Raw genomic sequence first — 576,716 nt, 5'->3', positions numbered from 1 at the left:
CCCTCATTGCATATTTGAACCACAAAACTGTTAGGTTCTAGTTAGGGTCTAATGCACAAGCTCTGGCACCTCTAGTCACAGGAAGTTAATATCTTATTATCTGCTGTGAACATTGTTCTGTGAGAGGAATCCACCAAGGGTAAAAGGGAATGTAGGCCCACATCTGGCCTGGCTGAATTCCATATCCTCTCTGTTGCAGTCAGGTAGAAAAATTATTTTAAAAAAAGGCCTCATAAAATCAGGCCTGCTCTGGTAGATTGAGCTGGCCTGTCATTTCTTATAAGCAAAGCTAGAACTGTGGAAGTTCCCATGTGAAAACAGTCCTAGTATGAATAGTTTGTTAACATAACAATCTATTCCTAGGTGAAAAACAACTAGCACCTGCATAAACATTAAATCTATCCCATGAAAATCAGTGAAGAAAATATGCAAACAATTTAAGAATAGAGGGATTTGATGGACCTGTCAAATACCTTTTACTAACCAATAGAGTAATTGGCAAGCAAGCTACTAACGAATTGGAGTCATACACAAGGTCTGTAAAACTGTATAAAAATGAGTTATGTGAATAAAGAAGGGTTTTTCCTGCATGAAGAAAATGGAGTCTCGCATGTTTTGTTCTGATTTCTTGTGACCCCAACATGATCATGGGAAGTGATGGCTGAACCTGTCGCAAAAAACAATACGAACCAAGCCGAAACGGGACTCAAGAACATAATACACAAAGTCGCAAGCAAACAGCCTGCAGTGATCTGATCGCAGACAAACACCCTGCTGCGAGCCACAGCCTGCAGTGAGACGAAACTTAGAAACTGAATATACAAAGCAGAAAAAAGCTACAGCTACGACCAGCCGCGAGATGGCATGAAATAAGCAAGGCAAGAACTGGCCGGCAGAGTGACACCTGAGCTATGAGTCCACAAGGTCGCAGATGGCAAGGGATGCATCGAAACAAACACAGCTCCTGGGAAGGCGCTTCCTGGGAAAGCAGGCAGTGATTCAACCGCAGAATACAGCATGGTCTGAAGAACCAGGGTATAGGGGACATACAACCAGTGAGCTGCAGAGGCATGGCTAGGAGTTATGGGAGAATACAGCTAAATGAGAGCCGGGGAACCAGAGTCCAAAAAGAGTCATGGGAAAATACGCTGTGGAACACCCGTGGCACAGAGTGTACAGACATCAATGGATGCATGTGCGAGGAAGCGTGGTCACGGAGAGCAGTCTGGACTTTGAGTTGAGAGAGGTAAAAATATTGGGGAGAAATACAACGCAAATCCCTGCTGAGAATAAAGTTATAGTACATACATAAGTCAGTATACTGGGAAAAGGAGAGGCAAAAAACATGTTAAGTATATACTGATACCTCTTTTATTGTGCTCTGTAGTCCAGGGGCTGGCCCCGGTTCAATGGGTGTGTTTAGTGGAGTTAAAGCTCGTGCTCCGATTTTCGTTCCCTTTACACACTCCAGCAGCCTGGCTCGACCGACCTTTGCAGCACGGCCGCCGGCCGACTGGGAGGTGTCTCAGGCTCAACTGGCAGCTGTGTTCCAGCAGCAGCAATCCATTCCACACTGAGCCCAGGAAAAACAAAGGACAAAGCGCCTGGATACGGAAATGGGAGCTGTTTGCACTGGGGGGTTGCCGCAAGTGGCCCAGCCCCGCTCTTCCCTCTCCGTTTCAGCAGTACAAGGTTTTTCCCAGGTGGACACGGAAACTTTCCCCTTCCTCACGAACAAGTCATTCACACAAAAAATACTTAGTAACACCAGCAGCGGGGGCCCTGGGGAAACCCACTCATTCTTACGTAGCATCTTTCCCTGTAAAATATTTTGTTAAGTAACGGAATTAAGTCACAAAAAATCCACCTCATTTGGAAGAACAAAATATTAGATTTTTCCGCCCCCTGGGCAGCCGAATTCCCGCAGCGGGTGTTCGGGGGTGCGGAAACGGAGTACAGACTGCCCAGGCATCATAGCAGCAGGGGCGGTGCGGGGCAGTTCGGCCCCCCCGCTCCCCTTACAGCTTGGAGTGATCTCAGTACCCTCCTCCCCCTACTCTAGCGCGCAGCTAGTTTTCCTGTAGTACAGTGGCTTTCGCCCTCTCTCCCCCCCACTTCCCTGCAGGTGGTTTGGCCCCCCGCTCCCCCCCCCTTTCTTCCTGGGGTGGTTCCAGTGCCCCTGCGGTGGCTCAGAGTCCCCCACAGTGGAAAAAAAAAAAAAAAAAAAAAAGAAAAAAAAAAAAAAGAAAGTGATTTTTACAGTTTTTACTGGAGAAATTCAAAGCTGTTTGTGTGCAGTGTGACATGGTTATAATGCTGTTGGCTTTTACTATAATAAATAGAAATCTATATTTCCAAGATTATTTGCAGCAATTAAAAATTTAAGCTCTTATCTATACTCATATCTACATCACATAAAATTACAATGGCTTTGTAATTCCTTCAGCAAAATCATTCTGCTTTCATTTTAAGCATATATTGTTCAAATTCTCGGCATCTTTTGTATTAATAGTATCAAAATAACTTAAAACATTTATAGATATTAAACTTCAATAAGTTCAGTGTTGCTAAGATCAGGTAAAGTTAAGTTTCACTATGCATAGGTCTAAGTACTCTTAAATTAGATTTTATCACTTTGGTATTCTGTTGAAATTAAATTTATTATTTCTTTCTGTCAAAGTTCATTCATTTCAAAATTTAGTGTTGTTTAATATAAATTATCCTAAGTTTTGTTAAAAGTCATTTGTCTAAACTACAGGATATGTAGTTATTTTCCTAGAGTGATAAGACAGCTTCAATTAAAACAGCTGAGATGACACACTGATAAACACCTGTTTGTGAGTGGAAGAAGATGCAGTTTGTTACATGATCAACTTCATCAAAAGTTCTGTTCTTCATTACAGTCTCTGCTGGTTTTGTCTTCTATAGGTAATGCTGATAAATAGTGATTGTTTTAATATTAAACTGTTCAAAGTTTTTGTTCTGTTTCATTGATTCACAGACGTTTAAAAAATCTTGTCTTAACTCCCTCAGACACTTACTGTTGATATATTGATTGTATAATGTGAATTTACTGATTTCTCTGATAAGCATTATTTATAAGGTCTTATTATTATATTTTTAGCCAGCTCTCATCCACTGTAACATCTCCTTATGTGATCATCTACAAGATACGTGTCATTTTCAGGATCCTTCTTTTTGTTCTGTGCTGACATCTCATAACTGCTATTATTAAAAGATGTGTTTTTAAAATGTTTTACGTAAGCCCCACCAAGTAGAGCTTAAGCTGTGGCCAGGCCCTGGCTCTACCTGGATGGGATGTTTGCCAACTGACCCAGGTGTTTTCTGCATCAAAATAATATTTAAGTCACTTTAGGTTGGCAATTTGACCCTCTATATGACAGCTGGACCTACTTTTAAAGTGAGGTTGGAGAATCATTATCTGGACATGATTATCCAATTCTCCACTGATTTGAACTTTATCTGCTGTTGCAGTCTCTGGGATAATGGTACAGTGTTTTACTGCTTGATAATTTTCTAATTTCACATGTGTTATTGATTGCATGTATTATCTAATTAATTCCTAATTGCCATCAGTTTCTTTTTCACCACATGCATTGTTTTGAGGTTTCTTCACGCTCATAACCAAAGATATGCATGTCATTTTGAAAAAAAAAAACAAAAAGAAGGGGAATTTCATGCCTTAAGAATGTTCAAATAATGCAATATGTGCATTAGAAATTTAGACAACAAATAATTTTGACTAATGCAATATTTACATTAGAAATTTGGGAAAAAAATCATCAAATCTAAATCCCAATTGAGTGTACCACAGCAAAGCCTAATCGATTCATTAACTTAAGGAGAAGGTATTGCTTGTGTTTTTATCATCAACAGGTTGAAAGCAGTCACCTGCTTCATTTGATCAGACACCGATTGCCTCTGAAAAAATGAGGCCCAGTGAAAAGAGAATAACCTAATCACCTTTGTGGCCAGAAGAGGAACAGAAGCAGGACTACCAAGATATAGCTGTGTCTGGAAACTTAGAGAGGCAATATGCCAACAAAAGCCTCATGTCATCATAATGGTATAGTGTTTCTACTAACCTTCTTCAGCTATTCCCTGTTCCAGGATCAAGGAAGACTTTCAGTGATGTCAAAAATGAACATTTCCAGCTGATAGACTTTCTCCTGAGTCTCAGCTAATTGGACTTTAAAACAATGGTCATTTATTTCCATTTCTCTAAGAGATATTGGACATTATTATTTTGTTTTCTCATACTGCGAAACCCTGTATCAATGACATGATAGGTTTTGTTGATTGTAATCTAGTTTTTTTTGTGTTTTAGCCCATATCTAATAGATAACCAGTGATAACCTTAATGAAATAATACCCTCACAAGAACCAACTGCTTCAACATCAGAATGCATAGCCCTTTTTTATATTAACAAAAACTGGGAGATGTTGCAGTCAGGTAGAAAAATTATAAAAAAAAGCCTCATAAAATCAGGCCTGCTCTGGTAGATTGAGCTGGCCTGTCATTTCTTATAAGCAAAGCTAGAACTGTGGAAGTTCCCATGTGAAAACAGTCCTAGTATGAATAATTTGTTAACGTAACAATCTATTCCTAGGTGAAAAACAACTAGCACCTGCATAAACATTAAATCTATCCCATGAAAATCAGTGAAGAAAATATGCAAACAATTTAAGAATAGAGGGATTTGATGGACCTGTCAAATACCTTTTACTAACCAATAGAGTAATTGGCAAGCAAGCTACTAACGAATTGGAGTCATACACAAGGTCTGTAAAACTGTATAAAAATGAGTTATGTGAATAAAGAAGGGCTTTTCCTGCATGAAGAAAATGGAATTTCACATGTCAATATTGTCTATTGACTTACATCACCAGTGATGGTCAGAAGCAGATGAGTCAATGGATGCATTTAATTCTGCAGCCTCTGTAACACCAAGGACTATCTCTGATTGTGGGGTAGGTCTTACAGACGACATGCAGTTTTGTTTTAAAATGCCACAAGCTGGTAGCTTCAGCACATAAATCCGAGTCCATAGCTGAGTAGAGCTAAACAGTACTTCAATCATATCAGGAACCATCATTGTCACAAAGGGCTCCTCAATGTCTCCTAAATATGTCTCTTTTTCATGAATTTTCTTTCATAAGCCTCTTCTTCTCTACCCTCTCAGTTCCCACACTATTTATGGCCAAAACTTCTCCTTTTGCTAAAATGTTTCTCCTTACCGTGTAAATTTGGCCTCTCAATGTCCATCTGCTTCTTCTGAGCTTCCAAAAAGGCTTGGACGTCAAATCCTTTTGCCACAGAAACACCACTGAGGAAGCGAGGAGGGATTTTTGTGCGGACATCAGGTTCTTCTGCACCAAACCCCAAATTAAGCAGAATCTCCACTGGATCTTTTTCCCAGAACACCAGCCATTCAGTGATGCTGTGGTGAAAACATCAAGATTATTTACATCACTGTCTCCGTACCACTTTTATCTTGCAGTAGCTATTATATGGTCTTGTTTTTAATAATTATTTTCCCGTCTTTTCCTCTCTTGTGGGGACTATTGCTGAAGTGGAAGTAGTTACATTGCATTTTGGGTCAGGTTGCTAAAAGATTAATATAAGTTCCTTTCCCCAGAAAAATCTGGTGGCATTACATCTAGATAGCTTAGCTAGCTTAGCAAGTAGAACATTAATAAAAGGTGTAGGTTCACAGCTCTGCAGGCTCCCTTTGCTCTAGACACAACACAGACAAGGCATGCTGCAGCTGCCATAAGGTCTCACAGCCTTTTACCTTCTAGAGGATCCAAAGCCCACTGTAACTTCAGGTAGGTTTTGAGTTTTTACAAATTTACTTGAGTTCAGTTTGATCTTGTTCAAATAATAGCTTTTACAAATTAAGACCTTGACTGCTTATTAAAAATTGTACTCACATTTGTTGATCTCTGGACAGGCTAATAATTTGTATTCCTCTCTGGTAATATATGGATATAACTAACCTTTGGGGTGGACCAGTGAGCGTGAGCACGTGGAAAAAGCTGAAATTCTTGCAGCATGACATAACTGGACTTTCTGAAAACTCTAGCAGGGACCTAGTTGGTAAAAAAGCAACCATGAAATGTGTTTACTTGCATATTCCTCTGGGGTGTCACAATTATTTCTTCCTAGAGTAAACATTTGCATTTCGTCTTGGTTTATTATGATACATAATAGCAATGTCTTAGAAGAAGAGTTGATATGAGTGAGCCAATACGCTTCTCAAGAACAGTATGTTACAGTAGGTGTGAGAATGTAGGTGTAAGGTACCAGTTAATCATAAAGGTGGCACAGTGGCTCACTTTTGACAGGTGGTGAATCTTTGGGGAACCTTTAGGGAGTATGGTTTCTCTAGCTACCTACTTCAAAAGATATAATTGCTCATAACAAAGCTTTGGAGGCACAAGGCATAATGAGTAGCAGCAGCCAGAGTGGCAGCTGAGAATTATTCTGTTCTGCACTTTATTGTGTCTGTATTTGCTAATCTATAGAGAAATAACTGCTTTTCAGAGCCTTCACACTGTAAAAGGAATATCCCACACCATGGTAGTCTTTGCCAACAGGTTTAATCATGCCCAAAACGAACTTCACCTTAGGCACACCTATTAAGATCAGTGCAAATGTTTATATAGAGTGAAAGCATTGCATTGATAATTTTCTTTTACCATTGCAGGTTATCCATTAGCTCACATATTAAACAGGCCTAGAGGGATATGCAGATTTTTGAATTTACACTGTTGATGTAAGTTTGAGAGAAGGAAATTGCAAAGAAGAACAAAAAATAATTTATTTTTCTTACATTTTTCCCTCAAAACAGAAATCTGTCAAACTAGAGAAAAGATCAAAAGACCAATGTAATGAAATAAGGAAAAATTTTAGCCAGAGTGACAAAGTTCAAACAAACAATATCACTATGGGAAGCTCAAAGTGTAGTTTAGTCATAGAATAATGTAATACATGTCAGTAAGAAAATGAAAATAACTACCTTTATATTTCATGAATCCACAGCAGTACACTCTTAAGCCCCTGCATTTAAAAGTAAGCACTATGAATTGGGTTCCACCATGTGCTGCAGAACCATTGAAGATATATATAGAGCAAATTTGATTAAAATAAATTTTAATCCCCGTTTTTTTTTTTTAATAAAAACCCCACAATTGTAATATATTGCTTTATCTTCTCATTCCAACATATACAGGTATGACTTTTTGGTACATAATCGTTTTTCAAGTATATTCAAAATTTTTTTAATATTTGTGAATATTGATTTATCTGGGCTTAGCATCATACACTAAATATGTTTGAGAGTAGTGACAGATGCTGAATACTTGCAAGAGATCCTGGAGGAGGAAATATATGTCCAAGAACTTAAGACACTGTTTAGTGGACTCCAAGCGTGCTATACCTGTGAGCTGTAAGATATATATTTAATAATTTCATGAGGATGAGATAGGAATAAATTACATGAAAATATACAATGCCTGTAGTTGTAACTTCCTCTTCTAACACTGAAATATCACGCTTTGCTGATTAGAAAGCTAGGGTAACATTTGCCTACAAACAGCAGAAGATACCTGAATTACATAAGATAAATGCTATGGGGTTTTTATCTATAAAAATAAATAGAGAAGAAAAACTTTAAAAGTTTTCTCTTCTACTTAAAAATTGTCTCAGTAAAGAAGGAGAAAACATCCTTTCAGAGGATTATTCTTCTGCTTGTAAATTTTTACATTAGTTTCTTCTGGCTTATTCAGTAAAAGGATATCTATCCAAACTGAGAACATAAAGGTTACTGACATCCTGTAATTTGTGCAGTAACATAAAACAGGTTTTCTAGCAGCAAACTGAGCATGTTTTGAATTACAATCAACTGCTAAATGTATACTATTTCCTACTCATGTACCAACAGAAGCTGTAAATTCACTACAAAATCCTAGAAAATGTAAAAAATAAGATTAGAAAGAGAGAATTAATACAATTTTTCCCCTAGCAGCACATACATACTCCTCTCTGTAAGAGAACATTATACCACAAACTGCTGATGTGGTTTCCTCACTATCTCACATTGCCAGGACTCAGCGAACACAAATGCTGCAAAATAAAAACCTAGCACTGTGTAACACTGGCGAGGATGTTAAGTAAAGTACATAATGATGATTTTAATGATGCTGTGTTTACAGGCAATATAGGCAGTAGCAAGAAAAAAATCAAATGGGCAGAACATGATAAGTTATCTCAAGTTGGATAAGAGGCAGTAGCTGGTGTGGCTGTACTCTAAAATGAGGCAAACACAGGCTGTGACACCTTAACTAGCTTTTGTTGTAGGACAAAGTTGTCCTGTATTTCTGTGGGGCAAGAGCATACTAATATACTATTATCAAGACTAAGACATCCAATCTGTTAAGTGGTAATAAACTGCTCAGGACCCCATGTCCACCTCATGACTTGGACAAAGTTTACATCTCTGTGTAAGGCAACACAGGTCATTTCACTTATGGTTAGTCTCAAGCTTTTTTCCTCATGAGAAGACACTCATGACAAGTTTCTCATTAGAGAGGTTGACATTTTTTAGAGTTTGTTTTCTCTATATTCAAGACATCACAGAAATTGGAATGGGGAGGGCACAGTATTTATATTTCCTGATCTATGTAAGTATTTTTTTCCCCAACACTAGAAACACTGAATCTGATTACCAAACTGGAACATACTTCAGGGGAAATAATGCCCTTTAGAAATCTGTCAGAAAACCTAATGGACATAAACAAATAAAAAATGCTTTTTAGATCAACTGTGGTGCTAACTGTGACTTTTCACTGAACATCTAAGTATACCTTTGCCAACCAAAATGTGGCCTCATATACTTGGGGAAAGATAGGACATTTTAGCCTCAGTAATCTCTTACTAACAGGAGAAAAGATTAAATCACAAACTGTTGAACTGCATCTTCTGTTCAATAAACAGAAAGTGTAGATATGGAAAGACTGCTAAATAATATTTTGGGCCTAAAAGATATTCTTCTGTGAACATGAAGAGCTGTGAGGTGACTTGAACTTCTGATTCCTTTCCTATTAAAAAAAATTCTCTGAATTCCCTGTATTCAACAGGTGAGGAAAGTCGGTGAGAACAAGTGAGAAATTTTGCATTTAGGTCAAGCAGAACTACAGTCACCTAATAATATCATACCATAACTTCCAGAGTACATTGCAAACACATCCTAGAAATCTCTACTCCTTCAGCAGAAGAAAATTAAATCATGCCAGTGAAGAAGTGAACCTGGGGCTTTTTGGCTGAAGGCCTTATGAGAGAAAAAAATATACACCTTATCCATGGTATCACATTCTTCCAATAACTCCCCCCCCCCCCAGCCCAGCCCAGGATCTGTGGTGCTTGATATTTTATCGTTAAGTAGTCCTTATTAGAAATTATGAATAGTATTCTGATGTTCTGTCGCACCTTTCTGCTCTTGGCCTCACAACTTATTTCCCCTTGTTGGTAGACTGAAAAAAAAAAAAAAAATGCCCAAAAGAACATCTGCTCTGTCCCAAGGAGAGACAAGGTCAGGAAGGCAGTCCAATGGGCAGGCACAATACAGGTCATTCAGGACATCGATGGGGATGGTTTGTGGAAAAACAGAGCCATAGGCTCATGTTTCCTGTATGTATCACCTACTTTCCCCTCAATATATATTGACTTCTCTTAAGTATTTAGATTCAAATCTTGAGTTTATGCTTAAAGCAAAACATGAAACTTTTTTCTGCATGAGTAAAGTCTGCCATTTCTGAACTTAAATGTTATTAAGAACCTAATTAAATCAGCTTATCTGTGCCAGGAATGAGTAGAATGGAAGTAAAAGCCTTTTCAGTGTATTGCTTAAGAGGAAGCTGTATGATAGCTCTCAGCTGTTCCATGTTTGCATAGTGACATGGTAATTAGTAATGACCTGCAATAATAGCTAGCTCTCCTTTCTATGAATGTGGATGACTTGGTCTTACCCTAACACTGAAAAATATTGCTATGACTGTCATATAAGGCAACTGCTATTTTTTTTGCTTCTTATCTCACTTCCAAATATCATTCCTAAGTCTGCATATGTTCTTTTTTTTTTTACACTTTAAAAGCAGGGAATACATGAAGTCATACTGAAGAATTCATGGGAAATACAGTCTTTCATGATTTGTTTTTATGCCAAAGTTGGACAAAAATTTAAAAATATCTCCATTTTGGTGATCAAAACACAATTAATTTTAAGTAAGTTTAAGGTTAAACTATAATTCTCTATAGGGGTACTTTGCCTATGGGATTAGATACAGTATGTGTAACCACAGTTTGTGCTATAGTTCTTGTACAGTGTGCTACATCTACCCTGGGGCACACAGCCTTGTGAAATTACCATGACAAAGCAGGCTATTTTATCAGAAAGGGATTGAGACACATGATGGGAAATTCTATCTTTCAAAGAATAGCCTGGAAATTAATGGAGCATTGAGATACATTTCTCATGAGGGACTGTGTCATAAGCAAGACAGGTCATTTCAGAACAAATAGTTGTGTAAAAAGAATTTTGATGTAGTTCAACAAAATAAAAAGCTCAATCTTTGGTTCAAATCGGCCAAAGTATAACATTTTGTTATGAATTTTCAGGGGGTCACGATTTTCCTACCAGAATCTTCAATACTGAAGATACTATATTTCTTACAGGAGAAAAAAGATATATAATTACTTACAGAACACAAGAATGCAACCAGTGATGGATATTTTCTTCTATATAGTCCTCTAAAAATAAAAGTAGAGCTCTCAGGAAGACTACCGCCAAATTATCTTATAACAACGACCCCATTGTATGACTTCATTTTTGGTCAATCTTGGAATGCATAGGAAATACTGGGAGAAGAGTCAAGTAATTTCCATTAGTGGTCTGAGGGCTTTTAATAACTAAATTTGGAAAGCAAAATAAAATTGCAAAGCATTACTTTATTATATGCAGCCGTAAATATTCTGGACGTATCTAGCAGTCCTAATGAAAGTTGAAAACAGTATTTTCTTATTCTGCATGAATGCATCCCAATACACAGGTCCTGCATAGCTTGAATTGTGGAGACTGTCCACTCTTGTGTAGAGGGAGGATTATCCTCCAGCAGAGCCAGAAATGGATCTCAGCTCTCCCACCTTTCTTTTCAGTTTTTTTAACCCAAAGATAAACAAACATGGCCCACAGATATTTAAGTCATTGCTGAAAAAATGTTGTTCCCTGCAGGTTCAACCAAAGCCACTGAGACTATCAGTTTAAGGATACATTACAGAGGAGGGGGGGAAGGGCTGATCTGCAACATGGCTAAGTTAGACATAAGATAAAGTGGGAGGTGGCTTCATTACATTATTACCTCCTGGATTCAATGCTGCAACTCTCATTAGCACAATGAAAAGACATGGAAAGATTGCAACAGCCACAAGTCTTCAGAGACCTAATTTTAACATGTGGAATATGAATTTACGAAGTTGCTCTTTTTTTTTTTTTTTGTTAAAGTACAGAGCAACAGAGTTGTTTGAAGACTGTCCATGTCGGCCTAGCTGTAACTCTGAAAGCTCATTACTGGTTCACTGAAGATTAGACTATACCAGTAAGCTAGCATGTTTTCTCCTAACCAATCTTTTCAGTTCCTTTTATGGTCAGTAAAAGAGTTCACCCACATTAGGAAGAAGACACAAAGAGGTTTTTTTTCTCTGTTGATGGAAGAAGCAGCCTAGCCTTGGACTAAACAAGAGCTCTGAGATTATATTTCCTGACAAGTGGCACATTCACCTAGACAGAAATGAAAACAGTAGAACACTTGTGAAGGTTTGGTGAAAGAAAGCTTAGATGTTGCTACACTGGCAATGTTTTCCCTAGCCAATGAGGAAAAAGGAAGCAAACCACAATCATTACTATGACACTGAGTATCAATATAAGTATCTGGTACTCAAAAACTCCCCTGGGAAAAAAAGAAAGTTGTGCTTTTCTAACATTTCAATAGTGTAGTGGGTTGAGACCTGGCCAAATGCCAGTGCATCAACTAAAATTATTTATTCATTTTCTGCTGTGAGGATTAGAAGAAGGGTAAAAGCAGTCTCAAAACTTTAAAGGGTATAAAGAGAGCTTTCTTAACAGAACTAAAAGAAGAATTATAAGAATCAGAATAAACCTTCAGAACACTTCTCCTCCCCCCACCTCCTCTTTTCTTTCCCACTGACAACATAAAGAGACAAAACCTGGGACTTTCAGTCAGTTTACCACCTCTAAAATAGTCTTTCTTCAGTTCACTTAGGGAGAAGAGCCTCTCTTGCCATGCCATGGAAACTTCTCCACAAGAAACCATTTTCTCATGGCTTCAATGTCACAGCGAATCAGGTGCCCTGGAGATGGAAATCTGTTCACCATGTGAAAGTCCCTCCCCTCAACTTAACAGCTTTCCCCACAATTGTTTTTGAGGGATCAATCTTTGGCTAATATGGTACACTTCTAACGATGACTTGTTCAAAAGCAAAGGTTCTCTTCATCTATCTCTAAGATCATCTTCATCTCTGGGAACAGAGATGCAAAGACCTTGAAGGAAGGAAGGTCTCATCTCATCTGAGGAAGACCTCATCTTCCCTGGGGCAAAGGTCTTCATCACTTATCTCTGTTCAAGTTTCTTACTGGATCACAGCTACTTCAATATCTGCTCGCTTTAGCACAGATGCCTTTGCTCATGTCTACAGTTTGAATGCTCCATCCCCCTATGCTTTTAATGAATTACATATATATTCTAATGTATCATAGTCCATCACAACGGCCTTACAAAAGAATTTCAGCTCTTAAGTTTGAAGCATCTCCTCTTTCTCCTCCCTCTAGACTTCAGCTCTTCCTTCTTCACTGACTTTGGTGTCTCTGTGTTGTTCTCTTCATGTGCCTTCACTTTTTTCCTGTCCTCTGACTCAGGAGAGGATTGATGTCTATTAGTTTCATCTGTGCACTGAAAAACTTAATATCTCGCTTAGACCTCTTTGGATGGTGATGTGATCTCTGCAGGGCGGTGGCTGCTCTGGCTGCATGGCTGTTTTCCAGTCCCTGCCGCGTTCAATTCCAGCCGCGGCGCTGCTTTCTGCGTGGGGCTGCAAGACCGCCTCTGTTCTTAGCTGCAAGATCTCCCGCCGTGCCAGCAGGATGGCTCGGCAGCTCATGGCCGGAGCGGAGCCCGGCTCTGCTCCACCCAAAGCCAAGTGGAGCCAGCCTGGCCCACCGGCTGTGGTTTGAACTTGATGGCAGCAGAATCTCAGCAAAGCCAAGCTGCGCCACACCACGCCGCAGGCCAACCTGGCCAGGCCACACAGCGAGCGAGGGCAGCAGGGCAGGGCCCAGTCTGGCCTTGCTGGGCCTCGCAGACTCCCAGTTACCTGTCCAAAAGCCGGAAGCAAGAGAGTTTTTCCCAGGGTTTGTTAGTTTTTAAATGTGATTTCACAGCGGCGTGTTCAGCTTTCTTAAGTGGTTTAAGAGGGTGTAAATATTCAAAACTAGCCAGCTGATTGGTCTGTTGGGTCCGGAGGAAGCTGTTAGCAGTCCTCACAGAGAATCACTTCAGTAGCTGATGGATTTCTCCTTAACTAAAACCCAAGTTTTGTTAAACCAGGACAAACAGGAAATACAAATGGGTATTTGTATTCCATCAAAACCTCTGTGTAGTCCATCAAAACCTCTGTGAGCAAGAAAGCAACATTGAGAATAAAAACGAAGATAGAATTAGTGACTAAGAGCAAAGCACAAATGCTTGTCACCAGTATAATACATTGGCTTGGGTCTGATGTCATCTCAAAAAGCAAGTATGGAAACTGAAGAAAAAAATTCCCTGTACTTATTGATTTGAAACATCAGTGGTTTTAGAGCCCATCAGCCAATAGAGAGCTCTATTGCTGATGATATTCTGGGAAGATATTTTATGAGGATGAATCTTTGGGCTGCAACTCTGGAAACACAAGTTCCAAATGGACAAATCTCCTCTTTCTGTTGCACATCAGTTTCCTGTATGCAACACAAATATAATAATACTTTGTCTTGCTAATAGTATCCTTTTAAATTGTAAGATTTCTGTCATTGTACTCTAATCAGTGGAATAATGTGCTCTTTTTTTTCTTTTTAATATTACTGTAACAGAATTTTTTAAGTCCTCTGAAACAGCAAGAGCTGGGGCATCATGGTTTTTATCACTTCTCATGTCTTTCAGAAATTAAACCTTTCCTAAATGTTCAGATATCTTTGCAACCAAATGTGAGTGTAGTGTGACGGCACTGACATAGCTGTCCAGCTGCTAGCCCTCAGACCAAACTGCTCCATCAAGCTACAAAAGCAAACTGCGCCATCAAACTACAAAAGCAATGCTCCTTCAATGCAATTTTTAATCACATCAAGGTTCCTGAGATGGTGAGAGGAGTAAGGAGAAGAGATAGAAACCACGCTGTGTTAAAGACATTCAGAGAGAAAAATGGATTAAGCTCTGCAAAAACAGCTTTTAAATGGCTTAGTATCAGGGGACATAGTATTGAAAGGGAAGACTTATAAAATGCTGTATTATTCAGTGAATTTGGAAAGCTTCTTGTCTGACTTTGGGAGTGTTGGTTCTAGGCAGAGTTCAGCTGCCACAGAAGACATGCCTTCACTTTGCTGAGACATTTGATGTGCATCACCTGGGACAATGCCACCACCTCCTGAGGAAATCCCACCCGTGAGGTGAACTGCATCTAAGAGAGGTGATTTTATGACTTTCCTGGCATGAAACACAAAAAAGCCGTGTCTAGGTCTGCAACAGTCACGCACAACAGCTCACATGTAACACCAGAGGCAAAATATGTTGCAAAAACAGTACAACACTACAACGTTTGGAGTGGAAAAAAAAAATTGCTTTCCTGTTACAGAATCACAAAATAATAAGGTTGTAAGGAACCTTCAACACCACCTAGTGCAACCATCAGTATAGAACTACCATAATGACCCTAAACAATAACCCCAAGAATGTTTCCAGAGATGGTGACTATGTCACCTCCATGGGCAGCTTATTTCAATGCCTAATCACTCTTTCAGTGATTTTTTTTCCCCTAATATCTAATAAGAACCTCCCCTAGTGGATCTTAAGGCCATTTCCTCTCATTCTTTCACTTGAGCCATGGCAGAAGATACTGACCCCTACCTTACTACAACTTTCTTTCAGATAATTGTCAGGAAAAATGAGGTCCCCCCCCCCCAAACTTCCTCTTCTCCAGGGTAAACAACCCCAGTTCCCTCAGCAGCTTCTCACAGGACAGATTTTCTAGACCCTTCACCAGCTTTGTTGCTTGTCTTAAAGTGATTTATGATGATAGTCTATTCCATGATCGTCTGCTTTATGCCCAAAAATGGTTGCTTATCTTTAACACCCAGGATTGGATGTGTGCTGGACCAGGCAAGGGGAAGCTTTGGGCTCTTTGGTGGCCATTTTTGAAGCCTCCCTGCCCAGGCATTCTGTGGCGCTGTGTGGTTACATTTTGCTTTGCTATCTTGATTTTCTTGGCCCCAGCAAAAAGTTTTTCCCTTCCATGTCTTGGAGGAGTTGCAGTAGTATTTCAGTTGCCTTGAGGTCAGCTGAACATCTGCTGGTCTAACAATAGAGAAGTAGGACAGGCCAGAGTAGGCCACCCTGTTCCAACCCCAAGCATCGGAGAGAAAAGCCAGGGAGACAAAGAACACCAAGAGGCTCCAGCCGAGCTGCTTCACCCACTGTGATTGCTGTGGAGAGGAGGTTGATGCCAGAGAACAACCAGGTTTTCACCTATCTCCCCTATGGAAGCTCCACTTTACTCAGACTGAAAGCTGGAGCCATTTTGCACACATGTTGGGAAGGGGTATTTCTCCTACATTTGTCCCATTCTCCAGGCATTTTTGGGTCTTTGTTCCTCTGTGTGTGTGGAGGGGTGTGAGTTCTGATAATTTGGTGTTTATTAGTTATTTACTTTTCTTCCTTGCCTTGTGGGCATTCTGTTGTTAATAAACTCTTGGTTTGGGTTTTTTTCCACTTTCTGCTATTAGTATTCATTTTCTGTTGGTGGAAGGGGATTGCTGAAACCCTTTAGAGGAGACTACTCATTTAAAAATGTCTTCTCTTAAATATGTCTCAAAATTGAGACATTGCCCTTCTTTTAACATGCTCCAGCACCTCAATGTCCTCTCTATTTGGGTATATTTTTGGTGACTGGGTTGTTTTGACATGACAACAGAATGCTGTTTTTGCAACATAGAATGAATAGGGAAAAAATATGCTTTTTTCAGATCCCATAGCTAGGATGAAAATTCTGTTATCAACTCTATGAACTCTAGAGTTCATACTCTGTATTATTTATAAATTAATTGTTGCTTTTAGGTAACACTTTAAAAAGAAAATGGGAGGAAAACAGCAGATATCCTTCATACTACAACTGCAGAGTCACTTACGTGACACAGTTGTGTTCTCCATTCTGATTTAGCTATACTTACGGCAGTTCCATCAGGGAAAAAGAGCACAGTATCTGTCTACCAATGGCTGCTCCAGTAAACAAGAAGAAATATGCATCTAGTCAGATGCCCTGAGGAACAAAATAGTCATGTTTTCTGGTCTGTATTATTCTTTCTTTTCAGTTGTCATGTATTAGGACAAATCACTGCTTGAAAACTTACTGTTTTCTCTCTGTCTTAATCAGTAGCAAAAGGAAATGACAAAAACCTTTTCAGTCTTTAGCTTTAGGATCTGACTTTGGGCAGCTAAATGAAGCTGGGGTCCCCTTTCCATACCCATGAACATCCAAATTGTTAAGCACACTGAACTCAGAGCTGCTGTAGGATGATCTTAATTTATTTTGTCTCTCCCACATGCCTGCCATTTGCTTTGGCAGAAATAAAGGACACTCAGTTTGATATTCAAAGCACCGCTGGAACATGTGAAAACTCACAAGGATGAGTGACTCCAGGAAATGAAGCTTTTCTGAAAACATAACAGGTAATGAATGCTGTAATAACACTTCAAGCTTTCTCATATGCTGGTAAATATAAATTTTCAGAGGGTTCTACCCATGGGAAGCCTTTGGTAAAATTTCTGTCTAGAGGCCATAATATCAATTTCTTCTGCTCTTTTCAAAGTAGAAGTCATAAAGCTGGTTGAGACAAGCAGTGTTGTTCACCCTAAATAACAAGATTGTAAGCTGATGGTATCTTCATCTTCATTTTAATTACGTGAGCTCACTCTAATTGAGAACACTACAGATAAAGGTAAATAACAGTAGCTAAAGATGTTTCATAGAATCATAGAATGAGTGGGCTTGGAATGTACCACAGTGGGTCATCTGGTCTAACCTCCCTGTTCAAGCAGCCTCATCCTAGAGCACCTGGCACAGGTTTGTGCTGAGATAGTTCTTTAGTATTTCCAGTGAGGGAGAGTCTATACCCTCTCTAGGCAATCTGTTTCAGTGCTTGATCACCTACATAGTAAAGAAGTTCTTCCTTGTATTCAAACAGCATGAGACTGTATTGAAGAGGGAAAGAGTTGCATTTTAAGCCTTCCAGATACATAAGGGAAAGTGTATAAATTCAGTGCAGAGCAGAAAACTAAAACAACATTGGAAACAATATCAACAGCAACAATTTTGCAGTACATTCAGTTTGAGTCTGTTCCTTTAGCTCAAAAATGTATCTGTCCTATCAAAAGAGAGTCAATGAAGCTATGAAGCTATGAAAAAATAAAAGCTCCTTAAATTTGGAATTAAGCTCTTTTAAGTAGAATTAAAACCAGAAATGAAGAGAAAAAATATTTTTGCATCATATTTTACAGATAAAAACAAGTATTTCTAAAATATTTTGCCATTACAAAGAAAATGCTAACTCTAACCTGTATGGCTTGGTCCAATTATTAATACAGTGGAATAAAATAAGGCTGGTGCATCTCTGCCTCTGCTCTACCAGACGTCTGAAAACCTGGAATACAAAAGCACTGGAATTCTTCACTTGGCTTTCCACATCCATTGTTTATGTTTCTTTGAAGATATCAAGAAGGTAAAGAAAGGCTTTTCCCAAGAAGTAGTGTTTAAGTTGGCAGTTTGACTAGAGAATTGTTTCCTTAGCCTTTAGGCAAAGGGAAAGCAGAAATCAGAACTAGTCTAGCTTTTAAAAATGGGAATTATTGAAAAAGACAAGATAGGAAAGAGAGAGTAAAGGAGTGCATGCAGCGATAACTGATACATGGGGAAAAGAATTGGGAAAAAAAAAAAAAAAAGCAAAGAAGCTTTGGTAGCTTCCCTTTCCATTAAATATATTACTGTCCCTTTAACTTTGTATGCCTTCTTGGCGCATATACCAGGGAGAGGATTTCACTTCACTAAGGAAGTAATGTAAACTTACCTTCATTTGGTTACCATGGATATGGCACTACAGGAGTCAAAGCCTACAATTTGCATTGCAAACAAGCATGAGGAGTGAAGGACACACAATATGGTATTCTGCAAAAGACTGTCCCAGGATCTTCTTTGTGACTGACCACAAGTAAAACCAGCTTTGGATCTACGTTTGCTATGAAGAGAAAAAAGATAAGGGATGTTGCATTTCAGATGAAGAAGGAAGAGACAGAATCACTCACATCTGCAGAACAATTGGTATTTCTTGTACTACCTAGTGTGAAATAGCTAACAGATAGGTATGACAACAATTCAGTTTTCTGTCCTTTTCCCTGTGGGATACTGAAGCTAAATGAATATGCTAATAACCTGGACTAAGTAATTTCCACAAGCACTGGAATGGTTTAAGAAGCAGCCAGATCTTAGGACTGCTGGGCTTTTTTGCATCAGTATTTATCTAGCTGAGTGTCCTTTTCATTCTGCAGAAGTACTGTATAATACCTTAACTTTGTTACAAAAGGACCAGTTAAATGAACAGTTCTCTAAGGAGACCTAGTTGGAACCTGTGCAGTACAATTAATAGGGAGGAGGAAAATTGTCTTGTTTCCCAAAAAGAAATCAAGGATGATGATGATGTTTGGCTGTTAGATCACTAGATTGTTAGTATTTTTTATTATTACTGCTTTAAGCTCTGCCAGATATAAAGTCATATATCATATTTATTTCAACTGACATGGGATACAAATGGTGCAGCCCTGCTTCGATGGAGAGACTTGGCCAAAGTGCCATTGGTTTGACAAAAAGAAAACTGCATACCAAATGATTCATCCATATATGTGAATCAAGGGTTTTCTTTCCAAAAGGTCTTAGGCAGAATAGTAGATCAGATGTTCAGCAAAAATATTTTCCTCCCTTAGCACTGGACTAGGCACATCTCTGATGGGGCTGGGGCAGCTACATCATTCCAAGATATTCTTCTTATCTCCCCACTTCAAGACAGTGGCCCACAATTAGTGACAGGGCATCAGCACCATCTCAGTAGGTTTCCTTTGACAAGAAGAGTGCAATAGTGCAATCAGACCTCTCTGTTCTCACACCATCATTCTCTGTGGGTACAGGGGTTAGGGCAACTCTTCAGTTGTTCTCATAAGGATCCATGAAATAATAGATTTGCATCAATATAATCCCACTTACATCAGTGGATTTGTTTCCTCTTGCTGTCCGCAAGTGAGAGAAGTATCAGCCCCAAACGTCTTTGCCTTTTCCCTTTCTTACAAACCAAGCAGCTGGCACCATGCCTATCCTTGAATGCATTTTCTATCACTGTTGTCATGGGGAGCTCGAGCCCCCATGACAACCGCCATTGTGTCCCTGAGCAAATACTGGAAGCAAAGAAGAGGGAGCTTGACAAATGGATTAAGTTACCTCTTTGCTCCTCTGTCCCACCTTAGTGTACTCCTTGAACTCAGACTCCTTAGCAGTCATATATACACTTGAGGCCAGTTTTAGAAGCGGATAGCAACATCACCGGACCAAGATCTTCAGACACCCTGATGATTATTTCAGGCATTTCCAGTAGCCCTAATACTAAAACTACTCATGGGACAGATTTTGTCAGGCCTTTCAGCCATTGTGCTGCTGGTGAAGGAGAAAGAGAAGGGAGCATGTATAAAACACAGAAATACTGCCCTAGCCTCATGTTGCCTATATAAGCACAATTGGACACATGCTTCAGTGTTTCTCTACCCTTTCAGAGCACCTGGCAATTAAAGCCTGGGTCTACTCTTTCCTCTTCCCTTTCTGCGCTAACCCATGAAGCAAGTCAAGAAGAGGGGTGAAGGTGGGACTTGACATGGGAGCAAACAGCTGAACCAGCAGCAATCCCTTGCAAGCCTACAACAGCTCTCCAGGGTTTCAAGTCCTCAGCCTATCCTTGTAGCAGTGCAGAGTGCAGTAGTGTTGCCCATGGGCTACTCATAATGCTCATCCATATGCACTCCACAGCAGCAACAGGAAAGCATAGAAAATTCCAGTGCCAGCCTTTCCTGTTAAGCCAAAGCAATTACAAATCCTTACTATGTGTAAGTTTCCTTGAAAACTGAACTTAGCATTTTGTTTACTGTTAGTCTCATCCTCCTGCCCAGTGGGATCTTTCCCTTCCTCTGCTACAAAATTTGTTGGGAAACAGTTTTCTTGGAATTTCTTTAAACAATAGTGTACCAGCCAGTAGAGATGAGTGAGGTAGTCAGGATGGTAAGTCTCTTGAATGACAAATGACTTACAAGGAATAACCTATGAAAAGTACTTCTTGTTTAATGTCTGAAAACATGTCTGGGCTCTGTCCTCCAATCAATAGGTTTATTCCCTCTGTGTGTTCAATCTTCTGTTTATTTTATTAAAAACCATATTGTTACTTTAATTTTAATAATCCTGTACAACCTCAAGGGGAATGGTAAAAGCAGCATTCCATCTCCTCATATCAGCATGACAGTGAAATCTATATAGAAATGCTGAATCTATAAAAGGCGGATATCCTGCTATTTCCATTTTCACTGGTTTCAAGAGAGTTACATACAGATATTCCAGAAGAGGCAAATGGCCTCTTCTGGAATATCTGTAGTTTTTTTGTTTTTTTTTTTTTTTTTTTTAGTGTTGTCAGAGCCAGGAATAACTGCCCTCATTCTTATAGACAAAGCTAAATTTCCAGAACTGAAATTTAGAACATTTTGTTTTCTTCTTGATAGAATTAATCTATGTAAGTCATAAAGGTTACAGCAATAGTTAAGTGTACTGGCACTTGCAATGTAAAATGAGTCCTGTAAGGAGTCATTTCAGGGTACAGCATCAGTGCAAACTATTTTTACATGTTGCTATTTATAGGAATACAGTTAAGATAGAATCTGTTTCTCACCAAACTTTTTATCCCTACCCGATCCTTACATATGAGTTCCAACTTCTTATTAGAAGATAATAATGGTTCAAAAAGCCATTATAGGATGAGTATGCATTTCACTAATATCTCAGTAACAGTTTAACACAGAGAAGCAAACACTGATTCAGCTTGCTTGCAGCTAGTACTACACAATTTTGTCATGTATTTGGAGCAGATTCAGATAGCTTTTGGTTGGTTCACAGGCAGCCTGGCTGACTTCAGTCAGAAGTCAGCATGCTTGGTGTGTGTCAGTTTATAAAGAAAGAAGCCACATGAGGTTGATCTGGTATTTCAGATTCGAAATACTACAGGTTCACCAGAACTGGCCTGAGAAGTGTTTAATGGTAATTGCTCCTTTTTTTTCTCTCTGCAGTACAAAGTTTCAACTGATTTTTTTAGTAGATAGGTTTTGTCCAAAATTACTCCTGATTTAACTGACAGTCGCTTCAGATCTAATTCCGAGGCTACAAAAGTAAATTGAAAGTTACCCACTGAAAATTTGGTTAAGGTTTCATTCACGTCAGACTCTGCTAGCCTTCATGAACATTAACTTTGCCCATCTGTGAACTGTCACAGGAAACCCTGAGGGCAAATATTTTGCTTTTGTGTGTTGATAAGAGCATATTTGGCATACTGGAGTTGGCAGGAGGGACACTGTAAGCACATATAATCTTTTGTGTTGTAGGCCAGATTTTTTGTCCCTTAGTCAACCAGATATTTCATTTAAGCAATTACTAATTCTATCTCTATATCTGAGAAAACAAGGAGTATAGTTAATAAGTCAATAAGTTAATCTGACTTTATACAAGCCAATAAAACTACACAGCTTACTTTATCTAACATAAAGTGTATGTTTAATTACTCAGTGACTTAAGTTTCAAGCTTTAGCCACTGGTAATGACATTGTCCCATGCACCTGGAATAATATGGTATGAGAGACAGTCCTGCTGTGTAAGACGCACCTTCCCTCTGTATTAAATGTATTTGAACACAGTGGGACAGCAGAAAAGGAGTTTTTTCCTCCAAAGATACTTCCCTTGGCATCACTGTTCTGCCAAACAGTGCTTCTGTGGAGCAGGCTTATAAAACACATGCAGCTTCAATAAAGAATAAGGGAAAGTAAACAAATCTTACCAGTGCCAGCACAGGTACTGCAGAGAAGTCCTAATGCTTCCTCAGAAGCCAGAGGAGGGACAAGTGAGAGTCTGCTGTAAAGCAGTTCTCCTATCTCAGCTTTACAGCTCTGAGAAACTCTCACAGCTTTCCTGTTTCTAAAGGGGAGAGGATAAACATTTGCCTAATATGGACTGATATTTTCATAATCCTCACTTATTGATGCCCAGCCTCTCCGATTTTCAAATATGCTTTATCTACTCCATGTCATGTGTTTTCAAGAACAGACAAGTTCAGGAAGTTTTGTATTGTTGATTTTTTTTCTTAAAGTGATGTGAGAAGTTGATGTGGCACAGATTTTAGGGCCTTAGACAATTATTTTGAGTGTTGCCATCCTGCTGATGGCAGCCATCTTCACTGTACACAGACATACATGAATACAAAACACTCTAGGCAATCCTGTGGGGTAAGGCAGAGACAGACTGGGAAGAGGTCCTAATGACATCCAAAACTGGATTGCCTATGTCAGTTTATGGCATCTTCTACAGGTATGAAGGACCAGATGTCTGTGAGAAGCCAGTTGTCAGTCAGGTGCCGAGGGATGGTGGTGATCACAGAGTTTATCAGAACAAATCCTGATGCCTTCATGACTCATGGAAACAGCACAAAGTTCTCTCAAACATCACTCCCAATAATAAACAAGACTTAAAAAAAAATTAGGTGGGCTAACAAACTCAGCACTGGAAAATTAAGGAAAATTACACAGCCAAAGTCTACAAAACTGCTCTGGTCAGACTTGGAAAAAAACTAACAGCCAGACAAACAAATAATCCAAGCTCATAAAGCTTGGTCTCCAAGCTGGTCTCAGCGAACTAGACTCAGCCCTTCAGCAATAGATTTTTTTTTGGTCAACTTTTTTTGGATAATATTTTAAATTTTCCTTCCCAATCTCCTGTTAAAAAAACCTAAAACAACAACATGACAGCAACAAAAACTCAGCTTCTTCCTCAGAGATTTAAAGCCACAAATGTCTTCTGTACAAATAAAAAGTTTGGTTGATGGCCTGTGAAGGGAAACTATTCCTGTCAGAGCGACTTCTAAAATACTAGGCAAAGAAAAGAGAACATTTTTCAACAGAACAGCCATTAATAAGGAGCTATTGTCACATATGCATGTCTGCTCTTCTGTGGGTGCATATGGGGGGTGTACTAAAGTGTTCAAAGTATATTTTTCCAGCATTCTCTGTGAACTTAGCCAGAAACATGCTAAAGAACAAATCAGGATGACAAAAAACTAATACAAGTTCTCTTGCAAACCAAGGCAAAAATACATCAATCTGTGTTCTTGCCATGCCTCTTCTGCTATCTTTTTTTGTCACACAGGACACTCCAAGTTGGAGTGCTAAAACCAATTTGTGAAAACAGCATATAAATAACAGGAATTTCCCTGTCCTGTGACAGCATTCTCCCTAGAGATATCTGGCTGGTTGGAAAGTTTCTGAAGAATTTTCTTTCCCCAGCAAAAAACAGGGTTATGTTGAAATTGAGAGTCTTCTGAGACTGAAGCTTTCACAAACTGGGATTTTTTTAAATGTGCTTTTCCTTTTTTAAATTGTCCTTAAACAAGCATCTAGTATTTTCATATTGTATTTTACCACTCTGCTACTATGTTACAACTGGCAAACACTGCTCAGCAACTACAGGAAGTGGGTACCTCCTCCCCCCCATTTTTTCTTTTTCACTTTCAGGTATATATGAACAACAAAAGTGGACACATATTTTCATAGAAAATAGTGAGCTATAAAATGGTATTGTAATTTTAGGAATTTAGGTGATTCCAAAATTTAGATGAAGTTTTCAAAACAGACATAATCTAGGAAATCTAGGAGGCCATAATTTTCTATTTGTCCATGCCTGCCTAAAAATTAATACCACGGTCCTTGCTAAGTTTGTTGGCTGTTATCATTCCCTAAGTCCTGTTCATAGAAGGAGATGGAAAATTACAAATTTTATAAACACAATTCAGATCACAAACCTTTTGGATCCTATAGAAAGATTAAAAACAATCTATTAATAAATGCAGAATGACCATTCTCTTCCAAATCAAATCTGTCTTCTGTACAGATGATTCTTTTATCACTTACATAATTTAATTTTATCCTTAGAGGAATCTGCTTATTATAAGGAGAGGATGAAGCCAGAACAGATGCCACAGGCAAAATGCTTTATATAAAAACAAGTATTTTGGGGTGACTCTGTCTTTTCTTTAGTTTTTCAGCATTTGTGACACCCTCAGTAGTATTTCTTGCGTATATATATTTCTGGTACTGACGATAGGTGATAATCTTCTAACATACAGCAACTCTGAAATATTCCAGTTCCTCTTAAAAGATTACTGTTAAAAAATACTGAGGAAGTAGTGCAACACCGTTTGGACACAAATGAAAATACCTGAATAATGATTATTTGAATAAATGTGCAAATTTCCACCAGCAGAGGTCTTTTTCACTCTAGAATGAGTTAAGGAGTTCATAAAAGGCTGTCTTTTTTCCTAAGGGAATATCTTAAAACAGTCCCAGTCTCTGAAGTATTCATCATCAAAGCAATCTTGGGTGGGATATCAACAAAACTTCTGTTATCACATTTCTTGTGTACATGAGATTGGTAAATTTAAGTGACCCTGCTTGCTTAAATATTTTTTCCTGAACATTTATATTTGTTGGGAAAAAGCTTGGCTATGCAACACTAAAACTTCATATAAGTGTCCGTAAAAATACAGTGGGCAAATGGGAGCAACCTGTTTTCTCCTTTTTTTCTCATGTCTAGCATCAGCTGTGACTCCCTTCCCAGAAAGACAAGTCCCATCCTCATATAACTTCCCTGGTGGCATGGCTGTCATTGAGAGGCACCTCTGACAAACAGGCTGTGTTCATGAGGATATACCTGCATATAATTTGTCTGAAGATCAAATTATGAACTAATACATATTGACGTTTAAGGAAAGTAGTTCCTTTTAGGTTTTTAGCTTTAACAACAGTAAGAGTTATTTAGAAAATGATCTGGAATTAAACAAAAAAAAAGTTAAAATTTAAGAAATATTTCTTAGGCACAACTATGGCATGAATATGAGAAAGCACTGAACTGTTGTACTGTAAAAAGTTATAAATACAAATGGAGGGAAATGGGTTACAATGATTCAGGTAAGTGGACATGTATGGGAGGAGGGTTGATAGTAGCTATTCCTCATATAATCATACTGGGAAACACACATATGCTGGTTATCAAGGAGCACTGATTTTTGGATTATCTTCTTAACGTATGGGTGAAAAGATGCTTAGAGAAACATTCCCTCTACATTGTCAAACTGCCATTAATACACAAGCACTCACTGGCCAAACTCTACTATTTAGTTTCTCCCTTTAGTGAAAATACAATTTTCCAATCTGGATATATTGTGCTATCTGCTGATGAAATACAGTATAAAACCAGTACTATTTAACTTTGTTACAGTGCTTATCATCTGAAACATCACATGATTTTTTCCCACACCCCAGCAGAGGTGAGGATTCGACTGCACTAGACACTGTGTCTATAAGCACACCCTGTCTTCTAAGTGTGTAGAAATAGTTTCTACATAAATTTAAGTAATTCCTAGCAATACAAGGAGCATCATTTTATACTTAATTTGTGTAGTTCTAACACATTTTTCTTGCAAGATACATCCTAAACAGAGAGATCAATTGTCCCTGTCTTTTGCACTTAATATTTTTGTAGACTTCCTGCCCCAAAACCTACCATGAGACTAGATGACGTATATGAAACTACAGATACACAATCCTAGAATCATTTAGATTGAAAAACACCTTTACAATCATTGAGTCTAACTTTATTTATGTAGCTATATAACATTTGACTTCATAGTAGTATAATGCAGTTAAAAGCAACTTAGATAAAAAACACTATGGTATTTTTATTGTAGATCCGGTGTACGTGTGGCTCTCTCACACTTGATAGAGACTAGATGAATATGCTACTTTGTCTGATGTTTTGAGGAGGCCAATATTTGTTGGCCAGAAAATAAATTCAGTTGCAAACTGGACTGTGGACAGGTGGTGTCCTGCACAATAACACACTCAGCAAAGATAGGCTTGAGTTTGATTCAAAGCACCTGAAAAACAATGGTAAAACTTTGACTGGACCCAGCAACAAGGATGGCAAGGGACATATTTTGTTTATAAGTGCCATAAAGACAGTTACTGGAGACAACATGAAAGAAGGAGGAAAGGTCTGCCAGATCGGTCCGTGTCTCACAAACAGGATGTGACCCTGACTTAGGATTATTATCTGTCTGTATCATACAAGCAAAAAGCAAGAGACACAGAGAAACAACAACATCCATGCAAATCCAGATCAGAGACAAGATGGCAGCTTATGCAAAGCCTTTTTCTACATATTCTTTGAAACAATAGCATAAAAGAAAAGGTGTAAAGTCATTATACTCTAACCAATAAGAAAAGGATCCATGTGGGTTTAACATTAACAAAAGGACTTCTATGAACCTCAAACAATACACAATAATTCATTATTTAAGATTGAAACCTTTTCTATCTTTGCAAAGCATATATCTAGGACTTTTCACATCTTGAACTATCAATAAGTTCTTGTTCTTTCTTGTTCCTTATGATAAATATAAATATATTCACTTGGTTCTTAACTTCCTAGCTTCCCATGAGAAGGTTTAGAAATTTCCCAGCCTTTCTCAGCTTTATGTCTACTTCCTGGGGCCTTTTTGCACTTTCTAAAGTCTTTTACCTTTTTATATTCCTACAGAAAGGATGTGAAATTTCCCTTCTAAGTCTGAAAACAATATCTCTATTTCCCCTTGACTTACACCAAGGACTGAAAGGGGAGTTGAAGGAGATTGATTACTTTGCCTGCTAATCAATGCAAAGATATATTTTTATGTTCCTCCATTTCATAATTTTTATTTCATCTAGTTGGGATTTTTTTAAGATTGCCAGATGTTACAGTTTTACTGGGACTATCCCGGTTTTTAAGGTACATTCCATCTGCTCTTGAAAATGCTTCTGTTCATTGCTGTCTTGTTGATTGTATACTTTTAGAGCAGCCAGCCAGAACAGGACTGCAGGACAGAGGCTGATAAATTATTAAAAAATTATAAAAAGCTGCAAATATTCCCCCAGTACTGAAAATTCATTATTTAGGGACCCTTTTTCACAAAATGTAAATGGTCACCATGACACACAAGAAATTATGATTTCCCACCATTAGTGCCACTGCTGCTCAGAGGTTGCCCCTTAATGTGCATACATTTGAAACTGGAAGCCATAATTCTACCCTTTCTAGGGTACATGAGTTCCAGTCACAGAGGGATCTCTGGACTATTGGATGGTGCAGCCAAGAAAGGACATCCTCTAAACATTGTGGAAGGAGGTCATTGCAGGAAAACCTCAAACCAAGAGCCAGACGGCATGCAGGAGCAGTGGAGATGAGCAGCAGTGAGACTGCTGCATCCCCCACCCAGGAAATCCCATAAGGGAAGGAGGTTACAAGTTGATTAACCCAAATCCAGAAAAAGTGGAAGCTCACTCCTAGAGTTTGAGCTCTAGCTCTACTATGCATTATTATGCATCTAGATCCCATTAATGTATTACATTATAAAGTATGTATCACAATAGCTCCAGCTACTGAAATCAGGGGAAATCTTTAAGAATCAAAGCTGTTCATTTAATGAGTTTGCAAAAGACTTCACGGGTTGTGCTGAAACCAAATGCATAAAAGTTCTTTCAGTTAAGCAGCATCTTTGCTTGATTTTTCATCTCCAGCATGGGGGGAGTTAGAAGGAGAAAAAAATCTATTGTTTTCATTCATCCATCAATACAAACAAATATTTTAAAAAATATTTTAACTTTAAGAATTAGAAGTATGTGGTGCGGAGGATCAGAAACGGGACATTACGCCATAATCAATGTGATCAAGTGAAGCCAACTTTATTATACAGAAACCTATATTTATAATATATTCTAATGTCCACGTCCCTCTAGCTAATACATGATTGACCAATCCTAACTATCCACGCGTCTAAGACTAAATGCTAATATTGGATCACCTAATTCTACACATGTATTGCTGTGATCATCTGGCCTACCCTTAGTCCTCTTTTTTTCACTTTCCCGAACTTTGCTGACAACTTGCTGATTCTCGCTGACTCTTCTTCTGCCTTCAAGGATTCACTGTCCTCGGTCCTTGAACTGATTACTTTGTTATCAGAAGGCTGGATTGTGGATCTGCTGAATGTGTCCATTGTCCTGCAAAAATTCCTCAACAGAAGTATGATAAATATATTTCAGCTAGTACATATAAAGTACAGCTTGTACATTTATAAACAAAATTCAAACTTTCTTTTGGGAATAACAGCATGGAAGAGTACAAAGTTTCTCATGGGAGAGAGGATTTACCTAGTGATAAGAGTTCAAAACAAGGAAGAATAGAATACCAAAAAAGTAAAAGTTGCTTACATAAAATCTTATGGAGACCCTGAGAGGCATTCCCTGGGTTAGGGAGACACAAGAAGCTTCCCTCAAAAGCTGTTATACCCCATTGGCTTCTTCCCTTGTTCCTAGGTCCTTCAGCCACTCCTTCCCTATTCCCCCATTGGCCCTCATCTTTGTACTGCCCCAATACCACTATTCAGCTCCTACCTCTTGATACACAAAAACCTGGACTTTCCCCAGTAGTCAGCCCCTTGGACCCTGAACATCTTACTGCACAGCTGAATTAAACATCTGTGGATACTATGCAAAGGCCCTTTTTGCTTCCTTAGCCTGGACTTTACTAGCAGCTAGTTCGGCTGCTACAAAATCTAAATGGAAGATTATGTCCATGAAACTCAGATGCCTAGAATAGGACTCATTTGTCCAAATGACTGATATCAATGGGAGCCATGTGCACCAAACTCACCAGATAGCAGGAGTGAGATGAGATGCATTCCATTCCTTTTTTAAGAGTTTAAAAAGCTGCCATATCTGCCCAATATTTACTGTAGCAAAACAGAAGTACTAACAACATATTTACGTTAGAGCACAGCAGAATCATAAGAGACTAATACTGCCTGGAAACAGTAATGTCCCAGATTGAAAAGCAAGATGTATTCTATTTGCCATCTGTATGGCAGTTGTCTTGTGTTAAGTGGGCAGTTTTTCCTTATCTCTTCCACAATCAATCCTCCCTCCAGGGAGACATCTGCTGATAATGGGCCATTGAGTGTCACTGCATGACTGATAAGAACTATAGCATCCCATTGTGAGATGCTCCACCCAGAGTAGCCAAGCATTCCTACCTGCATATAGTCTTGAGATTCTGGCCCACCAGCACAGCATTTTTTCTGTGCTGGATTTTCCCAGAGGAACAGCTGCCTCTTCCACTGCCTCTTCAGAGGAAGACTACAGCCTTTTCTACAGGATCACTACTCCAACAGAACCACACCTGACACTCCAGGAAGACTGCAGCCACAATTCCAATTGGACTGCTACCCACACCCTGTCCAACAGGGTGTCAGGTTGTATTCTGTCAGTGTTGTTTTGGTTCACTGCATTGTTTATTTTATTTTTTTATTTTCTTCCCTAATAAAGAACTGTTATTCCTGCTTGTAGCAGCCAAAGGCCCTGCAAGGATTCCCTGGCAGTCACTTGCCTAAGATAAGAAATGCCTAGTCATGATGACTGAATCAAAGAAGCCCCTCTTCCACATTTGAATCCTCATCTCTCTGGAAGACTATAGGCCATATTTGCCTCGACCCTTACTATTGGACAATTTCCAACACCTCTGTAAACTATATAAAACCCCATTTCTGTCCAGTTCGGCAGAAGAGCTGTCACTGAAACCCTTTTCAGGAGCTGCCAATAAAGACACGGCTGTGGAACCTCATACAGCCTTCTCCTTTCTCTCCCTTCGCATCTGCCAAGGCACTTAACAAGCAAAGAGCTGAATTCACCAAAGAGCTGATCTCACTTAAGAGCTGAGCTGCGTGCTAAGATTCCCCGTGGCTGGGAGCTTGCCTGAGGGACCTGGACAGGTTGTGCTTATCAGCCCAGTGCTATCCGAGACACCTACAGCAGCTGGGGTCGGATGGACCCCGGGAACCCCAGGCTGTAAGACCTGCTCCCATATTTTTGCCTGAGAGCCCTCCTTAATTTCAAATTTATAACAATTCGGAGGGAAGGGGCCTACATTTTTCCATTTCAGGAGAGGCTCCTGCCTTCCTTAGCAGACACCTGTCTTTCCAAATCTATACAAGTAGTTTACTTAAAATAGTAATAGTAAAACAGTAATTTACTTAAAATACTTTTTTGGTACAGAAAACATTATGAAGGGCTGGAGTACTGAAATGAGAGTATGACTCTCTGGCTTTCTTCTGGGATAAAAAAAATCTAGAACAATAAAATATTATTTTTTCCCCTCTGTGTTTCTAACCTATAAGAAGAAACTCTAAAAATGTTCATCCTGTCTTTCCAGCTCTGTCTACAACAGCCAGTTGTCTCACCAGTCAATACAGTCCTTCTGCTTCCTCTTCCTCATGATAAATGTCTTGTTTCCAAACACAAGCTCACTGGAGCAGAAAAAATGGGGGTTTTTTTGCACTGCAAGGTCCAACTCACATGCAGGTACTTTAAGAGCTATTCCCCATTCTGCTGCAAGGCTCCTCTAAGCACAGGCCATGACACCTCCACATCTCTTTCAACATTGTAGTAGCCTGGCCTCGCCTGGCCTGAGCTTGTTCACAGTTGGAGCAAGTATTTCAATAAGTCATATAGCAATTCCAGAAGCAGCATTGTTGTCTCTAAAAGCAGGATTCATCACCCAGTGTGCAGTATGTCAATCTCATACACAGAGCTGAAGTATTTATTTTTTGCTCAATGATTGGTGCTAAGTGGTAAATCCAACAAAGACAGCACATTGATTTCTCACAACTTGATGTATACAGTTTATCAAATAAAGGAATCATGGTATACCAGTGGCAAATTACCTAGTTCTCTTCTTAATTAGTATTATTCCTTCTATTGATTAAATTATTCTCTTGCTTCTCATTCTTATTACCCTGCTTGATCAGTCATTCTCTTGAGATCATGGGTTTCTTGAGTCAGTGGTCACAATCTTACCCTGCTGGAATTACCTTTTAACTAGCTGCGGCTGATTTTAGTACAGTTACTGAGTTGGCTTTTTACTTTTTCTTATCTCTGCCAAATGTTTTTGAGGTCTGTCCACTATCAGTAGCATCTTTTTTTTCCCCTAATTCTCCTGTAAAGCCCTAGACCTGAACAAACTAAGCAATACGATCTTCCCCTCCGCTTTGAGGCTATAAGGCCAAGTTGTTGATTCACTGGTAAGTCAAGACCCTGTTTCACAACTCCATTTACTTTCTTTGTAACTGTCTGGGTACATTATTAACTGTTGCGGTTCATGTTTATTTTGTTAAGTTTTATTAAGTTGATTGTTAAATGGTTTGTTCTGTTATCCTCCATGTTTTGCTTAAGTTGTGCCCTCCCTTCCATCTCTCCCTCAAGGTGTCCTCTCCCTTTATTCCAGACTCTTCCCTGCCTATCAAGACAATCCTGCCCCTTCTTTCCAGCCTGTCAAGGCAACCCTGCCCTTTCTTCCAGAACATTCCCCACCACTCAGTAACTGGACCAAACCCCAACCAAGACTTTTCTCTTCCCCCTATGCTAGTTGGTTTCTGCCCTTAAACTCCACCCCTAATGCTACACTATTGGTTTGTCATTTGGTGTCCACCGCCTTGTTTTGCTGTGCCTTAAAACCCTGTGCACAGAGGTGGTCGGGGCTCTCCTTGTCCTGACCCCACTGACATCATTAAAGTTTGTTGGAAATTCACAACCGGAGAGTCTCTTCTTCCTCCTTTGCTTGGTCCCTGCTGCTTAGAAACACCATCCCTCTGCCTAGCGCATTGCTGGCTCTAAGGTTCTGCCTTTGGCTTCACCCCAGCCAAGGCAGTTCCCCACACTTGCTGCTCCACTGGAGTAAAGCAGAGCTAGCCTGGGTTCCGGTGTGCAGTGGCAACTAATCATGTCTGATTCTTGAGATATCAACAGTGCCACCATTTCCAGAAACTTTCTGTCTTCTGCATCCTATGTTTATGTAAGGATGCCAGCAGTTTTTCATTTGGCATTTGTTCTATCTGTGTTTAAAAGACACTAAAGTTAGAAAGATGCCCAGGTACAATTTTAGGTACATGGAGTGGAGCAGCACAAACAAAATTTATTTTAATTTTTCAAGTCTCCACATGGTTATTTTGTTGTTTTCATCAAAGATAGCAAAGGCACTTACACTCAGTAAACAATCTTAGGTATCACTCATAAGTGGTTAAACTATATGCAAATAAAAAACCTACACCTGGTGTTTATATAAATCTGTTCTGGTTTTGGCATCCTGTCTTTTCCTGCTGGGTGAAATACACATTTTTGTCCTAATATGTACCTGCTGAAGAATAGTAGATAAGTATGGATAAATAATATAGTTCAGGTATACTGAATCTGCTGCTTCCAGGATGTGTACCACATACACTCTTGTGATTTTTACCACAAAGACTGTCTGCATACATGCAACATATCTGAAGTCCTGCCACTTACTTCACAGCACATGTGCAAGAATTTCTGTCAAGAAAACATGCTAGACTCACCCTTCTTATTCAATGAAGTTCCCACAGTTTGATGCCTGTGAACTATCCCTCATGTCAGTTCAGCACTGCACTCCATGGTTAGACATGTAATTTAAATACCAAAGGAAATGCATTTTTTGTATCAGAACTTTTGTCATTGCATAGTCCAATCTGGATACAGAGAGATCAAGCAAAGTGTGAGCATTTATTAATTCCAGAGACCAAAGAGCGTAAACTGTAGATCTCTAGACTACAGACAACTGTTCAAAAAAATAGTGCATCATTAGTGTATTTATGTTCTACAAGTGGGTTAAAAAGCAATCAAGATAGAGCCAAAGACAAATCTGCCTGCAGGATGAATTTATTCTGAAAAAGAATAACAATACTGTTAAATAAGAAATGACACAAATTTTTATTTAAATATGAAACAAATCAGATCACATACCTTTGGAAAAGTAGAAAACAATCAAAAATAATCTTTAACTTTTCTTACCCTAATTTTCTCTAATTGTGATCAAGACAGGAAGTACCAGCATAGAAACACAAAATAAAAAAGCATTATTAAAAGTGTTCTTGTGGTGACAGACATTGTGAAGCTCCTTATTACTCAAAACTATTCTAAAGATGTGGTTTATGTGTTTGATATACAGTCTTTTATTTCTCTGACAAGATTAAACAGACTAAATAAAGAGAGAATGAAGTGTTGTCTCAAGTCCTATATAGCACATCTGGTACTACAGAAGCCTTACAGGCAGGGGTTTTGACAGACCCTGGTGCCAGGCCTGGATCCTAGTGCAGCACAGCAGAGAAAAGGGAGATAACATGACCATTACCCCAGCCTGGAGCTCCTGCTTGCAACACCCAAATTATTCAGTGGGTGAAAACACAAAGCAGACTCACTCTCCCTTGCTTCCTAAGAAATGCTAATAATGAAGAGGTTCCTGGCCTCACAAACTTTTCACTCCCAAGGAGGAACAGGAGCCCACTAAAAGGGTTCTTTCAGGCTGCCTGCTTCAGGTCAATCTTTCAGTTTGGCTCCTGTGCTCTGGCATGATCTTACATGGCTTTGAGACTCTTCCACTTCTTGATCCGTGCTCTTTGCTCCTGCTATAGGGAAAAAAAAAAAAAAAAGACTGGAAAGACTGGTCGATTACTCATTACTTTTTCTTCTTTTGCAAAACACCCTCAGTATGAGCACAGGAAATACCTGAAAACTGCCCCCAAACATTTGCTGTGAAGATGCTAATCTAAATCCACTTAGTCAGTTTCCTGCTTGGTTTTCCAGTATGCCCGTGCTCAGCAAGGGTAATGTCTTCATGCAAGGAAATTTTATATCTCAGCAGAATGGTAGCCTATTGTCTTAGTTTGAAAGACAGTTACCTGCCAAGGAAGGTAGGAACCTCCCCTGGAATGGAGAATATGACCCCTTTCCCTCTGGACTCTTCCTACTCTTTAATTTCTTCTTTGTTGTAGTTACGCTGGTGGCAGGGGCGCTCATGGCTCCCAGTGGGTAGAGCAGGTGCGATGATACCCCTGCGGCTGCAGGGGGCGCTCTGGTGCGAGCTCAGAGACCGTGCTAATGGTTAATGGTGGCTTGGCTGAGACGGGAAGTCATGGGCGGCAGCTGGTCACTATTGCTGAGCTACTGTGCAGAAGTGGCCCATATGGGACACCCCCCTCCTTGCTCCCCCCAAACATCTGAGAAACAAAAAAAAGTAATTAAGCAGACTTGCAGTGCAGGAAAATCACAGCAGATTGGGATCTCAGAGTCCAACACACAGGAGTGGCCGTAGCAACATGTTGTGGGCAGAGGGTCTGGCAGGAGCCGATCCTGATGTTTCGGCACCACATGCACTAGTTCTGAGCTCCAAGTGGTCAGGTGGCAGGGAAAACAGCAAACAGCTCCTTCCTCCCCCAAACCCAGAAACTGGACTGACCAAAAACCCAGCCCCAAACCTCCAGAGTAACCCCATCACCTTATGACTTGCAACCCACTCCCACCCAGGCCCATTTCAATTGAATGTTGTGACACCCAGCTACATCTTTTGTTTTCTTAAGTATCCATAGTTATTGTTTCCCAGCAACTTATGGGACAAAATTCCATGAGGGAAAGAAACAAATGGAAAAAAATCCTAAACCCCAACACCTATTTTATCTCACAGATAAGATTATATGTTGTATTTTTCAAAATCATTATTTAAAGTTGTGAGAAATGACACCACACTTTTTAAAATTTTAAAAAGGTTTATTGAACCACAACAAGAGACTGAATAAAGAAAAAGGGACAATTCTGGGTGCTTAGCTGCAGCCAGAGGCACACTGCCCACACCTGTAACAATCCTTATATGTGCCAACCCTCCCCACTCATGCGTATGTCCCTCTTCCGACCCATCTTCTCCTTCGTCCTGCCTCTTGGAGTCTGTGCAGTCCTCCGTGCTTCTGCTTTCCCAATGGCTGGAGATCAACTTTCAACATGACAAAATTCAGATAAAAACCACCAGATCTTAACAGAACTTCTTTCAACCTTATAACACACATTTAACATTCACGAGACCCAACATCACACTATCCATTTATCACAATCCCCCCTTTTCCATTTTTATAAGTTATTTGGCTCGAACAATAATTTTGATTCCTTTGGGGATTCACTCATGCTTTTTATAGATCAATTTGGCTTATTTGAAGGGGTCGTCTAGTTTGTTCTGCCTCTTCAGCACCATTACTCTTTGTGCCATTCTGGGTATAGCCTATTTTGGGTCCTTAGATGTTACCACTATTGGCATACCCTGAATTACTCTTGTGATTAATCGAATGAAACAGGGCATCACACAAAGAAGAAATAATAATCCTGCCACTGTACACTAGGAGGAAGCCTAACTTTTTCCACCACTTCATATCAAATAAGTTGTCCCACCAGCTGGCTTTTAATATTGATTCCCATTTTTGGACCGGGACATGGGCTATTTTCCTGATATTTTTGGTGATATCCAGGATGGCATCCCTGTTTGTCATCTATTTTCAAGCAACAATCAGAGGTATTGAACTTCCCACAGACACCCCTTTCCTCTGCTAATAGGTAGTCCAAGGCCAACGTGTTCTGATATACAGTGGTCCTTGTTTGTCTTGGTTGATTAGATATTAATTCCAATGCTAAAGCATATTTGTTAGTTAATACTTCTGCAAATGCTTGGAGTCTTATGATTCAATTTAGCATATAGATTGGAGTTAGATATTCCCAACTTCCATCTTGTGCCCGTGTCACTGGCCCATACATTTCCAATATTCATTCAGGAGGTCATTCCTCTGTTTTTGAGATTTTCGAAATAGTTCCCTTTTATCTCTTTTTAAGGCCTCATAAACTGGTACCCTTAAATCATCCCCATCCTTCCCAGGTAAGAGAAAAACATCCAGGCTGTATAATTCCCAGAGTACACCTCCCTTTCCACCGGTGGAGAAGGGGGTGTAGTTCTGGGAAAGCTCTCTTCCCACATAGCCAGAATAGGCCATCTTGTGCTCTCCAATAGTTGTTACTTTGTTGATTGATATTTTCCCAAAATTTGGATATCTCTGGGATTTCAGCATAAGGATTCTTACCCAGATCATTACACAGGAAGAGTCCAGTTTCATTGTTATATTTGCAATCCTTTATCATCAATTTTTCTCTGGGCCCAATACTCCATTGGTTCTTTGGGGATCCACCCTGTAAAAGTCCCATTACCAACTTTATTTCTCTTGCAAGGGATACTTCCTACCTTGTTAAGAAAATGCTTCCCAATGCGCCAGAGACACTCTTCCCCTATTACAACTGAACTTAAGATCCACCCTTCTGGTCGACTCTTCCCTTTTATGTTTGTTCAATTCCATTTCTACAGGGCCCAAGCTACTGCCCCTCCATGGCCATTCCTCCATCATTATGGCTCCCCCACAAACCTAGCAGTTGATTAGGTTTAGTTCTCTGCTTATCATTTTCCCTAAATCCACAGATTTTCCCCTAATCTAGGGATTCTTATGTCATGTTGGATTTGCCTAAGATTAGATCACTGTACGTGCTTTGTTGTCTTACTTACTACCTGCTCTTTCACCAAATCCTGGGCCCCACCCTGGAGGGCAATTGTAAAACAAACCCCTCTTTCCCCTTCTGGACATTTGCTTCTCAACCGTTAACCACCTTGTCCTAGATTTTCTGCAACCAAATATTTCTGTCCGTTAAGTGTACAAGTTTCTAGTTTGGATGGGTCATAACAGTATCTGTTGATGTAGGTATGTACTGTGAAAGAAGAACCTAGATTTTTTTATTAGGTAAAGTGATTGGTAACAAGAATTTTGTTTGCATTCCAGGAGGGAAAAGACAACTAAGGAGTAATAGGCAAAAAGGAAATTATAGATATCTGGTACGGATTTTAGCCCCACCTACCATGCCTGTGGGGTTGCTACCCATAGCAGGTTTGTATAATCTTCTTGGTGGCAAGTGCAGGCGCCAACCTGGTCTTGCCCTCTATTTTCCATTGCGCTCCTTTTGTTAATTCCCAAGCTAATTATTTTTAGCTTTTCTCACTGTTTCTCAAGTATTTCCCCTTCAACAGATACTTGTAATCCCCATCCATTAAACAGGATGATTACATTAATGACCAATACAATCCAAATCTTTTGCTCGAAGTGTTATCTAAACAGTCGTTGAGATGGCTGGTGGAAGCTTGACCTTATTTCTCAGATGTCCTTGGGCCTTTCTGGTTACCTCTCAGTCTTTGTTTAAAAGTCAGTCTCACCCAGTCTGGATGTTATGGTCCATTCCTTTGGTTCACCCACAGGGCCCTTAATTCTCTGGGCATGAATCCATCCCTGCTCAATAGTTCATACAGTTGATTCAGCAGTGAGCAACAACTGAAAGGGACCTTCCCATTGCAGGATTAGAAGCTGGTCTTTCCATGACTTGATTATTATTTAATCCCCAGGGTTAACATTATGAATTTTGAAATCCAGGGTAGCAGTTTGAAGGATCATCCCTTTCTGCCTTAATTCTTCTAAGGTCTGTGCTATAGACATTACATACTTTCTGGCACAGGCTTCCCCCTCCTCATAGGGGACAATTCTCTGTCTATGAGGCAAAGTCCAAAAAGGTAGTCCAAACATCGTTTCATAGGGTGAGACTCCTAGATCCAACCAAGGCTGGGTTATAATTCTTAACAGGGCTAAAAGGAGGCATTTTATCCACAACATTTGTGTTCAATCATTAGCTTAATAGATTTGTTTTAAAAGTTTGATTCATCCTTTCAACATGACCAAAGTTTTGCAGATGCCATGGAGTGTGTAACTCCCATTTTATACTCAGAGCTTGAACAACCTGAATCAATCCTATTCATCACCCTATATCAGGAAATTATTAATTCCAAAAGGGTTTTACTTACAATACTGGCAGTGGCTTTAACAGTGGGCACTACCTCTACCCAATGGGTTAAATGATCTACTATTACTAGCAAAAATTTCCATCGTTGTACTTGAGGAAGTTCAGTAAAGTCTACTTCTGAAAAGGTCATAAAGCTAGCTACCACCCTCCTTGGTGTGTTTTCCTCATGACTATCCTATTTACCTCTTGACATATCACACACCATTCAGTTACGTGTTTAGCTATTCCAAAAAATCCTATGCAACCCTAGTCCCTTAGAAACTGATCACTCAGTGCTTGTGTGCCCTGTTACATTTCTTCTAACATTTTCCTGATGAGTGGTTTATTTAACAACTGTCTCCCATCCGGTGACTTCCACTTCTCTTTAGTATCTTGCTCTCATTTGGAGGAGTTCTCTCTCTTCCACTTCACTAAACACTGGAACTGCCTGCATTTTTCCTGTGGGGGTAACACTATCATTAATTTTTCTGTCCCCAATTCAGCTGCATCCCTAGCTTCCAAATCTGCTAAATTGTTTCCCTGTACTTCTGGGGTCACCTCTTGATGCCCCTTAACATGTACCACTGCCACCTCTTCTGGCAATTGTAAGGCCTCCAATACCTCCAAAATAAGCCTTTCATGGACCAATCCCTTCCCCTTTGAATTTAATAGCCTCCCAATTCTCCCCAAATTCTTTCAAAGATATGCTCTACCTCAAAGGCATATTTTAAATCCGTATACACAGTTTCCCTTTCTTGTGTTAATATTTCTAGATCTTATTTTAGGACATATAACTCACATGCTTGGGCTGACCAGATGGAAGGTAACTTTCCCTTTTCTGTGGCTACCAGCCTTTTGTCGATTATAGCATACACTGACATCCAGTGACCCTGGATTACCCTTGAAGATCTGTCAGTGTACAATCGCTTCCTCCTCAGAGTGGTTGATCCATTAGATCTTCTCTTACCTTAGTTTGATAGTTAATAACCTCTAAGCAATCATGCACTAATTCTTCCACTGCTTCTCCATACAAAAACAGGGCAGGATTGAGATGATCATCTGTGATTAGCTCCAAATCTTCCTTATCTATTAAAATGGCTTCATACTTTAATATTCAGGAAAGTAAGCCACTTCTCAGCCTTTTGACTTAAGATACTCCTGAGTGTGGGGTGTGTCCTTTCAATTTTCTCCCAAAGGTTAGTTTCCTGCTTTCCGCTACTAGTAAGGCGGTCACAGCTACTGCCTAGATGCAAGTTGGCCACCCTCAGCTGACAGAGTCTAGCAGTTTTGATAGATACACCACTGGTTTCCTGGACCCTCCCCAGTCCTGGGCCAATACTCCATGTGCTACCCCTTTTTCTACATGCACAAACAGATAGAAGGGTTTGTCTAAGGCAGGAAGACTCAAAGCTGGTGCACTGACTAATTTCTGTTTAAAATTTTTAAACTTCTGCTCATTCTCCTTTCCCCACCCAGTCTCATCTTCTACTAGCTTTTCATACAAGAACTTGACAGCCTGAGTGTACCCTTCAATCCATAGCCTGCAATATCCTAACAAGCCTAGAAGCCTTCTAACCTCCCTCTTAGTTTTCGGCCACGGAAGTGAGACTATTACTGTAATTCTTTCAGGATTCAATTGCCGGCTCCCTTGACAAATTATTTGTCCTAGGTATTTTACTTCAAGTTTTACAAATTGAAGTTTTCCTTTTGATGCTCTAAGTCCTTGGTTTCCCAGAAAATTTAATAACACTATGGTGGACTTGTAGACTTTCTTTTCATCCTCTCCTGAGAGAAGTAAATCATCCACATACTGGATAAGTTTTATTTCAGGTGTGGTGGGGAAAAGTTGTAGTACTTCTTCTAGAGCTTGTCCAAATAAATTTGGGGATTCAGAAAATCCTTGAGGTAACCTTATCCACCTAAATTGTTGCTTTCTCCCTGAACTGGGGTCTTCCCATTCAGAAGAAAATACATCCTGACTTTTCCCTGCTAATGGACAAGCCCAAAAAGCATCTTTGAGGTCTATCACACTAAACCACTGTTGCAATGGGGGATTATTAATAATGTGTAGGGGTTGGGCACTACTGGGTGTCAATACACAGTTCTTTTATTCATCACCCTTAGGTCTTGGACAAGCTGGAAAGTTCCAGCTGACTTTACTGGTAATATGGGTGTATTATGGAGGGACATACATGGTTCTAAGGTCCCTTCATTAAGTAATTCTGGGACCACCAGCTGCAGTCCTTGTCTGCCTTCCAAGGAGAGCGGGTATTGCCATACCCAAACTGGGTGTCTTCATCAGCTATTTTTATTACTATAGGAGCCATGCTTAACTTGCTTAGATTTCCAGGTTTTGTTCACAATATTTCATTAATCCTTTCCTTATCTTCCTCTCTTAGTCTGAAAAGCTTAACTACTGTTTTCCCTTCCTCTGGGAGCACTCTGATGCCTAACTGTAATGGCAAATCCTGCCTCTGGAACTAATAGAATATCCCAAATACCTAGTTTATTTGTCCCTTCAAACCTAAATTGCTTTATGACTAGTGCATTAAACCCTTCCCCTTTTGCACCCCCTACTTGCACTATATTTTGGTTCTTCTCACATCCCTTTGGAATTTTACAAACACAAGTTCTTTCAGCTCCCATGTCTACCAAGAATTCAAACTCTTCCTTCTGGGGTCCTATTTTTAAGGTTATCAGAGGCTCATGTTGGTACTTTGTCCCCAGGAAGTAGAGCCTTTGACACCCCTAATCTTTCACCTCCCACTCGCGATCATTTTTAAAAACCTTCTGGTCCCTTTCCCTTTGGGGGCAGTTTCTCTTGAAATGCCAATTTTTCTTGCAATAAAAGCTAATCGGTCCTAGGTTTCCTGATTACCTGATTTCCTTCTTAGGGATCCTGTCCTGTGGGAACCATATCCCACTTGATGCCCCCTATATTCCACCTATCCTTTCCTGATCAGGGTCCCTTTCCCTTACAAGGGTTGATCCTTGCATGCTGGCTTCCTTCTCTAATGATGGTTACCGTTACTCTGGCCTTTGCCTTCACTTTCTCCTCATCCCTCCTGATGTACACTTCTGTACTTCCTTTAAGAGATCCTGTAATCCACCCTTTTTCTTTTTTCCTTTCTGTACAGACAATCAATTATGAAGCCCATCTCCCTCCAGGCAGCCAAACAAGCTGCCTCCCTCCAGGCAACCAATCACAAGTCACTTCTATGCCCTGCAGAAAAACCCCGCCTCCATCCACGCAGCCAATCACCAGTCCCCACAACAAAAACCCTCCATCACAAGTGCTTTCTACTCCTTGCAACAAAAAACCTGCCTCCCTCCAGGCAGCCACAATCAAACAGCAACACAGCAATAGAGTACTTTTTATTTCAGAGTGCTCACTTCCACTCACCATATGACACAATCCAATCTGGGCCACTTGTCCAAGCCCTGTTAGTCAAGTTGACCACAATTCAGACCCCATTCCTCCATTTCCTCTCACAACCCTCAATCCAGTTTCATAACTCTCGATCCAGCTTCCTCCCTGAAGCTCCTATTCAGACTTAATCTCTGCTTTCACTCTAAAATTTTGTCTGATGCTTTTGGGTTTTTGAGGATCCCCACCCCCAAGCCTCAGTCTGGCAGTTCCAGATGTCTGTAATCTGGCTAGTCCAGATTCTATTGGATAGAGGGTATGGTTCCCCCCCAACCCTAAATACTGCAAGCCTAATTAGTCTTACTTTTTGTCCCTATTTGGGCATGTTGTGTTACTCACTCCAATTATCCTACCACCCCTTTGCATTCCGCCTCTTGCAGCCTGTTGCTCTAACTGTTCTTTTTTGGGAGTTTCCTAACCTGAGGAAATATCATCTACTTCTGGCCAAAGTGCCTCTCTGGGAGTTGGTATGTCATGTCTCACCCGCAGTCTAACACACCCCATACCCACCCAAACATTCCATGTCCTTAAACTCTGACAGACTCAGATCTGGATCCTATGAAGTACTGACTGGAGCTGAGGTTCCTGCACTCAGATATGGGCAATCTGACCAGCGCAATTCCATTTCCCTAACCCCCTTCCTAGCTTCTTCCCAAGCTAGCCTAGCCCCAGCTATTCTGGGGCTCAATCAGTCTCCACCTTTCACTTCGTCTCTTCACCAGCCAGTCTCCTTGCAGAAATATGGAACCATGGCTTAGAAAGATTTCACACTCACTTCACTGTCCAGTCTGTGTCTCACACACACACCAATTGCGCTCCTGGATTCCGCCTCCACCTTCCCCATGCACCATACTCATAATATTTCAAATCTTTTCATGCATGAAAAGGTGGTAGGTTTATTTACACAGTTTTCAGGGTGCCTTTATCCTGTTTCCCCCTCTTCTCTTTCCTTATTTGATCCCTTGTTCTCCCTGGGGTGTCAACCTGCAAATCACTGATGACAACAGAAGAAGCCAATCAAAAAATCGGCGGGGCAGGGCCTCTCACCTGAAATCTGCTAGAACCACGGAGATGAGGTTTTCATCCCAGATGAGTCCCCAGTTGTGAGAAATGATGCCTTTTTAAACTTTTAAAAAGGTTTATTGAAGCACAACAAGGGACTGAATAAGGAAAAAGGGACAGCACTGGGTGCTTAGCTGCAGCCAGAGGCACACCACCCACACCCGTAACAATCCTTATATATGCTGTTAACAAGCTAAACCCCTGGTTAGCCAACCCCCTTGTAAGCCAACCCTCCCTGCACTTATGTGTATGTCACTCTTCCGACCCATCTCCTCCTTTGTCCCACCTCTTGGAGTCTGTGCAGTTCTTCGTGCTGATGCTTTCCCAATGGTTGGAGATCAACTTTCAGCATGACAAAATTCAGATAAAAACTACCAGATCTTAACAGAACTTCTTTCAGCTTTATAACATACATTTAACATTCATGAGACACAACATCACACTATCCATTTATTACAAAGTGATTGCAGAGCAGCTCCATACCTGCCATGTGCCTGTCCCAGTTTAGGGCAAATCTGGGAGAAAACCTCCAAAGAGGTTCCTCTAGAAAGCAGATTCAAGCAGCCCCTCCCCCAACTGTTTCTGGAAAAGATTTCCCTGGAGAAATGTGGAAAAAAATCTGTTTATTTAACAGGCAAAGAATTCACCAGCACAAAAAAATGAACAACATTAAACAATAAAGCCTCTCACCACTCCAGAGAGATGACAAATTCAGAAAGTCTCCTTTGTGAGTTGCACCTCAGCTCACTCAGTCTGTTATCAGTCCTTCTGGCACTGGGAAATGCTGCAGCCCAGGCTAGGCCATGGTGGCCACAAGTGTGAGCTCCTAGCTCTTCGGGGTTTTTGAACAGTTCCAAGGAAAAGAAAAACCACAGTCCAGGGAACTTCACTGCCTCAGCTAACTAAAAACTAACTAAAAAGCAAAAGAGAGCTCTCTCCTGCCATCTCTGTTCTGCAGACAACACAAGTGCAAGAGCAAGTGCAGTTTCTGATAAAGAACTCTATGCTTCTTCTCTCCCCTGCTTTGCTCTAGGAACCATGCAAAACTTATTTCTGGGCTAAACAGATGATTGGCGATACAAACATCATAAAGTCACCCCAGGACACAGCCTCACTAGCAGACAGGATACTTCCTAAATGTAAAACAACTCTCCTGTGTTTTAATTTGAAAATTTTAGAGATAGGGAAGTCTTAGAACCTGCATGCATAGATAGACTTGCTGACACCTATTTGCTAGAAAAATTGGATGAAAAATCTTTATCCAAAGTCAGCCTATCTACTTGAAGGGTATGGAGATTATGTATAAACCTTGGCCAGTTGTACTTTTTTCTGCAATTGTTTTAATACACATCACCTCCATTATGACATTTCTAAATCTCTACAACCTCTAAAAGATTTATCTTTATGCAGTATATTTTTCTTAGACAGGTGGTCAACAAAGTTTCAGAGGAGATAAATTACATACTTCAGATCACCTGAGAAGTCTGAAGCAAGGCAAGACTTTGCACATCATCCTTCTCAGGCCCCTCATCTGCCTGTTTTCAGAGAATCAGAAATAAAACATATACAAAGAGCAAATTTCCTGGAGAAATACCACCCCAATTACAAATATTTACATGAATGATTTTCAATAACATATTCCTATTCTGGCAGGATATTTCACCCTTTCAGCTCCTCTCTGCTTCAATTTAAGAACACTTGACATTGCCAAAATTTTGGGGCCTTTCTGTCTACAAAGTAGATTGTGTATGTGAATATCACCAGGTGCTGCTGACAGTACAGAAGCTCCCTCATCATTTCTGTGGCAGATAGGGCTGTGCACTCTTTGGTTTTAGATAAGTAAACCACTTGCTTAGTACAAAGTGGATATATTTTCTCCAATGCAAATAAAACCATTTTAACTCCTGCCTGTGACCTCACATATTTGAAAAATCAAATTGACCCATTAAGGAAATGAAATTATCTTTAAAAAGCTAATCTATTCAGCTCTATTTTCCTGGAATTTAAGGAAGGGAGGTAAACAACAGAATTCTCTTTTCTAGCCCATGACATGAAAATATATAAAATGAGAGAAACTAAAATAGTTGCCAACTCTCACAAGAAGAAACGTAACAAGAGTGTCAGATAACTAATGTGTTGCTTCAGGGACAGAAGGATTATGTTTCTGTGCTTGACAAAATTTTCTCTATCTGGACAAATTGTGTCATCCACATTAAGGGGAGCATTGCTAGATTAATTACTGAGGTCTACGAAGTAGTCAGTGATATTACTCTCTAAACATATTCAGTGTGGAGTATGACATTTAAATTAGGGAGGAAAAAACCTGTAAGACTTCGAGGGCTGCAAATCTTTCCAGCTATTTTGGAAATACCAGTTTTCCCCCTATGTCATACCATCACATTCTTCCTTAAAGAAAGTTTGGTTGCAGTCCAGTTACCTCTGTAGCAGGAGTAGCAAGGGACTAACTCAATGCAACTGTTTTTATCTAGTGCAAGCAATGGACCAAAAAACTTTAGCAAGATTCCTGAATGTGTGGTATCAAGCCATTTCAGAATAAAGATGCTTCAGTTGAATTTTAAAATTGAACCTACGAAATGTAATAGCTCTCCTGCTTTCCTAAATTTTCCTAAGTATTATTTGATTTCTAGAATGCAAAAAAAAAGAGGTGTCAGTAAAATAATACAGTTTGGCAAAATCAAGGCAATTTTACTTTGACTTCCTTTATTTTTCTGTCTTGCTTTTAGAGTTCAAAAAATTCCAGCCAAACCTACCATTTTTGCTCCAATAAAAAAAAAAAAACAACTTCTTATAAAAAGGCATTTTCAAGAAGAGGCCTCTGTCAGCCTTGGCACAGATATTAGATCACTGCATTGTACACAGCTCTGCCCCTTAGATTTTCAGCTTGTAAATATCTGCTGAAAACAGAGGTCAGAACCACTGATGAAGGGAGCAGCTTGTGTAACAATAACAGGGTGTGGGGCTAGCAAAGTGCTTATCATTTTTTGAGAGTGACAGTATACTTTTTTTAGTGGCCATTAATCCAACCTTTGCAGGTAAAGCAGACTATACTGTCAACAATTACAATTCCGTTAGCATGAAATACCATCATCTTAGGTGCCACACATCACTCCTTGCCATGCCTATGCATGGTGACTATGCCTCTCCTAATAAAATAACTGCCACTGACCAAGTAATTAATATTCACTGACATTGTCTGCCAGTTTTCTCTGCTGAGAGATAACTAGTTGGAGACAGCAGCACTTGGGAAGGAACAGACAATGAGGATTATGCATTAGCTATCCAACTGCAAGCAGCATTCCCTCAAATAAGTGAGGATGTAAACACATACGGTTGCCATCCTGTAAAGAAGGTGCTGCTGCCAATTCAAGCTGCTACACAGTTTTGAAGATAAAGGAAGACATGGATAAAAGAAGACAAGACCAATTGCTAGCTGAAGTAATCTAGCTGCAAACACCACACACCTGTTTGCTACCTTGATTCCTCTGAACAAAAACAAATCAGGCTGCAGCCTGAGCTCAGTGACCTTGTTAGCTAAGCCCTGCATATGAACATGAGTGCAACATCAGTGGTCCAGGAAGTCCTTCAGGCTCAATTTAAATTTTATCACAGCCATGATTTAAAAACATAATTTGCTTTAATCAGTATAATTGTCAGAGTGTAAGTGCACAGACAGGGGTGAGTAATGCTGATATGAAAAACACAGTGTAGAAGATGGAAAATCTTCTAAGTGTTCTGAAACACTTTGCTGACAGTCACCAACGCCTAGGTGCTGCATTTTTCTTTTTGCAACAAATTTTCTTCCTAGTCTTTTCAACTGTTTTTTATGGTTTTTCAAGATAAAAAGAGGACCCAAGTCAATGCTTTGAATCATGAAGCCCAGTTTCAGGACTTATATAAATGGGTACCACTGTTACTAACAGAATTGTTTCTGGTTTTCCTAGTTATGTATCTGCATGAACAGAAAAAAAATTATATTCTGGAGCAGTTTTCCTTTCCTTGTTGCACAGCCATTAATGCATTTTTTTCTTTTATTCTTTTGTTGTTGTTGTTTTGTTGTATTTTGTTTTTTGGGAGATTTTTCGTTTTGTTTTTTGTTTCATAGCTGCCAAGTCTTGCACAGTTCTATGTGTGAATTTATGTAAATTTCATGATGTGCTAATTCACATATTTGCAAATTGGCAAGTGATTGGCAAACATGTAAATGAGCTCGTTTAGCCATTTTCCTCTTTTGTCAAAATGTAGTTTAGGATCAGTACACCCTTCCCCAAGTTATGGCAATGAGGATAATGTAATGCAATCGTGTGGGTCTTGTAGTGGTTTGGCTCAGTGTGACCATGTGCCCTGGGTATGGGAAGAATGCTAAAGAACAGCATAGGCTGCTAATGCACTAAAAAGATCTCCAGATGTGGCAGGGAGACAGCAGAGGAGTACTCAGAACAGCTGCAGATGTATCAGCAGTAAATGGATGTGGATGTGATCATGTTTAGAGTGGTCAACAGCTGAAATGTCTGAGGGTGCAAGGCAATTCTGGCTGTGAGGGGAGCTAAAGACCTGCTTTCATTGCAAGGGGGCAGCAGTTTGGAATATAGTTGATGACCCCAGATGAGGGAAAGATGGTCTGACAGGGGAAGGGTATGGATCAGAAGGTATGGTAATAAAAGTCACCTCTTGATTATTCTGGTAGAGCCTAAGATTTTGCTCTAAGATAGGCAAGGAGGAAATGGAGTAGGAGTGGATATGTCTTAACACCCAGGCTCCCACTTGGCTGGTGTTGCTCAAAACTAAGTAGCTCCTTTGGTACCCATCTCTCAAGAGCTCCTGGCAGTAGCTTCTACAAGCTGAAAATTGCAGGTCACAGTGAGGGTATGACATAGCTGCTACATGGGGGCGAGCCATGCCAAATGTTTGGTGGTAGGCAACCCTCTTAATTTTCCTTCTCACCAAGAGTAACTTACTGCTTATACATGAAGGGTAGTGTCATATGGAGAAAAGGCTACTTTCCAGTTTTTCTACTAGTCACAGCAGAGAAAAGCTGTGTGCAAAATGAGTGCTGTTGAACTAAGTTACATCACAATTTCCAAGGTTTAGGGCAATCTCTGATCTTCTCCCTCTATTTACCTGAGCCAAAAGACACTTGAAGCCCTTGAACATTATCTTCTAAATCATGCTTTATATGTTAAGAAGTTCCTAATGACTGCTAATTCCAGCCAGCACCAGTTGTGTCACTTTATCTCAAAAGTAGCATGTTTATAGAAAGTTATACCACCTCTAAAAGTGAGATGCCTGGTAATTTTGGGTGACAAATTCAGCAGAAAGTAGAAGTAAAAGGTTAAACAAACCAGGATCAAGAAACAAAACAGGAAAAAAAAAAGTCAGAGAAAGTGTACAGTTTGTCTTCAAATAATCTAGGGCAGCTTGCCCTAGAATTACCTAAATTAGCTTCATTACCTTATTTCATATGGAAATATTGTATGAACAATAATCTTTCTGTGGCACTTAGGTAGTTAAATCCACACTATTTGCTTTTTGATGCTTGGATTTCGCTGACTTTATTTCAAGCAATCAAAAGTATCTAATTTGCATTCACATTCACAGTAGTGGCCCATATGTTAGCCCTGTTTAAAAGCTATATGCTGCATTCATTATGAAATACTTGGCTTCCTAGCTTTATCCTTTCACTTTGAAATTATTATGATAATATTGCAACTCTTCTTTTTAGGCTATTTTCACATACAAGGAGTTTTGTGTGATTTGGTTCTTTTTTAAAGTATTCCAAGGGAAGAGCTTTTAAAATTTTGTTTACAGTGTTATATTGGAACTTGCAAATTGGCAAAATATCTCTCTGCCATCATTTAACACAACCATGTATTATTCCTCCTACCTAAAATTTCATTAAAATATCAGGAATTTGGTTGATCTCTGCATAAGATTTCAGACCATATGCAACATCATTAATGCCCTTCACAGTTCATCAGGCTATTCACTGGACTAAATCAGTATTTCATAATGATAAAATTTAGCTTCATTACATTATTGCTCTTAAGTTTCTTTTTTATTATAGAGCACAGAGTAAGGCATTTGCTTTTTAAGGAGTTCATAATCCAAATGCAATAAAAGTAAATTCACAGAACTAAAAACCTGAGTCATTATCAGATTAAATACCCTGCCTGTGGTCACATAAAGACTGACAGACACAAGAATTAAATCAAGGTCTTCCAGGATGTCCTGCTCTGCCTAGGATAGAAAACCATCTACTCTATACTCTTAACGGTCTCATCAGATCATTACTTTTCAGTACTTGCTATCATGCATGCATTAATACCATCACCAAAGTTTTACTTCCAGAATAATGTTTTTATTCTCTGGCTTAACTATTGAACATCTAATGCTCATGGTTTGAGACACAAACCCTATTTCTTCCCATAGAATACTGATAGGTGGTTTCCCCTTGGAGACTGACCCTCATACCCCTGAAAACTTGAAAGATAAACTCCTTTCTCACCTGCATGTTCACTGTGACTTCCAACATTTGGAAAATCCTTCCACCCTTTCTCCAGAGAGCCTTTGGAAGCTCTCTTGACATCCCAGAAGGTGAAAAATAATGAGTTTTCTGCTACGAAATGAACATGACAAAAGGGTATCTGTTGAGTATGAGACAAATAACCTGAAGTAAACACCTCAAAAGAAAAACAAAAAAACAAAAAACAAAACAAAAAAAAAAAAAAAAACAAAAACAAAACAAAAAAAAAACCAAAAAAAACACAAAAAAAAAAAAAAAAAAAAAAACCCAACAAAACTCCATTAAAAATCTAGTAATAATTTAAAAAATTGCATCCTTCATTGGTCTTAAATCTTTACATGAAATCTGTTTAAGAAAGAGTTTATTGGATGGGTGAAAGAGAAGCAGAAGATTGATTAAACTAATTGTTTCTGAAGTGGATAGTTTAAAATTATTAGGTTTCTCAAACTCTTGCTTGAGTCACTTTCAACCTGACACCATTAACAAATTTACATAGTACTCCTGAGAATGAATTGCTGTTAATGGTCAAACTCATTTACAATTACTTCCCAAGTACAAGGACTGCATCTTTCATAACAACAGTTGCATATGGGAGGAGCATGAATAGAAGCCATTGGGTTATGATGGCACCCATCATAAAATCAGAAATTCAAGGAATAATCTTCAAATCCCATCTGGTTATGGAGAAATTTGAGATGAGACATTGAGTATCCCATTATGAGGAAGGGAAGGGAAGGGAAGGGAAGGGAAGGGAAGGGAAGGGAAGGGAAGGGAAGGGAAGGGAAGGGAAGGGAAGGGAAGGGAAGGGAAGGGAAGGGAAGGGAAGGGAAGGGAAGGGAAGGGAAGGGAAGGGAAGGGAAGGGAAGGGAAGGGAAGGGAAGGGAAGGGAAGGGAAGGGAAGGGAAGGGAAGGGAAGGGAAGGGAAGGGAAGGGAAGGGAAGGGAAGGGAAGGGCATTCATGAAATATAAAATATCCCATTATGAAACCTGTGGTACAAAAAGGATTAGAAAATCACCACAGTGCATTTCTGTTAATTTTGGGCACATCTCTGGCATTTCTGTTAATTTTGGGCACATACTCTGGCATGTAACTATTTGAAATAAAGAGGAAATGCTGCTTTTTCTCATTAGACTCCTTCTCTGTCTTTTTTTTTTTTTTTTTTTTTTTTTTAGGAAAAAAATTCCTTTAAATTTAGAGAAAAAATTCTTTACAATGCCTGAATAATACAATATTACTGGATAAATCATAGCTCACTTTCTAGAGGTCTCTGAGCCAGGTAATCACAAATAATGATCAACTCACAACTTGTGAGTTTTTCAACAGTTCTTTTTATGGTATTAGTTTTAAGCACATCATGCCAAGTTTTAAATGAAGTAAAAAAAAAAAATTTGTATTAACTCAATGTGCATAGTAAATTGACTGACCTTTTCATAACTGCAAGAAAATTTAGGTGAGTACATAGTACTGACAATACATCGAATCCTTCCCTCTTCCAAAAGCACAACAGTTTAGAGAGTATAGGCAGAAAGCCAAAACAACACTGATTCAGTACAGTCCAGTTGCTGTTGTGGGTCTATTGGTCCAATTTTCTGGAAAGGTATAAGTGAAACCTGGTAAAAAAATCAGTTGGGCTGAATATTTGCTATGGGTGAAGTCATGCTTTTCTCCTGCATGTGTTTGAAACTCTCATATGAAATAAAAATGAAATAAAAACTGAAACGTTAGTCTTTGGGTGTGGGGGGAGTAGAACAGAAAGCCAAAACCTTCTTCCTTTCACTCACTCTATGTCATTTATTGGCTCTATGCAATTTATCTTAGGCAGAGGCAATGTCAATGTACACATAGAAAAACAATGAGTATTTAAGTTAGGGGAACCACTCAAGGTAAAAAAAAGTAATTCAGACATAGGTGTGTTGGAGGAAGGGGGAGAAATATAAGCATATGGAAATGAGCATGTAAATTAATCTTCCCTAACATTGAAGTCATGTCCATATCCAAACTTTCAGTGTTCCGTTTGTTTGGCAAATGAGTTATCTCAGCTACAGACATTAAACCAGCTCTGGCCATAAAAACCTGAAAATAACTTCCAAAAAAATCCATATTTAGCCTTCCATAAACCTTAAAAAAATTAATACAACTCTTTTAATTCTCTATGCCCCTGTGTGCACATACTTATTTACTCCCTTGAAGTGTAAATACTAATGCTTTTTTTTCCCCTCTGGGGTATTTCTAGTTATGAAGAAATCAAAAAGAACAGATTACGGGCTAAAATGGTGTTAGCATGAAGGTAAGGTGAATGCCCCAAGATTGGAGTGTCTCAAAGTAATTCCCACATCGCTGTTTTCTTGCCATTTTAAGCCACTAAATTGTGATCACAGTTATTAGGACCCGACTGTATGTTGGCAAAGTGCATTGGATAGTCCAGAATTTTCTGTGATTGACTGAGTATCCTCTTGACCTTGAAAAGTCTGATTCTTTATTGTTCATTTTCTATATCACATATGCTATCCTCTACTGCCTTATATGTTTCATCAAAACAACACAAACATCGACATCTGCCTCAGGAATAATGTAAAGGGCATACATAAAGTAGAACCTTCTCCATTCACAGCTCTTAGCTAGGATTTTGCTGCTCTCCTCCAGACTTACTTCATCAAATTTCAGAAGATAACAGCACTATCAGCACCTATCCCCCATTCTGTTCTCCTATCTTACGAATCCAGCTACATGATTCTCCACTGCTCAATGAACACATCAGATGAATCACTTTGTTGACAGATAATAAATATGGCATTTAGGAGTGTTAATGATTAAAAAGGTCCAGTCCTGCTATTTTTGATAGCAATCTCTTTGCAATGAGGCAGAGCTAAAACTGACTGTGAAAAGAAAGATTGTGTGGCAGATCCTGCATTTTCTACTATGAATTCCACTTAGTTTCATACTTTCAGTTTTAGGTCTCGAATGTTCTCCCCGTTTCTTTTCTACTCAGTGTGGAGAGTGTGAAGTGTGCTGTGATCTCATTGAATGTACTATTACATAACCATAAATACATAGACAAATCATGCCCATAGGTTTTAAATGCTATATTTATAGTATGGGAGAGCTAATTCAACATTTACATGGTTCCTTTCTCCATAAAGCAATGGGACAAAACGTAATGGCACTTATGTATATGTATTACTACATGACGTCAGAATTTACCTGAAGTAGTGCTTTAATGCAGAACTAAACTACACTCCAGCATGGTACTCAGCAGCATCAGAGTGCATGGAGCTCATGTAGAAAACAAACTGAGTCACATAAGCTCTAGCATAAGATCTAGCATAACTCTTTCATATAAGCACAGAACACACCAAATACCAGTCTGTTAGTTAAATTCTTTTTCCAGGAGTAGCTAAGTGCTATGGCATGTATACACATTTTTCACTGGAACTGTGTACCTTGCATAGGCTTCTTCATTACCTGGAATGATTCTTCTGTTGCTGTTGACAACTTTTGAACCAGTTTAAGCCACCAAATCAAACAGTCATTGTTACAAAGCTGTACTATGGAACCTTATCACAGCATACAGATGGTCTATATGCCTAATAAGAGGAGGAGGGGCTTGGCTACAGAGAGCCAGTCCCTGATATGAACGCAAGCAGGTAGCTATTGGTCAATAGTTTGGTGGTAACCAGAGTCGAATGTGGAGTCTTTTTAGTAGCGTATAAAAAGAGCTGCGTACATGAATAAAGTCCTTCTGCTGATGAAAACCCTGATGTGTGTCATCACTCCATCTCCAATGCACTGTAACAGTTGGTGACCCCCATGTGAACAAAAGAACTAAGCCACAAGAAAATGAATGAGACAACACAGCAGAGAGCCATAACTCACAGCTGTGAGAAAAAGACAGTCAGAACTAGAGACGTAGCCAGAGCTGTGAGAAAAGGACAGCCAAAGAGCTTTGTGAAACAGAAGCCAGAAAAGCCATTAGAGCTAGAAATCCAGACAGCATAAGAGCCAAAGAAACAAAAAAGCTGAAGAATAGAAGGAAGAGCCCACCAAAGAAATAGGCAGATTTATCTGTGTAAAAGAACAACCAGTCATTAAGGTATGAACTTTTCTTTTACTCCAGTGAGGAGTAAAGTATAAGTAATGAGCTCTGAAAGCCACTATGGACATTATAAAACTCTTGTTGTTTATCTCAAACTGGGTTGGGCAGTTAGAAGCCAAACAGGATGCAGAAACAGCAGGAGAGATGCCACCCATACCACAGCTGAAAAAGCCATCTTTGGGCTCCATGCCCTGTACTGCCAGTAATGCACCATGGGCATAGCCCACAGAAAAACCCCAACATAGAAGACACCATGTGCTTTGGACACAGATCACCCAAGATGGTGGTCAGTACATGGCACGTGAGTCACTCTCCCAAGATGGCAGTCGCCCCATGGCACCGGAGACACTCATTCAAGATGATGGAGTGCCGCAGGCAGCCCGTGGGAGGAGAGATGCTGTGTCAAATACGTGGAGGCAGCAGCCAAAATCACCCCCGCATTGGCGCCCGGGACTTCATCCAGTACACCCACCAGATTCTGGAATCATAGCAGCGCCAAAAACAAGAAAAGAAGCTGGCAGTACTGCCGCAAACGCCCAGGGCTGTAGACTGCCACATGCTGTCGTGTTCACAGTGGGGACTCGAGAAATCTGGGATACACCGAGGCAGACAGTGCCGCAGCCAGTGACCAAAGAGCTGGGGAGCCCTACTGGACACAGACAGCTGTGGGGACCTGCAGAGTGGAGTGGAGGTGCTATGCAGCCTCAGCTGAAGCCAGACTGCAGGAGGTGGCTGGGCCCTGCAGGGAGGGAGGTGCCACGATGAGCACATGGCAGGGGGAGCACGGCTAGAAAGGGAGACAGTCATTGTTATGAATATGAAATTGCTTATTTCTTAAAGGTTATAGAGTGTTACCTAATGGCCTATTGTTAATCAATTGCCTGTTGTTCATCCCCCGTTAACTATCTCTTGTTCCTCCCCTGTTAATTACTTGTTGTTCATCCCCTGTTAGAAATCCCTCCCTGTCGGGTTGGGTCTCACCCCTGCTGCTTCCTAGAAAATGGCACCCAGGACTGTGAGGAGGAAGTGACATCAGAGGCAATATGCAAATGCAGAAACACACCAAATCCAGCACCAAAAACCCCCTAAAACAGCGAGCGACAATGAAATTGAAAGACCTAAATGTAGTAAAAGTTCAGCTCTGGGGGCTCCCTGGGTTCCCAGCCAGTCCGGGGAATGATCCTCGGCTGACCGGTCCGCAGGGAGGGGTAGGTGAAACCCGAATAGCTCCACCAGATAAAGACGAGATGTCTCCCGAGCAGTAGGATCCGAGAGGTTTATTGTAGGAGAAAGAAGGAGTGGGAGGAGTAGGCGAGGAACAGCAACACTCTTGGAGGGTAACTAGCTCCGAGAGCCCAGAACAAAGGCGGGACCGAGAACATAAGGGCAGGGGAGTAGGAGTGGCTAGGGTACATAGCAACCAATGGTTAAGGGGCAAAAGGGAGGAGACAGGATGGGGTGACATACAATGAACCAATTGGGATACAGGAGAGGAGTGGCATTCTAACAAGGTCCAATGGGGTTAACAGAACAGGGGAACTTTCTAGAACCGGGGAGTGTGTTAACCTTTGACGGGCAGCTTCAACTGGGGAGGGGAGCAACATGTGATTGACAACTTTTATCTATATTGAAGCTGCCTCACAAGGGAGGGCGGGGACCCCTCCCACACCTAAACAACTGCAAAGGGTGAGCAACTAGTTCTAGTGTCCGCAGGAACCTTTTTAATTTCTCACTCTAACCACCAGAAATGTCAGCTGGAATGAGGACCCAAGCTACAACTCAGACTTTGGAATCCTGCTGCTCCCGTGAGGACAGAATCCTCGGCTCTGCCTGTGTGCAAAGTGGACAGAGCTGCACTCCTCCTCCTCTGTGCCACTCCGGGAAGCAGTGGCGGCATGTGTACAACCCGTTGGGCCCCCACCTGAGCTGGTCACTTTTTAATAAAGACATTTTAAAGGAGCATGATCTCCTGCCTGTTCTTGCCAGTCATTGTTTGGGCTCCCCAGCCCTACATTGCCAGTGTGCCACCATGTTGGGGCTGGAGCTCCCCACCTCGACAAGCACCAGAAGCCCCTTCAGCACCCAGCTGTGCAGCATCCAGGGTCACCCCTACCATGCCTGTGGGACCCAACAAACACACCTGCAGTGATGCTGCCCTTCCTGGGAAACCCAGAAGAGTGCTGAGTCACAGAGACCAAGCGACTCCCAAACCTAGGGGCTTCAGCAGAAACCCACCAAACCCTAGAGCTGTCCCAGTGCTGTGCCCCATGCACAGCCCACGGTTCCCTGGTGCTGGCAACCCTGGCAACAATGCAAAAACTCCAGAGCCCAAAAAAACACTCTGAACCAACCCTGATTGCACTGAGAGTCACCACCCATCCTGGGGGGAGGGGGGTTTCCTGAGCACCTTTCCCCTGCCCCAGGGCCAGGCATGGGAGAAGCCCATACAGTGGTGAGGGTAGGGGGGAGGAGGTGTGCAGGGGCGTGGTACCCTAGGGGCCTCTTCTACAGCAGCCAAAAGGCTCTCGTGTCCTGCAGACCTTCATGAACTAACACTAAAACCTAGCTAGACAAGTAACCACTTCCCTAATCTAGAAAAAGTTAGCACTGACATAAAAACCCTAACCCTCTCTCATCTTAAAGCAAAATACTAAAAGTGCATAAACTCTTCTGTTAAACACGCTTTCCTTAAAATATAATAATTGGGAGAAACAATAGTTTACTTTTTAAAATTTTAAAGGTTTATTAAATCTTAACAAAAAAATACAACAAAAGGACTAAATAAGGAAACATAACAGCACTGGGAGCCTTCCCCTGTGGCTGCCTGCCACATGGCTAACCCACAAAATGGCTGTTTGCCTTTTATACCCCTGTGGGGGGGGTTGCATCAGGCAACCCTGGCCCCTCCCAAATTCTGTCAATCAACTCTTCTTTGCTGTTTATTGGTGGAGACTACTTTCTTGCAACTTGATTGGAGGGTCAGATGTTGTCATGCCGTGCACCTCTAGCAACAAACTTTTCCATTCCCAACTGCTCCATACAAGAGGTATATGTACATGCCTTCTTTCTACCTGTCTTAGACAACCCAGGCTGTCCGGTGGCAACAATATGGGGGGGAAGGGGATGATGGGAAGAACAGAGGACATCTAAACAACAAGCCACAATAACATAACTGTACATCAATAAAGCTTTTCTTAATATACACACAATATTCATCCCTTAATTGCGAGAGCCAATCATCTCATTATTTATCTATAACAATAACCTAAAAGTTTGCATGAACTCTACAGCTTTAAATTAACAAGTTTCAGATGCAGAGTTTTTCTAGCTAAGTACTTATCTCTTAACATTTTGTTTACAATGTCTATAAAATCATTTTCAGGCTAAAAATCACTAACTGCTACCTTTTGTATTTGTGCATAGCTGATAAATTCATACCAACTCACCACAACCAAGCATACTAACACAGGTAAAGTGTGCCTTTGACAACCAGAGAAGGGGAATGCATATATTTCCACAGATGTCAATATTCAATGAGTAACAACCCTTTGCACCAGCTATAAACTTTTGGAATAACAATTCACCCGTGATTGCACCTAGACCTCAAAAATCAAGACACTTTAAAAACATTAAATACTACCCCTAACAGCTTTTAATGTTACCTCTGATTGTTTTTAAATTAATTTGTTTGTAATGTTCATTATAAGTTGTAAGTTTCAAGTAATTTACATTACTGCATCTGGTAACATTTTACTTTAATACCTCCTAGACATGACAGTAAAAAACTGATAGAACACACCAGTAACTAGAAAGATTGAGTTTAGTGAAACATTTTACATTTTAAAACAGAAGAGGTGGAATTCTCATACAGCATACAGATGATCTGTGTGCCTCATAAGAAGAGGAGAGGCTTGGCTACAGAGAGCCAGTCCCTGATATGAATGCAAGCAGGTAGCTATTGGTCAATAGTTTGGTGGTAACCAATCAGAGTCGAACACAGAGTCTTTTGAATAGCCTATAAAAAGAGCTGGGTACATGAATAAACTCTCTCAGCTGCATGAAAACCCTGTGTGTCATCACTCTGTTTCCAGCACACAGCAACAGAACCTGTGATCCTATCAACCGCTATAACAAGAATCAGAAGAGGAATTGTATCTACTGGTGATTAACTAAGTCAAATGAAACCAAGCAACTCAAAATAGCTTTCAATGTGCACCAATTCTAGGACTAAGGAGGTTCAAATTTAGCTTTAAATCAGCTTCACATCCTCATCTTTCTTGGGCTTGAACTCTTTTAGACAAAATGCAGAGTCTGGATTCTGGATGCCAACAGAGGACTAATGTCAAAGTTGAGAGTAAATTCATCACAGTACTGAGTGTTTTGGATGAGACAGTTGATTTCCTGACTGACCTGCAGTTGTGGTAAACCGTGTCAGAAGAAAAATGTCCCTTAGGACTTCCCCACTAGTTGCAATGTGTCCCAGGCCCTCCCTTGCCAAGTACCCTTCATCTATATCACCTTTCTTAGAGAAGGGCCTAGGAGACCTCTGAGGGATTTCTGTGACCAGAGTCACAGTTCAAGCAGCTGGGACTAGATGTTTCATATGGGACAGGAAAGATGTAAAGTGGGGTAGAGAATGTAAAGTCCTGACTCTTAATTTTGCAGATCCTTACCTGGTATTTTAACAACATACATAGATTTAGATCCTTTAGGTATTTGTAGCATAAAACAATTCTGTCATCACATCAACTTGTATAATACATGTGTATTATAATAGACAATCCTCAGCTCACATTCAAATAAATAAACATTGACTTAATATAAATTTTTCTCATACCATAGTTAAATCATCTCACTGGTAGTGTGTACAGATGGCTTAATTTTCTGTAAAACACACTAAAGCTCAATTGATTTAGAGGGGACTACTAATCTATTTAAAGTTAAACCCACAATGGATAAATTTTTATCTCAAAAAAGATTTATCTCTTTAATAGACTACCATTTCTTAACTTTCTTAAAAGGGACATAAAAGAATTTGTCATTTAGAATTGCTACTCACTTTAAAAAAAAAACCCAAACAGCTTAATAAAAAATAGCCTCAACCCTGTGGCCATTAAGAAATAAGGCTAACACATGATCTCTCTACCTCTTGATAATCTTTCACTGTGAAATATTTCTGTCAGACAGAACCCAGCACTGAGAAAAAAAGCAAAGCTTAATCTTCTTTCCAAAACTGCTGTATATTTCTATGCTTCCATATTACAGTAGAAGAAAAAAAAAGGAAAAATAATATATAACCAACTGAAGAGAATTACCAGACAACATGTTGCATGAAAGTTTAAAGCTTCCTCATGAAATGAAATTTAACATCTTCAGAACCTGTGCACTGAGTTAATTTTTTATTTTTATTGTTTTTCACCTTTAAAAATGCCAGTTAAGTCAAATTAAGATGTTGTGCAGTTGGCTTCTATAATTACAAGCAATACTTTATGGTAAGCTCAAGCAAAGACAAGGTGTTTGGGAGTTTGGCTTTTGTTTTGTCTTTTTTTCTTTTTTTTTTTTTTTTTTTTGCCCTTTTTTTTCCCCCAGAATAGTAGTTTCTCCAGAGTAGTAGAAACAATTATCATGGTGGTGGATCCCAGCAAATAGAAACATAGCCTGCAGCCATCCTATATTTCATTTTCAGTCCAGCAGTTTTAAAGAGGCTTTTTCTTTTCTAGCAAATGTACAGTAAGTTGAAAACACTCCAGGGTGGGGTATCATAAAGCAGACAGAGGCAAATAAGGCAAAATGAAGGGGAACCTGGTCTGGGTGACTCATTCCTCTCATGCTCAAAGACTTGCAGAGGCAGTAATTTGTTCTATCACTCAGAGTCATGACAATAATATAACCCCAGCCACCGTAACAACTTTATTGCCACACCTGAAATAATTGCAATGGAAGTCCATGAATGACAGACTTGTCATAAAGAACAACCCAGGGATACATGGACAGCATTTTATATATCCAGAATGTGCTGGTTGTTTGCAACTCTATTACCCCCATCTTTTGAAAGAGCACAGTGAAACTGAAAGGGTAAAGGGAATTGTGGCAAGGATGGTCAAGAACAGGATTCAGCTTTTGTATGACACTTTTTTTTGGTAAGAGAAATGACTAAATGACTGGGACTGTTTGACCCTGTCATGGGATGATCATATGGGTATCTAAATAAATCTATGAAACCATGAGTGTCACTGAGATAAAGTGAACTATCTTCTATCTTCTACCTTCTGGAGCAAGAAGCAAGGCATATGAAGCAAAACTAGCAACAGCCAGTTCAAATTTAACTGAAAGAAACACTTCTTCAGAGAAGATGTGGTTATATTGCAGATTTCTGTGTCAAAGAGATGCTAAAAATCTGCATGAGTCAGAATGAGACTGAAAAAATTCAAAGAACAGAAAAATTCAAACAAACAAACAACCAAAAATACCAACTAATAACCAACCATCCGACCAACCAACTCTTGGGGGTTGGGGTTTTTTTTCTTTCCTTTTCTTTCCTTGTTACTTGTGGATTTTTTTTCCATTGAGTTGCTAAGAAGCACTGATGACTAGGTGCTTGAGACAGTGGGGAGCAGAAACTCCTCTGTTTTTTTAGGAATTTCTCCTGGTGAGACAGAGATACTATGGGAATGGGGGGGGGCAGGTAAAAGATGGGGTTGGGGGCAGCTGCTCTCTCTCTCGCTCTTGGGGTGTTGGAAGAAGGCCAAGTGGTTGCTTACTACAGGGAGAATTCACCGGCACCACTGGAGCTCAGCCCTGAGGGACCAATCACTATCTGCTTGTACGGCCCAAGAATCCTGAACTTCGCCTCTCCCGGCCCTGCTCGGAGCCGGGCTGCCACTGTCATGCCTCCCACTGGTTTCTTTGGTACTCCTCTGGATTTTTTCATGCCGTAACCTGCACCCTACTGCCTTGCCGGCATGTGCCCATAGTTCCAGCTACTGCCATGAAACTTCTGATACATCTCACCCACCAGCCCGGGATTTTTGGTCATTCCTGTCGGCTCTGATGGTAACTGCACAAAAGGGGAAAGTGCCTGCAGTCAAGGAGACTGTTACTGGGTCCCTGGTTCTGTTTGTTGTTAATGCCATAGTTATTGTTGTTTCGTTTGCCTTGTTATACATACTAGTAAAGAACTGTTACTCGCATTCCCATATCTTTGCCTGAGAGCCCCTTAATTTCAAATTTACAGTAATTCGGAGGGAGGGGGTTTACATTCTCCATTCCAAGGGAGGCTTCTGCCTTCCTTAGCAGACACCTGTCTTTCAAACCAAGACACCAAAATACTCCCATCCCAAACAAACAGCCCAAACACAACCATATCAGGATCAGGATCATATCAGGATCTCTACAATATTAATGGAACTGAGACAAGGGAATGACTGTCCTAGCATTCTCTTTAAAGCCCTGGCATCTCCAATCTCATACCAGCTGATAAAGAAACTTTTCTGTCTGACCATACAGGAGCCATTCTGGCAGTCACATTTCCACCACCTCAGATCGTCACTTATGGAACCAAATCCCCTTCGAAGCTAGCATCTCCAGTGAGCCAGTGGGTGCACCACTTAACTCCCTACTTACACCATATGCACACTAGACAAGATTTTCTTACTGGCCCTGCCCCAGATGTGTTTTCAGATGTCTGGATCCTTGTCTTAGTTTGAAAGACAAGTGTCTGCAAAAGTTGTGAGCCTCCCTTGGAATGGAAAATATTAACCTCTTCCCTCCAAATTACTATAACTTTGAAATTATGGAGCTTTCAGGCAAAGATATGGGAAAAGGAATAACAGTTCTTTACTAATATATATATGTATAACAAGGAAACCAAACAACCACAATGGCAGCAACAACAGACAAAGCCAGAAACCCAGTCACAGCCTTCTCACAGCTACTGGGAACTTTCCCTTTTCATGTAGTTATGATCACAGCCAGCAGGGGTGCTGTTGGCTCCTGGCCTGTCAAGGCCGGTGCGGTGATTCGCCCACAGCTGCAGGGGGTGCTGTGGTGCGAGCCCAGCTGCCTCCCTCTATGCAGTAATGGCAGGCAGGTGGGCAGGAGAGATAGAAAGGGGCTTCCCTTACAAACTCACCTGGGGCAGCTGGTCCTGGTGCCCCTCTGGATGGTGAAAGGGTCTGTAGTAGGAACCTTGGTGCAGCGGTTGTAATGGCAGAGGTGGACACACCTGGGGTGGCAAACAAAATGTAGCAGAAATTCTGCAGCTGTAGCAGCAGCGGGGGCCTCAGGGGGAAAAAGGTGAGGGTCCTGTTGGGTGTTCAAAGGTCCCTCTCTTACAAGCAAAGGCTCACCCACTGTAAGGAAGAAGCAGTAAGGGGGCTAGACTCTCTGGTTGCAGCAAATTCTCCCTGTGGTAGGAGCAAATTGACTGTTCCCCTCCGACTGGAGAGTGAGAGAGAGCGAGGAGCTGACCCCAGCCCCTCCCCCCTCAGCCAAAATCTCACAGTATCTCTGCTCTTCCCAAGAGAAAATCCCCCTGGTGTTATAGATATATATTATAATATTGACTTTTTACAAATATTAAAATTGATTTTATATGTGTGGTGTTAAAGTAACTTTGTTATAAATATATAGTTTTTATTTCTGTGGATAATAAGCTTAGACATAGTAGTGAAATAGCTGATATAAGTATGCTTGTGTTCAAATGCCTGCTTGGATGGGATAATATCCAGTGGACATATGATGAGGACACCTGCTACAGGTATGCCAACTATCAGCACTCACCATATGAAGACAGTGTGGGCCAGGGCCCATATCGGAAGGTGATGGTAAAAAAGGACTAAAACCACAACCAAGGAATACGCATGTTCTAACAAGGCAGACGTGAAGAGGAGCTATGCTAACCAGTTCTTGGAATATGTAAACTAGTTTGGGAAAAAATTTACTATGCATAATTTTTTATGAATATGTAACAGGCTTATGCAATAGAAATGGTATATAAAGGGTGTTTCCAAAATAGCAGGCATGCTCTAGGCTGAGTGCCAAGATGCACCTGCCTTGCTCTATGGTCTTTGTCTCCTATTGTCCTTTATTAAACTTTTAAATTTTCACAGAAGAGTGGACAAGCTGGCTAAGAGAGCAACCAACGACATGCTTCCCCTCACCTTGACCACTTCTTTTGTCTCTTAAGTACTAGTCATTACCATCTCTTAGGGAAACAAATGGGACAAAATTCCCTGAGAGAAAGAAAAAAAAGGAAAAATCCTAACCTCCAACAGTCCTTAAAGCATTTTTAATCATGGCACAGTCACACAGAAACAGCCTGAGATCAAGCTGGGTGCTTCTGAGCAGGGACCCTGAACCAAGCAATGTCTAGGCTTTTGTATCTTCACAGTCTGTGCACACAATAGTGTGGGGCTTTCCTGTTGAGCCATCAGCTCCCTCCCACCATACCTCTGCGTGGCTGGTCACCTGGCTGGTGGCAAAGCCTGCCCCGCCCCCCAACCCGAAGCCCTTTGTTATGCAAGCACTTGACAGCTCGTTTCTGGGGATCCCACCATTTCCTCCCACGAAAAGCACAATCTGCAGGTTCCACTGCACTACAGCAGCTCACCAAGCTACCCACACTAGGTGTATTTTTGAACATGTCCCGTGTGGGATGGGACACCCTTGCCTAGTCTACCATGTCAAGGTGAAATAATATCTGTGTTAGGGAGAAAATTACAAGACTCAATATTGTTCAGCAGAGCAGAGAGTAATAGTATAAAACTATTTTAGGTAAGGTGCAAGTCAAATGTAAACATTCTGATAGCAAGGCACTGGTAACATATAAGAGCCCAACATAAATTATTAGTGCTTTATAAACCTTCACTGTCTTGCAACACACTCCCTACTGGCACTAAGATATTACAAGGCCAGTGCCAGAGAAAATTCCAACATTCACAGGAAGAGAGATTAGCCCTCTTTTAGAGAACAAAAAACCAGAATACACAGATACCTACCCAAAGTCATCTATCAGCATAGCCAAGACAGCAACCATCCCAGCTACCTCCCTGTCTTATGCTTAAATCTCTTGACTGATCTGGACTTCTGCTGACTGTATTGATTTTGCATGGCCTGCTTTTTTGGCAGCAGTGGGGATACAGAGATGTCTCCATGTGAGAAGCTACTGGAAGCTTGTTCCATGTCTGGCAGAGCCAGTCCCTGGTGGCTCCAAAGACAGATGTGCCCCTGGCCAAGGCTGAGCCAATTAGAAATGGTGGTAACATCTCTGTGATTAACAGATTTAAGGAGAAATCGCAACAAAAAGTTTTAATTCTGACCAGAGAAGATCAGAGTGAGAATGTGTGAGAAGAATTCTGCAGACACGAAGGTCAGTGAAGAAGTAGGGGGAGGAGGTGGTCCAGGCACCAAGGCCCAGATTCCTCTGCAGTCTTGGTGAAGACCATGGTGAAGCAGCTGTGCCCCTGCAGCCCAAGGAGGTCCACTGGGATAGATCCACCTGCAGCCCATGGAGGAGCGCCACACTGAAGCAGGTGGATGCCTAGAGAAGGCTGTGAGCCCACAAGAGACCCAGGGAGTGAGGGGCCCTGCTCCCATGCTGGAGAAGCCTGTCCTTGAAAGACTTCACTTCATAGAAAAATGACCCATGCTGCAGCAACTTGAGGGGTACTGTTGCCCATGGGATTGCAGCTGTTGCTCGTGAGATGGACTGACGTTGGAGAAGTTCATGCAGAGCTGTCTCCTGTGGGAGGGACCCTATGGTGCAGCAGGGGAAGGACTCCTCTCCCAAAGCAGCAGGAGAAGCCTTGGGTGATGAAATGACCATAACCCCCATTCCCTGTTTTCTTGCACAACTGGGGTAGGAGGTAGAGCTGGGAGGAGGGAGGGGTGAGAGGAAGGTGTTACTGAGGGTCTTATTTTTACTTCTCATCATCCTGCTCTGATTTTGTTAGTTATGAATTCACTTAATATCTCTAAGTTGAGACTGTTTTGCCCATGATGGTATTTGATGAGTAATCTCTCCTAGTCCTTATCTCAACCTATGAACCTGTGAAATAAATTTTCTCTCCTCTGTCTAGCTGCAGAGAGGAGTGAGTGACTGGCTTTTGTGGGTGCTTGGCATCCAGACAGTGTCAACTCACGACAGAGACAGACTCTGTGTGGATCTCTGCATGACACTTCAAGCAGTGCCTGCTAAGTTGCATATCTATCACCATGAAAGAGGCATGGAAAGGGAATGCATCATCAGAGTCAGGAAATGCCTCAGTTCTAGCTCTGAGGAGTCCATTTATTGTGCACCTTACAAATTTTCTCCACTATAAAGAATGAATTCAAGTACTGAATGCAAAAGCTGGTGCCAAATCAGTCAGTGCCAGCTCAGGGGCTTTAGGTAGCCTGAGTCCTCCCCAAAGCATGCAGCACTGTGAGGACCTGTAGACTGATCATTCTCTGTTTCCCTAGGAAGTGAGCTAAAGGAGGTGAGCTTCTACCCCACAGTCCTACCACTGACTGGGAGTATGCTTTGTCTTGGACCTGTATGCAGTGTTTGCTACAGTTTGACCTCTATGCATGGAGAGATTTACTAAAGGATTATGACAGTTATTTCCTTATTTCCAGGATTTTTTTCTTAAATTCTCCTAAGAAATGTTTAACCGCAGATTAATTGCAAGGGGGAAGGGAGAGGAACAACAAGAAGTCCATTTTTATTCTCCTTGAATTAGAAACATGAATTTTCTTCCCCTCCTACTGATTCACCACTCAGCATTCAGCTAAGATGATCACCAAAAAAGGAAAAGCAAATGAACAGTGATGTTTCTTAGGGTATGAAATACTTTACGATTAAATAAGGTGCTGAAGACTATTGTACCAATCACCAGTGATTGGTAGCTTTTCTGCTAAGTTGCAAATGAATTCAGCACAGGACAGCGTTCCAAATTGCTCTTACAAGGTTTCCTTTATTATTTTTATTTGGTTATGCTCTGACTCTCATCCAGAATTGTACTTAATGCCCTCATCTGAAGTTGTTGAAATGGCACCCCATGGCATAGCGTGACAGTGAAAGGATATTGCCTTTGGAAGCTGCTAATGGTCCATGAAAAGAAAACAGCAGAAAACAGGAGAGCAGTTGTTCCAAAATCATAAGAACAAAAAATCTTTACATTTTTAGCTCATCACCTTCCCATTGTCAGAGGATCAAGAATGGGGAGAACATAGTTTAGAGCTAATGAGAACTTGCAGATCCAGATGGATTACAAGACAAAGATCCAATAATAAAAAAATGATGCATTATATGAAACAAAACTGTTTAATATTTTCTATCTTTTACTTGCCTCTCAAACTTAATGTTTGCCATATAACATTATCCACGAGGTATCATTATTCTCTAGGATGGGAGAGATGGATGAGTAAAGTGTACGAAATTAGTAGAAAGGGTTGTAAAGGTCAGGCCAATAAAAAAAAAGCCTCAGTCCTGGTTACTCTGACTTAAACAGATACATCAGTAACCCCCAAGGACAACATGACACAATTCAAAAGAAGCTCTCTACCTCAATTTTTATAAGCTTAGGAGTACAAAAAGCTGGGAAGGTCTAATTCCTCAGTGACTTTACATTAGACTTACCTGCAAAATATTCCAGCAAGAGTACTGCAAAGGCAAAGCAATATTCACTTGTCCAGTGCCAACAGACAAACTATGAGCATGTCTGCATTTAAAGAAACCTGTTTGTCCTAATTCCCCCAAAGTGGTAGGCTTCCCTCACTGTGGAACACACTTGTACAGGTAAAAACAAAGAAAAATCAGAAGTGACAATAACAGTGGGTCATTCATTTAATTACTCTCTCCCTACTTACAAGAGATTTTCCTTCATTTTTAGATTATTCCTGTTGTTGGAAATGCTATAACTCTTTAAATTTTGAGTAACTTTAGTCATGGGTTTGTATGTCTTTGCCAGGGGTAGGGACTGGATGGGGGAGGAAATGGAGGTTTACCTTCAAAAGACTGTTTACCTGGGTTTGAGTTTTGCTGGGTGAGGCCTGATAAGGCTCAATCTTAGGAAGAAGATTCCTAGACTCTGAGAGTTTAACATTTACATGTTGGGAATAGCCAGAAGACACAGGGCAGATAACAGAAATTAAGCCCTGGTGTGGTTGGAGACACCTGATCTGGGAAAAGATTGATAAGAGAATCAAAGAATGAAGACCAATTAAGCATTGAACCCTAAGGAATCAATAACCAATAAGAGATCAAATACTAAATTGTATAATGTAGAACCAATGAGCGAGGATTTCTTCATGTTTTTTAATGTATAAATATGTGGAAAGTCTGGTAAAAAAGCATGGGTGGATGGGACTATTTCCATGGCATATCCTGACCAGCATAAAATAATGCCTGATTCTCTAACACTTAGAGGAATAGTGTTGGAGGGGTTTTTCTTCTTCCCTAATTTCAGTGATATTATGGCCATCATGAGTTTTGGCACATGCTTCTGCATCCCACAGACCACAATAATAATAAGGCACTAGCTAAACCCCTTCATGTTCCCTACCAGTCTACTGATTTACTCTCTATATGAAAAACAAGTAGATACTGACTTCTTGGTCACAGAATAGTGATATCAAATTTGTGCGGAAAATCATGCTGTGAAAAGTCATTGTCCCCAAAGAAGACAGAAGAGTCCTGCAACTTTATTTTGGAGTCTATTAAGCCTGCGTATTTTTTTTCTAAATTTCAAAAGTCCAGACTGTGCTCAGCTGTGCAACAAACTAATGTGGTTTGATGTTCATAAAGACCCCCACACCCATTCTTCCAGAACCTGATTGGTTCTTTCAGATCAAGTAATTTTTGAAGACATTAGCACACATTTGTCCTAAGATAGTGGAGTCTTTCTGTCCGAAATTATTTTAACATCTGTCCACCTTGCAATGTATTTCACTACAAAGAAAAGTAAAACATCCTTTCAATATAACGCTTACTTAAATTACTTAGTACCATAAAATTTGCCATTTTTTCTTCCCCTCTCCAAATAGCAAAATGATAAAATAATAATAGCAATAATTAGAAGGAAAAAACATTGCCACAGGAGACAGTTACATTTACTGATTTCCCAGCAGAAATTCATTCAAAACAAATTTACATTCTACACTTAAAGAAGATATAAATAATTCATGTTCTCATATCATGAGTACTCTGCATGTCATACACTGGGGTACCTGCAATTTTTCAGTTTATTGGTTTAAAATTTTAATTCAGGAAGTGATTATCATGTTATTTTGTGCTTCTGTTCCTCTCTGGTAATGTGATAGTCTTCAACTGATTATGTTCAATTAAAATGTATACAGTTTTACATTCCTAATTTTCTAGCTTTTAATTTAATTTCTGTAGGCTTCAATTTTACTTATGTAATATTAACTCACCTTACTCACTGATTCTGCTCTCAGAAATAAGAAAGACTACTCCATAAAGACTGCAAAACAGAGTTTGACTCCTCTTAAACCACTTCCACATAAACATCACTCCATCTGTTTTGGACCAGTGGTTTCATTAACTCCTGTGAGCAGAGCCAGGCCCCATTGTTTCATTTTCTAGCAGCCATTCTTCTTTTATGTAAACACTGAACACCCTTGCCCACTAGTGCACTCAATTTTTCTTTGACAGGCCCTTCCCACAATAGACTGGGGTCCCACAAGTATCTGCGTGCTCAGTTCCTACTGAGCACTGCTACCATGCAAAACCCCCCCAAGTCACTGATGTGTTCAGAGCTGGGCTTTGCTGCAGAAAACAAGAGAATGCTTCACTTCTTTTAGGATCAGTGACATGACACGGAAAGGGACCTTATTCCAGTCACTGGAGGTTTGATGTCTCGAGACAGCACAGAAGAATAAGTTTGATGCCTCAAGAAAGATGACACAAGGGACTAAGTGACCCATGGAAAGGTAAAAGATGTTAATTCCGGCTTTCTTCTGGACTTTTACAACTTTGTATAACCATAAGCTTGGGGATGGTTTACCAGGAGGATCCACAACTATTTCTGAATCTCTACTGCCAAAAGTAGATTCCCTAAACTGTAAAACATATATGCACTGGTCTCTTAAAAATGTAATGCAAGTGTTGACTGAAAAACCCAAACAAACCAACAAAAGAGAAGAAAGGAGAAACCACATATGCCCATCTGACCCTATGTTGCAGGGGACAACATACCACTGACGCATACAGTGACAGTGTCAGGCTTGCATTGTTCTGTAACTGGTTGACATAGTTTATAGTTCAACCTTTACAGGTACTACCATTTTGCCTTTATTTTTAAGCTCTTACAGAGTGACAAGTTTTGACTGTGGTATTTTTCCTAAGTAGGAAAAATTCACCTTGTAACCTCCATTTCAAATTCCGCCTTCATTATTCCAAGTTAAATGACTTGCATTTATCAACCCAAAGTATCCTATGCCATTGTGCTAGGTCTTGTTGTCTCTTTCTGGATTTCCATATGACTGGCATAAAAAACTATAAATTCTTCCACCTGAGAGTTCGTTTTCCTGCTTTCAAGTGTCAGTCAGTGCTTCCCCAACTTTTTCTCCTATAATGAAAAAACCTAAAATTTTTCCTTATTTCTACTAAGAGGACCCTTTTTATAGGTGTCTTACAGAGAGAAAAATTTCCATCACTATCTTTAAATTTTTTATGTGGAAAGATATTTCAAAGAGTGAATATAAATGAAATTAGGAGAAAAAAATCTTAGAAAACAATTTCCAGTCATCTGAAATGACTACTTTTATGGTAAATATCTTGGGAAAGCATGGTGCAAAAATTGCTTTATATCAACCAGGCACACGACTCAGTAAAAAAAAAAAAAAAAAAAAAAAAAAAGGATAGGTACATATGTATGCCCAAATTTGTAATCCTGCTGCACAAGTTCCCCTTGGTCCCAGGTATTCAAGTTGTGCTAGACTTAGTCTTTATGTATCCTCAGATTGCAATGAACTTGACTTTCCCTTTCCCCCTGTGTATATGCATATGATGTTATTAAAAGATCAAAAGTCTATCCAAATCTAACTGGCCAATCAGATTATTATGACCAACTTTCTGTAATCAGTGATATGAGGGCAGGCAACTGGCTCAGTAACTCACTTGACTTGCTTCAGAAACCATTTATACATAAATAACCATAGATGAGGGATTTGTTAAGAAGAATTTAGACTCATTTTTCACTGGGCTTCATAGAAGCAACAACAGCTTCTATGAATTACAGCAACAGCTTCAACAATGCTAGAATCAGATCAAATATCTCCAACAAGGGTCAGTGACATGAAAGCCTGTGTCATGGCCCCTCCACGAATGGTAAGGTCTTCCATCTAGGATGACCAACACAAGCAAAACTGCCAGCAAAAGAATAACTTTTTTCTTTCTGTGCAGTGATACATCCATGCCCTTCTTGAACCCAGACAGAAGGCTTGATACAGAGGGGTTTTTTCTGTAGTCAGCAGTAATGATATTTCCATTTAAAATTAATGACAGTAACAATTTTTAATCTTGGAATGATGTTGAAGTCTTTAATCACGCAAAAAAAAAAAAAAAACATTATAAGGAACTTCAAGGTGTAGTGTCCCAAAGCAACTTGAACACAGGAAAGCAAAATTTTTTTGTTGTAAGTTTCAAGCCGAACTGAAGTTGAGCTGAGATTTTGTGTGCCAAGTTTCAGCCTAAAGAGAGGGTGGTTTTGGCTACAGTATAAGCCCTGGTGAATGTGAAGCAGTCTAGAGGAAGCATCAAACAGCATTTTACTACTGTATGGTGGAGCAAGTGGCTATGTTACAACAAAATCACTCAATAGGACCATCTCTTGCATTAGCATTTTAATTAAAATAAAGAATACTTGCCTGCATCTTACATTTCACAGACATACATAATGTACAAAGCAAAGAGAAAATAGGGTCACAAATCCTAGCAGACTTGAAATATGACTCAGAAGCTTTGCAAGAAATATGGCAAATAAAAGCAGAATTAGTGATTCCATAAGCATTTATTTGGAGGCAATATTAACAGGTCCATAAAGTATTTCTGGGCAATAAAGAATAAATAACACCTATTATTAATGTAATAGTAAAAAAAATGTTGCTTACCACACCTTTGCAAATACCCTAGTTTAATACATTATTAAACAGTATCCTAGAATGGATAAACACTGAACAGAAACTCCAGATGTAGAGATATTTCCCTGTGGTTTTATCAGCAACAACATGGTTAATGCTAGCCCAATCCTGATCCCAGCATGGACAGGGCCTTTGGTTTGCTCTGTTTGGTTTTTGGATGAATAATAGCACTTATGCAAGTGGGCTTGGTGCTTTGATCAAATCACTTTCCAGTGGGCACAAAATCTGCCTCTAATGTTTGCACCTTAGCTCTCATTTTAAAGTAAATCACTGAGATGAGACCCTGCCAATTTAGCCTTGCATGCCACTTTCTCCAGCCAAACAGTTGTACAGATTGTCCCCTGCAGGGTCTTCCACCAAGATAAAAACAGGTCTTCTCCCGCCCATGCCAACAAATCGTCCAGGAGCCTGCTCTGCACATCCTCACTGGTTTCCCCCAAGCAGCATCTCTGTTCAGCCCAAATGCAACTGTGGAGGGAATCAGTGGTTACTGGTGCCATATGTTAGGAGCTTTTAAGGTGTGCTAGCCCACTTCGGACAGTAGAAGAACTCCCAAGGAGATGCAGGGCTTTCTTCATTGCCCTTCCTCTTCTCCACCCAGTCAAGTTACTCTGGTGAGAAATTTAGCCATACCCAGCAGGTTTCTCAAGAAAACATACATAGCACAGACCAGCACTGGCTGAAAAAATAGGTAAAAGCCTTTTCTACTCACTTAAGTTGAAAGTGATCTTCTCACTGGAGCCCAGGTCAGATTGGTTTATGAAAAGGAATTGCTGATGCAATTCTGGAGGATCAGGCAGATCCATGAAGGGTTCTTGCCCTGTCTCCTATCCCCATGGCCCCCAGATGCTTACCAAATCAGCATCCTTTCACTTGGGCAGTAGCACTCCAGCCTGATTGATATCTGCCTCCCCACTGTGAAATTTCTGTTATATATGATTGTGTCTCCCTCTAGTGACTAAATGTATTTTTGAAAGCCATGCCCCAACATACTTTTTAGTCTGTAAAATATGTATCTACCTATGATGTGTAGATTTAAGTCTCTTATCATTCATTCCTAATTATGCACCAAGGTATGAATTGGATTTTGCTTAAAACTGTCCAAATTTTAAGAGAGTTTTAGTACTAAGCAAGCATGATTAACTCTCTATTTAAACAAAGAAGATAATATCTGACCAGTAGGAATGATAGATATTGATTAAACATTCATGCCATTTATTTTGTACTGGCAGCTAATCTTTGTCCCAATATTTAAATTCAGACAATGATATTTAACAGCACCTCTACTAAATTTATCACTTGTGCTTACCACAGATATGAGGATCACTCTTTCTTATTTGTTAAGCTAGAAGACATCTACTCATCCTCACCAACAAAAGAGTAGCCCGAATTTGGTTTAAAAGTTATAGAAAGAAAATCATGTCCAAAGTTTCATCAGCTGAAGATAAGAGTGGAGATGAGATGAACATACAAGAGACTGAAAGCTTGAAGCTTCACAAAATGACTGCCATTCTGGTTTTTTCTCATCTTATCCCACAAGCAATAATACACTTTACACTGATAATAATCCTCTGGGTCTTTTACAGAAAAGAGGAAAAGACAATGTGATTTAAAATCTACAGAAACTGATCGAGTTTGTAAGTAGGACTAGTGGCTGGGGCTAGAAGTCAAATCTGTGAGGATTCTTGCATTATTCTTACCTAATTTCAAAAAAAAGTGTCATACCAGTATCTTATTTTGCCTGAAATATTTTTAGTTTTTAATACCAATAAAAATCATAATATGATTGCAAAAGGTAGAGAGAGAAAAACCCTTAAAATTTTCATTGAAACTCACTGTGCCCCTACTCTGGTTTCAAGTTTTGTTTTTCGTTCTTGGTCAGATGCAGTTCAGCTTCTTAGCTCTATTTTGGTCCTGTTACAAAGTAATATCTAAACTTAAGTACACGACCCTCATCTCAGGATGTTTGTAGCTTCCTTTATCATAGCATCATAGAACCTTAGAATATGCTGAGTTGGAAGGGACCCATCAGATCATCGAGTCTACCTCTTGGCTGTAGTGTAAATATGTGAAGCAGTAGATGTTTGGGGGTTTAGCTCTGAAGAAAACAATTTTTAATAATATTTCCTTTTCAATCATCTACATTCACTGATTTAATTTTGCAGCTTCAAGTCACTGGCTAGAGCAATAGTATGTCCATACTAGAAAAAAAACAGGAAAGGATAAAGAAATACCAACTGTTTATAAACCATGCAAGAACAACAGCTAATCAAAACTACTGCCAAAATCCATCAAGTGTTCCGTTGCTCCGTCAGTAAAATACACCCCAGCTCTGCCTGTTACTGTTCTTCTACCTGCCCATAGGTGGCACCAGTCATGTTCGTAACACCTCAGTCTATGTCTGCCAACATCCCTGCAGACCTCGACTGTATCTTCCACCCTGGTTTCTTCCTTGCTGTCTGTGGATATGTTATTCACCAATGTTAAATACATGCAGAAGCAACTTCAGACAAGCTAAGCATGAAATACTATTCTATCTGCCATGTCACACATCATTACGTGATGATACAGCCTTGTCCTCAAATGATAAAGCCAAAATAGTAGCAAATAACAGTCTGAAGCATACTTCTCAGGAAGCGTGGCTTTAAAAATGTTAAGGTGTACTTAACATTGTTCTTCTGGCCCTGCCTCTGCCAAAGAAAAGAGGCAAACTCAAGGTCCCAAAGAAACCCATTTCAACAAAGCACACCTAAAATCTGACAAAGTGCAGCACTGACTATAATTTGTGCCAAAGACCTCTTTAGATGTTAAGCACTACATTAAGTCACAGATGTTTTTTTTTTGTCCCACAAGCTTCAGAATTTTGGTAAAAATCAAAAAAAAAAACTGGAAAATAATGCTGTTCAAGAAAAAAAATTAGTAGAAATCCCTAAGATTAAATTGTTAAAATATTTCATGTAAATAATATATCTTTTTTTGCTGTTGTTGTTAAATGTTCACACTTTAAACTATAAATTAACTAAATAATGTGATAAAATAATTGTCTTGAATTATAAAATAGTAAAATATTTGTCTCAAAACTATCAAAAGGGAACATTTCAAGAAAACATTTTTCCCCCAGATCTGTTTCAAGTTAGATCAGAATAATACCTGACCTTTCTTACAAACAGGTTATATTGTTTTATTCAACGTACCTACATTTTCCAGAAAAGAAAGCAAATAATTAAAATTATAATATAGAATTTGTGTCCTACTACCCTTTCTCATGATCTGCCTATTTTCCCCTTATTTTTCTGTTTATTTCTTTCAAATTTTACTTTACTTCTGAGAACCAAGATGTTGGAGAACAGATGTATAATTAGATACCTCCTTCCATCCTTCTCCTCTCCAAACACTGGTGTTTGCTTAGGCCTTACTACCTCCAGAGAGAACTACAAGAAAGACTTTACTTCAGACACATGCAAAACTGCTCTAGACAGCCCAGGAACTGCGTCAGCTTGCTCTGTCCACCTCTAAGGCCAGCACTTGAGAAAAAGCAGAGAAGAGCTGCATCAGCTTTATTATATCTATCAAGGGAAGGAGTCATTTACCTAACTTTAGACACCTAAAATTAAGATTAGCGGTTGAAAGCATCCATATAGAGTGGCTCAATGTTCAGTGGAGAGTAACGATCCATCTCAGACTGAAGTAGTTTCTGTGGGTCAAATTGTCCTTCAAAAATGTAAGTACCTACTGAAGCAGCCCATAGAACTAGCTTATACTCAGCATGTCACATTTATCTGAGTGTAAAGACCGTGTACATGTACCCCGAATGAAGAATCTGCTTTTGGGATACAGGGCACACAAAGGTAGCTGTGTTTCTCTTTCACCTCTATCCTGACCAGCCAGTTGTGGTCGGCATGGTTTTAAACCTTGTTCCATCTTCATGTCATTGTTTGTGTAGTTTGTTGCATCCTGTGATTCCCTGCCCTTTATCCTTCTCCTTAGCCACCAGAGCAAAGACAAATGTGTACTGCTATTGCCAGACTTTTCTTTATAGGTCCAGAAATATTCTAAATGTAAAACACTGTATATATTATACCCTAAAACATTCACAAATTAGAAAGAATTTTCATTCAAAAGGCTAAAGAATTATAAATTATTCCTTTTGCAACATTGCTTTAATTCACTTTTCAGTTGGTTTATTTAAATTATTATTGTGCAACTTACTTTTCTCATTTAAAAAGAGGTGTTTTAACACATTTCAGTTCTGTTAAACTACCTTTTACACATGAATTAATGTGAATTTTATTGCTGTATTTTCCCAGATTATTAATGGAATGGTACTTCACAAATAAAACTGCAGGATAGATTTATTATTTGCAGTCCTAGTCCAAGCCTTCACATCTACTTAATATGGGTAAAGTCTTTAGGTTTTCAATGTAGTCCAGCCACATGACCCAAATCAAACTTGTAATTGCCTCTTTAGGATTTAAACTCTTAGAATTGTGCTTTTATGTTCTCTTTCGTTTTGCTTGAATCACTTTCTCAGGTCAATGAAGTACAGCTGGCACAATAGAAGTTTGATCAATGCATAACCAATGGAATGTATATTTCTTCCATATATGCAATACCAAGGTGAAAAATATTAATCTACGAAAATGGTCTTTTTCAGCTACCTATTCTTGGAATTAAAATCAGTTTCAGCCTTGAGGTATATGGTTTGGCCTGGGACTTTCCAGTCTCGGTTTTTCAACAGTTTCTTGTAATTTAATGCATTAAAATGAATGATATTCTGATGTAAAGTTTCAATTGCCAGGGCAGATTTTTTTTTTTTTCATATGGTGATACTTGAATAAAATTATCCTGGTAATACAAGAATTAGCATTAGAAAAACCCTGTACAAGCAGTCTTTATTACCAATTTAGTCTCCTTTCATTTTTCATTGACATTGATGCTATTGGATCATATTTTCAAATCCTTTAGGCCTCAGAGTCATGCTTTGGGCATACATGAAATCACCAAATGCCTGCAAAGAAATTGAAAAATGAAAACATTCAGTTTTGGCAACATGAACTGGTATTCAAGTTCTGGAGTACATTAACTTGATCAATAATTAATTAATTATTTTTTCCCCTCAGATTGATTTAGTATTCTTCTCCAGCTAAAGCCTGACTCTTCTGGAATTGGTGGTGGTTCTACAGGTGTTCGTCAACACGAACCAAGAATTCAGGCTCTGGCCTTCAGATAACATTTATGACACACTACCTTTTAAAATCAAAAGTAAAAGAAAGTAAAAAACAGGGAACATGTCAGTACATACTTTTTGGTGCAAGATTCTCTAAATAATGATGTATAAAGATATTGTAGGTATACCAATATAAAACTGTGGAGCCAGCTTAAACGTGGTGATGCCAGAGGTCATGTTTTTCAAGAATTTTCAAAATATTTGGTGTTTGTCTCTGAAAGTTCCATTTCAGGTTTTAAATTATTACATTAGCCTCAGAAGCAAGACCCCAGATTGTGGCATCGCACTCTTTCTCCCAGGTCCAGGGCGGCTCCGGCGTCCTTCTCTTCCGCATGCCGCTGCCGCTGGCACACTGGTTGGGGTCTGCCAGGTTCTGTTGCCCGTGCAAGGGTCCGAGGCAAAGAGGGAAGGAACGTCCAAATCACCCACGAAGGAGGCAGGAAGGCTTTATTGTCACAGAGAGCTGCAGTGGGGGGGTAGCGACCCACGCTTCCCACTCCATGTGGGGGAAATGGCGCCAGGACCCGGGAGGGAGTGGGATGATATAGGGGATGTGATAGGGAGGGCAGATGTCCCCCCCCCAATCCGTGCGGGTGCCGCGGTGATGACGTAAGACAGCGACCAACCAGGGAACCGCAGGGACAGACACTCAGCCTTGGGCTGAGTGGGATCGTGGGGATGCGGTGGTGGACACGGGGGTTCCTGAGGCCAGACGGGGGAGTGGTTACAGGAGCGATGGGGGGGGAAGCCCAACGGCATTCAGCATGGGGCCAGTGGCTGCGGAGTGGGGGAAGACACAGGTGAAGCATGGGGGTACACAGGACTCAGCTAGCTAACACAAATAAGAACCCCTAAAACCCAATCCCAGGATGCAACACCAGGTAAAATGGGTAATAGTTGTGAATACGTTTTGAAGCCAACATTAGCAATTCAGATCCTGAATTCCTACATTCTGTTCATGCTATATGCAGTACATCACATAGCCCTGTGTTGTTCCAGAACAAGATTGACTTTGTCAGGCATGTAAACTGTCCATAAACCATAGCAGAAAACCTCTCATAGCTGCACTAATATATTAAGGAATGAGCCCACCTTCATAGGAGTGAGTGGACTTCTTACACTGCCTACCCAGTAGGCTCCAACGTCATGTACAAGACAAAGTTTGTTTGTGGAAGTATGCATAAAGATGGAATCTCTAGTAGCTATAAGATGTCTCTCCTACACTCTTTATATATGTATTATAAATAAGTTTATTGGAACAGAACTTGCATCAGAACAGATGTGGTTTCACTGAAAGCTACTGCTATAGTAGATTTGCCTTGTCTCAGTGGAGTGGAGGCTGTCATACTATCCAGAACCAGACAACACTCAAATTTCTTCTTTCTGTCTTTATTAACTTAATTATGACATTCTGAATTCTGGAGCTTATATGCATATTTATAAATCCAAGACTCACATCCTGTTAATGCCTTTAAATAAATAGTTAATGTCCACAGAAATGTCAAGCTTTACTCACTGTACCTTTTACAACATGCCTTAGTTTGAAAGATAGGTATCTTCTATGGTAGGCAGGAGCCTCCCTTGGAATCGAAAATGTAAACCCCTTCCCTCAAAATTTTTAGAATTTTGAAATTAAGGGACTCTCAGGGAAAGATATGAGAATAGGAATGACAGTTCTTTACTAGTATGTATGATAACTAACAACAATTGCGGCATTAACACCAAACAGAACCACGAACCCAGAGACAGCCTTCTTGGCTGCGGCACTTTCCCCTTTGGTGTAATTACAGTCACAGCCGGCAGGGATGCTGGTGGCTCTCGGTGAGCAGGGCAGGTGCGATGATTCCCCCGCGGCTGGAGAGGGCGCTGTGACATGAGCATGAGGAGTGCATGGTAATGGCAGCTTGCTCGAGACGGGAAAGGATGGAAGAGAGGCTTTGCTTTACAAAACCCTGGGGCAGTCCATCTTGGTGCCGCAGCAGGACTTGTAGGAGCAGCAAGCTGGAGTGGCAGGAATGAGCAAAAATCCCCAGGTGGTGGACGAGATGTATCAGAAGCTCTGTGGCGGTAGCTGGAACTGCAGAATGTCCCAGCAGGGCAGGGAAAGGTGAGCTCAGGATCCCAGGCACCCGAGCAGATGGTGATAGGTCCCTCTTTTAGTGAGGTAGGTGTTAATAAGGTCCCAGTTTGGTGGCTGCTCTAGCTAGCAGGGTCTCACCCCACAGCAGAAGGAGCAGCTTCGGGCTCAGTTATGGCGATGGCAGCAAATTCCTTTCCCCAAGCATCAGCTCTGACTGTTCTCCTTCTCCAAAGCCCAGAGAGAGAGGTAGCAGCTGCCCCAGCCCTGTCCTTTATTTGCCCAATTTTACGGTTTCTCTCCCCTCCGAGAGAAACTGCCAGAGGAGTGTGACCAGATACCCTCCTCTCCTGAGCTTGATCACTTCTTTTGCTTCTTAAATGCCCAGTCATTAGTGCTTCTTGAGCACTAACTTATGGGAAGAAATTCTGTAAGTAAAAAGGAACAAAAGGAAAGAAACCTAACCCAGCAACATAACACAATGAAGATATTTTGCATATTCAAACATGGTCATATAGGTAGTTAATACTCACTAGAATGATTTTCCATCTGTCTTGTACATTGTCATCAAAAACAGGTGTAGCAAGAACATATTTACAAAGTGCAATATGTCCCATCTCTTTCCTAGAACAAAGGATATATATCAGATTAGAACAATGATCATTCAAGAGAAGATGCCATTAACCAAAGCCACTAAACTAAGAGAAAGTCCTTGGAATGTTCTGTGATATTCACTTTCAACGTATATATTAAACAGACAGCTTTATATTTACTAGTCCAACAGATATTTCTGACAATTCTTCCACACTATGGAACTCTTCTTGCTTGTTTCTTTAATTAAGGCTCTCAATGTGTTCATATAACTCTGGAAGACCTGACTCTACTGTAACTGGTAGTGATCTTCCTGAAATACCACAGTGATTGAAAAAATGGCATTATTGGGCAGATCTCAAGGAGTTTTCCAAAAACACCTATTTTTTAAACTTTTACTGTTAATTGCAAAACATCATGCTCAGATGGCTTTAAGCATAGTTTTTTCTGTTCTCAACTGATTGCTCAGTTCAGGCAACTTCAAACAGTAAATACCCTGGACTGCTTATCCCTTTCTAGTACTTAGGCCATAACAGTATTCAGCCATTTTTGAAAATATATGAGGAGTCTTCTTGCAACATTTGCGACTTTGAGAGAGAAAAAATCCACCTGACTTATTAGTAAAGCCTCACCCTTCTTGAAAAATCAATGGACATTTGGCTCCTATATTCCTGCTGGTCCTGAGAGTGTTAAGAAAACATCCAGGTATGACAATTGGCAGACACTTTAGCAGTCACATTCCCAATGTCAGACACTTTCACTGCTGGGACTGAAACACCTTCACAGTAGGTGGCTGCAGTGAGCCAATGGGTGCCTTGCTTTACACATCCCAATCATGCAGTCAGACCAGGTTTCCTTGCCAGTTCGAACACAGGTTTCCCATAGCAGAGTCTCAGATGTCCATAAAGCAATATATTCCTATCACAGTAACAGAAAAAATAGCTTGATCTGATGCCTCCAAGGAGAACTCCCAACAAAGGAACCCCCTCACAATCTACATGTGGGAAATTCTTGTTCTTCTTGAGTCTTTGGCTTCTGCTGTGTCTCTCAGTGTCCATTCACCTACCTGGCCAGCAGTTTTGCACCCTTTGTTATGTAAAGGATTGGCAGTTCATGGCCTCTTGTCTCTCTGGGCTCTCATCCAGAGCTCAATATGCATCTTGAACTGCAGTATACAAACCAAACTACCTGCACCAGGTGTATTGCTCAACACAAAGTTGGACTTTGGATGTTGGAAGTACTATGAATCCAAAGTGCCATCCATGCCATGAATTCTTCTCTATCAGACCTGCCTCAAGAAGAGGTTTTTTGCACTCTCCCAATAGCTGTCCATTCCCACTGCTTCCCTGTCAAAGGCTAAAATCTCTCCATTGTGACAATACTTGCGTGTTTATAGTCAAGACTACTTTTTAAAATTTTCTTTTAAAAAAATTATTTCACATAAATTAAAGGATGGTTCTACTACAGTGAAGAGCTGGAGCCAGGATAGAAAGGAAATTTCCTAAAATAATTTTTCCATCAAATGTTTTATAAAGCCTTGTAGTGTTCAATAACCAGAAATGTGTTCTTCTGTCACCCTCAGCCCTCTCTTACCACCATCACATCCCAGCATGGGAGGATGAAAGCTATAGAATGAAATGTGTTTGCCACTCTGACATATCTCATCCTCTCTATGAAAATATGTTTATCCCATCTAGCTCTTGCTATCAGTCTGAGACTTGGTTTGTCAAAGTTTAGGTCAGTTCAAACATTTCCAAAATGGTTCCCTAGTTCTGAGTGTGAAAAACTTCAGCAATAGAACTTCAGGCACAGCTGCAAGTTGGACAGTGGGTCTGTGAAGCTTCTAACACAGCATTCATGCATTCATGGGATAGCTGCACTACATTTCAAATTGAGCTGTTTCAAAGTAAATTACTTTCCTTTCACAGCACAATAATTAGGGTTATTATATATACAACACTGTCAATATTTGCAGGTACTACAGGGGTACACACAGAAGATAGACTTATGGAAGGATTGTTAATTTATTTTACCAGTGGCATATAATGATTCTTTAAATCTTCTCTCTTTGGAGAAAGAGACATGAGGGAAATATGTACTATATGTCTTTCTATCATTATTTAAATTAGATATTTGCGTAAAGACCTACAGCATCATTTGTAATGTTCCACTCTCTGAAACTGCTGCTTTAATCAAGTGTAATACAGGAAACAAGATGTACAAAGCTGGAAGGAAGATTCAACCATGCTTGGCCTTGACTCTCACAAGAAGGCCAGAGTAGCAGGTTCTGGAGTCTGAAAGTCAAATACTTAGCTATCATAAATGCTGTATGGTGGTTCATGCTGTATATACCTTCCCACCTAAACCACTGTAAAGCTTTTCTCTTTCACAGCCATCATAAAAAAAATAGAGGACAGTTGAATCTCTATTCTAGTACTTATCTAAACATCTGTGCTGAAGCAACCACCAGAGAAGATCTTTAAAGTCCATGGTAAACATAATTATCTTGTTTTTTGGCCAGATCGTCCACTAACTAGAAACTCAGCTCCCACAGGATGCCAAAAGACCACCAGAAAACCTCTTGTCAACTCAAATGGTTGTATGATTTGGATGAATTTGCAAAACTTGTGTTAGTGAGCCTCCTTCTGCCACTACCAGTATTTCTGGACCCCCTCAAGCGCGTGGTACACATAAGAGATATGACTCTGGCATGCTCAGCCATGGCAGTCATGTTCATGACCAAGAGGGAAAGCACACTTTAGCCTGAACTCCTTGAAATGACAACTCCTTCCCTCCATCTTGTCATGGTCTTTCCTTCCCTCAGAGACTCTATACAATGTCTCATCAGTTGATAATGGATGAGAAGGGAAACCAAAATGTTCTACTGCATATGCATGAGAACAAGACAGAGAATTAACAGAGAATGAGAGGTGGAAATTGGTTGTGCAAGACCTGCATGAAAGACAAGAGCCTTGATTTCTCTGTTCTTCTCTGTGAGCTGTCTTCACATTCAAATACCTTCTAGTGCTGTGGTTGAAAGAAAATTTCTTGAGGTTGGAAGAAAATTTTACCTTTGCTGGAAGTCTTCTGACTAAACTCTGTGGTCTTCTTCTTTAATTAGCTTTCCCTTGACCCCTCCTGTATAAGGCTTGCCATTGGAAGTCTTCACAGGTTGAGGAAGACATTTGCTTGTGTAAGACCTTTCAATAAATCTCTTTAGAAATGCTAAGACTAAGAGAGCTGCCAGGACCTACAGAGCAGTCTGTCTTGGCTTCACAATAACAAGATTTTCTGCAGAATACTCCAGAGTCGCTTCTAATTAATGTAATTTCAATTTTTCCTCTTTTGTCTCTCTGACATTGCCTAGGTTCAGGCCATTCCCAGTCATGAAGATTTTACACATGACAGAAGAAAAGTAAGTCTTTTCACAAAGAGACCTCTTGCTCTCTGCAACTCAGCTAGGCACCCACATGCAAGCACCCTGTCCCTCAGCTAAATGGGCATCATATATTGGGCACAGACATAATGTATTACCTGTCAAAAAGTAAAGGAAATTTTGTGGCACTGTTAATTCAAATCAGTTTCAGCTGGAAACAGTTGTGTTTTTGCAAAAATGTATCACAATACCTGCCTCAAGGCATCTTCCTACAGAGTACCCACCACAAAGCTGAACTCCCAGATCTCTCCATGGTCAAGAATGAGAAACAGGCACTGTCAGACAAAGGCATAATCCAGGACCCTGCTGCTAGTGCCCAGAACTGCCCACTAAAAAAGTTTCTCTCTCTCTTCATTGATGATAGGTGGTACCTTGGGAGGTGAAACTGTATTTTGGCAGTTGCAGAAAGCTGGGTGGAAGCTTCATTGCAGCTTCATTTTGATAACTGCTTTTCCTGAGAATGTTTTGCATTTCTCCTAACTGACCACAATATTAGCCAAACACTGTGCAGTAGGGTTTTCATCTGTTAGAAAGGAGGCTTTCTTCCACTTTCCTGCTTTTAGTCATAGGAGGATTTCTTCCTGCTTCCTTCAGCCAGGAAGTTGCATAATTTCCTGAGCTTTCCAGCATTGGGCCACAAAATGGACAACATCTTCATAGCTGGATTCAAAGGGAAAACCTCATCAGGCGTGTAGAAGTCACTCAACTATGTGAGGAAATGATGTATCTCATCTTCAGTCACTTGGGGTTAGCTGTCCCCAAGACGCCATGGCCTGCAAACCATTCATTGTTGGTGCATCAGACGCTCATTCCCTGAAATTGTCAAGGGTCCTAAGGCAAAATTTCTCTGCTTTCTGTTATTGTTTTTGTGGTAATTATTTGGTTGATTGTTTTGGTATTTAACAGCCTTCCTTTTTTTTTGAAGTGGCCTCAAAAACTTTCTGTTGTCATCACTCAACATCAGAGACTTTTTCCTCCATGTCAGAGAAGGCAAGACCTTACTTTTCTAGGTCCAACTCACATGTTCAAAGGTTTCCCACAACAACAGCCCTGCCATGTGGAGCAAATTTAGGAATTTGTGTGTTGTGGTGTGGCTCTCAGTGGAGAAATATTTAATTGGGAGGATATGCCTCCAAATCATATAGTACAATATGAAGGTGTTTGCTAGGACTACTTTTTCTGGCTCTGGCCACAGATTCTTTTGACTTAACCTGCTACATTTTACACAATTCACTTCATTTTCTCTGCAAAGCAAAAGAAACTCACTCTTGTACAGACCTTCTTGACATTATTCCTTCTTTCAAATGACTGATTACATCATCACTTTAATTTTATTTCCTGGTAAGTGCTGCTACAACACTTTTAAAATTCTTCCTTCCCCTTTGGAACATGCTGCCCAACACAAATGCAGTCAAGAAAAATCTTCTAAAGGAATTGTTCTTTCAGGCTTGTATTGTGCTTTCCAAGAAGCACCCTCACAGTTTAAAAGTGAAGTATAGAAGTCTGAGCGATGTGGATACTAGGGGTTTGTCATGAATGTACCCTAGGGGCCTGTGGTCTGCTTCAGTGGTAATAGGACAGCTACATGTGGCTAGTAAACTCCTGACACTCTGGGAAAACAAGAATAATATTTTTTTTTCCATCTGAATATGATTTTGCTGTGTTGACATATATGCTTTGAGTCCTTTCACTGTGAGCTTCTTCTTGCACAAGAGCTCCTTTCAAGTGAGGATTAACTCTTCCTTGTGGTGGGACTTGCCTTGTTTTCATGAATTATTTTGTTTCTTCCCCAACAGCATCCTTCATGTTTCAGATTGCTGTCTCATCCCAGCTGTTTGTGGACGTCCCGTGACTTCTGCTGTTCTCGGTACCCATTACTAATTGGTAGGTAGTCACCCAGCCCATGGCTTTCCATTTCTTAGGGGAAATTGTTTCACAGCATTCACTTCATCAGTGGTTCCTGATGTCCTCTATTTGCTATGCAGTGATTTACATTCTGCTGTAATCCAATTTTAGTTTATTCTTCCTGAATTTTGACTGAGGGAATACCACTCTTGTCTTGGTCATATACATCTACACTGTCATGTATGTTTTCACCTCCCGTCAACAGTCTTGCATCATGCACCCTTTTCCCAGGAAATCTTGTGTGCTGATAAAAGGCCAGCAGGTGTTTCCTACCAAATGTTGTGGCTGCTCATCTCTTCTTCCAGTCCCACCTAACTTGCCCAGGATGGGCAGTTTATATTCAGAATATGCTGCAAGGTCCTGATAAATCATAGCCTATTGCAAAGGGAGCCTATTTTTTTGTAGTGATCAGTAAGTATCCAGACTGACTTTTTTTCCTTTTTGTACCCACCTTAGAGGTTTGACTACTTTAAATCACACCCTTTTCTTAGACACTGAGATTCCTTTGCATTTCACTCATGGAAGTAGCTGCTGAAATACCTTGTTGTCGGTATCAGAAACTTGGGAGGTGACTTATTTTTGCAGTTTCCAGTTTTGCCCATGTTTCTGGACACAAAAGTTCCTAGCTGTTAGAAAAATATAATTTTACTTGCCTCTGTTATGGAATAGGTTCCACATGTATAAAGATTTTTATGAAATGACACCATTTTTCTGTGTTAGGACTTACTTGACAGCATGTCAAACACATAGAGGGATTCTGACCTTTCTCTTTGCGTCTATAGTCAATCTGTAGTTCTCCAACAACTGGGGCTGAAGAATTCCGTATTTCATTAGTGGAATCCACATGGAAGCTGTCTTCTTGTGTCTCATGAATATAAAATACTTTTTCCTCAGCTGTTTATTCAAAACTGAATATCACAGGTTCTCCTTCAGCCCTATGCAGCTAATTAGACCTAGGAAGCTACACTGTTATCATTCTCTTTGCCATGTACTGTAGCCAAGAAGAATGCTGTGTCACTGCTGCTGCTAGAGTCTCTTTGGGGGTGCTCTCCAACTGCAGGCACCAACTGCACTGTACACCCTGTGCTTTTCTGTTTGCTTATGTGTCATGCTTCTGCAAAATTATTTGCTTTGTGTTTGGACTCAAACAGCCTTGCCAAAATGCAACTCTTTTGGTAGAGTTGCTTTTTGCTTTACTCTTTCAGTAAAGGTAATGAAACATTTGGACCTCATGAAAACAGAATGTTTTGCTGTTTTGCTATTTTGCACAGGGAAGTTTAGGAAGAGGGTGAACAATTTCTCAGTTGTTGAGTCAGCATTTAGACGGTGAGGGAAGTAAGGGTAAAAAGAATCTCCCTAAATGGCCAGAGCATTATTTTCTTTTAGTACAATTTTGAAATAAAGGCAAATGATGTTTCAATCTAGATTCAAAAGCAAATTCACAGCTGCCTGTGAATTAAAACTAAGACCAGCTCAGTAGAGCCCGCATCTGCCTGCACTTCCAGCTGATGGGGTACCAAGCAATTCTTACCTGCCAGGAGGATAGCTGTATGCACATGGTGCTGAGTCCCTGTAATATGCCATCCCAACAGGCCTGTCCTACATGATGATGAGCACCTACATAACATAGTGCTATAGACCCAGACCAGGGCTGCCTCATATGCATCCATGTCCAAAATGACTCTCACCCGGGCTAGATTTTTAAAGATTGCCAAAGGGTGCAGATAGAGAACTTTGTGGGAATGGGGCATGAAAAATGATTTGCCTCTATTGGTCCTGAATGTGTTTGAAAATCTGGTTATGCTTCGAATATAATAATGAATTTGGTGGAAGTAAGTTTGATTATTTGATCCTACAAATGGTTTGATTTTTACCTGAGATGACATCCCTTTCAGACAAATTTTATTTATGGTCATATTTTCTGCTAATTGTTTATGATGCAATTGACTATGATAGAATTTAAAAATATATATTCTTATTAAAGAATGACTGTAAAACTTATATCTGTAGTGATAAGACGATCCTTTTAAGTAGCATTCTTTACCCATATTAGTTCTTTCTTCATCAAATATTTCTTCACAAATTCCTTCTTACTAGTATTGGATTTCATAATTGAAAATAATAATATTTTAGAAATGGTATATTAGAAAATAATATTTTCTCACTTTGTAATTGTTTTCAAATACTGATGGTATATATTGGAATTTTTGTAGTAAACAGGGAAATAAAATTAACTGATTGTTAGGGGGAAAATAATAATTTTGCTTTCAATCCCACGCAGACATCATAATAACAAATTATCATACATTAGTGTAGGTATACAAAGGAAAAAAAGTGGTTTTTTTCTTCACATTTCATCATTTCATAGGGATGATTACATTTTGAATTATGTTATACACATCTAATAGTACAGGGGCATCTTGAGAGGTAATCAACATCTGCAAATCTCAAAAAAATATTAGATTCAAGTTTATAATATATTCCTGTTGATTTGAGCCCAGTTTGCATTCGGATTTTACCAACTAATGATGGCATACCAGAGGGTACAGAATTTGTATTTGTAAAGTGTACATTAGCTTAAGCTTGTTCCTGGAACAATATAGAATTACACTTTATTGAAATTATAACTGCAGTTTTACCATAGTTCTAATAGCTGTAGTTAAATTTTTAAGCTTAGTATAAAATGAAAAAAAAAATTAAAAATAAGAAGGAAAGTGACGTGTTATAGTATTGCAGAGGGGCTAGAGAGAAATTGGACTTCACTGTGCTGTAAGTGCATGCTGATGGCAAGTGATCAATGACAATATGCATTTCAATCTTCGCAACGTTTGTACAAGTGTCGAAGTGGCACCAGATGGCTGAAATCTGATCAATGCTTTTGAACAAGGACCCAATGAACTTATAGAGGACTGTTTTAAGGCCAGTAAATTCCACTCTCAGCAATTTTGAAGGGGAAACAGTCAGTCTCAGAGGGGGAGGACTGAAGATTTCCTCCAGCCGAAGTGGAGAGAGCAAAGTAAAGTGTCCCAAAGAGGTACTAGGACTCCTCCACTGACCCCCATGAAAACTAGCTCTGCTCTGACACCCTGAGAAGAGCATTGGTAATTAGCCTACAGATATTTTGGCATCTGGGTATCTTACCTGAGAGACATACACATTGTCTTCAATGTCCTCTCAAATGTCACTAAAATCTCTGTCCAGTCATACCGAATTCAGGTATCCAGAGTGGAAGGACTGTTTAGATGAATACAAAGAGGCTTATCTACATGTGTGTTCAAAGAGACAAACAGCACAGCAACCTAGAAAGCTAATCACTTATCCTGGGCTTTTCTGGGTACCACTGAGTTTGACTTTTCAACATTAGGAATTGATTATACAATGTAACTAGTAATATGGGAAATAGCCCTGTCCCATCAATCACAAAGAAAGAAGGCTTCTTACAGGTTCCCTCCAGCACCAAAATCAGGAGATCTGCTTCAACTGTCCTGCCTTAAGATGTGACAGAACCATCAATGAGTTTCATGGTTGCAGTGACTCACTGCAGGAAGTAAATGAATGGGAAAACCAGGCAGAAAAAGTGATTAAGAATGAAAAGCAAGAAAAGAGTATTAAACCGCGCCCCCCCCCAGCACTCTTAGTATCATATTTGCACTCCGTTCTTCTAACAAAAGACAATTATGAGCTTGCGCATGTGCACACACACACTCTTGCTTATTCTATGCTTTTTCGCCTCATCTGGCAGCCACTTTCTGGTCCAGCAGACACTAACATCTAATGAGACAAACTTCCCATTTTCAGACTAATCAGTCAGCTGCACTAATTGCAAATGCAAATATGCAAATTTATATTAATTAATTACTCTGCTAATTAGTTCTGCCGTCTTTTTGGGGTAATAAATCATTGTGCAGTGGAAGGGAAACACGTCCTGTCCCATTTCACTCCACATAAAAATTTAATGTACTAATTGAAGAAAATATATTTTAAAAACCCTGATTCTGACTCTATTGATAGGTTCCCTTCAGAAAGGTATGATTGTAAGAAGTCTTGCACATCCCCCAGCAAATGCCATCACTAAGGTGCCTGTTAGCAATTTAATTATCACATTATGAGCTCCAGGAAAAGCCAGTTTGCTGTGCTGCAGGCTGTGACTCTGAGCTCCATAATTGACACATTTTGCAGAAAATGCTGTTTATACATCCATGAAAGATAATCTGGAGGAAAACACTCACTTTGCTCTACCTGAATGTTCTGTTAAGGCTTGCACTTAAATCCCAGGAATCTGGGTCTGCTATATATACTCTTGAGTTCTGCAGCTTCATTAGATCACATTTAAATGGGTTGTTCAAGGAAAATGAAGAGTAGCTGAAGAAGAAACTGCTTGCAAAGCCCTTCCCTGGTCTTGAATTTTGCTTTGTCTCTGCTCTATTTCAACAGGGGAACTTTCAATTCCCCATTTGGCACCACCTCTCCCTTGCAACCCTTACCTTGCCATGACACCCTGGGAATAGGGAGGGTCATTCCATTGCCCCTCCACAGATGTTTTGCCCAGCCTCAGGAGATCTGTAGTCTTCCTTCCCCACACCAGTATCTGCAAGGTGCAGAGAGTTCCCCATACTGATTTAATGCCCCAGCAATGGCATACAGGACATCATTATTCATAGAATCTTAGGTATCAAGGTGTGAAGATCAATGTGCAAGGTGGGGCTTACTCTACATTTTACTTTTTTTTAGGACAGGGAAAAAAAATCCATCCTCATAGCATAACAAACCCAACAGCACCTAGCTGTAAAAAAAGAATCCCCTCATCAAATGAAGCTACACCAACTACTAGAAATGCTGTAGTATACAGTTCATTACAGGCATTCTTGGAGCCTCTCCTAAGAGGTTTAGAAAGGCATTAAGCAAAGTGAACCCTCTTCTGTCACACAAGTTCAGGCTAACTGGAAATCTTCTACAGCTCCCAGGTTTTTTCATCTTCCACTTGCTTACTTTTTTTTCCCCACAGCTGTGTACCATTATTTCCATTAATGTGAAACATCTACAGAGCATTTTCTTGAGCATTTGAATGTATCTCAAGTTAACCTGCCTTATAGATGTAGGTTGGAAACCAGTCAAGGATGTTATAAAAGTGAACAGAGGACTTCTATTACCAGAAATTCAGACAACTGACGTATCATAATCTTCCATTATTAAAAAAAATCTAAAGCATTAGCAAATGTTTTGCTTTATGTTTTAAATTGAAACAATAAATAAGATTTACAGGTAATTAAATTTGAAGGGCCTGTATCATTCTAGATGCAACCAGAAGTTGAGCTGTATACTTTTCTCATAGTCTGAAACTCTAGGATAGCTTCTTTTTTATTTATTTTCCTTTCTTATCCAAACAATGGAATAAAATACTGTTAAACTGATAACCTGAAGTCCCATGATTTAGGCTCTAGGAAACAAAGGAAAATTAAAAACCCATTAAAATAGCTCAAATTGAAAGAGCAGTTTATTGAACAGCCAAAGACAAAGTTTATTTTTCAAACACTTGTCATTTTTGTTTGAAATACTAATATACACTAATGGCTATGCCATACAACCTCATGCAAATTAAAAAAATTAAAATCAAACCACCTTTGCTATTTCTAGATTTGCAGGATCCAGGAGTTACATGGAATCCAAATTATTTGTTATAGAGTGCAGGCCTCCCCACCTGCTGGGAGTTTTGTAGCTGCTTTTTTTTTAAGGTCTACAAAGTTTCAGAGATTAATATGTAAAGATTTTAACAGAACTCAACAGGTGTCTCTTAAATAATTAATAGATACGAAATGGTAATGTTCTGATTGTCTGTAGTGTGTTTTAAAGATTTACATTTAATTTTAATTGTACTAGGACATGAGATGTAATTTAAGAAGTTTGATAAAACCCATCCTTTGATGGGTTTGCTTTTATTAGAAAGCTTCAACAGGACATGCGTATTTTGCAAATTGCATTAGGTATTCTTTTTCTTTTTCTTTTTCTTTTTCTTTTTCTTTTTCTTTTTCTTTTTCTTTTTCTTTTTCTGATTATGTTCAGAATACTTATATATAGTAAAAAAAAAGTGATGCTAGTAAAGTTCCACCATAATATGTTTATGCCCTTTCACTTACTTCTGGCTGATATTCATTGTCTTGTCAGGACTGTGAAATCAAGACTTTTCTTAACATATAGAACAGCAAGACCCATTTGGTATCCAAGATGAAACCCAGATTAGTGTTTAGATTGACAGTGTTTTCACCCTTGTAATTAGCGATTCACACAAATGTGGGTTTAGTTTGCACTTATGCTTGGAACATGGCACCTCTTCATACAGAGAGCATCATTCACATGTTAACATTTTCACTTTTGCTTTTTGTTGGCAAGTAAAGCAGCATACTTACTACAGAGTTCTGTTAGCTGTATATTTTGCTATATACTTTTCACTATTTATTAGAATTCTATTCAAAAATAATTTAATGTGAGCAAAGCATGAACAAGAGCTATGTGATGCTCCTCTTCTTTGCTCTGCTCTGAAGGAGGATCTTACCTGCCTAAAGTCACTCTGCTTCCAAGTGAATGATTTCTATGAGGACAGTGCTGGGGCACTGTTTTCAAATATATTTTTATTTAAGTGTAAAGATCTCCCTCCCTCCCTCCCTTGCTGAGGGAAGGATGGGTGGCCTCAGTACAACAGAATATGTACCACGCCACTGAGTTTATTTGCAGTCTTTTTCTTGGTTGTGTATTGACTCAGTAATGTCTGGAGGAAGGGCACAGGACTAGGAAGCCTTATGGCAATACAGCAGCTGTTGCCAGAAATTCGTCAAGGATTTTGATGGGTTTTGAACAAGTCAGTTCATTCTAAATTGAGGATTAAAAGACTCAGTGATAGAAGAGAAGGGAAAAGGATGGCTAAAACATCTCTGTTTTTGCTAAAGCTGAGATGTGACTGATTTTCTCAAACACAGTAGGGGTTTAAACAGAAAAAAAAAAAACAAAATTAAACATCCTAAATGGACTGTGCTCAATAGTCTACTTAGGCTAGACAACACACTACCACAAGAAGTGGATTTCTAAAATGTATGTTTGGAAAAAGGAATTGATATGCATATCAGAGTACCAGTATCAGTTACCATAATTAATTATAGTAATGCTTTTTGGGTCATGCTTCAGGGCTCTCAGAATTCAGCAACTGTTAGAGAACAGGTTGAGATTTAATAAGAGTAATCTCTTTTTAACCTTCATGTACAGACTTTAGGGGTCTCTCTTCATCAAAGGCTAGGACTAGAAAATATATATGAGATCAGAATTATAGTAGATCTAAACAAACACCAAAAATTGCTATGTCCTGGGTTGTAGACATATGTCTATGTAGTCCTTTGTCTTATGGGAGTAAATGGCTCTTGGAAGTTCATTTAGTCTCTTTTCTAATTCCTTATGAGGCTAGAATGCAAAAGGAATGAAAAAACGTTCAAGGAGAACTTGATCACTCCAGTGATCAAGCAATAGAGGTAGCATAAAACACATGGTCTTTTGTATCCAACAAATTAATTAATATTGTTCATCTCTTTAGAAACAACTGCATCCACAATGGACAAGAGGACAACTATCAGGCTAAATTAACATAAAGATCACATATAAAATCAATGGGGGTAAAAAAAGGAGAACAAACTAATGGTGGAGAAAAAGCACAGAGAAGCCCTAAAGGCAAACAATAGAATTAATAAGTATGGTAAATGCAAACCACCTAAGCAAAAAATAAAACTAATGTTTGGGGAAATAACAGTAAAATAGGAAAATAATTTTTCTATACTGAAGTTCCATGTCCTCAGCTCTTTGCCTCCAGGACTCCAAACACAAGGATGCCTTTTCAGGCAAGTAGTAAGATATCCAGGGAAGCAAATTGAGACTGCTGTTCATCTCTCTAACAGGAATAGAGTGCTGCTTTCCTCTCTGCTCCCACATTGATGCAATACCATCACCACAGCTCAGAGAGGGCATCTGTATGAGGAACCACATTTGGGACATATTAAGATATATAGCAATGGGGTAGCCCAGGGCTGGGACACTGGTTTACGGCTGCCCAGGGCAGCAACAAGAAGCATCTCTAATACAAATCAAGGGTGAAGCAATTCAGTGCTTCACAGACATGTGTGCAGGTCACTAGCGCTGGTCAGAAAAGTAAAACGAAACCACTACATCCCTACTGGAGAGAAAAAGGTCTGGCTTCCTCTTTTTTATTGTATTTCAAAGTTCTTTGCTCAACTTGTTGAGGGATATCTCACAGTACCAAATTGAGGCAGAAATAATAAGCCTGTGATGTAGCAGGTTAAAATGAAGTTGTGGCTGCAAAGTACCTTGAAATAGTTAGGGTTAGGGAAAATGAAATTAGAGAATTCTTCCAGTGAGCTATGACAAAAATTCCGTGTTTGTTTTCAATTCCAGACATGATGAAATGTTGAAATATTTTGTTGATATACTCCCTCACAGTCTTTTCAACAGAAAAACTGCATTTAAATTTCAGAAGCTGATATTTCCTGCTTTGATGTACAAAGTAGAGAGGAACAGATCATTGCCAGACACTTATAAGAGAGAAATACCTATGTAGAGAAAAGCTGAAAGAAAACACTGTCTTTCAGTTAAAGATTTTTTCATCAGTTAATTTCTTCTGAAGTATCTTAATTATTCCTCTTTTTCAGCATTTTACTTATCCAGAATTGAATTCATCTTTGTGCAATAACACAATAGGAACTATGAACGTTAAGTTTGTAGCTGATTCTTAAATCACTTTTCCTATATGTCATGCAAATTCTCACCTTTTCTTCTGTAAGAGCAAAGACACATTTGTCATATTTAACTTTAGCTTTACATAAACAAAGGTTAAATAAAGTGTTAGCACACAAGATTTGATCAAGGTACAGGTTTTTTGACCACACACCTACAATTTAAACATCTGACTTAGATTAAAATGGATTATTCGGTTTCTCTGGAATAGATGAGGAAGTGCAGTTAGGACTAGATTGATTTTATCAGACTGTGAACAGGCTGTGGCATAAACTGAGAAATACTTGAACTACATTGGGCTGAAGAGGAACAGAAAGATGTTTATGCTCTGCTGTATTATCTCCACATGCTCCATAGGCAGCAGTGTTACTGACATTTTATTTTTCTGCCCTGCCCTGTGTCTATCCTCTTCTAGCTCACATCACCATTGCCCCAGATAAATAATCAATACCATCACTCTTGCCTCAATCTATCACTGGTAAGATATTTGAGAAGGCAATCAGCCCAGCTGGAGAAAACATAAAAATGGAAAATATATTTGTGCTTAGAAAATGGAAATATTATGTTTATACTTGGGTCTTGGACACACCAGGCTCTCAAGTGGTTCTCTAGCTGCCTGAGCACACTTTTTTTCCTAATTACTTGTAGATATAATCATTTGCAGATATAAATTGTATTTATTTTGTGCATGTGGTAGCAGTGAGCATGGAATTCACAGCAATATTCACAGCATTCACCTCTGGAAAGCAGTCCCTTATGGTTCCAGTCAGGAACATATGTTTTAAGTACATAGTCTGAATAGAGATTTTTTTTATTTTCCTTTGAGGCTGAAGAAGAAAATTGTTTCCTTCCATGATCATCTCAGAATTTAGAATTAGGTCAATGGGAAGGGCACATGTGCAGAGAGTGAAAGTTGCTGATCTCTTAGTGTATTTCTCATTGTACATCTGACTCGCCGTGGGAACTTGAGTGATAGCTCCTCTGTCTGTGAAACACTCCCTGAACAAGCAGGCACTGAAGCTAAATTTCAGTTTATACAATGCTGTAAGATCTCCATTTGCCACGTGCTGTAAGAAGCTCAAGGTAACTTGCACAAGTACGGAAAGTAAAATAAAGTAAATTTCTCTTGCACAACTCAAATGAAAATCCATGTTGCTTTGAGTACTTTTTCCATCCACAGATGGAATGTAGCCATTTAAATAGTTTTTATTCCATAATGTTACTTTTGTGCATAAACAGTCATTAACTTTTCATCGATGTCTTCATGGATTAAACAGTCCCTAAGTACATTTTGACAGCACAGATTATTATAGACCCTTGTCATTTAAAATGGAAGAGAATGGAGGTTGTGTGTGTGTGTATACGTCTCCTCACTCTCTCTTTTTCACAAGCTATAAGGTTTAATAGCAGTTAACACTAGACCACAGCACTTCTAAATAATGATAGCCCTGCCAGTTCTAACTGGCATTCCAATTAGTCTGACAATTCTACTAATTAAGAACATTAAACTTTTAAACAAAAGCTATCTTTTTTGTGTTGGTTTTGGCAAAATGGAATTGAGGGTATAAGGAAGCCTGAACCTCTGCTTCCAAGAATTGCTGATGATTAAAGGAAATAAAAATATTTGGGGAGCATGTAGAAACATTTTGATATGGTAGTTAAATAAGAATTTAGATATGGTAGTTAAATAAGAAGCATAAGCTATCTAATAGCCTCTAATATTCTATTGTAGAATATTAAAAATGATAGAGAAATGGATTTAAAAAGTGAAAATTGCAAATCCACAATACATGGCTGAAAGAGGTTTGCTTTTTGGAAATTATTATTTAAGCCAGGTGCTATAGGGATTTTAGTACATAAGGCAAACTGAGACATTCCTTTCTTTGAACAAATATCCCTTTTTAAAATTTTCTTTCCTTCATATATGAAACAAAAGCAAAGAAAAAAAGTATGTTCTGAAATGAAAAATTTCCAGTGAATATTTGTTTCAAATCAATCATTTTTTTAAAAATTGCTCTGGTTTTGAATTTATGTATTATATGCAATTTTTAAAAGAAGCATCCTTTCAAATCCCTTTGAAGTGATTTAAAGATCTTACTTTTCCTAAGTACCTTATTCTCAGAATGAAATTTCATTACAGTGTACTTAAAACACAAAGTTTTTTGCCAAAAAATAAACACATTTTTCTGAAAGATTTTTTTTTTGCCATTGTATGCAACCAGGTCAAACTGCAAATATCTTCTTCATAATCAAGATTTCTGTTTCTGTGGGAGTAAGAGCATTTTCACAGTGTCTCTGCAAAAAATCTTACTTTTAATTTGTGCCACAAGAAGCAAATGAATAACAGATTGAATGGAAAGCAATATTTACTCCAAACCCCACCAACCTGAGCATCATAGATTTCATTCTTCCAGCACCCAGCCTTCAAGACATAGTGCAGGAACTATGAATCTCTCAGGATTTGGCCTCATGCCATAATGCCAAGTATATTTCCTATGTTGCCTCACCAAATCATTACTGCACTGCCTGTATTCACACTGTTTAAGGATTTAGATATAGTGGGAGAGATGGCTATTCTAGTCACCATCTGCTAACATCAGCTGTCTTCAAAATTCATAGCAAAGTACCCTTTTGAGAGAAATCTTATCTATATGGCTTTACATAGCAAGATGTCTTACAGGTCCAAATGAAGAATGCAGACTCCAGCATGCTTCTCTAGGCAGAAAGCGCACTTCAACCCAAAAAATTCAAGTCACATATAAAAATTCCTGAAGACACAAATGAAAGCCTGAACAGACCATAGCACACTCTTCAGAATGTATGCCTTTGAACAATTTGTTAAGTGCAATTTTTTTTCTCTCCTGGACACAATGCAGTAATAAGACTTGAACTGCTATACATATTTCTCAAAAAATAGCAACTGAAATAAACATGATCAGAAAGAAATCAAAATAAAGCTAGATACATCAGATACATATTGTCTAACACTGGGAACAATGTCATGGGAAGAAAAAAAGGATTTATAACTTGCAGAAATACGTACATGTTCAGTACTGTTTCTGCTGACCATTGACTGCTTCAGCATTTTTCAAACTATGCCATGTATAAATTTTTCCCAGCACTTCAAGAGCTTAAAGAGGCAGGCTGCACGAGCTAGATAGAAAGCTAATACAGCAACCAGCACAATAGAGGGTAAACACAAACAGGATTCAGGATCAGCAAGCCACACTCCCTTGTTAGGAAAGGGATTTTGCCAAACTTCTAGGTGCCTTCTGGCCGTGGCTATTTAAACTATTTGGAGATTCAAACTAGTCCTCAGCCAGCCAAAGGACTGAAATGGAAACTTAATGCTGCCAAAAGATATGCCAAAATATATGTCCTTTGCACATCCTATTAGGTGAGATCACTTGTCAGAGTGGTTACCTTCAAAATCAGCACTGTGTACTCAAACTGTGGCATGGAGCATTGATTTTCATGATGACTGGTGGACAAGGAAGCTGGCAGGCTGTAGGATTTACACAACTCCTTCAAGATTGCTCAGACATAGGGGATGTTAATTACAAAAAGTACTGTTTACTTCATCTTGCACTTAAGTGCATGATAACCTCACTTCTATATACAGATCACAATGTCATGTTGATTTTGGAAAACTTGATTGACTGTTTAGACAATGCTATTTCTGAGAGGTCCATGTATTTTATAAAAATATCTATGCAGCTGTAAGTAAAATCCCCTCTTGATTCTACTTCTTTAATTGTATACTTCTATATATGGGAATTGAATTTGTTAGGTTAAGAATCTAAGAAATTTACATCTTACAACACCATTGTGTCTGCTGGATCAGCATATTTGGTGAAAAACACAATTACAATGGATTTTTATAGATAAGAAACATCAGTTACTCTGAAAGTAGATCTGCAGCTAGAAGTAATAGAATTGTTCATTCATCACTGAAAAAATTGTTCTCTAAACATCAGGTTTTCCAAAATGATATTGGGAAAATATCATTACAGCCCTATCTGAATTCAGCACCATTTTACAGCTAAGATGAAATTAGCTGTGCCTTTCACTTTCGCAGAAGCTTGAGGATAGAATCCAGAAAACAGTTTTACAAATTCCTATTCTATTTGCAGTGGAATTCCACCTTTGAATCTCCAGGACTCTCACAGGAAAATTGATCCTGCGGGTATAAGACCTCAAATGTTCCAGCTTGTCTCAAGGTAAAATGAGATGTGCAAGATCCTTCAAAATATATATATCTATTGACCTTCCACTGTTTTCAAATCAGTGAAAGATGCATATAGTTTTGTGTAACAAGAAAAAGCAGGAAGGCTAGATGATTCAGTAACTGCACACATCACCTAATCTCTCTGAAAAATAATTTCTGGCATGTCCATCAAATAGACACTGGACTCTTCATGACTCCTAACACTTGCATCGAGCATTTTAAATCAGTGGGAAAAGTTCAGGATCGATGCTGTAAGATCCTTGTGTTTCCCTTTTCCTCCTAGAAAGTAGCATTTCTCTGATACATTCCTATAAACATTTAATTCTGGCACCTTCTTAGGTTTGTTTATTTTGCTTTTTGGTTTTTTAATCCAAAATTACCTTTCTTTTCAGTAAGGAAAGATCTCTAGTAAGGTTTTAAAGTACATGCATTATCACAGGTTGCAATGACATTTAGCAATCATGGATGCTAGGACCAATCAAAAGTGTAATACAGATTTGAGAAATGTAAGGGAGGCCATAGTTCATTAACAGCTTGGGATGCCTGATTGCACAGCTTTTCTGCTTTTTGAATGAAAATTTACTTATCTCAATCAGACCGGTATCTCAGGAAAAGTCCTCTCCTAAAAGATTTATAAATTCAGATAATAAGAGGCAAACCAAAAGGAGCATATATCTCCATTACAGTAAGCATGAGTCATCCTGCTAAACACTTAAGATTATTTCTGATAAACAAGCACCACTGCTGAGCTGTTATGAAAACTACCTGCATACTTTTTTGTAGAGAGAATGGAGGTTTCATTGGCAATTGTAGCTCTGGCATTTACTTCTGTCAGCTACTTGCCTTCTTACCTTTAATAGTGTACATTCAAAATAGGCTTAAAGTTTTTACTTTTGTTTATTTATTTTCCTAAAGTGTTCATGCTTATAAGAAGCAGGAAATGATGATTCCTACATATGAGCTTAGAGCCCACCTGGGCTTAGTGAAGTTTCATGGGGCTAAAGAAGTCACTTCTCTAGTCTGAGGGCTTTCTCCCTGCTGAGTTTCAAAAGTCTGCTGCAAATAATAAAAGTGTCAGACTTTCTTATAAAGTTTGCAAGGAACATTGACAAAGTTGCCCTTACAAAGCATGCTATAATTTCCTGGGAGGTAACTGTCCAACAGAATCTAATGTAACACTTAAGTTTTATTTTACACTTCTGTAAAGTCATTGTTAATTCAGCTTCTTGGTTTCCTTGCATTTTAAGATCCAATCACTAGAGACATGCTTCTACCCGAATTAAGGTGCAAATGAGACCATATGTCAATGTCAATAGTATGGATTTTATTCAAAAGTAAATGTGAGAGAGAGAAAAAAATAGGAAAGGGAGAGAGGGGTTGAGGGGAGAAAGAGTGAGAAAGATAGTCACCATCTTGTGGATCTAGACCATGTCCCGTGGCCCTTCTTCTGGTCTTCTCGGTGAAGGGACTCCCACGAAAGAAAGTTCAATGGATTAATATACATTCAGATACATGTGGGAACGGCCAAGCACCTCCCCTGTTTTGAAGGGGAGAGTTTTGCACTGTCTTTTGCAGCACTGAAGATCTGTTGCAACACTGTGTATCATGTGCAGCCCCCTGGTGGAAGGCCTCAGAAATGTGTCTGCGGGCTGTGGCTTCCCCTTAAGAGACGCAGGCAGAGCTGATTTTCAGGACAGCTGGTGGGTTTGGCTTTCCTTGTGGATACTTTCTTCTCCGGAAGCCTTGCTTACTTCTCCGTACATCTGAGATAATTGGATAATAGTAACAACTTTAACTTATCGTCAATTCCCATCAGGTGACTTAAATCACAGTCCAAATTCCAAGAATCCAGGAGGCATATTGGGGGTAGGTGGGAAAGGTAGAGGGGACGGGTAGGGGAATAGGTTGGGAGGACAGGTAGGGGGCTGGGCTTGGGTTGTCGCAGGTGAGCAGTTGCTTCTTTATATTGTTTTCTACAGTGGGCAAAGTCCTTCAGTGATCTTAACAGTGTTTAAGGCAATTGTGATCTTTAAGTCTCTTACATTGCATATTGCATTTAATTTATAGAATCCATACATAAATATATATATATATATATACACACATATACATATATATGACCATAGGTCCTAATCAAACTGCTCATCTTGTGGCATGTGCTCTCTGTAAGGCCCCTCTGCTCTTCTGTGTCAGTGCTGTAGCCATGTGCGCAGAGCTCCCACCCCTTCCTGGACAGGCTTTGCCTCAGTATGACCACACCATGTAAAGTGCAGCATGTCATCACTCCATGTGGGATGAATAACCCTGTCACAGGGAGAAGACTGCAGAAAAGAAGGAAAAAGTTTTGGGAACATCTACACAGGTGATCTAGGGAGACTATCTCATCAGGCACTTCTTGCTGAGGGTGATTTGCAGTGGGGAGAAGAAAGCAGCAGCTTTAGAGAGATTGCAAGCAAGTCCATGGAAGAAAAAGCATACATCATAGTTATGAGGTCTCCTTGGGGAAGGGGAAGCAGTGCAAGTCTCTTCTGAGGCCACACACACCCACACTATTGATGCCTAAAAATTTTAGCTTTTTGTACATTTTTCATATATTTGCAACTTTGCAGACTGTTAATAAACAGTTAATACACAGCTCCTGGTATTTTTCATACCCTGTCTCTTAGATATTAGAATAATAAGGTAACCCTTCTAATCCCTAATTCGAATCCTGTTTAGTTTTATTCTTAATTAGAAGAAGCCTCACAAGGACATTTTGTTTTCTGCTAGAACTTAAAAGACATAACAAGAAATGGGGCAAAGAAGCCCCTGGAACAACTCTAATGAGGCAGAACCCAGAGGAGATTACCTAACCAACTGCTCTTCTAATAGAATAATATTTTTAAAATATGCTAATTTGTTAAACTTACAAAAATTATAGAAATCTCATGCTGTATGTGCCCAAGACAATGGGGAAGCTTTCAATAAAGACCTGCTTTTTAGCTCACTATTTTAACAGTGTTGCAAGTTTTGTTTTATTTGAAGTTAGGCAACACTATGTCTACTAAAAGGCACTAGCTGCAAGGTCCTTGAAAAAACATGTATTGATGGGAGCAGAGAGTCTCAAAACAGAAACACGCCTGTGAATCACTGTAAGCATCAGCATCACCTCAAAAGGAGGAAAGTCATCATCACTGACTAGCTGTTTGACAGAGATTGCCATTAAAGAATGAATGGTGATGAGCAGTGTCAGGGTGTGTCCCTTAGCCAAATGTCCCTGCAGCAGCTTCTAAATATTTACAAATTTACTGATCTCACACCACCCTCAAGGTAGGGACCCTCAAGGTAGAGAGTGTGACAACTTCAGTCACCAAGTATGAAGAAAAACATTTCTTAGATGTACCATAGGGCTGCTTCACACCACAAAGCAATAGCAATCATCTTAACACCCCGCAGTTTTAGGAAGCGACACAGCTACATGACTGGTCTGACTAGAATATTTTACCCCAGGGAGAGAAGTACATTAAATTCCATATTCCTGTGAAGTACATATCACCTCTTGATCTGGTGTTAAAACTTTCAGGACATATTGTTCCTCTACTTTTCTAGGTGATTTAAAAAAACAAAAGTATTTTCCATTTTAAAATTTGGTTCCACCATCTCTCAATTCCTTTATATTTGTGTAAACCAGGAGTAACTCAGAATTAATAACATTATCCCAAATGTATTTTGTATCTACATAAGACCTATTCTAGTCCTGTGTTTCAGAAATCTTAGAGTAATTTCTGGTCACAAAGTTATTTTTGGTTAACCATAAGCAATTACAGTTAGCAACCATTTTCAGATTCTACATTAGTATTTTACTCAAATAACTCCCATTAAAATAGAGTAACCAACCCCTTTACAGCTCTTTCCTATTTGTGTCTAACAGCCTATTCAAAACATGAAACTAAGGTTGTCTGATTAGAGCAAGAAGTACATCCTTATTAAAGGGGGCCTAATGCAAAGCACACTTATATTTTGCCATATTGGCAGATAGGTTAAAAATTGTATTTTCAGACTGAACCAAATCCTCTTGAGTTAATGTAGTTTATTTCTCTGAAGCCAGGGATCCTTATTGGTGTTTTCTAATCTGTCCCGGGAGAAGGACATATATTGTCTTAGCACTGACTCTTCTGTCTTCTGTCAGAAGAGTTTTTAGTCAACTTGATGGGAACGGCAAGTTCCCCTCAAAAAAAAAGTCCAGAGTCTACAGTAGCATACTGGAGACGTAGAGAGGCAGAAGAGGGACACTTCTTCACAGACAGAGAGACACATCACTTTGGTCTCATGGTGTGCTAGCTATACACAGGATAGGCAGCTGGCATGGAACATGCACGTGGCACATTGTTCTGGTTCTTTCCCCAGCAGCTCATTTTGTAGAGACACATACCAGCCTTCACCAAGAAAGCCCCAAATCTGACCAGTCTGAAAATCACTTTCTGACCAGTCTTAAACTCACCGAGGCTAGCAGACCAGGGTCCCTGCCCAAGATGCTATCATCTTTTGAATATTTTTGTAAAACAATATAATTTAAATAAAAAAATAAGTAAATAAACCACAAATCCCAAAACAAACAAACCCCAAACCAACCAACCAACCCACCAAAACCTCAAAAGCACACACAGAACTCCTGCTAAAAAGGTGTTCCCACCTCCTCAGCATTAAACCCAGCAGGAGACCAGAGACACTGTTTTCTACACTCTTACCCATTTATTTGTCCCTTATGGTCTGACTTTGCAATTTAAGATGCACTAGACATACATTTTCCCCCAGTCTCAATCCCAAGGCAGCAATTGTTCTGGTGTTTGGGCTGTGCATGTGGGTTCTATGGCAGGAAGGCAAATTCATGTCAGGTCATGAGTATGGAAGAGGAAGTTTGGCATCACATGATTGTCACTGTGTCTGTGTTGCAGTGGTGTCTAGTGCATACATTAGAAAGATAAGGAAACAAATAAAAGAAAAAGATTTAGCTATCTTCCCCTTCTGAACAGTTTCCTTCTGTCCACAAGGTCCCATTCTTCCCAGTGAATGACCAAGGCTACCACACTTCAAAATGTTCCTGAGTTCCTTAATTTGATGTGGTTTTCCTGTTCCAGCAAAATGGGGAGGTATTGGCCAGTTAGGAGAGGGTTGGAGAGGATGATCTAAAAATTTAAAAAAAAGAAAAAAGGAGAGAGAGAAAAAAGAAAAAGAGTAAGACATTCCCCAGGGCTCCAATGATAGCATATTGAACTTACTTGAAGCGCTCACACTGAATGCAATGCAGTTTGGGTCAGTCCCCCTCATGCACCATGGAGGTTCTGCAGACCTTGGAACTCAGTATTATTTCAGTGAATCTGTTAATGACTCAGTATTATTTAAATGAACCTATAAATATTTAGTTGTGTTATTATTTATACATATTAATATTAATGTATTATTATAATATTGCATTTGAAATAATCTCACTTTTAATTCAAGACTAGACAGTCCAGGTACAGGAAAAAAAATTATGATATGTGTTCTGTAGCATATTTGGTGCTGTTCAACCTTTCTATAGAGTGCATTTAACTGTATTTTGTGTATTATTCTTAACATGCATTCACAGTAGACAGCAAAGCAGCAGTTTTTGGGTATGCTATGAATGCATATTAAGAGCAGTACCTATTTGCATATCATGGATCCATAATACAAAATAGGCATAGTAAAAGCCTTATGAAAAGTTATTATGCATGCACAGTAGAGGCTTTTTAAACCTTGATATCTCAGCTATTTTGTTTCTCTACAATTTATTTGAAAATATTAAAAAGGTCAAATGATGGATTAGGAATGTGTGAAACTGTAATATTACTCCTATGGAGGTAATAATTCAACACAAACTAATTCATTTCTGGTTTTATTAGCATTATAAAAGATGTTCAAAAATGCATTTGAGTTGTTAAAAAAAATAGCCACCTACTTCAATAATAAAAAAGGATGGAGAAAATAGTTTTGTGTATTTTGGGTGCCATGTGATATAACTGAGAATTTTGTTGGTCCTTCCCTAAACATAGAACTATTACAATGTCATCCTTTCCTTCAGTATGTCATGGTATTTTTAGTATATATTGAAACATTGTTGGTTACTCTGGGACTTTTCATTTTTAGATTATCTTGCATTTTTTTAATACTTTGAAAATGAAAAATCCTTGAAAAGGTAGACAATCCTTAGAGCCTTTAACAGTATAAATCTTAATACATAAATTCCTATTGAGGATAATGGGATTCTACCCTCTCCTTTGTTACAGATTATAATATTTGTGGTAAAAATGAAGCATATAATATTTATGGTAAAAATGAAGCAAATGCTATGAATGGTACAGCACTTGCTCTTTTTGAACAGTTTCCCCTTAAGTTTTAACGTATTTGTCATTTCAGATAAATTTGCCTTAATAAACAAAAACTAAAAAAAAGCCTGTGTTTTATAAAGAATGAATGAAGAATTAATGTCTTACTTCTTTAAAATAAAACAAAACCAAAAAATCCTCAAGGTTTGGAGTGAGGGTTTTTTTTTAATGAAAGGCTGTAAAATCATTGAGTACATCCATATAGATGTATAAAACATGATCTTCCCACACACATGTTGTTCCGTACTGCAGTCTTATTTTTTTGGGCTCGTCTCTAATAAAAAAAATGCCCCAACATATTTAAATGAAACTTTGTGAAAGAAAAAATAATTGGATGAGGGCTTGAGGGCTGAGAACATTAATGCCAAGGTTTGGACCAATGTAAATTAAAGCAGATGAATTATAAACCCTTCAAAAACAGGATTTATAATGGAACTGCTGACACAGACCCGTAACAATAGCAGCTCTGCCAGGGATTATTTTAATACTAAAAGCATACTCAGTCACTCATTATTTTTTTATAGAGATTATTTAGTTACAGAAAAAGCAGTGATATACAAAATAATGAAACCAAAATTTAAAAAATAATGTTTCTAAAGTGACTCCTGTAACTCCCTTGATATCACTTATATGTGGTATGCCACTCCTTAAATTTAAAAAAAAAACCACAAAACCCTAACACATGAAGGTGGAGTTTGTCATAAGCTCCATGGCAAGGCTGAGCTAAGAGTCTTTGTCAGCTTCCTTTAACAGTGTTTTGCCAGCAGAAAGAGACAAAAGGGTTAAAAAGGAAGAGCAGGGAGCACAGGAGAGGCAGCCGACAGGGAAAAAGGGGCATGAAGAAAGGAGAAGCTAGGTATCAAAACAGAAGAGCAGGGGGAGATTTTAGGAGGTTTTCAAAGGGAGTAACTCAGTTTTTAAAGAGATATTGGGGAAACATTCATGAAAAGGCTAGGCAGACAGAAAATATGGCAGGGGCCAAACCCTTTGAGAATTCTAAGCTACACTTCTGAGCAGGTGCCCCCCAGTCACATTGCAACATGCCAGAGCAGGTCAGCGAGCCTTGCATGCTTCAGAAAAAAAGGCATGATTTGTTAAACTTTCATGCTGTATGTCCAGTTTCCTATAAATGCCTCTTTTATTTTGCTATGTCAAAAACCACCAAGGAATGCGAAGGATGGATTTCTTACAGATGGCATTAGGTTTGCTCCTATTATTCTGTGCTCTGGGGCAACAACCTGTACTCAAAAACACCCCACACCCCAAAAATCTCACCCAGCAGCATCACACAAAAACTACTTTTTTTGACTGTGCTATGTGTTATAGCACCAGCATTACTTCCCCATTACTGCCTTTATTTCCTTGCCTTTTCTTTTTTGTCCCTGGGTATCAGGTGCGCTGGAGGGACTCAGATCAATACAAGACAGCATTTCTCATATAAACAATGCCATATTAACAACCAAAGGGCAGCTGTACCTGTAGGCAGGGATAGCACCAAATGCTGGCATGTCTATCCATGCAGCTAGACTGCTAAAAAGAAGCAACCACTGTGGAAATGCACCTACTGTATGTGAAATGCTGGTGCATAATTTTTTTCTTTTCTTTTTTTTTCTATCAGTCTAACCTTCTGTGTTAATACTTGAATGCTGGTACCCACTTAGAGGGATGCCAGATGATCAGTGCAGAATGAAGGTCCCAGGAGAAAGACTCACGTGGTTTTCTCTGCCCCGTGACGTCACTAGCAGATGGCATGGGTACCAGCTCTGGCAGTTGGCATCAATGTCACTTTTTAGAGATCAATGAGATATTGCAGATATACACAGATCTAGGCTCCAGCAGACGATGCGACATTCAGACTGAAAAGATTTGGAAGGCAAAAAATGAAAACTGATTGTTGAATGAAATAAAAAGCTAAGGTAATACAAATAAAGATATATTTCAATTGGTGTTGGGTGTGCATGCAAGTGTTTAAAGATACAGTATCATTGTCTTGTATTTTGTGTATGCTATTTGCTGTCTAATAACTCCTACCATTTTATTCTTCTGATGCAATTACAAACTTTCATTGCTTTTATGTAAATTGCAAATGCATAGACAATACTGATAGAGTTAGTCTTTGACTGGGGTTTTTGTTTAATTTTGTTCTGTTAAAAGTCCCTGAATTTACTTTGCTTGTCTCTTTGAAGTCCATGGGATACAAGCTTTTGCTGTTCCCAAACTGCAAACAAAAGCAAAGTAATTGGGAAAAGGAAATTATTTTTCCTTTCCAGGCTGGATTCTGAGCACACGTGCAGGATTACAGTCAGAATCTACAGACCGCTCCTGTCAGCTAAGAGCTGGAGGAAGACATCTGAACCTCGCAGAACATAAACACTGCTATAGAGTGCGGGGCATTTTTCACCTTCCCCCCCGCCCCAATTGATGGGAAAGAAAAGAAAAAGGAGAAAAGAACAAGAAAAAAAGCAAATAAGTTGATTCTAACTTAACAGATATTATCAAATAGAATTTCTACTTGAAAAAGGGGGGGAAAAAAGATAGGGGGATTTTATTTCCTAACTCTAATCTGAATACGTTTAGGGTTAAATAATTTTGACTTTTGTCTTAATATGAAATAAGTATTAATACAAATAACTAGGAAAAATGCTTTATTTTGAATTATATTACTAGCTGAGTGATTTGGGGGATATATTCATTTTTTTTTCCTTCTCAGCTACTGTAACTTACTAAAGTTTAATATCTTTATACATAAAGGAAGAAATGTGGAGAGCAAAAACCCACAATTTTGAAGTATAAGTCAAAAAGTGATTTTAAAATATTTAACATCAGGTAATAGAGATATGGCACTTTCTCAATTTTAAAACTACACTCCCTCTCCTCATTTTTCCACCCAGGGGAATTTGGATTAATGAAATTTCTGTAGTGCTTTGTCACATTTTGCATTTCTCTGAATTCCATGATGGTGAGAGTTTGAAGGATTTATTTAAAAATAAAATAAATAAGCAGGGAGCTAACTGTACATTTAAAATATGGGTTTACTCCATATTTATCTGTGAGAAATGTGGCTTTTTAGTTGCAAGGTCAAATGTTTCAAGTGATTTTAGAATTCTCAACAGCTATTATTTTTTAATGTGGGCATTTGCAACTGACATTTTATTGAAAAAATATAGATTGGGCATTTATACACACACACATACACACATACACACACTCTCTTATAAGGAGAGCTTACACACAGACACAAATAAGGTGCATGAGGCTGTCTGTGTGAGTCGAAAAACTTTAAAAATGGAAATATTTAAACATTGTGCTGGCATTCTTTCAGGTAACTTAAGATTATAGAACCATGTTAACACTACCATTTGATGAGTCTGTTGTAATGCCAGGATCCCAGATGTGTAGAAAGTTTCCCAGAGAAAGTGATGACCAAAAGCAAATGAAGAACACAGAAAGCTTTTCAAAGCAGATCATCCTCCGAGGAAAGAATATCAAAAGATCTCCTGGAGAAGACACAGAAAAAGAAGAGGAGGAGGAAGAGAGAGAAGAGGAGGATGAGAATGGCTTGCCAAGGAGAAGGGGCCTTAGGAAAAAAAAGACAAGCAAGATAAGGATGGAAAGAATTAAATTCAGGCGTCAAGAAGCCAATGCTAGAGAGAGGAACCGTATGCACGGCCTTAACGATGCTCTGGACAATTTAAGGAAAGTTGTCCCTTGTTATTCTAAAACACAAAAACTGTCAAAAATAGAAACTTTAAGACTAGCCAAGAACTATATTTGGGCTCTTTCTGAAATACTGCGAATTGGGAAGAGACCTGACCTGCTCACCTTTGTCCAAAACTTGTGCAAGGGTCTGTCCCAGCCAACTACAAACTTGGTGGCAGGATGCCTGCAACTGAATGCCAGAAGTTTCCTAATGGGCCAGGCAGGTGACGGTGCCCATCATACCCGCACACCTTACTCCACCTTCTATCCTCCCTACCACAGCCCGGAGCTTGGCACCCCCCCAGGGCATGGGACTCTTGACAACTCTAAGTCCATGAAACCATACAATTACTGCAGCGCTTACGAGTCCTTCTATGAAAGCACTTCCCCTGAGTGCGCCAGCCCACAGTTTGAAGGTCCCTTAAGTCCTCCCCCAATTAACTATAATGGGATATTTTCCCTGAAGCAAGAGGAAAGCTTGGACTATGGCAAAAATTACAATTATGGCATGCATTACTGTGCAGTGCCACCCAGGGGTCCCCTTGGGCAGAGCTCAATGTTCAGGTTGCCTACAGAGAGCCACTTCCCTTATGACTTACATCTGCGCAGCCAGTCTCTCACCATGCAAGATGAATTGAATGCAGTTTTTCATAATTAATGAGGAAAATGAAAATAAACAGTGATCATTCACCTCCCCATCTAATTAAGAGCAAGCAGATGCTTGGGCACTGCATAATCGGCACAATTCTATTTAAAATGTTTACTAGTTCCTAAAGTGTGTTTGAACTATTGTGAGGATTTTCTATGTATTAATAAACCCTTTTTATTGTAAGTATTTTTTTTCTGTAATCACTGTGAGAATATGTTTCCTCCCAGAGGTTTTCTCGCTTCTTTTTTACTTTTTGTTTCCCTATTTGTTTGATTTGTTGACCAGTGTGTCTGAACAATATTACTGAAATAAAAATGTACACACTGTGTGAAGTCAATGTCTATTTCGATTGTATAGTAATTATACAAATGCATGTTATTGAAATCAGATTAATAAAAATTATGTATTTATAATTGGTAGAAAATATATATTATGTATTCAAGGAGAGCTGGATTAAAAATATTAAGAACTTTAAAGTAAATATCCAGAGCTGAGATGGGCTTGCAATATGCAGAGGTGAGAGGGTAGCAATACTGAAAGCTATGCAAAAAAAAAAAAAAAAAGGCAAACAAGAAAACAAAATAGTTTTTGGGTTGTCGGTTTTCGGTAAACTAAGGAAAAAATGGATTGTCATTGATAGTATTCAGCCTGACTTTAGAGTGTTGCTGACAGGGGCCACATGATGATATTTAGAAGATGTTGTCAAAAATTTGCCTCAGTTATCTCGACCATATATAATCAGCACTTTGTGTTTTTATGACTTCAGATGTAAAGGTTTGTTATAAAAATGTATAACTGTGGTTTCTCACTACATACTTAAAATGCAATTAAAGATAGATGTTTCCACTTTTAAAATACATCTATTAGCTGTGATACTATAGCTGCGTGTATTTTGTCTGATACTTATCATTTCACAGTATACAGTTGCCTTTGATCTTGCCTACACACCTTTCTTCCCAGGACACTCATAATGCTTAAGTCTGGGGAAGGAAGTCAAGAATTATCAGGGTGAACCTTATGTTATTTTCAGAAGGATGTATTAGTGATGCAGTAGATTCAAAATACCACAAAAATAGCTGTGTACTAAACGAAATACAGGTTATGGGAAGAAAGTAATTTTATATCTCAATGAAATGCCAAATTTCATATGCGGAAGAGCCCTGAGCTAACACACAGGACACTAGCTGCTCCTCCAGCTCTGGCTCACTGGGGGAATGGCAGAAGCATGAGAATTATAAGAACTTCAGAGAAAAATAGTTCCTGGACATTGCTAAACTTAGTGTTGACTAAAAAACAGCACCAGTAAACTACAGATGTGTATGCAACCCACACTAGTTCAACAGCTACAGAGGTCTGCACAGTCCCACACACCTTAAAAGGCTTAGCTTTGCTGAGCCTCAGTTGTTTTCTAACCAGCTAGAGCTATTTATCTATAAACTCATGAGTGATAAAATGAATGAACCGTTAATCTAAAAGCCAACAGTCTTTAAACCTCTGAATGAGCAAGGCCTCTTTATTATGATGGATAAACAGCAGCTGTCTGACAAGCAAAAGTACTCTGCTTTAAATGAGGAGGCAGTACTTTTTTAAAAGCTGTATAAGAAGTGCAAATTTCACATGCAAGTTGGAAGCTTCTGGCTGAATCACAGTCTGGGTCACAGTTTGTTAATAATACATCAATCTCAGAGCCTCACTCGAGTACACAGCTGGACAAAGAGGGGATGGGCCAATTTCTCCTGATAATTTGCCTAATGTCACAAGCAATATTTGTAGTAAACAGTCTGCCCTGCCAAGCATTGCAGCTCCCTCAGGACAACCACAACCTGATGTTCATCTCTTCTAAGTAAGACCAGGCTGCCCTCAAAGGAAAGTGATAACTTGTCCCAAAGTTTGTATCCAGGTTTGCAGAGGTAGAGGGACAAGCATGGGATTTTGTTCAACTTATATCCTCTCTAGGCACAAATATGACACCAAAATTGAGTCTTTTGGAGCAGTCTTGGGCAAAATTTCAGGGGTTTGGCTCAGGATCATCCCCTGTTCCCTCAGGGTCAGGCATGGAAGGTACAGGGAGCCATTTTCCACCTTGGATGAGAGGTGATGGTGATGACTGTCAACTCAAAAGCATCCCCAGGTGCTCTGCACTGAATATAGGAGGGATTTGGGAGAAAAGAAGACTCTAAAATAGATTGCATTTGCTGTTACTCAGAATTAGCTGATATTTGGCAAGCCATGGAAAGGTGATGAGAGAGAGGGGGAAGAAGCCATGCAATGAGGTGAAAGCACGCAAGCTTGGGCACAGATTCATGCACACTGAGAAATAATAATATATAACAAGGTGCTGTAGGCAAGAGAGCCCAGAAACAGGGGATCATTTGTTGGGGGGCAAATACCCCCCACTGAGCATTGGCAGCTAACTTATCTAACCAATTTTACTAAGAGAAGCCTCTTTTAGGAGGCTGAAAGTTCACCAAGTACTTCAGAGCTGTCTTGCTGCACAAGGGGAGGGTCTTTGCATAAGTTGAGACTGGTGTGAGGGGGCAGCTGTATCCTGCACCAAGGGAAAGAAATGCCTACCACAATATATCCAGCAGGAACCCAAGGGGTGTTCAATCTTCAGGCTCTGCAATCTGGGGATCTCCAACTCTGTGGCCCTATATTAACTCATGGGCCAATTCCTAGTTCCCCTTCTGGCAGCAGAGACAAAGAGAAAGGGGGAAAAAATTCCCTGCCAGTTCAGATCTTTCTCTCTCAGTCCATGACAGATGGGGAGGCAGTTTGCAGCCAGATTCCCCCTCTGGTAGCTCAAGGCAAGAACCACGCTTGCTCAGGGCATTGCAAGTTGGAAAGTCATTCCACAATAAATAATGGAACAAGTAATAGGAAAATATTGAGATGACATAAAACCCCTCCAATATTCTCTTTCTAGGAGGGTATGGATTATTTAGAGATACGGAGGTAGGAAACTCCCTTGACAGTAGGCTCTCTTGCATACCTTCTTTCATGCACACAACAAACATTTCTGTGATCCTTCACTGGCTAGTCACAGAATAAAAAGGTGCTCCAACCTCTGACATGAGTTTTAAAAGCCTTTGAAGATGCCCTGTTTTAGGGAAAAAAATCTGAGTACTAAAGATCTGGTCCTTTAAAATCACAGGAATAAAAGCCAATGGGTTTCTTACTCATTATCTCCACTTTTTGAGGTTTTTCTCCTTTCAATCCCTTTCATACAGCAAAACAAAACTGGTCAGTTCTTTATGTCTTGTTCATCTCTTCACTGCATTCAATTTTTTGAGGATAGAATTATGTAAAAGAACAACTGCTTCAGAAAAATTAGGTGAGAAATTTCTATTGTTCTGTGTCCTTTAGCACAAAAATATCAAAACCTGTCAGTTTTAGAGATGGGAACCCCAAAGCTGTCAGAAGAAGAGTTATTTCACATGTGGCTTTTTTACACAGTGGAACTCTTTACCATTTATTATTTCCCAGAGTAAAATTTTAGCGTGTTTTTTAAAAAAGCAATGTGGGGTTTTTTTTATGGTATTGGAAACACACTAATTATTTAAGAATGGCTGTACTGGTTCAAATTAATCACACATCTGACCTAATACCTATTTTTAATATGATAACATAAAAAAAGTTGTCCAAATGTGTCAGGAGAGGGCAAAGAAAATAATTTTTTTTAAACTAATAAAAGTACTGGAAAATAAATTAATGTTCCAGTCTCGTTGAAGACAGACATGTGCCTGAATTGCAAAAATGGCCAGGAGGCATAACAGTGTACTGTAATGTTAGCACTCGGCCACACTGGACTCATCAGTAATCACTGAGTGGGATACACTGGGTAGCACTAGGTGGTATGTCTGAACCCCATGCCAAGAAAAACCTCATCGATTACAATTTAAAACCAGTGGCCCAAGCCCCAGTCCTACAAATCCCCATGAGACCACAAAGAGAGAGGGAGGGGCAGCCACTGCTTTGTCAGACCTTAGTGGAGATCTCAAACCTTTTCTGAATTACAAGGGATACCCTTGTTTTAGGACACATCCTGACTATGGTCTCTTTGGGACTATCTTAATTTTTTTCATTTTATATCTATTTCTACAAAGATTTTTAAAATGTATGGAGTTTCCCAAGCACAAACATGATGGGAATTTTTTTCTATATTAGGAATTTCCTCTCCCATTTTTATCCCTACTTTATTCTTCTTTCTCTGCCTTGCCTATAGGGCTCTCAAATGGCAGCAATTAAGTGAAATGCCATCAACAAAGATGAATGAAATCCCAGTTCAATACATGGCAGAATCTTTCCTTGCAAAAAAAAAATCTTTGCATGGTTTTGCTTAGCAGATTGTGAATCTAGCTTAACTATGGTTATATTTTATGGTCATAAGGTCAAAGCAGGTTTAATACTAGTACCAAAATCCTTCAGCCTTTGATGTATAAATAGCAGATACAGTTAGTCTGAATTATCAGGAAAGTAGCTGCCCTTACAAAATTTCTACAATTTTCGAATTAAGAAGAAACAAACAAAAAAAACCAACGCTCAGTAATTGGCTGTGGGTCTGACCCAGAGCTGAACCATGGCAGCAGATTTTGATTTTTCTCTAGAGAGACACAGATCAGCATGGTGAACAGCTGGCATTGTGCCACTGCAGAATCTCAAGGGCAGACCTGTCGTATCTCACTGATACAAATCTAACTACAGTACACAGGGCTGCCATGCAGAATCACACTCCCAAGCCTTCTCCACCATACAATTAGACTAGAGCAAATCTCACAAAAATGTATGCTATGCCAAAACAATGGCATGTTTTCCTGTAGAGCTTTTTCCCTCATCTCAGAGGATGTGCAAGAATGAGCTAGGAAAAGGGAAAGACAAATTTGTAAGGAAACGAGCTCTGGGGGAAAAAAGATTAATTTATTTTCTTTTTTCTTTTTTTTCTCTCTCTCTTTTTTTTTTTTTTTGTAACGCCTACAGTGTGGAGTCCCTATGACTCACAATTGGCTTTGAATTGGCAACAGCAGCAAAGGTTGTTACAGAATGGTAAAGAGATTTCCTCCCCCTACTTCCCCAAAACGCCATTTTCTTTTGACTTTCCTTGTCACTTGCTCCTTACACTTACACATTTATCCCTGTAACTGCATTACTTGAATTATTTAATTCTATTCTTGCATGATTTAATTCTACACCATGTATGTAAAACATATCTGGTTGTAGCTGAAAATCTGTACTACTTCAGGAGGTTAAAAAATATTTGCTGGAAAAAAGTGACGCTTACGATTGTTCGTTTTTATAGGATATTCAGTATATTCTCATTCTCACCCCAATCTTGTGAACATTGTACTTTCTGATACTCTGAGGGTTTTTTGAATTTCTGTAGAACATTGCTAAGCAGGTCTGAGGGTTTTCCCCCTCTTAGTATTTTTTTAATTGTAACTGATTAGTATGTGAAATAGTATTTTTGAAACTGATGACATTTCCTGATCTATAAGTATGCCCACATGGTAAATGTCATTAATTCTGAAGTGCTTGAACCACAGATTATATCATAAATTTTGTACTCTTGAAAGCAGGAACATGAGGACTTGGGTCCACTCTTGTCCTGTTGGAATTCAGTAGATACCAGATGGGAGTCCAAATCACATAGAAAGATAAGCATAGCCTTATCCATGATGTTATTTATTGACACATGAGCAAATGCATAGATGCTTAGATGCAACTGAAATGACATTTTTGTTGGGCAGATAGCTTGCAAACAAAGAGACTGATAGGATCCTCCTCAGAACCCAGGGAGAAGCCCACATGGATGTTAGTCCATATTTGCCCCACATGGGGAGAAGTGCCTGTAGGAAGAAAAGCATTGTCTAGATATGGAGAAGACCAGAAGCAGGACTCCTGCTAATTTCAATAATTAAGCAATTGAGATTGCGTTCCCAGATTCTAAAGGAGAGTTCATGTCAGCCATGATGAAAAGCCTTCTCCATCTGGATTTGCAAGGAGAGCTGTTCTTGGGCTTAGTATCTTTGTCTTGGTAACAGGCATTACTTTGGAAAAGTAAATATTTTCCCCACAATAGATATAATAACCATTTTAGTTCACACCCATCCATTTACATACAAAGGCACACCTACACCCATTGGAACAGACTTTGTGGGTTTCCACCAAAAAGTGGATAAAATCATTTGAATGTATGTAGTTATAATTATTTTGATGCCAAAATGCCAGAAAATTTATTAATGTGGAAAGACAGTGAGTGAATAGCCATTCAATATATACAACCACAAGTTGTCAGGTGTTTGGATTCACAAATTTCCATCTCATGGATTCAAATTAGCCATAACCATCATGTTCCCATTACTCTTAAATTTCATATATTCTTATTCTTACTACACTCTCAGTTTTTTCCCTTATTCAATTAAATAATAGAAACTTAGCTAAAAGAATAAACCTGTCCCTGTGCCTCATCTCACACTCTCACTGTAGGAGAATCTTAAGATAACTAAGCCCAGAAATCAGAATGACAAATATTGCAGCAACAGAAACACAGCCCTAACATAACGAGTGATGCAGAATATGAATGGACACCACCAGAAGTATGGCAACATCTTTCCTAGTGAATAGAATAATAATTCAATGCAAGATGCACTGCAGCACCCAGCAGAAACACAGGTGAGGGAACCTCTGAAAGGAAAAAGCAACTTTGTGGTCACAACAAAGTCAGCTAATTACCTCCTCAGAGACAGGCACATTATACGTGAACTGGGGTGCCAATCTGCTTTGCTTGGACAATATGTCCCCAATACAACTCTGCCAATTCCCATTTTGAATGAGCTGGTTGCTTCACACTGCAGGTCATCTACCTCGTAACAGTTACTTCAGCCTTCATGCTGGATTCGCAGCAGCTTCAAACACCTGAACCTGCAAAAGATGCCCTAGAGGAGATTATGCTTCTGTACCATACATCCACATCTTATTCAGTTACGGGTTCCCTGTACCCTCAGGTACTCACACAGATGCTCTGTAAAATGGTGACTGCCATGAATAATGGTCTCTATCACAGGCACAACCTTATGGAAAAGCTCTTAATTTAAGATATGCCTAGTGGCCTCCATGAGTGATTAATGGTACATACTGCTTGAGTACAGTATCTCACTGATACTGTGGTCATATTCCCTTAACTCTTTTGCTATCCATGTGTTGGGATGTGTCCTCCCTTTAAATTTAACATTCTTCTGGGCAAAAATAACACTACAGAATTAATTTTAATATATTAATTATGTTATTAATGAACCAAGGTATAAGTGAAGATATTTTATAAGGAGCCATACACATTTCTGGCAGTCCTAGACTACAAGTATACACTCACTAACATTCTCTGCCTTCTTAAAGTCACCAACAAGTTGTCTGGGAAGAAACTCCTCCCCCAAAAGGGATAAGTTATTGGCAAGGAAGGACTGCGCACAGGGAGGGATATCTCTGCTCAGATATCCTAAATCAGTGTTATACCTACCCCTTCTCTTCTGCCAGCCAGTACGTGTGAAATAACAGTAGTAGAAAGAACAGTAGTAGAAATAACAGAGTCTTTGCTTGGTTTGTCCATTTCATCTGTGATTTACCCCAGTTCCTGCATTATGTAATCTGGTCTCCAGTTCACTCCATTGCTCTGTGACAATTTAATTTTAAATACCTAGAGAATTACAAAATAAACCCAGTCTCAAATTAGAATCTAGCTTTTTTTTTTCTTTTTTTTTTTAAGAAAACATCTTCAGACTTTTTCCTAAATTTATTTAAATCTTACCAGTGAACATGGTTCTGGTTATTAAAAAGTAATTCTGGATAAATTAGCTTGCAGCTACAAAATTAATGTAATTCATTTATTACTTGCAGCCACAAATCAAAACGTTGTTAACACTGCTGCATACAATTTAATATGCATAGTAACTTTCCATATGGCTTCAATTTTAGGTTCCCTGGTCACTACAGAGGCTCATTTGCAGACTGGTCTGTAGGCATACGAAATCAGCTTGTGCTTACTGGGAAAAAAGCTGTTCAAGGTGGTTGCTACACAGGCACAACAGTCCAAAAAGGTCCCAAACCACTAACACCACTTGGGATTATCATATCCTGCCTAAGACTGAGGAATATCTACACTCATTCACAGAATTACAGATTTAACCAGTGCTTATTTAAAAAAGCATCCATAGGCAGAACTGCTATTTACCAGTTCATCCTCCTAACCATGAAGGCACATTTTTAGAAGCATTAAGTATCTGGTATCTCTTCTAGAGACAACAGGACCAAAATATAATGTTACAACATCAGCTTCACAAAGCTTAAAAAAAAGTCTACAAAACTTAAAAACAACTGAAGAGCCTAAATTTTGACAAGGATATATAGATCACCTGTGAGTGAGGTACTGCTAAGTTTTTGCATAATGTACCCAGAGTTGTGCATGCACTGTGATTAGCTTGAACACATCAACCAGATAAAGGAAATATGCTGCACATGCATTTCATTATCAGTAATCTTGTTGCAGAACATTGTCATGATTGAATGAGCAACAGCGCCTGTTTTCAAAGTCATCTCTCTTACCTTCTTCAACCACACCAAATTCCAGCAACACCTAGCTCATTTTTACTTAAGAAAGCCTGCTGGAAAGTGATTACAGTGGATTTATACCCCTGGATTCAAGTCTGATTGGTGGATTACCTGACTAAGCACAAGAGCAATAAACCAAGTTCTTTCCAAATAAGAGCAGGCCATGAACACCAGCATCCCACACCACAGCTCTATTTACTAGATTGCAAACTTGCACAGGTCACAATATTACTTTCTCCTTCTTGAAAAAACCCTTTCAGTGAAGTACATCTTATAACCAAAGCAAGATATTTCAAAGCATTTTTGCTTTGTTGGAAGTTTTCTGATCAGCTTTCTGATCTGTTTTCTGATCTCTGGTGTTAATAAAATTGTCAGAAATTCCCAGCATGCTTTCTCTTTTTCTTCAAACTGGCACCAGCTGTGGCATGGTGATCAACATCCACAGCAAATAAGGTCAAAATCATAGGCACAGAATTATTTTTTTCATTAACAGTACTTGCAACTGACACTTGTTTGATAAGTCAGCATCAGTTTTGGTTTGGCATTGTTCATCTGTGCCTGGATTTCACTTATACCTGGGAAAGCACATCCAGCACAATGCCAGTTATATCAAAACTCAGAATGAAAAGGCATGGAGCTGGGGCAGAAAAAGAGGCTTTCACATCGTGAGACTGTAGTACATCAAGTAACAGACTATAAGTATCTATCAAAGGCATGAGCACAATCAGAATTAGGAGGTCAGGTTTATCAAATGTCCATGGAGCTACTCAAGAAGAATGAGAAAGAGATTCTTGATGACTATTTATCAGAGACGCACCTGAGGCATCAGTAGGTGTTAGTGGTTCAGAGTAGTTGTTGTAAGCACAGCATACATAGACATAGATTTCCTCTCCTGGAAAATATCTTTGCCAGACCTCTCCTGGGCAGAAAAGGCATCAGCATACCATTGCAGCCAGGCTAGACACAGACAAGGAAAAAGCATTGGAGATCAAAGCACTAACAATGCTGAAGCCCTGATTGTGAAGGTATTCAATGAAACAAGTCTCTGATCTAGGCTATTCTAGGATTTCAGGTTATTTTGACTAATTTCTAACCTACACTTTTGGGACAATCCCAGACTAAATTACTGTGAAAGAAGTGAGACATATGGAGGGAAGAAAATACAAGCAGACAGCCATGCTTCTATTAAGTTATAAGAATTGTAACTTAATTCTTAGTCTTTCCAGCACTCCTGACATCAATAAGCTCTGTCCACCAGAAGGGCATCACAGTGAAGAGAGGACTCACAGATATATTTCACTGCATTTACACAATGGTTTCCTGAAATGTGAGGGAGCGGGGGAGGTGCCTTCTTTATTTTAGTACTGTCAACTGTTAGTACAGAGAGTCTCTCTCTGGTGTTATGTTCTTGTGAGCTGGCAGATCTGTTGGAAATATAATGAGGTCTGTTCATGCACCTCCATTTCTAACAACTTACTCCTCACATGCTCTCCTGATTTTCTTGAGGCGTAAGGACCAGTTGACTATGCAAATGAAATAAAAGAATATAGAAAATTAGTTTGACACAAAAGGGAGTTGCTGGCAAATGCCACTGCTTCCTCCAGGCATAATGGTAAGAGACAGCTGCTTCTGCCAGCGCAGAAGCAGTAGCTGAGGGGGCTAGCATAGCTCTTTTGATAATCTTTAGTCTGATTAATAACTAGGCAAGGGCTGTATATATTTACAAGGGAGGACCCCCAAATCCAGGGCTTCAAATCTTGCTCTGCTGTTCCATGTTATCATCCACTGTAAATGCTCACAGGAGTGATGTCAGATGTCTTTTGTTGAAAATTGTGAGTTTATTGTCTTCAAGTCCTTTGTAACAGGAGGAGCAAGACGAGAAATGGATTGTGAGAATGTGAAAAGCATTGTCCTTTGCAATTTTTAAAAGTGCTATTGTAAGAATACAGTTATCAGTTTTATCAGGTGTTACTTTTTGGATCAAACATTTTTGATATATGAGCAACCCCAATAAATTTAGAATAAATAACCACAAAAATATTTAATCACTGTACACAATACTATGGTTTTATTTCACATTTTCTTTACAGAGTTATTCGCTCAAGTAATTATCATAGCAATTGTAATTCTGATGATACATGTGTTTTGTCAATCTATCTAATAAAGAATAGCAGAGTACTGTAACTGACATGCATACATAAATATTTTAAGATTTAGTGATTCTTAAATTGTTTTCAAATAGTTATTGTAACCAGTAAATACTGACACTTTTCTTTTACCTCAATGAGCATCTGTCACTTGGAGAACTGGCACAATGCTTAGAGTACCACTTTGTGGAAAAAAAAATAACGAAAATATTTATTGGTAGTATTACAGGAGTGGCTTGATGCTTTTCAGCTCTGAGCAGAATAGCTGTCTGGAGTGCCACATGTTATGATCAGCACATAAATACAAAATAAAATTCTTCCAGAGGAGAGACCCTCATTTCAAACAAGGGAGAAAAAAAAATCACAATATTAAATTATTAAGAGCATACCATACTGGGAAAAAATAAAAATGGACATTCGTGCTCTCATCTTTCCTGAGAGAATAGGGACACATGATACTTTTCAAAGTCCCAAAGTTAGTAAGTGGTAAATAAAATTCACATTTCCTGCAAGTGGTAAATAAAATTCACATTTCCTGATTTTGCATCCTTTCCTCAGCACTTCCCAGGAAACATGACAAATCTCAACTGAGGTTATGTGTGCTCACCAACAGAGGGCGAAGTTCTGCCCTCATTCCTACCAGCAAAGCTCCTTTAAATACACTGGATTTACGCAAATATTAATGGGGATAAGAATAAAAATTTACATTTACTTCCACCAAAGTTTGACATCCTCCACACTTCTTCCCAATAACAAACCCAAACATCTTATTCTTATAACATTCCCTTCTTTTTTTATTTCCCTCAGAACACTTTGTATTTGTAAGCTGGCTCTATTACTACCATTTAAACGCATGAGAAAACTCAAGATGAACCAGCTGTCCCAAGAAGTTACAAACTGAACAGAAACCTAGTGATCCACTTCCTGAACCAAGCTGAACCCAGATTCCTTAAATCAGATTTCAGACATGTGACTTGGCTTAATGATAATGCATCAGCTGAGCCCCAGAGAAAATTGTTTAAATTAGCATGTGCTACCCTACATTTGCAACACTCAGCTGCTACATAGGACCTCATTAAGCTATGGTAACTTGCTCAAGAGTCTGAAACCTCAATCTGATGCTCTACCCAGTGGCCCACATAACTGCCCAAATCATGCTCTCTGCCTCCATGCCAATAAACCTCCTGAGTCCATCTTTCACAAAGTAAGGATGTGCCCAAGAAAATAAGCTCAGTACACTTTTACAGGGAGATGCTTGAGAAAAAGATTAATTTAGATAAGCAGCTAGATCTGGATCTCTCTTCAATTCAAATAAACTTTATGGATGGTACTAGGATTTCTTTGTGTCCTGTCTTTGTCTTCTGTTTTATATACTAGGTTTTCTTCTTCAGCTCACCAACGAGTATTACACTATAGATTCCTCTTTCCTTAGCTATTGTAATTTCTCCTTGTGATCACCTCAAGACCTACTTTTCCAGAGCAATTCAATCAACTGCTTTTTCCTAGAGAAGAAAAGAAAACTAAAAAAAAATTATACTGACTTCTCCTTAATTTAGAAATCCAGTTTCAAGCTGTCTTTATCATTCTCTCTTCCTCTCTAAACCACCTATTAATATATTGTCTATTAGAAATGTAGTGCAACAAACTTAACTTCAGCTGGCGCCATGTGAAATGCACATCCTGATCCTTGAGCCCTCTTATAGGAAAGAGGGCCCATATTCATTCTTGTTTTTTCCTTAATCTCTCTTTTGGAGTATTTGAAGTATATAATTTATTAAATATAGGATACAGAACACATTAAAGTATTATGCACAATTAATTTGTATTTTATTTCTTGTTATTTTGCAACCTGTAATATCTATCAAGAGTAATATCTCTGAAGATAATTGAATTCTATTAAATGCAGAGTAAAAGTTAATATTCCAATATACCTGACCCAGTATAGCTCAGCATCTCACCTTTTGTGTAAGGCACTAGTTTAAACCCTGGGGGAAGTGTTACCTCAACAATTATGTTTACAGGTTAAAAAAATGGGATTGAGCTGAGAAATTTTGCACATATATAAAATTACCAGGATAAGATTTGCAATTTTTCAAGTCAACTAATACAACAACAAAATAGTATTTTCGAGTGGGTAAATGCAGGAAGACCAGTCACTGTCTGATGCCTCAAATTTATGCAGCTCAAGGAAAAGCAGGCTGCTCTTGTTCCATCTGGCAGTATTATCATAGCAATTTCAACAGGTAAATATAATTTCAGCTTTGTGCTGTGGCACAAAAGCATTGATATCTGTGAGTTACCCCTTAATATACTATGATAATTTTCCTAGACTTGTGCCTCATGAGCATTAAAGAAACTAAAGACCCACTTAGCATTCTGGAGTACCTCCCAGGGCTGATGGATGGGCCGTGCTAGCACAAGTTCTGCTAAGAATTGCAGTTTCCTGACTGAGGGAAGAAATATGAAGGCAAGGATTGCTGTAGTTTTTTCATCTGATTGAACTGAGGCCTTGCTTCTTCCTTAGCCCAGTCCCACCAGCTGTGAAATAATGTGACTCTAAAGAAGCCATGGCCATTACCATTCTTCACTTGTTCTCTCAGCTCTCTGAGGGAGATGCCTCTTACTGCTTCTATCTATGAAGCAATGTCATGGATTTAGGCGTCAGCCTATCTGTCAGGGCATCCTGCAATCTCTCCATTGTCCTACAGAGGAGCCAGGAGGCAGCTGTCAAAATCAGGCAACAGTGGCCAAGGAAGGGGCTCGCCCCAGGTTTGCTTGAGATAGACACCAAATAGTCTTCCTTGGTGGCAATTTGTTCACATCATTGGCAAGTTTTGAAACTGTATTCATAGCAAAACCTCTGGGAAAAGACATAAAAATTTTGTCCTTGGGCATCTCCATGAGGGAATCCATACTTTAGTTCAATCAGTAGCTACTAGAGTTATGGAGAAAATAGAATCCTTTTCAACAAAGGGGAAAGGGTATCTGTCTCTGAGTGCTTCTGTCTAGATTCTATGCTGGGAGCAGAAAAGTGTACAAATGAAAATGAACATGTTTTATAATAAAAAAAAAGCAAATAGGGAATATTCCCCCCCAAAAAAAATTATTAGAATAGAATAGAATAGAATAGAATAGAATAGAATAGAATAGAACTGTTTCCCCCACTAAAAATATTGCTGGAGACAAAATCAAATGCATCTTATTGCATTTTGCCAGAGCTAGGAAGAGAGTACCTAGCTCATAAATTCCATCAGGAGCTTGGGGATTTTTGATATAATGAGTTCTACAGTTTCAGAGGAGACTGCTTTGCTAATAATTATGTAACAGTAATTAAATCTGAAAAAGGTTGTACTCTAACTATGTTGATTTATTGCACCTCCAACAAAATACTTCTAGAGTGTGCTTTGGAGCGTGCACCTCCTCCCTCCAGTTTTCTTTAAATTCTCACAGAGCACTGGGTCACAGATGGTCTGAGATGCGATATTTTCCCTATTAAATTCCTAATAATCTTTTTCTGAGGCTGAGTCATGGAAGCCTGGGGATTCCTCATTTTAATTAGAAGGTTTAAGGAGCTAACTCTGTTTGAAATTTCCTCTTAGGAGATATGGGTGCAGGTGATCCCATTCAGAAGAATGACACAATATCAAGGCCAACATCTCATTTCCATATTAGATTGCATCTAGTTTGGCATAACTCCTGATCTGGATGCTGATGATGTGCAGCCTGAGTTGAGAGCATAACATTTCACCATTATAAAACAGAATTATTTTAGGATTATGTCTGAAGACATTTTAGGCTCTAGGTGCATGTTGCATACTCTACTACCATGCTCCATCACTCTTTGTAGAAATTATTTATAAATATGAATTATTTATTAGTCTGATTGAAACAATTAGTCTATATCATATGGAAACAGCACTGTTAAAGATGCTCATACAAAGAGACATACTATATTGTCCAAAGGGTTGATCCTCTCAGTATTTAAGGTATTAATGTTTCAAATTAATTTTATCTGCAAATATTATAAGCTATAAAAATAGAACACACATAGCAAAATGTTTTATGTACAACTTTAACATTCACAGTATGTGAAGAGCAATGTCCCACCTCTGCCATCCAAAGGAAGTTATTCTTAGGCCCTCGTAGCTGAGTTTGATAATTTCACAGAATGCCTGTTGTTTAAGAGTTAGTCTAGTGTACTATTCACATGTCCCTTGATAGTCTACTGTGAAAAAAAACCCTACTTCTTATAAGACAGCTGTTGAAGTTTTATCAGCTTACACTCTACAGCCAGTTCCTGTGCTTTAGGAAAATGAAGAGCATCTCTTATTCTTCCAGCATGGTATGCAGTTGTCAAGAAGTCAAATAAGACATTATTTGCCTTTTATAACACTACGTATCTTTTCAGTTTTCGGCAGACAGAAGTGACTGTGATTTGGGAAAGTAAAAAATTTCATCCACTCTCAACTGCACCACTTAGACATGCTAAAAAAAAAAAATTTATTGTAAGTAGTACTGCAGCATATAGTCTTGGCTGTAAATAAAAGAAATAACCTTTTCTATGTTAAATCCTGCCAGTTGTGCCATCTCCATAAATGAGTTTTTATAAGCCTGAAGTTTTAATTTTGTTATACATTTTAAAAATACGCTGCTGAAAAAAGCTGAAGTTGACATAAATTGCTTAAAAGGTTTAATTTCTATATATAATCAATTCATTAGTATATGCAATTTTTATGCCCTAGTTTCTGAAATGTTCTAAAGATTTGGGATTTAATATAATGGCTAGTATTTCTCTTATAGGTCGCAGAATCTATAAACAAACACACAGAACAGTGTTTTATACTGTTTTTCAAAGACCAAATCCATCTTTACTGTCTGCAAATGCCTCACAAATAAAGTTACTCTCAGTAAAGTGCTACACTCTTTGTGAAGAAGGAAGAAGCCATACTAGTTTATGAGCAAGAAAAGTCAACCCTTGCCTGGAATATGGTGAGAATGTAGAATTTGGCCCTACCCTAGATTGCACATAATATTTTGTGTATGAAACATCAATGTGTAAACTGCAAAACTAGTCATTCTTCTGAATGCTCACAAACCCAGCTGTTGATGTAAGAATTGGCTGGATTTATCCACTTGCTTCATAACGTCTTTTGTTAAACCCAGGAAGGAGGGGGCTGGTGGTAGCTGCCTTCCCAAGGCACTCCCATAGAAGCAGCTTGGCCTCTGTGGTCTATTGTTACAATACCATCTCATGTCATTGGAAGGAATGTACATCCCATGCTGTAATCGCGTGGAAAATCCAATTGTGTTAATTTCTCCCAAAACCAATGTAGAGAACAAGAAGTCCTGCTTTTTAGGCCCCATTCACATAGCAGTTGAGATGCAAAATTAATTTCTCAGCAGAGGGCCAGCAGAAAACACAAGCAACAACAGGTTTTATCCAAAGCAATTAGACTTCCAATAATTTTCTTCCTCTTGAAGGTTCAAACTGTAAAAACAACAAAGAAAAGTAGATTTAAAATACTTAGTAAAGGAAAGAGTTAAAGTGGCATATGAAATCAAGTTCTGTAATGAGTAATAGGGAAAATGTCTCTGAGTTCTGATTAATGACTGGGGACACCTAGAGCTGCTTTGGCTGTCTTAGCAGTACATGACTGGTGCATCAGGGTAATGTCTAATAACTAAGCTTTGACACCAGAATTAAGTAATTTTGCAAGAAAGCAGGTCATTAGAAGCTAAATTGAAATATAAGTAATACAATCTCTGTGGAGGATTGTAAATTAATTGTTTTTTAACAATAACATTTCTGTATTTTATTAAAGCAGTGTAAGAATTCAGAGAAGAATGTAGCAGATAAACAGGGCAGGTGTTGATGATGCAAATGAAATAGATGACAGATGGTTGGTAGCACGATCACTCACTGTGTGTGTATAATGGATAGAGATAATCAAATTCCTTTGTGAATTGGTGACTTTCTTTACATCAAGAACCGTAACGGTTCCATGCTTATACAGCTTCTCCTTAAAAATTACCTCCACTCCCTGTCATTTTCCTGGGGTGCAGGACACTCATATTTGCATACTGTCATAGTCATACACACACACCCCCACACCTACCCCTACTAAAAAAAAAAAAAAAAAAAAAAATCCCAAACTAAAAAACCAAACCAAACGAAAGACAGACATGCAAATCCCCCCAGAGCAGCCCCGATGACCAGTGGTATATGGTTTTCCTCCAGCCCTGTAGATGAACTGCTGGGCTGAAAATGACCCCATGATATGGTTGCTGCCCCTCAAATGCCAGGTCATGGTACTGCCTTGGAGGGAAGGGAAAATTACTGCTTTAACAGAATGACATGACTTCTTGCTTGCTACCAAGTGCTATACTCAGCCCATTACACAAGAAATATACTGATTTTTGAGGGAGGTTTATTTCATGGCCCCCCAGAGCTGTGTTTGGTGATTTGACGTAAACTATAAGAGAAAACCACCAGGCTCTAGATGCAGAGGTAGCACATCATTTTATATCTATCACACACATATATATACAAACACACCCAGAGAAAAAGCAGAGAATGTTTGAGCCAGCACTTATTTTACAGAAAGCTGCCTCTGTTCTGAGCCAAACAAATTTGCAAAAATAATTGATCAAGGGCTTCAGACATCATATCAAGAGCCAATCTATCAGAAGAGCAGCTTCCAGGATGGGTACAGAATGGACTGGTGATGCAATAGATGGGAAATGGTATCTAAACACATCACTTTCTTAGCACTCTGCATTTCATCAAAACAAAGACGTGCCTTTTCTATGGAAGTACTCTGCCAACACCAATGTTGGAAGAACACCTGCAGATATTTCTAGCATTGCTGATGAAGCCAGGTTGACATTACTTCCGTCCTTGCTCTTTACAATTACAAGCATAACTTCGCTGCAGCACAGGAGTGGTGTTGCAAAGGTGTCTTTAGGGCAGCATAAAAGTGTGATGGCTTTCATGGTCTAGCACAATATTTCTGTAAGAATATGTTCTGCTGAAGCACCTTCTTTGCACACCCCTTCCTCACCCTCAAGAAACAGAAGTCATGCCTGCAGGGGGAAGAGTGGCAGTATTCTCTGCAGCATCCCTCTTAAAGCTAATTCTACTAAAAAACCTAAAATCCCTAAAAACTGCCAAAACCTCTCCTCAACTCTGTAACTGTTCAGCAGAAGGCTTTGTTTGCTCTAAGGCTAGAGAAATTTCAGGGTCACAGTGTCAGCTGCTTGTACCCTTCTCTATCACCAGAAGCTGGAGCCTGGATAAATGCAGATCACTCACCATGCTTATGGAGATAAGCATGGTGCAGAGTAAATATTGTGCTTGAAGCTAAATGTCAAGAATTCTAGCAAGCTTCTGTGGGGAGACAACAGATATACACAGATGCTAAAGAAAGATTACTACTTTTTATATTATGGAATCAAAAAATTCTCTCTATTAGATGACAGAGCATGTTATTTAATACTTTTTGCAATATATCAAGAACAGAGTTCTTGACACTGTTTTGGAGAAGAATGCTTTTTCCCCTAAAAGTTACAGCTACTCCCTATTGCAAAGAAATTATAGCAGGTTGCTGCATTATTAGAACAGGGGAGATAATGCATAACCCAGAGATTACCATATAAAATAAAAGACAGGAACTATATTCAAAACCCTTTGATGTTTCAGTTTATTCATGCTGTATTTCTGTGTTATGGCTCTTTTTTATTGCACAATCTTTATTTTGGCTCATTCATATCTATACTTATGACTGACATCTCCAAACAATTTAACAAAGTTATTACAGAATTTTATTATTTTTCCCATGGTAAAACTGCATATTATTTAGTCTGGGGACAAAAATAGACAAAACACAGAATCTTTATGTTGTTACACAAACTATCCATAAATGTTAAAATATCATCAATATTTGGAACAAAGAGAATTAATCTCACTAAATAATAATTAAAAAGCCATTTAAAAATATTTTGTCACTGCCTTTAAATAATATCTGCTTAGGCATCAGATCTTTGTTGTTGCTATTGTTGCTTCTGTTCTTTGTCTGCCCTGCAGAGACAAAACAGCAAAGAATGAGCTTGGTTATTTTCTTTTAGAAGCAGTGTTGACAATGAACTGCAAAATACATGGGCCAGTGTGTTAACCCTATGTGTTACATCTAACCTTGAATGAAAAGTTGTGGCAGGGGAAACTATGGACTGTTGCATTTTCACCACTAGTGGTGATTAACAACTAAAGAGGAAGGTATTTGGATTTCTGAATGATAGGCTGAGTTTATAAGAGAATTTCTTATAAGTAAGATTTTTAGCATAATGTAGACAATACAGAAACTAATAAGGAACAAAACTGAATGTGGAAAACATGCATGCAGTGTTTTTACAATCACGTTTCTGAGCCAAAATATATTTTCAAATGAATGAGACTCCATATAGAGGTATTTAACTGTCAATTGTTCACATGCAAATATGAAGAAAGGTGCCAGAACAGGTAGAAACTATGTGTGACCATGGCTTTCTAAATGGCTTTTAAAAAACAGTTTTAAAATCAGAGCCCTATGACAAGACTGGTTCCTCTGTACACTCCAAGCTAGGACCCCAGCTCAAGCCTATCAAGCATTTGACTACTGCCTATGTTAAAATTGCATTTTGTCAACACTGTTTTGACAAACTGCTGTGCGGTCATTTTATACAGATAAGAGATCTTAGAATGAGTTCCCACTAGGGTAAGAGTCCTCTCCTGTGGGGACTGGAACTATTATGTCTCAGTATGGTCAGAAGCTTCTTTAGGAGGCCACACAGTTCGCTCTGTGTCATCTGGGGTTCACATTTCTGCCCTGGTACCTAAACTCACTGAAATTTGTGAATATTACCCACTTAAAATGAATGAGCATTTGAATATTCATTGATTGTAGCTGTTCCCTGCCACCTTGGGTCATTTTGACAAAGAGATACAAATTTCCCAAAATGGGCAATGTACTGCTGGAGACCTCAATCCTGCATTCCATATGCACACCAGCAACTATACTATAATCTCTCAACTATATTCCCATACTTCTTTCAGATTGTTACAGAAAACTTGCATTGACTAATATGATATATCTCACTCAGCACAAGGCAGGTGTGTTACAGAAGGGAGGAACCAAATTAGGTGAGTAACTGCTTTCTAGCCCTGCATGTGTTGTGGTAAGCAGGTCTTCAGAAAAATAGCAGAAATGCCAGATTAAATTTTGCTTTTTGAAATGCAAGGTTCTTCTGGAATTACTGGTGTTGGAAAGCTGAAATAGAGAAGAAGGTTAACAAGGAAAAGATGCACTCTTACAACAATTTTTTTTCTTACCTTTTCAAAATTCCTACTGCCAAAGAGGATCTAGAGTAATAGTCTGATCATCACTTCTTTGTTCATCGAAAACATTATTGTTTACGGAACTTGGAAAAGGAGTAAACTCAGAAGATATAATAAGAGAGATACCTTAATTTTGCTGATTTGGGGAATCCAGATATCAAAAAACTCCCCATAAATTACATGGGTCTTTTCTTCAAGCTATTTTTGAAGGCACAGGAGCTCACTGAGGTAAAAATAATGGTCTGCATTCAAAGACTTGAATGTGTCCCTATTCCAGTAAAAAAAAACTTCTACTTAGACTATGCAGCAGTTGCAAGCATGAGTGGCTCTGCATCACTCTTCTGGTCTGTGCTCTCTTTAAATGACAAGTAAGCATCAATTTTTCACCTTGACCTCTGCCATGCCTGCATGACTGGTTCTTGCACTGAAGTGTTACCATCAAGTTGGTCTCACAGGTGGTAGGCAGAAGCTAGGTTTTGGTGAGATTTCTTGTGGGTTTTTTTGTTTGTTTGTTTGTTTTTTTGTGGTTTTTTTGTTTTGTTTTGGGTTTTGTTGTTGTTGTTGTTTTGGTTTGTTTTGTGGGTTTTTTGGGATTTTTTTTTTTGTTTTGTTTTTTTCTTTTCTTGGTTTTGCTTGTTTGTTTGTTAGTTTTTTGTGATGGAACAGCAAAAAAACCCCACATTTGCCTCAAAGGCTTCACAGGATTTTTGGCTGCTGTGGGCTAGGAGAGTGATAAGAGCAAGGGCTGAACATCAGGAGATAACATCAGACACAACTCTGTAACATGATACAGGCCAATAGAGGAAACTGGACAGAAAGAGCTTTTAAAGCAGGCTTTGGGATCTCCTAAAACTGTTCTATCATACTTTTAGAAAGAATTTTAAAGTTTCTAAGTAGGATTTACTATTAAGCTGTTAATGAGAAGTAAATGGCTTTTCTTTTTATATGTCCTTTTAACTCAGAAAGCATATAATTTCTGCTATGTTAACCTAATTTTGTGGCTGATATATTACATGTGTTTGACAATGAACTTTCCAGGTTTGTCTTGAACAGGTATTTTGGAATAGGCATCTAATATTGAAAAGCTATTTGGTAAGGATTAAGCATTGCCCTCTTCTGCTAGAATCTAAAGAATTAACAGGCCCTTAAAATTGCCAAGGGACTTCAGATAGAAAGTGGCATTTGCTGCAGGTCAAACAGGATTTCACTGCATGAGGACAGAAAGGAATGGCTTCCACAGCTTTAGGGGAAAGCAAATAACCAGGAAAGGGAAGTGTTACAGTAAAGACTCTCTCCTTCCTGTGGAAAGGCAAAAAAAAAAAACAACCCTATCCTTGGACATGTGAGAGGCATTAACGATAAAAGTTAAAGATATGGAAAAATGGCCAGAAAATATTTGTCATTAGCTGGATGTAAACCCTTTCCAGGAAAAAACCCTGCCAAAGTAGCCAGCTGAAAGACTGTATCTGCTTCCCAGCAACCATGTCACACCATAGGCCAAGTTAGAGCTACACAAGTCATAGAAGAAGTTAATTTGTTTCTGAGAAAATCTACAACCTGTACCTAGCAGTAGACAACAAAATCCAGTGATATGACATCCATAAAGCAGTCACTCAAATATGTCATGGAAGGATTTTGAGTTGCTTTCACAAGAGTTTGACTGCTGCAGAGAGGGCAGCTTTCATTTTTGGCATAGTTATAGCAATAGGGAGCTGCATACGAGATGAGATGGAGAAGATACTGTGGGAAAGACCCAGAGAGCAGCTGGACAAGAGATATATGAAAAGCTCAAGCAGAAAAGAAAACATCTGCACTGAAGCACAATGATAAGCCTTTCAGCCTCTGTGCTTATTGATAATGAATAAGGGGAAGTTGCACTACACTTGTACCGTTCAGAAATTTCTTAAAGCTAAGAAGCTCCTTACAGGCTGTATCAGAATGGCAGCCAGCACAAGGAAATGGGACCCTCTGTGTTAATGCCAAGATGATTTTTTGCCTTTTCTTTCATATACCTTTTATATAACTTTTATGTATCCTCTGTATTCTTAACATGTATACTTGTAATTCCTTAAGTCTGATAGCTTATCATAGTCCTAGTATTTTGTTAGACCAGGAGACCAAATATCCTAAAGGCCTCATAACAAGAGGTCAGAAAACCCTACACTATCTTGAGAAACCAAGAACCCCTCTAGAACATATCCTGTAAACTAGAGATTTGGCCCATCGAGGGGGGAATTTCTCAGATGGAGAAATATCAATCAGGTCTCCCACTGGAGCATCTTCTTTAGATATGCTAATTTGTATGGTCTATAAATTGTATACGCAATTTATCATGTGTGCACATTGCAGCACATCTTTGGCGAAATGGCACACCATAAGGATCCTAATTAAATACCAAGGTAAAACCCCCTTATCCCTGAACTGCATCTGGCTCTCAATTTTTTTAAGACCGGGAAAAGGCATCAGTGTAACATAGGCACTACGCCCAACACTGTTGTGGCAGAGACTCACAAGTCACAGTTCCCCACAACCATCTTCTTGTCAAAAATAACCCTCACTTAACAATATGAACATAATGCACATCAGCAGTTGCTTATAAACAACCAGTTGACTCAAACAGAAATGATCAGTTGCAGCAGCACTGGTTCCGCACATCCACATGTGACTTTCAGGTGGCAGCAACAAGAGGTACTTAATCTACCTCCCTGCCCAGAAGATCAGCTCTCACAGGCAACTCTGCTTAAGTTTTGTTTCAGGATCTCATTATAAACAACTGGTGTAGTGCCCTCATTGCTCTGGTATTTTGATGAACTTCAATGTCAGAGGGGACACACAGTTGCTGAGATTGGAAGTTTCATGCAATTGAAGAGCTGCCTCATATGTTATGTCTGTAATATGCAGCTACAGCCTCCTGGTATAGACACACAAAATTTCATTCATTGCAGAACTGACAATACCTAAGTGGTCAAATCATACCAACGACCCTGTTTTTTGATCTTTATCCTTTCTGACACAAACATCAATGTCTAACTGTGCAGATACTGTGCTATGCAGCCATCAGTTGCAGAAAATGTCAGCAGGTGATGATTCATGCCTCATTGGTGCTGCTTTATAATTTAACAGTGGCATATATGAATTAGATCTACCTCCACTGCCTCTTTCTTGAAAGAGCTGATATTGTTTTAATGCTGTTTTCCAGCAACCTCCTTACTCATTGTTAAGGGACAGTAGAAGTTACTAGCAAAAATCTTCTCTGGAAATTAAAAGATAGGTTACGCTTGTGATAGTTCATTTGTGGAAGCTACCACACCAGCTATAAAATGTATAAGGAATAGATTCAATAGGAACCAATATATGACTGTGAAATCTATTAAAAAGAAAAGCAAAAGAAGAACATCAGATTAGGAGTAACACACTGTTTTCCCCTTCTAATTTAGAGAAAGGTGTGACTGTTTTGTTGCATGCAGAGGTACACCTACTTTTTTTTTCATTCATCCCTAGGTTCAGTAAATTTTCTTGAAAGAAACTCTTTTTATGGCCTCATCAACAACTTCTAATTTTTTTTTTTTTTGGTCAGGTCAGTAGAAAAGAACTCTGTTATGTCATTTACATTTTTCAACTTTTAAGTGACCTCCATTATACCATTTCAAGAAGGTAAGAGTCCCCTTCACAGTACCTTTAAAGCTCCTTTTTTTACTAGAAAATTTTTGAAAATAGGAATAGGAATAGGGAACATGCTATTACGCCCTTATGCTGCTATAATACTATTATTATGCTGTAATAGTGTTATTCAGGTTTGTTGGGGCTCCTCCCAATACTGGTTAACTGCAACCCACGTGGCAACCAGGACCAGATTTTTACAGAAAACTTCTTAAATCATTTCTCTTGGGACTCTGCATCATCACATTTTTTTCAGCTGCTGAATATGGTAGATCCACAGCCACTATATATCTCCCAGATTTGAATCTTATTCACAGTTATAGCTGAGGGGGGGGGGGAAAAAGTCTTCTACCATTATGGGAAGATAGGGAGAAAAGAGGAGGAAGACAAAATGCCAAGCCAGGAATGTGAGATTTTTTGAGTCAGTTTCAGTAAAAGCTGATCCCTCATAAATAACAAGATGAAATTTTTTGCACCTTGTTATCTCCTGAAAATCAACATTTATTGACACCAACTCCAGTTTTCACATTCACCTAGCAAGACCTAAACCTCTTCGGCTTCAGCAGTCTGTTAGCCCATCTTTCCAGCCCTGACAACAAGCTAAAAATCTCCCATTCATTGTTGAAAGGAAACAATAACTATATCCTGAGAAGTGACAGTGAGCAATCCAGCCTCTGGAAATACTTTAATAATAAGAAAAACTTCTTTTGTTAACTGCTTCAGCAACTGATGCCCTTGACTTACAATTACTTGCCATACCTGATTTAAATACCTTATTCAAGGTTGTTGGATCAGGTGGCTAAGCAAGACTGTTAATTCCTCTATCACACAGTGTGTAAGTCCCCATATTTGTTATTATTTACATAACAGTTCATGTAAATCTAGAAAAAATAAATAAACCTAGCCTTTTAGGACTACTCTCCAGACAGAAGACAGCATTTTTTAAATTAAAAAAAAAAACTAATTCAAAACAAAACAAATAAACTACAAAGAAAAACAAAACAAAACCAAATAAAAAAACAAGCCAAGAACAAGCCCCAAAGATAAAATAACTTATTCCTAAGGAGTAAGAAAACCAGTGTCTTTGGAAATGCTGCTCAGTCTCTCTTTCAGCTTATTACCAAAGCAGAGCGGATTTTGAATGATTATCCCCAAAGAGTGAATTGCCTGCTGGGGCATATAACACTAAAACATATTTCATTTATAAATTAAATGGGTTTTTTTCAGCTTGCTGTCTTAAAGCAGTCCCCATGGTCTGCCGTCTTATGAAATACCAAGTTTTACCATGTTGGTGATGCTTTATATATTCTGTATACTGATACTCCTGTTTTTTAAATACCGGTATTGTCAATTGTGTTATCCCTGACCACATTTTACATAAATTTAATTGGTACTGCTTCTCGGCAATATCAGTACTAATAAAAACAACTAAAGCACTGAGAATACAGCAAATGTTTTCTCAGCTGAAGATCACAATCTCCACTGACCTGCCTCCCCCCTTTCTGTCTCTGAAAATAGGGCAGCATGAATGAAAAGGTACAAGACAAGACTCAATTTACAGCTAATTTGGTACTAGGCCACTTCTCAAAGTCCTGCCTTACTTTAATTCCAGGAAGCATCATGCACAAAGGATTTATGTGTAACTCTGTTGCAATCAAGGGTCTACTCTGGTTTAACCCAAATCCCATTGCAGTCAGACCAGGTCCACCCTGGAAATATGTACCAAGCCCTACCTCTATAGCACATGCATAATTATTAACCAACCACAGTATCAGCTAAAGCTGTTTAAGTGAAAGACCTCTAGGATTTCATAGGTAATAAAAGCTCTTTTTAAAGAAAAAACTTAGAGAAATAAGTTTCCTCACTATACTTCGTGAGATATTTAAAGGAAACTACAGAAATGATACAATTCCTTATTAAATATTAAGAGGTTCTGAAAGAACAGTTTCTAGGAGGCCCATTTAATTTCTAAACAGTCTCACTGAATTCCATGGGGAAAAAGAGATGAATTTACATTTAACAATAATAAAAATCTGATAACAGGAGGGGACAACATCTTGCAAGCACTGCAATCATCCCAGAAAAAAAATTTAAAAGTATTATTTAAACAAAAATTAAGGACAACTCATATTTGAATATTATATCTTAAGGCACAGAGCCAAATGCAGATGACTCTAGTCATGTTTTGGACCAAAGCCAAATTCTCTCCATCCCAGTTGTTCAATTTTATAGTGAGAGAACAAAAGGGGGGGTTGATATAATATCATTTGGTAACCAATGCTTGGGGGCTTGTTAAGGTGCAAGTGAGGGCATTTATGTGAAAGTAGAGCATAAAATTAAAAGTGTTCTTCAAACTAAAGGATGACATGTGCCATGTAGCATTATATTTTGTCATTATTTCTGATAGCAGCAGGGCAGCTCAGCACAATGATTTACAATCAAAGACATTGTGTCAATCCTCTGGGTTTCGTTTCACAAGCATCTTGAGAAAAATCAAATCTAGAAGTGATATGCAGTGACAATCCCAAATTGACTATGGCAATTGCATTTCTATCTGCAGGCAAACAAAAATGTACAAGAAGGTTTTTATCCTTCTCTCACAACATCTATCAAATAAATTTAGCAAATCTGAGTGTCTGGGAATACTAACATGTTAATGCTAGGATTTTGCTCCAAATTGCAATGCATTCACTGGGTCCTTTATACTAGACATAGAGGAAGGGAAGCTGACAGCATTGGATTGAAACAGAGCAGAACAGGTGATAATCAGCAATGCCAGAGACCCATGCCCTCCCTCTCCCCTCCAGTCATGCTAAATGTATTTCATGGTGTGGAGGATCACTGAGCAGGGAAATAACAGCTGCAGAGGCAGTACCAGCCTCCACAGACCTATGGAATATTAGCAGGTACATTGAGGCTGATCATCTTGCTATTAATTTCCTTGCTGTCCTCTTCACAATGTGAAACTCTCCCTGGAAGAGTTTTTGGGTAGCAGAGTAGAAGCTCTAATGGCCCCTAAAGTGACTGGGGCCAACTGAGGTGACAAAAAGTCTCTGTGCCCCCAGCCTGGACATACATCACAGTGACAGTTAGGGGTGGCTGTTTTTCCAAGGGTAGAAAAGACACCTTTCTTCTCAATGTCTACTGTAATACTAGCAAAAAGCTCAGTTAAGTAAATAATGATAATCCTAGAGATTTGTAGCTGCAGGAAGTTAGACTGGCTGGTTGGAGGGAAAATAAAGAGCCTTTTTCATATATGGGATATTTACAGTGGCCAAAGAAACCATCTGTAAGGGGAAATACAGAATCCCAACTTTCAAGCTCCACCCGGGGAAGAAATATGATAGCCAGAGGCTAAGGACTGGCACTGGAACATGTGTGGAACCACTACCTAGGGCTGGCTCTGACTCCAAATTTACACTCCTAAAGAGAAAGTGAAAGGTGAGGCCAGACCATCCATCACTGCCATGGCTGTCCATGATGGCCCAGAAACATCTGTGACACATCCTCCCACACAGGCAGAGACAGCAATAGGTCTTAGAGGACTGTTTTGAGTACTCTCTGGCACACCTCTCTAAGCCTAAATGCAGCTTGAGTACAGGCGACTGCCGCAGAGTTGAAGTCAATGAAGTTGCACCCACCTACACCAGTTCTGAATTGACTCTATGAATAGCTATGTACAGGGTAGGATATTCAAATTCTGTAGTTGCCAAAACCAGACATCTGTGTCAAAGCATTTGACAAGTGCACTGATATATGTCAGCAAATTGCCTGAGGTACTTGCTAAAAAAACACAGTAAACTTTTCCTTCCTGAAATACTTAATCTGCACAATGATTAGAAAATGGCTACAAAGGCAAAATGCTAATAAATGTCTGCCTGAGAATTTAACTGTATTATTGTATTCAAGAAGTGAGACTGAAATTTAAATTTTGTTATATTCAAAAGAAAAAAGCCGAACAAACTCCACAACATTCAAATACTGTGCCTCCAAAAACATTGCTACCTGACAAGATGCTAATGGGATGGGACAAAATACTTCTGCAATTACCAACTCAGCCTGTAGCTGTTGCAGGAAATTCAAGATGATTATGATCATCAGTTCCAGAGAGCAATCTCTGTGTGATGTAACATTGATGGGTCAAGTGCCCTGTTCTGTTTCTTAGCTTAATAATAGAGTTGCACACCAGATTGCTTGAGGAATCCATATGCCGACATTCTGACTCTGTTGCCTCAGCCTGGGCTTCACTGCTCGTTACTGGTGCATCTGAATACGACATTCAAGTGAGAAAAGAAGCCAGACTCAAAAATAAAAAAGTTCTGTTCTGTCTCCTTTTATTGTCAAAGAAACTCAGAGCTTCTAAGGTATGGAAAGAACCATGAGAAAATTCTGTGGAAAGGAATACCCAAGACTGAAAGATATCACCTCTGTTTTTCAGGGAAGAAGGAATATAGTTTGGATTCCCAAGAGACACAATATATATGTTCTGTTTTGAAATGAAGGTGGCCTCACAAGTAACATCAATAAAGAATACCAAAGCAGCTTATCCACGTCTTTGATCATTAGGATTTGTTATAAATCCTAATGATTTAATCCTAATGATTTGTTATAAATCCTAATGGATTTGTTTTGATATTATAAAGTTATATATTTGGTTTTCCTCTGGCATAAAAAAACCCCAAACTCAGAATTGCTGCAAAACCACAGTTCTGGGTTGTTGTGAATTCACTGATTCAACATTCAGGGGAAAAAAAAAAAAAAAAAAAAAACAAAAAAAAAAACACCAAAGCAATGACAACAACATAAAAAAAAAAGGAAATAATTTATTTTTAAAAAATCAGATATTTTGAACCCAGCCTGGATAATTAAATTATATAAAAATAAAAGATAGTCACAGGGAATAAATAAGTACAGGAACATATTTTATAAAACAACTGAGATAAGGTAGTTGTCCAAAACCAAGCACAAAAGGCAGTTTTCCTAATACGAACCCATCTGAAAACAATTAGTTAGTAAATCTTTATCAACGTTTAGAAGCAGAGCAAATTACTCCAGTGCACTGCAGTTGTGACATGGCTGTATCCATTCTACATAACAGGCAACAGTATCTCTTCTAGCACAACAGTATTTGACATAAGTTTATGTGAAGCTGCATTGCACAGATTAGCTGTATTTTAGAATTTACTGTAGCTTAAGCTATGTTACTCTGATGACTGCAAGATTTAGTTCAGTAATTTTATGCAATTGGCAAACAGGCAGAAACAGTATAATTTAACATTTATGAATTGCCAATTTTCTCATATAAATACTGTAAAGAATTCTGAAATTATGCAATTATCTAAAGATAGTAAATTGCCGTTTGGAATGCTGCTTATTTATTAAAGTGATTTACAAATGAACATAAGCACATCCACTTAAAGAGTCTAATCCAGTGACTCAACAAAATGTTACTCTGCCTAGCCCAGGTGGTTTTGTAATTGTGATACATTATGGAATTTTGCTATATTTAATGGACCTATAACTCACCTTTCCTCTAGAAAATGAACTATTGAATTTTTTTGATGGAGAAGTGCTCAGGAGACCTTTCTGGAGTCAGAGATAAAATGTAAAAAAAGTTTACTACAACTGAATTCAGAACCCTAATATTCAAAACTATTCTCATCAAATATATTATGGTCACCACAAGGTATTTAATTACTCTCCTTTCTCTTGCCTACAGGCAAGAGCAACTCCTGTTTCCCCATCTCACTGCCAGGGCTGCTCAGAAAGCACTTGCTCAAGTAGCAAATCTAGAACACAAGAGCAGAGGAACAGGCAAATTTAGCCTTAATACACTTGCAGGAAGGAAAGTTTCCATGTATGAAGGTAACTGTGCAAAGAGAAACCACTTGTTCTCTGAAATTTGACATCCATTGCTTAAGTATGAGATCAAGCTCACAACTTGGAATGATTCAACAAGCAGAAAAGTTCCAATATTCTTTGAGCCCCAGACACACAGAAATATATGTACTAAAGAAATGCATAAAGAATGCATACAATAAGGTGGAATGGGTTTACTGTAAAAAAGAACGCATATAAAATACATAAATAATTGCTTTTCATATGTCAGCAGTAATATTTTATCTACAAAGACAAGCTAAGAATTTCAGTGATATGCAATTGCACATTGTCATCTATTGCTTATTTACATATAGGCTTTTCTTGGATGATATTCAGTGGTCCATATACCTCTTTTTGACATGATCCCAGAAAAGGAGCAGTAAAAACTTGACAATTTAGCAAAAGTATTTCTGTTCAATCTCTCATATTGTGTTCATGATTACAACATCTGAGGACCTTCCATTGGAGAAGGAATTGATGTGTGTCACATGTTTGTTCTTTCTTCTTCTCCTCAAGAGGACAATTGTGTGTGGTGTTTTGCTTCATTTCTTGCACACATAGACTGCTGGGGAAAATTTGTGCTGGGGAAGCTAGGGTAAAAGACTTGTATTAGTGTCAAACATATTCAATTCTATGGTGCTACTTCCCCTTTGTGCCAAAGAATTACAAGGCCATTCAGAGAAAAATGTCCTTTGAGTAAAACCATATTTTAACCTTATATATACAAAGTTCTTCTCTCATTGACCTAAATATTTACTGCACAGAGCATGTTTTGAAGGCTGAGTCATCGGTATTGTAAAAAATTCAGAGGACTGGTGAAAAGTTGGTCACAACCATCCACTAGAAGTCTTAAAGATTTAAGCTGAACTGTCTTCCATTAGCAGACATGCAAATTTATGTATTGAAATGTTCAAACCACTAAATCACCAAGAAGAGCCTGTTAACATTTTCTCAACAAAACTCTTCCAACAGAAAACTGGTGTCCTTACTAAAAAATTTTTTACAAAAAGTATCTGCTTTCCATGGATTTTTTTCCTGCTTGTTGAAAAAATAAAAACTTGAAAAGTTTTTGAAACCCATTCTCTGAAAAGTTCTAGTCACAGACATAGACTTAGCTTCTTTCACACATCTTGACAATGTTTAGATCTGTTGACAGTGTTGTTATCAAGAAATGCCGAGGGGACGTGGACAGAAATCTGTTTCATGTAGCTCATTTAAGATAATACCTTCTCCTATTGTTTGCTATCCCAGCACAGCCAGTAGGTCCAGAAATAGATGGAAACAACTGTGTGCAAAGGGTGGTTGGTGGTAAATCCATCAAAATTAAAATTCAAGGTTTGAAAACCTTGACAACAGAAGGGATCCACATTTGAATTTGACAGCAAAATGAAAAGAGCAACATCCTCATTATACGCTCTTCCATGGTGTTCTGGGGGATTTAATCCTAGAAAGTTGCATCACAGCCAGGTGCAGGTTCCCATTGCTCTCCTAGAGGACTGACAGGCTCACTGTCACTTTCAGGGAACCATTTTAGTTAGGCTTATGACACTGCTACTGCCATTTGAGACTGAGACTATTAGGATAATATCTGAAGGAAGAGATAAAGAATAGAATAGAGAGCAGAGCACTGGACCTAGCACCAGTACTAAAGACCGAAAATTGATTTTAGCCTTATCTGTTTAGGATCTAAACAATCTTAATTTCTTTGTTAAGTTCTCAAATTCAAATAAGTACACCTTGAATGTAATCAGCAACTGCCTGCCAAATTTATTCTAATATAATAGTGTCCCAAATAGTTATTTTTAAATTTCCCTATTAACTAGTATCAGAATAGTCTATTTTCAATTAAGGAGATGGCAGGGGTAAGGGGAGAGGGGAGGGGAGGGAATGGAAGGAAAAGGAAAAGGAAAAGGAAAAGGAAAAGGAAAAGGAAAAGGAAAAGGAAAAGGAAAAGGAAAAGGAAAAGGAAAAGGAAAAGGAAAAGGAAAAGGAAAAGGAAAAGGAAAAGGAAAAGGCCCATTAAAAAAACTCATAATTGACCAAAAAACTTCTTTCCTTCTTTCTATGTCTTCCATGCTAAATGACTTTTCTGAAACTCACTTTTCCTGAAATTTTAGGCAAATGCACCCTAAAATGCACTCAAAGCCCAGGAGCCTGGAGTGGAGGCTGAACTTCTTATACCAAGGAGATGAGCACAATGCAGGATTGAGGGTACTCACCACAAAACAAAAAGACGTAAGGGGAGGCCCTGGAGTCTGAGCCCCTTCTTTTCAGCCTCCTATCAGCTCTCATCCCAGCCCTTGTTCTATCAAGTTAGTCAACAATTGTGTCAGGTTGCATAGCTTTGGTGTTTATTGAGTTCTCAGGCTCTCAAAGGTTTTCACCACCACCACCATGTTGCTGGCTCTGCACAGATGAAGTCTGTACTTAAGTGAGCTCCAAAAGGGTCCAAACACAACACTATTACTACAATCTCCCTTCTGAAGTGAATGGTTTTGTTAGAAATAAAAGGACAACAACTGAGCACCTTCAATAGAAGGGGTCAAGAACTAAGAATAGATTTGCTCCTCACCAAGTCACCTGGTGTGGAGAGTGTCTAGAAACCAACACAATGTCTCTGTTGTCCATGTATGTTGTGTCCATCCAATGTTGTGTTTTGCTGGTGTTTCCTGTATACAGGACCATGTTGTATATTTACCCTGTGTCCAGTCAAAAAGGGAAGAAGTATAGTTAATGACCAGCCAACACATACAGATGTCAAGCAGAAATATTAAAAGTCAATACTGAAAAATGACGTAATGTAAAATTGTAAAAAAATCTACAAACATTGATAAGACATGCAGCTTCTCTAGCATGACTTCAGTCAACACTGTCCTAAAGGCAGTGGGTACCACAGGAGAAAATGCAAGGCCTTGTGTAGCGTGGCCTTGTATGTCTGTTGGTGGAGGGTTTTTGCCTTACATTTTGTTAATATGTACATAGGGAGATTCTGCAGGGAGAAAAATAATGTCCTTGTGGGACAAAGGTACACCCTCCACTGTTTTTGCAAGGCACCTTGTGGGGAAAACCTGGAGCTGGGGTTGCCATGCTGAAAATTAATTTCTTCAATGTGGATAGCATTATCCCACACTTCAAAGGAGAATGGAACACACCATTTCCTGATAAAGACATAATATGTTTTGGGTGTGGGCAGCACCAGTTCTTTAAAATCTTCTTTCTCATCAGCCAGGGAAGAGCATATTCATATAACAGATGTTTCAGTACAGCCTCTTTAAGCAATCCCTGAAACTTCATGTACGAATATCTTAAGTGCCAGGAATGCAAATAGTAAAGACAGTTCTGTGATTTATTTTTTTTTTTTTAATCCATACTCCTGTCACCATGAATGCTGAAATCTCTGATGGTAAAAGTCTGGAGTATTTCACTATCATTGCCAACAAGGTATTAGTAAATAGGTATACTAATTATTACCTATTAGTAAATAGGTATACTAATACCAACAAGGTATTAGTAAATACTATTATGACCCCTCTGGGGGCATGGTAAATGAACAAAATCATATGTTGGCCTCGGCTTTACTTTCTGTTGTTAGATGAATGAATTAAATCTGTCTGAACTGAGTGACCACTTTGGCTATAAGTTTGAAGTGATGATAAATGAAGGATAGCCTTTCCTTCTCTCTTCTTGTAGTTTGTGATTAGCCCAGTGGCCTGGTGAGAAATAGGCAAAGCAAAAGACAAGGAACAGAGAAACCCTGCGGTTACAGAGTCTTGTGCTTGGGTATCACTGATAAAACTGTATCATACACATAATCTCTAAGAAGCCTGCATATTATTTGGTGGCAGGTAATCTTGCAATTATAATAATGTTTTTTGTGGGAACAAGTAATAAAATGTTCTTCAATCAACTATTGAAATAATCTCCAAGCCTTAATGTCCATTTATAAACATGTATACCTGTAAGACTGGCCTGACTAAGGCATCTTAGCTATATTCTGAATATTTCAATGAAAGAACCCCTCTCTCTGCTCAGTCACAGATGGAGTCTATGTTCCTGCATGACTCAGCAGGTTAAGGTCCCTTACTGCAATTTCTCATGCATTTTCTTCTATTGCCTACTTTTCTCAAATGCAGTTGGTTTTATCTGTGATGTGTTTGGAAAGACAAACTCCTGCAGCAACTTCTGAAGAGGAGTCTGCCCCATATGCCAATATGTGAGGACAGCTGCTAGTCTCTTCATCTCTCCAGGGAGATGAGTAACAGTGGTAGCTGAAGACAGAAAGATCTAATATGTCTGAAACTGATCTAGAATGCAGGAAGCCTGGATTTTATTCCAAATCCATCACTGTATGACACTGTGTGATTCACCTTAGGTAAATCTTCTTTATCACTCATTAGCTTTTTTTCTCTACCAATAATATTCTTCATTATCTCTTCATGGTATAAACTCTTTGAGATAAGAGCTGCTAGTCTTTACATATAGAAAAACAGAAGACCTAAGCTGGCCATTATGCAATTAAATCATAAATTCAGCACTTCAGTTCTTTTATACCCGCATGTAATTTTTAAACATTTTAGAAACAATCAGTTAAATCTGCTTTTCCAGTGTAGTAAATTGACAACAGGATACTCAAGTGAAAAGCTTTTAGCTTCTGAAAATCAGTAGCAAACTATGGACTACAGATTCGAAACCCTGGCTGATACCACCTGCTCCAGTCCTTGGGAATCAGCAAAGTTTGAGGTACGTTATCCCTTTTAGTGATACGCATACAAAGAGCCTGATAAAAAAGGCTTCTAAACTTACATAACAAATGCACAAGTGTATTTTAGCTCAGAAGCATTATGGATCCGGAGCTGTCTTAACATGTCACAATTACATTTTCTTACCCATGCTTTTACCATGTGTTATAAGCATATGGCATGTTGGCAATGCATGACAAAAAATGCACAAAGTATGGTGTTAAAAAAATATGCTACCAAGAAGTTTGAGAATCTGCCTATTACTCTGTTCTGTTGTTGTGGTTTGACATGGAAGTGAATTTTTTCCAGGAAGTTGGGTCAAACCAATCAGTGGTCAGGTTTGGATATTGGCACCTGGAGTGACCACTGAAAGTATGGACACGCCTCTGAGAACACAGGGGGTTAAAAGCAAGAACTCCCAGGAAAACTCTCTCTTTTGGTTCCGGTCGTCAGAGAGTGCAGACTTCCCCCCTGCCCAGCCTTAGGCTGGGTGGGGGAGGGGAAGCCACGCGGCCTTGTCCAGGTAGGCCGAGGGGGCTGAGGGTCTGGAACCCAGCCAGCTCCTGTGGACGGAAGGGTGGAGAGAAGTGGAGATGCCTTTGCCCCCCCCCACAAGAGGGAAAGAGACAGAGAGCCTGGCGGCACCTGGAAATTTGCCGGCAGAGGAGAAGGAGAAGGCGGGGGAATGCCCAGCGTGGGAGGCGGAACGCCGGACCGAGATATCAGCCGTCCAGGGAGTCTGAACGTTTAACCCTTTCCAGGAAATGAGGGCTTTTTTAAAAGTATTACTCCTCCTTGATTTGTAGTGGAAGAGAGATAGTCCGGGACCTGAGATGTTAGAAGAAGAAATATTTAAGTAGGAGGAGATGATGAAGTAGTTTTTGGCTGGACTTTTCTTGTTAGCCATGGACTGAACTAAAATCTCCTGCAATAGAGACTGCATTTTAGGGGGATGCAGTGGTGACCCAAGGAGACCTGTTTCAGCTTCGAACAGCACAAGAATGGCGAGAAACGAAGAAAGTTGAAGAGGGAATGGTGATGCCCTCTGTCTTCGGGAAGAAGATGAGTCCTGTTTTTGGACCCCTCGGCCCCAGGGGAAAATGGGGGGGACTGTAGTCCCAGGATGAGAAACTGAACTGTTATATCTTTGGGTCTGTGGCAAAGCATCCTTAAAGGAGCCCTATGAGCAGTCTGTCCATGCACGGTGGTGAGAGCACTGTGACATGGAAAGGAGAGTGTCACACTGGCAGATTTTTTCTTCCGGGTGGTGGCCATGTGTGACAGGGAAACACAGGGTGGCAGCTGTGTTTCCTGGGGGGCCTGTGGTGCAAGAGAGACTTCTCTCTCCCTTGATAGTTTGAGTATGGATTACCTGAAGGGTGGTAATTTGATCAGGAATCCTGGGTGATGTTTCATGGCTGGGTGTCTTTGGAATTGGGAGGAGGAGGGGTGCTCTAAAAGGTCTTCATCCTGGATTTAGTTTATGTGTTTTCTGTATTAGTAGTAGTTTAATAAAGTTTTTTTTCCTTTGCTATTAAGCTTGGGCCTGCTCTGCTCTGTTCCTGGTAGCATCTCACAGCATTTATTTAGGGAAGGTGCATTGCGCCAGTGTCCAACCATGACATTGTTAAGTAAGTTAGGCATCTTCTAAAGTACCAATTTTCTTGTAAACTGAAGATTCCCTCTGCACTCGCCAGAGGCTTTTCTTTTCATGCTAAATAGAAACATGCAGCTCTGGAAGGGACTTGAAATTCTGGTCTCTTGCTAACAATAGATACAGGTTAAATAGCCAGCTGGTTTATCCCAGTAGAGTATAGACCATCTGGGTTGACAAGGAGAAAGCAATGGATGTTGTCTACCTTGATTTCTGCAAGGGTTTTTACACTGTCTCCCATCCTTATAGGTAAGCTTGCAAAATGCAGGTCAAAGGAATGGACCATGAGGTGGATCAAGAACTGGATGAATGGCACAGATCAGAGTGTCACAATCACTGGAGTAGAATCCAGTTGGAGGCTTGTAGTCAGTGCGTTCCCCAAGGACCAATATTGGGTTTAGTCTTATTCAACTTGTTTATCAATGACCTGGATGAAGGGATAGAATGCATCCTTAACAAGTTTGCCAATCATATGAAACTAAGAGGGGTGGCTGATACACCTGAAGGCTGTGCTGCCATTCAGTGGGGCCTTGATAGGATTGGGTGGGGAGAAACCTAATGAAGTTCAACACAGGCATATAGGGTCCTGTACCTGGGGAGGAATAACCCCAAGTACCAGCAGAGATTGGAATCTGACCTGCTTCAGAGCAGTTCTGGGAAGAAAGACCTTGGGGTAGTGGTGAATGACAAGCTGACCATGAGCCAGCAGTGCCCTTGAAGCCAAGAGTGCCAATGGTATCCTGGCATATATCAGGAAGAGTGTGGTCAAGGGAGGTGATCCTGCCCCTCTACTGGGCTCTAGTGAAGAGTATTGTATTTGATTCTGGTCTCCACAATTCAAGAAAGACACCCATAATCTTTGCCTTTTCTCTCTCTCTCTCTCACTGGAGGGGGTGGGAAAAGGGAGGAGCTGTGGGGAGTTTAAATTCCGTATTGGCTTAAATTATGACAGTTTTTAATTGGCACTCAAGGTGCGGTATGAATTGTTGAGATAACAACAGGTCTGATCAGAATGGGTTGGAAACAATTTTGATCTAAGTACTTGTGTATTAGCTGTGGATCCCTCTGGTTAAATGTTGCTCAGTCTTTTAATGTGGTTGGAGTATCTAACCCTGTATATGTTTCACTATATGCGATATGTCCCCACCATGGTGCTCTTTTCCCTCAGGAGAGAGGGATCAGGATTACTTTGTTGATATGCTTTATGATATCAATTTATGGCATAATAACATCAAGGGCAAAAAGGGTCATTTGGGATGTGTATTGAGAGTCACTCTCCTGTCCTGGACTTGGCTTCTACCACTGAGAATTCATTAACTACCACACCTAGCCCGTGAGAGGAATATAATTTTCCCCAGCTTTTTGCCCCCTTTTCCTTCTTCAGGCCTGTTACAACAGCTTTGGAGAATTTTGAATTCCCTTTGGATGTTAAGGAAAGCATGTTGTTGCTAAGTCTACCAGGTCTCCTCAGTGCAGTCTGCACCATGGTTAGAGTCAGGACAGAGATTTATAGGAAGGTCATTCAGAGATCTGCCCTGATGGTGGATAGTCATGAGTGGCATGGAATGTGAGAGAAAAAGGCTGAGTTGCTCAGGAAATTACCTGCTCCAGTTACTTGGGAGTTCATCCCTGAACAACTATAGGATACTGATAAAGTGACAGAATATTTGCAAGGAGAATGCTGTGGCAATTCCACAGAGAAGCAATTTATTGCTGGGCCCTGGCTACTATTTATTGGACAGTGCTCTGTACTAGACAGCACCCTCAGGGGGAAGAGAAGGAAAAAAGACCCACAGGCACTGTGGCCACTCAAACTGCAGCTGACCCAGATGAGCAACTTGTGCCGGTAGCAGGTGTCCCTATAAAGAAATTCAAGACAAATTTAATTCACTTAGTGAGGGATGAAGAGGAATAGGGCACTCAAATTAGGAGGAAGAAGCAGGGCCAGAGAGAATCACCTGATCCCTCAGGTGAGCTGCAAGATATGCAAAAACATTTCAGCCACCAGTCAGGAGAGCCCTTGTGACCTGCCTGTTCTGATGCTGGGATATTAAAACATGCAATATGAAACTAGATGGTAGTGAAGCCAAGCAATTGGGATCCCTGTTCCAGGATGTAGGCATTGGCAAGGGGATTGGAAAGAGGACGTTGGCAAGGGGATTAGAAAGAGGACAGAAGCTCTCAGCCTCTGGAGGCAACATCTGTCAAGCATGAGGGAACAGTATTCTCTCCTGGGTGACTTAATAGTGCACTGAGACAAGTGGAATGCCATGGAGAAATGTATCCAGGACCTGAAAGAATTAGCCGTGCTGGAGGTAATCTATAGGGACTCAAATAACAAACAGTCCCCTGTAGATCCAGATCAGATCCAGTGTACACAATCCATGTGGCAGAAGTGTCTATGGAGTGTGCCATCATTGTACACCAACCCTTTGGCATTGATGTCAATGAAAGAAGAAGAAACACTGCTTCGGGTGATCACCCAACTTTGACAATATGAAGCTCTTTTTTCCTCCCTACCAACCTGTGCCTCAACTGTGAAAAGACTGAACAAGACTGTGGACAGACCTGAAAGACTCAAGCAACGTAGAGAGAAAATGTCCCATGCCCCTGCCAGTATGGACCAAAATCTCTGCTATTGGGAGCATGTACCCCTCTGCTGGAGAGAGGGGTACACACCACGAGGTAACCTGCAGTTACCTGACCACAGAGAGGACATGAGAAAGTGAGATGGAAAACCCACCTCTGCCCTCACAGCAGGGGTACATGAATTGAGAGGAAGAACAATCACCAACAGAAATTCTTCAAGGATAATCCAGTTTCCAGTGGGCAAGTCTTCAGACAGAATGGAAGGGCTGAATGTTATTTCTGATCCTCTTGAAGTGATCTCCAGTTCATGTTTACAAGAACTGAGCAATGACTGCCATGACCAGAACTACAGGGGCCCTGCCTCCAGCCATGTGGAAGAAAGGGAGAATCAGATCTATTGGACTGTGTGGATCCCATGGCCTGGCACATCAGACCTACAAGAGTAATAAGGCTTTAGTTGACACTGACACACAATGTACCCTGGTACCATCAAGATCTGTAGGGGCATGATCTAGCTCTCTTTCTGGGGTGACAGAGGGGTCCCAACAGCTGACAGTACTGGAACCTGAGGTGAGCCTGATTGGGAATGAATGGCAAAATCACCCCATTCTGATTCGCCCAGAGACCCCGTGCACCCTTGGCAAAGATTAACTCAGGAGAGGCTATTTCAAGGACTCAAAAGGGCATCGTTGGGCTTTTGGGATAGGTGCTGTGGAGACAGAGGAAATTACGCAACTGAATACCTTGCCTGGTCTCTCAAAGGACCCTTGTGGGACTGCTGAGGGTGGAAGAACAACATACCGATCACTGCCACAACAGTGCATCATCAACAACACCGCACCAATCTGACTCTGTGACCCTCATCCACCACTGAGTGCTGCTGTGAAGGACATGCCGGACCTTCAGGATGAACTGGAGTCCAGGTTCCCACAATTCACCATACATTCATCCAGACTGAATTGGAAAAGGGTGAGGCTCCAGAATAGTTGCAATACTTTGATGCCATCATTGTGTGTGGCAACACAGCAGAGGAAATTTTTGAGAAAAGGGAGAATTCTCCTGTTGGCAGTTTCTGTCACAAAGCAAAGTAAGGTCAAGGAACTTGGCCAGGAGATTCAGTTTTTAGGAGCAAAATGGCAAGATGGATGTCATCAAGATTCCCATGGATGTGGCCAATAAAGGAGAAGTTATATCCCCACCAACCAACAAGAAGGAAACATATGCTTTCCTTGGCACTGTGGATTTTTGAAGGATGCATATTCTAAATTACAGTCAGATTGTAAACCCTTTCCATCAAATGACCCAGTAGAAGAATCATTTCAAGTGGGGTCCTTAACAACATGAAGTTTTTGAGCAAATTAAACAGGAGATTGTTCATGCAGCAGCCCTTGGGCCGGTCAGGAGAGGACAAAATGTGAAAAATGTCCTCTACACTGCAAATGGGGAGAATGGTCCTTCCTGCAGTCTCTGGCAGAAAGGTATCCTGGGAGACTTGAGGATGAACCCTGGGGTTCTAGGGTCAGAAATACAAAGTATATAAGGCCTGTAAAAATCCAACTGAAAAAGAGATAGTGGCAGCTTACAAAAGGGTTCAAGCTGCTTCAGAAGCAATTGTCACTGCAGCACAGCTCCTCCTGGCACCCTGACAGCCACTGCTGTGCTGTGTGTTCAAAGGGAAAGTCCCTTCCACACATCATGCTACATAGATTAACTGGATCACACAGCAAGCTTGAATAGGTAATCCCAATTGCCCAGGGATCTTGGAAGTCATCATAAACTGTACAAAAGGTAAAAGTGTCAGGCTATCATCAGAAGAGGAGGAGAAGAATGTCATGTGCTGAGGAGGCCCTACCACATAACCAACTACCAGAAAATGAAAAGCAATACCTTCTCTTTAATGATGGTTCCTGCTGTATTGTAGGAATACACTGAAAATGGAAAGCTGCTTTATGGAGTCCTATGAGGTGAGCTGCAGAAGCTACTGAGGGATAAGGTAGGTCAAGTAAGGTTGCAGAGCTGAAAACCGTACAGCTGGCTTTAGATATCACTAAATGAGAGAAATGGCCAACACTCTACATTGACTCATGGATTGTAGGAGTGGAAGAGTCTTGGGTTTGTAGTGAGATGGATGGAATAACAAGCGGAAAAATCCTGAGTTCCAATCCAGTCCTTAAGCTTCCTCCCTCTCTCATGTTGTACAGGTCTATCAGTCTCAGTTTCAAAGGAAATTTCATTTCTCTGAATAGAAAATGAAGCTACATAAAAAATGCAGCTTGGGAACCAGCATAAAAGCCCACAGAACCTATCCACAGTCATGTTGAAGCCTGCCAACAATCTCAGCTTACAAAGGTTTGGGCTTTTTTCTGAGAAGTTAAATGCTTGCTTTAAAACTTCAGTGTAAAATGTTTTCATTGTTCTTTTCATTGGGATTTTAATTTTAAAGTAACAGTGTTTAAATACATATGTATATTTTAAGCAGCATTACAGACTCACAAAACAAATATGGTATATTTTGTATAAAAATAAACATTTGGCCATTCTTTTTATTTCTCTTCAGTCATTGAAACTTCAAATTAATATAAGTATATAAAATTGCTAAAAAACAAAATATTTTAATGGGTTTCACTTATCTTAAACTACACAGTATCTCAAGTACAAGTACAAATGATTAATTTAGTAAAATAAGTATTCAAGTTAGAGCACTCAAGCCAAGAAAATCCCCACCATGCTCCAATATGATGCTCTCAGAATATTCTTGCTATAATTCAAATGAGGTTATTCCTTCAATTAAAAAAAATTTCATTTTTCTGTTTGTAACCACAGGACTGATTCCTTTCTCAGTTCTCCATGGTGCTACTGACTCAATCTGCAGGAATGTGAAAGCAGACGTGTTGTGAGAGCCTTGAAACTGCCCATCTCCATGTAGCAGTGTAATTGTCAAGTGCAGTGAAAAATGGAGCAAGCAACTCTCTCTTGACACGTGTGATTTCCTCAGAGCGACTGAAATCAGTGGAACTGTTGAAAACGTATTAACATTGGGTGGAAATACGATTCTTGCCAGAATTACCTGTATTATATAGGCTCTATTTAAGAGTTATAAAATCTGTTGATCATGGCGCATCTATTCTAGCCTGTAATAGTAACTACAACTGGAAAAAATAAATTTTAATAACTGCTTAATTACAGCCTATGTTCTTCAAACACAGCCACAACCCGAAGCATGAATTAGCTTTATATGAAAGGTCTTAAATTACAGTTATTATACTGCTAGAACCATTTGGTACTTTTGAACTGACACAGGTGCTAAAGTCTGTAAATGACCCAGTTTTAAACTACTTTAACTGGCAAACTAATTAGTGTCTGTTGTGGTTTAGGAATGGTATTCTCCAATTTATTACACGAAAAGGACTCCTTCTCCCTGAAAGAGACTGCCTTCCTACCTGCCCCCCTCTTCTTCCCCACTCCCAGCCCTCACCCTCACCCTTACCCTCACCCCCTCAGCTCCCTGGCCAGTATAGAATAACCTCCAAGTCCTATCCATGCTCCCTCCTAGCCACTGCAGAAATTAACCCTATTGTGGCTGAAATCAGGAAAATCACATTATGTGAATGTCTTTGAAATTCATCCAGTACTTGTAAAGGAAGAACTCACCATTTGGTGAAGACATGCTGCACTGTTCAAAGGTTATATATATATATATTAGTATCTTTTCTATAAGCTAAAGAGTACCAAGTTGTAACTTTTGGATAGTGTCTCTGTGGTGTGAAGCAATATCTGTTTTACAGATTTGAATGGGCCATAAATATCTAGCAAATTGAGAAATTTTAATTTTAAATATTTTCTAACTTATTCTTTATATACTTTGATGAAAAAATTCACCTACATCAAGCAATTCAATGCAGCTTACATTCTTGAAAGAGGTCTTACCATAACAACTTCATTGCATTTACATGGATATACTTTTGGTATTTAACTACAGAACCATTCCAATGAAGAGACGCAGAAATGCTCTCCTCTCCTGCCAAAACACACTACAACTAGTTGTTTAGAGTACCTGCTTGGTTAATGATAGGTTTGACTTCCATCAGACTGAGAAGAGAATTATATTCGGTTGCTTAAGGTTGGGCTGCAGTTTGCTGTATAAATCCCAGCAGCATAAATATTTCAGAAGGAAATGGCCATAACATTTCCTGAAAGGTCCAGTTCTGTTGATATTAATGGGGAACACCATAACATACTTTCTGGCTGAAGCTACTGAAGGGACAGAAATAATGGAATATGGAGGTTTCTGGATCCTCATTTTATTTAAACAAGCTGGAAATTAGTATTGCCTTGCTCAATGTGGTACAGGGTGTGAGCATAGTTCTAGACACACGGGCATCTTGGGAGTGATGGAGATGGAAATAGAAGCTAATAGGCTTAGTAATTCTATATCACAACCCTGGATCACTGTTTTTACCTTCCATATCCATCCTGATTTAGGTCCTGCATTTCTTTTACCATTGAACCTTTTAACCAGAAATCAGGGAACATAATTTTACTATGATTTTATGTTCTGAGGAAAACAGCTTGTACAGTGTTGTTATGCAGCCTGAAAAGTAACACAGTGAGTTACATTTGGTACAAATGTACATTTGGTACAAAACATTCAGGCTGGTGTCTTACAAGTCAATTCACTTATAGCACAGTGTGCATACCTAATATTATTTGTAAACACTGTTGGGACTCAATCCTGCATGGTTGAAGAGTTTAATTTAAAACAAGGTAACAAAAATGCCGGTAAATGGCCTAATTGCATTTAAAAATATTCATTCTCATTTAAAAAGAAAATCATGCTAAAATCAAGTGATTGGGGTAAAAATGTAAATGGATCTGAAATGCAACACTATGAACCAACTATGTTCTAGACACATCTTTTAATTCACTTTATTATGATCTAAGGAGAAAAAAAAATAAGGTACTTTTGTTGGTATATTATTTCTGCTTAACAGACAATATCAGTAATTAAATATATTTCTGCTGGTTTTGTGACCATATGCCTACAAAATGTAAAATAAATTTTTTCTTTTAAATTTCTTTTGTTCCCAGTACTGACTGTCTGTCAGAGTGAACCCTCCAGATTCCTGTGTGTTGGTATCCATGGGCTCTTTCTTGCCAAGCTGCCAGTCTGGAGCGTCACACCTTACTGCCTTTAAAGATTGCCCTGCAGAGAAAGAGGAAAATGGCAATTTTTACATGATGCAGTCTGGCAGCCCAGGAGATTTGAAGTCAAAACTAGTGCCAAGATTTACCCAGGAGAGCAAGCAGAGGCGAAAAAGAGAATGTGGGCCAAAGGGAAAATAATAAAGCAAAGGAAGAGGGAAGTAAAAGGCAGGAAAGCACGGCAGAGTGGGAGCAGGTTTTTTATGGAAGTCAAGGCTAAGTACTGGACACTACATGTTGTTTGTATGCGTTTGTTGAGAGGGTCAGGGTCCTAAAGAAAGTCAAAAGGAAGAGGTCGGCATTTTTTGCATGGCCCAAATTGTAGTAGATTGCAGAATGTAAATGAGACAATTATTACACCAATACTCATCAAGCTGTGCTGGAAAGACTTCAATAGCCTGATGAATATGCATGCAAATTTGTTAATTAAGTTAATTATTCTGCTGAAAATTCATTTGTCTTCCAAGGACATTTTCCCAATGATTTTAACATGTTTGTGCCATTAGTCATGCTCCATGCTATTTAACATTACTTTTTGTCCACTTTTTCTTTTCCTCTCTTTCTTCTTGCTTTTCTGTTCTATTCAGTTTCTGTTGTTGTAGCTTTTTCTGTTTTCATTTGCTTTTCTTATTAAAGCTTTAAAACCAGATAATTGTTTCTCTTAATTGACCACTACAGTGCTGCAAAATGCTAGCAGCCAGCTCCATAGGAATCTCCTAAAACTAGATTTCATTCAAATACTTGCTTCATATAGAAAAAATTCCTAAAATGTCACCTAGGAAAGAGGGGGTGCCAGGGGGATGGGAGCAGGGGGAGCAAACCTATCTGGCACCATTAAAGCTGGAGTCTGAATGAGTCCACACAGGAATCAGGAGGGATAAATCTGTCCTTGCTTCAGGCTATTTCCTCAGAACAGCCTTGGTTTGGCACAAGGTGTTACCTTGCTCAAAAGGTGTGATCTTGTCACACCTCCCTTTCCTCTGCCTGTTCAGCTATACATAGAAACATATGTGTTCAAAGAGGAACAAGAACTGAGATACTTTTCTGTCACCGTGAGGGCCAAAACCTGTTACCATGGCAACAAAAGGAATCGTGAGTTTAAAAATCATGTCTAAATGGCAAAATGAGATAATTTAAAGAAACAGAAGGAATTTTTTTCCTCCTATGCAAGGGAACCACAGCATTCTTTGAGTGATTACATACTCAAAAAACTGGATCTTTTTCTATCCATTCTCAAGTCCCCATAATTTTAAAATTTATCAGAGTACACAATGACTATTTTACATTTCTAATATGGGTTATTTCTCTTAAGTTCACTCATTTTTATTCTATTATTCTCTTGTTCTATTCCATTGCAGATGAAAAAAAAATTGTTTGGGTTTTTTTAGCAGACAGAAAAAGGCCCAGTATGGCAATGGTATGCTTTCTCTCTTCCCACAGTAACAAGGACACTAGGAAAAAGCTTAACAGAAAGGAATTAAAAGGAAGCAAAAATTGCAGATAATGGAGTTTAAGAAAATTAATTGGTGAAGATTCTCTTTTGTGCAGTCCTTATACGTTACAGAGTCTGAATGGCACCGTAGTGTCACATAGATCGTAAACCAATTAGGACTGTATTCTAAACCCTGTAATTTCTGTAATTCCATCTGCTTTAGATGGTTTAATTAGTGAAAGTCACAAAAGCCAAATATATTACAATATTTTGAAATCCAGCCCAAAGGCAAGAAATAAAAGTTACAAAAGCCACTTTATGTGCAAGTGGGCATATTGCATGAGTATATAAAAAGAGGAGGGTAACACTTTTTCTTTTAATTTTTTTTTTAATGGAAGCCGGGTCAAAACATATTAGTAGTGTAATCCTGATCATAAAAAAGGCAGTGTCAAAATTGACATGGACTCTAAAAAAAGGACAAGAATTCAACCCAAAAGATGACAACCTTTAGTCCTGAGCTATTTTTCTAGCAGGGATCCAACTGCTTTCTTTATTTCTTAGACCTCTATTCCATTCCTTCTGACATCAAATGCAAATCCCTCACCAGGGACTCTGTCCAAGGTTTTCATTTGCAGAGTGTGGTTGATGAACTCTATAATTTTTCTGACTTTAGGGTGGTGAAAGGAAAGACTGGTCAATGGATATAACCCTTTTATTCCAGGTACTCTGTCCTGAAGCAGTTGCCCCAACTGTTTTATATTCCTAAACTTTGCCTAATAAACCGATGAATACTTAATGAAAAATTATATCTCAACTGGGTGATTATATACAACATATCCCTGTTCTTATCTTTCTAAAATTTACCATATCCAATGTGTTTCCAAATGCTAACAGTAAATAGCATAACTTGGAAAGCCACTGTGCTGGTATCTTCTCTCCTGCCAACAGGCCCAGAAAAGTTGTTAAGAAGGATGCTTTGCATGAAAGAGAGTTATCAAACAACCCATAAAATAACTTTAACAAACTGCAAAGAATAATGTCTTACTTTTAAAAAAATAGTTTTTCAGAACTTTAAAAACATCTACAACCAATTAAATAGCTCACAATGCATTGTATTTGTCTAGTGATGGTATTTCTCCTGCAATACAACTGTGCATTATTATGGACCACAAATAGCTTCAGTCACTGGTGACTGACAGCAGCATACTGAAGACAGGGTGTATGCTATGGCACTGTCTGTCACCCTCTGATTGAGACACCGTAGGTGTCCAGGGCTATCTTTGCTTGCTGTGAAAACTTACAAGGTAAAACTGTTACTCATAAAAAAGATGAGTTGTCTTCCCCCTTAATGAGAGCACAATATAGAATTCAGCTATTAATTCATGGTACCTCCTACAGTCCAAACAAATCACTTTTTTTCTAGCTGTTGTGAGAAATGTCAAGTCAATGAAGATATCTTATATAAAAACAATTATCAAACAGTGATGATGGAAAGGAAAAATTAAGGAGAGACAACAATTATATAGCACAGTTAAAAAGAAAGGGGGGAGGCCTAATAAAATGCCTCTGTCTTTATAGGGCAACAGCTGTTCTCTGTAACTGTTAGGAAAGGTTTTACTTATAAAATCCGGCACATACTCTTGTATATTTGATTCTATAGCCCTTCACAATGTGATAGCTCTAGTTAAGAGGAGAAATGAAAAAGCTTTTCCTTATCCAAAATCTACACTGTTGACTTCAAATGGAATCATATCAGAAGCAGCTGCAGAGATGAAGGACACCTCCTACTCCTGAGATTACCTAGATGTTTGACTCTTTCTCTGTATAACGCAGGCAGCCAACTTGCTTTCTTTTCCATAGCCAAAAGGTTGCATCCAAATGTTTAACCACTGAGACAGAGGCCCAGACAGGCAGGGAATCTGAATCATTTATTCAAAGAAATGAGCCGGGTTTATACACTTTTTCAAGGCACAGTATTTCCTTACATGGTAATACTCACTACATGACCTATCCCATGTTGCTACATCAGCAACATGCTTTCTAAATGTCCTAAGGGGTGATCATGTGCTGTTCACCCGTCTGTCAGCTTCCAGCAGGCTCCTCTCCTGCAGAGTTCTGTCATGTGGTGTAAGATTGATCCCTGGGGCCTTTGGGGTCCGATCTCCCTAAATCTGGACCCCTGGCCCCTCTCAATCTCACAAGGACAAAAGTAAAAGATGGGAGGCACTCTTTCCTCTCGAGTCCCAGTTTATTCTGGGTGGGAGCCACCTGGGAAAAAAGGTGGTATCCCAGAGGGGCAAGAGCCCAAATGCCTGATGGCGGGAGACTTTAAACCCAGGGGGAAGGGGGAGGAGGCGAGGGATCACAGCCAATGGGAAACAACTGATGGGAGGGGTGAGGGGAGGAAATAACCCAGGCTAAGACCACCACCACAAGGCTCCGGGGGGAGATGGAGAGATATGGAACAAACCACTTGGTGCAACACAACACCAAGAAAAGGGAGAGCCCTTTTCTGTTAAAGCAAAGTTATAAGAAAAACAAAAAAACAACAAAAAACAAAAGAATTGTTTTAACCAGTTAAGTCCACCCCCCTGTCCCCGAGAGTCCCCAGTCCTTGAACAGTCTGCTAAGCCGGTCCTCGGATTCCTGCTTTACTTGTCCAATCAAGCTTTTCCCTTCTTGGAGAGCTGTGTGGACATTGGGTGCTTTCGATGTTAAGTTGAAGCAATAAAGACCTTCAAATTCCTGGCACTTGTATCCATATAGCAGCAGAAGGAAGTAGGGTCTCTTGCTGCTGCAGTGGACAGGCTTATTGAAGCGTCTGTGCCAGGGTCACCTAGATGTTTTGGCATGGCTGAGGGATGATCCACATGGCTGTCAGACTGCTCAGCATGAACAGGATGACAACTTGGACAGGACTCACCGCGAGGTTGAGTGGGAAGTAGATTTTCTTTTCTAAAAGGAAAACCAAACATTTTAAAGCACATTAAAGGTCAGGAGTCTGCCACAACGTAACCAAATCTCTTAGGAAGATTCTTCCTCTTCTTTCCAGCGTTGCCTTCTCTTTGAGGCGATGGCTGCTTGCTTCTCATCCCCTTCTGCTGGTGCTGGATTTTTGGGGATGAAAGGTTTTACGCACTTTTGGGTGTCCATCGAGGACCTGTAGGGGTGGACATGCACATGTAGCCACGCCCCCAGGTGACAGTCTCATAAGGACCCTTGGTTTCCCAAGTTTCTGGGTCCTTAATGAGAACTGGTGGACGCTGCGACACTTTAAACTGATTATTGCTATTAAAATGATGTACTACCAGAGGACTCATATTCTCAAATGAACAATTCAGAAAATTAATTGTAAACAGGGCTTTGCAGAGCTTTTGTTGTGGTGTCATCCATGCTGCTGAAGTGCTCTGCCTTACCAGGACTTGTTTGAGTGTATGGTGGGCATGCTCAACTACAGCTTGACCTGTGGGGGAGTGGGGAATGCCTGTCTTGAGCTCCACCCCCCACTGCTGGACAAACTCTAGGAACTCCTTGGAGGCGTACACTGTCGGTCATTGGAGGCCATTGTCAGTCTTAATTTCCCTAGGGATACCCAACACAGAAAAGGCTTGCACCAGGTGTTGTTTGGCATGCACAGCCCTTTCCCCTGCATGGGTAAAGGCATAAACCGCACTTGAATATGTGTCTATGGTGACATGTACATATTTCAGGCGACCAAAACTGGGAATGTGTGTGATGTCTATTTGCCACACTTTGCAGCTTCCAAGGTCTCGGGGGTTAACCCCAACATCCAGCAATGGCATAGCCTGGAGCTGGCAACTGGGACAGGTGGCCACAATGGCTCAAGCCTGACTCCGTGTTAGTTGGAACTTACGGATCAGACCTGGAACATTTTGATGGTATTGCTGATGACTTAGCTTTGCCTGTTGGAAGATGGCTGGAAGGTGTGCCATTTCTGCTGAGGGAACAAGGGAATCTGCTTTATGATTGCCTTCTGCGATTTTGCCTGGCAAATTGGTATGTGACCTCACATGCATTACATAGAACATTTGCTCCTGCTATGAAACTAAAGAAATTAGTTTTGAGAGCAACTTGAAGAGATGCTCGTTCTCTATGTCTTTGACAACTGCCTGCTCCGCCCTGGACACTACTCCGGCCATGTAGGCTGAATTGGTCACCAAATTAATTGGCTCCAAGAACTTCTCAAAGGCTCTCACGACTGTGGCCAGTTCGGCGACCTGGGGCGACCCCTCCACAAACTCAACATCAGCTTCCCAATGCTGAATCTGGGGATTTCTCCAGGTCATCACTGACTTGTGGGATGCTCCGGATGCATCAGTGAACACTGTAAGTACCTTGAGTAGCCTACGACTCCTTTTCTCAGGAGCAATGAGGTGGAATTCCTCATTAAACAAATTGTGTGATGGGGTGTGGACTGCTATTTGTCCACTGTAGCTGTCCAGAGATAGGTGGAGACTGGCATTGCTCTGGAGCAGGTGCTTGAGCATCTCTTTGGTCAGCCTCTTGAGAGAGTATATTCCCTCCTTAGAAAGTTTGACCGGAAGGTGAATACACTGAAAGTCACAACCAGCCAGCTCACGCAGTCTCACCCTGGCCTTCCAGATCAGCTGAGCTATCAGCTCCCATGGCTGTGTGATGGTTTTGGATCACTGGTGGGAGAGGAAAACCCACTCTGTGATTAAGAGTGAATCCTTCTGCCCTTCAATCCATTGGAATATCAGACCATGTAAGCGTGGCAATTTTCCCAAGACAATTAATTTGAAAGGCAGCTTGGGCTGATAACTATGAGCCTGTGTCTCGGCCAAAACCTTCTGCACTGTTTGGATTGCAGTTTTTGCCTCTGGGGTCAGTTCTCAGGGAGAAACTTGCTCTCTCTCCCCTTTCAATAAATTGAGGAGGGGATCTAGGTCCTCGTTGGTGAGGCCTAGCCAAAGCCTGACCCAGTTCAAAGACCCACACAGGGAATTGAAATCTGCTAGGGTTTTGGGATCACTATTGATTTCCATTTTCTGTGGAACAATGGTCTGCACAGTGATCTCCAAGCCCAGGAAATCCAAGGTGGCATCCTCTGAACCTTGTCTTCCTGCAGCTGGAATCTATCAGAGGTCATAACTTTAACCACTAGGTCAAGTGTGTTTTGGAGTGTTATGTCATCGGGGGCACACACAAGCACATCATCCATATAGTGGAGGATGATTGCTTCCCTCTTCTGGGCATGCACCAGGGACAGCAATGAAGCCACCTACCACTGGCAGATTAAGGGACTGCACTTCATGCCTTGAGGCAATACTCTCCAGTGGTACTGCTTCACTGGGGCTTCTCGACTGATGGTAGGAACTGAGAAGGCAAACTGTGGGGCATCTTCTAGGTGTAGGGGAATATGGAAAAAACAGTCCTTGATATCCAGGACAGCCAATTGCCAATTTTGGGAAGCATCTTTGGGGAGGGCATCCCTGGTTGGAGTGACACCATGTCCTCAATTATCTTGTTTATTTCTCATAAATCATGGAGGAGCCACCACTTATCCTTCCCTGGCTTTTTTATTACAAAGACCGGGGAATTCCAAGGGCTGGTTGTCTCTTCAATGTGACCTTTAGCCAATTGCTCTTCTACGAGCTCCTCGAGCACCTTCAGCTTTTCTTTGCTGAGTGGCCACTGATTTACCCAGACTGGATTATCATCCATCCATGTTAACTTGTGGGCAGGGTGCTCCACAGTGGCTGCCTCTAAAAATCCTGGGGTGTCTTAGGGATGACCAATTTGACCCCCCACTGAGACATGGTGTCTCTACCCAATAAGGGAGCTTTGTAATCAGTGACAAATGGACAAACACTGGCCAATTTTCCATCCGGCCCCTCAATTTGCACGACACTTTTTGATATCTTTGTCAATGTGACTCCTCCTACACCTTGGATTTTGCCAGCCACGGGTTGCAAATCCCAATGTGACGGCCGCAACCTTTCAGGTATGATTGTCACATCTACTCCCGTGTCAAGCAACCCTTCCACGTGGAAATGGTCTGCTTCACGTGTTAGGTTGCACCCCATAATGGGTTTGTCCTCACCAACCACTTCTGCCCAGTAGACGCCAGGTGATTTGTCATCTACTGGGATTTCTGCTGGAACTGGAATGGCCTGGGCAATGATTTGGCTCTTAGCCAAATAGAAGGGTGGCTGAGGGCAGCGCATCAGGAGAATGAGGTTGGGTATGTCTCCCTTGATGGTCATGGGAGCCACCTCAATCTCCACGGGTGTGTGTGCGGTGTCCCCAATAACAAAGTACTCGCTGTCCAGTCCTGTGCAATCTAACATCAAGTCCTGTGAGTCCTCTGGCAGGTCCACTCCAATGACTGTCCACTGGGTAGACCTGAAAACAGAAGCTTTGGTGGTCACAAGCTTGAAACACTTGTGAGGCTGCCAGATTTTGTCATGTAAACATTTCTTTTGTTGTCCCACACCCCACGTCCCCTCCTCCTCCTTTTCTGTTTTGGGAGAGGTTTTCCCCTTAGGGAAGCCCACTACATTTATGTCGTGGCGTGGGGCAGGCTCATGTTCGTGTCCTAGCTTTTTGGTTTGAAGGTCTTCTTTTTCTGCTGTTGACTTTGGGGGCAGTCTCAGGCAAAGTGTCCTGGGTTCTTGCAGTGGAAGCAGATGACATGTTGAAGCCATTCCGATGACATCTGTTGCCTCATCACTCCTGGAGATACAGCTGCCACAGTCCTTGAGTTTTTTGACCTTGGTGTCACCTCTTGTGCATCAAACAGCTCTGCCTTCCTAGCACATGCTTTGATCATCTGTGCTAGCATAGGTAGAGGGTTGAGAGGCAGTCCCGGCACCCTGTGGTAGACCTCATTGGCATTTCTCTGAGCCATCTCCTTAATCAACTCTGCCTGTGTTGCAGGGTCTGGCACTTGTCTCTCTATCTGTGCACGGGAAGGATTGTTATAACATTTGCAAATTAAGACATTGCTAGAATTACTTAGAGGCTATAGTTAACCACATGGGGATTACTGTAAACTGGATTTAAACATTCCTGTACACATGTTGATCTAAATCTTCTTGCCCAGAATAGACTAGGGTTAACTTTCAGAGGACTTTATGACTTTGCTTTTAATGGGAAAACAATTAAAAAGACAGATGCTGAAGATGTATACAGTTAATGTGAACAGATAGTGTAATACAAATTAGAAACCAATTGAATGGCAGGGATTTTTTAATCTTTGTATTCTTTATTGTGTCATGTGAATTATCCCTTCTGAGCTTTTTGAAAGGACTCAAGGACTTCCTTGCAGAAGTAAATAGGGCACCTTTTTCAGATTTTCCTTTCCCACTTCCTCTCTTCTTTCCCTCCTGCTCTGTCCTGCCACCCCCCGTTCCTCTGTACAATTTCAACTATATGTACTGATAATGATCAAAAGTTTAAATGATGTAGTGAGGGTGGTTAACACTCTGTTAAACCAGGATCTTCAACCTTGAACTTGCAAATGTTGCAGGGAGCATTGGTGGCTAAAGAGAGAGATTTTCAACTAAAGCTGAGCAAGCACCTAATGTCTACATCTATTCTGCAGAAAGGCTAAATATCTTTAAAATTGTAACACAAGTACACTGACATTGCAAAAGGAAAATCAAGTGTCATTGAGAAGTGAGTGGTTAAAAATGTAACTGAGGATTCTATTTGCATTTTTGATGGCGAATTAGGTCACAAGGGTTAATATGTTAAAGAATGGTCTGTCTATTATAATGTTGGCTGTCAGAGCCAATCTCAGTTGAGCAAAACTACAGACTAATGGGCTGTCTTTGATCGAAATCTGAGTCCTTGTTTAGTCTCATTCAAAATGAAAAGCATAATAGTTAATATTTTAACATATTTTTAAAAATGGCACAGCCTATGTGCCATTATAGTAGAAATCATGCTGTGGGAAAAAAGTGATGCCAACATTACTGTACCTTATTATGGTACAAAGCATCAAACAGATAGTTTAAATTTGTGAGAATTTCCCTGTTTCTTTCATAAGAAAGGCTTTGTTTTCCTCAGCACCAGTCCAGTACCATCTTGTTTCAAGAATTTTCTCAATCTGAGCAACATTGGTGAAGACTTGTGTCCCTGCAACACTGAATTGGAACAAAACCACTATTCCTATGAGCATATTCCCCTATTAAAATGAATAATTTCTCAGCAGTCTAGGTTACTTTAATGGATACCACTTTACACTAAGTTTCTGCATCAGGTCTGCCCTCTAACTATGAATGAAAAATTAATAATTCACAATTGCATCATAAGAAAGGAAACTGTGATTTAAACACATGTGTATGTTCTTTAATAAATGCAACATGCAATCTGCTATGTTTTTCCCATGTGTTGGAAACAAAACAGATGGAAAACATGATGTACTGACCAGAGGTCTCACTTCATCTCTCCCTGTATTCTCCCAGTAGAAGAAAGATTTTACTCTCTGAATGACTCTGTCAAAGAAGTAAACTGATAGAAGAATGAGGTATTCTCCTGCTTCTTACACAGTAGAAGATTGAATAATGCTGAGTAAGTACTTCACAGGTCTTAATTTATTTAGAAAGTTTAGATGTCTTCTGACAGACATCTTGATTTCTGTAGTTAGTTCTTCTTAATATTACGAAAAAGTGACACACAGGGGGTTACCCTTGCCCTTTTTTTTGCATTAATCCTATGTTTTTAAAAAATCATTTTATACTTCTTTTATTATTTTTTTCTGTTGTTAGTTACTGCAGAACCAGAGGAATTTTGCTATGAGTTTTATTCCCAATCCAACATGGGGATTACTGGGCAACATGGGCAATTTTGAACTGCCATCAGATATGTCAGTTTGGGCAGATTCAACTAGAACACAAGTTACTTGCTTCATGTCACCCAAGCACAGTGGTTCTCAGAAGTAGTATGACAGTAAATTATTGCATTTAAAGGTTTCATTTTTCCTCTTAATATTCACTTCATGTTCATAGTTTCAAAAAATATGCCTATTGATAAACTCTTTTGTGAAATCCAAGTATGAGTATGTAAATACTCAGTAAAATAATTTTGATGTCTACTCATTTCTCCCTATGACATTATATATGTACCAACAAAGGTACAGTTGAAAAGTCATTTTCTCTGGCCTATCAGTCTTGCTGCTTGTTTTTCTACGTACTAGCTCCAGGCTAGGAGGATGATACGCTTGCTGCAATTTCCTCACACGCTTCTACAGACCTTCGCTTCCTTTGCACTTCCTATGTTTGCTTCTGAAGAGTAGACTGTAGGACTCCCATCCACAAATTCAATGCTCTTTTATACCAATATGTTTTACAGAACAGCTACAGTATTTTTGTTATGTATTTTCACCCTATATAGACTATAAAGACTGTCAATCACAGCACAGCAGAAGATATTAGGAAAAATGCTGATATACCTGAAATTTTTTACTGTATTTACTCCAGGTATGCCTGATATAAGCCATTCTCTCACGTAAAAAATTCCTTTCCTCTCATTTAGTTTGCCTGTAATTTTATGGAAGGGATGGTATAACTGAAAGTTGAGCTGTTAGCTGAATCCTTAGATCTCTGATGTGATGAGATCTCCAAAGGCATTTGAAAGGAAACTATCACCTAGCAAGCTTCCATAATTATAGGGTATTATCTGCATACTTAAGAGCTTCAGCTGGTCACCTAACAGACTGGAATAAACTCCATTTTCATAATTATATCCCGATCTTTGGAAATGTACTATCATCTGTGTGACTTTTGTTTCACTTTCCTCCATTGAAACAACAGGAACTCTTCTTAGGCCTTGGAGAATGCTACACAGTAATAATACCTGTTAAAAGGACCAATCACCCAAATATTTAATTTCCCCTTATTTTCATGGTTGTTAGCATTCTACAACTCATTTTAAGTTTGTAACAGTATCTCAGGAGTGTTTGGTGGTGTGGATAATGCATAATCCTGTCTATTGAGCCTCCACCCTTTAAATAGGTGCCTAACTATTGTGGCTAAACAGCCAAAGAACAGCAGTGCCCAAACACTTCTGTCATTGCTCTGCATTAGAAACAGATCTAATGAGCAAATGCTGAGCAAGACTTGAAGTCTAATGATTTAAAGGTTTGGGGAAAAGCCTAGATCTGTAGATTTCACTGAGGTCTGTTTAAAGTTGCATGGCAGTTTGGCAAACCCTGGCTGAAAAGTGTGTTCTGCCATACACTCTACCCTGGACTTGACATCATTCTCCAGAAGAGATGTATTCCTGTACCACACAATCTGTGGCACTAACATACCAAAATGAAATATATGGAATTGCTTTGATAGATCTGAGGCCTCCACTTTGAGAGACAGAAACTGAGGATTGATCATACCCAAAGCCCATTGTGGAGGCATGGGCAGGCAGCCCACAGCCCTACCAGCCGCTCTCACAGGCCCTCTCAGAGTGTCACTGAGCTGTGATCTAGACAGAGCTGTGGGCTAGAAGATTTCTGACAAGCCCAAATCAACTCACTCCAAGCACCAAAAGTCCACAGCAGTGTAAAATTTGGATGGAAAATCAGATTTCATGCAACATCATTCATTGTTTTCCTTTCCTTATTTCTCTCCCCAGCTCCTGACTGCTAAAAGGCAGCAGGGGCAGCACACCAAGACACACTGGGGCTAGAGCCTGGGCAGTAATGATTCAACAGCCCAGCCCAAGTGTACTCTCCTGCCCCTTTCCTCTGCCATCCCTGGCTGCAGCAGGTACAGCAAATGGGCTCTTTCTCACTGCAGCAGTTGGCTTCTATTGTTTCTCCTGGGCATCAATAGGCCTCTGCCACTCTGTGTTATTCCTGGAACAGCAAGCACTCCAGCAAGCTGCTGCACTGTTTGTCTCTGTGGTCTCCAGAGACAACAGGGAATGATTTTTTTTCTCAAGAAATGACAGGTGTCTACTCTTTGGCATGGAAAGTTTAAGTCTAGCACAGCAGACATAGGAGAAGGAAACAGAGAAGAAAAGAAGAAGGAAACAGAGAATAAAAGAAGAAGAAAACAGAGAAGAAGACACAGAGAAGAAAACAACCCTCACCTGGATTGTCCCTCCAGCATAAAAGGTAGTTTCACTTGGTAGGTTCTGTCTGTTCTGGCAGTTTGGTGCCCTCATATTGAATGGGGAGGGGAGTACAATATTAGAGGGAAGCAATGTCAAGCCTGTAAAGCACTATGGGCAGGACCAGTCCCTTCAGCTGCTCCTTCCCCTCATCTTTGGGCTCTTAACTGCTGTTTGCCCTCTGTGAGGAGTCAAGCCAGGCCAGACAGCATGCGTCTCTTTCCCTTTGCCTGTTTCTTTTTTCCCATAAGCTCTCTACCCTTCCTGATGATTTCTTCTCCTCCTCCCTGCCCCTCAACATTAGTATGCCTTTTTAAAACAGATCCACCTCTTTTCTCTCTGCTACTCTCTGTACTAGCTGCCAAAAACACCTATATTCTCAGTCTCTGAGATTATTCCTTGCTCCTGGTTCTTGCAGATCACAACAGATGCTCATCTTCCCCTACAGTTCCTGAGGACTGCCCTAGTGCTCTCATCAGGAGCACCTTTTTTGCATCCATAATTGCAGCAGAAACCCCTAAGGGCCCAAATAAGACAAAAGGAAGCACAGTTTGGGGCACAGGAGTCAGTGCTGCTGGTCTTTCTGATGGGAGTTGAGGATTGATGAAACTATCCTATTTCACGTGTTTTTGTCCCCTTCATCGTCCTACTTCTGGAGTGCTGCAAGCCTGCCAAGAAGTAGGCTGACCTAGAGAGAGAAACAAACACATTTTTGGTGATGAGAAGGGAGCAAGAAATGGGAAGGTTTCTCACTAGTAAGAAATATCATTTACAGAACAGCATCAAATTTGGCAGCTCTGAGAAATCTCTCTGGATCTCCTAACCCCATCATATGTCACAGCTAAATGATAAAGCATGCTGTTATCACATTAAACAACAGTGACAAAATCCAGAAAGTAGGCATTGCTTTCTCCTGAATGGTGTCACCTCTCAGCTGGAGGCCAGGTGGGCTGCAGGAGGACTTTTGCCACTGATACTAAAAAATTATATGGTCTCATCCTCAATCTTAACTATTATGAATAAAAACAATTGCAAAGTAAAGCAGATGATCAATCAACACTACAGGGAAGAGCACAGGTCGGTTACGTGAGTGAAAACCCATCTCACAAACAGCAAAATTTTCCACACTGAAGGAAAGACTGAATGGTTGAGGCCGAGTATATTTTCAGATAATTTCCCGAAATTTCATATTTCAACAGGATTGTGATGATCTTCTGTAGGGCCACAACTGCCAAGCATTTAAGCAGCCACCACTAAGGAAGGTATTTTTAAACTGAAATTAAAAAAGAAAATGCAAAAAAAATAAGGATTAAATTAATATTCTGCTTAGAACTTTGATTCTTTGATATTTCATGTTAGCAAACTACATGCACATATACTTTGTATTAATTGACACATTTTAAGCTTTTCCGATGCCCTTCTGCTGTGGCCTCATGCAACAGAAGAGTATCGTGGCTCTACTTTGGAGGGACACTGAAGTGCTTTCAGACCACAAGTACTTCCACTGCAGCCAACTGAGATCATTCAATTCCCTTTGCTAGAGTTGCCTGTAAAGCCTTTACCAGAGGAGGGATTGTTCTATTTTTCTCAACTAACCTCTAAAATTCAATTTTTTCCTCATCATTCCCCTTCTTGCAAGAAATAGAATGTAACCAGAACGAACATTACCACTTTTCCCCTCTCCAGTCCAACTAACTTCTTCCACCCCATTAACGTTATGCATTTATCCTCCCTAGCCCAATATATGCAGCTCATTTTAGGAACCTACATAAGGTCAATTTCTGTATTTATCTTTTTATTTATTGAGTTATGACAGTGGTATTTCTTCCATTTTTCCATACAACTATGTAATATTTCAGAAAATGTCTTCTTTACACCATTGTGGTATTTTTTATTTCAGTAACAGAAAGTCTGCAATTTTCTGTAATTTCTGTACTATCCAAATAGGATTATACAACCTGTGTTAATAATTAATCATTCCTACACAATGTTTAGTAATGTAGCTATGTTGAATCTCTTGTAAATGAGGAAAACAAAAGGTAGAGAATTTAAATGGCTTGCCACAGGGCTTACCAAGAGTCAGTAGTGAAGCTACTGTTCAGGCATAACTTTTCTATGTAGAAAGTTTTGGCCAATAATTCTTTCATTTTTTCTGGCTACATATACTTGATTTACTGCAGAACTTACTCTGGCAAATTTCTGTAGGCAAATATGATAACAATATTGCAAAGAATCAGAAAAAAAAATTTAGACTTTTTTCACACATTTTAGTATGTATCTATTTTTCTAGGTTTGAGACGAAGAAGCTTATGCTTCAAAGCTGTTTCAAATTTTTGGCAGACCCCAAAAAACACTGAATAGACTTATATAAAGTGATACTCTTTGGTATCTCTCCCCATACCCAACTAAAACTCTACCTACCAACAGGATAGTTCCAACCAATCTTTGGTTATTCTAAAAGGCAAAGTAAATGTGAAAGTAAAGTGTGAAGTAATTTTACAATCCTTGCAAATGCAGCATGTTGCTTTTGAACCAGTCTGCATAACAATGAGCCTCAGAGCTACTGATGATCTACACTGAAACTGGAGAGTCAACTCAGAAATACCTCAAATCATATGCTAGAAAAATAGGAGGTACTGGTAAATCATGCCAGAAAGCAAAATCAGATGCAGCCTAAATTACACAGCACAGTAAAATCCACTTCTATAATTACCACCAAAGAATCCAGATGTCAACCTCTTCACCTGCAGAAAGGGAATTTTCTCCTGAATCTAAAATAATTACCATAATTTGCCATAGTTGTCCTTCTGGTTTTATTTCTGAGTGCAAAGGAAGATGCAAAAATCCGAAAAACAAAAAACCCAAAACCAAACCAAACCAAACCCAAAAAAACTGAAGAAAAAATCTCCACCGAAGACAGTGTCATCTGAAAAAAAAAGCTGACTACTGACTGTTTCTGGTGGTAAGACTTAAATGTCATAAAGATAAAGGAATGGGTGATATGCTAAAGGAAAGGAAGGTAAGAACAGCCCTCATGAGCATTCGGCTCCGGCTGGTGATCCACCGCTAGCCCTGCCTGCAGGACCCCACCGCTGCAACTTCTGGGCACCTGCCACGCCGAAATCCCTGGTTCGCAGTGACCTCTAGGGGTGAGTTGTACATCTGCAGTATTCCCTCGGTTCTGAAGGAAATGCGTTTTTCTTCCACACAAAAAGAGTCTTAAGAGGATTTTTATTGAAGATTATCCAAAAATTCCTCCATGAGTACCTCGGCAGTGTATCCAGCGTTATTATTAGATTAATCATTCCTACACAATGTTTAGTAATGTAGCTATGTTGAATCTCTTGTAAATGAGGAAAACTAAAGGTAGAGAGTTTAAATGGCTTGCCACAGGGCTTACCAAGAGTCAGTAGTGAAACTACTTTTCAAGCTTAACTTTTCTATGTATTTGGCCAATAATATTTTCAATTCTTATGGCTACATATACTTGATTTACTGCAGAACTTACTCTGGCAAATTTCTGTAGGCAAAATATGATAACAATATTGCAAAGAATCAGAAAAAAAAATTTTAGACTTTTTTCACATAGGTTTTTCTAGGTTTGAGACGAAGAAACTTCTGTTTCAAAGCTGTTTCAAATCTTTGGCAGACCCTAAAAAACACTGAATAGACTTATATAAAGTGATACTCTTTGGTATCTCTCCCCATACCCAACTAAAACAGTGTATCCAGATATTCAAATATCAATGATAAGTATTTCCAAATATGAACATGACACAAAGGGGTTGCTTTACAGAAAACAAGTTAATGTAATGATCTGAGAACATGACCTCAGAGTGGAAGAAAATAAAAAGTAAAGTCAGTACTTCTGTCTGTTGAATACAGTGGCAAAATTCACAGCCAACTTAGTGTCGTGGTTTGACATGGAAGTGAATTTTTTCCAGGAAGTTGAGTCAAACCAATCAGTGGTCAAGTTTAGATATTAGCACCTGGAGTGACCACTGAAAGTATGGACACGCCTCTGAGAACACAGGGGGTTAAAAGCAAGAACTCCCAGGAAAACTCTCTCTTTTAGTTCCAGTCGTCAGAGAGTGCAGACTTCCCCCCTGCCCAGCCTTAGGCTGGGTGGGGGAGGGGAAGCCACGCAGCCTTGTCCAGGTAGGCCGAGGGGGCTGAGGGTCTGGAACCCAGCCAGCTCCTGTGGACGGAAGGGTGGAGAGAAGTGGAGATGCCTTTGCCCCCCCCCACAAGAGGGAAAGAGACAGAGAGCCTGGCGGCACCTGGAAATTTGCCGGCAGAGGAGAAGGAGAAGGGGGGGGAATGCCCAGCGTGGGAGGCAGAACACCAGACTGAGATATCAGCCGTCCAAGGAGTCTGAACGTTTAACCCTTTCCAAGAAATGAGGGTTTTTTAAAAGTATTACTCCTCCTTGATTTGTAGTAGAAGAGAGATAGTCCGGGACTTGAGATGTTAGAAGAAGAAATATTTAAGTAGGAGGAGATGATGAAGTAGCTTTTGGCTAGACTTTTCTTGTTAGCCATGGACTGAACCAAAATCTCCTGCAATAGAGACTGCATTTTAGGGGGATGCAGTGGTGACCCAAGGAGACCTGTTTCAGCTTCGAACAGCACAAGAGTAGCGAAAAACGAAGAGAGCTGAAGAGGGAATGGTGATACCCTCTGTCTTCGGGAAGAAGATGAGTCCTGTTTTTAGACCCCTTGGCCCCAGGGGAAAATGGGGGGGACAGTAGTCCCAAGATGAGAAACTGAACTGTTATATCTTTGAGTCCGTAGCAAAGCATCCTTAAAGGAGCCCTATGAGCAGTCTGTCCATGCATGGTGGTGAGAGCACTGTGACATGGAATAGAGAGTGTCACACTGGCAAATTTTTTCTTCCGGGCGGTGGCCATGTGTGACAGAGAAACACAGGGTGGCAGCTGTGTTTCCTGGGGGGCCTGTGGTGCAAGAGAGACTTCTCTCTCCCTTGATAGTTTAAGTATAGATTACCTGAAGGGTGGTAATTTGATCAGGAATCCTAGGTGATGTTTCATGGCTGGGTGTCTTTAGAATTAGGAGGAGGAGGGGTGCTCTAAAAAGTCTTCATCCTAGATTTAGTTTATGTGTTTTCTGTATTAGTAGTAGTTTAATAAAGTTTTTTTTCCTTTGCTATTAAGCTTAAGCCTGCTCTGCTCTGTTCCTAGTAGCATCTCACAGCATTTATTTAGGGAAGGTGCATTTTCATGGGTATGCTGGCATTGCGCCAGTGTCCAACCATGACACTTAGTAAATGAAGGATGCAATGGATTTTCATTCATTTTTTACTACCCAAACAGAATGCAGACATAGTCCTGTGAAAAGAATAATGCTCTAAAAACACCCTAGCAATCCTTCACACCTAAAAGCAGGTAATTTGTGAGTGTCATTCTGTGATAACCCACTCCCAACTAAAAACATTGAGAATCCAATTACCATTTATTCAGGGACTCCTTTTTCTTGCCAGATCAGCTTTAAAAGTCTGTAAGGCAGAGAAACTTATGCTGCCAGGTTATGTTTGAGTACCTTGTATGAGGAATTAAAAGCTCAGTTCCTGTTATTTGTAAAAGTTGTGTAATCAATTTGTAGTATGCATTAAAAACTCCAGGGAACTGAAATAGCTTAAATTAGTAATTTACTACTGTTCAATTAAGCTATAGTTGAATTCTAAGGGAAAAGACACTGCTATAACCTGGAAGCTGCAATTTACAAATCCCACTTCCAGTCCTAGGACAGTTGTTAAGGAAACCTTCCTGTCTCACTATCCAGGACCCACTCTGGCAGTCACACTTCTACTACCCCAGAATTTCACTATTGGCAAACCCCCTTTGCAGTGCATGGCTTCAGTAAGTCAATGGATGCCTTGCTAGACTCCCTAGCACACCACTCTCACAAAGTCAGATAAGTTTTCCTTACAGGCTCAGCCACAGGTTTCCCATAACAGAGTCTCAGATATCTGATTTCTCTAAGTAGTTTAATCATGGAAGAGTCACACAAAACTAGCTCGAGATCAAGCTGGGTGCTGCCAACAAGGGACCCCGAACCAAGAAATACGTGGGCTTTTGTATGCACAGTCCATGCACACGGGGGTGTGGAGTCTTCCTGCTGAGCCATTGGCTCCCCTTGTATCGCTGAGTGGCTGCTTACCTGGCTGGTGCCAAAGGTTCTCATGCATCTTGTTGTGCAAAGGGTCAGTGCCCGATCACTGCTCTTGCTGGAAGCTCCAGTCATTTCCCCACACACAAAGCAAAACCTGCAACTTGCACTGCCTTGCAGCAGCACACCTGCACTAGGTATATTCCTCAACACCAACTCCAAGCTTGGACTTTCTGGCTATTCACAGGCTTTTTCCCAGAGATGGCCTTGCCTGTACTGGTATTTCAGAGGTAAGCATTCATATGCAAAGGAGTTACACAGAGAAAGTTTTATGTTCTTTTTACTGAACATGGAGGATTTCCTCACATGTGCAGATGGGGAACATAGCTACATGTCTGCACACCCTGGACGAACCTGAGGTGTCTCACCACAGGGTTGCCCATGGTGTCTGAAGACACAGCTTGCAAAGATTTATGAAGTGTGGATGTTAGATGTTTGGATCCAATGTTTGAGATGAGAGAAGGAAGTGACACATAGCCATCCTAAGGAGAAGACAAAAAATGTGATGATCTGTTCAGATGGCTGCTGAGGAATGGTCTTCCACCTTCTTCCACCATGGCTGATCCTGGTACATTCAAAGGTATTTAGAAAACTGATCTGGTTATTTCTCCAATGTAAACTTTTTGCCATTAAAATTTAAAAAAAACATGAACTTCTCTTCAGGAGAAAAAATAATCACAAACAGTAGAGCAGCTAGTTAGGATTTAGTGGACAATCAGAGCAAAACAGCCTTGCAAATGAATCATCCATTACAAACCACAACATATTGGCATCTCAGTCTGCAGTCACTTAGGATGGGGGCAAATTCTCCTGATGCCAGTATAGTTTGAGGCTTTCTGAGACATCTGGTCATTTCACTATAAGGTGAAGACTGCAGAGAGAAGAGAACATATATGAAAATTAATTTAAAAGAAGGGGAAAATTGTCTTGTGAGTGTTGTTGGGATGATTGGTGCATTGACTAAGAAATAAGCAGGAGGTGGAGGGGAGTGTAACTGAGCTTGCTGCGTACAACACCAGCATCCAAAGCAATTGATGATATTTTCATAACCTTACTGGAAACAGTAAAATAAACAGATTCAAACAGAAGTTGAGTGACATAACATGAGAGGTCGCTCTAGAATAGAATTACAAGGCCCTGGAAGCTCCTGTTAACTCTGCAGAGTGACCAAAAATAAGAAAACACAGCTAGAAGAGCAAGAAAGTTACACCAGATTTCACACTGGGTTGATTTCTTTCCCCTTGCATGTAGACTTTCAAAAATATATAATATTTATACATCCATGTCCTAAGCAATCTATTATATTTTTTTCTCTTCTCTCACTGATACTCAAAAAGGTGGAACCAGATTTGACCTAATAGCAATGTGCCAAGGTAGAACTAACTCTCACAGGAGAAAAGGATGGCATCTTCATCAGTTATGTTCAATTATTGGGAAAAATATTATTGCCCGTGATAAATAGTGCAGCTTCACTTAACCTACAGGAGTTATCAAATGGCTCTGGAAGGGAGGGATGGGGGGGAGTGAGTGGGTTTTTTCACCAAATTACTAAAAAAAAAAATTAAGATCAATGGAAAATAACCAAATCTATTTATGGTATATAACAACAAGGTCCCCTGATGTTCTCTTGAGTGTCTTTACTCTGTCTTCAGTAGCTTTTAATCTGCCTTTGCAAATGGAGCATCTTCTGCCATGGTTACTTTTCTTCTACTTAATTTCCATTTATACAAGGAAGTGAGTTATTGTCTATCTTCTCAACTGTACGATGCTGTCTTCACTAAATATTGTCTCTCAGCTATTTTTTCAAATTTGTGTCTCTTCCTGTAGCATATGACTTGCTTTCATTGAAAGAAAGTTTGCCATTTTGTTAATAAAATTCTTATTTTTAAAGAAAGAAACCAAACCATCTCTTCTAATTACCAGCACTCATACAAACAAAGATATTCCTTTGGAAATGAATACGTCAAACTCCAATGGTAATTTGCACTTTACACTGGCTCTGTGTAGGTTTGCAATAACATTTGCAGGAGGTGAAATCTTGGCCTCATTTGAATAAATGATTTTTTTTCTCTTTCAGCCTCCTCAGGACTGTGTCACATTAGTGCCTACCGAATTCAGAGGTATTACCTGTTTGCTATGAACATGGCCATACAGACACATCCTTTGCCACATGGCATCACAAATGAATATCTGACTTTTTCCTCCAACAAGTATAAGATGTGTATATTATATGATGATGCCATAAAACCAAAGTCAACAGTAAAGAATTGTGGTGATCTCCAAGGGACAGGATTTCACCCTAAAACATACAGAAGGGCAGTTCTGTAATTGGGGAGCACAAAGAGGTCAAACTTTAGTCCTGGAAGCAGCTTTGCTGTAGAGTTTTCTTTCATACAGATGTGCAAATATCTGCTTTTTCATTGCACTTTTTCATTGCTTTTTCCACTGCACTTTCCCATGTTTTGACTGCTTTTTTGCTACACAAAGTCACACAAATTACACAAGTTATACAAGTGACACTTGTTACAAAAGTGTCAGATTTGCTTTCCCTCCACTGTCTTCCCCCTAAAGTAAGGGGCATCCATCGACTCAATCGTAACTGGGTAAAGCTGAGCAGTTTACAATAGGTATGGGGTCAGGGAAGACTGAGTCTATATCAATCATTTATGGCTTCCAGCAACCATCTCAAGGAAAGGGTTGAACACTCCTTTTATTCTCTCAGTTTCCTGTTATTTTTTTCTGGATTTTGTTGTTAAGGGAACTACAATAATATTTGAGAAAATGAGAATTCAAGTAACAAGTAAGGAGAAAATAGAAGTATGGGAAGGAGGAGGAAATGTCTCTGTGGGAAAACATAACATGCAGCTACGGACTGTCTCAGATATGTTCTGCTTCAGTGAGCATTGGCATGTGAGAAATAATCACACTGCCCCAACTCATTTCCAAAATATTTCAAAGGTTTATTAAAACCTTATCAAAAATACAACAGAAGACTGAATATAGAAAATAATACGGTGCTGGGTGCAGAGGATTTTTCCCACCATGTGCTCATCCACACAATGGAGGTTTTGCTTTTTAACCCTTTAGTCCCCCCAAAGTTCTGTCCATCAACTCCTTTGCTGTCCAGTGGTGGAGTTTACTTCCTTAAATCTTCACTGAGGAGCAGGCGCTGCCATAGTAACAAGCTGACACTCCCAAATGTCCTGAACCCAGGTCACCCCCGATAACAACACAAAGGGGGTATAACATATCTATAGGTCTATAAAACTTCTCTTAACATATATACATTGCATTTGTCTGTTAATTGTGAGAGTCAATCATTGCATTACTCATCTATCATCCTTTTTCTCAAGTTATTTGGCTCAAACAATTTAACTCAATGGATCATACTAGCATCTGTTGATGTGGGCAAAGACAGAAGGAACCAAAGGAAAAAAATCCCCAGTTTTCCCTAGACACCCTTTTCCAGAATGAACAAAACGGCATTACAGAGGTCCAGTATGGCTTTTACCCCCATCTACTGTGCCTATGGGGTTGCTACCCATAGTAGGTGTATCTTAATGCTGAGTACAGAGGCCAACTCGGTCTTGCCCTCCAGTCCCTTTTGTATTGAAAGACAGCTGAGGAATTATAGAGGTCTGGCATGGCCTTTTTGCTCCTACTTTACCATGCCTACGGGGTTGCTACCTGCAGCAGGGCTATGGAATCTTCTTGGTAGTGAATAAAGGGTCAACCCTGTCTTGCCCTCCTTCCTTTGTCTTATTTTACTTGTGGTTCTTAAGGATGTTGTCCCATTATCTCTTATGGTCCCTTGTGTACTTCCCCTCAACAGATGCTTGTAATTCTCGCCCATTAAAACAGGAAAACTCTTCTTGATCTGGCTGGTGGAAATTTGACTCTACATTTTGGGTGTCTTGTTATTTTTCTGGTTGTCTCTTGGTCTCTGCTTGAGAGTCAATCTTGTTTCACGCAGTCTGGATGTTATAGCTCATTCTTTGGGTTCTTCTACTGGGCCTTTAACTCTGTTGGCATGAGTCCATCCCCACTCTGCAGCTCACACGGCTGATTCAGTGGAGAGCAGTACCTGAAAGGGACCTTCCCACTGAGGAGTTAGAGGCTGATCTCTCCATTACTTGATCATCACCCAATCCCCAGGGTTAATCTTGTAGATTCTGAAATCCAGGGTGGTAGTTTGAAGAATTGCCCCTTTATGTCTTAGCCCTTCTAAGGTTCGTGCTATAGCCATAACATATTTCTTGGCATTGGCTTCCTGTTCCTCATAGTTGGCAACCTTCTGGGGTGAGGTCAAGAAGGGTAACCCAAACATCATTTCATAGGGTGACACCCCCAGATCTGACCAGAGTTGGGTTCTAATTCTTAATAAGGCTAAAGGGAGACATTTTATCCATGACGTTTGGGTTTAAATCATTAGCATAACTAGAGTTCTTATAAGAGTTTGATTCATCCTCTCAGCATGACCACAGCTCTGTGGATGCCATGGAGTGTATAATTCCCATTTTACTCCCAGGGCTTGAACAACTTTCTGCAATATCTTCAATGTGAAATGAGTTCCCCAGTCCGAATCAACCCTGTTTACCATCCCATATCAGGAAATGATTGATTCTAGGAGTGTTTTACTCACAACATTGGCATTGGCTTTCACAGTGGGTACCACCTCTACCCAATGAGTCAAGTGATCTACTATCACTAGCAAAAACTTCCACCATTGTACCTGGGGAAACTCATTAAAATCTACTTGGATGTTTTGAAAGGGCCGTAGGGCTAGTTCTTGCCCTCCCCTGGGTGTTTTCCTAATGACATTCTTATTTATTTGTTGACATATCACACACTGTTCAGTCACCTGCTTAGCTTTCCCAAAAATTCCTATGCAGTCCCAGTCCCTTAGAAATTGATCACTTAGCACTTGTGTACCCCAATGCGTTATTCCATCTATGCCTTCTAGCATTTTCTTGGCAAGGGACTTATTAAACATTTGCCTCCCATCTGCTAATCTCCATTTCCCTTCATTATCTTTATTGGCTCCTATTTTAAGGAGTTCTTCCTCTTCTGTCCTACTGAATACCAGGACTTCTTGCATTTCTCTCATGGGGTTAATACCATCATTAGTTTTTCTGTCCCTGATTCCACTGCATTTTTAGCTTCTACATGGGCAAAATTGTTCCCTCACGCCTCTTGAGTCATCCCTTTTTAGTGTCCTTTAACATATACTACTGCCACTTCCTCTGGTACTTGTAAGGTTTCAACAGTTCTAAAATAAATTTTTCATGAAATTTTCCCTTTGAATTTAATAGCCCCCTCTCTTCCCAAATTTTTCCAGAGGTATGCACTATGCCAAAAGCATTTTTTCAGTCTGTATATATGGTTCCCCTTTTCTGTGATAATATTTACAGAGCTCGTTTTAGGGCATACAACTCACATGCTTGGGCTGACCAGTTGGAAGGTAACTTTCCCACTTCTATGGCGATTAACTCTTCATCCACTCTAGCGTACCCTGGTGCCCCTGTGAAGATCCATCGATGTACAATCATTTTCCACCTTGGAGTGGTTGATCTGTTATGTCCTCTCTTACTTTAGTTTGGTAGTTTATAACTTTTAGACAATTATGTATTAATTCTTCACCTGGTTGTCCACATAAAAACTGGGCAGGGTTGAGTTAGTTACTCATGATCAGCTCTAAATCACTATTTATTAAGATGGCTTCATACTTTAGCACTCCGGAATCAGTGAGCCATTTCTCAGCCTTTTGGCTTAGGATACTTCTGAGTGCGAGCTATATATTTTCAATTTTCCCCCAAAGGTTAAATTTTGGTTTCCTCTACGATTAGGGCAGTTGCTGCCATCTCCTGAATGCAGGTTGGCCACCCCCAGCTGACAGAGTCTAGCAGTTTTGATAAATAGGCCACTGGTTTCCTGGATCCTCCCTAATCCTGGACTAATACTCCATGCGCTTCTCCTTTTTCTATATCTACAAACAGAAGGGTTTGTCTAAGGCAGGAAGAGTCGGTGCTGGTGCACAGACTAATTTTTGCTTTAAAGCTTCAAACTTTTATTCATTGTCTTCTTCCCACCTAATCTCTTCTTCTACTTACTTTTCATACAAGAACCTAGCGGTCTGCGTATATCCTTCAATCCATAGTCTACAATGTCCCAACAAACCTAGAAACCTTCTAACTTCTCTCTTAGTTTTTGGCCATGGGAGTGAAACTATCCCTGTAATTCTCTCAGGATTCAGTTGCCGACTGCCTTAAGAAATCACATGTCCTAGCTATTTTACTTCACGCTCTACAAATTGGAGTTTCCCTTTTGACACCCGAAGTCTTTTGTCCCCCAGAAACTGTAACAATGCTATGCTGGATTCCCAAACTTCTTTTTCTTTCCATCCTGAGAGAAGAAAATCATCTACATATTGGATGAGTTTTATCTCAAGTTTGATGGAGAAGAGTTGTAGTACTTCTTCTAATGCTTGACTGAATAGATTTGGGGATTCGGAAAACCCTTGGGGTCACCTAGTCCACTGAAGCTGTTGCTTCCTCCCAGAATCAAGGTCCTCCCATTCAAAGGCATATCCCTACTTTTCTCTACCAGTGGACAAGTCCAAAAAGCATCTTTTAGGTCTATCACACTAAACCACTGGTGTGCTGGGGGAATATTACTCATATAGGGGTTAGGCACTACTGGATATCAATTCACCGTTCTTTTGTTCATTTCTCTCAAATCTTGGACAAGCCTGTAAGTCCCATCTGACTTCTTTACTGGTAATATGGGTGTATTATAGGGGGGACGTACATGGTTCTAAAATCCCTTCTTCAAGTAGGTCCTGGATCACCGGCTGCAATCCTCATCTCCCTTCCAGGGAGAGTGGGTATTGTTGTACCTGAACTGGATGGTTCTCATTAACTATTTTTATTACTATAGGTTTCATGTTCAATTTACCTCGATTTTTCGGTTTTGCCCACACCATCTCATAAATTTTCTCCTCATCCTCTTCCCTTAATTGGAGAAGCTTAAGTACCATTTTCCCTTCCTCTGGGAGTACTCCAATGTCTAACTGCACCTGCAAATCCCATCCTAATAAATTGCACCCTGCTTCTGAAACTAATAGAACATCCCCAAATTCTCTTTTATTTGCCCCTTCAAACTTTACTTCCTTTCTAACTGAGACTTTGAACCCTTCCCTTTTTACACCTGCTACTTGCATGGTATCTTGACTCTTTCTGCACTTCTCTGGGATTCTACAAACACAAGTTCTTTCAGCCCCCATGTCTACTAAGAATTCAAATTCTTCCTCCTGGGAACCTATTTTTAAAGTTATCAAGGGCTCCTGATGGTATTCTGTCCCCAGGAGGTAGAGCCCCTGACACCCCTAGTCTTTTGCTTCCCCTTTTTGCTCAGTCTCATAGACCCTCAGCTCCTTTTCCCTCTGGGGGCACTTCTTTCACTTCTCTTTACAGTGAAAGCAAACTGGTCCTAGGTTCCCCCGTTTCCCAAACTCTCCTTTTTGTTTCCAGTCCCAGGGGGCTGCATCCCCCCTTTGTCTGTCTTCCTGTATTTGGGGTCCCCCTCCCTTACCTGGGTAGCTCTTCATGTGCTGATTTCCTTCCCTAATGGCAGTTACCATTACTTGGCTTTCGCCTTGGCCTCCTCTTTGTCTCTCTTTACATACACCTTCTGTGCCTCCCTTAAAAAAACCTCCTTTCTTGCCAGCCATCTAATTTTTCTAACTTTCTCCATGTATCTGGCCAGGCGTGAGTGACGAAATTTATCTTTAGTAAGATCTGTCTGGCCACTGTATCAGGGTCAATCCCTGAATATTGCCTCGTATTTTCCTCACTCCTTCTAGCCAGTCTGTTGGAGTTTCTTCCCTCTTTTGCTGCTCATCGAAAGCCTGACAGGCATCCCCTGATCTGCTTTTCTCTCTTTGTGCCTCCCTGGGTTTCTGGTGTTTTGGCTAGGCCCATCAGGGGGCAGGGGAGGTGCAGCTGGAGCTACTGGAGGTGGGGGCGGGAAGTGATCTAACGGGTCCTATTCTTTATGTTCTGTTACCTTAAACATGCCCACCTTTGAGGGTGAGGTCTCCCCTTCGCAGCAAGCTCTCTTCCTGATTGAATGGTTTCTTAGCTCTTACATACATGTTCAATGCCCAGCATATCCATCCTTCATCTGACCCATATCTTGGCCAGTGTACATGATTGCTCCTAATTTCCCTTCTGGTCCATTTTACCATGCAGTACTGAATCATTTTAAGCTCATCCTTATCTCTGGTTTTGGGGTCATATTTCCACAAGGCTAGTTTCCTCCCCAGTAGGCTATCTGGGGGTATGCCCATTGGTACCTCCTCAATTTCTGCTTCTTCCCTTGGGGATTGGCTACTCACCCATAATCTTATCCTGAACAGCCAATCACATGCCCTCCCCCAACAGAGCTCGCCTTTCCAACTACAGGCCACCCCAACAGAGCCTGACTCCCCAATCAGCCAATTACACACTCTCTTAGCAAGGCCCACCTCCCTAAGAAGGGAGAGGGAAAGGAGGAGAAGAAAGAAACCAGGAAAGGAGGAAGGAGAAGGAAAGGGAAGAGAGAAAGAAAAGGAAAAAAGAAGAAAGAAAAAAACACTTGACCTCTCTTCCGAAAAACACCTGCAGTCCAGGGGGCTTCCATCCCATGGTCGCATTCCGGTCCCCGCCCTGCCTGGCTCAGCTCGGCTAAGGCCCTCCCCTGGCCCATTGCGACTCAGCTCAGCTGAGGCCCACCCCTGGCCCATCGTGGCTCGGCTCTGCAGCTCTACCCCCACTGCAAGCAGTGCACAAGCTCACCAACTTCACTGCGTGAACCCCCTGCACCACGTGGTGTGTTAACACCTACTCCTGGCCGACCCTTCAGCCACAAACCGTGGTGGTCACCCTATTTCCAGCCCGATCTCAGCTGGCTCATGAAATTATAGCGCTGGCTGCACCCGGGAGCTGTCCCCACTGTGAGCCACGCGCAAGCTCACCAACTCCCTTTGTAATCCTGGGGAGTCCCCACACAGTGCCCCCCACAATGCTCTCAAGTCCCACAAATCCTTCAATCTCATGCGACCCGCTATCCCTATCAAGGGCCCCCCACCTTTCTCACCCACGCGTCCCGCCCTGCTTACAACCGTCCATTATCCCAAAACTTCAATGGACCAGGACAGGTCTGTATATATTACTGATATGAAGCTCATGTTCATATATCAGGATTACGGAAATATGATCTGGCCAAAAAATAGTTATGAGGATGGTACTCACCCCCTTTCCCCTCTTTTCTTTATCCAGCCTCTTTGAGTCTTTGGGCTTTCAACCTGCGACCACCAGTAGCCCTGGGAGAGTCTGATAGATTCCGCCAAATATGTGGTAGGGCGCACCTTTTTCGAAAACGCCTAGTACCACAGGGGCGAGATGTAAACCCTGGGGAGAGCCTTCATTTGTGAGAAATGATATTCAATTCCAAAAAATTTCAAAGTTTTATTAAAACCTTATAAAAAATACAACAGAAGACTGAATAGAGAAAATAGTACGGCACCGGGAGCAGAGGATTTTTCCCACCATTTGCTCATCCACACAATGGACGTTTTGCCTTTTAACCCTGTAGCTCCTCCCAATGTCCTGAACCCAGGCCAGCCCCTGATAACAATGTAAGGGGGGGTAAAACATAAGTCTATTAAATTTCTCTTAACATATATACATGATTTTTGTCTTTAATTTTGAGAGTCAACCATCGCATTACTCATCTATCACAGGCAGTATTCATTCAGTCTTAAGAAGGATGTCTCAGTTGTCTCCAAGATGCAGACCATGTAATTATCTCAGAAAAGTTTTATACCTAGCACTTCTTTTAAAGATAAAACAATTTAGGTTGCGGCTAAACAGGCTTCAACTAATGCTGAGCTTTACCATCTTCTTTCTATCTCACCCTACCCTTAGGTACATCTCACTCACTGCCCTCCTTCAGCTACCTCTGTAGCCTTTAGCTCCCCAATGAATTAAAGTGTCTCTCTTCAGGTTAGGTATTCTACAGATACCATCATCCCCTGGGTCTCTTTGTGAGCTTCATAGTCTCAAAATTTATTTTCCAGATCTATCTTTAGAAAGACATACTGTGAAGCAATGAAACCAATTCAGATTTCAAAGAATGACAGAATGACCTTTAAGATCATCTACTTCCAACCTCCCCACTATGTCCAGGGACACTTTTCATTAGACCAGGTTGCTCAAAGCCCCATCCAACCTGCCCTTGAACACTTCCAGTGATGGGCCATCCAAAACTTCTCTGGATATCCTGTTCCAGTGGTTCACCACACTCTTATTCTTCCTAATAGCTAACTATCCTGGGGGGATTTTATGGTTCTGTATCCCCTATCGGCTGCTCTATGCCCAGACATGAGTCTTGTAGCTTTAAGGTCAAGGGGGGGTGGGGGGAAAGGCGGTGGAATTCTTTCAGTGCTTGTGTTCAAAACACAGATAACTCGCTGTCATGGTTTTGCACGGGAGACATTTAGGGAAGTGATGAAGGACAACCCAGGACACTCAGGGTTTTTTTTTGCCCTGCAGCTCTCAGCTCTCTTGTTCTCTGAAGACAGAGAGTTTTTCTTTGCTTTATAGCTAGGTTTTTTTGTTTTGTTTTATTTTGTTTTTTTAGTTAACTGAGGCGAGAAGCTTTTCCTGGGACTGTGGCTTCTTCTTCTTCTCTTGGAACTGCTTAGCTTTTCTCTGGTCTGAAACACCAGAACACTGCTGGGGGCTCAGCCACACCACAGCCCAGAGGCCAGCTCTGGATCCTGGAGGGAAACTTACAGAAAGGACTACACTCACAGAAAGGACTCTGAATCTACCAGCTCATCTCTGCAGTAAGAAGTTTTATTATTTAACTTTTTTTTTTCTTTTCTTTTTCATGCTTGTGAGCACTCTGCTTGTTAAATTAACGGTTTCCTCCAGAGATTCTTTTTTGAACCTGAGGACATGTTCATTTCAGGACGCTTCCTCACAATTTGGCTCAAACCAAGACACTAATCTAAATCTACCCCCTTTTGGTTTTAAAGTTATTTCAATCTATTAACCTGGTCTTTATATGCCAGCATGGCCAGTGCTTGCTGGACTAATGATCACATGGCAACATCCCTGGGCAAGCTACAGACAAGGGGGCAGTGGGTTCCTCTTCTCTAAATGGAGCACTTGCACAGAACTGCTATGGGAAAGATGCAAAATATTGTGTGGTAGCACAGAATCACACAGACATCTGGCACAAATAACAGAAACTTCTGTTTAAAGCTTCAGAAAATTCTGTAAAAGGAAAGCTTTTCAATAATCCTGTGTTTCTCTTAATGTGCTTTTTGAAGTCCACACAAAGGCAAGAAATGCCTAAAATGCGTAACTAACATAAAATCTTGGTGGCTGCCAGACAAGAAATCCTGCCTAGACATTTGCATGTAACTTCCAGTGCTGTGGCTGTGCTACTTTATATTATGGACCCTGTTAAACTTTGACATAATAAAGTGGTTTGTAAAAGAACTAAAAAAGGCTGAACCAATCCTGGGAGCAGCTGTGGGCAGCTAATAACATAAAAGGAGTTTAGATAGAATAATGAAAGCATCAAAGCTGAAAAAAGTTTGTATTTTAATGTCATTTCTGCAATACCAACAAAAATTAAACAGAGTAAGTTTCTTGATGTGACGTTAACTCTTAATAGGGAAATTGGACCACTGCTTAGACATCAAGGTATCTTTCAAACTACTTATGTTTTTGTAGCTCTTGCTTGCTCCCAAAGACTGTAAAAATCATGATTTCTGTTAAGGTGTTATCTCAGCTCTTTAACAATAAAACACTCAAGACAACAGAAATGGTGTTTTTCCTACTTATTGTTCAAGATGTCACTAATACAAAAGTGTACACAAAAACTTGGTGCTTTCTTGAGTTTACATGGTGTCAGTTTTACCTCCAATGTTACATTTGGCATGCTCGTCAGTGCTAGACTGCAAAGTAAACAAATGAAGTTTTGTGGGGGGAAAATATTCGCTCAGAGTTTTCTTTTCATTGTTGAATATTGCAGAAACCTATGAAAGGAATATTTAAGATGAGCCAGTGGGCAACCTTCATTCATTTCCACTTCAGTATCTTTCCCAAATCCTTTCTTTCTTCAGCTACTTTATCTCCTAATTAAAAAAAAATCAATACATTAAATTAAAAAAATAAAATCTTCAATCCCTAATGTACTTTATTCAGAAGTGTCACCAGGGTCTCATTCAGTGCAATTGGCTGAAGGCTAATGGTCACATCCATTAGTGAATATTAGAGTTGGTCTGATCTCTAATTTTAGAGTCATCTTGTCTTCAATAGCCTGTAGGTTTTCTTAAGTAGGTTGTTTGTAATGATAATGAATTGATCACTGTTGGACTGCTCAAGAACTACATCAGCTTTGTAGACAGTGTGCTTAAACTTCCTCAGATTTGCATTCACTCAGCTGTTCCAATTACCTCAGCCCTGTGCTGCAAGTGCTTGCCATAAGGAAATGAAACTGCCTAAACAAAAAAGAATGGGTTTTTATCAACCAAATGTATTTACAGTTTTAATGTTTTGGGGTTTTTTTTGGTTGTTTTTTTTTTTTTTCTGTCTAGGTTTCAAGGTCTATCCAGATTTCAAGTAGTGAGGTTTGTAGCATCCACAATCTAGTCTTTGAAGTAATAGACTGAACTAAGAGAATGCCAAATAAAGGAAAAAAAGCATCCCTGCTCTATCACTTCTGCAGTTTCTATAGTCCAAGGCACCAGGTCAATAAAACAAATGGTACAGAAAAGAAGAATGGCATGAAATAGTAAGGCACTTGGCATTGCAATAGGTGAACAGCAGGATGCTGCCGTGCTATTTTTGTACGCATCATGAGACACAATCAATTTAAGGAGATTTTCCTAATTATTCAAGGTGTCTTTGAATACATTAGTGATTCAAATTCAGGACAAATGAGGAGAGTACACATATTAGAGGATATGATCCATATTTTCTTAACCCAGACTAAAGTATTAAGACTATTATATCATATCACGGCTTGATCAGGGCAGGAATACTTTGTTTGTCAAAGTTAGCGGTTGAGTTTTTAGTAATTTGGGTCCAACTAGTAAATATAAATTACAATGAAAACTTGTCTAATAACAACATGCATGCTGCTCTAAAAGTCTAGTTATCATTCAGAGTGTGCTTAGAACAGAATGACAAAGAGAATGCTGCTTCATACTAGACCAATTTGCTTTCACATTTTAGGTCCAATATCACTTTTACTAAAACCAAAATTTTGTGTTTCATTCTCTTTCACACACTTTGGGTTGCCCACAGAGTTTTCAAGTACTGACAGATTTTATTTTATCATTGAGATCAATCAGTATCTTTCAGTATAAATATTAAAATCCTGTAGGATCTTCTAACCCTACATAAGCATTGAAACATTTCTCTTATTTCACACAACTTAGAACATCTGGGCACCAGGCTAACATGAAAAATACAAAACAACAGCTCAGGAGGAAGGGAGTTGTTATTCAGCTTTAAAAAAACATATTTCAAATTATGCAGGAGTTAATTTAATCTTAAAAATGTCGATGGTCTCCATTAAATGAATTTCTGTGCCTGTCTAGTCCCTGGTAAAAAACTTTCAGCACTAAATGGATTCTGACTTCAGTCATAACTTCTCTTCTTAAATATATCCATCAGTCATAACTTCTCTTCTTAAATATATCCAGCAGGCCCAAGGACCATGACTGATTCTGCAAACACACCATTACCACCAAAACTCCCACTGAAATTTTGCTCACAGGTAAAATTAGGATCCTGAGTATGGCTCGCAGTAGCCACAGGATGGAGGTTTGCCAACTTGCTGTCCCACTTGTGACCGGAGGGCAAACACGGGAGTGGCCACCCCTGAGTCTCTGCTGAGACTGGTACGGATGGCGGTGATTGCTATGGCATGGGTAGCACAGCAGAGGCACAGGGCACGAGGAAACTGAGGCAGAGGAATAAGGGAAGGACACTTGTCTGAATCTTCAAGGATTTAATTCCCAAAGGGGGAAATTACCAAAGGGGGGCAGAGCAAGTGACAAATCTGAACATGAAAGGACTACTTTTAAAGGATAGAGGGAACATGGGGAGGACACAACCTTTGACCAATAGGAAGGCATTAGGGGAGGGGTGCAGGGTAAGAGCTCCCCAGTAGAAGCCAACACAGGGAGGGAGCAAACCTTCCAATCCAATTCTGCTTTGAAGAAGGGATGAAAGACAGGGAACACTCCAGAACCAAAGGAGTGTACTATCTTTGACAGACAGGGGTAAGACAAGGGAACAAGGGAAGTATACAGGTGAATTGACATGTGGATTGACATACATTTTGTCAGGGAAAACTGTGGTAAACAACTCAGGACTGAACCATTAGGGAAGCCAAATGGAGTACATAGAACGAACCATTACAAACTTATAACAAGGAATATTAAAACATACTACACAAGAACAAACTGTAAAATAACAGACTACCATATGATCCAGCTTCACATTCCCAAACCACTTCTTTTAGTATGCAAATACTTGCCATGACAACACTGGTGTTGCTTTGAGTGCCTACCTACCCCCCAGGAAGGAGAACTGGTCCTCCAGAGCTTTTATTCTGCCACAATTGAAAGCTTTTTATCTCAGCAGGAGAAGATTAAAAAAAAATGAGTATGGCATAAACATTTATTTGCACATCAGTTTATATAATTGCTGCATCACAAAGACATAGAAGATGGAGCTGTCACCTGCTATTTTGGATTATGGCTCTTCAATATTCTTTAGGAGGACACCTTTAAATTTCAGTCATGTTTCTTGTTATGAACAAGTTCAATACGGTTAGAGCTGTTAATGCACTTACAGTTGTAATAAGCTAATTATGCTAATAAATGTTAAACCCTTGTTGTATCCCCAGTGTTAACTCCCTTATGTACCCCCCTCGTACCCCCCTCTTACCTGTACTGTTGCATCCCAGGTTTGGGTTCAGATTAGGTGTTCTGATATATGTTAGTTAGCCGGTTCTGTGTACCCCTGTGCACCCCCCATGTTTCCCCCCCTCTGCGGTGGTCTGCTCCAGGTTACTTACCATTGGAGCTCACCATGCCAGTCCTGTAACCACCCCCCTGTCCACTCTGGAGAGTTCGGTGTCTGTTACCTGGCTCCCACAATCCCATTCGCCCCGGAGCCTGGTGTCCGCCCCTGTAGCGTTCCCATTGGTCACCCTGGTCCACGTCACTCCCCCGTAGCCTGCCCCCATTGTGCGAGGGGGGCTTCCATCTCTCTCGGCCCTCCCCCTATAAAACCCCGTGCATTCCTTTGTTCGGGGCCATTTTGTCCACGCGGTGCTGGGAGCGAGTTGCGCTTCTCTGTCACAGGTCTACGCAACAATAAAAGCTCTCCAGCCGACCACGCAGACCGAGTGGACAATTCCTTCGCCTCTTTGTCTTGCCCCTTGTGCACTGTGGCAGAAGCAGCCAGCCCCATCCCAGCACGTGGAATGCAGTAGCACCGGGGAGGAAGTGGCAGCCCCGGGTCCCGCCAAGAAGTAGCGCCATTCCAGGCTCTCCAGAGCTGTGCGGACCAGGGAAAACAACGCAACGCCACACTGTACCCTTATTGAATCCCTCGGGTATTGCCTCTGCTGCTCCCCAAAATGGCGGCCGGAAACATTCCCGGGAATATGCAAATTAAGAAAAGCTCAAGAAAATCCAACAAAAGACCCTAGAAACGATGAACCAACCTAAAATTTGAAGAATTAAGTGACTGGACGTACTGGGGGGAAGTCTCTCTACTCCACCAACAGGGTTTTAGAGGTCACCATCACCTAAGTGGAACTGGACTAGAATGAGGACCCTAGCCGAGAAGCCAGAAGATGTCTTCCTAGGCAAGCCCGTGAGGATGGTAGCCCCAGTTCTGCTGTGAAGCAAAACTGATTACCTCCTCCTCTGTATTGCCAAAGGGAGCAGCAGCGGTGTGCGCCCCCACCCAGAGCTGATCACTTAATAAAGGCATTAAAAGGGAGCTGGTCTCCTGGCCCATTTATTACACTTCTGACCAGTCTTTAGCCTTTTAGGATGAGCCAAGCAACAAAGTAGAATTTATTTTGTTATTGTTATTAATACTGTTGATTGGCATCTGAAAGACAGTTTTCCTCTGGGAAAAACCTGCAATGTTTTGCTGCAGTAGCATATGTTTGGGGAGGCAGAGGTAAGGTATTTGTTATCAACTATATGATGGAAAAATGCTAGACAGTAAATCAGTCTGTAAAGATCTATGCCAGAGGAAGGGAAATGTTTGAACGATGGAAACAATCAGAATGTTTAGGTGTCACTTTGGTGAGGTTTGAGATGGCACAAAAGCATTATTGGGAAACTGGATGTTTGGAGTGGTTGATAATGGAAGCTTGGGATATTTGATACTGAGGATACTATATGTTTAGTCTAAAATATTGACTTTCCTCAGAAGTAGTCTTTGATGAGGGGAAAGAGCTATTTAAATAATTCACACTCCAAATGCAAAAGATATTTAAAAAAAACACCCAAACAAAAAAAGCCCACAAGACTGAAAAAAACTAAACTGATCTTGGTCTTCCTTATTCTGTTATTATGTTCTATTATTCAGTCTAGAACAGATGACCACTGACAGTCATGTTTTAACTCCAACCAGCAACTAAGACCCATGCAGTTACTTGCTCACTCACTTCCTGGTGGAATAGGGGAAAGAATCAGAAGAATAAAAGAGAAAATAACTGCTGGGTCAAGGTAAAGACACTTTAATAGGTAAAGCAAGAGTTACATGTGAAAAAGAGCAAATAAAAGAAATTTATTCACCACTTCTCATGGGTGGACAGGTGTTCAGCCATGTCCAGGAAAGCTGGGTTCCATCATACATGATGATGCCTTGGGAAGATAAATGCCATAACTCCAGATATCTTTCCCTTCCTTCCCTCAATTATATACTGAGCATGAAGCCATATTGTCTGGGATATCCCTTTGTTCAGTCCAGGACAGCTGTCTGAGCTGTGTCCCCTCTGAGTTTCTTGTGCACACCTGCACACCCAGCCTACTTGGTGGTGGGGCAGTATGAGAATGTATTGGTTTTGCACAGCCTGTTTTTGGTAGCAAGGGGGCCACAGAGTTGGCTCTTGTGAGAAGCTGCTGGAAGCTTCCACCATGTCCAGCAGAACCAATCCCTAATGGCTCTGAAGATGGACATGTGACTGGCCAAAACTGGGCCAATGAGAGAGGCTCTGTGATGACATATTTAAGAAGAAAATCAAAACAAAGTGGGGACAGTGTTAGTTCCAGCCAGAGAAGAGGAAGAGGTGAGAACATGTGAGGGAAACAACACAGTGACACCAAGGTCAGTGAAGAAGGAGGGGAAGAAGGTGCTGCAGGTGCCAGAGTTGAGATTCCTCTGCAGGCCATGGTAAAGACCATGGTGAAGCAGCTGTCAATGGGAAGGAGGGAGGGGCTGGGGGAAAAGGTGTTTTAAGGGCTTATTTTACTTCTTATTATCCTCCTCTGATTTTGTTAGTAATAAATTCACTTTGCAACCTTAAGCTGATCCTGTTTTGCCCTTGAAGTGGTTTTCTCCTGGTCCTTATCTCAGCTCATGAACCCTTCATTAATTTTTTTTTTCCTTTTCCTCTCCCCTGCCCAGCTGTGGCAGGGGAGGGTGAGCAAGTGACTCTTGTGGGTGCCTGGCATTGGGCCAGTGTCAAACCATGACAATGTCCATCCTCTGCTGTGCAGAGGAGACCAGCTGCAGGGGCCCCTTCACCATGGGAAGAGCCACATTCATAGGAGGGACAGCAGAGGAGGTGTCATGGCCCATCAAAGGCCCCCCTCAAAGAGGTTCCCCGACCATGCACCAGAGCACCACAGCATGATGCAACAGATGCACAGTGTTGCAAGGAAGACTGTCAAACCTGCCTCCCTCAGGAGAGACATCTGGGCATTCCCACCTAGCCCAAATGTATATTAATCCATTGGATTCTATACTTTTTGGCAGGGCAGTGGGGGACCCTCACCACCAAGACCAGATGGAGGGAAGCCATGAGATGTCATTGAGACCCTTGGGACAGTGATATGTTTCTACCTAATCCCTGTCACGCTTCCTGTTTCCCCCTGCTGCCCCACCTTTCTCTCTCTCTCTTTACCTCTTTTACTATTGAAAAAAACATACCCATTTTTTGGCACCAACATCTAACTTCATTTGCTTTTAATCAAGTTCTGGGGTATATTTCAAACCTTTCTGGGTTAAATCAATTTTATTCACTGAGACCTAGTTTTTTTTTGCTCTTCTATGGTTAAATTGGTATCTTACCTAGGAAGTAGTGTTTGGTCACCTGTATTCAAGAAAGATCAACTCAGATCAGGAAGGAAGGAAAGGAACTCCTTAAATTAAAAGACCTTGAGGGCAAGAGAACAAATTGAGAAGAAAATTACCATTAAAAGCACCATCAAGACAAAATGCTAGAATAGTCTTTAGCAAGAATAATAAGGAAAAGAAAATGGTTCTACTGGAATTTGTTCAGTTCATAAAAGGAAAGATATGGAAGAGTTGCCAATGAAAATAGGAGACTGTAACTGAAGACCTTCCAGAGCCATGTCCCTAACTGTTTCAGAATTAAAAAAAAAAAAAAAAAAAAAAAAAGTACATAGTTTTGAATGATTCCAACTTTGGCAGGCTTGTCCTTTTTTATATGACTTGTCCATTCCAAAATAAGTTTCAGTCTTATACATGTCTGTCTGTCTCTCTACCTCCCTCAGATTTCACATTTATTAGTTATTTGACAAGGTACACTTCAGCCTGGCTATTAAGTGTGATGAAAAGAAACCTGAGGAGAAGACCACAGTTCCTGACCTAACCTCCCATAGGCCTCAGAACTGCTGATATAATTGGGAAAACTGCCAGGTTTTCAGGACAAATCTTTTTTGGGTCTGAAACAACAGTGACATATTTCAAACTAAATTCAGGTTGGGAAAAATCCCTTAAGTTAGCCTTCTTATTCAGACAGATTGAGAGAGAAAGGTAATAGCAGTTATGAAGCAGAAGAAAAACTTCAGAAAAAGGCCAGGGGGAAAAGCTGGTAGTGTTTGTAGAATGGGAGTTAGAGTGGGACAAGCACAGCTCAGCAGGCAGTAGAATATGAGACAAGGTGTAACCTGTGCCACCTGGCCAAGGTGAAACATGGGTCTCCCCTTTGATGAAGCCATGTCAGGGATACAATCTTGAGCTAAGAAACAGGGCAACATGCTACCTTGATTCTGGCATTTGGCAATCTCACAAAAAAAAAAAAAAAAAAAAAAAAAATCTGTTTTCATAGACTGTTAGATTTGATTTCTCATCCCTCACCCTGAAAATTAAAATGGAGAAAAGTATTCTACCACATTTTTATAATCTTCTATCCAATTCTATATATAGGTTTCATTAATTTAATATTGAGCAAGTATTCTGACCTCTTAATAATAGGTAATCACTTTATTGTCAGTTTCCTACTCTGTGTCATTCACCTAAAATCAACACAGTAAAATAATAATTTTAGCAATTAGTCTGATCATTTAAGTTAGATAAAGGTAAGGGGCAGATCATGCCCAGTTCTCAAGTGCCCTATCTCCACTGAGAGACTGATTTAGAACAGAATTCATTCTCTCTATGAAGTGGTCTCTGCTGGATAAAACAATCACTTCCTTTACTATTCCTTTTATCTTTTTGACTATAGCACAGAGCAGCATCATTAAGACTGAATAACACAGATCTCAGATTGCAAGTCCAGAGGAAAACTGCTTGTAATTATTATTATATTATATTATATTATATTATATTATATTATATTATATTATATTATATTATATTATATTATATATTATTGTACATTACCACTTACACAGGTTAGTACAAAGCTGGTATCATGATGTGTGTCCTTCAGCTTCAGGGGAGCCTATCTGAGTCCCTTCTCACTTGTGTTGGTATAAATCTAGAATGATTTCAAGCAAGTCAATACATCATATCTGAATGCATGTCTGCAGCAGGAGCATCTCTGCTCAAGGTTACTACTTCATTAATTTCTGATTCATTATGGGTTAATTCTTTATGGAACTGCAGGTTAATTTACTAAAGCATTGCATATCTAGAAGTTCAAGCATTAAAATGGCACTAGCTACCTAAAAGGCAATAGAAATGAACTAGAAATATGTGAATTATTTCTTTCCAACACTCACAGGAGATTATAGTATGACCAAGACACGATAAACTAATTTTCACTGCTCTTTTACTAATAAGATTAATTTCTCCATTAATTCTTTATTTCTGTCAAAACCAATTGCAAATAAAATCTCCATTTGCAGCCATTCAAAGTATTGAAATTTTGGATTTGCTGCAGTAAATAATCTTATGACTAAATTAATTTGTACTTATGAATCTATACAAAATAGCAGTCTTCATTGTATTTTAATTCTGATAGTAAGCAAAGTGGGCCAGAGGACACTAAAATCTACTTTGCACTATTAATGACTCCCATGACACTTAGGCCTTAGGCCTTTGGGATCTCAATTATCCAGTGCATTATGCACTCAGAATTTTAATAAAATCAAGACATCTTACCCAGGACTACTCAGGTCAATATGCACCCCACTAGACCTAAAAGGAGGAAAGTGTCCTATCTCTTTCAAGGGGTATTTCACTACTAAATGGAAAAGATTTAGCAGAGAAACTTTCATTACGTCCAATCCAAAGAGCAGGCCAATGGCAGGCATAGAGAGCCAAAATGTCAGACCAGCTCTAGTCCAGACACATGAGCCAGGCTGAGCAGAATGCTAACAAATGTGCTGGTTTCTTCCATTGTTAAAAAACATATTATTTTTCTTGAATTTTGATCTAGTTCTTCCTTTGGCGAAACTGGAAGAAACAAATGTGCTAAAGGTTGTGGATTTGATTTCTAAAACAAAGCCACTTTGTCACAGAAGTCCTACAGGGTTCTTAAAAGCTGTCTGGAGTAACACAATACACAAAATCCTGCTATGTATAAACTGCTGTTCTCTGCTTATCAAGAAGATAAGAAGTGAGCCCTACAGAGGGAATCATTAGCTCATCAATTCTCTCGCCCCAGAAGGGGATGTACACAGCTTGCTTACACACACACACACACACACATACACACACACACACAGAGGCTCACATGGTAACAAAGAGATTTTAGTACATCCAAAAGTCTCTGGTTATTATTTTAGCTGCTGCAGCACTAGTGCTTCCACTAATCTCCAAAAGCAAACTGGGCATTGCATTCCTTTTGGCAGCAGCTTGCTCCTACAATTTTGCCCAGCAATGACTGAGAACTTTTATTTTTACTTTGAAGGGTGCTGCCTTCATGTCAGAAACCACATTTACTTGGAACTCTCCAATGTCTTTGGCATTGTGGTACATAAAGCTATCGTCTTCCACCAGTACGAATGTGCTCTGAGTCACAGGTCAGGTCCTAACTCTGCCCAGCCTGTTCTTAGATATATAGCCAATAGTATTAATACTGAGGAAACAAACTGCTTTAGTATGGCTAGAGACCACTGAAACACTTAGAGTTGTAGAAGTAAAAGCTTACATCTAGCTTCTGCTCCCTATACAGGTGAGCAGTAAACATGGGGATGTATAGAGTTGAAAACGTAATTTCAAACAAATTATTCAGCTACTGTATTCCAGCCACTATGGACTATAAATCCTTGCAGAAAAAGCACATGAAGCTGAAAAATACATCTTTTACCAAATTCATAGATTGAAACAGAACTCAAGTTACAGAGGTTGATACTCTTAACATAGGTCAGTATCACAATCACATGGGGTTTGATTTGATGTTGATAAAGCAAGATGGATGAAATAGAAATAAATCTCACTACCTTTATTTTATTTCCATGGGTTTAAAATACTGTAGTCAAGTCAGCTGTATTCTTTTGTCTCCAAACAGTTTGATGTTATAAATCATAGAATTACAATAAAAGATGTCTATTAGCCACACACAAATAAACACACACATATAATATTTAATTCAAATATACAGGAGAAAATGTCTCACCCACTTAATGGAAAAGTACTTGAGCTAGACAAGGTAAATAACTGACAAAATATCATTAGGATACTTTTGCATTCATTTTTTATTCCAAAAGTTTTATTTTTTGTAAACCTGACATTTCCAAAACAGTGCAAGTGAATCAGAATACAGGTGAACACAAGCTTCTAAATACAGGTGACATAAGTAAGAGTGAACACATTCTTCCAACCATTCTTCCAAGTTCACAAAAAGAAATATACAATTTCACAATATGTAAGCAATAACATTCTGAGAAAAAAAAGGGACAATGGTGCAGGTACTCTACTGTGCATGCAAACCAAACTCCAAAAGCAATTAGTCTTCATGCCAGTTTAATTAATGTACATTCAATGAACAAAATTCTATTTTCATTTATATCCAAGAAACCCTATGAAGTGGGTAAACTTGGGATTAATTCCATTACTCCCTTAATTCTTTAGTGAAAGCAGTATTATATGTTTCCATGGCAAATGGATACTATGCTTTAAACTTTTGCAAAACTCCAAAATGTGCCCATAAACAGAAGACATTCAAGAAAATTGGTACTAAATATTGTCAAAGAAATATTTTTCATATCTATTGTTTTCAGCAAACTGGGCTACCTGCACATCACTGACTTGGTATGTGGGATCATTATCATTGATGTATTTAGGCGTAGAAAGGGATGTTTTCACTGTTATGCTTGCAGAAGTCTTTGCCACTTTGAAAAGATTGCTTAAGTGGTCTACAGGCTTGGTATTTAGATCAGGCATAATTTCTCTCTCAGATAACCCAAGCAACTTGTGAATTTTTCTTGTCAGATGTTGAAACAGTACACTTGATTCACTTTAAAACTATTTTCTCCCTAAATCATGCAGATAGCTAATAGTTAATAAATATCAGTCAATACTGTAGTAATAACAGACACTTGATGGTGGTGGTAAAAAGCAAACAGGAATAGGAATGTGGCCCATTTTTATAATTTGAAGCTACCATGAATATGGCAAGGAAGAGCAAGACCTGTTCTCAAGCAGATTTCTTGCATGTTCTCTGCATTCAAGTTTCCAAACTTCCAGCTGTTCTTTTACCACACTCTTAAGGAAGAAGACATCCTGCAGCCTTTCAATCCTGGTTTCACTTTCTACCACAGACCTTGGCCCTTCTTTCCTTTACATGGATTTTATATCAGCATGTCATTTACTTCTTATTTACACAAAGTGTAAAATACAAGTCGAATCTAAATCCAAGTCTTACAAAGTTCCAGTATTTCTATTCAGAAATCCAAGAGCTTTTTGAAGAAACGTGTTTGAATTAATTACAACTGGATTTCTTCTAATTCAACAAATTATTTGTTAAAAAATTACCAACAATAAAAGTGGCAAGCTAAGATCCAGTAACACCTGCGCCTTTACTAAACCTGCTTCTAAATTCTTGAGGAAATACATTCAGTACTTAGAACACCCTTGAGATAGGCAATCTCAAGACTCAAATATCCAAACATTTTAATCCTTGCATCTACTTATGTCTCTTAAAATTATCATATTAACAAAGACATGAAAGACATAATGATCGCAGCAATTTATCACTTGCTTTGATAGCAACAGATCACAATCTTTAACAGGAGCTTTAAAACTATCCATCTTAATAATAATACGACTTAATTACCTTTTCTAAAAAAAATTATTTAAAGGAATTTGTCAATGTCATAGTGGTTTACCTAATTATGTCCTTCTGGTCTCTCAACTGTACAGTCCTAGAGACTTCAAAACAAAACTTCCCAAAGAGAACACTCTGCGCTGCCTTCTTCGGTGACCCAAAGCAAGCTACATCTTGGTACATGTCACCGAAGAAGTGTTTATATCCTCTCCCATCCAGGCTAGTAAAGGACAGACTCAAGATACAGAGTATCACATCTGTGAAATACTTTAGGTTCTGTAGCTTAGAAATCAAATACCAAATTTAACTTAAAGAAAGAGACAGTAAAAAGATTTTGGCTTATTTCTATTAAATTATCTATATATGATATTACCAAGCATTGTGAATTAAGCATATGAGGATTTCAGCTACTTTTATCTGCAAATCTCTCTTTTCTGTCTTACATTGATGTTTAAAAGTACAGTAGAATTCATATATATATATATATATATATATATATATGTATGTATGTATGTATGTATGTATGTATTTCCAAAGATTTAGAGAGATATCAGTGCTTGAGTGAACGATATAGCTATTCAATAGAAATTATAAAACATTGATACAAATATAAAGACATACTCAATATAAAAAGCTTGTATTTATAAAAAATATTCTTAGGTAAAAGTCTTCCCCTGAGGGCATACTACATAGTTGGATTCATAAATTGTGCTCTGCATTGCAGCTTGGTTACCAAAATTCGAAGTTCAACTCTTAAATGAAGTGTGAATTGCTCCAGTCACCTGACATGGCTGCAGTGGTTGCCTCAGGATATGTTCCCTAGCTTTTTGGAGTAATAAGGACACAGCATCAATGGGGTCTCCAAAAAATCTGGAGAAGATTCCTTCTTCCACATATGGAAGATACGAGAGCAGGACCTATACACTAGCGAGTGCATGTCACATGACTGGGCAGTTTTGTTTTCATGGGCAGTTTACTGATTTTTCTGGACCCAGTTCCAACTATCTTCATTCTCCTTTCTGCTCTTTTCAGCCTCAATAATTTCTTTGTACCTCCGGCGGAAGAAGCCCATCTGCAAATCAGAAGAGATGACAGTGGTAAGTTATCGAATCATTAAATTCAAATTTTCTTTGTCAGTATGATGACAGATGCATTATGCAGAAAGAACTAGCCCAGGAATTAGCATTTAATTCCTCCAAGTGCCAGTCCAAAATCTTAGCTCCTTATTTATATCAATATAAATGCGATCAGACTAGGTCCTATATCTTCACAAGAACTCTGCTCCTTATAGATGAACTACTCTGAGGTAAGAATTCTCTTATATGAAGTATGAGTAAAAAAAAAAAAAAAAACAAAAAACAAAACAAAACAAAACAAAACAAAACAAAACAAAAAAAACAAAAAACAAAAACCAAAAACAAACCATTAAGTATTTCTAATAAATACAGACCAGCAGAGGCAGATACAGGTTTATTGGTTTAAAATAGAGACTAATGCTAAATTTGCAGCTGAACCTAAAACCAGGCTAACTCTTGGGTCTTAAGTAAATGCTGACAGAATTTTATGAAAAGTACTCTCAGTGTCTACAACCACACAAAACAAGAAGGACCAGAGGAATACAATGCAGTCACCCATGTCCCACTTCTCAGTTCCAGCTATAATCACTGATAGTTACTTTTGCATATTTTCTTGTTTCCTAAACCCTTATACTTAAAGAAATGCAACTGGTTTTCATCTCAGTTTGGATAAAAATTCTCATATCTCTGTTTCTTTAAGTCTCTCAAATAAACAAACATTATTTTAATAACAGACTTTGGTAAGCATTCAAGAATAACTCCTCAAACGTAGCAATGCACTGTTGATATCACTGAATAAATATTCTGTTCAACATAATTAAACATAATTTATGTAATTCCCACCACTCTAAACCCGTTTTCTTAGTCCGGCTGTGTAAAACATGTTTTAGTCTTCCTTTATCAAACAGTTATTGCCACCCTTTATCCCCAAACTGACTGCGTGTAGGAATATTTTGTGTTGTTTTGTCATTACTAAAATTCAGTTAAATTTGACTTAGTTTCAGTTTTCAACTTTAATTTTCTTCAAGTGTATTTTAATTCACAGGGGTCTAAAAGGCAGCATATTCAATCTGTCAAGGGGGCTTCCCCAATACATCTTCCTAAAGTCTAAGTCCTTGCCTGTGCCTCAAATTACATCCTGAATTCACAGTGACATGAGACTATGCACACACCATCCTATCATCAATCCTTATCTCTGCCTCTTGCCTTCTGTGCAAAGGACACAGAAGCTGTCGCACAGTCTAACAAGCCCATCTCTTTTGGTAAATGGGACATGCTATTAATCTAGAGATAAGTGTACTCTGCTAGGAGCATAGGTATACATTACATACATACTTACTCTGCTAGTTCCAGCCAGACAGGGGTAATTTCTGCAGTAGCCAGAGGGGGCATGGCTAGAACCTGGAGATTATTCTACACAACCTCACATCATTGCCAGGAGTGGGGGGAGTCTCTTCCAGGGGAGGGGGTTCCTTCTGGTCAAGAAAGCAAAGTGGAGGGAACAGTGGGGTAATGCTGGCTCCAAGCCAGAGGGAGTAGTCCAGGTAATGTGGCTGCAGTCAAGTCAGGCTCAGTAGCATTTTGCATGTGAATCACTCTTTTTCTACTCTTTCGTTATTAATATTGTTGCTATTACGAATTGTTTTCTTACCTCATTGTTGTTCTTACCACAACCCATGATCTTCACATTTAGTACCTCCAATTCTCCTCTCCATCCTGCCTAAGGGGACTTTGGCGTGTTTCAGTGGGAATGCTAAATTCAAGAATACAATTCCTAAAGCATGACAGCCTAATTTGGTGCCAAGTGGGTCCCAAAGGTTATGATAACAACAGATCTGCCCAGACCAGGCTGGAAACAAACTGCATCTAAGCGTTTGTTGCAATAGGTACAGAGCCACTGCCTACGATGTTGCTTGATCTGTTCATGTGGTTGTGATACTTAACCCTATATATACTCCTGTATGTCCTCCTTGCAGTGCTCTTTTTTAGAGAAGGGAGAAGGATCAGAATTTGTTGATGCACTGTGTGATAACAGTTTATCACATCATAATATGTAACGATGGTCATTTGGGGTTTGTATTCAGTGTTGTTCTCCTACACTTGCCTCAGGCGTACTATTTGGTAGTCTGTTGCATCCCGGAGTTTGGGTTTAGATTAGTGTTTTTAATTTATGTTAAAATAAGTCAAGTTCTGTAATCCCGCGTTTCCCCCATGTTGTTCCCCCCCCGCCGCGGTTTCTAGCCCCACGCTGCCTGCAGCCGGACCTTACCCCTCTGCCGCTACTGTAACCACCCTGCCGTCTGGCCCCAGGAAACCCCGTGCTGGCCACCCCAAGCCACACGATCCCTCTCAGCCCATGGCTCGGTGCCCGCCCCTGCGGGGTTCTCTGGTTGGTCGCTGTTGCTGGCGTCACCGCCACGGCAGCCGCCCCTATTGGGCGGCAGGCTGTGGATCCTCTCGCCCCGCCCCTCCATAAAGCCCTATCCCGCCGGCAGTCAGGCGCCATTTTCTCCCATGCGAGTGCCGGGAGCGGTCGCGTCTTTCCATCGAACCGTGCCATGCGTGACCAATAAACCGTTCCTGCCAAGCACGGAGTAAATGGACAGATTCCTTACCTCTTTGCCGGGTCCCTAGCGCACGGTAACAGAGGCTGGCCAGCCCACGCGCCCGAGACACGGACCCGTGTCCGGGAACCCACGGCAGAAAACCCTGGCAGCACGTGGAAGCTACGCCACAGTCGGGCTCCCAAGAGACGTGTGCAGCCGATGAGAGAGAACACCCACGCCGCAATTGGCGCCCAACGTGGGGCCGAGGCCAGCGCTGAGCTGATCGCGTGGATGGAGGTTCACCGCAGAGCTCCAGGAACAGCGCTAGGAGCCACCGCCGCTGGCCAGGGGCCGCGCCGCCGCCAAGGGGGGAGCGCCGCCGCCAAGCCAGAGCGGGCAGCGGTCCGTGCCGGATCACAGCTCCGTGCCGGACGGAAACCGAGAGCAGGGGCTCTCCAAAGTACGTCAGTGAAGTCTCCGTCGCCCACGGGGGACCAGACAGTGTGTCCTGCGTGGGACAGGAAGTGCAAACTTTCGCAGCCAGGAGGGCAGAAGAAAGGACACTTCCCGGGACTCCCGGACCCTGGTGGCAGCTTTCCTTTGCAGAGACTTCAGTCTGGTAAGTATTAGTCATGGAAACGTGTCCAGCTAATACGGGGAGGGCTGGCCGTGTTCCCGAGGTTGGGATGTGTGGTGCGCAGCACGAACGGCAGCCGCTGGAGTCACCTGCGTTTTTTTGCTTTTTTTTTCTTTTAACTGCCCCAGGGGTGAGGTGGTTTGGGTGGAAGAAGCATGGGGACCGTGCTATCTGCCCAACAAAAGGAATTTTATTCCCAAGTTAAGGAAATCCTTTTGGTGAAGGGCCCCTACCCAAAAAAATTAGTGAAGAAATTTGTCCGGTGGTTGTTCTTTGCTTTCCCCTGTTTGTCTGCCGAGGACGCGCGCAAAACAGAATTTTGGGAGCAAGTGGGAAAAAGGCTAGCAGAGGGGATCGGTAGGGATCCCTCCATAGACGACTGCTTCCCTAAATTCAATTTGTTAATCTCAGATGTGGTAAAATCAGACCCCGCGCGAAACTCGGTTGGGGAAAGGAAAGAACCATCCAGAAAATCTGTTACTCCCTCTGAATCTGTTTCCCCATCCCCTTCTCCTACCCCTTCTTCCCCTAACCCGGGTGAGCGAGGGGGGGCACCCCGTCAGTCTGAGACGCAGGGCAGCTCCACAAACGTGGACCGTGCTCCTGGCTCCCCCAGGCCACCCCGGCGTCCCTGCCTTAGCGAGATCGGTCGATTTGCTGAGGCCACGACCGTAAACCCCCCTTCCAATCCCTTTTTCCCAGTTGAAAATCCCAGTTTCGGCGCTACCCCGCGCAGTTCTGTTTCTTTAAACCCCTTTCTTTGTTCCTCTGAGGAGGCCGAGGCCACGTGGTTGATCCCTTTGTCTTCCCAAGATGGAGGGCGGCCACATGGCAGGGTCTCTTCTTCCCACAACCCCTTTCTGTTCTTTGTTCCTGGTGTCCCCGCCTCTGACCCAACCCCCACCTGCCTCCCTGTGGGTGTGGGCGCCGCCCCCTCAGGAGGTCAGGTTACTCCCTCACCCATTGCTCTCCCTCGAATGGGCGTTCCCTCGAGTCCTTTGCATGTCGTCCCTGCTGAGTCATCGACCCTGCCCTCCCCCACCGGGGAGAGCTCTGCCATCTCCACCCCGCTGCCTGAGGGAGGCAGCCCCCGTCCTGTTGCCCGCACCCTGTCCCCATCTTCCCATGGGTCCTGGAGATCCGGGCGGGAGGGAAGAGGGGAGGGAGGAGCAGGAACCCCTATCCCCATCTTCCCATGGGCCCCGGAGAGCCGGGCGGGAGAGAAGAGGAGGCGGGGGGGGACGGGAACCCCTACCTCCAAGTTCCCATGGGCCCCAGAAGTCTGGACGAGAGGGAAAAGGAGAGGGGGGGGAATCGGAGCCCCTGCCTCCACATTCCCATGGATCCCGGAGACCCGGGAGGGAGGGAAGAGGAGGGAGGGGGGAACAAGAGCCCCCGACTCTGCAGTCCCATGGTTCCCGGAGACCTGGGAGAGAGGGAAGCAGGGGGACGTGGGTCTCTGAGCATTTTCCAGATTCCGTGGAACGGGTCGAGCCGACAGATGAGAGGCATGTAGAGGGATCGGAGGTTCAGGACAAGTTAGTCCTGGAAGCGGCATCCATGAACACTGCTGCCTTGGATGCCGTGCCTCCAAAAAACGCTGGTCCGAAGCAGCCTCCAGCAAGACGCCAGTGCTTCCACTGTAACCAGAGAGGACATTTTGTTGTTCAGTGTCCATTTCTGGGCAGGGCACCCACAGGGACAGTGGGAGGGGGGAGAGGGGGGGAGGGAGACCCCATTCCCCCAAAAAACTGAAGAAACAACGCGCACCTGCCTCGCGTGAAGATAAAAGTAAGGCAGGCCACAGCACCTTAAGGGGAGCTGTGATTGATCAAGTAACTGTGCAGGTGGTAGTTCAGAACATCAGGGTTCCTTTGAGTGCGGCAGATGACCCCACCAATCGGGGGGTTGCATCAAACCGCAGGCGACGCAAAAGGAAAAGGACCTTACGATCTCCTCAAAAAATGTTTTTCCCCAAAGCCCCAGGAAAACTTTCCAGCCACCCCAGTCTGTGTGTGTCCCAAATCCCCATGTTTGCAATAAAGTTGTCCCAGTTTCCCTATCCCTAAACACCCTAAGAAGAACCAGCACCAGTACCATCTCCAGGCCCTCTCCACCTGCATAGCAGCCACTGCAGTTGCAGCAGCAGAAGAAGCTGGGAGAAGAGGCCACCGCTTGAGAGACTGAATCAACACCACTGCTTTATTTTTATATTTTATTAAGCGGGGAGATGTTGCATCCCGGAGTTTGGGTTTAGATTAGGGTTTTTAATTTATGTTAAAATAAGTCAAGTTCTGTAATCCCATGTTTCCCCCGTGTTGTTCCCCCCCCACCCCCCGCGGTTTCTAGCCCCACGCTGCCTGCAGCTGGACCTTACCCCTCTGCCGCTCCTGTAAGCACCCTGCCGTCCGGCCCCGGGAAACCCCATGCTGGCCACCCCAAGCCACACGATCCCGCTCAGCCCATGGCTCGGTGCCCGCCCCTGCGGGGTTCTCTGGTTGGTCACTGTTGCTGGCGTCACCGCCACGGCAGCTGCCCCTATTGGGCGGCAGGCCATGGATCCTCTCGCCCCGCCCCTCCATAAAGCCCTATCCCGCCGGCAGTCAGGCGCCATTTTCTCCCATGCGAGTGCCGGGAGCGGTTGTGTCTTTCCATCGAACCGCGCCATGTGTGACCAATAAACCGTTCCTGCCAAGCACGGAGTAAATGGACAGATTCCTTACCTCTTTGCCGGGTCCCTAGCGCACGGTAACAGGGGTAGGCCAGCCCACGCGCCCGAGACACGGAGCCGTGTCCGGGAACCCGCGGCAGCAAACCCCGGCAGCACGTGGAAGCTACGCCACAGCCGGGCTCCCATGAGCCACGTGCAGCCGGGGAGAGCGAAAACCCACACCGCAGTAGTCCAGTAAAAATTGTATCCAGTCTGTTGGGGGAGAAGGGAAGGATGACTTTCCCCAGCTTTTTACTCCCTTTCCTCCATCAAGCCTGTACAACAGCTTTGGAGAATTCTGAATTCCCTTTGGATGTTAAGGAAAGCATGTTGTTGTTGCTAAGTCTAACAGGTCTCCTCAGTGCAGTCTGCACCACGTAAGAATTAAATAACAGACTTTTAACATGATTTTTCAGAGATCTGCTCTGATGGTGGATAATGATGAGTGGCATGGAATGTGAGAGAAAAATGCCCAGTTGTTGGAGGAATCTACTCGAGTGACTTGGGAGTTCATTGCTGAAACACTACAGGACCCCAATAAAGTGACAGAATATTTGCAAGGAGAATGCTGTGGCAATTCCACAGAGAAGCAATTGATTGCAATGTGCTGGGCCCAGGCTATGATTTGCTGGACACTACCCTGAACTAGATAACATCCTCAGGTGGAGGGAAATGAAAACACACCATCAGGCGCTGTAGCCACTGCAGCTGACCCAGATGAGCAACTTGTGCCGGTAGCAGGTGTCCCTATAAAGAAATTCAAGACAAATTTAATTCACTTAGTGAGGGATGAAGAGGAATAGGGCACTCACAATAGGAGGAAGAAGCAGGGCCAGAGAGAATCACCTGATCCCTCAGGTGAGCTGCAAGATATGCAAAAACATTTCAGCCACCAGTCAGGAGAGCCCTTGTGACCTGCCTGTTCTGATGCTGGGATATTAAAACATGCAATATGAAACTAGATGGTAGTGAAGCCAAGCAATTGGGATCCCTGTTCCAGGATGTAGGCATTGGCAAGGGGATTGGAAAGAGGACGTTGGCAAGGGGATTAGAAAGAGGACAGAAGCTCTCAGCCTCTGGAGGCAACATCTGTCAAGCATGAGGGAACAGTATTCTCTCCTGGGTGACTTAATAGTGCACTGAGACAAGTGGAATGCCATGGAGAAATGTATCCAGGACCTGAAAGAATTAGCCGTGCTGGAGGTAATCTATAGGGACTCAAATAACAAACAGTCCCCTGTAGATCCAGATCAGATCCAGTGTACACAATCCATGTGGCAGAAGTGTCTATGGAGTGTGCCATCATTGTACACCAACCCTTTGGCATTGATGTCAATGAAAGAAGAAGAAACACTGCTTCGGGTGATCACCCAACTTTGACAATATGAAGCTCTTTTTTCCTCCCTACCAACCTGTGCCTCAACTGTGAAAAGACTGAACAAGACTGTGGACAGACCTGAAAGACTCAAGCAACGTAGAGAGAAAATGTCCCATGCCCCTGCCAGTATGGACCAAAATCTCTGCTATTGGGAGCATGTACCCCTCTGCTGGAGAGAGGGGTACACACCACGAGGTAACCTGCAGTTACCTGACCACAGAGAGGACATGAGAAAGTGAGATGGAAAACCCACCTCTGCCCTCACAGCAGGGGTACATGAATTGAGAGGAAGAACAATCACCAACAGAAATTCTTCAAGGATAATCCAGTTTCCAGTGGGCAAGTCTTCAGACAGAATGGAAGGGCTGAATGTTATTTCTGATCCTCTTGAAGTGATCTCCAGTTCATGTTTACAAGAACTGAGCAATGACTGCCATGACCAGAACTACAGGGGCCCTGCCTCCAGCCATGTGGAAGAAAGGGAGAATCAGATCTATTGGACTGTGTGGATCCCATGGCCTGGCACATCAGACCTACAAGAGTAATAAGGCTTTAGTTGACACTGACACACAATGTACCCTGGTACCATCAAGATCTGTAGGGGCATGATCTAGCTCTCTTTCTGGGGTGACAGAGGGGTCCCAACAGCTGACAGTACTGGAACCTGAGGTGAGCCTGATTGGGAATGAATGGCAAAATCACCCCATTCTGATTCGCCCAGAGACCCCGTGCACCCTTGGCAAAGATTAACTCAGGAGAGGCTATTTCAAGGACTCAAAAGGGCATCGTTGGGCTTTTGGGATAGGTGCTGTGGAGACAGAGGAAATTACGCAACTGAATACCTTGCCTGGTCTCTCAAAGGACCCTTGTGGGACTGCTGAGGGTGGAAGAACAACATACCGATCACTGCCACAACAGTGCATCATCAACAACACCGCACCAATCTGACTCTGTGACCCTCATCCACCACTGAGTGCTGCTGTGAAGGACATGCCGGACCTTCAGGATGAACTGGAGTCCAGGTTCCCACAATTCACCATACATTCATCCAGACTGAATTGGAAAAGGGTGAGGCTCCAGAATAGTTGCAATACTTTGATGCCATCATTGTGTGTGGCAACACAGCAGAGGAAGTTTTTGTGAAAGGGGAGAAGATAGTCCAAATCCTCCTAATGGCCAGTTCTGTCACAAAGCAAAGTAAGGTCAAGGAACTTGCCCAGGAAATTCAGTTTTTAGGAGTAAAATGGAAAAATTATTATAATCAGATTCCAATGGGTATGTGGATGGAATCCTACATGGCAAGTCACAGGAGTTATTAGGGGACAAACTGGATCAAGTCAGATTGCAGTGCTGAAGGCTGTCCAGCTGGGTTTAGATATCACTGAATGAAAGAAATGGCCAGTGCTCTACTTGTACACTGACTCATGAATGGGAGCATAAGTGGGAATGGCTAGGCTGATGGAAGAAAATCATTTGCCAGCAGAGAGATGGGCACTCTACCTGGGCTGCTGAATTCTAGCAAGACATCACTACCCAAATAGAGAAGTTGACTGGATGTCATGTAGACATACATGTATGTCTCGTCATATGCAAGAGTCAGGCTACTGAAGAACACCACAACAACATACAGGTAGATTAAGCTGCCAAGATTAAAGTGTTTTAGGTGGATCTGGACTGGCAACATAAGGGTGATTTTCTTCTGGCTCAGTGGGCCCATTATGACTCCGGTCATCAGTGAAGAGATTCAATATACAGATGGGCTTGTAATAAAGGGATAGACCTAACCACGAACACAGTCTCCCACGTTATCCACTGTGGTAGTCTCTTATTTTACAGCTTGCTCTTCTGTAGTATATTTTGATATTCCTTGTTATAAGTTTGCAATGTTTCATTCCATATACCCCATTTGGCTTCCCTAATGGTTCAGTCCTGAGTTGTTTACCACAGTTTTCCCTGCCACATGTCAATCCACCTGTATACCTTCCTTGTTCCCTTGTCTTACCCCTGTCAAAGATAGCACACTCCTTTAGTTCTGGATCATTCCCTGTCTTTCATCCCTTCCTTGAAGCAGAATTGGATTGTAAGGTTTGCTCCCTCCCCGTGTTGGCTTCTATTGGGGAGCTCTTACCCTGCACCCCTCCCCTAATGCCTTCCTATTGGTCAAAGGTTGTGTCCTCCCCATGTTCCCTCTATCCTTTAAAAGTAGTCCTTTCATATTCAGATTTGTCACTTGCTCTGCCCCCCTTCGAGATTAAATCCTTGGAGATTCAGACAAGTGTCCTTCCCTTATTCCTCTGCCTCAGTTTCCTCGTGCCCTGTGCCTCTGCTGTGCTACCCATGCCATAGCAATCACCGCCATCCGTACCAGTCTTGGCAGAGACTCGGGGGCGGCCACTCCCGTGTTTGCCCTCCGGCCACAAGCGGGACAGCAAGTCGGCGAACCTCCATCCTGTGGCCACTGTGAGCCAGACACAATGAACAACTGTGAAATGTACTGCAGGCCAAGCAAGAACAGCCCCTGTGGGGGACAATGGTCAAAATAGAAATAGAGGGAGGTCTGGAAAATTGATTACATCACACTCCTGCAAACCAAGGCAAGCGCTACATTCTTACAATAGGAGAAGCAACTACCCTGTGCCTCACACCACTGACAAGCCCACCATCATGGGCCTTGAAAAGCAAATCTTGTGGTGACATGACATCTCAGAAAGAATTGAGTCAGACAATGGGACTCATTTAAAAAATCACCTCATAGACACCTGGGCCAGAGAGCGTGGTAAGGAGTGGACGTATCATATTCTCTCTCATGCACCAGCCTCTGGGAAAATTAAAAGATACAATGGACTGTTCAAAAACCACATTCAAAGCAATGGGTAGTAGAACCTTCAAACATTGGGATCTATATCTAGCAGAGGCTACCTAGTTAGTTAATACCAGAGGCTCTACTAATTGAGTTTGCCCTGCTCTATGAAAGCCTTTACATATCAGAGAAGGGGATAAAGTCCCCATGGTGCATATGAGGAGTAAGTGTTAGGGAAGACAGTTTGGTTTAGTCCTGCCCTCTAAGGCAAAGGCAAAGCCATCTGTGGGATTGTTTTTGCTCAAGGACCTGGGTGCACATGGTGGGTAATGCAGAGGGACAGGGAAACACAACACGTACTTCAAGGGGATTTGATTTTGGGTAAGAGCAGTCTGTAATGTTGAATTGTATAATATCAATTGCTGAATGACACTGCTACTGTATGCCATAAGCACCATGAACCATGGATATGGACTGCTCCAGATACACCAGTTGTGAGCTCCTGATGCAGCTTGCAACCACCCAACAGCACACCAGCCCTCCTGCCCTAAAAGATACCTAGGAAAGAGAGAACCCACAGTCATGGACTAAATGAACTCAACAGACATCTTGGAGGGATGGCCATTGACTATAGAAATTATACCAGTGCTGTATAGACATACATAACCCGCCCCCCCTCCCACTATATATAAACACACACACATTTATGTATAGAGTCGGAAGGTGTAGGATCTGGGCATGATATTCATGATACAGAATAAGGGATGGATAATGTCCTAGTTCCAGCCAGGACAGGATTAATTTTTGTAGTAGCCAGAGCAGGCATGGCTAGAATATGGACATTATTCTATAGCACCTCATATCATTGGTGGGGATGGAGGGAAGACAGTTTCTTCAGGAGAGAAGGGTTTCCTTCCAGTTGAAGTGGTGGGGGAGAGGGATTGATGGGGTTTGTTGGTTCCGAGCTGGAGGGAATGGTTGGTGTAGCATGGCTGTGGTTGAGCCAGGTTAGGCTCAGTGAGCCTTTTGCATGTGAATTGGTCTCTTTCTTTTGTACACTTTTGTTATTAGTATTATTGCTGTTGCTGGTTTTTTTTTCTTATCTCATTTCTGTTTCCAGTAAATTATCTCAGCCTGTGATCTTTACCTTTTGTGCTTTCACTCCTCTCCAGCCCACCACAAGGGAGCAGGTAGTGGCAGGGAGAAGCAAAAGGCTCAAGGATTTAGTGGGAGCACTAAATTAGAGAATACCATTCCTAAACCACAACGTCTGCAACTACTTCATAAATGCACAGTACATAGACATACATATGGCTCATGATCTCAATGTTACAAAGGTCCCATGACCTGGATGCCTCCCTGAATAATTGGAATTAGACCTTAAAAGTAATTTATTCAGTCATTCTTGTGCACAGACTGTGAACATAGTATCTTTCCCATGTACCATAAGCAAAGCTTTATCTGTTGCAATGTACGTGCAAATGCATGGATAATGGTGGTTCTGTTCTGAAAAATCAACTCACAGAAGTGACTCTGTTGAATTTTCTTGCTTCCTAGTCTCTTTCAGAACACTGTATGAAAGGATTCAGGAATAGAGAACTGGAGAGGAATTTCTCTAGTTCCCAACTCTTCAAATTTACTCTAGAAGTGACATCAAATTCTTTCTTTAACAGAAAAATATCATTACTAGTAATTTTTGTACTTGGACCCACAAGCTACACCAGTGCAAAGAATTTGAGATGACATCCTCAAGATTGCATCATCATAAAATCACAGTGAAAGTTCACCAGTGATGCCAACAGAATTCAGCTCAGTGGAGACTGCAAGCAAATAGCAGAAGTTTCTCTAGATTTTCAGTCTGAAATGGAACCGAATTATTATATTGATAACAAAAAAAAAAAAAATTGTAAGAGCCTAGTACTTTTCTGTTCTGCTCCAGCTATAATAATAATGGATACTTATTTATTCACTGCTGCTACTACTTACACATGCTTAGGGAGCTGATGTTATGAAAACATGGGTGACTTTTTTTGTATTATCAGTTTTTGTAACAGAACCTGCATGTTCTATGCATTAGAAAACTGCCAAGAGAAGTACAATTTCTAGTTTTAAAAACAGATTTTAAATTCTTAAGGTTTTCATCTTTCATGCAACCACATCCTTGGTACAGTAAAACTTCCTCTTGAAGTTATAATCAAAATTATAGAAAGGATTCTTAATTTCCTTGAGAGCCAAACAAACAAACCTCAACTATTTCCCACTGATATTTTACATAAAAAATGTCTGTTTCTGAACATGTGCTTCAGGAATTGTCTTTAAAAGTTGTCAAGGAGGGTTTTGGGGTTCTTTTTTTTTTTGGTTTGGTTTTTTGTTTTTTTTGTTTTTTTGTTTTTTTTTTTTTTAATAAAGAATGCTGCCATAAAACTTTCTGGTAGGGATAAAAAGTGAGCTAAAACTGTAATAAATATTAATGAAACATGAAACCCTACATCCAGAGGTGATTCCATTATGAAGAATTATGTTTATTTGCTGTAAATGATGTGGATACTGTAAAATTATGTAGAGGACTTAAGTGCAAGCAAAAAGAGAAATTGGACATTAAGGTTTTTTTTTTTATGTTTTCAGAAATAATGGTGAGGAATTAGATACATTTCCCATCCTTCAGAAACAAGGACTTTCTTTGTTATGCGACACTGTTCTTTAGTGACATATATTTACATTTAATGTAATAAAATCCCTACCATCACCAAAAATAAGGGGTTTTTTAATTGTCATGAAGAAATCACAACATACTTATTGTCTCACAAAAGACCACATATCCATCTCCTTACAATTAACTCATTTCATTCAAGAAGGACAGCAGTATTCACCATATGGGGAAGGCTGGTAAGTACCTTTGGTAAGTCAGAGAGAACAAGTGAATTTAACATACAATGATGGGTAATAAGGAAGCAGACAACTGGAACAAAGCAGGAGAGTTGATACAATATAGAGTTGAATATATACTGGCTCTTTTATCACTGGGGCTGAAGTGACACCACCAGGTCCCTTTTCCATGGCTAATGCAAAGCCATTAAGAGAACTGAAAAAACCCATTGAGGAAAGCACTGCTGGGACTCAGTCCTGAATTTCAAGCAAGTAAGGCAGAGATCCTCATCTTTAACAGGAGTATTGCTGTGATCTCATTTGTAGAATGAGTGTTTACAGTGGACTGACGGTTGCTAACACTTGTTTCATAGGCAATGAGTCTCTAATATTGTTAATTTCTCCCAAATTTTGCTTTCCATATATATAGACACACACTTATGTGCACACATACAGTTATATGTATAGAGCAAAGAAATACCCAGCTCCAGAACTGTGACCCCATCAGGGAGTTTGTGAGCTCACACATCCCCATCCAAGGAAAGCTCTGATCAGTAAGCCTCTGCCTCGGGAAGGCACTCATGAGAAGAAGAGCAACAGGAGAGTGCATTTACAGGAGGCAGAGACTGTGGAAAGCTATGGAAAGCTGTGGAAAGCTGAAGGGTTATAAGGGAAGAGGAGGTATCATCCACTACAGACAACACAGGAAATGAGAAAAAGATAGATGAGCTAGAATAACTAAATTAAAGGATGCGTGTAAAACCCATGGATGGTCTCAGGTTTTGAATCTAAACCACCTACTTATAGCAGCTTTAATAGTTCTTGAAGCACCTCCAGAAAGGACTGGTTATTTTTTGTGACTTCAAAACCTGAAACTATCCATAGATTTTTACACACATCTTTAATTTAATTATTCCAGCCCATTCTACCCTTTTGTAGCACAACATTACTGCCATCTACAGTATATGTTGAAAAGAAAGCATGTTTCTGGCAATACTGAATAATAGAACAACACAAAAACTGTTAGTTTGAGATGGGAAATTACACGTATTATTGTGAAGTTATTTCTTGCCATGTGACAGCACAGTCAAGTCCTCTATTCAAACATGGGTATTTAAAGTCTTTAGCATACACAACTCCCTTTAACTGTCATGCCAAATTTAAATCCCTTCAATCCCAGGTAAATCATATCTAACAACACTCACATAGAATAGCGTTCTTCAAGCACCCACAAAAAAAGAAAACTGCAGTCAAAAATTATTTCAAACTGTTGAATTATCATCACAATAATGCATTATCTTGTTGGGTTTTTTTCTGCTGCTACTTTTTGCATATCCAAAGGCTGAATAACTAGATCTTATATTTTCCAAAACTCCAAAAGTATAAGCACTTACTCAACACATCCTGAAGTATGAGCCTGTGGCTATCTCTCTAGGATTTGAATTATAAATATATTTGAAGAGTGTAGAGATTACAAAATAAAATTTAATTTGCAGATGGGAAAAAAACAAAGCTGATCAGAAGGCAAGCAATATCTTCTTTTATTTTATTCACTGTTAGGTAAATTTCTAAAGTGTTTTTATCGTGCCCGACAAGGTTTATGTTCCCAATCAAATAAAAAGAGAAATAGCTTGAAACATGGATTGTAGAAGAATGGTTATTTTTTGCATTTTTAAAAGGTTTTTCCGATTAATATAAGTAGTTAGAAAACAAGAAAAAATTATAACAGTCACATACTGCTGTAAAAACAACATTATGTCTTAATTATGGTAGTGCTTCAAGACTGTAACGAGTTAGGAATAACTGAGTTAGAGGTTTGTGAACAACAATATTCAAACAGAATTCAAAACTGTATCAGAAGGTTTTGCCACTTAGTTTTTAATTAGGTTTCTCTAGTGCATAGTGTGTTAAACTGCACACAAGAAATACTGATTTTTAACATTATTACTCTATTGATAAGGTTACTGACCACAACGTGCCAACAAGTAAAAAGAAAAGCCAACAAGTAAAAAGAAAAGAGAGCAAAGTAAGTATTAACCTAGGGGTAAGAAATAAAACTTAAGAACCACTGAAGAAATCTCCCAGGGAATAAGGCTTTGACAACATACTTTGGGCTCAGTGCCTTAGTCACAAGCTCTCTTTCCTCTGGTACACAATTTCTTTATCTAATATAAGCAATGTCCAGTCATACCTGATGAATAGTCTGTATTTACATAATTAATCTTTTACTGCCACATTGCTAATCTAGGTGGATGTCCCAAGCCATTCACAATCAACTTACACATCTCATCTTTTTTTGGTGTGTGCTACTTGGGTACTTCTCCCTTTACGTAAACAGTACCACAGATAGAAAAATACGCAGCTAATCATGGGTCAAAGCCAGGAACCACACCCCATTTAGATGCCACCAGTCGGAAGAGGAACAACACTCCCAACATCTGCAAAGCAGTGTTGCTGAGATTAGAAGCATGGAATATTTTGCCATGTAGAGATTGATCACTGGTTATTATGCATGTCATAATGCATCTCTAAATGCATCTCATTTTATTACCACCAAGAAGGCAGGTAAAAACACTTTGCACTTGGGTTTGCATAGGCCTGGATTATCCTGGCAAGCTGTCAGTTTCAAGAGGATGCAGTGTGTCCTTTCTCCCAATTAAAGAATGCTTGCCACAGTACAAAGAGGTCATGAATATTTGTATCAGCTTTTCCACCAAGAACTGTCAAACTGTCAATCCTTTGTCACCGTGTGAGGAAGAGGCATGTTTGGAGAGGAGGAATGTGTCCTGTCTATAGTTAAAGGAGAAAACATGCATTTCGGAGGAAGGATGATAGTATAACTAAAGTAAGCTCATGAATACTCAGGAGGTCTGGCTTCGATTATTGGGTCTTTTATTGATTTTTTGAGAGGCAAATACCTCAACTTTTTTATAATGTGGGTTCTCATTTGCTCAATGAAACAAGTACAAGAAAATAATGTGATTCAAACATCACCACTCCACAAGTGGCTGCACACACATATAATACACACTTTGTACATGTACACAATGACATATATACTTGTACAGCCAGGGAATTGAGGCAAAGATAAGTTCAGCAGCTTGCTCAAAGATAAATTCTCCTCTGCAAACGCTTTGTTTAGCTATTGTGGAAGAATTTGATACCTACCATCTGTATCTGATCCCGGTGTATTGCAACTGATAGACATTGCTATGGCACATAAGTATTAGCAATGTACACAAAATAGCCCTTAATTTTTAACTTACTTTCATCTAATCTGGCTAAGATTTCTTGAGATGTTACTGCTGGTATGCTGGGCGAAGATCTGTAGTCCTTCATAGATATTAAAAGTAAGTTTATTTCACATACTGTAGTACTAAAACAAGCATAGTTTTTAAACATACATTTTATTAGGCACTTACTTTGTAATGTTGAAATAATAAGATAAGATATCTTTTTTTGATAAGAGCATTCACAAGTAATAAACTTATCTAAAGGAATCATTAAATAAACTATTATTTTAACCAAATGCCCTATACCTATCTGAAAGCCCAAATATCCAAAAACAGTCACTAAAGCTAGGTATCTCAAAGTAGATGCATAATTCAGACTAGCAGCATGCATGGAAAAGATGTGTTTAGGTATGAAAAGCAGTTAACTGCATACAGAGCGGGACACCAGTACAGACAATCTAATTTAATACATCGGATTCTTTTAATACAACATGCCTTGCCATTGTCACTGATGCCAGTGTCACCCCACTCATCAATAATTTGTTCCTCTAACCAATTCTTGTGCAACTTTTCTCCCAGGAGCTGTTCAGTTGGCTTCAATGGAGCTACTCAGTAATGTGGTGAATAGAGCTCTTAGGTCCGTTATTTACCCTTGGAATATCTTTATCATGTAGGTACCATCTAGGTTGCATCAGACAAGATTTATTAATCTAGACTTTCATTTGTACATACATAGTATCTTTCGTTAAGGACTTAGTATTTACAGTACTTCAAAAATTAAGAGAATTCCAGTGACTGGACTTATAAAGATCGTTCAGTATTGAGTTAGGGTAGCCTGAGTTTAATGAAAATGCAAACTTCTTGCATCTTGCAGCATAGTAACTATGTACAGTATCTTGCAAGACAGATACTACCAGTATACTTATAAAAATAATTAAAAAGATTGGCCAACATTTAAACACACTTCCATATAGTTTAAAAATTTTTACATATTATAAAATTTTACTATATCGTTTATTTTTAAAAAGTTGTAGAATTAACACAACCATCAACAAAAGTTCATCTCTGATTATCACTCTCAAAACTGAGAAAGAACACAATGTCTACTGCAGATACATCCAGATAAAATTGTCTTCTAAAATCTCAACAGGGAATAGGACAGTAATTAAAAATATCATTGCTGTAAACACAATTAATTTAAGTCATATCTCAATCCATATTTTCCATTTCCTCTCCAAAGAAAAGAAAGAAACATTACTGAAATATTTTTTGCTTTGTTTGAAAACTAGAGACTAAACATTAAACACCATTTCTGTAATCAATAAAAAGTAGCTTTACAATCATACTTTGATGTCTTTGATCTGTGAAAAATATTTGAATTAAAGTTGTACCATGTTCACAATTATCAGAATAAGTCACCTTCATGGGTTAGCCAAACCAGAAAGAAATGGTTATGTCTGGTGTAAGTTATAATACGGCATTGCCTATTGTAACACCAACTCTAAAGAAAGAATTCAGACTAGGCAAATCACATTTGCTCTATTATTGGCATTTGGGTCTGAGAGATGCTAATGACTTCCAATAAATATACATATTGTGTTCTGGTAGTGGGAAATCTTGGAACCTTAGGTACTTATTTGCAATTTTTCAGTATACACATGCATTCTTTTTTTGGTTTAGACTCCTGAAAATGATGGCTATCTTTTGTCTTTTCTGAAACACATTCTGAACTACAACTCTACCTCTTTCTTGCCAGTGGATTACATTTGTTTGCATGGTTCCAGGATAAGAGCAACACAGTTGCAATGGCTGCAATATTCTCAAAGTACTCTGGCATGCACAGCTCTCATTTGGAGGACACTGAGACCACAGAGAACACTTGTTGCACATTTGCATAGCTCATTTTATCAAGAAAGATAGCAAAGGCATTTTACAAGTACTGGACAAATGCCACCACTGAAATGCTGTCAATCTTCCTTCTGAGGGTAGTGAACAAGTATTACATGGCAGCCAGCAAATTCAGTGGTGAAGGCAGTGTTTTGGCTACAACAGCAGCATTAACCATTTACTTGTGCAAGAACAAATAAAAGATGACCAAACTCAATCTTTCTGCAACATCCAGTCAGAATTCAAAAAGCACAGCTTTTAGTGGAGTAATCGGCTGTAGAAAACCAGAAGTTTGAGGTACTGTTGCAATAATATGAACCCTTTTGATCTCAGCAAGCCAAGGGTCTACAAAAATTTTGTGGTGCTTGCTTTGGTTCAGGAAAAGGAAAAAATAAAACAAGTTTTGATTGTTCTTTAAGAAAATAAGGAGACTTCAAATGATCCACTCACTTTCTGCCTGAAACTTTCTGGTGAAAACTTCCTTATTTGTACAGACAGACAACCACTTCCATTGTCCTATTTCCTCCTCAAGGCTTCCTAGATACTATACAAAATTATAATCTGTCCATGTTTGGGAGGTAATACAGGCTTGGTGTTGAATCACAGAAGTTAATTATCACCTGACTGCATTTTTAATATTTGTAACAAGGTAATATTGAAAAAACTTTTTCTAGGTCTACTGAACCTAGAGTCTGTATCAAAAATTAGTATCCTGAGAAGCCTACATGTGAGATAGCAAGTAACAACTTAAAGCAAGGAAACAAAAGCAAATAAACTTGAAAAGTTTCTCACAAAACCATAGAGAATGCAATGCTTTGAGGACTACAGAAAGAGGAATTTCAAAGAACCCAAACAAAGTCACTTTTTGCAGTTTTTATGGACAGACAGGACAGGTATGGGCTATTAGGTTGCGACAAACAGGGATCATATTTTTGTGAATGAGACAACCTGAAAAATTAGAGGAAAAAGTGGGGCAGGAACTTATAAGTAAGTTTGAAAAGATAGTATTGACATGTATTTAAATAAAGGACAGATTATGAAGACAAAAAAAAAACCAAAAAAGAAATTAGAAGAAATATAGACTTCTTAAGTTCCAAGGCAACTGGTGCATCCATCTACATCTCTGCAGGGAAGACCTTTGTGATCTGTTCTCTTGGGTTACAATGTAAGATGTATACCAAATATACCAAAAGTATTCTGCTATCATTTACATCAGCTGTTAAAAGGGGTGGAGCAGTGTTCTTTCTCTTCTCCATGACTCAGCCCTGATAACTCCCTCTGGGGAAGCAGGACCCACCCTTGGGAGGACCATCTCTGCTAATGGGCCATCAAGGTCTCTCAGCATGACTCACAGAATCACATCATCCCATTGTGAGATACCCTGGCCTGGGGGAGGAACCAAGCATCCCTGGATATAATCTGAGGCTTGGAATACCATGAAAGGACCACCACTAGATTCCCAGAAGACAGGATCTCTCAATAACTACCACTGGAACTCCAGAGAAGGACCAGACCTTTTCTACAGGATCACTGTTTCAACAAGACCACATCCATCACTCCAGCAGTACTGCAGACACCATTTAATTGGACTGCTACCACCATCCTGACCAACAGGATATTAGCTCATATTCTGTCTATGTCAGTTCAAGACAGTGTTTCTGTACTACTGCCTTTATTGTAATTTTCGTATTAAATTGTAGTTCTGGTTTGGAATCTCTCACAGAATATTTGTCTGGAGTTAATTCCTCTGCTGACTTGCTTTCAAACAAGCACAGCTGTGAAATACACCATTCTCACTAGTAGCGCCTATTAAGTCCTTTCACAGCAAGTTGATCTGATTGCCTTGTTTATCTGAACAACAATTATGATTCTTAATTTTTGGCTTCACCATAATACGTAATGGTTTAATCTTGGAATTATATGTACAGAAAGGAAGAAGCATGTGAACTTGGAATAACCACAACTTTCATCACAAATATGAAATGCCACTCAGTTTCAATAGGTTTCTCTGTCCCCACCTCTAAAAACAACATATAAAAGCAAAATGTATTTCTGTGGGCAACAGCATAAGAGCTCCTCCTGCTCCTCCTGCAAATAGACATTCACAGGTGAGATATGAGTGTGGAGAGAGAGCTACGCTGCAGAGAATCTGGCAAGTATGAGAGCATGTCCCCACAGATGCCTGCACAAAGTTAGCCAAAATAGATGAACAAGATAGAAAAAGCCACAAGTTGGGCTGTCCAACAAAATCGGCAAAAATGGGGCAATCATTGCCAGTCCACATTATACATGGCATCTTGTAGAAGTCAGGGAAAAGCTGCTCACTCTCTTTGAATCTGTATGCACTTAAACCAGAGAAAGCCCAACATCTACATGAAATATGAAGATAAATAGAGAAGCAAAGCCACTCAAAAACTAATCAAGCTCATGCTAAAAAGCTTTTTATGTGCATATAAACATGGCTATGATCTTGCACATGAATAAGTAAGCTTTTATTTGAAGTGAAACAACCAAACATTTAACATCACTTCCATTGACAAAAACCCCCTAAACTGTGCAATTTTAGATCTACAAATAATGAAATAATTACCATCCTCATCTTAGTATGATGCACAGTCAACTTACTCTATTTAAAAACAGAATTTTGTGCTGGAATATCTCTGAGATCTCACTCCTGCTAATGCTAGTTCTAGCAGTATGTAATGTGAAATATTTACATGCATTCTAGTATTCTTCTGCAGCTGTAAGGAACTGTTTACTCCATTTGCAAAACATCAGCATGTTTGAGGGTTTGTCCATTGTGTAGTGCCATTTGTAGTGTAGTTGTGCACACAGCAAAAATGTACTTTCCACCCAGGGCTGAGACATGGGCGCTGCCAGGACACTGCACTGCTGCCAGTGTTCAGTTCTGTTACAATAAGTTTGCTCCAGCTCCTACTCTTTTTTGTGCAAACAGCTGCCTTCCAGCACCAGAGTTTAGCTCTAATTAATTTATTAATAAAAATATAATTTATTTTATAATCTAGTCCTGAAAGTCAACTAAATTCTTGTTCTCACTGGAAGTTCTAAGATATCCAAATTGCTATCTAATTAAAATCTCTTCTTTCATTCCACATTTAAAAACTAAATTCTAATATAAAGTTGGGATTTTTTTTTTTACTTCTTCATGCACAAAATTTAGCAATGACTCTAGGATCTACTTAGCCAATTTTGTCTAAAAAATATTATCAATCAGACAATTAAGATTCCTCTGTAGGACTGCAACTTTCCTGTGGGAAATAGTAAAGATAAGAAGATTTTCAGAAATCTAGAAATGTAGGCCTTAGAAACAGAAAGAGCATAGAAAACTAGAACTAGTTGCAGCTGCGAAGTCAGAAAGTATAAAAAGTTACAATACTATAGTAAGCAAGGACATTAAACAATTGATTGAGTTTTAGGCTTGGCTAAGATAGACCTTAAGATTACAGGAAAATATGCTAGCAAGATAGTAGAAGGTTTTAAGCTTAATAATGGTGTATAGACAAGCAAGCATTGTGTGAAGCAGGTGTACATCTACTTTTTGTAATTGGCTATAACAATTATCTGTAAGCTTTCACAATATGCTATTGGCTAGAAAGTTTTTAAAATGTCCTGAAACAAAGAAATATTTGACTGTACACTGACTATACATGAGCTTTTGCCATCTTCCTATTGCCTCAACCATGTAATGAGGCTGATACTGAAATAAAAGATCAAGGAACGTACCCCAGCAGTCTCATCCTGTTTGTGTCCCCAGCACACTTTCCCATGTCAGTTTTATCTCAACTTTAATATTACCGTAGTTTTAATAAATACAGTAACTGGTGAGTGTGAAATATTTTCTCAGATTGAAAAGCAAGATGTATTCTATTTGCCATCTGTATGGCAGTTGTCTTGTGTTAAGTGAGCAGTTTTTCCTTACCTCTTCCACAATCAATCCTCCCTCCAGGAAGACATCTGCTGATAATGGGCCATTGAGTGTCACTGCATGAGTGATAAGAACTATAGCATCCCATTGTGAGATGCTCTGCCCAGAGGGAGGAGCCAAGCATTCCTACCTGCATATAGTCTAGAGATTCTGGCCCACCAACACAGCTTTTTCTGTACTGCATTTTCCCAGAGCAACAGCTTCCTCTTCCACTGCCTCTTCAGGGGAAGACTACACCCTTTTTCTACAGGATCACTACTCCAACAGAACCACACCTGACACTCCAGGAGGACAGCAGCCACAATTCCAATTGGACTGCTCCCAACACCCTGACTAATAGGGCATCAGGTTGTATTCTGACTCTGACAGTGTTTAATTCACTGCATTGTTTATTTTATCTTTTTTATTTTCTTTGCTAACTGTTATCCCTGCTCCCATATTTTTGCCTGAGACCCCCCCTTAATTTCAAATTTATAACAATTCAGAGGGAAGGGGTCTGCATTTTTCTATTTCAGGGGAGGCTCCTGCCTTCCTTAGCAGACACTTGTCTTTCCAAACCAAGACAGATTTTTGTGCCCAACGTGCAGCTCGAGGGCACAGAAACAAAAAAAAGGGAATAACAGTTCTTGAGTAATCTAATTTTTGTGTGCTGCTATAGAAACCTCATTAAGCGACACCATGTGGTCCAGCTTACCCTGGTTTGGGTGGCACGTAATCGTGGCTATATTTCTCCCATTTGCAGGCCCTTATCTAAACATGGGTCCTATAACCAAGGCTACTGTAGCTGTTATCTAGTTTGTTTTATGGGTGAATAAGATGAGGAATTCATGGATTTTTGGCTTCCTCTGGAAAGCCGGCACATGGATTCACAGCTATCACACACTAACTGTATGTTTTTGGGGTTACTTTAATAATGGCAACTACTGTAAGGAAATAATACCAGGGGAAATTTTCTCCCAACCCTTTAACCATCTGTTTGGGTCTGCTCCACCAGTTTTTGAAGGATTCAGATCCACTGTAAATATTAATGATATCATACAATGGTTAGTGTTGCTGCTAGGCCTGTTCTATTTAGCATTTAAAGATAAGGGAAGATTGACTTGGATAACCACCCTGACACCTACCCCAGAACCTGACACGGCACCAGAGAGTAGGGATGCTCCTGCCCCAGAACCTGACACTGCCCCATAGCCCACCCCAAATATGAACTACCCAGATTGGGTGGGGGGGGCTCTAGTGAAGGAGATGCATGAGATGCTGAAGGAGTACATTTCCCCAGCTGATGAGAAGCCCTCCCCCTGCCTCAAAGAGGGAGAGTCTAATAGTGCAGCAGTGGAACCCACAGGTCCCAACTGTCCAGGTTCCAGCTGAACTGCAAAGGCAGCCACAGCCAGCAGCAGTTGCCCCTGTAGAAACAAGGAGATCTAAGATGAAATCAGAGCACCCAAATAAGGGAGGTTCCTCACAACCCACAGGGGAACCAGAGGTTGCAATCATCACTGAGTCCCTGACGTACAAAAGTCTCTGTAATCTGCACAAAGACATTGTATGACGGAGACATGAGGCTTATACAACCTGGCTACTTCGGGTCTGGGACCTTATGGGTACAGGCGTCCAGCTGGATGGTGGTGAGGCAAGGAATCTGGGACCCTTGACCCAGGACTCAGGTATGAATCAGATTTTTGTAAGGGAGCCAGGGTTCCTTTTCCTCTGGGAGTGGCTTTTAATAAGTGTCAAAGAGAGGCTTGTCCAAAGAGAGAGAATGCAAGAGCACCACCATAGAATGCACTGGAAAACCCTTGAAGAAGGGATCCAACAGTTGAGAGAAGTGGCAGTATTGGAGGTACTTTTTGGGAAGGATGGACAACATGATAATGACCCCGACAAGGTGAGGTGCACAGGGCAAATGTTGTGGAGTCTGGCAAATCTAGGGCCATCTCAATACACCACCTTCATTGCAACGATTAATGCCAATACCAACCAAAAGACAGTGGGTTCTGTTGCCAACAAGTTTAGAAATTATGAAAGTATGATCAATGGCCTAATGCAGGCTCATGTCTCTGCTGTGGTCAAGGAACTTAAAGAAGAGATGAAGGAGATGAGGGAGGAAGTGATGAAGAACAGTTCCTACATCGCCCCAGTGCAAGTCACAGGCCCCAAAGTCAGAACACAGCCAGACAGAGAGAGAGGGTACACCCCATGAGCTGACCTATGGCTCTTTCTGCGCGACCATGGGGAAGACATGGGAAGGTAGGATGGGAAACCTACTTCTGTCTTGGCAGCACGGGTGCGTCAACTCAAGGAGAGAGACACTAACCAAAGGAATTCCAGTAAAGTGAAGGTAGCCTCAACCTCCCATGACCAAGCTGCCGAGTATGATCTGTCAGCTCCCCTTGAAAGTACCTCTACCACGTATGCCCAGGAACGAAATAATAACCAGGGTTAGAGGGGCCCTGCCTCTAGCCAGGGAGAGGCATGGGAAAACTGGATCTTCTGGATGGTGTGGATCCAATGGCCTGGCACATCAGAGCCACAAAAATATGATGCCTTAGTTGATACTGGTGCACAGTGTACCCTGATACCATTGGGACATGTGGGGGCGGAACCTGTTTCCATTGCCGGGGTGACAGGGGGATCACAACAATTGACCCTGTTAAAAGCCAAGGTGAGCCTGACTGGGAAAGAGTGGAAGAAACATCCTATTGTGACTAGCCCAGAAGCCCCATGTATTCTAGGCATAGACTTCCTCTGGAATGGCTATTACAAAGACCCAAAAGGACTCAGATGGGCTTTTGGAATAGATGCTGTAGAGGCAGAAAACATTAAGCAATTGAACACTTTGCCTGGACTACCAGAAAACCCAACTGCAGTAGGACTCCTGAAGGTAGAAGAGCAACAAGTGCCAATTGCCACCTCGAGTGCACCGCCAGCAGTATTAAACGAATCGGGATGCCGTGACCACCATCCACAAAATGATCCACAAACTGGAGAGCCAAGGGATAGTCAGCAAAAGGCTTCAACACTCCCATCTGGCCTGTGTGCAAGTCTAACAGAGAATGGAGATTGACCGTGGACTATTGTGGTTTGAATGAAGTGACTCCACTACTGAGTGCTGCTGTACCAGACATGTTGGAACTCCAGTATGAGCTGGAGTCCAAGGCAGCAAAGTGGTATGCCACTGTTGACATTGATAACGTGTTTTTCTCCATTCCTCTGGCAACAAAATGCAGGCCTCAATTTGCTTTCACCTAGAGAGGTGTGCAGTACACCTTGAACCAACTGCCCCAGGGGTGGAAGCACAGCCCCACCATCGGCCACAGACTAAAGCAGGCTGCACTGGAAAAGGGCGAAGCTCCAAAACACCTGCAGTACATTGATGACATCATTGTGTGGGGGAATACGGCAATGGAAATATTTGAGAAAGTAGAGAGGATCATCCAGATTCTGCTAGAAGCTGGCTTTGCCATCAAGAAGAGCAAAGTCAAAGGACCTGCTCGAGAGATCCAGTTCCCAAGCATAAAGTGGCAAGATGGACGGCGTCAGATTCCAACTGAGGTCATCAAGATGACCACGATGTCTCCACCAACCAACAAGAAAGAAACACAAGCTTTCCTAGGCGCCATTGGTGTTTGGAGAATGCACATTCCCAAGTACTGTCAGATCGTGAGTCCTCTTTACCGAGTCACCCACAAGAAGAACGAGTTCCACTGAGGCCCTGAGCAGCAATAAGCTTTTGCCCAGATTAAGCAGAAGATCAGTCATGCAGTAGCCCTTGGCCCAGTCAGGATGGAACCAGAGGTGAAGAATGTGCTTTACTCTACAGCCAGGAACAATAGCTTGTCCTGGAGCCTTTAGCAAAAGGTACCTGAGGAGACTCAAAGCCGACCACTAAGATTTTAGAGTCGAAGCTACAGAGAGTCCGAAACCAACTACACTCCCACAGAAAAGGAAATCTTGGCCGCCTATAAGGGAGTTCAAGCAACCTCAGAAGTGATTAGCACGAAGCACAACTCCTCCTGGCAGCCCGACTACCGGTGCTGGGGTAGATTTTTAAAGGAAAAGTTCCCACTACCCACCATGCCACTGACACTACATGGATTGCTCTCATCATGCAGCATGCCCGTATTAGAAAGCTAAACCGCCCTGGGATTTTGGAGATAATTAAAAACTGGCCAGAAGGTAAAAACTTTGGTCTCACTAATGAAGAAGAACCAGAGCAAGTGACACGTACTGAAGAAGCTCCACCATACAACCATCTACCAGCAGAGGAAACATGCTACGCTCTTTTCACTGATGATTCCTGTCGCATCGTAAGGATGAACCGGAAGTGGAAAGCAGCCATATGAAGCCCCACATGACAAGCGGCACAAGCTACTGAAAGAGAAGGTGGATCAGGTCAACTTGCTGATCTCAAAGCTGTTCAACTGGCCCTAGACATTGTTGAGAGAGAGAAGTGGCCAAAGCTCTACCTTTATACTGATTCTTGGATAGTAGCCAATGCTAGCTGGAAAGGTAGAAAAAGACCAACTAGCAGTGTAGAGGAAAGCCAATCTGGGCTACTGATAAATGGAAAGACATTGCCACTCAGGTAGAGAAGCTACCTGTGAAAGTCTGTCATGTAGATACCCATGTCCCCAAGAGTCGGGCTAATGAAGAACACCGAAAAAACGAGCAAGTAGATCAGGCAGCAAAAATAGAGGTGTCGAAAATAGACTTAAATTGGCAATATAAGGGGGAGTTGTTCCTAGCTCAATAGGCCCATGATGCCTCAGGTCATCAAAGCAGAAATGCCACCTACAAGTGAACACGAGAACAAAGGGTGGATTTAACCATGGACAGTATTTCACAGGTTATTCATGACTGTGAGACATGTGCTGCCATCAAGCAGGCCAAGCAAGTGAAGCCCCTATAGTATAGTAGGCGGTAGTCCAAGTACAATTATGGAGAGGCCTGGCAGATTGACTACATCACACTGCCCCAGACACGTCAAGGCAAGTGCTACGTGCTGGCCATAGTAGAAGCCACCACTAGATAGTTAGAGACCTATGCTGTGTCTCATGCTACTGCCCGGAACACCATCCTGGGCCTAGAAAAGCAAGTCCTGTAGAAACATGGCACCCCTGAGAGAATTGAGTTGGACAATAGGACCCATTTCAAGAACAGCCTTATCAACACCTGGGTCAGGAAACATGGTATTGCATGGATATATCATATCCCCTATCGTGCACCAGCTTCCAAGAAAGTTGAAGGGTGCAACAGACTACTTAAGAGTACCCTGAAGGCACTTGGCAGAGGAACTTTCAGAAATTGGGAAATGGACTTAGCAAAAGCAACCTAGATGGCCAATACCCGAGAGTCCATCAATCGAGCTGGCCCCGCCCAGTCTGAACTCGTGCACACAGAGGATAAAGTCCCTGTGGTACACATGAAAAGTATTTTAGGAAAGACTGTTTAGATTAATCCCACCTCAGGCAAAGACAAACCCATCTGTGGAGTTGTTTTTGCTCAAAGACCTGATTACACTTAGTGAGTAATGCAGAAAAATGGAGAAAGCCGTTGTGTACCACAGGGAAACCTAGTCTTAAGTGAGAAAAGTACTTAAGGTTTCATTGTGATGCAGAAAGAATATAGAATAGGGGGTAGACAATGTCCCAGATTGAAAAGCAAGATATATTCTATTTGCCATCTGTATGGCAGTTGTCTTGTGTTAAGTGAGCAGTTTTTCCTTACCTCTTCCACAATCAATCCTCCCTCCAGGAAGACATCTGCTGATAATGGGCCATTGAGTGTCACTGCATGAGTGATAAGAACTATAGCATCTCATTTTGAGATGCTCTGCCCAGAGGGAGGAGCCAAGCATTCCTACCTGCATATAGTCTAGAGATTCTGGCCCACCAACACAGCTTTTTTCTGTGCTGGATTTTCCCAGAGGAGCAGCTGCCCCTTCCACTGCCTCTTCAGGGGAAGACTACACCCTTTTCTACAGGATCATTACTCCAACAGAACTACACCTGACACTCCAGGAAGACTGCAGCCACAATTCCAACTGGACTGCTCCCAACACCCTGATTAACAGGGCATCAGGTTGTATTCTGACTCTGACAGTGTTTAATTCACTGCATTGTTTATTTTATCTTTTTTATTTTCTTTGCTAATAAAGAACAGTTATCCCTGCTCCCATATTTTTTGCCTGAGAGCCCCCCTTCATTTTAAGTTTATAACAATTCAGAGGGAAGAGATCTACATTTTTCCACTTCAGGGGAGGCTCTCGCCTTCCTTAGGAGACACCTGTCTTTCCAAACCAAGACACTTATATATATTTATGTATCAAACTAAGATAAATTAAAGTACTGGCTGATACTAGCAGTTCAGTGTTTTAATCACTTTTCTCTAAAATAAACCTTAAATTATTGGATGCTTTAGTAATCATGCAAATCTGTGGATGAAGCACTGGAGGTCATCTGGCAAAGCCCAGCTGTTATCTCTGACTCTGGGCGAGGCACCTCAAATTCCTTTGCCTCAGCACATATGCATGCAAAAACAGCTGTGTAATCCCAGTTATAGCTATTTGCTGCTATTACTTGGAATTTCTCTCAAAGCTGTCATGCAACAAAATGGCAGTTTCTTCACATGTACTGAATGATCCCTATAAAATTTAAAAGAGCTTGAAGTATCAAGATTAACCCAGGAACAACTGGGTTATATTAACTATATACCGTAATATTAACTGTAGTGGAGACCAAGAATTGAACTTGTACAAGTTTTTACCTGAAGACTCACAGGGTGATATTTCTCTTACCTTGCACATTTTCAAATGGTTTATTTCATGTCTTTTTATGACAGGAAATGACTAATATGAAATGAGTCATATAGGTATCAGGAGCAATATCCTTTATCAAAACTGTGTGTCATTGAGACATAAATCCGGGCCCTCTTCCAATCTTACATTTTTCCATTCTCATGGTTATTCTTCTATCTTAATTGCATTGACTTTTTTTCCCTTTTACTATTTCTGACACAGAAAGCAGAAGTATTTCCGAAATGCCAGAGAAACAGAAGTTATGAGATATTCTAAACCGTGGTCAGACATTGTTTTCCAAATGAACATGGCTAGTAAATACTTAGAAATCTTCAAAACTGATTATAAAAGTACTATAAATCTATAACCCATATAAAATGTTTATATTGTATTATATTATATTAATTATATTATATTATATTATATTATATATAATCTATAACCCAACTATATAGACATCTATATAATTTAAAATAAGAATTGCATGGCCAGTTTTAGGTTTCTAAATCCATTTTATAGCTTCATGACCAGCAGCAGTATGTCCAGCACATTGGGGTTGTGGCCTGCTGTCCCAGCACAGTCGGCTAGCAGAGCCTGCAGCACAGCCTGCTGCTAAACAGTGCAAGTCAGGCTCCTGGATTTCCTGCAATGGAAATCAAAATAATGCTGGACTTGTTCCCATGTGTGCATTTGAGATTTACTTCTCTCAAAGACAGTCCCTGATCTTGACTGTGGTCTTTTAAATTTATGGATTGGTAACAGGGAACTGAAAAATGAAAACACTTTAAGTTCCTTACCCTTCATATTTACCACACCAGATGGCTGCTGGCAAGTGTTAGCATTAGTCCACTTTTATACTGTAACAGCGTTTGGGTAAAAGAATTGCCCTTTATCAGAGACGGTGTAAAGTCTGTCTTTTAACAGGTCCAGATGCTTCTTGCTCTGGTAAGGCATTTTACTAATCTGGAACTCTTTGTCTGAGGGATCTGAAAAATGTATTGCTGGATACTCCTCTCCCAAGGGCATCTATCTCTTAGAAAGTAGCTACCAGCTAGTTTTTTCTAGACATGCAACCAATCTCTTTGATGGTCAAGCAAAGTTGACCTGATTTTCAGGAAACTCTGTTCAAATCAGTGAACCTCAGTCATCATAAAAACATAGAAATGCAAAGTATCTAACTGTAATATAACAGATTTCTATGAGAAATCTTCCATTGTCCTGAAATGGTTATCAGAGGTTTCAACTTTTAATAGCCAGGCTCTAAAAAACTCTTCTTTAACTTCTTCTTTATGTCATTAGTCCTTGCATGTCCCTCACAAAAGCTTGTTTATTAAATTGGTTTTGCTGACTAATGACTTCTGTAATGGAGTAGATAATTATTCAGGTCCTAAAGAAAATGGATGTTAAAAACAAGGAGAAATTTTAGCTTTTTTGCCCTGGGATTAGCTTTGGTTTTATGTTGCATCTGTTACCTTACCTTCCATAAGAGCACAGCCAGCAACAGGAAGATGAGAATTCCCACCAACAAACTGATGGCAATGATCCATCCGACAACATAACCACGAGGCTCCAGATTGTGCAAGGCCTCAAAGACCACCTACACAGCAATTAGAAAAAGATCTTCTTAGAATTGGAAGTTGTATTGTTTTCTCTTATTACACACATTGTATGGTGGCCTCACTGATCGTATTTCATCTGTCAAACAAACAGGGAATGCAGCCTTAATTTAGTGCTTTCCATCAATTTTTTTCCAAAGGATTTAAAGCTTTGAAGTGGATTTTTAGTAGTCATGTGTTAGATCCAAAGAATATCAGCCTCCTCTCCAGCCTCCTCTCCACTTACCCTGCCAAGCCCCAACACGGAGCTTGTTCAGGTGCTAGGCCATCAAATGTGCACAAAGTTTTGCATGAAAAAATCCATCCCTTGGATTGGCAGGGATTGGCATGACATCTTGCATGACTTGTCTTACTCATCATGTTCTGGCCCTGCCAAACCCCCTGATGCTTCACATGAAATATTCATTATGAACTTCTGTGGGTTAGGTTTTCTCAAGTGAATTTCTTCCCATTTGTTATCAGGGAGATGCTGGGGGTGGCTTTCTAGGTAAATAGACAGCAATTAAGAAACAGGAGTAGCCTAGCATCCTGATCTACTGTTGAAATGGTATCTGGGGAGGGGAACAGGGGTTTGGAGTTTTTAGCTGGGTGGGAGTAGTCATTTCCCAGCTTGGAGGAGAGACAGTCATGGAGTTTTTTTCACCTAGGACTTCTCCTGCAGAGTGGTTTCAACATTGCCATGGAGATCTGCCTGCCACCTGATTTTAAGCCCGTTGCTTGCAAGAGAGAGAGAGTCCTGGCTGCCCCATTGACTGAGACTTCGCCAGCTACCAGCACTGAGAGAGACAAGCACAGTCCATGTGTGTGCCTGGGGGAGTCATTCCTTTCCACCCCCTCCCCGAAGCCACTGTGTGGTGAGATGCCTGAAGCTGGAGCTGCTCCTACCAGACCTCTTCTCTGTACAGTAGTGCAACATCATGATAAATCCCTGCCTTCCTTCCCAATGTATACCAATTCCAATTAGTGGTGCCAAAGACTGATCACCACTCGCATGTGTGCCTGGCGGAGTAATTTTTCTTTTCCTTTCCCCCTCTCTCACCTGAGCTGCTACACTATCACCACCAGGGAGGTCCCGCTCTTGCATCAGCGTGCCCCCTGAAGCCATAACGGAAGTACTGCAACTTCTCTACCTCACCTGAGTACCACGACCCCTGTTGTGGTTGTAACTACACCATAGGGGAAAGTCTGTTATTGGGGATTTTTTAAATCGTTGTTGTTGTTGGTTTTTTTGTCTTGTTACATATATATAGTCTAGTATAAAGAACTGTTCTTCCTTTTCCCATATTCTTGCCTCGAAGCCCTGAAATTTTTGAAATCACAATAACTTGGAGGGAGGAGTCATTTTTGCATTCCAGGAAGGTTTCCACCTTCCTTGGCAGATATTTGTCTTTTAAACCAAGACTGCTTGTTAACTGTTTTTTCCCCCAAAAAAACTGGACAACTCATACATCACTATTAAATACAAATCATCCCTGCTGTGCTTTACAAGACACATTGTGTGAGAGGCAAAGACACATGTAGTCATGGGTTCTTCTGGAAATGCTGGGAGCTGTTCTCTCTTTTTCTATAGCATATATGGCAGGGAAATACAGACAACAAAGAGCCTTCACACCATCTGTCTCAAGAAGACAATGGGAGCAAATTACATTATTCATATACATGATATGAATTTTCAACCTCTTATTTCAATCAAACTAGTTCCTCAGTAGAAAACTCAAGAACATCTCCCCTCAGTGAAGACTATTTCTATGTTAAATTTTGCAACATCCAGCAAATGTGGAGAGACAGCAGGGGGGTTTTTAAAGGTAATTCATTTGCTTTGTCTGGTTTTGTTTTGCAAGACAAAGTAGCTGGTTTTCCTCCCTCCTTCACAAACCACTTTCACCATCTTTGCTTAAAAATGCCAAAACCATTTTGTAAATGTTCTAAGTAGGTAATGCCATGGTTTGGTCTCACAATTAAGAGACAAATATTATGTGTATGTTAAAAGAAGTTTTATAGATGCATAGTTACGTTATTTTTGTATGTTCTTCCCATGTACTCGAGGATACTGTTGGTTGCCTTGGCCACAAAGGCTCACGGCAGGCTCATGGACATCTTGTTGTCCACCAGGACCCACAGGTCCTTCTCTGCTTAGCTGCTTTCCACCAGTTTGGCTTCCAGCCTGCACTGGTGCAGGGAGTTATTCTTCCCCAGGCATAGGACTCTGCAATTGCCTTGGTTGAACTTCAGACCTTTCTTTCCTGCCCATCTCTCCAAACTCTTGAGGTCTTTTTAAAGGGCTTCACAGCCCTCTGAGATATCAGCCACTACTCCCAGATTTGTGCTCTCAGTGAACTTGCTGCCCCTTCCCCCAAGTCACTGATGAACAAGTTAAACAATACTGGCAATGTCACCAAATAGCATATATGAGCCTGCTACCAAGCCCCAGGATTGAATGACAGGGGCTTCTCCCAGTCAGGTCTCTTATGAGAGTTCAGACCAATGAGAACATACTGACTGGGTCTTTCAAATTGCCCTTTATAAGGAAGGGCTTGGCAAAATAAACTTCCTCTGTGCCACACAAACATCAGGTGTGAGTGTCTCTGTCTCCTTGCCCTTCACCTCCCACATGTGACTTAATATGCGGTGAACCCCGAAGTGATAAGAACTCAGCAACACAGAGCAAAGGAGATACGTGGCATTATAGCTGGATTTTGGTCTACAAACCAGAACTGGATTAACAAATGGCCTAGAGCTGGAAATCGGGGTAGGACCCAGATTACAGGGCGTCAGAGCCCAGATCAGTGTTTGGAACTGGAGAAATACAGTGGGAAGCTGGAGCCACAGTGTAGAAGCTGGAACACTGTAAAAAACAGACTTCTGGTGTAAAACCGAGACTCACTGGTTAGACAGTGGCAAAAAAATACCCTCAGTAGACAGCAGAAAGTGCTGTGAGTGTTTAAAAACCTGTTTTGTGGACTAAAATTGCAATCAAGACTATGGGAGCTTGGATATTGGGCCAGAAAACTCTGTGATGCAGGTATGTCCCAGATTGAAAAGCAAGATATATTCTATTTGCCATCTGTATGGCAGTTGTCTTGTGTTAAGTGAGCAGTTTTTCCTTACCTCTTCCACAATCAATCCTCCCTCCAGGAAGACATCTGCTGATAATGGGCCATTGAGTGTCACTGCATGAGTGATAAGAACTATAGCATCCCATTGTGAGATGCTCTGCCCAGAGGGAGGAGCCAAGCATTCTACCTGCATATAGTCTAGAGATTCTGGCCCACCAACACAGCTTTTTTCTGTGCTGGATTTTCTCAAGAGGAGCAGCTGCCCCTTCCACTGCCTCTTCAGGGGAAGACTACACCCTTTTTCTACAGGATCACTACTCCAACAGAACCACACCTGACACTCCAGGAGGACTGCAGCCACAATTCCAATTGGACTGCTCCCAACACCTTGACTAACAGGGCATCAGGTTGTATTCTGACTCTGACAGTGTTGTTTTGGTTCACTGCATTGTTTATTTTATCTTTTTTATTTTCTTTGCTAATAAAGAACAGTTATCCCTGCTCCCATATTTTTTGCCTGAGAGCCCCCCTTAATTTCAAATTTGTAACAATTCAGAGGGAAGAGGTCTACATTTTTCCATTTCAGGGGAGGCTCCTGCCTTCCTTAGGAGACACCTGTCTTTCCAAACCAAGACACAGGTACTGATTTTCTTCTTTCAAAAGAGAGGGATTGTTTCACCAGGAAGTGGGGGAATCCTGGCAGATGCTTGCATTGTCCAGGGAGCTGGTGGGATGGATTGCAAAATGCAGCCACATGGAGAGATGGCAGCCACCATAACCTCAGCAGGCTACACAGCCCTGGCAGCTCTGAAACACCCTTTGCCCACTCCAGACTGTTGTAATCACTATGCAGCTACTTCCGGCACTTATATCGCAGGCCTTGGCAGGCACCCCATGCTGCCCTGCTCCGGGGGACCAGACTGTGGGGCGTCCACTCCAACTCATCCTAGGACCAGGAGGAACTCCGCAACCATTACTCTGTGACACAAGCCCTGCACCCTCCTCGGCTGGCCCAGCAGCACCCCCTCATCCAGCTGACATCATGGGGTGGGGCCCCACCCCGGGGCGGGCCCCGCCCCGATCCAGTCTCAAAGGGACACAGCCAAGCCTCCGTGGAGCCTGGCCGCACCTCCAGTGGGAGTGGCCCCGCCACCAAGTCTGCCTCCAAAGGGAGCTGCAGAAGTCAGAAGCAGAGCAGGGGAAAAACCTTTGCAAAAGTCCTGCTTGGAAAAAGGCAGTGCAGGGAGGAAGGCAGGGTTGTGGTACTGCAGGGACAGAGACGGTTGAGTCTGCCCAAAGAGATCGAGTCGGACACATGGGTTAAATGTCTCACAGCAGCTGAAATCAAGACACACTGTCATCCAGCCAAGAGAGAAGCCAGCAGCTGCTTGCAAATGGATGGTAAAGAGACACTAAGTTTCCTTCCCTACAAAGCATTACAACCATGTTACCTCTTAATAATCAAGATTTTTATTTCCCAGAAATTCTAATAAACTGAAAACATTTGCAAAGGGTAAAGAGTTCATAATACAGTATTTGTTGATTTTGTTTGCAATTGCTAAAGCTAGATTAAAGTGTTATCTTTCTGTCTCAGACTATTACTGCTGTGCATCAGGGAAGCATTAATGTGTGTATTATTATGTATATTTTTAATACTCCTACTAATTATTGTTGCAATATTTCAAGAAGGATGGGTAAGATTCAGGGGATGTCCACTAAGCTATTCATGTTAAAAATTTTTCATTTTGTTTTGCACTGGATATTAATACAAACTTGTTTCTAAAATGTAGAATGCAGGAAATCTCTCCCAACCAAGTCATTGGTGTGATCAATCTATGAACCTGGCTGGTAAAGATTCTGTACAAAAAAGCTAGCCCTTTTTCTTTTGAGACAGGCATAGAGGCTTTGTCTGGAAGTAGCCTCCAAGTTTGCTCACAGTGAAAAAGAGACCTTCCAGCAACCCCCTTCCTTATTAATGCTATTAAAAATGTGTCCTTTATTCCTATTTCTACTTATTAGACAAAGAAAAAAGGGGAGAAAAGTTGGGGTGAAGGTACAATCCCCCTTTATGAGTTTTAATTGGTGTCATGTTCTTATGTTTTATAATAAGTCATATAACAGTACAATATTCCTATGAAATCCATGGTAAAGGATACTGGACAGCATTCTGAAGTCTCTTCAACAGAATAATGGATCACAAATTACCACCTATCTCATGGACAGTCAGTATAAGGACTTGAATTGTTTACAAAGTATTTTCCTGTTTACAAACTGTTTTTCTGTTTACAGATTGTTTTCTGGGTGTTGGATTCTTCAAGGGATAAATGGGTTACAGGTTGTTTTTAATAGTTGGGTTTTTCTATAAGGGTTAAATGGATTAAAGGTTAAATGCTTTGTGTTTTTTAAAAGTTGTAACATATAAGCATTGTGCCTGTGGTCTGAGTTCTCCCCCAACAGATCCTGAACATTAATGCTGCGGCTTCCATGCAAAATTGGCCCATGCTGTCTTCTGTTGTCCCCTTTGCAGAGGGCCCTTGCAGATGGGTAACAGAAAACAAATTACAAATTTTATTAAACAAGGAAGGGTGAGATGTTACCAAATAGCATATATGAGCCTGCTACCAAGTTCCAGGATTGAATGACAGGGGCTTCTCCCAGTCAGGTCTCTTATGAAGCTGCAAGCATTTCACTGGCCACATCCTGAGGGGGCGTGGAGTTCAGACCAATGAGAACATACCAACCGGGTATTTCAAAATGCCCTTGCAATATACATGTTATGGAATAATTTGTGCTTATGTAAAAAATATATATGTAATAAATGGTGCTTTGTATGAAAAATTCTTAAAGTTTTAAAATCACAAGCTGCAGCCGGGGAAAGGTTGCGAAACCACAGATGGCATCAAGTAGAAAGACCTAATTTACAAACAAAAAAGCGTGGCTCTGTGCAGAGATGGGCCCCTTCCTGGGCCATCCAGGAGACACCCAGCGATGAATACACAGGATGTATCTACAGTCAAGATAGTCAGAGTCGTCAGGAGCATCATCAAGAACACACATCTCAATACCAAGTTCCTGTAACTCAACATCAGCATTCATCAGTTCCCAGAAACAGCTTTGTCCAGCTCAGCACAGAGAAAAAGAGACCCATGAATACATGAAACAAAGAGAAGAATAGGAGAACCTCTGCCTCAGGCAGAAAAAACTGTATAAAAACTGACTGGACAGAGACAGCATTTGTGAACAGAGGGGATCCATTGCGGTAGAGGTCAGATCTGTGTTCACCCAGCGCCGATCCCGGGCTCAGCACTGCCCTTTTGATTATGGCTATCTAAGACCGAATCTCAGTTATGAAATAAAAATCTATTTTATTAATTATTAATTCGGCTTGATCTTTTTTACCTATAACAGCCTTTATAAGGAAGGGCTTGGCAAAATAAACTTCCTCTGTGCCACATGAACATCGGGGGTGAGTGTCTCTGTCTCCTTGCCCCTCACCTGGCACACATGACCTAACATGGGCCCAGTACTAAACCTTGGTGGACACCACTAGTGACAGGCCTCCAACTAGATGTTGTGCCACTATAACACTCTGGTCAACCAGTTCTCAATCCACCTCACTAGTTATTAATCCAGTCCACACTTCCTGACTTTGCGTATGAGGATATTGTGAGAAGTAGTGTCAAAAGCCTTGTTGCAGTAGAGGTAGACACACTGCTCTCCCCTCATCCATCCAGGTGGTTGTCTCATCATAGAAGGCCATCAGGTTGGTCAAGCATGATTTGCCTTTAGTGAATCCATGCTGACTACTCCCGATCCCCTTCTTGTCATCCATGTGGATAGAGATGGCCTCCAGAATGAGACACTCCATCACCTTTCCCTTTCCAGAGATTGAGTTAGGCTGATTGTCTGGTAGTTCCCTGGGTCCTCCTTGCTCTTTTTGAAGACAAGGGTGATATTTCTCAGGCACCTCTCCTTTCAAAGATGACCGTGAGTGGCCTTGCTTTGGTGTCATGATAACAGGACTTGAAAACATAGCAAATAGACATGAACTAAGCTCTACATATTTATCCAAACATATTCCTGTAACTAGTATCACAATATTCAAAATAGGTCTCAAACATGGACCAGTTCTTCAACCAAGAAAAAATCATTTTAGCATTTCAGATAATAGCACAAGACCTTTGTCAGACTTTTAAATATATTTTGCTGAACAGAGAGCTTCTTAAGCAGCAGACTGTCCCTCACACCCAGTATAAGGGAAATACCAAATAGAGATCAAACAAGACCTTCTGCCTTCCTTGTTGCTGGGGTTTAAGATTCTTTGTCTCAAATAATTTTTCCCCATATATGTTGCTAGGAGACAATAATGACTGGCTACTTAAGAGAGAAAAGAAGTGGCCACAGCTCAAAGGAGGAAGTCCAGCTGGCTACTCTCTCTCTTCACCTGGGGGTTTCTCTGGGAAAGGCAGAGATAACACAAGAATTTGGCTGGGAAAAGAAGAGGCTGAGGCAACTGCTAGCTCGTTCTCTCTTGCTCTCTCTCTCGGCTTTGGAGGAGGATGGTTAAGCTGGAGGGAATTTGCTGCCACCACAGGAGCCTAACCTGGTTCTGCTGCTTCTGTCGTGGGCTGAGCCTCTTCTCATGAAAGAGGTCCCACTGAACTGGGACCTTATTTACATCCTACCTCACTGAGAAAGGACTTTCACCATCCACCCAGGTGCTTCAGGGAAAACCCCAGGATCCCCGAGCCCCCTCCCCATCCAAGGAAGCCTCTCACTCCTGGCCATTTTCAGAAGCTGTGTTCAGGAGCCATTATTCAGGAGTCTGGCAGTCACTGCCCAGCCCCCACTGTTTTTTGCCACTGCTCCTGAGGTTTCTTTGCTACACTGTAACTGACACTCCTGCCCTGTAGTGATGCTCCACAGTTCCAGCTACAGCTGCTGAGCTTCTGATACATCTCATCTACCACTCCAGGACTTTGCTCATCCCTGTCTTCCCAGTTTGCCATTCTGAGGTTCCTGCTACAGATCCTTTTGCTATCCAGAAGGGGCAGAAGGATCGGCTGAGTGAGTTTGTAAGGGAAGCCCCTTCTCCATCCCTGTCTGCTGGCTGCATCCGCCATTACTACGTGGAGCGAGACGGCCGAAACTCGCGCCACAGCGCCCCCTGCAGCCCCGGGGGAATCATAGCACCTGCCCTGCCTGTCTGGGAACAGCGCCCCTGCTGGTTGTGATCATAACTATACCAAATGGGAAATCGCTTAAAGAGCGGGAAGAGATTGTTTATTGGGTTTTCTGTTCATGTTTGTTGTCGTTAACATTGTTGTTGATGTTTGCCTTGTTATACATACACACGTTAGTAAAGACCTGTTATTCCTTTTCTCATATCTTTGCCTGAAAGCCTCTTAATTTCAAAGTCATAATAATTTGGAGGGAAGGGGGTAATATTTTCCATTACAAGGGAGGCTCCTGGTTTCCTTAGGTAAGACACTTGTATTTCTAAGCAGCTTGGAAAGATGATGTGATGTGGCAGTCCAGTTTACACACATGCTAAGGTTAGCATCCATCTTATGGACATAGGTCTTATGACTATTTCTTAGATAACAAGACATTTATTTTATTTTCCTTTCTGCCTCTAAAAAACCCAATCTCCTTACATTTTAAGTATTGCCAACTTTACTGAACAGACCTTTCAAGCAGTCTCTGGTGCCTTCTTTCTCAGCTACCAAATGTTAACATATCACAACCTCCAGCACAATAGACCTATATGCACTTCATCCTACTGAAATACAGAACCAGAAAAAGCTGCAGAGATGAAATCATATGTAATCTCTATAGCAAAACTTTCACATTTCAGGTCTGAGACACACTGGCTAGAAGACCCTGGTTGTAGCTTTTGCAGTCACAGCTTGAGCTAATAGGGTAGAACAGCAGCTTCTTATCTATCTGGTTTCTTCTAGCAGTCTGGAATCAACACACATGCATAAAAAGCCCCATTCATTGCTTTGTAGTTTGGAGAGGAGCAGGGATGTTGTCCATGTTAATGTCCCTACCCATCTTAAGTCCTCAAAATCTGCCTGCATTAATACATAACAACTGCAATGAGTTTTGGTGAAGAAGGTACCAACAACAAAAAACCGAAGCCAAACCCAAATTGAATCAGACTGAGTAGTCAGAGTATATTGTGTATCTGGAGTATCAGAAAGAAGGCAATACGGTCAGTGACAGGATGCCAAGGGAAGCAAGCCATCCCCGGGGGGAAGGTTGGAGGCAGACAGTAATTGGTACTAAAGAGAAGTACACCATTTGCCACCTGCTGCTTGACCCACTGGCCTTTGCGCAGTCTCTAAAAGCCATTCTTGAGCAAACCTTGAATTCCCTGTACTTTCCAACCCAGCAGCACAGCCTCTACAGGGTGGCTAACAGGCTGGGGAGCACAAGGCAACCTCCAGCTCACCACAATTCCCACAGCTCTGACCTATAGAGAAGGCAGGAGTGATCAGAGTAACTTATGCTGAAGATAAGGGGTGTGGAGTTCCCAAAATATCCCAAAGAGAGCAGTAGGGGCAGCAGCTGGTTCACAGAAATCACGTGAAACAGTTACAAAATTAGAGTGGATTAGATGTTTGTTTTCAGACTCTGATAAAATGCCAGAAAAAAACGTGGAAAAACATCGCTGTCTTGACATATTTTTCTTTTGCATTTTGCACTGTACATGCAGGACTTGAAAGTGGGGAAGCCCAAGAGGCAATGCAGCTTGACATTTAGCTTTATGTAGTTCACACCTCAATCAGGTTTTACACAGGGTAACTGCCTATAAGAGACGGTCCGAAGATCCCTCATTTGCCTCATGACCGCTTGTCAAGAATGGAGATTGAAGTCCCCCCCCAAGGACTGAGAGCCTTAAAATTCTAATACAGGGGCACTGGCCTGACTGAAGTGAGATGTCTGCCAAGTGTTGCCTGCAGGTGTGTTCGCTGGACCAAGAAACAATGTGTCCTGCTCACTGCTGGGACTGGTTTGTCCTGTTCGGAATTGGACTTGTCTGTACTTGTTGTCAACAGACTTATTCTCCACTGTCCTATACCTGTTCCCTCGAAATACCATCCTGTTCCCCACCCTGGTGGAAGGATATAAAAGACCCCTGAGTTAACCAAAGACTTTGAGATTCTCCCCAACCTGACAAGACGGATCTATTGGCTGGACCACAAGGTTTTTGTCTCTCCGTTGGTAGCTATTAGCCCCCCCTGCTTTTCTCTCTCTCTCTATCCTTTATCTCCTTTCTAATCCTTTTATCACATTTGCTATGGGCACTCAATAAAAGGTGCTTTTGTTTCAATTAATACTGAAATCCCTTGCTGTTGTGACTTTTGCAATCTGAGATTGGTAAAACAAACCATCACGACCCCCACTTGTACTAGCAGATTGTGACACTGCCCTTCTGGAAAAAAACTGAGATTTCCACCCAAGCACTGATTTTTGCAATGTCGAACACAGATGTACAAGAGCACATACCAGTTAATCTTCCAATCTTCTTTCCTGTGCCAAACACTTGCTATATCCTGACAGCTATTTCTTGGTTACAAAATTATGAAGAAAGAGAACTTTCGTTTTTAAGAAGTTTTAAAACATCTTATTTCAGTAAAGCATGTAAGAGAGAAGTTAACTGAGAAGTTCATACTCTGTCAAAGCCCTTTTCAGAAGAGGTACAGGCTATTGCACTGGTACTCAGAAAGAAAAGAAACATATTTCAGCAAAAGCTGATTTAAAATGCAAATTGAAATACTTTCTTTTCTTTTACTCATGTATATTAAATGAATTTTATGCACCTGCCTCATGAGCCACAACACCACGGGAAGCACCGGCTTATAAAAAAATGCTATTCTATTTCTGTATTTATTACCTACATTATTTCTGTTTTTTCAAACCACACTGCATTGCTGGTTGACTTTTCCATTCAAGTACTGTTACGCTTGGAGGGAGTTCACCACTAAAGACACTATTCTCCTTTATGTGTGTACATATATGCATATACATGCCTTTTACATATTTATTTATTTATTTACATAAACTAAGAAAAGCAGTATTTTCTTAAAAAATACAAACCTGACATTTCCTTGCAACCTGCTTGTCTCTATCCCTGGGAAATTAACTGTAATTTATTGTTATTGTGTATTTTCTTCCTTTACACAAGTGTAAGTTTCTACCTGACAGACTTCAGTGTACAGACAAGAAAATCTATAAAAGGAATATTATAGTAGGAAATGGAAAGGCAAAACAAATTAATAACTTAAAATGACAAAAACAATACGGCAGCAAATAATTTGCTGGCAAGGAGGCTGCAAAGCTGCTGGAGAAAGCTCCATCCAGGTATTAAAAAGGCAAGCTGGGGAGAACTGGTGCCTTAAAATGCTGAGTGTTTCTAAAAAATGAGACGTTGGTGGTGGATTTCTGAGTGGAAGAGGTATTCCCACATGCATTAAAAAAAACAACTGGAACATCATGAACACTGTCCAGTACCACAGGCTGGACACAACACAGACATGGAGAACAGACCAAAGTCAGGAGTCCTCCATGCTGCAGGCAGACAGCTAAAGCTTAGGTTTATGAATATATATTAAAATCTCTTTGCATAGAATATGCATATAAAGACACCTTCCAAGTCTTCACAACCATAAACTTACTTTTTGTAAGTTTTTTCTTTGCTATTGTTTTTCTCCAAAATATATTATCATTGCAAACACAAACATACCTAAATTCTCAGCACAAAAAACCCATGGAGGACAACCACTTGCCTGTGTTGCACTGTCTTGGTTTAAGACAATTTAAAGGGAAACACTCTACAATGAGTTCTCCCCCTTAGTGTTAACCAATCCCTTTCCACCAATAAGAAGAAATCGAATACTAGTAGATATAAGTGAAAAAATAGCAGTTCACTAGCAAGCAAAACAGCCACAGGCAAAAAAGTAACAGTAAACAATCACTAGATACAAAATTGCTAAATCTCACAGACCCCCACCAGAGACAGAGAAACTTGAATTTGCAGAGTGACCCATCCTAAGATGCTGCCCGCCACAGCTGAGTGTGTGGTTCTAAAGACAAAGGGAAAATGGCAGCAAACCCTCCCATGAAGGTAGGAGCTTTTGAAGCAGTACTAGCGGCAGATAGATATTACCGGGGTGTGTGGGATCAGTGTTCCCACTTGCTGCCACCTACTGAACTCTGCCAGTTTTGGTGTAGCTGCCTTGGGTTCCTACTCTGATGGAAGAGGAGGGTAGGAAGAACAGACTTTCAGCACTGGTGGGTGGTGGCCTGGGACCAGACCAGCTCTGGCTTAGTCTTGTCCACAGGTTTTGCAAAATAACAGTAAACTCTGAAACACTCTGAAACAGTTTCTGATTGCAAAGTCTAGATTCTCCACTTGTTACTGTTGCAAGTAGAGGCAAGAAAAGGCCAAGAGGCAAGCCAAACAGGGAGAGAGAGAGAGATGTCCAGCTGTCCTAATTTTTAAAAAACCCTGGGCACCACCTCCCCATTCTGGTTTCTGATGCAGGGGTCTTAAAGAGACAGTAACAATTTTGGGCATAGATAGATAGGGGTTACAGTAACATTTTGGTTACCCGGGATATGCATTAAACCTAGAATGATTGAGCTGGAAATAAAAGAACAGTGAACACTATCCAGAAGGCACGAAAGGTTCAAAGGCTTGATAGAGCATACCTGTACTTAGTGGATAGCATCAGACAGCAGCCTTAAGCTTTACAGGTCACTGTGTTGCAGGACCTGCATACATTTTATCTGGGGTTGCCTTTTCATGCAGTCAGCTTTGCATTCCCTCACTTTCAATACAGGAAGACTCAGAGGCATTTGAATAGTTTTGTTGTAGTAAAATCCATTTAATTCTTTCTTCCACACTTCCAAAGGCAGTTCTTTTGCTCCTTAAGAGCACTCCTCCTCTTCCTGCACACATGTAGTAAGCAGTGGACTCTTTGATCTGGTATTTGACTACTGTGTTCTCTTGGAGCTTATAGTTGGTTTTGTTCATAGACCGAGAAGAAGAGAACCAAACCTTCATGGAAACTCATATGATGAAGAAAATAAAGTATGCCTCCTGAAAATATGACACCAGTTTCAGACAATATATAAGTATGTTAATACCACTGTCATCACAGAGACGAATCCAAATTCTGATTACCTTCTTCATGTGATTTGTCTAATATAAGAACTCAAGTAGCCTGTTGTGACCAGAATCAAAAATACATAATTAAAAATCACATAAAAACATATCCAAATCCAGAGAAATTATTTGTGAGAATTGCACCAATGCATTTTTTTTTTAAATGGGTTAATTTCAAAGATAGCCTGCTACCCAACTTAGAGATACTCACATACACTTTTGTATCTCTCTTAAAAATTGTCTGTTGAAGTTTCTCACAGAGCTGGTGTTTATATGGGTGATCCACTATATATTTCTTATACTATCATAAAAAATACCAGCCTTCCTTTTCCATTTGTCTTCCGTCTCAATTTATCTTCTTTATAGAGGATTTGCACTCTCATACTATACACTATAATGTAAAAGCGCCAATTGAAATAATGGTACCTCATCCTAAAAAAAAATTAAATGTGATAATAATCCCACATTTAGCCATAGAAAGCAAAAAGGCCTTTTCAACATTCGCTTGATAAAGTGTCTAAAAAATATTAGGGAACACTGTCATAAACAGTCTCATAGGAAGTCCATGCACAACTGTACAGAAGGAGCTACTATCCAAATGGATATAGTATAGCAGTCTCTAGTCAATGAAGAGTACAGGATGAGCTTTAAAAAGGAAAAGAGGAGGCTGAACGATGACATTTTCTTTCTCCAGTCTCTCTTTCCAGCTAAATAGTTGTGGCTTGCAACAACTACTCTTCCCTTCTGCATTCCACAAGAAGAGAACACAGAAAAATTAATACCTTGAGCCAAGCCATATCTTAAATTTTTGCCTGAACATGACCCTGTGCAAAACATACAGCAATACTAAAGCTGGCATATGGAAATACCATAAAACAGAGAGGAAATGGCACTCATATAAGAAAATATTTGAAACTACGGATTAATGTTACATGGCTACAACATATTAAGCATACTCTTTTACTGCTAGGGCTTCCCAGGAATTGGAAGCAAGCTCTTTTTTGAAGCTTAAGATAGCTTTCCAGCACACACACAGTACACTTCATAATGCAACTCAAGGCTTGATGAAAGGCTTTCTGAGAATAGGAAAGGAAACTTATTTTTTTGCCTAATTTTCTTTTCTTTTTTTTCTCTAAGCATTAGATAACAATGAAATACAGCAGAGCCTGCATTCCTAGAAAAAAAGCATTTCTAAGTTTGAACATTAAAAAACAGCAATCTGACACATTTTACAGTGTGCATTTTTAGATATTCTAAGACCTTTTACAGTTGAAAATATTTGTCATGGAGATACTGGGTTCTTCTATTTCAGTTGAGATATGGGTATCACAGTCAGGTGTTACTTCAGTCATGTTATAAATGGGTAATGCAATGGTTGGCTCTCACAATTAAGAGATTAATATTATGTGTACATTAAGAGAAGTTTTATAGATACATCGTTACGTTATTTTTATATGTTGTCCCCATAGTCCTCTTTCCCTTCTTCCTTATATTGTTGTCACTAGTCGGGGCATTTAGACGAGGGTAACCTTGTTACTAGGAGGTGTGGCATGGTAACACCTGACCACCAATCAAGTTGTAAGAAAGTGATCTCCACCAATGGATGGCAGAGAAGGACTTGACTGACAAGACTTTGGGAGGGGCCAAGAGTATAGAAGGCAGAGCATCCATTTTATAAATGAGCATGTGACTGCTGGTCACAGAGACTCTCAGCACCTTATTCAGCCCTTTGTTGTATTTTTGTTAAGATTTAATAAACCTTTGAAATTTTAAAAGTGACCATCATTTCTCAAAAGTCATTAATGAAATTTTGCCATACAGTTGCAAGATATGTTCTGTGCAAACTGTAGAACTAAGGAGAGGCCAAGGAATGTATTAACACTCACGACTGGAGGCCACTTATAAGGCACATTCCCAGCAATGGCTAACTATGGCTAACTATGTTTTTCATTTTAACCAAGCCTATTGTATAGAATGGTACAGAAACCTGACAAAGAAAAGAAAACAGAAGGGAAAAAAGAAGATTCTGTCATTTTTTTCTGACAGGTCTAATGAAATAGAAATTCAAGACTACAGTTATAGACATGATTGTTGTGGGATACATCTGGTGCAAATAGCTGTAGATTGAGTTGCTGATTTAAATGCAGATTGAGCCCTTGGTAGAAGCCCAAGACAAGAGGCTGTGAACTGGGTGGTGCCAGCCAGGTGAATGGACACTGAGACACAGCGGTAACAGTGAACTGCCAGACTTTTGGATAACAGAAGGAAGGAAGACCAATGGCACCAAAAAGGTAGGAGACTCAGAAGGAAGAGGAAGACCAACACAATATGTGGTATTAGCTCGTACTTGATTTTTACCAGCTTAGCACAAGAAAAAAAAGTTAAATTAATTTCTGAAAGTTTAGACACTTTTTTGCATTTTCACAGCTCCCAAAATAGCATTAATGCTTCTACATATTTCATTCTGGCACATGTGAAAAGACATTGCTGAGGTTTCAAGTCTCTTCTAGGTTTTCAAGGGAAATTTGAATTAGATTAAAGCAAATGTTAACCCTAAATCAGGACCTAAACTTAATTTCTGCATTAATACCTCAAGAGTATTTTAGCTAGTACAACACAGATCACTCTGGTTTGACATAACATCATTCACTCTGTTGACATGGTTATCACAGAGAGCCAAACCACAAAAACACAGCTCACAGTACTGTTAGTCTAGTCAGACAAAGTCTGGACACTCTTGTGGGTTAGCCCAGGCACAAATTCCAGTTTGTATAGAGCTCTCAGTGATTTCCAGCCCACTGGGATAAGGAAACATTTCTCTTTAGGTTTGTGTACTCACTGGTTTTTCTTCTGGGTTCCCATTGGGCACCTCCACAACTCTAAGGTCATGGTCCACCTGCAGCCTTGCCCTTGTGACAAACTGGATGACCGATGAACTGTCCTGAGAAGTAAAAAGAGGAAGAACTGGACTTAACAACAACAAAAGCACTAATCCCCCTGTCAAAAAATGCCCAACAAACCATCAAACAATTGCCAGTATAATAAAAACACCCAGACAACGCTTAGTGAAGGCTAGGTTGGCAGTTAAGTACCAGCCTGGTTACAACTCTGCTTTGAAAAAATATACTTTATGCCCATAACAGACAGATATACCTGAGAACATTATTTCAGATTATAGCAAAATCAGGTATGTTAGACTTTAAACACATACTTTGTACTTGGTTTGTTAATATTTTCCACATTTATCATGAAAGCAAGACAGAGAATTTCCAATGACACAGGCAGGCTCAATATTAATTGTGAAAAATGTTCCAATTTGTTTTTCAAGTGAACAGAAAAATTATATACAGAAACTGGAATAAGCTACAATATATCCCAGGGGGAGAACTTCTTATTTGAATCTGTGCATGGCAAATATCTTAATTATTCACTGTACAATTCCTCTCATTGATATGTATTTCTCCAATAAAATGCCAGGTGCATTTTAACAGGCACATTTCAATAAAATGCCATTTAATCTTACAGATTACTCCCTTGTATGCGGTTTGCCTTGGGAAGAGTATGTAATAAGTAGAAAACGGCATGCACTGGTGATACTCAAACATGTGTAAACACTTTTAGTGTTGCTAAAAGTAATCTTAGAAGGGACCCAGCAGATGGGATGAATCCTGGCTATTCCCAGGTTTGAATTTCCCAGAAGCATATTTTGCATGCACTCAGTTACTTGTTTATATATTTCAGCATTTCTATAAGCATGTAACAAATACTTGAAACTTCCAGCCATGCCTGTACTTCCTGTTTTCAAATATGAACAAACATTAACAGACTTGCTGGTTTCAATTGGAAAATCTCAAGGCTATTAATTACTTTAGCAACTGTTTTCTAATAAGGGCTCTCTCTGATGCTTTTAATCTAACAACTATGAAAGACAGGTTTATTTTAATAGGTTTATGTTATCAGCTTTCTCCTCCAATTATCATATTCCCTCATAATCTTACAGTATCTTGCCAGAATTAGAGTCAGCATTTTTGTAAGTAAAGGAACACAGGTCAAAATGCAGTAAATCACAAAAATTTTAAAATATTTGCTGTCTCATTCAGCAGCTGCAGAGAAGACAGAAATTAACTGGCAACCATTTGTTTCTTACCACAAATGTTAAGCTCAGCATTAATGTGGTCATGATGCATCTTCTTTGAATAATAATTTGAAGTAAAAATGACAAAATAGTGCCATGTCTCTGTTTACACAGGAAGAAAATACATAGCTTTACATTCACTTACATTTTTTAGAATGAAAACTTTCAGAAATCAATTAGATTTTCAGAAATCTCTAGCCTAAACACCATACACACAATTAGGGGTCTCATTTGTCATTTTTCAGTGTAAAACTTGCTGAACTAAATTTATTTCTATCCTAATGGGTAATGGGTAAGAACTAAGATGAACAGCTCCATACACACTGTTAATAAGTAGATCTTTCTTTGATATCATGATTATTTTTCCCACAGTAGTAAAGACGAAGAAATGGAAGTTTTGGTTCACATAAGCACACTTAAATTGGCATTGAAGACAACCTACAAGGAGACCATGTACCTTCTTGAGTATCTCAGTATTCAGCAGCATGTAGATATTTATATCACAGGACTCTGCTTTAGGTAGTGAGCTTATGTTGCAGTGTACAATTAAACAAGATCTCCCTGGTCTTTCACAGTCCTACAGGAAATATGGAAAAAGTTGTTAGGCAAAGGAGGTAAAAATTAAATGATAAATTGGAAAATTCAATGATAATTTATAAACAGAAAACACACCAGAAAACCAAGTTATATAACTGCTATAATACAGCACTCTTGCACTGAAATAGCAACTTTCAAGACCCGAAGGTAGCTGGCTACAGATGCCTACATGAAAGCAAGCCAGGTAAAACTCAGTCCTCTATAGAACTGCTGAGCCAGGCACCAAGTACAGCGCAGTGACCCACTGCCCCCATATGCCTTTGACAGAACATGGGAGCAAAGGCTCTGGTTACCAAGTGTGTGCTGCCATGTCAGCTAAATCCCTTTCTACTGCACTTCCTGAAACTTCCTATTTACTTTTAAAAAACAGACAGTTACAATCACTAAATGTCCCCCCAGCACATCATCAGTATTGTTATATATGCTCCATAATGAACTATCTGCTTCAGATCAGCATGCCAAACCATGCAAAATGTTTTGTTAAATATGCTGTATGTTCAAGTGGTGCCATAAACGGTACTGTTTCTTACCAATACTTTTCTGCCAGACTTCGTGAAAAAAGCAAATATTGTGTTGAAAATATTTTCATTTTCTTGAGGAACAACGCATGGGCTGTAGTTTCTATGGAAAGAACAGCTTCCTTTGTCCTGACCAACCTGCATGCACAATTATAAATCACAATTATTATTCCAAATTAATGAAATTATACGAGAAGGTTGAATTAGCCTGTCTGTAAAAACACACCTAAATCTGAACTAAATGTCTTGACTCCTATTAATAATCAAAAGAGAAAAATAACCACCTTGGGAGTCAACCCTAAAGTATCTGAAGTAACCCAGATAATCATGCACTGGAAATGCTTTGACTGGACAGGATACAAATATGTCTAACCTAGCTCATGTGTAGGTGTCTGTGTTCTCCATGTCTGGAGATAGAGACAGGAGAAAAACCTCAGTAAAATATGTTATGACATAGCATTTTAAATCAATAGTTGTCCTAGTTACAGAAATAGTAGGCAGAGTTTAGCATTAGGGCTGACCCAAAAATCTTCCTCTACATTAACCCGCACAAGTTTGTTTATTGTTTCTTTAAGGTTTGGAGTCGGAAGCAGAACCTCTGTGTTTTACCCCATTTCACAAAACTTGGAGGGGTGCTTCGTGCCTTTAAAAACAGGGGATAGAAACATGGAGCTCTCTTTTCCCTTCTTTCTGGGCTCTCAAACATTTCAAAATCCCTTCAGCTGCTGCCGTAGGCCATTTGCCGCAGAGGGGACCGACTTGCCCGCTGTCGCCCGCAGCCAGCACACCAGAGGTCAGAGCCACTCCACGAGTTCCAGCCGCTGCCAGCAGCCGTGCCGCGCTAGGGAGAGCCCCTGGTGGGCGGCATGGAGCGGGCAGCATGGCAGCATTTACTGCTTTTGGACAAAAATAGTTTTTCCAATTTTTTTTTTGTTCCTCTTCCCCGTTGGTTATTCGTTTGGTGGAGCAGGGGAGGGAGGGAGTTTTGGAATAACGGAGGCTTGTTTGCTGTGTTGTTTCCTTCATTCTCTCTCGGCTGCGTGGCCCAGGGAGGGGATTTTCCACCATTTTGTCTGTTCCCCAGGACAATTAGGGGGATCTCCTTCGCATTTGTGCGTGGGCTTTGAATCATTTGCTTGTGTATTTGTTGATTATTGCTGTTTTCATTAAGTAAACCTTAATTTTTTCCACTTGTTTCTCTTCGTATTTGTCTCTTCTTATTAGTGAAAAGGGGAGAAGGGGAAGCAACTAATTTCAGAGACCTCACCCTGTAAATTGTCTTAAACTAAGACAATAGTGTTACCCTTTGTACTACCTTTTTTGATGTTTTGGTGCATCCCTGTTTATATCAGAACTAACAAGATAAATCTTTGTGTAAATGCACAAAGACTTAGGCACTAAGTCTGTTCTTTTACCTTTAGCAGAAATAGTACAAAACTCACCTTTTTGTATCATTAGCTTATTCACTTGCCCAAAAAAGTGGATGACTGAGCCATTGAAAAGTACCAAACTGATAAAATGAGCTTCAGTCAAGATAATCTTGCTCAAGAAAAGCCTTCTCACTTTTTGCAGCTTATGTCTATTTACTGAAAAAAAAACCCCGAAGTTTAATAAAAACTATGACAACAAAGTATCAGCAAATTCTTCCTGCTACTATCCTTAAAGCCTGTAAGTGAGAGAGGGAGATTTTCTCACAAACCACTGTGATATATAATTTAGAATATATTCGAGCTCAGGACTAAAAAAAAATACAGTATCCTTTTAAATGGAACCAAGTGATGGGAAAGAGCAATATACACAGGATGAATTCCTGTCTCAAAAGATGGTTATTCTGAAGGATTATTCTGTCTAGAAGATATGCAGTGAAAGACAAGATGAATATTCGTCACCAGAACAAGATATTTGAGGGATTATCTTGTAACAGGATATCAGCATTCAGAGTATTCCAGGAAAACCTCTGTTTAGAAGCACCACAAGAAAAGAACATGCATTAGTATGTTAAAAAGGACAAAAGGAAACAGGAGGACCCCCCCAGAATCCTGCTAAGTCTGGAAACAGTATAAAAAGACCCTGACAAATCTGTACCTTGTGAACTGCAAGGGGTACGGAGCTGCATCGTCCTGACCCAGTTCACCCAGCACCGATTGCCTGGTTCAGTGCTGATTTGCTTGTGGTTTTTATAGTTTTACTTTGATTTGCTTTAATAAATTCCTTTAATTATTAAATTGACTGATTCATTTATAACACCACCAATTGACATTCTTGCACATACTGCTGTTGACCTCCTCACATCCTCTGACAGAATGAAAGATTGAAAACTTGTACCTTACTCAATTCATAAATCCTTGAAAGAGGGAAAGAAAAAGCTGTTACAGATATGAAATTACTGCATACTCTGAGTCCGATTCAGTATTACACAGTTTGTGTTAAGTATTGTGAAACAAAGAAGCAAAACCCAAAGGTCTGTCTAAATTTTAAATGCTATTTCCAGAAGAGTGATATCTATGTCTTCTTGAAAGTGATATAGATCACCTGTCTGCTTTACTTGCCCAAAAATTCTTCATAATCTGTTCTTTGCAGTATGTATTCACAACGTGATTTAACATAATCTGTCCTTACATTCACAAGAGATATACCCAAAGTTTACAGTCTCCTTGGGCTCAATTGAAGATTAAGACTATGATTTGTCTAGATCAACTGAAATGAGTTTTCATTATTTAGTTTAGGCAAGAGATTCACAGAGCCCACGCACATTTATTTCTTTGATCTTTCACAGGGAAATTAGATCCATATCAACTAGAAAGCTTATGTTAAATTAAAACAAAGCAAAAAGTCAGTATCTATTAAGTACTTGTTCTTTATTCCTGAAAGTTTAAATTACAGATGTCATTAGATTTATGCAAGAGATACAGGAAGGACAGTATGAGTTTCTGTGCTACGCAAGTTTTTGGCATACTTCCTAAATAGTCCTGATTTATATCTTGTAAAAGTACAGTGTAAAAACGAGCCAAAGCAGAAATGTCTCACAAGATTAAAAGGAATTGTCTAGCATCAAGCAACATAAACCTGGTCTTTTCTACTTGAAGTTACTATCTTTTCTTAAACTGAAGATTGGCATCATTTTTAAAATACTTTAGCTGAAACAGAGAAAGGCACCTGCAGAGGATCAACTCTGAACTTGGAAACACCTTTTCCTCTCTGCCAACTGCACAGCAATCCTATGTGAGGTGGATTATAAATTCAGTATTTCAGTCCATATTAGGAGGGAAACATGCAAGAACTAAGCACCTCCTGTTACCTTCATTGCTCTGGAACAGACTGTCAGGTCACCTATACCCTGTTTTAGCAGCCAAAGTCAGAGGCTACTTCCTAGAAGGCAGACACTGCTATTTGGTCAGCAGAATTTGGAGCAATTCAACCAGGAAGAAATTAGATTACACTCATCTGTGTACCTGTTATCAATCAGCATGTGCTGACAGGAAAGGATGCAAGGCAACTGAACAGCAATCCACTTCTTTTAGCACTCTTGGAAGCCACAGAGTCACAAAACTGGGAAAAATTAACAAAAAATTTCTAAGTGGATGGATCATGCTAAGGTAGAAGCAAATCCATCCTTTTCAAATGACTGGCCACAATTGATTTGGTGGGATTTTTTTAGGGTTTTTGGTTTGTTTTGTTAGGATAGCTGTTAGACACTTTATATTTCACATCATGTGTTATTCTCAATTCCTTACATGCATAAGGGTTCAGTATACTAGCCAGAAAAAACTAGTAGCAACTTTTCAATAAACTTTGTTTTCAATTAAATATTCATCTGTAGAAAGACAGCTAGTTAAATAAAATCTCAGCACAAAACTGTTGGCATTATGCTGAGACTGAACTGCATCTCTGAAATACAAATCATGATTTGTATTGTGAGCCTCATTGTGAGTTTCTTCTTGTTCAAACATGATGCTATCCCAGCCACCTTGTGGTACATAAACTAGGAAATTTCTGGCCAAATGTTTACGATTTATAGATGCAAGAGCTGTACAAGTCTTTGAAATGCAGTAGGAAGGAAACCAGGCTCTTCATCAGTCTTGGAGTTTCAGGGTACCTGGCATTCCAGAGCTTTTCAAAAATTTCCATTTCTCCATTCCTCAGCAGCCTATAAACAGAAAAGGACTACCACCAGAGTAGTCTTCCCAGGATCCGGTATCCAGCATCTTACAAAACCAGCAGAAGGGACTTTTTTTGAGCAGTGCATAGGATGTGGAAAGAGATGTGCACTGCTTTTGTAGTCAGTGCAAGAACTGTACAGAAGCCACAGAAAAATGTCAATATCTAACTCCTAACACAAATGAACAACTGGGGCAGGGAACAAGAGGCACACAAAGCAGGCTCTCTTAAATCCTACATTAAGACTACAGATTGGGAAATAAAAACCTTTGGCAAGAGAGGTACCAAGTAGAAGTAGCCCTGCAGCCCTGCAGCCTTCCAAGAAGGGACTTCCAAGGAGCTTTGTTGGAGACGTCTCTGCTGAAGGTTGTTTCATTCTGTTTTCCAGAAACTACTTATTAAGTCCTGAATAAAATAATGTGCAGTCTGGTGCATACAGACAAATCTGTACTGGAAGTGTACCTAAAATTTGTACCCAAACAGAGGTGGACAAAGTCCATGTTAGCACATAAAGTAGGCCAAAGAAAAAGGTAAGCCAGGCTAACTGCATAGCATCTTCAGGACCTGTGCTCATATTACACATTTTCCTAACCTGCTCTGAGTCTGGTCCTGTGGTCTGAATGTGCTGCAGCCACAAATTAATGGCTGACCTACCAGATTTCACATTGCAGGAAAAAAGGAGCCTAATTTCAAAGATCTTAAATTATTTTTTATTTTTCTTCTTCTCTATATTCAGTGGTCTATGTCATCACATACATTCTAGACTACCACACATACCATGAGTTTTTTGGGGGTAACAGTGTAAAATTTTTGTAACACAGAGGTATGTATTACTAATTACTGATCCTAGCCTTCAATTCCTGGAAAACATTTATAATTTTAAGAAATATATTTTTTGCAAAGAAATTACATTTTCAGAATTCCAATTCTAAACTGAAAAATTTGTAAGGGGGTGGTTGTCTGATGGAAATCCAAACATTTTATAAAATCTTTTCACACAGATTTGATATATCTATTATTTGTCATTTTCATTATTAGAATGAAGCATGATTTCACTATCTTGAATGTCTTCAGCTTTCACGTGAGGCAAACCAACATCAAAAGCAAAAGTAAAATCTTCCCATGGAAGTTTTTACTGACAGTTGTTTCTTTTTACCATGGCTGGGATGTTCCCATTCTCTAGCAATGCCTTGTCTTAGGCTGCAAAACACTTAACATCAATACATACATCATGTTTTTTCTAGTTTTCACCTCAATTTCAAAGGCACTTTTGTCAAACTGCTCAGCCCCAGTGTAAAGAAAGGTAAAAAAAAGTAATTCTGATATTCTCACTGTGGAATATCAGAGTAATTAATGCAGTAGCACAGCCTGCACTCAGATATCACATGCATTCTTGGGCACCACTCAATGTCAGAATAGCCTTCATCATTTCTCAATAACAACACATTATTGACAGATGCCTCACTTAGACATCTGTGGCACTTGAAAATAATGACCTTTCAGACAGTTTTTAGTGGCCATCCAAAATCTAAGGGACTGGAAAATCATTACTTGTTCCAGAATACATGTAACATGCACAAATGTAAGAAGACACAAGCCGGAACATTTGTACTACACAGACTGCAAATGGAACCTTGCATAACAGGCCTCTACATGTCACTATAACTCTGCAAAGCCTAATAATATTACTAATCTGTCATCATGCAGAGCAGCAAAAAATCCTTCATACTGCCTCTACCCACACCATTCTGTCATGTTACGATTCTATAAATGATCACACACTCATTCAGAGATAAGTTCTCTAGCTTTGTTAATTTACTGTAAGTTGCTCTCCCCTTGAAAATCCTATGAACATGCTTGAGAGATGTTTAAATAGGACCACCTGTGCAATGGGTTACTCTGCCAACGTTTTGTTGTCAGCACAAACCACTAAATTTCTCAGAGACAAGATATAACCACCATGCATGTTATTTCATGCTTTTAAAATGCTCTATCTGCAACAAGGAAGAAATTACTGCAGAATGACTTTAATGGATTCTGAATATTTGAATCTGAATTACTTTTTTCCTGCTACTTTATAGGTTGAGCAGAGGCAAACCCATAAAGTAGAAATGGTTTTTCATCATGTAAGATTACACCACTCTTGAGAAAAAGTCGCAGGAGGACGTTTCAGAGTGTAACAGCTGTATGTAAAACATATCAGGTACACTCCACACACATCACATCCTAAAAAGCCTGCAGGATTTTTAATAGGGCTGTATGAGAATACCATGTTGAATTTATTGCATACATAGGGATCATCATCTCTGACTTTCCCTGCATGGTGTAAGGGTTTATGAGAATACTTGGGCCTGGTTTGCAGCTCCAAGAAAGAGATACTACTGCAAAGGGGAAAAACATCACACATTTTCCAGGAAACACAGAGGATAACCAAGAAGCCCATGAAGCCAAGTCACCTGGGAGTGATTGGAGTTTCTAGGAGAAATAATACAGCTGCTGCCTCAGCACATTCCTGTTCTGCTATCAGCTCTGTTTCCCACCTTCAGGGTACTTGCAGCATCATCTCTGCCCATCTGTAGCTACTCTCAGAACATGGCAATTTCTAGCAAGCCTTTGGGGCCTTTCAGAAATTGCTGTGGTTTAGCAAACTTTTAGCAAACAGTTTAACAGTTTAGGCCACAGTACCTGTAACATAAACTTCACAGATGAACTGAAAGCCAGTGGTCCCTTCTAGATTTATCCTCAACCCGTTAACATGCATCAAAGGCAAGCCCTCACATTTTTTCAGGGCCCTGTATCCAGCACAAGATGTCCGCCTAGCAGAAGGAAATTAAATAATTTCAAAATGGGCTGGACAGGACAGTTGGGGACCAAGCAACAAGTGTTGTAAGTGGATATTAACAGCTGACATGGGATTAAGTATGTGCAAATGATAGGAATCTCTTAGAAGAATGAGACAGAAAAACAGGAGGAAAACTGGCTGTTGCTTCCAACAAAGCATTATGTACAATCTCCCTGTTGCATTGCTGTATATACAAAGCCAAGGGCTATTCCTGTATTTAATGACTATCTGGCGGTTTTGAAGCAATACATGGAATAAATAAATAGACTCCACAACCTGGGGTAGTTATGAAGTGGGTTTGTATTGTCAGCGCCTGGCACAAGTGATATAGCTGTCTGAAAACTTGTGCCCTGAGCCTTAGTCTGACCCACACCTTTATTCCCAAAGGTGTTCCATATGCAATACATTACACAACTTTGCCATGCATATTCAACCCCTGGCCCCGCCTGTCCTTGCTTCTCATGCTAAATAGGTCCACACCCTTCTGGGCATGCGTGGTTTGCTGTGGTGGTTGCACGGGGGTCTCTTGGGGGTGTCTGGGGCTGAAGATCGTGGTCTTCCTCATGACTGAACTTTTGAACTTCTCCTCTCTGCGCGTGCACTTTTGGTCCTTTGGTGCTTATCTGAGTAGTCTGTCAGTCTTGATATGATTGGAGACAGCAGAGCTTCTTTATCTGGGCCCTTTGCATCCTCGGTCCCCTCTGGTATTGTTTTTTATGCAAGAGGCTTCAGAAATTTGCATTTTCCTATGCCCTTTGTACCAGGCAGAGGTTTCTTAAGTAAAAGGTTAAAATTCAACACATAACTCTACAAGCTAAAATATAAATGCTTAATTCATTTTGTTAAGTGAACTCCAAAAATCTCTATTTCAGTTTCAGTTTGAAACTGGACAGAAACACCAATTTCATGTAGTAGTTTTGGTTCGCCAATTTAAGATTTCCCCAGTTTTGAGATTTTTCTGGCCAATGCACCAAAGAATGTGGCAGGTTCAGTGCTGGCCCATCACCAATACACTCACTTCCTGCTCTGAGATATGATTAGGAGAAAGGCAAAGCAGGCTCAAAATTTAAAAGGGTATAAAGAAAATTTTATTAAAACTAGAAGGGGAAAAAAGAAAGAACCAAAACAAACCCTTCAGAACACTTCTCCTTCCCCCACAACCTTTTCTTTCCCACTGACAATGTAAAGAAACCAAACCTAAAATTTCACATCAGTTTACCACCTCTAAAATAGTCTTTTTTCTGTTCACTGAGGAAGAGAAGTCCTTCTTGTTAAGGTTATGGAGACTTCTCCACAAGAGGAAAAAACAGTTCTCTCATGGCTCTCAATTTCATCACAAATAGCAGCCGCCCGGGGAACCCTGCCATCATGAAATCCTTCCCATTTCCACAAGCCTTCCCACAGCTTGTCGATGGGCCATACTGACTTATAGGGTATTGTTTTAAAGATGAGCTGTTCAAAGGCAAAAGTTCCCATTATCTATCTCTAAAATAATCTTCATCCCTGGGAACAGAAATACTCTTCTTCTTCTTCTCCTGGAAGCATGGAACTACTCCTCTCTTTCTCTGTTCAAACTTCTAATGGGATCACAGCTATTTCAACATCTGCTTATCTTAGCATGGAGGCTTTTGCTCAATATCAATTCTAACACTTTCATCTCCCCATAGTTTCATGTGTTATAAGGAAAGTCCTTTCTCCATAGCTTACAAGAGGATTTCAGCTCCAAAACAAGGCATCTCCTCACCCCTCCCATCTGGGACTTAACTTCTTCCTCACTGACCTTGATGGCTTCATGCCGTTCCTTTATATGCTTGCATCTTGTGCCTTTCTCTCACTCGAGGGAGGATTGAAGCACTGAAAAGGTTAACATCATGCCTGTGCTCTTCAAATAGTCACCTGAACCCTGGTCCAGCTGGGTGCTCTAGATGGCAGCTGGGGGAGGCGGCTGTGATCTAATCGGCCAGGCCAGAACTCAGTAGCAGCACGCTGGGATTGGGGTGGGTGGCTTTCTCTTTACCCCTGCCCGATGGTTGCGAGCAACTTCCAATGGGGGTAAAATCCCAGCACTGACCTGGGGCTGCTCCCGGGGCGATGCAGGTGCGGCCCCGGGCTGGGGAGTTGTAGCAAGCAGCTAGATGTTAGCAAGGCCGGCTCCATTCAGCCCGCGGCACCCCCTTCTCTCTGCCCGGAAGCAGATGGGGGAAGGCAGGGGGAACCGGCAGGCGGCCCGGGGAAAGGGAGCCCAGCCCCGCGGCAGGGCCGGTGGGCCCGGCCTGGGACGGGGGCCCGCCCAGCCGTGTTACCTTGCTCCTGACTGGAGAGGAAGTAGACAATTCCCGGGTTTTTTCGTGTTTAATATGTGTGTTTCACAGAGGCGTGTCCAGTTTCTCAGTGGTTCAACGGACTGTTAGTTACACAAAAAGCTTTGCATCACTTCCCTGAATTTCTTCCCATTCCAAACCAGGACTGACTGACATTTTACAAAAGAAATGGGTGAGGAAATGTGTATCTTCATCTCATTACTAATACTAGAAATACTAGATTTCCACTAATGCAAAATAATTCATTATGGTATTAAAACTTAAGGTTTCCAAGCTCTTCCAGTAAGTCTGGAATTGCCCTCTTCAGTTAAATCATCACTAGTTGTGCAGGAGGGCCTGGAAGTCAGCAGAAGTTGATACAAAGCAAGTATGAAGGTGGAATCCAGACGTGAGTGCATATGATAAAACTAAACCCACATCCAACCTCAGAAAAAGTGTGTGGGCAAGTTCAGGGAAAACATCATGAGACACAAGCTATTTGGAACAGCAATTTTACTTGCAGGAAACATGCTCAAGGTCTGAACATAGGCCAGTCATTTCACAAAATTTTTAGCATTGTTCAACTCTGTAATGGATGCCTTTCTCATCATCTCTGGGCTATACTGACTCCAAAGGACTAGGAGTTTGGCTGTGGTCTGGCAGAGAGTATTTACATATTTTCTCCTGTATGTTTTTTTAAACTGATTTATTTATGTATGAATAACTAAGCAGTGGTTCAAGTTTTCAAACTTGAAAAGTAAATAACATATGTGTTTGTCTGTCTTTGTTGCTAACCGTAGCACATTCATCCTAGTATTAGGGGAAAAATGTATGCAAGTACTCTGATTTAAAAATACTGATTCACCCTTTATTAAGTGAACAAATAATTGATAAGCAGGGTTAATCTAACATGTCACACTGAGGAAAAAAAAGGGAACTGACAAGGAATTCTAGACAAGGTCGGACTCAGCAGTAGACAAATAAGTTATGTAAATACGTTATCTGACTACTTGCACCATATGCTAAGAATATTTAATATTCACAGATAATGAAATACGTTTGAATCAGAGCAGTCTTGTTGATCCTGATAATAAATTTAAAAGCCACTGAAACAACAGGAAATAATTTTTTTAATTAACCCATTTTACACAACTCTTGAAAGATTTCAACTAAAATAGCGATGATGGCAAGGAAAACCATTAGTCCACAGATCCAATAAGTAGCCTTACAAGGCCATGAGAAGAGGCAAGTGGAAACAAAGTGGAGATGCTAAAGAATTAAATTAGCTAAGAGGGGGAGTACAGCATAGCTCTGTAGACATCTCCTCTAGACATCAGGAGAATGCACCCGATGCATGTTTGGCATAAATCATGCTAACCTGATTGGAACGCCTTTAGATGTTTTTCTGATGCACTTAATATATGGCTTAATTAAATAATCAGGTTTTATAAGCATGATTCTTGCAACATTGGCCTGCTCTTGGCCCTGCAGCAAATTTGCACATACTTAGCAAAAATTCCCAGAAGTACTGCTCTCAAGAACTAGTGATTCCTTTCCAGTTTTGTGACAAAAGCAGAGATCTTCTCATATAAAGTTCCTGACTTACAAGACAGCAGATTCTTTCCTAGACAGAAATGTACATGCCACACAGTAAGAAGAAAAACTGACCACTTGGTATGATTTAACTCTGAGGTCGACAGAAGGTTCAGGCCTAGGAATGAATGACCACCACCTTACAGAAAAATCAGCTTACCACTAACATTCATATGCTCCCTATATATTGGCCTCTAGCAGATGAAACCCAAGAAAGGGTCACTGAGAAGTACTTTTCCTCTCCCTATGATGAACTGTGAAATGCTTAACGAACATATATATATATATATATATGAGTAAATAAATAATTCTCAGGGTATGTCTCTATTTTAAAAGCCCCTGAGATCACTTGGCATTTGATGTTCCTTCATCTAGGTTCTATCTGTCTATATAGTACATCCTTTTCTGCAGCCTTACCTATGATGTATTAAACATAAATAAGCCCATGTTTGTTCTTTACCTAATTGTTGGACTTCTCTATGGGCTGTATTGATGTTAGGATGAGGAGCTCTGAAGACTGTGCAGGTAAGTACATTCCCTGTAGGGCTCAAACAACTCCTGTGGTTTGTTTCACTAAAGCAGATGTTTGAATGTATCAGAAAGGTGTCTAAGATCTAAACTTTCTTTAGAGGCAGTGGAGAAAATGTAGAACTTTCAAGGGGATGATTTTCCTTATCTACTGTAGACAACTGAAGATTAAATGGGTCATTTTCATTGAAAAAACCTCTTGAGGGGTGGAAGAGATATATTAAGCAGAAGATGTCATTTGTTTCCAAGACATCCTCAGAGTTTCCTCCAAGGTTTATTGATACTTTTGATACCATCTGGTTCCTTGCAGAAGACTGGAATGATGTACTTTCAAAGCCAAGAGAGAAATCCAATAAAAGATGCTTATTTTCACTTTCACTCTGATACATGAGCAGGGAGAAAAACCCTTCTGCCACCACATATACACAGATACCATTGTTTTAAACACTTCCTTGGTTTTTTGCCTCCTTCATTTATACCACAAATCTTGTACATTCATTAGAGAAGAGAAAAGCTAATCTAAGAGTCCGGATTTACAGCAGGACCATGTGTTAAAAGAATTTACCAAGCAGTTACTGTCTGAATTTCCTTCTTCATTGTTTTTGGCAAAAAAACTCTACCAATGGAAAAAATAGTGAGTTCTTACACTCACTCCTTCAAAAAGAAGAAAAAAAGTTAAAAAAATTTGTAGACTTTGTTTTTATTCAACAGGAGGAACTTCCTTCTCTAGCTAGGAAGCTTACAAAAAAAACAACTATATATATATTTTTTTCCACACCACAGAAGAACTCCTGATTACTACATGATTACTCATGGTAATCTGCTGAACTTCCTCCTTCCTTTGTCATTCTGATAAAAGATTATTTATATATCCATTTTATTTCATATCTTTCTTTATCTGAAATTTCTTTTTATCATAAGGCAAATCAGCCATCTTTTTCAAAATTGGAATTCACATGTTCAGCCAAAAAATAGGAGCTATGGTAGCAGCAGTTTCAGCTGACCGAAAATATTAATCAAACTGCCACTCATTTGAAAGGTCATGATTTTTTGGGAGACAGTGTTGTAAAAATTCAATACCTAAGTAATTTGACAAATTTTACTTTAGTTTAGAAGCTAATCATGAGCAGGCCACAACTGGACAACAATATTGTGTTGCTGTGGCCTCATTTAATATATGGATCACAGTGGTTTTTTCCGATGTTTCAATGGCCTTGATTTCTATATTATTAGACTTTATTGAAAGACAATTATTTTCTTACATTCAAAATGCCTTTTCCAAGAAAATCCTTTTAACAATTTTCAAAAAAAATCCACTGCTTATACAAATACCATAGCACTTTCATTTCTAGAAGATTTGGTCAAAACAACTGGAAAATGTCAAAGAATTTGTTCAAATCTGGCTTCACCTGAAGATCCCAACTAGGAAGTCACAGAAAACTTTCTTCAATGTTAAATAGTTTTGTTCCATCTTCAAGGACGCATTCAGCAATGCACAAAAAGATTATTTTGAAACACTGGAAATGCTGTGAGCTCTGACCAAGGCACAGCTCTTCTATTATGATGCAGATGGCAAAAATGCTGGGTTTTTTTAGATTTATTTTAAGGTCTTAACTCAGAAAAAAAATCTTAATTTTATGGCTGGTGTCCTGGGGTGACTTTATGATGCTTGTATCCCCATTAGTCTGTTAGCCTGAAGTAAGTTCTGCACCTTTTTAAGACTGGTTCCGAGAGTGAAGGAGGGGCGAGAAGAAGCGCAGAGTTTGTTGTCATAAACTGCACTTGTTCCCCCGCATCCTTCTCCTGGACTGTGTTGTCTGCGGACAGACAGCGGGAGAGAACTCTCCTTTGCTTCTTAGTTAGCTTTTAGCTAGCTGAGGCAGAGAAGTTCCCTGGACTGTGTTTTTTCTTTTTCTTGGAACTATTTAAGCCTGCTGTGAACTGAAAACCCAGAAGAGCACTGGCAGCTCACACCTGTGCCACCAGGCTGGGTCTGGGCCATGGCATTTCCAATGCCAGGGGGACTGATAATAGACTGGGTGAGCCGAGCTGCAACCCACAAAAAGGACTTTCTGAGTTTGTCATCTCTTCAGATTGGCAAGAGGTTTTATTGTTTAATATTGTTCATTTTTTGTGCTGGTGAATGCTTTGCCTGTAAAATAAAGATTTTTTTCCACTTCTCTCCAAAGAAATCTTTTCCTGAACCAGTTGGGGGAGAGGCCACTTGAATTTGCTTTCTAGAGGAGGTTTTCTCCTAAATTTGCCCTCAATCAGGAAACCTGGGCAGCCTTTCCTGTATAACAATGGAAACTTTACAAGACAGCAGAGTTCCTCTTCAGTTCATCATGCTGACATTAGGAACTCCTTCTGAGCTGCTTTGCAGCTCCGTGCTTGTGTCTAAAGGCAACTGTGCCATGCTGGACCACAGTGTATGCTTCTGCCTCTCCTCACAGCCATCCTGGATGTGGCAGATGCACTACTTTCTCCTGCAAGAGACAGGGCTCCTTGGCAAAGCCAGATTCAGTCAATATCACTGATGTGCTCTACACTGGGGGTGGGGCAGGGAACAATTCCAACTGCCTAAGCAAAAATGTTTTGGATCAGTCATTTAAAAAGCAATTGAAGTGTATGAGGCAGGAAGGTCAGAAAGTACCTGTACAATTTTCTGTACAGTATGTTCCCTGGAATGAATAATTTCCTCCAGTAATCTAGCTATGTTTTTAAATACGGTGACAGAATATGTGTATGCCAGTGTGTGTGTGTAAGTCACTGAAATGAAAAGACTACACTCAGGATGACTACCAGAAAGGGCTAAACTAAATCTTGCTGTAAGTGCAAAATGTTCCTGTACAATCTTTCCGTTAAATGTCAATTTATTTTACTTTTTCTCTTTCAACATTCACAGGAAGAGATCAATCAACTTAAAAGGAAACCTTTAAAAGGAATTATCTTCAATTCTTCCATTAATTCATTCAGTTTTTCTTTACCTTTTTTAAAATCTTACTGATATCCAGCTATCATAAAGGCACAATCCAGATCTCACCTGTGTAGAAAGAAGAAATACGTGTGAAGTGAATATGCCAAACATAATAGGACAACTGGAGGACTTCTCTTTGTCCTTGCAAGAGAAGGACTTTTTATTTTGCTCCCTAAACAAGAAGTGATGGGAAGGGTTGGACCAGGAACCTAACTGGCCCATTTAAGGTTGATTGGCTGAAAGGTTGTCCATTTAAGGGGACAGGAGTCACAAGACTGAAGTTCAACCCATTTTTCACTCTCTGTAAATAATTCTCAAGATCTAAGTTTAGAAGCCTAGGGGAAATCAGGGAAACTAGATGGTTTCTGTATTATCAGTGGAGACTGGCAAGTGCTTCTTCAGAGCTGCTTCTGAGCCTCTCTTCATTAATTGTTAGAGTAAGAGAACATAGTAATTTAAATATATTCTTTTAATAGCAATAACTAAAACAGTAATTACTAGACTTAGACAACAAGAGTTACATGCAAGGACGGAGCTCAAAAAACTGAGCTCTTAAAAAACTGAGAAGAGTATTTCTTTCCCTCTTTCTTCCAAATTCCCTTTTATATTATATATATAAAAATATTATATATATAATATATATATATACATATTATATATTACATATATATAATATATGTAATATATTATATATACTATATATAATATAGTATATATATTATATATATTATATATATTGTCTAGATTGCAAACTCTTTGTGAAGAGACTGTTTTGCATCATATGCATCTTTCTTTCCAACAAGATTCTTATCTCAGTGATAGCGATAATATGTTTTTTTGTATTCTTGGTATTTGTTGTGATGCACTAAATAGCTTATTTAGTTGTTTTGCACTGGGTGATTGGGAATTTGCACTGAGTAGTTTTTATATTGCATTATGTCACATTGGTCTTTTCCACACACCTTTCTCTTCCCTGCCCTAAGCCTCAGGTGTGATGGGCTCTCCCTGACCTGCTCCCCCCTCTCCTCACCTGTGTCTCATTTGATGTGGCCCCTGGGTTCCGCCCCACCCCCTCTTTCCCTGAACTCATAACTCCCCCGGGATGAGACATTCAATCTCTTTTCTCCTCCCTCAGCTCTGTTATCCCCTGAGGCATCGCCTGGATCTGAGGTGGCTCCTATAATAAACAGGATTTGAATCCCAGGGAGAAGAGTGCCTTTTGTCTTTTATCTGTGCCCATGTTCACCAAATGTTCTGCTTGGTCCCTCCAGAGGAGAGAAGAGGATCATCCAGTTCAAATAGACAAATTTGGTTTCCAACTGTTAATTCCTCATAATTGTATTTACCTTCAATGAAAAGAAAATAAACCATAAGGCAACAATCTGATCCAGTTCCATAAAGCCAGCACAAGAAAAATCCTGGATACATCATTAAGTTATGAACAGCTTCAGGAAATACCCTGGTTAATTTAGTAGGAACTCCCATTGTGAAAATCTTCTTGAGGATCCTAGAAAGCAGCTCCTTGGCTGCTAGCCAAGGTCTGGTAGTGCTTCCCTTGCCCTTGTGCATCCCTAGCTGGATACACAAAGGAAATTACTGATCTTTCAGTTCAAAACCAAAAACATACACAAATATAATGAGCACTGTCTTTCTTCCTGGAAGAATAGATAACCAATGGCTCGAAGAGTGGAGAATATACCTTTGTGTTAGGACTACTTTCTCTTCTTGCGTGAAGCTCTTCTATGTCATCATCTATACTATTCTATCACAACACTTTTACTAACAAGCTGAGGTATTTAATTTATTATGTTTTTAACCTGGCTGGTTTTTAACCTTTGCAAGAAAGCAAATACAAAAATACATAAAAACAAACAGTTACTAATTTGACTTAAGTGTTTCCAAAATAATCATTTACCACTGCAAATTGTGAATTATTTACTATGTAAAACCAATGTCAGAGGTGAAATTTCCTAGCTAAAATTATTTGAAAATTTCTAGTATCTTCTATTCGTTAAAAATTTATAGGGAGGAAGTTCAATTGTTTTGGGTTTTTTTTCCCTAGTTTTCTCACAATTATCCTTTTTTTGTTCACTTCTGGCTTTTACTGTTGATTCACTCCCTTTATATATTGGGGGCTTTGCTGGGGGAAGTGCTGCAGAACTGCAGTGCTGCTTCCAATAGCCCTTGAACTGCATCTGAACATCTCTAAGGCAGAACTACAAATGTCAAAACATCTCCATGATCTGAATTTGTCTCGAACAAAATGTTAAAACAGTTTCTGGAATAAAGCCAAAAGCTCAGAATGGCAGGAACAGAGGAAGCATGAGGGCTATCATTTTCTCTAAGACCAGCAGATAATACTTCCTATTAACACCTCCCAGAGATACAGACTGTTCCAGTGAGCCAGTGATTGTCTTCCTGCTATTAATTTTTGTGCCTGAAAGACTAGCTCAATCAATACAATATGAGAGAGTTTGCTCCTGAAACTATCTTGTGTAGTTTATGTGTATGTGAGACAAACTCTAGTGCTTTAACTATGCATTTTGACTCAAAAATTTCACTGCCTTACTGTATATCAGAGAATGGCAAAAGAATTACGATCTTTAAGATAAAAACCATTATGTCATCAAATCCCAAGTGCTGTATCAACAGTGAATTTTACAGATAAATGATAATTCCTAATCCTGCATTAATGACAGCTATTCTCAAAGTTTTGTCAACACTGACAGCTAGAATGGCTGGATTGTAGGCATAGAGAAAATAATGACAGAAACACCTGCACTGTCTGAAAGGATTCTATTACCTTACTATCTTTAATGAAGTCTAGATTCTGGGAATAAGCCAAATAAGCAAAACCTTGAAATATTTAACGATTATGCTTACAGAAACTGTCTTGGAAAAACAGCTGTTGTAAACCATTTTCTAAAGTTCATCTCCTTTTAGGTTTCTTTGTTTAATTGTATCTATTTCATGAAAAGTTGAAAAACTCCATGATTTTAGTTCCCTTTTCAGTCAATAAAAACTCACTGGGAGAGAGCACTAGGAAAGAGAGTGGGATGCCTTCTCTGTTACAATAGTAAGACTTGGGATACACTGATTCTAGTAAGATTTGGGATACAGTGGTTCAGTGCCTGGCTCCAACAGAAATTTCCTGTGTGAAGTCAAGCAAACTTTTTGGTGTTTCAATTATGTATATGTTAAGCAAGGATAACCACTGTTCCAGGCAGGATTTTCTTGGCTCACATTTATTAACATGCTAGAGGTATTTAGAAAGTCACGTAGGAGAATTCTACTGACCATATACCCAAAATCTGTAGTCAAAATTACTGTAATGCCAGTGTGTCAGGCAGACATCTCTCATAAAAAGATACCTACTTGCCTACTACCTGCAAAGAGGTCTCACAACAGCAGTTTAACATTCTACAAAAACAAATTTCAAAGTACAATTCAGTAAAATAATGTGCAGAGCAATGCAACCTGTTGTTGGGAAAAAGTAATACAAACCCTGCTAGTGTTTATTACCACAGTGCTCAAGACCACACTGCTCAGCTGGGATCTCCTGTACAGAATGACTGACTTTAGAGGAGATACTGACATTTGGAGTGATAAAATCCTAAGAAGACTTCCACCTCTCTGCGTCTGCTGTGAACACACCACCTCCTACAGCACACAGAGACCAGGGAATGAACAAGGATGATACTTTGGCAGGCAATGTGTCAAAGGAAGAGTGATCTTCTGTGTATAAGGCTGGACTAAATAAACATTAAAAAGCCATGCCACAGAATATTATACATATTCTGGAGAACTGATTAAGTCTGGTTGGCGAATTGACTCCATCTATACACTACTATTGCTTCATACAATATTCCCATATGTTTCTCAGTCATTCTGTCTTTACTGCCCATCTGTAAGCCACATCTGTATTTATCTCATACCTTCCAACAGCAAAAATATTGGAAACCTTCTTAGAAATATCTTTCAGATCTATATTTACACATATTCAGTGACACTGTTACCTACATAATAGGTAATACTTTTCAGCTAAAAGGCTAGAAAAGTAACCAACAACATGAAAGTATAATACTTCCTTTCAATTATCCCAAAAATCTGGTTTCATTTCACAAAGGCAAATTACTCTGAATTTCAGCAATAAATTTACCTCATGTCGTGGTTTGACATGGAAGTGAATTTTTTCAGAAAGTTAGGGTCAAACCAATCAGTGGTCAGGTTTGGATATTGGCACCACTGAAGGCATGGACACGCCCCTGAGAACACAGGGGGTTAAAAGCAAGAATTCGCAGGGGAACTCTCTCTTTGGTTCTGGTCGTGGGAGAGTCGACACTCTCCCCTTCCCAGCCACAGGCTGGGTGGGGGAGGGGAAGCCATGTGGCCTGGGAGAGGTAGGTCAGGGGTTGAAGGACTGGAAACGGGCGGGCCCCCTGCGGACAGAAGGGTGGAGAGAAACTGAGATGCCTTTGTTCCCCACCCGCCCTCCAGCGGGAAAGAGACAGAGAGCCTGACGGCACCTGGAATTTGCTGGCAGAGGAGAAGAGCAGCAGGGGGAAGGTGCCCAGCCATGGGAGCTGGTCCTGGGCAGAGATGTCAGCCATCTGGGGAGTCCAAGACTTTTAACCCTTTCCTGGGAAATGAAAGCTTTGTAAAATATTACTCCTCCTCGATTTGAAGTACAAGAGAGACAGTCTGGGATCTGAGATGTTAGAAGAAGAAATTTTTAGGTGGGAGGAGATGATGGAGTGGCTTGTGGCTGGACTTTTCTTGTTAGGCATAGACTGAACCAATTTCTCCTGCAACAGAGACTGCATTTTTAGGGGGATGCAATGGTGAGCCAAGAGACCTGCTTCAGTGACTACCAGACAGGAGCGTAGTGAACAGAGAAGAGTTGAGGAGGGTGTGGTGATGCCCTCTGTCTTCAGGAAGAAGATGATCTCTATTCTTGAGACCCCCAGCCCCAGGGGAGGAAGAAAATGGAAGGGGGCGGGGGGACTGTGGTCCCAAAATGAGAAGCTGAACTGTTGTTTCTTTTGGTCCTTGGCAAAGCATCCTTAAAGGAGCCCTATGAGCAGTCTTTCCATGCACGGTGGTGAGAGCACTGTGACATGGAAAGGAGAGTGTCAGACTAGCAGATTTTCTCTGGGCGGTTGCCATGTGTGACATGGAAACACAGAAGGGTGGCAATTGTGTTTCTTGGGGAGGTCTATGGTGCAAGACAGACTCCTCTCTCCCTTGATGGACTGAGTATTGATTATCTGAAGGGTGGTAACTTGATCAGGAATCCCGGTGGTCTCTCACTGTGGTTTGTTGGAAATTGGGTGGGGGGAGGAGGAGTGTTTTGGAGGGTTCTCATTCTGGATTTAGTGTGTGTGTCTTTCATTATAGTAGTAGTAGCTTAATAAAGTTTTTTCCCTTTGTTTTAAGCTTGGGCCTGCTCTGCTCTGTTCCTGATCACATCTCACAGCATTTTTTTTTTTTTTTTGTATTTTCATGGGGGGCGCTGGCATTGCACCAGCGTCAAACCATGACACCTCAGTAGTAAGGTTTCCGTCTTTTGTCCACGACAGTGTAAATTATGGTATTTTAGTGGTCTAACAAAGGCTTTGAAATAAATAAATATTAGAAATTAAATCTAAGAATTCGTATACCACAGTTTATGTTGAATTTCTTTGAAATTGACACAAAATCATCTTTTGAAAAGCATTGTGTTGAAAGAAGAACTTTCTCTATTATTTACATTTGTTAAAAGAACACTCAAAAAGAGCAGATTATAACATGGACTATAGCAAAATAGATATAGATAATGTATTCAGACCTAGCTGATAACCACAGGAAAAAACCCAAGGAATCTAAGTCAGCTTGATAAAGCATCCTACTGATATTACATACACCATTTAATCCTCCCTCAGTCAGGGAGAACTGATTAAGAGACAATCCTCTTTGCAGGTGTAACTTGTTGAAGTGTTCTCTATATTTCCTTTAGCATCAGCCTGACCTAGTTTTACGTGGCATTGTAGGAAACCAGGAACATAAAACTAGTTGTCTTTGCCCTAGATGAGGGAGAACAGCCAATAGCTGGAGGGGTTCAGCTACTTACGATCTGGCCACAGATGCAAAGAGCCTTTGATTGTCTTAAAAAGCAACTGATTCACTGAGTTTTCATAGACTTCTTTTGTTTTAGTCATCAGTAGCTCTCAGTGCCTCTCTGGGCTCAGAGTGCATTGTAACATACTCACCATCATCTGCTGAATATGAAATATTTCGGCTCCAGTGGCAGAGAGGCGGTTTGGAATTGAAATATCCAGAAAAGCTCCAGGAAGAGTGCTTGGTCCAGCATTGTAAACCTGTAAGAGAAAAAATGAATACAAATAACATTACATTCTTGACTTCTCATAAATGGGAAACTACTGTAGATTCAGATCTGGGAATATAAGTAAATTTGAAGAAATACAAGTACTTTGCAGGTTTTTAAGTGTCTTCAGACTAAGACTTTTTCAAGTGTCAGAATGAAATCAAAAGATTAGCTTACCTAACAGTCTTCAGGCACAGCTCACATATCAAAGGAGAAGTAGTTTTGCAAGATAATTGCCAGCCATCAATACAAACAGTATATTTTATATAGAGAGACACTGCTAATACATTGAATGTTTTGGTAATAAAATCTTGAAGGCTATAAGAAATATTACTGTCTCAGTTAACATTTTCATTTCCATCTGGTAACCACTGCATGATGTTCTGCATATGTTTTCCTTATGGAGCAGAAGCCAAACAATTACTGTGAATACTGCACTGTGGGTTTTCTGAGTTGCCAGGAAATGCATGTGAACAACTTCCATTCAAGTTCTGGCATTTTCAATTAAATTACACTTTTAGTGGAAAATATTAGCTTTCTATCACTCCCTGGTCCCCAAAATTTCAACAAAAGCTCAAAGAATTTCCCATCCACCACTGATATGTACCCAGTGAAAATTCCAAAATTTATGGAGTTTTGCTGAAGAGAAATAATCCATGGAAAAAATTCAATTAAAGCAAGTTTTCATTTGTATCTACATTTTTTATTAGGAAAAATATTTTCTGGCTCTTTCTAACAACACAAATATAAATGCATTAAAAAACATTAAAATAAAAACATGAAACCCATTACAATATTTATCCACACTGAGATACGACTGTGAAAAGATGTAACATGCAGTTGTTAATTGTGTAAAGTACAAATATTAAAACCAATAGGTTTTCATTCTTCAAACACTGTTTATATTTGAAGAAATGCCTGACTGATAAACAGAACTAGTTTGCAATGCCAAATCCTCCTCACAAAAGTCCTGAGGCTTCAGGCAGGGGGAGAAATCCCATTAGAATGCAGTATGATAAATGCTGCATGAAATACAAACATAATGTTTCATGTTAGACATTTTAAAAACTTTGATTATCTCACTGAGATCAGACATGAGTTATTGCAGAAAAGGCATTTTCTGTTTCCTTGTTCATATTTGATCTAGTAGAGATTTTTCACATATAAAAACTGCTATAAAGGCCCATATTTTTGTAACTCATCTCTTTGTTTTGGTTAAGGAACTATTATTTTTCTCCATCTGGAGAAGTTAAATATTTGACAGGAAGTTAAGCAAAGAGTGATACAAACAATGCTTTGCCTATTGTGAAACTACCTTTTCTCTCTGGTACACACAGTTGTAAGATTTTCCCCATTATTAGAGAGCAGATGTGTGACTTGTTATGGTATGATTTTCTACGTCCATATGGAAAAAAAATATTACTATTGCAACTGCTAAGTGTGTGCATGAGAGACAAGAGCATTTGGTAGGACAAATGGTGGCACTGCCAATATATAGATTCTCTCTCCCTTCCCCCTGTTATCACTTTGCTGTACTGAAAATATTTATGTAGTTAATGCATCAGTACATCTGTTCTTAATCTGTATTAACCAATCACTGGGTATGAGGAGGAGGAAGGGAAGAAGCCCAACAAACCCCCAAGAAGGAAACCAGAATGACAAGAATTAATAGCCTGGTTCACAAAAGCTTTTATGTCCTGGAATCCTGCTTTCAGTCCTTCAGTACATAGCTAAGGGCACTGTATGACAGTGGGGGCTTAATTGCTGTGGATCTATCCTAGATTGCAAGGCAAGATGTATTCAATTGACATCTGTTAGAGGTGTGGCAGATATCTTCTCTTAATTGGGCAGTTTTCTTTATCTCTTCCACAAACCAATCCTCCCCCCTCAGGGGAGACATCTGCTGATAATGGGCTATTGAATGTCACTGCATGACCGATAAAAGTTGCAGCATCCCATTGTGAGATGCTCCGCCCAGAGGGAGGAGCCAAGCATTTCTACCTAGATATAATCTTGAGTTTCTGGAACACCAGCACGGCTTTTTCTGCACTGGATTTCCCAGAGGAACAGCTGCCTCTTCCACTGCAGGAAGACTACACCCTTTTCTACAGGATCACTGCTCCAACAGAACCACACCTGACACTCCAGGAGGACTGCAGCCATAATTCCCAATTGGACTGCTGCCAACACCCTGACTAATCGGGTGTCAGGTTATATTCTGACTGTGTCAGTGTTGTTTTGGTTCACTGCATTGTTTATTTTATATTTTTATTTTCTTCGCTAATAAAGAATAGTAATCCGTGCTCCCATGCTTTTGCCTGAGAGCCCCCCTTAATTTTCAAAATTTATAACAATTCAGAGGGAAGGGATCTACATATTTTTTTTTCCCATTTCAGGGGAGGCTTCTGCCTTCCTTAGGAGACACCTGTCTTTCCAAACCAAGACAGGATCGCAATCTGTCCATGGAGGAAGACATGCTTTTTGCTATAAGCTGAGTTATAAAGCCTAGGAAAACAGAAAGAAAAAAGACAAAACACAGTTTTTCACAATAAATGAAAATAGTGCATGTAGTCATGCATGACTTACCATTCCCTAGTCCCATCTAGCAGTCAAAAAGGATTTTTAGGGCTTGTAATAGATGCAGTTACAGCAGTGAAGCACAATGCCATTTAATGTTGGCCACATCACAAGAGTTTCTTATAATAGTCCATCCATATATTTTACCACATCAGGAACCTATCTAACTGCCTTGTGAAGTGTAATATATAAGTAACAAATAATGCTGAGATGCTATGAGGTATTTATCAAAAGCTTCTCACACCTGTCTTTTTAGTGTCCTTATCTCTTCCGTATATATGTTATCAGTAGTGCTATAAATATTTTCATGCTGGGGCATTTAGCAAGCTTGAATCCCTAGCACAGATGTGTTCTCTTGGATAAAGGCTGCCCACTCTTTTGCTCAGTGACCACACCATTAAAAATAATTATTCCTCCACTTTTAACCTTTGGCTTCATCCAAGATGTGGCACTTGAGTAACTAGGGCTCTTTACTCAGCATGTGAAAAAAGGTGAAAGAGAAACAAATGGTAGGAGCCTTTTTTCCTATGGAAGTGAGATGCTGTGTTTGCAATTCCTGTCATAATATGTTTAGATAAAGGACATATGTCATCCCTGCATGCTGTAAATATGGTATCCAATCAAGAATGCATTGTACAGCATTGTAGTGGGATGCTCCGCCTGAGTGGGATAAAATAGCTCAAACTAAACCCTATTTGTGAATGTTACCCATCATGGATGGAGAAGGGTAGTCATGCTGACTTTGGTGTTAAAGACTGCTGAGGCTTGTGAGAAATGGATTTGTAAGGGATTTTCAAAACCTGACAGAAAGCTCACACAGTCTTGTACATCTGTATGGAAACACTGAGATAAGGTGTGCTGACTTAGGAAGGCCATGGAATAGAGATTACATTGTTGAGAGAGAGATTTAACTAGAAACAAGTTTCAGCAAGTTACAAAATATGGCCTTGCAAAAAGACCATATATTTTAGAGAACAGGAACTATGAAAGATACATTGTAGCAGGACCACATGGGATGAAAAATAAGTGATTGGTGTTAGAAGTATTAGCATCATTGTGTGGCAAAAGGTAACAGGCTAAAAAACATTTCTAAGGTATTCTAACCAGGAAATAGCTTGGCTTCTGATAGAATGGCATTGAATTTTACATCTCTTATGTCTCACCCTTCAACAAGACTGATAATGGAATAAAATCTTTTAAAACGCCTCTCAGTTACCCTATCTCTGAAAAGCAGGGACTACCAACAGAGACTGATTCGTCAATCCCAAAGTTAAACGTTCAGACCGCATTTCCTGACAAAAACTGGTACCAGTGAGGATATGACAGGCAAAGTTCCTGATAAAGGAATCAACAAGTTATAGAACAGATAACTTGTCTAAAGCTGCTGAGCTGGCACAGCTAGCCTAGAAACACATGAGTGGCAGTTGATCAATTTATACTACAAAAGCTCAGTCCCACTTTTTATCAGCATGGCCTTCTAACACACTACTTCCAGGAGAGAGTCTGGAGATTCTTCCCTTGAGTGGAGATGTCCCTCAAGGTTTCTCCTTGAAGCTGAGAAAAAGAGATTTGCCCACCATTGTTGGTATGAGTGAGTACACCTATATAACCTTCAGATAAAAACTGTTGACCCAATTGAGGCTAGGATTGGATCCAGTTGCATGTAGATTCCTTGCTGAGAAGAAGTTCAAGAAAGCAAGGGAGTCCTTTCTGTACCTCCTAACTCAACAAGAGGGTCTTTATAAACCTTGTCCGAAGCTTCCATTCTGCCCATAACTGTGATGCAAAATCATGCACAAAAGCCCTTACCACATTCAGAATAAAATAGTTACAAAAAAAGAATGTGCTGTCAATCAGGAAAGCAATCAAAATAAGGATGAGTTTTACCTGCAGTGTGAAGTTGAGAGACTGGAAAAGGCATTCATAGTTTTCCAACTGAACAAAGTTGGAAGCTGCCACAGAATCACCGTAGAAAAATGAAGTAGGGAAGACTTCTCTGTAAGACCAAGATACAAATTTAGTAAGCTGAATTTGTGAGCAAAATTAAATATATTTGTGTCTAGCTGAATTGCACCCCTTGCTTTCTGGTCATGTGAAATTCTATGGGACCATTTTACATTAACTATTTTTTGTGATTTGATTTCCTCTTGGCAACATTAGACTACACAAGCAGCATCTCAACTGACATGGGTTAACATCCCACCAAAGAAGCAGACTTCTTTTGATTACTTATCCTTTTTTCTCCTTTCCTATCACAAATCCCTCTCTCTGGAGTCCCCTGCCATGGATGATTTGCTCAAGTCCCGTAGCTTGGATTAACACAGGAAATCATTGCACTGTGAAGTTAATCTGAAGAAACAGTATCTAAGAAGAATACTTTAAGATGCATATTCACTAAAGTAACATTTCAGTTTTATTTAACATTTACATAGCATTTCAGGAATAAACAGTTAATAATCTAAGTTTTACTACCTTTATTATTAAGCAGATGATTAAAGGGAAGATTAGAGTGGGATAACCTGCTTTCAACTAGAGTAGAGCAGTTCAAGTTTCCTTAACCACTCTTATCATCTAATCACACAGTAAAATGCAGTAGGATTTTATCAGAAATTACTTGGAAGCACAACACAGTACCTAAAAATCCTGCAGAAGAGGACTAGGAGTGCTTTAAGCATCCTTTATGTCTCCTTTTAATCTCAGGCTTGTCCACTGTCTGGAAAGGGCCCTGGTGTAATTTCAGACAAACCTTAGTCCTCCCTACTGCCTAAAACTCTGCTTCCTTCCCAGGTTTTCCTTTGAAATCAGAGCACTTTGAGACAGGATTTTAAGCCTGTTTAGGTACATTTCCTTTACTCCTGCCTGCATCCTGTGCCAGTGATTCCTAGGGGAAACAGTGAAAGACTTTCTCCTCCCATTTACAGTGTTATGCCAGAAGGCTCCCAAATATGGTACAAGCCATTCTGGGCTATTTATAACCAGGAATGAAGTTTGCTCCTCTAGATTCAAATGTAGGACAATTAAACTAATAAAAGAAGCTTCAAAAAGATACTGTCCAAAAAGAAGAGTATTACTAATATTACTATGCCTAGGAATGTGCCCTCCAATAAACCAAACTTTTCTCTGGCTGCTGGATTTTTCTGTGAACTTCAATTAACTAAGCTTTGTCTATGAGAAAGAAAAATATAATCCACACAGGCACTTGGGTGGGGCTTATAAATTCAGAGACCTTGTGGTTTAAAAAAGTACGTTCTGAAGAGAAAGAAGAGAAAGCAGTTTTTATTATGTTTTGGCATGCAGTATTCTGTAGGTAACAGAGATCTAACAATACACATTAAAGCATTCATATCTGTAAAGCTGAATAAAAATCCATCTGTATCAAAGCATCAAGAAACAAGAGTTAAATTTGTAAAGAATTTGTAACAATGAAAGCATTCAAAAACTTCCAGAGCATGCTACTGAGACTGTACTCTCAATATAGAGATTTTTGTCCTTGTTAGTCATCTTGTGAGGTTTGACAGCGCACTTCCTTTCTCTGAGCAGGCTCAAACAAACCTTTTGCCCATTCTGACTCCTGTGGCAGTAATTAAGGATTTTATTTCTATCCAACAAGATAAGCTTTATGGGGCAAAACCCAGTCTAGGCCTTGAATCTGAGATTATTCAGCTTTTCAATCAAATCACATGTCAGTGCAGGTTAACTTTTTTCCTACACATGTAGCATAGTGGACAAGGGAATATTTGACTTCTACTGATGCCAACCTGCACTAGTCATTTAGACAATACCTGTAGTCTGGAGGTTGCCATAGATGAGACACTGACCCTCTGGGGACACTATTGATGAGTTTTTGCTTTCCCAGTTTAGGAATTAAGGTCAACTTTCTCAGTCTACTATTAGAGGTGAGTTTAATATCTAATATTAGTATTCTAATGAATACTAATTCATCTTCAGTGACCAGGTCCTCCAATTTCAACTCAAAAGCACTGTTTATGCTAAAGAATGGTCTGACTGTTGAGACTGACCACAAATCTTTCATTCTAGGCTTAAGATTGTGAATCCAAGTGGAAGGGAAGAGCCTCAAGGTCAACGGCAGGAACTCATACACATGCAGCCTTAGGGAGAGGACACAATGACTATATGTTACACAAATATTTCAGTCAAAGGGTGAGAGATGCTCCGCAGTTGGTAGTCAGATGCCTCACAGACTAGGGAATAGAGGAAATAAGAAAATAAACAGAAGCAGAAGCAAATTCTATTTGTGAAATTAAACAGAAAGGCAAACAGCTAGACTTCACCGATCTCCTTAAAATTCCAGAATATTTGACCGTAACCATTGGTTTCTCAATCATTTCCTTAAAGACATGCCCTAAGGATCAAGATGTGGTTTACTTGTTCTTTTTAAATTTAATTTTAAGGTCCATCATATCTACAGCATCACTTGAATTTAAATACAATCACTAAAATACCTACTATAAATGTGATGGTAACTAATTAGCATTAATTAGGAAGTAGTGAAAATGAGGTACAGTCTTGAAATGAATAAAATTTCCAGATATTGAATGAGATTGTCTAAATGACCAGTGTCTGGGAAACAAGGAAAAAGCAATAGTCTGGCTACATGTAAACAAAGAGAAGAATTAATTTTTTCACTGGAAGACACTCAGATGTTATTCTTAGCATGCTGCTGATTATTATTATTGTTGGTTTTGTTTTCATTTGATGATTGATACTTACCCATTGATGGATGAGTCCACTTCATGCATCAGGGGCACAGACAGGATTAGAGTATTATCATGCAGACATTCAGTGCGTTCTAGGTTTCCACTATGCCAGAAAGGAAAAACAAACAAACTGCAAATCGACAGCCTTTGTAATATATCATAGTTTCACAGTCACCATCTCTTTGCCTTGTACTCTGAGCCTCTCTATTTGAGTGATATCAGCTCCTTAAGAATGTTCACCCAACCTTGGAGAGGGCACACACAAAAAGCATGAGTTTTGTGGCTGTGACATAAACAGGCTCATTAAAAAGATATATATTTTGGAACAAGGCGTGAATTCAAATGTCTGTGGGAAACTACAGCAGCCATCATACAAAGTGGAGATAAACAAGAACATTTAGATTTCCATGCAAGGGCTCATTTTCTCCCAGTTTGACTGCATGTCAGTTTGTCAGAGGGACACATCTCACATTGGGTCTTGACTCACCAAATGAATGAATGTTTTCAGTGTACCTGCACTGTACTATAGCACCAATTTGCTGCCACTGCAAGCAGTTTTTCAGGCAAGACCCTTGTAGTGAACTGGCCATAACCTCTTTGCAATTCCACCCTCTCTTTCCCCCTCTTCCTGTACTTAGCTGCCAAAATGAAAGCACTTATACTTTACATTGTCAAAGGCAGTTGCCTCAGCCAGTCAAAACCAAAATGAAGAAAGGAAAAAAGTGAGCAATTAGCTCTCATTTAAGTCAGTTTGTTTCAGTGTGAATACTTTATGTATGAAGTCTAGGAAAGGTTTCTGTAATGCATGTCTAGTGCACAAACCTGCAACTATTCTAATTCTGATGATGAGTCTGCTTGTTGGGTGACAGCTCAGAACAACAATCTTGAAAGATACGTTAAATGTATTTCCAATTTCTTCAGCAGTACTCTGGAATCACTTTTGCCTTGCAGTTCATTGGATTTACTCACAAATCAAATTGCAGAACAAAAGGTCTGATCATATCTATTTGATGACAGTACTACTGAGGCAACAGCAGGCAATAACATCCCAAGTGATATCATACAGATTGTGAGTTGCTCCGATTACAAAAATAGAGCCTGCTGGCTACATACATGTTTACTTACAGCTCACCTTTATGCAACTGACACATCACCTATGTTTGCTGATAAAATATGGCCCAGATAGAAAGCCACACAAATTTTCACCCCTGGGAAAGAACCCCACTTAAAATAAAAGCTTTTCCTCCAAAATGGCTCACAGAAGAGTCCAAAATTGAGACATTTCTCATCCAACATAAATAACAAGATACCATGGTGGCACACAGAATAAGCAAGTAGAATTCTACACAGGGTTCATGGATATGTTCTTATCTGTTTCAAATGGAGTAAAGGTACTGTCAGAAAAGGAGAACACAGCCCAGTAAATCTAGCTCTAGAAAAACAGTTCACACCTGGAAACAAAGAAGAGGGTTTGCTGTTTTTTTGAAAACAGCCAAATAATATAAGAGCAATATGAGATGTTTACTTCTTTCTCCATTTGTTCCAATACTGAACCAGTCTCTTGTCACAGATTCTACTGCCAAATTCGCAGCTACATGGGACAGGCTCAAGTAGACACTTGAAAGGCAACACTTGCTTTCCCATGACAGCATTACCAGCTATTTCTGCCAGACTAGCTCCAGTTCTGTGTGGAAACAATGCCTTCACCTATTGCAGTCTGACTGCAGCACAGGTACTTTCACTCAATTTCCTCATAACTGACTTTACCTCAGGGCTCCCTGCAACTCTTGTGGTAGAAAGATTTTGTTACACTCATTTGACAGCAAGGGAATTAAACAATTTGCCTTAAAGTCACAGAGAAAATGAGAGTAATCAGCATTGAGACCTGCACTACTACTCTCTTTGGAGGTTCAGCTAAATCCTTCTAAACATAACTATCTTCTCTCAACCTTCTACAATGAGAAACTTTCTTGTAACATCTCTAAGCATGCACTCAATGTGTAACAATTACTGTTTATTTCTTTGCTCATCTAAAGGCACCGACTAGTACTTCTCACTGGTAGGGCACAGAAATATAAGAAGTGAGATTACAGAGGGAAGTCCCGTGCTATCCAAGGTTGGAAAACACTGGCTGTGCAAATTTGAAGCACTGCTGACCTATCTTTGCACCAACTGGCATTCACCTAGCAGATACTGATGTCTCTCACTGAGAAGCATCATAAGGTCATCTGACCACATGATGAACATCTGATGGAGAATAAAACTTCGCTAACATGCAAGACATGGTGAAGTGTCTCACTTTCATTGTCTCATACCAGTCCTGTGTGCTGCAGGATCTTGTTCCCCCCTACAACTGTTACTGCAGGGGAGAACTATGCCTTATGAGAGCAGTCACTCAGCAGCTGCTACATCTTATCTCTCATCTCTAGCTTTTTGTAGAGGTGTCATTCCATTTGGGAGGAGAATTCAGACTGAAGATCCTGATTTGTATACATCAAGGATATGAAGTTGGCTCATTTACACAGTAAATGGGAGGAGGAACTAGTCAAACACCCAACAGATCAAAGCAGCAGTTCATGGCCAATGTTAATGCAGCCACACATTGGTTCCCATAAAGACATTGGCAGTGCTTGTGAATGAACCACCCATGCAGTGTGCTTCTTCATGGTACGTCATCTTAGAAGGCACAGAGCATATATCACACCTTTTATCCTGTCCAAGACAAAATGCCTATGCATGCATACTTTGCAACACCCTACTTCAATACCAACTTGAAGTGCTCTTTGGGAAGTACACTATCTAGATGTTTTCCACAGTCTGTCATGGCTCACTGAAGATCCAGAATGAGGAAAAATACAAACATGACTTTAGAACCTAACACTGGGATCCTTGACCATCTGATTAAAGCATTTATCTTTTCTGGTTTGCATCCCAGCATGTTTATTTCATTCAAATGCTGGAACAAATGGGTTGGGCTATCTTGTGTTGATCATCAATTGCAGCTGAGCTGAGCTTGATACATGGTCCAAAGAGACAGACACTGAAACACAAGAGCCTTTCAACTGAGAGAATACAGAATGATTCTTCAGAATGGCAACTGCCTGGCAAAGAAAACCTATGTATGATCCTACCTCATTTTTCAGGAAGCTTCAAGACATAGTTCCTCTGAATCACCAAAATATGTTTAGCCAAATGCATTTAGCCTCAGTAATTTAACCTAATTTACTACACATATACACGTAATGCACACTTCATGTAACAAAGAATATCCAAGTCATCTAGACATAAAAGGATCCCCTTACCTTTGGGCAGTGACAAGAAAGGTAAGTGTTTCTTCTTGCCCGGTCAAATGGCTTGTGTCAAAGATCACACTGAATTCATACTGCACAATGAAAAAGCCATATTTAGAGACTCTGCATATTGTTTCAAAATGTATTTATTCTGAAACTTTATTTATATTTTACTGGCCTAATTTTACAAAAGTGGCATATTTTGATACATGTAAGAGCACTTCTACTGCAAATTACCTTGTAAATTTTAGTAATTGTGTTTGTCTTCAAATATTATAGAGTTTGAGTTTTCCTTCATTAAGAGAAGACCTTTACTAGAACTGCCATTCAAAGATATTTCTTGAGAACATCATCTGCCTGGGAATGAGTCTTGCAGAACAGGAGGATCACTACCTGAAACTATGTCAGCACTACTCTGTATGTTATTTGTTGATGAAGAGATCTTTTGGGGGAATAAAGGCCACACCAGAAGCCTGCACTTGGAGACTTAAGTAAGTGGCACAAGCTAAAGCAGCACTCCGGACACACATTATAATGGGTGAAAACAGGTGCTAATTTTGAAATAAGAATTTTACTTTGATGGATTATTTCTCCATGTAATTTTTCTGCCTAACTCCAAAACTGACTTTGGCCAAGTGAAATAGTGTCCAAATCCATTGTAATGTCAATTACATTCTTACATTCTAGATAATATTTTGCTACTGCATGTATTTTTTCAATTCCATTTAAAGTATTTTTTACTTTTTCAAAATAGCACAAAAGAGTTAATTGTAAAAACAGAAAACAAAAACTTTTATATTAGGTCAAATGGAAAGGATTTGCTTTTGAAATGGAAACTTTCTGAAAAATTTCAGACTAATTTTTTTCAGATCATCCTTAAGTTATTCCTCATTTTCTCACCTTTCTGGGTTGGTCATTTATATAGATCAATTTAGTGGCAGAAAGAACCCAGCTGGATTTTTAAACATTATGAGAGAGTGTATCTTCTCTTCTCTTACGGAACAAAACCCTCTTTAAAAAATCTACCAGAGACCATAAGATGAAAATGTCATTAGCATTTTCATTGTCATTTGTATAAATCCAGCAGCATTTTAATGTGAAAGAAGACAAAAAACTCACAGAGGCAACATAAGATAGAGAGTCCTTTTCTAATTTTTTGCAGAGGAAATACCTAAGTTTTCCACAGCTGCAACTTTTGCACCATTTTTCAAAGCTATTTTATTGCAGTGCGCAGGGCACTATCATTGGCCCTGTCTGGTGGGAAAAAGGATAGCTAGCCTCTGTAACTGTGAAAGGCTTGGGTATCTGTCTTAGCAAGCTAGAGAAAGTATCCATCATAGACATTTAACAAAAGCAGTTGGCTTTCCAGACATTCCTTGGAGACAGAGGTAAATGAACCAATATTCTGCAAATGCAAATATCACAAACTTACCCTAGATTTAGATCTCATGAAAGGAAATCCCACACTACACTTGAGGAAATCTGACTCCAGTAACTCACAAGCAATGCCCAGCTCCTCCTGCAAGAAAATAAAAAAGACCATGAGATTACAGATTTGGGGAGAAAAAGAAGATTACTAAGAAACACCAACATGATGAAATACTATGGAAAATTAAATATTTCCCATCATAGCACTGTGTTGTACTTCCTTATTTCACGTTAGTCAGACCAGCATTGGGAAGAAGATAGCCATCAGAACCTTGCTCTAAGAGACAGATCATGAGGAAATACTGCATGACTAAACACACTGGAGTCAGGAGGTCAGACCAAATTCTTGGATAACAGTTATTCCCTCCATTTATTAAAAGAAAGCTTTCATATGATCAAGAATATAGGTTTTCTAAGGTAGTTTTCCAGGTACGTGTACCATGAGGAAAGAGCAGTGTTGGGAAACAGTGACCAAACCATGCAATACACAGATGTAGAAAAGAAAGTTAATCTGGTTCTGGTGACATTCAATGCCCTGATCTCTTGCTGTGGTCCACAAGATGAGCCATGCTGGTATGGGTACTAACATTTAGTGAGACAGTGGTTGCATAGATAAAGTAGAGGAATGAGCATCTCCTTATGCTAAATATTGACTGTGGACAGTCAATAATTCAAATGCAAAAGGTTAGAACAGCCCTATACTGCTTGACTGGTGACTCCACTTACAGCAGAAAGTCTTCTGGTGAATGGAGTGTTTCATTGCTCCATAAAGTAAGTGGCTAGCTCCAGATGAGCACATTCCCATTACAAGATTATCAGGGAACAGTTTAATACTCTGTCACTGTGGACAAGTTCATCTCACTAAACTTTAGGAGTATGATTCAGCTCTGGAATCTGATATATGCTTTTAAAAGCCTACACAGCAAGTGACTGCTATGTGATTTACATGTCACTGCTCCTATGGTAGTAAAAGTTTGTAGAAAACAGTTCCCCAGACCAAATGCAGGTGTTTAATTTAGATTGGGTTGGATACCTCTCTAGTCCTACTGTTGATTATATCATCACCTGAACTATAGTGATTATGGTATCTGCTATAATACAAATACCTAAATTTTAGATATCTTACTCTATAAATTAATTTTATTCCAGACATGCAGCTGAGAATCTCTTTGCTACAGAACATAAAATTTATTTGACCTATTTTCACTATTTACTGCAGTTTGAAAAGCTCATGCTCATGTACATTTCCTGAGTTACTTCAAATGTGCACTTAAAAGTTACATTCGCAGCTGGAATAAGAACAAGTGGAAGGAGCTTCCTGAACTATGCACTTGGGTTATAGGCACCTCCAGGAAATGCCTTTCTGCCTTTCACATTCTGACCCAAGCTCAACGTGAATGTTCTACAGTTATTTAGCTTCAAAATCATGGTTCAAATCAGGGCACATATTTCAAGAAAATGATAGATCAAATACTATCTTTCTTACCTGACTAAGACAATATTTCACTGGTTTCATGAAAAGCAAAAATAATGTAAGGAGAAAACCAGTGCACACCTTGAGATGCCTAATGGAGTGACAGTACTGCAATACTACTAAAATGCCAGAGGAGTGGCCTTCCCATTCAGTTTCTCTATGGATTTGCTTCCTTGCAGTCTTTATTTAGTAGGCTTCCATTTCTGGAAATACAAAAGATGGCACTGCTTAGCAAATCAAGTATCTACCTTCAGTAGTACGGAGCTACCATCCACATACGTGTTAGATTTTCTCCTCTAAAACGAAAACAAAATAGAAAAACAAGTGTTTTATGGGCAAAGCATCCCTTTCACTAGCCTTTTCCTCTCAGGAATCTGGAAAGTTCTCCAGTTTTATGAGAGTGATCAAGAGAACACATAGTCTGAGCGGCTGCATAACCAAATGAAAAATTTCACACCTGCTTCCTCTGAAAACATTCTCAGTTCTGGGTCATTCAAATGTCCCTTGCTAACTGGGGCAAACGATCTTCCATCAATGCCTAGCCTGTGTTCTGTCACGAGGGGTTTCTAATTACATAGCTGTCCAGTATGGTGACAGTGACCAGACAGACCCAAGAAACTATCTCCTCTCCTCAAGGCCATATCCCTTCAGAGATGTCAAAGACCAGGATAATGGAGAGAATCCTCATACTGATAACAGAAGAAGAGCACTCATTCTTAATTTTGCACATTGATGCCTTTACAGACCAGACAGCTGGCAGGCAGATGCCCATGGTTTTATTAGCTGTAAAAGGAAATTACAAGATAACATTGAATTCACTGATTTTGCTTATTGTTGCTTGGAAAAGTTTAATGAGTGCAGGAAAATTTACTTGAATGACTTTCTGGCTTCATTAGCATACTGTCCAGTTTAATGATTAATATTAATACAACATTACTGAAGTTCAGAGTGGAGAGTATGAAAAGGTTATTCCCTGAGAGGGTGGTCAGTTAGCAACATGCTCTCCAGGAAAGTGGTCAGGGCACCAAACTTGTCTGAGCAATACTCTTGGTTATATGGTTTAATTAGAGAGTCCTATGAGGAGCAGGGAGTTGGATTTAGTGATCCCTATGGATCCCTTCCAACTTGAGTGATTCTAGTAATGGTGCACAATAAAACTTTTCAATGCTAGGAAACAGCAGAAATGAGTTTGGCTTCATCATACTGGTTCAGCCTCCCACAAATTCATAAATTAAAGGCTACCCAGAAAACTTTTCCCGTGGACTCCTTGGTTTGCTCTGTGATTAAGATGGAGAAGCTCAACTAATGAGCAAATATTTGGTTTTCCTTCACTGCTCACTGTTTAGCTTCAGGCTTCAATTTCAGTGTGCTGTTCTGGAGAGAAAGAATATTGTTTCTTTATGTGTTTTCCTATGGTGGTCAGTTCTCTAAACTCAATTTTCACACTGTGCCAGGAGGCTGAAGCGTTGGCGCTGTCTTATCTTACAAATAAGGAAGAGCAGCGCAACTCAGAGCTTACAGAAACTGTAGATCCCACTTCTTGCTGATGTTAGGTCATGCTTTTGAGGAGCAGTGCTACTCTATGACTATACAACCCATTTGAAAAACTCAGCTTACTGCATGAGCTTCATAGCAGTTCCTAGTTTGCATAGAAAACATCACCAAAAGGGTTGGCTGTTTCCCTTCCAACAAGACAGAGTGAAACTTTATCTGGAAAACTTTCTTTCTGAAACATTTCAGAGTGTTACATACTCTTAGTCAATCAGATAAATAGTCATATAAGTAGTCAAATAACTATATTATTACTTCATTGCAAATGTTGACCTGGTTATGAGAAATATGAAGCTCAGGCTGGCTCACAGTCTGTTTCTCAAAGTTCTTTATCACAGAAAAAAAAAAGTTTCCTCATCATTATAATATGAGCAATGAAACACACAAGTTCAAGACATTGAAACTTCCTTAGCCTCATCTTGACTTACCATTTTCAAATTAGACCCCACATGGGTTTTTTCCCAAGCGAGTCTTGCATAACTGGTATGGCATGACTTACTGGCTAGTGAGTACAACCTGACCATTCTCTCCCTCACTTATGTCCAACGGAAACCCTCCAACCTTCCTGAGCCTGACCTGGCAGCTCATATAATTATATGAACTGGTTCTTATTTTTCCCACTCTTAGCTTCATTCATTTCTTCCCCAAAGGCAGAAAAATTCCTCTGAACTGATGTTGGCCTTGGTGCCAATTCAAAGTCATCACTTCCTCAACTTTTTCCCCACTCATCTCCACCCATGACTGGTTGCAAGTTCCTTGCCTAAAACATCTCCTTAATCTTCCCCAGCCCATTAACTGCCCTTTAACACTGGTACTCCAATACCAGGCTTTTATCTATCTGACAGCTCTTCTATCATATTATGACTATCAGCAAAAGCAAACATTCATATAAGTACAGGTCATTTGTGTTATTTTGCATTCACCAATGTTCTTGCAGAAAAGGTGTGAATTCAACTATTCTAACACTCATTTATGACCTTCTAGCTCTTTGCTTTTCTAAGCACACAACCTACGAGTAGATACTGCATCTGCAGTGTCAGTAAGGAAATGCAACAGAACAATACTAAACATGTGAAAAGGATATGCCAGATGTGGCTCTCAACAGAAAGTTATATTAATTTCTGAACTTAAGGTAATTTATGTATTGTGCTGAATACTGCTGACTATCTGTGCCAGAGTTTACATCATACTTTTAAAAACTCTTCTAATTACCTGTTATTTCCTAAGGAACTTTTTATTAAAACCACCAATGAAAGGCATTGAAACTTAATTAAGGAATTATTAAAATAATCTGTATATTTCTCAAAGGGAAAAAAAACTCAAGTTGCTAGAAAATACATTTGCCAGTAGTTTACATTTCTCTTTCCTCAGCTATACTCAAATTAAAGGTCTTTTTTTATTGTTATTATTTAAACTGAAAAAATCCTCCTTGCAAACCTTGGGTACTAGTGCATACATTCTGGAACTGATGAGAAAATGTCCTGGAAGTCTTGTGTTGTTGGCAGAACACTCCTATTTTGAAGATGTTGAAAAATTATTTAACTTGTTCAGATTTTTTCTTGTGATGCTGCTTGTTTTCCAAAGGATACAAAAGCAGAATAACAAGAGTGAATTCCAAGGAACCCTACATCTGTAGTCAGAGCACACACTCTTGTTACTGCTTTCCTTGTTGTTACTAGTTTTCTTGTTCTATGGTGCCTGTCTGTGTACCAGTACACTTAACACCACAGAGGATCATGAATAGAATCCTCATCCAAGAAGTCTCAAAATAAATTTCCGGAGAAAATATCACAAGAGAGGGCTATTTGCACTGTCCACCTCATGCTATGCTGAGTCTCAAAAGTTAGGTACTATGCATCTACCTACTATATCCTTTCTGGTATATAGACTTTATAACTATCCCCACTAGCTATTTGGAAATTCTCTGACCTGCACCACAGGTAGAGGCTTACACTGGGCACTGGGAATATTTGCTAAATTTGTACCATTTTTTATTCTCATCACAGACCCTGACTAAAAGGCATACTTATTCCTCAGTAATTTTAATGTGAACTTTTTGTGAGAAAGGATACTTTCCCAAATGAGAACTTAGATGAACATCTGGATATTTTGTTCCACACAACAGGATAATTATATAGACTTGACCTGCATTTTAAGAACTTCTTACTTTTGGGAGATATCACAAAACGTATGTCTGTTCACAGCTGGTAATCTGCTTCCTACACACATGGCTTGCAAAGTTAGGTAGAACAAACATGTCAGGAACTTAAAATAAAGACTCATCTCTGTGATAATGTTTGAAATATTTCCTTCAAATCACTCTTCATGATCTTGGTCTAAGCCCTTCAGTTGTGCTATCAACAACTCATGAGTTTCTCTAGAGTTTGGAAAGCAAAGTGTTTTTTTGCTCCTACTTATCTCTCCCTGCCTCGCAGTTCTCTAAATATCTTCACTGAGGCTGCAAGGATACCAATTAATCTAACAGCCACCTCCTGAACATACTAATGTACTTTCTTTCCACAGCAAGTGAGGTACAAAAGAATGTGGGTTGCAGTTATCCACATATGTAGTGCAATTAGGGATGCCTGAGTTCATAAAAGGCTAAGGATTTTTTTCAAATAAAAGGTCTGGCTCTGACTGAGTTTCCTCAAGACTGACAAGTACAGCTCAGAGTAATTTAATCTTGGAGGCCCCCTCATGTGCATACAGCTTCGTTATTCTAATACAAAATTCCAGAGATACCACACTTACCTCTAAAATAGTACTTTGTAGGATATTTTAAAACTGCAAGAACACAAAGAGGATTATTGGTATTACTGACTGGGAACTCACTGGCACTATGCAAGAATTCAAGATCATCTGAAATCACTGAAATGGTGTGTCTGATCTGCCTCAGATATGTCATAGAATTTGCTCTGATTATCATCCTCGAAAGCCCTTTAACCCTCTCTTTTCTTCAGATAACTAGCAGTCTGATATCTGCTTTGTGTCTTTGTCAGCAGTACTCTCTGGTAACTGAGCAGACAGTATTTCTTCCGTGTTTCTGGGCTGGACCTTGCCAGGCACACACCTTCCCCAACTGCAGTCCACAGCCAATGCCAAAGGCAACAGGAATTCACTTTTGCTTGGAAATCTCAGTATCTCACAAAGTGAGCCTGCAGTTTTAGGGGTTTGGTTTTTCTTCTTTTGCTCATCTGTTTCAAGAGTTCCAAATGCACAAAGCCTTCAAACAACCACTGCCATCAGTACCCGACTCTCTCAGTACTGCACAACCCAGGGATTGGATGGGGGGAAGCGCAGGGAGAGTTGTGCGCAGTGTCAGGATGCACTGCTTCTCTGAGGTCAGCTTCTTAGGCAGTGGAGATAGCACTCAGTGGCAGCACCAGGCCACCTGGGAAGGCCACAGTGCCTCTCATGAACAGTGAGTATATATTGCAAGCTGGGGAAACAATCATCCTGTTACTGATAGTAACTCTGAAGATAGATTGCAATAATTAGCACAGGTGGCCGTAGCTCAAAAAGCAGCCACTGGTCCAGGAAACATTTTTATGTGCATTTCAAGGAATTTCTCCTCTCAGAGTCAAAATCCTATGAGTTTTGTTTCATTTTATGGAAATATAGTTTATTTGGCAACTTCAAGCAAGCACCTTGTGGTCAGAAACTCTTCTGTGTATAGCTCTTCACTTGCCAAAGCAAAGTGGGTGACAGAATCACTCAAAAGCAGAAAAAAGATGTTCATGATGGAAAGAAATTAAGATGGCTTTACTCTTTTAACATAACAGCTCTGGATCTCAAGCTTCAAACATTTATTCTCTTGTAAGTAATTTCCAAATACAGGGGGAATGCAAGTAACAATGTGAATGACATGAAGGCCAAGTCAATGATAATCCAGCATCAATAGCAACTATAATGTGAAAATTACTATTAATCATTACCTGTTAGAAAAAATATTACAGAGAGGGAGTTATAGACTCAATACAGACTTGCTCATCTAGACCTTGTAATGAAACTAGCATTTACCTAACCTCTTGAATGCAATCATTAAAGAATATTGGCTATCACGTCAAATTATAAAATGGAATAAAAACATATTTTGTATGTACCATAAAGATCCATTTTAAAGATGTCACAGGGACTGAAGGTTTTCCTTTATTTTCAACACATAGATATTCCCCTAACAAACCACATCAAGAAATATGAATGTCACACACTATAAATTCTGTGAACTGCTGTTTCACCAATTGACCCTCACCATCCCAATGCTTAAAAAGCTAGCAAAACTACATACTTGAGTATGCTAACATTCACACAGACAAATCAGCTTATGACATGGGGCAGTGGGGCACCTGGATCTGTATACTAATAATAAATCGATCCTTTGATTCATTACCAGAAAATAAACTTGAAAGGGGGTTGGGGAACCTCAACAGTTGTTTCATAAAAAGAACTAGAGGGAAAAATGAAGTTTCCTTTGGCATTAGGGAGAAATTTCCTGTCCTATTCCATGATCTCACTAGTAAATGCTGTAGGGACATCCCACCCTGAAACCCAGCAAGCCTGTCTTGAAATATCTTGGATTTGCTCCTTATTTTGAGAAAACAGCTATTTCTGTGATTAATGATTAATTAAAGTCTCTCACCTCTTCCTTCTCATCCCTGGATAGAACCTATTTTACAGATAGCTTACTGATCCCACCCAACACAGCAAATATTTGAGTAAAACAGGGAAGATAAAAACTTTTCTATTTACTAGATACTTCCAACTCTCCCTCCTTCATAAACTTTTATCTTAACTGGTGAAAAGTTATTACAGCAAATTTTTAAAGGACAGCACCTCAGAAGCTGAAGAGGCAGCATATATTGTTCATTCAGCTCAAGTGATTAAGCCCCAAAACCATTTTCAGGAACAGTCAACAAAACCAATCATGTTTTTGTTCCTCCTATCTTTTAAGGGATGTGCAGGGTAGGTGGCAAAACGTTGTGTTGCACGGAGTAGTTTATTTTGCACTGAGTGGTTTTTATATTGCACTAAGTGGTTTGTTTGTATCACATGGTTTGTTCCACACACACCTCTTCCTCCAAGGTCCTGTGGTGGTGGTCTTACCCCGGATCAGTTCCTCCCCTTGCCCCTCCCATCATATCCCATTGGCTGTGATCCCCCTTCCTCTGCCCCACCTTCCCCTGGGTTTAAAATCTCCTGCCATGAGACCCTCGACCTCTTTCTTTTCCTAAACGGCTCCTTCCCAGATCTCTCTTTCTTTTCCTGGACGCCACTACATCTCTCCCAGACTCTCTTTCCCCTGGAGGTGTTCCACAAAAAAGTTGTGGGATGTTCATCCTGAGAAGAAGAACGCCTTTTGTCTTTTGCTTTTGTCCTTGTCAGCAAAGCCGGAGTCCAGAGCTAGCCAGGGGACCCCACGAAGGCTTTTGATACAACAGTGTAAGGAGAAATGGGGATCTGGTGCCACAGTGAGAAGTTCCACCTCCTTTGCTGCCACACTCTCATTTTAACAGACCAATTAGACTTACATTGACTTTCACTGTACTACGCCAGCTAAATATTTCTCTTCCCTGCTTGCTGGGAACTGCTGAACTTAATTTTTTGAAGAAAACAATACAGGAAACATCACCAAGATACATTACCTCCATAGAGCTGTTAGGTCAACTGACCCTCATTCACTGTGAGGATGGCCACATTTGGTCTATGCTGTTTGGCCAGGCTTGACTCTATGACCCATTCCCATATGTGTTAATGTACAGCTACACATTTCTCCACTATGGAAAGTACTCAGAATCATAGCATTATAGAACCATTAAGGTTGAAAAAGACCTCTGATATAATCAAGTCCAACCTTTGGTCAAAAACCACCTGGTTGACTAGACCATGGCACTAAGTGCCACATCCTGTTTTTTCTTGAACATCTGCAGGGATGGTCATTCTACCACCTCCCTAGGCAGTCCATTCTAATGTTTAACAACTGTGAAGAAATTCTTCCTGATGTCAAACCTGAACCTTCTCTGGCACAGCTTGAGGCCATTTCCTCCCATCCTGTTGCTGGTTTCCTGAGAGGCGAGTCCAACACTCACCTCCTTCCAGGTAGTTGTAGAGTATAATAAGGTCACCCCCAAGACTCCTTTTCTCCAGATTAAACAACCACAGCTCTCTAATCCACTTCTCATAAAATGTGCTCCAGACCCTTCAGACAGCTTTGTTACCCTTCTCTGGACATGCCCTTTCTTGTAATGAGGCACCCAGAAATGGACACACAATTTGAGATGTGGCCTCAGCAATGCTGAGTACAGGAGAACAATCACTTTCCTGGTCCTGCTGGCCACATTATTCCCAGGATAGCTCAGGATGCCATTGGCTTTATTGGCCATCTGAGCACACACTGGATCATGTTCAGATGCTGTCAAACCACTGCTCATTTTCCTCTGGGCAGTTTTCCAGCCACTCTTCCCCCAGTCTGTAGTTGAACCTCATACTATTGCTCTCAGCCCATCAATCCAGCCTGTCCAGAACCCTATGCAAAGCCTTCCTACTCTCCAGCAGATCAACACTCCCTCGTAATCTGGTGTCATCCACAAACTAATTGAGAGTGCACTTGATCCCCTCATCCAGATCATCATACTGAACAGGACTGGTCCCAGTATTGAGATCTGGAGAACACCACTAATGACTGGCCACCAACAGGATGTGCCACCATTCACCACCAAAAAAACGGATACTTAGGTACAGAATGGAAAAATCCATCATCCACATAAACCAAAGCATGACAAAAAAGTGCCTACTTAGTAATGTACTATCAGTTTGCCAATCAAGACAAAACCTTTGTTCATAAAACTTTGAAAACGTGCCTTTAAAAAACATCGCACTCACTAGCAAATACGCCAATATAGTATCAAGCATAAGGCAACTTCTATGTGGTAAACCATGTCCTCCAAGTTCCACACACAAAAACATAGTAAAATGAAAACTAAGGGAAAAATCAGTTTGACTCCACAGTGATATATTTAAAAAGCAATCATACGAATTAGTACACAAAGTATCTCTGACAAATATTCAACTAAATTCAGAAGTAATTGAGATGGTACTATTCCCACAAAAAGGCTTTTCTCTATAAAACTGCAGAAAAATTGTTTGATTAAATGCCTATCCAGACATAATCACATTATCTAGAAAACTTAAGACTCAAGAAAAAGAATGTGCAGAATTATACATTGTTCCTGTATTTTTCATACCCTGACATGTATATCCAAAATATATATGCTGTTGCAATCTGTCAAGTGTATTGCATTTGATTACACCTTTATTTAAAGGAAATGTGGATGAACATGTATCTTTTTAATCTTCATTATTCCCTCATTATCTATGCATAAGATTATTATGATAAGCTTAATAACACAAATGCATTCTTGTATGTATGAGTCCGTGCTCTCCAAAAACCCAGGGAAAAATCAGAGACAAAGAAATAATTGGGAGAAGAAAGGGCTCTGGGGTAAGCTTTCCTTCATCTCACTTCACATATAGATATATGTATACATATGCTCTCACGCATATGTATTTCACACTATTAAATTGTGGTTGCATGTACTATTAACACAGATACTGTTTTTGAATTATTACAGAGAAATACTCTGGTGGTTTGATCCTGGCCAGATGCCAAGTGCCTACCAAAGACACTATATCACTACCCTCCTCAACAGGGCAAGGGAGACAAAATGCAACATAAGGTTAATGTGTTGAATAAGGACTGGGAAAGATCACTCATTGATAACCATCACTGGCAAAACAGACTCAACTGTGGGGAAATTATTGAGTGGGGAAATCAGTTGAATTTATTACAAATCAAAATCGGAGAAGGACAATGAGAAGTTAAACAAATCTTGAAAAAAATCTTCTCTCTACCCGTCCCTCCTTGTTGGGCTCAAGCTCCTGCTCTCTGAGCAGCACAGGGAGATGGGGAATGGGAGTTATGGTCAGCTCATCACATGCTGTTTCTGCTGTTGTGTCCTGTTTCATGCCTTAAGTTTTAGCTTTCATATTTTCCAGATTCTGTACTGCATTAGTATATAACTCTGAACTTCATATAAATTGTTAGCAAGTTCTCTTCACAGTTTAGTTAGACAAAACAATCCTTTTTCAGCCCAAGAACCAAAGACACCATTGCAGCTTCAGGCCCAAAACTATAAACAACACTGAATTGAGGAGAGCAATCTGGGAGGATGTGACTTCAAAACCTGAAGCTGTAATTGGATAATCAACCCAAATATGTAAATGGACCAAAACTTAAAAAGGTGTGAAAATGTGTGACCTGTCGTCCATCTTGGGGTGTAGCCACGGCCAGGCTCTTGTACTGCCCAAGGTGTATCCTTTGAAGGCCTTTTTAATAAATACCTACTTTATTCCTTTAACACTGTCTAGCCTGTGTTCTAGGTAGCCTCTCAAGGCATCATGCTCAGGGAAAGAAGTCCTTCCCCTGCTACAGGATGGGGTCTGTCCTACAGAAGAATGTTCTCTATGAACTTCTCCAACATGAGTTCCTTCTTATGGGCTACAGTTCTTCACTAACTGCTCCAGCATGGGTCCCTTCCACTGTGTGAAGTACTTCAAACCATCTGCTACAATTGTGGGTCCCCCACAGGGTCACAAGTCCTGCTCTAGTGTGGGCTCCTTTCTCCATGGATCTGCAGATCCCCAGCAGGAGAGTGCCCAAGCATGGGTTTCCTATGGGGTCACAGCCATTTGGGCATCCACCTGCTCCAGTGTAGGTCTTCTCCATGGGCTGCAGGGGCACAGCTGCTTCACCATGGGATGCACCACAGGCTGCAGGGAAATCGCAGCTCTGGCATCTGGAGCACTTCTTTTCTCTCCTTCTCCACTCACCTTGGGGTCTGCAGAGTTGCTTCTCTCACATGTTCTCACTCTTCTCTGCCCACAATTATTTCTGCATGATAACTTTTTTCCTGCTTAAATATCTTATCACAGATGTGTTACCACCATCTCAGATTGCCTTGGCCTTGACCAGCAGCGGGTCTGTCGTGGAGTCAACTGACAGTGGACATGGAAGAAGCTTCCAGCAGCTTCTCTGCGAAGCCACTCCTATAGCCTTCCCTGCTACCGTGCAAATCCAATAGTTATACACATTTTTATTCGACAATAAAAACATATTTTTAAAACATGCTGCTACAAAAATTAAAAGCAGGAAACAAAAGGCAGAAATCAAACAAAATTTTTTTCTAGTGGTACTTGTGAAAGCATACATAATATATGCCCAGATATACTGTAAGATGAACTTCTGTGTGTAAGGCTTCAATTATAATGAATATTGGTGTATTCAACTGCAACACAGCTATTGACTCTTAGTGTTACAATAAAATGGCTAAATTCATAATGAGTTTAGAAAATAAATTCAAGTATCATCAACGACACAAAGTTTGAAAAAGTAAACTAAAACCCTCACAAATAATTTAACACACCTCCCCCAGTCTCACAATTAAACCCAAATACAATACAATACAGAGGAAATACAGTCAATAAAATCAAGCCTTACCCTACCCTTCTGTCCTTTCCATCCTTCACTGGTAGTAATTTTCAAGTGAAAAGAATAACATTAAGGTAATAACAATGATAATGATTTTGGCACTGGACATTTTCCTGGAATTTATAAATCTTAGCTCAACATAAAATTCCCCAACAACAAAAGCCAAATCTCAGATCACAGGAAATGCCTCCTTGAAACACACATAGGTTTGGGGATTTTGGTCTTTCTGTTTCAGAAACTCAGACACAGTGTGCATTAGGACATCTTCCCCAAAAACCCTTGTAACATCATGAGTACCTTGAAACCTAGGGACAATGCTGAAATGCAAAGGTATAACCCATTACCTACTGCACTTGGATATTGAAACAGGCTTATTTAAAATATATTTTCCTTTCTTTAAAATAAAATATTAGCAGATCACTTGTAAGGCTTTAAGATGTACCACACTACTTTATAGAGCATTTTTTAGTGTACTCCTCCTTTTCCCATGCTAAGTGGAATTCACTGTGTCTGCAGATTGTTATGGCCAAAACTCAAGTGCAGGATTTTTGGCCTCCTCCCAAAGGTAGGCTGCAAAAGTGCTGCCATCTAGGAATGTGTCTGGTTTGGCATCCCCTGCAGCTTGCCTTGCTGAGGGGTCCACAGTGAAGAGTCTCCTGCTCACTCCCAGAGCCTGCAACAAAGACAGCTGAAATACTTCTCACTCTTTCTCCCTGATGTGCTCAATGCCTCTGGTTTTGATGAAACGCCACAGGAAGCTCCCCCCAAAAAAACCAAAAACCACAAACCAAAACTAGATTTGGGGTCTCCTTCAGATGGGGTTTAACATGCCTACTTCTGCTAACAGGAACATAGATATAAAACCCACTGACAGGAAAGTTTGTGATTTCGTAAGCAGCATTTTGATTTTCAGCTAAAAACTTTTCACAACCTTACTCATGTTTTTGACTGCAGCTGTTTTTTTTTTTTTAGTCTTTCTACAGCAACATTGTCACTGACTTCAGAGAGGCTATACCTGAAGTATGTCACATGATCATGACTTGTGCTTAATAAGATTAAAGGGGGTTTGGGTTTTATCTTATTAGCTTCACAGGAGAAAACTAAACAACTAGGTGAAAGAGAACAATTGGCACTACTTCCAGCCAATAGAAAAGACCATGACTACAACATTCTAAAGAACTAAGCAATGCAAATAAGTATAAATATATATACACATGCATATTATCCATATAATAGACATGGTTATATGTATTGTAAAGATAGATATATTTGTTTACAATTTTATTGGCTTTTACACCAGGGGTGTCATTTATCTTCTGACAGCATCACAGATGCCTATTAGAAAAGTGACCAACAGAAACTCCTGCCAAAACAGAACTGACCTTTCACACCAGAAACTCAATAAACTTAAGGCTTCAAATAACAACAATAATAACCCCCTATTTCTTGCTGTAATGAAAGCCACAGAAAGCTGTGCAAATTAATTCTTATTTAGGTCTTTTGAAGAGGATGTCAAAGTTCAGACAATTTTAAGCCTCATCCTAAGAACACAGGAGATTAACCCTGTCCTATAGATATTTCACCTCAAACATTGGCAAGTCTTTGTCCACTGAGTTTAAGAGCAAAACATGATAATGAAGTGAGACACTGGGACAGGAAAGTCACTGGTGATCTTTGGGATCCATAGGGACAGCATAACCTTCAAATAAGCATATCCAAGATAAGTATATTGAGTTCACTGTATATTGGGCTCTATCCTCTGTGAAGGGTTTTTACCTTTCTCCTAGTAATGCAGTGTATCAAAATAATACTCTAGATGGGGGTGGCTGGATCTCAACAACAGAGGCAGCTAAATCTCTTTGCCAAAGCCCTCTCCGTGACTTGGTACTGCTGGCTCCCAGCTCTGTGCAGCTCCTGAAAATGTCCAGGGAGAAGCAGCTTGGCTGGTGAGCTATGGGCCACTCAGAGACTGAAACGGGGTGAACAGCTACTGCCTGTGTCTCATGAAGCCCTTCTCCACCTCCTTGAAGATGTCTCCTAAGTTAATTGCTTTGACTCTCATTTTCCCTACCTTACCAGGATGGAAACCAGGACCTCTGCTGATGCCCAGACATGGAGAAATGCCACATTGCATGTTACATCTTTTCAGTAAGATGATCTACACCAGCAGGTGGGTCAGGATTCACTGTAAATGGTCTTTGCTATAGCACAGACTGCCTTCTAAACCCCTACAAAAAGTACATCTCACACGACTGTATTAATCTACACAGCTGTTCTTCCTTTAGAAAATCATTCCCCTGGCAGACCTGCGAGAAGGGCAGAATTAGGCAATCACATAAAACCTTCCTTAATAATTTGAGCCACACAAAGCATCCCAGGATCTTCCTCAAAGCCACTATATATATGTGATCATAGATTCATTAAAGTTGGAAAAGACGTCCAAGACAAACAGTCAAATTAAAAATCATTATGAGCTACTTCCAAGACAAACACTTTTCACACTGTGTAACCCAAAGCACAGCCCCACCTGATCAGCATAAAATTTCTCAATGCATGTAACATTCAAACTCACACAGGTCCTTCCAACACTGAGCAGAACAAGATTTAATGTCCTATAAAATCACAGCTTCTAAACCGCTTCCAATCAGAATTATCCCAAAAGACTTGGGGATTTTTCATTCTATTCATTCAGTTAATTTTTTAGCAATAAAAATTAAAGTAATAAAAAATTATTTATATTATCTGTACTTATATCTCTATATATACAAACCCCATATACACCCCAAATATCAATATCTCTCAGATCTACATGATAAATCATAGTATAGGAAAAAAATTTAAAAGGCTCAAATTGCTACTAACTACATGAATAAACCAAATCTACAATGCTCATTCCCTGATGATAGGAATGATACATGAATCCCAAGCAGAAAGTTTGGATCAACAGTCCAGCCATCAATTCCTGCCTGCTGTGAGTAGGAGTATATTACATAACACTTACAGCCCCTGACCTGAAAAAGCACTGCTCTTTACTTATCCCTAGGGAAGCAGAAAAAGTAATCAATGAAGTCTGGTAGCTTGAGCTGCACATGTTTTTTTCTTCCCAGTTAAGAAAGTGGACAATTTTACCCCAGGGATATAAAACATTTTGGTGTACCCTGGAGCAATAGTTGACCATTTGGCAACACTCTCCTCTGATCCTGTGTCAGAGTGGTTTACTGGAGCTAGTTGAACATACTACATGCAAAATCAGCTGGATTAAATCAGAACACTTACTAATTAAATTAAAAATTTCTGCTAGCAAGCTTTAAAAGGTTTCTGCTAACAAGTTGGATGTGAATTGAGACAGATCATGTTAACTTGTCTGACAGAGGATTCTGATGCCAAAATGATTTTTGCTTTTATATATTCTTCACACATACTTGTAGCTCTGTAGCCTATTATTGTATAACTAAATAGATTCGTAGCTAGTATTTTACCCGCTCTGTTAAATGGAAAGACAAAACACATTCCAAGGTCCCAATCCTATTTTTGCTTCTCCTAAGAACCAAGGTCAAACGCCACTTTCCCATAAACAACTAACGAGGAATTGGGGCTTTAAAAGAGGGTTGAACCAAAAGGGGGAATTACCTCATCACTTGTGTCTCTAACTGGGAATTCTTGTCAATTATGCTAATTTGCTAAACTTATAAAACTGTACTCACTTTATGTCATGAGTGTATCTTCAGCACATTTCAGTATCTTGTGCACTTGGGGATCCTTTAAAAAGTTAGCTGCATTTTATCACCTAACCATGACTTAGGGCTCAGAAAAAGGCATCAACCCAAAGGGCCAGCAACTGCTAGAAGAACAGAGATAATGAATACCCAGGACCTAAATTTTCTTCCAGTAGCCCAAAAGGGAGCATGTATCTTTTTTTTTTTTTGTATCCTGACCTCTCCATGACACACTTAAGACCCTGAGACAGTTTGATCAGTGTGGGAATCTGGTGCAAGAGAATTCCAATTTGGAAAAAGTTAAACCCTGCCTTCATCTGCAGCCCTCCTGGGCAATCCTAGTCAAGAGATGCCAGCAAGAGCTCTGGGAGTGAGGAAGAGGACTGAGTTCATATCCAAATTGCATGACCTCCCTGGTAACATAGAGAGTATTGCATTATTCATCAGAAGTAAAACCCCAGAGCACATAAGCAGCATGACTATAGTTATCAGCAATATTCATACTCCACACCAGTGTTTCAGGTACATGCTCTCAAAGGAATCATGGGCAACTACTACATCCAAAGAAACCATAACCTCACTGTTAACCCTGCACTGGTCTGGCCCTGCCAACTTCACTCACCTGTTGCTTGGCAAAAGCTGTTGTGAGAAGGAGCAGGAATGTTACACATAGCTGGCTTTGGATACTGGAAGCCTGTCTGAAATGTAGGAACAATCTACATCAGGGAATGGTGTTCAGCAATGGAATCTCCTGACCTACTCTCTCCAAAACTGATGCTGGGTTAGCTGAGAGATTTCTATCAGCCCTTGCAGAACAGGGATCTTTTACTGTTACTATGGTAAGTATGCTGGGTTTATACTATTGCTATAAAATCTCACGCCATAGCTGAGCTCATTTAATAGAGACATGGCTCTGCCTGCCCTACACATTTACTGCCACTGCCAGCAAGCTTACAGTGCTATTTCTGCAACTGTACTGAAAATATCCCTCTGCACTGAGCAGCAGCTAACAATGGTTAGCAAAGTGCCTATTGCTGACATGCATCTTCAGCAAAACAACACAAGCCAGGAGGTAATTCCAGCAGAAGTAAAATGGTGCAGGAATTACTAGCAATAGCTTTGTATTCTATTTCCAGACTCAGTACACTGCAATGCTGCATTCTTTGATAGGAAAGTTGTATCAGCCCTGTTAAGTGGATTTCTCAGACTCTGAAATAGAATGCTTTCCTAAAGCTGAATCAAAATTAAGATACAATAAATTTTCAAATTAAAAAAAGTATTTTAAAATCTACTCTACACAGAAGAGGGGACCAAGATTTCTTTGCCAACACAGCAAAGAAAAAATCTGAGCACGCAGGTGAAGTGTCTTTCTTGCTCCCTATTTTTTTTTAAAGAACACGTATTTCGAAAGTAACAGTTTTCTCAGTGGACACATTTTGAAATTTACTGCAGTGCTGTACTCCATGCACCTGTAAAAAACCCCTATCTCACAGAGTGAGATCGTGAAATATTGCACAGGAACCGTATCCATAGGACCACACAGGAATGAGAAGTCAGCCCATGCCACATATTGTGCCTCTTCAGAGAAGAATTGTCTGTCAGGAGCGATGTAAAGAAAAGTCTGGGTTTCATTCATGAAATGGAGAGGACTGGCTGCAGCATAATAGGAAAAAATCAGACAGTGGAATAGGTGGAGTCTCCTAAACATCAATCAGCTAATGCTTTTACAACTTGCAGAGCTACAGCAAAGCCTGGAATATCAGGTTGGAAGGAACCTCAAAGACCATCTCGTCCAACCTTTCTTGGAAAAAGCAGTCTAAACAAGATAGCCCAGCACCCTGTCCAGCTGAAATCTTAAAAGTGTGCAGCACTGGGGAATCCACCACTTCCCTGGTGAAATTATTCCAGTGGACAACTGATGAAATCTCAATCTTCAGGAAGGAAGAGGGGCTAGCTTACTCAGACACTTCAGGGAACAGTACCATCATCATCCCTGAACTAGGCCACCCCATTGCTTTTCAAACACAAGATGTGGCATTTTGTCTCAGGAACTCTGTTGAAAAAAAAACAGCATTAAACTTTTGCACTGTCAGGTCTCATTGTAACCAATTCACAGAAAGAAAAAGAACTGCGCTGGATTCATTACAAATGTCCCTAGTGGAGTCATCGGAAAAACACACAGGGAAATTACAGCATCTTGAACAGACTCCAGAGAGAGGTTAAAAAAGCCTACTACGTGATCATCATTCCTAGAGTCACCTTGCAGAAAAACAATCAGCAACCACATGAAAGATCTCATTCAATTTCACTTCAGCCCTATTCATTAAAAGGCAGGTGATACTCAATACTTCCCACCACACAAAGCTCTTTTGATTCCAAAATTGCTCCACTAAGGAAAAACTCTAGGTGCTGTCTTTTTTAATTCTGGCTTTATGTTCTGGATTTTTGGTTGGACAATATTCAAGAAGGAAAAAAATCTGCACAGATGTCAAAGGATGGGAGTAGGCTATGAGACACGGAAACTGATATTTTACCCCAAAAAAACCCACATTGTCAAAGAGCTTAGGGAAAATATAACACTGTAATTGAGGCTATGAGGTCATTATCCAGTTTCTCACCTGAAAAATGGTGAGGCCAATGATATATTAGTTTGACCGAAAGCAAAAGTTGAATTAGACAAAGGAAAATAGCCTAACATAATCCTGTAACTTGGTTTTCCAAAACTGTTACTGAAATAATGAAATAAATATCAGAAAAATATCCCAAACCCTATGAAATTAATCATAAGAACATTGGAACAGCAGGAATAATAGCAGACTATACTTTGATGCTGTTTGCAAGACCTGATGAAGATGTATGCAGTACTTTTTTAAAAGAAATACTAGCTTCTATTAGAAGAAAATACACTGAGTAGTGAGATAATACTAGAAGGTTAGCTGCTTCCAGAAACTGCTCCTTCTATGCAGCACTCAGTACAGATGTTTTCAAGTCTTCTACAAACCCAAGGAGAAGGTAAAATATCACCGGAAACAACACATCATCTTCTTTCCTCACAGTGTTGGCCAAGGAAAATGATGAAGGTAATTGGTGTTCCAGTTACTTGGTATGTGCAAAATATGCAAAAAAGAAAAAAAATTACAACAATCTTTTAAAAGAACAGGCATCAAGCTTTGTTTCTTTTCTAGTGGAAACCCTCTAACTGATGTCAACGAGAACTGGGCCAGACCCTGAAAGTCTTCCCATAAAACTTTCACTATAGAGAAGTTGTACATTGGCACAGGCATTTCTAGTTTATCCACTGCCTTTTCCTCCTAATAAATTGCACACTTGCAGCACATAATGTCTGAAAATAAAGTTTATCATAAAAAGACAACTCATTTAGGCTTGCAACAGTTCAGTCAAAACTGAACACTAAGAGAATTAACATGCATAAAAGATTATGGTTTTTTATTATGCAGTGAGTTAAGAGGTTTATAATAATTTAAACCTATCATAAAACATGACAAATAATGGCAAAATTTAATTGGTTCAGTGGACCAAGTTAATCTTGAACTTTGCAATAGTTGCTTTACTGTTATTAATATTGCTCTTATGGTTTGCAAAGCAAAGCTTTAGAGGAGAAACAAGCAGGAATAAACAGAGAATGTTGTCACAATCATGCAGTTGTCATTTTGCGCAATTATTGTCACATCACTCACACCTGAAAAGCTTTCACAGCCATCAGTTTGCAAATAGTTTGATTCATTACAACACCTTTATTTCTAAATGAGCTCCTGCTAATGAAAACATCCAAGTATTTCTATCTAAATGAAAAGAGACTAAAACTCAAAATATCCACCTGACTCCATGTGGATGAAATTAAAATCACTCTTGACCCCTTGGATCTAGTGATGTGCCCTGGCCACAACCCAAAGTAGCACCAGGATATGAACAAAGAACAAGCCTTGTATCTTGATTTCAACAAGGAGAAAGTCTAGAAGCCCAGGTCAATAGAAAAGCAGGACTGCTGTGTAGCAGTCAGAGGCCCTGTAAGGCCTCCATGGCGGTCACTAGCCTAAGATAAGAAATGCAGAGTCATGATGAGTGGAACAGAGCTACCCCTCTTCCACACATCAGACCCCTGTTATCTCTCTGTAAGGCTATAGGTCGTATTCTCCTCGACCTCAGCCATAGGACAAATCCTGATCCCTCAACAGCCTATATAAACCCATACCACTGCCCAGTTCAGACGGAAGAGCTGTCACTGGAACCCTTTGCAGAAGCTGCCAATAAAGACATCTCCGCAGAACTCCACACAGCCTTCACCTCTCTCCTTCCCCGCGTCTGCTGAGGCACTTTGCGAGCACAGAGCTGAAATCACTAAGAGCTGACATCACTAAGAGCTGAAATCATTCCACAAGTGCTCGCAAGGTAGCCAGCGGCTCGGAGCTAGCCGAGGAGGGCCCAGGCAGGCTGCGCCTCATCGGCACAGTGCTATCCGGGACACCTACAGCGGTTGCTGCCCCGGGGGCCAGACGGACCCCCGAGGACCACCAAGCCGTAATACTGCTGGGTGCAGTTTGGCACCAGTCAAACAAAAGTTACACTTTGTATTTCAGTGACATTTGGTACCTTATCAGTTTCCAACCAGTCTCCCTCTACCTCTTAATACCTCAAACAGTCTTCCTTTTTCATTAGTGCACCACAAATAACAGGCATGTGTCTTCTACAAAAATAAAGAAGGTGTAATCTATACACTCCCAATCCATAAAAGAAAAAAAAATCTCATTAAAGAGCCTGAAAGGAATTAAAGTCCAGCATAACCAAAATCAACTTCTAAATGTCTCAGTGGTGTGGACTAAGCCGTCCTCTAGTCCACCCTTAATTTCTAATTAAATTGGCTTAAAGTTAAGAGACTTGCTTGCAGTGAGATTATCCTTTCTTACCTTTTGCCACATTTTGATGAAGAAGAGCTCTCCAGAAAAATTGAAGGAAACATTGGTGTCATAGGCATCATCACCAGTGTTGGAGATGAAAATGTTAAGTGAGATGTTCCTCACTGCTCCCAGAGCCAGGTAGGCAGTTTTGTCATCAACACTGTAGGCAGAAACAGTTACATTGGTTTAACTCTGGTCAGCTTTCACACTCTGATCCTGCTTTCTTCTGCTATGGAAGTGTCACAACTCAACTGTTTAAAAGCTCAGCATTCAGAAGTTCAGGAATGCGCTGCACTGCATAGTGCAGAGGGTCATACTAGGAATGAACAGCTCCCGACTCAGAGTTCTGACACTGTATTTTGGGACTGTAGGAAAACCCCATTATTTCCACATGAAACTATTTCACACACCCTACTTTGTGTGATAATAAATTAGCTGAAAACTGTAAAGTAATCGTGCAGGGAAAATGCAAAAAGTGCAAGATATTATGCCTACATTCAAATACACAAGCTACTTTAGTTTGTCTCTCAATAATTCAGATTTATTCTAGCAACTCTCTGAAAAGCCTTCTTAGAATTATGCTATGGATAGAAAAATATCTAAACCAGGCTCAAATAAAATCCAGAAACTGATGTAAATGAAAAAAATGTGTGGAAATTGCAACAAATTACCACTTAATGTGACTAATCTTTCTTTAGATGTTTATGCTGGACCTAACATGATGGAGTCATCTTTAAGTGGAATATCAGTTATATATCATGAATCAGCACACCGTTGCAATATGGTATCACAGATTACATACAAACACAGACATGCACAGGTAGAGGTAAATACAGATATCGATGCACATACATTTATTATTTGGTATCTAATCCTTCTAGGCTGTTCAGAAAATGAGCTAACAAGTAGGTATAAAGGCTAAAGATAAATCACAAGAATATACAGTATCAATGCACAGATCTGCAGGTCTTAGAAGTAACAGTAAAAGATTATATAAAATATACCAGGTATTCATTCAAAAATTAGCAAAAATAGACAAATATTAAATTTGGTATTTATTATAACTGGACTCTAGAACCATTCATACATCCTGAAGAAACAGAGGAAGTGCCACAGAGAAAACATGGAGTAGCTAGTCAGAAATGGACAAAGAACTCCAGCCACAAGGCAGGGAGATGCTCACAATTATTTCCTCTAGAGTACAGCCAGCCCAAAAGTAAGAAGGAACCACTTTTCATTTACCCAATTTCTGTAAAGGAACAGCTGTTCCAGTGACATACATGCTGGCACACATAACACTTCTGCTTATCAGTAGTTCTCTGAAGATGGCTGGTGTGCAGGCTAAGAGCTGTGTTCAAAGGCAGCCTGACCCTCCATTGCTACCAGTTCTCCTCTGACAGCCTTCTTCATGTTACTGCAGCCAGGGCATTTACATCGAAGTGGAGTTTCTGGAAATGCATTGTTTATGAACTGTTCAGCATCTTCTGCCAGTCAAAGCTGAACCAGCCATCCAAAGGCAGAGCCTGTGTTTATCAAGAAGTTTCAAAAGGTAGGGTTTCTGATGATATATACCAAATTGGGGTTCTAGTGAATGAGAAGTTTGGAAGAATATTATCTAGACTCAGGTTTTAAGCTGATGGCTATGGACTGAAAGTGTAACTTCACCATGTAATGTAAGCAATATTTGTAGCATATTTGCTTCCTTTATTTCATTTATTATTATCTTCATTTATTAAGTCCAAAATTATGGCTTACAGTTCAATGACAGCTTATTATGAGGAAGATATAAGTATCCATGAAATGCATCTGCTTTCTCACACTTAAAATCAACTGCAGACACTGACCAATCCTATTGATAAATGGACATTTTGCTTTCAAAATATTTGTTTATTCTCATAATCAATTATCAGTACAAATAAAGATTTGCAAAAGTATATGCAGTACAGGATTGACTGCAAAACTAATTTGAGTTGTTGCTCCTTATGTACCAAATCATTGGCTCATCTGTATGAGAATACTTGAAAGCATTTAACCTTTTGGCATCAATTTCAACACTTACTGTTGACAAACAAACAAATTATGAAGATGCTAAACAATCTGCTGGGATTTTCTAATAATCAAAAATGCATGCTTGTAAGCAAAAAAAAAATCTCAACCATTTAATACTGTGAATTATTTTTCACAAACTTTATAATCTCACTTCTTGCAATCACTTCAAACTTAATCAGCATCTGTTATACTCATTAGCAGAATCTGGAAGTATTGCTCCAGTAAGCAAAGGAACATTACAAACTCTTTATCTTATGTAGAGTTGATGTTAAATGCAATGTATGCTACAGAATGTTCTCTGAATTTTTAGTAGCAGAACTTTGAGATTTATCATAAAGTGAAGACAATTGAGAATACTCTCCTTCCTAATGAATAACTAAAAATGCTCATAATAAAATCGTACTTAAAACTGACCCCACAAAAAAATAATTTAAAAATTAACACCAGTGGGTTGTGTCACTCCTTTATAAAGCTACCACTTAGTTGTTCAAAGTCTATCATATCAAAATTATCTCTACAGAGACATTTATCTCAACAGAGAAAGAAAACACACTTTTAAAAGCACTCTGTAGATGCTCCTATACAAAATTCACATACTAATAAACTCAAAAAAAATCTCACTGATTTTAGTCTGGCAAGTGAGTTCAGTTTGCCCTCTGAAGGCCTGTAAGTCCCATAAGTAAGTCCCATTTTAAAAGAGCAGCTTTCTGAGTCATTGAATTTGTGTACATCTGGAATAAATCAGGTTCACTTGCAGTGAGCTCCCATTTACAGGGGAGCTTCCAAGCTCTTGTCTGCTTGAGAGAGTAATGTCACGAGTGCAGAAGACTGCTGTGGTGCTGGAACAGCTCTGTTGCCAGCCTGGTGCCATCCTCCTTCAGCACCTGCTGCACATTAAGCACCCTAGCTGCCAAGTCAAAATATGTCAACTAAAGAATTTGTTGTCACCCTTCAGAAACAAGAAAACAAACTAAAGCCACCCCTTCATCTCAACAAGGTTTGTCAAACAATTTAGGAAATGCAATCAAGCAATAACTTTTTGCTAATATTTTCATATATGAGAATACAAAACTGCTGACATTCTCAACATGATCCTTGTAAACTTGCTCACATTAAGGTAGAAAGGCTAAAACAAACAAACAAACAAAACTCAAACAAAAAACAAACCAAACAAAAAACCCATAAAAACCAGAACAAAATTCAAAACAAAACCAACCAACCAAACAAAAAATACTCAAAAAAGGAAAAAGAAAAGTAAAGAAAGAAAAGAAGTGGGAAAATATCAAGAAATAATCAGTGAATTGGACAGAATAGGACCACCTTGTTACATTAGGTACTACACCCAAAAAATTAACTGAGTAAAAGTTCTGGGCAGACTGTAGACATATGCATTTATTATATATAGGCAAACACATTTGTATACACACAGATACAGATGCCTGAAGAATGTTATCAATGTTTGCATGGAAAAAAAAAGTTTTCAATTCAGAAGTACTAAGTACTTCCAGCTTTCATTCACATGATCCAAACTTGCAAGTAACAAGCAATTCTAAAAATCAGGATCCAAATTTTTGCCATAGCTTTAAATTCACTGACAATGGTAGTACACATCAAATGTAAATAGATATTAAATTTACGTCTTAAGTGATTAAGAAAAGGAAAGCAAATTCCAGGATAAACCAAAATATCTTTTTTGCATGCTTTAATGCTCTAATTGTTAATGTCCACACCACATCATTGCATTATGGTCAGTGAGGGAAGAAAGATCATCTGAGAAAGACAAACTGAAAGATCTGCAATCTTTATTTCTCCACCCCTCAAGATGCTGCTTTTCATTAACATGGGTCAGTGGACGCATATTCTGCATTCCAAATGGTGTGCAAGGACATTTTCTCTATTTTGTATTTCATTTCTCTATTTCACCAGGGTGATTTTTTTAAAAAAAGTGAGAAAGCATTCAGCACTTACTCTCAGACTGTGCAGATCATACATAGGGCAAAGAATGTGGCAGGGTCACACTTACCCTATTATCTGGGTCACTGACTTTCCCTTTTGTATTAGGAACCTTTATTTTCTTATTGCAAATTAGCACCTACATAGATAAATCACCATTACTGCTCAACAGACAGTGGAAGGTACAACTATAGTCAAATAGACTGCAAATGGGTAAAAATGTTTCAAATAACTGAAGTCCAATCTGTCCTCCAACTCCATCATATGAAATTAAAGAACCCTACCTTTTGCTTTTAAATCAATAAAAGGTGTAAATCAACAAACAGTGTTGCTGTGACACATCCAAACAGATTTCTACCTTCACCAACCAGGACTGCAGTTGGTCTTTGTAGTTACTAAGATAATTAAATATTAACTTTTTCTCTACAGACTCTTTTTACATCAACCCTGAATACCTTTCTTCTGTTGTTTTTTTTTTTTTTTTTTTTTTTTTTAATTGCAGGCTTCAGGGTTAGCTGAACTTCGGGAGGAGTTTTTGCAAATACTTAAACCTCAAGGGCCACTGAAAAGCTGAAACTCTCAGTTGATCTAGGAATTCATTTGATATCTCAGTGCAAAACTGAGAGGTAGCAGCCCCATACACAAATAAAAACCAAATAAAAATTTTAAACAACACACTGGGGAGTAAAGCTATTGGATTTTACACTGCTTGGTTACATTGTCTTCTCATCACATGAGTGTTCAAAAGAATTGCATTGCAATTCTCACTGGAAAGTTCATAGCCAATTTAGACTAAGGACTGGGCCAAATGTTCATGGTACCATAGCTTATTCTGCTATATCTTGAACAACTGAACTTCTGCCTTCCCCTTCTCATGCTGAAGTCTATGCCAACAAAGGCACAAAGACACCTCACACAGCTAATGACCAGAGCCTACCTGAGGTACATTGAGCCAGCTATGGCAAACTAGCACTGAGGCCATCAGATCATTTAATTCATTATCTTTCTCTGTATTTATCAATCTAGTTCTCAAGCAGAGACTTTGCAGTGTGCCCTGAGTAGTACATAACATGAAGTGATAGGAAAAAATATAATTGAGAATTCAAGGAGTGGTCAGCCAAGGTTGTGTGTCAGAAGAGCACAGGTTAAGAGTAGCACCGTGACAATATTGCTCTTAATGAAGACCGAGTAACAGTGCTCCAGTGTTCCCCCTTAGGAAGGAACTAAATGTCCCATATGAAAAAAAGTGCTTACTGTGGTGAGCCAAGGGCCATGGCCATAGAACTGCTTGTGCCACCACCTTTTTGGCACAGGGCTGGTGTCTCTAGTGCTTCAGTTCCCATATATATTACAATTCAGGAATATGGCACAGAGCCTTACCTTTTCCATCTTTACTGCGCTTTAATTTTACAAATGAATACATTTGCGTAGTAAAGAAGAGGTGGAGAGGGCAGGAGAATTTGAAGTGGGGGAAGACATACATCACACATGACTCTTTATTATGGTATTGAAAAAAAAGTAATTCCTAATTATGGCTAGTTACCATATAGTCAATGCTTCTCTGGAAATTTTCCTCTTTTCCCCAGGTGTAGTTTCTTCCCTTAAGTACAAAACAGATAAAAATCCCAGTCATGGGATTTATCTGGTGGCCTTTTATTATTATCAGTAATTTCAACTACACACAGATGTTCACAACATTTTATAAAGAGAACTGAAGAATCAATAGAGAAAGAGCTGCCTCTGTTTTCACACAATGTTTACTCCAAGGAGCAGTTTTTGGCTTGAATCAAGCTGCTCTGGTTTATGAAACTGTGACATGAAGCCAAGATGAGATACAACATCTACAGAAGCTCTAATCTAATCTAATCTAATCTAATCTAATCTAATCTTTCACCCTTGCATTCACATATACAAACTACCATCTTTACAAGCTATCCTTGAAATCAACATTACTGTTCCTCTGGGACAAATTTATCCTCCATGAGTGTGGAAGACAGCATCCTAAGGTTGCAATGCAAACAAAAACTAGTTACTAGTGGCAGAAAAAGATGCAACAGATATATGGTATGAGGTATGTAAAGTGAAGCTGCACACATCAGCCTGACATGAAAAAGAAACCTCTATATTGTCCCTATTTATTGTTCGTATTTGTTAAAATATTTGAAAAGCTCTGTTAAAGTACATGATTATTGACCATAGATCTGAAATTTGAAGCTGAATCAATAGAACTTTATACCATACTGTTTCTAAAAATTAGATAATTAATGAAGTCACATAGGTAAACCTATGTGTTTACTATAAAAATTATGCCTTCAGACATAGATTTCCTGCTATTAGATAGCTTCAATTGCCTGTCTTCCTCCTGAAATGTTGGGGTGTAATATGCAATTTAAGAACCATATTCAGCTAAGCATTGATGAGAGAAGATCAGTGCCCTATCCAGTAATCACTTTCAGAGGTCAGTAAAAAGCAGTTAAACAGAGAGAAAACACTACAAACAGTACAGCTTTGTTACTTAAGGCAATTTGTTTTGCAGTAGCATGTGTTACACTCCAAGAGTAAGCAATGTCTAAATGTCAGGCATGATAAGCATGTCCTATCAGCACATTTCCTCTACAGCTCACACAAAACCAGCAAGAGGATTTACCTGGTGATTTAACTGATATATGACAGTGCTTCCTGACGTCAAGCTTTTTTTATATTAGCTTTATGCTTCAATTGCTAGAACAACAGTGACTTTAACTATCTTAGGCCTATAAAATAATGATGTTGAGATGTTCACAAGGAGGGCCAGGTTACAAAGTAGCCCAGCAATGAATTCAGGTTATATGAAAGAACATCTCTTTAGATTCTAGTTTAAAATAACAAACAATAAAATCCTACTCCAGTAGATACAATTAAATGATTCTTTCAAAACAAAACAAGTGCTTAAGAAGGGACAAGACTGGTTTGTACAATATCCTTTACTGATCATCAGTGACCTGCCACTAGAAAATGGAGACTGGGAATCTGTATTCTTGTACTAAATATGTGGACTACTCTGGTTTGTTAACACTCATCACTTGATAGTTCTGTTATTACCCATATGGGTTCCATCACTCTATTTTCAAAAGGAAGAGGACTGTCCACTGTTATCAACCTGTGTTTATTTATTCTGGGAGAGATTTATGAAGCTATGAGCACAACAAACCAGATGGGAACCGAGAAACCATTTCTTCATCCCCATTCATCCTCAACAACGGAAAACATTCACTTATGCTTTGAGATTATGCTCCCACTGCAATTTGCACTACATCCTGATAAATTATGGGCTCTGCCCTTTCAGGAAACTGCAAATCCAATCCCGGATGAGTTACAACAGAGTTTTCCATATGCCTCACTAACTCAGCATTCAATACATTAACAACTGTCAGTAGGTAAAAGATAAATAAAAGATAAATAAATTAGAAATAGAATTCTGCTTCATAGCTTCACCAAAAAAGCTAAATTCCAAACAGAATTACAAATATACATGAAATGGTAGTAAGCAATTATTTATTGCACCCTTCTCAGTGCAGCAAATCACTTTTAAATAAAAGTAAACTATGCTATAATTTATTAAAGTACTTAATTACAGCACAAGACTTGGTATGACTTTTTAAGAAAAAAGGAAGCAATCTACTCCTATCCATTTCCCCAGTGTTCCATCATTTTTTCTCCTTAGAACATTTTTGGTAGTTTAAAAGATCATGAGCTAGGACAGCACTGGGTACTACCAAATAACCAGTAAGCAGCAGATGACTGCAGTCATGGCTCTGCATTTGTGCTCTGAGAGTTGGAACTATCCATAGTGGTGTACACAGCTTTATACACACATGGCCTTGACTATCAAGACCACTTCTGTAGCACTAGAAATGCTAAACCATAACATTTGCTCATTTCAATTTGGTTGTTTTTGTAAAGCAGGTATGAGTTTCATCTGAACAGCTCTGCTAATTAGGGTAGATTGTCTAGGGTAAACAGATCATCATAAATATTGTTGAAAGAAGTGTTTATTCAATGCAAAATAAAATAAAACAAGTTCTTCATCTGCTATGAATGAAGAGAAAGGGGAAAACAGATATTACCAGAGCATATAATTAAGCCTCACAAAAAAGGATATTGTGTTTCCTCATCATAACTGTTTTGTTAAGATGCACTTCAGGGGCATAAAACCTCAATGGGCATACTATGAAACATGATGCTTCTCTGGAAACAAATTTCCATTGTATGATCAAAGGAAGCTAAGTGCTGAGGTGTGAGCCTGGTCAAATTTATCAAAGAGCTTTGCTTCCCACATTAAACCACAGACTCGCGACTTTTCTTTGTGGCTTTGCAGAAGTCTATGATCAGTGAAAACTGTTACTAGGTTTTTTAGTAAATGTTACTATATTTATGAGATACACTCAAAAACCTTCAAACTTTCTGATCAAACTTTTATGTTATTGTTCCTTCCTTCAGAACACACTGATTTTCTGCACTGTTACAACATAGAACTCATGTTCTATGCCGTTACACCTTGTGCTGGTGAAAAGCAAATTGGACAAGGCTGTCATAACACATTTTTATCTATGATTTCTGGATTCTTTTAGTTCAGGTTCTATAATAATTTGACAAGTCAGTACAAAACTTCTGTAGTTCATTTTTCAAATCAGGTACCTAATATCTGATAATGTGCCTACTGAACCAGAGGGAGTCCTTCTGCTAATTTTAATAGGTCCATGAGCATATTCATCTCTGTATCTATACAGAGCACTTGCAAACAGTCAGTTTTGCAGTTCCATATAGTTCCTATGCAAAATCATCGCAGTTTCAGAGACAGACAAGTGACGAGACACACTGGGTTTAATGCAGCAATAGCCAACATTTATTGAAGGACACCCTCTTTCATAGGGGCTTTGAATTTCCCACACTTACATCTATGATTGGGTAAGGTTCTTAACTCCACCCAGCTCACAGGCCAATTGTTGTATTGCACTAAATAGCTTATTTAGTTGCTGTTTTGCACTGCTTTTGGTATTTTGCACTAAATAGTATGTTTGTATTCCCCTCTCTTATTACATGGTCTTCCCCTCTCCCCCAAAGCCCTATGGTGGTGGTCTCTCCCCATGTTACTCCTCCCCTTGCCCCTCCCATCAGTTGTGCCCCGTTGGCTGTGATCCCTCACCTCCGCCCCCTTCCTCCCCCCCCGCCCCCCGCATTTAAAATCTCCCAGCATCAGGCATTCGGGCTCTAGCCCCTCTGGGACGCTGCCTTCTTTCCCAGGCTGCTCCTACCCAGAATAAACTGGGACTCTGGTCCCAAGAGGAAAGAGTGCCTCCCATCTTTTACTTTGGTCCTTGTGAGATTGAGAGGGGCCGGGGGTCCAGAGCTAGGCAGATCAGACCCCAAAGACCCCGGGGATCAATCTTACAGCCAATTATATGGGTGCATTCATGGTTCAAAGGGATTAGCTGAGGTCCCCTGTTTGAACATGAATCTAGCCTATCAGTAACACAGCCGGGTACTTGCTTACTTCTATCATCTAATGAACTAGGCCGGTCAAGTTGGTGTCTGTTATGCAAAATTATCTGTGCAGCTATAGACCAGGTCTCCCTTTTCTCTTAAAAAAAATGCAGTGTCCTTTGTCATCTTCTGCAAGGCCTCTTGCAGATAGGATGACAAAAACATTATAATGACATAAATGATAAACCTACTTCCAATAAGATTTTCCACCCAACTTGACAAGCCTAGCCCCTCTCAGGCAGTTATGCATCCCATTATCATTGAAGATGTAACATTCATTCCCAGGAGCTGTCAGGCTGGACTACCAATAAGACAAGTTTTCAAGATGGCATGCCACAATATCATTACTCAGAAGTTACAAACTTACAATGAAACTCTATAAACTCGAAGCATTTCAACCACAGAACCATGGGAAAGCCAACCAATAGGGGAACCAATCTGTTTTATTTCAGGCCTGTAATCCATATCCTTAAATACACAAAATCTTCAAGTCCTCATATCTTTAAATATATAAAATCCTTCTAACAGTGTCAAGTGATTTAGGGTATAGGTAGCACCAGGCATTCCCCCTTTTTCTGTGTAAAAGGAGTATGTTTTTAAAGTGCTATGTAGGGGATACCAGTGATGTAACACACCCTAGAGCTGCAGGAATCATTTTGTGTTTAGTGAGGTATACAATCCTTTTTAATGTACCATTTATTAAATCAATTTAAAATTATCAAAGGAAACATTTGGTGTCTTAGGTTTTACAGGTCGCTTCTTGGTATATGATTAAAAATTACACATCCTTGTGTTAGTAATGTCCTTAAAATATTTGACTCTTGAGGTATTTGAGTAAACTCATAAATTAATTATTACTTTAGGGGTTCCACAGATGGTTAAGATGTATATTTGGAGCTTCTGGATTTCCCTTGTGAAGACTTCTTCGCTTCATCCAGCTATATTTGTAGAATCTTTTTGCAAAGTCACAATACCAAAAACATAGCATAAAAGCAGTGTAAGAGATGACACACTTTTGAGAAATTAGTATTAATTAAACATAATCCTTGTATTTGTAGACGTGGTGAACACAATGTTGGTTTGATTAAATATGGAGGATAACATCTGGCAGAAAGAGTTTTAGATGTCAGTTTACCTTAGTTGATGGCATCTCTTTAAATAAGTGAATATAAAGCATCCGTTTTGGTTTGGGTCACTGTTTCCTCTTGAATGCTGCAGTACTTAAGATTTCAAATCACCACTTCCATGAGCATTCATTTTGCAAGAGTCAATATTATGGATTAAAATAATAGCATTCCTTTATATAAATTAAATCATATTTTAAAGAAACGTGTTCTAGGAGTTATGTACAAAAGAAACCAACAAGCATTGTTGAAAGGAAATGTAAAATGTCACTGCTACTCCTGTTGTCTGAAATACCTTTGAAATAAATTTAACAAGACCTTTAGAATGTTTACAAGCCAAGCTTTAGAAAAATCAAATAACATCAAAGAAAGTTTTATAAAGTAATGAAAAGCAAATGTGCCTTTTCCTTACAACTTTGGGATCCTACTCCTTAATGCTGTTAAGATTTTATATCAGTCAATTTGTAATGCAACTGGCTTGTCCTAATAAGCTTAGATACATTTTTCTTTGATTGTAAATAAAGCATTGCACCCTCTTTTAAATCAAGGCATATGATCCCAACCATGATGCCAGGTGCAGACAGGCCACAGACAGTTTAATATCTTCATTTTTGGCTTTAAAAAAGCCAACTGAAAGCTAGTTCTACCTTAAAACTCTGTGGCTTGATTTCCTGTGATTAGCACTGCAATTTGCTATATAGTTTTCCAAAAGTGCTAATAAAATTCACCTCTAAGTGCTCCAGAATTGTCCTATTCCAGAAATGCTGAGCAGGTTTTTGCCTAAAAAGGTCTAAATTAGACCTTTGCACCATGAGACAAACAAGGAAAGGGCAAATTAGGAAAAACAAACACTAGCAATCCTAGCAAAGTACACATTGGATGGACAAAATCTTGCTCAGCCTCTCCAAGCCTGCAAGCAGCAAAGACTGGGTTGGAGTTGCCATGAAATGCCCATTTTAGGATTTTTCTTTGAAGGATTCTAAATAATCATTGAATAGAAGATGACAAAACTAAATGCTATATTGCCATTAATCAGAATTATGACAAAGTATGTCTAGTTAGGTTTAAGGGGTAAAGTCCAGGTAAGTATTATATAATAAAGCTTTCCTGTTATAAGCATATTCAATAGATTTCCTGTTGGTGTTGTTTTAATAACCACCTAAGCTTCAGAACTTTATTTGTAGCATTGGCTGGTTTGCTAAAGATTTAGAAGTAGCCAACAGCTTTTATCCCCAAACAAATTGCTTGCATAACCTTAAATGACTGAGAACAAAACTCAATTTTAGATCTGGAAATCCTATAACTGAAACTGTAAGACTTTTGGAAGAGGAAAACAACACCTTAATATTTCTTTTTCTCTTGAGGTTAAAAACAACCTGAAAAATTGCTGTGAATCATATACGGGAGAAAATTATTAAGTTAAATCAAAATCCTTAAATATTATACAGTATTATACCAAAATTCAATGCATATTTGAAAAGGAAATTATATTAGAATTGCCAATCATAATCAGAGGACTAAAACTGCGAAGTTATAAACATAAGTCTAATATCAGGATGGGTACTTGCTTTTAGGATAACCTTTTATCATAGCCAATGTTTGAAGACCTTACTAAAAGAGCTTTTGATATGTTTTAGTTCTGTGGCAGTTACTTTGGGTTCGCCTTGTCCACTGAACATTCACGCTGCTGGCAAGCGACCATGGTGGGCTGCGGCAGCTGTGGCGGTTGGGCACCCCCCCCCCCCCCCCCCCCCCCGCCACTGCTGTAGGAAGCAGAAGCAGGTCCTGGGGACAGAAACCGCAGCCGCAGTGCTGGCTCATAAGCAGCAGCGGGTAGTAAACCGGAACCTCAGCTCAGTGGGAGCAGCGCAGTCTGGGGCCACACTGGTTCCCTGTCTTAGTGCCTCTACCCCAGGCGGCGGTGGCAGGGCAGCCCCGCAACCAACTAAGCTGTGTTGTCAGCCCCCCCCCATCGCTGCTGTAGGAGAGACCACAGCCATGGTTACTAAGCAACACGGGTTGTTGACGATGGCGCTGGGTTTGAGTTGCAGCAGGGAGCAGGGCTCCTCTCCGTTGAAAGGGGCTTGGCTGTCAGAACACCCCCTGGCCCTGGGGGGCCGCGGCCACGGCCTTGGCTGGGACGGAGACCATGGCTGCAGCTCTCGCTTGCCAGTAGTGGCTGGCTGGAGGATACCCCAGTTCTGGGGACCGCAGCAGTGGCGCCAGCCAGGTATAGATTGTAGCAGCGGCTCCTGGCCTGACTGAATCTGCCTAGGTCAAAAGGAACATGGCAATGTAGCGTCACGATAGTGGCAAAGGCATATTTTTTAGTGTACGCTAAGTCCCTTATCGGTTTCTGTCCCAGGGGCTGCTCCATCTTTGCCGGTAATGGCGTGCCCGCAGCAGCAACTTTAGGACTTCCGGGTGTGACATTTATCTCCGGTGCGCATGTGTGACACATTCTCTGGACAGAGAGACATAATTCTGTCTCTCTGGAGAAGCATAGAGAGAAGAAGAGAAAACAGTCTTTATCTCTGCTCCTTTGTTTTCTCTATGTGGAATTTGGTATGGAGATTGTTTACCTGAAGTGATTGCTTGATTGGATTCTGGTGAAGGTTGTTTGGGTTCAATGACCAATCGGATCCAGCTGTGTCTCAGACTCTCAGCAGAGAAGTCATGAGTTAGTTAGATAGGTAAGTAAGGAGTATGTATGTAGAATAGGATAGTCTTTAAATAGTATATTAATGTAATATAGTATAATTTTAATAAAGCAGATCCTTCAGCTTTCTGATCTGGAGCCAGACATCATCATTTCTTCCCAGTCAGGGGTGCCCTTTTTTACTATACACGTGAATCGAATTCTCTCACAGGCATAGTTGGAACAGCTGCAGAGAGCTCTGTTGCTATGGAAACTGGGGCTGCCACAAAATGTCCACCTGTCACAGCTGCAGAGCAAGCAGCAAACGTGGTTTTGCAGTGGCCAGGGACTTGGCAGCAACCGGGCACTGTCTCGCAGCAGCCACGCACAATCCCAGGGGCCCCAGCCAAGGCAGCAGAGCCCAGAGCGGCAGGACACTTGTTTAGTGTGGTTCAACAGAGCACGACGTCTCTGCCGTTTGGAGCGGCGGGGGTGCACTCTGCCAGCAACACACGCTGGGACAGGCTACTTCTGTGGTTCCACTCAGCAGCAGGGTGCCCTGCCGGCATGCCATCCCCACCCAGGGCACCAGTATGTCTCCAAATGGTTGCAGAGCACCCCTGCCCAGGGTGGCAGCTCTGTCCCCGGTGACCTGAGGATGTTCTGCTGGGAGACATCCCTCCATGGAGCGGCAACAGAGTCCCAGGCAGTTTCAAGGCGCAATGTGACTGCTCTGCCTGTTCTTCTCCCCCATTCACTTTTTAACTGTCCCAGTAAGCCCAGTATAAGCCTCAAGGGCTTTATAACATTAAAAAAGAGTCCTTACCTTGGTGATGGGGTCTTCTGGTACCAAACCCCACGCACCCATGCTGGCAGTGTCTTCCACTTACAAAAAAAAGGAAAAGAGAAAAGGGGGTCCAGAGCAAACACGGCTCTCCATGCCATTCTTCACAGCTCAGAGTCTGCAGACAGCTCTAAAGGCTGTCCCAGGGCTCTCCATGCTGCTGCTTTGCAGCTCAAAGGCTGCAGGCAGCTATTCCCCACTGCCCCTCTGTCTCCCCACTCTACCTGCAGCAGCTGTTGTATCACGTCAGGGTCACCAGATGTCACAGTTTCAGAGACAGGCAAGCAATACACACAGGGTTCATGCAGCAACAACGTTTATTGAAGGACACCCTCTTTTATAGGGGCTTCAAATTTCCCACTCTTACATCTATGATTGGGTAAGGGTCTTAACTCCACCCAGCTCACTGGCCAATGATATGGGTGTATTCATGATTCAAAGGGATTGGAACATGCACACTCTCATTAGTCTTTTCAGAGAGGCTTGGGTTAAGTACTTCAATATTACATGCTAAAACATCACATTAAAGCATTTACCTGCTTATAATATACAGAGTCATGCATAAGACAAAAGAGGTCACAGAAATAAAAGAAATGTTGGCATAAAAAATGTTAATCCTCTAGTAAGTAAAAGAAGGAATTTATATGAAAAAAAGGCAAACCCAATCTTCTGAGGAACTAACCAGATAATACTGGAAAATACTTTTTCTTCATACATAATTATTTCATTAAAATGGAAACATTTTAAACTTGAGGAAATTTTTGACAGACTGGAATTTTGTCCATTCTCTGGCTAACTTCAGAGGAACAAATGAAGGAGAAACAGCCCAATCCACAAACTTCACCTTTCAACTGGAAAAGGACATTTCTCAAAAATCCCATTTCATAAAAGAACTTTTGAAAGTGTTCACTTCAACTCAGTTAAACTCATAATTTGGAAAAACTTGAAAATTTCTGCAAAATGAACCTGTCACTCCTTTGGTTTCCTATGACTTTTGCTTCCAATTACACATTTCCAAAAAAAACCCCTGATTTCAAGCAGTATATACAGAACCCACCCCAGCCATTCTGTAGGAGAAAAACATAAATTTTAGCCTAATGAATGGTGACCTTTGAAGATGTTCTAAACCAACATAAAACCAAGCTGCTACTTCCTAATAGCTAAACATCAGTCAGAAGCACTCAGATGGATAAGCAGCTCTGTTCTAATGATGGATAAAAGGTAACTTTATGTCAAATAAATGTATGAAAGACAGATTTCCTCTTGGAACCTTCTTAGGAATAGCAATATTTAATGCAGTATTTTCTATCCAAGGGGGCTCATAGTCCTGCTTACAATCTGATTTACTTATCATACAAACAGCTTGTGCTGGAACACAGCAGCTACATTACATTCACAACATCATTTTTCTTTCTTCTTGTACTGTTTGTTTTTGGTAAAGTTGCTCTGTTCATTGCGACACACGGGTTGTCAGTGTATACACACACCATACAGAATTTCCTTCTTAGCTGTATCTCACATGGAAGCAACCATCCATTCTGCTCTGGTCTTTTTAGCTTGTTTGTAATGGCTGGAAGAAAGCCCATTTTTTCAAACACTCTCACTGTTCCTCAAATGTCTTCACACTTTTCACCTGGTTCCTATTACATCCTAAAAAGGCTTGATAACTGGCCTTTGCAGAGCCAGTCAGATAGACAGGCATCAGGTCAGGAGCTGAAACTGCATTGGTACGTCAGATAAGACCTCCCTCAGCAATTTCAAGTTCTTTTTAAAAGACCAGAGCGCTTTTCTCCCACATAAAGTACCAAATGAATGGATACAAGATTTTAAAGGCTAGTGAGATATAAACATCTGAGAAACACCTACTTCATAGTTTACCTTAGCACATCTTGTGGAAACAGATGCAGCTGAGCTTCTAAATAAGCATCTACAAGAGGGTCAATAAAAATGCGCTAGTTGTTGCAGAAACATGATAAAAAAGACATTACTGTGCTGAGGAACAGAATAAGGCATTAAAGTCAAATGATAGGTAATGAATATATTTTTAAGACTAAAAAATATTTGACAACAATAATTAACATAACTTTTTGTTTTTATGTAGTGAATTGCTGGAGAGGAAACCTGGACCAAGTTATGGTTGAAAAAACAAAGTTTACTGCAAAATATTCTATTCCTATTTCTCTTACGGTTTCAGGTTGTGTCATTAAAGTTACCCACACAGAATACATGCATATATTCTTTACACTAAGACACTTTTAAGTCTCTTCGTTTAGAAATCACCAATACCACTATCCACAGGGTATAACTGCATGGATAAGGCCAGATTTTGCCATCTCCTATGGCAGCTGCAAGACTCAACACTGGAGAATTGCTAAAGGAGAAGCAATGAGTCATGTTTCTGTGCCATGCTGCCAAAACTTCATATATTTATTCTTTATGAAAAATTGATTTGAGAACAGTCATGACTGGAAAGATGAAATGCCTCTCTTCTGCTCCTTCAGTTTCTCCTAACGCTGCCTTCATCAAGTCCCCAGCACACTTCATGGCTACTTTTTCCTTATTCTTAATTGCCATCTGTAGCTTCAGGCTAACAACACTCAATCCTATAAGAAAATCCAGGCCAACCACTAGAAGGAACATTTGTAGCAATACTAGCACACATCACTGTAGCCATTCCTACATGCTAGCTCATAACGTCTGACATAGAGACTTCAATCCTAACAGTTTGCTTTGCCAGGTCCAATCTTACCCTCTTGTGAAGCTGCATGTTCTTGCTGGCAGAGGTGGCATCAGTGAGAGGCATGGAGTCCCATCAGCAAGTTTCCAGCCACTATGCTGGAGCATGCCCATAACCACCCCTACTCAGATGTTTCCATGTTGAAGAAAGGCTAATTTTGTTGAAACGGTTTTGCTTACGTTACAAAGAGGATTTACCTCAAGAAAAGTCTGAACACTAAAGAAAAGCTGGTTGGGATTTCTAAAGTCAGAAAATCCATTCTGATTCTCCTCAACACCCGACTCAACACAGCAACAAATGAGGTCAGCAGGGACCTTATCTAAACTAGTCCTAAAACCCAGGATGGCAGAGCACACCATCTCAGCACATCTCATTCCTGAGCAGCATGAACTGCCTATGCAAGAAGGTTTTTCCAAATCTCTGGTCTGAACTGGCCAAGCCACAGTCCATGACCCTTACCCTGCTTACCATCTGTCAAAAGCAACAAGATTGCTGGCTCCTTTGTCCAGCAATCCCTTCAGGAAGTTGGGATGGGTTTGCATGCAAACTGATGCTAATGAAGGTGCACAAGCCTTAAAGAGATTTACCTGTTAACTGAAAACAAACCTTTTTTCTTTCCAGGATAAATGCATCTTAGTTCTTCTTCAAACCAATATAGCATGTAACCCTAGTCTTCAACCCAAGTCACCAAGGACTCCTTTCACTGTAACAGAAACATTCAAAAGGACACATCCCATCTCTAGCTTCCTATATCTTTGCAAAAACTTCCAGGTAAAGTTAGATGGCTTTAACATTTTTTATTGTCACCTGCTTCCAAACAGTCCTACCCTGTCCTCTTCTATGAATTCACAGTGAAGGGCTTCAGCTTGCCCAGCAGCACTATTTATATTTATTTATATTTATTTATATTTATTTATAATTATTTATATTTATTTATATTTATTTATGTTTTTTATTTGTGCAGAACACAGGGTTGATAATACAGAGATATTTTTGTTACTGCTGAGCCAGACTTATACAGAGCCAAGGCCTTTTCTGCTTTTCATACTGCCAAGGAAGCAGGGGGTGGCATGGGAGGTTGGGAGGAGACACAGGTAGGGCAGGTGACCCCAACTGATAATGCCATATAACATTATGCTCAGTATATAAAGTGGGGGGAAGAAGAGTAAGGGGACATATTTGGAGTGACGGCATTTGTCTTCCCAAGTCAATGTTATGTGTGATGGCCCTGCTCCACTGGAGATGGCTGAACTCCTGCCTGCCCATGGGAAGTGGTGACTTAATTCCTTAGTTTTCTTTGTTTGTGTGCACAGATTTTGCTTCCTGTAAGAAACTGTCTTTATCTCAACCCACAGGTTTTCTAGCTTCTACCCTTACAATTTTCTACCCCAATCCCTCTGGTGAAAGAGTGACGGAGTAGCAGTATAATGCTTGGTTACAGGCTGGGGTTTAATATCTTCAAAGCTGGATGCCATCTTTCAACTGGGCAATTCTAATGATTCAAATGCATCATGGGTGAACTCTGTATCACAGTAGCTTGTGCAGTTCCTGAACTCATAAGAATGCAAGCAATTTTCTTGATGATAATGTAATCTGAGCTAACTTCCTATGCACATATATGCTGTAACCAGCACACATTTGGAAGTATATCTAGTGATGAACAAAACTATACCTTGCTGTATACAACAAGGTATAGTTTGAACTCTTAACAGCTTTTGGCTCTAACATACTACAAATTTAAGAAAAGTGTGTAAGGACAGCCAGTTTATGTAGCAGAGAGCCCTGTGTCCAACTATGTCTAAAAGCAAGACAACAATGGAAGAACAAGACATGTACAGAGTGGCATTTTGCTGATATCTTTCTGCAGCTTTCAGAATTTCTATTTGCCATTTCACTACTATATACAATCTCGGCATTTACAGTATCCCAAACAGTAAAATCCACAGATTAATCACACACTTCATGAAAGCCTACCTCCTTGCTTGTTACTTTCATTGCCCTGAATAGTTTAATCGGATTAGCAAACGTTATCATCTTGCTATTCAATTCTAGCAGATTATTTCCCATATAATTTGTGAATATGCTGAATACCACTAGCACTTGCACAGCTTTCTCCACCACCAAAACCAACTCTTTACACCTTTCTGTTGACTATCTTTTAATTAAGTAGTAGTACTCAGGGCACCATTGCTCTCAGATCTGGGCAACTTACTTTCTTGGCAAGTATTTTGCCAGTCAAAGTAGATGATCTTAAACAAACCAGCATATCCACAGGTCCAACAACATTTTCAAAGAGCTGCAGCAGACCTGAGAGATCGAACTTACCACTACCTTCCTCTAAACATCCTGTTTATTTCAATTGAGTGTATCTCTGCAGCATTAATTGCATCCTTTCTGAGAATAAATCCATCAAATTTAGGTGATTATTCAGACAAAGGTGTTAACATAACCTTGCTAACAATGAAGTCAAATGTTTTGTGCAGATAAATGAGTCATGTTTTTTGCTCTTTCAAAAAAAAAAAAATGCTTTCTGGACACACTTACCATAATCAAGAATAATGTGGAAAAATTGTGATAGGATTATTTTGCATGAAACACATGGGGCTGAAAAAATTCAAGACAGCACTTGTTTAAAATCAGAATCCATAGCATATTTCTTGGTAATTTTATATGCAATAATAGCAAGAATTTGGTTTTGTAAGAGATATTCATTGTGCTGTATTTCTTAATAACTGAAGCTTCAGAGCCCTTTAGCTAAAGAAAGCCTATACTGTGCAGAGATTTGACAACATCCTGTTTATTTCAAAAGGACTTCAGGTTGTCACTGAGTAAAGCAAATTTGAGAGCATTTGTTGAATATTCTGCTATACAAGTGTAGGAACTGTATTTGAATGTCCTAAGCTCTTATGACAGGTGGGACTTATAAATTGCCAAGATAACATAAATAACAGCTGTCAAAATAAACAGCATAATGGTCCAATCCCAACTGCAGCTCTTACTGCAATGATTACTATACACTTACTGACAAGTTTTAGGATTTGTCCCTTGCTATTTATTCCTCAATTGTGGCACAAAATCCTTCACTGGCTTCTCTAATCCACACAGACACCTATCTAGCTCTCAACAGATTTTTCTCAGTACAAAGACTGAGTCAAATATCCAGACTAACTGCACTCAAACCTTGGATTCTCTAGCCTGTAACCTAACCTGCTCCTAGCCAATCCCCCAAAACATTCATGTGGATTTCAGTCTTGTCTGGAGAAGTCCATAATTTCTCAGACTTTATTCTGGTTCAGTTTTCTCTCCAAGTACTGTTACAGCATGCTGTAGATCTATATAAAACATGTCTGTAACTATTATTTTGTCTATTTTTGTTTGGGTTGTTTCTTTTTTGTCTTTCACTCTCCTGACCTGAAAGCAAAGCCCTTCACAGATTCCCCATCGAATAGCAAATTCTCTGGCACACAACTAAATAACTCTCATCAGCATTTCTATCTCTAAAAATACTGGGGGAAAAAAAAAAAAAAACGGAAATAGAAGTCATGTGATGTTCACCTTTAACCTGATTTATCCCCAAATTGAGTACAGGTCCAGAAAAAACAATAGGCTTTTTCCTAGGATCACCAGTGTTATAAATGACTCAGACCCCAGGTGGGAATGAGTAAATAAAATTTAATTAGAACCCATTAAAATTACAAAGCAAAGGGGAGGACAGCACTGGGAGTGTAGTTAGACTCCTCTTGCTCACCAGAGGCTCGGCTCACAAAGCAGCATCTCCGCTTTTTATATGCGCAAGATTGCACTGGCCTCATTAATATTTATGAGCAGTCCTTATATGTCCTTCCTTGCCTTTCATTGGTGGAACTCTTCTCGCATCTTGATTGGTGGTGTGATGCTACCCTGCCAGGCCTCCCAGCAACAAGTGTCCCCCACTCCGTGCTGCCTCCCACAAGGGGCAAGCACACGCCCTCCCCCACATGCCCTGACAGTCCTGTCAGACAGAGCTGCCAGGCACCCACCTCACAGAGTGGGGAGGATTGAAGGGAGAACAGAAAAGGGTTCAAAACCACACTGGAACAACAAATGTATATGTCAAAAGAATTGCCAACCCCAACAGCATCTCTCCCCACCACACTCAACAAATCCTACTCATTTGCATGAGCCAACCACCACACCTTACTCCCAACAATCCACCCTTTTTTTCTTGATACTTCATTTATTTGGCTCATGCAAATTATTCTTATTTTTAATTTCATTACAACACTTGAAATTGACCAACCCAACATTAACCATATTTACTTTAAATTTTCTAACTCAACATCAACCATATTACAACATTCATTAATACAGTACCAATTCATATAGTGTCTAGTAAAATCAGCTTCCCTTAACCTGTTCTCCTTATATCTGATTATATCAACTTGAACTATACTTGAATGAGTCCTAATAGTGTCTGTTGATGTGGTTAAGAGCAGCAAAAACCTTCGGTCTCCTTGAAGAAATGATTGAGGGCCCTCATGACATGGGTAGTTCTTTGTAATAAAAGGCAAGTCACAGACAAAAAATGGGAGTAACAGAGGTCTAATATGGCTTTTACTTCCACCTACCATGCCTTATAGGGCTGCTACCCATAGTAGGTGTATATGATCTTCCTGGTGGCAAGTACAGAGGCCAACCTGGTTTCACCCTCCAATCCTTTGTCACTTCTCTCAATTTTGCCACCTTCCAATATTAGTTGCCTTTAGTACTTCCTCCATTGTGGTCTTTTTCTGGGCCTCCAAGCCCTTCCCATTCAACAGACACTAGTAGTTTCCATCCACAGAGAGATAGCCATAATATCATACATGTCTCATACTAATGTCAATACATTATACCTTCCCCCTTTTACCAATATAATCCTGGTCTTTCTGCTGGGGGCTGAAGTGTCTTTCCCTGGTGTGAAATTAAAGTTTCTCAGAGCCCATACAAACTTGGCTCTCCTTCCCCCTTGTCTGTGATCCTTGGAATGCTCTCCAGATTATTCAGATCACCTCAGTTCATTACCTCTGAATTCCCCCTTTTTCTCTTGATACTTCATTTATTTGGCTTGTGTAAATGAATAATTCACACCCTAACATTCAAAGCTATCCTTTTTAGAGTCAGTCCAACATCAACTGCATTACAATGTACAATGCAATCAACCATACAACATCTATTAATGTAGTAAAATTAATTTACATTAACGTACTTTCCTTATATTTGGTTACACTTGGTTCGGGCTGTATTTTGGATTCTTTTCCTGTGTCCCATGGTATTAGTTCATACCTTTTGTATATTAGTTGTGCTTCCTCTAGCAGGTCTCCTATTTTGTTCTTTTTTTAGAATCATGACCCTCTGAGGAGACCCAACAAACTGGTTTTGATCTGTAGGTATAGCTACCAAATACATGTTCTGTACCACACTGCTTATTAATTTGATAAACCATTGTATTAGGGGAGAAATAGGAGACCCGCCAAAGAACGTAATATTATAAATCCCAGGGTATAGCTTCCTTTCCATTCTGGGAGTAAATTTGTATATGCTCTCCTTCCACAAATCCAGAATAGGCCATCTGGGGCCATCCACATCTTAGAGGTGTTTCCTATATCTGACCAATATGGAACTGTTTTTGGAATATCTTCATATGTATGGGTTGATTGTTTTGGGGGAAGGACTCACATTGCATTGGGAGAGAGCTTCCTCCCTATCGTACTGACACTATGAATTCTCCACAGCTGCTGAGGAGCTGAGGGGACCCACCAGAGGTTTGTTCCTTGTTGGTTACCTTATATCTTTTAGAAGGGGTCTTTCCTACTTTCTTAGAGAAGGCCCTCCCAGTTCTCCAAATGCACTCCTCTTCTATAGTCTCAGAGCTTAGCACCCACCCTTCAGGTCTATCAGTCCTCTGTCCCTCAGTTTGATTCCATTTTAGTGGAGTTCCACAAGACTTAAGCTTACCCCTCTCCATGGCCACTCCTCCCTCATCGATGGTCCTCTACATACCCAACAGTTAGTGAGATTGAATTCCCAACTCATTCTTTCCCCTAGGTCCACAAATAGGTTCCGTCCCCATTTGGGTAGTTCTATTTCATTCTCCAGTGCTTCTTGTGTCTTTGTGTATATATATCTGTTTTTTGTACTTGGAGGGATACAGGTAGACTCGCCAGCCTTTTGGCAGTATCCCGTATTATTTCTTGTTTTACCAGATGTTATATTCCACCTCCATCTGAGATATACCTATGTCTAGCTTTAGAGAAACAGATTCATTTTTCTCCCCAGGGGCATCAGAACTCAATCCTTATTCCTCCTGGTCCTAAATTTTCTGCCACTCTGTAGGTTTGTCCTTGAATGTTGCAAGTTTCTAGTTTCTTCGAGTTGTAACAAGCCTTGTTTATGTGAGTGTGGGCCACCAGATAAGAACCCCAAGTTTTTCCATAATATAGATTTTGGTAACACTTCCGGCAGGGGTCTGCTTGAGTACCTGAGAACATAAGAAGTAGAATAAGGAGTAGAATAAGCACCAGAGGTCCAGTAGTACTCCCAGTCCCACAGACACAGCCTATGGGGTTGCTGCCCATAACCAGCCCTTTTTATGATGAGTAGGGATATCCATGTGGTCTTGCCATCTGGCCTTGCAGACTTATATCTCTATCATGCGTATTTCCTGTCAGCATTGGAAATATGAATTTTGGTCTCCTCTGATGTTCTCTTCCCATTTTGTTTCGGTCCATCCACACTGATTTGAACTCACAACACAAGATCATCATCACAAACAGCTCTTCCTTTAACTTGCTGTAGCAGGGTTGCCTGTTGAAAGAATTACCGTACTATTCTGGTCACACCTTCAAACCTAATCAAGATAGAACGTGTCACACTGGGACATTTCAGAGGAGGTATGCAACTAAGGATGGATTTCAAGAGGTCTTGCACCTGACACACCAAGACAAATTCCACTGACTTCCAAAATGATAACTTTAGACCCCCTACCCCCTTGTTCATGGAGAAATCAAACCACCTTAGGGATGATGTACGAGTCTGTAGTCTTTTGTTCCTTGGGTATCCCAAACCACCAATACAAATCACAAGGAGGTTTTCTTGAATGGGTGTCTGCTTGCCACATTAGAAGTTAGTGTCCTGCTTTTTAGGGTTACCCTCAGCTGCCTGGGGAAGGATGTATAGTCTGCTGGCTGAGTTTACTTTCAGGTCCTTCACACCATTGGTGCAGTCTACCCTCATTTGATGGTCCTGAGTTTGTCTCAGTTGTTATCAACACCTGAAAGGGACCTTGTCACCATCAATAATAGTTGGTCGTTTCAGAATTTCTAACCCTTGATAATGTGAGAGGAAGAACATCTTATCCACATTTGGGATTTAACAATGTGCTGCATGCCTGATTTGATGCAGTGCTTCAATGCTAACACATAGACATGTGCTCATAGAACCATCACCCTCCATCACCACCATCAAAGATTCCTGCACAGCAGGGCACCAGCCTATCCTCATAGATGGGCTGAGTCTGAAAAGAGCATTTTCCAAGTCTCTAATCTGTCCTTTTTACACTTCACTCAACTTTTACACTGGTCCTCGAGTTCCCTCAAAATTGAAATCTGGTAATGGACACCTTTAACAACTCACATCCCCTCTGGTCTTGTGTTTGGGAAGTTGCCTGGATAGGCCGTGATTGTCTAAACGTGATTGTCTAAAATACACTCTGAAATTTATGGAGGTTTTCCTTTTCTGCATAGCTTTGAATGATTATCGAATGCTGCTAAAACACTGTAGACTGCTTCATAATAATAAAAACCAAGAGTCAAGTGACTGCTACCTTCAACCTTAGGAGCCAGTTTTAGAATTTCATTTATCATTTTATTAAATTTTTAACTGCACAAGCTTAATCCCTTACACCCTTCCGAGGAGGTAGGATTTTAACGAACTTGGATTGGGTGACCTCCATCCGTTGTTTTAATTGTAATAGACATCATGTTCCATTTACTCTGATTCTCTGATCTTTCCCATGCAATGAGGCTCATTCTCCTTTTCTCAACCCCCTTTATTTGAACAATTTCATTATCAGCCCCTTTTCTTTTGACAGCATCCCAATTTCTAATTGTACTCATAAATCCCTCCCAAGAAAATTACATTCTGCCCCAGTATTGATAATTTCCCATTTCTGCTTTATGGTATCCCCAAAAGCCACTTGATTTATTATCTTGGCCCCTGCATCAATCAAAGAAAAAAACTCAAATTTTCCCTTGGGGACCTAATGGTAAGATTATTGAAGGCCCACAATGACATCCTGTTCTCGCCCACCCCCTGACTTTCTGTTTCTTCTCTGCTTCCTTAAACTAATCCCAAATCTCCCTCCTTTTAGGACAATTTCTCTTTAGATGTCCCTTTTCCTCACAGTAAAAACATATGGAACTTTGGTATTTTTTGTTTTCATTCTTTACTCCTTTGAGGACAATCCCTCCTTAGGTATCCCCTTTCCCTACAATAACAACATGTGGGACCCTGATCTGGGTCTCTGCTTTGATTAACACTGAGAGGGGTGTGGATGTCTCTGAGGTACTAGTACACCCTAGGCAATGGGGAATGTTGGTGCTTCTAGAGTTGTCAGTGCACCGAGGCCAATGGGGAATACTGATACTTTTGGAGAAACTAACTTCCCTGCCAGAAGTGCACCTGATGTTATGGGAATGCTGGTGGTTTTAGAGGTGCCAGTGCATCTAGGACAATGAGACTGCTGGTGGTTCTCAAGGTGTCGGTGTACCTGGGGCAATGGTACTATTTTACTTCTCCTGGATTTTTCTCTACTCCTCCCCTGTCCCATATTGTTAGCACAAGACTACCTTCTGCTTCCTCTCCTGCCTCTGTCCTGTTGCCTAGCAGTTAGATTTCCCGCTAGAGATCCTCCTCCGCCACCACTGCCCTCTTGGCTAGTAGTTGAACTCCGCCCCCCTCCTGCGGCTCCTACACCCAGATTACAGGCACTGGCCAAACCCGTGCACATGAGAAAAATGACCGTGGCAAAAAAAATTTTACTTTTGCTTTGTCGGTTCTCCTCATTCCCTCATTATCCAGCTTGGGTCCAAGGGCCCACCAGAGGCCTGGGGTGGGCTGCTGAAATTGCGGCAGGCCTCCCCACACAAGTGTCCCCAGGGGTCCACGGAATCAGTGGAAATATCCCAGACGAAAAAAACTGTTTGCATGAGCCAACCACCACACCTTACTCATAACACCAGTCACAAGAGACAGAACATAAACTTCATCTCTACTCTATTTGATGAGTTTTATTATCCCAGAAGAAACTGAAATCAGACACTCATCCCCAAGTTGCAACAAGAAGAATTTGAAAGGAAGAGTATTTAGAAGAGTTTGCAAAACTGCAAGTTGAGAAACAGAAAACAGTAGTTTGAAGTTAATTTGCCATGTTCAGAGGGGATTTTTGAAACCTTACGTGTGACAGAACAAACTTTTCTGCAGGCAGTTTTACTCCTACCATGTCATGAACAGTATTTTATTCTCTTTGAAAAATTACATGTCCCACATTGGTACTTGATTTGAGCATGCATCTTTACTTTCCTTGTCTCTCTCTGCTATTCTATTTATTTTCTCTATTTTTGTCCTTTGTGACTGTTAAGGTGAAGGTGTCTTGCACTTTATGTGACCAGAGGCCGCCACCACAAGTTCAAATTCTATGAACATCTCAAGACCTTTTGCACTAAAGGTCACATCACTGTCACCATCTTTTTAGTCTGGATCTAAAACATCTATGTTTGTATTTTGACTTTCCAATGGCATTCCACATAAAATGAATGGCATACTACTGTGCGAGAAAGAAAATAAAAGTTCACCTACTCACCTAGATAGCAATAATTTACCCTGAAGTTTCAGATCAGCAGCACAGTCATCAGATTGACAGTTCCTCTCAAAAACAGTCTGTGAAAAACAGAAGAAAGAACTGTTAAAACATGAGAAGAATAAGATCAAAATTCAAAGAAGGAACATGCTTGGGCAAAATAAAAACAAGACCAAAATCTGTGATACAGGGATATATGGTGTGAGTGTTAAAAAAATTCAAGATGAGGCAAATCTTATCTTTGTCAGAACTGGTTTTATTATCTTCTAACTGAACGAGAAGTTTCATCAAATCTAGACTCTCTCTCAGAGATTTTCCTCAATCCATTCTCCCTTCTCATCTGACAAGAGTAACTGCTAATACCATATTTCTGTCATTCTTCTTTCTCTTCCCCAGCTATGTGCATAAAAAATGAAACAGAGTATGAAGTACTTATGAAACTATTTTCATTCCTAAGGATTGCAAGTAAGGAAATCATACAGCAAACATTTTCCGTAGATTTTATATTTGGCAGGAAGCATTTCTGCCATCATGCAAGCAGTAGAAAATTACAAAGACTGTTACGTATCAGTGATAGTCTCAAATAATGGAACCACTGTCAACCTTGTGAACTCTGGTAATACTGAGGAAATGTAACAGATTGATAAAGCTAGGAACTATGAAGGGACAACATATGGGCATACTATTTAAGTGGCAGTTGTTTATCATGGCTAAATGAGACAGCCACCAGAAAGTGAAAGAAGAGAACAGGAACATGCTTTTTGCATTGAAGAAACCAAGATGCCATTTAGATCATTGTTACTTTCCCCTGCTGTTTAGACTACAGACCAACACCTTTCTAAACACAGGGCTAGACTTTTCAGGCTGGAGGACTCATTCTTTCAGAGGTGTCATGCTCTTCAGCCTACCAAATATTCAAATACCCAACATGAATGTTGCCAACACTGTTCAGCTAGGAAACCTGACAATCCACTTATCTCCTCCTTTAAAATGAATGCTCATTTCTACAGGCTTCATGACTTCTATTACCAAAGAAAATATATTTCAATCATAAACGCAAGAACAGGGAAAATCTGTGCAAGATACATGTAACGATCAGATTGGGTTGGAGAGACTGAGAAGGCAAAAAATGCCAACCATACTGAGTTAATACATTTTTAAGAGCTCTGCCCAACTGTATCAGGACTGGAAAAAGACTTGAATCTTAAGCAGCGGGCATAGACACGTCTAGTCGTTTGCTTTCCAGGAAGGTTCTTGACTAAGCAGGCAGTTTGTTCTCCTTTTTCTATGCTGTGTGAGCTCACCAAAAAGGAGTGAATGTTTATGAAGTTAATTGTTGTGATGCCAAAATGAATTTTGCCTTACTGCTTTTATATTTCCTTAAAATATATTCATAGCTCTATTGTTACACAGTTACATAGTTCCTAGCTAGCCCCAGTACCTTTCCCTACCTTTTTCCCTGATAGGCAGAAGGACAAAATACATTCCAGAGGCTCCAAGCCGGGGGTCCAGGGCCCCTATTCTATCTTGGTTCTTCCTGGGAGCCAAGGTTGAAACCAGCTCTTCAAGACACATTTTCATAAAAAAAGTTTAGTTCTTATCTAAGGGCAGGGGGGATTTAGAAAAGGGTTGAACCAAGTAGGAACTACCTTACCACTTCTGTCTCTAACTGGAGATTTTTGTTAATTATGCTAATTTGCTAAACTTATAAAACTGTTTTTACCCTGTGCGTGGGTGGGCATTTTCTATATCTGCTCCTGGAGGCCTCCAATGAAGATCAGCCTTTGTATTACCTCCTATACTAATATTGTCTTGAAAGTGTGTTGTTTTATTTCTATGTTCCTTAAGGCATCAGTTTGACAACAGATATCAAATTGTGCTGTAGGTTGTACTGCGTTTCAAAAGAAGCAAGGTGGAAAGTGGCCAGCTAATCCGGATTATTTACTTTGCTCTTTAATTTTTCTTCCCTACCTTTTGCTTTCTCAGAATCTCAGAAGTGAAATTTTTGAGGGATTGAGAAACGAAGACTGAACTTACCCTTCATCCTTAATAAAGACTACCACAACCAAAGGACAAGAATAAATAATGAGACAGGAACCGGCACCAGGCTTCTCTCTCAAACATGGCACATTTCAGACATATAGTTTCAAAAGTCCTCAGAATTAATCCTCAAACCACTGTAGTAGTTTCACATAGGAAAGACTGCTTGATAACCCTCAGAGGAGAAAGAATAATAAACTGTAAAAAAATTCTAGCCTGTCAGTTTCTCTGTTTGAATTGTAGAAATCTTGGCAAAGTGAACACAGCAATCAAAGAAATTATCTGTACTTTTCAAAGTATAAGATACTGTAAGTACATTTAAGTAACTATCTAATAATCCTAGAATTTTCTTACTAAATCTACAGTTACCATTACTCAGAAAGAATGAACAAATACTTCATTTTCTAAAATGGCTGAGGATGTATCTCTTCCAGCATATCATGTACTAGAGAGCAAGCTACTTTGAAATACATTGGGAGTGTTTCCTTGTCATAGATACCCAGGTTTCTACACAACACTGGGTTAGGAGAAAGAAGTAAGGATGGTGAGTTCCAAGATCTGTAGCTGTGTAGGAGTGAACCATTTGCTTCTGTGGAGGATCTTGAATCTGTTCAGGGTCTTTTGGGAGCTCTCTCACCTCAAAGCAGCTGGCTGGTCTGGATTTCCAGTCCAACAGGCTCCTAGGACCCACAGATGCAGGCACAATTGATTCAGCAGCCCACTTCCAGGTTAATGACATCTGTGAACTATTTTGCTATTTTTCACTGTTTTTCTGGTCTACCTGGACTCTTCTCCACCTTCCCTTTTCATATGTCTTCTAGAGTCTCGAGCCTCCAGCTTCTCACAGTCTATTTCCTCCATTTTCTTCTCTGCTAACACGAGCCTTTCTTCCCCACCCTTTTGTCACTTCTGCCTTTCAGGTTGACTAATTCCTGGCTGTTTAAATCCTTCCCAAACAATTAAGAAGTAAACACACTTTAAGGCATCATAGCATTTGTGAACACTACTTGTATATTGTTACTGTGCCCTTACTTGGTCTACTTGAACTGCAATTTCTTTGGGCCAGAAACTGTACCAAACTTAACACTGCATGTTGTTAAGTAGGAGTCCATTCCTGGGATATGGTGCAGACCCTACTACAACATTACCACTAATTTTAACTCCAAGCAATCTTTAAAGTGGTTGCAGCTTTACAATACCAGCTTTGAGGATTTATAGAGCTCTTTATGTGTTAAAATTGTTGAGGAAGGTAATCCATGGGTTGTATGTGTTATTCACAATTGAAAAAAGGAAGTAGGATGAAACTAACCGTGGAAGCAGCTCATAATTTTTGCCGTTACTGTTACCCAAAGTGAAGAGAAGCAATTCTGAACAGTGGTTTTATCAAATTTAATTGTATTCCACTAACATTGTACCAAGTGTCTCACAGATTTGAATATATATATCAGAGATGGCCAAGAAGCTTCTTTACATAAGAAATACATACATGAAAAATTGAGGAGTATGAGGTGAGAGGTGGAGATCAGGGTAAAAATTGCCATGAGAAACACAGCTGCATCTCTTATCTCAAGGCCACCACATAGTTGTCTAGCATTTCCACGAGAAAAATAGGTGTTTGTGTGCCCAGTAACAGGGACAGGATAACCTCAATGCTTCTAGGACAAATCTTCACTGTGTAAACACAAAACTAGTGTAAAGTTCATTCTCAGTGAGCCTCTCAGACTTCCTGCTATCACCAGATGTTCAGGAAAGAAGAGCCAAAACCAGAATTTCAAGGGCTCGCAATTCCTCTCTGCACTCTCTCCACTGATGCACAGAAACCAGCAGCTATGGGAAATTGTTCCAGAGCAGTTCCCACCAAGTCACTAAACTTTCCTGACAAACACAATTTTCTCAAATTCTGCATGGCAACTTTTCTGAATAAAAAAGATTATGCTCCTTGGAAGGTCCAGTAATGTGACAGATATCTCCCTGAGGGGTTAGGAAAGATGGATGGCACCCATGTCCTCCAAAGAGTAAGCCAAAAAGCCTACATTAAAGTACACTCATAAAAAGTGAATATACACATCTGTACACAATCAAACTTACAGTAAGGAGAGATCTAGAGCTGATTAGGAAGGGAATATGTCTACGTAGGTAGTCAGATCAGGGCCTCAGAGCAAGTATATTTATTCATTATGAAGAGGAGCGTAAGGACTAAATTCCACATTTTGTGATAAAGGCCAGGGGTAAATGTAGGAGAAAGTAGGAGAGAGATAAATCTCTAGTTCCTGTATCCTAACCCATCCTAAGCATAAAGCTGCTGGGTATTGGGCATATAGGTATTCTCCTTTTCCTTCTTGCTGGTAGTGGACTCTACTGAAAGCTGATAGGAGGTAAAACAAATAAGAAAGAGTCTGGCTTCAGCCTAATGATCAGACTTCTGTGCTCTGAGGAAGGTGATCTATGATTTCATACCAGGTTTATTAAACTGCTTCACTTTCTTTCAATGGCTATCTAAAATTAAACATATCTATGTTTCTGGAAGTAGGGGAGAGAACAGGAAACATAAAAAATAAAGTATCTCCTGTGCCACTGCAGTCCACAGAAAATACTGGAAGTCTTTCAATAAATTAAGGGGGGAAAAAAGCTTTTCAAAATATTCAACCTACCAAAATTCAGGAAAGCACACAGAAATTTCAGGATGTAGCCAAACTGTACTATCAAGAGTTTGAGAGGTTTCCAGCACTATTCTAGTTAGAATTCTGCCTATGCTTTCACAGAAAGGGAAAGCAACAGCTGAAGGTCAGTATTTGAAGAAAAGGGAGAGAAACAGAATTCTTAAAAGAACCCTTGAAAACATGTCATTTTATGGACTGGATAAAAGAATAGTGATTCACTCTAGATCAGACATATAACAACTGCCTCACACATCAGTCTATAAAAGGTTCAGATGGCATCCCTTAAAAAATGGTAGAGCTGGCCTTTGGTATTTGAGGATCTATTCCTTTAATTTCATAAACTGTGCCATGGACTTCTGTGGGAATATTTATGCTATGCAAAATAATCAGGATTAAAAATACAGTATTTCAATATCTACACTGATTTCCAGTAAATTGTCACCATCCCTGCAGTATGCGCAGAGATGACTTAGCAATTAGATCATGCTAGTAACACAAAAACAATTAAATAAGGGGGCTTGTCATTCTAATAATTCTTTAGTTTTTAGATACTGATGCTATCTGATTATCAACATGTTATCTGGTGAAGTTAAGTTCCTGGCTCTTATTTAGCAACCAGGATATATGATGCAATTTTCAAATGCTGAGCTGTAAGCAACTCTCACACTAACATTTCTAGTAAGTATTTTCTGTTTATAGCTTTATAAACCAATTACATCAATGTGCCTAAATATAGATACAGGAGCTTGATTTTAGACCTGAATTTATTTTGATTTTAAATCTTCAAGTTGTCTGAAAAATAAAGCTATTACCTACATGTCTACTGACCACAGAAAAAGAAATATAGAGTGATTTTTTTTGAGGCATCCCATGCTTTACTATACTACTCATGGAAACAGTCCATTTATATATGCTGCTGAGCCAAACAAAATAGCTGATTTAAATTCCCACTAGAAGAGCAATTATTACAGTGAAAAACATTCCAGGATTTCATCAGATGTGCTGGCTAAAATGAGAATACATGATTTCCACAATACCCCTCACATGGAGTGAACACATGACAAAGGCAGGAATACTAGGGGAGTGAAACCAGTGTGCTGGTACTGCATGGTGCAGGGGATGAAGGTTAGCTATCAAGCTCCCTCAGCTTCACACAGACTTCATCAAAGCACTAGGTTTGAAGGCAGAGAGCACTAGGTTTGAAGGTGGAAAGGAGTAAGACCAGGCTCATTAGAGATGAGCCTGGGGCAGCATACCACTGTTGAGGGTGAAATCAATAGCCCAGTTGAAGTGCACCTACACCAATGCACACAGTATCATAACAAACGAGAAGCTGGAGGCCATTGTGCAGTGGGAAAGCTATGATGTAGTTGCCATCATGGTAATTAAGTGGGATGACCTACAAGACTGGAGTGCTGCAATTCATGGCTACAAGTACTTCAGAAGGTGGAATCTTCGATAGGTTAAAAACTGGCTGTACAGCTGAACCCAGAGACTTACAGTGAATGAAGCTAAATCCAGTTGGTGGCCAGTTGCTAGTGGTGTTCCCTGGGGCTCAGTTTTAGGGCTGGTCCTTTTTAAAATAGTTACTGGTGATCTGGATGAGGGCATAGAATGCACCCTCAGTAAATTTGCAGGACACATCAAATTGGGTGGGAGGGTTAATCTGCTCTCTGCAGATAGATGGGGACAGACTCAATCAATGGGCTGAGGAAAACAGCATGAGGTTCAATAAGGGGAAGTGCTGGGTCCTGCATTTGTGTTCCAGCAAGCCTATGCAGCACTACAAGATCGGGGAAGAGTGACTCAAGAGCTGTTCAGCAGAAAGGGACCTGAGAATGCTCAATATGAGCCAGCAGTGTGCCCAGGTGGCCAAGAAGATCAATGGCATCCTGGCCTGTATGAAGAACAGTGTGGCCAGCAGGTCCAGGGCAGAGATCACCCTCCTGTACTTGGTACTGGTGAGGCCATATGTGTTCAGTTCTGAGTGTCTCACTTTAAAAAGGACATTGAAGTACTGGAGCATCTCCAAGGAAGGGCAAAAAGGCTTGTGAAAGGTCTGGAAAAGGTGTCTGATGGGGAATGGCTGAAGTGCTGGGTTTGTTGAGAAGAGGGGCTCAGGAGGGACCTCACTGGTCTCTACAACTACTAGAAAGGAGGTTGTAGTGAGGTAGGGGCCAGTCTCTTCTACTGTGCCTGCAGTGGAAATGTCCTTTAGCTGAGACAGTTGGAATTCAGATTAGATACTAGAAAAAGGGTGGTCAGGCATTGGAGAAGGTTGCCCAGGGCTTTGGTGGAGTCACCATCCATGGAGGTGTTTAAGAATTATGTGGATCTGGCACTGGTGTTGTTTAGTAAACTGATGTTGTTTAGTGTTTTAGGGGTTATAGTGATAGTACTGGGTTGATTGCTGGACTTGATCTTAAAGGTCTCTTCCAACCTTGACGATTCTATGAGAGGCAGGGAGAAAGAGGTGATGGTGTGGCTCTGTACATTAAGCAGTCTTTCAACTGTCTATCAAGGATAATGATGACAAGATTGAGTATCTGTGGGTAAGGATCAGGGGGAAAGCCAACAACGCAGACATCCTGATAAGAGTATTATAGACAACCCAAACGGGATGAATTGATGGATGAACTGTTCTGTAAGCCTCTGGCTGATGTTCCACAATTGCTAGCCCTTGTTCTTGTGGGAGATTAACTTATGGGATGTCTGCTGAAAACTCAACACAGTGGAGAGGAGGCCATCTAGAAGGTTTCTCGAGTGTGTGGAAGACAACTTCTTGACACAACTGGTAAGTGAGCTTAGCAAGAGGGGTACCCTGCTAGACCTGCATTTTAGAAATGGGCTGGTGGGAAATGTGGTGGTCAGATGACATCTTTGGTATAGTGACCATGACATAATAGAGTATTCCATTTGTGGTGAAGTAAGGAAGGGGTCAACAAAACCTCCACCTTGGACTTCAGGAGGGTGGACTTTGGCCTGTTCAGGACACTAGTTCAGAGAGCCGCCTAGGAAACAATCCTTAATAAGAAGGGGGTCCAGGAAAGCTGGACATACTTTAAGAAGGAAGCCTTAAAGGTTTAGGAAAACACCCTCCCTATGTGCCCAAAGATGAACTGGGGAAGAAGAACAGAGTGGCTGAACATGGAGCTTTCAGTGGAACTTGGGTTTATGACCTTTGGAAGAAGTGGCAGTCAGGAAGGGTATATGAATGTCATTATACCATGTAAAAAGAAAATTAGAAAGGTGAAAGCTCAGCTAGAACTTAATCTGGCCACTGCTGTAAAAGATAATAGAAATATTTTTATAAATACGTGAACAACAAAAGGAGGGCCAATGAAAATCACCATTCTTTATTGGATTCAAGGGGATCATAGTCACCAAGGATGAGGAAAAGGTTGAGGCACAAAACGCCTTCTTTGCATCATTCTTTAACAGTAAGACCAGTTATTCTCATGGCAACCAGATCCCAAAGGTGGTAGACAGAGACGGGAAGCAGAATTGATCCCCTGTAATCCAAAAGGAAGCAGTCAGGGATGTGCTGAGCCACTTAGATAGTCACAGGTCTATGGGTCCAGATGGGATCCATCCTAAGCTGATGAGGAAGCTGTCAGAAGAGCTGCTCTCCATCATTTACCATCAATCCTGGCTAACTGGGGAGGCCCCAGGTGACTGGAAGTTGGACAATGTGATGCCCATCCATAAGAAGGCCAAAGGAGGATCCAGGAAACTACAGGCCTGTTAGCCTGATCTTGATGCCTGACACAATTATGGAACTGATCATCTTTAGTGTGATCATGATGCCAGTTTGGGTTTTGCCTTTTCTTCTGTTATATGTTCTCTGTAGCCTTCGCACATGTATTTGTATCTCTGTAGCCTACTGTACTAGTAGTTAGTTTTCCCAGTAATTTTCCATGGCCTTTCCCTAGGCAGGAAGACAAAACAAATTCCAGAGCTCCAAGCCCCGAGAGGTGCAAAGCCCCCATCCTATCTTGGTTTTTCCTGGGAACCAAGGCCGAGAAAAACCCTTTGAGATACATTTCATAAAGTACAGCTAGTACCAAAGGGCTTGACCTGTGAGGAAATTGAATCACCACTTGTTCTCCTAATGGGTGCTTTTTATCAATTATTCTAATTTCCTAAAACCTATAAATATGTACTCATCTCTGTGGGGTGGGCTTTTCTGCACATCGTTCCATAACTGCCTCTGAAAACCTTCAAATAAAGATCTGCTCTTATATTACCTCCTCAGTAAAATCATCTCGAATTTCATTTCTGGCAAGTTAGGAAAAAGGCAACTATCACATGGCACATACAGGACAACCAGGGCATTAGGCCCAGACAACATAGGTTTAGGAGGGGCAGGCCCTGCCTAACCAGCTTGATCTCCTTTTATGACCAGTTGACCCACTTGGTGGATATGGGGCAGGCTGTGGATGTTGTCTACCTGGACTTCGGCAAAGCCTCTGACACCATCTCCCACAACACTTTCCTGGAGAAGCTGGCAGCCCGTGGCTTGGACAGGTGCACTCTTTGCTGTGTTAAGAACTGGGTGGATGGCTGGGCCCAGAGAGTGGTGGTGAACGGCGTTGCAACCAGTTGGTGGCCAGACACTAGTGGGGTTCCCCAGGTCTCCACTATTGGGACCAGTCCTGTTAAAGATGGTTATTGATTATCTGGACAAGGGGATCAAATGCACCCTCAGTAAGTTTGTGGACAGCACCAATTTGGGTGCGAGTGTTGATCTGCTAGAGGGTAGGAGAGCCCTGCATATGGATTTGGACAGGCCAGATCGATGGGTTAAGGCCAATGGTATGAGGTTTAACAAGACCAATTCTGGGTTCTGCACCTTGGTCACAACAACCCCATGCACTGCTACAGGCTGAAGAAGAACCAAACCTTTCCAGCTGAGAAGAATTACAAGGGAATTCATCCATTTCACTGAGTGGAAGACTCTGACTAGCACATTGCCACTTGTCAAGGCCATCTAAGCCAAATGCAGTCATTTGTCCACTATTTCAGCTGACCAAAACTCATCAAGAGCAAAAGAGACACCACTGAAGGGATGACAGGGGGAAGAATATAAATTGCTTTCAGCAATCCCACTCCAACCAAAAAGAAAACAATTGCAATTAGGCAGGCAGGGTGGCCCATGATCTCTGCAAGAATAAATGCAAAAGATAATTTGGGAGCTTGCCCTGCCAAGGAGGAAGGAGTTTTGTGGCAAGCTATTTCATATGGAACATGACAATTAGACAGATCCCTGCAGTCTTCCAAGGACTTCCAATATGCCTAGGTGTTAATCTTCAAATGTACCACCTACCCAACTACTGACAGCTGTACTAAGTTACTCAGCTGCACCAGTAAAATGAATTGCCCTTGCCTCCAAGACAGGAGCATCCTAAGTCCTGACTGATGGCTAGGAATGCAGTAGTTGACATAAGTTAAAATCATGCCAAGAGCCATTTCATCAGCATTATTCTGGCATTTCAACAGCTTGCCAGAATAAAGATGTCATTCCAATGCCAAGAAATGTCATGGGCACAGTTCAGCTTGCAGACAGTGACATGACATGACTCATCATCACACAGGGATCTCTGCTCTGGAGAAGACACCACTGACAAACCCGGATCACGCTGTGTGTATAGACACTGCATTTCATCCTGTCAGCTCTGTCATCTCTTTGTTCTCAGTATGAGACTGAGGTGCATGTGCATGTTTTAAAATGCAGAATGGCATTATTTGTGCAGCAAACTAAAGATCGCTAGATGCGTTCATAAATCATCTCCATGAAAATCCTTCTATACTCTCTCATGCCTGCCAACCAAGCTAATTAATTTACTTAAGCAGCTTTTCAAACACAAGTATTTCAAAAAACAGACCTCTGCTTTAAAAAGGTGAAGTTCATCCAAGAAACATGCAGTCTCATTCACCCAGAAATGCAACACTGGGCACAAATTTTCACTGCAAGTCAGTGGCACAGTAGGAAGAGAAGGTTGTGGACATTTTCTATATCTTTTAACTAATAAACAGTTTTGGCACTCACAAAGTCCTGGAGATAGTGACACAATTAAATCTACTGAGAATATTTTCTGAAAACAAAATGGTATCTCCATCCACATAGTAGCTGGTGATTTTATTACAATATTTAGAACAGGCAGAATTCTAGCCTATCACATTTTGAACTCTAAGATACATTACTGGATACTACTAAGAACAAATCCCCACTGTATTTGGCAGGATAGCTTTCTCCTTCTTGGTTAATATGTATTTATACAGTGGGTATGCAAAAATAAATGTTATAGTACAAACCATTTACAAAGAACTAAGCCAAATCCAGTTCTAAACACAAAATAATTTCCCTGAAGCAAGAAGACTTACTTTTTCCTGTGGATGAAGGTAGCAACTGGATTTGGGAGGCAACAAAGAAGCTAATGGAAAGTCACTTCTGGATCAGCAAGATCTAGGGCTTTTGAAAACAACACAAAACTAGCTATATTTGAAGACATTAGTACTTACACTAACACTAATTTTGTCTATCTGACCTCACCTGTGCCATATCTTCTGAAAACAGAAAACACTAGAGTCTTGAACTGGACTCCAAAATGTAAGGCTCCTCCATAATCATTAGATTATTTGAAAATGTAAACCCGTTACTATAATAATTTTGGTTCCTACTGTCCCTTTTGGCCTTTTAAAACTATTTTGACTTACATGATAACAAGACTTCTGAAAGAGAATGCTACATTCCAGTTTTCCCATTAACTTAAGTCTTTGAGGACCCCAGCACCATGCCTTGAGGCTACTTTATAAGGGCTTTGTCACCATGACTGCCACACTATCTCTGAAGCTCTTGTCACATCCTTGGCTGAAAGCACACTTGCCAGCATACACAGTGTCAAAAGTCTTTTCTTACTAATCTAATTGAACAACATCTGGAAAACAAATGAAAAGGGATTGTTAAACTGGTTCCCTCCCATCCAAATTGCAAAAGAAAACAAGTCAGAGAAATTCCCAAAGTATTTTTGTTCCTGCTTTATAACCTCAGCATTTAGGTATTTTAACATTGATCTGAGACTCACCTACAGGGCAAGATGTGACCTTTTGAGTTTAAGCCCACTCATAAAAAACACAAGAAGCTTTGTTCATGTAACACTCAGGTTTACAGCAGTGTTCAAGTTCCAAAGTTCTCCACAAATTCCCATCATATTGTTGCAACAACACAAAATTTATATACACAACAGCCCCACAATCTCTCTTCATAAAAACAAGTAATTCTTGAATGCATCTTTCATTCATAAATTTATAAAAATAAAGCATACTTGAATAAAAATTCATGGCTCTAAAGTGCAAGGATTATAACCAAATAGAGTTCAAAGCACTTGATTATATAGTGAAGCAAATAAAATGTTTTAGTTACTTTTTTTAAGTAGTGTTCAGGGACCTTATCAGCAGAATCAGAAAGCAATGCTACAGATGATGATGCTATCATATCAATAGAAAATTAATTTATTAAGGTTAAAAACCAGATCTAAGCATCTACTCCAGACAGACTTCTCACAGCTAAAGAAAAGGGGAGGGGAGGGAAATTAAACCATCCTATTTTAGCATGGCATGTCCTAAAATAACAGCAGGAGTACGTTTCCCTTGCCACATGACTGGATGTGTGAAGTCTTCAAGGAAAGAGGATAGTTCAGTCAGGCAAATTTTTTGTTCTTCTGCCCACTGTTCTCCCCTCAGACAATTCCCATGTCCCCTTCGGCACTAACAAAGGCTTAACCTTGAAAGAAGGCCAGGACCAAGCCTTTCACAGGAACCTCCTACATTAAGGGAAGAACCAGAAGGAGTAGGACCTTTCTCATCTTTCACTTCCCAGCGCAAACACCCTGAAACAAGAAAGTGACCTCACTTTGTGCTGCCCAGCCTTGGAGGCACAAGCCTTTACTACATCACAGAGCAGCACTGAAGTTAGCAATAGTAAAGATTGTACAAAAAGGCTACTGTGTGCAAATGACCCAGAGCTTGGCAATCCACTTTTAGAGCCAACTCTGCTGTAAGTTCAGCCACAGGCCTTCTTGGGAAATAACATCGTCCAAATCTGACCTGATTCCTTTGTGCTATCTTTTGTCCTTTCTTCCAGCGAAGAATGGGCTTCAGAGCAGTTAGTTCCTTGTCCTCTTTTTCTATCGCATGTTCCCCAAGACTGTATGAAGCTTCAAATACAATTGGAGAGATGACGTCCTTGACTCTTTTCTGTACAAGAAGACAAACACATATTTCACCTATGCATATAGCCAAGCAAGTTTCTATCTACAACAATTATACATTCAATTAAACAAGATCATTTCATTAAGTATGCAATTAAACCAGATTCAACACTGCAGACAGGTTTCTCTACTTCCTTCATCTTTCTCCAGGTCAAACAGGAAGAAGCACATTACAATGAACAAGTCAGAAGCTTAATTTTTTTTTAAAGAAGTTATTCTTTTGGGATATAGCCTTCAATAAACAAAAACAGTGGAATATTTTGCCCACCTATAAATCAAGTGGTTTTCAATTAAAATATTTTCTTAGAAAAATAGAAAGCAATTAAATTATTCCTGCAAAAGCAAAGATCAAATAATCTTCATCTCTGGGGTTTCAAAATCCTAGACTTTGCCTGAGATTACCTCCAGTGAACTCCACTCATTAAAAGAACAGAAAACTCCATATTCCCTTGTTGTTTTGCAATATCAAATGAATGGATGAGTACAGGTACTAATGTGACTATAAAATAGGATTACAGACATACAGGGGCAAGAAAATCCATCTTCCAGTATGTTTCTCAAAGCGAAATTTACCATTTCCCCCATCCTCAGCACAGCAACATTCAGCTTGTAAAAGAAGAAAGTTTTTCAGTTTCTTTATTTGTGTATTGTAGGTTTCATACCAGATGTATAGAATGGTGCCATATTATCTGGCTGATGAGACAAAAGGATCACTTTTTCTTGTTGCTGGAACCCAAGCCATAAAATTCATACCATTTGTCACAACATGCAATGCCTAAATCCAGATTGCTGTGCCAAGACAAAGTGCTCACTTGTGTTCTGTTCAGTCCTGACTTCCAAAATCCAGCTTACCAGAAAATTTAAGTGCAAATGTTCTACCTTTTCATAGGCAAACATTCCTCTTAAATTTTCTTAAACATTCCTCTTAAAAACATAGCATTAATTCAGCACAGATGAAATTGAGGCAATAAATAAATCCCATAAGTAAGCACATCAAACCTTCAGATAGACCAGCTCTCTACTTTGCCTTGCACTGGTTAGTGGGTTTCTCTGAACATAGTCGGCCAACTGCAAGAAGCAATTGAGATGCAATGCCTTTAAAATTACATCTTCCAGATGTGGGAAACCTGGGTACTAACTGCCCTTTCAGACCACCCTGTTTGATCTGTTTCAAGACAACCATTTGCTCTCTCCAATATGTTGACTGTCCACAGATCTCTGAAGTCAAAGATTAGTGACTAACCAAATTCCCAAATCATTGGTTAGTTGGATGAACAGTAGCAAATATCAGGCTGGATGACATTTACCCTCCTGCACCTTCAGCTAGCCCTTAAATTCCCTACCATAATACGAATGTCCACCAGTACTCTGAAGTTTAAACTACACATTGCTTGGAGCAATTTGTGCTTTTTTAGTAAAGAGCACTGATCAACAACAGATACAGCAGCAGTAGTGATAGCTTGACCTCTTTCCAGTCCCATAAAAAGGACTATGCATGATCTGCAGCACCGTTAATCCTCTCAGCAGAAGAGACATTCATGCCTGCAGCCCCTTTCTCAGTCCTATTCCCAAGGTAGGCATTGTACCATACTGCGACTACTAAATAACAACACTACAACTCACAGAAGCTGGTAGCTTTGCTCTCACAGAAAATCAAGTCTATTAACTTAAGTAAGGATTGTTATCAGCCTATGTGACGTATACGGAGAAACAAGACTATAAAAGAGCATGCCATACAGCAACAGTCAAACACAAATCATCAGGCAAATTGCCACCTAATCCAACTGTACACAACCAACCATGTAAACACAGAACAATAAAAATGTATGCAGTGGGTTAAATTCAAATCCACCTACTATTTTTGTAATTTTATTACTGCAGTATGGTAAGAATAAGTACTAAATCACTTATACATGTTTTAATATGGTCTTGCACGGTTCAGTCCAATGCCCTTTAAAGTCAAAAGGTAAGTTTCCTATTGACTTTGATGAACATTGAAGCGCACCTTTATTGTTTCCTGGAGTTCTACTTGATTTTAGTAGTGAAATTTTGACTTCTCCACCACCACAGCCCTGGGAAATACTTTTCACAGACTCATTGATCTTTATGTAAGAATAAAAGTATGAATGCTGCCCAGTTAATAATTTTGCCACATGTTCCCTTCTGCTCACAATCCTTCAAAAAACAAAGGCAACAGTCTGTGGCATTTGTTCTCAGTAAGACAGAGACAGGACAGTTCTGTATCACAGGTACACCACAGACTGTCTGGGATATGAACACATAAAGAGAATCAGTTTCTTTCATTTTCAGTCTACCCAAATGTATCGCTTCCTGTGTTGAATCATATATTGATGACACAGTCTGCAGATAGCTTTTAAGTATTCCTGATGTCCAAGAAGAAGTCAAAAGATTCAATGCGATTAAGGTTTGAGATAGACTGAAATATCCTTCAAGTCAAGGAAACCGTACATTTTTTGTATAAGTTGCAAAAACTGGATTTGTCAAGGGATATGATTTCCACAAGCAGCTTTTACATGTAATCACCATTTGACACCACAAGGCTGCTATGCTGCGGAAGTGGTACAGGCTAAAGACATTTCTGAGCCCTGAAAAACGAAACCTGGCAAATCATAGCATATGGACAGCACAGCTTCAGTTATTGAAAAAAGTCTTGAAGGACACTACAATGAGTGTAATATACAAGGAGTTCCAATTACAAACAGAAACAACTATGCAACTAGGGTTTAATAAGTAACAGCAATAAATACATAATCTGTACAGACTGGAGTCACTGAACTGGTGCAAATTTTCACCGTGCCTGAATTGGAAAGCTTACCCTAGCAAAAGGTTTGCTATCTCCTCTCACAGAACAATCATCTCAAATAAATTTTTGAATGTTGTGGCAGTAACTGTACATGGCCACATATTCCTTCCTTTTTTTCTCTCTGATTTAGCAGAGCAGAAGAAAGCAAGAAAGCAAAGCCTCTGCCATTTATGACTGTATTTCTGTTTGACTTCAGTACCAAAAAGTCTTAAAAATCTGAAAAGTAATGAAAGAGCAATGATCAAATGTCACATCTGTGATTCTGAACATAATTTCCAACTGAAAATGGAGTGTGATAACTGTAAGAAATAATTTTTGTCACTTTTAATAGATATGGACTAAGGAACATCATGACAACACACAAATGTAGAGTCCAACATCCTAAAGGCACAATGTCTTGGCAGGCAGCCACTGCCTTTTACAACCTGAACTTTAGGCTACCAAGAACCCACACACATCAGGAATTCAAGAAAATTTGGCTGGAGCAAGACAGAGTAATTTAGTCTAGTGATAGGATTTACTCTACTCATGTTGTAAGTGGTTGCCAGACTGGTTATCATTTCAGCTTTCTTTTGGCTCAGTGCCACAGTAGACTCAGGGGACTGTACATGAGCTCAGTAAGTCATCACATTTAAACCCCTTTCTTCAACAAGGTGAAAATCTGCAACAAGGACCCTAGAGAGTACAAAATTCCATTTTTAATTATGGTCAATGGGCTGAGAAATAAATTGAGATGTAAATAATGCCCACAACCTACAGAAGGAATAAAGGATGAAACATGGCACATTAAAAGAATGAATATTAACTAATTTTCAGCGGCATCATCTGAAGAAATACACATAATCATCAGGATAACTTCTACAGTTGCTTGGTGCTTTTGTTCATGTCTTTCTGGAGTTTCTCTTTTCTTTCTCTGTGGGAAAGTTCTCTGACCTGTCTGGCCTTTTTCCTACTCTCTCTGACTTGATCCTCAGGATTTTAACCCATGCATGAATTCCAGAGCTTTAACTGAATTGAGCCCTGCTTTTCAGTACTTCTGAGAATTAAGTTCTGTTTAGTTAAATGACAGAGAATGAATTCCAGTACCGTTTTTTTTAAAGCACACCGATTGAAACTTTTAGTCTAAATGTATTTCTTTCAAGTGCTAAATAACAAGCACTAAAATTAGACCAGGAATTTTTACAGGCTCAAATACACAGAATAAATTTGACAATCCAAATTTAACAGACAACGTATTTATGCTGCAAAATGTATGAAAGACACTATGCTAATGCTAATCCAGCATAAAATTTTAATCAGCTCACAGGTCACTACCACATAAATACTCAACTCAGTGTCAAGAGATAAAAAGTTCCCTGACCAGTGATCTTGAAAATTACTCAAATTCCCACCAGCCTTCAGAAACAAAAGCCACTACCACCACAATCTATCAAATGAAATCACCACTGTAGGTCTTAATAAACATACATTATAGCTTATGAACCAATAAGATGACAATGCTTGACTTTAAAATGAACTGTCTTCTCCTGTTATCTCAGTTTCCCTCTCTAAACTGTGAGTCATCCAGGGTGCAAGGCTTAAAAGCCATCCAATTTAATAAGACTATTAATTGGACAAATTGGCTTTTAACTTCAAGACAGATTTTCATTCATTTCAAATGAATGAATGTGTACATGTCATTCTAATACCTGAAAAAGAATAAGGAGCTGCTTAACTTCCTTGCCCTGTTCCTTGCAACACTTACCAACTCCAAGATTACATACCTTGGTGATAAGTCCCAGTGCAAGTTAATACTTTCAGTCTCCTACTATGCCAAAGAATAAAAACCTTTGTCCTCTCAAGAGCTTTCCTCTGTCCTCTGCTTACTTTGATAAAGATATTCTAGGACTTGTAATAAGTTATTTCAGACTAGCATAATTTTAGAGTTGATGTCTCCTCACTGCAAAGGCATATGTAACATGATCATGGCAAAATCAGCTAGAAAAGATCTTGTTTCCATTACAAACAAGTTGGAGATTCTTTAATACATATCTTTTTTAATGTTTTAAGATGTTACTGTAGTTAAGAGGAGAAAAAAAATAACTGCAACCTCTTTTCCAGAGAAGACACAGAATGAGAAGTTTACTTGATTGGTAAAAGCTCATTTACAAAGTTACAGGTGAATTTTTTGTCAAATTAATAGTATATGAAGGCAATCAGAGGCCTGATATTTCAATCATACATACTACTGTTTTAAGATCTTTTGACGGCTACAGTTCAACAAGTAGGTGAATAGACATTGTTGCTAAACTTAACTATTACAAGACTTCTGAAGAATCTCAAAGTTTAGAATAGGGGAAAAAAAAAAGGCAAATTGTCGGAACCCAAGATGTCCCTCAGACACTCTTGGATGTTCTGGGTCCAGGTCAGAAGCATCTGAGACCCTGGCAGGCAGTTGGAAACACCTGTGGTTTTGAATTTGATCCATGGAACAATTTACCAACCTTGCAGGAAGAACAAGAAATCACAAAAGTTTAGATATTATAATAGAAGTAGTCACAAAGTGAAAGGAAGGATTTTTGAGTGCTGTACAGGGGGGTTTTAGGCCTTGTTCAGAGGGGTCTGAGTTTTGTACATGGGGGTCTGAAGTTCTAAGATGGAGGGATTTGGGTGTGCCCTGTCCTCCTTCTTTCTCCTTCCTATCCTCCATGTACTTGGTGATGTTGGCACTCACAGATTGATTTAGAGTAGAAAGTCACTGTTCAATATAGGTGATAGGCATTGGGGAAAAACTATAAACATTTAATACGTAATGTGTGATATAAAAGATGGCACCAGCCCTTGGGTAGGGGAGACAGAGACAGAGATGGAGACAGAGAGAGATGGGGAGAGAGACGCAGAGGGAGGAGTCAGAGAGAATGTTAGGGAGTGTGTGTGCCTTGAGATAACATGCAATAAACTACCTTGAGACCAGACGACTGAAGACTACTGAGTCTTTCTTTGAAGACCCGGGTTGGAGGAGAGACTTTACCACCTCCCGGGGTCACCCCAATCTGGGGGTCAGCAAATTATTTGCAGAGTGTCACATGCCCTAGTGTTATTTAGGGTTAGCATTCAAAAGAATGGGAGTGCTTTCTTTATCCTCTTCCTAAATGCTTTACTCCAGCACACAACTGCTTCCATTAGGTCAGCAACTCCTCTTGACACACACACTGAAATGTGGACAGATGTCCTGGAGAAAGAAAAATCAAATCCTAAATCTAGTTAAATAAACACCAGGTGCCTGGGAGCCTGTATGCATTGAGAGAACATCCTGAGACACTGAATGAAGAGCTGGAAGTCAAAACCCAAGCTGAGTACAGTCTCACTTAGTGAGTCTAAATGCTCACCATCCTTGTGCACCTGGATTCCTGCTATCAGCTGGCACATCATAAAGGTATTACTAATGTGGACGTAGGAGAAATTGCAATCAATAGTGCAAACATTTCATGTCAAAGGTTACAAAGGCTCAGGAATAATATACTAGGGATAATCTTCTCATGGTAATCAGTAAGTACAGTTACTGCCTGCCATCCAAAGTCGGTATTATGTATTAGTGATCTCAGATCTTGATTTTCCAGCTCTGGACTAAAATGCATTATGGCAATATAGTTTCATGTTCTTTTTACACATTTGAATGTCAGCTCTTTTACTGGATCTACTATTTTCAGTTATATTTTTATTACCCATTCCCTTTCTCTCTTTTATAGTTCACTTTCAGACTTTCATTGGGGTTTTTTAGATGAAAAATACAGAAAATTCCTTGTCTATCTAATCATGTTACTCCCCTTTGAAGAAAACAGACCTGCTGAGTTAAAATGCCCAGCTTTTTCCTGGTACCAGGCAAAGCACAACCAATCTGCAATATATGACAAGACACCTGCAATACTAACAGCACAAAAATACAAATCCTTAGAAAGCCCAGGAGCTAATGGGTATTTATGAAATGAAGATGTAAACTTCATTTAGAGAGCAAAGAGAACCCAAGAAGGAGGAATAGAGGCAACAATTCAACCTTTTACTTATTTTGTTCTCTTTCTGAAAATATAATCTATTTCAGCAGGGAATAGTATACAGAATAGGCACAATAATTAAATCTAGACTCTTCTTGCACATACATAACTTATCATATACTCCTTTTTTTCCACTGGAGTTTCCACATATCATTTACCGCTGACACAATGTTTTATCAAAACAAAGATTTAAAAAGATTTCCTTTAAAGGTGTCTTAAACTGCACTGAGTGGAGAATAAGAGTTAGTTCATCTACCTGTTTCCTTTTATGCAGCATTCCCCTCCAACCCTGATTGAGAAGTCAAACACAGGAGGGCTGTGTATGAAGCTGTTAGAGGAGAATAGGTTTAAGATCCTTGGACCCTAAGTCATCATATATGATAAAAGGTCTGCTAGAAGATCAGACCAAAGGATCTGGAACACACCAATAGACCTGGACAAGTGTTGTCAACTTCATGGTTAATTTCAGCATTCATGTACTGTATTTTCTTGTTCACTATCTTGCTTTCTTCTTATACTGTATTTGCTTGTCTAGCTTTCTTCCTATACACATCTAGATAAAACCAGTTGTGTGTATGTGTCACCCAACAAACTTCCAGTGCAAAATCTCCCACACAAGCTGTCCTCAGAGCCAAGGACTGGGGTGACAACTGACTCTTCCAGCCCCTTCCTGAGGCCATAGCCCACAGGGGTGGTCAGGAGCCCTCCTTGCTGATCCTATGCCCCTTTTGCTGCATGTGGTATTTCAGACTGAAGCCATAATGCAGCTCAGCAGCTGACACCTGCTGTTTGACACTGAATGGCATTGTGCCCCTCAGGCTTTCCCTGAGTTCTATCTGCTTCTTCACAGCCATGAGTAAACCTCTGACCTACTCTGTAAGAGAAAGCAGACATCCTTCCTTCATTCTCGTCTCCTCATGATGGTTTTCCTTCTTTCTCTTGAAAAAAATATGGCAGAAGCATCTGGGCACATTTTAGGAGCCAACAGCAAAGTAATCAAAAGGCTTCTCCCAGAATGTCTGTGCAGGACACAAGAGAAGGACATGCTCTTCTCCTCAGTGTTTCCCACTGACCATCTCACAAAGTACCTGACTAAATGCCTGCTCCCTTTTGAATGTACCTGTCACTTCTCAGGGAAAATAACCATCTAAGACAGGTTTATGTGAATTGAGGCAGGATTCCCCACCCCTTCATGCATATAAGTCTGTGGTGGTTTAAGAATGGCATTCCCCAATTTAGTGTTCCCACAGAATCACTCCAAAACATGCACTGCTTGCTTACTCTACTTTTTCTCTCCTTCTCCCTCCTGCAGTGGGCTGGAGACCCAGAGGCCCAAAATGGCTGAGATAAGAACAATTTGCTGGAAACAGCAATGAAATAAGACAATGAATAGTAGCAGCAACAATACAAATATGTACAAGAAAGACGCAAATGATTCATATGCTTACCATGAGGAAAACCCCCTACAATAGCCAACCACTCCCTCTGACACATTATGTGACCCAGAAAAGGGACCCCTGTCCTATTACTGGAAAATTACATGAGCTGGTATAGAATAACCTCCAAGTTCTAGCCATGCCCCTTGTGACCACTGCCAAAATTAACAGTCTGGGCTGGTACCAGAACAGGGTCCTGGGGCACATTTTCTCTCACACTGTCTTAAAGTATATCTATGTCATATCCAGCAGGTCACCTTACTATCAGTAGGTCAAACATCTATGGATGAGATTATCCTGCTACATTCCCTAGAATTGCAATGGATTTGTTTGAGAAAAGCATCAGCCTGTACCAAGTGACAGATGTACAGATGTCACTTCAGTTTGAACCCTGGTATCTCAAATGGTCCAGGTGGCTGAAAATCTGCTAGAAGAGTCCAGAGGTAGTGGATAGAAAGACTGGATGGCTCTGAAACATCACAATAGCAGTGGAAAATATATTTTGATAGATACTTCATTTTAACATTTTTTTTCCTGAATTGAAGGCCTGACAATATGATTCTTATGATTCTTTCAATGCTGTTGTTACAAAAAAGCATTTCATCAATACAGCTTTGTAAAAAACACAAGTATGTATGAAACAAAGAAACATTCTAGTTACGCCCAGTTTCCTGTAAAAATGTACAGGAAAAAGTAGCAGCATTGTGCCAGGATTCAAAGTAAGCAGAATCATCCTGAGTAGAAGAGGATAGCTAACTATGAAAGAAGGTTAACATCATTGTTTTTACTGACAGTTAATGTAGTAAAATAGAAGTGATAGAAATGGTCCTTGGAACTCTTGCAAAGAAAACAACATACTATTCAGCATGCCTTCCTGTCTTGCATGCATCTGAAAGAGAGAGGCAGAGTACATGAGGAGAATAATGTTCCTACAGTTTCATTTACAAACTACTGAGATGAGACTAGACTAATTATGAAATCTAGAGGTATTTACACACAAAAATATAAATCCTTCTTTTGGTAACAGGATAATAGATAGAACACAATGGGAATCTAGGAGGAGTGTTGCTGTAGTGGTATGACTGGGCTGAATACCAGGTGCCTACCAAAGCCATTCTATCACTACCCTCCTCAGCTAGACAGGGAAGTGGTATGATAAAAGGTTAATGAGCTGAAATAAGGACAAGGACATCCAATGATATCCAAGGATAAGGAGTCACTGATTACCATCATGGGCAAAACAGACTAGACTTGGGGAAATAAACTGAATTTATTTCCAACCAAATTCAGAGCAGGATAATGAGAAATAAGTCTTAAAAACACATTTTTCCCATCCCTCCCTGCTTCTCGAGCTCTACTTCCTCTACCAAAGTGACACAGGGAGATGGGGGAGGGGGTTATGGTCAGTTCATTACGTGTTGTTTCTGCTGCTACTCAGGTAGAGGAGTCCTTCCCTTGCTCTAGCATGAGATCCCTCCCATGGGAGACAGCTCTCCATGAACTTCTGCAGCATGAGTCCTTCACACAAGCTACAGTTCTTCATTAACTGCTCCAAGATGTCTTCCTTCAATGGGGTGCAGTCCTGCAAGAACGGGCTGCACCAGCATGGGTAGCCCATGGAGACACAAGTCATACCAAGAAACCTGCTTTTGTCTCTATAGCCTGTAGGTCCCTGCCATGAGCCTGCTGCCCACAGCATCACAACCTTCTTTTGGGCATCTCCTGCTTCAGCATAGGTCTAATCCATGGGCTGCAGGGGGATCTCTTCATCCCTTCATAAGCTGCAGCTGCACAAGGGGCTCCACCATGAACTTGACCAGGGGCTGCAGGGGACTCTCAGCTCCAGCACCTGAAGCACATCTTACCCCTCCTTCTCCACTCAACTCAGTGTCTGCATAGTTGTTATTGTCTCATATTTTCAGTCTTCTCTTCTCTGAGCACAATTACATCTGTTCAGTAACTTTTTTCTTCTTATCTTCTTATGTTTATCTTCCTATCTTTTCTTCTTATTCTTATGTTAACACAAAGGTGTTACCATCGTCTCTGATTGGTTTGCCCTTGGCAGAAGCTGGTCCGTCTTGGAATCAATTGACATTAGCTCTGTTGGACATGGGGAAAGCTTCCAGTAGCTCCTCACAGAAGAGCCCCTGCAGTCCCCATGCTACCAAAACCTGGCCATGCAAACCCAATGCAGTTGTAATAATGTGACCCAAGTCTATTCTTGCACTATTAAACAGAGGATTTGTTAGTCTAATCCTCTTCCAAGCAGAATTTAAAATCAATACAAGTAAAAGGAAAGAGTGTTACAATTGTCTGCTTTATCACATGAATTTTAAAATGTGAACAGAGCTTATCTGTGATTTCAGCTTTTATGTTTAGTATCAATTCATGTTTCATATCCTAGGTATCTACTAGCAGACTTCTGAAACCAGGACCCATAGGTTGAGCTCTTTACTCCCCTATGCCATGGCTTCTGTACAGACACAAGCTGTGATATCTGAAGAGGATGAGGGAACCATATTATTCTGGAAGCAATATTTGTCTCTAAAGATGACAAATTCCCATTCACTACTTGTAACGCTCTAACTAATAGAATTAGTATTATTAACCAAGAAAAAGAGTTAAAGGAAACTTATTCATTACATAGCACAAGCATTATGCATGGTGCCAGGGACATTTTCCTAGCCTCTAGTTCTCCTGTTCTGCACATACCTACATATCAGTATGCTAACAATCACCTCAGAAATACCCTGTCTCCATGTCCTCTTCCTCCCCACCACTTTTCTCCTCTTCTTTCATTCATTCTCCTCTGATCATCCAGACAGCATTTTGCTAACACTCTCCCCTCTACAGTCTCTGAGCTTCAGCTCACAACTTACACAAAACCAAAAGGAAAAACAGGAAAGAATCAGTACATCAGTACTTCAGAAACCTTATGGTAATTTTAGTCCATTTACAGCTGAAATCACAAATTAATAGAAAGCTTGCCATTCCTTTCGACAATGGTAAGGCTTTTCTCTTTGTTTCATAGATCATTCAAGAAGAGGCAGGAGCCTCCTGCTTAGAAGCCACATCAGCAAATACAGCTGCCCATCTCTCAGATGGCTGGGCTAGACAATATTATACAATGACAAAGGGAGACTCTTTATCCCCACAAACAAGAGCAGAATGAACAAGTGTTTCTCAGGGGAACCAAGGAAAATCAAAACTCTCCCTTGACGTACAGTGGGCTTTAAAAACAAACAAGGCAAATATTTCCACAAATAAGTGGAAAGCAGTTCCTCAGATCAAAGTTGAGAGCTCTGCTCTAAAGCTGGAGATGCATTCACGGGGAATAGAAAAAATGGCATTATACAACAGTAACATTGCATGAACTGCAGTAAGGCTTTAACCTAATATGATTAGGTGCACTTTACATATCTCCTTTGATTACATGTTCTCCTTTGAGTACTTTTGATTATTTTATACATTATCCAGTGGGTCAAGTGTTTTTATCCTAATAGCAGTACTTTGTTAAATCCCCATATTTCTTTCCACAAGATGTAAAATTTTGGTAACAACACAAATTTGTGGCCTTCATGGAAGACTACTCTAGATGATATATAGTAACTCTAAATGGATAAACTCTAAATGAATATGCTGTGACATATTGGAACAACAGAAGAGATTTCAGCAAAGCAGGGAAAGGGCATAATTAGCCTCTTCCCAACCACAGGCCCTGACAGCTAAATACACACAAATCCTTGGGGAGAGGTCTGAAAGAGATTCTAACCAGTGGGAGTCATAAGGAGAAAGTATCAGAAGTAGTGAGGGGTGGGGGCAGGGGCCATTGGGGATTGGCTTATTGTTTTGTAATTCGTTTTTCAGGAAGATTTAACAAAAAGTCATTAAAATACATGTTTATCTGCACTAGATATTATCTTGCATTGTAAAGATGTAAAATAATCTCCATCTGTCCAGACTGTTCTCCTTGGGTCTTTGGGTATCTCAAAAGTAACCACTTTTTTCCTCCTGATTATAATAATTTACATGGTACCTTGAGCACAATATAGACATTTTGTGAAGGGCTGTGATACAAAGTGACATCCTCTGAATACAGCAACCCATTAAAAACCAAACGACAATCCTGTGGAGAAAGGCATCTTCTCAGGTCTAAGGCATAAGATGACTGGAACCAGTTGCATTGTGCCAAAACCACCTCTGACACTCACCATGGCAGAGGTGCAAAGGGAAAAGAGCCCTTTGTTGCCCTTCAGTTTGAGTCTATGTAGCATAGTAACAGTGCCCTTGGGTAACTAAGTTTTCAAATGCAGAGGGCTCAGCAACACTAAGATTGGGAGCAATTTTGGTAACAGCATCAACCACAATAAATATACTCGCCCTCGCTATCAAACTAGGTCAAAACTGATGTTATTTAATTTTCAGGAGTGAAGCCTTTCCTTAATTTTCCTTCTGAATGAACTTTGGAACATATTTTTCCAGGTCTGCTCATTTTCAAATTGACTGGAATGCAGTGCTGAAATAAGAGCAGATCAGAGAACCGTAAGTGCATAGGAGGAAAAATACAAGACAGTGCAAGGAGCAACTGCAGAGAGCTGTAAGTGCATCAGAAGCATGGTACTCAGAGCTTGGGAAAGACAAACTGAAGGGGAGATAGAGAAGACAAGGATATCAAGGCTACAGGCCAGGATGACAGAGCTTTGACCCTACAAGCAGCACATACCAAATCCTAAACAATCACCACCAGCAACTTCTAAACGCTTTGTCATACTTGGACACATAACACCAGGAGTGTGTTTTATTCACAAAACTGTGCTGTGAGGATAATGAATACAAACTGACATGAACAAGTTGCAATATTTTGAACTTTATCTCAATTCCTGTATTATTTGTTCAAAAATTGTATCTTCACTCCCAGACATGAACCACACTCTGCCATTTTTATCCCACTGGCTGTGGGATTTTGTCTTATATCTGCTTTGGTACTGTTTCAAAACTCCTGTACAGAGAAACTGCTTTCCTATAATTTGTCTCTATTTTACCAACAGAAAAGTCTTAGAAAAAAAACATTGTGGTACTAATAATACTTTAAATTATCCCCTCTTAAAAATAAATTAACCTAAGAGGCAGTAATAGACTGTATCATTTACTCTACCTTCTGGTATGTCCCAGACATTACAATTTATTTGTTAATCTTTCACCACATGAAGTAATTTGTTTAGCTACGGTGTATTTTCCAGGAACACATATAGTTAGGTCCTACAGTAATCCGTCTTGAATTTAAAAGGTCCTGGGTCTGGCTTCTTTAAATATACATGACATCACATTTCAGTCACAGGTTTCTGTCACACTTTTCTCTACTAGATTACAAATAGCTACTTAGGTGCCTCTTGGCCTTCATTAAAATAAAAATGTTGTGATTAGTTCAAATTTCTAAGTGAGGCCTTCCCTTGCAACACTTGAACAGGTTTTATAGTTTTTTACAACATCATCTAAGCCGGAAGCATCTCATCAGTGAACACACAATTCTACCCCCAGCCAAAGTAATAATCTATACAGAAGAAGACCCACTCCAAGGCACTATTCTTTCTGTACGTATACCCAAAAACCTCACTGCTTCTTTTTGCCAACCATCATGCTGAGAAGTCATGTTCAATTGTTGGTCTGCTATGAACCTGAAATCTTCCTCAAGGTCCATGCTTTGCAGAAGACAAGCCTGTCTTAGGGCGATTCATCATGATATTGTATCCCATAATCATCTGTGCCCAAAAATTGTTACGGTATCCTTAAGACCCTGTATCCAGGAACCTCTTGTACCTATGTGTGTGGAGGCTGCTTGTGCACAAGAATTTGTGTGGTATTTATGCCGGTGACTACTTAATCTTTGCTTAGGCTTTCTTTTTAGGTTTTTTTCCCTTGGCTCAGAGAAGCTGCAGTAGCAATCTCTGAGCTGCTTTGAGGATGAATTCCACAGCTGCCTGTCTGAAAAAAAATGGGGGCATCGCCCTGGCAGAAGTGGAGCACAGCTGCCCCATTCCAACTCAAGCTGTTGTTAAATGTGCCGAGCTGGGGAGAGGAAGACACCAAGTTGCCCCAGGCCAGCTGCTTCACCTGTCACACTGGCTGTGTTATGCCTCACAGAGGGGAGGAGGTCAGTGCTGGACAAGCCATCATGTCTTCATCTGCTGCTGGAACTGCTCCATGAAGCTCCTGCTTTCCCAAGACAGAGCTTGGTGCAATCTTGTATGCCATATTGGGAACAGCTATTACCAGGATTCTGGGTTTCTTTTTGTTCCAGTGGGTTGGTATCTGGAACAGTTTGATACCTAGCAGTAATTTACTTTTTTTCCCCCTCCCTGTTGGCATTCTGTTTGTTAATAAACCAGGGTTTTTTCCACTATCATCTATTAGTATTAATTTCTTATTGGTGGAATGGGATTGGGGTTGGAACCTTAAATTAAACAACTAATTCCAGAATGTTTTCCTTTGAATTGTCTCAAACCATCACAAGGCCCCTTCTCCTCCTTTGTAGGCAGGATGCAGAGTCTTTGTTCCTGGATGAGTGATCTCATTCTTAAATAGATTAAAATAAACTTTACTTAAGCGGCTCAGCATAGTAGATGATTCAAAGCACTTTATAAAAAAGTCCCTATCCTCCCCTTTTTACCAAGTATTTTTGTATTACCTGCAAAATGTGGAAGTAATTTTGTATTTATTTTCAGACTTAATAACTAATTTTAAGCTTTCTACTGATCTCTGTAGAACATAATTAGAAATAACCCACTTAATAACCCTACACTGACATCTCATTTCTACATCAGTCTGCTAAATATTAACTTTTATATATACAAATTTTGTGCAATCTTTCTTTTTTATCTCTTTTTAAATCATAGTGCCTATAATGTTAAGTGAAATTGCAATCCCCTAAAATTCTATAACAATCTTCATAGCTACCTTCACAGATCAAACTCATTAATTCATTACTGAGGGTTTGGGGTTTTTTCTTTTTTAAATCAAGTCGGTTTTGTTCCTTTAATTTCTTGAGCATGACATAATTGCATTTCCATTATATTGTTTATACAATGATGTCAATCTACAGACCTTTAGATCAGCTTTCCTACCCTTTTTTTCATATATTGACACTTTAAAGCTTTCAATGCTTCCTGAAATTTCCCTTGCATTACAAGATTTAAAAAAAGTTTACAACATGTAGTCAGAGAGCTCTTCAGCAGATTTTTGGGACTCTTGAGTTTCCAGACCATTTTAGTCTGTTTATTTCTGGTAAACACTACTTGACATTGTCCATATTTACAAATGCATTAAAAGCACAGCATAAACTTCATGAGATGTGAATACATTTTTGTTCTCCTTAACAAAATGTGCAAGTATTTAATGAAGCACTTTTGAATCCATGTACCAATTATTTTATTACCATAATTAAATCATGGGGCAGTATTATTGCTAGGATTTATTTCATTAATGCATCACAACTTTATTCTGAAGAGGCTACAATCTCAAAGGAAAGACTCTCACATTCTTTCTGAGGGGGACAAAGTACAGCTGCTGTACCACAAGTTCTAATGGTCTTGTTATAGTAATCATGGAGTAACCAGGCAATAGGTCAGTGTCTTAGGTTGGAAATGCAAGATGTGGCTTGGGGTGTGTATTCTGTTGCCATCTATTAGAGGTGGGGCAGTTATCTTCTGTTAATTGGGCCACCTGTTAAAACAAGGTGGGGCAGTTTTCTTTATCTCTTCCACAACCAATCCTCCCTCCAGGAAATATCTTCTGTTAATGTGCCATTGAATCTCACTGCCTGACTGATAAAATAACATCATCCCATTTTGAAATGCTCTGCCCAGCAGAGGAGGAGGAGCCAAGCATTCCTACCTGGATATAATCTCAGATTTGAAACTCCACAAGCAGTCTTTTCCCACTGGATTCCCAGAGGACCAGCTTCCTTTTCCACTGGATTTCCAGAGGAAGACCAGGCCTATCTACACCACCACCGAACCTTCAGAGGAAAACTATACCCTTCTACAGGATCACTGCTTCAACAGAACAGGAGGACTGCAGCGACCATTTAATTGAACTGCCACCAACACCCTGACCAACAGGGTGTCAGGTCGTATTCTGACTCTGTCAGTGTTGCTTTGTATTATTGCTTTTTTTTTTTTTTTTTGTCATTTTTATATTTTCCTAATAAAGAACTGTTATTCCTACTCCCATATCTTTGCCTGAGAGCCCCTTAATTTCAAAATTATAATAATTCAGAGGGAGTGGGTTAGCATTTTCCTTTTCAAGGGAGGCTTCTGCCTTCCTTAGCAGACACTTGTCTTTTCAAACCAAGACAGTCAGTAATGTTTTATCATCTTAGAGAGCAACAGAGGGAAGGATGTGAGTTGAGAAAGCTTTCTAAAAATGCACTGCGCTTCTTTCTTTCCTTTCCCAAGATAAATGCATGTGTCCAGACAACTACACTCAGCTTCCTCACAATCCAGACTGATTTCAAGCGTGACAGCTGGAACTTCCCATAACCTGAAATCATGAAAACAGCTACAAATGAGAGCATGAAGGCAAATTTATATGCTAGACTTATTGGTATAGTGTGTCTCAATAGAGACTAAAATGGAAAAATGTCCATTTAAAAGCTCCATACACAGTAGATATTTAAATCTAGATGGCAGAAATTATTTACCTCTGCCCACAGGTAACCTGATTCTTTCTAAAAATACCTCAGTCAGGTGAGGAAGAATAAAATGAGTTATCACAAGCAACAGGATGAAAAGAAAAGGCTTACTTAGCTCAGTTTTGTTAAAAATGTGGAAGGATTTTTAGGTTTTCTTTTTATTTAAAGTGATTAGAATTCTCTTTCCACATAAACATGTTTTTAGCACTACTCATCTGTAAAGAAGAGACTTCTCTCAGCATATGACATTTAAAAAGCAAACAAAAAGGAAAAAATACAACTCATGTTACAGTTGTCAGTATCCACCTCTGGCAAGTTTTTCCAAGGCCTCTGAGAGGAAAACCCTTTTCATTATGTAGAAATAGCCTCAGTTGACTTTTCCACTCCTGTAACTGCCAGTTTGTAGCACATGTTATCTCAAAGATCTACCATTACAACTACCTTTTACAAATCGACTACATCTTTTCCTTGGAAATGGCATTAAAAAAAAAAAAAACCCTAAGCAACCAAAACAACATAAAAATATATTATAAATCATCCAGTGGATCCTAAATTAACAATTGTTCACTGCTAGCAAGTCCCAGCTTGTGGTAGGTAAATTAAATATTTTCCTAAAACTTCAAATCCTTGCGTAAGACTGTTACATTTAGTGTTGCTTAACCTTAATGCTTTAGGAAATAGTAACTGAGATATTTGTGGTATTCTATGTACACTACATAAACCCAGTGCTGCCCACTTTGCAAAGACAAAATTATGTAAAGACTGAAGGTTTGCCAGTTTACTTTCTTGGCTAGAGTAAATGAAAAATGAAAATTGGCTACCCAGAAAAAGCCATGACTACTGTAAAACTCAGAATAACATTCATGAAGGTTTGTTAATCTGCTTCTCTGGAAACCCAAAGAGAGGAAAATTGTCTCATTTTCAAAGAAAATCAGGATTACTCAAAAAGTCCAGAAGTCATTTCTCCTGAAACAAAGTAAAACCTTTTTTTGAAAGAAAGAAAAACCTGCACACCCACTTGATGAAATCATTGCCTCAGAGGTGAAGTACAGGTGAACATCACTGCAGCCATGCAGTCCTGAAAAACATTTGTGACATTATACAACCAAAAGGATTATACCTTTTGAAAGCTGTATTTTACATGTCCTTCACTTCCTTTCATCTTTAAAATTTGTTTTTAAAGCACTTGGTCAAAGAAAACATTTTTATAACTCTCTAACTTGATGGGTAGAATTTTATGGAGCTCTTCAAATAATGACTCCTGCCATCATGAGTCTCACATTGGTATCTCAAATGACAACCTTCAACCGCAATAATGTCATGTCAAAACAATGAGCTAAATAGCTAGTCAAAACCAGTTTTCTCTGAAAATCCCTGCCTAAATAGCACCTGCCTATTTCATTCTCAGTGCACATAGATGTACATCTTTGACATGCAAATCAAATTATTACCCTTCCAACTGACCCTGCATATAGCTATCAAAGTCTACAACTTCCTCATGAGTAGAAGAAAAGGGGCAGACATTGATCTCTTCTCTGTGGTGACCAGTGACAGGATCCAAGAGAATGGCCTGAAGTTGGGTCAGGGGAGGTTTGGGTTGCGTATTAGAAAAAGGTTCTTCCTCCAGAGAGTGACTGGGCACTGGAACAAGCTTCTTAAGGAAGTGGTCACAGCGCCAAGCATGACAGAGTTCAAGAAGTGTTAAGATGATATTCTTGGCCACATGGTGTCACTCTTGGGGATGTCCTATGCAAGGCCAGGAGTTGGACTCAATGATCCTTGTGGGTTCCTTCCAGCTCATCATATTCTGTGTTTCTATGATTACTTTGTTTTCACATGAATGCAGATGCAGTTTGAACGCACAGTTTTCAAAAATCTGCCCTTGGTCGGATTATTTCTACACACTGAAAAATCCTATGCTGTGTCCTGAGTTCCATCCCAGCCTTGAGGGATCAGAAAAACCTATAAAAAGTACAACAGTTAAAAAAGGCCCATTTTTCTTTCCATTTACTAGAACTGTAACAATTTCTGCTTCTCTTCTATGTTTTACATTGTACTGTAATACACTAACCCTTTATTATAGAAAAATGAGACCTGAAAGTATCGGAAACACCTGTGTTCAATTAGCAATAATTTTCAAACTTCAACTTTAGCCCCACTAGCCTTGCTTTAAACTTGTTTCTTAAAAATACACACACAAATCCAACATACAATTAAAATTATATTTGTCTCTCTAGAAAAACATAACACATAGTCTGAATATAAGGTATTACTTAGGAACTGATTTAGTCAATCCCCACAGAGAGTAAATGGTACATTAACAAACAGGCCCCCAGATGCATGACAACATAAACTTACTTCATTTGAAAAGAATGACATGGGAAGAGAGAATATCCTAGTCAATGAAAAATGAAGGCTGGACATCTTTCTAACTAATATGCCCAAAACTAAACTACATTTCACATCTGTTATGAGGCAGGACTGAAATTGCAATCAGGACCACTTGTCCCATGAAGAGTACACGCAAACTCCCAGTTCTCTGAAAATAGCAGTAAAAAAGATCAAGAAGCTATTTTCAAGGTCCTCTGTACAGCACTGCTTGTCCCCAGGCTCCTTTAGTCCATTCTTAAAGTGAACTTCTGTCCTTCCGGTGGTACTTCCTTGCAACCACTGCTGCTACCATCTCCTGTGAACTCAGGTTTGTGTATAACCCAGATCTGTAGACCAATCTCTATGTCCATCACTGCCACTTGAATAAAATGCAGCAACAATATCCAATGATTTTAAGATGGCAAAATGATACTGCTACCTTAATATACTTTTGTGGGGATAAGAATATATGTATACTTCTAAGAGCAGAGCAAGGCCTATACCAGTGAATCCCATAGCTCCTCAGCTCACTCTGTCATCAGCTCAGAGCTTGCAAACCTGACCAGAGGGAATTGAGTGTCAGAAGGCCTTGACAAGTATGCTGTGGAAGGGAAAGAGGCATGGAGACAGCTGTGGGAAAGGCACACAAATTACATTTTTACTTTATAAAACTTCTGTGGCACTTCTTATTGATGGAAACGCTAGGCTTTTGGTCAGCCTGAAGAACACTTCCACAGCCATTTACAATAACGCTGTCAGGAGTCATTTATATACAAAGCAGTCAGACATAGACTGCATACCCTGTAAACCAAAAAAGGAAGACGCTGTGTGTTCTTGATTTGGAATCATGGTGGTTTTTTTAACACTCTTTACTTTCTACCCATCTGCTAGCTGAAAAATTTATATATTCAGCATTTTTTTTTCTCCCAGAATACAGATAGCAATCTAAAACAAGATCGGCAGTCTCTGAACTAGAATTAAGTATAAAGTGTAAAGTATACCCTTGCTTTCTTAGGTTTACTTCTTTCTGTTAATACAATACAAATATCTGGCTGGACACAAAGCAAACAAAGTGCAATGGAGGAAGGAAATGTTTTTGAAGAGAATACAAGTGGAGACAGTGCATATGAAAACTCAGCATATAAAGCAAATCCGTTTTTCCCAACAAACTTGAAGAGCAGCCTCAGAGCCATGTGTGTGGAATCCTGCTGCAGACCATCCAAGCGCCATGCAGATTAGAAACAGGGCTACAGCCCAGGGACCTGGTCTGTGAATGGAGCACAGATCACAAGAACTAATTCCAGCTATATGAACAATGAATGAAATCCTTTTTATCTACCCACAAGTTACCTTAATTTTCCCCTGACCTCTTCCTCATGAATAAGTGCATGTGGGGGGAAAAGGAAATACACAAATGGGATTCTGCTTCTCTAAGAAGCACTCTTGATAACAATCTTGTTTCACTTTTGTTGTAGTTATAGAGTATATCTGCTCTACTATCCTTCCTTTGTAGTACCCAAAGACTCCAACTCAGGCCAAAAAACCTCAGATTAACTTTGGTAGGCTTTCCAAGATGCAAACAATTGAAAAGGGCATGTTGACCAGGTAGGACTTATAGGAAGCCATCATCTTTGCATTCAGTGTGTGCACCATGAACAATAGAGCACGCACTGGGAATGATGACCTTGCCAAACCATGTAGGTGGAGGACAGGTTTGTATTTCCAGATTCACCTTTTATTCCAGGATGTATGTGTGCTCTTTTTCACTAATGTCACAAACAAATCTCAATCTTGTTAAGAGTCAGTTTAAAAATATTTGCTTCCTTGACCAGCTATTGGCACTTCACAATTTTACTTTGGCAATGTGGATTTAAAAAGAAACCTAAAACAAACCCACAAAGCAAGCAGACAAACAAAACAAAAAATGCCCTCCACAAACTCAACCAAATAGATTCCTTACAAAATGTACCAGAGACTTAAAAGCTCATGAATATCACTTTATGCTGCATCTCCTTTCCAGTCAGACTCACTAATGTAGAGTTGGGTATTTAGTTCTCGGCTTCAGCTTCAAACTAGGTCAGTGTACTTGGTCTTGGGGCTTCACCAGACTTCAGTGAGAGATTTCATAAGAGCACATTCTCTGTGTGTACTGCCATCCAAACTGCATTGTGTCCCTCACCAGGGCAGTGGGTTTCCACACAGGTTCTATATATGCTGAAGTAAATACCTGCCTTGAAAACAGCCTGTCATGAGGGGCTGAAGGACAGCTTACCTGGGAATTATCCTTCAAGATGTCCACTCTTGCTTTCTCCACAGATACCCTTCCTTTCAAATACATATTTTATAAACTACAGTGTTCACAACCTCCTTCCCACGCACTCCAATAGAATGGGTGCTTACTGCAAGTGTAATTTAAAGATTGAAAATATTTTATCTTACTGTGATACTTTCATCACCATCTTCATTGACATTACCCAAATCCCAACAGCATGGCAGCTCCCTGCCACTTTTAGAGGAAGATATACGCTGTCTCTTCCCACTGCATCTTTATTGTGTGGTGTGAGTCCCTAGTTACAGCCAGTCAGAGAAAGGTCATTTTTCAGCCACTGATTGTAACAGTCCTTCACTTGAAAGCACTCAAAGACCTTTTAGACCTTTATTTTATTGTTGTGAACTTACTAGTTGTCACAGTGCATTGGAGATGGAGAGATGACACGCATCGCGGTTTTCATGCAGCAGAGAGACTTTATTGGTGTACAAAGCTCTTTTTATAGGTTATTCGAAAGGCTCTGCGTTCGACTCTAATTGGTTAACACCCAACTCATTGACCAATAGCTACCTTCCTGTATTTATATGAGGGACCAGGTCTTTGTAGCCAAACCCCTCCTCCTCTTATGAGGCATACAGACCATATGTATGCTGTGATATCTAATAAGTATTTTTGTTTTTCAAACTTTTAAAATACACTCCTTGTGAAAGACCAGTTTTGTCTTCACTAGTTGCATTTACACATTATGTTGAATGTCTGTGTAGATGTTAAAAAGATGAAAAAATAAAGCAGTTCAAAATGTACTTTTCCAGCCTTGCCCAAATCCCAAGACAAGTAGTCTTATTTCCACTACATCTCACAGCCACACCACATAGAAAATTTCATTCCCCAAACAGCAGCCTACCAAAAAGGTACAATAGTGTGAAGAAAGGGTGCTGTAATTGAAATCCTTTTGCAGCCATAATTATTGCAGTTGCTATAAAGCCAAAGCTGTAATTTTTGCAAGCTAAACTAAAGTGAAAGGAACAAAAGTACTGCAAATGTTTTGAAAGCTATGAAAGAGGTCTTCTTTCCTTTCCTACTGTTTAATCAAAGTAGTGAAGATTGGGGTCATGAAGAGTCATGAAAGCTGTACTACTGTTTTCTGCTGGGATCCAGGCTTCTCTATATTTTTGCAACATAACACATAATAAATTATATTCATAAATCATCTGGAACATTACCCAAAAAAAGGGGGGAAAAGACATTCAAGTCCCAGTCCTGCAATAGGCTCCATAATGACTTAGATTCCTATGGCCACAGAGTAACTAATAATTTACATATAGTAGTTAAGAGTTGCAAACTAATGAAAAAGAGGAAAAGAGGAGCAAGAACTCCATCCAAGTCAGTCAGGCAAAGCAAAGTTGTAAGGGAGTGTCCCCAATGAAAAATGCAGGCACAAACACAACCAACCTCAACCTCTCAGACCCCACCATGGTCTAGAGAAACTAAGCAATGCAGCTAGAACTCAAATCTTTTTATTAGAGAACAGTTTTTGCTTTGTTTGGCTACAGAATTTACACTGATCTTCTTTTTTTGTCAAGATTTTATTTTTGCTTTTCAGCACAGTAATAGAGACAAAAATTTTCTGAGGATAACTGAAGTGATGATGATGATGATGTTCCATCCAATCCTTCTTAGGGTAAGGGGACACACTATCAATGCAAGATTCTCTGCTTTGAATATTTTATCCACATCTGTACTTCCCAGTTTCAAAAGGGGTATTTGAGCTCCCACACTATTTGCCGAGGGTATGGGATATGCTCAGATGAAGCATAAGGCGACAACTCAGGGTCTCATGTTTATATTTGCAGCTAAAGCAAACAGGATTGACTATCTGCACAGAATTCAGCACCTCTGCATGATCAAGCAGCATTTTTCATTTGAACAGCATTGGCTCAATTTATGAGCTCTGAGGATTACAAGTTTTCAAAATGGAAATTATATGGAAATATTAAACATAATCATAGTTAACTAAACACAGATTTTGAATGTACCACCTAATTTGTTCTTCATGTATCTTCTCAGCTAGTTAAAGGGTACGTGGTTTAGATTTTTTTCAAACTATAAAAATTCTATAAAAAGAGAATGTATTTTATTTTCCCTGTATTTGAGATAAATTGCTAGTTTAGCCAACAAACAAACCTTTGCAAAAATATCCATAAATCACTGTGCACCATGGTCAATAATCCATTTTTAAAAAGCAGCAAAGTACCTGTAATTATTTTGCTCCCATTTACAAGGGAATAATCAATGCTACTTTTGGTCACTTGATCTTTGCGGTATTACTGAAAAAAAATTGTTGACCTCTTCCAAACTACTGAATTATCAGTCAATTTCTTAAATGCAGTATTTATAGTCCTTCCTTTCACAGCTTCTCATTTACCTAGATAAACCTATTTTCTTTGAGATAAAAGGCTGACTAAGCTTGAAACTACAGATAAGCAGGATGCAAAACTGCTTCTCTTGTGATAAAAAGATAAATGGTGTTACAGTCAAAGTTCAGAAAATTTTTTGCAAAATTGAAGGAGAAAAATTGCAAGTTCTTTCAGTGACAAAAAGCCCTCCCACAACTCTGTGACATGGTAAGGAAAAGATTGGAAGTATTTACAATTTTTTTAAATTAGGTTTAGAAATAATTAATTCTGAATTTGAAGGGAAAAAACATGGAAATAAAAATGAGAGCATCATTTACAATAATTTCCTATAGAAATTACTATCCCAAATTAAAAAAAATTGAGCAAAAGATGATGGAAGAAAAACACCAACCCCATCTGGAAGACAAAACAAACGTTTTGTTCTAGACTGCCTCTTCCCACATAAGCATACAAACAGAAAAAATATATATTTTCTAATGTTGTAGTATGAAATGTCCAAAGTTTGAAAAACTTATTTTCTTCTGATCTTCAAACTTCTGGATATTTAAATAACTTTATAAAAAGCCTATCTTTTCCACTGGTACATACTGTATTTTCTCAAGGCCATATCACTGACTGCATATAATTTGTTCTTTACTGGAAACCCCAGTCACTCCTTATTCTCTGTAGCTTTCAGGCATAATGCCTCAACCTTCCCACATTACCATTTTCCTCTCACTGGAAAGCAACATTCACTACAGACTTTACTTCCATTTCTGATAAGCATAGAAAAAATTCTAACCCAAAGATAATGTTACAATTCATAAATACATTTTTAAAGTGTATTTCAGGAGTTGTACAAATTCACAGACGAATTCATATAGAAAAGGATTAGTGCTTATTGGCAGTACAACTGACTGCTTACTTGCAGTTATTTAGAGTTTACATAGCTATACTGTGAAATTCCTCCTTCCAGGGGTCTGAATTTAGAGAAAATGCATATTTATTTCAATTACTGCAATTTGTTTTCATATCAAGCCAAGCCCATTTTTACCCTAAGTAAGTCAGAGTGTTTTTACATCTCTTCATCATGCAAATCCACTTACATAAAATAATCCCAGTTTTACTATAAAAATTCCTCTTATTTTAAGCCATGTGAATGTCTGCCACACACATTTGACTACTCTTGTCCCAAAAGCAGCAAGTGCCAAGCAATTAATCTTACACAGCAGAGTAATAAAAAACATGTTTTCTTTTCTGTTTGTGCCAAGCTAGCCATGATGGCAGACCACTTTCACTTTTTTCTAAGTCATAACATTTGCCATCAAAGCTTCTGTTTAAAACACAATGTTATCCCACTGAAAAGACACCTAAACATCGAAAGTTGATTGGTCATTGATTATGACAAAAGCAGCTTGTGTTTGAGATAGTTTAGGTATTCCTCTAGAGCCATTATGGAAAGATTGCTTCAGTTTTGGGTATTAAGCGTTTAATGGGGTAGTGTCAGATGCTGCTACATCATGTCAAGTTCCCTTCAACCTATTAATATGAAACCCTGAAGAGCATCATCATAATGAAGAATCTTTTCCTTCCTTGGTATGGTATTCATAAGAAGTGGTCCCTTTATACTTTAAAGAAAACACAGTCTTTATTTCAAGTAATGTGTTTCAGAAGAATCACATTTCATATGAGGAAAACCACAGGAGATGAAAAATAACACTGAGAGATTTAAACTTCTTGATCAGTTCTTAAATTACTGTAAGAAAATCAGATTATTTGCAAATTGAATGTGCAAACAAATAATAAAGAATGTGGACATGGAAATGCACTTTTAAAGTAAGAAAAGTAGAGTTCCTTAAATGTGCAGATAAAGCAAAGAATATTTGGAATAAAATAAATGGGAATAATCTGCAGGATTTAGAAAATATCATTATCTAATTATCTGTATTACATCTCAGGAGTATAATTGTGTAGTGTTAGCTTAACTAGCCTTAAACTAAGTTGCTGGTAACTATGTACCTGAAGTGTTTCAATTTGAGGGACCCCTGGATATTTTTGAGTGGAAAAGAACTGCCTGCAAAGCTAGAGAAGAAATTCATGTGTTTACATTTTTCTTTTCTTTTTAAGCAAAACCTTGCATATAGTCTTGGCCACTGCCAGCTTCTAGAAGGGATGGAAAAATCTTGATTTATTGACTGAAAGTATCATATATTATCTCATTAAACCCACCTCAAAGACACACTGCACTACGGGGACATGTTTATAACAGCACTCTCTCCACAACTGTCGTTCCCCTATAAAATTGCCCTCTTCCACCCTGAAATCCTCCAAATCCCCAGACCCATTCCCACAGACACATTTCCTGTCCAAGGATAAATGGTGGTATCTGTATTTTATTAATCTCGAATCTCTGCCAATTCTGTGTGAACTGGCCACAACCTATACATACCCTGATGAACCAGATGGAGATATAAATTAACTCCAAAGGCAGCCCCACCTTCAGGGATGGCTATCAGAAACTGTGTAGCAGACAGCTTTCATGCGTCACAAAAACATGTAGAGTGGACACTGTTGCTCAGTGCCACCCTCTGTCAGGGACAATGCAGTGTCTCCCTTCTGAATGCAGCTTTATACGCCAGGATGTCCAAGACTGAGCACCAAGATGTTTCCTATTACCATCCAAGTAGCAGTTGCATCTGGACAGTTTTCCTTATCTCCTGTTAATAGGCCCATCAATGTCTTGCCACATGACTCAGAGATAACACTCTCCAGGAGCCAGTTCTGTTTAACAGGTGATTAAGAACACACCTTGTGACTCAAAATAACATCAGCCCATTGTGAGATGCTCCGCCCAGGGAGAGAAGCTAGGCATTCCCGCCTGGATAAATCCAGGGATTTCTAGACAGAAAAGCAGCCTCTCCACAGGTTTCCGAGAAGACACAGCAACCACACCTGCCACTCCAATTTGGACTGCTATCAGCACGCTGGCCAAAGGGGTGTCAGGTTGTATTCTGATTTTGTCAGTGGTCTTCCTTTTGTATCATTGCATGTATTTTTGTCTTCTTTTTTCTTTTCCCAATAAATTGTACTTCTGACTTGGAGTCTCTCACTGGTTTTGCTTTCAAACCAGAACACAGGACAAGGGCTGGGTGCAGTTGCTTGTGGAAAAATGGGTTCACTAAAACAGAAAAAAGGCTTTCACATGAGATATGAAGTAGTTCCACAGAGCCTCCCCTGGATGGAGAGACACATCTTGCATAATGCTGCTGTTTAAACAACCATCCTCAGTATTATAAACAATGGCCCCAAACACAGCTGGACACAGAAAATTAATTCCTCTGAGAGGGGTAGAGGGTTTCTCAACACTGGTGGAAGAGACCATGGAGGGAAAATCATTGTGGGATGCCATGGGTCTTCAGGTCCCCCCACAGATTCAGATGGGCACTCTCACAAACCACCCTGACCAGGATATGTGCTTTTACAGATCTGCCAAATCTAATGCAAAACCCTCCACTGATAAGCACACGTCTACAAATTTTCCACACCCAAAGCTGGCACACACCATGGCTACATATGGTTTGGGGCCAGGTGGGATAAGCTGTAGTGCCACTGTGGCATCAGGATTTGGCTGCAGGCAATGCACACAGTTTCTGCTGCTTCACCCTCCTCACTCCATTTAACTGCAAGGGTGCACTAAGAATGTTCATTCCCCAGGGCTTCTGTAACTCTTTGAATTGCCAGTGGGGAATCATGACATGATTTTAGGGGAGTTTGACAGAGAAAAGAAGATGGCAGAGTGCCTACTAAAACTGTTCCCATGGTGAAATATACCATGGACTGCAATGGTGACTCCTCTGGGACTAAGACACCAGAAGAAATTAGTGTGATGACTTTTTTTTTTAACTTGATGTCTGATTAAAAGAAGTCACATGAGAATGACACTGGGTGTCTGAAAGATATTTTAAAGAAAAATCGACCACAGAAGAAGACCTGAAACAAATTCGAGTTTCAAAATATCAAGGGTATGCACATGAAATAGAAATATCTTTATCAGAACTACAAAAATCTACTGATTGAAGACAGCCTACACCAAGGAGAAACACAGGCATAGGAAGATTTCAAGTCTGGGTGAAACATTTTGCTGCATTCTTTCCATGACTGTTTTTTCTTTCAAATCCAGTATCTTCTAAAATCTAGCAAAGAACATAAAAATTGAGAAGAAAGGTCAAAAATGTCAAAAATTACTTCTTAAGCGATTTCTGAATTTTACATAGATGTGACCTCTTGGTCACATCTAAACTGCTAAACAGAAAACTTCCATAACAAAATATTCCAGTACATTCAATTCACAAACTTTTCAACTAAATAAATATAACAGATTCTCACACAAATTACTTCCAATGAACCTAATTTTAATGCTTAAGTACAGCTTGCATGAGGTGCAATGTGACCAAGTTGCCCACATGCACTGCCTGACCTGGCCCTACTTCTTTTGGATTTTACCTGAAAAGGAGCGAAAGCTACACAGGATTTTGACGCTTACTTCCTTTGTAGTTTTGAGCAAATTGTTTTGTTTCACTACCTCACTTTCTGATCTGTAAAACAGAGATAATGCTATTCAGCTATTTTAAAGGAACTTCTTGAGATTGATAATAGTCTGCAAGACACCCTGAAGCAAAACATTTTAAAATGTAAAGTGAAGTATTTTTCAAATAAAGCTCCTATTGCTATCCTGTTTATTAAAAGAGGAAAATATCTGTGCTAAAAACAAGACACTAAGCTATTGTTTCCCATGAGGCTCACAGAAATACTGAATTGTCTCCAGGATAATCACACATCACTTAACTCTTATCTCACCAAAAAAACCCTATAAAATCACAGAATGAACTGCACTAACAGAAACAAGGCATTAAGGTGAATAACCCACAACCCTGATGTGTATTCAGCACCACATGCTACATCTGACCAGAAGAAAGACAGTCCTACTCTTGGACTAAAGCCAAATCCCTGTGTACCAGCAGCATGGCCAGCAGTACAGCTGAAACCCAGGTGCAGGCTGTTTCTGGAAGTGGGGAATATAAATACAAGGGTTTCTTTCCCCCTGTGCAGTATGTTGTCATTTCACACAAACCCTATGAAGAAGGGGAGGAAGTTAATTCAAGCGCATTTATGATTTACAGCTATTTACACAGCTTGTGCTGTACTGGAGAATTTAATCTTGTAAAATTTCCCTGACCAAGAGTTTTCAGAACCACTGCAGCTCCCATTACAAAGAAACCAAGAAGTATGATGATGCTGCTTTCAGATTCAGCTGTATAATGGGTGATGCAATGGACACGAGATATAAACGTTAACATAGAGAACCAGAAAAATCACTGAGATAAAAAGCAGCAAGGAAACTAGAGTGGTTACTAAATAAGGCAAACAATTTTAAAATTAGAGTTGCAATGAGACATTAGATCAGAAAGAAACACTGTATTTTCACCAGATGTTCAGCACCGTTGCTAACATGAATAGAAACAACATAACTACTAAATGGCTTGTGGGGTTTCTCCTGTTCTTGGGGTATTTTTTTAAATACCAAAAAAACCCCAGAAACATTTCAAATTAAAAAGACACCGTCAGGAAAGATTACAGGTTTAATGAGAAACCCATCTCTGACACCTTTTCTCCTGTTACCAATTTGTCACCCAAATCCAGTCAACAGACATTTTTAAGTAATACAGTAGTTATCATCATTGGTTTTGTGTGTGTGTGTCCAAAAAGTCCCTAAAAGAATTATTTTTATTGTATTGAATATTTGTCAATCTATAAGTCATTCTTCTCCTACTGACTTCTCCAGTTTATTTCACCTAAACAAGAATGAAGCTGAATGGTTACAAGCATAGTAGCGGATGTTAGATTTGTCCCAGTGTAACCTTAAGTCATGTGAAAATCAAGGTGCTCCAGTGAGCTCTGTGAACTTTCTACAGTAAAGAAAAAATGATTGAACATTGCGAACTCTCCTTGACATGTCTGAGGATTATGAACTATTCAGTTTTTAGCATTTGACTCTTGCTGCAGCACTTTTAATTTGCTAATTCACAGCATCTTCTGAGTTATGAAATCTGTGCTTAAACTGAACCTCAGGAGAGAAAGGGGATTCATGTTGCAGCTGCATCCTGTGAGTTATCACTAAGCATAGTCTCAGAAAAACAATTGTAGAAACATGTAAGATTAGTGACTGAATGTTGTGACTGGACTGCATAGTCCTTGCAGTACTATGAAAATTAAAAAATATAAATGAAACAAAACAAAATAAACAAACAAACACAAAGGAGAGAGATGAAAAAAGGTAATTATATTAACTCCAGAATTAGCAGAAGAAAAATTACTTGTTTCATTTTAGAATGCATCCAGAAGGCTGTTCCATCAACCCCTTATCTGGAGACTTGGTTTTTTAACCAAAACTTTACATTTTTAGATTCCTGGCAAAAAAAAAAAAAAGACACTACCTCTCTATTATCTCCAACTTCCAGTAAATTGAAGTATTATTAGCTAGATGTTATTCTCTTGGGATTGCAAACAGTAAGTTCTATCCCAAGTGTCAGTAGAAGAGTAGGAGTAGCAATATAGATGGGACTTTCACAGATGCTCGGTAGCCTTGCTGTTTCCCAGCACCACCTTGCTTGGTAGCTGGGAAATCAGTACTGAACACCAAACTAAGGACTTTCATCTAAACAACTTGATGATACTTAGTTATCAAAGCAACTGGACAAAAATATATCATGTAACACAGCAGGAATCAAAATCAAATCAAAATCAAAAAAGAGACTGGACACCTACAATGTCAGTTTGAATGTAAAACAAATTAAATGGAGCACATTTTCTTGACAACAGTTACAACACTTTCCCAGTGGTCTTAGTGTGTTTCATAAGAAGCAGTGAATGCTAATCAGTAGCAACCTAAAATCAACCCAATGCATCCTCAGGTCAAACTGTGGCTTTTTTTAGGAGCAGAGTCATTAAGGGAATACACCATTGTCAGATTAGTTTGTTTCCATTGAAAAGAATCAAAGCACCAAGACCACCACAGGACCTCACTAGCAAATCACAATATACAATGGGGAAACCCCAGACATCTAACCTATTTCAATAACAAAGTTTCCCCTTTTTGGAGGGCTTTAACCATCCATGTTCTTTTGTGTAAAAGAGGGGCTGAGTCATCCCATGTAGGAGCAACTATAAATATTTAATGCCAAGTCCGCTGCACAAAAGCTTCAATACACAACATACAGTATTTTGGAGAGACTCAAATGCTCAAGAAAGAGTACAGCATGCCCTTTTTAGGAAGGAACATGTGTTGCACTAGCTGAGAAGCAGTTAGCATGACCTCCGGTCCCCAAAGTAATGTCAATTCATCCATGTTACTTTTTACAAGCAGGGTTGCAAGATTTCCTCACAGTTTGAAGGGGAGAAAAGTGTTTGGAATGGAAAACGAAGCTGCTGCCAGAGGACTTGTTTAGCCATTAACACTTTGTTCCTTTCAGTACACAGTCATCACGTTATCTCATAACAATGCAAATATCTGGTTCTCTTTACCCCGACAGTGTATTCTGCAGTTCATCTTTATATGGAGTGGAGCACAAAATCTGTTTGCAACACAGCCATCACCATACTACATTCTCACTCCTCCATAGCAGTCTCCTGATTTCTATGCCTCTGGAGATTAGCAAATGAAATCAGCTATTTTGATACTGTCTCGTCCCACTATAAAAGGGGAGTCGAGGAGGATTCTTTTTGATAGATTTCTTGGATGAAAATAAGGTGCAAACGGGGCCATATTATCTCTGAGAACATTTTATTGATAAAGAAAGATAAGTGTTCCTACCGAAGAGGGGGTAGAAAAGAGAGCAAAGAGGAGAAAAGAGAGACAGAAACAGAATACTGGGATAAATTGTTACCACTGTATCCAGGGCACCCTGCTGGCATCAGCTCCGCAGATGAATGCACTCTGCAATTTTTCCCTGGCATTGAGGCATCTGCCCCACCAGCAAGTGGGAGCTCACTTGTAGCCCGATCATGGAAGCTTTCTCTGCCCTGATCTGCTGTCAGGCGAAGTGTCCCTGGGGACAGGGCTCCCAGCATGTGTACAGCCTCCAGAGTAATTTTTCACCTCATGTATAATATATGTTCAGGCATAAATAAAAATTAGATTGGTCCCTCTCAGATATGCAGCAGAGAAAGCCCAAATATATAGGTTTAATTCAATCTTAGGATTGCCTTTTTCTGCCATATCAGATGTAGCAGTGTAACTCTAATACAAGAAGCCTGAGTCAAAGCAGAACAAAGTTAATATTTAGAATTACTTCAAGCAAGTGCCTGAGCATCTCCTACCACCTGCAGACAAAAGCAAAAAATCGACTCCAAAATCCCCTGTCAAATACTGTAAATTTCCTGCAATTTTAACAGACTATTGGAATAGGTCTTGGGTCTTCATTCATACTCATTTTTCCCTTTCACATGAACACTTGGTTGGGTCATTTTTAAACAAAACATGCCTTGATCCTAGTTTAGTTTGCTAATTGTTTCATTTTGAATCCATAACTAAAACTTTTAACACCAAGTTTAGACTTTTGCTTTTCTCTTTTTTTTTTTTTTTTTTCTGTTTCCCCTTTCTTCTATAAAACACTAAACATACCTGAATTTCTTGGTATTTTCTGCCAGGATTTTGAAAGGCATGACCAGAGAAGTCTAGATGAACAAATAAGAATGAAAACTTCTGAAAATCAAGGAAGTCTTAGTTACAACATGGAACTTCTTCCCTGCAATCAAAAGTGGTAGCTACTTATCCTCTAACACACTAGACTCACAAGGATTTACATAGATTCTTTGCTCCTGTCCATCATGTCTATAAAGCAGTCAACATCACAGTACTCTGTAGCCTCCTGGAGATCAGCCAGTCCTGAGACATGATTTCTTAAACCTTTCCTGTGACAGTGCTCTGCCTGCACAAAATACATGGCCCCTTACAACTGTCTATGAAGGAGTCTGATAATGCCTACAAGCCTTTTGCCCCAGGCTGGGATTTGCCAAAGAATCACAAACTCTACCGTAAAAAAGATTAAAAGGGCTCACAGCATCTTGCTATGAATACAACAAGAATACCTTTTCCAGTCAAAACTGCTAAGGGAAATCTTAAACTGCTTCCCCATCCTTCTCTTCCACAAAGTACTCACATTTCTAAAGCAGGACAAGAGTGACTTGAGCAAATTGAGTTTACACCCGCTCTAACACTGATTTAGGACACACCACCAAGGATATGATTTAACAATACAGTTTTAGTCAAAAGTTTACTTTTCTCCCCCAAGATTACAACACTTGACAGGGAAGTGAAATAGCACAATGGACCTCAAAACCAAGAACAAAACACACAGCTAGCCTTGTGATGAGGGTTCTTCCAGTGCCAGTGAGAAATACAGCTTCAACTAGGACCCAAGACTATATGGCATTAAACAAATCACTAGGTATAACATATGACACAGGTCAATAAAGGACATTCATTGAGGGAGCAATTACATGAGCCAAGAGAAGAGAATAGCACTATTTCTGCTACATACTCTCAAGTTCATACACTTGATCTGTTACCTAAAATGTTTCTTAATAATCCTTCATAGCTTTCCTTCCTTGATTTAGCCTACTCATCTTTTGAAGTCACCTCACTCATCTAACTATCCTTATTTCTGTATAACTTTTCTAGCTTTGTCATACTTCTTTTTGAAGGCAAAGAAAGATGACAGTACCCAGGATATGCATATACCACAGAGATATCCTGAACATAAAAGAATTTTCAGTTTGGCTCTCCACTTCTCTCCTAATTCTGATTAAGAATTGACATTTTGGCTTACACCTGAATTGATGTTTTCAAAGACCTAGCTATACTAATTTCAACATTTCTATACTGTATTTTAATAACCAGTTTAAACCTTATAATTTTGTGTATATTGTTGGCCAATGCCATAAATATTACTGGGAATTTAATCTACCATTTTAATGCCTATTCACTGCAAAATCTTTCTGTAAAGCTGTAATAACATCTTTTGGTTTTTCTACCCTGAATACCACCATATCAATGGCACTTTTTTCCTACTGTGAATTCTACTGCATCATCAGCACACTTTGCCATTTCATCATTTATCCCTTTTCTGTACCACTTGGGAAGAACAGGCTAACAGAGTTCTCAGTGACACCCCAGTTATCTTCAATTACAAAAACAGACTACTATTTTGTAGTGGTTTTGGTTCGACAGTCTCAGTTTCCTGGCCAATGCACCAATTATGTAGTGGGTATAGGGCTTGCCAAATGCCCACGCACCCACTAAAATTATTTACTAATTTTCTGCTGTGAGATAGGATTAGGAGAAGAGCAAAGCAGGCTCAGACTTTAAAACGGTATAAAGAAAACTGTATTAACAGAACTACAAGAAAAATAGTAAGAATCAGAATAAAACCTTCATAATACTTCTCCTCCCCCCACAACCTTCTTCTCTTTCCCACTGACAATGTGCAGAGACAAAACTTGGGGCTTTCAGTCAGTTTTCCATCTCTAAAATAGTCTTTCTTCAATTCACTTAGGGAGAGGTGTCTCTCTTGGCATGACGTGGAGACCTCTCCACAAGAAGCAGTTCTCTCGTGGCTTCAATGTCAAAGCAAATCAGCCGCCCGGGAAAGGAGAATCTGATCACTGTGTAAAAAGTCCCTCCCCTTGACTTACAGCTTTCCCCACAATTGATTTTGATGGCTCAATCTTTAGCTAATGGGCTACTTTTAAGGATGAGCTGTTCAAAAGCAAAGGTTCTCTTCATTTATCTCTGAGATCAACTTCATCTCTGGGAACAGAGGTTTTCTTCTCCTTCCCTAGAAGCAAAGTTTCTTCATCACTTTTGTCTCTCTCTGTTCAAGCTTCTCATTTGGATCATAGCTACATCAACATCTGCTTGCTTCAGCGTGAATGACTTTGCTCATGTCTACAGTTTGAATGCTCCATCCCCCATGCTTTTTCATCAATTACCAGGATAGTCTAGTGTATCACAGTCCATCACCATGGTCTCACAAAAAGAATTTCAGCCAAGACTAAGGCATCTCCTCATTCTCCTCCCATCTGGAATTTTACTTCTTTTTTAGTGACCTCAATGTCTCATGTTTTCTTCTACATGTCTTCACTCTTTCCTTTTCTTACATTTGAAAGAGAATTGATGTTTGCAAGGCTCTTCTGTGCACTAAAAGAATTAATATCTTGCCCAGGCCTGCAGATGGTCATGTGATTTCTGCTGGGTGGCAGCGGAGCTGTTTACCATACTGGGGAGGTGGGGAAGGAGGCTAGGATCTCAGTAGCCAGGCTAGAACACAGCAGCAGCATGCCAGGGGCCGATGGCTTCCCCTCCCCCTGCCCGGTGGTTGCAGATGAACCTCAATGGTGAATGAATCTTGGCTGAGACAGCCCAGCCCAGGGCTGCTCCTGGAGCCCAGCAGACCCTGGCTCAGCCCGGGCCAGCGGCAGGGCAGAGCTTAGTGGCAGCGAGATGTTAGCAGCTGTGGCCTGGTCCAGCCTCAGCCGGAACCTGTGGCCTCGCCTTCCCCGTCTGGCCACCGTGCCGGGATGGGGTCTAGAACATCTTTCTTCAGAGTCCAGAAGCAAGAGAGCTTTTCCCAAGCTTGCCCCTCATTAAAATGTGTGTCACGGAGGCATATTTACCTTTTTTAAAGTGGTTTAACCGGGTTTTAATCCTCAAAACTAGTCACTGATTGGTTTTGCTAGGCACAGTGGAAGCTCTTAGTAGCTTCTCTTAGAAAATTACTTCCATAGATGGCTCTTTTCCTCCTCACCAAAGAACAACCAACACAAAACCAGCACATATTTCCACTATTCAATCAGCTCCTAGTTCCCAACAGTACCTTTTATCTTTAATGATTCATTTCAACACAGTTACTTAATGAAAGAGATTGTAAAATCTTTCTAGAAATTCATTTACACAATATCCACAACAGTATCTTTATTGACTCTTTCTAATGAATGAGAATAGATTTGTGAAAAAGAGATTTTCCCCTAAGATCATCACATTGATTTTTCCTCATTCTATCATATCATTTATGGACATAGTAATTATATTACTTCTATCAGTTTCCTTGGTATGTAAGGAACACCAACAGTATTTACTCTCAATGAATTCTGTTACATTTGTATCACATTTGCCATTGCTTTGATACCAAATAGCAAATTAGGCAGCTTATGAACTGGAGTTGTTAGTTCACTATTTACTATTGGAGTGTCATGGTTTGACACTGGCACAATGCCAGCACCCCCATGAAAATGCACCTTCCCTAAATAAATGCTGTGAGATGTTATCAGGGACAGAGCAAGAGTTACCTTAGAACTTTTGGGTGAAAATCAGCTGATTCTGAAAAATGCATACACAATTATTCATTGCATCAGCTGGTCACAAAAGCTCGTTGCTGCCACTTGCTTGGAGACAACTCATCTGATCTGTCTCCCACCATGTAGTAAGCCTTCTAAACATCCAGAGAAGAAATGTCAATTAAAAGAATTAACTGAGATTTTTCTGTCATGATTTTGCTATCTCTGAATCTTCATTTCGGGAGCTGATATTCTACAGATCTTTTGGATTCTAACCTAGGCTTCTTCCTGAGGGAAGCTAATATTCCTTTAATATCCAGGATTAATACGAAACTACTCACTGTCTTGCTTAGAAGCTGTTACCTCCAGCCCACCACATACCTCTGATTTATAAATGTTTTTGAAGTTAATATTTTTGAAGTTGTTTCTACTACTTCTCTTTTGTAAAAACCTTTTCTAAAATGAAAAAGAAACAACCATTATTTTCACCAGAATGAAATATTTAACTTGAAAATATCTGGGTTTCTTTGGTGGTTTTTGTTTTTTTTTTTTTTTTCATGGGCAGTTTTGTTAAAAATGCTTCTGTGTAATCCAGCTTTTGATATTCCTTTCTGTTTTCTTTCTCCTCTACCTCCCATTTTTTACAGTGTAGGGCTGAGCCAAAGCACATTTAGCATTTACATAACCTCTAATTAATTAATACTCATGAGATAAGGAAATTACATCATGCTCTAAGTATTATTTTGTATATTAATCAGAAAACAAAAGTCTTCATTAAAGCCACATGTCTCAGTTTAGGGCAAATTTGGGAGACAACTTTTAGAAAGCAAATTAAAGTGACCCCTCCCCCAACTGGTCTGGGAAAAGATTTCTTTGAAGAGAAGTGGAATAAAACTATTTAATAAGTAAAGCATTCATAAGCATAAAAAAATGAATAATACTAAACAATAAAACCTCTTCCTAATCTGAAGAGATGACAAACTCAGAAAGTCTCCTTTGTGGGTTGTAGTTCAGCTCACTCAGTTTGTTACCAATCTTTCCAGCGCTGGAAATGTCACGACTCAGGTCAGGCCCCAGTGGGCCACAACTCTGAGCTGCTGGTGCTCTTCTGGGTTTTTAGTCTAGAGCAAGCTTAAACAGTTCTAAGAAAAAGAAAAACCACAGTCCAGGGAACTTCTCTGCCTCAGCTAGGTAAAAACTAATTAAAAAGCAAAGGAGAGCTCTGTCCCACCGTCTGTCTGTGTTGCAGACAACACAGTCCAGGAGCAGGATGCAGGGGAGCAAGTGGCAGTTTCCGATAACAAACTCCGTGCTTCTTCTCTCCCATTTCACTCTTGGAACTAGTCTTAAAGGTGCAAAACTTATTTCTGAGCTAAGTAGAGGAATGGGGATACAAGCATCGTATAGCCAACTCAAGACACCATAGTATGCTTCTCTCTGTTCCTGAATCAGCCCTCATGGGCTGTACAAATACAGCAAGTCTTCCTCTCTGTAATGTTGTTCTGGTGTCTTTTCTGCTCCCAGCCATTGCCCTCCCAGTCGCTAAATGTTAGATGATCCTTTTCAGAGCAGCCCCTTGTTTCAGTATATATACTTCATATACAGCTATAAAGAATCAGTTTACAGTCCCATTGGGAGTAAAACCCTATGCAGCATTTAGAACTGGTAGATACCATCAATGCGTCAAGGACACCTCTTTTTTTTTTTGGAATGTGCAGTTCCAGGAACATGGAAGGATACAACAATGACAACTTCAAGACGCAAAACTATTAAGACCCTGTGACATTCCTTCCTTCCAGTACTGTACTTCTTGAAACAATCTCAGTAAGACTCATCACTCCTCTTTGCCAATTAAGCCCCACTCCTCAAATAGATTTAAGCAGAATGAAACCAGTATTCTTCATCTGCTGTCAGGCACACTTGTCCCTGAGTTGAAAGGAAACGTCCACCTTGACTTAGGTCAAAGTGACCTACAGAATTTCATATGAATGGTGTTGCGAGTTACACAAGCCTGCACAAAAGCTCTTGGAGTTCCACAGGTGAAAACAATCAAAATAATCTGAATCCCTAAGATACTGTCATCAATGTTTCTGTGTAACCCAGGAAAGGAGAACATTAATAATCTAAGCATTATCGGAGAGGGAAGCAAACACTCTCAGAGCTTTGAGCACTGCCAGCTGTCACTGTGTTTCTTTTCCTTCTGAGAAGCAGCTGAATATAGCCATAAACTGTAGTTACTCTTTGCTATCTCCTATAAAATAATTTTTTCTAGAGCACTTCTCAGACACCTGACCCATCATACAACACACCACACAACACATCTGCCAGGGCTTAATGATATAATCTGATCTTCCCCAGCCCAGTCATCCCTTCTGGAGTTCAAGTTTCCTCTTTTTTAAAAAAAGCAAAATACTAACCCAGAAAAGGTTTTCAACATTGCTACAATTTCTCTTTGCAACCCTTCCTTGCCACTTTTATTAAATCACAGGACTGCTTTTAGATTCAATAATATAAAAGAATTTGTTTGGTTTATCAAGGAACCTGTTGACTAGACACAAACACAACCACAACCCCTATTTTTAAAACTAAAAGTAAAATCAGGGTACAGCTTACATATTTTTCATTCTTTTGACAATTGCCAAGATATTGATCCTGGGACATTGCAATGATTTTCTTTCTTTTCCAAGAGGTGGCAGAAGCAGCAGAGTTTTCAAGATAGCTGCACTTTCATGTCACTTGCAACTTAATGAAATACTTGCTTCCTGCTTGGTTAATAAGAACACTTCCAGCTGGCTATGGAAACAGGAAGCAGTGCAAAGAGCTGGTTTCTTGAAAGTAAACAGTGATAAAAAAATGATTGTTCAATAACAGTATGGTCAGTTTAGAACCTTTCCCTCCTCCCTTGTGGTCTCTGGAAACAAATACACACCTGCAAATGAACACTGCAGAACTGCTTGCCACTTTTTATGGCAAATTTCTTGTCTTGTTTTTATGAAATGAGAAGTTTTGGAAACCTGGGAGAGACAACCTACTACAGTAAGAGGAAGTGTCCTTTCCAAGAACACTCTGGCTTTAACTCACTCATCTTAAAGACTCTTACATCCCATTGACAATTACTTTTCTGGGCTCTAAAACATCTTGTTCCTCAGATTACAGCACAGAGTCAGTCTCTCCTCCTACCTCAGACCCTGTCCCTTCTGATGCCACAGTTCGTTCATTTGCAGGTCACCCCACCTGCAATGTACCTACAGGCACAGCTCTTCTGTATCTTTCTACCTGTAACTGTAAAACACATTGAGTGCAACCAGTTACTGAAAAATGTCTGTTAGTCAACTGAAGCACCAACATATATGTTAAAGTCATTAAAATCCTCTTTAAGGATCTCCAATGACCTTGGTGTTCAAACTATGATTAACTTAAAATAGTCGGAAGGGTGAGAATATGGAATAAGAATAAACTGTCTCAGCGTGTGTCCATTCCTAACCACAGCCAATGACAAATCCTATCAGAGAATAAGCAAAGTGACAGTGCTATCACACAGTGATATCCCTCTCACACACTGTCCCAGCTTCCAGCAATATGGAAAGGCTGTCTGAGTCCAGGGCTATATCTCTACATTTATCTCTGAAGTATGTCATGGATTCATGTGATGACTTTTTAAACCCAGGTACATTTTTTGCATCCAAAAGGAACTCATTTTCAGCTGCCTTCTGCCATACTCAGTTAAGATTTTCCCAAAACACACTGTCAGGTTACCTAGAGTCATTTCGAGAAAAAGCTGTGAGACACAGCTGGAGATGTTTCTCCAGCTGATCTTTTAATCAAAGCCTCATCTCTGCCTCCTTTGGTTGCTCTCTGAAGCTAAGTTAGCACCAGCTGCTGGAAGCAAGGAAAAGCAAATGAAATATTGGCTGCACCAATATCTGTGGTATTGGTATCTTCTGAGAAGGCTTGAGATATCCCAGGGTCAACACTTCATCTGAGACTCATTACTGGATATTTAGGTGTTTCTCCTTCACACTTTCTCTGGTAACCAATACTTAAAGACACCTGACTCCTGGAGTTATCAGTCTCATTTAGTTGCTAGTCTGCAGCAATGCAGCCCTCACTTTACAACAGTTAACTGCCTTAAGTCATAAAAGATAACCTAAGCCTAAAATTTTTCAGTCCATTTGAAATAAAAGCCCCTACAATAGTAGGCCAGTATCATATTAGGCGACTAGTTCATTGCTAAGTTGGAGGAATGAAGGCCAAAACCCAAAGCCCCATTTTGCTACACCTTTTTGGTCTTCAAACTTTCCCAGCTTGCTAGGCCTTTTCTTTATTATGACACATAGCAAGGTCACAGCTTGAGGTATTAGGAGTTTGAGCCCCTCAGTTCAATTCTTTGCTATCAACAGGCCAAATAATAGCTAATCCTGATTTTTTTAAGAAAAAAAATCTGTACTGATAGATATTTGTAATGGGGCTTACAAGGCTTAAGCTGTGTCTGTATGAGGCACTCAAACAGATTTGAGTGGAAAAGCCTAACAGAAGTCTCGAAATAAAGAACATGATTGAAAGCATAATAAAAAATAAATTTAAAGCATGAGGCTGATGTACCCAGCTGGAAGAGAAGAGCACATACATGAAATGTGTGGAAGATGAGAAGAATTTTAAAGCCAAATCAAATGTGAAAGCAAATCAATGCTTCAAACTTAAAAATTATGACCTCTAACTTCTGTGATGAAGTGCATTGGGCTTTGATTCTGGAGTGCTCTCTCTCTTTTACACCATTGGTAGTTGTGAGTAACCAATCTGTACATTTTTACCCAAGCTTTCCATACTACAGTGTATGGTGGAAAGATATGGCAGTTTCTGCCTTTGCTCAAACACCCAAAGAAAAGGAAAAAAAAGAGTGTAAGGGGAGAAAGAAAAAAAACCAAAATGCAAATTAATTTGCGGCAGAATTACTCTAAACTCTCGAGCCAGATTCAGAGGATTAATGTTACAGTAATACAAAACTACATAAAACAAATTATAACCCTAAATCCTGACTGTCCTTGAAAGAGCCTATACAGGTGTGATGACCCAAAGGCAAGACAGGAGGGCAACACAAAAATCAGAAACCAGAAGAAAAATTGTTCAGTACCTTCCCAGCTTCACACCAGATTACTGGTTTACAGGTGAGTATTCAACTCAGATTTCTGAATTCCCAGGCCAGGGCTTCAGACATACACTTCCTCTTAGGGGAACAACAACAATTTCAAGCAAAACTCTCCAGGACATGCCAAGTTTGGTGGTAGTGGTGCCAGGTTTTTTTCAGTTCTCTGGATTATTTAAACAACAAACTGGGTGGTCAGGAGTGCTTGCCATACACTGGTTAGTTGCTTGCTGCTTCACAAAGAAGATGGTAGCAGCTAATAAAGTGATCCCTTCAGTTCAAACAGTATGGTTGCCTAGGAGATCAAACATCAGGATTTCTTTACTGGAGATGGTAACTACCCAGGCATGTTTAGTATTGCATTTGTTAAACAGGGGTTCCTTGGAACATTACTCTTTTTCATGATGGGCCCATGAAGGAACCACTGAACACTTTGGAGTCTATTTTTATACTGAGAAAGACCAGGCAAAGAATCAGATCAGACCTAAATTCACCCTAAGCAGTAACTTCCTATCTTTAAACATTCAATGATGAGATTTCAGTGCTTCCAAAATCTATACAACATAGAAATTGTTTAAGAGGAGAAAAATAGGATTATTTCACCACTTCCTGCTAAGAAGGTAACTTCTTTGTGTAAAAAAAAAATAAATAAATAAAATCAATATTAAAACCTAAGCATTTACCTGCATCTCTTGTGTTATTATAGACTTCCTTTTGGGGGTAAGTGGGAAAAGTGGTTGTGTGTTTTTTCAGGGTGGAGAGGTTAATAAGGGCAGTATTGTAGTGATACTATTTCTAAAAGCTTTAATTTCTGTGAACCTCAAAGTCACACTCCAGTTATTGTCTTTCACATGAACATTCTCCTTCCCTAGATGATTCATATCAGAATCTTTATCACCTTAAACCATTTATAGTAGACACATTGCAAGAGGTTAAGAGTGCAGTCTAGCATTCAAAGAGCGAAGATCACAATTTAATACAATTTTAAATGACTGAGTAAAATGAACAAGCCACTGAAGTGGAAAATGATCTCAATTTATTAAATTTAGACCAAACTAGAAAAGACCATGATGAAATTCAGAAACACATAAAAATGGAAAAGATAGTTGGAACGCATGAAGTTTAATAAAGCTAGGATAATAATACTTCAAAGGAATAATTTAATTTATATTGTGGGGTACTGTGGCAGGCACATTCTTCTCTCTCTCAGGATTTTTTCATAGAGGAGCACAGAGGAAAGAAAGAGAAAACAATTTCTATTTCTGCTCATTTTTTTTCCCCATGTGGAATGTGTTTGGAGAATTGTTTACCTGGGGTGATTGCTTGATTGGATTCTGGTGAGGATTGTTTGAGCCTGATGGCCAATCAAATCCACCTGCATCTAGACTCTCCCGAGAGGGTCACAAGTTGTGAGTCGGTGAGATATGGTAGTTAGAACAAGTAGGTTTGTCGTTTTAGTATCTCCTTTAAATAGTATATTAATGTATTATAGCATAGTTGTAATAAAGAAATCATTCAGCCTTCTGAACTGGAGTCAGACATCATCATTTCTTCCCACTGGGTTTACCTGCATTTACAATAGGGTACAACTCAAGATCTTAAGACAAAGAACAGGGCAGCACTATGGACAATTCAGGCAGACTCACCTCCCACAGTATGTAAGGCAGTAACCTGAAACGAAGACACTTGAATTAAATAATGAGATTCTGTTAGATATTAAAAAAACAGGTTCTTTTCTCTTTTGTGAGCCAATCTGCTCTTCACTGTCTACCAGATCTCTCTATGAGTCCACATTCTTATTCTAAAACCTGGTTAATACACTCTTCTAGCTGAAGGGCTAGTCAAGGCTTCACTGGTGAAGAGTGTGCTATGCGTCTGCCTCTGGGACAGAGAGAAAGTAGTCCTGCCTCAATTGTCTTATGCTAGGGGAAGTTTTGGTTCACACCCAATTTCATGTAATTCTCACAAATTTCTGCACTATTTGGTAAAGTACTTTTACATATGTGAGAGCTTTCAACCTTGCCAATAATTCTTAGATACACAGTCTTTGCCAGAGAAGGATAAATTTTTAGGGCTGTGAATCACATCAGCCAAGAAATGCACTGGAAACCCTGGTAAAAATAAATCCATACCACAATATGGCTACAATATACGACTATATTGTCTCAGAACTTGCAAAATTACAGTACACATCCACTGTAGGAGGAAATCTAGGGAAGTGATGCAAAACTTCCAACCAGTGAAAATTGCACATGCTTCTGTGAAACATACATGTAAAAAAGTAAAGAAATCCGGGAACTTCCTCTTTTTTCCAATCGGGAACTAGGCAACATCAGCTGGCCGGCCTCTGTCTCGGCCGAGCTGGGCTGGGCCTTCCCCTCGGCCGCTTCCCAGCACCACCCCCACCCCCCCCCGCCATCGGCCACCGGGCAGGGAGAGGGGGGTGCCTTGGGCCGGGTGGAGCTGATTTTGCTAACTAACATCTAGCTGTTTACTACACTCCTCCCCCAACCCAGGGCCCCAGCTAAGCCCGCTGGACCCCGGGAGCAGCACCAGGTCAGCGCGGGAATTTTACCCCTGTGGAAGCTGCCGCAATCAATGGGCAGGGGGAAGGAGAAGCCCCCCACACACTCCCGGTGTACTGCTGCTGAGTTCTGGCCTGGCTGACTAGATACTAACCACACCTCCCAGCCGAAACTCGCCACAAATTACTGGCGGGACAGATAACCACCTGCGAGGCCCAGGCAACATGTTAACCCTTTCAGTGCTTCAATCCACCCCTGTGTGAGAAAAAGGAACAAGATGCAAGCGTGTAAAGGAACAATATGAAAACATAGAGGTCAGTAAAGAAGAAGTCAAGTCCCAGACAGGAGGGATGAGGAGATGTGTCGATCTTGTTGCTGAAATCCTCTTACAAGCTATGGAAAAAAACCTCTTTTCCCTATAACGCATGAAACTATGAGGAGATAAAAGCTTCAAATTAATATCGAGCAAAAGCGTCTATGTTAAAATAAGCAGATGTTAAAGCAGCTGTGATCCCATAAAAAGTTTGAACAGGGGAAAGAGAGAAAAGTAATCCTGTGCCCCCAGGAGAAGATCTCTGTTCCCAGGGATGAAGATGATTTTAGAGATAAATGAGAACTTTTGCCTTTGAACAGCTCATCTTTAAAACAATATCCCGTAAGTTGACATGGCCCATCAACAAGCTGTGGGAAGGCTTATAGAAAATGGGAGGGACTTCACAATGGCAGGGTTCCCCAGGTGGCTGTTATCCATGAGGAAATTAAGAACTACTGTGGTGGTACTTGGCTATGCAGAAGGAGCAGAAAGCTTGGTGAATTTGAAATGGGAGTTTCTGTTTCGTAAATATGAGGTTGGAGTTTCTATTCTGTATTTTTACGTGTATTTACCCTTCCCCCTGAAGCTATTCCCATTGGATTTCACCTGTAATGTATTCATACTGGGCATTGTTCTATTGGTTTCACCTTATCTCTCATATTCCCCTATAAAAACTGTAACCCAACCCCAGCCGGGGGTCACCTGTATGTGCGGCGTTCAAGCAAATACAACCTACTTCAGACTGCACAACAAGAGTTGTTACCAAAAAAATCAGTAAAACAAGAAACTCCTTAATACTAACGTAACACTGAAAAGCAAGCATTCTTTATTTGGCCAGATGCACAAGGGGGATGGATAGCTCCTCCTAAAGTCATACATGCTGAGTACAGGAAAGTTTCTGTTTATATACTGTATTTTACATACATATTCATTGATGTCCCAGCATAAACATATATATGATAATATTTTCCCCAAAATCATTAACGTATTTGCCCTTCCCTTTATGCATGAGTTCTTGTGCCCTGGGGGTCCCAGTGATGGTCCCTAGTAATCAGGGACCCCAGTGTTACAGACAACCTATTAAGTTACCAGGGCAATGGGACTGGTGAACTTCCAGTTGTATTTCTTACATCATGGGCATTGTGCAGTTCCACAGGCCAGTGTTTTTTGAAGAAGCATTGAAGAAACATCTCACCAGGTGTAGACAAATTTATCATCTAGTAACAAAATTGATCGCTTTAATTTATTTTCACTCAATTAGACCTTGTATATGTCCTCAAGCTGAGTTCAGATTTACAGCTGAAAAGTATGAGGTTTTTTTTCATATTATTTGACTGCAAGGGGTGGGGGTGGAGTGAAAAATGGGTTTTTGACTGTACCAATTCTCTATTCCAGTCCTTTGGCTAAAATTCAATCTGATTCACTTAATAAACAGAATATTGGAAACAGATCAGTGTATCATTATCAACTGGGCACTTTTCCTTCTTAACAACAATGGACTGGATTGAGTGGGATTCCTTTGGCTAAGTGTTAACATCTGTAATACAGATGTCAACCTCCAATAACATGCTTTTAGCTTTTTTGTGAGCCAGTAGAGACCTAGTCAATGGAGTCTTACTTGTCATGCCCTAAAACACACATATATAGTGGCCCAAGTGAGTCATGCCCTAAAAATGTTTATTTCTTGCTACTAATTGCAAGGGCAACTGAAGATGAAAAGTAATAGATGTGTGATGAGACGAGTATCACCCATTACGCATATCAGCCTAAGGACAATACAGCTGTCACTTTTTCTTTCAGATGCCTGGTGCTGGCATCTTATTCCAGACAATCTCAGAAAATGTCTTAAGTCGTGTTATGTCCCCCTGAAAGTACAATCAAGAGTTTCTTCCAAAGCCTAAAGTAGTACGAGATAAGTAGCTTTAATGACTGAGGTGGAATGAAATATGCTCAGCATCATAGCTTATTCTCTTTGCACTATTTGGGAAAGAGATTACAGGAAAAAATGCCACTTTCTTGTAAGCTAAAATGGAATATTCTACCTGCTTGACAAAAACCTGAGGGCTGCCAACTAAAGAGATCCATTTGCAAATACAATATTAAAACACCAATACACCTTTTATAAAGTGACAACTAAAAACACAGAGAAGATAACAAAGTTTCAGTTACCTGTAGTGTAGACAACTCACAAAATCCATCCACTCATATTATCTAGCTTCAGAGGTGGTGTGGTAAACACTGCAGTTGCCCTTTAGCTGATGGGCAGCGATAACTCCCAATGCCCCCCCCATGCATGTTCTTGGTCACCACTTCCTGAATAAGAAAGGGCCTGGTATATTTTTGTATATGGTGGCAAAGACTTCTGGGGCGTTGGTTTATTGCCACAATACACAGCCACTGGCTGGTTGTGTTGGTTTTGCTCAGCTCTTTTTGGTACCAGGGGGCCACAGAGGCAGCTTCTGTGAGAAGTTGCTGGAAGCTTCCACCACGTCCAGCAGAGCCAATCTCTGGTGGTTCTGAGGATAGACATGCTGCTGGACAAAGCTGGGCAAATTAGAGATGAGGCTAACTCCTCTGTGATAACATATATAAGAAGAAATCAAAACAAAGTAGGGCACAGTTTTTTCTAGCCAGAGAAGATGTAAGAACATGTGAGAGAAACAACAGGGAGACACCAAGGTCAGTGGAGAAGGCGGGGCACAAGGTGCTCCAGGCGCTAGAGCTGAGATTTCTCTACGGGCCATGGTGAAGACCACAGTGAAGCAGCTGTCCCCCTGCAGCCCATGGGGTTCCACAGGGGATGCAGAGATCTGCCCATAGCCTGTGGGGGAGGTGCTCACACCGGAGCAGGTAGATGCCTGGAGGAGGCTGTGATCAAGTGAGAGACACAGTGGAGAGAGGGGGCTCCTGCTTCCAGGCTGAAGCAGCCTGTCTTTGGAGGACTGCACCTGTGGAAGAGCAACCCATACTTCAGGAGTTTTGGGAGGACTGTTCTCTCTGGGAGGCCCTCATATTGCAGCAGTTTTGGCAGGACTGCTGCTCATGAGATTGGAACCACATTGGAGAAGTTCATGGAGAACTGTCTCCCATGGGAAGGGACCCCATGGCATAGGGGAACAACTTACCTCCCTGGGCTAACTGACCAAAACCATCACACTGGCAAAAATCACGGCTAAGTAAGGATCCCTTTACCCATTTCAATTGTGTTTTTAAAAGCTAGGCTGGAAAGAGATCTATTTGAGATAAGTAGGAAAGATACATGCAAGATACATGCAGCTGTCTCTCATTTCCCTCAGTGACTTCTTCCTTGGATTATCCAGCAGCCATTCTCAAGCTAGCAGAGCAAGAGCGGTTCAGAGAGATCATCACATGCAAGGGGTAAAGACCTGTTCCTAAATACCCTTTTGTTCATGATTAGCACAGTAAAAGTTCGTGTCTTGTTAGGCATTTTTAGATGCTACTATACCAGTACTGTTTCTCCTTTCCTAGAGATGACATCTTATAAAATTCCTTTTAAACAAGCTTTGTTTTTCAAAGCAATTTTGATTAGGGGTGATTTATTTAAATAGTCTTTACACATTAAATGTACATATACATTAATATACACAGAAAAATAACATGAACCCCAGCATCATTCCCTCTCTCTTTGTAGGAACAAATCTGCTCCAAAGTAAGAGAAAAAGAGAAAGCAGGCGGCTTAGTTATGCAAGCAACTGGAGTTTATTCCCACTCATTACTTAGAAATCTGTGGTCTGTATAAAATGAAGGATAAGCTGAAACTGCATACTAAAAACTTGTAAATATTAATAAAAATATTAGTATATTAGTGGAAATAATCCTAAAGTAAAAATAGAGATTTGTTTGTACAGACACTTAATGACCCAAAGTCCTTTCCCACAGGCATGAAACTAACTTGCATATTTTGAGTTAGTTTCATACATCTGTCCAGTGCATCAGTCTTATGAGTCAAAACTTCTATCATTTCTGTTTACTGTGTACATATGTAATTATTTGCAGCCCACAGCTTGATGTAGTCCTGTATTGCATACCCACATGCACAAAAGTAAGTTTCTGCAACACCTCAAAAGGAAAAAATGTTCTGAGGGTGGAGAATAGATCAATGGTGAGGACAAAACTGAATAAGAATATTCCATCTGTTAAAAATTGCAAGTGATACACAAAGAAGCAAAACCTGATCATACTGCTCCTTAACTATGCTATTACCCACTAAGTAACTATGAGGGAAATTAGCACACTCACTTAAAACACTGCAGCCAGTAGTTACAGACAGAGTTTTGATACTTGTCAACTGAAAAAAAAAAGGTTTTAAAAGAAAAGTGTTTTGCAATAGAGGTATGCTAAATTCATCTGCTAAAGCCTACAGTGAGCTGAAGGTCCAGCATCGACCAATGAGCTCCTAGGTAGAGTTTAAGTTTGTCAGTATGCTTGCCAGATCTTGGAAATCTAAGCTAACCTCTCCAAGGATCACAAATCAAGCTCATTTTGGATAATGCTGAGCTGCTGGCAAACTGTTACACAACACTTGTCTCAGGGCCTACACCAATTATCCAGCCTGGCTCTGGAGGAAGGAATGCAGCAGAACAAGAAGCAACTTAGTAATAGAAAAACCAACATGCTAAACAACATCTGTTTTGCTGTGAAGACTCCCAGGTATCATCCTTTCATATTTTGTCCTTTGCAAAATATATCACAAAGCACAAACATCTGGCTCACTACATTTCCCTCTAGCACACACATAACGTATCTCTAAGTAGGAAAAAAATCAAGCTGGAAAGGAAAATAAAGGAAGACGAGACATATATGACAATTAAAAACACATAATTAGATCCTAAATTCATTTAAACAGTCCTTGCAACTTGATGTTAGAAGCATATGACACATATATATATACACAAAATTGATGGTCTTCATTTCTTCTTCACACCTACTTAATTAATTTCCTGCTTCTCAGCTACCTCAGAACACGGCATTGTTCAGACGGCAAACACTGCAGCTATATCAAACAATAGCACATATACATTTATATAAGCCTTTTCAAGTATTGGTTTTTTATTTTTCTTAATAGGATATTAATTATTTCTGACCTTCTTTTTTTTTTCTGGTTCCGACTAGAACTAATAGGACAACAGTACCTACCTACAGTCTCAGAAATGCTCCTACAAGGCAGACAAGCAGAACTCCGAGGTACAAGAGAGGAAAACCTCTCCTAGGATGTCCAGTCTAAATTTTGCTTTCTCAAAAGATTTAGATATACCCTTTTGGATTGTACTACGGATGTCTATTAAAAGAAAACAACCCTTCAAACATTCAAACCTTACAATTTCCTCATCCATCATGGTGACTGTCCCACTGGCTATTTATAAGCCATGAGCACTGCTGTGGTTTATACAAAGGACTGTACCAGAGGTGGTTCCTTATCACAACAGCTCACAATCCAAAATCCTGGACTGATACAATCACTCACTAAAGAGACAATTAGGTCTTAGGAAATATCAGTGTGAAAACCAGATGAGTTGTTGCACTTCAATAATCCCACTGATTTTTTGGATTAAGTCCAAATGAGCTGTAATCATGTTGCTGCACCATGATTAAATTACTTAAAGGAACCAGACATCTGAGACTCAGCTATGGGATACCTACTGTCAAGACTGTGAGGGAAACCTGTCTGATTGCATGAGAGTGGTTTGTGTGTGGGGAGTCAAGCAGGGCCAATCCACTATGAGGGGGGTTTGGTTGCAGCAGAAGTCTGGAGTGGTGGGAATATAACTGGCAGTGGCTCCTGGATGGTCAGAGAGGAAACTTTCCTTAACATGACAAAGATCCTGGCTTTCCAATTTTGGTATTCTTTCTAGCTCATTGAGTAAGAGCATACAAGCCAGATTTCCAAGCCAAGCGATAGAGCATAGTCTCTTAAAGGAATTTTAAAGCCTTTTCATCAGACCATTTCCCTATACACTTTCTCTTTACTAACATTGCTTTTTATGGCTAATGGTACATTTCACATGCTACTATCTAGATTCTAGCAGGTCAACAACATGTAAAAGAAGGTATAAATTTATGACAACCTGTTTCAACTTACATTCTTTGTTACTTGTTTCTGTTTTTATACTCTTTTCTTCTCACTAAAGTTATTAATGTCTGCTCCCTTTTAGTCAATCTTGCCAAATGAACAGCTGTAAGTCTGCTCATAGGATGAAAGATACCAAGTCATGACAACTGTAATCAATTGTATTTTCAACTTCTTTTGTCATCTAAGAAGGAAGTAGTAAATTTACTTTACTCTCACATTAGATTCCCTTAGATTTACCACTAACTTTTCACATTTCAGTCTAGAATATAACACTAGACCTGGGACTTCTCCCAGGACAAAAATGAAATGAAATTAAATGAAATGAAATTAAATTAAATTAAATTAAATATAATGTATGAATTAAATATAATGAATAATATAATATAATATAATATAATATAATATAATATAATATAATATAATATTATTTTTAAAAGGGGGCAATATAAACTACTACAGGATTCTCTCCCTTTTTGTTGTATTTTTTGTTACAGTCAGGCTATCACCCAGTCCTACCCTTATGGTATTACGCACGTCCATATAATTCAAAGTAAAACATATTCAGGGTCTTAAAGCCCATTCATAAATGGAGATTAAAAATAACTAGAACAAGAAGATGGAAATAAACCAACTTGTATAAAAAGCATGCAAAAGCAACTCATTTTGAGTATTTTTCAGGTTTTCACAAAGGAGATACATGTTCACAAATACTTTACAGGAAGACTTTTTACAAGAAACATCCTGTGTTACATATGAGAAATCACAAACACCACCATGTGCAACTTAGGCAGAAGTTGCTTAAGGTTAATAACTTGACAATAAACCCTCAAATCAAGATTGCACATATTCCTAAAATTTGACTACTTCACTGCTTTGAGAATAGCTTTCATAAGTACACTTTTTTCAATCATGACCTTTTTTGCCAAGCACAAGTGACCACTGAAAGCAAGCATAGTGGTCAGTTGGTGACATAAACATTTGATGGTAGAAAAGGCCACTGTAAAATCATAACATTCTAATTTGCCTAATGCATCAAATCCATAAGAGCATCTAGTATTAAGTCAGGAAACAAGCTTAAGCATATGCCATCAGGGCAAAGATATTGTGGGCAAGAGGAAAATAATTTGAATTCCCGGATAAATATCCATTTCAAATCTCTGGAGAACAGCTAATACAGGACAAAATACTACACACTACTGTAGTATTAATACAAAATACTAAACATTCCCTAAAGTAACTAGGATTCCAGAAGTCACAGAGCTCTATAAGCTGAACTGACAAATAACAATAGCAAACTACAAGTCTATTACCAGGGATTTAACTTCTGATCACCAGCACAACCATACCAATTGTAACTACCCTGTTGTTTATGTAAGTGCTGGTGGGTATGTGAGGGTGAGGGTAACATGACAGAGTATGCACCTCTTCTCAATTTCTGGATCCTAGGAGGTCAAAATTAATTGAGTTCCACACCTGAAGTTACGTAATGAGTACCTCCTTATGACAGAAAGGGAGAAAAGGCATTTTGTGCAAAAGAAGCTCCATGCTGCAACCTATTATTCCAACATTTCTTCAAACATATTGACATGCATTTTTGGTATGAACTAGGACACTGGATTACCATTATGTTGTTGCCACCCAAACTAAACACAGCATGTGTAAGAGTCTTCTAGGAAGACTCTATTCGACTAGTCTAGACTCTTAGTCTATTTGACTAAGAGGATGTTATACGTTTGGAACATACCCAGAAGCCACAGCCAGCAAAATTAATTGTTTTCCTTTAGCCTAGAGAGCTTTCTATTGGAATTTGCTTTCAGTGTTTCCTGATGAAGTGCCCTGGTCAGTCCTTTCTAAGGGTAGCAAAATGAAAGGGTAATAATTTAAGGCACTCCAGTTTGGACAGGAGAAGGTGACTGTGCATGTGTGTGTGTGTGTGTGGGTGTGTGTTGTTGGTATGTGTGAGTGTGTTTGAGATTAGCGCACATTCTGATATTTTTCCATGTATTCTAAACAGGAAAACCACTAAGATAAACAAGCTGTTCTCTACTGCAGTTTTCTGCAGCAAAACTCTACCCTTAAGTGTATTCCCCTTAAATGTAAATTTGTCCTAAAGAAGCAAATAATAAACTTTCACAGCACAATTTGCCATCACATATTTAGTTTATATAACTCTACCAAAAAAATGTTAGAAAGTTTCAAAACCTGTAGTGTTGCCTTCTCTGCTACTTCTTTCCACCTAAGAAGAACTCTTCAGTTAACTAGGAGTGCCAGAGAAAGCAAAAAATATTCCTATCCATCATTACCTGCCTTTTAAAATTATTTTTTCCTAGCACAAAGCTAACATTCATCTCTGTTTGTCCATTCACTTCCTAAAGTGCCATCACTGGGAAATGCAATTACTTCTTTCAGATAAAAGTCCCATGGACTGCCTCACAAATCTGTGGACTCTGGTATCAAAGAATCATGGAAAGGCTTGGGATGGAAGGGACACTATCATTTAATTCCAACCCCACATACCCCACAGACAGGGACACCTTTCACTAGACCAGGTTGCTAAGGGTCCCATCCAACCTGGCCTTGAACACTTCCAGGGACAGGGCATCCACAACTTCTTTGGCCAACCTGTTCCAGTGCATCACCAACCTCTGAATAAAGATCTTCCTAACCTCTAATCTAAACTTACTGTCTACTAGTTTTAAAAAAGTCACTCTTTTTTATAAGTCCCCTTCAAGTCCTGAAAGGCTGCAATGAGGTCTCCCTGGAGCCATCTCTTCTCCAGGGTGAACAACTCCAAGCCTTTCAGACCATATCTGTAGGAGAGGGGCTCCAGCCCTCTGACCAACCTCCATCCTAAAAGTGCCATGCTCTGTCGAGGCCTATATCTGCCTCTCCATCTCCAAAAGCTTTTATCTGCAAATGAAATCTCTTTTTGAGAAACTACAGTATCAGACAGAAATATGTCAGTGGGCAGATGGCAAAGCTAGGCATATGTCTGTGACTGAATATCTAAAAGCAGTGAAGTGTCATGCTTCATTAAGAGTCTGCATGCAGTAAAAATAATTCTCAACTCTGTCAAAACTTGAGAAATATGCTTTTTTGAGATATTCTGCTTGAAAAATAAATTGTATTTCTTGGCATTACAGAACATATCAAAGGGACAAGTACATGAAAGGGCTCAAGATTAAAGATTTGCACCCTTTTAAGGTTCAGCAGGGTACGCTACAGTTTAAAAAAGGGAGGCAAGGCAGAATTTCATCAGCTACTGTGCTGCAAGTCTACTAACTGAGCTTCATTCAAAATGCCATTTATCTCATTTGGGAACTACAAAATCTCTACTTGGAGTCATAAATATGATTAGCCAGGCACTTTGACAGCTACTTCACCACAGCAACCAAATTTTTGTCTGGGCCATAAACAACATATTTGGCCATTTTCATACATAATGGCAAAAGTCAAAGAGCAACAGTGAACTTCAATAAAATCAATTATCTTGTTAAGATTTGAAATTGGATTTTTTTTCCATAGATTTTATGATGGATAAGCTCTGTACAGAGCAGAAGACATTCAAAGACAACTCTCCAACTATAAAGGAGATAGTCGCTCACCCAGTTATGTCACCCAACAGTGTAAGAAAAGGGAAAAAAAAAAAGTAATTTCTTTAAAAACCTGTGAGGATGGGCAGAGGAGGATTTCTGGACAAAACCTCTACCTTCAGCTCAAAGCTGAAAACCTCCCAATGGCCTCAAGACACAAGCACCTTTGGGCTACCACACAGCTCTCTAGCTACACTGTCCACTAAACAGCTCCCAAAGAGTTAACGGAACAGTAGCTGATACAAATTGTTTTCCCACTTAGCTGCACTACTAGCCCTTACAGATCTCACAGCACTTAACTACTTGCAGTATTGGTCCCCTCCTGAAAGGAAGCATATCTGGTAGCTTGATTTTGGTCATATTGTGCAGGACAGTTTTTAACTGGACTATAAACTGACCCCTGGAAGATAATCTTCCTTGTTCTTGGTGAGCCTTGTAAAAACCGTTAAAAATGCCAAAGATAACTCCATGATCATTAACAGTACTTAAAACTTGATACAGTTAATGCTCAGCTCAAAGACGTCACTGACTCCTAATACTCCTTCTGGTACTCCTAAATCCATTTACCTAAGAGGGGATGAAAAGAGTTACGCAGTTGACCATGTTCTTCCCTTGCCCATATGAGCTATGCAGGAAAAAATGCAGCTTCTCTTCTCCCTGGCTTATTTTTCAAGGTGAGACATCAGCTCTACTCAATGCCAGAGAGAATTTATCCAAAAAGAGATGACTGATCACTTTACAGAATACGACAACAAAAACCACTACTTACTTATTTTTATTTTTATTTCATATTTGTTTTGCTGTGCTGGAGGGGAGGCAGGCTGTCCTAAGAGATTATCAGTGGGCTTTGCACAGTTTTGGAAAATAGAACTGTTCTGGAAAGCATGCTTCTTGTAAATAAACCCCTGTCCATGCTTCATGATCACCCCACCTATCCCACAGCCTTTTAAGGCTGCACACGTTATGATTGCATCTGGCTGGGCCTAGCAGTTTCTCCAGTTGGCTCTGCAAAGGGGTAAAAGAAAGTTACATAAAGCAAACAAAACTAATAAACCCAAAGGTATCAACTTTGCTCTCGGTCTTAGTACGGAATCTCACTGCAGTTATCATTCCTGGTAAAACTACACATCAGCTTTAGTCTTGTAGTGATGATAAACGTTCCACTACAGGCTGGAACAGTTCAGTATTCTCTTTGTCTACCAAGTGGTCCAAACCCTGTGAAATTCTAGATAATCATGACCGAGTTTTTATTGTTGTTGTTGCTGGAAAAGCAGTCTCTGCTTCAAGTGTTATCTCTATCCTGTAATACTACCAACCAAACCTTTACATAGAGATATTAATTCATAGGCAGGCAACTCTCAGAAGAAAGCATATGATCAAGGTGACACCATCTCTACATCTGACGTGACTGAGATCAAATGCTTTGTTTCCCAACCTCTAGAAAAATGAGTACTATGAATCAAAAAGAAAATACTTCAATACATGCAACCCCCTCAGATGAGATCAAACAGCTATACAGGGAGAAACAAACATGACCACAGACCTTGACTGAAATAGATGAGCAGCACTAGAGATTGTTTGTGTGATATCAGCAGCCTAGAGTATCTTTAAAAGCAAGTGATGCATGGCAAACAAAGACCAGAAACATACCCATAAAAATGCAAATTTTTGGTTATAGGACTCAGCAATGAATAAAGCACAATTGTGCAATTTCTGTTGAAAAGTCTGTGTTTTTTTCCAAACTTGTCTGTACAAAGACTAATTCTTCACTTACACATATATTATGCAAAGGCTGTTACTTCTCAGCCCCACACTTCCCATAAGCTACGTCTGGATCCATTAAGAATTAATATTATGACTTACATGAAACTGCTTAAAACAACCAAGAAAAAGATCTCTGGAAAATATAAATGCTATGTCTAATTTAATCATGTGCCAGCACCACTGACGGTGTCTGCAGCTATTAAAGCATCCACTCTGTACACAGACAACAGTGACTGGCAGCAATAGGCAGCCCAGCTGGCTGGCCTACAGTGGGGTAAGAAACCAGGTGGTGCTTCTTTAATAAATGCACAAATTCTTCAAGGGGCTTTCAACATGATCACCATTACACCTTTGTAATAAATCAAGGAAGATGTGTTTTGATCCTGCATAAATCTGCAGGCACAGTGTCGTTTGGTACTACTGTAAAATTCTCATCCTATACACTGATAAATCTATCCTAAATATTAGGAGAGCCCACATAACCAGGAGGCAACCAGTTATTGGAAAAGGGAAACAAGTTTCCTCAGAGTCACTACCTTGATCACAGCACCTCTTAAGCCCATTGCCCTAGTCTTCTGAACACCATCAAATGAGTGCAGTTGCCATGAGAAAATTCTACATTTCAGCTGCAGGCCCAGATATTAAGGAGACACTTCTAAAGCCTCCAAATCTATTTGTTTTCTTAGTCTTCTCTGATTCTATCCCCTTCTGCAAACTCTGCTTCTTTTCCTCTTAGTACCACATTCCATTTTCCCACCATTCCTTATAAAAAAAAAAAAACAAATCCTTTTACAAAAGAAAAGGAAGAAAACCAAATAGATTTAAACTTCGCATCCTTGTACTGCAGCAAAACTGACAGACAGTTGTCACAGAAGGCACTCATCTGCTCTTAATAGTTTTATCACCATTGAAGGAGAGATGGTCTTTAGCAGCAGCACCATCATCCCCAGAGAGCTGGAAGAAGAATGGTCCAGCAGTGAAGCACCTTCTAAGAGACACAAGGGATCAGCTATGTATTGATGTAAGAAAGCCTGGGGTGCTCCTGAACTTCTCAACTAACAGCCATGTTCTACTCAATGTATCAGTCAAACCTTCAAAAGATGTTTAAATTAAAGCAATACAGCTTTTGGAGATGTCACCTGAGTTTCTGTCAGTATTGGTTTTATTACCCACGTACACTAAAGAAAGCTTCTTAACTAGTAATCATCAAAAAGCTTCCAGTGAGGATAGGCAATTTTAAGAGTATAAGAGAATCATAAAACCATATCACTCCTCTACAACTCTATGCCCACTACAAAACCATACGTAATGCATTTTGAAGTCCCAAAGCATTTCCATTTAATTCTCTGTTCTCAACCAGAAACCATGTTTTCTCATGAACTATCACAGCTCTAGCAACTTGAGCTGTAATTTGATAGCCTGCCGTGTACAAAATGAAGATCCCAGCTACATGTATTCTATAAATCTTCTGAGATCCACTTAGTCACACAGATAAGAGGAAATACAGACTTTAATAGTCAAATTTAGTCGCAGCAATAAGAAACGTAGCTACTGTCCTGAAAGGGAATCTCAAATAGGAAATGAGTCATGCTCAAAACATGGACACTTATCAATTGCAAAACAATTAAATATCAGTTTATTTGCAGACTGTAACTCTTTTAGTGCTCAGTTTTTCTGGGGTTTCTTGAGATCAAATCTATCAAAAAATGCAGGCAGCTTGCAGAGATCTGTTTATTCAATGGCTTTTCTCAGTCCTTCCATTTTGTGCCTCCAGCATAGTAGAATTACATGTTGATAAAACAATATCATCCAGCAAGGCCTGGAACAGGCTTTCATTTAACTAACTTAACCCATAGAGTTCTGCTGTGTTCCATTTGGACTGGAGACCTTGTGTACCTAGCAGAGTTAGTCAAGTTAGTACGAGGTGACACACAAGTCCAAAGAGCTTCTCTATCCTTCATTATAGGCAGTCCAGAATTGACATTGTTAAGCCACATAGATCCCTTTGTGACCAGTGACACAAATAAACAATAATAAAAGGAATGTATTAAGGATGCAACTACAAACAACTCAATTTGCCATGCAGGAGAATTCATCAGACATACAGTAAATAAAAGCAAAACAGGAAGCCTAAATGAAATATTTGTATATTTTAAGCCCACATATTTTTAATCACCCATTCCATCACAAATATACGCAATTAAGGAGAGCTCTGGTTGGAGTTTGTGGAGGGTTTTTTTTGTTTGGTTTTTCAGGGGGAATGTTTTACTATTAGTTCAGGATGGCAGCGATCATGACCCCATTTCCACTCCTTCAGAGTGTGCAGGGCTCTCTTTGATGCTTCTAACATCATGTAGTCTTGTGGATTACACCATCTTTTTCAGAAAAGCACAGGGATTATCTTCCTCCATTACTTTTCATTCTCCCTTACAATTCTTATTCTTCCAACAGTGAAAAATGGCTCCTTATATCACATAGAAAACCAGTAGCCTTGTTTGTTAACCAGTTATTTTGCTTTAAGTTACTGGTATTTTTAGACATGTTTAAATGTTTCTCTTGACTATAAAAATCCAATTTCCCAGGAATTTTCCAGAAGAACAGTTTTTACTCACAATAATTGAAAGAGTTTCTTGGGCATATGTAGCTCTTTAATGAATTCTGTGTAGGAGCCAAAAACTACAAGAGCTAGTATGAAAGAAATCATTATTGGGTTAAGAAAGGCACATGGCTCCTTTTGATCCAAACTCAACAAATTGAAATCTAACCAAATGTGTTCATTGGAGAAAGACCAGGATTAGTAAATTCAGTGATACATTTTGTAAGTAAAGGTAATCTTGTAGGCCTACATTTTCTTTAACAAGCTTTTCTACAGCAGACAGGAATGGTTGTTCCAGAAGCAAAAAAATGTGGAAGATACATAGTTTCTTCATAGATATCCACAGGACAGCATTTCCTCTTTGGTGGCCTTATTTATATTATTTTCTCTCAACAGCCATGCACAAAATGTTGATACAGTCAAAGGATGCATTTTATCTCCCATTCTCAGAGTTTTTAGGTACAAAAAAGCTTCCTGGAAAAGTTTATACATTTAGAAAAAGCTGGATATGCTGTATTCTCAAAACAAGAGAGTACTAAGTGTTATCCATAAAATTTAGGTCACACTCATCTATGGGAAGAAGTCCTTCAGTAAGGACTGGTGATAAAGATTAGTGTTTGTAAGAAAGACATAGGTGGTTTAAAAGATAAATCTCCTTCCTATGTAATTTTAAAATCCATTCTATACATTTTTAGCATAGAAGAAAATTGTGCTTACTCTGAAAGCAATGGCACCTGGGTGACATTTCTTCAACACTTGCCAAATGAGGATAACTACAGTCTTAGCAAGCTCTAGATGAAGAGTTTGTCACAGGAAAAACAGACCCTTTCTATGTCTCAGTCTGGAAAGCACTCTTTGTATCCCAGGACCGTGACACATGTGGAATTAAGTTATCCCACTGCTGTTTTAAAGCCCAGATGAAATTCACAGAATTCTTCAAATCCAAGAGCCAAATTATTTCATTGCAGGCCTATTGTTATCCTGCCATCCCCATGCAGATTGTATCACTCGTCTTTTGTGCAGTCAGACCTTAAACAAAACTAAACACTAAACCTGCTGTTCCTAATAAAACAAAAATGTTGTCTCCTTGGGAATAATACCTGTAGCAACAAACCGATGCAAAAGGAGAAAGAAAAGAAAGAAAAGAGAGAAAGAGAGAAAGAGAGAAAAAGAGAGAGGGAGAGAAAGAAAGAGAGAAAGAAAGAGAGAGAGAGAGAGAGAAAGAAAGAGAGAAAGAGAGAGAGAGAAAAAGAAAAAAGAGAAAAAAAGAAAAAAATAGAGAAAGACCTGCCTGACCAAACATAAAAAAAAAGTATTTTCCTGGCAGCAGGTCTTGAAGGTGCTCAGATTGACAAAGCATGCCAAGCAAGAAGATCTGAACTTCTACCTATCAGGAAATCAAACATCTGAAACCAAAGCAGCATCACTTTGATTGGCTGAATATTTTTTTTTTAAGAGTGGAATGTAGTAATGCCAAAGTTAGGAAGGACATGAACTGACCTTGACATATGCTAGGTAATGCTCGCACTTTTCCTGCATGAATGACAGTTGTAACTTCTCTGTAATCTGCCCTGCTGTCTCTCCAGAAGTCACAAAATAAACTCTGGGTTGCTGGCTCTTTTCCTTCTTTGCCACATCAGCAGTCAAGTTATAATTCAAACCTGTTTTAAAAAGGAAGAAGAAGAAAACAAAGGAAGTCAGTGAACAATAGTTATTTTTCAGCCACCTATCAATGGATCGTGTTGCCGCCAGGGCATCTGTGCTTGAAGAAAGGTCAACCCTTGAGGGCCCTCAATCAATCACTAAGTTCCCTGCACTACAGAAAACCATCCAATTATGAACATACTCCCATGCTTAATATAGCTATTATTCCCAGCCCATCCTTTCCTGTAGGAAATGATGTGTAATAATAAATCTAGAAACATACACTTAACAGAAAAAACAAACAAACAAACAAACAAAAAATCCTACAAAAAAACAGTTTATGTTTAAACTGTGTTTCTGACAGAAAAGGCAAAAAAATAACCACAACACAAACAACAGCAGCAACCTAAAAACATATTCTGAAACAGCAAAACCGTGTTGTGATAAGTTAGAAAAGACTCTTTGTTCATCAAGACAGAAACGAGAAGCCTTGTGTAGATAACAGAAAACCAAAGGAGAAGCCTTGTGTAGGTAAGAAAAAACCACCAGACAGAAACTAGCTAGTATGTTGATTACTTAAGCTGATTGTGTAACTAGAACTTAGGTGCATATAACATATAACCTTATATGGAAAAGATCATTACAAGGCAGTGGACTTTCACCGAGGAAGAAGAGAGGAGCCTTCGTCAAACGACCACCAGAGAGTAGAAGACGACCCCCTAGCAACAGAGGGCGCAAGCGCAGAGTACACCCAGAGATACCGCAGACATGGAAGAAAGAGAGTATAAAAAGACTGCAGGAAGGGGGAAACGGTGTGAGCCGTTTGCGGAGCGGTAACTCCCCGGCTGCACCCAGCGCTGTTTGCTTGCCATTGCTTGCTGTAATCAATAAATTTCTGATTGACTCTCGAAAGGCTGAACAAATTATTCGCCTCAATTTATAACAATCTGGTGCTGTGACTCGGATATGGGCTATCCATTGGAAGCTCCTCACGGGGAGGCGCCCTCACTGCCTTGGCAGCGAGCCCCGCTCAGGAGTCTTCCCTCTGGGACCCTTACCGACGAACCCAAATTCGGTGGCAAGCAAAGAATAGCCGGCAACCCCTTAATCTTTGTGCACGAAGTCCCGGGCGAAGACACAGGACTGTGTCAGTACCTTTCAGTGGTCCTTCAGGGCTACTGAGGTTGCTCCGTTCAGAGGGAATGGGGCCCGCTCGGTCGGGGTTGGGATCCCGGAGTGTGATGAGTGAGATGTCTCTGTGAGACGACGTGAGTGTGGACCTAATAGTAGTGCATGTCCCACACCCGGCGACAGGCTGGGCCATGAATTGAGGGAAGCGTAGAGGTGTGTGTAAGAAGGCACTCCGGAAGATGGGACAGAGGAAAAGCAAGCCCTCTGGTCCCATGGGTAGGGGAAGCCCTGTATAGCTTCCCCAAATTCCTCCAGATAATCCATAAAGACTAATGATTAAAAATTGGGATGCCTTCCCCTCCAGGAAAGGAAAGGACAAGGTGAAAATGGTGCACTACTGCACAGAGGTTTGGGGAGGGAAACAAATGAGAGGGCACCATTTGTACTGGACAGTGTTTGGCTCTTTTGAGGATTAGATATGTCAGGCTTTAAATATTTATGTGAACTCTAAAGAGCCCTTGAACTTAGAGGAAAGCGAGTACGCCTCCCTCTAGATAGGGGGGGAACTCGCACTAAGTTGTTTGCACTTAGTACTAGGGAGAAGAAGAAAAGATTGAAAGAGGATACAGACCTATCCGATTCCACCCCTCCACCTTACATACCTCCTCCCCTTCCACCCCTACCTCCACATTCACAACATCCCTCTGCCCCGGTACAAGACGACTCGATACAAGATGAGTCGGAGGGGGATGAGGTGAGAATGAGGTGAATGTTGAGCTCCAGGGGAATAACCAGCAGGTAACTAGAAGCCAGACTAGGAAAAGGTGGGAGGTCCTCCCCAGCTGATAGCGCGGATCGGGGAGGGAGAAATCGCTATTTCAGTGTGCTGTGTGTTGTGTCCCGATTGCAGTGTGGTGTGCCCCAGTTTCGGTGTGGTGTGTCTGTTACATCCGGACGTGCGTGCTTGTGTGCGTGTGTGTGTATGTGTGAAGCGCGGTGCGGCGTTACTAAGATACAGAGACGCGGCGCGGCGGTGCCGAAGAGCGCATGCGCGGGGCAGTTCAGCTACACCACCTGCTAGAGCGAGTAGTGCGCATGCGTGGCACAGGCTGTCCCGGGCGAGCGCGGGGAGCGCGGCGCGGGGCTTAAGTCGGGGTTTGCAAAAGTGCTTTAGGCGCAGCCTAGCTGATAGCGCAGCGAGCGCGCGGGCACAAGCCGCGGTTTGAGAAGCTGCTTTGAACGCCGCTAGCTGACAGTGCAGCTAGTGGGAGCGTGGTACAAGTTGGGAGTTACAAGCACCGCTTAAAAGCATCGCTGGTTGGTAAAGGGCTTGCAAAAGTAGCCAGCGAACCCGGCTGAGCTAAGAGTTAAGTGTTTGTTGTGCGATTGCACTGCCCTTTAGTGTTAAAAGCTGTCACTGGGAGATCCTTTGCATTACGGGGTTTGCTGTTTAGTTCTTGTTACAAGTGAGAGGTGATCTGCCCACAGTAGCTGCAGAACTCCAAGCCCGGGCCGAGGGAGTCCGGCCTCCCAGGCAGGCTCTCCACAGGTGGTTTCAGCTTGAACCAAGTCAGTCTCTTCATCCATCAGGGGACTGGGTAGTCATAGAGCGGGAGGACGGAGGGAGAGACAGAATATTCTTAACTAGGATATACCAAAGTTCAACAAGTTGCTATCTAGCCTTTGACTGGGAACAACCATCAGTTGAACGGGCGCTTAAGAACCCCTTGAGGTGGAGTCTGGAAGGGGTAATCCCCCGCTTCGTGTGTGGATTGACAACCTTTTGCTAGAAGCCAGACTGGCACACAGCTTGGGTTCTCCTCCGATGCTTGAAGTATCAGAGGAGGTGGTATTGTATGTCATATAGACGGAGATCCACATGTCGTGCATGTACCCCTGAATTGCCGAGATACTATAACCCAGGGGTTGAACAAGCAAGGTGTGAAATAGTGAATTTAAAAGCCACCTAGTCCCTGAAACCTGAGTCGTGTTTGAAGAAGATTGAGAAAGGATAAAGGAGTGGCACAGCCTTAGCATTAAAAGGAAGAACTAAGGCATTTTTTTTCTCCTTTTCTTTCCTCCCCAGTAGTTTAGATTGAACCCTTAGGAGTTTATAAATTTATGTGAGACAGGGCGAATAAAGGAAGAATGAATGTTTGTCAATGAGAGGCGGGCTGGTTACCCCAGACCTGCTAAGCGAGAGCAGTAGTCTCCCATGCTGCGTTTCCGTCTTTTTCGCGAGAAAAGCGGCCAGTAAAGAGATGAAGCGAGTGATAAAAAGAGTGAGAGAAACCCCCCCAACCCCGGGTCTGGGTCTCAGAGAAAGAGTGGGACCCCTTGGTGGGGGGGGGGGGAATAAAAGGTAATTAATTAGAAAAAAAATTAATTAAAAGGTAAAAAGAGGGTTTTCTTGGCATAATCTATTGGGGAAAATAAAAGGTAAAATGTGTAGGAGGGGCCCCTAAAAATTCTGCTGGATTGAGGGATAAGAATGCCCAAGAACATCCAAGATTAAACCTGCTGGGTTAAGGGATTAATATTCCAAGAGCATCCAGGGTTGATTCAAACCTGCTGGATTGAGGGATTAATATTCCAAGAGCATCCAGGGTTGATTCAAACCTGCTGGAATGAGGGATTAATGTTCCAAGAGCATCCAGTGTTGATTCAAACCTGCTGGGTTGAGGGATTAATATTCCAAGAGCATCCAGGGTTGATTAAACCTGCTGGATTGAGGGATTAATATTCCAAGAGCATCCAGGGTTGATTCAAACCTGCTGGGTTGAGGGATTAACATTCCGAGAGCACCCAGAATTAAGTTTGCTGGGTTGAGATATTAATATTTGAGAGCACCCAGAATTAAGTTTGCTGGGTTGAGATATTAATATTCGAGAGCACCCAGAATTGAATAAAAATTTTGCCGGTTTGAAGATAAATCTGAGAGGATCTGGAATTAGGAACAACACAGGTAGATTAAGGGGTATCCAAGAACACTGGGACTGGCCAGGGAAACCTAAAAGTGTAATAAGTGTGTTGAAAAATAAAAGGTACCTTGTTGTTGTGATTGTTTTGTTGTGCGTGAGAGTAAGTGAAAAATAAAGTTAAGTGAATGTGGACAAATAAAAGTATATGTATGCATCCTGCCCTGTTAGGCAGCCTCACTGTACTCCCCTAGTGTGACCCACAGACGCCGGTTACGATCCAATAGACAAAAGGACTACAGCTGACCATTGGAGAGTAACAAGCCAACCCGAAACCTGAAGGTCACCTTGAAGAAAAACTGACGGACTCAGTGTGGGTAATCCAGATAGACCAAGAAGGGGAACAGAAAGGATACACTTACCCCTTGGCTGATGATTATGGAGTAGTGTGTAAAGAAATACGTTGTGATTGTTATCCTTTTGTGTGCTTTGTTTGCAAAACTTGCCAAGAACAGTGGTGGGTCCATTGCCACAAAGGAAAGCCACCTACTGGGATTTTCTCCAGCTGCTACAAGCTAGAGCGAGGATTAACAAGAATCATATTAGAGTTAGGGGAATTGGAGAATAAGTGGGTAAGGTTCAAATCAGAAGAGTGGTGGAAGGTTTACAGAAAAGGGGTTAACCCTGAGAATTTTTGTTTCCACCTGAATGAACCTGCCCCCTTTGTTGCCCATATTGTAAACCGGTGTTGTCGGAAAGAGCTGAAAGAAATCCCGTGTAACTCATCCCCGATCAAGGATAAGAACTGGGAGCAGTATAAGGCTAGAAGGGGAAAAGGGAATAGATGCGCTGGAGAGTACTGCTGCTGCCGAGAAGATGGTAATCCCCACGGCTCGAAGCACCCGAGTCGGCGGGCGAGGCAGAGGGGAAAGAACCGGGCTCTTCCCAATCCCAAGTGGAATAATGCAAAGATACTCCAAATATTACCGACTGGGTATTGATAATCTCCCCAAAGGTACCGACTCAACCACCCCAGGTAGACAAAAAGGGCAACAAGCTAAAAGGGAAATGGTAGGAAATTATGAGTTAAGTGCAAAACCAGGACTCCATCCTCCTTGGCAAGTTATCGTTATTGTAATTCTTATTATGTTATTACCAGGAAGATATTCTCAATTTTCACATCAACCCTTTAAACAGATATTAACCCGAGTAGATAGGAAGGAAATTCAAACTCAGATATTGTCCAGATCTCCTAGTTTTACATCGTCATTACGCACATTGGCCCCCATTGATGTGTCCAGCATCAAATCCAGGAAAGGGATATTGCAATTACCCCGGGGAATACTTCTGTGGGTATTGGGTCTGTGAAACAATAGCATCAGATTGGTCAGTAGAAGGAGATCAATGGCTTACTGTTTCTTAAGGACCCCATGGCTGTAAAGCTCTGCAGAAGGACTGGTCGGGCAGCATAGTCAATCAGGGGAATTGTCAATTTGTGTATCTGAATGTAACTAAACCATCAGATCCAAGATGGACAGTAGGACGAACATGGGGTTTTTGGTACATGGAACCCAGTAAGAAGGAGCCTATCCCACCAGATACCCGGCCAGTAGGCCCTAACCCGATAACAGCCAAAGATAGAGAGCCAGGTTATGTTGAAATAATCAGTAATCAAAGTAACTCAGGAATGGAAAATTCAACTATTGATAACCAGACAATAATACCCACTAGCGAGGATTCTCGATTTAACACCCTTTAGAAGCTAGTAGAGGGAGCGTACCTAACCCCCAGATTACAGAACATTGTTAGCTTTGTTTTGATGTTAAATCCCCATTTTATGACACTGTTAAAATATCAGAAAAGACAAGACGTGCAAATGGCAGTAACCCCCCTTCATGTAATTAGAAAGATTCACAAGAGCAAGGAATCACATTAGCCTCAGTAACAGGGAAGGGGAGATGCATTAGCCGAGTACCCCAGCACATGGAGTTCCTGTGCAAAACAATGACTACAGCAAAACGAGAGGATACTCCCTGCTAAAAACACAAAGTGGATCTGTGCAAAAAGAGGACTCACACCCTACATCTCCCTAGAAATTTTCAATGAGACCTCAAATTACTGCATACAAGTAGTTATAATCCCAAAAATTATAGATCACCCTCAAGAATGCTCATGGGGGGAGCAGGTGGAAACACGGGAGTGGCCTCCTTAGTAAAACAAACGAAAGAATTTCACTCTCTAAAAGTAGCGGTGGACGAAGACTTAGAGCAAATAAAGCAATCGATATCAGTCTTAGAGGAATCAGTAAAATCCCTATCTGAAGTAGTTTTGCAAAATAAGAGAAGATTAGACCTCCTGTTCCTACAGCAAAGAGGGCTATGTGCAGCACTCAGAGAGGAGTGTTGTATCTATGCAGATCACACAGGGGTAGTCAGGGAAACCTAGTTCAACAGTTCCCCGTAGCTGACTACCCTATTATCCACAATTGCAGGGCCCCTAATTTTGCTGATTTTGGGACTAGCCTTTAGCCTGTGTATTTTTAATACGATTATAAACATAGTAAAGGGGAGATTAGAAGCCACTCACCTCATGTCGATAAAGGCCAAATATGAACCCACACCAGAGGATCCTGAGACTAATGAAACCTTAACCCTTAGCATACAAGAACTAAAAAGGTTTGATGAACAAAATAAAGAAAAAGAAAAGGGGGGATTGTGATAAGTTAGAAAAGACTCTTTGTTCATCAAGACAGAAACGAGAAGCCTTGTGTAGATAACAGAAAACCAAAGGAGAAGCCTTGTGTAGATAACAGAAAACCGCCAGACAGAAACTAGCTAGTATGTTGATTACTTAAGCTGATTGTGTAACTAGAACTTAGGTGCATATAACATATAACCTTATATGGAAAAGATCATTACAAGGCAGTGGACTTTCACCGAGGAAGAAGAGAGGAGCCTTCGTCAAACGACCACCAGAGAGTAGAAGACGACCCCCTAGCAACAGAGGGCGCAAGCGCAGAGTACACCCAGAGATACCGCAGACATGGAAGAAAGAGAGTATAAAAAGACTGCAGGAAGGGGGAAACGGTGTGAGCCGTTTGTGGAGTGGTGACTTCCCGGCTGCACCCAGCGCTGTTTGCTTGCCATTGCTTGCTGTAATCAATAAATTTCTGATTGACTCTCGAAAGGCTGAACAAATTATTCGCCTCAATTTATAACAATGTCAACCAGGATGTGGCACTTCCTGACAATTTTTTTCTTTACTTGCAGTCATCCTAGCAATGAATCTTAGCATTCATACCATATACTTTGCTGCTTCCAAAAAGCAACCTGGAGCAGTGGAGGGTTAGGGAGATAACTGGCCAAACTTATCACTGCTGGTGGTGTAAGTTCTTACTGCTCACTCTAGTAGGAGATCATAAGGCAAGTTTTCACTAGCAAATTAAATCTTCCAAGTAATGTCTTCAAACATTTGTCTAGCAGCTCTCAGGTTTCTCTCTTTCTCCTGAGGATCTACCCACCCAACTTCACACAATGAAATAAAACTCTGGCATGAATTTGATGAGCTCAGAAGAAGGGCTCAATTCTTCTACAGACTATTCATTTTCCATAACTAAAGTTAAATGCCTAAAAGCTTTGATAATGGCTCCCTCTGAGAAATTTTTGCTCATATCTTCAAGATGGCTACTACCCAGCCAACCAGGTGAACTATTCCAGCCAGTAAATGGCAGCAGGCATTTTATAATGGATTTTCATCCTAAACAGCATATATATAGTTATGATGGCAAGAGCCATCCCATAGGGCTGAAAGCACCCCTGAAGCAGTGAGAAAAGATTAAGATCAGGCCATGGTATTCCACAAGCTACAGAACAGCTGGCTGTGCTAATGGACGGGTTGCACCCTCTGAACCACTTAGAATATCCCTTCCTCACCCACTAAGATAATGACAAAGCACACAAACACCAGGAGACAAAATACTCATCAGGAATAAGGACATCTCTAAATGCTTGCTAAACTACTAGCTATAGCACTGATTTGCCAGGGGGTAAGTGGGAGGCATCACATGGAAACAATGAAGAACTAACTAAATAATTACACAAAGTCATTGGAAAAGGAATGTGATTTTTTAATATCTCTGCCAGTAATTATGAGGACAAAATGATTAATGAACTCTGTTTGCAAAGAAAATTCTTAAGTAATGGAAGCATTAAAAAACATTAGGACATTCCCTCCATTCCCTTCCAAAAAGCTTTCTTTTTCCCAGTACTTCCCACCTTGTTTCGAATCCTCTCTCATAGTGTTTTCCTTGGGTCTAAGTAGGGAGTGATCCACACTGCTCCATACACTGAACAACACATCCCTGCAGCACGTCTGCTTCTGAGGCATTCTGAGGGTAGCACTGACTCATGCCTGCCTCCAAACAGACTGGAAAAATGAGAGACAGGCAAATAATACTCCAGCACCAAACTGTATCTGTGCACGGGTTAGAAGATGAGAGTCTACTTTTTAAAAGTTTTTAACAATGGAGGTTTCTTCAGTCCTAGGAACATGTTTAAACAGTGAAAATATCAAACAACCTATTATCCTATACTAAGCCTTGCCAGTCTTTCAGGCAATAGTATTAGCGACATGAGGACTACCCTAGAAACGGATCAACACACAAGCAATGTACATCTGAAATGAAGAGTACAGGAGAAAATCTGGAGCAATTTTAACATATCTATCTGCCTAACTCTAGTCAAATTACCAAAACCCTTCATTTTCATAGCCACTAAAATTCACCTAATTCTCCGACTGGCACTATTACTACTGTTGTTATTATTGTAGAGGAAATTATCTAGACTGTTGTCAGAGACTGAAGTAATTCATGCCTCAAACACTGATATAAAATTTTGCTCATAGTAGCAAAACTGTATAGAGGAGTCATTGAAGCCCATCCCTTCCTAAAGATGCTTTTCAGGGGGACCATCACCACCAAGAAGACCAGCTGGAGAGGATCAATGGAACATCATTGTGTGATAGATTAATAACGCAATGTTTGACTCTCACAATTAAAGGGCAAATATTATGTATATATTAAGAGAAGTTGCACAGATTTATCGTTAAGTTTCACTCCCCCCACCGCTTGCATTGTTATCACGGAATGGCCTGGGTAGTTGGGGCATTTGGGAGGGCCAGCTTGTTACTGCAGCAACACCTGACCTCCAATCAAGATCTAAGAAAGTGATCTCCACCACTGGACAGCAAAGAAGGAGTCTATGGACAGAACATGAGGAGGGGCTAAAGGGTTAAAAGGCGGAATATCCATTGTGTGAATGAGCACATGGTGGGAAAAAATCCTCTGCTCCTGGCGCTGTATCATTTTTTCTATTCAGTCTTCTGTTGTATTTTTTTGCTAAGGTTTTAATAAACCTTTTTAGATTTTTGAGAATTAGTATTATTCTCACAAATGGAGGCTCTTTCCAGGATTCACACCTCGCCCCGGAAGCCCTAGGAGTTTTTGAAAAAGGTATGCCCCACCACAAGTTCGGTGGATGCTATTGGACTCTCCCAGGGCTATTGGTGATTGCAGGTTGGAACCTCGAAGACACCAAGAAACTGAATAAAGAAAAAAAAAGGGGGAAGGGTAGATGAACAGCATCCTCGTAACTATTTTTGGTCAGATTGTAATTCGTAATTCCGGGTGTAGGAAATTCAGCTTCAGACGAGTACTACACAGGACCCATCCTGGTCTGTTGAAACTTCAGGATAATGGATGGGCGGGACTCGTGGGAAAGGAAAGCGAGGAGCCCGTGATGCAGACCCCATGGCCGGCGGGACACATGAGACTGAAAGATTTGTGATGACTCGGGAGCAGGGCGGCAGCCAAAGGGTTTGTGGCGGCGGTCGCCCATCAAGGAAAACTGTGCTCGTCTCGGGACGGGGAGCCGCGACGGGCTTCCCAGCCCGCCTGCAGAAAGAGAGTCGGTGTAGTGCTCCATGTGGTGCAGAGGCTCACGCGGTGCTCGGAGCGGGGGCAGCTTCTGGTGCGCACTCAAAGCCAGACGAAGCCGGGCTGGGAGCGGAGCGGCAGCCGAAGGGTTTGCAGCAGGAGTCGCCTATCGGGGAGACCGCGCTCGGGTCAGGACCGGGGCTGAAGCCGAGCGGAGCCAGGTGGGGCGAAGCCGCAGCCGAAGGCAGATCGGGCCGGAAGCGGGGCTACAGCCGAGTGGAGCCGGGCAGGCCAAGCTGAAGCAGTCGGGGCGAGCGGAGCCACCGAGGGAAGGCGGAGCTGCCGGGCGGAGCCGGGGCGGGCGGAGCCGCTGAGCCGACCCGGGAAAGCCGGGTCAAGCGGAGGCGCTGTGCCAAACCGAAAAAGACGGGGCGGGCTGGCCACCAAAGCCGAGCCAAGTTGGGCTGGGAGCGGGGCCACAGCCGAGCTGAGTGAGCCAGGTGGGGTGGGGAGCAGAGTGCAACCGTGGGACCAGAATATTGTACCGAGGAGGAGAGAAAGGCAGGGACCAATCCGGTGACATGGAAGTCCTTGGATCGTGGTTTTTTTTTGTTGTTGTTGTTGTTGCGTTGATTTTTTTTGTGGGTTGTGGTTTTTTGTTGTTTCGTTTTTTTTTTTTTTTTTTGAAGAGAAGTAAAGTTTTTTCTCTCTTCCTTTCCTTTCCTTTCCTTTCCTTTCCTTTCCTTTCCTTTCCTTTCCTTTCCTTTCCTTTCCTTTCCTTTCCTTTCCTTTCCTTTCCTTTCCTTTCCTTTCCTTTCCTTTCCTTTCCTTTCCTTTCCTTTCCTTTCCTTTCCTTTCCTTTCCTTTCCTTTCCTTTCCTTTCCTTTCCTTTCCTTTCCTTTCCTTTCCTTCTCTTTCCTCCTTTCCTTGTTTCTTTTTTTCCCTCCTTTCCTTTTCCCTTCTTGAGGAGTCAGGCTCTGTCGGGAGGGCCTGTGGTTGGAAAGGCGAGCTCTGTTGGGGGAGGGCCTGTGATCGGCTAGTCAGGTTAAGACTATGAGAGAGTACTCCTCAAGGGGAATCCTCAAGGTGAGAAGTAGAAATTGAGGAGGTACCAATAGGTATATCCCCTGATAGCCCACTGGGAAGGAAACTAGCCCGGTGGAAATATGACTCCAATACCAGAGATAAGACGAGAGCAAAATGATTCAGTACTGCATGGTAGAATGGACCAGAAGAGAAATTAGGAGCAATCATGTACACTGGCCAAGATATGGATCATATGAAGGATGGATATGTCTAAGAGCTAAGAAACCATTCAGTCAGGAAGAGAGTGACTACACTGCTTGTTGGGAGGGGGAGACTTCACCCTCGAAGGTGAGCATGTTTAAGGTATCAGAAAACAAAGACTGGGACCCATTAGAACACTTGCCGCCCCCCCCCCACCCCGACCTCCAGTAGCCCCAACTGAACCTCCCTTGCTCCCTGATCAGGGGATGGGAGCCAAGCATCGGGATTATACCCCCTGAGGGAAATACTCCTGGGTGGGGTGCAGGGAGGAATTGGATTTGTAACCGTACCTCTCAGTTCCTCTGGCATGAGAATGTTCAAGAAAGAATTAAAGAGTTACTAGACGACCCCCACTGGATTAGCGGAGCAGTTAGACCAGTTTCTGGGGCCCAGTATGGGAAGATATGCAATCAATAATGAACATGTTATTCACACCAGAAGAAAGACAGATGATCCAGGCGGCTGGGATATGGATATGGGAAAGGGAGCATGTGTAAGGACCTCCTGGGGACCTGAAAATGCCCACAGTGCACCCCAATTGGGACCACAACAGCACTGAGGGAAGGCAGGACACGGAGGAGTATAGAACATCAATTATAAGAGGTATGACATAGGAAGCTCCACGAAATCAAAATGCTCATAAGGCTTTTGATGAGCAGCAAAAGAGGGAAGAAACCCCAAAGGAGTGGCTAGAAAGACTGAGGAAAAATATGAGGCAATATTCAGGGGTTGACCTTGATACAGTGGCTGGACAGATAAATTTCATCACTCATGCTTGGCCAGATATATGGAGAAAGTTAGAAAAGTCAGATGGCTGGCAAGAAAGGAGATTAGAAGATCTTTTAAGAGAGGCACAGAAGGTGTATGTAAAGACGGATGAAGAGAAGGCCAAGGCAAAAGCCAAGGTAATAGTAACCACTCTTGGGGAAGGAAACCAGCATAACCCATGTAAGGAAGGGGGACCCTGAATGTGAGAAGATAGATGGAGGGGGGATGCAGCTCCTTGGGATTGGACAAAAAAAGTAGCACTTCGGAGATGGGGGAACCTAGGACCAGTTTGCTTTCACTGTAAAGAGAATGGGCATACCAGAAAGAAGTGCCCCCAGAGGGAAAAGGAGCTGAGGGTCTATGAGACTGAGCAAAAAGGGGAAGCAGAAGACTAGGGGTGTCAGGGGCTCTACCTCCCGGGGACAGAATACCATCAGGAGCCCTTGATAACTTTAAAAATATGCCCCCGGGAGGAAGAATTTGAATTCTTAGTAGACACAGGGGCTGAAAGAACTTGTATTTGTAGAATTCCAAAGGGGTGCAAAAAAGGTCAAGATACCGTGCAAGTAATAGGTGCAAAAGGGGAAGGGTTCAAAGTCTCAGTTAGAAAGGAAGTAAAGTTTGAAGGGGCAAATAAAATAGCAATTGGGGATATTCCATTAGTTCCAGAAGCAGGGTGCAATCTATTGGGATGGGATTTGCAGGTGCAGTTAGACATTGGAGTACTCCCAGAGGAACGGAAAATGGTACTTAAGCTTCTCCAATTAAGGGAAGAAGATGAGGAGAAAATTCATGAGATGGTGTGGGCAAAACCGAAAAATTGAGGTAAATTGAACATGAAACCTATAGTAATAAAAATAGTTAATAAGAACCATCCAGTTCAGGTACAATACCCACCTTCCCTGTAAGGGAGTCGAGGACTGCAGCCGGTGATCCAGGACCTACTTGAAGAAGGGATCTTAGAACGATGTACATCCCCCCTATAATACACCCATATTACCAGTAAAGAAGTCAGATGGGACTTACAGGCTTGTCCAAGACTTGAGAGAAGTGAATAAAGAACAATGAATCGATACCCAGTAGTGCCAACCCCTATGCACTACTGAGTAATATGCCCCAGCACACCAGTGGTTTAGTGTGATAGACCTAAAAGATGCCTTTTGGGCTTGCCCATTAGGAGAGAAAGTAAGAGATATATTTGCCTTTGAATGGGAGGACCTTGATTCCAGGAGGAAGTAACAGCTTCAGTGGACTAGGTGACCCCAAGGGTTTTCCGAATCCCCAGACCTATTCAGTCAAGCACTAGAAGTACTACAACTTTTCTCCATCAAACCTGAGATAAAACTCATCCAGTATGTAGATGATTTTCTTCTCTCAGGACGAGAAGAAAAAGAAGTTCAGGAATCCACCAGAGCTTTGTTAAATTTTCTGGGAGACCAAGGACTTCAGCTATCAAAACAGAAACTCCGATTTGTAGAGCAGGAAGTAAAACAGCTAGGACATGTGATTTGTCAAGGGAGCCGGCAAAATGAACCCTGAGAGAATTACAGGGATAGTCTCCCTCCCATGGCCAAAATCTAAGAGGGAAGTTATAAGGTTTCTAGGCTGGTTGGGGTATTGTAGGCTATGGATTGAAGGATACATGCAGCCTGTCCAGTTCTTGTATGAAAAGTTAGTAGAAGAAGAGATTAGGTGGGAAAAAGATAATGAGCAAAAGTTTGAAGCTTTAAGTAAAAATTAGTCAGTGCATCAGCACCGACTCTTCCTGCCTTAGACAAACCCTTCTGTTTGTAGATATAGAAAAAGGGGTAGCACATGGACTACTAGCCCAGGACTGGGAAGGATCCAGGAAACCAGTGGCCTATTTATCAAAACTGCTAGACCCTGTCAGTTCAGGGGTGGCCAACCTGCATTCAGGAGATGGTAGTGACCGCCCTACTCATAGAAGAAAGCAAAAAATTAACATTTGGGGCAAAAGTGAAAATATATGCCTCACACTCAGTTAGAAGTATCCTAAGCCAAAAGGCTGAGAAATGGCTCACTGATTCCCAAGTGTTAAAGTATGAAGCCATCTAAATAAATAATGATTTAGAGCTAATTGTGAGTAACCAACTCAACCCTGCCCAGTTTTTATATGGAGAACCAGGTGAGGAATTAATACATAATTGTCTAGAAGTTATAAACTATTAAACTAAAGTAAGAGAGGACCTAACAGATCAACCACTCCAAGGAGGGAAATGATTGTACATTGATGGATCTTCACGGGTAATCCAGGGGCACTGGGTATTGGGGTACGCTGTTGTCGTGGTTTGACATGGAAGTGAATTTTTTCCAGGAAGTTGGGTCAAACCAATCAGTGGTCAGGTTTGGATATTGGCACCTGGAGTGACCACTGAAAGTATGGACACGCCTCTGAGAACACAGGGGGTTAAAAGCAAGGACTCCCAGGAGAACTCTCTCTTTTTGGTTCCGGTCCTCAGAGAGTGCAGACTCCCCCCCCTGCCCAGCCTTAGGCTGGGTGGGGGAGGGGAAGCCACGCAGCCTTGTCCAGGTAGGCCGAGGGGGCTGAGGGTCTGGAACCCAGCCAGCTCCTGTGGACGGAAGGGTGGAGAGAAGCGGAGATGCCTTTGCCCCCCCCATGTGGGAAAAAGAGACGGAGAGCCTGGCGGCACCTGGAAATCTGCCGGCAGAGGAGAAGGAGAAGGGGGGGGGAAATGCCCAGCGTGGGAGGCGGAACGCCGGACTGAGATATCGGCCGTCCAGGGAGTCTGAACTTTTAACCCTTTCGAGGGAATGAGGGCTTTTTGAAAGTATTACTCCTCCTTGATTTGTAGTGGAAGAGAGATAGTCCGGGACCTGAGATGTTAGAAGAAGAAATATTTAGGTGGGAGGAGATGATGAAGTAGCTTTTTGGCTGGACTTTTCTTGTTAGCCATGGACTGAACCAAAATCTCCTGCAATAGAGACTGCATTTTAGGGGGATGCAGTGGTGACCCAGGGAGACCTGTTTCAGCTTCAAACAGCACAAGAATGGCGAGAAACGAAGAGAGCTGAAGAGGGAATGGTGATACCCTCTGTCTTCGGGAAGAAGATGAGTCCTGTTTTTGGACCCCTCGGCCCCAGGGGAAAATGGGGGGGACTGTAGTCCCAGGATGAGAAACTGAACTGTTATATCTTTGGGTCCGTGGCAAAGCATCCTTAAAGGAGCCCTATGAGCAGTCTGTCCATGCACGGTGGTGAGAGCACTGTGACATGGAAAGGAGAGTGTCACACTGGCAGATTTTTCTTCCGGGCGGTTGCCATGTGTGACAGGGAAACACAGGGGGGCAGCTGTGTTTCCTGGGGGGCCTGTGGTGCAAGAGAGACTTCTCTCTCCCTTGATAGTTTAAGCATAGATTACCTGAAGGGTGGTAATTTGATCAAGAATCCCGGGTGATGTTTCATGGCTGGGTGTGTTTGGAATTGGGAGGAGGAGGGGTGATTTTAAAAGGTCTTCATCCTGGATTTAGTTTATGTGTTTTCTGTATTAGTAGTAGTTTAATAAAGTTTTTTTCCTTTGTTATTAAGCTTTGTGTTTTCTGTATTAGTAGTAGTTTAATAAAGTTTTTTTCCTTTGTTATTAAGCTTGGGCCTGCTCTGCTCTGTCCCTGATAACATCTCACAGCATTTATTTAGGGAAGGTGCATTTTCATGGGGGTGCTGGCATTGCGCCAGTGTCAAACCATGACAGCTGTAATGGATGAAGGGTTCGTCACCATAGAAAAGGGAAAGTTACCTTCCAACTGGTCAGCCCAAGCATGTGAGTTGTATGCCCTAAAATGAGCTCTGGAAATATTAGCACAGAAAAGGGGAACAATATATACAGATTCAAAATATGCTTTTGGAGTGCATACCTCTGGAAAAATTTGGGAAAAGAGGGGCTATTAAATTCAAAGGGAAAGGGACTGATTCACAAAAAACTTATTTTAGAACTGTTGAAACCTTTCAATTACCAGAGGAAGTGACAGTAGTATATGTCAAAGTACATCAAAAAGGGGCGACTCAAGAGGCACAAGGGAACAATTTAGCGGATTTGGAAGCTAAAAATCAGGGAATGAGCTAAGAATCAGGGACAAAAAAACTAATGATGGTGTTAACCCCCATGAGAGAAATGCAAGAAGTCCTGGTATTCAGTAGGACAGAAGAGGAGGAACTCCTTAAAATAGGAGCCAATAACAAAGGGAAGTGGAGATTAGCAGATGGGAGGCAAATGTTTAAGAAGTCCCTTGCCAAGAAAATGCTAGAAGGCATAGATGGAACAACGCATTGGGGTACACAAGTGATAAGTGATCGATTTCTCAGGGACAAGGGCTGCATAGGAATTTTTGGAATAGCTAAGCGAATAACCAAATGGTGTGTGATGTGTCAACAAGTGAATAAGAAACTCATAAGGCAAACACCCAGGGGAGGGTGAGAACTTGCCTTACGGCCCTTTCAAAATATCCAAGTAGACTTTACCGAGCTTCCCCAGGTATAACAGTGGAAGTTTTTGCTAGTGATAGTAGATCACTTGACTCATTGGGTAGAGGCAGTACCCACTGTGAAAGCCAATGCCAATGTTGTGAGTAAAACACTCCTAGAATCAATCATCCCCTGATATGGGATGGTGAACAGGATTGATTCAGACCAAGGACCTCATATCATATCGAAGATATTGCAGAAAGTTGTTCAAGCCCTGGGAGTAAAATGGAATTACACACTCCATGGCATCCACAGAGCTCTGGTCATGTTGAGAGAATGAATCAAACTCTTAAAAGAATTCCAGTTAAACTGATGATTGAAACCCAGATGTCATAGATAAAATGTCTCCCTTTAGCCTTATTAACAATTAGACCCAAACCCCGGTCAGATCTGGGGGTGTCACTCTATGAAATGATGTTTGGGTTACCCTTCTTGACCTCACCCCAGAAGGTTGCCAACTATGAGGAACAGGAAGCCAATGCCAAGAAATATGTTATGGCTATAGCACAAACCTTAGAAGGGCTAAGACATAAAGGGGCAATTCTTCAAACTACCACCCTGGATTTCAGAATCTACAAGATTAATCCCAGGGACTGGGTAATGATCAGGTCGTGGAGAGATCAGCCTCTAGCTCCTCAGTGGGAAGGTCCCTTTCAGGTACTGCTCACCACTCAGTCAGCTGTGTGAACTGCAGAGTGGGGATGGACTCATGCCAACAGAGTTAAAGGCCCAGTAGAAGAACCCAAAGAATGGACTATAACATCCAGACCGGGTGAAATGAGGTTGACTCTCAAGCAGAGGCTGAGAGACAACCAGAAAAATAACAAGATGCCCAAAAAGTAGAGTCAAGTTTCCACCACCCAGCTCGAGAACAGTTTTCCTGTTTTAATGGGCAAGAATTACAAGCATCTGTTGAGGGGAAGTATACAAGGGACCATAAGAGGTAATGGGACAGCATCCTTAAGAACCACAAGGAAAGTAAGACAAGGAATGGACGGCAAGACCAGGTTGGCCCCTTTGTTCACTACCAAGAAGATTCCGTAGCCGTGCTGTGGGTAGCAACCCCATACGCACGGCAAGGTAGAGGCAAAAAGGCCATACCAGACCTCTATAATTCCTCAACTGTCTTTTAACACAAAAGGGACTGGAGGGCAAGACCGAGTTTGCCTCTGTACTCAGCACTAAGATACACCTACTATGGGTAGCAATCCCATTGGCAAGGTAGATGGGATTCAAAGCCATACCGGACCTCTGTTATGTGTTTTTGTTTATTCCAAATAAGTGTGTCTAGGGAAAACCTGGGATTTTTCTCTTGTTCCCACTGTCCTTGCCCACATCAACAGATGCTAGTATGACTCATTCAAGAGAGAAAAAAAAAAATTTTTGAGGTAATTGTTCGAGCCAAATTACTTCTAAAAAGGAAAAGGGTGGGGTTGTGATAGATGAGTGATGTGATGGTCGACTCTCACATTTAAAGGGCAAATATTAAGTATGTGTTAAGAGAAGTTTTATAGATGTACAGTTAAGTTTCACCCCTCCACACCGCTTGCATTGTTATCACAGGATGGCCTGGGTAGTTGGGGCATTTGGGAGGGCTGGCTTGTTACTACGGCAACATCTGACCTCCAATCAAGATCTAAGAAAGTGATCTCCACCACTGGACAGCTGTGGCAAGCACATTTTTCTCTCTCTCAGAATTTTTCATAAAGGTACACAGAGAGAAATTAAAGAGAAAACAATTTCTATTTCTGCTTCTTGTTCTTCTCTTGTGGAATGTGTTTGGAGAATTGTTTACCTAGAGTGATTGCTTGGATGGATCCTGGTGGATTGTTTGTGCCTGATGGCCAATCGGATCCATCTGTGTCTGGACTCTGGAGAACAGGGTCACGAGTTGTTAGTAGTTAGATATGATAGTTAGAGAAAGTAGCATGTAGTTTTTAGTATCCTCTTTTATATAGTATATTAATGTATTATAGCATAATTATAATAAAGAAATCATTCAGCCTTCTGAACTAAGTCAGACATTGTCATTCTTCCCATTGGGTTCGCCAACATCTACAACAGACAGCAAAGAAAGCGTCGATGGACAGAACATTGGGAGGGGCTAAAGGGTTAAAGGCGGAATATCAATTGTGTGGGTGAGCACATGATGCGAAAAAAATCCTTTGCTCCCGGCACTGTATAATTTCCTCTATTCAGTCTTCTGTTGTATTTTTGGATAAGGTTTTAATAAACCTTTTTAAATTTTTGGAAGTAAGTATTATTTCTCACAACTGTGATCCACAGATGGCAGTGTGTTCTTTATTCTGTCTCTGTCACTTTCTGTTCCCCTCACCTATTTTCTATTTCTTTCTTTCCTTCCCTCTCTCTCTCATATTTACTATCAAATAAAATCCATACTACTGACTTTGAAATATGGTCTTGGTCTTATTTGCACCTTAATTTGGGCAGAGGCATTTCTAATAACTTTAAGAACTGGATCTTGACATTTAGTTGGCGTAGTCAGCAGGATTGATATTCTCTGACCCAAAGTGTCTTTCACAATAGTATTGTCTCCTCTCCCAAAATTATTTCATATACTTCCTTCTGTAGTAAATCCTAGAAATATAAACACTTCTTTTAAGGAGCTGTGAGGATTGTTAGGATTCCATCCATAGGAATTCTTAGCACTTGGACCAACTTCCTTTGAGGGGCTGTGGAGACTGTGGTTTCTTCTGGAGGCTTAGATATTTGAACGTATATTTCTTTGAGGGAATTGTGGAAATTATGGTAAACTGATTTGCCTACATGGTGTTTTGTGTGGAGTCAAAAGCTCCTGTTTAGTAGGGACTAATGCCACCATACTTTTTGTGTGTTTTGTTGTGAAAAGCCATAATTGGCAGGTTCCAGTCCTTGAAGCCAATTCTGCAGCTCCTAGCTTGTGTGGAATGCCCCTCCCATAAGTCTGTGGTTTGTTGTGGAGAACCAGAAGCAGGCAGGTTCTGATCCTGACGCCAATCCTGCAGCTACTGCCTTGGGGGGATGGTTTTGACCCTTTGCAGGCTTAGGTATTTATCATGCAGCTTCCTCTGTGGGGGTGGTAGGAAAACTTTAAGGGGAAATGTTTTGTTGTCTTTCCTTAATTAATTAGTCATCACTCTACCCTTGGGGTGGATGTAGTGAAAAAAAAAAAATTGGGATAGGGAGCAATTGGTTACTAAAAAGGTGATGCATTATTAAAAAAGACTTTAGGCAGTGGCATTGCTTCCCGCCAAATTCAATCATGTCCAAAAGGAAAATCACTAGAATAAAAGGAGCTAACTGACAAGGCTGACTGCTCCCAGGCAAAAAGGAGAAACCTACTAAAACCCTGAAAAAAAAAAAGGCAACTCAAATGCCAAAACCACTCCCTAATTCACAGATTGCAATTAAAGCAGTCTCACTCCCTCCACTGAACATGAAATCAGTTGGAGGAGACCTCACTCAAAAACTGTGGGAAACAACAGAAGTGTTGTACAACAAGCACTTCATAGAATAAATGCTAAAACTTCACCTAAAAAAAGTTAATGCAATTAGCAACTTGTTTCATTCTGGCATATTTTGCCGAGGAAGTTTATTTCTCTTCTTTTTTACTAGGAAGGTCAAACATCCCCACATTGAAAATAAGGAAAACAGTTTGGGAGCAGAAAAACTGCAAACAACATATTCACTTTCTTTTTATAGGAGCCTACCAACACATGAAAAGGAGCTGCATGAAAATCAATGAAATTTAAAGTGTCATCATAACTGTTTGCATTTTCAGTTTGTTAATGTTTGTACTTTGTATTTTTATTGCAAGTGGCTTGCTGGGAGATTAAATATTAGTTTAAGTATTCTACGTAAGTTTGATTTTTTTCTAACTTGTTTTCTTTTTACTGAAAAATGGTGTGGCAAAAGGTCTTATGAATGTATAATTTGTCTCAACCAATTTTATCCTGAGAGATGGTATAAAAATTTATACATATTTGAAATCATACAAATATATACTAACCACCCCAGTTATGCCTCAGAGGGCTTTAAAATTATTCTCATTTGGCTACATTTTTTCTGATTTACTAATTAGAGAACTAAAAAAATCTTAACAAAATAAAAAAAAAAAGGCACTTAAGAAATTATTGAATCCCGCTTCCTAAACCTGGAGGGATAGCCATGGATTGCAAAAAGGACATGAATAAAATACAAAAAAGCCTTCTACCAGCTTTGTTATATTTCCTGCCATATGTCCAAAGAGAGTATTTTAATTTTGCCTCACTTCTTCTATTTATGCTAATCAGTGTAGTGATTATAGCACATTTTGCAATATACATGCTTCTCAGTTGTGGGTGCAGAATATGATAAGGGTAATTTACTCACTGAAATTCAAAAGAAGAAAGCTACTTGGGATAATACAACTAAGTTTGAAAGCGAATTAATTTAATTTCTAATCCCACCAATAATAAATCCACAGTTTCTATTCTGTGTCAAGATTAAACTACAACTATCTCCTGGAAAACAGAGCATTGCCCTGATATAAAAATAAGTATGCATGAGAACATTTTGCATGAATATGTTTTGTGTAGTAATTTTGTATTATAAAAACTGGTTTTCATAATATATAAAATTATCTAGTGGATTAAGAATATTACATATAATATTCTTCCAACTATACGTGAATACAGTCAAGAAGAAAACACACATCCTCAAAAAATCCATTTACTTTTATTCCAGGATGCAAAGTTAATCAATTGTAATACAAGAGCCAGGAATCCTCTCAAAACTTGGCTGAGTGAAACATCTTAATACGTGTATCTGTTGAGGCTACTCCTCTACAGAATTTGAAAATGAAAACCCACTGTTTCAAAACATATTGAACCAACACCTAAGAGATACAATATTGTGATATCCCTCATACCCACACCAATTCCCGAGCTTCACAGAGATTCCTGGGAGCACTGACTAATCAGAGTTGGGTTGATGATTATTGTACACTGTATGATTACTCATGTTATTGCTTCTGTTGTTTCTATCTTTACTCCTATTATCTTTCCATTATCACCTCCATGGACAACCATGGACAACCATAAACCAAAGAAGATTGGAAGGAAAGAGACATTCATTATATGTTTGAGTCAAGGGATGGATGTCTGAAACCGAAATAGTTCATGCCTACTGATATAAAATTTTCCTCATTATAGTAGAATGAGCAAAGGAGCCATAAAAGCCCACTCCTCCCTAAAGATGCTTTTTGGGGGGAACATCACCACTGAGAAGATCAACTAGAGAAGATCAACGGAACATTGTGGGATCCACGGATGGTGGTGTGTTCTTTATTCTGTCTCTGTCACTATCTTTCTGTTCCCCTCACCTGTTTTCTATTTCTTTCTTTCTTTCTTTCTTTCTTTCTTTCTTTCTTTCTTTCTTTCTTTCTTTCTTTCTTTCTTTCTTTCTTTCTTTCTTTCTTTCTTTCTTTCTTTCTTTCTTTCTTTCTTTCTTTCTTTCTTTCTTTCTTCTTTCTTTCTTTCTTTCTTTCTTTCTTTCTTTCTTTCTTTCTTTCTTTCTTTTCTTTCTTTCTTTCTTTCTTTCTTTCTTTCTTCTTTCTTTCTTTCTTCTTTCTTTCTTTCTTCTTTCTTTCTTTCTTTCTTTCTCTTTCTTTCTTTCTTTCTTTCTTTCTTTCTTCTTTCTTTCTTTCTCTCTTTCTCTCTTTCTTTCTTTCTCTCTCTCTCTCTCTCTCTCTCTCTCATATTTACTATCAAATAAAATCCATACTATTGACTTTGGCATATGGTCTTGTTTGCACATTAATTTGGGCAGAGGCATTTCTAATATCTTTAATAACTAGATCTCAACAACTTTACTACACAAGTTTACTTCCATTTTCCCTCAGGGATAAATGCAGAAGCAGCACTTGATGCACAGAGATGCCAGCAGCCTCTTTCTTGTCCTGGTCACACAAAATTAAACAGTCTGAAACCTTTTCATCCAAGAGAAGAAAGGCCTTCCTCCAATCTCTGTCTTTCCTGGCAATACAGAGACCCCAGGGGAGACAGAGCAAGGACCCCTCAAGCGAGGGAGGAACAGTCTAAGTGAGATTCTGAGATGACAGAGTGAAAACTTAAAATGCTGTACTTCTCATATGTCCAAGACATACTGGAAGCTGTCAGGAGGCATACAACTAGATGTTCAGTTCTCCAACAAGCACTGAGGCAGAGTGAAGGGTCAGACAGAGTGGCAGAAAGTGCAGAGCACATGTTTCACTTGGCCATGGGTCTTTGCTCAGACAAAAACATTTCAGCAATAAATTCATACTTCTGAAAAATATAGTCTGCAAGAAACAGCTTAATGGAAATTGTACTGTCATTTGCAGTGTCAAGCAGTATCCATAAACACAGATCCTCAGATAGCTGTTTCAGTATTGCAACTACCACTAGAAGGAGAAGGAAAAAAAAAGGTAGGTAATGTTTACATGGAAGTGTGAGGCAGATGAAGATGACTTTTCTTCGCATTCTTGCTAACAAAATAACCACACATTCAAATAAGTATTGAAGACACACATTTGCCTCAGGAGAACACTGCATGCATGTTCAGCTTGATTTCTGAACATTACGTAGTAGATGGCAAATTTCAGCTGCCAAAAAGCAGGAGAAATGCTCAGGTTTACACCAGTAAGCAGTAATCTTGAGAATCCATGCTGACAAGCCCTAGGGCAGTGCCACTCTAGATGAGCACTCTGTTCTTGCAGTCTGATTTAACAAAATGCACCCAGACATCTGAGGGTGAGACAATCCCAACATTTTCAGCCACAAAATTCTGGCATAGCATTTTAACACCTCTGTAAGCCTTTCAAAGTCTGAACTGCATAACAATGCATTAACAGGGATATTCTAGGGTTTTTTCCTGGTACATTTAACCATGCAGGAAAGGAACCACTACAATATTTCCATTAATTGTTCCATCTTTTGTAAATTAATATTCTTCAACTGCAACATAATTAAAATGGCCTGACTGCTAGAATACTAACTGAAAGATTATTTGAGATATTTTATCCAAATCAGATGCTGAAGGGGTTTTATACAGTCAGATAGCTCTGGCTGTAACATTTTCAAGAAAAATCACTTTGTTAGAAGCATTGCATGAAAGGGCAATGGTTGAAGTATATAATAACTTACTTAATAATAAAAAAGTTCCTTGTAATGCAATAGATGTTAGTCATCGAGAAAGATGCATATATGCTTTTACCCAGTAACTCATGGGCAGTACAGTTTGCATGATAACACAGGCAAATTCAACCAGCTCTTACAAGACATGAGGAACAGGAAGATAGGTCTTTTGTAAACAAGGGAAAATGATACTTAGATTAGAAAAAATGCAGTTTACTTCTTTGCCTTACTTACTACTTTGGCCACAGGTCCAAAGATACAAAATTAAAGCAAAGGAAACATTTTAAATGGTACCCCAGGAACGTAAGAACACCTAGATATTCAGAAAATCTATTTGTAATTTTTCAGAGAGGAATTAACACCTCAGGAACCCTCAGAAATGCATTTCCTTAAAGACAGAGTAGTGGGTAGTAAAAAAAAATACTTTATCAAAGCATGTATTTGTCTACTTAGAGTCATCATCTACAGGGAAGGAAAAAGACAGCATTTAGAAGAAGCAAAAATTGAAATTGAAGTCTCAGTTGCACCAATATGTTAGAATACAGATAAATCTTAAATATAGTAATTCTATTGTTTTGAGCTGTTCAGGTGACAGTGACAAGCTGCTTACAGTTCTCACTTCATGTGAATGCAAGAAGTAGCAAGAAGCGTTTTCCTTTTCTGACTTAGTTAAAAACAGAATACTGCAGCAGGCTCGAGTGAGGATACACAGATACAACTCACCCTTCTCAACTAGCTGCTCAAAAAGGTTAGGGCACAGAGCAGGAGGAGTCAGTGCTTCCCCCACCTCCTCACCAGACTCATTGTCAAGACACAGCATGCTGTGAGGCTGAGGCATCTTTGCTGAACAGTACAGTACAAGTCCTCTGCCATTCTTAAAGCATGACAAAGGTGAAATATGAAAAAAATTAACCCAGGCCTTAAATATTTAGAAATGCTGTATCTGTCCAATACAACTTCATAAAACAGCTAAGATTTGTAAGCATTGGGATGTAAAAGACGTAAGTAATATTTCAATAGAGCCAAGATGTAAAGGCTAGGGCAATTACATGTTATACAGTTCCATTCACCTGAGAAAATCTAAGTGTTTCACTTAATCTGGAAGACATTCTTACAATCAGTAAAATACTGAGCTATTTATAATCATTTTACAAACAGGTAAACTGATGCACAGAAAAGGATTTTCTCATGTCTGTTTCAAGAGCTCCTTGCAGACTTTCAAACACTATTAATCCAGAGCAAATCATACCTGTTTTCTAATAACATTGATAGAGGATATGGATACAGGTATGTATTATCAAGAGGCAGACGGAATATGAACTCAGAAGGCTGTGTTCTCTATCCTTGCAGTAAGCCCATTTTCCTCATTTCACTCAGGAAGAATCTGCTTCGGTATTATGTCAGCCTCATCAGAAGGTGAAAATATGCCCAAGAAAGTTCTCAAGCCTCCAGCTTTCTGGGATTGTATGGCCCATGTTCATCTTGAAACTACTTATTTCACACAAAAGCTTTGTTACTAAGTACAAAGAGAGACCTTGACTCTGGGTCAACCTGTTACTGTGCTCCTGTCTAGGGCTGGCACAGGTACCTTACCTATTTCTCCAGGAACGTGCTTGCCACTGAAACGAAAGCATACTGTGATGTTGAGGCAGTTCACCAGCTGCAAACCATCATGGCACTGAGGAGCTGTGATATTGATGGATATGGGCAGGAAAATGGCTATATCCATGGTAATGACAGGCCTGGATCTGGAGATCAACAGAGAAGTAAAATTGAGTGACCATTCAGAGGGAAATTCTCCATGAAAGGAAAAAAAAAGCAATTTTGATAAACTGCTCTATTTCAAGCAGACAAGAAAAATAAGAGAGTACATTTGAATTGTAAAATAAACTAGCATCTTATCTAGCTGGCAAGGGCTACTAGCATTTAAATGAAAGGTGTAATGCCCGCTTGAAGTTTAGTGCTCAGATACAGGCTACAGGCTGGCAGCTGAGAAAACTGATAACATGTAATAACAATAATCATCTCCAGCAAAGGGTGCATAAGCCTTCCTGATGACTGAAGAGGATAACAAAATTACCAGAAGAGCAAACAAGAACAGCAAGTTCATGCAAATGAGACTGGTTGCTAACCATCTTGAATGAACAGGGACAGGTAGGGAGAGATTGTGGGTTTCCACAGAATGGAAATGGTTTCCACAGTAAAATTTGCGACCTCAAAGTCAAGAAGAGAGCACAGAAGTCCTCCACAGGAGATAGATTCATACATAATTTTTCTGACAGTATAAGAGAGAAAACAGACACCACAGCCATGTTTTCTGGAGGAAAAAGTTTGGCTAATTCTGTCCTGGCAAGTGACAAGGATTGAATACTCTTATCACGTTGCTGAACTGTGTTTCAGGAAATTATCCAGTGCACTGTGAACAAAACCTTTCTACTCTTGTAACTCCAGCACCAGGTTACTGCTACCAGTCCTCCTGGCTGAGGGAGACCTCAGCCAGAATCACAGAGCAAGCTGACTGCCTTAAGGCAGAGGTGTCTTGCTGAGGAAACTTCTCTGTCTGACCATCCAGGAGGTACTCAGGCAGTCACACTCCCACCACCAGAGACTTTAAGTGCTGGGACCAAAGCTCATTACAGTGTGTGGCTCCAGTGAACTGACAGGTGCCCGCCTTGACTCCCTACACATACCACACTCACACAGTCAGACCAGGTTTCTCATAGTTTCATAAAGCCTTTTATTCACAGTGCAGTAAGACAGAAACAGCTGGAGGTGATGCCTCCAAGGAGGGATCCCAAACAAACTGTGGGCTTTTATAGCCTCACAGTCCAAGCACACTTAAGTCTCTGCTCTGCTTCCTGAGTCCTAGGATCATTTTACACCTTAAAAAAAAAAAAAAAAACCAAAAAAAAACCCACTCTTTTTGAATGCTTAGAGAGACATAATAGAGTAAATGCTATAACTGATTTAGAAAAATATTTCTCCTTCAGAAAAGTATTTCTCCAGCTATCATGCACTGTGTGATTTTTCCTTAATGTTATGTCACTTGGTTATTCACTAGGGAAAAACAACCCAATGCATCTGTCAGAGGCATACACACACACGATCAACAGAATGTGTTTGCCCCAAGTCAAGAAAGGCTTTCACCAAAGGTGTTAAATATCACTTGGCAAAACATTTGTTAGTTTTGGTTAAAGAACTTCACAAAAGCAAGAAGGGTGAGGGGATGCATGGGGGAGAAAAAGTTTATCTCATTATCCTAACAGCAAGAGGGACACACTGTAAATTGGCGGTAACAGCAATTAATCAAGCTGTTCACAAAGTTAGTCAGTAATGCACTAATTTCCCCTGAATGCACAAGCATAACTGAATGCATGAACAGAGGTCATCATGCAGTTGTGATGTATGTGGTTTTAATCACAATAAGCCTTTCAGTTTGTCTTCCCCTCTCTGCAAGTAACATCAATGTAGACGAAAAATGCAGTTTTCTTTCTAGCACCTTCAGAGACGTGAGACTGTGAATTCCCATCTGGGGCATGGCACACCTTTTAACAGAAGCAGTTTATTAGCGTTCTCTATGTATGATGAAGAAACTGAAAACTCTTCAAAAGCCTTGACCACCTGCCATGCTGATCATCAAGAGTATTTCTTCCCTCACTCTCCTTTTTCTTTTTCTTCAGTGTAACTGATTCAAATTGAAACAAAGCCAAGTTTCTCCTGCCTTGAACAGGAAGAAGGTTGGCACATCTGTTCTGCAGCTCCAGCATTTGTCTTACCTGGGTCACCCCATCCCTGTAACTTCCATTAAGATGCAGGAGTTCCTAACGATATCTAAGTATTGAAAGGATTTTTTTATTTAATATTAACAAGTGTAACAAAGGAGCTACTGACAAAAATCCAGCTTTCCATTCTGTTACCCAGGTCACTTGCACTCTAACTCTCCACCTGTATAATTTGGTGAACCAAGCTGTCCCATCTCTCTAAGACAGAATTACAATTACACTTAACTTACAAACTTGAAATAGCAGCCCAGCTCATGTGTGCACTGAAAACATATCTTTATTTAACTTCCCTAAACACCCTTATTTCACTCTGTATCCCATTACAAATTTCTATATATGCAAAACAGTCTATCTATCTGTATCTGTAAAACTGCATCCTGGCATACTATGCAGCTCATTTTTTGCTCAACTGCATTCCCTTTAATCACCATTGATTTACTTTAGGTAAACATCACAACAATAAAAAAGCCTTGTCACAAGTCAGGAGCAGCCTTTCTAAAGAGGCACTGAGATGCAACACATCTTCTTTCGGCTCTAACCCTTTTTCTTCATAGACTAGGTATTATCCTGGTATTATCACCCCCCATTATTCTATTTAAATTAGACTGCATTCTTTGACACCATTCATGTCTAAGGTTTTGCTTAAAAAGTAATCCAGCTAGCTTCTTCTGGCCACAATAAACTAGGGAGGAAACTGGACTTAGACCAAATAAGATATAAACAGAAAACAGAAGAAAACAACAGTGAATGAAAAAGACATCTCACCTCAGAAGTACCACATTGTCTGACAGGAAGGCTCCAACAGTCATATCTGAAATGTTTGTAACATTAAGGCAGTTACAAAGGAGGCATAGAATTCAGTTCTCTCAAATCTGTTGCTGAATCACAGAACATGAATCCAAAAAAAGCATTTTCTGACTTAGCCAGTTTGTCCCTTCAAATATCATTGTCATAAGTCTTGTTATTGAAGGATTAGTTCTGTGATGTTCACTTCTACTTCATTGTTTGATTTTTATTACTACTATTATATTATTGTCTACTTTTTGGGTTATTTTAAGATTGCCATCCTGACAGAGCAGCTTCCCAGTAACTTAAAACCTTGGCCAGATACTGAATCATTGTAACCGTCCAAATACTTTAATTAGGCAATCACTGAAAATTTTTATCAGGAGTTTTGAGTGGCAGAAGGGAAACAGAAAAAGCAGCTCATTTTCACTGATCACCTGCAATGGCAAGAACTAGGAGCCTGAAAACAAGCAGCTCTGCTGTTTTCTCAGCCTACTGCTGTATTTTCCTGATGCTCTCACTGCCAGAGTAATTGACATACCTGGGTAACCATTGCTATCCATATCAACTCCCCCTGATATGGACTGGCCAAACATACGCAGGTTTGGGTTTATTGTTTTTCCAGATAGCTTCTGCAGTAGAAAACACACAAGTGAAATTAGTCATTAACACAAAAAATCCTCTAAAAAAAACCCTTACCAAAACAAAAAGTCCCAAAACATTTAAGCATGATTTCCATGGCCACTGGGTCTCTCTTCTGTGGGCTGGAAGTGCTATGCACCTGCTGTCTTGCACTGCACCCACACAGCTCTAACAGGAAGGCTGTCAACTGCCCTTCTGCTCCTGGCTAGTAGGAGACTAGGGTTGACTTAAACTAAAAACCCACATCTGCATTACAATACTCATGCAGACCTAAGCAAAATAAGGAACACATCAAACAGATTTCTGCATGAGGAAAAATATAACTGCACTCAAGAGATTTTTTTTTATTACCTTAATTTTTGTGAATAAGAGTTTTAAGAAGCATTTTAACAATATTAATGATTAGTTAAAACAAAAAATCACACACAACCATTTCTTTTCATGAAGTCTGCCAGCATACTCAAAGTCAAAATTATTCCCATTTGGAAATTCGTGTTTCCATCATCTATTACAGAGTATTTCTGCCAGTTTGGATGTTGCATTTCATTTTTGCCTCCCCCACACAAAGATTAATTGACTTCTAACATAGTTTGTTTCTTCTTTTAATTACTAACACAAAACTTTCTCTAAATTACTTGCATTGTAAATGTCTTTGTCTGAAGCAAATTAACATATCAAAATCTCTTTTTCTAAGAAGGCAATCAGCCCGCTTTCAGTCATTCTGCTGGGCCACCAATGCAAGACCTGAACTCAAATCAACTTCTGACTGCAGAAGTTACAGACAGAGGAAACCATGAAGTAATTTTAAGTCTGTTGGAGGTGCTTCACTGTTTGTAACATGTGACCAACTTTTCCTGGCCCTCCTGTAAAAGAATGCAATATTGGACAAAAGATCAGGCAGGAAATTTATGGAAAAAAAGACTAGTTGAAGGTAAGAAAGATATCCTGACAGTTAGTTTACAGGGAAAACAGTGCTCCTCTGAGTACAGATCTCTTTTTCTACTTGTGGGGAGGGTAAGCTTAAGACAACTGGAAGTAACTTCATCCCCATATTACACTCACATTCCATTTTTGGGGGTCCCAGTTATGGTGGTAAATCCCACCTGCAAATACCTAAAAGACATCTGTGGGTTCTTTCATCCTACAAGACAGAAGAATAACGCTGCTTTTAAGTACCATAAATGAAAATAGCAGGACACAAAGCCAAGTCAGCTGCTTCTGTTAATAGCTGCCACTGAAGTTGCTGAAGGGACATCAGAGAATGACACTTATCAGCACTTTAAATTATGAAAGCAGGAGGAAGGAGAAGGAAGAGCTAACAAAATGAAAAGGGTAAAAATATACACCCTGCTGGACAGCCCCCCCTCCACCTCTCGCAGCTTATTTCAAAGAGGAACTCCAGAGCAGTAAGATGGATCAGGAATATAGTAATAAGATACAAAATGTCTTCCACCTCCAGGTTAAAATCCAGGGCAGATAGGTGAAGAGATGAAATTGTTACACAGTTTTGGTTACACATAGGACTTGAACCAGTGGTCTGTCTAGTGCCCTGCACCAGACATTGGGAAATGGCAGAGACAGACAGTGCCTGTAAGCGGTGCCCCCTTGGCTGCCTCAGGACATGGAACAATGATAGGAACAGTTTATCAAGAGTCAATGACCACATACCCTGCCACACTCTTGAGCTGGGTGTTTTCCCACTGACCAAATAGAGAGATATGTGCTGGCCTTGCTCCAATGGAGAGGGAGAGATCACAAACAGGATGCCTTCCTTCCCACCCTGCTGATCTGTCCTTAAAAATGTAAAATTTTCCCAAGAATGACGAAAAGAAAAAAAAAAAGAAAAAAAAAAAAGAAAAAAAAAAAAAAAAAAAAAAACCTAAAAAATCAAACCAATCCAAAAAACTAAACTATACTAAACAAAAAAAAATCTGATCCTTTTCAGCAAGAGATGGAAAGCTCTGCGGTTTTCAGAGAAGAACCTCCCAACCACTGGCTCTTGGCAAAAATCAGGCAGAATCCTCCACATGCCATACATTATGAACACTTCTAAAATGCACTGAAGAGTCACTTAACTTCCTTTCTTCTCAAAAGAAGTGCATGCCATATACATGGTAAAGGAAGAAGGACTAAATTTTATAGTCTGTTGAAAGAGTTGCCAATATAACCACTGAACTCTTTAATTCTGCGTAAACTGATTTACGATGAAGGATCCCACCCAGCAACAAAACAAAACAACCAGAACTTCAAACACACAGAGAGAGGGAAGAGTCAGACTTTCGGAACAGTAAAATGTGCTAGACAGAGACTATGAGACACATGTTGGGCAGCATGAGCATGAATTTATCTTCTCTACTGCCTGGCTACAGCAGCTAAATTGCACTGTGCTGTCTCTGCACAAGATACCATAGCATATCCCTAGCAAGGTTTTACTTCATCATAGGTGGATAAGGGGGATGGCACCTAAGAATGGCCTTCTGACATATTGTTAGAATGCAAGAAGGCCAACAAAGTGGGTAAAGAGGTACAAAAGAACAGTTAGTAACTCTTCATTCTCACAAAGTCTGCTTCTACAGGAAGAAAGTGCAACCTCCCAACTTCCCACAGACCTCTCCATAATTTGCATGCTCAACCTTTCCAGGGTTTTCATTTCTCCTCTGCATTACTACTATCCCTAAAAACTAACACTCAACTTTTAAGACCCTGCTTGCTTCAAGAAGATATAGCTGACAACTGTAACAAAAGACAGTAAAAAATACCTCCTAACATAATTTTACCTTTCAGCATAGATACAGACAAACTTTGGGAGAAGCTATCTTCAAACCAGGACTGAGAAAAGGATGTAGAGCTATGACAAGGTTACCTACCAACAGACCCTTAAGTATTGTTTATTTCTGTGGGTCCTGGGAAAGTGACTTTCAGATAGGGATCATAAACAATATTAGCACATACCATAGAGTACTGAGGTATAATACCATTGGCATCCCCATGGTAAATGTACACTGCTCCTATGTAGTTATCCTCCTTAGGTGCTCCAATGGCAACATCTGTAAAACATTGCAGATTTCACAATCCATTCCATTAATCCAACTTTTCCCTAATTTTAGGGTACAACTATCCATAGGAAAACAGCTCCCTATGAAAAGACGATCAGCAGCTTATATGAACCTCGGTAGAAGAACTTATTTAATTAAGAGCTCATGTTAAGATAAACTTTAAAAATACACAAATGCATATGAATTTGTACACATATGTATGTTTCACATAATCAGATGTTGTGCCTAATTAGACACATGTTCTTTTACAAAAATGTGTTTATCAACCAGCAACAATACTCAAAAAAGTGAATTAAGAATCCCTTCATAACCAGATCTTCAACCCATGAGAACATCAGCTTTGTGAACCAAGACAAGACTGGCAAAATATTTACTGTAGCAGTACATTAAGGTTGGTTGAAAATCCAAGACTACACAAAGAGGCTGGGTATATTAAATGGATAGGCAAGAATTAAAAACAACTGTTGAGAGTGAATTTTCAAATTACAATTGATCCAATTTAATTGCAAACTCCTACAGAGAGCATGATCCCACCTCCCATTCTCCTCTCCTACTTGGATCTAGTGACTATGCTATCTGCTAAAATTAAGCTCTTCACAACTGCTTCATACCCACAGGCTGATCCAACTCCCTCTGCAGTCTCAGCATCACCATGACTGACTATAAATATTAGCAATTACACACAAGCACACATCCAGATACAGAGGAAAAGCATGTTCACGATTTGTGAGGACAACCTGTAATGAGGCTGGGTTAGGCTTAATGGGATACTGCGTCCTGAGTTGCCTGGAAGAAATAAATCCAAGCACACACTAAGCTGGCCTTTGTTTAGAAGTCCTTAATCTGCACTTCCAGAAATCAGGGCAGAAAAGGAACACCCGTGTTTTGTTCTCACCGACTGCTCTCACAGCATGGGGTCTCACACTGAGTATCCTGAGAATGGAGCAGGGGGAGAACAAAGCTAAAGAGAGAAATTAATAGACTATGTGCTATCAGGAGTGAGAAGCTACTTCTGAATTATGCTTCTTGATAAGAAGTGAGATTATGTCAATGAAACCAGAAAGGCATGGAAACATAAGGAAATGGTCAAGAAGAAAGAAGTCAGACACAGGTTTCTGTTTTGTTTAGGGTGAGGGTATCTACAGCCTTTTATAAGCCATACAGAGAAGAAGAAAATACAATAGCAAGGAAAGCAAAGCAATGTTAATGTGACCTGCACAGACACAAACTAAACCAACAGCAAAGACAGTCAGCTACAAAACACTTTAGCACACAAATCCTACCAAAGCAGATTTATCCTTAGGATGAACCCAGGTGCTAGTCAGGTCTGGATAAGCAATGCATGCCATGCAAGACTGACAGTGTCACCAGTGTAGCTCACAGTTATGGAGAAACGGCAATGGAGGAAATTGCACTGACCTGGGAAGCCATCATCATCAATATCGCCAAGGGCAGCCATGCTCTCCCCGAAGTGTGCATTATAGGCACTGTCACCATCCAGGCTGAGCTGCTCTTCCAGCACTCCCTAGCAAGCAAGAAATAAAAAATGTCAGGGAAATGGTGCAAGCCCTGGATGAGGCAAGCCTTCCCCATGGAAGCTGCCCATGTGCTGTAGAAATGACCTGGGGCAAAGATGCAGCCTGTCTCTTGCTCTCTTTGCAGTCAGATTACCTGAGCTCTAGAAATGGAATTTACTTGTGTTTTAAACCTTTTGGGTTTTAGTTTTAAAGGGGGAAGGGAAAACAAAGGAGTGCATGACTTAACTAAAATACTAAATTAATTGAACAGTAACTCAGAGGTGTAATTAAATGCAGTCACAGGGACTGGTGAATCATGAAAGTTTACAGATGCCTAAAATGTAACAGCCCAGAGTTTGCTCTACTCGCAGATTACATCCAAGGATCAAAATCCCCAGTCCAAGTTTATTCAGCTAAACTCCAGCAAGCTAAGGAGTATTTTTCCCTAAGCAAAGAACATTTAATAATTTGATTTGAGAACATTTTAAGTACAGGACAGAAGAATTAAAGCAAAGTCCTCCAAAAGCCTTCTTAAATTAAGAATACGGAAATATATTTAATGAAATAAAGAGACGGAGAAAAGTTGAAAATTAAGTAGCTTGGTACTACTATGCCGTGAGAAGCCTTATATGGTGCTGGTATTTCCTACCCACCCACCTTCTGGTCAGATATGTAAGTTTTATTTTCTTTCAGTCTTCTCTTCAGGGAAAATGAACATTTCCACAAGAAAAATAAATTTAGTGACACATTCTACATCTGTACCCACCTCAGGGCTGTTTGGTTTTGCGTCCTTTGTGAATGAGAATAAGCTACTCTCTGGAACATGTAATAAAATCTTTTCTCAGCTGCAAGGAGTTGCAGACTTTAAGAAAATCCCACATAATGAAATTGAAACACAACAGATAGAAGACAGGCAGGCCTGTATGTGTGACTCTATTCTTTTCAGTTGTCACAGGAAAGGGCAAAATATAAGTGTTTTAAATATAGCATCATCATGTGTGTTTGTTTTATAATACAGTGTTCTCTGATCCTCTACAACAACCTTTTAAGCAATGGTGCTTGCAGAATGAAACTGATGTCATAATTTTTTGCCTTTTTTTTTAATATACCTTTTATATATCTTTTATATACCTTTTATGTATCCTCAGTGCTCTTAGCATGCATTATTGTAACTCCTTAAGTCTGATAACTCAGCATAGTCCTGGTATTCTGTTAGGCCAGAAGACCAAACATCCTAGAGACCTCACAGTTGGAGGCTGGAAAACTGTATGCTATCTTGAGAAACCAAGGTCCTCTTTAAAATACATCCTGTAAATTAAGATTAGGCCCTTGCAGGGGGGAATTCTTCAAGATGGGGAGATATCACGCTATTCATTCAAGTCTCTCATTGGGGCATCTTTGTTAGATATAGTAATTTGTAAGGTCTATAAAATTGTACATGATCTATCAAGTACATTTCGGTGCATTCCACCTTGGCAAAGTGGTGCACCATAAGGATCCTTATCAAATACTAAAGTAAAAACCCTTTATCCCTTAACTATGTCTGACTCTTAATTTTTAGGGCCAAGGAAAAGGAATCAAAACAAAGTTTAAATTGTCCATTGCTCAAAATAAAGCCCACAATCCTGCAAGCCATTGCTTGTGCAAGTAATTCTAACACTCCTGGTGCAGGAGTATAAGAAACTTATCTTGACTATTTTATAGAAGATAAACATTAACTCATGTATACTCTCACTGTGAGCAGGAAATGTTGGCTATCTGTTTGGCATTCTGAACCTTATCCTGACACCCAACAGCAACACTGCAACATAAAAGGTGGAACCTCCTGTGGATAAAGCTGAAAAAGTAAAGCTCAATTAAAGGAGCAGTAATAAAAAAAAATTACAGCAAAAACACTTCTCAAGTCTCCTAAATGCTAGGACTTCTGGTGAATTTGAAGTCTAGCATAAATAAATTCAAAGTTCACTAAATACAAGCCAATTTAACTTTAGTCTGTAACAACTCTTCCTTTAAGACAGCAGCTTTAGTACCTGAATATTAAATATTTAATAGTATGTAAACAACCACTGTTTTCCTAGAAATAAAACATAAGAATGGCCTTGGTTAGCCAATGCAACAAAGTTCAGACTTTTCCAAGACTGTTGTTAGGTCATGTAAAATCCAACAATACCAGCTGATAAGAACCTCCCCTAAAACCTCTATACAGGGCATAATATGAAAGTAACATGAATTCAATCTCTGCTTTCTCTCCTCTTCCTCAATCCTCAGATATTTGTTTTCCAATTTGTATTTCAGGTTTTAGTGACCATTCAAAACTCAAAGGAAACTCAGTCAAAGCTGCTGACTCTTACTTGGTTTTGGCATTAAATCCACATAAAGCCACAAATGCCACTGAGTTTCAACACAGAACCAGAGACTTTCTCAGATCTCTTTGAAAGATTTACAGGTCTGTGATGAATTTGGGCTGGCGTCTGGCAAACTACGATACCAGATGAGTCTTCCTGTGACTTCATGCTTTGCTAGAGACATCCAGAGCCCCACTTACTTGAAACATCGAGTTTCACCATGCAGTGCTGGAAGGACATAAGCACTGCCTTGCCAGGGACCCACACCCTCATCCCTTACCAAGTCACCTCCTGTACATACTTACATTTCCTCTGTTGATATAGACTGTGACTTGCCCCTCATCTCTGATCTCAGAAAACATAGGTGCTCCAACCAGTAGGTCTGACAAACCATCAGAATTCAGGTCAACTGCACATAAGGAGGAGCCAAAGTAAGAGCCCATCTGTAACCAAGTTGAGTCACAACAAAGCATTCAGTATCTGCCCACACACAGCAGGAAATCATATAGGTGTGTTTTTTGTTGGAGTTGGTTATTCTTTTCATTTCACATGGTAACTTGCTGCTTTATCACTCACAAGCACTCCTATAGAGAAAGCTTTACGAATAATTCTGGCAGAAATGAAAAGACTGTACTATAACAGTGTACCAAGCCTGGATGTTTTAACAACAGAATAGAAGTTATACTCTGGGACATACTTAAGTGAGACACTTAAAGAGCTTTCTTAGACTAGCTTTTGCTTGTCAAATGCTTAAAACTAAGAAGGGGTGAAATTAATTTCCCAAACCAGACCTGGACAGTGATTATTCATGCCTAAAGTTCCTTGAAGTTGGGCACCACAGATGATCTGGGGATACCTTAAAGAAATAATGAAAGAAAGAAAAATAGGCAAGAGGCCATGAAAACAGGTATCTAAGACTACCTCTTGATTCTAAACTATCTTTCCCTATTCTATTTGCATTTATTTGTATAACTCACTGTCAAAGGGCATACTGGTTGTGCATCTTAATCATTGCCTTTCCTCTCATATACAGGCAGGTAAGTTGAAACAGAAACAAAGACTTTCAATAAAAGCTTTTCAGTTGATACAGAACAAATGTAAACCACTTTCAATTTTCACTTGCTATTACTTGATAAACTTAACTGCTTAAAATAAAGAAATACATTAATTTCACTTCATTATTTTTTTATATGGGTGAACATTGAAGACTATCTCCCAGCCAGCACCCACATTACAAATTTCAAAACACATTTAAACACAAGAAGGAAACCAAAAGCAAGAATGATATTTCACTCTTATTTCATTCACTTCTGCTAAGGTAACATAAGGAATACTCTTTGAAACCAACTACAAACTATAGCCTAAAAATTAAAAGCTACTTCAGCAGGAAAGTGGGGAAGATGCCACTTCGTATTGGAAATTGAGTGCTGTTTTCTACAAAGTATGAAAATCTGAGATAAAAGGAATAATTATTTATGTTCTTGAATGCTTTTGCATTCCTCATAGGAGATGTGTGACCTCCGTACCTGTAAGTTAACATGCATGAACCCGAACTATTGGACATACTAGAAGATGGGCAGCAGCAACTCTATTCTATGTAGTCTGTAAGATTTAAAAGTTGCTAAATATATAATGCAATGGTGATTGAAGAATAGCATTTCAGTTTGTTAATGCAGATTTTTGTGCTTCTGTAGGTTTAAAGCTGGGCCTCAAATATAATTTAATTCCAGTTATTTTGTAGCTTAAGTTCCCTTGTGGATTTTTTGTTTATTTTTTTAATCCACAAAGGTTTCAAAAGAAATTTCTCATAGGTAAATATCTCATGGGTAAGGAACAAAAGTTATGAAAAAGCATTTTATTATGTATTCAGGCAGTTTTCAGGAAAAAGCTATTATTTACTTAACTGCAATATGGCATGTCTGCAGCATGGGTGAGTTCACAGTGTTCACAGTTCAGGTAAGAACCTGAAGTTTGCAAGATTAACATTTGTAAGAAGGTACTGGATTTTCTCTTTTTGTCTGCATTTGATTTCCTAGTTCAGCCTCCATTAATAAAAAAGGAAGGAATAAACTGGCCTGCTGTTCATATCTGCCTACCAAGAACGTCAAAGCAATGAACTTTCACACCACTGGGGAGGATGTAGCATTTTATGACAGCTAATTCCCAAGAAGTGCTCATTGCTGAGCAGGTCTGGTTTCGCCTCTACCTCAAAACGAAACAATAAACAATAACCAAACAAAAAAGGTGATTTAGCACAGCCTTGTTTTTAAAATAAAATTCTCATTTGGAATAGAGAATTTATAGAAGAAGATGCTAATGAAAAAGAACCCTGGAAGTACTTGAATGATGTAAATACTTGATTAGTTAAGTTACATGTAAGAGTAAAGCAATTAAATTGAAAGGGAAAAGGTTTTGGCTAAGACCTGGAAACTTTCTGATGGCTCTGTTTATTAGTTTGAGGAATAGTCAGGAGCACATCCTTAGAGACATTTAAAACTGAACAGGGAAAGAAATTAACAGGAAGCAATCAAACACAGGAAATGTGCTGGATTAACTGGGAGGTCTTTTCCTTTCAAGATGTCTGTAATTCTGCTAGAGCAGAGAAAGTAAAATTTTGGAGAGGCCCTAAAATACAAGTCAGTAGTTTATTTCATTAAATTTATTTCATTAAATTCAGTAAATTAGCATCTCCTATTTCAGGTAAGTTTTTAAATACTGCAACTGTGTCTTGCTGGGAAAAAAAATAACAAGATATAGTAACATTCCCAATCTGAGGATACAGGCAAACACTTTGGGTCTTCATGAGGGTAGCAGGTCTTCCCAGAGCCAAAAGCCTCCAGAAACCATTTTTTTCTGTATTTCTTATCCCCCCAGAAGAACACAGGAGACCCCAGATAAGAGGTATCATTTAATCACTAAGTTATTCCCAAATAAAGCTCTTTTTTTGTTACCTATAGCTAGACATACTGTCCATTTTGTTTCTCCTGCAACACAGCTCCAGTAAGCCCCCAAATGAAGAACACAAACTGCTGCCCATTCAAACACAACACCACACTGGGGAAGCTAGATCTCACTAGCATTCACTAAATTTCATGGAGGGGGAAGACAGTTCAGCTTTCAGACAGCAGTTTCAAGAAGAGAATGCAAGACTGATTTATAGTTGGAAGGAGAAATCATCATCTGTTGAGGCAATGAAACTGCTCCTCCACAAAACAGCGTAACTGCAATATCTCCCTCGTCACAACACAACACAGGAAAACAGATTGGGGCTTTGCATATTAAACTGAACTCCAGGTTACCCACATCTCCCAGTAACATCTACTAAGAGGAAACCTCTGCATCTAGGCTCACCTGGTACCCCATGTCCCACATCTCAGAGGTACTGCTACAGTCACATAAAACTCAAGAGAACTATTACAATTTCCAGCAAGACCTTTTATTTCAGTCACATGGGCATTGAGCAGACATTGCGGTCATGACTGCTACAGAAGAAACGGCATACAGCTGATCTGTAAAATAGGTTTAGTTCTTCTAGGAGGATAAGAAGAAACAGGGTTTGCTGGACAACTTATGAAGGAGTGGAATGAAAATGATGCTCCAGGATGACTCTGCCATTATTTCCGACCCTCTCTACCCCCCTACTAATAGAAAACATACATATAAATGCTCACCTTTTTTCCTGAAGCCTGAAAAATCTTTATTAGAGAGCCTGATTGTCTGTCTGTTCTGAAAATATAAACCTGAAAGGTGAAAAAATAAAAGAAGTTAACCAATACTAACTATGAAGCACTTGTGCTTTCTAAATAATATCTAAATCATGATCATGACTATTTCCAGGATCCAACTTCATAGCCACTTTACTGGTCATTCTTCTTTTAAAAGATGACACAGGGTTCACCACTGTCCTGAAAAATCACAGGATTGTCATAAGAAACACTTGAATATTCATCTTGTTGCCTACTTTTTTTTTATTTGCTTATGTATGTGCACATGTGTGCACTTAAACGCATCTAGCCAGGCAACTTTACAACTCTCAAGTAAGTGGCATCTCGAGACTGTCTGGAAATAAGTAGGGCAAGAGCCTGAGAATGCATAACCCTGCTCCCTTTCCCTTATCCAGCATTCCCTTATCAAGAAAATGTGCCTGCAAATACTGCATTGCAAACTTCATGATGCTTTAGGAACAGTCAGAGTAGAAATCCCAATCAGACTACACACAATTGTTTCTGTCTGAAACAATTTCTAAATCAGAAAACTGTTCAAACACAGCCTATTCATTGCTCATTTCCACAGGAGAAACTGTTTAATCCGGAATCCTCAGGGATAAAATTATTGACGAGTCAAGTTCACGAACACATCTTGTACCAAAATTTCAGATGTGAAGCACATGGCTTGTAGAAAGGGATTCCCTTTCAAGAGAAAGGCTGGTTCAGTCAGTCTTTGAGCCTCCTGTGGCATTTGACAGGCTCCCTCCTAGCAGGTGCTCACACAGTTTGTAGGACAGAGGACTTCTTACTTCCAAGGCCTTGTGGAAGAGCCAAGCACTGGAATGTGGTGAGTTATTAACAGGTGGTGAGACAGAGTTCAAAGCTGTTTTCAATCAAGAACACAGCACAGGTTTACTGCGGACAATTGCTCTATATACACAGGACTCCCTAGCTTATGCAGTGGCATATTTAGCACCAATAGCATGTTGCCAGATGTCTCAACTCTAAACCCAGTCTTAAATAATGACAATCTTTGCAACTTTGGAGAAATGACCCAGTCTCATTAAGAATCTTGGCTTTAACTTAAGTGAAAAGGTGTGGCAATGCTAATCACTTTCTATCAGAGAAGTGGAAAAGATCAGCTTATTAGAGTATTTGGAAAGCACAACAGGACTGCCCATTGTAACATTCTATATTCAGCACCTCTTACCGAGACTTTGCTATGTGTTCCTGCTACCTGCGTCCCATGCCAAGGGAGAATAATGTAAGCTTTAAAGACTAGAGCAGTAGTCTTTAAACTACAGAGCCAGGTGCTTTCTTGTGGATCTCTTGCTACCAGCTGTGCTTCCACACCCTCCTCCTTGTAGACAAATTAAATTGGTTCCACACAAAAAACAGCTTGGAAGGAAGGTGCACTGTAGCAGCCATAACAGAAAATCTGGGATAAGGAAACTGCCTTTCTCATGCACATGTCCTCTCAGTAGCAACTGTGATGCTACTATATCCTGTATGTCCTAGTCATGCCAGATCAGGTGTAAATACCAAGTTCATCCTCTACTTTTATCCCATTTTCCCCACTTGCACTGCTATCCCAGGACATGGTCATTATCAAAAATAATCTGCCTAAACAGGATAGTGTTCCTGGTAGTGAAGACTTCTCACTGCTTGTTATGATTCAGCTACAGCTTATGTCACTAAAGAGCATGAAAACCAAAGGGAGGAAGATGGAAGGGGGCTGCAGGACATCTCTGCTCAAGAAAGTGGTGACAGCAGGTCCCAAATGGATTGCATTTTGAAGAGAGACAAAAGCAGATCCTTTACATTCCTTCTCTCACTCTCCCCACTGCCAATTTTTTCCACCTTTGGTTTAGAAGAATATAAGTGGTCACAGTGCTCACCTTCAACCAGTTTCTCCAACAGCACGTGGATACTCAGCAAAGGAGGACCAGGTTTGCCTAACTCACTAACCACTTCCATCTAGCCATTCACTTGTTTACATCTTTGGGACACTGAACCTACATATGCCCGCAGGAAGATCTTTTTTGTTTCCTCCCTTTTTAAGAGACTATCACCAAGATTTCTAAGTATAGCTGGCAAAAATCCCAGACTCTAATACACTAAACATCAAAGTATTATGAAGTTTAAAAATGGCATCAAATAATCTAACTTCATTCTAATCAGAGATGTTATCTTGAAGTAAATACTGAAATAATCAAATGTGTGAATAAAAGAAGCAGAAGACAAGTATTTTCATTTATAGGAAAGTTTTAAGTAATACCTAAATGTAACAAATCCTAAACAAAAGCAGTGTGAAAGAGATCTTGTCTGTGTCTTATTAAAATGGGTATTGTAAGGACTGGGTGGGAAAGAGAGGGAAGAAGGGCAAAGGATGTGATGCATCAGGACAGACAGGTTGAGAAAATTTGACAACTTCTCCAAACTACCTCATCTCTCCCCTGCTCAGTGCTCAAAACTACCCTGCAGACAAAAAACTCTTGTCTTCTCTTACATGTTAGAACTGCATCAGTATTAGATTTCATGCACTGTTGCATCCAACCCACATTACTGTTTGATAAAGAGCCACACCTTTCCGATGCCTCCATCCTGGGGAGCTCCTCCTACAATGTCAGTCGTAGTCGGCTGAGAGAAATGACCTGCTGTCACCGCATATCCTGAGTAGTAAAGGAAATAAATAAATAACATGACAGGAAATCAAATCAGCCAGACAGATCAGGCTTATAAGGCTTCCCTCCTCCTGGGCTGCACTTAAGAGTTCAACAACCTTTCTGCTCAGGATGCACCAATATTCTGTTCAAAAGTTCATGGGGATGGGAAGTGTGAGTGCACCCTCCAGTAACCTTCCAAAAGCTGAGACAAGAAAGCCATGTGTGTGGAGATGACCAAGGGACATAAGGAGCTCATATTGGCAGCAATTTGCCAACTGCAAGTCAAGAAAGGGAAGCAGTAAAACAGGAAAAGGTATACACAAAAAGAGAAAAGCGATCATATGACCACGGAGAAAGTATCACGTCAAAGAGCAACAGTCCCACTTGGATCAGACAGGAGTGTCCTCCTTTGGCTAAAATCACTGCCCAGGAAGGTTTAGAAAATCATGGTCCTTTTTGGTCAGGGGAGATAGATGAGGACATTAGGCAAAGAGAAGTCAATAGCTTAAAGTAGATAAAGATAAGTCAATAGCTTAAAAAGTTTTTTTTCTAGGCAAGAAGAAAAATGGGACAATATATCAAAGAAAAAAGTATGTATTTGAAAGAAAAAGATCAAAGATTCAGCTTTATTTCATATATTAAAACAATATATAATAACTAAAAGATGAGTAGAGTGGCTTTCCTTCTAAGGCTCTTTCGTATTTGCCTTGCTCTTTTACTACACATTATGAGGCCCTCATCAACATGGTAAACTCTATAATAATTCAAGTCTATTAGTGGCAAAACCTATTGATGTCTGCAAATAGGTAAACATTTACTCTTCATTTGGTTATCACCAAGCAGTATCTACAGAATGATGGGTTTTTAAATATTAAAGGTTAAGGGGACAATGAGAGGTCAGTGCAAGACTTTAGTCAAACAGTATCTAACTGCTTAAATGCCTTCTAGGTCTCAACAGTCTTAAGCACCTCTGATTAGGTGGAAGCCTTTAAATTAATCATGTCAGGGACATTAGCTGGTTTTAGAGCAAGTAAAACCAATTGAGTTAAAGATGTACCTATATCCAAACGTTTCACAACTTCCTTCAGTTGCCTGTAACACATTTAGATTGTGTTATTTTTGTTGAAATAAATGCATCTGCAATACAAATTCTGTAATTAGTTACTGCACCTATTTTAAAGGCACATGTAAGCAGACATGCAGTTCAACTAGTAACAAGTAATGTGCCTGTTACAGGGCAAAGGCAAGAATGTTAATAAGCTCACCACAATCCAATGTGCTGTTAAAATGCCTTTTCTATATTAGTCAAAAAAATTATAACAAAGTGTGGGGGGAGGGTGTTAGAACAAGGAGAGAAAAACTTAGTATTTTGAATGCTTCTTTGCTTCCAGATAAGTATCATTTTAATTCAAATATTCTTCCTTTCACACTTTTTATAAAAATACTCTATATCACCATAGAAACAAACACTACCAACTTTATAGTATCAAAGCCTTGAAACACATTGTTGGACAATTTCCTATTCACAGTGAGCACTAGAGAGCAGCTTACCAAGGTATGTGTACCTCCTGGCTATCATGGCATCATCATTCAGCTTGTAATACGTGTTGTCAGTGAGATTCAGTACTTTGACAGTTCCTGTCCAATAGTAAGATCCTGGTGCCCCCATGATGACAAGTTCCTACAACAGGAAAAACGGAAGTGTGTGGGGAAAAGGGTAGAAAGAAAAATAACAATCAAAACTTTACACATTAACAGAGAGGGGACAGGATATTTACTTAAAACACCAATAACGTCTATCTGTAACAACCTCCATTCTGTGTGCATTTGGACAGTATCCTTCCTTCTTCCCAAACCTGGGGGTCACTGTACATACCCTAGTGACAGACTGCCCTTTTATAGTCCGCTTCTGCTCAGCTCTTCTGCTGCAACAGAAGACTTTCCTCAACCTTACTAACCATCAAGCTTATCCCTGCTAACATAGTTCTCCGAAAAGTCTCTCTACTTGCTGCCTTTCCCAAATATCCTTCAGAAGACCCAGAGACAGAAGTACTTCAGCCCACCCAGAACCCATCACTCAGCTACAGATCATGCCCTGATGCTTGCTGACATGCTATACTAACCAACCAGGATGGAAACAACACAAAGGATTTTGATTTTACAACTATGAAGCTAAACAGCTGCCATGCACTCAACAAGCAGGGTTTGTGTTATGTCCTAGGTGGAACATTTTGCCCAGCTCTGTCATCAGACACTCTGGTCTTTGAGAGACAGCCTGAATATAGAGTTATTATAGCATCATAAAATGGCTTGGGATCATTACAGACAACCAGAGTGATGGAATATTTTAAAAGACCATAGAAATCAGGCACAGTTTCATCCAACATTCAAAGGTAGATGGTCATGGATAATGTTTTTGAGTCAAAATCCACAGTACATTTACATTCAAGAAAAATTCACAAAATGTTGTCCCAAAACACCCAGCATCCTTGCAAAAAACCTTGCTCCTGGATGTGGTTTTAAATACCTTCAGCAAGGGACCAAATTAAGCCTGAGGAGCATTAACCCCAGGAAGTTCTTCATCCCCCAGGAAGACACATATGTGAAAAGCTGCTTTCCTCACATCTCCATTCAATGCAAAGCCATGGAGCCATGGACTCCATCCTTGTGGGAAATTGCTATCATATCTGAGTCCCCTTCAGGTAACCAGTTCCAGTTGGGGGAAGATGTAAAACAAGGGATTCTCCTAATAAGACTACAGGGACAGGAATACAAAACCAACCAAAGAGCAGCATGTGTTTAGAAATAGCTTTTTCCTTGTTATGGGCTATACCTGTCAGGTTACTTACTGACAGGAAAAACTACCATCCACAGCACTGAATACAGGATAGAGGATCACCTGTTTGACCCAAAACGCCATTTATCTGCATATCCTGCTGCCATTAGACTGAAGTGATAAAAGTTCAAAGGTATCTTTTGAACTAGGGTAGCAAGGGAGAATTTAAGCCTGGAAACAGAAACAGGCTGGGGAGAACAGACAAGTCAGGAAACAGCTGCTGCTGGCTGAACATCCAGTTACCAGACAGTGCCCTTGTGGCAACATTGCCTGCCATCCCAGTTTACTGAAATGGCAGAAGGCAATTTTTGACTTATTTTATTTGTATCAGTCTGGACAGTACCTTCTGTAGATCAGTGCATATATATAATTAGGAGAGGGTATGTGTTCTTAAAAAATTTAAAATAAAACCAAAACAAACAAGTGAAAAGGCCACAACCCTGAAACATTAACGAAAGAAAAAAATCCAAGCATAAGGGAACAAATTAGTTATTGACAAAACTGAAACATGGCTGATAGACTTCTGTCCAGGAAAGAATGTGGTCAAGTATTTAGAACAACTGTGGTGCATATATTCTAACACTTTTTTTTCCCTCTATCTTTCTGCAACAAAGAACTGAAAAAAAGTGTTTATCTTCTGTATGCATGTGTATGTATGTGCATTATATTCATGCACAGATACACATACATAAACAAAATGATTCAAGAAAGACTTTTACATCATCACTCACAGTAAAGAGCTAATGACAGAGGAAAAACCTCTATGCAAGTTTTGGGATGTACATAATAGGAATATTCCCTGAAGACATTTCCAGAGTCAATTCATTTATACTTGTCCACAGACCTTGAGATACACATACATATGAACCACTGCACAGTCACTGTGCAAGAAACAGACACCTGAGAAACTAGACAAGGCAGAAGAGTATTTGCTAGCAGGAAGGGACCATTCTCAGCACTCAGCCCACTGTCCAAGCCGTACTTTGGAATCTCCTCCTGGAACATGCAACAGGGGAGCCACTTACCACCCCCAAGCCTTCCATGCATGTGCCTCAGCTCACCTCAGTGAAGAAGCCTGCGATCCCTGCCTGGCATGAACCATGCTCCTCCCCATACTTCTTCTTGTACTCTGGATGGAAGAAGGGAAGAAAACAGTGGTCATCCCTGGCACAGCACACACTCTTCACCTAAGCCACCTGCATTGCTACTCACACAGCCTGGAGACACACCAACATGCAGAGCTCCTCGGTTTTATTAGTGGATCAGCCACCAAGGTGCACCATGCAGCATACCCACCCACATCAGGGAGTATCGCAAGGAGCCAGCTGGGGAGACAGCCCAGAATGCTCCTACAGAGATGCTAAATAAGCAGTACCACTGTATTATGAAAAGAGCAGCAGCATTGCTCCAGTAAAGGTACATTAGAAGAGGCTTCCATCTGTAGCAGATCACCATAGCTCGGAAGGGAGGAACAAAAAGTGATGCACATGCCTGTGTGCCACAGACTCTGCTCTAGGAGGTTTAACTCTCAGGCCCATTACTACCTCAGAGAAATAAAGTGATATTCCCCTAAAATGACAGTCATCAAAGTCCCCAGAAACACTTCTGGTGAGGATGCTTCAGGACACAAGCTTCAGGAAGAAAACAGTGACTGAGGAAAAACCATGTGTTTCTACATGATCAGACAACAGTCTCTTTTGCAGAATGTTTAGATCTGCTGCTTTTCATGGCCATGTGCTCAGAGCTCCCACTTCACAGGGAACCCAACCACCACCTTACAGCTTTTGTTTGTGGCATAGCAATCATTTGCCCTCTCAAACCTGAGGAATTTTTACTTTATCTTTTGATGATAAGAAAAAAAATATTTCTAGGAATACTTTAAGTTCACAGTGAGGAACAGGAAAAAGAGGAAAAAAAGAAAATCACTTTCCACCCCACCTTAATTCAAATAGTTTCGTCTTGGAAGTATTTAAAACTTACAGCTGGATCAGAGCCTTTCCAATTTTTTTCCAGAGCATTATTTTCAAGTATTTACCATACTATCACTACTTCCTGTATGTTACAGTAATTCACGTCCAGAAACAACTTAACATATAACCTGATAACTGCTAAACTTTTTAATATTTTTTTATTTTAAACCTCATTAACTCATCGCTAAATGATAAAAATTATAATGAAAATGATGAGAAAATGCCTCTGGAACCAAGCAAGTTTGGAGTTCCATTTTGTCTTATTGAAGATCAGAAGGAATTAATTATAAAAAATACTGCCTTCTTGCAAAATATTTTATGTAGACATACGTACACACACACACATCATTCTCCCTTTTGTACTACATGCAGCCTCTTCCTAACATCATAAAGATGTTCAGAATTTCAGACATTTGCTGAGGTCATACCAGTTGCACAGGGAGAAGTTCAGTTGGAGACACCATGCAGAATAGAGACTTGATCCACAAATTACAGTCCAAATGCCCAACACTCTTGGCCAAGACAGGGTCCTGTCAAAGTGATATGCACCCCAGCAGACCAGAAGCACAGCTGGGTCTCCTAGCGGTAACGCATGACAATTCCACTGAAAACTGAAGCCCATATTAGCCCATTGCTATTCAGCAAGTGTTGGGGTTCTGAACTGCTAACTCTCCACATACAGATTCTCCAGGCAGCACTTGCCTGGGGAAAATATTTTTTTATCAATGTGAATTTTTTTTTTTCATTAAGAGAGCCAAGGAAAGGAGATTCCTCCCTCCAGCATTTCCTGAAAAATAATTCTGTGCATGTCCTAAAAGCCTTGCATTCACTATAGCAGGATCCCCACCCTTGCATGATGCAATGAGGAAGGTCAAAGCCCATTTGGAATGAAATCTGGTGAAAGATATCAAGGCTAACAAGAAGGGCTTCTTCAGATACATCAACAACTAAAGAAAAGGATACTAAAGAAAATGTAGGTTCCACGGCTGAGTGGAAACAGGGACCCCTTGCAACAGAAACTGCAGAGAAGGCTGGAATATTGAATGGCTTCTTTGGCTGCCTGTTTCGAAGTCTGGGGTGACATTTGCTTTCTTCCTGTCTTCAGGCTCTCTTTGCTTCAGTCTTCACTGCCAAGGCCATGACATTTCACAAGTGGAAATATAAGCATGGAGGCCCAAACACCTCAGACATCGGGGCTGGTTGAAAATTTAAAGCTCTAGTGACACAGAGGAGAGATCAGCACACGAGTTTCGGGGGGAATCAAGATAGGTGTAGTCCTCCCCAACAAGCCAGCAACCCCGTACAGACAGACATTGGGCTCCTGGATTTCTGCCTAACCCTTTCAGCACAAAACTACCCCTTCCTTGTCTGCTCCCCTAACTCTCATCTGCAGTGATGTACACCTGCCTCCATATCCAAGCAAGATTCCTTTCCACCCATGCACCCATGGCCAAGGGGTGCCACTCATCCTATATGGTCACATCCCAGCATCACAGACTTCTGTCTGCTCCCTAGAGCCACTCTGCCCCTCCCAAGCAATAGATGAGCCCAAAAGGGATGAAAACCAAGATTGCTTCTACCTCACCTCCACTTCAGTGCATGGTAGTGACACCTGTCACTCATACAACATAGTCAGCCAGCCAGCCATGAAATAAAGGAACCAACTAGATAGGAATTGTGCAGTTATTGTATCAGCTCACAGTTTTTGTACGTCTGAAAAACAACCTTTGCATGATTTTAAATTGATTTGTTTTCACATAGCTCCGGGCAATAACTGTAGTCAAGGACAAATTTGCTGCTTCTACACTTCTTTGTTCTTTCTTGTCTGTGTGCCGACTGCTGTGCATTCCTGATGACACAGACTGCAAGCCATGAAACTGCTGCAGCAACAGCTGACAGCAAAGCAGCATGATAAGGTTGAATCTGGAGGAGGTTGCAGCCTGTGCAACTTCAAAGACATGCCATGAATAATACATACAGGAAAAAAAGAGAAGATGGCACTGGTTTTTAGCCAGGATGATCTCAGGTTACAAGAGAAGTGAGACAGAGGAAGGAGTAATTGAATAAAACAACACACAACCAAAAAGAATAAACTTTGATGTGCAACAATTCTGAAGGTAAATGCCCCTGAACTTTTTCTTTGAATAAAACTCTCTGCCAGTCTCTAAGCAAACTTCAAGCCATAACATAAACTAAGCTACAGAGTACAATAAAATTATCATTCTCAAAGATGTAAACTATCACATGTGCTGAAAGCTTTTTGTATTCTATCTTACAGTATTTCACTACTCTAGGAAGAAACAGTAGTAATCTTTCTGACCTGGCATTGTGATACTGAGTTTCCACCACAAAGCAGGGATGTTTTGATGGCTCCCAGAAAACCAAATGTGGTTTGGACCTGTGGGGAAAATTACTTTTTGTTTTGAATGCAAGGAATATGAGCATGTGCTGTTCCCCTTATTTACTAACCAAAGGGATCATCAGTCTTCCCCACTTCCATCATCTTACCATCTTCCAATTCTTACCACGGAGGAGTAGGAAACCATTCCAGTTTCCTCATCAGCTGGACTGCCTCTCACAGTACACACAAACATCCTTCTTTGTAAACTGAATGCACTGGGGGAATGAAGAGGCAGCTCCGTTTTTTGGAAAGCCATTAAAACTATGGGAAAAATAATCAATTGAAAGTATTGCCTGGAAAACTGTGACCTCATACATCAGCTATACCACATCCAGCTCATCTAAACCAAATTAGTTCCTACTTAGAGAGACTGTATTTAACTATTAAGTTTGCTGCTGTGTTCTAATTATCTCTCAATTCCAGACTTCTGTCAGCCCTTTCAGGGAAGCCAGGCAAGAGTAAGATGGATTGAGACTACTATGCTGTTGCACCAGTGCCATCTAGTCTGGAAATTTCCATTTCCTCCATGGATGGACACTGACGTGCACTCAGCTGGCCTGCACCCTTTACCTGTTGAGGCTTATCAACTTAGCTGGACTAAAAACAAGGCTTCTGGAAGCAAGCATGCCACTGTCTACCCCTATTTGCACATGGCAAGATACAGAGAAGGTTGAGACACTGTAATCTTGTAGGGCAAAGGCATGTGTCCTAGTGCAGCGTTTGCAGCCACAGGTCTGGCAGTCTCCCAGCAATGGCCACAGAGGCCGTCAGTGCAGAAGCTCTTCAGACTCAATGCTTTGCACTAGCAAAGTGTCATGAGGAAAATTATTCTGCTCCTTTCAGAAAGTGAAGGAAAAAAAGTTACAAGGAGGACTGCAAACTTATTTCACAGCAAACCTTAAACAATGAACTCCTCTGTGTGTGTGGAGATTGTTTTATTGAAATTTAAAGAATCAGGAGTAAAAAAATGCAGCCATTCCTTGTGACACTGTGATTTCATGTCTGATGGGGTGGGGGGCTGGGTGGAAATCAGTCCCAAACGTTCAATTTTCACTTTACTATGCAGTGAAATTAAGCCAGCATAGTACTGCATCAACCCTGCCAACTTTCCACTGGCTGCTCTACATGTACTAGGCCCACACATTTCTATTTTTTAGCAATTCCTGGCAAATATCCCATCAGATTACCAGCAGTTTTATTCCAAAAACATGACGCATAGATAAACACAAGTGATTCTTCTCTTCCAGAAACCACATCCCCACCATGGCTTCAGGCAGTGCAGGAGCAGTACCAAAGGTTCAGAGGGAGCCCCAGTGGCATTCCTGCATGTGCACAATGTCCATAAAGTTAGTATCAGATGATTTGCAGTGTATGACATGAGTGTGAGGACTTATCCTGATTTTGCTGACACTAACAAGGAGGGCAGAGAGGCAGAGAAGGACAAATACAGTAGAACAGTACCCACAACAGGAAGGCTTACATAGGTTATATGTACTCTGCTGCACAGCAGCTAGCATGGCTGGTACAAGTCCCTCAAAACTTCTCACATATCAAATAATGACCAATTTCAGGGCAGAAAAACATAAATGCACAACTGTATGCCATCTCCAAAAGGTGTGTAGGTTTGCAATGGCAGATTTCTAAGCAAAGCCCAGAGGGAGATGAGGAGCCACCTCAGAATAGTGAGCATGAAATGGACACAGTTCTGTCACAGACCTGGCTTTACAGGCCACCAAGCTAGGACCTAGCCACTCAATAGCAACAGAGAAACTTGCCGGGACATTCACTGCCTTATCCCTCTCCAACTTACTAATGCCAGCAGCAAGCCTGCTGCTGGCTGCTGCCAGCTATGGACAGGAGGGCAAACGGTTAAAAGCAATTAAGTAAAATCAGAGGTCTTGCCCACAACAAACCCTGCTGTGTTTTGTCCTCCAAACTTGCCCACTTCCTCAGGCTCCTACAATGAAGAAACAAAAGAAAGGAGGAAGCAAGGATGCTTTCCCCAAAACATTCCTCTCAAGGCCAAGAATCTTAGGAGATACCATATCTTCTACCTAACAATACATTTGTGCCTCTAATTCAGTTAATTGCTCTTGGCCAAGGAGACTTTGTCTTCTGAAGTCTTCAAAAAATGGAAACATGATATAAAAGTCTCACATGCACTAGAGAAGGAGAAATTAAAATGATGGCATATGGGATTTGGTGCAGAACCAAAAGGCACAGCCACCCATGGCTCAGAGCTGGAGCCCTCCCTCTGTATCCACCTCAAATCCAGACCTTAACACAGCAGCAATTTAATATGAATTGTTGCAGAAGTACCCCAAAGTGAGGAAAGTAACCCTCCTCCCTGTCCCACATCCCAATCCTCTGATAAATGACAATATAAAAATGGAAATGTTTCCATAAGATAGGCAAATTGGTTCATGATTGCAACATAATTCAGGATTTTTATTCCATGTCACAGTGAAGGACAAAAGGCCAAGCTCATAGCAATATCTTCTCATTATTTACCTAAGGGGAGAGCTGCTGCCTCAAAACACAATTCAGAAACTTTTTATTCCTCCAGTAAAATGCAGCCATGCACTTCACCAGCCACAGAACCCAGTCATTATGCTATTCTCCCAACTTCATCTAAAACCCAACTACCACCACAGCTGGGCCATGAGGCAGTCACATGTTAAAAAAAAAAAAAATCAGTAGTGAAGGTTATTGTCTTATTAGAAGCATAGCAAGGGATATTATAAGCTCCACTCCTGTCCTGACTCCTTACCTTCATAGCAGGGCAAGAGCTTCCTCCCTTTAGACTGCAGGTTAGCAGGAATGATGTTGCAGAAACCATGGGGCAAGATGTACTCTGTCTCATAGTAGATGTTTTTCCAGCGGTGTGCACATGCCTAAACAGATCACATAACATGGGTTATTGGTCCAGAGTCACAGGAGATCACACTGACCAAGGCAGAGCATGCATGAACAGGACCACTCAGCATCACCTGCACCCCACAAATCCATTGTACTCTCCTTACATTCCACTGTTTCTAAAATATCTTCTCATTGTTACCTTCTGCAGCTCAGGACATTGTCTGACCTGGCAGCTCAGATCTCAGCCTTCATATGTATATAACTAGGAAAACAAGAAGTCTCAGAGCCTATGCTGGAAATTTCAAAATCTCTTGACTGTGCATGAATCCTCGCAGACAACAAAGCTTTTCTAACTAAAGATGCACTAACATAACCCAGCAAAAGGTGAAAAACAGGAATAAAGACACTGAGAATACTCAGAAGGCTAAACCACCAAATGATGCATGTGAGAGTCAAAGGTTGGCTTCCATTGGGAAAGGCAGCTCTGCGTTCTGGTGACAGATGTGCTGAGCCTTGCTTAATGGTAGTAAATTTAATTGAAAATGCCAAGGATTTTGTAGCAACAAGAGTGGCAACATTAGCCAAGGTGCAGACAAGCTGCAGAGCTTTATAGTGAAGAATGAGATCATCCTGAAAAACAGGACTCACCAGACACTTGCTCAGTACAACTGCCACACACAGGCACACATGCAAGCAATGTAGAGCCTGGTTCACAGCTTCTCAGAACCCAATTGCTCCAAAAACTAACACTGCATTGCTGCCAGTCAAACCACAAGTTAGCTTCTGCCCAGGATTTATTTGGAATAAAAGAAAAGGAAATGTGAAACAGCAATGGCTTTGAACTTAGCACATGCCAGACCATATCTCCAGCTGGTCTGAGTCTACACTTAAGTCACTGTAGATGTGTCAATTTATATCATTTAACGCTTAACCCCATGCCAACAGACCAAGACTCTATGCTACAAATCATCTCCACATGCTTTCATCTTTTCCTGGATGCTTTGCATCAACCCCCTCCACAAATCCCATATTTAACCTCATCCTCCCCAGATGAGATACCCTCCATCTTCCATTTCTGTGTGCTACCCCACTTTTCTGCCTCAGCCTCAGCACCTCAGAGCTGCCCATAGGAGCAGCTCAACATTGTTCAAAACTATATTCACTCATAAATGAGGCACAGCTGTGTCACCTCTCCACTAAAGGACATGGGAAGTGTATCGGCCACTGAGAAGCCCAAAATTCAATCCAGCCATCAACAGATATCAATATACTTATGTCCAAAGAGATATAAATAGGTAATACTACTCTCAAAGAGCAAAATCAATTGTGCAAAACCTGCTCTACTGTTAGCAGTGCTACATTTGATATTTATTGCTTTCCTAACTTCCCGTGCTCAAAGAGAAGCACATATTTCCACATATGGCTATCACAGAGGGACAGTGAGGGGCTCTGGGGGCTGCAGAAATTTTTGCACCACACTGCATGCTGCAGGCTGCCACATGTGATGCAAAGAATCCATCTGAGGGCACTTGGCTGCACAGCCAAATGCATGTGAGAAGTACAATAAAGAGAAGCTTTGGAGACTCCTGTATGCACTTTGAGGAGGCTCAGTTATGATTTCCATCCTCATGCACTACTCATTCAATATTCAACAGCAACAGATAACCAACATGTGAAACGTTCATTTTCAGCAAAACCAGGAAATAGCTTCTCTCCTGATGGATATGTGCTGTGAGAACAAATATACACATTCACAACCATTGTAAAGACAATACCATAAATACACATACCGTTACAGCAACAGTGTTGTCAATCCCAACTCTGGATATAAACTCAAATAGAAAGAGACCAAGAGTATTTCTTTTAATTTTGGAAAGATAAAGAATTCTGGTATTATAAATTCCTTGCTATTTTATATTTCAGAAACTGCAAGACACTCACATAAATTAACCTACTAGTTAATCTCTCTCAGAAGAGTACAAACAATGGAGTCAGGGAGAACAGCAGCATTTCATCACAAGCAGGTGGCTTTGCTCAGGAGTAAGGTGCAGAGGCCAAAAAATATAAAACAATATAAGGAGAGAAAAAGCTGCTGCTGGGTAAGAAGTATGTTCAAAATCAACTGGAGGCTATGGGCTCAGTCTAGCAATTCTGGGCACACTTAAACCAATCTGTTAAGTCTTGGGTTAATGACCACTTTTCTGTACCTGCATCATGATGTATATTCAGGCACACTATAGTTCAGCACTGACTGCCTTAGTCTGCAAACCTTCAAGGGATGAACTCTCTTTGGTTACCTGAGTTAGTGCTTCCCCTGACTTTCCTGTGCTACTGCTATAGAATTTGACATTTTTACAATGGACAGGAGTCCAGCAGCTCCTCTTCCTCCTCAAAACTCATTTCTCTGCAGCCAGACAACCAGCACATTTGTCTCCCTCCCACAACACCTCTGATTTTGTTTTTTTCTGTCTTCTCAAAAGCATTTAGAGTTGATTACAGTTCACTGTCACTCAACGTTTCCAAGGCAAGGTGATGTGGCTACAGGCTTCCTTCTCTGGCAGGAACAGCACATGTCTGAAGAGGTCATTGGAACAGAAGTGAGTCACCTGAATTTGAGGCAATTGCAAACAACTGACAGCCTATGCACCCTATTTTAGATGCAAGTTATAGGTAAGTCCCTGTGCAAAAAGGAAACCATCAGCATACTCTGGTGCTCAGCAGCTGCTGCTGGGGTACAGGTTCCAGCTCTACAACACAACAGGGGAGAAATAATGCAAACCCTTGAAGCAAAATAAAATGCTTCTGAGCAAAGCAAGATGAGATATCTATTGATGGTCAACACTGCAGTACTGCAATATAACGAATAGGACATTTCAGAACTGCTGACACTTGGCTCTTTTGCATATTGTTGCGGACACCAGCTTTGCTCCACTGGAAGAGCAACACAATGACAGAAGTGGCAGGTGTTTAGGAAGAGCAAGACTGAAGGATGCAGCTTATCTCCCAGTCACACTGCAACACCCCGGTTCCTCTCCCAACAAAAAGTAAAAGGAGGATTTTATTGTTTCAGTTTGGAAAGAGTGGGCAATCTCAGATGTATTATTGCAGTACTGAGGTTAATGCAGACTGACTGATAGTATATCCAAGAAACTTTCTCATTCAATCTTAGTCCTACATTTGTTTATATCCTCACTGTTTGATGCTTTACTATTTAATCCATCACATAAACACCAAATTCTGGTTTAGTAACATCCTGGCACAATATGGGCTCAAACACAATCCACCTTTTACCAAACACCAACTAAAGTCCTCTGGCATGCTCCTCACCTTCCCTATTGCCCCCTTGCCACAGTAGCTGGTAGTCTTATCAGGCAACTGGGGAAGGCTGATAAGAAAAAAATTTAGGCCACTAAGCAGCTACAAAACAAAAGCATCAACATCTTTATACAACCGACAATTAAACTGTGTGACTAGTAAATCTAACACAGGATGCCAAGAGCATGAATATTTCACACAGTCAACTACACTTGTTTATGGAAAAAAAAAGCCACTCCACCCAGGGCTACTGACTAGAAAGATATTTCTCTGATTTTAAAGAATTCCTGGAAGGGTACAGTAAATAGAGCCGTAATGTCTGACAATATAGACTCTACACACTCCTAACTAAAGAAACACACTCACATTATCTAGCAATTAAAAAAAAAAATGGCAAATAGAGCTATGAAGACATATTCAGACACATCTTCTCAGAAAACCAATTTTTCAAATGGACCTCAAGGAAAAGCTACATTTTAAAGAAACACTAATCCTTAAAATTAGAAGAGCACATGTATGGAAAACCATCTGTGGGAAAATCACAACTCTTTTGCAGTAAAAAGTACTCAAAACAGAGAGCAATAATGACCTGAAACATCCAGGTAATTTCCTTCCACAAAGGAATCTGCATGCATTAATTTCAGGCTCTGTTTACACACAGATGCGCACAGACGTATAATTAGTAGTTTAAGACTTTGGTGATAAATAATAAGAAGAATTATACAATTAAATAGTCTCCGGCATACGGACATGGTCTACATGGTGAGGAGCAGCATTATCTTGTCAAATGCCTGGATGAGGATTGTTTTAAATCAGTGTCACTTGTGGAGACATTTTACCAGCCTAAGCTGCACTGAAATAAGCATACTACCAGCTGTGTATTTCACTTTACCTACATTTCACTTTTAATCTGTTTTATGAGTGAAATTTCTACCCCCTCAGCCCTAATCCAAGACTGCCCATGTCTCTCACCCTTGTAGCCTCCATTCAGCCAGCCAGCACCCAGCTTGGCAGCTGCTTGACTTTCTGGCCCACCAGCATTCCCTTCAATTGCTGCTTTCTCTAGGGAGATGACCCCTAAGCATCAGCTGCAACCTGTTTCCCTTTGAACAAACTCACTATTCTTAAAATAATAGTTTTGACAACAAATTAAGAGTTGCTTAAAAAAATGTATGAACAACCTTCTAAAAATTAATTAGGATGAATTTCTCTATTTCAGCCTGATGACTGGACAATGAAAAGGGTGTCTCAAGGGTAGTGTTATCCTGATAAATGCAAGTTACTCCTCAGTTGTCACACACAACTGAGCACATACAGCTCAGGATACACCCTGAAAATATGAATTGCTTGCACTAGCATGAATGCCTTATTTTTGTCCTCTGTTGTATATGTTTACAGTGTATTTTATTTATGCTCTTCTTTCTCCCTTCCTCCTCTAGTCCTGAACGTGTTTAAAACATCCAAGAAAAGTAAAGGTAGCCCCTTATCACCCTAACAAGGTATATACCAAGAGAGACGAGACAAAAAAATATCACAATACTGTGACAGAAAGGTATCAAGCCTACGCGCTCTCCCATGGGGAAGTCGGTGCACAAGGATTTGGGGCATAAGCACCCGTACTCTAAGCACATATTAAAAAAAAAAAAGCCTTTGAGGGAAGCAGGTTTGTCCTCTTGCCTTTTACAGGTGATTGGTACAGTAATCACTGCACAAAATCTTTCTCACTAGCTGCTTTTTGACAGTATGATGTTACATACAAGGGCAGTCCTCTATATCACTGGAAAGATGGGGTCAACTGAAAGTTTCCTATTCACAAACAGTGCTGTTTAGAATTAGACTGCTGTCAAGGGTATTCTGATACAACCTTGATATTTGCCTGCCACATATAATATGCACAACATTTTGCTGCAAATTTCCTTTTAGTTCTATTAACTTCCCTGCAGACATACTCACTCAGGTAGACAGTCAGAACCCAACCATGGATGTCTATACAAGCAATAAATGTAAAATCATAATGTAAAATGCATTCTAGAAAGGGTTTTGCCCAGGACTCTTTACAGTATCACAGGAAAAGTTTCATAGAGAAATACTGCACATCCTAAGGATCACATCTGCTCTCCTTGTCCCATCTATGTGCACAGTAACCACACTGAAAACAGTAAGTCAATCCACACACAGTTAAGACATCTCTATTTGTAACTCTTCTACCTTGTCAATAGGAAATTAATATAGATAAATGAAAAATATGGCCACAAAGAGCAATTTACATTTTTCCCTGTAAGTTTTGAGACGCAATTAATATGCTCAAGGAAAATGTATGCTTTCATATTTCCTACATAAACACAGGCAAAGTACAAAAAGAACAAATTAGTAGAATCCCAGGTAAATTGTATTTATTCACTTCAAAGATATAAAACCTCAGATTTAGGAGGAAGTCCTTGGCTAACACAAGTCAGGCATGATGGCTTGGAATCCTCCCTCTATAAATCACATCCTCTGGCTGGGGCTCACTTCTGCTTGAAGAAAAGGACTACAGAATCTGCTGTCTCTTACTCTGGACTTCATCAGTCACTGCCAAACACAATCCTGATGTGCTTAGTCAGGAAGCAGCTACATTTTTAATGAGATCAAAGAATAGTATGGACTTACCAGCACACTTCCACCAGCCTTTGGCTGTCTAGCTAGGCTCACACCCATCCATTCATCATCTCTGTCTTCCTTACAGGTCTTTCCACAGAGCATGCCCCGAGAATTGCCTATAGAAAAAAAGGGAAAGACAGCAAGGCAAGGAGATTTGAGTTTTAAATACCTACCAAAGAATCCTGACAAAAAAAGAGATTGCCCATCAAACATTTGACAATGCTTTTCTTTCCCCCTGCATCCTGATTATTTATTAGTTCTTGAATGCTTTAACTGGGGCAATGTTCTTACTCTTAAGTGGCACCATACACATCAACAGCTGAGGACAGACCCTGCTCCCAATAGCCAGCAGCTATCACACTATGTTCACAGCTCTACTTAAATGAACCATCAAACCATTAAGTCAATGGGAGAGGTATCAGATTGCCTCCTGAATGCAATCTTGAAAATGAGATCAGGGGCACTTAAAAAAAATGAGACTGAAATCTGTAGTCCTGTCAGGCAGCACTCATTAATCCATGACAACTCACAATCTAGTAGAGGACAAACCACTTAGCCAAAATGCGGTCTTAACACATGTAAATTTCATGAACAGAAATTCTACTCGGTGTAAGTACAAATATATGAACAATGCCTTTTTTTTTTTAATAAAGGCAGGAAAAGCAACATGTCACCAAGAAAACCAAAGTATTAAAATGCTTCATTCTTTACCATCATTATCCAGCAGGAAGTTCTAGATCATAATTTCACTTTAGGCCTCCACCTTCCCCTGCCTCAGACAGTTCATCAGAGTAACTGAAGTTAACCCTGATCCCATGCAATGGCATACAAGCGGTCTCACTGAGACCACTTTAGTATAAAACATAAACTCAAGAAATTATTTGCTGTATTATGAGGGAACCTATAGATCATCACATTACCAGTAACACCACATATCATGAGCCCATCACTGCATTGCTTGAGGTCATCTCATGCACTCTGACTTCAGCACTGCCTGGAGCAAGCAGTAGCACTCCAAAATACTTACACAGTCACCAACATGCTGAAAAGTCACACTGAAGCAGGTGAAAAAAAGACAGAAGCTTAGGTTTAGCAGAGAAAAATCCACATTAATCTGGTTACTCCCTGTAAAGAGCAAGCAAGGTCACTGAGAGGACACCAGCACCAGTGGGATGTTATTTTGTAATGCTGAACAGAATACAACACTTTTGCTAACAGTGTTCAAAATCCATCTGGAAAGGCTGATGGCTGCCTCTCAATATTTTTGGGGCCAATTTGAAGTTGGAAGAAGGACTGCTGGCCATGCAGTTTGGATTTTTTTGGTTGCCTCCTGCTGTCCCAACATCATAACTACCCACCTCTCCCCATATCCAGCTCTGTGCATCTTCTGTCAGGGTTGGTATGGACTCGACATTTAAACACTGCTCCTGGGGACTGAACAGAGGTGCTGTATTTAGATTCTGCCTTGGGAGCACCAACCAAGACCCTGGAAACCAGAAACAAAGCAACAAGTGATTAATTTCAGGAGGAAAGGAAAAAAATCAACAAGCACCACCAAGGCTCACACTGCAAGAGCTTCACTAGACAAAAACACATTTCTCAGCAACCTTGTAAAACAATGACAGTGATTCACAAACTGAAAACACCACACACAATAAAGGCAGTAAAGCCTTTGTGCTTCTCCACAGTGAAGGCACAAATATTTTTAACAAATAAAATTTCCATTAGGATTGTACCACATTTAAAGTGACACACCCTCACCACATACCTCCCAAAAGCTTTTAGGATAGTATTAGGAGCACCACAACATCTGCATCCGTTTTTCCTCAGTTTTAGCTACACCAACCCAGAACTGATACACCCACAAGCAGATAAAATCTGAACCTCCTGCTGGCTGCAGTCTTGCCAGGCAGACCAAGATTTGTAAGCTTGTTTAGAAGGTGGAGGCACCCCATTCTCAGAATATTTTATATAATTACATAATGAATAAACAACAGCAAGAAATCAAACCAACAATACAAGCATATCTCTTCCACAATACACTGCTATCAACATTTATCCTTAAGGCTACGAAGACTTTACCTGGATCCCACACGAGATCTAGTGTTTCTGGGAAGCACCAATGGCCTACTCTACCTCGAAAGAAAGATGGTCAGCACTTTTTAATCACTTGTGCTAGGATCTAGTTAAACTCTTTAACAACCAGGCTTCGATCCTCTCATGCCCTAAGGGATGCTTTTTGAGGAGGATTACAGGGGAAGCACAAGTATTTAACGACAAATATTTCACTGTCTCCTCATTAAAAGGACAATCTTTCTCAAGTGGTTGTGATCCCAAACCTGGGCAGGTGAGGAGGAAGAAGGAGGTTAAGCAGGAGGGCAGATCCAAGGAGAGCAGTGGGGAGCATCAAGTAGCTAACTAACAGTTCTGCAATTCTCTTGTACTGTCACACATAACAGATCTTCTGAATGTAGAAAAATCCTCACTAAAGTTAAGCCCAGGGCTGGAACTAAGGGCGACCATCTCTAAAAGGCTCTAGAAATCCCCTGTGCAGACCCAGGCTGCTACCTGGGAGGCAGCAGCTGACCAAGGAGACACTGCTCTTGGTTTAGCCACTAAAGAGTTGTTGGTACAAAGTCAGTCTGCATACACAACTCTCTCACTCACAGATGGACAGCCCAGCACCAACCCTCAAATGGATGTTTCCCCTGTTCTTAACAACTTTTCTTTAACAACTTAACAACCCTCACCCTCCAATCTAAAGCTTCACTCCAATCACCACTCATCATTACCATCCCAGTACACACAAGGAGACCCAAGGCATAAGGTGTGCACTTCTCCAGGGCCAACCTGAGTCATCCAAAAGAGCTTCTCCTGCATCAGAGCCTCATCTATACACAACAGGAGCACAACTCCGCTCCTGACACACTGCCTTGGATGTTGGATGCAACAAAACTGTCCTGTGGCACCTGATACATTGACAAAAACATGAGAAACCCCTGTGTTAAGTGACCATTTTCTCTGAGGTTTTATCAGCTAAACTGTTTCATTTGGAGAATTCTGATGGAATTGCACTCTTGCACTCTGTAACATATATCATGCTTTCACAAGTGAGGAGAATTAATGTCCAAAATACTTAAATTGCTAAAACCTACAAAGGCTGCACACTTGGGGAGCAAGTGCAAAGGAGCTTGAAAAATAGCTCTAAATGGAAATCCTATTAGGCAGGCAGCAGATATAAAATCAAATGCCAGTCATTTCATTACACAGGCAATGAATGCATAACATTCACTTACTCACATTCATGAGATCTAACAAAAATAAACATTACTAGCTTAAAGAGTTACAGGTTCAAAGTGCAAATTTGAATGTTTCTGTGGCCTGTTATAACAGTAAGATAACACAGGTCACAGTGAACTTCAGTTTAAAACAGGTTCTGCTCTAACTTAAGAAAAATAAATATGATTTAGCAACTTGTGCACAAGATACCTTGGGTTGCAACACGAAAGACAGAGACAATGGAGCCTAAATTACAAAGCATTTTCATCTCTCTTTAAAAAGATGAATGGGAAAATTGATAATTAACAATCTGAGTAGACTATTAGCACAGATAATACTGCTGTCTTGAGCAATTATACCTTTCAATAAGAAAATGTACATTGCCATTTCTTCATGTGGACTGAGCAGAAAGAAGCAGCCTGTGATGTGTGCCAATGGCAAATTTATTTTGGATTGTCTTAAATGTCCATGCATTCAAATTTGATATTTCACATATAGCACACACTATGTCATCTCAGGATCTTGTCTCATTCTCTCACTCTTGCACCTAAAACTCAGCAGTTGAAATCTTTGCAGAGCCACTGCTTCATCTAGCATGATCCATGCTCACTCATGCCCTAAGATGGTTACCTTCAAGGACACAGGAGGTTTTCTGTTGGTTCACATGCTTTTTGGCTGGTATTTGTTACCTAATAATTACTTTAATTTTATTCAAAGGTTCGAGACTGGAACATTTCCTTTGTCAACAAAAAGACTTGCTTACTCTTTCACTAGCTTCTGTATGTAATGCCTTAACTGTTATAAGGAAGTCACCCATTTAACTATCATGAGACTTTTAAGCAGACTTGGATAGATAACTCATTTCCATCTAAACACTTTGGGACTCCTGGAGCAAAAAACCCACCTGTTTGTATCTCCTCTACATATTGAAAAAAGCTTTGAAATCTTTTGCAATGTCTATGAAACAGCACTGCAATCAGAGGAAGTGTTTTTCTCTGCTACTATATCAAATCAGAAATACATTTCAAAACAAAGTCTTAGAGTCTAATAGAGTCTTCTCTTATTTCAATGCTGTGGAGTCTTGCCTGGCATGAACACAAGCTATAAATACAGATAAAAGAAGTACAATTTTCCAATATATTCCAAACAGTTTAACCAGCATTTGTTTAAAATGACTGGTTTTTGTGGTACAGATTTCCAGTGCTACTATATGACTACTTGGGCAGCTGGCAAGCAGGTACCAGCAGTTCTCCAGCCTTTTGCCAAAAGGCTTACCATGTGAGTAATACTCTCTGCAGAGATTACTGACGAGTGCAAGTTCTCAACACAACCATACTATTCTATGGGAAGCCCCTAGAATATTAGTGAGTAGCTGCATGAAGATACCTTGAAATGGAAACCCCACCAAGAGAAAGAGGTTACTTTCTATGGAGAAAGGAAGAGAACCAAGAACAGGAGGAGGGGAGTTTGGAGCCATTTCAGCCATTTTCCTTGAGGTGTAGACAAATCTGTAAGCAACAGCCTCATCCCACTGGCTCTGTGAAAAAAAAAGTATTGGTGTTTAAACCAAAATAGGAAGCAGAAAGCAGAAAGGCCACTTAAACTTCCTCTTCTTGCACCCATACTCACATGATCAATGACAAACATCTTCATCTGTATTGAGAAAACTATGCAGCTGCATGGCTGGAAACCATGCCACTGAAGGAGTTGCAGTAGCCAATTTTATTGGATGACAAGAAGCTTTCTTGGCCACAAAGAAATTCACACCTCCTTAAAATTACTTCCTGAAGAACAGTAATGATCACTTTCCTGGTGATTGACCCTCAGGACATACAGATTTGGAAATTAAGTGCTGCATTTAGCAAAAGGAACAGTGAACAAAAGTTCAGAGCTGACCAATGGCTGGAGAGATGCCAAGCACATCAGCATGTGCACATCATGTGCACAAGCACATCATCATGTTAAGCATCGGCCTACAGCACATCAGCAGTGATTAGACAATCACAATTTAAAGACTGAGGACTGTAGGCACCTCACCTCACTGCAATGACACATGTCAGGGGAAAAAAAAAATCTTTAAATATCCTCACATACCACAGCTCATTTCAAAAGCATACCAGAGAAAGGTGCCCTACCATCATATCCCAGTTGAGATTCTCCCCTTTAGAAAAGTCTCTGTTACTTAAAAAAAAAAAAAAAAAAAAAAAAAAAAAAAAAAAAAAAAAACCAGTTACTTGAAATAAAACTCTGTGTTTTATCCATGACATACAGAACAAGAAGCAGGAGGGCTGCGTGATCCATAACCAATGACAGCAAGCACAGGTTCCTTGAAATTCCATGGCAGAATCTACAGCATCACTGCTTAGATTATACACACAACACCCAGTCTCCACTGGGTCAATCTGTTCCCCTACCTTTGATAAATAACATAGACAATAAAAATTTTCAGCTCCCCTGAAGTTGCTGAATAGAGCTTAAAGACTAAGCTGGCAAAAAAACCAAGAAAGGATATAAAGGTATACACACAGGATGATAAATGTGACTGGAACCAGTGGCGAAACAGATAAAGAAACTTACAGTGTTTGTTTGGGCAAGTTATGTAATAAGAAGAAGCAATAGCACGTGCCCAAAGAAAAAGTTCAAGGAAACCTTTAGTTTATTAAAGTTCACCTTTAATATTGAAGCATTCAGTGCATACAACCACCAGAGAGCCCTCTCAATAAACCTCCAGAACCATAAAAGGACTTTCAGAAGGAGGCAGATGCATACAAAATAGTTCTAGGAAAGTGATGTTTACGTATTACATAAGAAACACGTTTTAATGAATATATATGATTACGATAAATACCTTGTTGTAAAGTCTCACAACATATGCAGAACAAGGAGAAATCAGCTGTGTGTCCTGTGCAGATAAAGAATGCCTGCTTTCTAATGTTTCAAATTGTATTAGAAAGTTTATTCCATCCGATTTTGGACTGCCTTCCTTCTGATTTCACACAAGTTTACATGACATGCATTACAACACATATTAACCGGCCCAAGATGCATATCAACCTTCATTATTTTGGCAGCAGTGCAAACTGGTGAAGAGCAGGGCTGAAGGAATGATGCAACAGCACAGAAACCAGGCTTACTCTTTATTGTAAAACTCACAGCAGGACACCATGCAACTAAACTGACTTCATTACTTTTTCATGCCAGATTATTTTGCCAGACAAGATGAAATGGTCACCCTGGACTTGCTGAGAGATTTGAGGGTGTCAGCAAGAAGAGGTTATAAGGAGGGAAAGGGGGAGAGACTAAAATAACATCTTATTCATTTTAAAAAAGAAGAATCAGAGTTTTCAAATTATTACCACCTTTTATTTGGGAAAAAATGTGGGTGTTTTTTTTTTTCTTTTTTAACTCTCTGGGGTCGTTTCTTGGTTGTTTTTTGAGTTCTTACTCCAAGTTTCATCATTTTATATCCAGAGAGCAGAAGCACTTCAGCTTGTCCCTGCTCTAAATGCAACCAGCCACTTGGTTTCTTGCTGAAAATTGCAATGATGGGTAACCAAGTAAACCTGTCAAGATTTACAGCCATAAAACCCACTTAAGGAAGGAAAAGCAGACATTGTCAGAAATACAATAATCTCAGCACATCTCTGTTGAGAAATATTTCTTGAAACAAGAAAATGTGCAAAAATAGCTCAATGGAACGATCATTGCAACCAACTATTGCAGAAAACATCCAAGGCACTGACTGGCTCCACTATTGTAGTGGCAGCTGAACACCCAATTCCCAGTTTTAATTCCTGTGTGCAGCAGCCTGACTATTCACATTTATCTGATGTAAGATTTCGTACCAAATATCCCACCTCCCTTTTTTTCATTCTACATGAATATTTGGCTCATATGAAGCCTGAAAGAAACACCAAACCCTGAACCAGTTTACTGGAAACCTACAGGCCTAAGGTAGGCAATACAGATAGATGCCTTTGTGGTCTTGGAAAACAAAGAGCTGAAACATGGAAGATGTGGCTATGAGAGATACCATCCTAATATGAATTGGTGACTATACACACACACACACACACACACAAATATGTTCACACACACCAGCGCACAGACGAGGCTACAGAAAACAAGACAGTTCTCATGATCAGAAGTACATTAGGTGAGTATCAGGCCCACAAGCAATAAAGAGCAAGAATTCCCTGAATACCTTCAAATTCTTGAGAGCATATTAAAATATTAAATAATTTTAGATGGGCAAGAGCCCTATCAGCCTCAGATTTGATCAATCACTGCCTAAAGTTAAATTATTTTAACTACTTCCCATTGCAGTGTACAGACCCACTCGACATGAGAAAATGGAAATAATAGCTCTTCCTTGGGTATATAAAAGTCACAAGAAGAAAGAAAAAAAAACTTGACACAGACAATAACCCTGACTCTTAAGAGGAGCTTCTTCAGAAAACTGGAAGAAGGCTGCATATACTTTTAAGAGATTCATTATTGACCTTTAGGATGCACACACACATTACAAGCATAACTGCACATAGCACACTAGAATCAAGGGGAGTATAAAGATACTGTGCTCCCAATTTGTTATCCTAGTGTCAGTTGGGAACAGGATTTTGAAGTACCCATGAAAACAAACCTCCTGGTCTCACAATGAAAAGAGGAACATTCCCATCAGTGACAATCCCACCCTCATGACTTCTGACTCTGCTGATGCTTACAATATTAAGATGCTGTTAACCCTTCTGGGTGTTAGGCCTAAGAACTTTTTTATTTAAAAACATTTAATGATCTTAGATATTTGGTTGGTCTGGTTTTTTTTCTTCCGGTGCCACAGCGAAGGCACAATGAATCAGCTCCATTTTCATAAAAAAAAAAAAAAAAGAGGAATTTACATAATTGGGGATTTTAATTTTGAGCACCAGACTTCTAACAGATCCCTGCTTTCAGACAGATGCCCAACACTTAAAGTCCAGCATGTTTCTAAATGAAGTGCGGCTACCTCCAAGACTCCTTCCTCATCCACCTTCCCTTCCAAAAATACCACACCAGCAGGTGCTATATGAAGGTAACTCATATTATCAATCAGAATGATACCTACATAAGAAGCAACAAACCCTACCACTTTTTCCCACCACACTGCAGTAGATCAGCATTTCATTCACACCATTGTGAATCCCCAGCAACCTGTGTTGAATAGAAGTTCCTTACAGCCTTTGCACCCTTCACTGACTCCTGAACTAAGTTAAGCACTGCTTTAAACTGAGATATTTTCTTCTCTCAGGGTGCTTTTTCTCTATAAAATCTTCTTATAAGTCCTTAAAAATGAATACTCCATGAAAGCCACTATGGAGAAAGGCAGAGCATAGAACTACTTGCGAACTAAAGGTTGTGAAAGAAATTCATTTTTAAAGAACTGTATGCCAGAATGGATACATTTATTTAAAGCACAGTGCACCAAAGTTCCAATATCAATAGCTGAACATCTAAGTATAAAAAGATAAAGACATGCTTTGTGGACGCTTACTGGCAGCAGTGGCTCCTACTCACATTAGAAGGGCACCAGACGACACCAGCTAGGTCCAATTAAGAGAAATCGCTTTTAATTCTAACAAAGAGCCTCTAACCCAGACAACAAACAGACTATGGTCCAATGCTCTTTTCAACCAACAGGAAAACAAGAAGCTTGCCAGTTTCACAAATTTCTGGATGTAGATAAACTTTCTTTCTTCGGCTTTTTTTTTTTTTTTTTTTTAAGTTACACAGACATTTCCTCTACGATTCGGAAGCATCTCTTCAGCCTCCGAAGGAATTTTGTCCCTAGCCAGGCAGAGTGCAGGTAGTTTAGCTTCGTGGACGCTGAGTGTGCTGCCCTCGGTGGAAGTTACTGCTATTAGAAACATTTCTCACTAACACGGCAAAACCCATCATCTTTCGTACCCCGTGCGCTTTTTCGTACGTAGTCAAGACGATGAGCTGCTAAATATTTCCCGCGAGGAAGGGGGATCGAGCACAGCGTCGAGACATCGGCCGCGGGCCGGCTGGCGTTTGAGGACAATTAGGTCACAATGCCAAGCGCCGGCTGCCAGCCCAGAAAGAACATCCCCGCGTTAAAACGCCTCCCAGCGCGGAGCCCCCTGCTCACATTACGGAAATCCCTCGTGCACAAAGGGCGCGAAGCCCACAACTCTGCCTCCAACGCACCCACACGAAGAGGTGGACCGAGCGCGGGGAGAGACCCCGCAGTCCAAGGCGGAGACGCCCCTTCGCGGCCCATGAGAGGAGGCTCGGGTCCTGCCGCCCCTCTGCGGCAGATGCGGCTGTCAGGAGGGATGAATACCCGGGCAGCGACCCCCGGGCCGCATCCCCGTCGCCACCCGCGCCCTCGCCGATCCAGGGCACGCAAGGGCCGTGCTACTCACCACCGCGTGCTGTCATGGTAGTGCTGCAGCACCGAGTACCCAAAGAAGGAGCCGTTGGGACCCCGGAAAATCACGGGACGACCCATATCCACGTTATAGGAGCGCACCACAGCCACCCACAGGAACGTCCACAGCACCCGCGCTCCGCGCTGCCGCGCCTCCGGCATCGTGCGAGTCCCGAGATAGCCGCCCGTACCGACGCCGCTAAGTGCTGAACTCAGGCCTACCGACCCCACCCTGCCCCCGGCGCCGACTCCAAGGTGGCGTGTGTGAGGGCGCGGCGCTTTTGTGCCCGCCCCGCGTCGCGTCTCGGCCCGGCCCGGCCCCGCCGCGCCCCGCGCCGCGCGGGCACCGCGCGCCCCTCAGCCTTGGCCGGCCGTGGAGCCTGCGCTCTCTGGCGGTCCCGGGCGGTACCTGCTGTGCCGCGCCCGACCCCGCCGCCCGTCGGCCCCGAAAGGCGCCGTCCTCGGCTCTGCCGCCCGGCTCCTCCCGCCACGGCACCCGCGCGTGTCCCGCGCGGCCCCACAGCCCCTCCTCGGTGTCACTCTCTTCCACGAAACTGCCTGTCAGCTACGGCTTTCTTTCATTTTTCCACCTACTCCCCTTCTCGCGCAGCCCCTCCCCCGATCGGCGCCTGGAGAGGGAAGAGGGAAATCACAAAGTTTAAGGCAGAAAGACATGGAGGTATCAGTCCTGACTTCCATTAGTTTGACGCTATCAGCCCTGCTTGAATCTGGCACGCGGATACGAATGCTTCGTGAGTGACAGATGAAAGATCTGATTTGCATCACGCAAACGCACGGGAGATTTTCTTGGGAAAAGGGAAGCCATAACGAGAAGCAGTGTCTTTTTTCAGGGCAGCAGAAATGAAAATACTTTGAGTAAAAAAATCAGACCAGTGTTTTCTGGCAAAAGTACTTCAGGTCTGAAAAAGAAGCAGCAACCTTTGTGGCTAGGTAAGAGCTGAAAATAATTGTTCTAAAACTTGAAAATTTGACAATCTGAGAGCAAAAATAATCAGTCTAACATGCACTAATAGATGAGCATGAGCAAAGGCAAGAATATTGTCTACTCCAGAGGATAAGGGTGATCATCACTCTGTAAGAAAAGGGGAGGGGAGTTAGGTGCTAGAAAACCCTTGGGCCCACAAAGCCCATCCTTTTATTAAAGTGAAAAGCAGTATATTTTAGTGCTCAGGATTCATGTCTTTAGATCCTTTTTGAGGATCAATCCCAGAATCTCAGAGGATAAATAGTTTCTCATAGATAATTGTGACTTTAATATGTTTCTGTTAGCCTTGGCTTTGACTATTTAATTCAATGTACATCCCTCATACATAAGAAGGTGCACCAGGAGAAGCAGAGTAAGTCCTGGGAAACACAAGAATAGAGGGGCCAGGAACTCTGATACAACAGAGTGCCACTTGTGGCAGGTCACTGGAGATTTGCAGCCAGGTCAGGTGCCTCTTGCATATGCACACAATGGTTAATGCGTAATTTGCTTCTGATGACACCAGTGATCTCCAGGGAAGAGTGCTGCATGTTGAGACTCTTGGAAAGCTGTCATGGAAAAACACTCTTACAAGTCAAATCTTCTTTCAGTGAAGGAAGTTCCTGGTGAAAGAGTAATTCTTTTTCTGCAAGGGGTTTGCACCAGGATTTGTTTTCAGTGAGGAGGGAATTCTGGGGTAAGCTGTTTCATAATATCCATGTGGCTCTTTCAAACGCATAGCCTGTTTCTGCAAGGGAGCATCCTCACCAGGAAGAAGATTGATTGCAGTCATTTCTTTTGAGCATCACCCTCAGAGCAAGTGCTCTGGTGCCATATATACATGTTGCTGTTTCGAAACTGCCATTTTTGATGTTGACTGTGATGCCAGAAAGCAAACATTAACAGAGAAAATTTCAGGGACAGGTTAAATAGAAAAGTTAAATATTACAGAATTTGGTGGTGAAAAAAAAATAGAGGAATGGATGTTTCCAGTCATCAAGGTGCTTTATATTGGCTGTGTGCAGATTAGTGGTATAATTATTTAGTGTTCTTGTTCAAGGTGGCTTGTGAAAAGGTTGGAGTAGTGTGAGTCTTCCTTCATCTAACTATGACCAGGGTTATGGAGAAGTTAAAAATTTCCAGTCAAACCTCAGTGGCACAATGCTCACTATCAAAGAAAAAAAGGGGAAGTCACTTTATCATTAATTTCAGCCTGAGGTGTATGATCAAACTGCAAGAATGTATTTGTTTATTGGTCAAATGAAATTTCATCAAATGAAAGAGCAGGGCATTTATGTCATATTAGCAGGGAGATTTATAATATTTAATAGAAAGATTTTCACAGGGATTTTATAACTGTGCAATCAATATGGATAAAAGTAATCTGATTTAGGCAGAAAGTCAATACACCTCAATTAAGCAAATTCCACAAATGACATGCAATCATTAGCACTACAAAGCCACATCTCTGCCTTTTGAAGCAAGAAAGTGTTGGGGGTTTTCACTTAATTACCTGGGCACTAAATGATGCTCAGGCAGTTCTCAAACCAAGTTAAAGGAAATGCAGATGATACACTAGAGAGAGCAATGTGTTCATCCTTCTCCAGAGGGTGGAGGGAAGCAAAGGTGAATGGAACACCTGTCTTTTGTGTTGTAGAGTGCTCTTGGGAGGACTTATTTCAACTAGAAATGATACATACAAAATTGTGTCAGTCCATAAAAATGACAGCTCTCCATTCTTTGCAAGGAAGAGTATCCAGGGAAAGGCCAGGAATATGGTACTTCCATCCTTTTCTTTCTTTTATTGCACATCCAAATAATGAAGTCATCTCACAACATTTAATCCAACAGGAATTTTGTCAGTCCAAACAGAAACAGAAACAGAAACAGAAACTGCCTGTCTCAGTGGTGTGGATTTAGCTGATAAAATTCTGGCATGCCATTTATGAAAGCAATGGGACATCCAAATGCAGCGACAAGGACAATAATAATGTACAGTTAAAATGATGGTAAAACTAAGTGATGATAGAACTGTGTTCTCACGAACACAGAATAATACATTAAATCATATACCACAGAATTCCCTCCTTACTGAACCCAAATCCTGGTGCAGACCCTGTGTGAAGGAACCACTCAAACCAGGAATAGCTATATAGCACTTCTATATCTCTATTCTCACTGTATTAGCCTTGATGTTTGTATCATCTAGAGAAGCTCCATACCTGCACCATAGGGCTAATTTGTACTTTACACCGACCTCTATTAATTAAACACTGTATCTTGGCAAGAGTCAGTCTCCAGATTAGTTTATAAATTAGAAACATTATCTGTAAATTGAGAATCAACAGTGAAGTAGCAACCTTGATAATACTTTTTAATTAATAGTAGAGCTTAGGAAAAAAAGTCCAATGCAATAATGTTGTGGCTGTAGAAAGAAAATGAAAACAAATGCCCCATGTCTTCATTGCTTAAAGATTCAGCTGTGTACAGACTCCGTTCATCAAGAGTAAGCATTAATAGATAAGTTGTCTTCCTGAAAGCTTCTCCGCCCAAAATGGCACTCAAAGATGATTTTTATCTATATATATAAAGATAAATTTGTTCCTGTATGCCACATAGTGAACTCAGCATTGGTTTCCTTACTTTTACCAATACCTTACTTAATTCTTCACATATTTCTACTTATAATTTGCCTTTCTTTGCATTGGTATTGAAGTAGTGCTGAGGTTGAAATTTTACCGTCTGTTTCAAAACAGTTTCTATTCACAATTAACTTCATTTTCACTTCCCACAGGCATCTACAACCTGCAGCTGCTCTAAGCTTATGTGACAATCTTTTTTGAGCCCTATTTGTTTGGGTGCAGATTTCTCTTTCTGGCCCTCAGCTCCCTCCTTCTTGCTCTTAGCCACAGTTGGGGAGAGGATGTGCTGCTGAGTGGGGATGGGATGACACCTCCTTCTCCCACCCTGGCATCCATCAGCCATGACATGGTAACAATGAGAAGACATCCCATAATCTCATTAATACAAAGGCTGCTGCCTCTCTTCATCATTATTCATACATTTATGTCAGTACATACTCAGTATTAAGGAGGTTTTAACTGAACTTGTGTTAAAGGTTTCCCATTGCAGTGGTGAGCCTTGCTTATTGTTCCCATGCATTCTTTGTATTTCTATGGCAAGTGCTCAATACAAGGAAATCGGTAACTGTAAATGAGATCCTAATGATAATACTGCCGTTTTTCAGTCAGTTCCCACAGAACTCTCTGATCTAACCCACCTACAGACTCAGCTCAAAAGAGTTCAGGAGACCAAACTTAGATGAGATGTTTTCCTGACACTTCTCATAGCTCTTCTTGCCTACCAGGTAAAGAGCATCCTCTTCAATTCTCCTTCCACTGTGGCTTCACTCTAAAGATATATTGTGGTTACCTCCCCATTGAAGGAGAGAGAAGTGCTACCACCTTTCGGTGCACTGCAAGGACAGCGGGCAAGACTTCTCTCAGAGAAAGGGGTGATCCTTTGTAAGAAATATATAAAAGGAGTAACCGTAAAATACCAAAATATTTATATATATATATAAAATATTAGCAAAATAAGGTATTTTGGATGAAGAGGAAACTCTCACTCACCTACCAGAGAACTAGCCTGTCAATTACTACAGCCACACTGAGAGGAACTGAATACATTTTTACTAGTGTGATTTCAGTCTGTCAGACATCAAATCACTTCGAGCATCTAGACTTAGAGGCAAAATCTAGACTGCTGTTGTACAAACTATACCTTTCTACATTATTTCCATTAAATTAAGGAGATGTCACCCTCAATTTTTGCATCAAATGCAAGACTAATTATTTTGTTGGATAACATGTTCAGGTTGAGTTCATGCCTGTGATCCTGCACTAGGAGGTTTAATACTCAGGCCGCTGAAAAACTGAGTGAGGTGCCTACACTGATCTCCTCACATAATATAGAAATTTAATTGCTGCTTGTCTGTTTGTTCATTTGTCTGTAGGTAGCTCTCCAGGTGGAGTAAATAGATATGAAGGAAAATTATTCTTTTGCTGGTTCTGTTATTTACTGTTGTTAGCTCTTCAGCCACTGTATCTTACCTTTCTTATAAACCCATACTAGGATTTTCCAAACAGATTGAGAATCCTAGAAGTTTCACCTGCATGGAAGACAGAATCACAGAATCAATTAAGTTGGAAAAGACCTCTGAGATCATCAAGTCCAACCTATGACTGAAGACTATTTTGCCAGCTAAACCATGGCCATGAGTACCACATCCAGTCTTTCCTCAAACACCTCCAGGGATGGTGACTCCACCATCTCCTGGGCAACCCATCCCAATATCTAATCACCTTTTCTGTGAAGAATTTCTTCCTGAAGTCCAAACTAAGCCTCCCCTGGCGGTACATAGGACTATGTCCTCTCCTCCTGTCTCTTGTTGCCTGGCTGTAGAGAGCAATAAGGTCACCCATGAGCCTCCTTTTCTCCAGGCTAAACAACCCCAGTTCCCTCAGCTGGTCTTCACAGGACTTGTGTTCCAGACCCTTCACCATCTTCATTGCCCTTCTCTGGACTTATTCCACTACTTCAACATCCTTCCTAAATTTAAGGGCTCAGAACTGGACACAGCACTTGAGATGTTGCCTCAACCACGCTAAGCTTCTGTGGTCCTGCTGGCCGAACTATTGCTGATACAGGCCAGGATGCCGTTGGCCTTCTTGGCCACTTGGGCACACTCCTGGCTCATGTTCAGCTGCTGTTGATCCTTTCCCGCCAGGCAGCATTCCAGCCACTCTGTCCCCAGCCTGTAGCACTGCCTGGGGTTGTTGTGGCCAAAGTGCAGGACCCAGCACTTGGTCTTGATGAACCTCATGCCATTGGTCTCGGCCCACCAATCCAGCATGTCCAGAACCCTCTGCAGAGACTTTGTACCCTCCAACAGATCAACACTCCAACACAACCTGGTGTCTATGAATGTGCTGTTGGTAGACTCAATCCCCTCATCCAGATCATTAATAAAGATTTAAAAGAGGACTTGGCCCTACACAGATCCATGGGGTGCACCACTAGTGACCAGATGCCAACTGGTTAAGTCATTGTAAATCTTGGAAGGTACAGAAGCTGGTGATTTAATCAAAAATCACCTTCTCATAAAAACAGTTAAAAGACAAGAGTGGAAAGAGAATTTTCAGAGCCTCATATACAAAAATCAATTGTTACTTCATAGGTATTTAAGGGATTTATTTTCTTGAATTGTACTCTTTCAGCAGCAATCCAGTTTTAGTGTACCAGCCATTTTTCTATTCTCTTAAAAAGTATACATTAACACTGCACTTAAACACTTGGCCTGGCTTTCAGTACTAGGGTTTATTTCAGTCTGATTTATGGCCAATTTTTGCCATAAATGCATCATATTTATAAAACATTTATCATATGTTATATACCAGTAACTGAAGGAATTTATGTGAGCCAAGTAAAAGAAACATAAATCCATCAGGTAAATTTTTGTTATTTGCTTTGGTTTTTTTTTTCTTTCTTTAGTAGATCCAGATCTCTGCATTTTCATACGCGTGTAACAGACCTCTATTCAATAGTCTCTATTCAGCTATGGTATGTGCTTCATTTAAGTACATGCTTAAATATGAGAACATGCTTGTACTTTATTGACCTAAAGGGAACTGAATGTCAGACCTGAAGGCAAGCACATGTTTGGGGTGAACAAGTGTAGTGGCTAACAGCTGGCCTGGATGCCTTAGAGTTTTAATTAATCCCAATTATAATTTTATAACTGAAATGTAAGTAATTATATAATTACCCTAATTATATAGCTTGACTGGTCTGGGCCATTGGGAAGCAGGTCTAGACCACTGGGGACAGGAGTAGCCATTGGCCAGTTAGCCAGGTGGCTAAACTAATTTAACCTATCAGAAAAAAACATATGAACTTCCAAAACTGTGTAAGTCAAACAGCTCTCAATAAAAGTCAGCTATTGTCATATGAACATGGAGTTTTGTGTCATCACTTCCATCTCAACTGCGATGATTGGTGAACCCCAACGTGATTAGCAATAGCCCGGCCGTGGGGATAGCAGTGGAGGTGGAACCTCAGTGGGGGAAGGTGGCTGAGTGTCGCTTTTTTTGTCCCCTCCCGGCGTCCGTTCTTCCCAGGCGCCAGCCAGCGGTTCGCCATGGGGGGGGGGGGGGTTTGCTAGGCAACACATGCCGCTGTTCTTGGGTCTATGCCGAGAATCCAGGTAGCAGTTGGTTCGTGCGATACGGGCTGCACTGTTCTAAGAACGCTACTAGGACCGAGATAAAGAGACAGAGAGGACACCTGTTTGCAGTTCGAAGAAAGTTGTATTGCTCGAATGCCGCAGGGACAAGTGACCCTGGGCGGGGGTCTGGTTATAGTTTTTATAGGGAGTATAGGTGATTGCCGGAGTCTTCCCCGGATTTGGGTGACTCCGGATGGTGGTAAAGTCTCTCCTCCAACCCGTGCCTTCAAAGAAAGACTCAGTAGTCTTCAGTCGTCCGGTCTCAAGGCAGTTTATTGCATATTATCTCAAGGCACACAGACTCCCTGACATTGTCCCTGACTCTGTCTGTCCCCGTCTCTGGCTGTCCCCGTCTCCGGTTGTCCCCGTCTCTCCTCCCCGAGGGGCTGGTGCCATCTTTTATATCACACATTACGTATTAGGTGTTTATAGTTTTTTCCCAATGCCTACTACCTATGTTGAACAGTGACTTTCTACTCTAAACCAATCTGTGAGTGCCAACACCACCAAGAACATGGAGAATAGGAAGAAGAAAGAAGGAGGACAGGGCACGCCCAAATCCCTCCATCTTAGAACCTCTGACCCCCGTGCACAAAACTCAGACCCCCCTGTACAAGGCCTAAAACCCCCCTGTACAGCACTCAAAAATCCTACCTTTCACTTTGTGACTACTTCTATTATAATATCTAAACTTTTGTGATTTCTTGTTCTTCCTACAAGGTTGGTAAATTGTTCCATGGGTCAAGCTCAAGACCACAGGGGTCCCTGGCCGCCTGCCAGGGTCTCAGAGGCTTCTGCCCTGGGCCCAGAACATCCAAGAGTGTCTGAGGGACACCTTGGGTTCCGACAGTGATAAGGTAAAACCAATAGAGACAGTGTCCAGCCTGAATACAGTACAGGTGAAATCCAATGGGAATAGCTTCAGGGGGAGGGATGAATATACAGAAAAATACAGAAACGAAACTCCAGATTCAAAAAGCTTTTTGCCCCTTTTGCATAGCTACACACCACCACAGCTGAGAGCTGCCAACAGCCAACAACTGTGGAGGAAGGCGGCCAGAAGAGCCGCCAGCAGCTGAGAGCTGCAGAGGAGGGGCAGCTGGAAGAGCTGTGGAGATCTGGACCTTGTAAATAGAAGCTGCAGGGGACCCTTGAAAATTGAAGACTTTAATAAAAAGAAGAAGCAACTGGAGAAATGGGAATGCGATTTTCTGCAGTAGAAAGAGAAGTGTTCAGAGCCATGGATTACACACAGCCACAAGAGCCACAGCAGAGACACCACAGGCACCACCCACTGGAGAAGCAGCGGAGAGAGTGAGTGAACCCTTGGGTGTACGGGCTGGGAGGATGGGTAGGAAGCCAAGGGAGGGAAGGCCACTATCTGGGACCCCTCTCCCTGCAGCACAACTCAGCCACACTGCCGCCAGAGCTCCCCTGCTGCCACTATTGGCAATATCTGTATCACAGGCAGGTTCACCCATACTGCGAGCACCCAAGCAACTACTGTTTGCATCAAGTGCACAGGCGCAGTGCCTGAGCCTGCTCACGCCACAGCCGCTGGAGCCATCTTTGTACTCTGCCCCCTGTATTGCCATTGGCACATGTGGCACATTTCTACCTGCAGATGATTGGGCTACACAATCAGTGTGTGGTAGGTGCACTAACGGCTATGGTGTGTGAGCAGAACCTGGAAATCAAGTGGCACTCAGCACTGGAAATGCTGATGCGGAGCTGCGAGCCTCTGAACCCAGAATTGTTGATGGAAGGCTGCCAGCACTCGGTACTGAGGGACACCATACCATACCACATTCACAGCTAGGGGTCGAGAAGCCCGAGGGATATTTTCTATTAACAGATTCACAGTATCCCAACCGGGAGGAGTCGAGTTACCACACCTTTACTGACCTGTGAGAAGATGCTTCCACCACACTGCCTATATCGATTAATATCTCTACATATGATCTGGTCAGCTGTTGGAAACAGATAAAATTAACAGCTATTGCAGAAGGAGATGTCAACAGCACTGAAAGGATTTCTGTGCCCATGCTTTCATTATCATCAGGTGGCCAGAAGCCTGTGGGTGGAATGGTTAAAGCATTCCCAGTACTGAGGGGCAATGGGACTGCACCCGACAGGTGTGCTTCCTTTCAGTGGCAGGTCTTCTCTGAGTTAGACCAGCTAGCCACTAAACATGGAGAGTAGCAAGCATGCTACGATTTTTAACTACTGATGAGGTGACACCTTTTGATATCAAGCAGATAGCAAAGCTGTTTTGTACCCCAGTTCAGTATATGATGTCCAAGTCCACCTGGCGGCAATATGCAGAGGACCAGGGCCTGCGGAATCTAGAGGTTCTGCAGCAAGATCCACAATTTGGGGCAGGAGCTGCTCAACTTATAGGACTACCCCCTGTTGACAATCCACAGTTACAGGCATGCTTACATCCTCTAATATTGGCACAGGCCAAAGACTTGGGAATACAAGCCCTGTTGAAGGTTGCAGACATGGCAACACTGACTCAAAGGTATTCTCCAATTAAACAGGGCCGTAAGGAATTATATATACAGTTTATAGAGAGGTTAAGAGATGCTGTGGATAAACAAATAATAAATAATGATGCAAGAAATCAATTATTACTACAATTGGCATGGGATAATGCAAATGAGGACTGCAAAAGAGCTATCAATTTATTACTGTAAGAAAATCCATCCTTAAATGAATTAACTGATGTGTATGCTAAAGTTGGAACAGAGTCATACAACATGGCTTTGTTAGCTGATTCTTTTTCAGCTGCTGTAGGGCTGTCACATCAGTGTTATGGATGTGGACAACAAGGCCACATAAGAGCAGATTGTCCCCAAAAGACCAATTCACTAGGGATACATCAAAGCCATAGAAAGGTTACTACTGTGGGAAACTGTAACCAATGTGGGAAGCCCGGTCACTCGGCCAAGCAGTGTTGGTCCAAGTTTCATCTTAATGGACAGCTCCTCAATGAGCAGGGAAACAGGAACAGGAGCATGGCAGGGAAGTGTGCGCAGACACAAGCATCTTCCCATCACCCAGTGCGAGCCTATGTGACCGGCTCACCAGAAGGACAAGAGAGTCAGCAGGTATGGATGTTTCCACTGCCATCACAGTAACTATAAGTTCACTCCAGGTACATAAAGTTCCTCTCAAGGCCTGTGGACCTATAGGGAGAGGGTTAAGTGCTCTGTTGCTGGAATAATCAAGTGCAACACTACAAGGCATTTTTGTTCACCCAGGTGTCATAGATGCTGATTTCACAGAACAGATATTGTGCTGTGGTGTCAACGCCTTCTCCTTCTGTGTCTATCCTAGAAAACACTCATATTGCCCAGCTTATACCTTTTAAGTTTTTTCTTCCCACAACAGACCCAAGGACATGAGGAGACCGAGGCTTCAGATCAACAGGAGAACCTCAGGTGTACTGGACTCAGATCGTCTCTGAATACAGACCAAATATGGTTTGTACACTCTCAATGCCTCAGGAAAGTCAATCTTATATAGAGGTCAGTGGTACAGCAGACACCAGAGCAGATGTTACTATCATTTCTACAAGCACATGGCCTCGATCATGGCCTACCGAGGCTGTAGGATCTGTTGTTGCAGGCCTCAGAGGTAGCACATAAATTTATCTAAGCAGGAAACCAGTGTTGCTTAAAAATTTTGAAGATTAAACAGACACTATATATCCCTATGTTACTGCTGTCCCACTTAATTTATGGGGAGGGGATGTCTTATCAGCATGGAGAGTCAGGATGGGAATGGATTTTTAGCTAGGGTCACTGAAATAAAGGGCGTAAAACAGCCTACCTTAGCCTTGAAATGGTTCAATGGACAACCTGTGTGGGTTCAACAGTGGCCCCTTGAAAAAGAAAACTTAAATGTCCTTAAATCCCTAGTTCAGAAACAACTGGCTCAAAGTCACACTGAGTCTTCAACAAGCCCATGGAACAGACCTGTGTTTGTAATGAGAAAGAAATTAGGAAAATGGAGATTATTCCACGATCCAAGAAAAATTAATGCTGTTATGGAGAGTATGGGTGCTTTACAGTCTGGAATGCCATCACCTACTATGATACCAGCCAATTGGGAATACTAATTGTTGATTTAAAGGATTGTTTTTTTACTATTTTTACACCCAGATGATACCCAAAAGTTTACCTTTACAGTTCTGTCCATCAATCATGCAGCACCAGTTGAACAATACCAATGGAAAGTACTCCCACAGGGAATGAAGAACAGCACCACAATTTGCCAGTGGTATGTTGCACAGGCACTTCCAATAGTGAGAGAACAATTTCCAGGGGCATATTGTTATCATTATATGGATAACATCCTAATAGCAACACCAACCAAAGGAGGCCTCTTACAAATACAGCCAGAATTTATGCAGGCACTGCAAAAATTTGGCTTACGAATTGCACCAGAAAATGTACAACAACCACCATGGAAATACCTGGGAGTCAAAATATTAGATCAAACCATACAAATGCAAAAAATTCAATTTTCAACCAAAATTCAGACTTTAAATGATGCACAGAAACTTTTGAGTATCATTAATTGGGTAAGACCATTTGTAGGATTAACTACCCCACAATTGTCACCTTTATTTAACATCCTTAAAGGTGACCCTGAGTTAACCTCATCAAGAAAATCAACACTGCAGACAAAAACTCTGTTTGAATTAGTAGAACGAGCCATAACAAACAGACAAGTGTACTGGATATGTTCAAAGGTTTGTGTTATAGTATTTGTTGTTATTGCTGATTTACATCCTACAGGTATCATTGGACAACGGGACACTCAGTGGTCAGACCCTGATTGTCTGGAATGGTTGTCTACACATTCTGGAATTGGTTTTTCTATCACAGCAACCTAAAAAGACAGTACCTTCCATATTTGAATGAATTGCTCAATTAATTATTAAGTGTCGCCAAAGATGTATACAATTAAATGCCAAAGATCCTGCAAAAATTATTATACCTGTTGCACAGGAATATTTTGAATGGTGTTTTGCAAACAGCACAGCACTGCAAAGTGCTTTACAAAATTATTCAGGACAAATCACCTACCACCTACCTAGTCATAAGCTGTTGCAATTAAGTGGGTCCGCTGCATTGTCACTGAGATCATTGAATCATCATACACCACTGTAAGGTCTCACTGTCTTTACTGATGGTTCTGAGAAAATGGGGAAAGCCATTGTGACCTGGAAGGAGGACAAGGGGTGGCAAACACTCAAAGGTCATTATATTGGATCACCCCAATTACTGGAGTTACATGCTGTCACTATGGCTGTCACTATGGCTGTCACTATGGCTTTCCAATGATTTCCTCACACTTCCTTAAATATTGTAACTGATTCTGCCTATGTCACAGATATAACACAAAGATTAGACCAAGCTTTACTGAAAGAAATTGACAATGCAGCACTATTTGAACTGTTAAAAGGTTTGTGGCATACAATCAAAGTCAGAACATCTTATTATATTTTACACATTCGGAGTCATACTAATTTGCCTGGTTTTATAGCAGAGGGTAATGCTCAGGCTGATTGGTTAGCTAGCCCTGCCTGGACAGCACCACAGCCTGGCATGCTGACACAGGCAAGAGCATCCCACGCCTTTTTTCATCAGGGTGTTAGAGCATTACAAAGGCAATTCTCACAGACACAGAGGCACGCAATATTATTAAATCTTGTGCCGACTGTCAATGTCACATTACACCACTGCAGATGGGGGTAAACCCCTGCAGTCTGCGAGACTTACAAGTCTGGCACACAGATGTCACCCTTGTCTCTGAATTTGGATGCTTAAAGTATACACACGTTTCAGTGGACACCTTTTCATCAATTTAAAAATAATTTATATGTTTGTAAAGTGTTACCCATAGTAGTTTCTAAGGTTTAACAGTTTTGTAAGGAAGTTAGGTGTTTGTTATAATTGGGTTATGGTTGTGAAGAGTTTGCAGCATACCACCCTGAGAAGCTGTTCCTGATGGCTCCCGGATTATATCATCATGATTCTTCTGTACATTGTGCTGTGTTTGTCACACTGTCTGCAAGGGCCCTGCAGAGGATGACAGACATTACCTTTTGTATTTAAAAACAAAAAGGAGGAACTGTCGTGCCTAACAGCTGGCCTGAAAGCCTTACAGTTTTAATTAATCCTGATTATAATTTTATAACTGAAATGTAAGTAATTACATAATAACCTTAATTATATAACTTGACTGGTCTGGGCCATTGGGGAGCAGGTCTAGGCCAATGGGGACACGGGCAGCCATTGGCCAGTTAGCCAGGTGGCAACTAATTTAGCCAATCAGAAAAAAACGTGCAGACTATCAAAGCTGTATAAGTTGAACAGCTCTCAATAAAAGTCAGCTATTGTTGCATGAAGTTTTGTGTCCTCACTTCCATCTTGACTGCAATGGACAGGGATTCAGGCTACGTTTCATATGGCTAACAGCAAGCAGTCATCATAGTTTGCATCTCTCATTTTCTGACAGCCAGCATGTGGTCATAAATACAGTTTTACTGTACATATTTGTATACTATATATTTAAAAATGCACAGACACACTTTGCTAGTCAAACACACACAGCTTCTTCTTTGTTCACTATCATTGGTCTCACTTAGTAGGATTGTGACTATGCAATTTTATTTTAGTGAGATCATGCTCAGTTAGTCAAATTGAACCTCATTACCACAGCTCAGGGATGGATGGGTATTTTTAATTCTTTTATCATTTTATCACAGCTTTTATCACCATAACAACAGGAGACACACTTTAATTTGACAATATACTATAACCAAATCTTCTTTTAATTTATTTTGTTATTTACAACTTATAAGAAAGACCAGTGGATAAAAATGTGAAAATCCAAAAATAAGCCATGTGGCAACATATTCCAAAAGCACATGCAACATGTCTCAGGTACTTACTCCTAAAATTGCCACACTAGCTCCATGAGGCCTCTGTTAAGCAAAATTATGAAAAAATTTTGTTTCCTTCATGTCCACTGAGAGATGCCCCACAGGACCACTGTAAGAAAGGGGACAGGTTATCAAGGTACTTGAGCCATGGTTAAGGAAAAGTGAAGCTCAATCAGTGGACAATTCAGAGCACCCAAAGCTGGGCTTTCAAGAATGGTCAAGAGATAAAACCTCTCTCTTATTTATGACTACACAGAAACTCCAGAAATACTAACTGCCCTACACCAAAACTAGCTTCTAGAACCTCCTAAACAATCACTGGAATGCAACGATACATATGATACCCCTAAAACATAATTCAAGAATATCCTTGATACTTAAGAAATTGATGTGGTCTTAATTGGACTTGCTTGATAGCATTGTTTCAGTCTCATCTAACTTAATGTTTCTTGGCCATATAGTGAGCTCTCACCCATATAATTTTAACCTCAGACTAGGTGAGGCTGTTGAATGAATTAAGCAATTTGGAGAAAAATATATTGACTGCTTTCAAAAGACATTGTTCCAGGCTATAGCTCCTCTCTATAATCTTTTTAATAACTTCATGGGGATTACAAGTAATGGACTTGAATGCTGAAATTGTGACTTTTTACAAGAGAGCTTTTTTGTAGAAGACTACCTCTTTACTGCTAACCCTGGAACTTCTGAGAATAGTGCTGGGTCAATGAGAGAAATAAATCAAAGATAAATGATAAATCAAATCCTTTTACCAATTGTTGTTCTCTGTCCAGGATCAGGAGGGCAATAGACCTGAGACAAAAACTGCACTTTCTACAGTAACCTCAGTCTGTCAAGAATTTGTGTACCTGAGATACAGAGGCACAAAGCATTGTTACTACAGTTTTTGTAAGTAACTGAGTCTTAGCCTCGCTCAATATATGAGTTGCAAAACACCAACAGCTCTTCTCCCTTCTTCTAGAGGATCCCCAGGAGAATGGGACAATTTCCTAAGGAGAACCAACATGCTGCAATGTTGCAGTGAAGAGAATAAATAATGAGATTCTGAAAGCATCACCTCTCATGAAAAAATCCCACTGATTTCAACCTCGAAGGACTAACTGATGATGAGACCTAAAAAACAAATACATTATTATAAACCAGGAATTATTCTGTTTTTCTTAATAGAATTTTAAATCTATGTGGAATTAACTAGGCAAAAATTATACCAATTTACATGCCCTTAAATTTATGTCTTAGCTTTCTACAAAATTACAGCTTAAGATAAAGATATGAGGTATATAATTAGATAGATAGATAGACAGATTAGATAGATAGATAGATAGATAGATAGATAGATAGATAGATAGATAGATAGTCTGTTTCCCTTGATTTTCATCTCTTAGTGAACCTCCAGTGATAGAAGTTCAGCCTGGATCTAACCCACAGAAAGTCACGGAATAGCTCCCAGAAGCTCTAATGAAGCCAGACTACTTAGAATTTTTAAATCAAATACAAGTGGATTTTGTCTCATTTTTCTCATTTGACTACATCAGAACTAAAATCACAACTGGAAAACATGTCCTAGATATGAGGAAGTCATGGAATATTTGCCCCATGATGGATTCTGTGATCCACCATTTTTCTACATGATATTAAATCTCACTGATTTAGCCACTGAAGTGGTATCTCTTCTTTCTGATTTAGCCTCAATTTTTAAATGTATTAGGCTGAGATACTATTGGTCACACAAGCTGTGGCCACTTGTTGAAACGTCTTTCAGCCTTTACACCACAGCTTTCAAATATCTTATTTGGCATTTATGGCACATCTGTTATCCATTATTCAGCCATTCAATGTTTATTATTCCACATGTTAACTATCGTACACTTCTTGAATGAAAAGTTCATACAAGCAATAGTCTACTTATCATCTTTGAGTGATCTAAAACTATTCTATACACAGAGAAGACACTTTTTGAAGCTCAAAGCTTGAGCTTTAACCAAATAACCCTTCTGCAATCCAATTATTTGTAAAGTCTATGCTATGCTATGGCTTAATTTAGTGTATATTGCACCCACAGAGAGTTCAGAAAAATAAACTGTGGGACACTGTAGGACTTCATAGAACTTCCTATTGGCCTGAGATATGCCAGAAGCAGCATAGTTATCCAGCTTAATAATGTGGAAAACACTGAATCTGAGCATCTCGTTAGCAAGAAGGATATTGTTTGATGCCAGTGATCTTAGAAAAAATAAACAGTAAAAAAGAAAAAATAAATAGCCAAACAAAATGAATCCCTCAAACCTCCCCCACCCTCTACCAGGACAGAATTTTTGACAAGTACAGTTAAATTTAAATCAGTGGATTTAAGACAAGGAATTTGCATTCCCCAGAGTGATATTCACTACCAATAATGTAAAGAGAGAAGCACAGCAGATGTGATAACACAGCAAGCTCTCTTGTTTATGAGCAACATTATTCACATACCTCAGTGACTGGCCCTGGTATAAGAGTGATTCTGGAAGGAATTCAACAGCAACAACCCTGCCATCGCATAGACTAGCAAGAAAATATGACACATTTGGAGGTCGATATGACAGTTCCATGGTTCACTCTCGGATTTCTAAAAAGTTGCTTATAGCATCACTCTATTAAAACAAAATTACACACTCCTAGACCAATCAGGTGCTACTAGCAAGGTCTGAAAACTCTTGGGATATTTTCCAAAATGGAGACAGCAACTTTGTGCCCAAACTGTGAGACTTTTTTGGTATAGACTCCTCCATCAAAAATAAATAGTCTAAGCTCGGTTATAACTCTAATTTCAGAGAAAAGCAGAACCTTTGGAAAAAATTAAGAGTATATTATGGTTCCCTGGCCTCCTTCTGAGTGCCTAGAGACCTGCATGTCCCAGGTGAAAGCAAGCCATGCTTCTGTCCTCAGCAACATCACTAACAAAACAGGGGCCAGCCTGGTTGGGCTGGTCACAAAGTACATGAAATCAGTTGAAAAATTAATTGCCCTGCCTTCCCTGACACATGATAAATCAGTCCAGGCATCTCAGTGCAATACATTAAACAAACTATGCTCACAACTAGTTGACAGCAGCAGTGACATAAAATATATACTGCATTTATTCGATTCCCTAATTATGCCACTACTGCTGCCACAAAAAGCTTTCTGAAAACCATCAGGATTCTGATGAAGGATGTCTACAAATATACCTAAGTTGTCTTCTATTTTTAGTCAATATTAGAGCTTATCTAAAATAAATGTTCATTACAGCTTCCCTAAAGTCATACACACTCTTATTCTCAACTTAAAAATAAGGTGCTGATTTCAAGCATTTGCCTCTTATGTTTAGTCTTCCCATTTTATATAAAACAAATAGGACACCTGTGCTGTCCAGCAGCTTATTGAAAGTCATTCTTTATCTTCCCCCTATTTAAAAACTTATTTCCAAGGAAACACTGATACACAAGCTCTGGAAAGGGTCAATGAAGACAACTGAAATAAAATCTTTAACAAATAATTGAACATAAAAGAGGACCTGAAGAGATTACCTGTACAATGAATGGCTGGCTGTGGCTGTGTCTGTTGCCCAACAACTGTCCAGCCTGCAGTGTTCTTGCCTAGAGGAAACTGCTGGCTGTGCCCAAACTTCTGCCTTGCCTTGCTGCTTTACTGAGGTGTCCACATGCACCCAGCTAGCTGTGACATCAAGTGTAGCTCTCCAAGCAGAAAGGCTCTCTCTAATTACAAAACTTTTTTTTTTTTTTAAGAAGGTTTCATACCACTACAAAGAACTAAGAAAAAGTGCAGCCTATACTGCATATGCTTAAAAACCTAAACCTAGCAGGTCCTGTGCATGGCCATGAGCAACACACTAGAAAGCAACCACATCTCCTTGTAAGACCTAATTCATGCTGGTCATTGCCACGGGTATATTCTTCCCTCTATTATTGTACTGAGAAATTCACATCTAAAAAAGACAACATTAAAACTCCAGCGGATGTAGGATAGATACAACTATATATAAAGGCACACCCAGATTCCCAGGAACTAGCATGGCAGTTTCATATTTACTCACTGGTTGAACAAGAAGAATACTCTAAGATCAGCTCAAATTCCATACTATTTTTAAGCAGCATGTGAATACTTGCATCTTGAGGAAGAGTACACACAGCCAGGATCTCTCCTGCTCATCCTATATCTATCTAGCAACATTTCTACCAGTCCATTCTAGAAATGAGGTCCCACCCTAGCAGAACCTGCATAAAATACACAGAAACTGTGCTTCACCTCAAACAGTTTAATATCCAGAGAATCATTATGTTCTGAATGTGCTAAAGCTGAAAGGGGGGAAAAAATCCACATTTAACTTAGTTTGTGTTGTGGTTTAATGAAAGTCTGTTTTTCAGTTGTGGGGGTGGGAGGCGAGGGTGGTTGCCTGTGAGGACCTGCTGGAGCTAATGAACTGGCTTGTTTTGAAGGGCCAATCAGCTGGCTAAGTTTGGGGATTGAGGCCTGGTTCGACCACTTGAAGGAGTTAAGCACACCCCTGTAGAAAAGCACATTTAAAAAAGAAGGAAGTGCAGGAAAATTCTCTCTTGGCTTCTGGCTTTGAACAGGCTGGACTGGGCCGGGTCTGCACGGCGGGGCTAGGCCGCCCTGGCCCCGTGCAGCCGGGTTGGCGCACAGCTCGGTTGGGATTTCTGCCACCGCCAGGCCATGCCACCGGGACTATCCCAGCACCATGGGCTCAGTTGAGATTTCTGCCACCGCCAGGCCATGCCACCGGGACTATCCCAGCACCGTGGACAACTGTGCGGCCAGGACCGGCGCCAGGAGTGGCCCCGCAGCCAGGATCCTTGCAGCCAAGGCAGTGCTATGTGGCCGTGGCTATTTCTGCATGTCTCCTAAATGAATTTTTTTTATTCCAGGACCAGCACTGGGAGTGACACCGTGGTCGGCACTGAGGGCAGCCCCGAGGCCAAGAGCAGCCAGGGCTGGGAGTGGCCACCACCATCCTGGTCTGGGAGCAGTCATGTGACTGGGACTGTGCGGCCAAAATTGGTGTGACTGCGACGGTGCCACGCAGCTGCGGCTGTCTCAGCATGACGCACAATGGACTTTGCTTAGTTGCTTTTAGCCAGCTATGCTGCAGACAGGACAAAAGGCACGGCAGCAGTTTTTTTCCCTTTCTTCCAGCGCCCTGCATGAAAGAAAGGAGCAGAGGTCGCACCAGCAGCCAGCATGGTTTGTGCAGTGCCAGCAGAGACCACATTATCAGCAGCAACAGACACAGTGATTCCTCAGTTGTGGAGCCTGGACAAAATCACCCTTTAAACATTTTTAAGGCTCTATACTGTTTTAATTGATAAAGCTTGAGAACAAATGAACCTACGAACACTAACTTTCTCCTGAGTCAGGAAAAGGAAAGGGTGAAAATATGTAGAAAATACAATAGGGACCCTGAGGTCAGTAAAGAAGGAGTCTTTAAGTCTAGATTGGGGGGCGGGAGAAGCAGAATTGAGGAAATGCCTGAGTCTTGGGCTGAAATTCTCTTGTAAGCCATGGTGATGGACTATGATACATCAAACGCTTGTTTCCTTGTAACTTGTGAAAATGCATTTGGGGGGATGTAGTGTTTTAATCACAGCCATGAACAGAGGCACCAGTGCTAAAGCGAGCAGATGTTGAAATTATTTTGATTCAATGAGAAATTTGAACAGAGAGAGATGAGAAACCTTGCCGCAGTGATAGTAATACATAATCCTCTGTTCCCAGAGATGGATGAAGAGAACTTTTATTTTATGCTAGAACAGCCCATTCTTAAAAGAGAACACCAATAAGTTGACATGGCCCATGAAAGCAGCTGGGAGATAGCTGCAAGGTATGGGAAGGACTTTTCACACTGCAAGCAGATTTTCCTTTCCTGTGCAGCTGATTTGCTGTGACACTGAAGCCACAAGAGACCTGTTTCTTGTGGAAAAGTCTTTATAGCATGACAAGAGAGACTCCTCTCTCTAAGTAGACTGAAGAAAAACTATTCTAGAAGTGACAAACTGACTGAAAGTCTCAAGTTTTGTCTTCTTACATTGTCAGTGGGAAAGAAAAGAAGGTGGGGGGAGAGGAAAAGTGTTCTGATTTTTTTTCTTATTTTTTCCCTTACTTCTGTTAATAAAGTTTTTTTTATACTCCTTAAGGTTTGTGCTTGTTTTGCCCTCCTTCTCCTAATTCTTATCTCACAGCAAGAAAATGAGTAAATATACTGTAGTAAATACACTGGCGCTTAGCTAGCACTAGACCCACTACAGCTAGACACTGTACTGAATATTTGGTTGGATCAGATTAATTAAGTAACCACACTGGAATCGTAGGGCTGAAGTGTGGTGTGCTTTAAATAACGTGCAGATAACTCATTGCAGGGCTTCAAGGTCAGGACAGTTTCCTTTAATGTGAAAACACATTTCAGGGAAGTAGAAGGTAGAAGCTCAGCTGAATTACAACTTTCTTTACCATAAAGGAAGACTCTAACTTTTCACCTCACCCTCTCTCCTTTTTCTTTTCTTTCCCCTCTTATTTATCTACTGTTCTGAAAGGGTCATGTAACTGGGGATACAGTGCTGTTCATTCATTTTCCTTTAGGCAAAGTTAAATGCTTACAAAAATGCTGGACATGCAAGCTGTCCTGACACAATCGGGGGCAATCAGGCAAAGGTGTCTCTGCCACAGGCATGCAGACCTGGTTTGGCAGCAGCACCCACAATGCTCTCCACACATGTGTGGGGGACATGGTCAGCCCTCACAGCTACACAGGCTTTCATCTCCATTTCAAAAAGTTACCTGCTAAATCAAAGTGACTTTCAACTAATTAGAAAGTAGCTAATATTTGCCTAATGGCCACCAGGTAACCTGGACTGCTCTGAAAATTGCAACCAAGAGATGCAAGCCATGTGTCACAGCAGATTCCTGCACTACACTTAACTCCATTACCATCCATTGCTGCTCCATGACATGCTAGCACAGCCATAAAAAAACATGTAATTTACCATAAGCTTAATTATTTCTTCTCTGATATGTCATGTGGTATTAGGTGACAACTGCAGGAAATAATGGCTGCCACTGTTCTACAACAAAAGAAGTCTCCAGAGATGTACTTCCTTTAAGTCAATGTGCCTTTGAAATTACTCTAGTGCATACAGGAAACTAATTCAGTGTTAACAGAGGAAGACTACAATCAGTGTAAATGAAAGCCTAAGGAAAAAAAAAAGGTAGCAACTTCTAGAGCATGCATAGACACAATGCAGAAGAACATGCAACTTACTGCTTGCTTCTGTTCTATCATTTCTAATTTTCCATATAATGAATATACACAACCAAAGAGAGTTTGAAAATCCCACACTAGTAGTGCTATTGAGGACCAGCATCTATGAGCTTGGTTTGGATATTCCTCACATAGTTGAGAGGCTGCTAGGCTTCTGCTCATATTGATGACCATAACAAAGCTGTAATGACTTCACAAAAGAGCTGTTTTTTCTTGAAATAGCAAATGAAAAATAAGTTTCTTAATTCAACAAACTCCACAGAGGGAAAAAAAAAAAGTATTTTCTGTAACACATAGAAGGGCAATAGTATTTATGCAAGAGTTTCAATTACAAAAATCAAACCAAACTTTTCAGTATTCATTTCAGTTTACAGAGTCTGAAATCCTCATTTTAGAGAAAAGAACCACATACTACATGGGAGAGTAAATAAATTTTAGTACAGATCACAGAAAGAGGTACTATAAACGGCAGAACTAGAAGTTGGATGGGTTTATAGATATTGTTCATAAAAAGTTTGAAATAGTATTTTGCCAATAAATATCAGCCTAGGCACTGAAATAATACATTAATAAAATCCCTTGTATTTTTAATCTATGTTTAATCCTTAGAGCACTAGAGGATGCTTGATAAACATTTTAAGTCTTATCTCTATAAACAGATCTACACATTTTCTGTGCACATGTATATAAGCTCATAAAACTACAAATATCATATAATTGTGCATAAGACTAAGGCATGGTTCAATATAAGATGATCTAAATACATTTTCTTGCAGATGCATCTTCTTAACAATCATGTCTGAATGAGTTTAACATCCTCTAACCTTTGCTAAAAGGCAGCCCACTCTTTGGTTGGTACTACTAGCACCATTTGACACTCCAACAAGAAGAAAAAAACATTACTTAAAGTAAAGCACCCACTTTCATGCGTTCACCTTAACTTTATCTAAAGCAATGCCTTATTTACATATTGTCTTTTAAGAAAATCTAGAAGCAGTTAAAACTTCAGCCTGAAGAAAATTTTATACTTAGTACACTTTCCATTATATTAAGGAATAATTATGTGATTGCTAATGAGTGTATATATATATATATATATTCTTCATATATATATATATATATATATATATATATATATATATATATATATATATATATATTAAGAAACATCCCAAACATTTTCAAAATGTGAATTTGGGTAGTGGTTACCTGATTTTAGTTTTTAAAAAAACAATTACTCTATAATCCCTTTTGTATTCTTTATTAAGGTTACTTAAGGGAAAAATATTATTTAGTCCATCCAATGTTGTATGAATATTAAATAGACTATTTCAGTTTGTTCCACTGCACTTAGGTCACACTTGACAAAGTACAGTTCATAACTAGTTTCTTTCATGGAAAGGGAAAAGAACAAAACCAGAAAATGTGAAAAATAACATATGTGTGAGGACAAGAGAACTGTAGGACAGCACAGTAATAGTTGCTGTCAAAGTAATAGATGCCTGCAGTGAAGTTCCCAAAGCCTAAGACAACATACAGCTTACATGGAAAACTGAAACTCAGATCTATGTTTTACATTGCTGTAATGATAGCAATTGCAAAATCCCACAAATCCTCAGCCAGCTATGAGAGGAACAGGCTTTTTCAAAGCCAAACATACTCATGTCAAGTTCAGTTGAGGTTGCTGCTCTCACAGTCTGAAGGATGCCTTTCTGCTACACAACAGGAGAGAGAAGGACTTACACTGGAAACACAAAGAATACTGGATCTTTAAAACAAATTTGATAGATTTGGTATTTGATAAAAGGACAAAGTTTAACCCCTTTCCCCTGAACCTCCCAGAAGCTACTAATGATAAAACAGCATAAAACTTCAAGTTTTGTCAGACACAAGGCAGTGGGAAATAAAGATGTAACTCTTGTTACTTAACTATCAAAAGCAACCCGTGTCCCTTTAAACCTTAAATAACAATTTAAAACAAGATGCATTCTTTAGACTGCTAGTGGCCACAATAGGCCTTGGATCACTCAACTTGTTTCACTTCCAGTTTCACTAGAGTAAAAAAAAACTATGCAAATAAATTTAGCTTTTTTTCTTTTCCTGCAGATATCCAAAAAAGGTGAATCCCAGTGCACTTGCAAAAAAAAAAAAAAAATCCCATCCCTTATGTTCAAAGATGAGCAACTTAGAGGAAACAAAGAGAACTTGTAATAGAGAACAGAGAATGCAATTCTGTCAAGGCAGGAGAGATGTAACAAAGTTTCTAAAATGTAACAAGTATCAGAAGCACAGTAGTTTGCAGAAGAAATTGTTACACAAGTATTTGTTTTAGGGAAAAAGGGGTGATGTTACTATTAGGGACTTGATCATGTATACTATTGGTTAGCAGACATATGAACAGAAATACTATTGGCTATCCAGGCTCACGCTATCCTAACCTGATAGTGAAAATATTATAAAAGCTATATACACTTTTAATAAATGTTTCTGGTTATACCACGACTGGGGACGGTGCCTCATTCATACGTTGCAGACGGCTGCCTCTCAAATACTTGTTAAAAATTATATTAAGACTGATCACCCTGAACTATCTTGGCAAACTAACATACATTAGAGATGTTAGTTATTGATATGGTAAGTATCAAGTGTCATAGTTACTAGACTTTAAATTTATGCATACTTGTGTATCACTTCAGAGGATCACAATTTATATGCCAAAAAGACCAGACAGGAATTATTTAAAAGAACAAAAATACATAATTTTCCATCATGGTGGACTTTTATGATGGAATGACTGCAAAGACCAACCAATGTCATCTATCTAGACATCTGTAAAGCTTTTGACATGTCTCACATGACATCCTTCTCTCCAGATTGGAAAGGCATGGGTTTGAAGGGTGGACTGTTCAGTGGACATGGAAATGGCTGGATGGACACAGCCTGAGAGCTGTGGTCAATGGCTCTATGTCCAGACAGAAGACAGTGATGACAGTGGTCTGTCAGGGCTCTGTCTTGGGATTGGTGCTCTTTAACATCTTTATCTGTGATACAGACAATGGGATTGAGTGCACCCTTGGCAAGTTTGAAGGTGACATAAAGCTGAGTGGTGCAGTTGGCACAAGGAAGGGATGCCATGCAAGGGCACCTGGACAAACCTGAAAAGTGGGCCCATAAGAACCTCATGAGATTTAACAAGTCTAAGTGCACAGTTGTCGGGAGCAACTTCAATGAGTCCAGACCAAGAGAACACTGGGAGAAGAAACCATTCAGAACAGTCCTCTGGAGAACAACTTGGGGGTGCTGGTGAATGAAAAGCTGGTCATGACCTGGCAATGTGCACTCACAGCCCAGAATGCAAATGGTATCCTAGGCTGCAGCAAAAGAGGATTTGCAACAGGTCAAGGTAGGTGATTGTCCCCTTCTACTCTCTCATGAAGACCCCACCTGCAGTGCTGCGCCCAGGTCTGGGGTCCTCAGCACAAGAAATAACATGGGCCTGTTGGAGTGGGTCCAGAGGAGGCCACAAAGATGCTCAGTGGGCTGGAGCACCTCTGCTATGAAGGCAGGCTGAGAGAGTTGGGGTTGTTTGTCTGGAGAAGAAAAGGCTCCAAGACGACCTCATTGCTGCCTTTCAGAACAAGCTTTACACAGGGAGATAGTGACAGGACAAAGGGGAATGGTTCTAAACTGTAAGAGGAGAAATTTAGATTAGCTGCTAGGAAGAAACTCTTTATTGTGAGCATGGTGAGGCACTGGAACAGATTGCCTAGAAAAGTTGTAAATGTCCCAGCCCTGGAAGTGTCCAAGGCCAGGCTAGAGAGGGCTCTGAGCAACCTGGTCTAGTGAAAGGTATCCCTGCCCATGGCAGGGGGGTTGGAACTAGATGATCTTTAAGGTCCCTTCAAACCCAAACCAGACTGTAATTCTATGACAATTTAGAACTTTTACAAATCAAGCTTCTCTATTTGCTACATTCTCATGCTAGCTTTTCAGCCCACCATATATCTGTTTTGCAGGTTGTGACCCCTTGGAAACTTGAATGTCTCCATTGACTTACAGTTTAATGTACTTGGATAGTTGTTCTTATGAGAGTGATTTCAGCCTGGAAATATCTCAGCTAACGTCTCCAACAGGAGTAAGAACAAAACTGGAGTGTCCTTTAAAAGAAAAATCATACCAAAGTTGTTCCAAAATTATACAGTAAATAAACTTTACTTCATCTCAGCTCTATACATATTAGTGCTGTCAACAGTCACAGATCAGCGTATGATACAGTTATGTAGTAACTATTTACAATTTACAGGAACACACCTTTTCTTCAGAAAATATAAGTACAAAAGCTAGGAGTAAACAAACGAGGTACTGCAATTTGGATTTATTGTAGGCAAAAGCGTATAGAAGTGACCTTCTACCAAACAATCAAGATCAAATCAGGAGAGAACAGTCAACAAGAGTGTCTAGTTCATCAGAAAAATCACCTCAATAGCTATCCACCCAAAATGTATTGCACAATTCAATCAAAAATAAAAAAAAAATAAAGAGAAGAAACAAATAATTTATTCCAACTTTTAGAAAACACCCAGTAAAACCTGAATAGAGATACAGTAGCAGGCAATTCTTTCCTAGGATAAAGTCTTATCTCCTTTAAAAAAAATAACCTTTAACACAAAATAGAAGACCATATTCAATAGAAGAGAAGTAACCAAATAACCCCTGATTAGCATTTCTGCCAAGGCAGTTGATTATATTCACAGTCCAAAGGTGGTGCTGAGTTTTGGTTCTTGCTATTCTTTTTGTGACCTTGAATAATAGCTTTTCTTCTTGTCCCTTCTCAAGGGGCAACAAGAGATACAAATTCATTTGTAAGCAGCAATGTCATGAGACATTCTCATGACAAAATCTTCAAGATGGTCGTAGCCAGAACTAGAAGAAAGGAAAGTTAAAAGAAATTATCAAATGTTACATTATTAAGAACAACTTAGAAGCTCTTAATATTAAAATAATTGCATTGTTTATTAATACAATTAGGAGACAGAAGAATTTCAAATAAGTCAAACTGCCAAATTATTTGAGCAAGCAATTCCATTCCAGTACCTGCAAAAAGGTTGAGAAACTGATGAAAACAAAATAAGGTGTAGCAAAAGAGTCAGCAGTCTCACTGGAAATAGTCTACCACATCACTGTATAATCCAAAGAAAAACAAATTTGGACTCTCTTGCATAAGGCTTATCATCAAAATTGAAATGATGATGCAGAATTTTGGACCTAGCACATAGCCTCCTCTACAGGAAAATATCACTTGCCTTCACAATGAAATCAGCATCCCCCTTAATTTCTAAGTTATATACATGCAAGAATATGTGACAAAAATACTTGAGATGAAGCAGGCAACTGCAATCTAATAATGAAGTCTGAACAGTTTACATATACATTAGCTGATGTTATGAAAGTGTAACCAATAACTTCTGACATTAAGGTCAGTATCAACAAGCCTTGTGAGATATTTCAAAGGCAGCTCAGAACACCTGAATTTTTTACACCAGCATTACAGACAGCATGACAAGAATGTAAGTTTCAAAGGTATCTTCTGCAACCTATTCTGCAATAGTGTTGTAAATAGCTTTGTTCCATTAGTATTTACAATTCAATTATTTTCTACAAAGGGATAGAGAAAACAGTTGCTGATTTTGTCAGAACTGATGAAGGCTGTTGGCAAACAGTCCAAACTCTACTGCATTTTAAGTGCAATAAAGTGTATTCACTATTTTATTCAAAGATGGAAAAAACCAAAGTAGAAACCGTGACTGTTAAAGAAATATTTTTTTCCTTTGAAAGAGGTATTATTTTGTGTTGAAGGCTGTGTTTGCATGACAGCAGGAGAGGAAGATAACCTGTCAACTGCACTGTGGTAAATGGTAAATGGCAATAGCCTTAGTTAATTAATTTCGCTCTGGCAGTGATGCAGGCCAACAAATGCATTTCAGCCAAGAGATAGCAACTATTTCACATGCACTGAATCAACTCCTGGCAACTGTGCAAAGCGTTCCAGTTGCAAAGGAGGAAAAAAAAGTTGAACCAATCATATCCTATAGAATTCATCGGCAGAGTTTATTAAATATCATACACCACTAGTGATTCAAATCATAATCTTTATCAGCCAGTGCAGAAAGTTTTTTCCTACGTACTTCCATAGCCCAGTCCTCTGTCAACCAGCTATTGCGTATGTGTTGCTTGTTTAGCTAGGCTAGTCTGATGCAACCTGCATCTTCAGGCCTACATCAGCTGTTCCATTCTTGTAATGCTACAACTAGCATTGCAGATTCATAATTGAAGTAGCTTAACAGAACTTGAAGAAAGACACAAACTGAGAGCATAAAGCTCCCCTAATTGTTCTCTGTCATCTCTCTGCTTTAGCATCTCTTGATATCAAACGAAAGCTGTGATTCAGAAAGGTACTGATGTTTAAATGCAATCATATCCTAATCCCTCTGCAGAGAATATTCATCAATCTTTTAAAAGATAATGCATTTTCATATTTACAAGATGTAATAATTAATTTCCAGCAGTACAGCATGTGTCCCACAAATCTGATTTGTTTCCCTATTCAAAAAAGGAACTTAGACAATGAATAAATATAAAACAAAGCCAAGTGCAATAAAATTCAATATTACATATTAATTAAATTAAATTCTGATTTTATTTCTACAACTGAGATTTTTGTGGCTCAATCAACATTTGAAGTTATGCTTACGGTTAGGGTCACTCAAAAAGATCGGTTTTGAATCAGTATTTACCATTTTCAAACTCAGCTTTGTAAAGCAAAATATGATTAAGAGGAAAACAAAAATTGTCATATGCATATACAACCAAAATTTGTTTAACGAAGGAAAGCAGGCAAGAAAAAAAAGCAGAAGAACCATTAATTGCATGATATAGATTTCATTTTACATAAAACAAGAATGTATTAGACTTCACTCACCCACATGCTAGCTAAGCACAGACTGGTGGCATATTCAAAAGATACCACTGCGAGCTGAGGCAAACTACAAAGCCAGGAAGAAAAGAGCTTATTGGACTATTTGATTGATAGCATTATGTAGTGTTAACAAATAAGAACTCTGTGGACATCTATGGATGAGATTGCTGCAGTTAGATTACAACAACAACATAGTAAAAGCCAGATTACTGAAGATTACATTGATCTAGCATATGTTTATTAACCAGGAACTGCTACAAGTTTTCAGAAACTTGTTAAATATATGCCCACTAAGAGGGTATAAAATTACTCACAGATACTTAGTACCACACACTTACTCCAGTAGCACAGTAAGTTAATAATTTACACATCAAAATTACTTACAGATGTTTTAGCAATAAACTAAAAGCTCTATGTTAAAATACACATTTATGCTGTAGTTCAGAACTTCATTACTCCTGAGAGCTAAACATTGGATATTTTCATATACCAGCATCAGTCCAATATTAAGTATAGAGAAACACTAGTGCCATGTCGGTCAATAAATAAAAACCAAAAGAAACCAAGCATATTTCTTGACAGAATAATTTATAAAGACATCTCCAACTTTTTATTTCTAAACAGAATTATGGAAGACTCATCCCCAGAATAATTTGTGCTTCAGCAAATGAACATATAACATTGAAAGTGAAGTAAAAAACACTTCTTCCTTCATAATATGCCCTAATATTTGAGTTTCCATTAGATGTCTAACTCAACCTCTTTGTGGATTTGGAAAGGAGTAAATTCATAGGCTAGATATGAACAAAGAAGGGACTGCTATGTGAAACCTAAGAGCTCTTTGAACAAAGATATTATTAACAAATCAAATCACTTGTAGCCTGCAAAAACAACTCACTGTGTGTTTTAGACAAAATTTAATACCAAGGATGAAAATTTGTTGGATGAATTCAAGTTCAATTTTTATTTTGTATCAGAAGTTGTGTATGTCTGTTGTAGGAAGAGCAGGTTTAAATATCAAAAAGCTGAAGTGGCTGCAAAACAAGGCCCATCTCTCTATTCTCAAAATATTTCCTAAATATTACTCTGGCTTACCAAAACAAAACAAAACAAAAAAGTCTCAGCTTTCTATTTTAATGTCAGAGAGAGAAAATCATACTTTGTATACATGATACTTACTGGAACTGCAGTATAATCACTATTTTTATCTTCTAAAAGTATTTAAAATATTTAAGATTGCAAGGCTCTCAAACATACTGACTGTACAGGAAAATGTTGAAGTATTTAACACTTTCCTCAGATGTGATACTGCAAGATGAAAATACTTAATTTTTTTTTTCAATGACTCAGCAGGACTTCAATGTATCTACAAGTGAAATGAAATGATTAATATTTTTATTTTATTCTGTATTTGCAAGCATGGAATAAATATATATACAAGGTCCGTGAGAGAAACAGAATGCAATTCTTCCTCTCACTTAAATTCCTAAATATTTCACTAAGATGACCAATAAAGAGAAGAATCATAGTGTTGATTCCAGATACAATATAGAGGAGACTATTACTGCAGTTTTTATTTTAATTAAAAGTAGCTCCTATACATAAAACAGTAAAAGTAATACCAAAGTAATACCAAAATAATCTTACCTCCTTTTGCATCTGCTTCTCAAAGCTAATTTCACCTTTCTAGTAAATAGGTCAACTGGTAAATACTATACAAATGTAAAAAAAAAAAGTGGGAAAAAAAACGACCATCTCACTGTTGACAATTCTTATTTTTGACCTGTCCTGACCCAGAGTGAACTAACTTTTTTCTTGTGTTTTTTCAATACAAAAATAAAGCAGGCTCACACAAAAAACCCCAAAACGTAATCAAAACCCCAATCTTGTTAGGATATCCACTTAAGATAAAATTGTACACATCTCACTTCAAACACATATCTCAGGTGATTGAGATAATCAACTTTATATTCTACAAGCAAAATGCTTGTTGTTTTTGCCAGAAATTTTATCCCAGGGATGGAAATGTTTCTTGATATATTTTTCATAAAAACAGTATGACTCCACAAAGACTTCTATATGTAAGAAGCATTAATTTTATATATGTTTATATTATTTTTTAATATATCAGATTACTTTTTTAATTTAGAAAATTCATCCACAGAATAGTAGCGATGCTTGAACTTGCTTTGATCCTATTGTATTCATTGCTATCAGAAATCTGTCTTAATTGAGGAAAAATACTAGTAAAGAAAACATGCTTGCTTTTTTTCTCACCCTTGCTATAAACTCAAACCTAGAGCTGGAATTTGATATTCCACTGAAGAAGAGGAAAGGAGGGAGAAAAGGAGTCCACTTGAATGTGGACACACAGAAAAGAAGACATTAATAAGTTTCTAATGTCTTATTCTTGAATTCTAATCGTCTTGCATAAACTTGATTTACTTACATAACCTACCACTGGTCGAGTATCTTCTCGTTCTAGTATCTTCTGAGTCTGATCTGCTGGGAACTTCAGCACTGCTGTTATAACCTTGGCCATTGTCTAAAGAGATATAGGTTAACCATATATAATTCCACATCCACAAAGATGCTTTGTAATATTTTAAAATTAAACTAATTTAATAATACTGGATACTATTTTATTAATGTCAATGGAAAACAGTGAAATCAGTAAGATATAACAATTTGTTTCACATTGTATATGCATGATGTGAATTATATGAAAACAATGTTTCCACATGGTCACAAAATTCAGCTACTGTAGTGTGATGTAAGTTCTGTGGCATCTATGCTCAAATGATAGAGTCCATTAATAAAACAGCATACTAGATAAAGTGCATGACTAGAAAAAGCAATCTGTCAATCTTGTTGCAGATATCCTGCCAAGCAAGAGGCGAATAATAAAGTTGGACTGGAGGGCAAGACAGTAAAACCTCCCAGCAAATACACATACACACCTTGGTAAAGCAGTTTACAAAGAGTGTGGTAAGTACCCGCATTACAAGTCATGACACTAATTCCTGACTCTTAGATCCATATCAACCTCCACATTTCTCTTATGTGTCCAATACTGTAGACAAACTGGTGCATTCATTAATGTCTTGATTGCATTCCAGTATCATTTATTAGGATGCATAATTGGCAATACATCCTAGATAATTTGTACAGATTCTTTTGAACTGTTCAAAAAGAGGAAGCATATCCAGAGATATCAACAATTCCACTACTGAATCACCTTTGAGACAAGGGATACACATTTGCACTAGTAAAGGGGATTGTGCACAGAGAAGGGCCACCAAAATGACCTTACAAGACAGAATTAGATTTAAAAAATGCCTCTTCTTGTCTAGGAACAAAAAAGTTGACAGAAAGCAATATCTGTATTGAGAAGATAAATTACAATGTAGATATTTTAACTTAAGAACTGTGTTGGGGGCAGTGGTGGAAAGCACAGTAATACTTTACAAGCATTCTTAACACTGTTTTAAAAATTCTGTCATTCACATCATCACTGCTTATGGCTATCCAGTTCATGTAGCAAGATGAAACCAGTTCTCAAGACATATCCATAGATCTATGATTATATGATATAATCCTGAAAAGAGCAGACACTAAGCTCAGTGTGCTCCAGAAACACATTTAATGACTGAAAGGAAACCAGGATATGAAATCAAGAAGCCTACTGTCCAGCTTTTCACTAGTTTTAAGAGTGAATTAAAAACATCTAAGGTATACAGATTCGAGAATACTATGAAACATCTTTAAGCAACTACTGAAGAGGTAATTCACATCTTCGGCTGGTAACACAGCTACTAACAAACTGTTATTTAATCCAACTGTAATTTAACATGTTTGTGTCAAGATTACATCAAAAGATCACTTTTTCTAATATTCCGCATACCAGCTTTCATTTTACATCAAGTTTGACTGACAAATAGACTTTTGCTGATAAAACTGTATCTACCCATAAAGGTTTTTGTCTTGTTAGGTACAGTGGTGAGAAAATCCCCTCCACCTACCACTCATCTTGGTAGGCTGATGAAGTTTTGAAGTTATGAATCATGTCTCTTTGGGAAAAAAATGTGAAAGCCTATTGAATCCTGTGTCAGAAATAAACAGCATATAACAAATCACAAACACATGGTACTTCACATCATACAGAAAGGGTGTTAAACTTTAACCTGGATCACCTGTCAGCATGTACAAATTTATATACCTTTGTCTCACGACCCATCATATATTCAAAGAGCACTTTCCTCAAGTATTCAATCTCAGTGGGTTCCTCAAACAGGGAAACGTCATTATGGTGAAGGTTTCCATCTGTGTAAACAAAAAGAAGAGAATATTTATACTGAGAGTCACTCACCCGAATCCAAGTTTCACTAATGGCACAAAACCAAACAAGAACAAATACTGTAATCTGCACCTTAGATAGAGTAACTGTAGCACTTCAGAAAGGGGTTGGCAGGAGGTGCAACAGGAGTCATCGGTGTATGTGCCCTTGACAGCCAAAAGCCTGGAGTGCATCAAACACAGCATCATCAGTCGGTCAAAAGAGGTGATTTTCCCATCCTATTTAGCACTGGCACAGCCTCACCTTGAATACTGTGTGCTGTTCAGGGCCCCAACATTTAAAAAGGATATGAAGGTACATGAACACACCCAGAGGATACCTCTGCTACTGGATAAGGTGCTGACAGGCATGTCCTCTGAGAAGCAGCTGAGGAGTCTGGGTTTGTCTAATTTGGAGAGATGGAGGCTAAGGGGTGACCTCAGTGCTCTCTACGGCTTCCTGAAGAGACGTTGATAGGCAGGTACTGCTCTCTTCTCCCTGATACCCAGTGCCAGGACACATGGAAAATGGTTGAAACCTTCATCTATCATGGGGAGTTCAGACTTGATGTGAGGAAACATTTCTTTACCAAGATGGTGTCAAACTCTGGAACAGACCTCTTGGAGAGGTGGTTGATGCCTGTTTGTCAGTGTTGAAGAGAGATTTGGACAGTGCCCTTAATGACATACTTTACCTTTCCATCAGCCCTGAAGTGTTGCATCCTGGGATTGGGTTTTAGGGGTTCTTGTGTTAGCTAGCCAAATCCTGTGTACCCCCGCGCTTCCCCCGTGTCGTTTCCCCCCACCCCGTGGTTTCTGGCCCCATGCTGCCTGCCCCTGGATTTTCCCCCTCTGCCGCTCCTGTAACCACTCCCCCGTCCAGCCCCAGGAAACCCCGTGCCTGCCACCCCAATCCACACGATCCCACTCAGCCTGAGGCTCGGTGCCCGCCCCTGCGGGGTTCTCTGGTTGGTCGCTGTTGCTGGCATCACCGCCACGGCAGCTGCCCCTATTGGAAAGCAGGCCGTGGATCCTCTCGCCCCACCCCTCTATAAAATCCTACCCCACCGGCAACCAGGCATCATTTTCTCCCATGCGAGTGCCTGGAGCAGTTGTGTCTTTTCATCTAACCGCGCCACATGACCAATAAACCGTTCCTGCCAAGCACGGAGTAAATGGACAAATTCCTTACTTCTTTACCGGATCCCTAGTGCACGGTAACAGCGGCTGGCCAGCCCACGCGCCTGAGACACAGAGCTGTGTCTGGGAACCCGTGGCAGAAAACCCCGGCAGCACATGGAAGCTACGCCACAGCCAGGCTCCCAAGAGCTGCGTGCAGCCGGGGAGAACAAAAGCTAACGCTGCACTGAAGTGTTTACACAGCTGGATTACGAAACTGATGTTGGTCCCTTCCAGCTGAAGTATGTTTCCTGCTTCTCTCCCTACCAGTACATGCTGAGGAAATCCTTGATTATATTTCTTCCCAGCCCTGCACTAGCAGAAGGCACTGAATACCGAATACCCACAACCATCTCCCATCATTGGCTTAGTCACCTTGAGGGAAAGAGGCATGGACCTTCTGAGGGGATGAGAGATGTAGATCATCCTGAGATAATTTGACCATTTGCACAAATTTGCAAAAAGCAAGTGCAACATGGTTTTTGAAAGTCTTCTGAGTTCATCTAGTTAAGATGGGTCTGCACAGGATGGCAAAACCCCACATCTCTAACATTAGCAAGGCTCAGTGCTTGAGCCCTCTGTCTCATGCAGTACATACTCCTCAACTAAACAGCTGCAAATCTTTTGGAGGTGAGCAATATGTGTTCATTTCCCTGTGCATTTTTCTATCTTAAAGAGTCTGAGAGGAACAGTATACCACCAGAGAGAAGGTCTGTAAGCCCCTACTCTATCTCCAAAGTGTCCAACCACCAGTGTCTAAAGGACAGTACATGAGCAGTGCAAGTCTACTTCTGCATGGATCCTGGGCCTGCTCACAGGCCTTGGGTGGTCGGGACCAGCCTCCCCTGGGACCCCCACCGTCCCCTGCCAAGGGCCTAAGGGATGTGTCCCAGCTCAGCCTGGGACCTTCTGTCCCAGCCTGTGCCCTGCTGTAGCTGTGCCCATCTCTGCCCCTGTCTACTGGATGCTCTTGGGTCCTGTACTGCAGAGAGCTTAAGAATTCTGATACAGAGCTCTTTTAACTAGCTGACATAAAAATGAAAGCATCAAACAAAACGCTGTGTGATTTGGTAATCTGAAATCACACACCAACTCTATTATAATAGACAACAAAAAACAAGGATGTCATAAGTGCATTATGTAAGTGTTTTAAAAAGACTGATGTTTCATTTTCTAGATCAAACTGTATCTTTCTAACAAGTGAAAAGCTTATCTGTGATGAAAACTGTGTACTTACCTCTATACGATGTTCCAACTGATGTGACATACAAATTTTTCTCATGTTTCAGCTGGTCTTCCAGTACATGAATCTAAACAGAGAACAGTTGATATGATAAATGGTGTTAAAACTAACAGCAGCTAAAATAAGCATAACTGAAACAGTTTCCATCTAATTTCTTATAAAAGCAAAATACATTTGCTTTTTAAGGAAGGAAAACATTAGAAACTGTGTTATTAAAAGTTGTCCCAATGTTGTACATCTGTATATACACATAAAAATATATATAGCAGATGTTATGCATGTATTATATATTCATGTTTCTATTTTTTATGCATAAGCATAAATATATCTTTTTTTATAGATAAAAAAGCATACAACAAAAATTACTTAATTTACTTAAACATCAAAAAGGTTTAATTTTGAAAAAATTCCAGAATTTCATAAAGTTCACTGTTCCCTTTTTCACTGTGCAATTGCTTTGCTAACCATTATCACAAGCATGTGGTGTTTTTATTCTCAGGGGATAGAGGAATACTTTGAAAAGTACACAGATCTTCTGAGAGCAATTATGAGTGAAAATTATTTTTTTGTCTATTATATTAATAGTACCTTGTATGGAGATGTACCACATCATCACTTGAAAAGAACAAATGTTTTAATACTGCAAACAATGAGTATCAAACAAGAACACTTCTTACTCATTCAACATCACCCTTACCTGCTCTTTCAATTCCTGCTCCTTCAGTTTTGAATCACTGACTAGTGTTGTCTTCTGTGCAAGTAGTGCCTGAAAAGACAGTCACATATGAAAATTGCTGAAAATACATCATAGGTACCTTTGTAATAAACCTATTTCTCCTTTTAACATACACAAACTTATAAGCAGTATTTCAGCTTTAAAACTGCTCCGCAACAAAAGTATTAGAGAGGAAAATCAAGAACATGTAAGACTTACCTTTAGTTCAGTTATTGTGACCTATAACAACAATAAAAATTTAGATTAAAATGTATGAAAAATACTGATTATATCAAGCACTGGAGAAAGAAATATCAATAATCAACTTCTGACACTGTGTGTTAATTGAGAATGACAAAAATTGAAATTACCCAATAGTAACAACTAGTCTCATAAATAGTTTAACTTATTTGTATTGACAGTACATAGAGCTGATATTTAACTTGTCTCATTTGATTCTGTAAGACAATCATCATAAATATAACCTCAAGAACCTAGTGTTTCCAAATCTTCATGAAATGCATATTGGAGATGAACAATAACTGAATGAATATGAAATACATCACAGGATGCCCTAACTACAATTAATACTATTCAGAATATTTTATGTTTTTCCTTAATTCTTCAAGTCACATTTGGAAATGTGAACATGTACCTGAAAACAGCTTCAGATAAGAGCTTCATGAGCTCTACATCTTGCAAAGTACAGAAAAAAGTCTAAGCTGAAATTTCTACCTTTCAGTGTTTCAACTCTAAGGAAAATAATGCTTCAGTAGTCACGGGTATAACTCAAGGCTGTATAAGCATTTCAACATCAAATAATTTATGTGTGAAATTTTTTTTAAGGTAGGCTTAGTATGTATTCACAGAATCACAGAATCTTGTAAGTTGGAAGGGAGCCACAAGGAGCAGAGTCCAACTTTTAAAGTTAATAGCCCATGAAGGGATTAAACCTGTGACTCTGGCATAATTGGCATCATACTTTTCTTCCCAAGCCTCTTTGCAATTGTGTCGAAAAGGAGATTTATTCCCCATCTCAGGTTGATAAAATCTGTGGGGTCTCCTATACCCCACAAACAGATAATAGGAGAAAATCATTCCTCTAAGGATCTCAAACCTCTAAGTCAAATTCTTGCTTCTGAAAACCTCTATCAGACATTTATTTTCTGGTATTGAGGGACACTTTCTGATATTTTTACCTCCAAACATTAACACTTAAGGTTGTTAGCACTTGTCATTTTTTTTTATCACAGACAAGTACTGCTCCAATATCGAGGGTATGCTTCATGTCAAAGTGAATGTGTTATATGTAATGTTTGGTCTAGGCTGACAACAAGCAGCACAGAAAGTTTTATAAGACAAACTTCTGTGATTTGGGAGGCTCTGATTTTAGACAAAATATGTTGCCCACAGAAAGTTGCATCCAGTCAATAGAAGACTTCAAACTGTTTGACTACTAGGGCTGAAGAGTAAAAAAAAAAAAAAAAAAACAACAAAATAGAAAAATGTTGCAAAGCAACAAAATAAAAAAGAAATCAAGTGAAACAAAAAATACCATGGCAAATATAATTCATTTGAATGCACTGTAAAATCCAGATGTGGATTTATACAGTTTTGTTCAGGTATGTTGACAAGTTCCACAGGCCCTGTCTAATTTTCTCATATAGCTCTGTAATGCTGCCTATATATGCTACTGTAGCCATTGCAAATATGTACTATTGAACCAGGTTAAAACAAAATTATTTTCCTACAAACATACCAAGCACAGGCAACAGACAAACTGAGACAGGAGTAAAAATAAAAACCAACTCAATATCTAAGTAGGACAAAAGAAAACTACCTCTTGACCCCAGAACAGATTGTGTCAGAGTAAGAATTAAATCCTGAAATACTGATAAAACAGGAACTGAAAGCCCACTTACATTACTCTAAATATTTGACCTTTGACTGGATCAGAAGATATACCAGGAATTATGTGCAAATTCCACAGCACAATCTATTAGAATACTTTCATTGTTTTGAGACAAAATCACCACTGTGAATCATATCAAGTAAAAGGCATTTACATTTAGTTGAATCAGCTATGCAAAAGAAAGCTTGTGAACGATTTGCTAAATTTGAATTTAGTTGGAATTCTCAAAATTACTCAAAAAAGTTTGATGCTTGTATTCTAGAGAAATCACATATATACACTCAGGAAAAAAAACCCAACCCTGCATTCTTATTCTGGATGCTTTAACTGTATCTAAGAACTGGCACTACCACACAAATGAAACCTCCTTTATCCTTTAAAACTAAGCTGTTTATCAGTGATGGAGTTCTCTGAACTAGTTTGTACCCACTTATACCCTGGAGAAGTCCTTTGAGTTTCTCCAAAGTCTGCCATGGAAACTCCAAGGAGTGCAGAGCTGTGGACAACATTCCAGACACATGCAAAATTATATGTTCATTCTGTTTATTGTAAACATATTCACTTTTAGAGATTTAATATTTGCAATATTCAAATACTTTACAGCTCATTGCCAATCTGTCTTATACATTTTTGGGAACAACTGAGGAACCACAGAATGCTAACAAGTTGGAATGGACCTGAAAGATCATCTAGTCTCAACACTCCCTGCCATGGGCAGGGACACCTCCCAGTAGACCAGGTTGCTCGAGGCCTTATAAAGCTGACATTGAACACTGTCAGGGTTGGGGCATCCATAACATCCCTGTGCAACCTGTTCAGTCTCACTACACTCAAAAATTCCTTCCTAACATCTACTATAAATATTCCCTCTTTCAAGTTATACCCTTTATTCCTTGTCTTTTCACTACAGTTCCTGATAAAACGTCTCTCTTCAGCTTCCCTGTAGGCCCCCTTCAGATACTGGAAGTTTGCCATGAAGTCTCCATGCAACTTTCTCTTCTCCAGAAGAGAGAAGTTAGGCACAATCTCCCCCTTGTAAAGCCATTTTGGCTGTTACCAGTTGCCTCTTTTTTTCTTTTTTTCCTATTTGCCTTTACATTGTTTCCAGTAGAATCTGCTCTATGATCTTGCCTAGCACAGAGGTGAGACTGATTGGTCTGTAGTTTCACTGATATTCCAGTTTCCCCTTTTTAAAAAATGGGGGTTATATTTCCTTTTTTCCAGTCATCAGGGACTTGTCCAACTGACACAATTTTTCAAAAATGATGGATAGTGGCTCAGCAACTTCATCTCCAGCTCCCTCAGGACCCACAAATGAACCTCTTTGGGTCCCATGGATTTGTGCATATTCAGGTTCCTTAGATGGCCTCGAACCTGATCCTATCCTAGAGTGATGTGTTGGTTTTACTCAGCCTGGTTGTTGGTAGTGGTGGCACCACAGAGGTGGCTTCTGTGAGAAGCTGCCAGAAGTTTCCACCATGTCCAGCATAGCCAATCCCTGATGGCTCTGAAGATGGACGTGCCATGGCTGGGCCAATTAGAGATAATGGTAATGCCTCTATAACATATTTAAGAAGAAAATCAAAATAAAGGGGTAGTGCAGTTTGAATTCCAGCCAGAGGAGGAGGTGAGAACATGTGAGGGAAACAACAGGGACACACCAAGGTCAGTGAAGAAGGAGGGGCAGGAGGTGCTCCAAGCACCAGAGCCAAGATTCCTCTGCAGGCTGTGGTAAAGACCATGGTGAAGCAGCTGTGCCCCTGCAGACCATGGGGGTCCACGGGAGAGGTAGAGATCCACCCGCGTCCCACGGCGGAGGTGCTCACACTGGAGTGGGTAGATGCCCTAGAGGAGGCTGTGATCCAGTGGGAGATGCTGTGGAGAGAGGGGGCCCCTGCTTCCAGGCTGGAGCAGCCTGTCCTTGGAGGACTGCACCCCGTGGAAGAGTGACCTACACTGCAGCAGTTTTGGGAGGACTATTTGCTCATGGGAGGGTTTCACATTGCAGCAGTTTTGGGAGCACTGCTGCTCATGAGATTGGAACCAGGTTGGAGAAGTTCACAGAGAAGTGTCTCCCATGGGAAGGGACCCCACAGAGAGCAGGGATGGACTCCTCTCCCTGAGCAGCAGAAGAAAACTTCAGGTGACCAACTGACCAAAACCCTCATCCCGTCTCCTTGTGCTGTCATTGGGAAGGAGGGAGGGGTTGGGGGAAGAGAAGGTGTTTTTAAGGGCTTATTTTACTTCTCATTATCCTCTTCTGATTTTGTTTGTAATAAATTCACTTTGTAACTCTAAGTTGAGCCTGTTTTGCCCTTGGAGTGTTTTCCCCTGGTCCTCACCTCAACTCATGAAGCCTTCACTAAAAATATTTTCTGCTCTGCCCAGCTGTGGCAGGGGAGGGTGAGTGAGTGGCTTTAATGGCTGCCTTGCATTTGGTCAGTGTCAAACCATGACAAGTGGGCTCTGGGTCTTCATCCTCCCAGTCCCTGCATCTGCCTTTCTTGACTTGGGTGGTGTGGCTGAAGCACTTGCCATTGAAGACAGAGGCACAGAAGTTGTTGAGAACCCCATCCTCCTCTTTGTCCAGGGTAGCCAGGTTTCCCATTTTCTTCCAAAGAGGGCCTGCATTATCCCTAGTCTTTCTTTTGTTTGCAACATATGTATAGAAGCCCTTCCTGTTTGCCTTAATTTCCCTGGCTACAACAATTCTAACTGGGCTTTGGTTTCCCTAACTTCGTCCCTAGCTTCTTGTACAATTTCCCCATATTACTCTCAGGCCACCTGTCCTTGTTTCCACTTCCTAAAAGCTTCTTTTTTTTTTTTTACTCTGAGTTTGCCCAGCAGGTCCTTATTCATCCATGGACGCCTCCTGGAATTTTTGTTTGATTTACTCCTTGTTGGGATGCATTGCTTCTGAGCTGAATGCATGAATACATGAAATACCATTGCTGGTATATAAATTTGATAGAACTGTCATATTAGTAATACAGAAGATGCATGTATAATACAATACTTAATGACTGCCTAGATTAATAGCAGACTGCTATAACAAACTAGGAGTGAAACAGTTAACAAAGAAGTCCTAAAGAAAAAGTACTCTTCAGACTTTTTATAATCATGTTTTAGAAGTTAGGAGTCTCTTTAAGAATCTCCCTCTAGATTAATAAGATTATGTAACACTATCAGTAGGTGAACAAGGGTTAATTAAGAATACAAGGCAGTCTTAGATTTCTGCTTTTCCTGTTATGAAAACAACTCATACCACGAGAAAGTATATACACGGTTTTGTACGCAAGTGCAAGGCCAAAGTAACAAACACTAGGACAGTGAGATAATTTGTACTTTTGGTTTCTAATGTCAAATACATAAATTTACTCTCCCCAGGGCTACCTGTTGTTAAAATGAAAAAATTAAAAGTAAGGTCAGTATGAATTCTCATCAATGACTCAACAACTCGTACACTTTTTCTCTCCTCAGTACAATAACAGTTAGTAGTATTTTCACCAAAGAATTCCTCAAATTAAAATGTAATCTCAGAAAGCCAAAAGAATGAAGGCAGTCTTCTTTCAATGAAGGCCTCTCTGTCCATAATTGATATATTCAAGGCACTATTTCAGACACCTCTGAAATGCAAATTTTTAAAAAATCACTCTAAAAATGACTTAATGGGATTATCTTTCCTTCTAAAGGGCTTCCATAAACACATGTAGAGGACAAAAAAAAAACCCCACCTTAATAATAACAACAGAACTGAACTTTTCAACATACCAGTTAAAATTCTGCAGATTCTAAAGAGATTCATTTTGTATGTGAAAGTGAAGGCCAGATACATAAAGTCCAATTACGAATAAACTACAGAATTTCCCATGGACCGAGAATTTCACACTTAGAGATATAAAAACAAATGTCGCTGCCAGCTCACGTTTTCAGTGTTGCAATGTTCTTCTTCCGCAATCCTTTGTTTGTATTCCTTCTGCAAGTCTTCCAGCTGTGCCTGCAACTCATGAACTTTTGCTGTCATCTCTTCTTCACGGGACTTCAAAATACAGGCAAAAGGTTACTTATACAATTAATCGTTTAACTACTCAAAACTTTAAATATGGTGGACATAAAGCAATCCATACACGTTATACTATACACAGAAAAGATATGCTTGATATTTGTATAAAAGCTAGTTACACCAGACTCCTACAGAATAGACCAAGAAAAAGAATTGGTGCTTAACGAGATTCTGTAGCCTCCAACAATAAAGATTACATAGCTAGGATTACAGTTACATTTTTTTAATTCCAAAAAAGGTCTATTTCTCTTGGGCACTAAAACAGCATTCGAGTATAATCCAATAAGTGCATGATGGTCACGACCTTCATGGAAGGGGTAAATGACAACACAGAATTAATTCCTATATTATGGAAGTGACAAGGACCTAAATCCTTTCCTCAGCCACTCTCACAAAGATGCTATGAAAGCAGTTTTAAGCACATTTTCCAAAACAATGACCAACAATTTCCTGTTTTCAAGGGTTTGGAAGGCAGTATTCAGTGTAGAGGAAAGAAGCAGTAACAAGAATGGTAGGGAGGAAATTAACTCTTCCTGCATAGGAGAAAATACAATGACCTAAATCCTAGGAAGTTAATCCATCTATATGGCACTTTGCAAAAACAAGTATTTTTAAAAATTGTGTCCCCTCTGGCCTTTTTATGAGAGAATACGTTAGGGACCTTATAAAACAGCACTCAAATTCCTAGTGCATGTCTCTGTTGCTGAACAAAACTAAAACTCTAGTTTCACTCATGCTAACCGTACACAGCAGTCAGTCAAGTGATGGCTCTACTAACACAGTAGTACTTCAAATCAAATTAGTACAATTAATTAACTGATAACAAGTCCAGAACCGCTGATGGAAAATATGCTCTATTCAAAAATCTCAGGAGTACAAATTACAATGATATAGAATATTCTCTGGAAAAGTAAGTGTAGGACTTGAAAGCTGATGTAGGCTTAAACGACTCACAGTATGCCATTACTAATAAAATAATTACTTCCCTCTAAGACCAATTTTTAAGCTGTTCCTTGCACATGAGTTAAGAATAAAACACCTTCCCATGCAGCCCCTCAGTCCGGAATGCATAATCAAAAAGAAATTAAGCAAATCTACCCATAAATAATGGGTACGATGCAGTATTTGAGCAATACGATGCACTATCTGAGCAATTTTTACAGCCTCAAAGTATAAAAAATATCCAGGCTCAAGGAAAACCTTGCTCAAACATCATGACCTCCAAACAATGTTAGCTTCTATTCACTCCCATGATTTTTTCTATGCCCTCAGAAATGCATCAACAATTAATCATATCTAAAAAACTTTTTTCTTTTTTTATAAATGGTTATACTTCCCAGTTAAAAAATTCTCAATACCTGGCATATTAAGGGATAGTGATGGTTGTTCTTTTGGCTTTTGCAGATTTTTAAAATTTTTTTGTCCACCAAGAATCTAAAATTTTACAATTTGTACACAACTGTTTCATTTAATTAATCACAACTGAATGCACTTCATTCTTAGTTATAAAAGATAGTTGAAAGTCTGAAAAGAAATTAAAATCAAAATGATGAATGACACTTTTGTAAAAGGGACATACCTGTGAGCAAATATTTGGATAAACCCCTGATGAGAGATTATTCTTTTGAATTTAAAATTATTAGCAATCAAGGGCGGTTCCAAAATGCTACTGATCTGCATTAACAGCAAGGACTTATTGTTCTATATAGCATCTGGCATACTATGAAAATAAACTACATGCTATTTGGATTTAATTACAGTTATAGACTAAGACTTCAAAAAAGTTATATCCTATACTCACGTGGAAGGTATTACAACAAATGAAAAGATACATAACTGAAGTTAGGTATTTTATTTTTAGTTCATAGTTAGGCTTAAAATAAACTAGCTGGAAAACAGCATTCAATTTTTCTCTAATGATATAATTTAGTTGAAGAAAAAATACTTAGCTCCCTAATTAGAGGCTATACCGATCTAAAAATCCTTTAATTAGGGAGACTTTCATGAAATCTTACGTGATATAAGTTTTCATAAAAGAAAACAATACATAAAGTAAAAGTGGAGCACTTCACAAGCAAATCATGTGAAGTTTAACAGATGCAATGATTCTTGCTTGTCTTCGAGGATAAACAAACCAAGTTAGACAATTTTTAGCATAAACCATGTTTAAAATGCAACAAAGCAACAAAGTTATATGAGCAAGATTCATTCTTGCAACTGGCTTTAATTTTGCTTCATCTTCTTACCATTTGAGACGAAGTTCTCTGCACAATATGAAATTTCTCAAATGCACCGTAAACCAAGTCAAGTATAAGTGAGGTGATAACTGGTAACTTTAGGCTAAATCTGGTGATGTATATGTTCCTATATCTATCAGAGATGTCAATGAACATGATATACATCCAATTTAACATAAATATTTCTCAACTTTTGAGATGCTTGCAATACTTCTTTCAGGAAAAAAAAACCTCAAAAAATTTTTTTAATTCCCTAAAATTACAGAAATAAAAAACTCACACATATACCTATGAAAGACAGATACACAGAATACCCATGTATTTTGTAATTTAAAACATCAAACTACAGTTTATTTCAGTTCCAGGTAACTGTCATTGCCATCATCAATGAGATGCAAAAAAAGATAGTGTTCATGTCCTGCAATTGCATATAAGTCAAATTAGCCTAAACATTCAAGATCGTACAATGACTACATCATACTCGTTTCTGACATTAAAGATGAAAGGAGCAGAAAACACAGAGGAATTACACCTGCATGACTTGAAATCACATACCTATCTGGGCCTATAAAGTAAGAACCGGAATGGCAACACACTGCACACAGAGGTAAGAAAAATTTAAATCCTCCAGAAATGCATAATTTAGACCTATATTATGAAAAAAATCCCTACAAAACAAAACAAAAACCACCACCAAACAAACAAACAAACAAACCACATACACACAAAACCCTAAAAAACAAAAAACCCACAAAAACAAAACAAAAAAAAACAACCAAAAAGCCCCCCACAACCTCCCCAAAAAACAACCTTGTTTTTTTAATATCAAACAATTTTTCTAAATTAGGAAACAAAAGAAGGGGACTCTAAATGTAAAACCCTGCTAATGCTATTCATCCTGCTAGAAGTTCAAAAATCAGAGTGAAACATACCAGCCTGCTTACATGTTTGAAATTTTTAGTATGAAGCACTCAGTAATATTAAGTGCATAGATCTTTGGACTGGTAACTTATCACAAACAGTCGACTTACATCTTTTACTATTGGCTCTATTCATGGAATAGTCTCTTTTATTACACTATTTCTGCACAGAGGACTAAGATTAACAAATTTAAAGCCTGCATTCCAATATGATGTACAGTCTAGTGCTGAAACCATTTAATGTTTTCAACATGTACAGGCAGGACTGGGAAAATTTACTTGGCAAAAACAGGAGGTATGCTTGGTGATGTATACTTACATTGAAATTAGCTGGTAACTTCTGGTTGAAATACTACTAGAGAAAAAGTATGTCTATCTGCAAATATCATGCAGACGAACTGTTCATTACAAGCAAAAAAAAAATCTTTACTAGAATAAAAACTATGCAAACACTTTGCACCCTGCATGGAACAGAACCTTACTTTAAGGGCTATGGCACCAATCTCAGCAGGGCATCAGAGGAAGGAAATAGAGAATGAGACTGCCCCAAAACACTCTATTTATAAAAACAATACACCACCACCACCACCACAATTCTAGTAAAAGCTTAAATGTCGCTCAGTTTTTTCATTCCAGTCTGGAACACAAACTGCTCAAGGATGTAACGACTTAGCCATCTAACTTTTATTGAATGATCAAAGTTAGGGCTTAATTTCTGATGTCTTTTCATGCCCATAAGCTACAGAAACAAATATTTTAATTGCAAGCTAGTCACCAGACATGCCAAGTATAATTCAAGCAGTAAGACCTTTACTAGAAAGAATTACCATTTTTCTACCTAGATATGCAATCAAAAAAGAGTAATTTTGAAATTTATGTAGTCATATCACTTTTCAAAAAGGTACCTCAAGGATTTCTTCATATTTTTTCACAGTTCTTTTTAGATCATCATCTTTTTCAACAATTTTTTTATGCAACTGTGTTATCTCTATGTGATGATTTTCTATCAATTCATTTTCTACCTCCTGGGCTTTACCTACAAAAGAAAAAGTTAGGCAGTATTAAAAAAACATGGATTTGTTTTTTGGCATTTTAAAAATTATGTCATAACTGATAACAAGTCCAGAACTGCTGATGGAAATTTTGTTCTATTCAAAAATCTCAGGAGTAGAAATTATAATGATTCAGAATATTCTCTGGAAAAGTAAGTGTAGGATTTACTAAATTTAAAAAATGCTTTAAAGTAACTATAAGGAAAAACTGTCAGGAAAATTCATTTTTCCACACTATCAGTTACTATTATGTCCCTTGATCCTAACATGTACAAAATTTGTTGCCTGCAGTTTGGTACCTGGAGCAATTTTTTCTACCTGGTGCTGGAACTAGTTTCTAGAAGATGACAACCAATATTTATTAACTAATTCTATCTCCTACTCTGTCTATAGAGATGTGACTGAAACTTTTGCAATCTTCAGAAACTCCTCACCTGTAGGTGTACTTCTAGTAACTGGAATCAAACCATACCTTTTGCTCACTTTTCTAATCTCCAAGTTACACTATGGTGGCAAAAGACCGAGAAGACGAAGTATGTTGTACTCTAGTTATAATCACATTGTGTTATAATTAGACATCATATCCGGTTGGTACCTGTTAGTGGTTAGTGAATGAAGTCTGCAAGATGCAGCTAAGAAAACGCAATTCTGATTCTCAGATGGATCTAAGTTTCTCTCCAGGTGCCATATATTCAACAATGGAATGTTAAAGTTTTTACTACTGGAGACAAAGTAGCATTGCAATGGAAACTTACCAATGCACTTTCACCTTCAAAATTTTACTCTCATTTTCTTTCCTTTGAAAGAAAGATAGGTATCTATGGCTGTCATGGGCAACTCTTGCCATGGCATATGTAAAGAGTGCTAGATCAAAGATCCCTCCTGCAGAACAGCTACATATGCATTTTCCTAATTTTACTACAATTAATATTTAAGTTATTTCCTGAGCAAGACAAGTTCTTCCCCTAAGTTCTCTAGACATTCATAAAACACATGTGTTTATCACAGTAACAGGTAAAACTGCTCCCCCAAAAAAGCAATAACTGAAGATTCAGTTCTCTGACTATTTTACTAATTACGGTTATATTAATATTGCACTTACTGATTGTCTCTTTTACTGTTGTTTCCAATTCTCTCTCTTTTTGAGCCAGCTGAGTATTGAACTCTCGTATTAACTGCTTTAACGTGGAGTTGTGCTTTAACTCAATGTCTTCCTGTTCATATCTGTACCAAAATGTCAAAACATACAGCAAGGAAATATAACATTTCAAGAGTGTGTGAAAACACAAGGCAAGGGAAGAGATCTGGGAATTTCTTGAAAACTATTTTAGAATGGGATGGTTTTGAATTATATGAATTCTGAGAGATTAAGGGAGGCTTAACTTCCTCTCCTATCTAATTCACCTGGTAGGCATAGGAGTTTCATTTAAAAACAACCCAGAATTGAACCCTTCCAAAGATATGGAGTTTTTGCTGAGGAAGTTGAAGAACTGGAAGAAAAGAATATGGCATAAAAAGAATTTTTAGGGAATTTTTAGAATTGCTTGAGAAACTATTAAAAGTGCTAAGAAGTACACCGCATTTTCTGCAGTATGTATGACACAATTATTGATATCAACTGAACATGAAGCTCTCTCAGTACTGTTTTAATAAACTTTGTTTCTGCTTTGAGAAAAATAGAATTTATTATATGCTTCAGCAATGTTGAAAATTACCACCACTTGAACAGATCAGAAACAGAATTACTCTGCCAAATGTCAAATCTCTTTTCTTTCTGTTTCTCTAAGTCTATTTAGAACAACTAAAAAAAAAATCATTCATTATTTCCTTGTTTTAAACTGAGCTTTAGAAAAGTATTCTTGAGGTTTTAGTGGCTAGAGATAAAATACAGAAATGGTAACACTGTCAGGAACAAAGAATTTACCTGATTTTTTGCTCCATATCCTCTAATGACTCCTTCTTTACTATGTCAAGCTCTTGCTGATGTTCCTTTCGCAGAGCACGTATGTCTTTTTGAAGACGGTTCACCTCTTTATATAGTTTCTGTTTCTCTCCTTCAGTCTCTTCCAGTTTAGTCTGTAAGTCCTTCTTCTGGTTCTGCATATCAGCTAGTAACTTCTGCAGCTCCAAAACAGATCTGCACTTTTCTTCAGCATTTTCCTCAAAAGCTTTCGGACTGTCATTTCTTTCACCCAACTGTTGCTGTAGACATTTTAGCTTTTCTTCATATCTTAAAGTCATATCTTCCATCTCAATCTTAAGCATTTCATTTTCCTTCACTATATTATTTTCTAACTCTTTTATCTTCTGTTCTAAAGACTGATTGACTGCCTCCTTTTCCTGCATTTTTTTCTGTAAGTCTCCAATTATATTCTCCATATCAAGATTTTTTTGTTCTTTAACTTTCAATTCTTCCATACTGCTTGTTAAAACATTTCCACAACAAGCATGCTCATCCACTAACAATGAATATTTTTTTGTTTGCTCCTCAAGTTCTTTCCTGAGAATTTTGGTCCTACCCTGCTCTTCCTGACGGCTCTTCTCAATACATTCTAGTTTTTTAAGGAGTTCTTTCTGTTTGTTTTGCAGTTCTAGGTGACAGTCATTACTCTCTCGTTGTTCTTTCTCATACTTCTGTAATAATGCATCTTTTTCGGTTAAGCCCTTCTGTAACACCTGCATTTTCTCTTTGTATGCCTGTTGGACACTCTCAAGTAAGTTATTTTTTTCTTGTTCTACAGCAGCTTTTAAACTCTCTAGTTTTTCTAGCATATCCTTCTCTAATTCTGTGGAATCTCTTGTTGACTTAATTTTTTCTTCTAAGGACTCAATTTTGGCTTCTCTCTCCTGTACTTTCTGCTCCAACTTTTGTAACTGATCCTCCCTATCTTGCTTAAATTGCTGTTCCTTTTCTTCCATCTGAGACAGTAATTGCTTTCTAATACAATGTATTTTTTGCTCTGCTTTCTTTTTCAGATCAGCCAGCTTAGTGCTGTTCTCTGCATTCAGTCTCTCTTCTAATTCTTTCAGTTCTTCCTCTTTCCTTTTAAGTATTACTGACTTCATTTGATCAAATTCCTTCTCCTTTGCTTCAAAATCAGCTTTCAGTGAACTTATTTGCTTCTCAAGATTAAGCACTTTTTCTTCAGCCTTCTTAAATCTATTCTCCTTTTCAAAAGCCACCTTCTCTGCCTGATGGAGTTGCCAAGCTATTTCTTCTTTCTCTGTGTGTTTTTGTTCATTACACTTTTTAAGTTCCTCCAACAAGGAATCATTTTCTAAGGTTTTCTGAGCAATGTCTTTTTCTAGTTCAGCAAGTTTTGCTGCTTGTTTTTTTAACTTTGAGGTTAACTCATTTTCTTCCTTTTCCCTCCTGTTTTGCTTTTGTTCCAATTCACTTTTTAAACAATCAAGATTCTTGTTTTGTTTAGCCAGCTGTTCCTTCAGTTTATTTAGCTCTTCAACTTTTTTATTTGCTTCAGTATTGCTTAATTCAAGTTTGCTCTGCAAATCTTTGATAGTATCATGATTTTGTGTAAACCTGGTTTGTGCTTTCATCTTCCACTCTGACAGCTGGGCCATGCAATGATCTATCTGATCAAGAGCTGATGCTTTTTCTTGACTCAGCATCTCAACTCTGGATGATAACTCTTCTACTTGATTTAACAACTGCAACCGATCCTCTTGATGTTGTTTGCTTAACAGAGATATGGCTGCTTCCTTCTCTGTTAAACTTACTGTACTTTCAAGTCTAACATTAAGGTCAGTAACTGTTTTGTTGAGAGCAGACACTTCAGATTGTTTTTCCTGGAGTTCTTCCCTCATTGATGTGACAGCATTGATATTTTCAGATAACTCTTTCCTCAGCTGTGTTATGCAAGTTTCTTTCTCTGATGCTGCTTGCTGCTGATGTCCTCCCTCTTTTTGCAATTGTTCATTTTCTGTTACAAGTCCTGCAATGTCAGCTCTCATGGACATAATTAAATTGTCCTTCTTCTGCAGTTCTTGCATTGACTTTTGTAAAGAAATACCATCAGCAGAATGATGCTCTGTTATTTCTCTAAGCTTAGCTTCTAGTTCAGTTATCTTACTTGTTTTGATTAATATTGCTTCTTTAACCTTTGCAGTTTGACGCTCACAGTCTGCAATTTTACATGTTATTATGCCAATTTTTCCACTACATTTTTCAATTAATTCATTGCCTTTAGTTTGCAACAAAGCCTCAGCATTCTTCCAAGCATCTAACTGGGCTGTAAGTTCTCCTGACAACCTTTTAAACTCTGTTTCTTTTAGCTGAATTGTCTCTGTTCTTTGGTCATAATTTTCATGATCTTTATACTGAGAAGATTGCACAGTTTGCAGTTTTCCTTCAAGAGTTCTCAATGTACCAGCCAGCTCAGTAATTGTGGCTTTGTCCTTCTCTTCAACTGTTTTCTGTTTATTGAGTTGTTCCTGAAGTCCTGTCTGCTGTTTCAGGGACTGTTTAAGATCACTTTCCAATTTTTTCAACTGTGTTTTCATGTCACTTTCCTTATCTGACAAAGCATTCATCTTAGCCACTGACTGCTTTAGCTGTTCTTGCAATTCCTTCAGGCATTCCTCCCTTTTCATTCGTTCTTCCTTCAGTTGGATTATTTCTGTTCTGGAGTCCTCCTTTTCAGCACTGAAGATGAAAAGCTTCTGTTTCAGGTCTCCAACTTCCTGCTCTTTCTCTTGCAGCTCCATAGCATGTTGGTCCTTGAGCTCTTCAATCTGCTGATTAAGTTTCTTTTCCCAACTTTGGACTACTTCTTCCAATTTCCTTATGTGGTCCTCAGCAAAACTCTCTAGTTGCTCTTTCTGATTAGATTCCAGTTTTGACACTGCATCATTGATTCCAGAGGAGCTGGCATGTGCCATTTCAAAAATTTTAGTATGGAATTCACTCTCTTTCTGACTGAATTCCAACTGCTTGTTTTCAAGCTCTTTTTTTAGTTTAGCTTCCTGCTCGGCAAGTTTATTTTTGAAAGTTTCCTGCATATCTTTTGATTTCTGTTTCATTTTCTCGACTTTCTTCTCCTGATATTTCAGTTTACTTTCATACTCTCCTTGCAAAGTACTAATTCTCTCCTCTGCAGCTAACAGTTTCTGTTTAAGCTCTTCCACTTGCTTGTTCTGTAATTTCTTCATGTGCTCCATTTCATTTTCCTTCTCAGTCAGACTTCTCTTCATCTCATCAGCCTTTCTTTGTAGGTCCTTCAGCTGACATTCATATTGCTGTGTTAGAGTGGTTACTTTCTTCATATATTCATTGCTTTGCTCCTCTAGCTTTGCAGACACTTGGACAAGTTCAGCTTTAGATCTTTCTGCAGATTCCTTCATTTTCCGTTCATGTGCTCTTAACTCCTCCAAATGTCTGTCCTTCTCCTCCAGTGATTGTTTGAGCTTGTTGAGCTCCTCTTTGAGTACCTTCTCAACAACTTGAATAGACATTTCATGCTCTTTTAACATTGTTTCAATCACTTCATTGTGCCATTTCCTCTCTTCTTCCAACTTTCCTTTCAATTCTTGCTTAGCTTCACACACTTTACTATTTAATTCTGAGAGCTCTTGCTCTAAATCATGACGTATTTTTAATGCTTCTGATAGCTCAGAAGACAGAGCTTCTAATTCTATTTGTTTCACATCAAGTTTTTCTAATGTTTTTTCATTCATCTCTTCTATGTGTGCACAGAAAATGGTTTCTTTCTCTTTCAAAATGGTTTGTATCTCTTGTTGTTGTTTCTCTCTTATTTTTTCTATTTCAGTTATCTGTTGTTGCTTTAAAATTTCAAGTTTTTCTGTCCAAATCTTTTCTTGCTGCTGTTTCACATTCTCCAGTTCTTTACTGTGTTTTTCAACCATATCATTTATTTCCTTACTGTGCTGTTTTTTTGCAGACTCTAGAAGAGTATTTAATTCCTCTGACTGCTTTCTGTCATCTTGCAAATACTTTGCAAGAGAGCTTTCCAGTTCAAGAATCCTCTGTTAGAATACAGTTTAAAAAGAATATGAATATTCAAAAGGTAAAAATTTGATTATAAAAAATCTTACCAGGTTCACATAAGTACAGGTTACTTATTCCATTATTTTTAGTGAATGTCAACTTCTTCAATAAGCCTTTCATTCATCTGGTTTGTTCTCACTTTTGCTTCCATTATGGAGAGTTAGCTAATTAATAAAAAACTCCCTATCTCACTGCAGTGAAAATAAACACAAAAAATTGAAAATAACGTAACAAATTCAAATAAAGTAAGTAGTGATATTTATGAGAGGTATGTTCACATTTTCTTCTTAAACTAAAGTACCAACATATAGGATGAAAAATATAGGGAATTTACAATAGTATTATGGGGTTTTGTACGTACCTACTGATTTATCATAATTCTACCTGCCATGGAAATGCTGCTGTAAAGCTGTAATGCCTCTTCAGGCAAAATTTTGAAACAAGTATCTGGGAGTGGTGGAATAATGTACAAACTTGCATTAGCAGAAAATACAATCTTACTCATTACATAAAGCAAAGGATACTTCAAAAATTTAAGCAAATCTTTTTGCTTACTGTGGTGGTGCACTCCCCCCTCCTCTCAGGCTGCACTGATATCTGAGAAATGCTTGCTAGGCCTCAGCCTTGAAAAAACAGTACCTGGACTCAGCTCTTCCCAAGCTTACCAAAAACCCTGTCTCTTCCCAGGAACTGCTGCTGTATAACAAGCTCAGGTTTTCCTTACGAAAAGAACTGGAAACTATTTTTCTCGCTTGAATGGCATAATATCCCTGTTCTCACTTTCAAAGAAAGTGCCAACACAACTGCAACCAGGATGAAACACTGTTATGACTAAATCCCACTCTAGCGATCCTGTAAACAGCGGTCCAAAATGGGGCCCTTTGAGCTCTCCTGGACCACAGCAGGCTGCAACCAGCAATCCTCCTCTAAGTGGGACACCTGTCATTACTAGTGCACTCTCAAGATTTTTTTACTTGGAGGATCAATAAAAAAATTACGAATACTGGGCCAACATTCTCACTCCTTGAGGCTCAACCCTTCACTTGTTGGGGAGGTGCAAAGGCATCCGAAGTGAGTATTTCACTTACCTTTGAGGGGAAATTTTCACAGGCACCTTGCTGGCTAACTCTTTATGTCTGTGTACATGCACATGAGCATATGCTATAGCAAAGCTAGGAGAAATACTGCTTTCTTAGATTTTTAAGCACCTTAGGTATCTACGTAAGTTAGACCTGTAGTAAGGTTAAGTCATTGAGTTGTAAGCTAAGTGGAATGCTGCTAAGTGTTTTCTTTGCTAAGTTGCTAATTTTAACTTATAGGTTAAATGCTGTTAAATGTTATTCCTCTTTTAAATTGTTAAGGTAAGGTTGTAAGTTGAGTTAGGTATAAGTTAAGTGTTATTCCTTTGTTAGATTGTTAGGTTTAAGGTATAATTTAAGTCAAAATACTTTTAAGTTTGAGTGTTGTTAAACTTTTAGACCATATTTTCATCTGTGCTCTCACTGTTCTTTTGTCACAGGCACCTAAACACACACACACACCCACACACACACCCCGCACTAGACAGTTCTCAGTTCATTTCTGTTTGATTGCCTGGATTTTGTTTGAGTTTGTTGTTGCTTGTTTTTCCTTAGTGTGCTTTAACTGCCCTCTAAGTAGTAGACTGAATCTTGCCAACGAACTTTGTTGTGCTGTTCACCTACCTCATTTAATATTAAATCTGGTTTTCACTGATACCCTTGCTGCTGATTTTTTAAAGTGATTTCAAACACTCGTTTGTAACACTTACTAAAGTATCCTTATAAGCATTTGTAAGGTAGCAGTACCCAGAAATTAAACAGTCTGAAATTTAACCCCTCTTTATAACATACCTAAAAATTAAATAAATGGATATGAATTCATATCCCACACAATGCTATAAAGCGAATGTATTTCTATATTTTGCTGATGCCTTAAGTTTTAGCTTTCATATTTTTCAGATTCTGTGCTGCTTAGGTGTATAACTTTGAGCTTCATATTAAGTGTTAGTAAGCTCTCTTCACAGAGTAGATAGACAAACAATCCTTTTTCAGCTTGAGACCAAGGACAACCATTACAAGTTTCAGGCCCAAAAAGCATAAACAACAGTGGACTGAAGAGAGAAAACAAGACGGATGGGACTTCATAATCTGAAGCCGTAATTGGACAATTAACCCCAATATGCAAATGGACCAAAACTTATAAAAGTGTTGGTCCTAGTGACCATTTTGGATCCATCTTGGGTGTAGCCCTGGCCAGGTTCTTGTACTGCCCAAGGTGTGTCCTTTTAAGGCCTTTCAATAAATACCTACTTTATTCTCTTAGCTCTGTCTGGCCTCTATTCCAGATCAGCCTCTCAAGACATCATGCCTTATCTTAAAAAATCTTAATCTTAAAAAGAAAACTAGGGGCTGCACAATAACATGTCAATATATTAAACTTTTGTCACTTTAATCCCACAAAACCCAATCACAACAAATCACCATTTGTAAACTTGTCACAGTTAAAGACATACTTGTAAATGCTTGGTCTTTTGGAATCTTTACTCACAGTTCTACAAGTCTCTACTTCTTGATGCATCTTCTCAACTTTCTTGTCACACTCAGACTGTATGGCTTTCTTCTGCAGCTCTAATTCTTCTAAAGCTAGGGATTCTTGCTGCTCTTGCTCTTGAAGGACGTTTAAGCACTCACTCTGATTTTTTTCCTGCATGAAGAAGTACAACTAAACAATAAACTATAGTCATCACACCTTCAAGAACATTATGATAGGATATTTTCAAGTCAGTAAATAGGAGTCATACACTAATCACCTTTATTTTCTACACAAAAACAAATGGAGTTTGTTTTCAACTTGTGAAAACATCACTGCAATAAATCACTTTTTTTTTTTTTTTTTGAAACCCCTTGTGATAGATGAGTAATGTGATGATTGACTCTCACAATTAACAGACAAATATCATGTATATAGGTTAAGAAAAGTTTTATAGATTTATAGTTATGTTTTACCCCCTGCGTTGTGATCAAGGGACAGCTGGGGTTGGGACATTTGGGAGGGTTGGTTTGTCACTGTAGTGACATCTGCCCTCCAATCAGGATTTGAGGACACTGGACAGTGAAGAAAGAATCGATGGACAAAATTTTGGGAGGGGCTAAAGTGTTAAAAGGCAAAACCTCCATTGTGTGGGTGAGCACATGGTGGGGAATATCCTCTCCTCTCGGCGCTTTCTCTATTCAGTCTTCTGTTTTATTTTTGAGACAGTTTAGTAAACCTTTCTAAATTTATGAAATGTGAGTATCCATTTCTCACACCCCTTGTCTTCGCATGAAAAACATAATGCAATCAAGCCTTCCATTTTGGTTAATTTACCACTATTAATTGAGGATAACATCTGAGATGAGTTGTTAGGGGCTGGGTTTTGGTTTGGGTTTTTCTTTTTCCTGTTCCTTCCTTGTTATTTGTGGAATTTTGTTCCCATTGAGTTGCTAATAAGCACTGATGGCAGGGAGGGGGAAACTTCTTTGGGTTTTTTGGGAGGTTTTTTTTTTTGTTTTCTTTCTGGCTGGGGGAAGGGGCTGCACTCTCTTTCTGTTTCGGAGAAGGAGGGTCAGAGCCGCTGCTCCTGGGGAAAGGAATTCCACTGCTGCTGCCAGAGCCCAGTCGAGAGCTGCTTCTTCTACCATGGGGTGAGTCTCTGCTCGTGAGAACAACCACAGAACTGAGACCTTATTAACACTTACCTCAGTAAAAAAGAGACCTATCACCATCTGCTCGGGTGCCCACGATCCTGAGCTCGGCTCTGCCTGCCCTGCTGGGATCCCCTCACCCCCTGCTTTCTGAGATATCCTGCCGGCCCAGCTTGCTGTTTTCTGAGAGTCCTGCTAGGGACACAGGAACTGGCTGTCCCAAGGTTTTGTGAAGCAAAGCATCTCTTCCACTCCTTCCCATCTTCGGACAAAAGCCACCATTGCCACGTGCTCCCCGAGCCCGCGCCACAGCGCCCCCTGCAGCCGCGGGGGGAATCATCGCACCTGCCCTGCCCACCGGGAGCCAACAGCGCCCCTGCCGGCTGTGACTGTAACTACACCAAAGGGGAAAGTGCCGCAGCCAAAAGGCTGTCACTGGGTTCTGGGTTCTGTTTGTTGTTAATGCTGTAGTTGTTGTTGTTTGTTTGCTTTATTATACGTACTAGTAAAGAACTGTTATTCATATTCCCATATCTTTGCCTGAGAGTCCCTTAATTTCACAATTCTAAAACTTCAGAGGGAGGAAGTTTACATTCTCCATTCCAAGGGAGGCTTTTTCTGCCTTCCCTGGCAGACACCTGCCTTGTAAACCAAGACAGGAATAAAGTCTGCTCTCACTTGATTCCACTGCTAAGATATTTTTAAGCTTGTTTCTTACAATTAAGGAAGTAACCTGTGAAACAGGTAGAAGAATATACTCAGGACAGGGCTGTTGAAGTCTCTTAGTCCTAGTCACTATCCATCACAGAGGGATACAAAAACCAATCCCTTATTTGTAACAAATATATATAGATTATATATATACATATATGTTACATATATATCAAATATTTAGGGAAAATTACATTATTATCTATAGTGGATTACAGTTCATGAAAAAGTGCAAAGAATTCCAATAATTCTTCTCAGTCTGATCTCAAAGAAAAATCTTCTTCTTATGTCAAATACCATGGATAGTTAACCCTGCTCACATAACACAATATAACCAGATATAACTATACAAACACTTTTCAAACAGCTTCATTTTTTGTATTTCTTTTACTTTAGTTCCTGGGCCTGATTGCCAATGATCCACAGATAGATATTAAAAAAGCAAGTCTAAAAAAATTTTAAAAAAATAAATAGTTTCCACAAGATACAGCTGTTACTGAACACTGACAGTGATAAGTTATCATTACTCAGTCTGGGTCATTGCAGCTGCTTTCTTTTCATGTTGCTGAAGTCTCTGAGCTATTTGACTTTTGGAAAGCACTCCTATCTTTGAGCATAAGAGGACTCTCACTGTGGAATAGTTCAAGACAATTAGCTCAAGACTGCTAATCCAAACTCACACTTAGAGAAATGTCTTTTTATGCATTTTAGGTTTACTTACAAGAGCTGCCTTCATCTTCTCCTGGAATACCTTTTCTTGAGCCTGTAATCTCTCATTTAGCTCCTGATCTTTGGTAGCCAGTTCTTTTTTATGTATTTTTTCTAGTTCAGCAACTCGTTCCTCTGAAGATTTCTGTGAATCAAAGTCAGAAAAAACTAATTTCGAAATATTAACTAACAAAACACTTTCTATTTTTTCTTAATAAGAAAATAGTGCAACAGACAGAAGAAACTGGAACCATCTCTTTGCTCTTTTTGAATAAGTTATGATCACTTGGAGTACTTAATATTAAGCCCTGACGGTTCTTATTTTCAAGCTTTAAGTTATCCATCTTCCTTCTCAAGTCTTTCATAGTTGTACTAAAGGAAACACCACATTTTTTAAAGACTCTTCTTCCAAGGCAAACTTGATGTTTTCAGTTCAAACATGATAATACTTTGGAAAATGAACTTTTTTGTAGCTTTCCCAGTATTCTTATTTTATAAGCCAGAAAGTCAAGTGGTAATACTCTATGTAGACAGTTATCTACAACCTACACACATGTTTTATTTAAGAATAATGTAAAGCACGTCAGTGGTCCCCTTAAAGCATCAGTGTATTCTCTTAGAAAAATTAATACCATTATGAATGTTATTACAAGAACTGTAACTTAAGGGTGTTCAAATTTACAGCTTTGCAAGGCATGTGAAGTATTCCAGCAATTCCTATATAAATACACCCAATGAAGGAAATTATTTTAACCCGCAAACAATATGGTAACAAGTTCTTAAACATTTACACAGACTCAGCTAGGATAATGATTAAAAGCTAAAAGTGATTAAAACCCAAGATCCTGGTGGAGATGTGTGAGCTTCCAGCAATTAATGTCTTCTTGTCTCTGTTTACAGTCTCAAGTATACTTCTAATAAATAATTTTATTAAATACTGTGAAGCAAAGAGTAATACTATTTATTTTTACCTGCCATTAATGAACTGATTTAAATTGCTGAAGAAAAAACATCTATGAAGAGTTTTCTAGTTTTCATTAAGTAAATCTTTAATCACATAAAATATTTTTTATGGGTTTTATTAACTAGCAAAAGCTTTATAACAGAGTTCTGTCATACTGATATATTTTACAACAATGGCTTAACTGTAATAAAGTTTTTACCTTCATAATCTCAACCACCTCTTCTTTCACTCTGGTTAATTCCCGCTGAAGATTTACTCTCTCTTCTTCACTTGCCTTTTCTACTGCTTTAATTTTTTCATCCATTTCTGTTTGCAGTTTTTTCCGGGCTTCCTCTGTCTTTTGAGCAATACTTACAGCCTTCTCAAGCTCTTCAAAAGCTGCGAAGAAAAAAAAAAAAAATATGATAATTGAGAAATAGCTATATATTTTGATAGAAGAATTTCACAAAAGAAAGTACTTAGGAATTCACTTAGGAAATTAGGAATTCACATGTTTATTTTCTGGAAAGGAAAAAGAACTGACAAATGGATGTGAATTTCTTCCAATACATCCTGTAGCTTCTATTTCTTTGCCTAAAATCACTATAAAATGCATAAACCATATTAATGAATGTACTATAACACTCCTCCCTATACCTGCTGAGTAAACTTTGAAGAAGTGGAAAATAGTTGCACAAAAAAAGGTAATTCACACTAAAACAAGCAGACAGAAACAAACCAAGAATGACTACTATGCAAGTCAGTTATTAGTGGGTCATGAAGAGTTTCTCCTGAATAGAACACTAATATATAATATCAGGCACTTTATATACCTAAGAGTAGTTCCAAACTGTAAACCCTAGAGAATAGTTTCTTTAAACTGTTTTTCATAGACCCCACAGAGATGGCTTTGCTAATTTCATTATCTCACTATTTACATTTATTATACACTTCTATCAGTGTAGTAGCTGACTGTCAGGTGTTGCATCCCAGATTGGTTCAGTTAGGGGTTTTAATAAATGTTAGTTAGCCAGTTCTATGTACCCCCATTTCCCCCCCACGATAGTTCGCTCTGAGTCACTCACCATTGGAGCTTTCCCATGTCAGTCTTGTAGTCACCCCCTGTTCGTTCCTGAAAGTTCTGTGACAGTCACCCCATCCTTGTATTCCTATTTGTCCCGGAACCCTGTACCCACCCCTATTATGTTCCCGCTGGCTGCCGTGGTCCACGTCACTCCCCTGTTGCCTGTCCCCACTGGGTAAGGGGGGTTTCCGCCCCTATTTGCCTGCCCCCTATATAACTTCATGCTTCCTTTGAAATCTCGTCGCCATCTTGACCACGCACGCGCTAGGGGACACCGCTCCAGCCACCGCAGCGGCCATGCAGCAATAAACATTCTCCAGCCACGCAGGACAAGGTGTGCCTGCCTTCGTCCCTTTATCTACTCTCAGCGTCGGCTACAGAACGCGGCAAACCCACGCGGAGGCTCAGTGCTAGAGCCTCCGAAGTCGCAGCAGCCCCAGTCTCCCGGACAAAGTGAAGAGCCTAGCCGGGCTCCAGAGCCACCCAGGACTGGGGAGAAGAACACAATGCCGCAGTCAGGCACTTCTAACTTCATAAATAAAATGTAAAAATAAAAAAATTAAAAGTTAATATTTGCACCCAGAAAACTTGAATAGCTGTAAATTGTTTCAAAAGAACACTCAAACAGCGGTGTTGAGATTTATTCACTCGTGCACAGGATGCACAAATCCACTGAAACTCATTTTAATTTACAAAATAGAAGCAATAATTCCACAGCTTCATCTCATGCTAAGAAGTATTCTAACATGCTTTATTCACTTCACAGATGATAATTTAGATATAAAAAGAAAGTAAATAAATTCCAGTATTGTGAGCTTGTTTATTTATTCAATATCCCTAAAGCTCACTACAACTGATGTCAGAGTCTATACAGAATTCCACAAGACTAGAGTTCAATCATTATTAGGGAAATCTCTTTTCCTGAATGAATCATGAATGTGGAAAACTCTGGAGGATGGTAAACTGGCTGGGGAAAAGCTTACCATGCTCCCCTGGAGGGACAACCCTTAAACAACAGCTTTGGTCATGGCGAGAGAAAAAGCATGCCCCAGAATGCATTGTTGCCATATGTTGATTCTATGTTGATCCCATTGGCCCTTCTCCTTTGTTCCATCCCTGTGCCCTCATCTCATTCGTTCTGATGTTCTGCCCTGCCCCTCGCTATCCCTATATAAACCCCTGCTCTCTCTGCCTAAAGGAGTTCTTTGTCCCTGGACCCCTTCACGGTAGGAGCTCAATAAAGACCCTCCATGTAACCCCATATGAAGACTCTGTCCATTCCTTCTGCGTTGCTTGTGGCTGGAATCACCTGAGAGCTGAAATCACTCGACAAGAGCAAGATGTGCATGTGCACCCAGGACGTCTTTTTAAAGACACTTCTCTGGGAAGGTTGTGGCACTCTACCACCTTCGCCCACCGCGACAGAAAACCCCTGTAGCATATTAAAAAAATTCAGTCTCAGAACATCCTACTGTATGGTTAGTACTTTGCATAACAGAATTTTGGCAAAACACCTCTGTAAAATCCAAAAACACAGTGCTGATATCAAGACTGTAATTTATCAGAGCACAACCTCCTAGAAGTATATTATTCTATTATACCCTGGACTACTTGGACTCTCTTTTGCAAGGAAACAGAAAAAAAGAAACTTCTAAAGTGTTATTTAGTATACTAAGCTTTCTGCCAATAAACTCTGTCTCCAAAAGAAAATCATAACAGACTGTCACATCTCTAGTTTTGATTCATCATTAGTTAGTAGGCATTCACAGCAGTAATTGCAATCTTTGCTTTTTTTGAAATCATCTTTAATAATATTCAAGCATGTATATTTGAGAAGTGAGCAATAATTTCCATTCCACATCTTCTGACAACATTAAAAACTGAAGATTTTAACCACAGTCTATACTTTTGAGGCAGTGCTGCAAATGTTTTCAAGTAACTTAATTCCATAAAACTGGATTCACCCAAATTCTGACCTTCTACGGAATTTTCTTCTGTTTTTTGAGGAAGCCTTTTTCTGACTACTCACAGCAACAATCATGTTTTAAGGCAAAATGGGGCTGTTATTGACTCTGGCAATACCAAAGCAGTCCACTGTACCCACTTTTCCACTTCTGGTTCTGCTTAAATGCTAAAACGGTTAAAAAATTAAGATCACTAGAGATTATTTCAAGCAGAAACAGTCTAAAATGTAATACAAGCATGCACAAGGCTTATAGTTCCTTATTTTGCACAATTCTTCACAGCCCTATAAAGGCATTTTGCCACCTGTCATCTACAGGACTCAAGTTCTCCCCCCTTGCGACACCAGGCTCAAGTTGATTAAGAATACTGCAGAATAATGCAAAACTGTGTTTGGAGAATGGCCCCTGGTGTTCCTCTCAGTCCTAAAAAAGCAGGCCAAGCAAAACTGGCAAAGTCCTTCAGTATTATAGCACCATCTTTTCTCAAAATCAAACAAAAAACAACCAAACAAGCAAACAAAAATATAAAAAAAAAAACAAAAATCCACCCCACCCTATTGACCTTTGCAAAGTATAGCTTGAAACTAAAGCCTGCAAGTAGAACATTAAATTATTTCACTTTTCCATACACATTTTCTGATTCTTGTTCTGAGCATCATATGTATGTCATTTTCATTTCAGAAAAATGTTCTTTTCATTTTCCTTTATTTTCATTTTCTCTTTCCTTTTCTGCAAAAGGAAAGAGAATACAGTTGTCATAGCCCACAGATCAGCCAAAGAGAAGATCCAGGTTCACAATAGGACTGATTACTGATATGAATTGCTGAGAAACATGCAGTACAAAGCTGCATCACCATAATCACAAGCAGGATGCTAATACAAAAACTAGACAAAAGCTAATGGTTAAAAAGCCAAGAGGTTATGAAAGCACAAAGGAGCAATACTTCAATAAATGCAGCTAGGTCTCTAAAAGTTAAATTATATGCATCTCAGGCACATTAAGCCCTTAAGCAAAACAGAATATTTTCATTCAAAGTAGTTAATTCTAGTGTAGCTGGACGCAACCAAGTTTCAAACCAGCAGAGGGCTAAACTATCATCAAGCAGACAGAATGTCTCCATTAATGTGTCTCCATTATCACTGTTGCTTTTAATCTGTGAGAGATTTTAATTCTCTGTATCAAAACATGAAATAAAGTCCATGTTTTTATTTAAATATACCTACTCTGAATGTAGAGAATAAAGGCACTGCCTCTGCATTCTTCTCCAGCCTGCAGAACTTTGTTCAGGGAAGATCTTTCAACCAAGTATTGGTTGAATGAAGTCTCACAAAGACACATTAGCAAATTGGAAATAGAAACAAGCACACCAACAGAGTTTCAGGTGCATCTTGCAAAACCCCATTCATGTGACAAAGCCAGACAAATTGAAAACCTTCCTGTGCAGTTATGTAAATCATAAAAAATGAATCCGAGCAAAGTTTAAGGAGTGCAAGGTTTGCAAACCTGTTTTTTATACAACATATGCTGAACAGTTGACTACTTTACCTACACCACTCCAAAGTACCTGTCTCGGCTCCCTTCACCTTGCCCCTCCCACCCAGAGTAACACTTGGCACTGCAAAGCCTTCTAGTTTCCTCTGCTGGCGCTGCATACCTTTTCTCTTTGCCTAGAGTGCCTCCTAGTGCTAAACATTGCAAAGGAAGCAAACCAGCTTTGTAAAACGGCTGGCAAAGGAGGGATTCATGTTCAATTTCTTAGGGCTCAGAGCAGGCATCAGGTCCAAATTTTGGAAAAAAAAAAAGGTTGAAATCATTCCTATAGCTAATTTGTGCATCTAGGCAGGATTTTAAATACACAGTGCAAGTCTTTTTTTTTCACTGAAGAAAGGTGCAAAGCATATGTTAATTAAGCTTACAAAAGAAATGGTGCCTACAAATAGGATTTGCTTTCTGAAGACTTTGTTTGCTAATAGACTATTAGTAAGTCAGTAATCTGCATCCTGAGAAGTCATAAAGTATTTTTTACTTTTCTCAAGAGAAAAAAACTTAAGTTTAGCTGGAAATTTACACATACTAAAGAGATCTCTGTTGAAGTAAAAAAAGAAATGTGTTGCAGTTACCTCAAGTAGAAGTGCCTGAGAAGCACAGAATTTACGTTTAGAACCTAGTTCAAGCTCCCAATGTGTGATGTAAAAAAAAGCAGTGCCCTTACCCCAGTCCTGGTACAAGGCTTGGGAAAGGCACCATAATTCACTTATTGGCATGTGTGGATGCACAAAAACAAGATGCTCTGTGAGATTTCAACTTAAGGTAACTCTAACTACAAAAAGAAAAAGAACTTAACTGGGGAGACCAAATTACAGTTTACACTGTTTTGTACACAACAAAAAATAAGCATACATATCTTTTCACAATTTCATTACACAAAAATGCATTCACATTAAATCAAACACTGGAGCAATTCACTAAAGTCCTGATTTACAAAGAAAAAGGCTAGAGATCTAACAGTAGGCAAGATAGCATGGAAAATTATACCACCTTTTAGTCTCCAAGCAGCACTACAAAAGTAAATTTCAAGTGTATTATGCTTATCCTTATTTTACTGTAACATAAATGAAATTAACATTTCTACTTCATTCCATTAATTCAGTTCTTCACTAAACCATTATATAGAAAAAGATGTCTAGAATTTAACAGTCTAGATGCAGTTCTGTGCCATGTGGTCTATGATGACCCTAGCAGAGCAGGGAGGTTGAACCAGATGATACACTGTGGTCCATTCCAACCTTACCAATTCTGTGGTTCTGTGAAAGTCACCTTACGTTCACTATCCAAAAACCCAAACTTTAAATGTTGACCTCAAATACATGAAATTGCCCAAATCATAAAACCTTTACAACTCAAATGTTGAGGCCTAAAAAGCAATTTCAGGTTCTCCTGGTATGCAAGGTGGTTTTCTCAAATAATTTAGTTCAAATGTATTGAACCACACTAACAATGTAGATTACAATATTTTTGGAATGTATTAAGCCAAGGATGTAATAGAAAAATCTAATAAAGGTCACCTTACAATTCTGTCTTAAAAGCAGTGTTAACTAATTTTCCAAGGGTTCCAACACACATATATGCATGCTTAAAAGACTATAATAAATAAATGCACTCAAAGGTAAAGTTGATACTTATGCACTGTAAAATCAACCAAAGCACTTAAATTTTTTGTTTAAAAAAGAGCACATTTAACCACAAATCTCCACCTAGAAAAGTGTAGTGTACTCAACACAACATTCATTCAAATTAAATTACTTCTCATTACAACAGAAAGTTTTTTAGTTGCCTACAGAATCATCTGTAACCTGATTTCAGCTTCTGGCCAGGCAAACTTGAAGAAATTACTGTATTAATTAGTGTGTGTGGATAGTATATTAATAATTCATAATTGTTTCTCCTGCCTCAAGAAACACTATTGCATACAGCTATGATAATAACTTCATATCTACCGAAGTATTAAAAGATTCTTCACCTTCTTTTTTTAATCATGAAGAGCATCCTAGTCTCCCAGTACCAAACAAAATACAACTTTAGTAGGACTGACTTCTGAAGTATGAATTTCCAGAACTAAAAAGACACATGCAACCTTCAAAGGGTAGGAGAGGAAGGCACCTAATGAAAATGTTTGTTACTTTTCAAAAGATGGATGTTCCAACTGGTTTTCTGCATTACAGCAGAATGATATATCCAAATTGATCTTTAAAATTGCAAGTTCTAATCTAAATCTACATAGATTTAAAATAAACCACTATGAACTGCATTGTTTGAACTCTTCATTGTTTTTTAGAGAAAGAAAATATGTATAAGATTTTATTCAAAGTAACACCTGAGCTTTTGCCAAAAGAGTGAGCTTCTTTACATGCCCATTAGAACAAATTAAATTATTCTAAAAGAATTCTTATGTAGTACAAAACAATTTCACTGTTTAAAAAACAATGGTTTAACTTAATTTCATGCAAAAGTAGAACTCCAAGCACACATAATGTTACCTAATTTCCATAAAAAGCAAACTACATCATGTAACAGTTACATAAATGTTCCTCTGTTACAAGCCTGAGGCAAAGGGAATCATCACTTCTGTTTCACTTAAATCAGAAATGCTTCCATTAAAATAATTGAAAGAAAATGCTTACTACGGTTATAACATTTTTACTTCTTCACAAACTCTTATATGCTCACTGCTATGTTTTCTATGTGAATTCCTGGTGGCATAATAATGACAATTTATAGGTGGTTCCAAGTTTCTCTTCTTAAGTTCGACCAGAAGAAGACTCCATCAATTTTTTCTCATACAAAAAAGGAAGTACAGTTGCCTTTCAGAAGTTTCTTTCCTAAATCCAGTTTTATTGGTAACAGACAAATCAGTCAAAAGCATCCCTAAACTCTGCTGTCCAGAAGTGAAGTTATCAATGATGGCACAGGTGACATGTAGAACAATAGAAAAAAGAGCATCTCTTAATATTCATTCCAAACAACAACTGTAGAAAAAGACCACACTGAAGCTTTCTGATGTACAAATGTGAAAGCAAATAATCTAGGTATATTCTTACCATCTCTTTCTGATTTTTCTTTCTGCTCTTTTAATTCCTCGCCTTTTGTAGTTATTTGTTTGATTCGAGCACGCAGTTGGGCTACCTCCTCCTCCTTCATTTCCAATGTTTCATGCATTTGCCGCTTTGTCTCTGCAATTACCATGCCCTGTGGAAAAGGTCCTTGTGATAACAAGCTAGCAAATAAATAAGACATATACCTGGAACAATTTCAAGCCAGGGCACAATCATTGCCAAGAATAAACTGTAGTCTCATATTACAAGACCAGAGATCATAGGATTTTTCTATGTTAGAAAACAGAAAATGCTAACAAAAATAAGATAAGAATAGGGATTATTTTTAAGAGTATCCAAAATTTATCTAGTGGTGAAAAGAACTCCAGCAAACACAGACCATCCAAAAACTTCCTCCTTCTGGTACAGACACTTTCCTTTGAAACATGTATTCTGTAAACAAACCCAAACTAAAAGCATTGTAGAGTCTGTACTTCTCCTTTGAGAATACGCCATACAATGTTAGTCATGTCACTTATGACAACACCAGAAATTACTCCAGGTACCAAGACTGTGATTAAAAAAAATTTTAAGGAGCGAAAAATGGAATAAATCCTTTATTGTCTATCGAAAGCATAGTTACTTTACTGGTATTATTTCTAAATTAATTCAATTGTATCTCATCTTCATTTGTGTTTGGGGTTTCTTTGTTTGTTTTAGAATTGGCATCAAGGAGTGTATTCAGTATATCTGTTGCATCCTAAATAAAATCATGTTTTAGTGTTAAGTATAACTTAACAGACCTATCTTATGGTATATATCCAATAAAATTCTTAAGTAGCTTAAATTACTTGTTTATTGAAACATAGATGAAACCATCAGACCACTAAAACCAGCTTCTAATACCCAGAGCTAGATATTTTGTGTTTTAAACAATCTTCATCAAAACCTACAGCTTTGTTTACCTTGTCTTGTTCTAGCTGTTCAATCAAATTCTTTGCATCACGTAGCTGTGTAATCAGTTTAGTCTTCTCAGCCATGTGAAGGTCCTAAAAAAAGATCCCAACCACAAGATGGTTGAACAACAGCTTAGCTTTGGCTCTGACCCTGCACTATGCCTTGGAGGAAGAACACAGAACACAATCAAGGGAAACTGACGTGGGCAGTTTTAAATTACTTTTACATCTCCCAGAGGTAGGCTGCCTTACGGCTTCTGTACTAATTCAGAGATCTGAAGGCTTTGTTAGAGCCTCAACACATGGAGGTCTGAGTTGGTAAAGTAAAACAATATGTCTAAGATTTCTGCTCTATTACCTGCATCTTGCTTTACAAGAGGATCTCAGCAATGCAAGATAAATGATTGTTACTAGCCATATTCTAGAAAATGTCATTAACTCAAGTCTTTCAGAGATTTTTCAAACCAGGCTAGTGCTCAGAGATGAAGACAGAGACGGGAATCTGATCTTTGCAACTAAAGCTAAGTACAGCTATACTTAGCACATTTTCAGGTTTCATCTCTATTAGCCACCTTACTTACGCTCCACACTCAGCATTAATGGCCTTAAAAGGAAAATTGAGCAAAGTATTAATTTATTAGTTCTGGGATTGCACTTATGTTCACTATATTGTGATCTCCACTTCCCTGCCTTCCTTTTTTTCCTGTTGATTTACATAATGCCTCATTCACTATGTCTTAAAGATTTATCTCTGCTCCACTTTTCTCACTTTACCTTCAGTCTTCTATGCTAAGACAGTCTTTTTCTCACCCCAGTTCCCCACAACTACTTATTTCTAGTACCATTCTGATGGTTATTTATACAGTAAGTTTTCATACCCAACTTCACCACTCTAGAATAATTGCTGAGTGTATTCATTCCAGGTCGGTTTTGAACTTTTATCTCCAAAAAAGTACAGGGACAGTTTGTTTCATGGTCTACTCTATCAATACATTTTGGAAATACTGGAGTTCTTACCGTATTTTCATGGTTATTCATAAAGCTAAGAGCATTTTCCATACCTTCATTTTTTCCAGCTCCTGAAGCCTCTCTTCCAACTGTTCTTGAAGTGCCTCTTTCTCATTGGTTAATTGGGCACAGCACTCTTTATGCGATCGAATAGTCTCCTTACAACGTTGCAGCAAGTTCTCTTGGTGCTTCACCCTCTGATTAAGAGTTTCCAGTGTTTTAACAGAATCTTCATTATCCTCTATAAGACAACATACCAACATTACCATAGGTATGCCATTTCCAAAATGCAGATCTGCATTCATCATTCACAATGCAGTGGACTCAGAAGTCTCTAAAGAAAGTTGTGTGAAGTCTGCAAAACTTCCTAGTTCGTCCTGTAAGTGCCAGAAACATTCTATGCATACAGAATAGTAAAGAGTATTTAACACCAAGTTAGCTTACAAAACCCCAGTTACTTCATCAGCTTCAAAATGAAGCTATTAACCAACAAGGTTTTTTATGTAATTAAAAAGTCATCATGACTTATAAACCTGCCTGCTGCTACTAACAGAATATGCACAAGTAGGAAAAAATGTGACGTAAAGCAAATCACAACTCTCAAGTGCCATGCACACAGATTCTTGCTTTCCCAAGGCTGGGCATGGCATTAGTTCTAAAATACCCAGGCTGGGCAATATTACATTCAGCAGGATAAAGGTTATACTTAGTGTCTTTCTCAGTAGTACTCATAGAATCATAGATTGGTTTGGGTTGGAAGGGATCTTAAAGATCATCTAGTTCCGACTGCTGCCATAGGCCGGAAAACCTCACAGAACAAGTTGCTCAGAGCTCCATCCAGCCTGGCCTTTAACACTTCAAAGGATGGGGCAGCCACAACTTCTCTGGGCAACCTGTTCCAATGCCTCAACACCCTCATAGTAAAGAATTTTTTCTAATATCTATAATTTAAACCTACTCCCTTTCAGTTTGAATCACTGTATAACTAGCACATTTGGTAGTATTTTACTGTGTGCTTCTGCTCTGATGCTCTGGAGGCTGCAAGGGTATTTGGCATTGTACTGGATTTGCATGGCCAAGCTTCAGTAGTTAAAGGGAAACTACAGGGGTGGCTTCTGCAAGGAGTTGCCAGAAAGCTGACAGATGCTTTCTTCATGTCTGGCAGAGCCAATCCCTGGTGAAACTCCAAAGACTGGTGTGCCACTGGTCCATGCTGGACCAATTAGAAATGGTGGTAACGCCTCTGTGATAAAAAAATTAAGAAATAAGAAAAAAAGTTATTGCACAGTTGTAATTGCAGCCAAAGAAAAGTGGAGTGAGAACATGTGAGGGGAACAACTCTGCAGACATGAAGATCCATGGAGAAGGAAGAGGAGGAGGTGCTCCAGGCACTAGAGCTGAGATTACACTGCTGCTTATGGTGCAGAGCATGGTGAAACAGCCGTGCGACTGCAGCCCATGAAGGACCAAGGGGATGCAGAGATCCACATGCAAGCCATGGAGGAGCCCATGCCAGAGCAGGTGGATGCCCGAGAGGAGACTGTGACCCTGTGGGAGGCCTATGGAAGAGAGAAGCCCACTCTGCAGTAGCCTGTCCTTCAAGAACTGCACCACGTGGAAGAGTGACCCACGCTGTAGCAGTTTTGAGGACTGTGGTATGGGCTCACATTATAGCAGTTTGCAGGGAGCTGCTGCCCATGAGATGGACTCATGCTGGAGAAGTTCTTGGAGAACTGTCTCTGGTGGGAGGGACCCCACGGTGGAGCAGGGGAAGCACTCCTCTCCCTGAGCAGCAGATGAAACCACAAGTGATGAACTGACCACAAACCCCCATTCCCTGCCCCTCTGGGGAAAGAGGTAAAGCTGGGAAGGGGTGAGGGGGAAAAGGTGTTTTTAAAGTTTTATTTTACTTCTTATTATCCTGCTCTGATTTTATTGGTATTAAATTTCCTTCACATCTCTAATTCGAGCCTGTTTTGGCAATGACGGTATTTATTAAGGGATCTCTCCTAAGCCTTATTCCAACTCATGAACCCTTCTTTAAATTTTCTCTCCTCTGTCCAGCTGTGGAGGAGAGTGAGAGAGCCGCTTTGGTGGATGCCTGGCACACTACAGTCCAGAGGCAGACTCACTCATAGAAAACATCTTGAATCACAATTTTTCATTACTGACTAAGCGGTCCAAAAACCATGGCACTAGATAAGAACATCTCTCACCTAAGACTTCCTATCATCCCTACATATAAAAACCACAGCAGATGCTGAACAAATATAATTTCAAGATGTATGTTTACCTCTGTCTTAACCCTACCTTTTATGAAGGGTACCAATGAAAGACACTTTTATTATGTATCAGCATTATAATGTCCCTTGCTCAGTAATCAAATATATACAACATTGAGAATTCCACTGATTGAAACAACCTCCAGATATGAGGAACACTCAGAGTATTCAATAGCAGGAATATCAAAATTGATCCTTATTTTTACTTTTTTTCTGATAAAACAAGGAAAAACAAAACCCAAACTCACACACAAAAAGACAGAGACTGGCAACTACTCTGCTCTCTAAATTCTGGGGATAGGTCCTTACTTATGGGGGACAGAATCTCTTAATTGTATTAAGTTGGGATAATAAGAACACCTACCAACAAAGCAATAATTACAGTGTTATTATCAATATTGACAAAGGAAAGACATACCAGATCTGAATTCTTATGAAAATTTAGTTTCTTAAAAGGAAACTCTCCTCTAGCTCCAGACGGTTTTCAAAACAATTGTTTTCTTCTAGAAAATATATCCTTACTATGACATGATCAGTCCTAAATACTGTTACTCCATCATAGATAACAACAGGTTTATTCCCCAAAATGTAAGGTCTCTTGAAAAAGCCACAATACATACCATTGCTTCCTGTTTCCACAATATTTTCTGCACTGACTTCTTTCATTGGACTCTGAACTTGTGGTTCTGATTGGACATTTTGATCAGGCAATTCAGTGCCCATCTGACCATTCTGTAATCTCTGTTTCAGCAATGACACCTAAACAAAATGTTCTGTTTGTTAAAAAAATCCAAGGATTCAAAGCAGATAATTTTTTAATCTTCAAAACTAGAAAAAGTTAAATTAATTTTGATATTAGCAAGTAGAAAAAGGAGAAATCTGTCTGAGATTTTTTTACCATTTTTTTAAAGTCAGAATTATGCTTCCAATTAACAGATGTAAAATGACTATGGGTAGAGAAACAAAGACCAATTAAATAAAATACATGAATTTTGCAAAAGCAATTTTAGGTCAGACATCTGCTAATGTTGATGCCTTGATAACAAAACATCACAAAGTTATTTAAGTGCAAATCAGCCAATCCTATTTAACATGAGTGAGATTTTTACAAAGGTATCCTCTACCACAAAGACACACTTAATTTCTAGAAAATCCTAAATTCACAAGATGCTTTTCAACTTCAGAGCAATTATAATAAAACATGGATATGCATTATAGGAAATATATAGCTAAAAAGAAAAGGTAAGAAGAGCAGTTTTCAACAACATCTGCTGGGTAAATTATCTTACCTGAGTTTGCAGGACACTAATAAGTTGATCTTTTTCTTCTATGGAAGCATCAAATTCCTCTTGGAGATGTTTCTTAGCTTGTTGATCCATCTGGAGCTCCTAATAATACAAACACATCTCAAATAAATGTGAACTCAATGAATGTGAACTCAAAAGACTTATAAAAATATTATGAAATAACATCTAAAATATCTCTTTCATAGTTGTGATCCCAAAATACAACCATGAAGTGTATGTTATTTTTTACTACACAACATTCCACACAATATAGTAAGAACATTCAATTATAATACCAGGATTAAAACAGCAAGAGTCTAGATTTGATGGAAAATTATCAAGGATTCTTTTTCCTAAAATTAAGTTTGTATAGGGTTCATTTCAAGCCTGCTCCTGAAAAACTCTCTTCCATACACTCATTTCTCCTGGAAGCTGAAGACTGCACTTTGGAAGATTCTTCATTTCGCCACCAGATTAAGTCAACATAAAGAGCAGAAATGTAAAATTCATTAGGTTCATTCAATATGCCACCATTCTAAAATGACAAATGCCATGTATAAGAGAAGAAAATTGGTCTTTTTATTCCACAAACATGTCTCAAATGAGAAAGACAGAGAATGCCAAATAATTTAAGTATGTGGCTTTACTTTATACTTACATGCATTTGTTTGGCTGAACACTCTTAGAAGCTTGTAGATATTGCCTAAATTCTTTAGTAATATTTACAGAGTCTTATAACATATTTTCTGAAGGAGGTTTTTTAAAATTATTTCCTATGCTTTTGAAGTTTAAACATTTAAATTTATTTAAATAATTATAATTCTAATAGAAAATACATGTCCCTAAATTAATTCACATCTAACTGCTTATTCAGAGAACCAGAACCACACATACATCATGCATGCACCGCAAATATTTTCAGAAACTTTTTAATCTTTTTTATTTATGTATTTATTTCATCCATATATATCTTCCCCAGGATTTACCTCAGGAAAAGAATGCTTCTATGACTGTTATTCTGCAAAGATCACATGTATAAAAGCAATCACCACCCATAAACATGAGTGTCATTAGCCAGGCAAAGACAGAGGATGACAGAAAGAGAAAGAAAGCATGAAAAAGCAAATGAGACAAAACAGAGTACTGCAAGCTTCCTGTGCTGCTTTCGTCCAACTCTAAATCTTATTTTTATGCTGTCTTGCTGTCTATCCCTTACCTCCAACACTGAATGCCCTGCCACAGATGAGGCTGATATCGGCATTGAAAACCACTGCTCTAAGAGCTGAGCCTGCCCTGCCATGCACAGGCACAATGGTGAGGGAAAGCATCACTGCAAAAACCATTACTCTCTTCCCAGCTATACCCACTTCTTAATACTGCATTGCCTCATATTCTCAGCAATTACTGATCACACTTCTGCCCTGTGCTTCTGAGCTTTAGAAGCAATTCCTTTCAAAAAAAGCAAAGCAGGCCAGTGTGAGAACAAGTAAATGGTCCTCTTTGGGTCTCAGAGTCCCTTCTGATCCCTTTCTGTGAAAGAGAACACTGAAGACTGCCTTAAGACTGGTTTTGAGGAATTACCCCTAAGAGGAGGAAACTATGGTAACATTTATTTCTAGGGACTGTGTCACACTGTTAATTTAGCCTCAAAGGAAGATTAGTTTACTCATACACGGCCCTCTTAGAAGAAACTTGCCTGATTCAACATATTTATGGGAAAAAATAATTGTATGGTAAACAAAAATATTATTAAAATTAATTTCTGATAACAAATTATTACATCAATGAATGAACTATTTTGGACCATGTTAGCTTCCACAATGGAAACTTACCATTTTATTTGTAATTTTTCCTTTGTTGTCTGTTTTACCTAATGCTGCAACACCTGGGCTTCCAAAAGATCAGAAAAACACTTTTTGAAGTGTATAAATTAATGAAAAAGAATTTCAGTGTTAGATTTGAAGGAATTTTGAAATTTACAAGATTGGTAAGAATGAAACTAAATTTTACACAAAATATACAGATACAGATGTATATATATAAAACAGAAATATATGTGTAATTTATCTACATATATGAATCACAAAGACTATATGACAGAAGTCAAAAATAAAATGCACATGGTCCAATTCTATCATATGCCAAAGATTTAACTCTGTTCCACATTTGCCTTCCTGACTTCAACAAGTAGCAATAAACTGGAAAACCAATCCTACAGGAGCACGCAGATATGGACCTAACACAGAAAAAGCTTTTTCATTTGACCTTGTAGTGATTTAGAAAAGACACAACCTTGGCAAGCCAATTCTGACAGTAAAGCAATGTTTTTTTCCCTCCTATGCACTGACAGTTTAGCTTAGGACATTGTGACAGTCCAGACACAGGCTATAGCTCAGATGAGCATGGTACTCCCAGCACTGACCCACTGTTATCAGCTGCTGGGGCAGAAGCAGCATAGATGTGAACCAAAATGCTATCCCACTAGCACACACAATTCACAGCATGCTCACCTGAATTACTCTCCAGATCACTGAAGAATGCCCAGCAATTTGCCAGTGACCTCCCTTGAAATGACTGGCTGCCTGACTAGTCACAAGGATAGGTCCTTGTGGGTGAGCTTGAGCCTTGACTACACACATGGCCAGAGGCTCACAGTCACCATTCCTCATTATGAAGGGGACAGGTCCAGTCCCTGTCTGTGGGCAAAACACCCAATTGCCTGGAGTGAGTCTGCCTTCAGACAAAGGTGGGACCTCACCATGGTCTAATGGCTCCTGCAATCTCCATGCCAGTGCTGCTGCTCAGCATTGCACATGCCAGAAGCAGGTGTGCAGTCATAAGACAAAGCCTGAAACTTTGAGCTAAATGGTACCCAGCTCTCCAGCAACATAAGAGCACAGACAGAGGCCCTTGCACACCCATCTCCAAATCTGGTGTTGCACTAGCTCCTGAGGCAATAAAACAGCTTCAGCGTCACATTGTGCTTCATCAGGGCTTGACAATATGGCGTTTTTGATTTTACCCTTTTAATCTGTTCTGCCCCATCATCTGTACATGTTTTTTAAGTCCACTGTGTTTATTATCAATACCAAATACAATAGAGCTTCTCCTTTTAATTTCACTCTAACCTAAGGAGGCAAATCATAACACAACCTACTTGATTTTATGATTGAAACCAAACTACACCAAAATCCATAAAACAATGTAAGTATTACAACTGAGATAATGAAGATTTTTTTAATTATCCTTTTTTTTTTTTTGATAGTCATTGAAATCCTTACAAAAATGTGCCTATTACTTGTGTCTGCCTGAATTAGTATTTGTCATTAATAGAAGAGCAACAAATTGCACAGGGACATCTATGGCTGGGCCCAACAATTCTGCAAGAACCACACACACTTCTACCTATTTCACAATGAACAAGAGAAGTAGTTTAGTTGGTGATGCACTGCTCTGTCTTAAGAGTATAGCAATAAGCTGCTGAATGAGAAGCAAGCCAGAGGAGTAACCCCATATAAACAACAACAACAAAAAAAGAGCTGTAAAATACCCTGTTCTGTAATAGAAAATATTTTATGAACAAAAAAGTCAAAAGCTAGGCAAAAAAAAGATCCTATGTAGTGTGATATAAAGTAAACATGCAATCAATAAAGGAAATCACCTCTCTCAGTTCTCCAATCCTGCGAAGTGCTTTATCCTGGCTTTGACTCAGAATGCTCTTAAGAAAAAAGGAAGAATAAAGATCAGGTGTATTAAATGTAATTTTTAAATTGATAAATAAACTCAAAAATTGGCAATCTATCAATCTATCTACCTGAAGTCAGCTGATGCAACAAAATAGGCTGGAGTACAATACTTTACAGTTATTTTGACAAATTAATTTTGGCTTCCTTAGAAGTGCCAGCTAAGAAATCATCATCTGTTACATACTCACAATACACTGAAAATTAAATCTCTATTATCACTACACATTTTAAGATTGAAAAAAGCATGCAGGTAAGAGAAAATGAAAAGTAATGCTTACCTGTAGCTTCTTCTTTTCCCGCTGGATAACTTGATAAGCAGACACTAGCTAAAATACACGAATAGGATATAAAGATGATAATACATCTGTGTATAGCCATTAAAATAATTTCCTTAGTTGTATCACTACCTGCATTTTCAAACTCTTCACTCCACTTGAGAACTTTCTTTTGATATAAAGGTACTTAAATTTTCTTTTTCTATCTATAAAATATCTCCAATGTGTTAAAAAATACAAGCCTACGTGGCAAAACAATGATGTTACTCAGCATTCATACACAGTTTTCCCTTCCCTGAGACAACATACCACATACCATCCTTCAACACAGGGGGTCAAACCCAACAGTATCAGAAAGTTACATCCCAGACAGCTACCCCATAAGGGTGACCACTTGTAAGAGTACATGTCCCAGGGAGATTAAGCAAAAATAATTTTACAAAAAGCATGCATTAAAAAATAAATTTCTAAATTAAAAAAAAAAAGGTGCAATGTTCTCATCCCATATGCTTTGCATATATCCAGCAAAGCAGACTGAAAGTAGACAGCATTTAATTTCTCACTGTAAGTTGACAAAGGGAGTTAGAACATTTGGAATTAGAACTTTGTGTTTTCAAATTGATGAAAAATTTAAGAAACACAAATCTAGAACACCGAAATGAGAAATTCAAAATATATCTTCCAATTCTAATTTAAAACAAACTAAACATTTTCAGAATTCAAAATTACTTTTAATTTCAAAATGATATATATTTTGCCCTTATAAGAAAATCAAAACTGCTATAGGTGGTTTCCTTTACCATATTTTTGAGATGCTAACTTTGCATCCTACTTTAAGAGGGAAAAAATATTTCTGCCTTAATTACTCTTTATATATTGCAACAAGTTTCTTCCAAGATCCAGCAAAACAATTATTTTCAATCGAACTGAAGAAACTCACAAAGCCAGGAAAAAAACCCAAGCCTTTCTGACAGAGAAAGTTAGATGGACAGATTACACTAATTAAAAAAAAAAAACAAACAACCAAAAGAAGCACTAAAACAAACCCACAAACTGAAGAATTTTCATTTTAGCAACTACTATTTACATAAACTTTTAAAAAATACTTATTACACTAGCTGGAAGTGAAGGAAAAATTACTGTGAGACAACTGCTTTTTCAGGCATATGCTGAACACTGCAGTCACTGTATACATATTTTAGATTCCAGGGATTTTGACAAAAGTCTGCACAGGAATTTTTGTATTTGAGGGCAGCAAACATTAAAAGAACTGTAAAAAACAGTACAAACATCCAGTTTTAAATACAACACACACTTAAAAAAAACAATTAAAAAACCCAAACAAAACCCCAAAACTAATTAAAAAACCCAATACCAAAACACCGCCTTCCGTTTGACAGCTTTACCTTCCCCAGTAATTTGGAAAATGAGAAGTGAAAATACTTATAATTGGTTTTCACTAAAATACCCAAAAAAATGAGATGTTTGAATTAATTCCTCCCAGGGAATACCTAGAAATTATGAAGAATAGAACTTGTTTCTTGAAAATAAAATGCTTACCTATTGCACATGGATAGAATATACACTGTGCATTTCAAGAACATGTTGGGAAAAAAAAATTTGCTGTCATGGGAGTAGAAGTCATGCTCATCTCTGTAGTGAACTTCACCCTCTGCTAGATACTTTCAGTTGAAATTTCAATAGGCCTGCTCTGTGGGAGTAACCATTAATTAACCTCTACTGCTGATATCAGGAAATTATTTACAAACAAGAGAAGAAAAAGATTTCCATGTTTTATTACCAGAAAAACCTTTGAAGTTTTTAGGTCAAAAATAACTAGATTTAGAATAATTTAGCTTCCATATTTGCTCCAAATAGGAAAACATTTGCTCCAAATAGGAAAACAAAAAGACTGTCCACTGCTGCAGTATCTTTTAGCCTAATTTCTTTCCCCTTTCTGCATAACTAAACCAGTCACATTGCCTACCTCTGAGTATTTTCCCCTATAGTTGCCTAAACTGCGCTCCATTCTACACAGACGCTGCAGCAACTGCTCTTTGCTGAAGGTGTTCATATTTCCCAGAGGGTCTTCAGTTTCACTTTCAATGTCAGAAGGTGAATCAAAGGTGGGACTGAAGGCTTCTAAGTCTAGTCGATTCAGTGAGTCTCTTGAAGTACTTCTGACTAGGGACTCTTTAGAAGAAGAGTGAAGTAGGGTCTCTTTTACTGGGCTTTGAAACAAAGACTCCATGGAGGGAACTCGAAGCTGAAGCTTCTGGGCAAAAGACTGACTCTCACTTTGCTGCAAAAGTTGAAAGAAAGTAATTATTTCTGCACTGCTTTTAGGCAGAAAGACACACTAAAGTCCAGGAAAGAGACTTGACCTGTACAAAGAAACTACTGTTGTCTAACACATGCATGACACCAAATAGCTTCTAGTCCCTTAAAAGAATCATCTCCTTGTGCAGAAAAATCAAGCATGCAACTACCAGATGTGCACAATTTCAGATAGCAGCTAAATCTAATAAACTACAGTTCTGATTTAAACTTTTAGGAGAATGCCTTTCTGTGTAAAAAGTGAGGAATGTGTAACTAATATAAATGGCTATTTACTATTGTCTCAAACTTGAAAAATATAGCTGACTCACTTCTTAATGTATTACACAGAAGACTGTATTTATCTCAAAGACACAGATATTTTCCTATAACAAAGGGAACAAATTCATGGTAGAAATCCTTGTAGAACTAATGATAGTTAGCTCTAGCAAGCCATCTTGAACAATCCTTTTCTTATTTTTATTTTAAATGACTTTACGATTTTTACATAAAACAAAATTATTGATTTATGCAGCTATAGTACTTATTTCATTCTATACCAAAGGATTCTGTGCTGTGGTAACCTTTACTGCTGGTGCTACAGAAGTGATGTGAAAGCATTACTGCACGATATTGCCCCTACAATCAAATGTTGGGAGTCACGTGCCAGAAGCCACTGCTAATCCCATTTCAGCAAGCTAAATGTTTCCCTGAGTCATATTAAAAAACTACCTACATCTTTATCACTAGTGACAACATTTTCAGCCTATCAGTTCTTTTCCTTCAGCTTTCCAGACATGGAATAGGCCCTCTACTTTTGAAAGTGAGTTTAATGCTGTGCAACAAGATGCATCTCAATGTTGGCAGTCTGCTAACCAGTCCTTACAAAAAGAAAAGCTTCACATATTAGTGACAATACTTAATACCAGCTAATGGGATTAAACACAAACAAAATATCTGAGTATTCTGACAGGCAACTACTTATCCCTACTTCAGCATGAAGAGAAATACTGGGCACTTAAACCAATGTAACACATAGACAACACAGCAGTGAAGGAGGCCCTCCCCCAGGGCCTCCACATACCTGTGGAGAGACAGGTTCACTTCCATTGTTTTCTGTGGATCCAGCAAGTGGTTGTTTATTCAAGTTCTACAGGAGGTAAAAACAACTGTTAGAAGAAACAGAGTACAAGGGCTGTAATTCAGTCAGTCCAAGAAACAGCATCTGTGCTTTTTTATTTGCCTGTGTTTTTAGTACTTTCTTTAGAAAGCTTATTAAGGTGTCTTCATGCAAACAAGATAGCTTGTTAAATTCAAAACAGATTGCTGCAATATGCAGAACTACAAAGCAGCTATGTGTGCATAGATTAGTATGAGATATCTGCAAATACGGACATTTCCAATTAAATTAAGTCATAATGATTATTTATATAACATTTATGGAAAAATCAAAGACACACCAAAAAGACAAAATTATAGCAGGAAAAGTCTAATTGATTACTAGTATTTACAGCCAATATGAGTAAGAGTTGGCTGTAACACCATCTTTCTCTGTTTCAGTGCATTGGAGGGGGCAGAAACTCCTGGAAAATAGTGCTGGTAGCAAACTGTTTATAACTCCAACAAGCATGGAAAGAAAATTAGACTTTCAGAAAATATATCTTTAACAAAATTTCTGCATTCCCAAAGAAAGGAATACAAAACACACAAAACACATTAAAAAATCTCACCCAAAACAACAAAACCAATACAACAAAAAACAATAGTCTGGTTTGTTTGGTTTGGGTTTTAGGGTTTTTTTTATTGATTTGGGGTGTTTTTTTACAGAGTTTAGACATTTCTGTTCCTAGCCTGTCTATCCTGCCTTTCCTGTGTCCTGTGCTCAGGTGTTTACTAACCCAGTCCTAATTTTCAGGAAGGATGACCCTGGAAACTACAGGTCTCTTAGTCTCACTTCATTAACTGGTAAAATTATGAAGATGATTTTTCTGGGAGTTATTGAAAAACAACTTCAAGACAGAGCAATCCTTGGTCACGACCAATGGGTTCACAAGGGGACACTCCTGCTTGCCAAATCTGATTTCCTTTTATTACAAGGTTACCCACTGAGATGAGCAAGGGAAGCCACTTGTAATCTTTTTGGATTCCAGTAAATCCTTTGATACTGTCTCTCACAGGATAAATATTCAGCATACAGCTGGATAAACACATCATGTAGTGTGTGAGCAGCTGGCTCATGGGTCAGGCTTAAAGCTTTACAGTGAATGGGTTGACATCAGACTGATGACATGCCACTAGTGGGGTTCCACAGGGCTCCATCCTCGGCTCTGTGCTCTTCAACATCTTCATAAATTACTTGAATCCAGGACTTGAAGGTACACTAAGTTTGACAATGATATTAAATTGGGAGGAGCTGTTGACTGCCTTGAAGGCAGAGAGGCCCTGGAAGAGGGGGCCTCAGCTAATTAAACGGCTGAGTAACCAGCAACCATAAGAAGTTCAATGAAGACAAATGCCAAATTCTGCACCTGCGATGGAGCAACCCTGGATGTATGGACAGACTGGGGAACAAGACACTGGAGAGTAACACCACGGAAAGGGACCTAAGGGTCCTGGTCAATGGAAAGTTGGATATGAGTCAGCAGTGCCCTGGCAGCCAGGAGAGCCAACCGTGTCCTGGGTACAGCAGGCACAACATCACCAGTTGAGTAAGGGATGGGATTGTCCCACTTTGCTCTGCACTGCTGCAGCCCCACAAGTCCTGTGTGCAGTTTTGAGTGCCACAATATAAGAAAGATACAAAGCTATTAGAGAGCATCCAAAGAAGGGCTACAAAGATGATGAAGGGTCTTGAGGGGAAGCTGTACAAGGAGCAGCTGAGGTCACTTGGCTTGCTCATCATGGAGGAGACAGAGGGGAGACCTCATAGCAGTTTACAATTTCTTCATGAGGGGATGTGGAGGGGCAGGAGCTGTGGTGACCAGCGACAAGACTCAAGGGAACGGCATGAAGCTCTGTCAGGGAAGATTATGTTGGATGTTAGAATAAGGTTCTTTACCCAGAGGGTAGTTGGGCACTGGAACAGGCTCCCCAGGTTAAGTGGTCACACCATCAAGCCTGTCTGATTTCAAGAAGTATTTGGACAACACTCTCAGGAACATGGTGTGATTCTTCAGGCTGTACTGTGCAGGGACAGGAGTAGGACTTGGGTCAATCTTGTGGGTCCCTTCCAACTCAGGATATTCCATTATTCTAACTTACACAAATACAGATGTTTTTTTGCTGTATAAATCCAGTCCAACTGAATTAGCAGAATATACTAGAAACCATCTTGGACATGCATTTTTTCAACAGAAGTGAAACACTGGGGCATATCAAACAAATTATGGGTAAATTCACCTAAGAGCAGTGTAACTCTTAATTTTTAATCAAGCTGTACCCTGACAGTTACATGCAAGCTGCAAATCTAAGGTGTACATAGAACTGAAATCTCACAATCAAATATATCTCCTACATGATCACACTCACAGCTTCTACTCTGTATATGCCAATAAGCATACCTAAACATTAATGTGGCAGAGGAATGATAAAAGAGCTTCAAAAAGGTCTTACATGGAGCAAATTTGAGGTAGTACAGAAATAACACAGAACAAAGAGAAATCCAAATAGTTAAGGAAACCAGAGAACTGAGCAGTTACCCATATGCAGGCAAAACAAAATGAGCCATACAAGAAGTCTGGATTTGGAAACTGCTTCACCTAGCTTGAACAAAATCTGTATTCTCCTTCAGAACACTATCCTGTGGCAGTGGATTTGCTCCTAGTGGATTAACAGTTTTTACAGGTTTTATACTGCAGCACTTCTACACTGTATTCTTGGCTCCATTACCTGTTCTTGTTTTTTCTTATAACAGGAAAAGTTAATAATAAGATAACTCAAATAAACAATTATCTTCTGCTTTATAATTTTACAAAGCATCTGCTGTGCTACTATAGGACTGACAACAGAGGAAGACAAACACTTTACCAAGACATCACAAAAAGAGTAATTGGGCATTGGAATGGGCTGCCCAGGGAGGTGGTGGTGTTACCATCTCTGGAGATACTTAAGAAAAGTTTGGATGTGGCACTTAGTGGCATGTCTAGCTGGCAAGGTGGTGTTAGGTCATAGATTGGACACGATGCCCTCAGAGGTCTTTTCCAACCTACTTAATTCTGCGATTCTGTGACTTACAAACTAATACACTTCTTTCAAAAATCATGTATTCTGATACACATTAAAAAGAGTTAAAAGAAACTCTGGAGGGTTTGTGCATGTAATTTATAAGCATAATTTAATATTTAACATCTGTTTTAAAACACAAGATTAAGTAGACTTATTAAATTTAGTAAGTTTTTTATGAATATAAAACCCATGGATGCTGTTTGTTTCTGTGAAGATGCTTTAAAAAGCTGCCATTTAAGGACCTATAAAAATCCTTAAAAATGTAATTTCAAAGCTAAACTAGTGCTGACACTTTAAAACGTTTCCTACTCTTTATGCAGGCATCTTTGTATGCAATCTATGAGAACAAAAGAAGAACCCATATTTGGGGTTACACTTTCTATTGGCATAAATAATAAAAGGGATACACTAGTAATCTTCCATATAAAAAATGGACCACCATAGGTACCTGCCTGCTGAAAATCTACATCACTCTGCTCTAGGGCAAAGGATTGTATTTGGGTATCTACACACTGAATGGTAAGCATGAATGGAAGTTGCTATATATAAATATAGATCCAAGAGGCTTTGAAAAGCTTAAAAGCCCTAACCTTTCATAAGCCTGAAGAGAGCTTTCAGTAAAATTAGACTCACAGAGCACAAGCAGCCATTTTGAAAGTCTTAAAACCAGCAGTTACATCATGGTTTCTGGAGACCAATGGAAGTTTTTCCTCAACAAATTCATAGAACATAATATCCATATCTCTATCCAAAGATAGCTATAATCACAATCTTTAACAAAAAAGTTGCTTTTTATTATGAAGATGTATAAATCAGAGCTCAGTTTCAACTGGAGCACATTAGGATGTTCCAATAACATTTGTGTCACCTTACTTCCCTATTTCTGAAATGCAAAATCATACTTTTTTTCTCAAAGGTATGAATAGATTGGCAAGCCTGAGAAGTGAAAGCTTAAATGTTTTTATTTAGAAATATTTTACTGCTTTTAATAGTAATATTCTCTCAAGTATTCCCAAACTGAGTAATTATGAAGGGAGAAAGGAAGGAGAGCTTAATATTTTCTTACATTATTTTCCTTTTATTTTTTTCTTAAAAAGAAACCTCCACTGCATCCAAGAATATTTTTAACTGTTTCTTCATGCACAAAACTTTTCTGGCTTAGCTAGTAAAGAGTTTATACTAACTTCATCTATGCCAAAAAAATCCACAGTTACAGTCACTTCTCTACACCGTTCACTCTCAGATCACATATACAGCTAAAATACTGTTTTGTTTTAGCAGAATTAATATGCATTTGTGTGTGATGGTGAAACTTTCCTCTCCTGTATTTTTACTGTACCTGGGTTTTATACACATATATAATGTTTCTTTAATATATATTTTTTAAATCAGTCATCCTGTTCTCTATTAACTTTCCAATAATTTTCTTCCTCTCCCAGTTCTTATGGTGAGTACTGCTCTAGAATTTTCAAGAAGTTCAGAGAACAAAATGAGTTTTACAGGTAACATATTAATACACACTGGTAACACATTAACAATAATTGTTTCATTACTACAATCTTGCACATAAATATGTGAGCCAGTAAATATGCCTCTGAAGTACATACTGAAAGATCATATAAAGACAACACTGGAGCACTCACACAAACAGTTATGTGACATGAATTTTTTTTAAGATAATTCTGTTGTATAGTGAAAACTAACAAAGCATACTTAAATTTGCAGTGAATCTTTAAGTAACAGTTGCTGGACCTGGAATATGGTCAGAATACACTTTCCAGGGACCACCATTTTAATCATTGTTTCTGTCCAATCTTGTTTAGCTTGAGAGAGACAAGTCCAACACAAGTGTATTGTGCTATGTCCTGGTTATTAAATTTTGATCCTGTTATAACTTTCAGTGACTGGTCAATTTAAACCATGAGCAGGAAAAGAGTACTTACAAAGTAATAATAAAGTATCACGATGAGCTGGGATTCTAAAAATTACTGTGCTTTAAATCACTTATGGACTTGGGAATGCCATGCCTCTAAAGCATGTGAAAAATGCTATTCCTGTCCTGTGCCAATAAGAATACAGTTTCCATGTGCCTATATCAGAAAGCAGAAGTCTGACTTCCTCCCTATGCCTGCTTCCTTTTCTTCACTTCTTGCCTCCTCTCATTGAGCTTCTCCACTTATATATAGTGAAGGAAACATTTCCAGGCAAAGAAACATATATTTAAACTAAAATCTAATTATTCAAAAAAAGACTATTCATCCTCACAATAATAACTGCCAGATTATCTACTAGATGTAAATTAATGTGTCTATATGAAATAATTATTTCCTGATACCATTTGAAGTAAATGACATGCTACATTTCACCATTTACAGCATGTAAGTTTCACACACAATCAATCCCAATTGGATAATTCTATCCGTTTATCTTGAAATACATACAGACATACATAAATATAAGGAAGAAATTTCTATGCAACACACATACAAACTTGTGCAACAGTTATTTAAATTTGTGTATTGTTGCCTGTATGAGAAAAAATATGTTAATTTTTTAATGTTACAATAAATTCACATCATACCAGCATAATTGCCAGGAGCTATCAGCTACTACCTCTGTGAAATTTAGTGCAGGGTTAGCAACAAGATAGTTAAGAAGAGGTCTTTGTGAGAACAAGCCACAAGCAAGTAAGTTTGCCTTCTAGTACATTACTCTCCTCCACCTGCTAAAGGCATCACTAAGAGGGGTGGGGAAGACTCACCACACCGTCACTCTGTGGCTTAGGTTGTTTGGTGGGATCCAAAGCAAAGATAGTATACTCAGACAGAAAAGCAGGTTCTGCTATCATCCCAGCTAACAGCTGTTATTCAATGCAAAAAGGAGGAAAATGAAAATAAATCAAGCAATAAATTGCAAAATTTTACTCAATTTTTCCATGCTATTAAAAACATAACAAAACAATACAGAAGTTTATGAGACAAGAGACATTGATAAAGGGAGGATGTAACCAGAAAATATGCACTAGATCCCTTTAGAACAGCTAAAATACAGTTTTGATCAAAACTTCTTTAGAACAACAGAAGCATACTATTTAAAAGATCCTAGTTTAGCCCAAGAAAAAAATTCTGTTTTGGGCATTATTATTTTAAGTTTTTCTAACTTCTGTGGATGAGTTGTCTTCATATATCACTGAACCCTATTTGCTCTCAGTTATTCATTAACAACTCATTATTCTAAAAATCCTATCAGTATTTCAGTTATATATAAGCTAAAATGCTTGCTTTTGACTATTTATCATCTGATGCTTTTATACACTAAAATGCTGCCTACATTTAAAAAAATTCCTTACAATTTTTTTAAACTACTAGCAGACTATTTTGTAAAAATACCATAAGCTGAATTTAACCATTTTATCAAGTCAGTATCTAAGAAGAGATATAAATTCCTAGAGGTGAAAACATGAAGCCAAGAGACTGGAATTTGAATTCAAATTGGATATATACATGTAATGCAATGCAATCTAATGCATTTAGGATGCTGTAACTGAGAGACAAAAATATTCCTCTCATGATTATACTCACATACCTAAGTTCAAGGTTCAACTTCCTTACAGCTTGAGATTTCAGAATTGTACTGATTGCTGACTGAACCAAACTAAATAAAACAAAATTGTTCTGAAATTATGAGACAAACCCCTCTATCAAGTTACTAAACAGTACTTTTAGGAATCAAATACTAATATAAGTTAGGAATTTAAATTACTTTTTTTTGGTGACTATTACATTTATTCCGGAGTTGTAGCAGATTAATTACATAAATTCAAATTGAGAGAGAGAAATATTTTCACAGGTAAGATCTGAAAGGCTACATGACTTTGAATTTATGTTTGCCAAACCCTTCATGACTTTGAATTTATGTTTGCCAAACCCTTTCAGAAAATGCAAGAAGTGGTAGATGTTCTGTGAGAGCCATATACAATAAATAGCCTCAGATTTGCTAATAACTATTTGCCAACAAAGCTGAAATTTTTCACTTTTAAGTTACTACAAAAACGAGCTGCTAATAAAAAAGATGGTCACATTCCTCATGCTTTCAATCTTCTTCACTCTCCTGGAGCCTCAACACAGTTGCCTTGTGCATTCACTGTGGTAGCAACAAGACATTAAGTTTATTGTTCTCTCTCAGCTTCTTGGAAGTTTAATTCTTAAGAGTAAGCTGTGCAAAAGTTCCACATACATACATACATACATACATACATACATACATACATACATATATAAAAAATGTGTGTATGTGTATGTGTATATATATATGTGTGTGTATGTGTATATGTATGTATGTATAGGGGTGTATATATATATATATATATATATATATATATATATATATATAGGTATGTAAAACCCACCTACTTTTTTTCCTCCTCTGAGCTTTCAGACAAGACAAAAATAAGGAAATTGACAAAACTGACAAGTGATAATGGTTCCTTCATCAACTGTTGATGGTCGTATAAATTCTTGCTCCTCTTGAAAGGGCATATGTCAATAAAAGAAAAGGCATATACTATATATACACAAGTGTACAAACATACAGCAGCAATAATACGAGCAAGCCTGATGGCCTCATGAATCAGAAGCATGCAAATTCACAAATAAAATTATGAAACTTTTTAAGATAAAAATTACTTTGCATGTTTAGAGAAGACCAGTTAAGAAGATTGTTATAGTTTGGAATGGGAGGAAATTCAGGGAAGTGATGTAGTTTTTTGTGTAACTGACAATCTGTTAAAACTACTAAGAAGTTAGATATGCTTCTGTGAAACACACATGTTAAAGACGAAAAAACTCGGGAACTCTCTCTTTCTTTTCTGGTCAGGAACGAGGTAACACGGCTGCGCAGGCTCCCGTCTCGGGCCGGGCCCACTAACCCTGACGTGGGGCTGGGTTCTTTTTCCATGGGCTGCTTGCTGGCTCTTCCACCTTTTCCTTATCTGCTCCCGGGCAAGGAGAGGGGATGCTGTGAGCCGAACAGAACCAGCTTTACTAACATTTAGCTACTTAATACAATTCTCCAGCCCGAGGCCCCGCCGCACTTGCTCTGCCCTGGGAGCAGGTCTAGGTTAGTGCCGGGATTTTACCCTCATGGAAGTTGCTTGCAACCATCGGGCAAGGGGAAAGCGAAAACCAACTCCCCACCCCCCCCAGCCATAACTCCATCTGTCATATTACTGCACCATGATAAAAATTCTTAAAGGAAGCAGAGTCTAGGACTCTGCTATGGGAAACCTTGGGTCAAGGCAGTGAGGGAAACTTGTCTGACATGTGAGTGTCATGAAACTTGTCTCCATATGAGTGTGTGGGGAGTCAGCTCATTGGAGCTGCTTGTGGTGAAGGGGCTTCAGTCCCAGCAGCAAAAGCCTGGGGTGGTACAAGTGTGACTACCAGAGTGGCTCATGGGTGGTCAAACAGGAACATTTCCCTAACAAACCGTGACATTACTCATCTTCTGTCACAATATTTAAGTCTTACTCTGTCTTTCTGCAAGTAAAATCCTACTGAGTAACAAATGTTTCTATCTTGGATAGAAAGCTGCAAATTAGGTAAAATGGTTGGTGAAGCCAAACACCAGATGACGTTACCTTCAGTATTATCAAAGGACACATAGAGTTATTGTTTAAATTACCTTTGTATTTTCAATATTCTGAACAGTTTTTGGAGTCCTCAAGTTTGGCCTAAATGAAGCAGCCTTACTTGATCTTTAAGGACTTTCTGAACTCCAGAAATGACTGTGTTCTTATTATTCCTCATCCCTCTGAAGAATTACCATGCTCAAATCTTCTTTCACAAGGATTCTGGTGAGTGGGGTGCAAAGGCCAAAGTACATGCAATTCCTAGATCAAACAGCTTCCTTAATATGCTGTGAAAGAAACCCAAAAATTTAACAGGGATCAGAGTTTGACCCAAGTCTCACTGCTCTGGAGATGGCAGTAGGTGAATATTATACATGTTACATGTGTATAATATGTTTGATTGCCAAAAGTAATCATTACTCCCTTTCAGAAAAAGAAGAGAATCAGAAGTTCCAAATTTTGTATTAACCTGTTATCAAGCAAATTTGAAAATTCATACATCTTGTTAGCAAAGTGCATCGTAGCATACGTGTATTTGTAGTATGTTAACACTTAAAAGCTTCTATAACTGTACATGAGCAATTTTGCTGTTATATACCAGCACAGCAAGACAGAAGAAAGAGGATGAGACTACGAAACTTGTCTAAGCAGAAAGCCACCATTTCCCCATTTACTTCAAGTAGCTAGAAGATGTCAACTATCAGCTAAAGGTTTTGTTTCAACTCTTACTTGAGTTGAAGTCATTCCCCAGAGTAAAATATATAAATAAATTTGGTTATTTGTCCTAAGGGAATAGGAAAAACTGAAGAGCTAAAATTTCAAGAGTTTCTCTCTGCAATAAAGAAAGTCCCAAAATCTAGGAGAGCTGAACTGCACTTTCAGAAAGCTGTAGTACAGAAATCAAATAGGTCTTTTCTGGTTTGCTTTTCATTTTGATGAGCATCTAAGCATCCTGTATGTATCAGGTGTTATAAAAGACAAGTAGTTTAGATTCAAACTAGCCTATGCAGCCTCCAAAAATTAGTCCTAAATATCAGAAAGGAAAATAAAATACAGATATATCTCAACCACTACCATCTTTGCAGGGCAACAGCTATTTAGAAGTACTTCAAATAAAGTATATGAATACAGAAAAGACACAGGAGGTACTGAAGGAGTATTATTTCAGCTTTACTTGTCGTGCTTTATTAATAGCCAACATTAAAGAAATATTTCAACTAATTTAATAACACAGTCATTATATACCATTAAAGTGAGACTGAAAAGTACCTTGGCTAAGTATCTTTAGGTCTAAGTGCTATATATATTGCGCTCTGCTGTCACTTCCGTAACACTCATTAGGATATCGGTGACATTTGGATGCATGACTGGTAGGTCACCCACAGCAATCTATCAGCTGCTTGCTCTCAGCTGATAGCAAACTAGCACTAGCTGTGTTATCTTCTGCAGTTGGGTCTTGTATACTTGTAAACAAGTATATTGTAGAACAAAAAGAACATTTTTAACTTACAGGAGCTATAGTGAATACAATTTATGCATTTCACCTCAAACTCTGTTCAAATGTCAATGTGGTAACAGTTTGAAAACTGAACACTATTTTTCCATATAAAAGAATGAACCCACTAAATAAGCATATTTTAATAGTCTAGGGCTGTTTCAAACAGCAGCATACCAAATCAGAAAGCAATGGATATGCAAATTGTCTGATGAAGTTCTGCAGAAGTAGTTCTACCTCACAATGTGATCATGGTTTATGAGCTACTTGAAATAAGAGAATACAGAACTAGTCAGATGTCTGCCTTTTTTTATACATTAAAAAATTTTGAGGTTTTCTCTAATACTACTACTGGAGATTCACATTTCAAATATAATACAAGCTAAAGAGGAAAGCTGGCATGAAAAAGAAACTTACCTGGTATTATATAAATAGAGGATACAAGTTGTAGGTTTATTTTAAACTGATAGCATCTTGGAATCTTGAAATATTAAAGTATTTTTAAAATCTTCTTATTGTAGAGTATAAAGCAAGAATGTTGGCACACATGTTTTATTATAATTATTTTATCAGACTAATGATGTAATTTACAACTGTAACTAATTCTGAAATTATTTTTATTATGAAAATATTCTGAGACTAAACCAAAGATTTCATGTGTGATACTTGCAACTTTAATACTATGGAAGTTAAAATACAAAAACCTGATCTATTTAAAGACATACTAAAACATAGCTCATAGAAGAGGACACAAAACATACAAAAAAATGATGAAACACTAATTTTGCTTAGCATTCAGTACTAAAAGGCTTAGCAATTATTCATGTACTGCAAAAATGTTTTAGCACGCAATACTCCTCAACTAAATATTTTCAGTGTATTAAATGTTGTCCAACAGTTCACTGTAATGCCACTGCCACTGACATCTGCACATAAAACAACTGCCTAGTCAAATGAGGACACTGCAAAAAAATACCCTCCAAAAGACATAATGCGTTCATATAATCAAGGCATATATTTTCAGTGACAATATGCAATATCTGCATCTTATTTAAGCATTGTATATTGCTGCTGAACTGAATTTTATGAAAATCTAGTCCAACAGATTTCCAAGATAATTCACTTTTAATCATACTTCCAACATTTATGAGAAATTTTTGGACAAATTAGATTTCTTGTTTTAATAGTTTAAACTTAATTTTTTTGTAAAATATTCAGTTTGATGTAAAACCAGTCCTTACAAAAAAAAAAAAAAAAAAAAAGGTTTTCATCCCCTTAGGACTTCACTACTTCTTGAATTTCTAATTAAAGGATTGTTTCACAAGTAAATCTGTTATGGCAGCTCCCCTAAGACCAAGGATAACTGCAAATCTGACAGTACTTTAGTACCTCTGTTTCCACTCTTAATCTTATTTCTCCTTCTGCCTCCCTGGTCATTCCAGTCTAACCAGTCTATTTAGAGATTAATGTTCTTCCAATGTAACTTGGCATGTGCTATGGAGAATCCTTTGCTTCTCCAGTTTGTCTGGAACAGCACTCTGGAAATGGGAGTTTGCTGTGGACAACACATATCTAATGAAGTAAATGTAGTTCTCAATAGAAATCATGAAGAAAACCTTGGCCAAATCAGTTCTTTTGCACATTATACAATAAATAATTAAAAAAAAAACCCACAGGAATCAACTCTCAGTACCAACTCACTCCTCCTAGGCCACCGTAGTAGTTCTCATGTGGCAATATGCTATTTCTATACCCTGTATTAAGAACAGAAAACTCTCCTTACTGAAAAACTTAGTAATTTATCCTGGGTGATGCTGCTTACTAACATTCTGGAGCACCAGTTAATAGAAAATCTTTTCCCAAGGAGAGGGGGAATTCATTACAGATGTATACACACACACACACATATATTTTATATATATATATAACAGTAGAGAAAATAAGCATTTCTTAAAAATTCCAAAATACAAACCAAAATCATGAGGTACTTTCTCTCTTTCCCTTCAATTTCTATTACTGCAGGAAGCAAACTGCCAAGCTGTAATCATTGATAGCATTCATGATGAAATCTATTGCAAATTTCAGGTATAGCTTATTATCTCCTAAAGAAAAAATGTGTTAAAAATTAACGTGGATTGTTCCACTGCAAGAAAACACATCCTTTTTTGTAGTAAAACAAAGCAACTGAATTTTCTGACAAGGACACAACATTTTCTCTGAAAAAGTTCACAGAATCTCAGAACCATCCTGCTTTATGCTACCAGTCTATGTCCATGCTCATTAAGTAAGGAAAATGTTTTGTTTATTTGTATTTGTTGCCTTTTTTTTTTAAATCAAGTTGCTTCAAAAGAGCTATAGTACTTAATATGAAACAAGGTAAGTGCAGATTATCTTCTTCATTTGCTTTATTATGCACGTCAAGGTTATCCATCATCCTGATAAAGATTTTAATGATATTTTATGACTGATAATTTAGACTCAGTTTAATTTTGTTGTTCAGGTTTTTTTTGGGGGGGAGAGGAGGTGAGGGAGGCTGGGTTGATTTTAAGTTTGGGGGCAGAGGAGAAAAGAAGTGGGGTAGGGGAAATAACTTTGAGTTTGATACTTATTACTGGCACTGTTAGAAACAATCACAAATGCTCTGTATTACCCTTTTGGATCATCCACCTCAAATTACCTGGATTCACCTAGCTTTTCAACCAAAAGTGGGACAAAAACAAAGTTAGTCTCTCTGAATATATCCTCTGTCCCACTACCTCACTGCGTTCACTTCGGGAGTAAGATTTTTAAGACCTGAAGACTTAAACTGTTTCCTAATCTGGGGTTAATCACTACAGCTTAAAGATCTGTTTTATTACTATTAAACACTTTGGTATTTAACCTAAAAAACAGACAATTCATATCTCTAAAGACAGAAAATAGTGAGATTGAGAAATAAAAAAAAAGTAATGAAAGACATAAAGTTAGGTTTTTTTAAGCTGAAAAGCAGAGAAAAACAGTTCTCAACTGACCTCCTTGTCTGGCGTTAAAGTGCCTTCATGATTCTGATCTGTAAATGAAGTTGTCCTGATTCTGTTGCCAGTTGATGGAGGGGATTTGGAAGGGACCTACAGAGAGATCATGTATATCAACAAGTAATACTATTAACTCCAGAACTAATTCTTCTGTATCATAATTTACTTCAAGAATTACTAGCTATATCATCTCAGTGAAGCCTAGTCTAGATCTTTTTAAAGAAAACAACTGTCTGTGACAAGTCCTACCTTACTAAAAAGTCCCCAGACTTTTTATTCATGTGTCATGAATCAGCCACAAGAACAAACAACAAAATGGGTTATTTCAATTATTTCTGACTATGGTCCTCTTAGACAGTATTTGAAAAACAAGCCTAATATTTTAGGAACATATTACATATTACAGTTGCTTAAGTTTAGTGATTTGACAGGGATTCAAGCATTTACAAGTAGAACAGAATCTGATCAAGAAATTAGAAAATTAACAACAAAAAAATTACACTAAGAAAAATTATAAACATTACATTTGTAATATTTATAACATTGAATCTAAACAATTAAACAATTAAAAAGGCACAAGAAATTGCTATATTTTTCTCATGTCAATATGTACTTGTTGTTCCTATCAGAACTAAACATCTATTTACAGATATTTTACAACTTCATTCAAATTGAGGTTTTAAAGTCACACCAACTCAAACAAACTACCTTGCCAGCCTCATCAAATCCCATCAAAAGCCAAATTTCAAATATAAAATTTCAGTATGAATGTAATGAGTAGTAAAGTATCAACAAGCAAATCTATACAAAAGAAAGTAATTAGCAAGATTTCTCATTAGGTATTGTGAAAGGCTGGAAGGATTGTGGACTCAAAATATTTCAGGCATGTGGCGGGAGGAAGGTCAGGCCTTGCTTTGATGACATGATGTCCTCCTGCACAGACCCCATCCCTTTGAACGTGTATCCCAGTCCTGCAGTGGCTGCCAATACCTGGCACACCAGAGGAAATGTGCCATACTCTGCCCCTGAAGCCCAAATCCAGGCCCAGAGTGGTCAGATGACCAGAAGTTCCACCTGGGGGAAGGGCCCTGGGTACTTAACCCAGGATATAAGGCAAGCACATGTATGTTTTGACCCTACCTCTTCTTGAAATGTCTATCAGCTGAACACTGCTGGAACCAGGAGTGGTAGCTATATTTGTTCTTTTTTCTATCAAAATTATTCTAAAATCAGTCATAGTTACAGGTCTGAAGAGGTAGACCAATGTCCTAACTTGAAAATACTACTCAAAAGTCAAACAGCTTACCTAGTACCAAATAGCTATTTGTCATGAAAGTTTTATGTATTGCTGAAAATAATCATACCAAAGTATTCATAGGGTTTGTAAAAAAACACCATCTATTCATGCTAACAGACTATTCTTCTTTTATTCCTACCCTCAATCTAATGCCAAGGTTTTAAAGATTATTTGAAAAATCAATTTCCTTCTGTTTGGTGAGGGCCAGAAACATTCAAGGACACTTTGTCACTGCTTAGAAGCAGTATGAACACATCTCTTCACCCTGCCCTTAATGGTTCTACAGTTCTCACTGCTGCATTCAGACTTCTTACCAATTGACAGTCATTTCAGTGGCACTAAGCTTTGCAGCACAAATATTCATTGATCTTACACAAAAACAGAAAAGTCTAAAACAGGACAGTATAGTTAAATTGGAAGGGTTCAACTTCCTGACCAGCTCAGGACTGACTAAAAGTTAAAGCACGGCTTTTAGAGCACTGTCCAAATGCCTCTTCAGCACTGACAGGCAAGGGTGAGGAAGGCACCAACCACCTCTCCAGGAAGCCTATTCCATGTTTTGGCCACCCTCTAGGTAAAAAAGTGTTTCCTCATGTTAAGTCCTAATCTCCCATGACAGACACTGTTTGAGTTACTCCTGCATGTTCTGGCACTGTGTACCATGGAGAAGAGCTCAGTACCTCCCTCTCTACTTCTCCTCTTCAGGAAGCTGTAGGGAGCAGTGAGGTCACCACTTCAGCCTCCGCCTCTCCAAACCAGACAAGCCCACTGCCCTCAGCGCTCCCTGCCATTCCTTCCCCTGCCATTCCTGCCAGCTCCTTCCCCTGCTTTGGTGTCCTTCTCAGGACATGTTCAAAGACCTTCAGATCCTTTTTAAATGATGGGGCTCAGAACTGCACACAGTACTTGAGATGAGGCTGCACCAGTGCTGAATGAATTCAGTGGGATAATCACCTCTCTCAGCTGGCTGGTGATGCTGTGTTTGATGCACCCCAGGATGACGTTTGCCCCCTTGGCTGCCAGGGCACACAAACTGCTGATCCCATTGAGCTTCCTGCCAACCAGCACTCTCAAACCCCTTTCTACAGGGCTGCTCTTCAGCTGCTCCTCTCCCAGTTCAGACTTGTGTCTGAGATTACTCCATCCAGGTGCAGAATCCAGCATTTGGTTGGTCTTGTTCAGTTTCATGCTGTTGGTGATCGCCCAATGCTCCAATCTGTCCAGATCCCTCTGCAAGGCAAAGCCTCTTGTCCCATGGGAGAATCAGTAGCACCTCCTAGTTTGGTATCATCACCTAACTATCTGCACATTCAATTGTAGCCTCCAGATCACTGATAAAGAGACTGAACAGAGCTGCCTCTAGACCTGAGCCCTGAGGAACACCACTGGTAACTGGTCACCAGCCAGATGTCTTGTTTGCTGCAATAATTTGAGCCCTTCAACCAGTGCATTGCATACCTGCTCATCCCACTCTTGGAAAACTTGTCTGGAAGAATACTGGGAAGAACAATACCAAAAGCCTTTACAGAACCCAAAAAATTACATCCACCACCTTCCCTTTGTCTACCAGGCAGGTAAACTTACTGAAGAAGGTTTATTAAACAGAACTCTCCCTTTGTGAACCCACATTGACTGTCTGATGACTGCAATGTTCTTTAAATGTCTTTCAACAGCATACAGCATCTTAATAATTTTTCCAGGTCCTGAGGTTAACTCTGTAGCTTCCTGCATATTCCCTCATGCCCTTCCGGTAACCTGGAATAATGCTGGCTAGACCCCAGTCAGCAGGGATCTCCCCAGATTCCCAGGATGATTGAGAGGTGTCCTACCATAACATCTGCTAGCTCCTTTAGTACCCTGGGTTGAATCCCATAGGCCTTACGAACTTATAAACATTCATTCAACTGACATAACTTGTCTGTTAAAATTTCAGTGTTCACAAATGGAAAGTCAATGTTCCTGCAGTCATGGTCCTCTGACTCAGGACCAGGCAGACCAAGGTATGTCAGTACTATTAAAGACTGAGGCAAAGAAAGTACCGACTGTCTCCATTTTTTCTTCATCCCTATTTGTCAGGTGACAATCTTGGACAAGTAGGAGTTTAAGACACCTGTAATTGCAATAACACTTTTTTCTACCCTGTCAGCCATCAGAAAGAGATGTGTTCCTCAGACTGTGAGGGACAGGTATTCTCAATTTGACAGATGACATCAGTTAGCTAACCATTCATATGAAAGAGGAAGGGCTACAAACACCTCCTCAAAAAAGGAGGTTATATTTCTCAAGTTATACTGGAGAAATTTTACCTCCAGTTTACACCAGTCTTAAGTTAGTAAATTTAGTCTTGGACACTACAAACCAAAGTACAAATATGAAGTTTTAGGTCTCAAAGTAAGGGATATGAGTAGAGCATAGAGGGTATTGAGCATAGTGAGTGAAGCCCCTCTACAACAGGGTGTAGGAAAGAAAAGAGCAAAAATTAATGCAAACACAAGTTTCATAAACTAAGAAATGGTAAGAGTTAGGAAAATTTGGTCTGAAAATATTTTGACAGGAAAGAATGCATTTTAAGGATCTGAATTACTGATCTGAATAAAAGCAAAGGAAAAAAGCATATCCCACACTTTTTTCAAGACTACAGTATATTTTATAAGCCTCAAAATCTCACTTTTTCCTTCAGAGACTCTGTTTTCAAATGATACAAGAAGTGAGAAGACAAACTTATTTTACTTCTAAGATCAAATTTAACAATTTTCCCCAGTGTTACTTGAGAGCAACCAAAGAGTAAGAAACATTGCAAGACAACTATTTTACATGAAAATAAAAATATGTTGTAATTTCCTGCTTCTGCCTTTCCATTTATGTCAACCCTTGTGTTACATAATTTGCTCTGACCACAGTACAGAAGACTAGGTCTATAGACTAGGTATAATTTATTATAAGCTCTCATATCAGGTTTCAGAGTATTTGTCAACGTTAATTTTTCAAGAGCCAGATAAAGACTAAAGTATATTAAGCTGTTGGGTGCATATATGCACATAAGCCCATATTTATTCAGTAGAATGGTTTTCAGAAAGTACCAACTCTTGAACACATGCATGGAGTATCCTGAACTAAGTGGATTACAATGCTGTCTGAAAGGTATCATAATTTAGCTGCTGCACATTGAAAACAGTAAATTCTGCAGATCAATCTCTTTTACACTGCACTGAAAGCTCACCACATACGGCAATTAAGACAGCACTCTAAACTGTAACTAGCAAAAACACACTTCACTAACTAGAGAAGGCACAGAATTAATACTATGGAAGGCCTTAAAGTAAGACTCAGCAAGCTACATAAAACTTCACAATAGATCCATTTCCAAAAATCTTACCTCTATTTCACAAATGAGTGATTCAAAGAATAGAACATAACTGTCAGCAGTTTTGAAACCATGGTCTAATACTGAGACTATGCAGCACCAAATCTCCCAGTGCATCAAATTACACTCAGATCAAGCCCAGGCAACTAATCACCAATTTGTCAAATTAACTAAATTACATGTCTGTAGCTTAACATTCACAGGATTCAGAGTTTATATTAGTTTTTATACTTTTAGATTCCAAGATACAGAGGATACTTAACCTAGCAATGAGACAGACATTATCAGCAGACTTTGCCAATAGGAAGTTAACTCGCTGAAGTCTTTCTACCAAAAATTTGCGAAGAGAGAGTTTATTCTGCTTTGACACATGCATGAAATCATCACAACTCTTTTCTGGCCACTTTCACTTAGACAGATACTCTGCACACATGTCCTATCTAGTATGTATTATTATCACTTAAAAATAGCCTTTACTAGAATACATTTATACTAACTTAGTGAAAGAAAGTACATGCAAGAGGAAAATGGCCCATTAAATTACGACTAAAACAAATAAATAAGTGCCTTGTTCTCAGATTTATATTATATTCTCAATTAATTTACAGTTAAGAAAAAAATGCAAGAATAAGGTTGAGGTAAGCAAACCAGCCCTCTAAGAGATGCTAACAGAAGGGACGTACAGAACTGAAAGAACAAGCATAAAAATGAGAGGAAATGATAACTAGGGAACTCAATGCTGGGTTGTTATTCACTACACGTGAAAGTATCATTACTTTAAATGCTAAGGAAAAAAAAACATTTGTTTCATGCTGTTCGATGTTCAGGCAAGAGATGGTTTTTACAGTCTTCCACAAGACAGCTTCTGTAGAGTGGACAAAACGAAGCACGGTTTCTGGCAGGAGGAGGATCCGTAAAAGCAAACTTAGATGAAGTTCTAGCGAAGCCGCCCCGCGCTGACAGCGACCCGAGCAGCGATTCCTGCCAGCCGACCGACCCCGGAGCCTTCGGTCGGCCAGGCCTGCGCAACGCGACCCTCCCATAGCTGCGACGGCGGGGCCGGTCCGACCGACCCGCAAGACACCAAGGCCGCCCCGGGCGAAGCGCGGCCCTGTCCTGCCGGGTGAAAGGCCGTCACAACCTTCCACAACGGTCCGGCGGACACGTCTCCCAGCGTCCTCTCCTCGCCGTACCTGCGGTGAGAGTGAGCTCCCACGTCCAGCCGCTCCGCGCGGCAGCACCTGCTCCTCGCTGATCTTCTGCTTCAGCTTCTTGAACATGGCGGCGGGAGAGAAAAGGGGATGAGGGTACGGCTTCCGGGCCGTCTGGTCAGGCGGCAAGGGGCGCCCAGAGGGTGGCGGAACCGATCTCCCCTCGCCCCGGCCCGCGGAACAACCTCCCCTCCGCCCCCGGACCCCTCTCCGCGCGGCACACGCAGGCGCGACCGCTGCGCCTGCGCAGCCAACGTGGAGCCGAGCGCTTCGGCCCGCACGGTGTGCGGCGAGGCACAAACTTCCTAACGTAATGCCCGGTGCTATTCTTCCCACAACCCAGGCGGAGGTGTAGCCTGGCATTGCCTGGCCTCACTTCCTCCATCTCTCCCGGCGAGCGAGGGAGACGGTACCGTCCAGGGAAATGTAGCAGGCGGAGGAGTGACCGCTTCTGTCCGGAACGACGAAAAATAGAGCGGTAAAAGTTGCCGCCTCGCTGCTCCTTTCCGCCGCCGTAGCTGTTTGATTCCGTACCTTAAACCCCGCCACGCAGACGCTTGATTTGCCAGAATGCTAACCCTCAGGGTCTGTAAGTCCTCGCGTGAGAATCCTCCTGAGTCAGTCAGCGATAGTGTCGAGGACAAGCTTTCACAAGCCGAAGAACCGGACAGCAAGGTAACAAAAAGGTGTTCGGTTCTAAGGCTTGTGAAAGCTTCCCACCAAAAAATGCCCAATAGCTGCTTTTTGAAGCTGCCTGGAAATCTATCTGCTAATAAGAAAGTCGCGACGTTTTTCTTTTGAGTAGCCTTCCGTTTGTAACCCTGAGATACACTGTTACAACTAAAGTACCACTGAAGGTGGAAAGGCAGTGTTTGCTACTATTGTTGTTACTACTGTCTTCACGAAACTACAGCAGAAATGTTCTTGGCTGCTCAACGTTAAAACCTCTGGCTTTAGATCCCTTGTTGGATGACGTTTGTGCGTGTGTGTTCAGTGCTGCGAATGTAGATGCAGAGGGCTGTCAGCAGTAGCTAGCATTCATTCTCCAACAACGGACTATTTTGAAACTTACTGTGTTGACAGTGACATTGTATGAAGGCTAAAAAATACATGGTGCTGTTTGCAAGAAACGATGAACCACGCGTTCTTCTGTAAAGCTTCCTAGCAGGGAGGCTGTATGCAATAATCACAAATGTCCAGAAATGTTTTCACTGAAATACACTCCTGAAATCTCTAAGTAATTTGAGGGGGGGGGGAAGTGGATAGGAAATGATTTTCCCATTTGTTTTACACTGATTAAAAAAAAAATCAAGATAAATCTACAGCAAAAATAAACTGGTTTTCCTAGGTTTTTTGTTATATGTTCATGTAGAAAAAAAACCCTTTTTTTAAAAACAAAATTTTTTTAGCAATCTGTTTAGTTGTAAATAAACTGTGATTGGTAGTGACCCTTTTGTTTGTGTGTTCCTGTTAAGACTACTATGCATAGTTCAGATGACACCGGTGACTTGCACACTCTACTGATTTTTGGTGACAACAACTGTTGACTTCAAACACTTTGAAAAAAGTTAATCTGAACCTACAAGCTGTAATAGCCAGGTAAGTATCTTGAAAATTTGTAGAGTATCTTTCCTGTAGGTTGAAACAGAATTATAGGAAAAAGTCACCAGGACTAAAAGGACAAAACTATCTGAATAGCAGTCCATAAGGAAATAAGATAAAATGGGCAATTAAGTTTATTGCATCCATAAAAATTCAATATTTTCTGCTTCAGTGAGGTAGCTTCTGTTTCCTCTAACTATGACATGTAGCAGCATGGTGGTAAAATTCAGAGATTATCAAGTGAGAGGAGCATTGTCTGGTGAATGCTTTGGGAAACCCTTTAACAACTTTCAATAATCTAATAAATCCACTACCCTCTCATACCTGTGTTCTCTATTACAAATGCTACCTCATATTCTCTTTTTCTGTTCAGATTACTCTTCTGATTTAAACCTAGATCACTAGATGTAATATGTGAATTTGATGGACAGATGCATAGTTGAAAGGACACTAGCTCCTGTAAATATCAAATAGAAAAGCACAGCTTTTTTAATTCATTCATAAAATCTATACAATACAAAAGAGAGCTCTGTATTATTTCCTTGGAAATTTTAAAGCTTGAAATGGTATGTTGTGAGTGTTTCTCATGTACTGATGTTTTTGTAGGAATAAAGGCTCTGTCTCAGAGCAAATCTGAGATGAGAAAGTATGATAAAATAAGTCATTTTTTCCTACACTAATTTCTTAATTACTACAGAAAATGGTAAGGGGATTTATTAGTTGAAACTCTGATAATGGCTTGCAATAATACTAATCTGGTAATCATATGATAATTGGATATTTTCTAGGGGACTTTTTTTACTACAACAAGTTCTTTTGTTGTGTAAATTTCAAGGTACTTAATCACCTCCTGTTCTTCACAGGAGGTGCCTAACCTGGGTTTTAGAAAGAGATTAAATAATATTTATGTATATCATTTAATCCTATATAGATTGGTGGCATTTAAAAAAAAATCAATGTGAATTTTTGTGCCCCTGAATTGGTATCTTTTGTGATACATAGCTATGTGTCTAGTATTGCTCCTATAATACAAAGTGGAATCCCACATTAAGCAGCAGTATCCAAATTCTGAAGATATGTATGATAACTCTGCAAAACTCTATCATAAGCCTTCTAAATGGGATTTAAATGTTTTAGCATCTGAGCAAGTTTGATTGAAACCTATTGAAACATAGAAAGCGTTTACTCTAAACCCTACAGAAGTCCTGGGGAAAATGTCTCAAACTACATTCTTACACAAAGAATGTCAAAATTCCATCATTAACTGCATGATACCTTATTTCTAAAGGGTTGATCTGATCCTAGCAGATTTATTTGTAAAATTAAAAGAAGTAGTTAAAAGTGAAGATATGCCCCTCATTTTTATATTCCTTAAAGTACACCAGTTAACAGATTTTTAAAAAAGAGAAATATGACATCATGGTACTGTCTGCAACAGATAGATGTATACCTGCAAAAGGCATTGGTTATGGTAGATAATTAAGAATAAAGGTCTGTTTAAATTCAGCCTGTAGCAGTCATTAAGGTATTTCTTTGGGGAAAGGTATAGAGTAAAACACTGTTCTCATGCCAGTCTAGATTTTTCTAATCGTCAGCAACACCAGCCCACACATGCCTGCCATCTCATTCCTTGCCTTTTGTTAGCTTCAGTGCTTGTGAGACCATCTTCTTAGTCATTTTGGCATGTTCAGTCTGAAAAGAGCAAGTAATTTCTGCTGACTTACTGTGCTGAGTTTCCCCTGAGAACTAGAGGTGCTGCAAGGGAGATACAGACAGTCAGGAGCTGGACAGTTTTATGTTGCAAGTTATTTCAGATTGCTCACAAACATTCAGCTTGCTCTTCGCTGAGCAATTTGCTTAACTTTCAACCCAAGTAATCCCACTGAGTGCTTCTTCAAGTTCAGCTAACAAGCAATTCTGTTACTGGAAGTATTGATACTATCTCAAATATCTTAGTTCCTACTGAAGTCTTTAGCCTTCAGCCTACTGATGCATAAAGTCTTTAGCCAATCTAATATAATTTTTAAATGCTATCTAAGATTGTAGCTTTCTGGAAGTCACAAAAAAGCCATGGGCATAAATTACGAATATGGTTTTCAATACACTTTCCCACACATTCAAATCCAAATACTTTAGGACAGACATACAAATTTGCTAGCAGCTAGTTCTTTCAATCCAGTTATCCAACAAAAATATTAAAAGATATAGAAAAGTGTAACATAACATATGTAACATTTCTGGTAACTTTTTAATGTAGTTTCATATTTTTTGGAAAGGAGATTTTCCATGTTTGAATTTTTCTTTACTTCATCATTATGCTGTTAAAACACTGTTGAACATTCCTATTATTCCACCTGGATAACATTTGACATTGAGGGAATGACTTTAAAAATAAATTAACAAGAACTGCTAATAGAGTAAAAAAAAGCTAAGAATAAAGAAGCACTGATCATGTAACAGGAGTTACTCTCCAGAACTTATGTATAAACTACTGTTCTTTACACACAGTTTTCAGAATGTTGCATTTAGTAATATTTGTAGTTTCTACTCCTACTCATAAAAATCAGAATACTATTGTTGATGTTAAAGTAGTCAGGGAGTGTATCATGCACAGTTGCACCAGTTGCACAGGTAATCAGTTTCAGTTCAGAAGCATTTTGGTCTTTACTTCAATACAAATATTACAAAACACAGCAAATTACCTGACAGTGAAAATTGTGGCAACTCATTATACCTGCAACCTACAGAATGAAAAGCAGTTGTGCAAAGTGAATTCATTATACTGCTGTGATTTGAACTCTAAAAGCTTTAATCTAAATAAAACAGATAATCAGAGCATTTTTCTAGCCTGATCTAATTGCTAATTTTACTTTTCTATTTAGATGTTGTGACTTACAATCACCACCAGATGACACTGTTTTAGGAGATTATGCCTCTGCAGAGTCATTGTCAGTATTACAAATGTAAAACCATATCAATGAGATAGGAGTTTAACACCTTTCAGGTCAAGGAACAAACAAAACCTCAAGTTTCTTTATCAGCTGTACAATCCTTCTCTGTACAAAGTATAGGTTGCTCAAAGTAAATTACTGGATATCGAATACAAAATTTCTTTACCACGTGCCTGAGTTCATAGCAAACAGTCCATGCTGTTTATTTATACATTCATATATTCACCTGCCCAGATATTGGCCTGAACTCAGTGCAAATAAAACAAATGAAAGAGGTTTGTTAATGAAATAGATGGTGAGTGGCATGAGGGAGAAGTCAGATTTGTGACCATGTTCAAAATGCACAAGGCTGTGAAAAGAGCAAGAGCACTGTCTGAAAATGCTGAAAGGTACCATAAAGGCTGAAACTGTTCACACTGAGAAGACAAGAGGAATTAAGTCACTTCAGAGAGAAGAAAAGATGATAGGCATCACTGCTTTGCACCTTGGGAGGGAACAGAACCTCTCTGTTTTAACAGGAAAGTTGAGATCACATTTCTTGCCATATACCTGTCTTTTCAAAAGTACAATGTGCAAGCTCAGCCACTAAAGACAAACTAATAAGAACCACTGCAGTAAACTGGCTCGCTCAAGAGATCTTTTTTTTATATGAATGGGAATATAAGAGATCAAGAGATTTAAAATTGAGTGGCATGATTTGATCTTGCAAGAGTCTGACTTTCCTAAAACAAAAATTTTAATTTTATCACTACCTTGTTAAGTGGTATTTCCTTTTATGCTTTCTCTAGGGTGTCAGAACCTTTCTCTTAAATTCTATTTTACTTTAATTGTACCTTAAAAACTCTGAATACCACGTAAAGGGAGCTAATGATGCTGTAAACCAGGAACCATTTTAATCAACAGTAATGCTAGCAATGTTTGACTTTAAATTAGTTAGCAGAAGATGCTCACTTGAGTACTTTCATCCTTATTTCTGTAATCACAATATAAACAAAAAAAACCCCAAACGTTCCTCCCCCTTCCATACCCCCACCCAAACAAATCTATATAGGCAGGGACCTTGATCAAAAAAGAGAAAATAACTTGCTCCTGAAGACAGAGCTGCTTCACAGCAGAGGAATTGGCTGGTTTTGAAGGAGACCTAGGCTCTATTCCTAGGTCTTCCAGTGTCCTGGTCACCCGTATTGAGAAAGCTATTTTGCATCTTAGTGCTTCTATTGTATTTTTATGAGGAACAGTGATCCTATCCCATTTCCTGCAAACACATGGTTAGTTTTCCTCTTATCTTGCCCAGCTCATGATAGAAAGGTCTGTCTTGATTTGGAAGACCAAGGTATCTGCTAAGGAAGACAGAAGCCTCCCTTGGAATGGAAAATATAACCCCCTGCCCTCCAAATTATTATGATTTTGAAATTATGGGGCTTTCAGGCAAAGATATAAGAAAAGGAATAACAGTTCTTTACTAGTATGTATATGGATAACAAGGCAACAATGCGAGTGACAACAAACAGAACCAGAAACCCAGTAACAGCCTTCTCTCGGCTGCAGGCACTTTCCCTTTTGGTGTAGTTACAGTCGCAGCCGGCAGGGATGCTGGTGGCTCCTGGCTGGGCAGGGCAGGTGCGATGATTGCCCCGCGGCTGCAGGGGGCGCTGTGGCGCGAGTTTCGGCCGCCTCGCTCCACGCGGTACTGGCAGATGCAGCCAGCAGAAAGGGATGGAGAAATAGTCTTCCCTTACAAACTCACGGGGGCAGCCAGTCCCAGTGCCCCCTCTGCATAGCAAAAGGAGCTGAAGCAGGAACCTCAGACTGGCAAGCTGGGAAGACAGGGATGAGCAAAGTCCTGGAATGGAAGATGAGATGTATCAGAAGCTCACCAGCTGTAGCTGGAACCGTGGAGCGTCCCTGCAGGGCAGGGGTGTGAGTTACAGTGTAGCAAAGAAACCTCAGGAGCAGTGGCAAAAACCAGTGAGGTCTGGGCAGTAGTTGCTGGACTCCTGAACACAGCGAGGAGAGAGAGGCTGTGTTGGAGGGGAGGGGGCTCGGGAATCCCGGGGTTTCCCCAGAGGCACCTGAGTGAATGATGAAAGACCTTTTTCAGTAAGGTAGGGTGTTAATAAGGTTCAATAAGGTTAATAAGGTCCAATGCAACGGCCACTCTAAAGAGCAGAACTCCACTTATGGTGGAAGGCAGCAGAAGACAGAATCCCACAGTGGTAGTGGATTCTTCCCGCAATGACTGCAGCCTCATTCCCCTCCAAATGCTGAGAGAACAAGAGGGAGCTAGCAGCTGTCCTAGCCCCCTTTTTCTTAGCCCAGTTCTCAAGTATCTCTGCCCCTCCAAGAGAAACCCTCAGATAGAGGAGTGAAGCCACTAGCCCTCCTCCCCTGAGCTTGGCAACTTCTTTCGTCTCTCTTGAATACCCGGTTCTTGTTGTCTCCTAGCAGCACATATGGGAGAAAATTCCCTGAAAGAAAGAGACAACAGGAGGAATCCTAAACCCCAACAAGGTCAAAGGAATGACTGCTTGTTTAGTTGCTTTTTAGTTGTTGTGAGAGATACAGCTTATTTAGTTGCTTTTTAGTTGTTGTGAGATATACAGCCATAAAACACAACTAGGACTGCTGGGATTTTTCTTATTCTATGATAATATTTTCCCCTAAACACCAACATTAAGAAACAGCAAATTATTTTGCTTAATAATTTCTAGTCAGCAGGGGTAAGAATTCATTAAAAGATCTTGAGACACTGAGTTGAGAAGAGCTAAAAAACCCCCTAATATGTATGATTCCTTTAGTTAAAATACAGAACATCTAAAACTACATCACTGGAGATGCTACACTCAGAGAACATGGCTGAGAAAAGTCACTAAGTTAGAGCATAATAGATTTTTTAAAGAAATGTACTGAATAACATTTGCCACCATCAAAATAAGCAGCTATTTTAAGGAGAATCAAAAAGTATTTTTCCCACTTACAGTTCTGTATAATTTGATAGGTCATTAAGGAAAATGCTCACTTTCCTTCTGTGGCATCAAATTTATGAAACTGATGTATGCAGAATACAGAAAGTTACAATTTAGAAATAGTAGACTACTTCTCTGCATCACAGTTTCTGGAATCTATGAAACAGAATTGTTATGGTCTAGTTTTTTTAAGTTATTAGAAATGCTTCTGCCTGAATTAAAGTGCAAATGAGACCATATGCCAAAGTCAATAGTATGGATTTTATTTAATAGTAAATATGAGAGAGAGAGAGAAAGAAGTAGAAAAGAGGTGAGGGACAGAAAAAGAGACAGATTAAAGAAAATATTACCACTCCCTGTTGGCGATGGAGAGAGACGGGGAGACTGACTCGGTGATCAGAATCCAATTTTACTGTGGGATACAAACACTTATATACTATTTTAGGGAGACTAGTAATGTGTACAATGATTAGGTTAAAATCATATACACAAACTTATGTATATAACAGCATCTCTTGCTTGCAGAGTTTAATGAGATTTTCTTTTTCTGGTAAACCTGACTGATTGAATCTTCGTGCAATCTAGGTCTAATTTTCAAAGTTCCATTTGCTTTTGCCAAGGCATCCTGTTATCAAATCTCTTATGTTAACTAGGTCCAAAGTCCATCCTCTGTCTTGTGTCCCAATATCCCAATATCTCCCCCTTTCCTTTCAACCAAAACCATTCCTGATTAATAATTAGTCTATGTACAGATTGAAAAATATTATTAATACAATTATTATCAAAATTATCACATACATACCTATCTTAAAAAGAATCTTTTAGCTAAAAAACTCCAGCCACTAAAAGGCTCAGGCTTGAACTTTATAAACTAAAAACATTCCTGATGGCAGCCACCATCTGGATTTAGAAAGACTGTCAGAAATGTAATTGCAGCCAAAGGTTTGATTCTTATACAAAGGGTGATAGGGAGAAACATTTTTAGACTGATTCCTTCCCATGTATTTAAAATTAACACAAAAATCCAATTTCATAGAACCCAGGAATTCTAATTCTTGGGGTTCCAAGGGTTTTTCAGGAGGGTAAGGAATCAAATTTGATATGATTTAATTTACTTCCAAAAAAATTTTTAGTGTAAAGTTCTGGAGGAGCTATATTCCCCCCTAATTTTTTTTTTTGGTTTCTAATAACACGTGTGTTTCTCATTAAGAACATGAAGGCAACATAAAAGCATAACAATATGTAACAAAACAATAAACTTATCCTAATTAAAAATAAATCAGATAATAGATACAATTAGTAGCACATGAAAAATAGAATAGTGATTTAAAACAATGCATTATCAATTTTTTTTATATTGTACTATTACTTAGAGATGGTAGTAATCGGCAAGCTTTATTTTTTAATGTGACAGCTTAGAAAATCATTCCTGGATATGATTTCCAAATCCACCTTAAAAGGAGGCTTAGCTATTATAAGTCCAAATTTAGCATATCAAAATTACTTGAGTGTAGTTTTAGTGTAAAAAAATTTCTCTACTAGTTAAGGCCAGGACTTGGCCAGGGTCTAGGCTTTTAACTGGAAGAGTCTCTTAAATATATTTTAGAAACCTCTTAGTTATAGTAGTTAGAAAAATAATATATGTCTTATAAATAATAGCTATACAACAATAAGTGAAGGTTTGTAAAATAACTGGCTTTCTCATTTATCGTTAGTTAGTCAATGGTACCATAGACAAATAGCAAATGAATAAAGTAATGCTTTTTATAAAAAGTCAGTGAATTCACATCATAAGATCAACAACAAAATCAGGGTTACTAATATACCAGTAGAAACTGTCTTAAAATTTGAGGACATATTTTCCTAGACATATATGACATTAAAGCCAAAAAAGTAAAAAAGAAAGCATTAAATAACTCATAAAATTGTTACTCATTCTTCAGTGCTACTTATAAAAAATAAAATAGCAAAAATTATTCTTATTTCCATAACAAGATAGCACTATCTTGTAATTTAAGTGAGCAAATTTTAACAAAAATTCATTCAGACTTTGTCATTCACTTGTATAGCAAAGGAATTATATCTTATAACTCAAACAGGTATGTTGTCATGCACTAAATAGTTATTTAGTTGTTGTTTTGCACTGAGTGATTGAGAATTTGCACTGAGTAGTTTTTATATTGCACTATGTCACATTGGTCTATTCCACACACCTTTCCCCTCCCCCCGCCCTTAAGCCTCAGGTGTGATGGGCTCTCCCTGACCTGCTGCCCCCTCCCCCTCTCCTCACCTGTGTCTCATTGGATGTGGCCGTTGGGTTCTGCCCCACCCATTTTTGCCTGGATTCAAAACCCCCCTGGGAGGACACACTCACTCTCTCTCTCTTGGATGCCATCAAATGCCTCGGCCTCTCTTAACCCCCTGAGGTGTTGCCTGGATCTGAAGTGGCTCCTGACAATGAACAGGATTTAGTCCAGAGGAGAAGGGCGCCTTTCATCTTTCATCTGTGTCTATGTAGGATTCCCACCCCGTGATCAGAGGAGACAAAAAGGGATTTCCTACACAGGTATACTTCCACAAAATTTAAAATCAACTTCACTAAAACTTAATCCTAATAAATATATGTAAAAGAACTTAAAGTTAACATCACTGATATGAGAAATGGCTACTCACTTTTCATAATTTTAGAAAGGTTTATTAAACCGTACCAAAAATAAGACAGAAGACTGAATAGAGAAAATGTTATGGTGCCAAGAGCAATGGATTTTCCCCACCATTTGCTCACCCACACAATGAAGGTTTCACCTTTTAACACTTTAACCCCTCTCAAGGTTATGTCCATCAACCCCTTCTTTGCTGTCCAGTGGTGGAGATCACTTCCTCAAATCCTGACTGGAGGTCAGATGTCACCATAGTGACAAGCCGGCCCTCCAGGATGTCCCAACCCTGGCTGTCTCTTGATAACAACACGAGGGGGTAAAACATAACAATATAAATCTATAGCACTTTTCTTAACCTATATACATGATATTTGGCTGTTAATTGTGAGAGTCAATCATTGCATTACTCATCTATCATGCTGAGACTAAACAAAAGTCAATCTTAACAAGAATTAACTTATTTAAACTCTATTATTACAAAAAGATTACTGAAAATTTGTCATATAACAGTTAAACATCAAAATAAACAACATGCAAGTGAAAGGAATGATGGATTTGTATTTACAAACAAGCTGTGGGTCTGCTGGTAGATAAAACTAGGACTGAGAGATAAAAGAAACAATGAGAAAAGGATTCCACTGACTGACGAATCGAAAAAGATATTTGATTTTACAAATAAACTTTAGGTTTGCTGATAAATGAAATTGGATATTGAAAGATGAAAGAAACAATGGGGGAAAACCCTAAATTGCATAAGAATTAAAAATTAAAAGGGAGGGTTGTACATTAGAGGGAAATCTTTGGTATCAGGCATTTTGGGGAGTCTGTACCTCTCAAATACCTCAGCCAATGGGGAAACAGAGAAGGGAAATGTGGCCAGGAAATTAGGATAAAAAGGAGGCTGCATCCTCCAAAAATTTGAGAGACCCCAGGTGAAATGAACAGGGCTAATGCCTTTATTAATGTTCAGCTCTTTATTAGAAAGAGCAGCTGGGCAGGGGGCTCGACGCAGAGCTCGCCCCCGCGGTCGTAGCTTTCCCAGGCAGCCAAAAGGAAGGAGGCGTGTAGAGTCTGTCACTGGAGTCCTAAGCAGCAGCTGTCCTTTCTCCTTTCCTTGTGGCACACCGGTGGCCAGAGGATGAGGAGGCGTGGCGTGCAGAGTCTGTTACTGAAATCCAGAACAACAGCTGTCCCCGCTCCTTCCGTGGTGGCAGCACCAGGGCTCTCTGTCTCTATCTCCCGGCTTCTCAGAGCCTAATATAGTCTGTTCTTTCTTAGGTGATGGCGACAGTTAAAAGCCAGTCAGGGGATGTGTTTCCCTCTTCCTCAGCTAGGGCATTTGTCTAGACTCCTCTATTGTGTTCAGTTTTTGATTTATATTCATTTTTATCTCCTAAAAATACTCCCATGATCCTAAGGGGTTTTTATTTGCATGTTAGTCCCAGAATGGCAGCGTGGAGGGGTGGGAGGCCAGGTAGTTTAGAGAAAACAAACAGAGCAATTAGCTAATTAGCATTTCAATATCAGTACTTAGCTAGAGTTAGTAGTTTTCTTTTAGTGTTGCCATGGGAACTAGGAAAGCCCTGCCCGCATCTCTGGGAAACACCTGGAAACTGTTCATAACACCAGGGAAATCCCCCATGCCCTCTCTTTTTATTCAAAAGTAAAAGGAGTCCTCTATCTCCTTTTTGGAGATAAACCTCTGATGTTTGTGGATTAATTTTCCTGACACAAGTAAACAACTGTACATATTTATGTGAAAAATGCATATTTTATGATTGGCTTTTTGCAAATATTAAAATGAATATTATATGTGTAATGTTAGAAAGTTATGCTGTATTAATTCTCTTAAGTAGTGTGTTAAATATAGTTTTAGGTTATAACATAATGTTAAAATTGAAACTATGTATGTGGGGTTTTTTTAAGGGAATGAGATACTCACTTCGCGATAACAGTCCCAGAACACCTAAATCTTCCGGAGAAGAGGAATTTATGGTTCTCTTATCAGAAGAAACTAATTTCTTCAGGCCTTGCTCAGACTCGAAGACGCTGTGGGGATTAGCAGAAGGAGTTGACATACAGTGTATGGTTTTTAGGGTTATTCCTTTGTTCACAAAACATGCTTTTTGTGACTTAGTGTCCGAGAGCATCCAGACGTCCGTAATTCTTTGCTTTTTATTGTCTTGTAATTGTCGTAACTCTAAATTTTTATTACTCTAATTGTATTACTATTTTTATAACCATTTTATTATTATTAAACTTTTAAATTTTTAAAAACCAAGTGATTGGCGTTTTTCACATTTACAATAAAATTACCTTCTTAGAATTATGGAGTAAAAAGCAAGCACTTAATAAAGGTGAGAGTGGAGTTAAGTCTCAAATAATTACTGCAGATAAAGTTCATGGTTTGTTTTGAATATAAGCTAAAGAATATTGATTGAATTTAAAACTTACCTAATTACTCTCAGTGAACTATGCAGGTTTGCTATGTTACTAGTATGTAAGAAGACACCACCTCCATACAAACACCTTTGAATTTTTCTAGTAACAATCCTGTTAAAAATCACAAATCACAAATTAGAAGGTAAATTTTCATACTGGCTGGTGCCAGCCTTGGGTTGGAGCTGGGGGGGTGCACTCCCTGCTGTAGCTTTTAGAGATTGTTTGTAGGATAGATTTAT

At 39.8% G+C, this 576,716-nt stretch overlaps 3 protein-coding genes and 4 long non-coding RNA genes across 21 annotated transcripts; 4 read left to right on the top strand and 3 right to left on the bottom strand.

Moving 5' to 3' along the window:
• The first annotated feature begins 54,715 nt into the window (after positions 1–54,715).
• LOC128799671 (uncharacterized) lies at positions 54,716–55,666 on the top strand. Its single transcript, XR_008434795.1, has 2 exons — positions 54,716–54,909; positions 55,447–55,666. It is a non-coding gene; the product is annotated as an uncharacterized LOC128799671 (long non-coding RNA).
• A 49,606-nt stretch (positions 55,667–105,272) lies between these two features.
• NEUROD6 (neuronal differentiation 6) lies at positions 105,273–108,708 on the top strand. 3 transcript variants are annotated; one of them, XM_053947120.1, is made up of 2 exons: positions 105,273–105,396; positions 106,864–108,708. In XM_053947120.1, exon 2 carries the CDS (start codon positions 106,872–106,874, stop codon positions 107,835–107,837), a length of 966 nt encoding a protein of 321 aa, XP_053803095.1. In that variant the 5' UTR covers positions 105,273–105,396; positions 106,864–106,871; the 3' UTR covers positions 107,838–108,708. The 3 variants fall into 3 exon arrangements, with proteins under 3 accessions (XP_053803095.1, XP_053803088.1, XP_053803082.1); XM_053947113.1 differs by having other exon boundaries at positions 106,803–108,708; XM_053947107.1 differs by having other exon boundaries at positions 105,751–108,708.
• Positions 108,709–192,573: 83,865 nt separating this feature from the next.
• On the bottom strand, positions 192,574–466,081 carry ITGA9 (integrin subunit alpha 9). 6 transcript variants are annotated; one of them, XM_053967746.1, is made up of 29 exons: positions 465,823–466,081; positions 457,477–457,604; positions 456,128–456,234; positions 450,075–450,198; positions 447,224–447,301; positions 443,995–444,062; positions 441,649–441,778; positions 440,018–440,103; positions 437,396–437,464; positions 434,030–434,167; positions 431,282–431,387; positions 429,759–429,853; positions 426,706–426,796; positions 426,144–426,189; positions 423,190–423,344; positions 397,763–397,923; positions 337,666–337,815; positions 324,863–324,939; positions 298,124–298,274; positions 276,918–277,004; positions 275,498–275,577; positions 272,209–272,298; positions 269,365–269,473; positions 264,785–264,892; positions 244,151–244,276; positions 243,481–243,600; positions 241,728–241,829; positions 225,517–225,636; positions 192,574–195,234 (listed from the first exon to the last, which is right to left on the bottom strand). In XM_053967746.1, exons 1-29 carry the CDS (start codon positions 465,987–465,989, stop codon positions 195,136–195,138), a joined length of 3,168 nt encoding a protein of 1,055 aa, XP_053823721.1. In that variant the 5' UTR covers positions 465,990–466,081; the 3' UTR covers positions 192,574–195,135. The 6 variants fall into 6 exon arrangements, with proteins under 6 accessions (XP_053823721.1, XP_053823729.1, XP_053823739.1 ...); XM_053967754.1 differs by lacking the exon at positions 447,224–447,301; XM_053967764.1 differs by lacking the exons at positions 192,574–195,234; positions 225,517–225,636 and adding an exon at positions 238,662–238,822.
• Positions 310,804–312,227, top strand: LOC128801726 (uncharacterized). Its single transcript, XR_008435235.1, has 2 exons — positions 310,804–310,993; positions 311,129–312,227. It is a non-coding gene; the product is annotated as an uncharacterized LOC128801726 (long non-coding RNA).
• Positions 466,082–478,249: 12,168 nt separating the features above from the next.
• On the bottom strand, positions 478,250–491,533 carry LOC128784406 (uncharacterized). Its single transcript, XR_008429474.1, has 5 exons — positions 491,447–491,533; positions 481,135–481,190; positions 480,069–480,168; positions 479,101–479,193; positions 478,250–478,334 (listed from the first exon to the last, which is right to left on the bottom strand). It is a non-coding gene; the product is annotated as an uncharacterized LOC128784406 (long non-coding RNA).
• A 49-nt stretch (positions 491,534–491,582) lies between these two features.
• GOLGA4 (golgin A4) lies at positions 491,583–564,597 on the bottom strand. Of its 8 annotated transcripts, none has more exons than XM_053935733.1 (27): positions 563,839–564,597; positions 560,236–560,511; positions 557,982–558,077; positions 550,608–550,706; positions 544,707–544,772; positions 543,294–543,608; positions 541,310–541,357; positions 540,947–541,003; positions 537,289–537,387; positions 536,620–536,758; positions 533,771–533,958; positions 532,719–532,802; positions 531,760–531,907; positions 524,333–524,511; positions 523,183–523,314; positions 520,615–520,770; positions 513,946–518,024; positions 513,124–513,245; positions 511,875–512,005; positions 507,675–507,788; positions 502,057–502,077; positions 501,820–501,888; positions 501,117–501,189; positions 498,585–498,688; positions 496,815–496,910; positions 494,369–494,432; positions 491,583–492,312 (listed from the first exon to the last, which is right to left on the bottom strand). In XM_053935733.1, exons 1-26 carry the CDS (start codon positions 564,217–564,219, stop codon positions 494,403–494,405), a joined length of 7,302 nt encoding a protein of 2,433 aa, XP_053791708.1. In that variant the 5' UTR covers positions 564,220–564,597; the 3' UTR covers positions 491,583–492,312; positions 494,369–494,402. The 8 variants fall into 8 exon arrangements, with proteins under 8 accessions (XP_053791708.1, XP_053791717.1, XP_053791723.1 ...); XM_053935742.1 differs by having other exon boundaries at positions 496,824–496,910; XM_053935748.1 differs by lacking the exon at positions 494,369–494,432 and having other exon boundaries at positions 496,824–496,910.
• On the top strand, positions 564,450–576,265 carry LOC128784400 (uncharacterized). Its single transcript, XR_008429473.1, has 3 exons — positions 564,450–564,531; positions 565,332–565,455; positions 575,962–576,265. It is a non-coding gene; the product is annotated as an uncharacterized LOC128784400 (long non-coding RNA).
• Positions 576,266–576,716: the final 451 nt, after the last annotated feature.

Source organism: Vidua chalybeata, chromosome 1, assembly GCF_026979565.1.
Source record: "Vidua chalybeata isolate OUT-0048 chromosome 1, bVidCha1 merged haplotype, whole genome shotgun sequence".
Taxonomy (NCBI): Eukaryota; Metazoa; Chordata; class Aves; order Passeriformes; family Viduidae; genus Vidua; species Vidua chalybeata.
Note: the sequence above shows the minus strand (reverse complement) of the source record. Positions and strands in the feature narration are given on the sequence as shown.

Bases quoted from the DNA above. Each gene is read 5' to 3' on its own strand.
- NEUROD6 (XM_053947113.1), top strand. From the start codon at position 106,824: ATGTTAACACTACCATTTGATGAGTCTGTTGTAATGCCAGGATCCCAG.
- ITGA9 (XM_053967746.1), bottom strand. From the start codon at position 465,989: ATGCCGGAGGCGCGGCAGCGCGGAGCGCGGGTGCTGTGGACGTTCCTG. The intron at 447,302-450,074 runs GTAAGGAGTCAG...TTTTCCCCACAG, and splicing joins GCTCTTGCCCTGCTATGAAG to GTCCAAACCACATTTGGTTT. The intron at 324,940-337,665 runs GTCAGATTTGGA...TGTTTTTCACAG, and splicing joins AGATAGCACAAAGGAATCAG to ACTGTTTTTGAGAGGAACTG.
- GOLGA4 (XM_053935733.1), bottom strand. From the start codon at position 564,219: ATGCCAGGCTACACCTCCGCCTGGGTTGTGGGAAGAATAGCACCGGGC. The intron at 532,803-533,770 runs GTATGGAAAATG...ATCTTTTTTTAG, and splicing joins AGGAGCTGGAAAAAATGAAG to GACCTTCACATGGCTGAGAA. The intron at 524,512-531,759 runs GTAAGAATATAC...TTTTCTTCGCAG, and splicing joins AGAAAAATCAGAAAGAGATG to CTTTTGAAGAGCTTGAGAAG.